The sequence below is a fragment of the Taudactylus pleione genome, unplaced genomic scaffold (genome assembly GCF_031769625.1).
Source record: "Taudactylus pleione unplaced genomic scaffold, aTauple2 ptg000053l, whole genome shotgun sequence".
NCBI lineage: Eukaryota > Metazoa > Chordata > Amphibia > Anura > Myobatrachidae > Taudactylus > Taudactylus pleione.
The window spans coordinates 32,214,510-32,791,225 of NW_028284455.1; the positions used below are offsets into that span (position 1 = coordinate 32,214,510).

Sequence of the window (576,716 nt, forward strand, 5' to 3'; positions counted from 1 at the left end):
CACACTGACAACTCAGGCTCTGCTGGCTCCTGCTTCCTTCTTGGGCGAGGCGGCCGACGCAACCCACAACCCCGCGGTGCACGGCCAGCCTATTTGACATACTGATGTCGGATGGTATCCCGGCCTCTGTCACCTGCGGACTTGCGCACACGCAGTCCGATTTCAAAGTTAAACGAGGCTATGGGGAATGCGGGGGATTTTATAAGTGTTGCGTGGGAGCGGGAGGCTTGTTAAGAAAACGGGAGCCTCCTGCAAGAAGCGGGAGGGTTGGCAAGTATGACCTGTGGCCTAGAGGACATTCTTTCATAAAAGCATTGCTCTATGAACACTGGGTCTGATTCAGAAATGAATGCTAATACCAATGCAGCTGCAAATTGGTACAAGTATGCAGATGTCGCCGCTGCCAGAAATTGGCAGCTTCATAAGTCTAAGCAACTGCGTAGAAGGATGCAGCTCAATCGATTATTGGACTTCTAAGGAACCCTATGGTCGCGCAGAATGGCAGAGGGAACTGAGATAAGCAGTCAAAATGGCTTAGTTACAGGACCAGTCGCAGACAAACGCCACGAAAATGGTCGTAACATACCTGCTTTGAGTCACCACCCACAAATGGATCGTGCCTGTCAATCACTTTGCAAATAAATGCTCACTGCGAGCAACATCGGTAATGAACCTTGATGCATGCACAATGCGACTCAGACGTATGTGCAGACCCACCAATAATCGCTCAGCTGCGTAAACATCGGCACTGCCTCCATCACTGAATCAGGCCCACTGGTGGCAGATGCTTTGTCATTGGACTACATTTATCTTGTAGGTTTATATTAACATACAGAATTACAATTTACTAAAGGATGACATTGTGTTTCGGGGTTAAATTACACATTTACTAACACTTAAAATTAATATAAAAACCCGCTAATAAATTTTAACCCCTGAAACAGAACATCGATGTTAATTGCTTGTTTTTGTAGATTAAAATCGGCTTTTGATGAATTTATCCCTATGTGGCTGTTGTATCACAACAGTAGCCAGACAACAGCTGCAAAGCTACTTCTGTTCTGTTCCATTGCTTTTTGGCTTGTAGACTACTATAGAATAACTTCCATCTTCGTCTAGTATTCCTGTTAGTCTGTCGATACTTTGCATATACAAAATATAAAGTAACTGGCATTATTTGGTTAAACAAAGAGGCCAATTTCCTTCTTGGAATAGGTGGAAACATTGATACCCAATACATGGCATAGTTGTGTTGAAATGTATTTTGCGGAGTAAAGCATGAATAGGCAGAAAACCACAGTAACTTATAGGACATAGCCATAACCTTCCACCTGAAGATATGAGACCGTAATAACAACCCATGTAAAATGTAAGGCTGAGCATAAATACAATAATATATTTTCTATACTGTTGCACTTTGACCATTAAGACATTTAAAGCTGCTGATTGTCGTATGAAGCCTTTCAGCAAATCAGATCCTCTAGAAAAAACCGCTGACAGCTTCTGTAATCCAGTTATCAGTAATGCAGTTTATATTATCACACGGATAATGATAAAACAGAAAAGTGAAAGTGAGATCAGAAGCCAAGCATTCCAAGAAGATCAGTTGGTCTATATTTGCTGACAACATTCTATCCTGTCTATTCATAAATACTTAATGGTGTATTCTTGGGCCGGGGAAGACCATATTTATCCCAATTATACCATCTGATGCTTGTTCCAAGCATCTACTGATCGCTCTATAAAAACATATTTTTAATTAAAGTCAGATGTGCGGGCGAGTGGGCACGAACCATAATAACTGTGGATGTTAGTTCTCCCTAAGCTACATTCATACTATCTTGCCACTAAACAAGCACAAATGGGCTCCTAGACTGTTACCAAGTCTTGATTTCTTTGATTAAATGACCTCTGTATCTCAAGACTTGTTATATGAGATGATGTAGTCTCTTGCCCAAAGTGATGGCAGCAATTTTGCCACCAATAAGACTATTCTGCAGTCTATAGAAATGAAGAACAAATGACAAAGAAAATTTCACTGCACTCTTTCTATGATGTAATAATTTGGATTTCCCTCTGGGCAGGAACAGGCTTCCCATCTTTTCATGTTATTAGGTTTAGTCTAAATGATTCCCTAAAACCTGGACTGTAATGAGTTTGGGAACCTCTGCCCTAAGAGATCACCAATTATACTACTACAAACCAAAAGGCGACTCAATTTTTCTAGTAAACTATTTTGAAAAAGATATCAAAAAGATCAGAGCAGTAAAGCATAGACCTTTATACAATGTCACAATATTTTTATTTTAACATATCACTTTTCACAGCACTATCAAATATAAGATAACAAGAAACACACTTATGGTACCTACGTGTTAGAATTACAGCCTTTCAAGGGTTCCTAAACTTAGGATCCTGTACCCAGAAGAGAGGACAATATCAGACTGGTGATGCTTTTAACCTCAGATTTGTCTGGGATACAACTTTAGCTTCATTCACCCTATCGGGGACTAGAAGGCAAGGTACTGACTATCTATGCAGTGCAGGAACAACAACATTTATCAAGCGCCTATTTTGTGTATTTCTGTGTTTTTAGGTGGTTTACAATCTTTGGGGGAAACTAACCAACAGATCTATTAGCCGGAGGCTAACCTGTCACAAAAGCAGCTATAAAAATGAGGTGGCTGGGACAAGCTATTCAACATCGCGCTGAATTAAATCGCCCTCTAAATAAATTTATTCCAACGTTTCTGATTTGAATCATTCTTTTAGGGACAAAGAATGGGATGCAAACATCTTACCTTAAATAGAGAACCTAAACACCGCGTGAGTTGGCGTTTTGTTTTTTCAACGGCCGTAATTAAACTTCTCCTATACAGAGATATATCTGTACCAACAACCAGAATGTCACCAAATTTGGTAGGGAGTCTAATTAGGACATGGGAAGCAGAATTCAACAGAAAAAAAATATATATATGACACTGTACATATGCATGTATTTATGTCACACAAATGATGAATATTGAAGTCTGCTCACATTTTTTTTATTTTTCATGCAAGAATTTAAACAAAATGTGTTTATTGTACAATAAAATCTATAGTGTAATACCATACATTAACTGTATAAAGTCAATAGTCCATTACACTCACATGCTGGTGGAATAATAAGTCCATATTAAACTCTGGAGTGCGCTCTCATAGTCTGCAGTCTCAATGTAAGAGTCCTTCAGCGACTTGTGCCAACATAAAATCACCACCTTTTCCACACTGCATAAGTTCATGCTTACGTCCTCAGAAAGGAAGACCCCTTTTTTAATACAATATCTTAGGGCAAATTCACATACACCAAGTGGTTATTTTAGAATCACATGCCCTTCCCATATAACTGACTGCTCTATTAGTCACATTAATCATATATGGAGACAAACCCATCCAGCTCTCCAATTAAACATTTTCATTATTTTGTAATTTACCTCGGCTTTCAAAAGGAAGACTAACCTCAAAAACATTCAACCCACATCTCTATTTCCAGTTGACATTATAGCAGAACCTTGCAGAGCTATTCACCAGTGGAATCTGACACTCCACTACCACTAGACTACACACTCATGATGTTTTTTGACAGAGGCTTTTAAACAAGGTACAATGGATTATGGGACAAACAGAAAAGTGGTTCAGTTATCATGAGCATTCTTGTAGTAATTGTATCCACTGCATTTAATTGATCATTAATCAGGATACAGGGTTAATCAAACATTTTATTGCATTCCAATAACATTAACTGAAAAATATTAAATATTTTTAAAGTTGAAGTATGTTTGTTTTATCTTATTCCATATTAAAAGTATTTTTATTAAATTACGCCTGTTTTATTGATTATGAAATTTGAAGCTTCACAGTGACGAAAACTAAATATGTACATATTTATCCTGTATAATTAGAATAAAAACATATAATTTGCAAGTTTTTTAAAGGTAACACAAAAGGTTCAATACGTATTTTCTCTTTAAATAAAATATATGCACATTTCCACAAATGTGCTTTGCATTTATTTGGCTCATACCCAAGTTTCAATGTCCACACATTGCAATTTCAAATTTGAAATGTAAAGTGCCATTATTATTAAACTTTTGTTCCAAGCGGTGAATTTTGTTACTATAATACAAGATAAAATAAAAACTACTATTCCAACAACTCAATCTAGGTCTCTATGGCAACACTTGGCTGTACAGTAAAACATTCCTGAAAAATACAATATATATTTTTGGTTGAAGTGAAAAGAAAACTATGAACTAAAGCAGCCATCATACAATAACTACAAAACACAATTCACTATATGCAATTCTAAAAAAGAAACTTTACATTTAAAAATACTATTATATACTACTTAAAGACAACAAAAACCTGAACTGTACACATTAGGGGACAATTCAATTAGCGGAAATGGCCACAAGGTGCCAGCTTTCCATGGGTTTCTCCAGCACCTCCAGATCACCAACATTGCAGATTTTTCGCTCGTAGTGAGGATTTATTGATTGACAGGCAGGGTGGAACATTTGTGGCCAGCGACACAGGCATGTCACGACAGTTTTCTGTGTGTGTCTCTGCCTGTAACTGGGATCCCGTACACATGTGCAAAGGGTCCAGCGTCTCAGTTCCAACAGCCTTATGGTTACTCAGAAGTTCAACAATCAACTGATCTGCATCCGATGGTACGTCTTTGTATGCAACCGCTTGGATTTGCGAAGACGCTGCTGGGCGTTTCTATACAAATCTAGGTGGCTGCGACATTTGCATATTTTCGCAAAGTTTTTGCGTACAAAAACGCAGTTACGATGGGATTTGCTTCCATCTATGGATCAGGCCCATTGGTGCTAACTGAATTGCCCCCTTAGAACCTGATGTAGCAGATTAAACAGTGCACTTGGAAATACTATATTGTACACAAGATATGCTTATTTCAGTGCTTAAAACCAACTCAGTGTTGGATTTTATTTTATAATTATTTTTTTTAAACAACTGTGTAAATGAGAAGATGAAGACCTGTTTACACCTTATTAAAGGGTTAGACAGGAAATGTAATTAGTTAAAAAAAAAACACCCACCTATTCTTGATTCTCCAAGTTTTTGTAAAGGAGTTTTTTAATTTACATTTATGTCCAGTACAGGTCTCCCTTCTCCCACCTTGCACAGAACCAGATTAGGTGGGTGTGTATACACATAGGGCCCAATTCAGAGCAAGTGGCTCGACTTTACCCCACTGTGCATGCGCCGCATCCAGCGTGCGCATGCGCGAGCCCCGTCCAGCGACTGCAGCTCAGTCACTACGGGACTCGCTACAAGACGGGGTGGCTGTCGATGGTGAGTGACGGCTCACCCCATTTTGTAGGCGGGGAGGGGGGTGGCTGCACAAGAGCAGGCGTTCCCTTAGGAACGCCTGGCGTTTGTGGGAGGCCCTACTGACATCACTACTGATGTCAGTAGTGGACTACCTGCTCCATTAGAGCAGGAAGTCCACTCAGGTTTGCGGTAGCCGAGACCCTAACACAGGGTCTTGTCGCAAGGCCGATGGTTGTGATTATTGCGACGGCCTCCTGCCCGCTTGCACAAGCTATGTGAGGTCTCCCACAGCTTTGCGAGTGGCCAGACAAAAAAAAAACAAAAAAACACGCCCACAGACCCTGCGAGCTGCCTGCGGCGGCGAGCGGGTCTGAATCAGGGCATTATTTTCAAGCAGCTCTTAGTAGTACACTGAAATTGCTATAGCTTATATCACATTATAGTGATAAGATTCAATATTAAATATAGCACATAGAAGTGTATTAGAAGTGTATATAGCACATAGAAGTGTATATAGCACATAGAAGTGTATTAGAAGTGTATATAGCACATAGAAGTGTATATAGCACATAGAAGAGTGCTGCATAAAAACATTGATCAACAGCCACACCAAACCTTCAACCACGCAAGAAGGGAACAGAAAGATCAATGTACTCTATACACTGCTTAAGCACTAAATCACAACCTATTTAATAATAAATAAATAATAATGACCATTATGTAAGGGTCATAAATGGGTGGGAATAATATCTATCTACATTCTCTGTACAACCATTTTGGCATAATATCTACCATACCTTCAACTGATAGTTGTAATGTGACAGTGCACATACCATTACAATACCTCAGCTTCTGTTTAACCCTGATGTACTAAAATCAGTGTCAAATTCAAGGTTAATTATACTCCAGTTTTACATTATATTTACATATTACACATTTTATATAATGTATTTGTGCATGTATATATATCTATATACACACACATATTGCACGTGCACTGATCAATGCAGGAGTATCTCTGTACAAATTTCTCATTGAATGTTCACTGTAAATATTGCTGGCACACAACACCTGATATTGCTCATGAAAAGGTCTGAGGATACTTTAGAAGGGTTCAGATTCCTAAAATAAAACATCTTGTATTTTCCCTCAATGAGACAGGAGACTTCATAGATTTTGTCTCGTTATTGCAGTGACTGAGGAATTGCCATTTGTGTTAGTAACTACCACATACAGTTCTGGTACTGCTTTCATGCTCAGCACAAGGTTTTACAGTCTTAAAACAGACAAGTGTTGCTTTATCCGCACACCCAGGCATACCTCTCATATGCAGTACTTGGCACACACACAGATTATTTATCAACACAAAAATAAATAGAAAAATAACAAAATGTACAGACAGTCAACATTGTCACAACATGCATGGAGTCAAATGAACATTAGGATAAGTTTGTCCTTGGAGTAGTTCGGCACAAGGGCTATTCGCAGCTAAAAAAATTTTTTTATAAATGAATATTATATTGTTTTGTAAATATAGATCTATGCATAATCACAAAATTAGATATAGTGCCTTTGAAATTTAGCAGTATAAATATAAACACTCTGGAAACTTGTAAAAGCTGTACATTGTTAATCTAAAATGATTTCCTACAAAAAAAAGGCACAATTCCGGTTCAAGTGTCTTTAAAGAATAAAGCACCAATGACTGAAGAAAACTCTGCATTATGCGTTCATTCATTTAGACTCCTCTGGAACTTAGGGAGACGAGTCTGCTGAGAGATTGAATAGCAGTTTTCAAGGTCAATCCACGGAATCACATATTTCTGATACTTTTTGGTTGAAATCCTCTGGCTGGTCAGCAAACACATAATGGCCAGCACCTCGAATTGCCTAAAGAAAAGATACCACACAAAACTGTATTAAACAGAGGCTTCACGTATAATACATAGAAGCACCAGCATTGGATGATAGCATTGTAAGGAAATTTATTGGGCAGCTAAAGAGCACTTACTGCTGCAGAAGTCTCCTCTCATTGCCCAATGTGCCGCTGCGGTTTCTATACCAGCGCGACCAGCGGTAGTGGGCTGAGAGGTGCCCCCTCTCCCCCGGTGCGGCCCCCCTTGTGAGATTTTAAAGGGGAGGGGCATGGCCACTCATCTCTGGATTTGGCCATGCCCCCACCAGTACTCGGGCCCATACAGTAAACGATAAACAGTTTCATGGTTTTCATGGAAAATACACAAGTATAAAACAAGACTTTGAACGATTGTAGCAAGGCTAAAGGTTAGCCCCAGCAACACCATATACTGCTACTATCAGTCAAACCAATGAATAAATTGCTCTGCTATATTTAGCAGACTAATGATAAACTGCGTGTTAAATGGTTCATTATTAACTTTAAAAGCAAAAGTGTATTAGCAAGTAAAATACATATAATAAAGCTGGTCTTGAACATTTAACAGTCATCCACTTTCAGGATTGTCTTAACAGCAGTGTGGGCCCTGGGCAAAACAATGCGCTGGGGCCTCTTCCCACCCATTCACGGGAAAAAATGTAAATGGTCAATAAAATTAAACCCTCCTGCAAACCCATCAGACCTCCCACACATGCAGAGAGACTGTCTGACTGGTCTCAAGCCGGCAGATGAAGTGAAACTGGGACTGAGGTCAGAATACAGTGCACCGGTGGGTGGCTTATAAAAAGATCACAAATTTATAAAAAGATCACAAATTTACCAACTGTCTGCGGCTGCAGGGGGGGGGAGGGGGGGAGTTGGTAGACCCCTACAAGCTTCTGGCCCTTCTAATGGAAGAGATGGCCCTGTCCGCTTTCATACTTTGAGAATTGTGATTTGTTTTGCTAGGATTTACCACTGTATAAAACAAGTCCAAACATTGAGTTTTGCATTTAAATTATCTTGCACTAGGGTTGGGTGATCCTATAAACCACTCAACAATTTCTAGTTTATAGCCTTTTTCTCCTTCCCTTACAGCTTGGGGTAGAACCTTTTTAGAGTAGTGTTTGCCTGCAAAATCTACCATCATCCACATTGCAATTGTATTTCCATCTAGACCATTAATAGATTAGAAAACCTTGGGAGATTCATATTAAGGGGTCAATCAAATTAGGTATGAGTTTGCAAAAGCAAATGTGTTTTATGAAATTCGCAAATATTGCACAAATGCGCACTCAAGAAAGGCGAGATCCAATTAGAAATGCCCATTCACGGAACTCACGGTGAGGATGTGCGAATTTTCTATAACATGCGACTTGGGAGAAGGGCATGAAACCATGGGGAGATCATCCTGGACCCCCAAAAAGTGACAACTTCATTAGCAGAATCGTTTAGAAGGGTGTTAGTGGGCATAAAGAAAGAACTGGAAGTTTTAAACGGTGTCAAATGGGTGATTAGTGCATTTTTTTAATTAAAAATAAATAAAAAGCAAAACTTTTTTGTTTAATTGCAAACTAAATGAAAAATGCAAAAGAAAAGTAGAAAAAAAGTGAAGTGATTTAATGGAAATTTGAGGCCCCTTTTTAAAAAGGGGTGCATAAACTAACAAAGTTGATTTTCAGGTAATTTGAGGTCATTTTTTTTTTTTTAACACCCAAAAATTACATTTCATTATCGGGCCAATTAAGCTAATTGAAATCTTCCAAATGTCTAATTAGTCATTAGGGGGTGTCCAAGGGGTTCTGCACATTTTTATCTTAAAATAAATAAAGATATTTCACACCCTCAGGAGGGGTGCGCAACATTTTCTTTTTATTTTCCTTTGAAAAAAAACAAAACACGAGTTTGGAATTGGATTGCAACTGCATTTCGCAGTGAGAGTTTCCTGTGACAACTACTTGTACAAGCCAACTCGTAAATAACTGGATTGCCCCCCTAAGAAGTTAATAACTTTAAAACAAAAAATATGACATTTAAAGGGACTCTAACCTTAAACGTTTTATTTGCTTTAATTGTGACTAGCACACTGGACTTTATTTGCTAAACATAGTTTTTAGCTATCCCTGTCTTTATAAACCTAGAGAGCCACATTCTGCACAGTATCAGTAGGTGGATAAAGAAATATTAATATCACATACAAATGTCAACATTTAAAGTTCAGGTTCAGCAAGTTTAAGTTTCTAACTTCTAAACACTTACAATTGTTGTCACGGATGAGTGTGGCCGCAATGACTGAATGGTGCTTCCCGAATTCCCATCGATACAAGACCGTGCTCCATAGATCACAGTGATTGGAATGTCTGGATGCATTTTATCAATACGCTGTAACATCGGCCTCCGAGCCCAACCGTAAGGGATAGTCATATTTCTGAATGCCGTCTCACCACTGCAACAAGATATGGTCTGAGTTTTGATTTTGAAAATGAAATGTTTCTTCGTACACAAGAAAATATTAATTTAAGTTACAGTTCATCTGTCGCATAAAGTGAAAAAAGAAATAGCTAATTTGTGGGCTGACCCAATATTCATACCACTTAATTTACTGAGGGAGTCATTGTTGAGTACTATATGTTGCATTCCTATGAATATTGGTTCAGCCTACAAAATGGCGGTCTCTACTGCTTGTGCAATTGGTGAACTTTAAAGTATCAACCCCATAATGGTATAGGGTTGAACATCTTTCAGGGAGAACCACGGAATGGCATTGGCAGCCTTACTGACTATTATATACAATAATCAAAAGTCATCCATGTGACGGACATCCCCTGTTCCAGTGCATTATTAAGGAAACAGGTGACTAAGCTTTTTACTTAACCCGATATAACTGGTCTATTACCAAACACTGGGGCTGCTGCAAGCGGACACAAGTCAGTCAATTTTGCTGAAAGACTCTGTGGATTTTCATACTGTACATGCTCCAGAGCCCAGCACACACCTCCATGGGCTTTGCACTCATACACAACAAAGTCATATCTCCTATTGTGGTTGAAAGGATGTAACTGGGTGGTACAGGGATTTCGCATGTAGGGGAAGTTTAGCAAGAGCATGCCTATGTAACTGCAGAATTTATATAATTTTCTTATACAGACAGATTTGGGATCAACCCTAGTTATCCATTTTTAGTGAGCTTTTCACTAATTAGTAAACATACGGAAAGCGCCTCCACAAGAAAAAAAGAAAAAACAGAAGATGTGCAGTACAATGTTTAGAGCGCAGTACAGTCAGTCCCAATTCTCATGTTTAGACATGTGCTATCTGTAGAATAGATTGTATTGGTAAAAGCACTAGACATACGGATATGCATTAAAAACATGTAAATAAGCAAACATGAACTGTTTTCAAAAGCGCTACCAAGAAGCAGCCTGTGGTATACCACTGGGTACCACAAGAACTGCCCAAACACAAATATAGAACAAACAAAGGTATACGCTGTAAGGCAGTCCCTGAGTTCTAAAACATTTCCAAAATAGAAAAGCTGCAAAGCTTTTACAATTATTCTCAGTTTAACGGACAAATCTCACTCTTCTTCTGCCAAATATCTATGTATGTATGTATATATATATATATATATATATATATATATGTACAGTGATCGCGCTGAGTGACAAAATATGTGGGTCCCTGGGACCCTCCACTTTAAAAAAAAAAATTAAAATGGGTCCCACCTGACCATTTCTGGGTCCCATCATAATTTATGCTTTAGAGCTCCCCACACGCCTCTCAGACTTCCCCACATGCCACCACACATACTCACATACCCGTAGAATATCCATCTGATACCCCCAACAGCATCAGACTTCCCCACATGCCACCACACATACCCCTAGAATACCCATCTGATACCCCCAACAGCATCAGACTTTCCTACATGCCCCTTAGATGCATTTTTAATGCCTCCAATATCCTACAGGTGATATGACTTGTCTGTACACAAAACCCATGGTGAATAAACCATTTAGGTAATAAGAGGCATATTTATCAAAAAATATATCCCAAAAAACAACCATATTCGGAGGTGGTATGTAAATATTAAGAACTACCAGAATGTATGTACAGGGAACCGCAGCAGATATTCCAAATATCTGCTGCAATCCCCTAGTCTTCATAATAGAACAGGCAGGGAGCCTTACAGAAAGGACCACTTCAACGTGCTCCAAAGGAAAAGGGGTGTGGTCACTCAGAAAAGGGGGCATGTTCTTGAGATGCACCCGCTTTTCAGCACTGTAGATGGCACACTCACGGAGAAGCTGGTGTCGAAGCTGGATTAGTGGCTGAGACTAAATCAGCGTAAAAATTAGCATGCGCGACGCCATCTTGCGAATGGCAGCTAGACTCCATCTTAAAAATAAGAATCTGCAAGACGCCATTTTGCGACCAGCGCCAGTTTAAGTTACAACTCACGAGCTAAGTACAGATGGCAATGTTTTTGATAATCTACCAAAAACAACTAGAAAAACAGCCTCCAAACAGCCTCCTGAGAAAAGTAAATAGAATAGACAATACACCAGAATACTGTGAGTGTTTTACATACATATTGGGAATCCCTGTATATAGACAAGTATAATTGTGGCAATTGTAATATAACCCAGACATTGATCTACACAATTGAATTTATCTGAATCCTAAACAGGTTTTAGTCTCACTCCCACACAGAGTGGCCCCAGCTTCTCAGCTGGGGTTCTCCACCTTGTTTGAGAAGTGAAGCTTACTGCCCGTAACACATTTGCATTGCAGTTTGAAACTGTTAGTAAGGAATGAGATGTGTGTGTGTGTATATGTATATATGTGTTAAGTCCATCATAGAATCTCATGCATAAACACCGCACATTACGCACAGTTGCGCTGCTAACATGACGCTCAGTAGCGAATGCACAATAACCTGCATGCGAACGCTGTTTATTAGCTGCATGCGTGCACATCTGCCCCAAATCAGATAAACCTAACTAGCGTCTTTTCTCATATCCCTAATACAAAAGGTTCCATAGCTATAAAGTAAAAGATCCAAGTTTTATTCATTTATTACAAATGCTGTGAAATAAAGACCATTTTGGTATCTAAGGTTTAATACGTGATAAGTAAGCTGTGTTTGATATTATACTGATCCGCACTTTGGACCTCATTCAGAGCCGGTCGCACAGAGCGTGCGGTCTGAATGAGGGGAGGACTTCTTGAAGTTTCAAGACGTTCTCCTTTGCGGTGGTAAGGCTGTGGGTTAACACCCACAGCCTTATGACCGCCTAAGGTGATGGTCGCGATGGTCAAGACCATTGCGACCATCGGGGCTTACGATGAGACCCTAGGGTAGGGTCTCCCTTGTCGTAAGACCCGGAGAGCTTTCGGCTCTGTCTGAGCCGGAAGCTCTCCACTGACATCGCTAGTGATATCAGTGGGGCCGCCCCCAAACGGTAGGCGTTCCCATGGGAATGCCGTTTGGGCTGCCACCCCCCCGGCCCGCCTTCCAAACGGGGCGAGCTGTCAATCAACATCGACAGCTCGCCCCCTTTGGATCGAGACCCGCTACGACCAGCGCTGTCGGTCGTAGCGGGTCTCACGCATGCGCACGACGGCGCCATCGTGCGCATGCTCTGTGGGGGGCCATCGACCCGGTCCCAGTGCATCGGCGCTAACGACCGGGTCTGAATGACCCCCTTTATCCACAGCTTTCCGGTACCATCGGTGTGAAGATCAGAACATGCGTTCGCAACTTATGGACCGTAAAGACATAAAGAACCAATATGTACTTTGTAAAACCAACAGTCTAGATTTGCATGAGGTGGGAAAATGAAGGCAACCAGCTGTTGGAGGCTGGACTGTGGCCATTTGAATCAACCTGTTAAATGCCCTGTAACAAATGCACCCGCACTGGGAACCAATGGGATCAGCAACAATCTCCTCTATTGTGTTGTCTGTTTCTGGGGGGTATAAATATGTGTGCTCTGACCCTGGGTTTCTAGTCCTCTTGCTGATTGATGGAGTTTCTTGCTGATGCCGGTATCTGGTCCAGAGCGCGTGCGTATGTATGACTGTATCTTGGGTCTGTATAATTCTTTGCGCTAAATTGTACTTAGATCACAGCGTGTAACTGACTGTACTTTACTTGAATAATACTTTGTGCTTTGGAACACATGTTCTAAAGTCTTTATTTTACTATATGAATGCGTACGCAAAGAGCGTCAATTTTAGAGGTTTATAGGCAGGGTTTAGAAGGTATAGGTAGGTGCGCATAGAGTTTGAAATTCAATATCCTCCTGGGTTTCCCCCAAGCTCTCCCTGCAGTGTGACTAGATGCCCTGCCATGCCGGTCACTGTGGCTCACGGGTGGGGATGGCTGTTTTAGCATTTCAATGTATAATGTCCCTTATTCACATTACATCACACAGTACTGCTCTTTATGCACATGACACCACAGTAGTGCCCCTTATAAACACATTATGCCACGCAGTAATGCCTTTTACACATTTGTGCCCACAGTAACACCCGTAGTAATGTCCTTTATACATTTATGCCACACAGCAATGCCCTTTACACATTTATGCCACACAGCAATGCCCTTTACACATTTATGCCACACAGTAATGCCTTTTACACATTTATGCCCACAGTAACACTCGTAGTAGTGTCCTTTATACATTTATGCCACACAGTAATACCTGGTGTAATTCCCTTTACACAGTTATGCCCTTTACACATTTATGCCCGCAGTAATGCCCTTTACACATTTATGCCCACAGTAATGCCCTTTACACAGTTATGCCCACAGTAATGTCTTTTACACATTTATGTCCACGCAGTAATGCCATTCACGCATTTATGCTTGCAGTAATGTCCTTTATACATTATGATCCATCCTCAACCTCCTTTCTCCCCAGCAGCCTCTTACCTGGCTCTCTCTCTGCATCAGCAGGCCAGCCACCACTCCTGCATCAGCACTGGCAGCTGCACCGGCACTTCAGCCCTTGAGAGAGATAGCGCCGCTGTCATTCAAATCTGGCGCCCGTCGCTAGCCAGAGCTCATGGCCCGGCAACTGCTGCAGATTGGCTGCCGGTCCACGAGCTCCGATTGGCTAGCAACCAGTGCCAATTTAATGATAGGACTGCTGTGTCACTCTCTCGCGCTGCTTGGCGGCTGGGACCCCGGGAACGCGAGGTACTGCTGGCCTGTCAGGGATTAGCCGCATCATCAGGGACCGGTCCTTATTTAAAAGAGAGTCCCCGGTACTCAATACCAGATAAAATATGCGCTATAGTGCGTATTTGCGATCACTGGTGTATGTGTGTGTATAAATATATATATATATATATATATATATATATATATATATATTTTCTCAGAGAGGGGTGTTCATGCTTATTTGTAATGATTTCAGTACACTTTATAGCTTTGGAAATTGTATCAGTCTCATATCGATGGCACCTGAGTGAACAGGTTACACCTCTATGGACTACTATTATTTATGTCTTTTAATATGCCTTTCAGGTACAGGATCTCCAAATATGGTTATGGGCAATATTCTGTAGTCTCTAATGCACGATACAGGAAACAGATGAGTAGATGGTAAAAGAGAATTCACATAGATAAACAGGGGTTTTAATCGGAATCGGTATGAAATACCGCCGGCCGCATGTCCGGCGGTTCGATTCCCAGCAGCGCCTGGCCGACAACAGCAGAGTTCCCGGCAGCGGAAGCCCGACAGCGCTGGAAATCCCGATCGTGGATAGGTAAGTACTATCTAACCTAACTCTCCTTAGGGGTGCCTAACCCTAACCTCACCCCCAAATGCCTAACCCTAACCCCCCCTTCCCCGCTGCCTAAACCTAAGTCCCCCAGGAGGTGCTACCCTAAGTCCCCCCCGGGGGTGCCTAACCCTAACCCTCCCTCCCACTAGCCTAACCCTAACCCTCCCGGGGGGGTGCCTAACCCTAATTCCCCCCCGAGTGCCCTAAACCTAACCCTCCCCCCCGCGGCTGTCTGCTCGCGGCACCCGGCATCCCTTCGATCGGGATGCCGGGCGCCTGTCTCCCGGCATCGGGGAAATGTCAGGCGTCTACATCTAGACGCCCGGCATTTCACCCTCGCCGGGATATGACAGTCGGGAAGCCGGTTGCCGGTATTAAGGCAGCCAGCTTTCCGATTCTATACCTTTTAATCATGTGAACCTATGAGTACAGTCTGCATGAATGAGACTCCTGTAATAATTGTATTGTGAGTTATTAAAAGGATAATATCTACAAATTGTACAACTGCATTTGTAGATCCTATGTCTGAATATGGAATTGTGTTTCCTGTGTATAAGTCATCTAGAAGTAACCCTGAATCAGTGAGTTTGTGAATGTATAAGATACATACTTGCCTACATCCCAGAATGGCTGCGAGGCTCCCGCATCCCGGGTAGTAATAAAGTCTCCTGGTCTGGAGCGGCTGCTGACTGTGTCCGCCTGGTTCAGGCGGCCAATGACTCAATTTCTGCTGAATCGAGTCATCATAGCCTCATACCTCTCGGCATTATATAGCAGGAGCAGGGCCATGATAACCTGATTGTGCCTCCACGCAGCCCCCAGCACCGCCCACCTATGCCGCACCACGCCCCCTGCAGCCAGATAGTTGTCAAGTATAATAAGAGAACTTGCTGTGCCCCCGTATATAAATAGGCATAAGTATTGAGTCTGAAATATATTATTGGAGGTACTAGATGTAACTATCACAAATTTGAAAGCCGATACTTTTAATGCTAAATGATGTAGGAAGAATACAGATGAGGTGAGACATAAATATGAACAGTAACAGTATGGTAACCCACCATAATACAAAAATGATTAAAGAAAGAAAAAAAAAAACAAAGAAACGCACCTTGGGGATTGCGCATTGCAATGGTAAATATATTCGGTTACAGTGTCATCCTCAAACATGGAAGCATACTTTTTCTTGAAATCTGGCCTCAATCTCTGAACAAGACTCAGACCTGTTATAAAGAAAAAAAAAATTATAACAGCTATAGATCTCATTGTAGTACATGACACAGACACTACCAGGCAGAATGTGACACAGTAACATTTTCCTAGCCAGAGGTGCCTACTCCTTGACCGGCTTCCAGAACTAACTTATGTCTGTGGGAAAAAAGCCTTTCCCATTCTGAAAGGGAAGTCTAAGTGCTGTACTTTGGTAGCATCAACAGCAATGATGAGCAGCAGTGCCAACTATTCCTGTCTCCACCCTTGGACTGCTGCAGGCCAACCATAAAAGTACTTTTAACAATAAATTAAAGAAGAAAATAAATGTAAAAAAAAATAAAAAAATAAGTTACTATAGATTGTTCTATTTAGGGCTTCTTCATAAATAGGTCCCATACATTTATGTCAACTACATCTGGAACTTGAGTATTTTAACAGAGTAGACAGATGTGCCCTCATACACAGAGTGTCTCTATGACATATGACAAGACTGAGACTCTCAGAAAGGAGTAGCGTACCGTGTTTCTTTAAGTTTAGCATATTGCACGCATTGCAGAATCAGCAAAAAGCTGCACAGTGTACTAGAGATGCTAGGCTGCGACTTTAACCACACAGGAATTGGTTTTACACACGTACAAAGTCACAGATTGGGCACAACGGAACTTGGCGCGAGGAAAGCTACGGCTATTTGGATTAGGGCCCTTTTTACACAGATTCAGACTCAGTCACACATTAACGTACAAACATTGCACATCAGAGAGGTCTGCGTACACTAGTATTACAGTTTTGCCGTTTCCAGTAGTTTTATTTGTGCACATAGGACGCACAATTTGAGTGAAGAGCCTCTCAGCACAGCTGAGTAGTCCAGGACCCGGTGCCGAGAGAGCCTATTTGGCACGACTTGAGTGAGTGTATGAGGACACATCTGTAGTAGTTTGGTTTTGGCCACTATGCTAAAACATGCATGTAAACAATTGTACCAGCATGGGGAAGAATGATGCATATGATTGAAGTAAAAGATTATTCCATTGTGTTCCACGGATATTAATGTACATAAGACCATCCAATGCAATTATAACTATGACTTGTAATTTTCTGACTAATCCTACATACAAATATTAAATACTAAAGGTTACTAAATATTACCTTGAACAGCAATGGATTACGCTAATCAGTACGGTGAGGCATACTAGGCAATACCAACAGAACAGTACCAGACACAAAAAAAAGGGAAAAACCAGTCCCAGATCGCAAACTAAATCAATTATATGTGAACCTTAAACACTTCACATTTGATTTATCTACTGAATAAAAGTAGCCTGGAGGCCAGATTAAATAATTTCATTTTTTTATTTTTTCGTTTCATAAAACAGGTCAACGTAGTGAAATGACTAAATGTGCCGAAGGGAAGATGGCAAGAGACTCATTTGCAGGAAGAGGAGAACATAATGATAATTTAATTGGGTCAAAGTCTCCTCATAAAATTTAGCACTGATCACCTTGTAGGCAAAGACGTAATTGTCAGAAATCAGGTTATGTTATTCCCCAACCCTGAACTTTGTAATCTCAGAAGGGCAGACTGCACAGCAAGCTACACTTAGGACTGCCATGGGAATTCACATTAAATTCAAACATAGCTTTCCTGGTCATTTTATCAAACTGTTACATCCACAAAGTGCAGATCGTATTCTTGACAAATGGAGCAACATGGAAATAAGTTCCTAATATTGTGACTAACGGTAACATGACATTTATGTGCGTAATGAGGTAGTAAGAGCCAGAATAAACTTTTTTTAATCATCCAACCAAAAGTGATTAAAAGTGACTAAAAAGGCATATTACAGTAACTTCCAACCAGTATGACACTGTAGTATTGGGAAAAATAGGAACAAAAGCAAGAAAACAACAAATACAATGGAAAAGGTGGAGAGGAGCGCTGGTTTAACCAATAGACCACACTAATAATGCAAAAATTTATTGCAATAAGAACAATTAAAACATAATAACATGAATATGTGAAATATAGAATATAACAATTATCTCTATACTGGGACGGTATATAAACAGATGGAGAAGAAATACCAATAGACAATTCCAGGGAACATTGAAATAACTATATTGTCCACAGACAAGGTTTAAATGTCCACTGGGATAACGGAATGTCAGCAAAAATGTGAGAGCACTGTAGCCAAAAGGAGAATCCAATTATCGGAGGACTGTAATCACCTGTATAGCATGGCCAGTACTCACACTGTGCGGGTATTGTCCGGCCTGTCTCTAAAGTGTACCCGGATCCGTGTAGAGCGGGCGTGGCTGTAACGAAGTGTGGTAACAGGAGCTGCTGCAACTGGCCTGGCGGCTGGGCGGGCTCCGTCTGGCTGAACAGGCTAGGTGCTCCGTGGATGTCCTTTCCGGCAGAGGATATGCCTTCTGAGGAAACCGGGAACTTTTAAGCCCGAAGAAACGCGTCAAGGGATCTCCCATAACTGGACACAGACACTTTGGCCATTTTCTCATTACCTGCATATTCAATCTTATGCAGGGAGAGTCAGCTGTAAGGACGTTTTTCATCCCTCTGCCGGAAAGGACATCCACAGCCACGGAGCACCTAGCCTGTTCAGCCAGACTAAGCCCACCCAGCCGCCAGGCCAGTTGCAGCGGCTCCCGTTACCACACTTCGTTACAGCCACGCCAGTTTGGTGTGCCTGGTCCCCGCTCTACACGGATCCGGGTACACTTTAGAGACAGGCCGGACAATACCCGCACAGTGTGAGTACTGGCCATGCTATACAGGTGATTACAGTATTCCGATAATTGGATTCTACTTTTGGCTACATTGCGCTCACATTTTTGCTGACATTCCGTTATCCCAGTGGACATTTAAACCTTGTCTGTGGACAATATAGTTATTTCAATGTACCCTGGAATGGTCTATTGGTATTTCTTCTCCATCTGTTTATATACTGTGCCAGTATAGAGATATATTTTATATTCTATATTTCACATATTCATGTTATTATGTTTTAACTGTTCTTATTGCAATACATTTTTGCATTATTAGTGTGGTCTATTGGTTAAACCAGCGCTCCTCTCCACCTTTTCCATTCTTCCAGTTTAGCAGGTACAGAACCTGCATATGTGAGCTGCTCTGTTTAGTCAAGAGGTTATTCTCTGTCTGTCAGCGCACCTTATTTCTTCAACAACAAATACAAGACTGAGAAGTCACTATAAGAAAAGAATAGGACACTTGTATTGCAGAAATAGTACACTAGAAGTATAAAGACATGAAATGGTGTGCAATACTGGAAGACAATGTTATACATAAGTACCAATAATGGCACATTTGTTAATACAGAGCCCTCAGTTGTAACATGAAGCTAGCATTGTGTAATATGGTCTAACTCTGCTACAATTGTAACCACTTTGAACAATAATTCATTAAAAAAATAATCTTTAGAATGCATTTTCCAAAGCATTTCCCAAACAGATTATATATGACTATACACTTAACACCAATTCAAACTTTTGTATAGGGGTGGGACAATGCACCTCCAGACCCAAAACAAAATGTGGGTGGTGGGCAAGGCAAAGTTTCTCCAACCTACCAAGTCTCCTCTATGTCACTAAAGCAGTGTGCATATGTAGTGAACACTGGGCTTCTGTGCGCATGGGTCGGACTGTTGTATACTTAGAAAATGCCTCCACTCTTCTCTTCTGAAATTAGGGCAGGAGCCTTGGGAACATGAACTACCACTGACAGACCTTCCTCCCGTCTCGGGGTCCTATATCAGTTGCAGCCATACAGTGGCAGTAGTTCTAACACTTCTTATGCAAACTGGAGGTCAAAGTGAACCTAAGATCAACAGTACATGCATGAAGGTAGAAGCTGTAGGCAAATAGCACAGGTTAACCCATTAACTTCCATGATAATTATTTTACATATGCATGAATTTACTCACCCAGCGGTCCTGCTAAACGAAGTCCTGCTAAAGGATTAAATGGACTTAATATGGCACCAACTGCTTTAATCCAGATTGGAATAGGTCTGTCATCTGCATTGTCAGGTCTTTCTGGAAAACCCCATGGCTCTACCAAAATTAGACTTTTTACCCTATAAATTTAAAAAAATATTAGCAGATCAGTGCCAATAAATCTTTGCATGCAATATTTACGTAAAAACAATGATAGGAAATTGTGCAAGTGGTAGGAACCACACTGCTGTAACTGGAATATTAGCCTCACCTAAATACAAAGAGGCCAAAGCCATTGTTCCATTACACTACTACAAAAAGCACTATAACTATACATAAAATCAGGTGTGTATTAAGAGGGGGCCCATTCTCTCTCCCCGGCTGCCGTCAGCGAACTGACAGCAGCAGTAGACTCCGGGCACTAGAGTGTGCCCGAAGCTTAAGCGCATGCGCAGTTCACCGGGAAATTGGCGAGGCAGCCATTTCCCGGGGGATTTCCTATTGCACATAATGCCGGCAGCGCTACTCCGTGGGACATCGGAGAGGAAAGCATGAAAAAAATATATGGGTGCAGGGTGTGCAGTGCAGGCCCTCCCTGGACCCAGGGGCCCCTTGTGAACCGGACACCCCGCAGGCCCCTTTGAACCGGACACCCCGCACCCATTATAAATACACCCCTACATAAAATTATGCTGGTACTGAGGATAGGCTGTCAGCAAGAGAAGGTGAGGAGGTGGATTCATCAGGTGCTTGGTACTAAAAACAACAGGATAGTATACAAAGTACCATGTAGGCAATGTAGTGCTCAAACTCTAATGCAAGTGATAGCAGCTAGTTTTCAAGACTTGTTTGTAGTACCATAATGAAATGTGTGAATGAATCGCTTAGAGTCACCTCTTTCTTATATCCAACACTAATCTCTGTATTAGCTTTAAGCCAGGGGTCATGGAGCTGTTCCCCGTGGTCCGCCGATGGTTGGTTCAAACACCGCTGCCGGGTAGTACACCCGTACTACCTGGCGGCGGCGGTGTTTATTTTAGCAACCAATGAGAGTCAGACAGACTCTCATTGATTGCTCGCCCACTGCCGGAGCCGGGCTGGAGCTCACTCATGAGCTCCACCCTCCGGCTCCTGCAGTGGATGATGGGAGAGTTGTCATGACATCTCTCCCACAGTGCAGAGCAGGTCGGTAGGATGTAGGAGCGGACATCGGCAGGCGCGGTGATTCAGGCAAGTGTGTGTTTTTTTTTTGTGCGAGTCTTTGTCCTATATATTTAAGGGGCACTGCATAGGGAGGAGGGGGGGGCTACTACTACTGGGGGCACGGCATAAGGGGGACCACTACTGGGGGAACTAAATAAGGGGCACTGCATACGGACCACTACTGGGGGCACTGTATGGGGGGGGGACTGCTACTGGGGGCACTGTATAAGGGGCACTGCATAGGGGGGACTACTACAGGGGGCACTACATAGGGGGTACTACTACTGGGGGCACTGCATACGTGGCAGTGCATAGGGGGGACCACTACTGGGAGCACTGCATTAGGGCGGGGGATGGACTACTACTGGGGGCACTGCATAGGGGAGACTAGTACTGGGTGCACTAAATAAGGGGCACTACTACTGGGGGCACTGCATAATGGGGACCACTGCATAAGGGACCACTACTGGGGGCAGTTATGGGACATAATAGTTTGAGGATGGGGGCAACTATCTAACAATTAATGGAGGAGGAGGGGCAGTTATGGGGCATCATTATAATTGTGGGAGGAGGGGGGCCATTCTGGGACCTAATTAAGATTGTAGGAGGGGGCAGTTATGGGCCATAATTGTGTGATTAGGGGACTAAATACCGCAGTATAGCTTAGTGGTCCTCTGGCTTCGTTTAATTTTTTTTCATGTGGCCCACACTGTCTTAAAGGTTGAAGACCCCTGCTCTAAGCAATTCGTGGTGTGTTATTTATTTTGTATCTGTATTGTGCGAGGTTAGCGATACCTCATGACCTTTTATTTATTCACTATACTCTCTCTTTTCACTGTACTCTCATTGGTGTAAGGATAAACAATGTCCCAGACGGATCCTAGTCAAAAGCAGATACAGTATATATGCATATAAATGTAAATCATATTGGCACTCTCATATTTGTGGTTCAATGTCACATGACAAATGGCGGAAACAGCAGAGAACAGATTTACCCTCTATGCATGCTTCCTTCCATCTTTCTCTACCTTTAATCAGATGTCACAAATTGTTTATCTGTTTATGATAAGATTATTACCTAGGGATTTAAGATTATGCATAGCTATGAATATACTTAATATGTTATAAAACGTCTGCAACAGGTTATGCATGCTGACCTCTAACACAATTATGTGATATAAATGTTTGTGTTATGAGACAGGTGACACAAAGCAAATTCTTTTTTGCATACATAAAGAGAAGTTTGATTGGTCTTCTATTTACATTGTGTTAGGCTAACGATACCTCATGACCTCACACATTTTCATGTGTATATACATACATATATATATACATACACACACATTATATATATATATATATATATATATATATATATATATATATATATATACATACATATATACATACATACAGTCAGGTACATAAATATTGGGACACTGACAGAATTTTCATATTTTGGCCTCTATTCACCACCACAATGGCTTTGAAATGAAACAAACAAGATGTGATTTAACTGCAGACTTTCAGATTTAATTTGAGGGTAATTACATCCAAATCGGGTGAACGGTGTAGGAATTACAACGGTTTCTCTATGTGCCTCCCACTTTTTAAGGGGACAAAAGTAATGGGACAAACTAAACAATCCTAAATCTAACTTTCACTTTTTAACACTTTGTTGCAAATCCTTTGCAGGCAATTACAGCCTGAAGTCTGGAACACATAGACATCACTAGACACTGGGTTTCATCCCTGGTGATGCTTTGCCAGGCCTCTACTGCAAATGTCTTCGGTTCCTGCTTCTTCTTGGGGCATTTTCCCTTCAGTTTTGTCTTCATCAAGTGAAATGCATGCTCAATCGGATTCAGGTCTGGGGATTGACTTGGCCATTGCATAACATTCCACTTTTTAGCCTTAAAAAAATGCTTTGGTTGCTTTTGCAGTATGCTTTGGGTCATTGTCCACCTGCACTGTGAAGTGCTGTCCAATGAGTTCTGAAACATTTGACTGAATATGAGCATATAATATTGCCCGAAACACTTCAGAATTCATTCTGCTGCTTTTGTCAGCAGTCACATCATCAATAAATACAAGGGAACCAGTTCCATTGGTAGCCATACATGCCCATGCCATGACACTACCACCATGCTTCACTGATGAGGTGGTATGTTTTGGATCATGAGCAGTTCCTTTCCTTCTCCATACTCTTCTCTTCCCATCACTTTTTCTCATCTGTCCACAGGATGTTGTTCCAGAACTGTAATGGCTTTTTTAGATGTTGTTTGGCAAACTCTAATCTGGTCTTCCTGTTTTTGTGGCTCACCAATGGTTTACATCTTGTGGTGAACCGTCTATATTCACTCTTGTGAAGTCTTCTCTTGATTGTTGACGTTGACACATATACACCTACCTCCTGGAGAGTGTTCTTGATTTGGCCAACTGTTGTGAAGGGGTTTTTCTTCACCAGGGAAATAATTCTTCTGTCATCCACCACAATTGTTTTCCGTGGTCTTCCGGGTCTTTTGGTGTTGCTGAGCTCTCCGATGCGTTCTTTCTTTTTAAAAATGTTCCAAACAGTTGATTTGGCCACACCTAATGTTTTTGCTATCTCTCTGATGGGTTTGTTTTGATTTTTCAGCCTAATGATGGCTTGCTTCACTGATAGTGACAGCTCTTTGGATCTCATTTTGAGAGTCGACAGCAACTGATTCCAAATGCAAATGTCACACCTAGAATCAACTAAAGACCTTTTACCTGCTTAATTGATAATGAAATAACGAGGGAATAGCCCACACCTGTCCATGAAATAGCTTTTGAGTTGATAGTCCCATTACTTTTGGCCCCTTAAAAAGTGGGAGGCACATATAGAAACCATTGTAATTCCTACACCGTTCACCCGATTTGGATGTAATTACCCTCAAATTAAATCTGAAAGTCTGCAGTTAAAGCACATATTGTTTGTTTCATTTCAAAACCATTGTGGTGGTGAATAGAGGCCAAAATATGAATATTCTGTCAATGTCCCAATATTTATGCACCTGACTGTATATTTGTGTTTATCGTTATTGTGTGTAATGTGAATCAAGTTTTTCTATGAATAAAAGTTAAGTTTTAACAGATCACTGTAACAAAACAAAAAGTTTTCTTTTTCTCTTTCCTCTGTAGTAATTATCTATGGTTTAACTCTAGAGAGAACCGCCACAAATATTTATGTCTTGTACTAAAATAGTTATGTAAATTTGTATGTGGTTACATGACCTCTGATTTATACCAGCTAATAACTAAACCTCGACAAATGGGGTGAAATCAGTGCGCCTACTAAACCCCATTTCTCTGGAGCAACACAGTCAGTAAAGCTGGGTACACACTGAGCAGTGGGTACCCAGCAGATATGTCGGCCTCATTCCGTCCTTCATTACCTGCAACGGGGTCGATGGCGATATTGTACACTTGGACGTGCAGCACGGTTGACAGAACTATGTCGCAAGTGGCCATGGGAGTGCGCATATTGGCTGTACACACTGAGCAATATGTCGCTCCGATTCGGGCGGAAATTACATATCGTGCCAACATCGTCTTACTGTGTACCCAGCTTAAGACCTTCCAGACATTATGCCAGGGCAGACAGCACAAAATGGTTGTGTGTTCAACAAATCCTGCTACAGGTTATTATTATTTTTATCGTTTATTTATATGGCGCCACAAGTAGATAGCCAACACCTGCATGTAGCCTGTGCAGTGATGGTGCTGTACTTTCATTCCCAAGTTGAAGTATCAGTTTGGTTGGATTCTATGGGTACATTCTATATGGTTTTATTAACATCTGCAATTATACAGTATGTGTAACCACTGCAGTTTGTCAATTCTTAGTTTACCCCATGTGAATGTGTGCTGATAAGTATGCACTTTAAAACCATATTCATTATATAACTAACGTTAATAGGTTTTGATAAACTGCTAAAATAACAAAAATTGTGTTAGTGTCCAAATATATATGTACCTAACAGTAAACTATATTTGGGGACAATTCAATTCAGCGGGAGTTAGGTCAACTAAATGATTTCTTCTTGCACCCAGGTTAAGTTACAAGAACCGTCATTCTCCAGCTTAACTTGTAATAGTCAGACTAAGCAGCGAGCTGAATTAATCAGCTCCGGGACCAACTTCCCAGCGCTATTCAACTGCCGCTGAAGTGAATCGCCCCCTTTATTTGACAAAATGCATCAGCATAATATAGTACACTATGCAGCACAAACAAAAACACAATCATCACTGACCTTGATGGGTACTTCAGAGTGTAAGCAGCAGCTAAAAATGCTCCTAGGTTATGTCCTAGTAAAATCATATGATCCAGACCTAGGGCGGTCCTCCACTCTTCTATTGACGCCACAAACTGCATCTCTGCCTTCTCGGCATCACCTTCAAAGTGCGGCCTACTGCTGCGTCCAAATCCCAGGATGTCAAAGGCATAAACAGTTCTATTTTGGCAAATATTTTCAAAGTTGAGAACCCACAGTCCAACCCCTCCTCCAAAACCATGCAGCAAGACCAGTGGAGTCTTGTGTAAGAGTGGCTGCATGAATGACAAGGTCCAGATTCTGTTGCCAGCACCTATTAATACGTGTTCTTTGCTGTACGAGCTTGTAATACCTGCACATAGAGGAAACAATGAGTACAGGAGTAAGTCTAATAAGTGGCTAATATAGCAGCTTACACCAATAGAGCACAAAGCCATAGTTTTCTTACTGAAGAACTTACTGAGCAACCGATTTAGGGAAAGTATATAAGAAGCCTCTTAAAGATGACAACTAAAACCGAACTGTGAAGTTTTAATATATGAAAAATAGATTTAAAGTACAAAAACTATCATGAATTTCCAGTATAACAGATTAAAAGCAAATCCGCTCCTTATAAGACTTACTCCATTTTATTTCATGTGAAACATTAAATAATGTGAGAATCATACATTAAAATATGCCTAATTTACAGTAACTAGTCATATCACATGTTTTATAATAGTAACAGCTGCTTCCTCACTGTTGTCTCTGATTTTCCAGGGGCAACACTATACTCCATATGGTCAGCTCAAATGATGTACAGCCCCCACCACGGTGACATGAGCTTGCTGAAAATCCCAGTGCTGCAAATACTGGAAGAGGGAGCAATCTGTAATCAGACTGCATTGCAGTCTAGGATTGTCCCTGGCAACCAGTGAGGACATGGAGTGTTTACTGTGATTACATATCTGGCGGCTACATCAGTTTTAGTGTAGTATGCTTCTCTAAATATGAAAGCAATTACTTGCAATTACAAGAAGCAGAGGTCGCCTTTAAAGGGAAAGTTTGATTGCTTACAGTCTAAATGATACTATCTGACAATGTTGTAACCAGTCTTCACAACTATTTCTGTTAACATATTATACATAAGGTACACATTAATTAGAATGTAAATTATACATATTGCTCAAAACGTATATTAGCGTTGTGCTCATAAAACTTGATATAAGGTATACATCCGTTGGTATTTAGTGCCTCCCAAACTCCATGTTATTTTTCCTGTGGTACCCAATTTCTGTTGGCGGCCTTGCCGGGAGGAGGGCATGTTTCATCATACATGGAGGACATGCCCCGTTCTCCAGCCTGTCTGGGGTCACGTGCGATCTCTGATCAGACGAACACTTAGAACTCTCTTGGCTGCAAGTGCCAAAACTCTCCCTCTGGTGGCCGGGTTCCGGACTATAGACAGACAGTAACTAGTTAGACAATGTCTAGATAGACAAGAGTTCGACAGGTACAAAAGTTCGACAGGTACAAAAGTTCGACAGGTACAAAAGTTCGACAGGTACAAAAGTTCGACAGGTACAAAAGTTCGACAGGTACAAAAGTTCGACAGGTACAAAAGTTCGACAGGTACAAAAGTTCGACACACTTTAATTTTTTTTAGGATTAGGTTTAGGGTTAGGCACTTACTGGAGGATTATGGTTAGGCACTTATCCAGACGGTTAGGATCAGGCACCAGGAGGGAGGGTTAGGCACCAAGGGGAGGGTTAGGGTGAAGATTAGGGATAAAAAAAAAAATTGTCAACCATTTTTGTGCCGAACTTTTGACCCTGTCGACCTTTTGTACTTGTCTAACTTTAATGTGTCTGACTTTTTTCCCTGTCTAACTATTGACTATCTAACATCTGGTGTCTATCTAGACATTGTCTAACTAATTACTGTCTATTTCTTATACCAATACCACACTCCTGGTGGTCACCCTTCTAGCTAAAAGAAATTACAAGCCTGCAGACCAATTCAGTGGCCAAATTCCATACTATCTGGTCTTTCAAACACAATCTATCCCTGCTGATCCCCCTAGCTTTCCCCCTCTCTCCCCCCTTTTCTTATACTTTATTCATTACTGGTTATTTTATTTCACCCCTCTTCCCTTCCCTTGAAATTCTGGTATTCTTTATGTCTGTTTAGTGATTTCTTCGTATTATGAACGTAACATTTTCAGCTTATTTTTATCTTATGTCCAATACTTTTGTTATATGCTATTCTGCTTTCGCGCTGCTCCAATAAAAAACATTTAAAGAAAAATATTATTCATATTGCACAGTAGATATATTGGCTCCTTAAAGTGACAGCAAAACTTACTTAGCCTTCTGGAACATTTTTGGTTAAAAATACAAGGAATTGTAAGAAAGTGATCACTGTTAGTATGCTTTATCTTATAAATGTCCACATAGCTGAAGTGTAGAGGCATGCATGCGTTTCTCACGTTCACACTTTTCCAGCTTCATTTCCTTTATCATAGATAGAAAAGCTTGCAATGAGCGCTTAAAGCGCTGGGTGTGACAAGACCTGCTGAAATATAATGGACTGTAGAGCCTTTTTACTGAGTGCTTTTAAAACCGCTTGATAAAAGTGACTGTCAGCAACCTAAAAAACGCTCTTATTATTCATTAAAATAATTGTTCAAATGCAGAGCATATGGCTACAGTGCTTTAAACCTTACCCCCCTTAGAGTTAAGGTAGAACTAGGAGTCTTTTGGATTTATGAATAAAAATAATAATTGGTAAAAAAAAAAAAAAAGGTACACATCATATTGTAACATACACTTCAGCATTTTCTCTTCAGCCTCCTTGAGATGAGCCGCAGATGTGGGGCACCAGACAGGGAGCCAGTTGGAAAGCCAGCCCGATCTAGAAAACAAACAAATGTAGCATGTTATATGCAGTACAGCCCTTCCACGGTTACAAAAAAATAAAATTAACATTTTTTTTCAAAAAGCATCAACACATTAATGGATGATTAGACGTCCAAAATTCTATTTATTCCCTCCAATGGGCAGAGATCAATTCTAAATAATGCTTTTTCATTTGCTCCCACCAAGCGCATTTAAAGATACTTGTCCACTTCTCAGTCTTTAATAACAACACTGTTACAGGAGGCTTTACCGACATAAGCGGATACTCCAGAAAATGCACACAGTGCAAACAGTAAGGGTGCATACACACCAGGACAATATCGGCACGATTTGGCCAAATCAGAACGACAAAATCGGGCATATTGTGCAGTGTGCATGCCCAATTTGCGCTCTCCCGCAGTCGCATGCAATATCGTGATTGGCCGTGCTGCACAGTAAATCACACAATATCGCATGTGAGGCTGTATATATTAATGTAGGACAGAACAATGATTGTTCCGTCGTTAAATCTTTTAAGTGTATTACAACAAGGTATACATCCGTTGGTACCTGCAATAATGCGATGTCCAGGGTGAAGGTAAATCGCCTTGAACATCGGCACTATTGCCGGTCGTTTAGGTGTGTACCCAGCCTAAAAAAATATCACTGCAAAGTCCAACCTTCATTTCAGCATTTCAGTGATCCTCTTAAAACAATGCAGATTTAGCTGCATTCATGACTTTCATCATGCTAGTGAGGGGACATAGGGGCCACCATTATTATGGATCGCTTGTACTCTTCAAGATTTTATTTATTTTATTTTTTGAGACAGAGACTGGAAATGCACCTTTCCACAGCAATAAAACAAATGGGAAAAGGTTGTATTTCCTCTGACCAGCCTGGGAATAAAAGTCCTTTACCTGGGAGAAAGTGATGTGCTCGCACCCATTATACAGTAACTTCTCCCTAAAGGCATCTTCTCCCCCCTCATCAGCTCATTTAAATATTCTCATACAGCTAATTGGAATAGTTTCCCAATGCAGTACACAGCTACAGTAGGTCATGCTCCTAATGCGCAAAAAATTAGGCCTTTACCCAACCCCTGCCAATGAGAAGTGCTCAATCACATATGCTGCCATCTTGGCACGCAAATCTGTGTGCCTGCTTCAAAATTTGCACAAACGGAATTCAATTCAGAGCGATGTTGAATAGCCCCGGGAGGGAACTCCAAAAGCTATTCAATACAGCACGCTGTTTACTTTGTCGGGAAGCTGTTAAGTTGGAAAAGGCCAGTTCTCGCGACTTAACCTACACATGAAAGCCTACACATAAATTATAAATATTTCACAAAGTAAATAAAATTAAAGGTTAATTACAAAGCCACAATTTGACTCAGTCTAGGGGGTATATTTACTAAAGTGCGGCTTTATGAAAATGGAGATGTTGCCCATAGCAACCAATCAGATTCTAGCTATTATCTTCTAGAAGGTGCTAGATTAATGTTAAGTAGTATCTGATTGGTTGCTATGGGCAACATCTACACTTCTAGTGCATGTCATAAAAAGTACATACATAAAAAATGACCGACAGCTCCCAGGAGTAAGGCAATAAAAGACAATATTACAACGGTCAATAATAGATTATTATTAGTAGCCATTAAGCTCAAACACCAATAATTAACAATATGTTATAAATAAGAGATCAATCCTAATGGTACATGTACCAAATAATAGCCACTCCACTTGTAATTCCACTCGTGCAAAATTCGACATTTACAGTCTCTACATGTTTGAAAGAAGTGGAGAGTGAAAAAGCAAACAAAAAATAAGCAATCCACAAATGTAAAATGAATAGCGTTTATCACCATAGGCGTGCTTAAGTGTGTTCCACAGTGGTAATGGCACTTCACGACCAGCAGATTTTTTCCTTACACCCCCAGAGAGGTGCGCAGAATTATATCTGTGATTGGGTTACCGTAATAAGCAGTGATGTACGGCGCTGCACATCGCTGCTCATCGAATACTCACTTAGATTGTATCAGCCACATTTCTTTACTACTTAGATCAATGATTGGCAACTTGAGACACTCCAGGGGCCCCTTTAATCTTTAAAAGGGCCACAAACTACCCTTAATCTACGTAATTTGTTAAATTAATAGATTTAACCAGAGACAGACTCCTATCTATAATAATACATCAGAGGGCATATTAAATGGGTTGAGAGTGATATCCCAGCGGCTAACCCTCCCGGGAGGTGCCTAACCTCCCCGTTGGTGCCTAACCCCCCCCCTTCCCGCACCCTAAACCTAACGCTCCCGAGGTGGTGCCTAACCCTAACCCCCCCTCCCCATAGCCTAACCCTCTCTCTGGGGGGTGCCTAACCCTAATCTTTCCCCGGGGGTCCCTATACCTAACCCCCTCTATCCCCGGGCTAACAGTGAAGGTAAGCTGGATACTTACCTTCAGGATGCCGATGCCGGTATCTCCATCCTCTACGGGATGCCGGCGTCGAGTTCTCGGTCCTGTTCGGGATTCCGGCATTGGGATATCGGCGGCCGGCATCCCGTCCGCCGGCATCCTGACTACATCCCAATTAAACAAGTGTAAATAGCAATAACAACAATCTGTCAATACAGCAGGAAGCTGGAGAGTGCAGGTGAAGGCCTGTCTGTTTCCCCATCATGCAAATTGCCCTTATAAAAAGACTGCCACAGACATTTTGAAATACAATAAGGAATTTAATTTTGGCTAAACTAAATAATAAGTGACACAAAAATAATATTTTTATGCAGAGGACCGGCTCTCTTCCAAGCCTATTACTGATGCCTTCCACAACCAAACCGGTATAGAACCGGTATAGACAAACAACATGAAGACGGCACTTTAGGGGACAGTTGCTGCAAAACTTACTTGTCACCACCAAGTTTCATCCAACATTTAGGATTTATTATCTTTCCTCAGGGACCTTGAGGAAAGATAATAAATCTGAGACTTTGGATGAAACGTGGTGGTGACAAGTATCTTCTGCAGCAAAAGTCCATAGAGTGCCGCCTTCATTTTGTTATGTATATATATTATTTTATTAAACAAGAGTGATTGTATTTCTAATTATATAATAATGCTAGGATACTAGAAATAAAAAAGGCAAAGTTCCACACATGGGGTGTACTCTGAAGGAATGTTACCTTTGTAGCCCTGTAGAGCAGGATTACCTACTTGGAAACAAACAGCCCTCCTCTCTATTATGTGGCCTCCATGAACATTGAAAAATCGCCATAGATGCTATTTTAAGAAAATCTATTAGAATGGATATGCAAAATATGCGGTTAAACTGAGACAGCACAGACATGTAAGATATATTAATAAAAACTTAAGAGTCATGCATTCATTTCATGACACATTGTTTGATTTTTATTTACTGAGCAGGTTCTAATAGATACAGAACGTAATGAGACCTTTGGACACATCATTTCAAATTCATGTTTTGCTATCTGGTGTTATTTTTGCTGTGAAGGGTTGTGCTGTTGAGTACGTGCAACTTCATAAATAACATATTTGATAAACTAGTGCTGCTGTTTCACAACAGGTCAAGGACTGTTCCTTTATTCACTGTAGATTGCATATGCCAATAACTTATGTAGCCTTCCCTGACTCTTGCATACATACAGACCACAGAGTTGTAGGTCTTACACAAGTCCAGAGGAGGTTGTGCAGTCAGATTGCTAAACTTTAATGGTAATTTGAAAGAAGAAAAAATATGCATAAATGTAAACAAAAGGATATTCTGTTTTACGTGTACATTATATTACATACATGAGGCATCCTATCACATTATGGCTTCAGTAAAAGTATAAATGCTTCTTCCACACCTTATTATTTAAACAGTACTAACAGTTATTTTTATGGGGTTTTATTATTTTGCCATTATTATAATGTATTCTGCCAATAACCAGGGTGTGGTATGTTTAGTTGACATTCAGAAGGTCAACAGGTTCTAAAAGTCAACAGTTAGAATGCCGACATTGACGGTATTTCGACAACCAATATGTCAACATATACTTAGGTTGACATGGTTAAAATGTCGACATACTTTATTTTGCTTAGTTTAGCCTAACCCTACAAAAAAAAAAAAAAAAATCAAAAACTTGAGTCGACATTCTGAATGTTGACTAGCTGACTGGATACCAATAATCATATCTCCAAAAGTTTTTATTTGCTGTCCTTGAAAGGGGTGGGTCTTACAGGGGAAATGGGTGCTTGGTTGGAGAGTTGTTGTGATTGGGTAGATTAGGGTGGGGTTTGGATGAATTGAGGCGATAGCTGTTTTGTACCAATTTGCTAGAACAAAGGTTTGGTAGTATGCATTAACTAGAGACTTACTTAACATTTTTATGTCACCATTAATTTCAAGCCCCAGTTTTCAATTTCTCTATTGACACAAAGAAAACCCATTGGCAGCTGACTACTGTACTGTAGCTGCTGGATTTGTTAGCACAGCTAGGTAAAGGAAGGCTTTAGGGTATTATCCTTCGATCACCAGAAGTGCAGCACTTATTGTACAAAGCGGATTCAAACCAATGGTGAATCCTAACCTAGCATATACAGATGCGTCCTGACATCATGTCCCGTGCTACTCAGTTAGCGCTGGGAGCTTTTTTCGCCAAAAATGCGTTTAAGTCGCAATGCGATGCAGGTAGGGCACGCACCAGCAGACTGTGCTGAGTAATTTGATATGAGACACTTGTATATCCGTGTGCACCCGAGTTTGTATATGAGCAACAACGTAATATGGACTGAAAAAAGCTGCGGCCGCTACATTGTAGCACCTCGCATCCAGTTTCAGGGACTTATTTGCATACAAATATACAATTGTCGCATATCAAATTAAACAGCACAGTCTGTGGCTACGTCCTAGTCGCATTGCAACTTCGATGCCTTTTCAACAAACAAGATGCAAAAAAAGATGCCCGGCGCTAGCAGAGTCTCATGGAACGTGGCCCACCTAGGGGGGCTTTTTGCCGTGACTGCAGCAAAGATGTATAAGGACACATCTGTACTATACATCTCGAAGGTTGAGTATTGCTGAGATAAAAAAAAAATATAGAAATAAATGTTCATGTCCATGCTATTCTTCATTATCTATTACTTCCATTCCTTATGTGGTGCTTCTCAAAGTACATCTATATGGGGCAGTGGAAAGTCAGGGCTTTTAGAGTTGGCTTACTAGTCTCTTATGCAACAGAAATGTTGGATGTACAAATGTGCATAGCTAGTGATGCTACATCAAGCTGATTTGTAACATTGATGCTACTGACACAGTTTCCTTACTTGCAAAAGTGTTCACAAACCGCCTAGCGACAGAGAAGGAAATTGTGCTCTAAAGGTGCATACACACTACACGTGTATATCGACTGTACGATTACAACATCGTAATCATTCATCATACTGTGCAGTGGATATTGTGCCCACTCTGAACGATATGTCGTTCAGTGCAGATAAACTCCCTCATCCCCGAATATGCACAACCTGATGATCTCGTCAGGTTGGCCTGCATATTCAGGCAATATATCGCTGGCCGTTGCCGGCACAATTACTGCATGATTAATGAACAATACTCGCTCATTTTAATCGTGTAGTGGATATGCGCCTTAAGGCTGACTTCCTTCATTTCAAATTTATGCTCTCATCCTAGTGCTGCCTTTTCTTTCTCTAAACAGTCATATTTCAAGAACCTTATCTCCTCCCAGTCCTCTAACCTCCGGTGTCTCTTCGCCACTTTCAATTCCCTCTTCTGTCCACCCCCCCTCCACACTCTCTGCCCTTGACTTTGCCGCCTACTTTACATCTAAAATTTAATCCATATGTCAGGACATCATGTCCCACCAAACCCCCAGAACTCCACCTCCTCCTTTCCCATATCATTTCCCATATCATTTCTCCCCATCCATCTTACCAACTCTGACATCTTTCTCCCCTTTATCAAGAGAGGAAGAGATGGTCCTCATCCGGTCTCGTCCCCCCTTGACCCTCTCTCCTCCTGCCTCCTCCGCTACCTCTCTCCTTCTGCCTGCTCCCATCTTGCCCACCTCCTTAATCTCTTCCTCTCATCAGGCCACTGTCCATTCTGCATTCAAGCATGCTCTTGTCTCCCCCAATCTTAAAAACCTACCCTTGATCCTAACACTCTCTCAAACTACAAACCTATCTCTCTCCTCCCTTTTGCCTCCAAGCTCCTTGAGCGTATTGACTACAACCACACTCACTGGTCATCTCCAGATTGTACTATTGTAACCTCATTTTATATTACCCCCCTGACTCCCACCTCTATCCACTCCAATCTGACCTCAATGCTGCTGTTTGGCTCAACTTCCTCTCCAAACATTCTACATCTGACTCCCCTCTCCTACAAGTCTACCCTGGCTCCCCTTCCCCTTCAGAACCCAATACAAGGTTCTTACACTCACTTACAAAGCCCTCACCCAATCCTTTGCCATTTACATCTCTGTCTGCCCACTTCGCACAACAAATGCAATGCCACCTCTCTTGCCAACTGATTACTTCCTCCCACTCCAGTCTCCAAGATTTTGCCTGTGCTGCTCTCTACTTCTGGGACTCTCTCCCTCTCCAACTCTCCACTTTTCTACAAATCTTCAAATGGGCTTTCAAGACCCACTACTTCATTATAGTCTTCCAGCTCTCATCCTAACCTGCTGCTCCATGCTTCTTCTTCACCGTCTACCCCATCTGTGTCACCACTGTCTGTCTGCTCCTCCCCTTTAGAATGTAAGCTCTCACGAGCAGGGCCCTCTTCCCTCATGTGCTTCTCATTCCCTTACTCATACTCTTGTCTACTCCAAACTCCCCACAAGGGAACAAAACACTTGGTTGCTGACAACCTGCTGCTTATGATCGCTATTGCAGCAATTTTTATAAACTATGTCCTTGCTCTGCATTGTTTTGTACTGTAAGTCGCTGTTTTCTTGTTTGCTCATTTTATGTACTTTGTAAGGCGCTGCGGAAACCCTTGTGGCCCATATAGATAAAAATGTATCAGTTGAGCGTTTTGTCTAATATACCCGCACAGCACGTTAGCAGGAATGAGTGCCACTTCTCACTGTTCACTAGCACTGCACAACAGATTATTCAACGAATATGGAATGTTGAGTAGGTTTCAAAAGCGTATTAAAATGATAATAAAACTTCTTTGAAAAGTGCAGAATATGTCAGCACTAAATGAAAGCGCTTTGATAATAAGAACTCTTTAAAGGAGTATTTACCAAATTCAGTCCTCACGCTCCCCCAACAGCTCATGTTTTCAGGATTTCTTTAATCATGTCAATGTGACTAAAGCTAGTCACATGCTGTCAGATTTTTTTGATCGCGACAAGCAACGAGGCAATTTCTTGTCTAAATTGAAAGCCCCAATATCTGTGCTACACATTATGCAATTTTTTAATTAGAAGCTACCGATTTCCCACCACACTCATTTTGCATATGTCCGCCCACAAGGAGGATCATATAGTAACAAGAGAACATAGGGAATATGGTCAGATTATTGTGAATGCACACAAGATGCTCGATATTAGGAAATTGAGGCCGAGGTTAGCATTTGTGGATGTTTTCTAACCATTTTATCTGTGAAAGATTAGAACGATCGTGCATACACCCTTTACAATAAATGAGGGCATTCACCTGCTTATTCGGAAATCCCTCCAGTAATTGTATAGTACGTAGCTACAGATGGGCCCAGCTAGTTTGTTGCTCATAGCGCACCATTCCAAGCCTCTGTGTCACGCCATGGAACGTTACGTGATGGCTGTACTGTGGCGTTCCATGGTATTCTACAATGAAAGATAAGCCATGGCATGTAATACACCGCTTAACCTCTGGGTGGCGAGTGCTCCACTGATGAAATTTGTACTACTGAATACCACACTGTTAAAGTGGATGGCCCTGTTATGTGCACAATACAATGTCTACTGTATAGCGGAAATGCCAAGTGGTGGGATATCGAGAGAAATATTTTGACTCTAGAGTGTGCTGTGTGACTCGGTAGCACAGAGCGTCTTTTTGTGCATCCCTTTTACCTTCATATGTGTCTTATTAGCACAAGCAGCTTCTGCTGATTAAAATGATATGCAGCATGTCTATGTTCTTTGAGCGAGTGCGGGTGCATCTGCAAGTGAATCACCACGTTACAGAGTTACAGTCGCTGATACTATAACGTAGTGTTTCGAGTGCAGATACACCCGCACTGGCTCACAGAACATAGGCATGCTGGAAATCATTTTAATCAGCAGAAGCTGCTTGTGCTATCAATTCGATTTGCTGTATGATTCAGACGCATTTGAAGTTAAAAAGTCGCATAAAAAGATGCGCTACCGAGTCACGCCATGGCATGGCGCGACTAGAAGGCCAGTTAACGTGCAAGGAAGCTGGATGTATGAGGACTCATCTGTATATGTATTTGTATAATAACAGAATTCACTAAGTGATTTATTTTTAATCCTATAGTGATGATTTAAAACTGAAAAAATAAATAAATCCCTTTCCATGACTCGAACCCGGGACACCCAAGGTGCACACCTTAACCACTAGCCTAAACTCAGCAGCCATGTTGAGAACTGCACCTGTCGTGTATGTTATGTGAAGTGTGCGAACTAAAGCAGGCAATGTATACAATGTCATGTCATTAGCCGGGCGGTGTTACAGTCGTTATACTGTAATGTAGCGTTTCGTATGCAGATACACCTGTACTCGCTCACAGTATATAGGCATGCTGCATATTTTAATCAGCAGAAGCTGCTTGTGCTATCAACTTGCATCGCGGTGTGATTCAAACACATTTGAAGGTGAAAAGTTGCATAAAAGACGTTCACGCTACCCAGTCACGCCAAATTAGTACAGTACATGTAAACACATTCATCACGTCTCAATGAAATCTGTGCGTGCCTGTGACCCCTGTCTGAGCCCTTGAGACAAAAATAAATATATATATATATATATTTTTTTTTTAAAGTACAGGACTCACACACATACTGTACTGTACTGTAATTATTTAATACTTTATTACACATTCTTCTACAGTCCTGATTCCATAAACAAAATGCTGTACTATAGTGTACCGAATCACAGCTTCTGTCAGTCAATCATCGGGCGGTGATACAGAAAATGCATTGGAAATCTGACACGTGCTGTGTAATTTAGGAAAAGTGACACCTGGTGGACAAAAAGTTGTATTACACGATATGACTTTTTTCCAGTGTACGCTCTGTTACGAAACATTCTATGTGGCGCATCTCAAGGCTACTGTGTGGCACGAGATACATGGCGCGTTATATGGCTATATGGAGCAACAAACTAGCTGGGCACATCTGTAGCTTAAAGCTGGGTAAACATTTATATATCGCCCGTTCGAACGGGCGATATACCTATAGTGCATCACCGGGGGTGTACAGCGGATATGTATGAACGATGTCATTCACAGACATATCCAATCGGCTGTGCAGCACAGCAGATGGACGATATATCTGAAAGATATATCGGCCATCTGCTGGGGTGTACGAGCGACTGGCCGATCACCCGTACACATGCTGCGGCACCTGGCGGTGATTGACAACTCAACTGGGCAGACGAATATGTGTGCATACACTTACTAATTGTCAGATAGGTCGGCGTGTCAGCCGACCAGTAGACCTAGTGTGTAACCAGCTTTAGTCTACTTGGCTGTGACACTAATTATCCTGTTTCCACAAACAGAAATCCTGTAAACCTGTTGGAGGTGTGAGGATCAGATTTGGTAACACAGCTTTAAAGTCATCACTGTCAACACACCACTAAACATCTAAAATGGTTGCTCCAAACCTTTTATGAAAAGGGAGATAAGGCTAAGATCTTGGCATCTAGGCCCGTACGACACAAACCCATAGAAATATCCTCATGATTAAAAATTCCAATAATCACCTTCTTCACGACCCGGCAACTATTCGTTCTGAATTTCAGAGCTTCTACAGTAATTTGTACAACCTATACTCTGCCCTCATCCCCTACTTCTGTCCCACCCTCTGAGACAGCAAATCAAGAATTTCCTTCCGCTGTTATCTTCCTCAGCTATATCATAAAGCACTCCGAGGTCTGAATAAGGAGATCTCAGAAGAGGAAATCATAATATCCATTAAACAACAAAAGTCCAGTAAGTTCCCTGGGCCTGACTGCTTTACAGGTGCATACTATAAAAAATGTGTGGGACATCTGGTTCCCCACCTGCACTCCCTTTTTAATACTGTTCTACAGGGAGGCTTATTTCCTACGGATATGCTAAAAGCCAGAATTGTCGTGGTGCCTAAGGAGGGTAACGACCCGCATAATTTTGCTAGTTATAGGCCTATTTCCCTCCTCAACCTAGATATTAAAATATATGCTAAAAATTCTAGCCAATAGATTTAACCAGGTCCTTCCCTCCTTAGTCCATTATGATCAAGTCGGCATTGTGCCGGGGAGTCAGGCTTGGGATAATACCCGTAGGACCATAGATTTAATCCATACCATAAATTCTAGGGGTCCTCAGCTGTTATCCTTTCTCTTGATGCTGAAAAAGCATTCGATAGGATCTCCTGGACCTTTATGTCCCAAACCCTACGATCGTTTGGGATATCGGGAGACTTCCTGACCGGTGTCATGGCCCTCTACTCCACTCCGTCCGCTACTGTTTCCATCAACGGAATCCCCTCCAAATGTTTCCTTATCTCAAATGGCACCAGGCAGGGCTGCCCTCTGTCCCCTTTGATGTTCGCCCTAGGAATAGAACCTCTGGCCTCCCTCATCCAACTAAACTCCAATATTCATGGAGTGCAGGTTGGGAATTTATCTCCCAAAATTGCCTTCTTTGCCGACGATATTCTACTTACCCTTACTCAGCCTCGGATATCTTTACCCAACCTTTATAAGTTATTAGACCACTATGGTGTGCTCTCCAGATATAAAATACATTTTTCAAAATCTGAAGCCATGCCCCTCCATATCCCTCACCAGGATGCTGAGGCCCTTAAATCCTCATACAGTTTTAAGTGACAACATAGGAAAATTAAGTACCTTGGGGTCTTCCTGACATCCCGTTATGATCTTTTATATCAGGAAAATTTTCCCCAGCTTTTTACGAAATTACAAACGGATCTGACTTCCTGGAAACGGCTTATACTCTTGTGGCTGGGCAGGATCATTGCAGTGAAAATGAATATTCTTCCCAAATGGCTCTACCTTTTCCAAACCCTCCCAGTGGCAGTTCCCCTTACTCTCCTTCAAAACCTTCAGAAATCTGTCAACCGTTTTATATGGTATGGTAAACCACCTCGGCTATCTTCGTCCCTCCTTAAAAAACCTATTTCCAAAGGAGGTAGAAGGCTACCAGATTTTAAGCTCTACTATCTAGCTTCACACTTTTCCCAAATAGTTTCCTCCTACTCCCCCCCACGGAACGTCCTCTTGGCTTGATATTGAATCCAGCTATATCAATTCCCCAGACCTATCTTCCCTATCTGGCCTACAAAAGAAACACCGCCCACATCCCTCCAACACATATGGGTCTTATACTCACTTAAATTTGATATTACCACTCCTATATCTCCTCGTACCCCCCATATGGTGTAACCCCAATTTCCCCCCAGGTTTGCATATGACCGGCATGAAGTCGTGGACAACAGCGTCCCTTAAGTTTCCCATTGATTTTAGTTCACAAGGGCTCTGGCGCTCTCTCTCTCAGATCTACAACTACAATGTCCAAATCAATCCCTAAATCCCTTTGAATATTTGCAAATACAACATTTTTTAGGCTCCCTACCTCAGACCCCACTTCTCCGCGACCTCACTCCTTTTGAACGACTCTGTAAACATTGCCCTACGTCAAAAGGGATGATCTCTCAAATATACGGTATCCTCATTGATGCTGCTCTGCCTACTAATAACTCCCATGAATCCTCCTGGGAGATAGATCTTGGCCCTCCACCTGACGAAGAGGCTTGGGACGACATGAGACTGGCAATTGCTAAAACCTCTATCTCTACCCGCCTTAAAGTAACCTCTTACAAATTGTATTACCGTTGGTACTATACTCCAGCATGGCTCTCCCATATGTTCCCTTCTGCTTCACCCGTCTACTGGAGAAACTGCAGCCTTCGAGGTACCCTAACCCATATTTGATGGACCTGCACGGCTCTTGAGCCTTTTTGGACCTCGGTTCATGCTCTTCTGAATGCTATCCTTGGAGACCCAATTCCAAAAGACTCATGGACCTTCCTTTTAAGTTACCTCCCTCCTGACCTCAGCAACCGCTCTGTTAAATTGTTGTCTCATATCTTAGTTGCTGCTAGAAGCTTGATTGCTCATAACTGGAAAAACCCTCTTCCACCAACCCTCTCTGCCCTAAAATCAGAAATCTGGCATATAGCAGAAATGGAAAACATTAACTACTATCTTCATGATAGAGGCCATATGTTCTCTCAAGTATGGGCTCCATATCTCTCATACGACAGCACTTTGCTATCTCTGCTCCCTGCGCTCACTACTCATATGTGATTCATGCGCGGTGGTTGAGACTGCTTCCCTCAAATCGGACTTCTCTATGCAAATCTCCATAATTAACCAAATATTTTTCTCTCCTGTTTTCCAAATGGCACGATTTTCTTTCTACCTTATAATACTTCTTGCCCAGCATTTGGCATTTCCTATGATATTTTGTTTCTCTTGATAGTTCTTTTCCCATCCCCCATTACCCTCCCAGCCCCTCTACTGACCCCCCCATAGGGTCATTGTAATTTACTTTATTGAAAAAATGGCTCATGTATATTGTTCACTATATTTTTGTTTTTCCATGTTATTTTCTTTATGAGCTTTCTAAATAAAAATTTTTAAAAAAAGTCATCAAAGTAACTTTTGTATTAGGGTCCCATTTTGACAACAACTACTATTCTTAGCATTGAGACCCCCAATGTTTAAAATCTCCAGGCTTAGCAATTATATTCAAATGCATTAGCAAATGAAAAGGTTCCTCACTAAATTAATCATGCTCCATAACTGCATAATTTCAACTATGTACTTCTGTACACTGCTCTTACTTCAGCTATGTGGAACATGGAAGCAGGGACTGCTGTCCACCTAAAAGGAATAGAACCATATGCATATACAGTGCCTACAGTTCTGGTGACATACTCCCTGCTCAGTGTCCGCGCCTATAAATTGCAAAGTCAGAGTTTACAAACCATTGTGCACAGTGGCCACCCCTGCAACTAATCCAATCAGCTTCAGGATTACCCTGCACACAGCAACTAGGATTTGAACTCATTATTGGAGCTAAAAAAAGCCAAACCGAGTTGTTACTAAATCATGGGCCTCCTGTATTGAACCTTTTGTGATTCTACCATTTGGTGGGTCAAGGAGGTTTCAGTAGGAGAAAGCTGTTCTAGCACAATTGAACAGTGCTATTTTTATTTCACATTGCCACAGAGACATAAATAAATGTAAAAAAAAACAACTTTGAACACAATACACTAACTATATATGGACATCAGTTTAAAAGAAGTTTTTTTTTCTTGGGGACAACAGAACCTTTGCTTTAGATTTATATAGAACCAGCGGCTTTTCCCAATGTTTTCATGTTTACTTACATAAATCAGATTTCGACACACAACATGATTAGCAACAGCAGGACAGTTTGTACAAGGTTATATGCCCAGATATTCTTTCGAAGAACTTTTGGCAGTGAAGCATTTCCAAGAATTGCAAATATGCATGGTCAATGTTGAGTTATTTGCTTTCCGGAAAACAAACTCCTATGCACTCGTTTTTCCTACTGAGCTTTACATGTGAAAGGCTAAATGACAGACACTGCACATACATAGTATGTACACACACACACACATATATATATATATATATGACACATCTTTGCCTGGACTTGGAATTCTTTTTATGCCTTGAGTGCCGCACAGTCCCCGCTGTGTATCTACCTATTTGTGAGGGCACCGGCAGAAGCTGACACGTGTTTACTGTGAGTGCCATTCTATCTATCTATCTATCTATCTATATATATATATATATATATGTATAGCGTTATGTACTTTGGATAAACCTTCCTTAAGCAAGTATAGGCCTCAACATTTAGCAAATGGGGGGGTTTATACCCTTCCTCAGCCGCGCCGAGAGGGGGGGGGAGCGGGTACAGATTACCGGGGCCCGGGCTTCCTGAGGGGCCCGGCGGGGGCCCGGGTCCGGCGCCGCTCCCCCTCCCTCACAGCAGCCCAGCACACAGCGTGAGCAGCAGCCACAGCAGTCTCCTATGCCTGTGGGGGGGAGCGATCACACTGATCGCGCCCCCTCTGGCTTTGAGCAGGGCTGAGGGGGCACGGAGCGTCCCCCTCCCCAGCGCCGCTGCATTTTTTTTTTCTGGGAAGGGGGCGTGGCCACGCCTCCCACGGTTAGGCCACGCCCCCTATTACCCGGGCCCGCCGCGGTTCTCAGCAGGCCTGCCCTTCCTCAGAGAGTCATGCAGACCACACATCTGCTATCCTGATTCCCTGTTCTGCCGTCGACCTGCGGATCAGCGATCAGTCAGCAGGTTGGGGACATTAAACATGTAAAAAATCCCAAACCGATTGCGTCCATTTTTGGGTTGGAATCAGGATTGGCCAACATGTTTAATTTCCCCAATTCCCCGGCAGAACTGGGGCAATCCATCTCAGATGTTTGAGCTCCATTAGTTGCTGTGACTTTTGCTCATTTTCAAAAACATATGCACTAGAAGGCATGCATAGATCCACTGGGAAGCTATGGACAGACTGAGGCCCTGATTCAGAGCCGGACGCTCTTTCAGAGCGCTCGCTCTGTATCAGGGCGGCATTTTTTTTTTTTTGAGCCGGCCTCCTGGCAGCTCGCTAAGCTGTGGGTGACCACCTACAGCTTTTGCGAGCGGCCAGGTGATGGTCGCGACCATCGAGGCTTGCGACGAGACCCTTGTGGTAGGGTCTCGTCTGCCCTAAGCCCCATTCAGCTTCCTGCTCTAACAGAACAGGAAGCTCTCCACTGACATCACTGGTGACAGCCACCCCTTTTGTAGAGAGTCCCGGAGCGAGAGAAATTCTCTCGCTCCGGGGAATGCGCGCATGCGCACTACCCCACCATCGACCCGCTTGCGAACGCAATGCGCTCGTGAGCGGGTCTGGATCAGGCCCAGAGTCCACTGGAACTGCTCTTGGTTACCTTGACGGTAACTTGTCTATAGCTTTTAAACTGACGGTTAAAATAAATATTGTAATCAATGTGGTTTTCATCCAGTTGAAAATTTGATTTTCAGATTTGCCAAAACTTTTCCATGTGGTTGTAGTGTGTAATTGATAATTTCCCAAAGCTTTCCCTTATTGTACAGGAAAATCATAAGAAGATGTTGTGAGGAGTGAAATTTTTCACTTTTGAAACAAATTAAAATATGTTAAACTGCCTTTGAAATAGCTTTCAATGCCCTATTTTACAACGTTATTTACAGTAGATATTAGAATTTTCATTGTGAAACACAAAACTGGGCTCAGATACATGACCATTCACACAGTAATGCTAGCAGCCAAAACAAGACAAAGTGCATTGTTATTTACTATTTTCTAGAACAGTGGCACTCAAACCATGTGCCCACATGTCAGTCAAAAGAGGTGGTTTCCAAGAGAATGCAGGACCAGCACTACTCTTCATTTTCATATCTTTATCATATGTCCCTATTTTATGTATTCCCTTTTTCTGGCACTGGGAATACAAAGGGTGCAAAAATATATATATATATATTTTTTTTTTTTTTACATACAAGGTAATTACTGCCAGCTTTTGCATGTAACCCACATATGCTGGACAGCTTTATTTTTACACTGTAATTTAGATTTGAGTTTTGAAAACCCCTCCCAAATCTTTATATCTGACTCATCTGCAGTGCAGCATGGTTTTGGCTAGGTGCACAGTTACTTGCTATTTTTTGCTTTACTTCCACCTCAGAATCAGACCCATATGGGTATATTTACTAAAGTGCGGGTTTTTAGAAGTGGAGAGGTTGCCAATAGTAACCAACAAGTATCTAGCACCTTCTAGAAGATAATATCTAGAATCTGATTGGTTGCTATGGGCAACATCTCCACTTCTAAAAACAACTGCACTTTAGTAAATATACCCCATAATCATAGTTGCCTACCCTCCTGATTTTAGCGGGAGGCTCCCGGTTTTTAATGAAGCCTCCCCCGCAAACATTAAATCAACTCCCGGTTTCTTGAAACCATTTAATTGCGCATGCGCGACACCAGAATGCCAGGGGGCGGAGTTTGCAGGGGACATCATGACATCACGATATGTGACACCATGATACTTAAAGGCCGGCCACCACGGGGTTGTGGGCAGCGGTGGCCGGCTAGTCAGAAGTGCGCACATGGAGTGTGCTTTGGGGTGGCGGCATTAGAGCGGAGCCTGGAAACAGCAGCGCAGGTGTGGTCTGGAGGTGTACCAGACCACCCATTACCCTTGATCGCAAATCCGCTGCCGATCAAACATTTGTATGAATGTAATTAACGGCTGCACGGCCAAGAGCAGGCAATGCAGTCCGGTTAACACGTTCCAGACCGGGCGGCTGTTATTTACATTAATAGAAAATGTAAAATCAAACCTATTGCATCTCTGCTCCGCCTCCCCTGTGTACACCAATGGGATCCAGCAGATGCAGGAGCGGGCGCAACATGACGTCCATTGCTCTGCTCCTGCGTTGCTGAGCAGCTGTGTACTGCAGCAACACCCGGGGCAGGAGTCAAGGATGGGATGCATCACCCACCATGCCGCCAACTCAGACTGTGTGTCAGTGACAGTCTGACAGCAGAAGAGGAGAGGGGGGCAGGTGTCAAGAAAGCTTGATTAAAGCAATGTATATTACTTTGCTTTCCCCAGGTAAGGCAATTTTGTGGCTGCTGCTTGGTGGGGAGGGGGTGCTTTGCATGTAGCCTGTAATGGCAGAAACACCTATTTTAAATAATTTTTTAATTACTATTTTTTTCACTATAATAAAAGGATAAAATTTAGTTTATTTTTTATCACCAATACATATATTTTTTTGTATACTCAAAGGCTGCTGGAGGGACAGGAGGGGGGGCATAATGTGTATGGGGCATTACTGCATGTGGCATAATGTGCAAGGGGCATTACAACATGGCATAATGTGATGAGGGACTTTACTCCATGGCATAATGTGATGAGGGGCTTTACTCTGTGGCATAATGTGTAAAGGGCATTACTGCATGGCATAATGTGATGAGGGACTTTACTCTGTGGCATAATGTGATGAGGGGCATTAGTGCGGGGCATAATGTGTAAAGGGCATTACAGCAGGGCATACTGTGTAAAGGGCATTACTGTGTGGCATAATGTATAATGGATACTACTACTGCATGGCCTGATGTGTGTTATAAGGGGAACTACTACTGTGTAGCGTAATGTGGTGTATAAGGAGTAACGTATAAATGTATAAGGACGTAACGTGAATAAGACATTACTGTGTGGCGTAATTTAAATTGGGGGTACTGTTGTGTAGTCATGCTCCTTCCCAGTAAGATCACACCTGAGTTTATCGGCACACACAAACTCCCTGCTTCAATTGTGGATGGGGACACTAATGCTCTTTATGTACTTATATCACGTGTATGATTCACCTGGCAGTGTCCCTTCTCTCAACCACCTTGTAACTCCCCTTCAGTGTCTCCTCCTTTGCCCTCCCTGTAACTCTCCTTCAGTGTCTCTGCCCTTGCCCTCCCTGTAACTCTCCTTCAGTGATTCTGCCCTTGCCCTCCCTGTAACTCTCCCTCAGTGTCTCTGCCTTCGCCTAACTTCACCTCAGTGTCCCTGCCCTCCCTCTCCCTGTAACTACCCCACAATGTCCATACCTTCACCCTCCCTGCAAATACACCTGTAAGTGTCCCTGCCCTCAAAGTACATAAACAGGTGAGCAGAACCAGAGAACAGTGACTTACACAATGCAGAACAAATACATGGTATATAAACATTGGTGCAACAGCCGTCATAACCCTCAAAAAAGCGGCAGGGCGGTAGAAGTCAAGGGTTGGTTAGGTGCCATGAGTAATATTACAGGAAGGAAAAGCACAAGGGATAAAAGGGCCCTGCTCGTGAGAGGAGCTTACATTCTACTTTCTATATTATTCCTATACAATGTCTTGCGTCCCTTATTAACAACAAAAAACAGAATATTATATAAAGGGAATAACACATGATATGTGATTGCCGGCTTTGACTATACAGCCTCTGGTAATATGATGCCCATAGAAAAGGTAGTTCTGGTGGCATGCTGCTCTTAGTACTATAGTTTTCACCTGCCACTGCAGAACACGCCCCTGAGTGACAATAGACACACCATAGGTGGAGCTAGACACGCCCTTTGGGCGGAACATGGCACGCCCCTCAGCGTGGCACATTCTGCTACCGCCTACAATCTCCCTGAAATTAGTTTTCAAAAGTAGGCAAGTATGCCCCATAATATCTAAAAACCAGATGACTTCAAAAACACATGCTTGGACATCAGAGCTACAGCTTTGGCCCATCTGTTCTAGATCACCAACCACATTATTACTATATAAAAATACAAAAAATTATTAACAAAAATTGAATTTTTAGAAGTAGGCAAACAGAACAGAGATAATATAATGGTTATAAGACAATTGGTCCTCAGATATTAACTGGAGAACAACTGTTCAACAAATGTAAACTGAAAACTGTTTAACAACAAATGACTCTCTCCCAACTGCCTAAACTTAATCTCTTCACCCATATGTAATGCTGGGTACACACTGGCTGATATATCAGTCGTTTAGCTCTTCATATACAGCAGGGATCCTAAAATCATGCGGAAAGAGGATTCTTACAGTAAAGGTGCGTATCCACTAGCAGACAGTGGAACGACAGTACGATTACATTAGAATCGTATAGTCATTCCTCTTCCCCTGCAGTGCCTACACTGAACGATATGTCATTCAGTGTAGGCAACCTCCCTCATCCCTGAACATGGTCAGTCTGCCGTTATCGACAGATTGACCAGCATGTTCAGACGATGATTGATGTCGAAAATGACCAGTGGGAGCGTGCATCGCTGGTAGTTTTCAACACTTTCATGCCCGATTCATGCATGATTAATGAGCGATCGCACGATTACGATGTCATAATCGTGCAATCGCTCATTAAATATCTGCTAGAGGATACCCGGCTTTACATCCCAGAACAGCAATTTGCAAACATATACAATTAGTAAGTTTTTTTAAAAACATATCTTCTGGGATCTGAATTATTTGGGAAACAATTATAAATACAGAATTTGCCTTTGCTACTCAAATTCAAACTCTCATACTGCAGCCTACTTTCCGTTAGGTGGGATTTGCTTATTTTGGTTTCACTAATAACAGGCTTTTATGTCAGAACAACTTTACTAAACGGATTAGCAATAAAAAGATTAAAACTGTATTTCAGTGACAAAGGTATATTAGGAGACTGATGTATGAGCCTGGTCATTGTCTGTGCTCAACATGCCATAAATCATAGCTGTTTCAGGCATTGCCTCAGAGGACTCAGGAGAAGGTTGTTCTGCAAAGTATGCTGCAAAATAAACAATGTTCCTCAAATACAGGGCCCTTGGAGTGGGCAGGTTAAAACCCAGAACAAAGAACAGGAAACCTCACATATTACTGCAGAGAATGAAAAACATAACACAGCACAGGACGGTGATGTAAGAATATGTGGTGAACGTTGGCATTATATTACAAGTGGAGCAATGAACTTGTCAACAAGCTAAACTTCAGCGAAACCTCCATGAAAAATGTGAAGTACCAAAGACACAGCTTGTGACCTATATACATATTTTGACACATTGCTAAAAAAGACTGAAGAGGAACGTTAACATTCACTCTGAATTCTCAAGATTTGAACATGCAAATAAATGTATATAGGCCATAGGTTTATGGAAGTTAAGCAGTTCTAAAAAGAGAACAAATATATACACTTTTTAAATGCCATTTGAGGATTTCATGTAACAAAATGAAATATACACAGGGCCATAAAGAGTGACTAACAGTTTTATGACCATGGAGAATAAAACACTTTCGAAAAAAGGAAAAAAAATAAGATAAACAAAAAAAAAGTTATATTTTGAATATCCAACCATCTGTTAATCTGGGTACACACTGGAGCGACGGACATCCGTTCCGAAATCGGAAAAAATGCCTTTGAATGGGGATTGCCCGTACACACTTGAACTAATTAATAAACAGAACAATCACTGTTTTGCCCTCCATTAACACACCAGAGGTCGCTAGCGATATCGCTAGGTTCATGTGCAACATATCAAACCTAGTGACTGTCGCTAGTAACCGCAGGAGCGTGCATTCGCCCGTACACATTGAGCTATGTAGGCGATTTTTTTGTTTTGAAATGGCAAATCGGCCCAACATCGCTCCAGTGTGTACCCAACTTTAGATTAAACATAGGGCATGCATCAAATTAATTACAAAGGGGTCAAACATGGATGGGGGGTGAGGGGTACAGACTACTGCCCTCAAGAGAAGTTATCAAAGAATGTGATGAGGATGAAAAAACTGATAGGAGGTGTTTGCTGTCAGGTTGCTTGCCGTTACTGATGGGAGAGGTGGCGAGTCAACATAGATATTTAGCAAAATAGACCATGGGCTATATAGTTTTATGATTAATAATAAATATGTGTAGAATCGAATGATGAAGTCCTACATGTTGTCATGAGTTTAAATGGCTGGGGCTTGGGCTGCAGAACATTACCAAATTACACTGCCAATTGTCTAACAGTACAATATATTATACCAGAAAATCACAATGAATGAAAAGCCCTTTGAGAATGCATCACTAAAATGCATATATTTAAATTGCGCATTAGTCTTCACGTGTTAGGTCCACAGTGGGTGGGATTAGAGAAATCTGTAGTCAAACTTAATGTTCAGATTTGTAATTGTATTATCATTGAATTTATAAAACTGCCAACACATTACTAGTGCTGTATCCTTAAGTGCAGACTAGATCATGTGAGGATTGTGTTGATGTTGTTGGGGGTTAAAGAAGGATAACACGGCATACAGCAGTGCCATGAGGCCGGGAACATAGGTAAGCAGGTGGCAGAGAGAACAGTAGAAGACTGTGAAGTCAAACTCATCCGTATGAATCAAAGTTCACACAGAAAACATTAACTCATACAACTTGTCTTCACAGTCAACAAACTTGACATTTTTTAACTCCTGTTCTGATGCGACTTATAATATCCTCATATCTTTGTTTCACTGTCTAGCTATAGAGAGCCCAGCAGTGACAAACATGATGGCGTAGGTCCTGGCTGTATGCGAGTGCTAGGACCTAGCTAAGTAGGGTGAATGGTCATTTATTTAGGGATATAGGGCCTGATTCAGACCCGCTCGCGAGTGCTGAGCGCTCGCAAGTGGGTCGATGGTGCCCTAGTGTGCATGCGCGAGACCCGCATAGCGACGGCCAAGCCGTCGCTATGCGTCTCGCACCAAAGGGGGCGTGCTGTCGATGGTGATTGACAGCACGCCCCCTTTGGTGGGCGTGCCAGGGGCGTTGCTGCCCAGATGGAGGCGTTCCCATGGGAGCGCCTACCGTCTGGGGCCGGCCCCACTGACATCACTAGTGATGTCAGTGGGAGTGCTTTTGGCTCTGATAGAGCCAAAAGCACTCCTGGGCTTGCAGCAGCGAGACCCTACCACAGGGTCTCGTCGCAAGCCCGATGGTCGCGATGGTCTTGACCATCGCGACCATCTTTTTGACCGCTCGCATAAGCTGTGGGTGGTCACCCACAGCTATGCGAGCGGCCAGGAACCCACTCCAATTTTAGGTAGGAGGGCCCTGATTCAGAGCGAGCGCTCTTGTCAGAGCGTCCGGCTCTGAATCAGGCCCATAGTACAGAATGTAAGTGTACTCCTTTAATGAACCTGCTTTATGATTAAGGAAATATACTACATAAATACAGCATTACAGGGGAGTGACCTCCCTGGCACGTGATATATATATATAAAACCCTTAGACTTGTGCTCTTTTTTTTTTTTTAAACAAGAAAACACACAAACACCAGCAGATGAAATTGAATTGTTCCAAAATTCCTGAACTTGTGTTCCTGTCTGCTCCATTCACTCATTCATATGTCCCCAAGTGCTGATTACCACAGTGTGCCTCATGTGATCACCTTGCCCACAATATACACCACTGCCTTAAAACACATAGCAAATTACATAACCCAGTAACCGCACACAATGGACACTTTGTTAAAGCACCCAAGTATTCCAGGAATGCTTCTATTGAGTCACAAGCTGATGAGGGGAATGTATGTACATGGCTTACTCAGCATTCTACAGGTAGAAGTCGATTTATGACAGACCTTAGCAAGAATATAAGTGACAGGTAACTGTGATATAAATCCTGCCTAAAATATTGAGTTAGTTATGCTTCACAGGGACAGGTATCAAATGACAGGTACAGGATAGCAGAGGGCTATTTTATAATCATACTTCTAATATAAACAGACAACATATTTTCCATGTTCATGATCAGTGGTAAAAGTAGAAATAGAAGAATCTGTTACAGATGACTATAGGTTTGTGCATATGCTCCAGAAGTTTTTAGATCATTTTATTTTTTGCCTTGTTTTTCACGCCAGCATTTACAGATGGGAGGCAGTCAGGATCCAGGCGGACAGTATCCCGGACGTCAATATACCGACACGAAGAGATCAAGATACCGACGATGGCATCCCGGCGGTAAGTATGTGGGTTAGGGTTAGCCCGGGGACAGGTGGGTTAGGTTTATGCCGCATACACACTTGCCGATATTGTGAACAATTGAATAATAACAATATTGTTATCGTTCACAATATCGTTAAGTGTGTATGCAAGATATCGTTAACGATGCGTGCTCCTGCGGACCGTTAACGATATCTTTCATCACCTGAACATGCAGGCCAAGCTGACGATATCGGTGACATCACTGAACGATATCGTTAACGATATTGAGCCCAACAAACACGTAACGATATCGTTCATGGAGCGAATCATTAAGTGTGTGTGCGCCTTTAGGGACCTCCCGGGGTGGGTTAGGATTAGGCTGCAGGAAAGGGGGGTTAGGGTTAGGCACCACCGAGAGGAAGTTAGGGTTAGGCACCACCCTGAGAGGGTTAGGTTTAGGGTGCGGGAAGGGGGGGGGTTACTGTTAGGCACCACCAGGGGGAGAGAGGGAAGGTTAGTGTACTTACAAGACCCTGTCAGGATTTTGCACATTGGGATGCCGCCGTCAGTCTTCTGACGGCCAGCATCCTGACCAGCAGCCATTCACACGGATTCTGACAGCTGTTTATTGTTCTTGCTTAGGGATGCAACAAAAATAAGCTGTGCACATTATACAGCAGCTATCTCATCAGAGCAGTTCAAGGATACTAGACAAAAGGCTTTCACTGGATATATAAATGCCTTGGTGAAAATCAAATGAAAGCAATGTAGTTAAAGTGGGATATCCCTTTAACTCACCATAAAGAACATGGTAAGCATAACTCATCGCGATCAATTCGAGTACATCATTCACAACTCTAATACCACTACCACACATGAAAGATTGTCATTATGTGTTTTGGGGATTTAAGTGTAACTAAAAGTGAACAAATAACTATGACATGAGCAATTGTTTCTCTGATATAAAATGTAGGCTGGAAGGATTATGATATAGCCAGGGGTGCAAGGTGGACTTTTCTTCAGTTGAATTGCAGACAATATTAGAGGTAGTTAGTTACCTGTTAATGTAATGTAGCGACATGTTACAAACACCACAATTTATTATGTAGCTTTGACAGTATGGGCGGAATTCAATTGTATTCGCGGCCCGCATCTCCCGTCTAAAGTGACAGGAGATCACGGGCCGCTATACAATTGTCCAAGATGTTCGCGCTGATAGCGCCCATAGAGGTCAGGTTTAGCCGCGTAAAGCAGCTAAACCCGACCAAAGTGCTGGGCGCGATCGCGAAAAGTGATGTTTGGGCGCCCATGTAGCGCTGGCAGCTGACAGTGCCCGACAGGAGCAAGAATTGAATAGCTCCGTCGGGCGCGATAGCGGCTAGAAAGAATTGAATTCCGCCCTATAAATTCATCAGCTCTGCATGCACAAATTGCAAAGGTGAAATCTGAATAATGCATTGTATATTACTGTTTCCAATAGTTAGTCAACATTTTTGTTAGAAATCTTTGACAAGCTGCATATTTTATGTAGTACAGGTTTGTTGTTAGTGTGCAGTAGTGTACATTCACAGGTAACCAAAACATTATACACAAAGCTAAATAACCACCATAATAGTAAACCATCCTCGGGACTCTAAAGCTGGATACACACCTGACCGGCCATCCGGGAACCACTGACATTATAACACGGCAGGAAAATTTAAATGCATGCCCAATTATGAGGTCAGGGGTTCCTGCGGCCAGTGTACACTCAGACAAATGTACCGATATTTTTGCAAGATATATCGGCAGTGCTGCAGATCCAACGTGATAAGTCTGAACGACGTTGTTAACAGATCTGTCTGCTGTACACAGGGACAGATGCACTTTGCGCTATATCATTCGTCGGCTGTATGAACGTCATATCGCATAGTCATGTGTACCCAGCAAAATGAGGGAATGCGTCAAGAGTGAAGAAGAGGACAAGCAGATAAATTGGCCATAGCAGCCAATCAGCTTCTACCTATAATTTTATAGGATGTAATTAATGAATGCTAACTAGAAGCAGATTGGTTGCTATGGGCAACTTTAAAACCTGTCCACTCTTTAGAATGTTTGACACATCTCCTCCTAAATGTCCTCCAGCTACTCTTACCTCCAATACACCTGTCAGGAAGCATTACAGCTAGTTCCCAGCAATTAGTACCCCAGTCATGATATCACTTGGGTTCCTGACATAAACAGGATTGCTGCTCTGCCCACTTTAATAGTACAGTTCACCATAATGCTTACCTAAAATCATTGGGAAACAGATGTAATGGTCCTTGGCAAATGCATTGTAGAAGTGGTTGTGTCTACAGGCAGGTGAGAAGAAGGTGGATGGCCAAGTCAGGGGTTTATTGCTACAATAGTGGCCAAGGATTTATCAAGGCCTGGGCAAATGCCAAGAGTTAAGCCAGATAGCCAATTCACCTACACATTTTAATGTTGGCATGATTTAAACAGAGTTCAATGAATTCATGCTTTTCTTGGCTTCTTAAAAGATCCAGCAGGTTTATGATTAAAGAGAACTCCCCGGTGGTCTGTTTAATTGCAAAATAACACAAACTACACAATTTAATGCTGTAGACAGTTCTGGATTAAACATACTTATGAGTACAGTTTTTACAATTTGTCCATTAAAGGTTTCTGAGGAATCGGTGTGGGTCTGCACCAGAGGAAAAATAGCTGTGTGCCAGTTATGATGGGTACACATTAGCAGATAAATTATCCCGATCCGATAGACGCTCTGATCCAACAGAGAGATTAATGGATCAGTGTGCACCCGCATGCACTGAGCGATTTGTAGCTCAGTGTGTACGTCCTTCAGATCTCTTCCCCAGGTTTGGGAATGAGATAGTGTGTGTGCAGCACATCAGATCCTGACTTCCCAATCTGACCATTGCAGGAGTATTTGAAGCCATTTATCTGCCAACGCTCCTACATACACACTATACAATTATTGGCTGATCAGCCCAATAATTATATAGTGTGTACCCAGCTTTATTTACTCATAGTTTCCCTGACATAACAGTTTCAAAATGATTTAAAACTGTGCACAAAGTACACACAAGTTGCTGTGCGACATACATACAAATCTTTGGCATTAATGCTGTCGACAGTCAAATGTCAACAATATTATGTCAAAAGGCCAATGCTGACATGGTTGCTATGTTATCTGAAGTATTGTTACAGTGTTGGCATGATAACTTTAAAAATGATAGTATGTTTAAAATTATAGTATAGCTTCATGTTTAAAATTATATACTGACATGGTTAAAAGGCTTTAAATAAAATACAAATGCAACGGCATGTCCCATCGACATAGTACTGTAACTACTTATCACCATATTGTTAGTGCAGGACAAGTTATTATACTGAAGATCGCAAAGCCCATTGTACTAACCAGCAATGAAAATATAAAATTAGTTCTGAAACCATTATCAATAAAAATAAGTATGACTTGTATAGAACAAGGCTTCTGTATACAAATACCTCATCAATACAGCAGTCCTAGCCCTACTCCTGTACCCAGATATAACAACTATCTGTATACTTACATGACAGTTCCAGTAATAGTCACATCTATACATCAGTCCTACTCCTGTACAGATATAACTACCTGTATACGATACATGACAGTTCCAGCAAGTCACATCTATACATCAGTCCTACTCCTGTACCCAGATATAACTACCTGTATACGATACATGGCAGTTCCAGCAAGTCACATCTATACATCAGTCCTACTCCTGTACAGGGGATGTAGTCTGGAAGCCGACGGTCTAAATGCCGACCGCCGGCTTCCAGACTACTTAATCCCGGCGAAGGTTGAATGACAGGCGTCTAAATCTAGACGCCTGTCATTTTACCGACGCCGGGAGACTGGCGCCCGGCATCCCGATCGAAGTGATGCCGGGCGCCACAGCGGACAGCCGCGGTGGGTTAGGTTTAGGGCTCCCAGGGGGGACTTAGGGTTAGGCACCCTCCCGGGAGGTTAGGGTTAGGCACCCTAAAGGACGGTTAGGGGGTAGAATTAGATTAGTTTATACCTTTAGGACGATCGGGATTTCCTCCTTTGTCAGGCAGCCGCTGTCGGGATTTGAACCTCCGACAATGCGGCCGGCGGTAATACATATCACACCCCTGTACAGATATAACTACCTGTATACGATACATGACAGTTCCAGTAAGTCACATCTATACATCAATCCTACTCCTGTACAGATATATCTACCTGTATATGATACATGACAGTTCCAGTAAGTCACATCTATACATCAGTCCTACTCCTGTAAATATAACTACCTATATACGATACATGACAGTTCCAGTAAGTCACATCTATACATCAGTCCTACTCCTGTAAATATAACTACCTGTTTACGATACATGACAGTTCCAGTAAGTCACATCTATACATCAATCCTACTCCTGTACAGATATATCTACCTGTAAATGATACATGACAGTACCAGTAATAGTCACATCTATACATCAGTCCTAGCCCTACTCCTGTACACAGATATAACAACTACCTGTATACGGTACATGACAGTTCCAGTAAGTCACATCTATACATCAGTCCTACTCCTTTACAGATATAACTACCTGTACACGATACATGACAGTTCCAGTAATAGTCACATCTATACATCAGTCCTAGCCCTACTCCTGTACACAGATATAACAACTACCTGTATATGATACATGACAGTTCCAGTAAAAGTCACATCTATACATCAGTCCTACTCCTGTACACCGATATAACTTTATATGACATTCCGAGTATAAGAGTCACATCTATAAAGCATTTCTAGTTCCCTTGTCCTTACAAACATGTTACATCTATAGGAAATGCCTGCATAAAGTGCATATTAGTTGGACCTTTCCAAGGCAGTAGGAGTCCCTTCACCACACCAGTGATACTTCTTCACCTTGACTGGGAATAAGTGACAGCCCCTAGAAGGAATGCTTACCACCTAAGCCAGTGGTTCCCAAACTGTGTGCCGTGGCACCCTGGGGTGCCTTGGGACACTTGCAGGGGTGCCTCAGCTTGGTGGTCCAGCACCAAATCAAATTTATGGTCAATATAATGTAAATATATGGACAAACAGAAGTGCAAACCTGTCCACCACCACATAACTGACCCTAAGGATGACTGGTAAGCGCAATTTACTTAATATTTATTTTACTGAATTTCTCAAAACCAAACTTTTGGCCTAGGGGTGCCTTGAAAACAATGCTGATACTCTAGGACGCCGTGATTCAAGAAAGTTTGGGAACCACTGACCTAAGCTGTAATCATTTTTATTTGACCCATTGAGATATGTCATTAGGAAAGGAGACCTTTTGTGGGTCACAGGCAAACACCACAGCAAAATTACAAATACCAACCACAAAACTCAAACAAACACAAAATGTACAAAGTTAAAAAAGTATCAATCAACTAATGGACACACTGACATATCTTGTAGCAAACATTTTCTATATGCAGCCAAAATAAAAACAATATGAAAATAAGAATAATATTTCTATACAATGGAATATGTGCGGTATATACATCCCATAAGACACAGGGTATGGAAGCCGGTAGCTCTCGGACTATTGTATGACTGTAGCTCACAGAATGCCATGCTGGGACTTGCAGTGTAGCAGAGAAGGTTAGTATGTATATGGTAGGATTCCCCTGGTGTCAGGACACACTATGGAGGTCAGGGCCCGGTGGGCACTATATGTTACATGTTTGGATGTTATGTACACACGTTACCCGGTGAGTCGGAGCGCGCACTCACTCTATGTCTAGCCGCCTCGCTGTTGGTACGTACACAAGAGACCAGGCGGCCGCTCTCAGGCTGCCGATCAGCCCTTTGTCAGAGACGGACACCGGCAGCACCGCGTCTTCCGCCATACTCCTTCTTACGGCAGGCTCCGCTCGCACAGATCACCACCGCTCTCTCGCCTTCACGCCGCTGCCGTCCGTGCTCTCTCTGCAGCTGCGATTTGTTGTGAGAAGGTGAGAGAATCGCCCCTTTCTGCGTCACCCTGCACAGACTCTGACACACGAAACAGGGCGTCAACGACAGATCATGTGATGCGGCATGGGAGGAACATACTGCGCCATGTTTGTTGAGGGCATGATTGTTTATACTGGATGTCACTGAGATCCGATGCACTCTATACTGTAGGCCAGGGTGACTTCTGTAGTCCGAGTTCTCCTTCATGATTATTATGATTTATAATGTGTATTTTGCTAGAATTATTATGTGATGTCTTCTTTTAAGTTATTTAAGATAACCTTAAATTAAGATCTAAAACTTAGCTTTTAATCATTACACTTTAAAAAAATGTGGTCTCCAGACTTCAGAATATTTGTCTACCCTTGTCAATATATACATTGATAGTACTTTGCATAAAATACAGAGAATATAATAATCATTCTTTTTTCCCTTTCCTATTAAGCATTATCCATTTACCTCTCCAGAAATCTTTCCTTCAGTTGATGTTTTCTCTTCCAGATGTACTATTCTCCCATCTACTCACCACAGGCTGCCGCTAATCTAGGTCGCGACTCATCTGGCTCTCCCAGGGCTGGCAACAGAAGTCTTGGGGTCTGGCACACTCATATTTTTGGGGCTCACCCAGGGCCGGCCCTAGCCCAAATTTTATGGTAAGCGAATATATTTTTTGGCGCCCCCAGGCATATTGTTGCCCGCGCCAGAAAAAATTAAGGGTCAGTGGTCTCATGGAAAAAGCCATACCCATGAGCCAAACCCCATTTTGTCACACTGGATGCATGCCCAGCACTCCGGGAGCTACTGGGCATGCCCCCAGACCTCCTCTCCAGTGTATAGATACGGCGAGCATGCGCACAGCAATTATTACAAAAAGCAGCTACCCCCCTTTTGTTTTGTTTTTTTACTGAGGATAGATATGGCTACTATGAAGGTGTATAGAATTCACCCATTGTCACACACACCAGTCATCCATTGCCTGACATACACACACACAGTCCCCCATTCTCTCTCTCTCTCACACACACACAGGGCCTGATTCAGAGCCGCTCGTAAGCGGCCTCTCGTTTGCTCCGAGCGATGTTCGCACATCTGCGCATGCGTATGGGTCGTAATGCGCATGCGCCGACCAGTCATTGCGGTTGGAAATCGATCGCTCGCAAAATAGCGAGTGCCTGCTAATTTGAGTGACAGGATGAGGCGTTTGTGGGTGGTAACAGGGGAAGGTGCTTGAAAACGGGGAGTGGTGATCCGAACGCAGGCATGCTAAAAGGTCAAAACGGGCGTTTTAAGGGTGTGCATAATTAACAAAGCAGCGTCATCGACCACGTCACTTGGTTGTTTCTTAGCCTGAACTGTTCGCATGATTGCGGTAGGAAAATCCACCCACAAGCACTGCGAGCAGTTCAGACGCCTTTCGATGTACTTGATTAATCAAATAAATAGCGGAGATGACGTAGGATGCGAGCTGCCAGGGGGCGTCTTTACAAAATAGCGAGCGCATGTTTCGTTCGCTCGCTCAGACATAGAGGCGTCAACAGACCGCAAAGAGCGAGCGCTCAATTTATATAGCCGGCCCCTTTTTCTGAATGAGCGAGCGCAAATAGCGTCCGGCTCTGAATCAGGCCCACAGTCACCCATTCTCTCTCAATGTAGTGTAGCATTGAGCAATACTATACTACACATTACTGTGCATTACGCTATACACATACACGTGCAATGTACAACATGCAGAGATCACATATACACAGCACTGTGCATTACACTACATACTATACACATACAGTGCAAATTACCCACCAATCCACAGCAGACTGAGCCAGAAGAATGTAGTAGTTGGACTACATGAATCTTGTGCATGGGGGTATATATATATATATATATATATATATATTGCAATATACATGATATATTTAAATATTTTAGACACAGGCAATACTAAGTTATGAGATCACACACAGTGCCCACAGAGGAGGGGGTGAGTGTAAGTTCCTCTACCCCTCTGGAGTACTAAATTATCTCGGTAACACTGTACATTCCAGGTAAGAGTGACAGGTTAGTGAGGATCCGTTACTGGCCCCAACAGCAGAGAGTACATTATACTGCAGAGAGCATGCAACTTACCTCTTCACCCCACAGTGACACTCACAGTGTGTGACAGACAGATCTCAAGCGACCCGTGCTAGCCGCCTGCATTGCAGTCTGTGTCCCGACTCCCTCCCAGTCCCGGATCCCTGGGGAAGAGGGAAATAGAGAGACTCGCCTGTAGCTCCGCAGCAGCGCGGAGGTTGTGTGGAGGTGGAAGGTCCTATGACTGGACCGGAAACTCCCCCCTGCTCGTCATACACCTCCATTCTCCGGCAGCAGCTAGGTACTTGTGTGCTCCGGGCCCCCTGGCATACCCGCTCCCCCCACTCGGTGTCCCGATCTTTCTCAAAAGAGGGCTACTGCCGTCACTCCCCTCCCGTTAGCCCTGTGCGCCTGCGACCTTGCGGCGTGACGTCATGACGTCACGTCGCCACATACAAGCCAACGGACGGCCGCCCATTAGAACTGCGGTGCAGCTGTGTCACAGTGACACAGTCTGCCCGCGGTCAGCCTGTCCGCTGCTGGGTGCTGGTAGTGGTAAATTAATCGCATGGTCGCGGCCGCGGCGCCATTCACTATGTGGTGCCATACGCGGCCGCGTACCTTGCGTAACCATAGAACCGGCCCTGGGCTCACCATTCCCCTCCCAGTAGGTACATGCAGCTCGGCAACTGTCTCTCCAAACTTTAGCCTAAACCTTTGTCTCTCCAGCCTCATCCTCGCCTGTGTCGCTCCAGCATCATCCATGTGTCTCCAACTTCTCCCCCCTATGTCTCTTCATCTCCAGCCATCCACTCATCTGCCCTGTGTATCTCAGCATCATTATCCCTCCACCCATGTCACTCAGCTTCATTCCCCACCCTGTGTCTATCAGCCTCATCCACTCCATTGTGTCTCTCAGCATCATCCTCTCCCGTGTCTCTCGGCTTCATTGCCCACCCTGTGTCTTTCAGCTTCATTCCCCACCATGTGCCTACTTCTACCCGTGTCTCTCAGCTTCATTCCCTATCGTGTGTCTCTCAGCCTCACTCCAACCCGTGTCTCTCAGCCTTACCCCAGCCCCTGTGTCTCTCAGCCTCACCCCATCCCGTGTCTTACAGCCTCACCCCAACCCGTGTCTCACAGACCCTGTGTCTCACAGCACCAGTCCGTGTCTCAGCCCCAGCCAGGGCCGTAGCTAGGGTAGTGCGACCGGTGCCATTGCACAGGGTACCACAGGTCAGGGGGCGCTGTTTGGGCCTGTCAAATTTCTGTTTATTATCATTCTTGCTTATAGCTTCCTCTTATTTCATCCCCAGCATCTCCAGGCATCCCTTATCTCTGCCCTGACCCTTCCCCATGAAGCCATGGACCTTTTTTGTGTGCAATATGTCCCTTTGAAAAATGAGGGGGGCGCCAATGCTGTTTCTGGCACAGGGCACCAAAAAGTCTAGTTACGGCTCTGGCCCCAGCCCCTGTGCCTCAGCGCCTGTCTCCCCAGCCCAGTTCATCTTCACCTCAGCTTCATCTCCACCCCCCTGTCACTTTATCTCCAGCTCCTCCAATCACCTCTCGAACCGTGTATCTCCAGCCTCCCCCCAAACACCTCCGGCACCAAAAAAAGTTATTGTGCCTCGTAAACGCGGGTCCCGATACAAGTGTCCCCTTTGTCCCACCCCTGTCACCGGGCCTGCTCCCTCTTCCTCCTTTTGATGCTGCCTCCTCCAGATCCATTGTCGATTCCTCTTGTGGTTCTGATCTTTCATTGAACATATTCTTGGCTCATGCATCCTAGCCCTGCTCCTGCAGTTATCGGTACTTCAGGCTGTAAGCTTGGCCTAGTTCTGCTGGCACTCCTCCACTCTGGTCTGCTCATCCACCCTCAATACCAAGATCCCATTAACTCATCCCCGGACCTCCTCTACTAATCATCCTGATTTCAAGCTCCGTCTTTCAGATCTGACACCTCCATTAATCTAGACTTGCACCTCCACTCTGATACCTGGCTACTTACCTACTTAAGCTACACCTAGGAATTCTGGCCACACCCTGCTGCATCTTCTGGACACTTTGTCCACCAACTGTTACATGGTACCTTTCACCTTCCTCATTGTTATACCCCTCTCCATAACATACAGTATGAATTTTGGTCCTGATTCAGCAAGGATAACAACTGCGATTACGCACGCTATAGGCCGATTGTTGCATTCTATGCATGAGTATGCATCACAGTGCGTGAACCAGCCACTGTGATTAGGACTACGCAGACCCATTGCAGAGTGATTGACAGGAAGTACCGTTTGTGGGAGGTGATGGGGGGGTTGGTGAAACGCAGGCGTGCCAGTGCATTTGAACGCCGTTGCAGGGGTGTGCAGAAATTATCCACTGTGAGGCCTTACGCAGCTTAGGTGTTCACTGTGTGCGATGAGGTTAGCAATTGCTGAGTAAGGTCAGAGCTTGTGCAAGTGCGCTTGGGCTGCGATGGTACTCGATGTTACCAAAGGTTTTGCAGTCTTGCTAAGTATTACAGATGTGTGTAAGGTAAGGTGGGCGTCCTTATTTTGTGCTGTGACGGCATAGTGATCACAATGGATTAGCATATCAACGCAGTGAGACTGCGTGCGTAATCACAGCCGCAATCCTTACTAAATCAGACCCTTTGATCCTTACTGTGGGACCGAAATCATCATCAATTTCATGGTACCTATGGTAATTTCCTGTCTATGTTTTGACCTCACCATTGCTTTACTGTGATGTACACTGTACAGCATTTCCTGCTGCTCTACATTAACCAAATGCGACCTCAGCACCCTAGACCCTGTCCTGCTTTCCTCCTAACTGGACGTACTTAACTCCCCCATTTCTACAGTAACATGCCCTGATCAGGCACTATTTTTTACAACTGCACCCATACTTCAGCCTTGGACTCCGCTTCCCCAGCAGTCAATTGTAGCCTAAGCTCTTGCACTGCTGAGCGTCACTGAAGGAAGTCATGCTCTCACATAAACTTCAAATGTATCTTATTCTCCTACAGCTCTGTCTTATCTCTCTCCAAGAATGTCTTATTTTAAGTCTCTCATTTTTTCCAAGTCTTCCAACACCAGCTGCTACTTTGCAAACCATCAACTCCCTCCTCTACTACGCCCCACCTCCTTTACCTTCTTCACTCAGCGCCCTTGACTATTACATCTATTTTACATCCTAAATTTGCCAGGACATCTCAACTAATCAGTCTCCTGCTGCTCCAACTACTCCTAACACCAATTGCCATTGGGCCTAAGGTGCTAAGTAGCAGGAGGTACTATACATGGGATGAAATCCATGCCCTTCTTTCAGCCTTTCCCCACCTACCCCTTGACCCCTATTCCCCTTCACCTCCTCTGCCCTCTCTCTCTAGATTCCTGCTCCCAACTCGATTACCACTTCAATCTGTCTCTCTCATCTGGTGCTATATCTTCCTCCTTTCAGAATGATCCCATCACACTTAGCATCAAAATAACTTTTCTTGACTCAGATTGCATACACAGCATGAGAGCCCTCTGCCTGAGAGTAGAGCTCCCGAGTCTATGGCTGGTCAGACCTGCCGCAAGGTAAAGATGGCCGCTGATGTGCATCGATGTACCGATATTTACGCAGGTATGCATTGTCGCACGCAGGTAAGAAGGCAGCAGTGGCCGTATTTATGCTCAGGTGGTCTTCGCAGACATTAGCAAATTTTCACGGCTGCGTTGCGTACAAAAACGCAGCTGCGATGGCATTAGCGTCCATCTCTCAATCAGGCCCTCTGTCCTGGCTGTCCTCCTACCTCTCTAACCATTTCTTCTCAATCTTCTCCTCTTACTCCACCTCTTCCCTCTCTCAACCTGTTTGGTATTTCCAAAAGGTTTGTTCGTGGCCCCTTTTCCCTTTACACCTCCTCCCTTTTATCTCTTTGAGCTTCCAGTACCAACTATATGCCGATGGCAACCAAATGTACCTCTTCTCCCCTGTCCTCTCTATGTCTATCTTTCTACGATATCCTCCTAGATGTCCCAGCACTTTCTCAAACTCTTTGGGGTAGATTTACTAAAGCTTCTAAAACTGAAAAGTGGTGGTGTTGCCCAAAGCAGATTTTGTCTATCATTTTCTAGGATGCAATAGAGAAATGATAGACAGAATCTGATTCATTGGTTGCTGTAGGCAGCACTACTACTTTTGATTATTAGAAGTTTTAGTAAATCTACCTCTATATATGTCTAAAACTGAACTTATTGTATTCCCCTTCCCCTATACAGATCCCCTCGCCTTCTCTACTGTCACTATGGGCAGAGTCGCATGTAGCGATTATTTGCACATGCACCAACATTTCTGGAAACCCCTGCGACGCATGCATAACAAAGAGTATGCACAAAGGTGCTGTTGCGATCGGGACAGACGGTATCAGAAAGGTGGCGTAAAAGCGATGGGTGGTGACTGGGAGGTGGCTATTAGTGCATGCCAAAATGGTCCGTTCAGTGGGCTTATTATAGGAGTGTTGCGGGTGTGTCAATGTGAGCAGCTGCGTTCACAGGGTGTGATTCAGTACCGATCGTAATGTCGATCGCAGCTGCAAATTGGCATGGAACACAGCTGTTAAAATATGCTAATGCTTGCCAAAGCTCAGCCATCATAAAGATGCCCACTACTGCTTTCTAACATCCGTCCAATCTCGCTCTTCTGTGTTATCATCGGTACCATGAACACACATTGGCCAGTCACGCAGCATTTACAGCAGGTCTGACCAGCCGCAGAAACTGTAAGTCTCTTCGCACGCAGAGAGCTCTCATGCTGCGTATGCAATCGCAGTGGCTAATTTATGCACGCCCAGGAAACAGCGTTCAAACAGACAGACACTCCTGCGTTCTTCCAACCACCCCTTCGTCACCACCCTCAAACGCTATCAGACTGTCACTCACTTTGCGATGGATTCCTCTGTGCCTCCGTAGTCGCAGTGCGATTTCAGCACACGCGCAGTGCGGCTTATGCGCAATGGCAAACAATCGCTCTGTCTGCTTCTGTAGTTGCACTTGTATCCAATTAAGGGGCTGATTCTGAGTCGCACACAGAGCGGATGAAGTTGCAGGCAGCCACATTAGCCTGATTTACTGCTTTTTGCTAATGCGAGATTCCAAACAACTAATGCAGGGGTTCTTGCTCGTGCAAGCAGAGACCTGTTCCATCCATTGATTTTACACTGTCCACTGCAACCGCCATCATTAGTATCTGCACTCGCACAAGCCCCATGCTAGGTGTAACACATATACGTCTGAAACAGGCTTCCTTACCCCATGCACATGATTCAGAATCACCCAGAGCTTTTGAAACATGCACATGACGCCCAACAAGCATACTTACCTACCCTCCCAATTCGTCCGGGAGCCTCCCGAAAATCGGGTGCTGCTTCCGGCCCCCTGGAAAGGCAGACAGGTCTCCTGGCCCCAGCGACCCACCTGCATTAACCCCGGCAGCGGGGGGGGGGGGGGGCGATGACGCGATTCGCGTCTCGGCACTGTGAAGTCTCGGCATTGTGAAGAGTGGGCGGTGCCACGATGATGCGATCATGCTGTCACGCCCTATGCCCCACCCCCAATGACGTGTCATCATCCGAGCCACGCCTCCTTTATCCCGCGATTCGCCACCTTTTTGCCGCGAGACTCTCCCCGTGTGGTTGCCCTACAGTTCCCTCCCTGGTTGCCCGACAACTCCCTCCCAGAAGAAGGGAGCTAAATGTCGGCAACCCTGCCCACAAGGGTGGTTATGTGCGACTCTATATATATTATAATGAATAATAGCATCAAAAGGCAGCCTCCTAAAGTATTTAAGTATAAAGGAGAGAATCTGTTGTTAATAGTTTGCAATATTTATTCCATAAAAAACTATATAGACATGTAAAATAAATCAGCAACAAATCACTGATATGGCAAAGAAGATGAGCATAATGTTATACAAAAGATAATCCAGAGGCAGACCTTCCACATTTTGACATCATTTAGACTTGCTTAGCAAATAAAGCCCATCTAGCATATACAGCCGTGGCCAAAAGTTCTGAGAATGACACAAGTATTGGTTTTCACAAAGTTTGCTGCTTCAGTGCTCTCAGACATTTTTGTCAGATGTTACTATGGTATACTGAAGTAAACTTACAAGCATTCCATAAGTGTCAAAGGCTTTTAATGACAATTACATTAAGTTTATGCAAAGAGTCAAGTGTTGACCCTTCTTTTTCAAGACCTCTGCAATTCGCCCTGGCATGCTGTCAATCAACTTCTGGGCCACATACTGACTGATGGCCGCCCATTCTTGCCTAATCAATACTTGGAGTTTGTCAGAATTTGTGGGTTTTTGTTTGTCCACCTGCCTCTAGTTTCCTGGCCATGGACCCAAAATTTGATGTTTTGTTCACCAAGCCACTTAGTTATCACTTTTGCCTTATGGCAAGGTGCTCCATCATGCTGGAAGAGGCATTGTTTGTCATTTCTTGGATGGTTGGGAGAAGTTGATCTTGGAGGATGTTTTGGTAACATTCTTTATTCATGGCTGTATTCTTAGGCAAAATTGTGAGTTATCCCACTCCCTTAGCTGAGAAGCAACCCCACACATAAATGGTCTCAGGATGCTTTACTGTTGGCATGACACAGGACTGATGGTAGAGCTCACCTTTCCTTCTCTGGACAAGGGTTTTTTCAGATGCCCCAAACAATCTGAAAGGGGATTCATCAGAGAAAATAACCCAGTCTTCAGCAGTCCAATCCCTGTACCTTTTGCAGAATATCAGTCTGTCCCTGATGTTTTTCCTGGAGAGAAGTGGCTTTCTTTGCTGCCCTTCTTGACATCAGGCCACCCTCCAAAATTCTTCGTCCTGTGTCATGCCAACAGTAAAACATCCTGAGACCATTCATGTGTGGGGTTGCTTCTCAGCCAAGGGAGTGGGGTCACTCACAATTTTGCCTAAGAACACAGCCATGAATAAAGAATGGCACAAAATGGAGATGGGGAGTGTTATGGAAATGCCAGTCAAGCGATGCTGCATTGTACGGGTCAGACGATATATCGTTCAATCGATTGTCAGTGCCAAAACACGGACGATCTGCGCCAAATCGTTAATGAGAAAGCCAGATCTTACTGCATGTAGGGAAAATCTGAGTATACGACCAACGACCCGGGGGACCGCACGTCGGCATTGTTATCATTTGTCGACACTACACGATTTATTGTTCCGATGCATTGGAATTGGCCACATCATGCCAAAAATCGTCTAGTGTGTACCCAGCTTTACATTCATACTGACCACCATCATAATTTAGTTCTTTCGTTTTACTCTATTTTTACATTTTCCACACTTCAACACAATAGGAACACACTGGACACATATGCCAATTATTATGATGACAATCAGTATAAGGATTAAGAATTTGCCTATGCTGGCGATCACTTCCTGGACCCATTCACCTAGACCTGAGAACCATTTCACTGGGTTCAGCCATGAAACCCATCCTTCTATCTTCTCCCCTACTTCAGCCACTGAAGCATTATGGTTCTTACGAAATTCCCATTTTAGCTGCAGAATTTCATCCATCTTCCGGTCTACCACCTCTTTGGGGTCGCTGGTATCATTGGTGACATGGGTGCAACATTTTACTCCAAATTGGGTGGCCAACGTTATGCAATACCCTCCAGTAACAGCAGTTAAATAATTCAACACTAGCCTGTGTTGCACCAGTTCTTTCTTGTACGCCTGCAATTATCTCCCTGTATACCTGAATGTGTCATCGTACATCTCGGTGATATTATCTATCAATTTAGCAAGTTCCTGAATATATCTAAAATTTTATGTACCCCGGGCGATCCTGGTGGGATCCAGTGCAACTAAAACTTGAAAGACAGTTGTCTCACTAATTAACTGAGTGGCTTTATGCATGTCACCAGGTATCATATTTCGTTTGCCTCTGTGTTCATATTGCATGTGAAGATATGGTGATGGTGTGTTTTTATGTATACCAAGCATTTCAACATGTGTGAGGGTCATAACTTCTGGGACTACTCTTCCCAGGTAACACAAACCTTCGGAACTCGGGGAGAGCAATTTATACGTTTTTCTTCCACATATAAAATATACATTATCAGGGAGAACATAAGGAATGGTATGCATCATTATCATTAAGGACATTTCCCTTGCAAACAATCCTATTTCTGGGTCTTCCATCTGCTACATGAAAGTCTCTGGCTGTATTATTTTAGCACAATAACCATCTGGCACCTTACCAATAAGTTCTGGTGGAACTCAATGCATACCGGTACCTAAAATGTCTCCCACTAGATTTAATTGAGCATAACAGATCATGGTTTACATGGTTTATGGACTCATTATCAGCTCTTTGTGAGAAGGTCATCGTCTGATTATTCCCTGTCACTTCCCAACTCCCAGGTTTATTGGGGTTGGTTATGTTTAAACACAAAAGTGATCTATCTACTTGGAATTGATAGAGTTTGAAATGAGGTGGTTTGGATGAGAGGAATTTTCCATCCAATGTTTTCCCTTTTTGTAATTCTAAAATTTCCGTGATATTCAGCGGAAATGGCACCAACCCTACATTATGCTGTCCCTGTGGCACATGTGAACACACCCAGCAATTAGTTTGATTTAACACTTTACCTACCATGCTATGATAATCCTTTAAAGGATACCCACCCCAGTACGGGTTATATTTAGGTTGGCACCGTTGGATAAATTTCTCATCAACTAGGGACCCACAAAGCTCACAAATACAGGAATCTTCAGACGACAAACTTTCACACCGTCTCCGAGTATCCGGAATAACAGCTCTCTTAACAATAACAGTACTAAGATTGGTCAGACACTCCCCTGATTACCATAGCACTCCTCCTGACTCCACTCCATCAGCACTGCCATCAACTCCCATCTCCTCTATCGGTCCTCCATCACAAAAACTGGGTATGCCTGAACAGATCATCACGACAGAAACTCTGGAAGAAAGAACTAGGGTGACCACAGCAGACCACTCCATTGCTTAAAGCACTGATCTACACATTTCTTTAGCTCAGGTATCTCACCGTCACCTTTTTAATCCTTCCGGCACAAGCTCGCAATCGACAGGTCCACGTTATCAGCCTCGTCTCCGCCTTGTATCTCCACCGGTTGGTTAACCTCCCTATAGTGAGTGGAATGGACCCACGTATCTTCCCCGACCACCCTTTGAGGATGTGGTACTTTGTCAACAATCGTCAGATACGGACCTTTCCACCGATCAGTCAAACAATCTGAGCTAAAATAATTTGGATCATAACAAATTCCCCAAGTTTGACATCATGACAGTTTGCATTAGACATGTTAGTTAATAACACTTTCAATTTCTGTTATTCTTATTGATCTTCGTGGGACCCTGCACAATAACCTCATTATCGGTTTTTTTTCACATGAGACTGTCTGTTACTTTAAACAGTATCTCAAAGGGGGGGACAGATAAAAGAAATGACAGTCTGGAATGATCTTAGTTTTATTACCCATCGCCTTACACATGTTCTGGGAAACGTCACCTGTAAAATGAGTCCCCCTATCACTTTAAATAATTCTAGGGATATAGTATCTGCATACAGGTTCCTGCAATTAAATCTTGTTATTAATAGCTACTGCTCTAAATAATGCCTGGGCCCCTGGGTTGGATAGTATTCCGAGTATTTGACCTTAGCCTGGCATGCCTGCCGTTTATCCTTAGCAACCTTGTGTCCTGTGTGTGAGAGATAAAGCACAACAGTTTAATATCATTTAAACATGACCTAAATACAACAATAAATCATCTACATTTTACATTAGAACAGATCCATTGGCAGGTTGAAAAGATTGTAAACAGTCATATAAGGCCTGGGAGAAGATACTGGGGTTGCCTATGAACCCATGGGAAACCCATGTTCCCGTATGGTGTTCTTCACTTTGCAGTACTTACATATGTGTCCCACTTGGTGACAGTTAAAACATCTTTTTGAACGGGGTGGATGAAAGGATTGTTGTGGGAGTTGAGCAAGAGGGAAAGATGGTGGGTATGGGTAGGAATATGGAGGATAAGGGTATGGTGGGAAGTATGAAGTTTGTGGGTTACATGGGACCTGTGGTTGTGTATGATATGTGGGATAAGGATTTGTTTGCTGTGGTGTGGGATTGGTGAGGACGTGTAACTGTTCAGGTGGAAGTGTGTGTATAGGTGCAGGTGTGTACTGGCTGTGATGTTACAGTCATTCCTTCCAGAGCTTGGTTACTGACAGCCATTAGTTTTTTGCTCTGGGTCTCTCTCTTCTTTGAGATGTTTTTATCATGTTCTATGGCAGATTCTATGAGGGTATCTATCGTGACTCCCCTCCAGCCAGGCTGTGAGGTCTGAACCCGGGTCTTTAAGTCTTCTTTAAGGCCATCCATGAGTATGGTGACAATCATTCCCCTGTGATGAGTGCTATCTTTAATATCTTCTAACCCAGTGGTGTACTGGGTGATAGTCTGCAGAGTCCAGTCGCAATAATCTTCTGCAGATTCACTCTCCTTTTGCTTTATGGTGAAAATTTTGTTCCAGTTAACTACTACTGGAAAATATATACCCAATTGAGTTATGATGCCGGAAATATTATCTTGGTTTACTTGGTCTGTTAAGGGAACGTCACCATCCAATACACAATCCGTGATAAATTTTGTCACATCGGTATTGTGTGGTAGACAGGCCCTTAACACCACACGCCAATCTTTATTAGTTGGCTCATGAGAACTACCCAAATTCCTCAAAAATCTTTGACATTTGGCTAGTTCCTTTTTGGGATCGGGGAAATCATTTATGATGGAATTTAGTTCTGCTCTTGTCCAAGTACAATGCATTACCACTTCCCTCGTGGGCACTACACCGTTCGCATCTGCATTTCCATTCAGAACAGTTATAGTCCGAATGGGATGCAGACCGGCAGCGCTGCTACCTTTGACCTTGTTACCTGGCTGGGGGTTTAGTCTGCTGCTGCTACATATGATATTAACAACTTCCTCTACGGGTGCAAAGGGGGCTTGCACTTCCCTTACTGTTACTGATGGAGATGATGGCACCACTCGTGATTGTTGTGGTGCAGCATCTATCATCTGTACAGCATGGGAAATGGCAGACATTACAATAGGCTCATCATCCACATCATGAACATTTTCTTTATGGTTGCTTAAGAGAGGGTACAAATTGCTTGTTACATTTTTATGGGTATTTTTGATAACTGTACTTGCACCTCCATACACATAAGGTGGAGGTGGTGTGCGTGAACTGCTGGCCATACCTTTTGCAATGCTACCTTGTCGCACGTGCGCACCCCATTTTGCGACTCGCTCGTATTGCAATTTAGCGGCGAGGATGCATTCTCTGGCAATGCGCTCACAACGCTAGTTTGCGTCACTTGCATATTTTTAAGCCACGCATCCTCCTCATGCTGCCACAACTTTAAACATTCATAATATTTTACCTCGAGAGCGCATCACACTGATGTGGTCTCAGACATTATTCAATACATCTTTATCAAACCTACCAATTCTAGGAAACGGTTTAACACTCTTCCTCGTCATATTAAACCATAAATTACAATACCTGGTTGCATTGACACCGTACTTAATATACATAATATGCCGCGCCGACCCAAGTGGTGCTTCCAACAGCAGCAAGTCATTTAACATCTCTACCTACCGATCGCTTGGCCCTCATCCTGGGAGAACCCTAAGTTTTTCAATAAATATTTAAATTGGTGAAAGACAGTCTAGATACTCTCACTTACCTACGGAAGAAATTTACAGATGCCCCCGCTCACTTACAGAAGAAATTTCTAGATGCCCCCGCTCACCTACCGAAGAAATTTCTAGATGCCCCCGCTCACCTACCGAAGAAATTTCTAGTTGCCCCCGCTCACCTATTATCTCTCAGCTCACAATCACAAGTTTCCTAGTGTGGTTCAACTACAATGCTCAAATAACCCAACCTAATTATTGAACACTGCAATCACACTGAGAGCCGTCCCTACAACAAAGACAACATGTACACCTGCTGATGTGTATAGAACGGTAAGCTACTTACCGAGCTACTAGGCCAACTCCTGCGCCTAGTACTTAAGGGTCATACAATACCCTTAACCTTTAGGTCCCGTGTTACACCCTAAACAAATACTCACAATCACACCCTCTTTTCCTGCGCAGAAAACTACACGTTAACCCAATTATTGGCAACAATTGAAAAGAATGTAAACCTCAATGGCTATGTTTAAACACGTGGTAGCACAACCGGAAGTACGTATACGTTATTGTGCAACCAGTCGCATACACAATAATGCGACTACCACACAACCGTATAACAACCTTTAGCTGCGTACACAAAAGTGCATCTTTACTGTGCGCCAAACTGCGACTCAGCCGCGTGTTCAATACTGCGACACCCCTTTAAACATTAAGTTCTATCAACAAAGGAAAACAAACCTTTTCCTCTCTTGTCCCTGGATTCTAGTCAGCGTCCTTGGCTCACACGAAAATGGGTAGCGATCTCTCAGCACCGTGCGGTTGCAGGTAAACCCTGCATGTGGCCACTCCACCCTTTGGTGAGATATCGATAACCGTATGGGCCATATGAGTAGGTAAGTGACTTCACTACGAGCCCCCAACTAAGGAAACTATATTTGAACCTCTATACACTCCTGCCTATACCTTCTAATGTCCTGCCTATACCTTCTAATATCCTGCCTATAAACCTCTAAGGATGACGCTAATTTTGCGTACGCAGTCATACAGTAAATAAAGACTCCAGACCTAGAACCTGTGGTTCCAAAGCACAAAGTATTAGTAGTAAAAGTACAGTCAGTTACACGCTATGATCTAAGTACAATTTAACGCAAAGAAATTATACAGACCCAAGTACAGTATACATACGCAGCGCTCTGGACCAGATGTAGGCATCAGCAAGAAATCCCTCGTCATCGGATGTATCGATGTTTAATCCTACATCGGATATGAACATAGGGTTACCAATAGTATGAATTATACTCCTTAAACTACCAGCGTGATTGGTCACTTACAAGTTATTAGTATATATGGCATGTTTTATTAACACTTTTTATTTTATTATCATTATTCCCTATTTTTTGTTTTAAATCTTTAGCGATATGTACTTTTTTCTGTTCCAACTTCTATTCACTGTACATATTCCTCGATCTATGTAATAATATTAACATCAAAATTTACACAAGTCAGTGAATATATTTCACTTATATTTCACCATTATCATTTTATGTTTATTTTATGATTTTTAATGTGAATTGTATATTCCTATAGTTGTACTATGTCCACTCACTGTATATGAGGATTGGTCATGTGATCGCTAATGTGAAAAGAAAGCAGTTAAACCCATTCATTGTGGTCTACCATATACATCCTCTTATTCACACTCTAAGTCACATGTTGCTAGTTGACCTATAATGAGTGCTCAAGAGACTGCGGATCACATGATCGGGAAGCCGATCATGTGACTGCATACTGAGAATAAACACACAGCAATATGCTTTTAATTTATATGGTAAGAACATTCGTTTCTGTATCTTATCTCAACAGTGTGGTCCCTTATATGATTGCCTTCATTTTATTAGGTAATATTATATATAAGCAAAAGTAAATAATCTTTTTGACATGGCTTGGTCAATTGGTCATCTGATTTTGTGCATCTGTAACCAATTTTGCAATTAGAACAGTTTAAATAACAGTGCCTTTGTGGCTCACACACACACTTGCTCCTGACGAAGGTGCGGGATACTTCCGCACAGAAACGCGTTGAGCCTTCATACGGACCCCCACATACCAGAGCACTTGGAGGACACAAATTCAATTTTCCGGACCAGGAATTTGGAGTCAACCGCTATATGGCAACAGCTTATCTAAGTTAAAGTACTTACTTTGTATGCAAGGACTTCCTGCTACAGTACCCACTTGGTAATGTACTCCTCTTACTGGGACTTTCACCAGCTATTCACTTGATACTGGACTCAGTGACTCATTATAGTGTTGTGGGGCCAATCCCTATTGCAATATTGCACATTTTAGCTTTTATATTCATGTTTTTATACGTTCCTATTAAATTGTGTTCATTTTGACCAAGCCATATGTATATGATATACATTTATTTAAAATATCTCTCTATCCATTATTTTGTTTCAGTTACCTTCTAATATCCTGCCTATAAACCTCTAAGGATTACGCTAATTTTGCGTACACAGTCATACAGTAAATAAAGACTCCAAACCTAGAACCTGTGGTTCCAAAGCACAAAGCATTATTCAAGTAAAAGTACAGTCAGTTGCACGCTATGATCTAAGTACAATTTAACGCAAAGAAATTATACAGACCCAAGTACAGTTATACATACGCAGCGCTCTGGACCAGATGTAGGCATCAGCAAGAAATCCCTCGTCAATCAGCACGAAGACTAGAAACCCAGGGTCAGAGCACACATATTTATACCACCCAGAAATAGACAACACAATAGAGAAGTTTGTTGCTAATACCATTGGTCCTAAAGGAGAGGGCATATGTTACAAGGCATCTAACAAGTTGGTTCAAATAGACACAGTCTAGCCTCTAACAACTGGTGGTCTCTGGTTTCCCGCCTCATGCAAATCCTAACAGTTGGTAATATAATGTACATTTTGTTGCTTGAAGTCTCTGCGGTCCATAAGTTGAGAATGCCTGTTGCGATCTCTACATCGATGTTACCGGAATACTGTTGAGAGAGTACGCATAAGTACAATACCAAACATGGCTTACTTATCACGTATAAAACCTTAGTTACAAAATAATCTTTATTTCATAGCAATTATAGTAAATGTGCATACTTGAATCTTATACCTTAAAGCTTATGGAACCTTGTATGTGAATATGTAATGTGTGAGTATGTGGGGTTTGATGTAAAGACGCTAGTTAACTTGGGGCAGATGCGTGTGCATGACCTAGGCATTCGCTAATATGCGACTAGTTAACAGCGCAATTGTGCGTATTAATGTGTGAGAAATGGTGAAAGATGCAATCGCATGATGCTAATAGTAATATCGCCACATGTGCTAAAGTGTGAGTTTATCTAAAATGGCACTTGGGCGGCCATTCACAAAATAGCGTCTTGCAATCTCATTTCCAAGATGGCGTCTTGCGGCCAGTCGCAAAATGGCGTCGCTGCGATTCAATTTTAAACTGATCTTGTCTCAGCCAATAATCCAGCTTCGACAATTTGTATATTCTGGGAGGACCACAATGTCTAGAGTTCTATAATCAGATCAGAGGTTGAGCACACTCAGATAATATATAGTTGTAGCAATCAAGCAGCTTAGACAGAACAGGTGCTATTTTCAAGGTATATTTAATATGATAATTAGCAGCACATATAAGCAGCAAGCAGAGCATATGTTTACAAGTGCACAAAATGACAAAGTGACATATATGAATGTAGCCAAAACACAGTACAAGGGTCAGGTACACCTGTGGGCAATATGGTAACATATTCCTTACACCGTCCATTTGTTTGTACATTTGTGAGCAATGCATTAACCACAAGTTAAGCAGAAGAACAATTGTAATAAATTCCAAAGGCCTGATAGAATTACAGTAACTTAATGGGAATAGCAAGAGAGAGTAGTATGAATATAGGGGGTCATTCAGACCCACTCGCGAGTGGGTCTGCGAGTGGCAGTACGCTCGCAAGTGGGTCGATGGTCCCCACTGCGCATGCGCACGACGGAGGGAGCTCCGTCGTGCGCATGCGCGAGACCCGGCGAGCGAAGGACTTTCCATCGCTCTGGGTCTCGCACCAAAGGGGGCGTGCTGTCGATGTTGATTGACAGCACGCCCCCTTTGGTGGGCGTTCCGGGGGCGTGCCTGCCAGACGGAGGCATTCCTATGGGAACGCCTACCGTCTGAAGCCGGTCCCACTGACATCACTAGTGATGTCAGTGGGAGTGATTTTGGCTCTGATAGAGCCAAAATCACTCCTGGCCTTGCGGTTGTGAAACCCGACCACAGGGTTTCACTCGCAAGTCCGATGGTCGTGATGGTCAAGACCATCGCGACCATCTTGTTGGACGCTCGTATATGCTGTGGGTGGTGACCCACAGCTATACGAGCGTCCAGGAGGACGCTCCATTTTAATGGAGGTGGGCCCTGATTCAGAGCGAGCACTCTGGTCAGAGCGTCCGGCTCTGAATCAGGGCCATAGAGCAGACAGGTGGGTAGGTTCACAGGAAGAGAGAATTTGATATGTACAGTGAACAGGAACGAAACTAGATAGGACAATCATGTAGCAAGGTTTTCTATGTACATCATTTATACCCCACTAGGTTACAGGTTGCTGCCACACAAGCGCAGTTCACTTTTACAAATGCCAAACACCAGCATAGGTCCATCTTCTCCTTAGCCTGCGACAATACTATTACATATTACATGTGTGCAAAATAAAGTTAGGGGGAGATGTACTAAGCTCTGGAAAGTGATAAATTGAACCCCGTGCCCTATTTAAATATGCTGCATTCGCTGTAATTTGCCATGAGGGGGCAGGGCTTAATGTCGCAAAAATCTTCCCTCCACCCCCAGCACCGCCAACCTGCTTCTCCTCCCCAGGCTTCTCCAGGGGAGATAGAACAAGAAGTAGGTAAGTATGCAAATAATAATAATAATAATAAATGGCTGTAATTGGGTGCTGGCCAAAAAGATAATGTCACATCTCCCTTGACACCACACTCTTCACTAGGGCAGCAACCAGCCTGCTCCTAAGTTCCATCTGGTGGTTACAGTGTAGGTTTTTAGAAAACAACTTTAGTAAACTGGGGCTGACTCTCAGTGGGATGCATCTGGGGCTGATTTTCTATATGGCCATGGTAACCTGCATATTAGCTTATGCTAATGTGAGAATTCACCCATGTATGCTCAAGATCTGAACTTTTGCATGTGTAATTCCATCACACCCACTGTATTTACATCCTCAGCCATCACTATTAGTATTAGGCCTATGCTGTATTGCAAAAGAATTGTCAGAAACAAGCGTCCGATCTGTGTATGTACACTACGAATGAGCACCTAAGTTGGATTACATGCCCACGTCACTCCCATAAACCTCCATTGACACAGATCAGTTTAGTTCATCTGCAAGTTTGTTATCCCAGTTACTGCCCAGAAACAGGTTTGGTATGGGATGCCGGCGCTCAGGATCCCGGCACTCAGAATCCCGACACCGGCATCCCGACGCCGGCATCCCTATTGAGTTACAATGCCGACACCTACGGTAAGTAGGCTAACCCTACCTTTAAACCTAACCCTCCCTCTCCACAGCCTAAGCCCAACCCTTTCCCCCCAGCCTAACCGTAACCCTCCCCCCTGCAGCCTAACCCTCTCCCTGCAGCCTAACCCTTCCCCTAGTGCCTAACCCTAATACTTACTATTGGGATGTCAGAGATTGTGATGCTGGTGATGGGATTCTGAATAGTGTTGGCATCCTGATCACCTGGACCCCACCTTCCCAGGGATTCCCGGCCTGGGCTGACTAGCGGTCAGGGCTAATGCTTTGGCCGGGGGACTCCCCCGCTAGAAAAAGTCCGGTGCTGGTTATGGAAAATACAAGGGACCCCTACTCATGTTATCCCCTGTGTTTCCACAACAAGGACTGCCTCAGCTGAGCCCTGTGCTGGTTCCTAAAATACAGGGGACCCTTTTTTTTACAGTGTCCTTTGTTTTTACAACACAAAAGCCTTCACGGATCTTACTGATCTGTGACGGCTTCTGTATAACTCTGACCTTTTAATGCTAGTCGCATTAAAAAGTCAGAGTCTTCATAGGAAAAAACTCCCCAGTAATCGCATTGTGTAATAGTCTTGAACTTACAAGTTCGCAGGCTATTATGTGTTGTGAGTTTTGAGACAAACTCAGACCTTTACATTTGGCTCACGCAAAAAACTCACACCCTATTACATCTTGCCCTATATGTTGTTAATTCTACCAAAGTTAAGACTTGATCCAAAAATGTCCAGCTTCTTGTCCAAAATGTTAGTATGTGGTGTGTCACACAGCTACACTATCTAGACAAAACTGATTCAACACTGACAGCAAATAGATCAACGAGATTGTATTGGTATCAGTACTTTGTAGGACCACCATGTGCAGATTACTGTAGACACCCTTCTTGGCAAACTGTCCACAATTTCCTGGACTACAGCAGGCGGTATGTTTTGCCATTCCGCCTTATGTACAGTGACCAACTAAGACACTGAATGTCAAGTCGGCCTAGAATGCACCCGTCACTCTAATTCATCCCAGAGGTTCTCAATTGGGTTAAGATCTGGACTCTGAGCTGGCCAGTCCATCCGGGTTACCGAAATTTCTGTTTACCAGTCCAGCGTCGCCCTGGAAACATGACAGGTGACGTTGTCGTCCTAATAAAAAGATTTGTTGTCTCTGTAGAACTGCAACTGCATGAGTCTCCCTATGAATTTTCTTGTCAAAACCGTGACAATAGTAGCCATTTGGAACTCGTGTGCAATGGTATGCATGGTATGCATTTCACTTGTGCAGGGTTTTTCAATCCTTTTGTCTACATAGTGTATGTATATCTCCAGGTAGGATTTATCCCCCCTCCTCTAGTGTTCCACACCAACAGGCTTCAACTGAAGTCCTTATCAAGGTGATGGAGTTCACTGCAAGGAACCCACCTAACTGCTAGGCATCTGCCCTTGGTCAAAAACTGTCGGGGCTGGCAGTACAGCATCACAAATTATCTAATTATGGGACAAGTAGTCGAGGTACATAAAAGGTATACAAGATCAGGTTCACAGGTATAAAAATATAGAACTGTCTGGGTGAGCAGATAGAAAACAATATTGAAGAACCTTACTGTAAAACGTGCATAAGGTTGACATGAGAATGTCCACATGGTCGAAAAGTCGACATGCAGCATGTCAACAAGCTTAGCATGTTCAGTCTACACAGATGACATGTCAACATAAGAGAATGTCGACCTAATGTCCCTGGTGGCCCAGCAGTCAGGGACGTCTTAACCTCATTGTAGGCCCTGGTCAAAGCAATACACTGGGGACCCTACGAATAAACACCCTTAATAAAGCAGACCCAAACTTCAACACTTACTGACTATCCCACATTAATAAAATTATACCACAGAGTAGACACTCACTGCCCCTTCTCCCCAATTGATAAAAACAGACCCCAGATTGAATTCCCAAATGCGACCTTCCCAGTTGATAAAAGCAGACCCCATATATGACAACCCTCTTACCTGCACAAATTTTAAAAAATCACACTCCAAATTAAAAGAATAAATCATAACTTACCCTTCATGCGGTCCCCGCCATCTCTCTTCTAAACAGTGAATGGCTGTCAGCACCCTGATTGGTGGATAGCTCCAGCCATCCACCAATAAGCATGCTGACAGCCATTCATATCTGGCTGCAGGCTGGGAGGCAGATAAAGAATGTAGGACCTCATTTATCAATGAGTGTTATCACTGAAAACTAGTGATAAAACTCGCTGATAAATGAGGCCCATGGTGTGCTGCCGCTCGGTCCGTGCATAGGGCTGCTGGCTGAGAGGCAGGCACCCAAATCTCGCTCCCAAGCTCTCTCATGGGGGTCCCTGGAGATAGGACAAGTTGGGAGGCAATCGTGAAGCCGACTGCCTATATACCGGCAGCCGGCTTCCCGACTGTCTTATCCCGGCAAGGGTGAAATGCCGGGCGTCTAGATGTAGACGCCCGCATTTCCCCGATGCCTGGAGACTGGCACCCGGCATTACGATCGTAGTGATGCCGGGCGCCGCGAGCGGACAGCCGCGGGGGGGTAGGGTTAGGTTTAGGGCTCCCGGGGGGGACTTAGGGTTAGGCACCCCCCCGGGAGGGTTAGGTTAGGGGGAGGGAGGGTTAGGGTTAGGCACCCCCAGGGGGGACTTAGGATTAGGCAGCGGGGAAGGGGGTGGTTAGGGTTAGGCACTTAGAGGGGGGATTAGGGTTAGGCACTTGGGGGGGAAGTTAGGGTTAGGCACCCCTAAGGAGGGTTAGGGGGGTTAGGTTAGTGGATACTTACCTATCCACGATCGGGATTTCCAGCGCTGTCGGCCTTCCGCTGCGTCGCACTCTGCTCCTGTCGGGCTGCCGCTGACGGGAATGCAGCCGGCGTTATTTCATACCAATTCCGACAAGTTGACTTAAGTTCAGAACACAATGTGGACAGATACAGGCCGGGATGTACTAAAGGAAAAATGCGGTAAAACCCCCGTTTTCTGGGTTTTTACCGCATTTTCGTATGTAGTAAGCCCCGGCCGCCCTATTATCCATGCAGAGGGTAATGCCAGAAAAACCTGGCATTACCCTATAGAAGCCTACGGGCTTCTTACCACATCCCGCATGTAACCTGCGGCGGCCAATAAATAGCTCAGGTCAGCTTCAGGCAGAAACATGTGTAGAGCTCGGCTGTAGTCTGGAGCCGAGATACTTGGGGAGATTTATCAAATCTTGGAGAAAGATAAAGCAGAGAGAGATACTGTAAAGTACCAACCAATCAGCTTCTGTCATTTTTCTAGCACAGCCTACAAAATGACAGTTAGAAGCTGATTGGTTGGTGCTATATCTCTCTCTATTTTATATCTCTCCAAGATGTGATAAATCACTCCCTGAGGGGCCTATTCATCAACACTAAAATAACGGTTTTAAGGACATTTTCCTTAATTACCGTTTTTTTTAATATTCATTAACACACTTAACACAGGAGATATCACTGATATCTCCTGGTTAAGTCCGCCTGCGTTAATTTCCACACTCCCCATACATTAGTATGGGGTTGTAGAAATTAGGCTATTCATCAAATTCCGAAAATTATGTATTATGTTACTATACGCCACTCTCAGGTGGCGTATAGCGGGTTACACTTACCTGCTTTCAGCTGGGTAGGTCCTCCTCCGGCTCGCTCCGTCGCTCCCTGGTCCCTCCTCCGGCTCCGGCTGCTGCTCTGACTGTGTTCTCCGGGCAGAACACAGTAAAGTTAAAAAATAAAAAAATGTAAAGAAAAAAAAAAATCTTCAGCAAGCTAAGCGGGTGGTCAGGGTCCGCGGCTGCAGCCTGTGGGTGTAAATTTACTAAGATGGGAGTTCTATTAAGAAGTGATCTTGCCCATAGCATCCAATCAGATTCCTGTTATTATCTTCTAGATGGTGCTAGATAAATGAGAAGTAGAATCTGATTGGTTGCTATGGGCAGCATCACTTCTTAAATAGAACTTTAGAGTCTATTGCCAAGCAGGGGCTCTGTAAATTGTCTGTGTGCCATGTTAGTCCATCTCTAATAGTGATCAGTGATCCATTTGCAAGTATCAATCTCTCCTCTGTTAAGCTGTCAAAAACGTAATAAATGGATAGGTGGCTATAAAAACATGTCTAAAAAATATGTAAACATGGCCTGACACATACATATAAGAGGGGGCATTATGTGTTTACAAAGGCATTTTAACTGGAAGATGGCTGACAAAGGATTTAAGAAAATCAGAAGTGTCCTAGTATTCCTTCAAATTCATTATCTGCCAAGAAATTGTAAACTGTTATTGGGGTAAGTACATACCACAAGGCCCCGTGCTTGATTTAGAATTTCTGGATTCATTATATACTTTATCCTGTGTACATTTCAGAAATTGGATAAAAAGAAATAAAATGGGGCGGACTACACTGCTCAGACGGATTATTTGTGACAACCGCTTCCATGTATCCCGATAATCAGCTGTTTTTGAAATGTGATTTTACATAACATAAAAGCAAAGCTCTCATTAAGAGTATGCCATTTCTTCTGTATAATGGCTGGATTTTCTGACCCCACATTCATTAACTGTCTTTTCTGGAAGGATCCAGTGAAGCAAGAAGGCTTAAGAAAGTATGGCCAACCTCTGTACAATCATTCCCAAATCCCTCAATGTATGATCTGTAATTGTATGTCAGTATCCACTCAACTGGATGCCTTGTTTGATTTTTATATGTCAGACTTTCTATACAACTGCAGGCGTATTTAAATTTAACAAGTCAAGTAGATTATTTTTACCCACTGACCTCATGCAATCCACTTTTTTGTTTTAGCCTGGTCATCACACAGAGACAACCATATATACACAATAATATAATGGTAAACATATAATAGTTTACCCACATGCCCAGAGTGGCTATCATTTAGCAGTTTGGGTTGTGTATTTATTCAATAAAACATTTTTACTTACTAAACTGAATATACAGGGGGACATTTTTATTTATCAAAATATCACCAAAAGGAATCACTACAAGTTACACAATTTTGTTTTCTTGATTTTTTTAAATACAATAAATTGCTTAACAGTGCAATCTCTGGAAACAAATGGCTGCCCAATGAAATCCATTGAAAATATTTTCAATATGAGGTTTATGTAGTTTAAAACTACTTACTATATAGTCTGCATGTCTAATTTTAAAGTGTGTAATTTTCTTCGACTGCCCCTTGGACACTTCCTTCTAACTGACTACAGTGCTCTATTACTCTATAGCTAGCTGCCAACATGACACATACAAATTTAGGGACCCAATGAAGGAAACATAAAAATAATTTCTTGTGGCTGTATAAACAGCATGACACATGGTGATACAGCTGCTGGTGTCAGATTTTCATTGTTGTGTCAGTTATAATAATATCTTACACATGCAACTGTCTCATCAAAATTATTCAGCCACAAGTGAGGAGCATTGCAACAGGTAGATTTGTATAATTTGCATTATGTACCAACAAGCCCTTACTGTAATTTGTTAACAAATATACACCCCATTCAACCTTCATTCCGCTTCTGGGTACACACATAAAGATTTTCTGTCCAACCATCCAACTAGTTGATTGGCTGGAATGAAAATCTGGTAATGTATGGGAGTAACTGATGATCAGCAATTTGCTCCTAAATGCCAGAAAACAGATGAAAATGGTCGTCAGACAAGTTTGTTAAATGTTTGATCTAAATAATTTGTTAAAACAACAGTTTTTGTCCATTTTCTGGCGTTTGGGAGCAAATTGCTGATTGTCATTTGCTTTCATACCTTACCAGATTTTCATTCCAACCAATCAACTAGTTGGATGGTTGGACAGAAAAGATGTTGTAAGCACAAGATACAACCCTGTTGCCAGGATGCATATGAATATTTTAGCGCATTTGCAGCAGAGAACAGTGTAATTTGCAGGGGGGAAAAATACAATTACATTTACATCCAACTCTACATGAGCACTTTTTATTTCCAAATTCCACCTTTCTGCTTTTGAAGAAGAAAATGTATCTGTACATAAATATTTTCCCAGGTTCATTGTCATGTGCAATACCTGGGTTGTCTCTTTCACCTCTAATTTAACATATCCCCTTATCGGGATGTAGTCGGCGTGCGGGGTGCCAACGGACTGAATACCAGCGCCGAAATGCCGTCAGGTCGAGATCCCGGCTGCCTGCGTCCCGAAGGCAAGTATCGTGGTGTTAGGGGGAGGTTAGGGTTAGGCATTAGGGGGAGGGTTACGGTTAGGCACCGGATAGGGAGTGTTAGGATTAGGGTGTGCGTGGAGGGGGAGGTTAGGTTTAGGCACAAGGAAGAGAGGTTAGGTTTAGGCACCGAGGAGGGGGTGTTAGTTTTAGGGTGCAGGGAGGTTAGGTTTAGGCACTAGGGGGAGGTTAGGTTTAGGCACCGAGGAGGGGGTGTTAGGTTTAGGCACTAGGGGGGAGGTTAGGATTAGGCACCGGGGAGGGTAGGTTAGGGTATGGGCTAGGGTAGGGGTTAGAAAAATACATTACAATTATAAGATCATCACCATAAGACGAGGACAACTAATCCACCATAAGATCATTACAATTATTCTATATTCAGAGATCTTCATGAGAAATACTGCTACTTCTGTGGCCGCAGCTCAGATAACCCCCACGTGACCATACCCAGAAGCGGAGGAGAAACACACATAGGAGAAGGGCCCGATACATGACCAGACCAGGAGACCAGGCAGAATGAAGGGCAGACAAGCACTGCAGACCAGCACAGCCGGCAAGAGGAAGGAGCGGTCAGCGGCGGTACCAAGGGAGGTAAGTCTCTGATGTGAGAGGGACGTATGGTCACTGGCTACACAGAGTCTGACTATAGCATCTCCCACACCACAGCAGCAGCTGTTCCGGACTGCGGCTCCGGCGGACGCCTGGGAACAGGTGCACCGCCGGCACCTGCACGGGAGTCAGCGGCAGTCGGTCAGAGTTAACCCCCTGGCTGCCGATCTCTCCGTACTCCCTTCCTCAGGAAGTTTCACCCGGGCACCTCATCTAGCGCTACATTAGACTATACCATATTACAAGCGGGACGCCGCTACAACCCCATTCCTAAAGACCGATCTTTCCAACTACATGACTTTGGACACATTCTGAGCTTTGATATTGAACCATCTGTACAAACAGCAGTATATCTCATTCATGATCTCCTATGCATGCCCATCTTTATTGATCATTGTATTTGATTAATGTTTATCACTTATCTACCCATCTATTTGTCTTTGTTATAAATAGTGATATATATTATCACCTTCCCTATTAATTTATTTGTTTTTGTACATTTTGTGATATATACATATGAATTGTATATGCCCCCCCGTTTTTTGCATTAAAACCCCTCGTTGTTTCATAATCATACTGATTCTCACGGTTTATATATCAGTCCACACAAGACCATCTTCCTAGCCTAGATTAAGGTTAAGCTGAGCGCAGTACGTATATTTATTTATCCGTTAGAAAAATACTCATCGTTACTTCCTATGGGTGTCAGGATTCTGGATGTCGGGATGCCACTGTCGGTATTCTGACCAGCGAAATCCCGACAGCCGTGATTTCATACCCAACCCCCCCTTATCTGCTTCCGAGGAACTGATATGTAGAATGCATGCTATTTTCTGATCATAGTTTAGTAGGATCCAGTGAAAGGCACTGTACTGTACGTCAACATATTGTTATTGAAGATCAGAAAGTTCTATTTTTTAAACTTTATCTTTCTAGACAATCTGCTAAACAGTTAAATTAATTTATAGTTCAACTTTAGGAAGTGACTGACTTCCAGAATTATTCATTTTCTCATCTCTTGCTTGTTTGATGTAAAAACATGTTCTTGTCTGTATATATATGCAATTCATGCTCCAATAGAGAAAGGAACACCTATTCAGACCACTATAATATCACCGAATAGCACAAACTGTGCGAACCAGGAGAACTGTAAAGTAAGGTTCAGGTAGCGTAACTTCTTTAGAAAAATGTCAACTTATTAACTACTAGAGAAACATTCTTTAAAATTTTTCTGAAATGGAAAGGAGTAAAATTATTTTATGAAAGGCAGAATTAATTATTTTTGCTACAAAAATGTAGAAATAAAGTTTCTACATTTAATCTAATCTCTATAATGCAGATGGTTGGCAAACAGGAGGTGGACCTGCTGAATTGTATGGATATGTCAAAGCCTGTTCCTGTACAATACAGACATCATCTCTACTGCTTAGTGTACACAGCAACGCTCATTTCCTGGTGAATAGTGTTCAATATAGACCACATTGCTGGTACAATTATGAGTATCATTACTAAATTAGTTGTATGGAACTTAAATTACAGTACAAAGCCCATTGTCTGAAGATAAGTGTATATTTCACATCTCAATGCCTAGTTGATTGTGTGTAAAACAGACCATATTTACTAGTGGCAAGTATAGGGTACATAGCTCTATTACTGCTGTCTAGTATATAATTTACATTTCATTTTCTTGTGGTCAAGTATGTAGTGTACAATATTTGTCCTGCATTTTCCCTTGGTTACAGGGCAACTAGCACCTTTTGTTATTGTTAGAAGTGACAACGGGTTTTGCCACTGTGGCGGCCGATGCCTAGCAGCAGATGTGGGGCATTGTAGTCTGCTATAATTTCTGTTCAGGTTAATGCGCCAGTTGTCAGGGAAGCCCCACAAACATCTTCCTCTTATCAGGACCACCCTTCTCTCCCTAGGTGTAGTGATGGTGGGCTGAATGACACTGAAACTGACCTGTACAGTGTCCACTTAACCAGTAACCATGTGTTTGACTGAAATTGAATTTGCAATACTATAAATGGTAAGCCTAATCATGGCAACTCATTTCTCTACAGCAGCGGCTTTCAACCGGAGTGTGCCGCGGCCATGGTCAGAGCCGCCAGGCACATTATACAGTAATGTGTGGTCCGGGCTGCTGCTGAGTTCCTCTGGGAGGCTCAGGCGCGACCGGGCCGTCACCTGTCTAGACGCGGCGGCGTGACATCACAGGTTACGCTCGCTGCATTGCCTCCTGCAAGCCCACCCTGCCTGCGCTAGTGACAGAGCCATCGCTTCCTGCCTGCCTCGTGCCAGTGACAGAGCCATAGCTTCCTGCCCATCCCGCCCCAGTGACAGAGCCAGCGCTTCCAGCCTGGAGGGGGAGCCAATCTGCTTTTTTTTTTCAGTTAGGGAGCAATGTGTTTTTTTTCTCTGTGGGGGCCAATGTGATTGCTTTATTTCTGTGGGGGCCAATGTGATTGCTTTATGTCTGTGGGGGCCAATGTGATTGCTTTATATCTGTGGGGGCCAGTGTGATTGCTTTATTTCTGTGGGGGCCAATGTGATTGCTTTATTTCTGTGAGGGCCAATGTGATTGCTTTATTTCTGTAGGGGCCATGGTGGTTGCTTTATTTCTGTGGGGGCCAATGTGATTGCTTTATTTCTGTGGGGGCCAATGTGATTGCTTTATTTCTGTGGGGGCCAATGTGATTGCTTTATTTCTGTGGGGGCCATGGTGATAGCTTTATTTCTGTGAGGGCCATGGTGATTGCTTTATTTCTGTGGGGGCCAATGTGATTGCTTTATTTCTGTGGGGGCCAATGTGATTGCTTTATTTCTGTGGGGGCCAATGTGATTGCTTTATTTCTGTGGGGGCCATGGTGATAGCTTTATTTCTGTGAGGGCCATGGTGATTGCTTTATTTCTGTGGGGGCCAATGTGATTGCTTTATTTCTGTGGGGGCCAATGTGATTGCTTTATTTCTGTGGGGGCCATGGTGGTTGCTTTATTTCTGTGGGGGCCAATGTGATTGCTTTATTTTTGTGGAGGCCAATGTGATTGCTTTATTTTTGTGGGGGCCCAAAAATGTGATTGTTTTATTTCTGTGGGGGCCAATATAGTATGTTTTATTCCTGCGGGGGCCAATATAGTATGTTTTATTCCTGCGGGGGCCAATGTAGTGTTTTATTTCTGTGGGGGCCAATGTAGTGTGTTTTTTCATAGGTCGCACACGCCACATCGCCGGATGGTGTGCCTTGGCAATTTTAAAATCTTGTGTAGTGTGCCTTGATTTAAAAAAGGTTGAAAATCAGTGCTGTACAGGAATACTTCAGATCATGGACTGGGTTCCTGCCAGGGCCTTATCAACCCAACACTGGTCCCCAGAACAATATGAACATTTCAGTGCATGCACAGCAGAGAACAGTGATCTGGTAGTGCTGTTCAATTATACTGAGGCCTTCTCCCTGGTCTTCTAAAGCTGGGTACACATTAGGTGATGTGTACCCAGCGTGATATCACCGGTGACGAGACCTGGCATGCGGTAAGTGCATACGCAATTGCGGATGCCGGATCTGACGGGAGGGAGAACTTGTCATGCTGCATGACATCGTTAGCGACATCCCCGTCTGCATTTACACCAACCCCATGCTAGGAACAAGAGATACATGTGTAACAGGCTTCCCTTCCCTGTACACAATACTAAATCACACAGAGCGTTTAATACACACCAAGTGACACTCCCACAAGTCAGGCTTTGCCACCATCGTGTTTTCCCCCCAAATAGCCCGTTCATGAGGAAACCTATAGATCTGGTCCTGCTGATGGTAATTCCTGCCTCCTAATATCAGCCTGGATTAAGAGCGTCTTCCTTTAGATGATGTGTACCCAGCGCGTCATTGTCAACAACAAGACCCGGTATACGGCGAGTGCATACACACTTGCCGATGCCGGGCGGGATGTGTCATGCTGCATTCTGCATGGCATCGTTAGCGACATCCCCATCGGCCCTGCAGTGGGGGCCAAAGGGCGATGTCACTAATAACCCGTAGGAGCACGCATACTGTATCATGGGTACACACTAGATGATGTACCCGATATGTCGCTCCATTCCGCGGGATCAGACATGTTGTCTAGTGTGTACCCATCTTAAGTACGTGCAGGGGCAGCATGTAGACACTGAAGCTCTGATTGGGCTATCAGTTATGGAGCTGAAAGCCCATATTAGGCTTTATTGCATATGTGCCGGCCCTCACTGATACACACACAAAGAGGACTTGTCCCCTTAGGTTCCACCATTTGTCGTCCAGCCCGCCCCCGTTTGTCATTTGGCCCACCTCCACTCGCCCAGCCCGCCCCCGTTTGTCATTTGGCCCACCTCCACTCGTCCAGCCCTTAGAAAATGCAGCAGGGTGCCCCACCCGGGAGGGGGGGGGGGGGGGTCATGAGAGAGCCTTCCCCTTAATCCAGCTCTGCTGCTATGTATGCGTTAAATAAATCGGCATGAAAATTTGTAAGCACATTTAATAAAAATATACTTTGTTTATAGCATTGTTATTTATTTCACAGAAGAGACACACCAACAAATATTCTTTGTCAGCAAGCTACTGTGGCACTAACACAGAGGCAATCTCTTAGTTCACACATTTTTGTGTTCAGGGATAAACAAAAATATTATCCAGAATCAATGTGATATTTCAAGCACAATTTGTTCATTCATCTTTAGTGAATTAATTTCTTGTAATTTAAGAATGTGAAGGTGCCCATACACGGGGCGATAAAGCAGGCGATCCGACTGGTGCGATTTGCCTGCTATATCGCACCGTGTATGGCCCTGATATTGGGCTGAGCGCGCTCTGGCCGGGTCGTACATCGCACCCCCTGATCTGTCTGCAGGACCATGAGATCAGGGGATGCAATGTGAGATCCCATGGATTGCTACGCGGGTGAGACAGGGGGGAGCCGGCATATCGGGCGGTCGGCCACCCGATCGCACTGTGTGTGCGGACCGCCGATATGTCGGACGACGGATCCCCTATCACCCCTAAGTCTATTAAAAATATTATATTAACTGTTTTTCATGCAGTAAATTCTTTAAACGCTAAGATCTCAAATTGACAGGAGGGTGTGTTTGCATGTATGCATGTATGTGTGTGTGTTTTGCTATTAGTTGCTAACAATACATTTTATTTTAATTACAGTCTATTCAAGCACAATTTTACTAGCTGGAAAAACAATGGTTGAAGATTGAATTCACTCAGAGGAGACCAGTGTGTATCATTAAAAACTATATTTACTTATTTAAAGCATTTTAAATGACAATACAATATATTTATAATGACAAGAAAATAAAACAATAACATTAACATAATATTCAAAAAGCCCACATGGGCGTGAGTGTACTTAATGGCAAGTATTCCACAGATTCAGGTTGAATTCATCAGGGATAAATCACAATGATAAAGTATCAATTTTTATCACAGTACAAAGGGGGAGATGTAAGAAGCGCCGAAGCGGTATCAGCGCACGTTATGTACACTGATACCGCTTCTTCAAGATAGCAGCTCCGATCGGCAGGGCATGTATGAACGGTCAATTCGCCTGACCGTTCCGCCCGCTGTAGGTGCCGCTATCAACAGCTACAGCCTTTCGCTGCCCTATGCCCACAGCAGGGACTGAGAGACAGCGCATCAGCACTAGGCTGATGCGCTGTGGTCTCTAGCGGGGATCGCCGGAGGGGGAAGTTAACACCCCCCCACTTCGGCTGATGAGATGTTAATGCATCTCATAGTTAGTGCTTCCTGCTTTGCCTCGGTAAAGTGGCGAAGCAGGAAGCGATATAGCGGCATTTACGTGCCGCTATAATACATCTCCCCCAATAAGCGGCATATGACATCAGTGGCATACGCAGGATTTCTAGAGGGGGATTTCCAAATGCTTGATTTTAGAGTGAGTGTGGCCAGTCCATGAATAGGGTAGAATTAGCACTTAACCAGCTTAATATGTATCATACAAAGTGTATTGTGTGTCATAATTCTAGCATATAGAGGACCAGCAGTCACAGTAAACCATTAAATGCGGCAGTAGGGCCATCCTGCCTGAGCTGAATTTATTTTAGATGTGGGCACCATTCCAGAGTATTAAAGCAAGTCCAGGAGTCTGGGGGAGAAGCAGAAGAACCTAGCACTGCCCTGGACATATATGTACATATTGGGCTCTATAGCAGCACATTCCTAACAGTGAATGTTTTCCAGATCTCCCAGTTGGTGCACAGGTTATTTATTACTGATTAATACATGTTAAAAGATCCACAGGTGGTGCTAATTATTTCATTTGTGATACTGTTAAGAACATGCAGAACTAGTAAAATTCTATTACATTACTATTTCTATTGTGGTCATGGTGTGGGCTGGGGAGGGGGGTTTCCAGGCAGATGGAACCCCCCCCCCCCTGCGTTTGCCTATGGACATGACCTGGTGGTTTAGAAACTGTCACTAGTCCCAGAGCTTCCTTAGCCTGGGTACACAGTGACAGACTGATGCGCCGCCAGAGCGTCCAATTGCTAAGCTATACACAATTACCAATCGGCCGCTTTATACGTCTGGGCTGACATCACAACTGGGCAGACAAATTTAAATGCTGTTGAGATAGTGTCGACAGCCCGTGCATCAAGTGTACAGGTGGTCAGTGGGTGGTCTGTACACCAGTTACATTGCAGCAGTGCCGCCCATAACGTCCTTTGGACGCTACAGACAGGCACCGTGTTGTGTATACAGCTGCATGGAGCATCTTCTAGATGCTTCTGGGTGCTGGCTTGCCCCACCCCCTATGCGCAGCGTCATGACATCATGCACAAAGCGACTGAAGGGCGGCACAGGACGCATTATAGCCCTGTTACAGCACTGTTGCCAAGATACGGGCTGTGATAAGTGCCCATCCCAGTGAAAGATAAGAAGTAAAGGGATAGTTTATGATATCACGTTACTTCTTTTTACGCTACAGGCAGGCACCCTGCTGTGTATACAGCTTCATGGAGCATCTTCTAGATGCTCCAATCACTGTGAAATTTATCAAACCTTCTAAAAAGTGGAGAAGCAGACAGGTGGAGAAGTAGCCGATAGCAACCCATCAGCATTGAGTAGTATTTATCTAGTATAGTCTATAACTTGATAGGTAAAAGCTGATAGGTTGCTATGGGCAGAGCCGGCCCTAACCAGTTTGGTGCCCTAGGTAATATTTTGGCTGGTGCCCACTAGTAGATAATCCTACAACCGTTAAGTGGATTATATAACACATTGGAAAAAAGGGACAAGTTTTAGGGGAAAGTCCCTTATACCTCCACCATAGAAGGTATTGTATAGGGCACATTCTCCCCTAACAGCACAGAACCCCAGTTTCTCCCCTCAGAGCACCCCTCTCCTCTCACTGCACAGCACCTATCACCTCTCCCAGCACTCCTCACTGCACCCATCACAGCTCCCCTCTCCCAGCACAGCACCCCTCACTGCACGGCACCCAGCACCCCTTTCCCAGCACAGAACCCCTCACACAGCAGCACAGCACAGATCTCAGAAGCAGCACCCATCACCCAGCCAGCACAGCACCCCTCATTCATCATGCTGAGCTGACATAAGACTCTTAAAAGGTACAACAGGAAGCCGCGTCCATCACTGCAGTTTTCCTGGCTCCTTGCTGTGCACAATAGCTGGACTGGACTTGGTGGCTGCAGTCAGTGCAGGGTTTTGGATAGATTCCCTTCAGAAAATGTCCCCTGACTTCATCATTTACTATCCACGTGGACATCTATTGGGAATAGTAATCTGAGACGAGTGAGCCACCATGCCCGAACGTGGCGAGCGAGGTGAGCCCGCGAAGGTACAAGTTTCTACTGCTGTGGCCAGTTACTACATTTGGGAGAAAATAACAGCGCTTTTAGGGCATGGAACCGCAATTCTGTCCTCTGCCCAGGTACATTAACTGTGGGGGATCTATACCAGTCAGTGCATCCTGCTGGAGGAGCCCATGGAAGGAGCTGCTGTGGCTGGGCATACGCAGCAGCCATTTTACATGTGTAGCCCTTTCTACATACATACATATCAAAGGCTTAATTAATAAATAAATACATATGAAATATGAAATTCATATAGGAGTTAAATAATCTATTTAATATATATTCATATGTTGTAAATGTTATTTATTGATATTAAGTTTTGTACACACAAAGAAAAGTATAATATGTACGTATTTACAGCTTATAGTGAAGTTTATTAGAAAATAGATAGGAGTTGGTAGTGGCAGTGCCTTAAGATGGCTGCATATTAACTGAGGGGGTGAGATTTTAGATGCCCCACGTGCACTACTGAGCAGGGACAGCTCTCTCTCAGGGCTGGAGGACAGGGTAGTTCGTGCTGGGTCCCTCAGGGGTATACAAGCTGCCATAGGCCTTGACAAAGGGGCGCTGTGCCCCGAAACGTTGGTGACATGTGTTTGGGTACACATTAAACAAACCTTCTGCAAAAGCTCCAAGTGCCGCTGATTTTCTTTGGATTATAACTATTGTGCAGGAGGCACTGGAGTACTTGAATGTGAGCTTAGCAGAGTGCCGGTCCGGTGGAGTATTATATATATATATATATATATATATATATATAGTCATGTTGTTTTCTTATAAAAATTCAAGTACTGGTTGCTTCGTACATGCAGTGTCTCTGGATCTATATCCAGTATATCTGAACATGTTAACCACTTCCTGTGGAACAACTGAGCGATCTACCCCTCAAGGGGAGCAAATGGAACTGGCTTCCCGCTCTGGACACGGGGAGTTGGTGGGCGCGTGGTCAGCTGTCGGACAGCCCAGTCATAGCAGAGGGGAGAACGCTTTCACCCCCAATGCCTACATAGGTGGCCAGTGGACAGAGCGGCGCGTGCGGTTGGCGGGAAGCTGACCCGCGCGCGACCGCTGTAGATATAAGGGGCTGCTGCGGTAGAGTCTGAGGTGACAGGACAGAGGGAGGATCTGCCAGTGAAAAGTGTGGGACTTACCGGCAGGCGCTGTGGCTGAGCGGCGCTAGACAAGTTGTGTGGAGCTGCCGGAGGTGTGAGAAGCCGCTGCTGGGCAGGAGCTGTAGGAAGTCGCCGCTGCTGTGGCAGAGAGCTGTGAAGGAGACACTGCTGGGAGGAAGCAGTGTCAGCGGGGGCCGCCTCTAAGCCCTCCCCGACGGAGTGACTGACAGCCGGGGGGCTGGTCTGGAAAGGAGAGCGCTGTCCTGGGTACTGCCGCTAAAAACCGGAGAGCAGGTCTGTTCAACTGCATTCCAATTACACCTCCGCACCACATTAGGCAGGTAAACAGACTGAGATATTATAAAGCCACTATACCTGTCACAGCTAATTCCAGTCATATTAGGAATAATAGACTATTCTCAGTATATCTCAAGGTTCTGAGGTGAATTAATGTATTTAACCTGTCAGCATCAGTCAAAGACAGTACAGTGAAGATACCCAGCCTGCAAAGTGATGTTAACACATCCTGCAATTATTTTAAAGAAACTTAATCTTTTCTGATAAGTTTTGAGGAGATTTCACATATTACTTAAGAGAAAGTATCACTTTGCCAGTGTGCCAGGAAGGAATCGCATCTTTTCACCAGCCCTAAAATAGAATAGCGTTCTGCAAAACCCAGCTTACTCTTCAGTAAGGGTATTATAGACTTGGGCGAATTGCAAAAGGAGTATTAGATCATCTTCAGTGGATACATTTATTTACTCTCAGGCCCGGGCTTGCAGCGTTCAAGAGTCAGTGACAGTGTCAGCATCAGAGTCAGTTCAGCATCCCCAGCTTTCTTCAGATCTCAGGGAGACGTAGCTTTAAGGCCTTCATTTATTCAAAATGTGCACCAACGTGAGAGGTTTTGGCCAGACATTTGGGGACTACTGAATTTCCTAAGTTGCAAATATTGTTATGCCTAATCGTTTGAAGGTATTATTGTATTAAGTGTGTTTAATAGTGTGTAGGCACAATTTTAACCCATTTATCCACAGTACAAGATCAGAAGCATTCCAGTTTAATAAAATCTACGGGACAAAGCTTGTGAATTAATGTGACTAATGTAATAATACGGTTTTGTTATATGTAATTGCTACTGTGTGAAACAAACAGAATAGAATAAATTTCACCCAATTGTTTAATTCATGGTCGGTATCTGACTCAAATTATTGGAGGATTCTCGGAGAAACGAAAGACTACATATATCCTTGTAAGTTAACCCCTAAAAAGAGAGGTGTTAAAGTACTAAAAACTTCGTAACACTTTGTATTCCGGGGTATCACACATATATCTCATTATGATCAGTGGCGTCCCTACCTGTTGATGCCCCCGGTGTGGTGGTAACTTAATGTGCGCGGCAAAAAAAGGCATGGCCTCGTGTCAAGGGGCGTGGCCTTGCGGATGGGAGCAGGGCCACGTACCGAACCCCGGGTTTAGTCTCTCTGGGGGGTCCCGGAGGTGTGGGCTGCCCCTGGGGACCAGGGTACTTGTAGTGTCGGCTGCCTTACTGTGACAGGAGCCTAATGATGCACATAATTCTACAGTGCAGCACCCGGCTCCTGTCACTGAAGTGGAGTCTGAACTTTAGTTTTCACCCCTCGTCGGGTAACACCCGGGTGCGGCCCGCACCCCCCTTGTGACGCCACTGATTATGACACTGATTATGACTTTATGACATCCATGAACCCATAATGATTGAATTTGGCAACTCTGGCTGGTAACTAGTCATTGCTTTGGGCAAATAGCACTAACACAATATACTGTAGCACAGACGGTGTAATGGTTAGCATTACTGCCTCACAGCACTGAGGTCATGGTTTCAACTCCCACTACGGCCCTGTGTGGAGTGTGTATATTCTACCTGTCCTTGCTTGGGTTTCCTTAGGGTACTCAGGTTTCTTCCTATTCTTCAAAAATATACTGGACAGTTAATTAGTTCCCAAAATTGATTATCCGTAGTGTGTAAGTATGTGCGTGTACATGTGATAGGGAATATAGACCCTGATTCAGAGCCGGAAGCTCTGACAGAGCGCTCGCTCTGAATCAGGGCCGTCCCTCCTCCTTTTTGCAGCGGCCTCCTGGCCACTCGCATAGCTGTAGGTGACCACCCACAGCTATAGCGAGCGGCCAAAATGATGGTCGCGATAGTCAAGACCATCGCGACCATCGGGCTTGCGACGAGATTCTTGCGGTAGGGTCTCGCTGCCGCAAGCCCTGGAATGCTTTTGGCTCTATCAGAGCCAAAAGCACTCCCACTGACATCACTAGTGATGTGCGTGGGGCCGGTCCCAGGCGGTAGGGGTCCCCAGGCGAACACCTCCGTCTGTGCAGCTACGCCCCTGGCATGCCCACCAAAGGGGGCATGCTGTCACTCCCCATCGACAGCATGCCCCCTTTGGTGCAAGACCCATAACGACGGCTTGGCCGTCGTTATTCGGATCTCGCGCATGCGCACGATGGAGCCATCTCCGTCATGCGCACTTGGGCAACATCGACATGCTTGCGAGCGCTCAGCGGGTCTGAATCAGGCCCATAGATTGTAAGCTCCACTGGGACAGGAACTGATGTGAATGGACATACATTCTTTGTAAAGCGCTGAGGAATATGTATGCGCTATATAAATAACTGGTAATAAATAAATAATATCTGCAAACACAGGACCTTTTTCAGCTTGATCGCTCCCCCCACAGGCATAGGAGACTGTCGTGGCTGCTTCTTAGCAGCCGCGATCAATCTCCCAGTGCAGCCCAGCACACAGCAGCGTGTGCTGGGCTGCTGCGATGTAAGAGGGGGGGGAGCAGTGCCGGACCCAGGCCCCTCTAGCACGACCGGGCCCGGGTAATTAGTACCCGCCCCCCCCTCTCGGCGCCCCCAGTAGTGCCTCTTATGCAGTGTCCAATATATAGTGCCCATTATGCAGTGCCCCCTGTAGTGCCCAATGTATATTTCCCCCAGTACTGCCCCTTATACAGTACCCCTACAAGTGCCCCTTATATAGTGCCCCCTGTAGTTCCCATTATGCAGTGTCTCTTATACAGTGCCCATTATGCAGTGCCACCTGTAGAGCCCCTTATACAGTGCCCCCCAGTAGTGTCCATTATATAGTGCCCCAGTGGTGCACCTTGTGCAATGCCCAGTATAGAGTGCACCCAGTTGTGCCCCTTATACAGTGTCAAATATATAGTGCCCCTTATAGAGTGTCCCCTATGCAGTGCCAAATATACTGTACAGTGCCCCAGTAGTGCCCCTTATACAGTGCCCCCAGCAGTGCCCCTTATGCAGTGCCCAATGTATAGTGCCCCCAGTAGTGCCCCTTATGCAGTGCCCAACATACAGTGCTCCCAGTAGTGCCCCTTATATAGTGCTGCCTATACAGTTCCCAATATACAGTGCCCCAGTAGTGCCCTTTGCATAGTGCCCCCAGTAGTGCCCAATATATAGTGCCCTTTATACAGCTCGTTATGCAGTGTCCCCTGTAGTGCCCAAATATATAGTTCCTCTAGTAGTTCCCCTTATACAGTGCCCCCAGTAGTGCTACTTATATAATGCCTCTTATATAGTCTCCCAGTAGTGTCCTTTATCCAGTGCCCAATCTACAGGGCCCCCAGTACTGCCCCTTATACAGTGCCTGTTATGCACTGCCCCCTGTAGTGCCCAATATGTAGTGCCCCTTATACAGTGCCTCCTGTAGTGCCCAATATATAGTGCCCCTTATACAGTGCCTCCAGTAGTGCCCCCAGTAGTGCCTGTTATGCAGTGCCCAATATATAGTGCCCCTTATAGTGTCCCCTATGCAGTGCCCTACATACAGTGCCCCCAGTAGTACCCCTTATACAGAACCCAAAGTAGTGCCCCTTATGCAGTGCCCAAAATATAGTGCCCCCAGTAGTGCTCCTTATATAGTGCCCCCTTTGCAGTGCCCCTTATACAGTGCCTCCAGTAGTGCCCAATATGCAGTGCTCCCAGTAGCGCCCCTTATATAGTGGCTCCTATGCAGTGCCCAATATACAGTGCCCCAGTAGTGCCCCCAGTAGTGCCCCTTATGCAGTGCCCCTTATATAGTGTCCCCTATGCAGTGCCCTATAAATAGTGCCCCCAGTAGCGCCCCTTATACAGAACCCCCAGTAGTGCCCCTTATGCAGTGCCCAATATACAGTGCCCCCAGTAGTGTCCCTTATACAGTGCCTCCAGTAGTGCCCCTTATGCAGTGCCCCTTAAACAGTGCCCCCAGTAGTGCCCCTTATATAGTGTCCCCTATGCAGTGCCCTATATCCAGTGCCCCCAGTAGTACCCCTTATACAGAACCCCCTGTAGTGCCCAAAATATAGTGCCCGCAAATAGTGCTCCTTATATAGGGCCCCCTTTGCAGTGACCTTATACAGTGCCCCCAGTAGTGCCCCTTCTACAGAACCCCCAGTAGTGTCCCTTATGCAGTGCCCAATATATGGTGCCCCCAGTAGTGCTCCTTATATAGTGCCCCCTTTGCAGTGCCCTTTATAAAGTGCCCCCAGTAGTGACCCTTATGCAGTGCCCCGAGTAGCGCAACTTATTAGTGCCGCCTATGCAGTCCCCAATATACAGTGCCCCAGTAGTGCCCCTTTCACAGTGCCCAGTAATGCCCCTTATGCAGTGCCCCCAGTAATGCCCAATATATAGTGCCCCTTATATAGTGCCCCTATGCAGTGCCCAATACACAGTGCCCCCAATAGTGCCCCTTATGCAGTGCCCCCAGTAGTGCCAAATATATAGTGCCCCCCATAGTTCCCAATATATAGTGCCCCTTATATAGTGCCCCCTATGTGGTGCCATATATATAGAGCCCCTATGCAGTGCCCAATATACGTGCCCCCAGTAGTGCCCCCTACAGTGCCCAATATACATGCCCCCAGTAGTGCCCCCTATACAGTGCCCAATATACAGTGCCCCCAGTAGTAGTGCCTTTTACACATAAAACATGCAGACACACACAGACATAATTACACTTACCCGAATACCTACTCCTGCACCCGCTGCTGTCCGCTCCTCCGTCCTCCCGCTCGGCACTATGAGAGAGATGTAATTTCGTCTCTCCCTTCACCCAGTTCAGTAGCCGGAAAGGAGGAGCGCATGAGTGAGCTCCAGCCCGCCTCCGGCCCTGGATGCAGCAGCCTATGAGAGTCTATCTGCCTCTCTCTTCAGGGCACGCACCCCGTCTGACCCCCTTAGTTACAACACTAACCTGATATGTCACTCCAATCCGCAAGAACAGACAACATATCATTTAGGGTGTACCCAGCATTAGACAAAGTAGGACTGAGGGCAACAGCGTCACTAACCTTAATTGCACCCGGTTCGGTAGTTGGTCTGGGACCCATATTCGAGCGCGGAAAGGGACGTGGCCTCATCCTACAAAGCCATGTGTGCCATTCTTGGGGGCTTGACCGAATGTCACGCCCCCTGTCCTCGGTACTCAATGGGCAGGGGAGAGGCTGCCAAGTAGCTGCTGTGCTGCTCCGCTGAGTAAGCCCGGCTTACTAAGCCCGGCTTACTCAGCACAGCAGCAGCTGCTGGACAGCCCCCAGTCTTTCATTACAGTGTGGCTGCTCGGTGACACCATCCAAGGGGGTGACACCAAAATAGCAGAGCAGCTCTGCTATTGTGGTGTTACCCCCTCGGATGGTATCACCTGCTGCGGCCCGCATGCCCCACATCCCCTTGTGACGCCAGTGGATATAGGGACACCTGTAGTTATAGTATAGTAGTTATAGTTATTGTAGTTAATTGGAGAGACTTTTGAGTAAAACATTTTTAGAGACCCTGGGGCATATTTACAAATGTGCAGGTTTCTAAAAGTGGAGTTGTTGCCCATAGCAACCAATCAGATTCTAGCTATTCTAGAAGGTGCTAGATAAATGATAAGCAGAATCTGATTAGTTGCTATGGGCAAAAACTCCACTTCTGTAAACCTTCAATTTAGTAAATATACCCCCGTAAGCTCTCTAGTCTGTTTTTGAACACTATTAGCAAACTATTTCATCACCCAAGCTGCCACACCGTGATGCATATTTAGAATGGGGGTACCCCATGAAACATAGCCAGATTCCTGATTTAGAGGCAAGTCATTGACTACTATTCATTTCTGTGGCAGTAGTCCCATATGTTAGTAATATTAGATTGCCAGTTCTTCCAAATTGTAGGCAAAGCAGTAGTAAACCACAGGCTTGCAGTAGATCTATATAATACTTTACTGATAAAGACAAGAAACAGCAATTCTTTACTACAAGAGAATGACTACTACTATGGCAAAGACGGAAATGTCACCCCTTCAAAACTGGCAAAGCTATCATGCCAACTTCTTTCTAGCTTACTGTGGTACTTCACTCCTTAGTCTTTATCTTGGCACAGATTGTATTATGTATTTACAACCATTATGGTTCTGGTGGAAGAAAAAATCTCACATCCCCATTAGGAAGAACATGTTGTGTAAGACAATACAAGTACTTCTGCCTCCCAGGGTGCCATGTGGAGTAAAAACCTGACTCATAGTTACATAGTACAGTTAGTTACCTGGCAGGAAGACTGTGTCAGTGTATGATTTATAGTGAGTCATTAGCTGGCACTCTATATCAGACATAATTAGGTAATTAATGGACCCATTCACAATCTATCTCAGCACTGACTGTGAAAAGTCCTGCCTCTAGGAAAAGCAAGTTTTGTACAGAAGTGTTCTTCCTAGAAAGAAGGATGGCTGAGAAATATAAATAAATTGCCAAATATAGTAAAAAAAATAAAATAAAAAAAGGATTATATAGCAGTGATGTAGTGGGTCACACATAGCTTACACCTAAAACCAGTTTAAACAATGCTCAAATGTGCTTTGAAATTCTGGTTGTTATTGAAGACGGATTCTGTTTCCATTCCAGGACTGGAGACCAATACACAAGTGTGAAGGACTACTACTATCCTAAACACCAAAATCACTAGAATAGATTGGTAATACATCTATATCTGGTATGCAGTCTGGAAGCCGATGGTCGAAATGCCGACTGTGCAATCCCAACAGGGGATTAATGATTGGAATCGAAATCCCGACGCCTATCATTATTCCTAGGCCTGGAGCTCGACGCCCAGCATACCAAACGAAGGTAAGCCGGACAGCTGCGGGGGGGAGGGTTAGGTCAGGGGCTCCCGGGGGAGACTTAGGGTTAGGCACCCCCCCTGGGAGGGTTAGGCTAGGGGAAGGGGGGTTAGAGTTAGGCACCCTCCCCCGGGAGGGTTAGGTTTAGGCACTAGGGGGGGAGATTAGGGTTAGGCACCCCTAAGGGAGGGTTAGGGTCAGGGGGGGAGAGGGTTAGGTATAGTTAGTTAACTTACCTGTCGGGATCTTCACTGCTGCCGGTCTTCCGGTGTTGGGATTTGAACCACCGGACATAGGTCCAGCAGTCATTCATACTGATCCCCTATATCTATCTATAAGAATGTCTAAATGATTAATCCTGACATTATGACTGTGGACGTATCATACCACACCCCTCAGCACAACTATACACTGCTATAATCTTTGTACTTTACTTCATTTTTCTATTATTAATCACACTAATATAACTAATAACTATATTAAATAATTATTTAAGTCAGATATCTGTTCTGTATACTCTTTAATTTTAATATATTATATTGTGTACCATTATTTGTGCTGTTCAGCTTTTAATTTATGCACCTTACTTTCTTTGAAATGTGGGATTGACAATCTCCCTAACAGCTGCTTATACATAATGTATTAGTGCCACTAAGTGGTTATCTTTTCTTTTCTGTGAATAGTGATACCCAAAATTATACCCACTGTTACTGTAACTTACTTCGCTGGCATTCTTCCCTAGTTCCACGGATTGGCTAACTAGAGCATCTTACAGCGACATTGGGCCGGATTCAGAGGTGGACGCTGCTGCGACCGCTTTTGCTTCTGTTGCCATAGTCGCGTCTGCAACTTTATGCAAATACTAGTATCAGCCCTTCCCTGGTGTACAAGCCTGCACCTGACTGTGCAAGGACTGAAACGCCTACTTTGAGCATCTATGTAATACTGTTGGTGCATCTCTAAACGCCACCATCGGTTACACCATTGAAACTTGCACCAGCCATATGGCAGTTTCTCCGTTTGACTATGGCCTCCTATGTCGGCCTCCTATGACTATGATACTCTCATGACACCTCCATGAAATGGACAACTTTACAACCAGTACTTTACGGCTTTCAGGTGATTTTATTACTCCACCATATCAGCATTTACTCTGTGGACATTTCTATGAGTACATTGCTGCTATTAGGTGTTCTCAGCACTTCACCATTGCTGCATTTATTCTGCGGACATTTATTAGTTTTTGTTCACCATTGCTGCATTTTCTTATTGGACACTTGTTAAGTGTTCTGAGCACTTCACTATTGCTGCATTGCTATTTGGTGTTTTCAGGAATTCACCATTGCTGCATTTTATACTGTGGACATTACATGCAGGTGTTATCAGCACTTCACCATTGCTGCATTTATTCTGCGGACATTTATTAGTTTTTGTTCACCATTGCTGCATTTTCTTATTGGACACTTGTTAAGTGTTCTGAGCACTTCACTATTGCTGCATTGCTATTTGGTGTTTTCAGGAATTCACCATTGCTGCATTTTATCCTGTGGACATTACATGCAGGTGTTATCAGCACTTCACCATTGCAGCATTTATTCTATGGACATTACTAGCAGTACATTTCTGCTATCAGGTGTTCTGGGCACTTCACCATTGCTACATTTATTCTGCATATTTTTATTAGGTGTTCTTATTATTTCCTATTTTGCTGCATTTTATCTTTGACCATTTATTAAGTTTTCGCAGCACTTCACCATTGCTGCACGTATTTTGTGGACATTACTACTGTACATTGCTATTAGGTGTTCTCAGCACTTCACCATTGCTGCATTAATCCTGTGAAGATTACTACCAGTACATTTCTGCTATCAGGTGTTCTCAGCATTTCCCCATTGTTGCAATTTCTATTTGGGCATGTATTACATTATTTTAGCACTTCACCTTTGCTGCATTGCTGTCGGGTATTTTTCAGCACTTCACCATTGCTGCATATATCCTGTGGAGATTTCTACCAGTACTTTACTGCTTTCATGTGGTTTTTGGTACTTCACCTTTGCAGCATTTATTATCTGGATATTACCAGCAGTACATTGCTATCAGGTGTTCTCAGCACTTCACCATTGCTGCATTATTCTGCGGACATACAGTATATTAGTTGTTCTTAGCACTTTGCTATTGCTGTATTTATTCTGTGGACATTACTACTATCAGGTGTCATGTGAACTTTATCATTGCAACATTTTCACTTTGGACATTTATTAGGTGTTCTCAGTACTTCACCATTGCTGCATTGCTATCAGGAGTTTTTAGCACTTCACCATTGCTGAATTTATCTTATGTACCTTACTGCCAGTGTTTTGCTGCTTTCAGGTGATATCAGCACTTCACCTAAGCAGCATTGATTCTGTGGACATTACTTGCAGTACATTGCTACTATCAGGTGTTCTAAGCACTTCACCATTGCTGCATTTATGCTTTGGACATTTATTAGGTGTTCTCAGCAGTTCACCATTGCTGCATTTATTCTGTGTACATTACTACTGTACATTTGTTTTAGGTGTCTTCAGCACTTCTCCATTGCTTCATTTATCCTGTAAACAATACTACCAGTAGTTTGCTGCTTTTAGGTGTTATCAGCACGTTACCATTGCAGCATTTTTTCTGTGGACATTAATAGCAATACATTTCTGCTATAAGGTATTCTCAGCACTTCACCATTGCTACATTTATTCTGCGGACATTTATTAGGTGTTCTCAGCACTTCACCATTGCTGCACTTAATCTGTCGACATTACTACTGTACATTGCTATTAGGTGTTCTCAGCACTTCTCCATTGCTACACTTATCCTGTGGAAATTACCTCCAGTACTTTGCTGTTTTCAGATGTTATCAGCACTTCACCATTGCTGTATTTATCCTGTGAAGATTACTACCAGTACAGTTTTGCTCAGGAGTTCTCAGCACTTCACCATTGCTGCATTTTCTCTTTGGACATTTATAGGGTGTTCTCAGCACTTCACCATTGCTGCATTTATCCTGTGGACATTACTACCAGTACTTTTCTGCTTTCAGGTGTTATTAGCACTTTACTATTGCAGCATTTACTCTGTGGACATTACTAGCAGTACATTGTTGCTATCAGGTGTTCTCAGCACTTCACTATTGCAGCATTTATTCTGCGGACATTACTAGCAGTACATTGTTGCTATCAGGTGTCATCGGCACTTCACCATTGCAGCATTTATTCTGTGAACATTACTAGCAGTACATTGCTGTATATGGTTTACTCAGCACTTTACTTTTGCAGCATTTATTATTTGGACAGTTATTAGGTGTTCTCAGCACTGTAATGAATCCCGGGTGAGATTCACCTCTGAGGAAGACAATAGTGCCGAGGATTATTGGAGCGATGGGATCAACTGAAGGTGCAGTTGTAGCCCAAGGATGGAGAAGTTTGACTAGGTGGAAATCTTGTGGTCACGTAGCACCTTGAGGGCTGGAGGTGTTTGGCAAGATGGTGACCTAATGGTCACGGAACAGCCTAGACGGCTGGAGGTGCTCGGCAAGATGGTGACCCGATGATCACGGAGCAGCCTTGAGGGCTGGAGGTGCTCGGCAAGATGGTGACCCGATGGTCATGGAGCAGCCGTGAGGGCTTGAGATATCCCGAGAGGCAGAGCAGCGGAGATAACCTTGGTATATAATATAGTCCACTCAGAAGCTGCACTGTGGTTAATGCTGCCAGGATGATGCAGCAATGTGATGACTGAAGGCGCTGCACTGCAGTTAATGCCACATGGATGGTGCAGCAGTTGTAATGACTGAAGAAGCTGCACTGTGGTTAATGCCGCTGGGATGGTGCAGCATTTGGGAGATGAGGTGCACACACATTGCGGAGGTAGTTGCGGTGTAAGGCTGGAGACCCTCAGACGCAGCAGTGCGCAATGTGCCACCGGAATATGACACGGCACTTGGAAAGCTGAAAGCACTCTGCAGCGGAGATAGCCGCGATGTTATGCTGGAACCTCAGATGCTGCAGTGCGGTTAATGCCGCTGGGAAATAATGCAGCAACTGGGAGGTGATGTGTACACCTGCTGCAGAGGCTGTTGCAGTGTTAGGCTGGAGACCCTCAGACGCAGCAGTGCGCACTGTGCTGCCGGAATATGACATGGCACTTGCTTGTAAGGCTGGAAGCACTCTGCAGTGTTATGGATGTACCTACACTATTTACATGAGATCCCTAGAGCTAGCTGATGGGGCTCATGCAATAGGCAGGGATCCACATCCACAGAGAATTAACCTGGAGTTACGGTAGCAGCAGGCAAAGCAAGAGTTAATTGCAGGCAGACAAGGAAAAGGTAATAGTAACTGAAGGGGCAAACAGGTGCAGGTGTGTACTGGAGTCTGCTGCAGAAAACTAGCTTGTAGGTCTGAAGACTTGCAATTAACTGGCACAGGTGGACATACACAGAAACAGTCAGGATGCATATCTGGATAGTTGCAGGCCAGCTACACAGGAAGCAGGTAGGAATAATGTAGAACCTGTAGTGCTGGATATGAACTTGGTTGTGGCAGGCCAGCTATTCAGGATGCAGGTGGGAATGATGTTGAACCTGCAATGCTGGATATGGACTTGATTGTGGCAGCCAGCTACTCAGGATGCAGGTGGGAGTTTGTAACAGAACCAGTACCTGATATGGTTGAACTTGCAGTCGGATGCAGGTTGAAGTTTGTAGCAGAACCAGTACTTGAAAAGGTTGAACTGGCAGAATGAATCCACAGGTACACACTGGGACTAGAGACAAACCAGAGGTGACACAAAAGGTAAATTGGAGGGAATTGGCTAGGCACAGACACGGAGCTGGGATGGACATGGGAACAGGGCAGAATGCAGCAGGACACAGGAGTAGGACTGACAGGGACAGGACACTAAGGACTGAGGGAGCGATTCAGACCCGGGCGCTAAGCTGCGCTCTCACAGCCGTCAGGGGGCAGATATGCAAATTCCACGATCGCACAGCCAGGCTAAAGGATGCCCTCTATGTCTTAGAGAGCGACGGCAGAGTGAACGCTCATCAGTGTAATGATTCCCACTTTTTTTTCTTAGCACACATATTCTCCAAGAAGAGTGTGATCAATCGAGAGCCATCGGATCTGCTCGCAGCCCTTAAGGTAGACCCTACCCCACAGCTAGCACTGCGATCACTGCAGGCTGAAATACAACTAGGTGACGTGTACAGTGACGCTTCTATGCTAATTATGCATGCTCAAAGAACGTCGTTTTGATGCTCAGACACTCTTGCGTTCGCTCATCCACTCCCATTTTCCAGGACCTTCCCGTTACCACCCACAAATGGCACTGTCACTCAAAGTAGCGCTCAGTCTGTGTACTACGAGCGCACGATTCCCGAACGTGGTGACTGGCTCGCACACTGCGACGCATGCACAGACGGGTGACTATCGGCCATAGTGTGCGATCGCAGCTTACCATCTGAGTCTGAAGCAGGCCCTGAGTCTGGAAGCAAAGGTATACAATGGCAGGATACTGGACACAGGAACAAAGGTTTAGGAGCAAGGAACTGCACAGCGTGCAGTGACCACGTGAACATCCACTAGGTGCAGAAACTTAGTAATATCGGCAGGCAGGAACTGACTTGAATTCCTAATGAAGGGAAAGGTCTCCTGTGATTGGTATATCAGGCTGAGGTCAGGTAACGAGACTACCAACAGGTGAGAAGCTGCACGTAGCAGCCAGAGTCCAGGCAGCTAGGATAACAACTGAGAGCCAGCCAGGAAGAGAGCCGCACATGTAACATGCAGCAGAGATAGCCGCGAAGTTATGCTGGAACCTCTGATGCTGCAGTGTGGTTAATGCCACTGAGATGTTATGCGACAGGAGACACGACAGACTCAGGACTAGAGACGCTGACAATTACAATGAGTGATACCAACTCTATGGAACCGGAAACACGTGTAAGACGCTATCACCGGCACCCGAGCAACGCATCAGCAGGAAAGAAAAAGGAGGAAGAACCAATCCAGTCACGGCAGAGATGACGTACAGCCGAATGGGAGGACTTCATGAGTTGACAGCGTGGTGTGTCCGTCTCCCAGCAACAGGTCTATGAAAATCGCCAGGAGCACCATTGTCCAACAAGATACGGCCGGAGCTTGTGACAAACACTTCGCCATTGCTGCATTTTTTCTGTGGACATTAATACTGTACGTTGTTATCATGTGTGCTCAGGACATCAGCATTGCTGCATTTATCCTGTGGAAATTGCTAGCAGTACATTGCTGCTATCAAGTGATTTCAGCACTTCACTTTTGCTGTATTTTTCCTGAGGACATTACTATCAGTACTTTGCTGCTTTTAGGTGTTATCAGCACTTTGTCAATGCAGCATTTATTCTGTGGACATTTATTAGGTGTTCTCAGCACTTAAGATATTGCTGCACTTTTTCTGTGGACATTAATACTGTACATTGTTATCAGGTGGTTTTCAGCACTTTACCATTGCTGCATTTATCCTGTGGACATTACTACCAGTACTTTGTTGCTTTTAGGTGTTATCATCACTTCATCATTTCTGCATTTATTCTTTGGATATTTATTAGGTGTTCTCAGACCTTTTCTATTACTGTACTTTTTCTGTGGACATTAATACTGTACATTGCCATCAGGTGTTCTCAACACTTCACCATTGCTGCATTTATTTTACGGACATTTATTAGGTGTTTTCAGCACTTCAACCTTGCTGCATTTTTTCTGTGAACATAACTACCAATACTTAGCTGCTTTTAGGTGTTACCAGACCTTCACCAGTGCAGCATTTATACTGTGGATATTACTAGCAGTACATTGTTACTATTAGGTGTTCTCAGCACTTCACCATTGCTGAATTTATTCCTTGGACATTTATTAGATGTTTTCAGCACTTCACCATTGCAGCATTTATTCTTTGGTCATTACTACTGTTCATTGCTGTCAGGTGGTTTTAGCACTTCACTGCTGCATTTATCCTTTGGACATTACTACAAGTTATTTGCTGCCTTTAGGTTTTATTAGCGCTCACCATTTCAGCATTTATTCTATGTACATTACTAGCAGTACAATGCTGCTGTCAAGTGTTCTCAGCACTTCACCATTGCTGCATTTATTCTTTGGACATTTATTAGGTGTTCTCAGAACTTCACCACTGCTGCATTTTTTCTGTGGACATTACAAGTGTACATTGCTATCAGGTGTTTACTAGCAGTACATTGCTGCTATTAGGTGTTCTCAGCACTTCACCATGGCTACATTTAATCTTTGGACATTTATTAGGTGTTCTCAGCAATTCACTATGGCTGCATTGCTGTCTTGTGTTTTCAGCACTTCACCATTGCTGCATTTATCCTGTTGACATTGTTACCAGTACTTTGCTACTTTCAGGTGTTATCAGCACTTCACCATTGCCGCATTTATTTTGTGGACATTACTAGCAGCATATTGCTGCTAAGAGGTGTTCTCAGCATTTCACTATTGCTGCATTTATTCTTTGGACATTAATTAGATGTTCTCAGCACTTCACCATTGCTGCATATATTCTGTGGAAATTACTACTGTACATTGCTTTTAGGTGTTTTTAGCACTTTACCATTGTGGCATTTGTCCTATAGACATTCCTACCAGTACTTTGCTGCTTTTGGGTATTATCAGCAGTTCACCCTTGCTGCATTTATTCTTTGGACATTTATTAGGTGTTCTGAGCACTTCATCATTGCTGCATTTATTCTGTGGACATTACTACTATACAATGCTATCAGGTGTTCTTAGCACCTTACCATAGCTGCATTTATTCTGTGGATATTACTGTAAGAGGGATGCGGCATGGTGCCTGCTGCCGTACAGGTGTACTCTTGTAGCTTACCTTTCTTCGCACCCTCTCACCTTCAGCAATTATAGGTAACAAACGATCCTGGTTTGCAAACTGGACACTGGCACAATGATCTAGATCAAAGAAGATAATGTGAGAGCTGTCCAAAGCAGACCAAAATGCCCTGTTGAACTGAGAAGCGCTCTCAAGAAAAATAAATATTTGTGTTTAAGTGAAGATTATCTCGAGCACTTTTGGCCTTAGATACCAAGCTTCACCTATAAGTACTCATACACCAGGTGAGGACTTGACCTTGAACTGGAGTGCAAGGCCCACTGTTCACCCAGGAAGATAGATAGGTAGAGACAAGCAAATACAGATGGTAGAGACAAGCAAATACAAGCAAATAGTCTCATCATGACTATTCTTGTTCTTTGTCCACATACAGTAGTCACCTACAGATCTCTGTATGGAGACAACAAATACCACAGCCATGCAGGGCCTAAAGCTAACTTAAGTGTGTCACACCACTACACTTACTACAACGACATCACCTTCCACCTACTGTGTGTGTAGTGTGGCACAACTTTTAACAAACAAACAGTTCTAACACATTTTCCCTGCACTGAACAACATCCACATTGACAATCAGACGGTAATTACACAATGCAGGAGTAAATCATGGTACTGTCTCTTTAAGTGTTATATACCTGCCTAATCAGAGCTGGCCAGCTCCTCTTCTGATGGGAAAACAGGCTTTTACAGTGGAGGCCAGACAGCCATTCACCTCAAGGAGAAAAGGAAAGGAGTTCTTACCTGCGGCTGCTTGGAGACTCTACATAGTAGGCTGCCTAGAGTGGAGCGGCTATTGGAATCTTCCCTGATCGCCCTCTTGCCGAACAGCACCCCTACAGTGGAGTTTTTACTTAGGCTGTTCAGGAGCTCTGCAGAAACTGCTGCCTTGAGCGGAGCGGCTATTGAAATGCGTCGGTCTCCTTCCTAATCACGCTAACCGCTGAACGCCACCCACACATATCGGAAGACCTGAGTGCGCCCAGAGTCTATAGACTATGCGCAGGTCACCGGGAAAGTGGTCGTGGCTGCCATTTTCACTGTACTGCGCATGCACAAACAACTGGAAAATGGCCATTTTTCCAGTCGTTTCAGCGACGGACCCCCGCGCCGACGTGGGACTCTGGAGAGGTAAGTAACCGTATATAGGTGCAGGGTGTGCAGTGCAGGGGCCCCCCTGGACCCAGGGGCCCATGTGCCTAGCACACCTTGCACCAATTATAGATACGCCTCTGTGTACAACATATTTGCCCGATGATAGATGTCTAAACGACCAGCAAACCATTATTAAAGGATTCAACAGTAACTATATCGTTCAATCGCTCAATTTAATCATCTAGCGGATGTGTGCCTTTACTCTAAATTATATTTTGAAAAATGATTGGTTGGTACTTTATCTCCATCTACTTTATCTCTCTCCAAGGCTTAGTATATAGACCCATAAGTAGAAAGCCAAACATCCCAATCCAATGTCCTGTTGTGGTCTCTATGGTCCAAGAAAATTATAAGAATATGATAAGTTGAAAATGGTCAAGTTCACAATACAACTTCAGATGAACACAAAAATATTGATCAATCTGCTGTTACAACTGCTAATACCCAAGAAGTTGAATCTTAGATCACAGTTCTACCTGTAAACTCTTTTTTGTAGTGGTGAAGAACCTTACAGTTAAAGGAGATCACAAAGACTACATTGGAAAAATTATAAGTATCTGTAATGGCAACTTTTTTACTTTACAATACTTTAAAAGAAGGGATGTAGTTGAAATCCCGGCTGTCGGGATGCTGGCACTCAGAATGCCGGCACAGGAATCCCAACACTAGTCAGAATCCCGGCACCGGCATCCCAACTGCCAGCATTCCGATGGTAAGTAGTGGCACTAGCGGGAGAGTTAGGGTTAGGCAATAGGGGGAGAGTTAAGGTTAGGCATTAGGGGGGGAAAGTTAGGTTTAAACACTAGAGGGGTAGGTTAGGTTTAGGGTGCAGAGAGGGAGAGTTAGGGGTAGGATACTTACCAACAAGTATCGGTATCCTAACCCTGTCGGGATTCCGAGCACCAGCATCCCCTACACAACCCGATAAGAAAAGGTGGTCTAGGGTTACAGGAATATTTAATTTTTCCTGAAAAAGATGATATTAGCATCATAAGCACAGATTTAGTGCTGTGCACTTTGTACAGGGCATCGCATTATAACACACTTTTCCTTTTTTGCACTTTTAGCACCTTTATTGTTTGTTTATTATACTGTACATGTAATATTTTCACACCTCTATTTTTCACTTTACTTCTAATCTATGCAGTAGCTGCTCCTAACACTCCTTTACACTTCACCTTTCTCACTATAGCGATGCCCTGGGGTGGCTCAGCTGGGCTGGTTTGAGGGTGTCCTGAGCTCTGGATTTTAACCCCAGTATGTCAGGGACCTACCCTAAAGAGGTTACCTGGATGCCGTGAGTAGACCCATAACCTTGGCCATGATTATGGTAAAAACCTCTATTTATTTGCTGCAAAATTTTATTGCAAAATGTAATATATATAATTAGTAGTGTTGGAGTTGTGCACTTGTAACTTTTCTTTTTGTGTCTCCAAGTAATTGACATTCAGGAACCATTTGGGGGCGATTACAGGGGGGGGAGAGGTAGCAGCAAAAATGCAGGGATGAGATGACAGTTTTTGGGGTGTGTCTTAGCCTACAACTGCAATAAAGTGGTTCCAACGTCTCAGTTTAGAAGGCCATTTTGTGTGACCATAGGACTACTTGAATGACCTACTGTATGACGGCGGCTGCATATGTACAAAGTTGTTTGGATTTTCGATGGCCCTGGTGGACGTCTCAACCGCGTCTGTGACATTTGCATATTTTTCCACAGCAGTTGGGTACAGGATCGCGGCTCTGATTGTATTAACGTAAATCCCTTCTTAGTGGGTGCTTAGGTCATGGAAGGAATATTCTCCCCGTCTAGCTACGTCCCTGTCTTCAAGGCCCCCTGCTTTGAAAAGCCTCAATCCATCCATTTATTTCTACTGAAATGGATATTTATTAGTTCCCATTTAAACATGTGTGGTAAATGTGTTTTTTTTCTGACTTTCAGCTAATATTTTGTAAACTGAGGCCTCTGTGGTCACTTTATTATTGTTACCTCTGTTAAGAGGCTTGTCCAATTTTTGTTCTCTCCATAAGCATATCTGTAAGTAGGAATGCAGTCATCATGTGTCCATTCTGTATGTCAATATTCACAATGTCAACAGCAGAAGATTGATATTGATGATGTCAACATAGTTAAAATGTCAACACTGACAGAATGGCATCATTGAAAAGGTCGACATTATCATAATGTCAACATTTCCATGAGGTTAGGAACAAAATTATTACAAATAATACAAAAACAGTATGTCCACACAACATCACTGTTGGAATGTAGACATGGTCAATGCCAACTATATAAACATGTTGACATGTGAATGTTGAACATATACAGTATACCTATCCATTTTGAATATATGATAAGTTACTGTGTGACTCAAGTTGTCAGTTGGGGAGACAGGGCCGATAACAGATATCTTGGGACCCGGTACACTAATGTCTCTGGGGGGCCCCCTTGACCGACCACCCCCATACACACACAGACCACCACCCCTGACCCCACCACCCTCGACCCCGCACCCAATCATTCCTTCACTGCGTGTGATATGTTAGGCATGATCATTTTAATTGAAAGATATGCTAGCTGTAAAATAAAGTAAAACAAAAATACACTGTCACTTACCACACACTGTCTCTCTGTCACTGATGATGCTCTTCCAGTACTTCTTGCTGACAGTATTGTGGCAGCCTGGGGTGGGGAGGGAGGTATGCAATCGGGAAGCCGACTGCCTAAATACCGGCCGCCGGCTTCCCGACTGTCATTTCCCGGCAAGGGTGAAATGCCGGGCGTCTAGATGTAGACGCCCGCATGTCCCCGACGCCGGAGACCAGCATCCCGATCGTAGAGATGCCGGGCGCCGCGAGCGGACAGCCGCGGGGGGGTTAGGTTTAGGGCTCCCGGGGGGGACTTAGGGTTAGGCACCCCCCCGGGAGGGTTAGGCTAGGGGGAGGGAGGGTTAGGCACCCCCGGGGGGGACTTAGGGTTAGGCACCCCCCCGGGGGACTTAGGTTTAGGCAGCGGGGAAGGGGGTGGTTAGGGTTAGGCACTTAGAGGGGGGATTAGGGTTAGGCACTTGGGGGGAAGTTAGGGTTAGGCACCCCTAAGGAGGGTTAGGTTAGTAGATACTCACCTATCCACGATCGGGATTTCCAGCGCTGTCGGGCTTCCGCTGCTTCGAACTCTGCTCATGTTGGGCTGCCGCTGACGGGAATCCATGCGGCCGGCGGTATTTCATACCCATTCCGGGAGGGAGGCTGTCTGCAGCCAGTCAGTGGTGCTGCAGGCAGCCGCTGTGCAGGCTGCAGTGGAGCAGACAGTGGTGTTCTGCTATGCAGCCAGGCTGCGCAACAATTTGGTCCCGTCTGGTTCAGAGCTGCGTGCTCTTGTAGGTGGGCGTGGCTGCAGGGACAGAAGGACAGGGATGGGCGTTGCATATAATGATGTTGCGGCATTATTCATTATATGACGGGGGTACTTGGTTTTATTTTATTTTGCTTATTTGCATGGCTGGCCGGCATGGTCTGTATGTACAGTCAGGTCCATAAATATTGGGACATTGACAGAATTTTCAGATTTTGGCCTCTATTCACCACCACAATGGTTTTGAAATGAAACAAACAAGATGTGCTTTAACTGCAGACTTTCAGATTTAATTTGAGGGTAATTACATCCAAATCGAGTGAACAGTGTAGGAATTACAATGGTTTCTATATGTGCCTCCCACTTTTTAAGGGGCCAAAAGTAATGGGACTATCAACTCAAAAGCTATAGGTGTGGGCTATTCCCTCATTATTTCATTATCAATTAAGCAGGTAAAAGGTCTGGAGTTGATTCTAGGTGTGACATCTGCATTTGGAATCAGTTGCTGTCAACTCTCAATATGAGATCCAAAGAGCTGTCACTATCAGTGAAGCAAGCCATCATTAGGCTGAAAAATCAAAACAAACCCATCAGAGAGATAGCAAAAACATTAGGTGTGGCCAAATCAACTGTTTGGAACATTCTTAAAAAGAAAGAATGCACCGGAGAGCTCAGCAACACCAAAAGACCCGGAAGACCACGGAAAACAACTGTGGTGGATGACAAAATAATTATTTCCCTGGTGAAGAAAAACCCCTTCACAACAGTTGGCCAAATCAAGAACACTTTCCAGGAGATAGATGTATATGTGTCAAAGTCAACAATCAAGAGAAGACTTCACAAGAGTGAATATAGAGGGTTCACCACAAGATGCAAACTACTGGTGAGCCACAAAAACAGGAAGACCAGATTAGAGTTTGCCAAACAACATCTAAAAAAGCCATTACAGTTCTCGAACAACATCCTATTGACAGATGAGACAAAGATCAACTTGTACCAGAGTGATGGGAAGAGAAGAGAAGGAAAGGAACTGCTCATGATCCAAAACATACCACCTCATCAGTGAAGCATGGTGGTGGTAGTGTCATGGCGTGGGCATGTATGGCTGCCAATGGAACTGGTTCCCTTGTATTTATTGATGATGTGACTGCTGACAAAAGCAGCAGAATGAATTCTGAAGTGTTTCGGGCAATATTATATGCTTATATTCAGTCAAATGCTTCAGAACTCATTGGACAGTGCTTCACAGTGCAGATGGACAATGACCCAAAGCATACTGCAAAAGCAACCAAAGAGTTTTTTACGGCTAAAAAGTGGAATGTTATGCAATGGCCAAGTCAATCCCCTCACCTGAATCCGATTGAGCATGCATTTCACTTGATGAAATCAAAACTGAAGGGAAAATGCCCCAAGAACAAGCAGGAACCGAAGACATTTGCAGTAAATGCCTGGCAGAGCATCACCAGGGATGAAACCCAGCGTCTGGTGATATCTATGCATTCCAGACTTCAGGCTGTAATTGCCTGCAAAGGATTTGCAACAAAGTATTAAAAAGTGAAAATTAGATTTAGGATTGTTTAGTTTGTCCCATTACTTTTCGCCCCTTAAAAAGTGGGAGGCACATATAGAAACCATTGTAATTCCTACACCGTTCACCTGATTTGGATGTAATTACCCTCAAATGAAATCTGAAAGTCTGCAGTTAAATCACATCTTGTTTGTTTCATTTCAAAGCCATTGTGGTGGTGAATAGAGGACAAAATATGAAAATTCTGTCAATGTCCCAATATTTATGGACCTGACTGTATATCAAATTCTGGTGCTGCAGTGGCCCCATCATTTTCTGGACCTCGGGGCCTGGTGCGGATGTATCCTTACTACCCCCCTGTCGCCCGGCCTGCTGGTAGAGACCCCACTCTTTCTGTAGCTTATTGACAGAAGTTATTATTATTATTTATTACAGGGAATAGTAAGGGGTCTAATCATCATCACTTAATTCTTACCTACTTTTGTAGAAATTAAGATTTTTATAGAAATGAAGTACCAGGGTAATTCATCAATCTTGTAATGTAGGATATCATCGATATCTCCTGTTTACAATTATCCCTTGATAATTTCCGCAGTCCCCATACTACAGCATGGGGATGTGGAAATTATGAAATTTATCAAAGCATTTTTTTTGGAACTTGACAGTGACACTGTATGCAGGGGCGTATTAAGAGAAGAGGGGGCCCGTATGCAGTCTGCACCCAGGGTCTACTGCGCATGCACAGGCCACCGGGAAAATGGCACAGCAGTAAGTTTCACAACGATATCGCTACTGCGCATGCGCAAAACGCCGGGAAAATGACCATGGTGTCCATTTTCCGGGTGATTTTTACAGCGTTGATACCGCTGATGTGGGACTCCGGAGAGGTAAGTATTAAAAGCTTCAAGACAGGCTGCGAAGAGGCAGTGAAGCAGGAGAAATGTCCCCTTATTCCGAAAACGCTGTCTCCACAAAAGGAGCAGCTTTTAGGAAGTGATAATGAAGTATAGAAGGCATGATGATACTAGGATTGAACTTGCAGCGAATTCAATCCTTAAATATCACAGGGGATATTTTTCCCTTAATGAATAGACCCCTTAGAGTTCCTCTGTTACACTGATAATATAAACCGAAAAGCATATTTATATCCCAACATTTCCAATAACAAAGATGGACAATAAAAAATGGGTGCCTTTTGCATTTGTTCTTATGATATACATAGACACTGATATGTAATGTAAGACATTATATATACTGCAGTCCAAACACTTTATTACATGGGTGGGAATGATGTAGAATCCAAGTAGTTTTGCAAGGTAATAAAGAGGTGAATTCACAATTATTTCTTATCAGCCTCGAAAGAGGGCCACATGGTAACAAAACAGGGACAACTGAGATATATAGTACATTTTACATCTTTCTGCAACATAGAATTTATGATGGCTGCATATCTTAGCCCAGCATTGTGTTATTTGAAAAACAAATACAGTATTATAGTGACATCTATAGGTGAAGAAAAAAAGTGTGTGAAAATTATGAATATAATAATTTAGGATTTATAATCATCAGGATTTTGCTTCTTTCAGCAATCCTAAGGATGAACGCACTCATCAATTTAGGTGTACCCATTGCATAGACTTGTGCTTTGAAGTAATACTAAGGAGAATGATGCCTTCCAATTCACATAGGATCGAAATATTCACCTTCATTGATCTGCATCCACAAAGTATTTTTAGAGAACCGATAAGCTTTATTCTTCTGAATATGGATTCACACAGTTATTTTTTATATATAAAAAAGGTACCAGAACTCAGAATAAAGGTGCCGGAACTCACCGGAAAATACAAGTCTATACAAGATTTATAGTGGATAGTATGGATGTGTGGAGATTATTATTTTATTAATTTAATAAATTATTTCTCTAACAAACAAGGTGCAGGTACTGCATACACCTGAGTACCACCATAAGCATTTGAATTCAGTCTATTTTTGGGAAGTCCCATGGATTTCAGGGAGAGCAGGTCAACCACCTACATCCTGCCCACTTCTTAGGGAAATGGGTGGAATGAGAGGGTAATTATCATAGACCTGCCCCTTCTGTGTGATGCCACGATTCAACGCGGTCTAGCGCATATAATGACATAGTACGACTCACACTGTCCCCCATAGTGGCCATATAAATCAAAACGGTAGGCAAGTATGATTCAGCCCATAAAACTGCTGTTTCCACTTTGTGCAGGCCATGAGCCTCATTTACAAAGCAGAAAATGGCCAAGATGCAGCTCAAAATCCTGTTTGGTGTCGGTCAATTTGTAGTTAATTTCCACTATGGGTTTATTGTTCATTGTTCAAAGAAAGGACTTTATAATGTAGTTCCAGTAAATGAACGGTGTACTCTCATACTCTAGAGTTTCCACTGTCAGAATAAAATTGATAATATGGTTTTTGGAACAATATGACACTGTTTGCAGCACCTGGATGAGTAAATTAAGGCACCAATGAGGAGCTGTGCAAAAACAAGATTTAATATTGCGGAGAAGCATTATTAAAGTAAATGTTATAGAGAGCTCATTTGTAGGGGCGTTCATTTCTGTGCAGAAAGGTACATGGTTATTTTTGCTCTAAATTGTACCTGAATTTTTCCCCAGCTCTGAACTGATGGAGATCATGTATTAAAGGAAGCATATTGGACCTCATTCAGAGTCGGTCGAAGCGGCCGCACGGTCGTACGGAAAAAGGGGCCGGATATGCAAATGATTCCCTCGCAAGTTGCATCCCTAAGTTCGGTTCGGTAGTTGGCCGACCAAGGGGAGGAAGCGGTCGGAAGACATAAAAATACGCCCCCTTCTCGTACGCATTGCACGTCATCTCCGGGCATATAAGGATTAATCGAGACCATCGGAACTGGTCGTAGAGTTTAAGGTTGACCATACCCTCTCTTAAGCTCTACGATCATGTCAGTGTAAAAACCTCCCAGGTCACATGTGCCATGACGCTACTTTGTTAATTATGCACTCCCATAATCCGTATGCACTCCCATAAAACGCCGCTCGCATAATGAGGCACGCCTGCGTTCGGATCTCCACTCCCCCGTTTTCAAGCACCTTCCCCTGTTACCACCCACAAACGCCTCCATCTGTCACTCAAACTACCGACCTGGCTGTGTTCAAGGAGAGAGAAATTTCTGATCGTAGCGGCTAGTTTGCGCACGCGCATTGCGAACTTTACGCATGCACAGTATAGCGAACATCGGTGGCGTACGACCATGCGGCCGCAACGACCGACACTGAATGAGGTCCATTGTTCCTTGTCATGCAATGTCTAGGAAATTTCCAGGTCTGATGCATAAGAGGTCTGGTACACAGGTTCAGAGCAGGTACAGGGAGCAAGCAGAACGGATGGTTATATACTCTGCAGCAGCTTTATATACGCAGTGGCTATGCACCATTGGATCATTTGTGTTAACATCGGCCATCTGAGTAACTTTCAGGTTAGTCAGGACGGCGTTAAATTCACGTTTCTGTCCAGAAAACAGGGCCGACACCTTCATTTTATGGGAAGCTGCCTGTAGCTGCCCTTTCCCCGCCTATTGTCGCAGACAGAGATTCTTTCATGCACAATACAGGCCATCATCAAAGTTTTATGCAAACGGAATCAATACACTGAAGAGTCGATAAAGTGTGGTGTACAGCAGAGGGACGAGACTACGTGATTGCTAGTATTAGCATCAACTGCTAGGTTTCCCACTACTTTATAGTGTCAGGAGCCGGGATCCAAGTCATTAGAACTTACTGGTGACTCAGCATTTCATCAATACTGGTCCCTCTTCCTCTCAGCCTGACAGACATTTGATGTGACTATTGCACTGTGGAGCTCATTCAGACCCGCTCGCTAAGAAGCAAACGCTCGCTGCTGCCGATGGTATGCATTGTGTATGCATTGTGCCTATGCATCGTATTGCACATACCTTAGCGAAACTTCACAATGCGTTCGCACGCTGCACATAGACAGCCCAGCAGGGTGAGTGACAGGGGAAGCCATTTGTAGGTGGTAACAGGGGCTGGCCATTAAAAACGGGGGAGTGGAGGTGCAAACGCAGGCGTACCTGAGCATCTCAATGGCGTTTTAGAGGTGTGCATAATTATAAGACAGCGTCGTAATACACGTCACCTGGCTTGTTTTTACACTGATGTGCTCGCAGTGCTTGCGACAGGGTATGGTCAACCTCAAGCGCTGCAATCGCATCCGATGTTACCCGATGGTTGAATACACTTCCTGGACATGACGTGCACAAGTGGGCATCTTAAGACAGGCTGGTGGGTGTCTGCATACACTATGTGATCGCTCTCTAAGAAATACTGGGCGTGCTAATGCATTGCTGTGCGATTTCACTGCCTACGCAATTTGCATACAATCGTGCGAGCGATCGCATCTAGCGAGCGCCTCTGAATCAGCTCCTGTGCTCCATTTCACATTTTTGTAGCTGTAGCCAATACTTGTAATAGAACGTATTTTGCCTCTTCTAGTTGTGCTTCATGGGCAGCCCACATCTCTAGGTGCACTGTCACCAATTTGAGAAAAGCTTCTGTCATGTTACAATAGATTAATTCAGTATTTTTTCAAATTATAAAAATAAAAATTTGTTTATCAGATCAGAGCCTAAAAAGAATATACCGTTTGTTTGCATGTTTTAATCTCTAATCGCTCTCTAGACAACTGGAGACACATCTTTTATGGTCTCTGCTACTATTTGATGTATCGTTTATAAGAAATGTCTTTCTTCTTCTGCCGACTTATGTATGGTTTATATTTAGACATCACTAACTGTTTTGTTCTTCTGTACAGTACATAGCCGACATAATAAAAATATTTTGGGTGAAAAAACTTCATACTCATGACTGTGTCTGAAATAGGGTGACTAATAGAAGGGAAGTAGATTATGGCCGTTTAATATTTATTAACCACTCACAATGGCAGTTTACAGTTTACCCAGAACTAATGTCCCTTTGCTGCCCTATATGGACCATCTAGGACTCACAATCATATACATAGTACATAGAAATTCCTTTCAGCCACTTACACAAAGATTTTGCTATACATTTATGCAGTAGGAATAGATAAAGAATAGATAACCATATACAATTAGGTACACATAGCACATTACAGAGTCAAAAACATTATGGGGCTGTTTTGCAGCTTTATGCTACTGTGAGTATTTATTCAACCAATGCGGGGAATCATGCGGGTCACAAACGTAAAATGCGCCTGGAATAAATTATTTCCCAGGCACATTTTAAATTTGTGATTAGACGCAAAATGCACCCAAATGTAAATGAGGTCTATGATGCTTATCTTCATTTCTTCCCCACTCTGTCTTGGATACTTGGATTTTCAGACTTTCAGATAGGAATAGAAATACAGTGCCTTGCAAAAGTATTCACCCCCCCCCCTTTGTATTTTTCTTATTTTGTTGCCTCACAACCTGGAATTAAAATGGATAGTTTGAAGGTGTGCATCATTTCATTTACAGAACATTCCTAGAACTGTGAAGTTGTGTTTTTTTTTATATTGTGAATCCAACAACATTTAGGACAACATAACAGAAAACTTCAGCGTGCATAACTATTCACCCCTCTAAAGTCAGTACTTTGTCGAGCCACCTTTTGCGGCAATTACAGCTGCAAGTCAATTTGGATAAGTCTCTATGAGCTTGCCACATCTTGCCCCTGGGATTTTTGCCATTCCAGCACATTTAAATGTTTCCCCTTAAATCACTCAAGTGTTGCTTTAGCAGTATGCTTCGGGTCATTGTCCTGCTGGAAGGTGAACAGTCTCAAATCACGGGAGACTGAAACATGTTTTGCTCAAGAATATCCCTGTATTTAGCAACAGCCATCTTTACCTCAACTCAAATCAGTTTCCCAGTCCCTGCTGCTGAAAAACATCCCCACAGCATGATGCTGCCACCACCATGTTTCACTGTGGGGATGGTGTTCTTGGGGTGATGGGATGTATTGGGTTTGCGCCAGACATAGCGTTTTCCTTAGTGGCTGAAAAGTTATATTTGAGTCTCATCTGACCAGAGCACCTTCCTCCATACATTAGGGGAGTTGCCCAAATGCCTTTTGGCAAACTCAAATCGTGCCGCCTTATTTTTATCACCTAAGTAATGGCTTTTTTCTGGCCACTCTTCCATAAAGCCCAGCTCTATGGAGTGTACGGCTTATTGTGGTCACATGCACAGATACAGACTGATGTAGTCTTTGCTGTGAAACTCTGCAGCTCCTTCAGGGTTACCTTTGGTCTCTGTGCTGCCTCTCTGATTAATGCCCTCCTTGCCTGGTTTGTGAGTTTTGGTGGGCGGCCCTCTCTTGGCAGGTTTGTTGTGGTACCATGTTCTTTCCATTTGTTGATGATGGATTTGATGTTGCTCCGGGGGATCATCAAATATTTGGATATTTTTTTATAACCCAACCCAGAATTGTACTTCTGAACAACTTTGTCCCTGACTTGTTTGGAGAGCTCCGTGGTCTTCATGGTGTGATGCCTCTTGCTTAGTGGTGTTGCAGCCTCTGGGGCCTTTCAAAAAAGGTGTGCTTATACTGACAGATCATGTGACACTTAGATTTCACACAGGTGGCCTTCATTTCACTAATTATGTGACTTCTGAAGGTAATTAGTTGCACCAGAACTTTTGAGGGGCTTCATAGCAAAGGGGATGATAACATATGCACATGCCAATTTTCAGAATTTTATTTATAAAGATTATTTTTTATATATTGTTTTTTCTCATTTCACTTCACCAAATTAGACTATTTTGTGCAGATTCATGACAATAAATTCAGATGAAAAAAAATAAATAAATTACAGGTTGTAATGTAACAAAAAAGGTAAAAAGCCAAGGGGGTGAATACATTTGCAAGGCACTGTATGGAAGACAATCATAGTATAGTATTTTCCATACAATTTATTAAATAGACATAAAAGAAACAGACATACCATGTAACAAAAAATATAAATCTCATATGATCTCCTTGTAAGGAACTTCTGTTATATGGATTGCTCATCTGTGGTTTCTAAAAATCAGGAAGAGTTAGGATGAATAAAGATCATTTCATCCCCCTAAAACAGGCATTCATCAGGGGGAATAGCCCCAGAAAAGCCTAGTATATGACATCAACAGGCTGAGACACTCACAAAGCAGTACTTATGACATGATCCTCTTTAATCCATTACAATCATGTTGGCTTTCCCCAATTTGGCAATCCCGACCAAAATAGGATAATCAATCAGGGATTTTTAAACATTTCACAGAATCCCAGATGAATCGATGATCATCAATAGCCGCAGATCGGCAATTCTGACCGGCAGATCAGTGGTTCCAGTCGCATCGGGGAATCGGTAAGCAGATGTATGGGGCCCTTAACTGTCACACTTCACTCTGGCAAAGCTGGTTAATATGGATTTCAGGGGAGCTGTTTAGCTTAATTCAGGATGGGCTCAGGCCCTGATTGGAGTAGCCATCAACTGTCAGCCCTATATACTGTAGCCCTATATCTACTTACCTTGTATGACTTGCTGGCTGAAAAAGAATCAGGTCTCAAACCTTGGGTTTAGCTTTCTTTGTGTACACTGATATTGTCAGTCCTTATCTCTGGTATTGGGTGTTTGCTTTTCATGCACTGTATGACTCCTGCTGTGTTTATAACATAATAATAAATGGAATATGTTATGTGTTAACATAAATTATGAATCTGTTATGACACATCAATAAAGACACATATGAAGTATAAAAACATTTAATAACTCACAATAACACAATAAGTATATAATAAAACCAAACACAATGGAATAATAATTATAGACATATATAATTGACACTCAATAAATACTGCACACTCCTAATAGTGAGATAGATGGTGATAAGTAGCTGCTCATTGAATGAGTGTACTGCCCCAATTAAAATGCAGTCCAAACAGAATATAAAAATATCCTATAAAATGTTGCAGTTTTTACCTGACATATCCACAACTTGTATGGCAAGTCCCATTACCAGAGTGATTCCGACATGAATTGATTAAGTCCCATAACAAACAAACTGGATGAGCTAGACTGAAAGTGATGCTGCTTGTGAAATAATGTACCCAAAATACGCTCACTTAGAATTTTCAGAGCGACCGCTGTGGATTGAGGTGAGTGGCGAGCTCAGTTGTGGATCGCTGATCCCAGCTCACAGGTATTGTAACTTGCTGCTTCCTGCTGGAATAAACAACGTCTATAAAAGCTGCAGTGCTGGTAAGTGCAGATGTACCAATGAATTAGAAAAACATGCAGGTGTTACTGTGCTCTCTTAGCTGCCACTGCCAGCAAACATCATGACTAGGGCCTGCTGAAGCACATGTCTTAAAGGTAATGAAGACACAATGGGGAGTCTTATGCAGCATACACACTAGATGATAAGTTGGACGATTTGAGCGATAATGATATCGTTATCGTTCATCATGTTCAATATCGTCCAATGTGTATGCAAGACATTGTTAATGATGTGCGCTTCCGCAGATCGTTAACGACATCTTACATCACCCATACTTGCAGAGCAACCTGATGATATCGTCAGGTTCTGTAAGTGCAGGGATGAGGGACAGTGCCGTCATTGAACAATATCATTCAGTGTGTATGCTCAAGGTTGTTAATGGCATTGAGCCTGGCAGTGCAGGGGAAACACTTAACGATATCGCTGATGGATATCCTTTGAAAAAGCTGCTACATATATGCAGCGAAACGCATCTCCTACTCTTTTATCATGAAATGCTATTTACCATTATACAGTCATTGTGAACATTGGTATACATCTAAGCCACACATAGACAGAGGTCCACTTACTCCCACTCACTCTACAGCAACAACGAACAGAGGAGGAGACCAGCAGAGAAGGAGTTAATGGGTGAGTACAATCCAGTAACCTCTCTGCATACTTAGTGTCTAATAAGAAAGTGATACTGTCCCTACCCTTACTGCTTAAGGTGCTGGTTTATGGAGTGGATCCTGGAGGAGTTGTATTATGGTGGAACTTGTGATTAACTAAGTAAAGGAACTGGTTTATGTACAAACTACAAAGATTGGATCATTATAGAGGAAGTTTGGATTAACATCTATTAACATTGGATTCATTATTATGCGGGACTGAGACTGCTAATACCCAAAACATTGGAATCAATATTGTGCGGGACTGAGATTACACCAAGTCTATACAAGACTGATTCTAAGGACATTGAGTACTAATTCTATTAGGATTAATATTATGTTTATTTTTTATATTTATTTTTATTTACAACAACAGTAGCCAACATGAGATCTGGATGAGCGCCACATGTATTTGCATTCTTCCTTGATTATTCTTAAAGGTTTTGGGATACCTTTTTATATGCAGGCAGCTGTTTTTGATCTCGAATTTTGCATTGGGAAGTCTTGAGTGCTAATATTGTGTTTAATATAAGAAATGCGCCAGGAGCCTTGCCTCTATCCAACAAGTGACCTTGTGATTTATACTGAACACTACAACAAACCTGGACCAGCTTTCCGGTAATTGAAAAAGAATTGGATCTCTTCTTGGAAACATTCTGTGTACACCCTTTTTGGACTTATACATCTATCCACACCATGGACATCTGAGGGCAGTATATGGAACTGTATGCCAATAGGACCATCCCTCTATTGGTGTAAGGACTTGGTAACTATATATTCATTGGACACAATACGTTTTTTTTCCCAATTGAGACTGAAAATATCTTGTATCTATCATCCGGAAGCATATATAGGAACAGGCACTGTTCAAATCAATTAATCCATTGGATGAGGCTTATTGCTCATTGTCTTTAGTGTCATATGTTTATTTCATTATTTATTTTATATTTATTAAAGTGTCTTTTTTTCATGTTCATTTATGTATACTCATTGACACACATACTTTGTAGCGCTGCTACCCTTTCTAGTACATCTATGTTGTTTAGGGTCTGACTACCCCTGTTTTAGCAGCTGCTTAGTTAAACAGACAATCCCAGTGCCTGTATTTTTACTTAATATCATTAAGTGCGTATGCGGCTTTAGATGTATGAGTAGAGATGTACTGGACAGTCAATGATGGAAAATGCAGGAATCCTCTGACTAGTTTTGCCTCTAATGGAGGCTTTAACTTTTCAACACTTTGCTCATGTAACACATACTTGCCTAGTTTTGAAAAAGCATTTCAGGGAGATTGTGATAACAACACCTATGAGTTCGGCAGTACAGGGGACGTGAACTGCTACATCTGAGATCTGACTTACATTCAAATGAAAATGAGCCCGCAAAACAGTAAGATCTTAAGCCACGTATCGACTAGGCCAGTGGTTCCCAAACTGTGCGCCGCGGCACCCTGGGGTGCCTCGGGACACTTGCAGGGGTGCCTCAGGTTGGTGGTCCAGCACCAAATCAAATGATTTATGGCCAATGTAATGTAAATATGTGGACAAACCGAAGCACAAACCTGTCCACCACCACATAACTGACCCTAAGGATGACAGGTAAGCACAATTTACTTCACTTTACTACATACTAAAAAAAAATTCTGAATTACTCAGTAACAAACTATTGGCTTAGGGGTGCTGTGAAAACAATACTGATACTGTAGGGAGCCATGATTAAAAAAAGTTTGGGAACCACTGCACTAAGCGATTAAAATGAGCGATTGAACGATAACGACATCGTTATCGTTCAATCGCTCATTAATCATTCACAAGTCGGGCATTAGAATGTTGAAAACGATGACCGCTCCCGCTCGTTGTTTCCGACATCAATCATCGCCTCAACGTGCTGGTCTATCTGCCGATGACAAATTGATCATGTTCAGGGATGAGGGAGGGTGCCTGCACTGAACGACATATCGTTCAGTGTAGGCACTGCATGGGAAGAGGAACGACTGTACGATTACAATGTTGTAATCATACTGTTGTTCCACTATCTGCTAGTGGATCCGCACCTTTAGATTAGTTGCCATGGGCAACAACTCCACTTCTAAAAACCCGCTGTTCAGTAAATATACCCCATAGTCTTCTCCTGGTAGACCCAGCACCATACATTGACTGCACACATTGCTAGTTTTACTCTGCTGTTGCCTTTTAGAAAGAGCCATAACTAGACATTTTGGTGCCCTGTGCCAGAAAGCGATTTGGTGCTCCCCTCATCGTAACCAGAAACAGTGCGTGCCGCAGGTGCGCGGGCCAAAAAAGGGGCGTGCTCTCGTCAGAAAAGGGCATGGTCACACTATAGTACCCCAATTAATTCACATTACGCCACAAGTAGTGACCCTTATTCACATGACACTACATAGTAGTGTCCCTTATACACGTTATGCAAAACTGTAGTTGTGCCCTTACACATTACGCCACACAGTAGTAATGCTCCTTGCACATTATAATCACAGTACAAATTCCCACATTACACATTATGTACTAACCTGTACAGCTCCAGCTCCTGAGCATGTCACTGTGGGAGTCGGGGTAAGCCGCAGTCTCTGTCCTCTCTTGTGGCGCCTCCTCTCTGCACTGGACTGCAGGCCAACGGCTCTGGAACTGGACTGGGAGAGACTTCATGATGTCTCTCCCAGTCCTGGAAGACACTACAGCAGACGGGGAAGGGTCGGACCACACGGGGCAGGCAGCTGCAGCGCTGCCTGCTGTAATGTGTATCAGTAGAGTTGCGCCAGACAGAGAAGGAGCCGGGCACACCGCTACTATTATACAATGCAGCAGGCGGTCACAGCAGATGAGAGGGGGTGATCACGGGTGGAGGTGGCCGGTTTCGCCCACAGAGCATGTACGCTCTGTGTGGGCGCCCCGGCCGCACCACCCTAGTTATGACTCTGCTTTTAGATGTCTTTTTCTCTGGAACATCACTTTGCAGCACAGGATCTAGAATATAGTCATCCTCCATCATATCACAGATGAGTTAAAGGGGAAATAAAACTTTATATGACCTCCTTGCAACATATTGGTTTTATTTCCAGACTGTAGCCTCCTGTCCTGAAATTGCAACTTTCCAGCTTGAGACTGAATACTTGCTGCTTCTGGACAGAGGAGTGTGTGCTGGACAGACGGGCCCCCGGGTCCAGGGGGAACCCGCACCGCACAACCTGCACCCATATTATTTTAAACTTACCTGTCCGTGGTCCCGCATCGGGTGTCAGTGCTGCTCAGAACAGCGGAAAATGGCCGCCGTGGCCATTTTTGTGGCGTTCTGTGCATGCGCAGTAGACTCTGGGCACACTCTAGTGCCCGGAGTCTACTAAGGCTCCGGTGGCTGGCCAGCCGCGTCAGTTGGCTGCCGGCCACCGGGGAGAGAGGAGGGGGCCCCACACGTGGAGTGCACACGGGCCCCCTCTTCTCTTAAGACGCCCCTGCTTCTGGAAGCATGTTTCTTTTTGTTCCCCATATTAATCTGCATTCAGTATATACAGGAACAGCTTTTATTTTTTTACTGTATCACACTTTGCTTTCAAAAGTATACTCAACACAGCAAACCACTTTACTTAATACTGCAGGCCGGGCACTACAATTACCAGCATGTATCACGTAATTTTCCCTTTAAATGTCTTTACAAAATGTATCTTGCTCTGCATCACACACATCTCTGATATAGAAATGAAAACACTTGTTTCTTCAACAGAAATACACTTTGGTTTTCCTCCGTGAACTCCTTTCCTGACTATACACTGCTGCATCACTTCACAAACACTTTCTTTTATTTGCAGTAACAACTTTGTAGACACCTTTTATATTTCTTCTTTTCCAAAGAACACAATTTGTCCACTTAACACTTGTGATTTAACACACATGCTTTCTAGCAAATTTTGCATCACCTTTTTGCATCTTCACCTTTTTCTGTTTAAACAATACTTCACAACAGGTCACCACCTCCCTTTGCTCCATGTATGGAGTCTAGTTGTTTAGGGTTGGGTATGTAATCCCGACGGCTGCATAGCCGCCGGGTGAAATGCAGACGCCAAAAGACCGAAGAGTCAGAATCCCGACATCTAACGTAAGTACCCTATCCGTACCCCTCTCTCCCCCTAACCCTCCCTTAGGGGTGCCTAACCCTAATACTCCTGGGGTGGTGGGTGCCTAACCCTATGTCCCCCCAGAGGTGCCTAAACCTACCCCCCCTGCCCACGCCCTAAACCTAACCCTCCCGGAAGAGTTCCTAGCCCTAACCTCCCCCCCGGGGTGCCTGACTCTAACCGCCCCTTCCCCTAGCCTAACCCTCCCCGGGGGGGTGCCTAACCCTAAGTCCCCTCAGGGGTGCCTAAATCTAACTCTCCCCCCGCAGTTAACGCTAACCCTGTCCCTACTTACCTTCGTTCGGGAAGCTACCTGTCGTGATTCCGTCATCGGGCTAAAGATAGGTGTATGGATTTAGACGCCTATCATTAGTCCTATGTTGGGATTTCAACGCTGGGATTCCGTCAGACGTCTTCCTGGGCGTCGGTATTATAACTACATCCCGTTGTTTCCAATATACTGCTGCTATGCAGAAAGTATCCATATTATCCATTACACTGCTGCTGCACTCCACATATTTATGTGTAGATCTCAATTGCAAGCCAATTCTCCACCATAATGAGAGATTCTGGCGTAATTTGCTCAGTACAGTGGTCAGAGGTGCAGTATTTGGGTGCTCAAATAAGGGTCACCATACAAACTGTCTGGGTTAAAAAAAAATATGCTTTAATATTGTCAGCATACAGTAACAGAAAATAAGAAACAACCTACCCCCTATTCAGGACATTACGTCACTTCTTCAGCCCTAACTAGCAAGGGCAGCTAGTCTTGCAGGTATGGCCCACTGGCTTGTATCCTCTGGGCAGCAGATAGGTGTGGTCGGATGCCACCATCACAGCACAGAATCAGTGACTCACCAATGCCATCTAGCTTCATTCTACCACAGTATTTATAAGTTAGACTAGGTTAGCCTCTGCTAGGCAGTTTAGACAAGGTAATACAGATGTGTCCTGCTACATCTTTGCTCATAGCGCGCCATACAGGCTACTAAATTGCGGCATGAGAATAGTGCGGCGTGGCGCAGTAAGGCGCAGTGATACTTGATAATATCCAAGGCATGCAATACACAGCTTCACCACTGGGTGGTCAGTGCTCCACTGATCAAAACTACAGTGATAATACAGCAGTGGATAGCTATAGCAGTACAGAATACAATAGTACAGTCAGCCCTGACAGGCCCAATACATCCTGCGCCCTACAAAATGGCTGTGAGGCAGCGGCCATATTCATGGAGGGAGCTGAAAATCCTTGTGCAGTGGCGGGATCAGCCAATCATTAATAACATTGAGAAGTGCCGGATTTCCTGACGCAATATCCTTTCCTTTCCTGATTTCCTGACGCAATATCCAGGCCCAGGTAGGCTGAGATCGTTCGATACGCTCGCTCCAACAGCACTGGAGCATTTTAGTAAGGAGAGATCCCCAATGTCTACAAAGGCTGAGGCAGCGCCTTGTGCGTAGTAAGTACAGTATTACTGTGCAGTTACAGTAGTTAAGTATAGCCAATCAGGGTCCGCCATAGCGCCATTACTGTATGACATACCGTGAATGGGCTTTGCGTGACATAAACTGTACAATAACATGAATAAGGATCACTACTGTGTGACATAACGTGACATCAATGGTTAACCACTAATGGTTGATGAATTTGAAATGGATGGTGGTATTCAATATTATCCACCAATGGTACCATCGATGGTCGACATTAATGGGTAACCTACCGATGGTCATCCGTATGGGCCACTATTGTGTGACATAACGTGAATAAAAGGCACTACTATGTGACAAAAGGGTAGATGTATTATAGTCGCACGGATCGTTAAAAATCGTAGCTTTGAGGGTACTCTGAAACCATGTGGAGGAAAGCACCAACATTGTTTTTGCACCTCTCACAGGGTCAGAATCTACAGTGCTCAAAGTTTACAAGATGTGTAATATACATCTCTTACTGCATAGGTTCACAAACTCTGCCATTACTGTCCAAGTTTTAAGGACATCCATGCTTGAGCACAGGTGACTTAATTAGTACATCAGTTAATTTGACTTAACCATCTGGACTCAAGCATGGATATCCTTACAACTGTGCGTTAAACAGCCCTTCTAGTTTCGCCTTGCCGTGGCGTGACTCGGTAGCACTGAAAATCTTTTTGTGCGACATTTTCCCTTCAAATGCATCTTATTCGCACAGCGATGCGAATAGGACGCACGGGCAGCTTCTGTTGATTAAAATATGGGCAAGCTTGTATTCTGTGTGCAACTGCGGGTGTATCTACAAGCAAAATGCTATGTTACTCGGTCACAACTGCTTCTTATGTCTGCCTGAGCGTACAATGCAGTTTGCTGTCAGGATCATCAACGCACTGTTGGGAACCCCCTGTCACTCACACCCCTTATACACATCCCGACTTCAGTAAACGGATAGCGCAGTGGAACCTCTACATCACGGTGCATCCGCTCACAGACATACATCCCTCTGGAGATTTCACCCGAGAAGGCACCTTCCCTGGACACCATCTCTACTAAAAGTTAGGGGTAGGGCACAAGAATTGCATGCCCCAGACCCTCATCTCCTGTCGGCTTTTCCATTCCTCGTCTGCAATTCTCCTCCTCCTTTATTCCCCTCCTCCCCCTGCTTCCATTATACCCCTGCCATGCCTGCTATACTTACTGTTTCCACAGTAAGAGGCACACAGAAGTTTCCTATGGGTGTCTCTGCCCTCTATGTCCTGCCTGTTTCATCTGTATTGGGTCCCACAATTTCTGATGACAGCTCTGATTCAGATGTGGACGGAATTCCGAAATTTATGCAGATCGACGAGAGATTGTTATACATTACACGTGTGTTATCCGCACTACCCACGCTCAGAGGTTGAATTATTATTACTCTCGCATAGAGGCTTAATTTGAAAAGTGAGTGACAGGTAGTCAGCATTTATGAGAGGTAATGGGGGGTGGATAGAAAAACGCAGGCATGTCAGACCGTTTGAACACTGTTTTCGGAGCGTACATATATTAGCCATTGTGTCCTTGCTCACAGCAGGAGAGCCATCTAGGTGTCTGGAGACCCGATATGTCTGAGACAGCTTAGACTTACTCATTAGGCTGGTGGTCGCCTGATTTGCGTTCAATGTTTCAGTTTTTGTGTGTGAACGGCGGATGTGAGATGCTATCAGTGGGCGCCTCTAAGCACTGGAAACGGCGATTGATTCATTAAATGTGATAAAGTGAGAGTTCGCAGCTGTGATGACATTTGCGTGCAGACCTGAATCAGGCCCTATGTGTTTAAAAAGGATTGGGTATGTGAGACCAGCAGTCGGGATACCGGCTGTCAAAAGACCAACAAAGGCATCCCGATGCTGAGAATCTTGACAGAGGCTTAGTAAGTATACTAATCCCCCCCTTCACCCCCTAACCCTCCCTTCTTGCATCCTAACCCTCTCCCCCCCACCCCCTAACCCTCCCTGTTAGTGCCTAAACTTAACCCTCCCCCGGTAGTGCCGAAACCTAATCCTAACCCCCCTCCCCCACCCCGGTGGTGCCTAGCCCTAACCTCCCCCTCCCGCAGAATAACCCTTACCCTTGGTGGTGCCTAAACCTAACCCTCCCCCCCACAGTTACAAGCTAACCCGGCCCGCTATACTTCAGGATGCCGGCTGTTGGGATTACAGTGTCGGCATCTCAATTGATGTCGGGATTCCGGCATCCCGTTCAGCGTTAAACTGACTACATCTCGTTTAATAAAATCTGATCAAATTACTTTAATAGCCCTGTGACTCCTTTCCACTTTGTGATAATGTTCTAATCCTGATTTTCAGAATTATTTTCAAGCTACCAAAATCACCCTATAAATGTTCTAAAATGTAGTTTGATCTTTTGGCACACTAATTCAGTTCAGTTTATTGTACATGGGAAATAGTAGCAATGAGCAAACATTGTTAGTATACACCCACAAATAATGAATGACATTTACATCTTGCACATCATGTAAAGGTGGCTGTGATTGCGTTGTAGAAAGGAATGCAGCGGTACCTGTATGTGGTGCATGGTGGTGACTGACTCATACAGACACACTCCCAAGTCATCATCCCTCCTGTCAGACAGGGAACCAATCAGATCGGAGAAGAGCTGAGACACTAAGGGCTGCATCGTCAGCTGTCACTGTGTGGACAATAGAGGGACAAATAGTGTTACTGGCTTGTGAATAGTTTCGGAGACATTTTGTCAGACTCGATGCTTAGGGTTTAAAGAGTTTTGGTCTTCGGAAAAATGGCCGGTATAGAAAAACTATGTGAGATAAGGCGTTTTTTCTCTTGTAGCTACAACTCTGAAGCAGTGAGAAAGTGCTGAATGTGAAACGCTAGTCCCTTCCTCCGATCCAGCCGTGTGTGATTCTCCTGCCTGGATGTGAGTACTAGTGCTGTCGGGGGAAGTAAGTATAGCGTATGAATAAGTAGGAAACGGCTGTCTTTAACTATATGCTAGGCTTCCAGGGGTGGCTCTTCAGCTGTTGTTGGATGCAAGTCCTAAAATGTCTATGGCAATGCATGCTGGGGCTTGTAGTTCACTCTATCTAACTAGCCACCACAGGCTGTAGTGTATAGTATACAAAAAGTTATGTTTGATATAAACATTGTTACATCATTTGTTGCAGTAGGGTAACACGTCAGGTGGTACAAACAGAAGAGTACACTTTGGTGAATGAATTATTAACAAAATGTGAATGTGTAGTAACCTGCTGTAACCTGCTAAACACTTTTCTTTATCTAACTTATACAGGTCAATCAATGTACATTATTATGGATAGCAGCACATTTTTATTTTGTTGGTGCTTAGCTCCCTTAAGTCCCCTACACACGGAACGATATTGCAAACGATTCTACGCATTGGAACGACCTATTGTCAATTACGTTCCGTGTGATTGCACTGTATAGTGCATTGCTCGCTCCCGTGGGGTCTTCAGTCGCTTCGCCTGATCTTTTGAACATGCAGAAAGATCAGGTGATGCGGCTAATGATCCCAAGCAGTGCTTAGCGGTGGGGACTGGCATATCTGGCAGCTGGGCACCATATCGCCGTGTGTTGTACGGACTACCCAATATGTTGGCCTGGGAGCGAGGGTCGCATCGGCAGGTACACATCGTACCCATCTTTAGGGTCCCATTTATCATATCCAACATTTTAATTGCTCATGGAATATGATTAGAATGACTAAATTCGCAAAGTATAAATTAAAATTCTCGCAAATTTAATATAATACTCTTACCAGTACACGGGCTTTAAGAGCCTGCCCCAGCGAATAGCTGGAAGCAGAGTAATAACTTACGCTATGACTCAACTTCACATGAACCAGCACATGCATCAGTGGCTCCTGTAAAATCTGCCATATAGTCGCCTATAACGCAATCTTCAGATGTCGTTAGCGGATAGAGACAATCTCCGGAAAGCTTCACATTCCATAGCTTGGTAAATCCGACAGTTTAGCAACTTTTGCGGTCGGAAAAGGAGGACCTCGGCATAAATCGGAATATCTGTTGTCTGTCGAGGTCCCTCATTTTTAAATGCTGGGGATCCCTAATATTTTTGAGTACCCCTGAAATCACATGTTTTTGAGCTGTATCCAGCAAATTTTCTTTACTATCCGCCTTAGAGTACTCTCTGTCTCTGCTACATATTGAGCAAAACTACAATTAATTTATTAAAATATGTCTGTGCTTTTTCAGTTTGCAACATAATCCTGCTTTATTACTGTGTGTAATATATTTTAACACTCAATGTCTGAAAGGCCACTGCTTTGCAAAATGCTATAGTTGCACAATTATGTCATCACCAATTCTGTAGCTGCATGGGGCAGATGATAGTTTGCTTTCGTCTTGTGAATATTTTATGATCTTACAGTAGTTGCCTGAGATAGTTTGAGGTGGATATTGACATATGTAACCTCTTTTTACCAGGAGCACCTATCTTCAAAACCTGTTTAAGTTGTTTTCTCATTAAGTTAGGCTATTTAGAATCTCTTTTTATTTTAAAGCTGACACTGATCTAGTTGGCTGTCTTTAAAGCACAGATCTCATCCCAAAATGAAAAGAGGCCCTTTTAAGGAAGAGCTTCATTTGGAGCCTGAATTCAAACCATTGGTCGTGATTGAGCTTGTGAAGGATGTCAACGAGGAAACAAAAAAATGGCTTGTTAAGAAAATTGCAGACAAAAAGAAAGCTGGCGGTAAGCACTTACCACTTTTACTCCTCGTACATTTTTCTTCCTTTTTGAGGGATGAGCAAAGTTTTTTGGGTCTCCGTAATCTGAGACTGCAGAATTCGAGGTCTGTAAAGACTAATGTATTTTGTTCTTATTAATAGTCTGTTCACTGGTAAATTGATTAATCTCATAGCTAAGAGTTTACGCTGTAGTGTGACTAGTTTATTGTGAATTTTATGCATGTTTGAGTTGCTTAGTTTCTGAGAGAGCACCAAATAAGAGGAATAATAACTTCACTGCATTATATACAAAATAGGTCATAGAATGGAGATGGTCCTTAATTCCTAGAACTGTATTCTGTACAACACTAAACCTAAAATACAGGTACTTTGGGATTTCCATTTTTTTGGCTTCCTAGTCTGCTTATCAGTCAATGCTATTGGCTACATTGTCTGTACACTCCATAGTGTTAATACAGAGTGAGTACTACACCAGGTTGCATAGTGTAACATGTTATTTCCCAGAATGCGTACATATGTATATGCACAGTTGCAGACCCGCACCTATAAAATGTTATGACCAAAGAGGTGGCACAATTTTGGGAACAGGCGTCCTTATCAGGGCAAGTAATGACATTATAGTTCAGTAATGACATTCACTGAAATGTGGAACAGCAATAATTTGCATGTACACCTGTTAGGAGGCATATCCTTTGCACCTAGTGCAGGGCAGGTAAGATACGTGCTGATGATGACTTGTCATAAACTATCCTCAGACTAGCCACAAAGGGTGCCGAGACATGAGTTCCACAAGTGCCAAAGGGCAGGCACCTGTAGTTCCAATGGAAAAAACAATAGTTTCATTCTATTTTCACCAACATTACCCCTGCACTCACCGGCCAGGGGTGCAGTGAAGAGCCCCGGGCTTCAGCGTAAGCCTGGGGTGCTCGGGAGACGGGGGACCCCACTTTTGGCAGGGTCCCCACCTCCCCTGAGATCCCCGGCTTGAGCTGACTAACTTGGGGTGTTAATGCTTTGGCCGGGTTGACCCTGTGAGAGGGTACCCTGGCTGTGGCATTACACCCTGGCTAGAATTGAGTCCGGTGCTGGTTATTTTATTTTCTTATTTTTAAAAGCAGGACTGGCTCAGGGAGCCCAGTGCTGGTTCATAAAATACAGGGAAACCCTACTCGTGTTTTTCCCCGTATCTTTATAACCAGGACTGACTCAGGAGACTAGGACTGGTTATGCTTTTTTCTAACATTAACCATTTAAATACTTTTAAAACACACAAGCAGCCTGCACATACTGTATCTCACCGATATGTGCGGGCTGCTTGTTCGGGAGAGTTTCAATGCAGTCAGCCTCAGGGAACTCGGATGAGAAATCTCAATCACATACACCATAGGAAAACACGATCTCAGCTAATCATGATTCTTGGTAAATTTGAGAGTTTCAGAAGCCTAAAATCACCCGAGTTTCATCAATGCAAATTGAGTTTATAATCGGCCAATCTCAATCGGACACAATTCTTAGTAAATTTACCCCAAAATGCATTCAATAATTGTTTATTTCTGAAAATATGCTGAGTTGTAGGCAACAAGTCATCATTATCCGAGTGTTTGCACCTTCTTTATAGTAGGTGTAAAATATTCACCTCTTAACAAACGTGCACATAAGTGCTGGTCTAATAAGACACATTTCCATGAACACAATATTACTGAACTCTATGTATGTGAGAACCAGTAGTATTTGTATAATGTGTTGAAGGGTGTGCAGCACACACGGACCCCATGTCGCATTTTCTGCACTCTCTTTGTGGTGGTTAGGGGACTGAGGGTTTTATTCAGAGGTGGCCGTACGGTCTACGACCGCACGGCCGCCTCGATGTTTGTCTAGTGCGCATGCGCACAAGGGAGCCGGCTCCTTCGTGCGCATGCGTGAGACCCGCTACGACCAACAGCGCCAGTCGTAGCGGGTCTCTTTCCAAAGGGGGCGAGCTGTCGATGTTGATTGACAGCTCGCCCCGTTTGGAAGGCGGGCCGGGGGGGTGGCAGCCCAAACGGAGGCGTTCCCATGGGAACGCCTGCCGTTTGGGGGAGGCCCCACTGACATCACTAGTGATGTCAGTGGAGAGCTTCCGGCTCTGACAGAGCCAGAAGCTCTCCGGGGCTTACGACAAGTGAGACCCTACCCTAGGGTCTCGTCGTAAGCCCCGATGGTCGCGATGGTCATGGCCATCACCCTAGCGGTCGTTAGAGCTGTGGGTGTTAACCCACAGCCTAACGACCGAAACAGAGGCGGCCGGTCAGGATGCAAGCGGCCGCCCAGTTTCTGAGCGACCGCTTGCATCCTCCGACTGCCTCTGAATGAGGGCCTGAGTGCTCTGACTGTCTCTAAAATGAGGACAAAATGACTCTGGCATCTGCACATAAGATAGGACTGTGGCGCTGTGCTAGAGGTTTTTAATCTTCTGCACAGGCTCCAGCATAATTTTTCTGGTGAGGAGGGGGCCCATGTGAAAAATCTTACACATATCACCCTTATTTCCCAAAATGACCCTAGTAAGAATGCCCCTTCCCATATGTGTTTTATAAATCATGAGGCATCCATGAAACAGTTCACTCTGCAATCAAGCATTTCACTTTCTGGGCATCTGCAGTGCGAAGATATGCTAAGTACACTACAGTGACTAGCGCAGTGCTCATTCTACATCAGTCACATGGTGGATAAAAGGCCAAAGGAAAGGTCAGTGGATTCAGACATACATCGGCTCACCCGAGCAAGTTAAACTGAACACATCAGGGGAGTAATTGTGATTAAAGGTGCCCATAGACGGTGCGATAGGCACCTTGGCTGCGACGGCCGATCCGACGGCCGATACACGGAGCGATCCGCTGCCCGACCGCCCGAAATTCCGGCACCCCCGGCGCATAGCGCTGCATGGGATCGTACATCGCATCACCAGATCGAGTGAACATGCAGTAAGATCTGGAGGTGCAATGCACGACCCCACTGGAGCGCGCACTATCCAATATCATGCCCACACACGGTACAATATGGCAGCGATATCGTACCAATCCGTCGGATCGGCTGCTATATCGCACCGTGTATGGGCACCTTTAGACACATTTTTGGCAAAAAAGATGCCTGGCGCTATCAGAGTCTCTCGGGACCTGGATCGTGCGAGGGGTAGCCTTTTTAGCTTGACTGCAGCCCCAAGGTGTGTAAGCACAGATCTTTATGTGTGGCATATGATGGGAAGGTCTACTAGAGTTGCTGCCAAGATATTGTTTAAAACAGTGGTTCTGGAACTTTTTTCTGCCGTGACACACTGAGCATTTATAGCCACAAAAAGTTTAAAGATATATAAATTAATGTCAATTAAGCTTCTTATACCAAAAGCACTCATTCCTAGCAGTTCTTCATGTTCCAAACTTCACTTTTCCATACCGTTTTCTTTAACCATTGTAGATCACTTACCTTTGAACTCCTTTCCCCTTCATTTCCTCTTGGTCCTACTGGGTCTGCAGCTGTGTGCTCCTGGCTCTTCTCCGTGATAGCTGTCATGATGCTGAGATGCTGCCCTGCTGCGGCAACCTGCCTGCTCGCAGCTCCTCTCTGGTGCTGCAGGATGCCAGAGAGGGGGGAATGGGACTTTGTTTTGACAAGCCTGCGCAGTATCCAGTGGGACAGCGGGGAGAGTGGGATAACACACTCTCCTCCCCTTGCTCTGCTGATTGGCCGGAGCGCTTCCTGTGGGACCTGCCCCACTGTCATTGTATGTGACACACCAGGGACTAACTCATGACACATTAAGGTGTCGCTACACACAATTTGAAAAACTCTGGTCTGAAACGTGAGAGCATGACACCATTGTGGTAAGGAGGCACTAATACATATATAAACAATTAATGTGTTACCAACTCTGAAATGACCGTTAATGCAACATTTTAATGTCTTATTTACAGGCATCTACAGCCCTTTGACAAAGCAAAACCCAACTTATTACATAAAGCAAATATACTAGTTCTAGGGCGTAGTCTTTTTGGCAGAGTGGTTGTCTATGTCTAATATAATAAATGTATTGAAAGCTGTTTAACAAGCTTCTGTGCAGACAAGAACTCAATGCTGTCATCATCACATTATGATTCTATGGGCCTGATTCAGACCCGCTCGCGAGCGCTGAGCGCTTGCAAGCGGGTCTATGTTTCCCAAGTGCGCATGCGCACGACAGAGGCGGCTCCGTCGTGCACATGCGCAAGACCCGAATAACGATGGCCAAGCCGTCGTTATGGGTCTCGCACCAAAGGGGGCGTGCTGTCGATGGTGATTGACAGCACGCCCCCTTTGGAGGGCGTGCCGGGGGCGTGGCTGCCCAGACGGAGGCGTTCCCATGGGAACGCCTACCGTCTGGGGCCGGCCCCACTGACATCACTAGTGATGTCAGTGGGAGCGCTTTTGGCTCTGATAGAGCCAAAAGCACTCCAGGGCTTGCGGCAGCGAGACCCTACCACAAGGGTCTCGTCACAAGCCCGATGGTCGCGATGGTCTTGACCATCGCGACCATCATTTTGGCCGCTCGCTATAGCTGTGGGTGGTCACCCACAGCTATGCGAGCGGCCAGGAGGCCGCTCCAAAAAGGAGGGACGGCCCTGATTCAGAGCGAGCTCTCTGTCAGAGCGTCCGGCTCTGAATCAGGGCCTATGTTCCCTTTTGGTGTGGGTGCATAACCAAATAATATTCCCATATTTTGGGAAATATTCAGTTGCCGGCGAAACGTTATCGCCCGTGACGTCATTTCGCCAGGCGAGAACTTTTCCACATATTCAATTGTAAAGAGTTTCCGCCGGTGTGAAAAGTCTGCGCCTTCAAATCAGCGGACAAGATTCGCCTCTGAAAGGAGGCGGAAAAAAGGGCAGAATTGGGGGTTTGGGGTGCAAAGTTGCGGGAACACAGCAGCAGCCATGGGACAGTCCACCAAAGGTGAACTGCGTCATAAAAAGTTGAAAAATTACTTTAGATCACTCCGGGACTTTTCGCCGGCAATTGAATACGGGCCTAAGTCTGGAAATCTGTTTTGTGACCCAGGGCTCACTTTGTATTTATCATTTTAGGCATGTTAGCTATGGCAGAGAGGTCACCATTTTGTAGAGAACTGTACGTTATCAACTGTATTTAAGGGTGCCAAGATGGGGGGAGAGCGGTACTAATTACCCGGGTTTAATGGAGGGACCGAGCGTGGTCCCGATCCCTTACGCTGCTGTGTGCAGGTAGGTTATGATTTATATCCTCAATAGGCTGATTATGTGTCTTGCTATAGAACTGTCAGTTATCAACTGTATATCTTAATATGTAGTAATATGTCTTACCTTGTTGTGTAAGCTCATTTTAACCTAAATGATTGATAGATTCAAAATAGATGGCAATGACAAAATGCATGGAGAATGTGATTTTTTTTTAACTCAGTATACGATATGATACGATATACGATACGATATAAAGTTATTGTCATTGCAAAAAGAAACAAAGAAATTACAATCCAGTACACCCACATATGATTACATATTACCATTACAGATTGATTGATTTAGGATGACTATAACAGATGGAATAAAACTGTTCTTAAATCGAGATATTCAAACTTTTATCCACCGTTTATGAACCGTCTTTTAGACGGAAGGAGGGAAAATATATGATGGTTAGGATGATGACTATTCTGTACAATGCTATTTCCCTTACGATGACAACTTTCAAAGTAGATGTCTTCAATAGACGGCAAATCACAACCAATAATCCCCATAGCTGTACGTACTACTCGCTCTAAGAGCTTACGATCACCCTTAGTGCTGTTTCCGTACCAGACTGTAATACAGTACGTCAATATACTTTCAACAACACAACGATAACATCTAACCAAATTTTTTTTTCTTAAAAAGAATAGGCGCTGTTGAACCTTCTTCACCATTGATCTAATATTAGAAGTCCATGTCAGATCATCGGAAATAACAGTGCCTAATATTTTAAAATTGTTAACTTTTAAGTTATCGATAGTAATGGCACATACACACGGTCAGATTTGTCAGATGAACGATTTGAACTATGAACGATTTTTTACTGCATTAAAATGAATGAAATCATCCAAAACTGACTGCAAACACATCAGATGTCAGATATCGTTATCTGACCATCAGGAACGCGCATCGTTCATCGTTTATCGTCCAGACATGTCAGATATGTCAGATTTTCCTTCAGATATGAACGATTGAACGATTTTTTAAATAGTTATCATTCAGATCTGTAGAAAAATCTGGCCGTGTGTATGCACCATAAGGGGTAGCAAATCAGACCTACGCTGCTGTCTAAAATCAATAATTATATATTTTGTTTATTTTTTAATTAAGAACAAAGTTGTTGTCTTCACTCCACTTATTCAACCTGGCTACCTAATTGCGGTACACCTCTTCATTACTGTCCTTAATAAGACCCACAACAGTCGTATCATCTGCAAATGTAATAATTAAATTTGTACTAGACTGGGGAATACAGTCATGGGTAAACAAGGAAAATAAGAGTGGGCTTAAAACACACCCCTGAGAAGTACCAGTCGTAATTCTGATAGCAGAGGACTTCAAGCTACCCATTCTAACTTGTTGAGGTCTATAGATTAAAAATCTAAGATCCAATTACCTAAATATACAGGGAATCCCAGACTTCGTAATTTAGTTACCAATGTATTTGGAACAATGATATTAAATGTCGAACTAAAGTCGACAAAAAGCACTCTGACATAAGTATTAGGCTCCTCTAAATGTCTAATGGTGCGTACACAGGACGATTATTTTAACGTTTTGTCGTTAACGACAAATTGTTAAAAAAATCGTTCAGTATTTGTCCCAAAACGATGAACGAAAACTACAAATGCGCGCCCCCGTTTGCCATTTGTAGTTTTCGTTAATCGTCCGAACTTCCTGTCCAACCTGACGATATTGTCAGGTTGGACATGTTTGGGGAAGAGCGAGGAAGCCCAGCACTGAACGAAATCGTTCTTGATTTCTTTCAGTGTGTGTGTACTCAGTGTTGTTAACGACACTGAGCACACCCCTGCCGGGGACACACGGGATGATGTTCGTTCAGGGCGCACATCGTGCCGTGTGTATGCACCTGAAGAGAAGAATGTATCACGGATAACAAAGCATCCTCTGTAGATCTATTTTGCCTGTAAGTAAATTGATAATTGTCGCAGCCAGCAGGCAAATGACCCTTCATTTGCACCAGAACCATCCTCTCAAAACACTTCATTATAAGAGGGGTCATGGCAGGCTTGTAACTTTAGAATCTTTAGGAACAGGAACGACTACAGTAGATTTAAAACATTCTGGGACAAGTTGCCAAAGACAAGTTAAAAATGTATGTAAAAATACTAGCTAACTCACTAGCACACCCTTTCAAAACTTTCCCTGGTATCCCATCTGGACCGGACACTTTCCTGACACTAATGCCTAATAAACTATTTCTAACGCACATTCAGTGAGGACTAACTTAGGCTCCTCGCTTGAAAAAGGTTATTTAATTACAGAAGAGGTATTATCCCTATCAAATCTAGCATAAAATTGACTTGGCTCTTCTACCAGAGAGGCATCAACAGGGCCAGGAGAAAGGGATTTACTCTTGTAATCAGTCAAGCCATGGATTCCCTTCCCCATACTCCTAGCGTCATGTACGTTATTGAACTGAATTTCAATTTTTTCTGTAAACTCCTTTTTAGCCCTTCAGATTCAATCTAGCCACTTTATACACTTCATGATCCCCTGCCTTTAAAAGCCTGATTCCGCACATCAAGCAGAGAACAAACCTCACTGATCATCCATGGCTTCTCGTTAGGAAATTGTTTGAAATACTTTATTATGGTAACATTACCAATACAGCAGCTAATATAAGATAACACAGAAGAACCCAGGAAATCAACATTAACCCCCAAATCCTCCATGGATTGAAGAACAAATAAATCCCAATTTGTAGACTCGAAACAATCCTGTAACTTAGCCAAGGCCTCTTTAGGCCATACACAAACTGATCTATTCTCCACTTTCATACGTTTAACCAGGGGCCTATACTTTGTGACAAAAAACAATGATAAATGATCCAAATTTACAACATGAGGACACATCATAACTTTATAAGCCTCCTTAACACTGCAAGAAATCTGATCTAAAATGTTACCCCCTAGAGTCGGAGCAAATACATTCTGATAAAATGTAGGTAATACAGACTTTAGATTAGCTTTGTTAAATCCCCGGCAACAATAAACAGTCCATCCGGGTAAGTCAATTGCCTTTTAGAGATAGCATTGTATAGGATTTTCCAGAGCAGCCTTGTAATCAACCTGTGGAGGAATATAGGCCCTCATTCAGAGCCACTCGTAAGCGTCAGTACGCTCGTTCCGAGCGATGTTCGCACATCTGCGCATGCGTACGGTTTTTAGTACGCATGCGCAAACCAGTCAGTGCGGCCGAAAATCGTTTGTTCGCTAAATAGCGAGGGCCTGCAAATTTGAGTGACAGAATGAGGCGTATGTGGGTGGTAACAGGGGAAGGTGCTTGAAAACGGGGAGTGGAGATCAGAACACAGGCGTGCCTAAAGGTCAAAGCGGGCGTTTTATGGGTGTGCATAATTAAAACAGCAGCGTCATTGACCACGTCACTTGGTTGATTTATAGTCAGAACTGCTCGCAAAACTGTGGTAGGAAAAACCAACCACAAGAATAGCGAGCAGTTCATACGCTGTTCGATGTACTCGATTAATCAAATAAATAGCGGACATGACGTATGATGCGAGCGGCCAGGGGACGTTTTTATCAAAATTTCAACCGCAAGTTTTGCTCGCTCGTTCAGACTTATAGGCGTGAACAGACCGCAAAGAGCGAACGGTTCATTTGAATAGCCACCCCTTTTTATTAAACGAACGACTGCAAATAGCGAGCGGCTCTGAATGAGGGCCATAAACCGCAGTCACAATAACAGCAGAAATCTTTCGGGGCAAATACAACTGACTACATTTCACCACTAAAAACGCCAGCTCAGGCGATAAATGGCTTTCCAAGATTGTGGCATTAGTGTAATAATTGTTGTTAATATAAATGCACAATCCTCCATCTCTTAGATTTTCCGGAATCAGCAGATCGGCCCTGAATAAAGTTCTTTCAGGGAACTGAACACCACAATCCGGAACATTAGGGAAGAGCCAAGTCTCAGTTAGAATGATGACAGAGCAGGGAGCGCATAAGGTGATAGCCAGAGACCCTGAGCAGCAACTCATGTGACTTGCTTATATCATAAACAGCCTTTGTGATGTCACTCAGATTTGGTAGAATGGTCACCATTTTGTAGGGAATTGTCGGTTATTATCAACTGTATCTGTTGATATGACATGTCACAATGTAAGGTATGCTTACTTTAACCTAAATGTTGTATATGAAAATAATGATAGATAGATAGCAATGGTGAAATGCATTTAGTATGTGATTTATAACCTCAGTAGGCTGATTATGTGACTGTCAGTTATCAACTGTATCTGTTACTGTTTACTGACCTTGCAGTGTAAGCTTTTTTTAACCTAAATGATAGATGGATGGAAAGATAGATAGCAATAGGGATGACCATCGATAGTTACCTTCAATGGATCCATCAGTGATTACCATTGATGGCACACACTCTATGGTGAAACATCAATGGTTTGCACCCCTTGATGGCCACCGCTGCTGGGGGAACGATGGGCTATAAGCCCATCAAAACCGGGGCGGAGCTTAGCAAATTCCAGGGATGGGGCTAAGCTCCATCCAATCCAGAAAAAACACCACCCATCGCTCCCACTCGTCCATCGATGGCTGAGAACCATTGGGTCTCTGCCATTGATGGTGAAAGCATTCGACATCGGTCAATGGCCATCCCTAGATAGCAATGGCAAAATGCATGGAGAATGTGTTTTCACCTCAGTATGCTGACCATGTGACTTGCTTACATCATAAACAACCTTTGTTATGTCATTCAACTTTGGTAGAAAGGTCACCATTTTGTATTTGCTGATATGACATGTCACAATAGGTTTGATGTATCAAGCAATGAAAAGCGTGGAGAAGTGGATCAGTGGAGAAGTTGCCTATAGCAACCAATTTTTTCTCAGTTCCTAACTGCCATTTTTCAAACACAGACTGTAAACTGACAGCTAGGAGCTGATTGGTTGGTAATGTATCTCTCTCCACTTTATCACTCTCCAAGGCTTAGTACATCTCCCTCAATATGTCTTCTGACTGTGTAATGCAAGCTCATTTTAACATAGATTATAAGTAGATAGCAATGATAAAATGCAGACAGGATGTTATTTATAACCTCAATAGACTGATCATGTGACTTGCAATAGAACTGTCAGTTTTCAATTGTATCTGTTAATATGTCTACTAACCTTGTAGTGTAAGGTTATTTTAACCTAAATGATAGATTATAAATAGATAGCAATGGTAAAATGCTCACAAGATGTGATTTTTTTTTTTGTTTTACCTGAGAATGCTTACTAACTGCTTTGGGGCTCATTTACATTTCGATGTAAGTCAATTTGATGACACACCCCCAGATGTAGTAGTACACGCCCACTTTAACAGGCGCTCATAGGTGCTGCTTTCACAATCTCCCTGAAAAGCTTTTTCAAAAGTAGGCAAGTATGCTGTACCATCGATGGCGCAGAACCATTGTATCTCCATCATCGATTTAGAGAACAAAACAAAAATATCGACCATTGGTGGTTAACCATTGATGTTTGTTAAATATCAATGGTCTATGGCCATTCCTACAGTGCATACTACCGGATATGACTGTGACTGGGGTGTAGCCAGCCCCTCTGTTTCCATGGCTTCTCCCCCAATGTGTGCCGATCACTGCTGGTATCAGTGATCGGCCAAACCAGCGGCAAGTGTCTATCTGCAGCCGCCAGGCTTTCACTGGGGGAGGCAGCTGTGATTTTACTTGTCCCCGCCGGCTAAAGAGAGGAGCATCCGCCAGGGACATGTAAGATTACCGCTGCTCCCCAATAATTACCCGCCCGCTGTACTGAGAAGCAACAACTGCGGACATACAAGTGGAGCTGAAAGTTGCATTTCCCCGGCGGCTACAGAGTGGAGCGCACGCCGGGTGGGGGGTGGGGTCGGCAGGTCCCCTGAGAATGGTGGGCTGCTGGAAGATTATCTTCCAGTAGCCGCATGCTAGACGTTTCTGACTGGTCGCATCAGATGCGACCATGTTAGGGAAAGCCCAGCCTGGTGTGGTTGCGTCTGATGCGACCATGCCAGGCACGTGGGTTAATGGCCAGTAATAGGTTTATTTGCTATTTAAAGAGAACTTAACACTCATAGACCTTTAGGCTTATAAATAACTGGACAAATATTGTGGCTAAAAGAAAAGCTAGTATCTCGTCATGTCTCTCCATACTGCATTGTGTGTGCTGTATGCTACTATATAGTGATAAGAGGCATTCATGGCATAAGCTTTTAATACATATTTGTGTATCTAATGTTTTTGTGACAGCCCCACGATTGTTTAGTGTCTGCTTAACTGTGCTTGGCAGAAAACACTGGCCCTCATTCAGAGGCAGTCGCAAGAAGCGAGCGCTCTCCCTGAATGAGGGCGGCCGCTTCCTTTTAGTGCAGCCTCCTGGTCGCTAGCTAAGCTGTGGGTTACCACCCACAGCTTAGCGACCGACCAGGGTGATGGTCGCGATGGTCAAGACCATCGCGACCATCGGGGCTTGCGACGAGACCCTAAGGTTGGGTCTCGGCAACCGCAAGCCCAAGGGAGCTTCCTGCTCTGATCTAGCAGGAAGCTCCCCACTGACATCACTGCTGATGTCAGTGTGGCTGCCCACAAAACAGCAGGCGTTCTGTAAGGAACGCCTCCGTTTGTGTAGCCACACCCCCGCTCCGCCAACAAAACATGTCGAGCTGTTGATCACCATCGACAGCCGCCCCTTTTGTAGTGAGCTCCGGAGCGAGAGAAATTCTCGCTCCGGGGCTTGCGCATGCGCAGTGCGGCCACTGCGCGTGCGCAGGGCCTTAACAATGACCCGGTTGCGACCGGGTCTGAATGAGGTCCACAGTGTGTAATGCAACAAATAGGGTTAAAGTGTAATTTGTGCATGATACTTGCCAACTCTCCCTGATTTTCATGGAGACTCCCTGAAATAGTAGCAAACCCCCTGACTCCCTGAAGAGTCTAGCAATCTCCCTGATTGTACCTTACCTCCATTATGTAGCTGTTATATACTTGCAAAAAAAAGAAATTAGCGATGTATACATTAAAATGGGACCATCGGTGCCTTTTCCTTGCATTTGTTATAAGGCACAATGATCCCTATGGCTACATGCATTTTCATATAAGGTTTCTCATGGCCACTTATATGGAACCACTTGTAAAACACAATACAAGTAGATCTTACTAACTGCTTTGGGGCTCGTTTACAATTGGATGTAAGTCAATTTTATGACATGCCTCTCAGATGTAGCAGTACACTCATACTTGCCGACTACCTGGCTACCCCTTCCGGGAGGGAGCAGCCAGGTCGGCATTACTGGGGGGGCGTGGCCAGCAAACAGGGGCGGGGCCGACCAGATGACAAGTTTTTTAGGGCGGAGCCACGCTACACACTGCCGATATTACAGGCAGTGTGAAGCAGGGGGTGGTGCCAAAATGACGCGAAGCCGGGCTTTTACAAGTAATTGTGGTAGGACAGGAGGGATCAGCGGCAGCTGGGAGACTTGCCTGCCTTCCCGGGAGGTCGGGAGCGGCACCTGATTTTCGGGAGGCTCCCTACCAAATCGGGAGGGTAGGCAAGTATGAGTACACTCCACTTTACCGACGCGCTCATAGGTGGTGTTTTCACAAGATTCCTAAAATGCTTTTTCATGTTCTTTAATTTTGTTTAAACACTTGCTTGCCTGTAATTGTTGGACAGACAGACTTAGTAACTGTACAGGGCTTATTGTCTTTTTCACTGTCTACCAAATGTTACCACAGAAAAGCATCTGAACTGTACAAAGCCAGGTATGCACCTGAAGGTATCATACAAACGGGTCCTGTTTGCACTATGGATACTTGAATCCCCCAGAGCTGCCAGTAGAGTAATATGACTTGAAGTGTGTAGAAATGGATTAGAGCCTTCACTTTTCTGAAATATTCAAATTCCCTTTTACACTAGTTAACACAGTCACATATTCCCTGGTATTGAGGTCACTATTGAGGTGTGTACTGACTGATCAGCCTTGGCACATGTTTCATGCACTGCTGCCCTTGGGGGAGATGTTTGTCACTTTTCCCCATAGCGTACCATTAACAACAATGTGACAAAGTGCAGAACAAAATTGACTTTCATTGTGTGAAGATTTGCAATGTCTGCTTCATAACAAGATACATGTGCTGTAAATGATGGATAATCCATTTTTTTCTCTTGTACAAGGTGCTCAGCTGTTGATCAAACCACTGGTGATATCGGAAGAGGAAGAGAACATCTATGTTGTCGGAGCCTCTACAAGGCGACTCCTCCTTGGAGCAGAGGCTGTAGGCTTTGTGAAGGAAAGTCACGATGGCTCTATGAGACCTTTCCTATACAGCAACCGGACAGAGTACAAAAACTTTCAGGGTAAGTTGTGGCCACAGTTTATCATGTGGTTTACATTATAGCCAACCATGCCAGTGGCTGTTTTCTCAGACCTCACAATGTTCTCCTCTTATGCCATGTCCTCTACTGCCTCAATTATGCTATATACACCCCTACACATGCACCTCACATCCACTCTTACATTAAAGTAACCCCCCCCCCACCCATCACAAATGTGTAATTTTCAGTAAAATTCTCACCAATAAAAAAAAAACTAAAAAAAAAAAAATTTTCTACGTCCATCTGTGCTGGGTCCTGTCTCCTGATGCCCTGGCAGTGGGTGTCAGAAATACTTTTTTACTGTATATACCATGCAGTCTTTGAATACCTATACAGTGTGTTACTTCTCCATCCATCTGTTGTAAACTGTAAACCCCATAAAGCAGTTTGATAAACAGAATTACCAGGGCGCGATTAAGGTCTGTGGGGGCCCCTGGGCAACAAACATAGGAGGGCAGAATAGAGGCATTGCGTTTAGCACTGCTTATTTGTGTCTCTCCCTCTGCCCGACTATCCCCCATGCCGACGAATGTGTAACACTTTCCCCGCCCCCTACCCGAATCCCAGCCCCTATTTTTCCCCTGCTCTGTATTACCTGTCCTTCTCCCCTTCAGATGGAGTGTGAGGTCCCTCCCTGTCCCTTTCCAGAGTCCCCACCCTCTCCCTGAGTCCCCGCCCCCTCATGCTTTTCCCGGCCTGCATGATGTGTTCTCAGCCGTTGTGTGAGGGACACAGAGCCTCCTGCAATGCTGCTATCAAAAGTAAGTACCTTAGGGGGGCTCTTTACTTATGTGGTGTACCATAGTTATGGTGTCCCTGACTTACCTCTGTTAGTTAGGGAAACCACCTAGTGGCTCAGCCCTGCCCCCGGGGATATTGTAAAGTATGTGCTGCCCTTGTATAAGTATACATTTTTCCAGGTGTTCCCTTGTACTTATATAAGGTCAGCATATAATTTACAATATCCCTGGGGATAGGGCTGAGCCATTGCTCAAATAAATTGTCCCTAACAAAGGGGTGACCCCATAACTGTGGTGCAACACATTACAAAAATATAGGGGCTTCTAAACATGTCCATATGTTATATGTTAGCTCCCTGATAAAAAACAGTGGTGAGAATTAGGGGATCAAGGAGACACCTAGAAAACTGTGGGGTGTCTCCTATATTTATACAAGGGCAGCATATCATTTACAATATCCCTGGACAAAGGGGGTGCCCATAACCAAGAGAGAGGTGACCCCATAATTATGGAGCACCATACTTATTCATGCTATGTGGGTGAGGTGGGTGTGTATACTTGTATTAATGGGTGGGAGGAGGGATGTAATGTATTAAGAGAAGTGTAAGCATTATTATACTGGGGAGTGAGGTGGGTTGGGTGGGATATAGCAATGAATCAGGGGGTGGGTGGGGGGGAAATGAAGTAGTTGTCCAGAAAAAGAGATCATTGTTTTGAAAGGCAAGCGGTAAGTGGTTGTAGTATAGGCCCACACACACATAGCTTATGTATACATATACACACACACAGGAGGAGAGTCTATGCCAGTACTTTATCTAGGTCTCCACTGGGTCTTAATCCACCTTTGAGACTCAGCCTGGGGTGTATGACTTCACGCCGCACCGCTATGCTGAGAGGAGAGGGGTGACGGGTGACAGGGGAGAGACAGAAGGGGGGCTAGCTGGGGAAACACAGAAGGGGAGCCATGTCTATTCTATCAGTCCCGGGCCCCATAATTTGTGTGTGTGTGTGTGTGTATATCTTATATAAAACAAACAAAGGTTGCACCACATAGTGCCTTATCAAAAACATTTATTGTTTATTATTATAACATTTTAAGTACTGACTGTATCATACATAATGAACACCGTACCAACGGTGGCGGTTAGACCACCGCAAGTGTAGATGGTTTAAAACATTAAGGACCTCATTCAAAGTCGGTCGAAGCGGCCGCTCGGTCGTACGGGAAAAGGGGCCGGATATGCAAATGATTCCCTCGCAAGTTGCGTCCCTAAGTTCGGATCGGTAGCTGGCCGACCAAGGGGAGAAAGCGGCCGGAAGACAAAAAAATTTGCCCCCTTCTCGTACGCATTACACGTCATCTCCGGGCATATAAGGATTAATCGAGACCATCGGGAACCATCGGAACTGGTCGTAGAGATTAAGGTTGACCATACCCTCTCTTAAGCTCTACGATCATGTCAGTGTAAAAACCTCCCATGTCACATGTGCCATGACGCTACTTTGTTAATTATGCACTCCCATAAAATGCCTTTCGCTTAATTAGGCATGCCTGCGTTCGGATCTCCACTCCCCCGTTTTCAAGCACCTTCCCCTGTTACCATCCACAAACGCCTCAATATGTCACTCAAAATTCCGACCTGGCTGTGTTCAAGGAGAGAGAAATTTCTGATCGTAGCAGCTAGTTTGCGCATGCGCATTGCGAACTTTACGCATGCGCAGTATAGCGAACATCGGTGGCGTACGACCGTGCGGCCGCTTCAACCGACTCTGAATGAGGTCCTAAGTCTCCGGGTGAATCAGCTTGTAGCTCCGGTAAACTTGTTGCACAAATCTGGTCATGCTAGGCCACGCTTCTACGCGTTTCGTCACTTGGACTTCGTCAGAGGGCTGGCCTAGCATTTCCAGAACACTCCTTAAAAACGCATTGTAACCAATCACTTGTTACGTATCAATTAATGCCGCTAACATGCAGTAAATTAAAAATACACAGGTGTAGCAAAATCTTAATTTCAATACAAACATGTACAATCTCAATGCAATAAAATTTAAATCAAAAAATTTTAAAAACTGATATACCACAGATATATCCAAAAAGTGCCTTTTGCAAAATATCCAACGTACAATAATAACATTTCAATATAAGCCACACTGCCATAAAAACAAAAATCATTGTAAATTGAAACGATATAAAAGTATTTTAAATATATCAAATACTTTTGCATTAATAGTGCTGTATGTTACAGATAAAGTGACATTGCTGATACTGATATAAAATCATTCCTAACACATATAAATTACAATAGCAAACAGAGAAAAAGGTTTAAAACATAAAATAATCTATACAAGACATAAATATATCATTTTGAACAAAAATGGAGTAATCTCAAACCCTTCGTTCAAACCCATAGGATATAATGTATTTAATGTTACAATCCAATATGTCTCCCGTTTAGATAGTGTGTTGAGTCTGTCTCCCCCTCTTTGATCTAATATTACATGTTCAAGACCAAGGAATCTTAGATGATGTAATTTACTAGCTTGGCACACCGTTCACCTGATTTGGATGTAATTACCCTCAAATTAAATCTGAAAGTCTGCCGTTAAAGCACATCATGTTTGTTTCATTTCAAAGCCATTGTGGTGGTGAATAGAGGCCAAAATATGAAAATTCTGTCAATGTCCCAATATTTATGCACCTGACTGTGTGTGTGTATGTATGTGTGTATATATATATATATATATATATATATATATATTATATATATTATATATTCTTCACATTAGACAGGCAGCACATACCTTCGGCTCCAATAACAGGAGTGCCTGTATATACAAAAAAGAGCCAGCACATCCAAATTAGTCGAATAGCAATAGTTATTTTATCCAGAAAACGTCCATAAGGTGCATAATTATATAAAGTGCATATCAGCAGAAAAAAGGGAGGCTTTCAGCATCAAATTGACAGGAGCAAGATTCAATCAAACATAAATAATGTACTCATCGTCCGCATCAAAGTACACGCCAACCCAGTAGTAGCCAGCCCAACGGCCGTTTCGGTAGTCAATAACCACCTTTATCAGGAGCACAGATATCAATGGGACTGGATCACACTTATATACCATCTACCCTAAACACCAATAAAGCTCACCTGAAGGTAATCATCCCGAGCAAGCAGCCACTCCCATTCACCGTCCCGCAGTGGTCACCGGAAGTGACGTGATGGCAATCCCGCAAAAGTGGAAGTTGTATATATATTTAATTTAATAGTGTGCCCTCCCAACCCCACAACCAGCCCAGCAGCACCACACTTAGAGAAAAAAAACATTAATTGACTCTCCCTCCTTGAAAACTAGCAGTGTGCAGGGGGCCAGGCCAATCACGCAGCAGCAGCTGCAGCTCCTGTCTTCTCACCTCCACGGGCTTCAGGCAGGGTTCAGACGTGGCTATTGAGGGAGTGGGCTGGTTTGACGTCACGCCCGCACTGTCGTACAGCCCACCAAACAGCCTGCATGCCGGCCGGAGCAACGTCGCGCTCTGAGCCCAACTTCAAAGTGCTGCCCGGCTGCAGTCACCATAGGAACTGTCTGTCGAGGAGGACCGCAGCGGAGACAGCTAACTGCTGTACTCCGCCGGTCTTGGTTAGTACTAGTGGCAGGGGACAGTGTGTGGGGGCCCTGGGACGACCGCCCCTGTTGCCTTGCCTATAATCCAGCCCCGATGATTACAATAGTGACTGTATGCTGGAAGAGGTTTTTATTGGTGGGCACTTTTACATTTTACAGCACACACACAGTACAGATGGGATGAACAGAGAGAGAGGGGAGGAATGGAGAACGATCCGAGGCCAACCCTACCCCTTCGGTTGCTTGGCTGGCACGGTGAATTCCAGGGAATCCCGATCCGACCCCACCAGCCCCCAGAAATTGCTTGTGCACGTGCCCTCCAGCTTCTTCTTTTATTTAAATTGTGTTTATTTATAAGGTATTGAAGATAACACCCACAGAAAACAATAAGCAATATAATTAGGATGTATGACCAGCGTACAAGAATATAAGGATTAGCAAATAGCACTCTGATGCATACAGTACAGTATGACAATATTCGAAGAAAAAGAGCATAATAAATGTGTCAGAACATAGTAAATATAACACAAAATGGTCGGCTCAGTTCGCAGAGCAGTGGTGTGGCACGTAGGAGAGAGCAGTAATGGCGTCCAACAGTGGTGAAGGCCTAAAACCAACACGGAGTAGCAAAACAGGTATCCGGATCCTGATAGACAGACCCCCAGGGCAGCAGACAGAGGTCTGGTTGGGAAAAGAGGTAAAAGGGGTGAACAGGTTGGAGGGCTGTAAGATGCACATCTTACTCCATGCCTGTCCAAGCAATGCCCCCCCCCCCCACCACTTCTCCACCGTCTTAATACAGCTCTGGCTGCTGATATGACAAGGCTTCGGTGTACAAGAAAATCAGTCATACCAAATCCACCCCAATATGGGGGGAAATATTGGGCAGCTGACTCTGTATGCTCTGAGTAGATTGTATTTCATAAATGTTAACTCAGGGGAAGTGTCTATTGTATGATGCTGGGAATTAGATGAAGCTTCATTTACCAAAATAAAGCTGGTTATTGAGACTAAGGGGTAAATTTACTAAAGTGAGAGTTTTTAGAAGTGGAGATGTTGCCTGTAGCAACCAATCAGATTCTAGCTATTATTTTCTAGAAGGTACTAATTAAATGTTAAGTAGAATCTGATTGGTTGCTATGGGCAACATCTCCACTTCTAAAAACTCTCACTTTAGTAAATGTACCCCTAAGAGGGGGATTTGCCCACTTGACGTAAAATGGCAATAATTTTAAATGGAAAACCAAGCGTATTTAGCAGTTAATATTCTTGCTATTTTAAATCTCATGGTCAAAACTGTGGAAATTCAGCTGTTTTGGTTTCCCATTGCTTAATAACTATAGACCTAAAAAACATTATCTTACTCATATTTTCTTCAACATGCACTGCCATGGGGAAATATTTCTACTTCAGGGTCCATAGGGTATCCACAGGATACCTTGGGTATAGGTGTGACGTCAGTCATCGGGCACCATAGAGTTAAGCTTTCAGCCTCCCAGGATGCACTAGGGTCCCCCTCCTATACCCCGCCCCCGAGCCTAGGCATCTCAGTTTAGTTTGGTGCCCGGCCGGAGTCGGGTGCACCTGTTGGAGTGGGGGCTAAGAAGAGCCCCTCAAGTTTTCTACATGCAGCTGTGGCTGCACATCTGGACGTACAGCATGGACAGTCAGTCCTGACGTCCATGCTGTCTTCCCTACACCCCCGCCGGTACCAGAACGCCGGTACCGATCCGGGGATGCTGGTGAGCATCTGGGGTCACAGCTAGCGGTGACCCCAAATGTTCCGGACCATGGCCGGAATCAAGGGGGACAGCAAGGTAAGCAGCGGGGTCCCGCAGTGGGTCCCCGCTGTTACATGGTCCAGAGTCCCCAGGCAGGGGGCTCCCTGGGGACTGGCTGCAGCGTGGAGCCAGGTATATAACCTGCGCTTCCACTACCCCCCTGGGACAGCGGACCGCAGCAGAGCGGTAGCACTGCGGCGTCCCCGGGGGTTAAATGCATGCCAGGGGAGCGCGCCTTCCCTGTCTCACAGCCGGCGCCTCCCCCGCTGCACACAGCCCTCTCTGCAACACGCCGACTGGCCCTGTGGCAGCGCTTCTCCCCCAGGCCAGCCTCCTCTCTGCTCCTCGGCGGCCATCTTCAAGAACGCATGGTGAACGCTGCTGGAAGTCTGGACGGAGGCATCGTGGTCTGGGTCCCCCCGCATACCTCTCCTCCGCTGTGGTCAGGTCTGTGTATGCAGCGCTGTGTCCTACCAGACTCTGTGTCTGTGTAGTTGATTTATCAGCGCTGGTTAGTGCAGGAATTGAGTTTCTTTGCATTGTATGTGACTGTGCTAGCGCTGCTGCCTGTACTTTCCATTTCTGACTGTCAGCCTTATTACTGTCCCTGTTCTTTCTGCTAAAGCCCGTGCGGTGCTGCAGGGTGGTCTCTCGCCTTTTTAAAACAATTGGTGAGAGGGGTCACATACTTTCTACCATCATGTCTGAAAGTGACTTTCCTCTCCGGCTACAGTGTACTACGTGTAAAGTACCTTTAGCGGAGGGGGAGGGTAGCGCGGAGGGCCTCTGCCGGCAGTGTTTGTCAATGGCGCGGCCTATTACGGTTACAGCACCGGTACAGGAGCCGCCCTGGGCTTGTTTCGCTCAGGAGCTTACAACCTTAGTGGGCCAGTTAGCTCCGCAGCCCGCGTTTACGCAGATGGGTTTGTCCCAGCAATCAGTGGTGTCGTCACCCATGCAGGGTTTCCCAAGACAATTGGTGGTACCCCGCAGTCTCCCTATTTCCCCTCTCCTGGTTTCTCAGGAGCCGGCGTGGGTTAACTCCCTGACGAGTTCTGCACAGCACTTGTCGGATGTGTTGCAAGGGGAGTCTGTGATGCGGCCACATAAACGGCCGGTGGCGTCTCTGTCGGCTCCTTATGAGGATGACGAAGGGACGTCTGATGATGGGGAGATTCTGGATCCTTACGATCAGGAACCTCTCCATACTAAGGACGCAGACGCTAGGTCCAAGGTGTATATTCCTGGACTTATTCGAGCAGTCCGCACAGCCTTGGTGATTGAGGACGAAGTTCCGCCAGCGGCTAAATCCAAGTATACCTTTTTTAAGGATGTGAAGGGTGACGCCACAGTCTTTCCTCTTTCGGGTCAGTTGGTGGACCATTTAGAGGAGGCGTGGAAACAGCCTGGCAAGCGATACCAGCCGCAGAGGCGTCTGGCGGTGGCTTATCCGTTCGCGGATAATTATTTTGCTAAGTGGGAATCCCCTCCACAGGTGGATTCTCATGTGACACGTCTTGTCCGTAGTGCCACATTACCAATGCCTTCCATGTCCTCCCTTAAGGATGCTACGGACCGCAAGGTGGAGATCTGCCTGAAGTCCGCTTATTCCCTTGCGGGGGGGGCAGCGCGGGCGGCTATGGCCATTTGCTGGGTTGCCAGAGCTATGGAGCACTGGGCGGATTAGTTGAAGGCGTCCTTCGATTCCGACTGTCCGGCTGAGCAGGCGGAGTTGATTGGTAATCTCCGTGATTCGGCCACTTATATCAACGAGGCGGCCTTAGACATTAGTACCCTGGTGTCTCGAATTTCTTCAGCAGCGGTGGCTGCTCGTCGCACCTTGTGGTTGCGATCCTGGAAGGCGGACGCTGATTCCAAAAAGGGTTTGGAGGCGTTGCCCTTTAACGGAGAAGTTCTCTTCGGTCCAGATCTGGACAAGATTGTAGCCACACTGGTGGCAGCCAAATCGGCATGTCTCCCGTCGGCCGCTGTCCCTTCTGGTTCAGGACCATCGTCCTTTCGGTCTTATAGGGCCCAGGGCAGGCCCAAACCACAGTCTTTTCCCTGACAGGCTGGTCCCAAGAAATCGGCCAAGCCCCGGAAGCAGGCCTGGAGTACCAGATGTCCAGCCCCTAAGCCAGATGACAAGCCTGCGGCCTGACGGTCCGGGCCTCCCTTTGGGGGATCCCAAAGTGGGAGGCCACCTGCTGCAGTTCGCCCGGTGTTGGTCGGTCACCACGACAGACACTTGGGTTCTCGAGGTGGTCTCCCACGGGCATGCCCTCTCTTTCCGGCACAGACCCCCGGCTCGATTTTTCACCACGGGTCTACCATCAGACCGGAACAAGGCCACGCGGAGCTGCGGAAGGTCTTGCACACTATGCTCCAGGCTGGAGTTATAGTGCCTGTTCCATTCTCCCAGAGGGGCCAGGGTTTCTATTCCAATCTCTTTTTGGTGCAGAAACCCAGTGGGTCGTATCGTCCGATTCTCAACCTCAAAGCTCTCAACAAGTCTTTGCAGGTGCCGAAGTTTCGGATGGAGACATCATTCTGACGCTGGAACCTAGGGACCTAGGGACTACGTGGTGTTATTGGACATACAGGACGCTTATCTGCATGTCCCTATTCTTTTGCGCCATCAACAGTTCCTCAGGTTTGCAATCCGCAGCGACCACTTTCAGTTTCGGGCGTTGCCTTTTGGCCTGGCAACAGCACCGCGTGTGTTTACCAAGGTGATGGCGGCTTCTCTGCGGCTGCAGGGAGTCCGCATGTTGCCGTACTTGGACGACCTTTTATTAGTGGCAGGATCTCCGGAGCTCCTTCTGCGCCACTTGGACCTGACCATTGCGCTACTGCAACGGCACGGCTGGTTAATAAACTGGCAGAAGTCCACTCTAATCCTGTCTCGGCGGATTCTGCGCCTTGGAGCCTTATTGGACTCGGGACAGCAAAGGATCTTTGTGACGGGGGAAAAGATCTCTGCTTTCAGTCGAGGGTGCGCAGTTGTCTGCACAGCCGCCAGTTGTCTCTCCACTCGGCTATGAGGTTACTGGGCTCCATGGTGTCGGTGTTCGACATGGTGGAATATGCCCAGTTTCACTCCAGACCTCTGCAGCATCTGATCCTGTCCAAGTGGAACGGGCTGCCTCAGTCTCTAAAATCCCAGACGATAGTGCTCACCCCGGAGGTTCGCAAGTCCCTTGCCTGGTGGTTGCAGACGACCCATCTCAACAAGGGACGTCCGTTCTGGGTACCAAATTGGGTCCTGTTGACAACGGATGACAGAAGCGGAGCTTACAATAAATATCTTGGAACTCCGAGCGGTCTTCAATGCCCTCCAGCAGGCACATCGGGTTCTCCAGGGTCGCCCAGTGCAGGTCCAGTCGGACAACGCTACCACCGTGGCCTACATAAACCGGCAAGGAGGAACCCAAAGTTGGGCGGCTCTCGTAGAGGTGTCTCGGATCCTGGTATGGGCGGAGCGCAATCTTCCGGCCATATCAGCTGTCTTCATCCCGGGAGTGCTAAATTGGGAGGCGGACTTTCTCGCCAGGACGTTCATCCAGGGGAATGGTCCCTGCACCCGGACGTTTTTCAACTTCTGGTGGTCAAGTGGGGTCTTCCAGAGATCGACCTCATGGCGTCCCGGCACAACAACAAGTTGCCGGTGTACGGGTCTCGCACAAGAGACGAAAAGGCACCTCTGGTGGATGCTCTGTCCGTCCGGTGGACGTTCCGGTTCGCTTACCTGTTTCCTCCGGTTTCCCTTCTTCCACGAGTAATCCGGAAATTCAAACAGGAAGGAGGGACGCTCCTGTTGATAGCTCACGCGTGGCCCAGACGGCACTGGTTCTCAGACCTTCAGGGTCTGTCCGTGGACAGTCCTCTGCGGTTGCCGCTACGAACGGACCTTCTGTCGCAGGGTCCTTGTCTTCACCCGGACCTGACTCGGCTGTCTTTGACGGCGTGGCTGTTGAGACAGCCATGTTAAGGTCCAGGGGGTTTTCCAGCTCTGTAGTGCGTACCATGTTACGAGCTCGGAAACCGTCTTCCGCGAGTATATATCATCGCGTGTGGCATACGTTCTTCCAGTGGTGTCGACCGAGAGGTTATGCACCGCGGGAGTTTCGTCTGTCTCGGATACTCGCCTTCCTACAAGCGGGACTAGATCATGGGCTTCGCCTTGCTTCTTTGAAGGTACAGGTTTCGGCCCTGTCTGTCTGGTTTCACCGTAGGATTGCTACAATCCCGGATGTGCGCATCTTTATGCAAGGTGCTCTCCGCATTCAGCCGCCCTTTGTTCCACCTGTGGCGCCTTGGGATTTGGCTGTGGTCCTGAGGGCTCTCCAGGGACCGCCGTTTGAACCACTGGGCTCCTTCTGTTTTCCTTCTGGCCATAGCTTCGGCCAGACGTGTTTTTGATTTAGGGGCTCTTTCTTGTAGACCCCCTTTCTTGATTTTTCATGGGAACAGGGCAGTGCTCCGCACTCGTCCTGAATTTCTTCCCAAAGTTGTTTCCCAGTTTCATGTTAACGAGGAAATAGTTGTTCCGGCCTTTAACTCACCTGGCCTTTCAGTGAGTGAGGCCACTTTGGATGTTGTGCGAGCCTTAAGGACTTCTGTTGACCGCACTTTTTCGTTTAGGAAGTCGGACGCCTTGTTTGTCCTCTATGGCTTCCGTAAAAAGGGTTGGCCTGCTTCAAAGCAAACTTTGGCAGCCTGGATCCGTATGGCTATTTCTGAAGCTTATCTTCATGAAGGTCTGCCGGTTCCTCCTTCTCTGAAGGCTTATTTCACTAGGTCTGTGGGTCCTTCGTGGGCAGCTCGACGTGGTGCCTCTGCAGTCCAGATCTGCAAGGCTGCTATGTGGTCCTCTGTCCATACCTTCGTGAGGTATTACAGGTTTGACACCTTCGCCTCTCAGGATGCTTCCTTCGGGCGGCGGATTCTCCTTTCAGCACAGGAGCGTCCCCACCCTTAAAGGATACTGCTTTGGGACATCCCCAAGGTATCCTGTGGATACCCTATGGACCCTGAAGTAGAAAATATGAGATATGGTAAGAACTTACCTTTGTTACCTCTATTTCTACGAAGTCCATAGGGTTCCACAGGACTCCCGCCCTGTCGCACCTGTGCTGCAGATGGGCTTTGCTCTGGTCACCGGATTTTCCGTCTCCCTCTGGTGAGAATGTGATTCTTGTGTGTATCCAGATCTTCTTTCTCTCTCTTCCTTCTCCTCCTCCAGCCTATGGCTTGGTACAAAACTGAGATGCCTTGGCTCGGGGGCAGGGTATAGGAGGGGGACCCTAGTGCATACTGGGAGGGTGAAAGCTTAACTCTATGGTGCCCGATGACTGACGTCACACCTATACCCAAGGTATCCTGTGGAACCCTATGGACTTCGTAGAAATAGAGATAACAAAGGTAAGTTCTTACCATATCTCATATTTTTTGCTGCTTTCTTGACTGACTTTGCACTTTAGCCATTGCTTTTGTGATTATGCCTGCCTGATTATGCCTTCACATTGCTACTGGTTTTTACCAGGGTTGGCGATTTGAAGACAATATCAAACTTAGAGCCTTTCATGCCAGTGTGTTCTGAGTTATAACAAAAATGGTTCATACAGTGTTTTTATCATAAATTTAAATGTTTAGCGTTTTCTAAAAAAAAACACCTTAAAATGCTGCCATTAAATACTCTAAAAGCTAAAAAATGCTATAAACGATGGGGTCAATCCATTTAGTTGCGAGTTTGCGAATGTGAGTTTGTTTCATGAAATTCACAAACATCACATGAATGCACACTTCCAAGAAATGCGAGTTCCAGTTAGAGATGCCTATTTGCGGTGATCGCTGAGAATGTGTGCGATTTTTCTATAAAATGTGACCTAGGAGAACTTCATGATAGAGTGGAGAGACCGTCCTGGACCCTAAAAAGGTAACAACTTCGTTAGCAGAATCATATAGGAGGCTGTTAGTAAGCAGAAGGAAAGTACTGGATGCTTTTAAACGGTGTCAAATGGCTGATTTGTGCATTTTTAAAAGAAAAAAAAAAGTGAATTGAACATTTCCTAATGTCTAGTCATTGGGGGTGGGGTGTTCAAGGGGTTTTGCACTTTCCTGACATTTTTATCTTAAAATAAAGATTTTTTTACACCGTCAGGGGGGTGTGCACACAAAAAAGCAAATTTCCACCTCAAGAGCAATGCAAGTTTGGAATGGGAATGCAACTGCGACATGAAAACAGCTTGCACAACATTATTTTTTAGCCCTCTTTCCTCAACATACACACTGTCTTTATTTCCACTGAATCATTTTCACTTCTAGGTATTTTACCTGAGGAGCAGCATAATTAGTCATTTAAATCATTATTTATTTTCATTGTCAATATTTGTTTCCTGATTAAACATTTTCTTAATCGGTAAATATAAATAGTGTTTTACTTGCGGAGAATAAAAAAAGGATTATGTCTATACAATGTAGTATTTATAGTGTAATAAATATTCAAAAGACAAGTGAACACTTACCAAATAAACAATAAATGAGGGTGAATCCAAAATTCGGTGTCCTGACCATGAATAACAAAGAAATTTAAGTTCAAATGGCATTTATTTTTCGACATAGTCTCCATTTACTTCAATACACTTCTCCCATCTATGTTCCAACCTCTTGATTCCATTCAGGAAAAAGTCCGGTGATTGGTCTTCAAACCAGTCCCATAGAGCAGTCATGACAACATCATCAGATGCAAAAATCTTCCCACGAATGTGTTCCTTGAGCTTTGGAAAGAGGAAGAAGTCACTAGGGGTCATGTCTGGTGAATAGGGGGGATGGTCATCCAATTCGAAACCTGCAGCGTCAATGGCAGCCATTGCAACACAACTCTTGTGAGCTGGCGCTTTGTCTTGGTGGAACAGGACCCCACATCGCAGTTTCCCCTGCCTCTTCTCTTTGATTGCCTCACAAACCTTTGGAATTACTTGTGTGTAGTAGTCACTAGTTATAGTGGCTCCACGATCCAAATATTCAACAAACAATTTCATCTGCATCCCAAAAAACCAAGGCCATGATTTTGCCAGTCATTGGCTGAACCTGAGATTTTTTTTTCGGTGGAGGTGAGGTCAAGTATTTCCACTACATGCTCTGTCTTTTCGACTCTGGATCGAAATGGTGAATCCACATCTCGTCCATTGTCAAGAATTATTCCAAAATCCCGGTTGGATTTGCACGATAGGTGGCCAAAAGACACTCACAACATGTCACCCTCACTCCCTTCTGATCAGACGTCAACATTCTCAGGAACCATCTTCCTGACACCATGTGCAGCTCCTATTTTTTAGTCAATATTACTTGAATTCAGGTAGATGAGAAGCCAGTAACCTCTTCTAAATGTTGAATTGTCAGTCGATGGTAAGCCATGGCAAGGTCTTGGATTTTGTTAACATTTTCCAGAGTGCTCACTTCCACAGGCCTTCTACCGCTGGCACCATCTTTGCATGACTGCCTTCCACATCTGAATTCACGGCATCACTTTTATACTGCACTATATAATGGAGCAGACTCCCCTAATATGTTTTGCAAATCTGTGTAAATTTCAGTAGCTGTCAACTTCTTTTGCAGATATTTAATGATGGCTCGAATTTCAGTATTCTCCATTGTTCAACTTTTAGCGATGTGTTCCGTTTATTCAATATCTGCAAGAATAAAATACTAAATTGTGCTGTCATTTTCCACAGTGTTCTACTAAGACCTCTAGTACATACATACAGAAAATCAATACAGGGCGACATCTACTACTACTACTACTTCAGGACACAGGGGGTCATTCAGAGTTGGTCGCAAGCGCTGAGCGCTCGCAACCGACTCGATGTTGCCCCACTGGGCATGCGCACAACGGAGTCGGCTCCGTCGTGCGCATGCGCGAGACCCAGCTAGTGACGGACGCTCCGTCGCTAGGGGTCTCGCAGCAGACGAGGCGAGCTGTCGATGGTGAGTGACAGCTCGCCCTGTTTGGGAGGCGGGCAGGGGGCGTGCCTGCCCAAATGGAGGCGTTCCCGCCGGAACGCTTGCCGTTTGGGGGCGGCCCCACTGACATCATTGCTGATGTCAGCGGGAAGCTTCCTGCTCGATCAGAGCAGGAAGCTCCCTGGGGCTTACGAGTGCCCAGACTCAACCTTAGGGTCTGGTCGTAAGCCCCGATGGTCGTGATGGTCTTGACCATCGCGACCATCACCCATGTCGGTCGCTAGAGCAGTGGGTGTTAACCCACAGCTTAGCGATCGACATGGAGGCGGTCGTTCAGGATGCAAGCGGCCGCCCTGATTCAGTGTGACCACTTGCAACTAACAACCACCTCTGAATGAGGTCCTCTGAATGAGGTCCACAGTCTTTTGGATCCACCCTCGAATCAGTATCTGAACAAGACAGCGTGTCAAAATGGAAAGTACATAAATAAATGAGTTAGTATTGGTGAAAAAAACCAAAGTGTACTTTCAAATAAAAAATGAAGCAGCTTATCTGAAACGCTGCCCCCGTACCTGTAATGCTGAAAGGGTTTACTCAGCTGGGCTAAAGGCTCATAAACACTAGACAAACGGTTTCCAGAGAAGCGGCGCCAGAGATCCCATACCCACAGTAAACTTTTAACTCTGGGTCCGGGCAGTGCTGGGCTCTCAGCCACTGCCCGAAACGTGATCAGTGGAGACGCGGCGGCGTGACATCATGGGTCACGCACGCCGTGTGGCAGTCCCATCCGCACAATGCTCACTGCTGAGCAGTGAGAGGTCCTCCATTGGATCTAGCAACAACTGTGAGTTTGACAGGCTGCCGCTGCACCCGCTTCCGTGGCTGAGGAGCAGGCAGCACCTTTCTCTGCCATGGACAGGTAATGCCAATATAAAATATTTTATTATCTGTAGAGGCCAGTGTGGTTATGTTTTTTATGTGGGGACAATGTATTGTTTTACCTTCTCTGGGGACAATGCAATGGTTTTTTTATTTGGGGGATTGTTTTTTATGTGGGGACAATGTATAATGCTTTGCTTTCTGAAGGGGCCAGTGTGATTGTTTATTTTATGTGGGGGCTAATGTTTAATATGTTGCTTTTTGTGCGGGCCAGAGTGATTTTTTTTTTTAAGTGGGGGCCAATGTGTTTTCTTTGGGGGCCAATATGTTTATTTTGTTTTCTTTTTTGGGGGCCAGTGTATGTGTCGTCCCGTCCTGTCCCCCCATGGTTCCCAATGTGCGTGTTTTTCTCTGTGGGGGACTGATGGCGTGCCTTGCCAATTTTAAATTCAACTTCGGCGTGCATCGAGTTAAAAAAGGTTGAAAATCACTGCACTAGACGATGTGCTGTATGAAAGATATTGGTGAAAGATTTCCCTTGAACTTTCTGTAGTGCAGGACAAACGATATTGGGTGTACACACTGAAAGATATCTTTAAAGATATCTTTCAGTGAAGTCACCCTGCCACATCCCTGAACCGGCAGTTCTTGACGATATCGTCAGATTGGCCTGCATATACGGATGATAAAAGACATTGTTAACGACCCGTGGGAGCGCGCATCGTTGAACGATATCGTTATTGTCCATATCGTTCAGAAATATAGTCTAGTGTGTATGCGGCTTAATTCCTTCAGCTAGACTCCCCATATTTCCCCCCTCAATATGCTCCTTATTCACTCCTGTTACTCCCTTATGCAACTCACCTCCTCCTTTTCTGTCCCCTGTTTCGTTCCTCTGCGGAGGCTGGCTAAAGGCCCCATACATCAGCCATTGATTGCAGCAATCGTGCAATTTGCAATCGATTGTGTATAAAAATCTTTCCCTTTTTCAATCGATTGTGGCATCTCTGCAATCGATTGAAAAAGGGAAAGATTTTTATACACAATCGATTGCAAATTGCACGATTGCTGCAATCTCTGGTGTTTGGGTGCCTTACCTCCAAACATACAGTCTGCTACTGTTTCAGTGCGCTAGAGCAAAACATGGTTTGCACTAGGGGGCCGATGTACTGTATCAATCCTTGTACATTTTTCAATAGAACCAAGGAACTTTATCGGTGAGTTAATAAGTTTAATTTTAAACATCATTTATATTTTATTTGATTTTTTTTTTATTTTATAAAGCAATGCCAGGAATGGCTATGGAAACAAAGGGCCTGTTTCAGAGCCAGAGGCTATTTGTGCTCGCTCGTTCAAAAAAAGGGGCCGGCTATTTAAATAGAGCGCTCGCTCTTTGCGGTCTGTTGATGCCTCTATGTCTGAGCGTGCGAACGAAACATGCGCTCGATATTTTGTAAAGACGCCCCCTGGCCGCTCGCATCGTACGTCATCTCCGCTATTTATTAGATTAATCGAGTACATCGAAAGGCGTCTGAACTGCTCGCAGTGCTTGTGGTTGGATTTTCCTACCGCAATCATGCAAACAGTTCATGCTAAGAGACAACCAAGTGACGTGGTCGATGACGCTGCTTTGTTAATTATGCACACCTTTAAAACGCCCGTTTTGACCGTTTGGCACGCCAGCGTTCGGATCTCCACTCCCCGTTTTCAAGCACCTTCCCCTGTTACCACCCACAAACGCCTCATCCTGTCACTCAAATTAGCAGCCCCTCGCTATTTTGCGAACACACGATTTCCGACTGCACTGACTGGTTGGCGCATGCTCATTACGACCCATACGCATGCGCAGATGTGCGAACATCTGTTACGAGCGGCTCTGAATCAGACCCAAAGTTTGTACCTTGAATTATTACAAGATTTATATTTAACTTAGCTTTAACTCTTTATTATTCATTTTCACTATTCACAGCATTGCTAGTATACCACAATATTTAATCTCTTTTTATCCAGGGTGCTACATTAATAAACTGCAAAATAGAATTTCTTTTTGACCTGAAAACTGTAAGTATAAAGGTGTTATAAACCTGGAACCCGTATTGATATTTTTTTTGGCTCCCTTGTATGCCCTTGTTCTGTTTTTGTCTATGTCTTCTTTCCTTTGAAAGTTTTGTTATACTGATCAGTGCAGCCAAGCTTTGTGGTCCCATACAAATAAAGCAATCCCTTTAAATTAAATTGTCAAAAATTAAAAGAATATCTGGATACAGGTCAATACTCATTAAACATCCCTATATATTGCTAATTTACCATATACTAAAATTTACATTCTACTCATGCTCAATTATCTCTGTATTAGATTTACTATTTAGTAATTTATCACAATATATAGGCTATCATTTACAAGCAATGTAAGGGCTACAATACATCTCCTGAAAAAGATGAATGGCAGAGTATGGCCCCGAATTTATCAACGAGTGATATTCTTGTTATCACTCGTTAATAATCTTAAATAGTGCTCCAACCAATCAGCTCCTAAGTGTCATTTTTCAAACACAAGACAGTTAGGAGTTGATTGGTTGGAGAGCCATTAAGATCTGTAACGAGTGATAACAAGAATAAATCTGGGCCTATATATGAACTACCAGTGATGTGATCTACATTCATAAAAGTCAGGGCCCGATTAAGGGTTCCAGATGCCCAAGACTAATACACTTTTTATTGCCTCCCGTAATGCTGCTAAACATAGAGTAGTGTGTATGTATGCTCGGGAAAAATTACACATGTGCAGGTAACCAAGGTTATACAACTGACATGTTTAATATTGGCATCGAATGAATGTTTGTGGGTTAAAGAAGACTTTGGCTTTTCGGGAATTTGAGGAACATTCTAAATATAATCACATGCAGCTCTTCAGGCTGCTCAGATGTCGCTGTTGCACTATGTACATGAAGTAAAGCTTTTAACAGTAATGCTGGGTACATACTATGTGATATGTTGTTCAATCAGCCGTCGAACTACATATTACATAGTGCATTTGCACGTGTGTACAGAAGATATATCTGTGAACGACGTTGTACAGACATACAGTATCTCATCGGCCCTACCGACTGCCTGTATTCTGGATGTAGGGACCGCCGGTGACTGACATTTAATTGCCCGTCCAGTGGTGATGTCAGGCCAGACATATCGAGTGTCAGATTGGTAAGTGTGTAGTGGCTTACCAATAGACTGCTCAGTCGGCGAACAAGTTGGCCAGGTGTGTACACAACATAAGTTACACGATCACATTGGCACAGCATGTGGTAGTCACTTTTATAACTTTCCTCAATACTGCCTCAGAACAACTGGCTAATAAACAAGCTGCTTTAACCACTCAACTGGCATGGTCACATGGGATGCAACCGCAGCCAGCTGTGCTTCAACTGACACACTCGCATCCCATGTGACTGCTGTCCCGCTGCTTTCCCTAGGCTTTTAAAGAGGAAATCTGTTCATCCGTCCCCCCTGCAGTAATGCAGTGGTCAGTGAGCCCGATATCACTGCCAGAATTGAGCCCCAGAATGCTGTGCTAAAGGCATTCTGGGACACATGCGATGGGGACAAATGTGCACTAAGGGGAACTTAGTTCCCTCTGAACACTATTTGGATGATCAGCTGTAGCAGGGGGGATTAATCATCAGTCCCCCATGACCCACTCTGCATGTGGGACAAGGGTAATGCCCCATAGTGGTGGGGGCAGTACAAATGTAGGGGGCTCTATTGGCACTAGCAGTGGGAGCTAGATGTGTAATGCCCCACTTAAAAGCATTTGCCCACCTGGCATGGAGGGTTTTTAAAATAGTTCAAACATATTGCTGGTCACTGAGGATGGAAGGATGGGTGTGACCGGATGGCTTCCAGCCCGGACCCGATCACAGGTTGGGGTTTCGATCCCCACTTGACCTTGGGGTATCAGGGTTTCCCGCTTACCATGAGTGACCGCCTGTCACTGACCCCGCCCACTGCGCTGTGAGCGTAACGATGCTGCCACCACCGAGCTCCTTCTATCTGCACTCGGAACCGCTTACGAACACCCAGGCTCCTACCTCAGCACCTGGAACCGCTTCTGCTGGCGTATGCATTGACTAGCTGCGGCCACACCCCCTTGATTGGTGACGGCTGATTCCTCCTGTTCCCTTGCAATGGACCAGGCTCTGCATGGTAGTTTGGCAGAGGGCTTGAACTTGGAGACGCGGAGCTCCACCCAGAACAGCCGGAGAACGGAATAGCGTTTGACGCAATTCTGTTGGTCGCTGGATTGAGATACAATCGTAGTAAAGGCAAGATGTTTATTGCTCATTGGTCTTCAAAAAGACCCGTCCTTCCGGATGAAGGGGTATATCAGCATACAGAAATGTTATCAATCAGCAGTTCTTCTCCTCAAATAATTTACAGGGTTGTACAATTTTTACCAGGCACGAAGCCTTCTTTTATGCCACTCCAATACACATTACCACAGGGGGTAAGTCTGCCCTGGGTTCCTCTTAGCCAATCATGCTATCTCACAAAACATAAATAAACACATCTTACATGTCACAGAAATTAAATAAATTTTCTTGTTACCACCCAAAAACTTTTGGCTTTCCGAAGCACAAACTGAGTTAGCATATACTGTTTCTGAAAAGATTAAATATAATGCAAATTTCTATTGTATTAGTCCTTTCACATGTCTATGACTAAAACCAGTTTTGGCTTTCTGAGTCTTAACACCTTCTAAGTTCTTACACACAATAGAAGCTTCTTAAACACAAACAAATTGTTTTTACAAAACTTGCTGGGGTATTGTACATAGAGACACACGGAGACCTCTGCAGTGCCTTTTTCAATAAAAGTGCTAAACGAAGGGTTTGGCCACTACATCAGGATAATTAACAAATCCCTAGGAGGTGAGAATGTCTCAATAGCCTTTTGCTTCTAAATGTTACAGCTGTCTAAAACAAAATAACTTATACATTCCTTATAAGTGCATAGGCTATACATTTAAAAGTACATATCCACAACTGTGCACAGAACATTGAATATAACATGTTCAAACACATTACATATACATTCGCAGTACGTGGCGCTGGCGCAATGCGCCTAAAGGTCCTTTTAAAAATGGTGCAATGGCATGAGGGTTAATCCCTTCAATGCCTTGGCAGCCATTTTAATCACATGTGGTCGGCCTCCGGGCATCAACGGGTTTGTGCAAAAACTGAGATCTATTACACTGGGAGTGGAGGGGGTTACAAAAATAGGGATCTTTTACCACTAGGGTGGTGGGGCATAATGCTAATGGAGAGCAATTACAACTGGGGAGGGATGGGGTCTGTTGCCAGTGGGAGTTAATTTTATAAAGGTGGCCCTATGGACACAGGGTGGTGCGAGACCCCCTCTAGACATATTTTTGTTCAATAAAGTTTTTAAATATATTTAAAAAGAATACTTTCTAAACTTTATTAACTAATAAAAAAGAGAATTTCTGACCAGTTTTAGGGGGAAAAAAAATTGTCAGTTGTTTAGACTCTGATAAGTGTTTAGAAATAATGTGATGATAATGGATATTTACCAGTAGAACCAGAGAACTTTATCCGTGAGTGATTGAGACTAATTTTAATTTTAAACAACAACTATTTTTTTTTAAATTTGATGATATTTTTATAAAGAAATGCCAGGAACCGCTATGGAAACAAGGTTTGTACCTTCTTTTGACAAACTCTTTATGGCCATTTGGAAGAAAAAACATATCTTGCATAATCATCGCTATTCATACCATGTTATCTTTTGGCGATAGATTATATAATTTTTATATGTAAAGGAGAACCATTGATTCTGAATGATTTAATTAAATAAGGTTAAATATTTAAATAATATTTACCTTACACTTCATTACATGAATCTTACTTTTAGGGGTATATTTGCTAAAGTGCGGGTTTTTAGAAGTGGAGATGTTGCCCATAGCAACCAATCAGATTCTACTTAACATTTCTCTAGCACCTTCTAGATGATAATAGCTAGAATCTGATTGGTTGCTATGGACAACATCTCCCCATCTAAAAACCCGCACTTTAGTAAATATAACCCTTAGTCTTCTTTCATCGGTAAAACCAAATAAGGATGAGTGGCACAGATCAAGAAGTATTGGCATTAATAGATGTGGTAGTTCCTAATGCATGACTAAAATATTAACTATAAGACATCCAGTGTAGTATACTGTATTACTTACCCACATGAGAAACAATATGTTTTAGTACATATACATTCTGTCCCTTTTTTATTCTTTAGTAGCACTGAGCAATTTGTTTGAAATTAGTTTCTTGCTGAATCGACCAATACACAAAAGTGTTGTAATATTTTAGGAATTATCGATATCAAACCCTTTCCTGTATGAATAATGTGCATTTTATCTATTATTATCATGCAGGAGACGGCGAGGATTTTCTTTCCATGTCCGAATGTCAGTATATCATTAAGCACGAGCTGGACAATCTTCGAGCGCAAGATGAGACAAATATCCCCGGTTATCCACAGTCAAAGCTTTACCCTGGCAAATCAATAGGTAAGATATCTTTTTTATAGTCTGTTCTGTTCTGTGTGATTGATCTTTGGAGAACTACTTAATGAGCAGACCTGGAAAGAGAGGCCCTTCTGTACTTTATAACTTGGCTGTATGATCAGGAAAGCAACAGTTTCTTTTAAAAATTAATGGGAAATGGTTTGTGTGCATTAAAATATAGATCTAATAATAGTGTAAAGTAGAAGCTCAAATAAGAGTTTTGGGTGGAAATAGACTCTAGCAGTGATTATGAAGTGCCTTTCTTGGTAGTATATCAAATAATTTGTATATTATGTCCTGGATGCATATAGTAAAAATAATGTTTGAGGTGTGATGGTAGGTATGCTACAACTACCTCTGATCACCCATGCCTTCATGGACACACACCATATACTGATCATTCATTCAAAAGAGGAGCTGTTATATATAGTATATAATGTATGTGATATCCACCATCGTCAATACTGCCCTTTGGGCCTCATTCAGACGCAGATTCCCAAATATCAGCAATCTGTGCATGTGCAGGACCCGTTGAGCACATGTGTAGAACGAGTCCTGTATGATTGTATGCAAAGCGACAGCAGACTGTCAGTGATTGATAGTCTGCTGGCGATTGTGTGCTGGGAAGGGGTGGCGACGGCCTCGATTTCCTAAAATGGAAGAGGGTCACCACCGTTGGGGGGGGAGACCAGGATCTCCATCGGCTAACCCCATGGTCACTCAGCCGGCCGAAGATCATGCTGATGATCCAAGGATGACGCCTCCTGCTACTTTACCATATAAGCAAGGTTGGAGTTCCAAAGCTGCTTGTGTGCGGCTTTGCAATTCTGTCCTTTGCTGCATCAGGCCCCGTGATACCTTTGCTGCATCAGGCGCCGTGATACCTTATGCTGATCATGCCACGTCATGCTGTCCTGTGTCAAAAAAATTATAGAGAGTGTTATCAAGGCTGTGTAACAGGCAGGTGTCTTATGTATGTGTCTTCTACTGTATGAAGGGTAATTGTGAACTGAGTTATCATCAGCATTTTGCAAAAAAAAATTTTTAAATGGAAATGCAGTTCAAATTATGGCCAATTCAAAAAATTATAATGCAAAGATCGGACATACAGTATATAATTCACAAACAAGATATATGTGCTGCAGATACTTTGCTCCTTGTCCTGTTGTTGCTGAACTGTGTCAGAACAAAGATGAACATTTTTCCTATTATCTTTTCTGTGCCTAATTAAAGAATCCATAACGATGTCAGGTTAGTGGTTTTTGTGGGAAACGTTTTATAGCAAAATGCCTGAAATGAGCCCATGGTTCTGATTGTATGGCCATTTATTCATATTTAACAAAAACATTTCTATGCAGCATTTTTCTTGCACATGGGAAACGTCTTGTGTCTTAAAGGGACACAAATAATGAATCCCCCTCCTCCCACCACTATAAATATGAATAATTTAATTTGATTACCTAGCCGTTGGTTGCAGTGTTGATAAAGCATGTACATACACTGCTCAGCTTTGTGCTCCCAACATGCATGGAGAGAACAGTATTTCCATACATCCCTCCTTCCTCTCTAATACACTAGTAAATACACTATGTGATTGCACATCATAGTGCTGTGTCACACTATAGGGCTTGACTCAGAAATCTCCTGCAGAGTATGCGTTGGCCCGAGTGCATGCGCAAAGGTGCTGTTGTGATTGGGACAAACTATATGAAATGTTTTGTGGAAAAGAGATGGGCATTCCTGGGCAGTGACTGGGAGGTGCCTACTATTGCAGGCAAAAAATAATTGTTTCAGTATTATGGGAGTGTCACGAGCATGTCAATGCAAGGGTCTGCATTCAAAGACGCATAAGAGGCCATGGTCAGACGGAGACGCTGCACCTGTCATAGGACTGGTGCACTTTTCTATGATGGTGTATATTGACGCACCGATCAGTATTATGGCATACACAGGTGCTAAAAGTTGGTGTCTTAGTTCTTGTACATTCAGCCGCAAGAGTGTACACAAGAGAAGGAGTTTGTAGGCCAATTGCATAAAGTAGCAGATGGGTGACCGCCAATAGACACTGTGTGCACCTTTTATGTGTGACTCAGAAACAGTCCCTATAATGTTCTACCACATATAGCGCATTACAGTGCAGTGCATACAAAAGTTATTAATATTATATTCTGATCAGGCAAAGTAATCGGCATGTTTTTTAGCACTCAATTTATTTGTATTGAGAATCTGAAGTTTAGGAAGATGGATATAGCACCACATATTGCTTATTCAGTAATTGAACTGTTCCTGACTTACTTAGACAGCGTTGTTTTAGAGTCACTTTGATTGCATGTTACTAAAACCGTGAGAAGAATATTCACATTGATTACGTTGACATTGACTTTGTAACATGAATGCATGTTACAGTATAAAGAACCTTTTGATTCACCAGTATCCTTTAAAGAAATTATATATATATATATATATATATATATATCGTGACACAGTCAGGTTAGGGGGTCCCTCTCCTGGGTAGAGGACTCCTTCCTTACACACACAGCAGCTGGGAAACAGTACGCCAGACTGGATTCGAGTACAAGCTGGTCGGCGCCAGTCTTTATTGTACAATGTCAGAAATAACATAAAGAAAACAAAACATAAATCCTAGCCCTGTCGGGGCACTAACTTCACAGGTGGTTCCCTCACTACCAGAACCTGGCAGGGCCTAATGCCCTCACCAGCAACAAAGGCACAGCACAACACTTACAGTTAGGTTTTCAAGTGTCTCTGAGCAAACTCCGTCTGCTCTCCCAGGTGAGACACTCAGCCCTAAACACACTAAGCTTATATTGGCCACTCTCAGGTGGAAACCCTAACAAGCCTGTTACCAGGCTGCGAGAACCAAAACCTGGAGTGGCCGTGGGTGGAGCCCTCCCTCTCCTCTCACCCACAACCCCCAGGTTCCAAACCGGCTTTTCAAAAAGCCGAGACTCAAGCCTGCTACACTGCAGACTTTCTCCTGGGGATTTAAAACACATAAGACAGGAATCTGGGATAAATGTCCCTGTCATAGACCACTTTACCAGTGATCCTATCACAATATATAGATATATATATATATATATATATATATATATAAATGTGTGTGTGTGTGTATATATATGTGTATATATATATATATATATATATATGTATGTATATATATATATATATAATCAGAGTTAATTAAAGTATGGGCGCCACCACTTGAACAAAGTCTAGTGGACAAACTTGATTGTAGTACAGCAAATAACAGTCTTCCAATGAGTACACATTTCTGTGAATTAGCGACTGCACCATTTTGTGAGTGACAGCAATCTCACTCTGTGAGAGGGCTGAATCTGCAGTTAACCACAGGGTATGATGGCATACCATATCTGTATTCCACAAGGAACACGCCCATTAAGGCGTCAGCCTTAATGATCGGAATTTCATTGCTTTTTTAAGTTTGAATGTCAGAAATACAGTAGGTTTTGTAACATTTCAGATCATGTCTAAGAAGCCTTAATGGGACATGTGAAACTGTAAGGTTTTTTTTTATGGAATTTTTATTTTTTATTTTTTTCAACAATAAATTTGTATTGCATTTAAAGAGAAAATATAATAAAATGGGGTGGGGTACAGAAAAAAAAGAGAAGAAAAAAGGGGTACACGTTATCAGAATATATATAAAATACACCAATAATAAAATTGAAATAGTAAACATTAAACAGTACAATAGTTTACCTATCATACATATAACAATAAAATTGAAATTTCACTGAATCACAAGAGAAACATTGCAGTTACACCCTGGATTTCGTTTCCCAATATTCGTTCCATCCAAACCATCTAATAAAGGGGTTAGAAACTAAAGAGGAGTAGGATACTCCCGCCGTCTCATATGAGATTGTAAATCTTTCTCAATAGCATCTATACTGGGAATATAGGGAGAACGCCAGTGTCGCACTAACATTAATTTAGTGGCAAGGAGAATGTGGCCCATAATATACTGATCGTTATTGGTTCATTGTTTTTTTTTTTAGAATTAATCATCAGGGACGGGAGCTGCAAACCGGGCCACCTGCCGGGGAGAAGGGCAACAAAATGGTACACTAGTGCTGGTGGTGGAGGGGACAGCACACTGGAGGTTTTTCGGGGTTCAGAGGGAGAGACGGCTGCGGGGGCAGGCTGCAGGCGTGCAGGGAAGTGGCAGCAGCAGGGCAGTGCACAGGGGCAGCAGCGGGGGACAGAGGGGCTCACTGGCGCTGGTGGTCCCAGCCCTGAACTGCTTCTTAAGGCCCCTGCACACGGAACAATATAATCATGATGCGATATCGTGAACGATTTCCCTTGTACTCTCCCCGGCAGCCCCCCGGCCTCCAGGACACAAACAGCACATTTTTACATAAGAACTATTTTGCAAGATCTAAACTGACTGCATGCACGGATTAGTGAGAACTGTGATGCAGACATCTGTGTAAAAAAAAAACGCACGGATCAGTGCGATCTGTGCAGTACGCATCTGAGAAAAAAAAAACCAAGACACAGATGCATGGACGGATCAGTGAGATCTGTCCATGCATCTGTGTTAAAAAATGTAAATCAAGTGAAGAAAAAAAAAATGGCTTTCCCAAATACAGGGGACAAATGACATAGGGATCCCTTGTATTTAGTACAACCAGCACTGGTCTCAGCTGAGCCGGTTCTGGTTTTGGAAATACAGGGGACAAACAGCGTAAGGGTCCCCTGTATTATCTATAACCAGCACTGGACCCTTTCTAGCGGGGGAGTAATGCCACAGCCAGGGGAACCCTTTCCCCCGGTCCCCTGGCCAAAGCATTCCCCTGACCACTAGTCAGCCCAGGCCGGGGATCCCTGGAGAGGTAGGGACCCCCCCCAATAAAGGGGTCCCCTTCTCCAGGGCAACCCAGTCCTGGGCTGATAGCCTGGGGCTATCGCCAGTACCCCAGGGTGGTGGGTGCCGGGCTGATTTTGTCTTTTCCAGGTGAACTACAGGTCCCAGCAAACCCTCCCTGCATGCTGGTACTTGGAGAACCACAAGTACCAGCATGCAGGGCACCACGGGCCCGCTGTCACCTGTAGTCTGCCTGTAATTTTTTTTTAAGATAAACACAATACACTTTAATATTTTAATAAAAGTTTATTATACTGCATCTTCACCTGGGTGGCGGTGGCCTTTAAGCTTTTTTTCATGTCCGACAGCCACCCAGGGCTTCCAGCGTCTTCACCTTGGGGGTGGTGGCCTTTAAGCTCTTTTGCATGGCCAACGCCTCCTCCAGGGCTTTCAGCGTCTTCATCTGGGGGATCGGCGGCCTTTAAGCTCCTTTACATGGGCGCCGCCTCCCCAGGGCTTCCGGCGTCTTATATCTTCAGGAGCTCTTGATACTCCTTCCCTTGGGTGCAGGGTTAGGAAGATTAGGACACCATATCAGGTGCAGGGTTAGGGGTTGGGTGCAGGATTAGGGGGATAAGCATATAATAGTGGGTTAAGGGGTAAGTATACAATATGGAGCGTAGTGTTAGGGACACTCTGTTACTACAGAGGTTCGAGAGGAAAACTTGATACTACACAGGTGAGGGAGGGGAATGACAAATGTGTTACTAGGGGTGAAGGAAGAGAATGTGTTACTGCACGGGTGAGGGAGGGGAATATGTTACTCCGGATGTGAGAGAGAAATTAGTTACTACAGGTGTGAAGGAGGGTAATGTGTTACCACAGGTGTGAGGGAAGGGTTGTATTTCTACACAGGTGAGGGAGGTGAATGTCGAATGTGTTACTACATGGGCGAGGGATAAATAAATATTTGGACATTGACAGAATTTTCATATTTTGACCTCTATTCACCACCACAATGGCTTTGAAATGAAACAAACATGATGTGCTTTAACTCCAGACTTTCAGATTTAATTTTAATTACATCCAAATCAGGTGAACGGTGTAGGAATTACAACGGTTTCTATATGTGCCTCCCACTTTTTAAGGGGCGAAAAGTAATGGGACAAACTAAACAATCCTAAATCTAACTTTCACTTTTTAATACTTTGTTGCAAATCCTTTGCAGGCAATTACAGCCTGAAGTCTGGAACGCATAGACATCACCAGACGCTGGGTTTCATCCCTGGTGATGCTCTGCCAGGCCTCTACTGCAAATGTCTTCAGTTCCTGCTTGTTCTTGGGGCATTTTCCCTTCAGTTTTGTCTTCATCAAGTGAAATGCATGCTCAATCGGATTCAGATCAGGGGATTGACTTGGCCATTGCATAACATTCCACTTTTTAGCCCTAAAAAACTCTTTGGTTGCTTTTGCAGTATACTTCGGGTCATTGTCCATCTGCACTGTGAAGCGCCGTCCAATGAGTTCTGAAGCATTTGACTGAATATGAGCATATAATATTGCCCGAAACACTTCAGAATTCATTCAGCTGCTTTTGTCAGCAGTCACATCATCAATAAATACAAGGTAACCTGTTCCATTGGCAGCCATACATGCCCATGCCATGACACTACCACCACCATGCTTCACTGATGAGGTGGTATGTTTTGGATCATGAGCAGTTCCTTTCCTTCTCCATAGTCTTCCTTTCCCATCACTCTGGTGCAAGTTGATCTTTGTCTCATCTGTCCATAGGATGTTGTTCCAGAACTGTAATGGCTTTTTTAGATGTTATTTGGCAAACTCTAATCTGGTCTTCCTGTTTTTGTGGCTCACCAATGGTTTACATCTTGTGGTGAACCCTCTATATTCACTCTTGTGAAGTCTTTTCTTGATTGTTGACTTTGACACATATACACCTACCTCCCGGAGAGTGTTCTTAATTTGGCCAACTGTTGTGAAGGGGTTTTTCTTCACCAGGGAAATAATTCTTCTGTCATCCACCACAGTTGTTTTCCATGGTCTTCCGGGTCTTTTGGTGTTGCTGAGCTCTCCGGTGCATTCTTTCTTTTTAAGAATGTTCCAAACAGTTGATTTGGCCACACCTAATGTTTTTGCTATCTCTCTGATGGGTTTGTTTTGATTTTTCAGCCTATTGATGGCTTGCTTCACTGATAGTGACAGCTCTTTGGATCTCATATTGAGAGTCGACAGCAACTGATTCCAAATGCAAATGTCACACCTAGAATCAACTCCAGACCTTTTACCTGCTTAATTGATAATGAAATAACGAGGGAATAGCCCACACCTCTCCATGAAATAGCTTTTGAGTTGATAGTCCCATTACTTTTGGCCCCTTAAAAAGTGGGAGGCACATATAGAAACCGTTGTAATTCCTACACCGTTCACCTGATTTGGATGTAATTACCCTCAAATTAAATCTGAAAGTCTGCAGTTAAAGCACATCTTGTTTGTTTCATTTCAAAGCCATTGTGGTGGTGAATAGAGGCCAAAATCTGAAAATTCTGTCAATGACCCAATATTTATGCACCTGACTGTGTGCGTGTGTGTGTATGTATGTGTGTATATATATATATATATATATATATATATATATATATATGTATATTTATTTATGTGTGTGTGTGTGTGTGTGTGTGTAAAAATCGCACGCAGCACTCCAGGTCTTTTACAAATATATATGTCCTGACTAACTAACTACTGAGTCACTGACTCATCAACGCCCAGCACATACCCCTGGATCTAGAAATATGAAAATCGGGAAGTATATTCCTTCTATGATGTAGGTGCCCACTAAGAAGTGATTTATCGAAATTCAACTCCTAAGGTGGTTAAATGGACTGATATGTTTCCTCCCCCTGTGCAATGTCCTGACTGACTGTTTCATCGTGGCTGTAGCACAGTTCAATATTCAAACACCAACTGTCATCCCAAGTGCTGCCAAACATCACTGGCAGTTGGTGGGGCTCTGCTAAAAAAAAAAAAAAAAAAATTGGCCTTGTTCCAATTTGATATCATCCAGTTTTCGTAGTAAGTGTCTTGGACATAGGAGGGTAAACTTAAGTCATGATGTCTAAGATGGAATACATACTGTAATATTTCCGGCCCTTTTTAAAAATATGTGATGACATCAGGGGTGTAGCTGGACATTTGTAAGACTGCATGTACATGAAGCAGACAGTTTCTCACCATGTTGGGGTTACTGAAACTAGGGATGGGCATAGGAAACCGTTGGTTAGCAACCATCAATGTTTCTGATTCGATGGAAGTATTTTTTCCATCGAATGCTGCCAGCCATGGGATGCCTGCCATGGGATGCAGTTTTCAGATGCCCATCCGATAGCTGGCTGTGGAGGGGGAGCATAGACCCCTGCTCTGCATAGCAGAGCAGTGGGTGTGCATCTATTTTCTGTATAGGGGGAGCCTGGAGGCACCCCAGCATCTTGGTGAGTGCTGGGCACGCCCCCACAGTGATGTGGGCAGCGGGTGCAGCAAGGCTCTGCCCCCTTTCCTACAGGCCCCACCTCCTTTTCAGCTGGTACTATAACCTTCGCTACTTTAACCTCCGCTAGTTGCCATTGCATCGGATGATTTGACGTCGGAAGCCCGGCAACTATTTGATGCCGGGCTTCCGATGTCTACCCCTAACTGACACTCCCTGCTCTAACTACTGCTGTTATAGTAGTTGAAAGCAGCCTGTGTTGCTAACCAATCTCAGGCTTTCCAATGATTGCTATGGTAGCAACTATGGCTTGATCACTAGACGGTGCTTTAGAAAGCCGGAGTATGATAACTTGTATACTATATAATATGAATCTAGATTCAGCCTTAGCACCTTAGGGCGGCATCCAATTAGCCCCGAACAAATGTTTTCTTTCACCCTATCCTATTATTTTGGACGTAATAATAGGATAATTATCTCGGAAATACATAGGAACCGCGAGAAGCTCGCAGACCTATGTGTTTTCACCATGTAGGCGGTGAAAAAAACAGCACATCATGTCCCGCAAAATATCCATGATAAGTGCCGGCGTCGGGTGGCACTTAGGGGCTAATAGGATAGCCCTGCCGCGATCTATTAGCAGCGCTACTTTAGCGCTGCTAATTGAGTACTCCCTAAGTTTGATATTATGAAATCTATTTGTGCAAATACATAATTTATTTAGTTGGTGGAAAATTCTTGTGACAAGATATGAGGATCAAAGGTTTAAGGAAATAATCCTGTGCAATATATGAAATAATGTATATTTTGCAAGTATTTCCTTAGAAAAAGAGGAATAGCCTTTGCAGCAGTTGGTTTGAAGTATTAGTCCTAACCACATAAAGAAATGGTCCGCAAACAGTCGTTAGGAAGGTAACCACACGATACTGATCACGTGAGGAATGACTTTTCAAAATGTTGATAGAGAGATAATGTTGTAGATTTTTAGCCTAGCCTTAAACCATAACCCCTAATACTAAACCCTACCCCTAATACTAAACCCTACCTCTAACCCCCAATACTAAACCCTACCTCTAACCCCTAATACTAAACCATAATACTAAATCCTACCTGTAACCCCTAATACTAAACCCTAACCTTAACCCCTAATACTAAATCCTACCTCTAATCCCTAATTATAAACCCTAACCTTAACTTCTAATACTGAACCCTACCTCTAACCCCTAATACTAAACCCTAACCTTAACCCCTAATACTAAATCGAACCTTTAACCCCTAATGCTAAATTCTAACCTTAACCCCTAATACTAAATCCTACCTCTAATCCCTAATACTAAACCTTACCTCTAACCCCTAATACTGAACCCTAACCTTAACCCCTAATACTAAACCCTACCTCTAACCCCTAATACTAACCCTTAATACTAATTCCTACCTCTAACCCCTAATACTAAACCCTAACCCCTAATACTATATCCTACCTCTAATCCCTAATTATAAACCCTAACCTTAACTTCTAATACTGAACCCTGCCTCTAACCCCTAATACTAAACCCTAACCCCTAGTACTAAACCCTACCTCTAATCTCTAATACTAAATCCTACCTCTAACACTTAATGCTAAACCCTAACTTTAACCCCTAATACTAAATCCTACCTCTAACCCCTAATGCTAAACCCTAACCTTAACCCCTAATACTAAACCCTAACCTTAACCCCTAATACTACACCGTAATCTTAACCCCTAATACTAAATCCTACCTCTAATCCCTAATACTAAACCTTACCTCTAACCCCTAATACGGAACCCTAACCCCTAATACTAAACCCTAACCTTAACCCCTAATACTAAATCCTACCTCTATCCCCTAATACTAAACCCTACCTCTAACCCCTAATACTAAACCCTACCTATAACCACTAATACTGAACCCTAACCTTAACCCCTAATACTAAATCCTACCTCTAACCACCAATACTAAACCCTACCTCTGACCCCTAATACTAAACCCTAATCTTAACCCTTAATACTAAACCTTAACCTCTAATACTAAACCCTACCTCTAACCCCTAATACTAAACCCTAACCCCTAAAACTACAGTCTACCTCTAACCTCTAATACTACACCCTACCTCTAATACTAAACCCTACAACCTACCCCTAAAATTTCTGTAGACGACAATTTGAAGGTATCTGCATTTTAACAATGTTGACATTATGGTGTGAGCCATTTGACTGTCAACATTGTGATTGCCAGCATAATGACCACAGACCTATCATGTTGGAACTGTGCTTTGATGCCAAATACTAATAAAATATTGCACAGCCCTGTTCTACAGCAGAATGTAGAATACAGTACTGTAGACAGAATACATTTAAGGTATATATTAGCTCTTCCATCTTGATTAAATTGGGATTGAGTGTGTTTTCTCAAAGGAACTTATTAGAGTGAACTGTTGCATATGTCAGATGTATGTTACATATGCTTATTGTCACATAGGTTCATGTGGCATATGGTTACCCCAGTAGCCAACTTTGCAGATTATTTCCAGTAAATAGAATAGGATAACGGACCCACCACTGAATGGTTAATAGTCTTTTCAAGTCAGTGAAGCTGGGGGTCCATGAGTTGCTGCCAGGATAACCTTGAGGCTCTCAAACAAGAATTCAGGGTGAATCTAGACTGGACCCATCCATATATGTTTAATTCCAAAAAATAAGTGTGGACAGGCACTCACCTAAAATAGGTCTGTATAAAACTAGAAATCAATAATTCTTCTTAATGTGTGACATTATGCTCAGTAGTGCACAATGCGGATGATTCTGAGCAGAAAAAAAAAAAAGAAAGTAACTGTGAACCATGGTAAAACCACGTTGTACCACAGGTGGGGGAGATTTTAAATGTGCAGAGAGATTTAGATTTGGGAGGGGGGTGTCCAAACTTAAATCTAAATTGTAGTGTAAAAATAAAGTTGTCCAGCATTTGTGAGTTACATGTAAAAGCAGCCAGTATTTACCCTGCATACAAGAAAAATGTATTTGCACCCCTTGCATTACAACATGGTTTGTCCAGGTGCACAGTTACTTGCTATGTTTTCTTTTTTGCTCCTGACTCAGAATTATCCCCACTGTGTTCAAAAAGTGCTAAGAATGGTTGTTACATTATTCACCTTCCTCATAGGTCAGTGACTGTATTCTAATGACCGTTAATGATTTACCTACACCGATTTACAAATGTTGTGCTCAAAATGATTTATTAACACACAGCTCCTAAAACAACTTATTTTAGGTGAGTTACTGTAATGTTCTTACTTAGGTTCCTTCTTGCAGCATTTCGGGCCTGATTCAGAAATAAACGCAATAGCGATTACTTACGCAGATCAAGCATTGTTTACCATTATGCATGCGTATAAACCGTACTGCACATGCGCTGCGTTCGCATTGTGATTACGGATGCACAGAGGAACCCATCGCAAAGTGAGTGACAGGTTGGCAGCGTTTGGGGGTAGTGATGGGGGTGTGGTCAGAAAAACGCCGTTAGATGGCCGTGCATAAATTAGCCACTGCGATTGCATACACAGCATGAGAGCTCTCTGCGTGAGTGGAGAGCTTCCGTGTCTGTGGCTGGTCAGATCTGCTGCACGGGCAAGATAGCCATTGATGTGCATCAATGGTACCCATATTTACGCAGGGATGCGTCGTTGCACGCAGGTAAGAAGGCAGCAGTGGGCGTCTTTATGCTCAGATGATCTTTGCAAACAGCTAATCATCACAAGTGCGTTGCATACGAAAACGCAGCTGCGATCATTTAAACGTCCATCTCTGAATCATTCCCTTTGTCTGGAAAATTGGATTATTTTCCTTCAACAGCAAAGAAATGTGATCTTGTTTTTTTATATTTGTCACTAGGTGGCATTGCAGTATGGATTGTGCACTAATAACAAGAATTGCTCACCTGCTGTCTGGAATGCAGGTCCTTTATCTTATCTCAGAATGGCTTGTTATTTCATTCTAGTTTCATTAAGAGATATTTTTAAGAATTTAGCCCAGTAGCCAAGTTCAATATTTAATTTAAGAACCAAGTGATTTATTAATTATACTTTGTCCACTTTAGACTTTGTTTGTGGAAATTGTATGAGAACTCCTGGTACAAGAAGAGTTTGATGATTCAACAAAATGATTTCCCTGAGGGGCCAGGGGCCACAGCTGTGTTTTTTTTTTTTTCCATTTAATACATATTCTAACTTGCAGAATTGCCTCATTTTAAGGTGCAGGTCAGCACAGTCTATTTAACTGCATGTTTTGTACCTTGTTAAAATGAAACTAAAGACCTTTTTCTTCTATAGAAACTTCGTGTTCCCCGTGCTAAATTGCTTTGTGATGGCTGCTTCTGCAAAGAAAAACAAAGTATCTCTCCTAGGGGTCTATGTATTAATAATCGCAGAACTGCTGTGATTATTACAGATCCATATCGCAGGGGATATCTTACTTTTTAATGAAACTATCCCCAGTACGTACAAAGGGGAACTCGCAGGGACAGCGATTACCGCAAATGTTGTCCCTGCGAGTTATATCCCTGGCATATTGTAGAAGTCTTTCACAAAAGTGAAAAACCTCTCCCATGGATGCTGACACTGCGCATGCGCAGAGTGTCAGGTTCCACCGTCTGCCAGTTTCTCCTGCTCACAAGCCTCCTTAGGCTTAAAGCAGTTTATACCATCTGAAGACGGTCTACACTACTTGGGCCAAACTCAGAAACGCTTTGCTTTTTTGGAGTTTGGTACATAGGGGTCAGATCTTTCCAGGAAATCTCCTGCCTTGTGCTATTAGTACATAGCTACAAATCATAAAACTATGAAGAACCTGCATTTTCTACATAATTTTTTGAAGAAAACTTGAGTATAACTTGATCCCCTAGTCTGATGCCAGGGGGGGGGGGGGAAGTGCCCTGGGAGCCAGATTTGATGAGGTGCCGAGACAGGTGGAGACAAAAAGCATGATACCTGTGATGAGTTGGAAGCATGCCGAACGGTGGGGGTAGGCCAGGGCCGGGTTAAGGGGTGGGCACAGGGGAAGTGTACTCTCTCAGGGGCTCCCCCACCCGGAGCTCCATCCGACCCATCTTTAGCTGATCTCCAGTCTGTTGGACTAATCAGCCGGGTGCAAGCTTTGAAAGACCGGGATCACCCGTCACGCGTGCTGAAGAACAGTGTGGGAGGAGTCAGCTGCTGCCTTAAGGAATAGCAAAGAGAAGATCCAGGTAGGTGGTCTTGGGGGGAGGGATATCACAAATGCAGGCTGCTGCCGAGATATAGGGAGTAGAGGCTACTGCAGTGATATGGGAAGGGGGAGGGGGCAGACTGATGCAGAGATACCTGGGGGGGTTCTGAGAGGACAGGTAATTATGGTGGGAGGGGGTACCAAATTACTGCTTGCCCCGGGTGACAAAAATCCTAGTTTCGGCCCTGCCGTAGTCATGTGATGGCAGAAAATACATAGTCATTTGATGGAGAAAATACAAGGCTCATGCTACAAAGGTTTCAAAGCCTTTCTGGGTTGGGTACGGGATGCCAGCACTCAGGATCCCAGCGTTCAAAATCCAGATGCCAGCATCCTGACCCGAGATACAATGCCAACACCTACCGGTAAGTAGGCTACCTCTAACCTTACCCCTAAACCTAATGCCCTCCCCCTAGTGCCTAACCCTAACCCTAGAATAGATTATCCGATGCTGTTTCCTCGGACGCAGCTTGGATAAGTAATGCACACAGTAGGCATGACGCCTCCTGCTGCATTACCATAATTGTAAGGACGGAATTGCAAAGCTGCCTGCATGCTGCTTGTTAATAAATTGCTCTGTTAGAAACACAAGGCACGGGTGGCTATAATAGGATTATTTTAAACCTGCCTCTGTTGGTTTTTGCAACCTAATGGTATATGGCTGTCGCTCCGACCACAAATCATCTTTTTTATCATAATTAAAGATGGTATACAAGTAGGTTTATCATTAGCAGTAGTATCTTATCACTGCTATTTACCAAACAAATAAAACCAGGCAGCTGAGTATAGACTCTACGGTGTAAATTTACTAAAGTGAGAGTTTTTAGAAGTGAGTTTTAAAAGTGATGTTGCCCATAGCATCCAATCAGATTCTAGCTATTATCTTCTAGAAGGTGCTAGTTAAATGTTAAGTAGAATCTGATTGGTTGCTATGGGCAACATCACTTCTAAAACTCACTTCTAAAAACTCTCGCTTTAGTAAATTTACCCCTACATATCGCTTTGCCAGGGCAAACCTGTGTGAGCTAGTTTCAGTTCCACTTAGCAGAAATAAATATTTTTGCTTTTAAATGTTGAATCAATACAGGGATACATTATTATACAGTTTATGTAGTTTAAGAGGTAAAACATATATTTACAGTTTTAAATTACACTATTAATTCCAACTATTACTTTCACTTTTATGTTGTTGGTTTTTTTTTAGTCAGAAGAATGCAGACCAGTGGTGTATTAATTCAGGTGTTTCCACTTCATGACAAAGAAGACTTGAAGCGACTTACTTATCAGTGGTACCGCCAAATCAAGATTGGCTTCCAACCTATAGGTAAGAGAACACATTCCTCTTCTATCCTACCAACCAGAAATCTCCAGTTTTACTGTCTAAGATGGGCTTTTCGTGGCCCCATTCATCCCGACAACCTCAATAGACTGAAATAAATAGAGTATGCAGATAAAAACATATTTATTACATATATGCTTAGTGAACACTTTAGTAACCTGTACTGCAGCTTTTAATTAAAATATCTAATCAGCTAATTACGTGGCAGGAACGCAAGGCATAAAAGCATGAAGACATGGTCAAGATGTAAACTTTGATCATTGAATGATTGTTGGTGCTAGACAGGGTCATTTGAGTATCTCAGAAACTGCTGGTCTCATGGTATTTTCATGCACAGAAGTGTGTAGAGTTTACAGAGAGTGCCAGTCCTTTGGGCAAAATTCTTGATTAATGGAAGAGATCAAACAAGAATGACCAGACTGGTTTAAGGTGACAGAAAGGCGACTCTAACTGACATAGCCATGCATTACAACAGTGGTATGCAGAAGAGCATCTCTGAATACACCGTACGTTGCTCCTTGAAGTGGACGGGCTGCAAGAGCAGAAGGGCTCACCGGCTTCCTCTCCTGCCAGCTAAGAACAGGAAACTGAGGCTACAGTGTGATATTTGTATGATCAGAAAAAGGTTGCCTGGTCTGACAAATCTAATTTTCTGCTGCAACCTGCAGATGGTATGGTCAGAATTTGTTGTACACAACATGAATCTATATATCTATCCTACCTTATTGCAATGGTACAGCATGGAGGTTGGCATGTAATGGTGTGGGGAATGTTTTCTTAGCACACACTAGGCCCTTTATCAATTGAGCATTGTTTAAATGCCACAGCAGACCTAAGTATTATGCTGACCATGTGCATCCCTTTATGGCCACAGTTTAAACATCTTCTAATGGCTACTGGCAGCAGGATAACACACCATGTCACAAAGTACACGTCATCTCAAGCCAGAGTTGCCTACCTTTGCAGATCTCTTCCTGGGAGAAGCCCGGGTAAGAGAAGCAGGAGGGGGTCGATGGGGGCGGGGCCTGATGATTCACGTCATTAAGCCCCACCCCCTCATGGTAAAATTGACACGATTGGCTATAATTTGCATAGGGGCGGGTCCAAATTACGTGATTCATGAAGAATCATGTTTTAAGCCCTGCCCCCTACACTGAGACCCCCAATCGCTGTGGGTATTCTCATTCTGCCCACTTCACTAGGAAGTGGGCAGAATGCGGGAGAAATGTCTACTCTTCCGGGGGTGCGGGGGGTTACCTGAAAAATCGTGAGTCTCCAGTGAAAACTGGGAGGGTAGGAATATAGGAATAAATGTCTCAAGCTGGTTCCCCAAACATGACAACAAGTTCATGTATGCCTAATGTCCCCACAGTAACTAGATCTCCATCCACTAGAGCATCTTTGGAATACGCTGCAACGGCAGATTTGCTGCATGAATGTGCAGGGTCCATATCTGCAGCAACTGTGTGAGACTGTGGAGCAGATTTTTTTTTAATTCAGGTTGTTCTGAAAGCAAAGTGAGGGTTACCCAGTATTAAAAGGTGTACCCTATAAAGTGCTCACTTAGTGTATGTTGCCTTCTTCATGTAAACACCTGCGGGTCAATTGAATTAGGTGCAGGCAGAGGGAAGTGCTGTTGCAACGGTAAGGAAATGCCAGCAAAGGCACCTCATCTCGCCCCATCTCACCCTGGACTGGCAAATTTTTGTAAGCAGCCAGAGGCTGCCATTAGTGCCGCTTATGTGTGCACTTGCTCGCCGTGTGAGCCCAATTGATTCGGCCCCTATTTCTAAGAAGTACCCTTTTATTTTAATATTTATGCTCATTAAAAATGTTTTGGCGGTCAGCTAGAATAATCAGTACCGTCCAGCTTTCATTTTGTTTAGCTCATGAACATAGAACATTTCTTTATCTAACACATTTTAGATAATATTACCGATGGATAGTGACGTCTCATATCCCACCGTAGGATATTGTTTTGTGTAAAATATGTGAAATGATTTGAAATTAATATCTTGGCATGTTTAATTGTTAAAGATTAAATTTGTTTTTACTTTGAAAATGGGGGAACAAGATTAGTGCCGATAATATAAGTAACTTGCTGCCTAATTTAACATTTTAGACCGGCTAAGTCACCTGAAATAAATAACTTAGTGTTTGCTACATTTTATTTATTAGTCTCAGAGTAGTAATTGTGAGCTTGCTGTACTGAGGCACCTTGGAGTAGGAGTCAAACAACCAAGAGAGTGGACAATATTCATGTACAGATGTTTATTTATTCAAGTCATAGATCACCCAGTAATTTGGCTTTTAAAGTTTATATTTACCCTTTTTTAATAAACATTTTTTAAAGATTATATACTAACCTAATGTTTTGTACTGATGTCCTTGTTGTGTGGAAAGATACAGTACAAAGCTATTTCAAGAATGTTAATAGAATATTCTGCTATGAAGTTATGGAAACCCTACTGTAGTCTGAGGATAACAAATTTGTATGTACAGTATTACACCAATCCTTTCTATATATTGTTAATTTCACTTATTTATAATCATTCTAAATTGCAGATGATATCCGACGTTACTTTGGAGACCCTATCGGAATATACTTTGGTTTCTTAGAGTACTTCACTATGGCTTTAATTCCGATGGCTATTCTTGGCGTACCCTATTATTTTTTTGCATGGGAGGACTATGACAAATATGTGATCTTTGCTACATTCAACCTGGTATGGTCAACCGTTATCCTGGAAGTCTGGAAGCGCTACAACTCCACCATGACCTACCGATGGGGCACACTGGTAATGAAGAGGGAGTTTGAGGAACCCAGACCTGGCTTTCATGGTGTACTGGGCATTAATCCTGTTACAGGAAAAAAGGAACCTACCTACTCCAGCTTGAAGAGGCAGTTGCGGATGTATCTGGTCTCTGTGCCATTTGTGTGCCTTAGCCTGTACTTCTCCATTTATGTCATGATGATTTACTTTGACTTGGAAGAGTGGGCCATTAACTACAATGGGGAGCAACAAACGACTTTAAGCAGTCTTATGCTGTATGTGCCAAGCATCATTTATGCAGTAGTGATAGAGATCATGAATCGTATATACCGATATGCTGCAGAATACCTAACAAGATATGGTAAGATTTTACTTTTTAGCTTTTTAGTTTTTTTTAATTACAAAACAATATGTGTAAAATAAATTCTTGACATATGTGTATAAAAAAGTGCAATGCCGCTTTTGCTGCTAGATAATCTTTTTTTAAGACAGTGGCTAGGTTCTCTGACAGGTGGACTAAACTGTTGCAAGAGAAATTGTAGAGGATGGCACAGGTGAGAACAATTTATGTACAGATGTATGTATGTATGTATTTATGTATGTACAGAGAGATGGGTAAAGGCATAAGAAAGAAAAATAGAGAGTTGTGTACTTTGTCCAGTTCAATCTGAGGTGAGGTTACTGTTTTACTGTAAGAAGTCTATTATGTACATTCCTCTATTATATACATATTATATACATTCCTCTATTGTTTGACTCATTGCATTGGCGTGTGGATTATATATATATTTCCTCCACATCACCAATATACGGTATGTTTCTAATGCTGGGCATACACTGGCAGATAAAAAGCCTGCCAGACCGACAGGCATTTTATCTGGCAGTCTGACATATGGGCATACATTGTGAGGAATGTCACAGTGTATGGCACCCGATATCTGCACACCTCCCCTAGGTAGGAGACATTTCCCCGTTTCTTCCCTGTGAAAGGCCAGGGGAAATGTCCGTTGGTTGGCTGTAGCGCTGCATACACTGCCCGATATGTCCGATTCTTAAGTGACAAAATATCACATCGGACAGACATGTTGGACAACATGCCCGACCGATTGATATTTTCAGATCGGTCGTACACATACTGTACACAGTACAATTATCTGGTTGATTCGCTGATATTATACCCAGCATAAGGCTGGATGCACACTTAAATGATGAATTGGCCAGCCGCCTGACTGCCCGACCTATCCAGCGATTTGGTAAGTATTCTGCATTACAAAAATTTTGCATATACACTTACAAATCCGCAACTCGGCATGCCTGGCCACAGGAACCGTTAGTTACATCATTGTTGGTGGCTCCTGTGGCCAGTGTATGGGTCAGTCGGCTGTCGCCCATACACACAGAAAGATGTACCCATGTATCTGCAAGATATATCGGTATCTACCATGCTGCAGGGCTGACACGATATGTTTGTGAACGACAATGATGTACTTAGCAATATATATATCATTTGAGTCAATGTACTTAGCGATATATCATTCATCATCTGTAAGAGCGATATATCACTTAGTGTGTGCACCCAGCTAAAGAGACTTGAAGAAGGGAAATGCTAGTATCAACCTGTAGCATTCAAAAGTTATCCAAATTAGACCAACCTGTATCCAATGAGAGCATTACAGGGTTGGCAGGTATAACCAACCCTGTAGTCAGTCAGCATTAAAAAGTTCACATAACTAAACCAGAACATTTGAAGGTTCACGCAGAGAGCCATATACCACACATTTAGCCTATCATATAATGCAAATGTGCACAGGGCTAGTGGGAAGACCACCCTGAGGGACAACCTTCACCTACAGCCCCAGCTCCTTTTAGATATATACAACCAGTCTGACTGCTATTAAATACGCTAGAACTGGGGCAACTGGTGAAACTGCGGTTAACATGATCGAGCAGTTCTGTCTGCATCCTATTATCGCACACTGGAGGAGGAGAAATAGGGAATGCTGATGGGAGGAGGCGATATGTGTAGTCAACACCACATGTTCTCACTCTTTAATCCACAGCAAAAATTCCTGATCTTGACTGACCAGGTTCATGCACTGTTTGGTTGTGATAATTATTAATTAGCGGCCATTTGTTTATTTGTGGTCTGGTGCATTTGGGTGAGAATAAGTGGGGAAGTCTGCAAGGACTTCTGTAGTACGTATGGGATCTGAGGGCATAATGATGGGTTTAGGGTAATAGATATCTTTTATAAAGGTTAGAGGGCCACACATGTGCTCCTTTGAAGTGCACTAGGTTTCCCATCATTACTGTAGCCAGAGCATTAGAAACATCACATTAATAGAGTTAATGGAACCAACTGTTGCAGGAAACAAAAAAACCCCAAAATAATAATAAAATATATATATATATAATCAAATGTTCTGACTGATTCACTAACTGACTGATCAACGCCAAGCCCAAATCCCTGGAGCTAGAGTATATATAGAGTATGATGTAGGTGCGCACAAGGAAGGGATTTTTTCTAAATTCGACTCCTAAGGGGGTGAAATGGACTGAAATGTTTCCTCCCCCCCCTGTGCAATGTTCTGCCTTACAGTCTCATTGTGGCTGTAGCACAGTTCATATTCAAACACCAACTGTCATCCCAAGTGCTGCCAAACATAACTGGCAGTTGGTGTGGCTCCCCTAGTTGAATAGTGAGGGAAGAGAATATGTTACTACAGAGGTGAGAGAGGGAAATGTGTCTCGATTAGGGGTTTTGTCACATCAATTGCGACAAAGACGTATTTTTTAGCCAAAAAAGACGCTTGGCACAAGCTGAGTCGCAAGGGACCTGGCTCGCTGAGAAGGACTGTTTGGCGCGACTGTGGCAAGAGTGTATGAGGACATATCTGTGTTCATGAGAGAAGCACAATGTGAATGGCATGGCAGTATAATATAGCACAGTGACTGAAAGTAAAAGCAAACTAGTAAATGTCAATACTGCTCCATTCTTTAGTGTAAAAGAAAGTACAGCAAGTGCTGATCACAGTTGGATGGAATGTTGAACATTCAGTCCTCAAAAACCTGGCTGTATGGCAGCTATTGAAAGAACAAATGTTTACTTCTCTTTGTATACTTTGTCCTTTGAAGATCTATTGCCTCCCTGACAGCTGACAATATATTGTATGTGCTCTACGCATTCATAGAGTGTACTCCTGCAGAATGTGTTCTGTTCTATCTAATGTAAAATGTAAATTATTGTCAGATTTTTAATTCAAGTTATTGACCAGTTTGTGAGCGCTGCTACCACACACAGTATCTCATTATGAAAGTGTTCCCAGATGAAATACATGCTGATGAAGGGAAAATAAACTAAGATATAAAGATCACCTCATACAAGCAATATATTTTGTTCAAAATTGGCACTTGAACCTGAAGATAACAGCAGCGATAGCATCCTTGGTGTATTGTAAACATAATGCAATAGAAAATGATGATCGTAGATATAATCTAAAAAAGCATGGCGCTCTGAGGATGGGTATAGTAAGAAAGCCATTACATAGCGTTGCAGTCTGATTTGCTGAAATAAACATCTGTAATGTCTTTCGTGACTTCATAAGTCCTGTGAATGCCATGCCTTTTGGATATTCTGTGTATTTATATTCCATTTGCCTTAATGTCCTCCTCTTGCACAGTTCCCTCTTGCATTGGCGAGTATATATATATATATATATATATATATATATATATAAATGTGTTTACTTTTTTTTTGCAGAAAATCATAGATTAGAGTCATCATATCAGAACCACCTAGTGCTGAAAGTCCTAGTGGTAAGTGGTACTGTAATTATCTAATTTTTTCTTGTTCAAACACATTTTTCCTTCAACATTACAATAAATGTCTGGCAGTGATAATTAACATTTCAATTGTAGAAGCACGAACACTGTCTAGAAAAAAACAGACCGTTAAAGTGAAAATGATGCAATTCACTGTAATATCATAAAATATTCAGATGAAAATATTGGTGAAACACATTTGCTGGTTTAGAACAGCTGTAAGAAGTGATAGTTATAGACCTCTAGATACTGTAGGTCTCTAAGGCATATGGAGACCAGGGCAGACCTTTCCTCAAATAATGCTAAATTATAAATCCTAAAATAGAAGCATTTCCATACTTGTTCCATTATGGATAATTATAATTAGTTAATAAAACTCTCCCAGACTTCAAACAAATGTCTATATTAGTCTTTCTTTTGGAAGGGAGGCTTCAAGTGAATCCATGTGGAAAATAAAGGATTGTTTTCCCTAAACAGCTAAAATGTAGGGGATACCATGAATCCAAATGTGGAGGATGTTTTTGCATGCTGCTGTTAAGATTTTCTTTCACTCATAGATATCCTAGTGCCCTCTGGAATGGTGCCATATATTGCCCACTCAGGAGTCAAAGGCTCATCATTTTCTAATTCCTCCATTGCAAACCTTCAGACTAGGACCCAAAAAATTATAAAGGGAAAGAAAGAGCAAAAGAGGTGGGGAAAGGAAAAGGGCAACATATGAGAGAGTTGGGGAAAAAATGATACATACTATTCCGGAAGCAAAAGAACACATAACTGAGCGAGATCTTAAGAAACGTAGCAGTGATATGGGAGCACTGCTTAGCAGATATATAGCTTTCTGGTGCCAACAGCAAAACTTAATAGGGAAGTCCCCCATCCACAACCAAAGGTATGAATATATATGCACAGTAGTGATTGTTTAGTGGTCCACTAGGCTCATAACTAGACCCAGTTGCTCCAGATATTATAAGTATCCAACAGTTAGTGCACTGTGTTGTGAAGTAGCCCCAGACAGAGTCATATTGCTGTTAGTGCACACTGCAGGAGAGGCAGGTTTTTCTACAACATGTAGAGTGTATGGGCTATCTAAGTAAAAATTATCCTGTCCGCTGATAGCGTAGCTCAATGATCTGGGATGTGAAGTAGACTCCAGTGATGATCTGATCCCCAACTTGGGGCTAATGGAATTAGCCGCGAAAAGTGCCATCTGGCGAAAAGCGGATCGAATTTGCCTTAATTGTCTATTTTGATGCAATGTTTTCTCCATGCCCGTCCCCACTTTTCACCCTATTCAATTGTAAAACACGCAAAAACACGGACAGGCGAATGTTCTCCAAAATGAAATTAGTGAAAAGGACCTCTTTTTTGGGGAAATCAATCTGTACCCCATAAAAAGCTTCAGTGACCCTGGGAATCAATATAGAATAGTAGTAGTAGCCCTAATGTATTTAGTGAACTTATTTTGTTGCAGTGGGTTGTTATATGCATATTTGCTTGTGTGTGGAAAAATGATAGGAAACAATGTTTTTTTCTGAAAAATAAGTACCAAGGTTAATTTTGGGGTACCTGGAAATGGGTACTAGTATATTTTGATGTCTCTAAAATGAAGATTTAAAAAAACTCAAAAATACACCTGCTGCAGCCTCCTGCAATCCCAAAAACACCTGTCCCAACTATATAGCCCCACAAAGTACCAGGCCCCCCACTTTTTTTTCAATTTTCCAACACTTACAGTATGTCATTTCCACCCCAAAAATGACATGTCTTTTTTGGGCTGAATAAGATATTTTTTTTTAGCCATATTTGTCATTAGGGGGGTGTCCAAAGCGTTCTGAAGCAAGTCCCCACATTTGTACCCCAAAATATGGATTTTACACTTCTTTTCTCATGCTTTTTGCTGGAGAAACTTTTTCACCTTCTTTTGCCTATGGAGTTTTCGCGTAACATAGAAATATAGAATTTGTCGGCAGATAAGGACCACTTGGCCCATCTAGTCTGCGTAGGCGAAGCTCCGGGGAATTGAATATGGAGATACTTTGAAAACAGGCGAAAAGTGCAAATCGAAGAAAACTTTTCTGCAAACGGCACTTTTTGCGGTTAATTGAATACAGCCCTTGGTTGAAAAACTCTGTTATTGGACAAAATGCACTTAGGGCTGTATTCAGTTAGCGGCGAAAAGTCAGAATCCGCGGAAAAGTATCGCGGATGACGTCATTTCAGCAGGCGGAAAGTTTCCGCCGTATTCAATTGCAAAGACTTTTCGCGTCAATGCAATGTAATAGGCGGAAAATAGTGCAGAATTGTGGTTTTGGGGTGCAAAGGTGCGGAAACCACTCTGCACCCTTGGAACAGCCCCCCGAAGGATAACTGCGTAAAAAAAGAAAAGAGGAACACCCCAAAAATGACTTTGAAAATGGGGGCGAAAAAGTACAAAGTGGGAGTACACAAATAAAAAGTAGATTTTAGGGGGGTCTGCAAGTATGGGGTAGGTGTTTTTTTTTTATTGCAGGTGCATGCTGAAAGTGCGCTTTTGATGTCCCTTAAAACTTCCCTTTAGCGAATTTAAACCATGCTTGCACCCATTTTCAAGAACCCTAAATCTGACAGGACTACTTATTTTCTCCAAAAAAAACTTGCTTAATGCTATTCTTCAACACTCGTGCACTTAAGTACCCCAAATAGCTTCAGGGAGGCTAATCAGGAACATCTATACTGATCCCCAATGTTAGTGCACTTTTTGGGGGGTGTTAGGCTGATTTCCCCATCTCTAACAGCACTTTTCGCCTGTTCGAGTATTGTCGGGACGCGTGTTTCACGTCCTTTTGAATTGAATACGGCGAATTGAGGGGGCGCGCACGAAAACTTTTCGCATCCAAAACACGCGATGTAGGCGAAAAGTCCGGCAGGTGGAAAAGTATCGCGGGTGCGAAACTAATTGAATACGGCCCTTAGATGTGGATGGATTGTGCTTTGCGTTGGGCAGGTAACCAAACTTGCAGCCATCACTTATGCTCTGCCTGCCAGGTGTCTTCAGTTTTCCCAGTATTATTTGGCAGTAGGTGATATGAAAAGAGATGACACGTTTGATTCCTTTTCTTCCATTATCTCTTCTGAATTAGATCAGTTTGATTGTGTTCATTTAGCTGTCAGACCCCTAACAGCTGACCATGTGATTGTAAGACAACCGCAGACATAAACCAAGTGGTAATTTTCCACCCACATTTACCAGCTTCCGCAATAATTATATACATCTTCAAGCATCAGGCTCTTTTCAGGTCCTCAGATGGGCAGTGTCAGTATAGCATTCTCCTATTCCTTACTTTACACCTTTAGTGAGACCTTCTCTCAACACTTCCTTTAGACATTACTAATATATATAGCCTAGCAGTATCTCACATGTAAGCTCAGGCCTGAGTCTATATTTGACTTGACTGCCATACCCAACCTGTTTAAAAGATGAATAAAATAAATAAAAATAAAAGGGCAGTCATTCTTCTCCCCAAATACCTGAGCAGCACCTCTGCTGCGACTTTTCATTTCTACTCTATCTTTCACTTTCAGCTTTTGCCCTGGTACTTACCATTCAAGGGGTGGCAGGGAGAGCCCCAGTTCTATTCACTACTGGGCTGCTTGTCCCTTGGAGAGAATCCCTGACCAGGGTTAATTCAGTTCTGGTTGCACAGTTTGAGAGGTACCCCACACTATGGCACTCTAATATACAGTGATCAGCCTTGCCTGGTATAGCCTGATGCAGATTGTTGCATGTGCAGGGGGGCACTACACATTCTTTATCAGTGACTAACCCAGACTGATACCGGTTACTTTCATCGGGTCCTCTCCCTATGTAGATGCTGATTGCACAGTCTGTGATGTCAGCATTTAATAAAAGCTTAGAGCATCTCTGACGGGAGAGTTCTATGGAATTTAGTGTGCCCCTGGCATTGGACCCTACAGTTCTGTTAGCTAGCAGTTAGGTTGTACTATAAATTTATTTTGTATTATCTTTTAATGATTTCTCTTCTAATAACCCATTAATGCAACAAATGTAAGAACAGTATAAACCCCAGTTCATGACAATTAGGCTTATTGAACACTTTTTATCAATACTGTGTAAGGGCTGAAACACTTTTTTATATTTAATTGTGTTCTTTGCATTAGCCTGATGATGCACCTAATTGAAAATATTCTTGTATAAAAGAATGCATTTGCTTATTAATGTGAGAATAATGTCATTGCTCATCTGAATTCTATTAATCATCTCCTTTTATTTTCCAGTTCAATAGCGTAAATTGCTTTGCATCACTGTTCTACATAGCCTTTGTCATGACTGATTTAAAACTGTTACGCCAGGTAAGTGCATTGTGTAGACATTTGCTTGTTCAGTTTGTAGCTTTGGTGAACTTACAGTGTGACAACTAATTCTCCCGACATTCCCAGGGAACAGTGACCTGTACAGCTTTTTCTTAAGTAAGTTCCTGCATAGTTTCTGCAGGGAAGACTGTCTCAAAAGTATGAGAAGTACAAGTTTAAGATTTGTTTATCAAAGCTGTTGCTCATAGACAGATACATAAGGTAATGCTCCTATACTGTAGAAAGGGCTGAATCTGGATTAAATCTTGTAATTAAAATTTCACGTCATTAAGCATAACAAAGTAAATGCTCTTTTGTGATTTCACTTGTCTACCTTTATGCAGCTGCTCAGACTTTTGGTATTATAAGTTTACCAATGGGAGGAGTTGTAGATCTGCAGCATTTTAAAGGACCCTTAATGTTTTAAGGGTGTGATTCATCATCTTACGTATTTGCAACTACATACAAAGATCGGACGAATTGTTCAGTACTGTTCATGCGTATGCACCTCACTACACGTGTACTGAGATTACGCACACAGATAGGAATCCATTGCAGAGTGAGTGACAGGCCGTCAGTGTTTGGGAGTAGTGACGGGGGAGTGGTTGGAGAAATGCCGGTGTGCCTGTCTTGTTTGAACGCCCTTGCGTGGGTGTGCATAAATTAGCCACTGCGATTGCCTACGCAGCTTTTGTACTCACTGCGTGCGACTCGACTTGCAGTTTCTGCGACTGGTCAGACCTGCTGTAATTGTGCATGACGGACCGATGTGCTACGATGTTACTGATGTATACGCAGGACTGCGAGGAATTACGCATGTGGGAAAGCAGCAGTGGGCATCTCTATGCTGGCTGAGCGGTGGCAGACATTAGCATATTTTCGCAACTGCATTGCGTGCGATAACGCAGGTGCGAACGCAATTGCGATCCATACTGAATCAGGCCCTAAATTAATCATAATGTACTAGCAAACAATAACTTTGTATGTGACATCACAGAACAATGTTTGCTTTAGTGCTACTTTTATTACTTCTTATGTCCCTTTACGTCACAGTAATCTTAACTTGAAATAGAAACTTGTTATTGTCTTAAGTAATATGAGAGTAACCAACATAAATGTATAAATAACTGAGAATGATATATAATATTATCCTGATGCTGTTTCACTGTCAAACTTGCACTAGACCTAGAAATGCTAGTTACTGATTGGTTGTTGTAATTCAGTGCAATTTGTGCACCTAATTGCTGTATTATTACATTAATTTTATGGACCGCTCAAGCTACGATACATTGTATTCAAAGTACTATAGAGAGGGGATATAAAACATATTATGAAAATTAATGAATAAATTAGATCAGTGGTTCCCAAACTTCAATCACGTCACCCTAGAGTATCAGATTTTCTTTTTCACGGCACCCCTAGGCCAAAAGGTTCTTATTGAGAAATTCTGATTTTTGCTTACCTGTCATCCTTAGGTTCAGTGATGTGGTGGTAGACAGGGTTCTACTTCTGTTTGTCCACATATTTTATAATTGATTATTATTAATTTGATTTGGTCCTGGACCTCCAACCTGTGGCAACCCTGCAAGTCCCCCGCAGAACCCCAGGGTGCCACGGCACCCAGTGTGGTAACCACTGAATAAGATAATAGTCTTTATTAATAGTACATTTTATTCAATATATGAAAAGTGGTAGTTCTCGTGTATTTGGCAGCTCTGCTACATGTGTGGCAATAGCCAGTGATTGCTGAGGATGCCATGGTACTGTGTCTAGCTCAGTGAAAACACCTCAGCTGCTTAGCTCTGTGCAATGCTGGGTCTCTCCAATGAGATCACCTTGCTGTGTGTACTGTATATCGCTTACACAACAAAAATGCACCACTTAAAATAACTATCTACAGTGTGTGCTTTTACACAGTCAGCTGCTTCACTGGCAGGCTTAACATTTCCACTGATCCTCCCTGTAAGAGCTATTCATCACCAGTAATAGGAACATAACTAGAACCATGCATTTTTTCCTCTGCAGGGACATCAAGCGTAATTGTCTTAAAGTGACTCTAATGCTATATATTTTTTCCTCTTATTTATCTAATATAAATATGGAAGAATTAATACATGCAAATATTTTTTTTATAGGACTTTACCTAGTTTTTACTGGTGCTTGTTAATCAGATTGCAGAGCCCATCACTGAGTACAGTTGCCATTAATTGTCTTCTCTTAAGTATAATGCTTTTTCTCTTCTCCCAAATCTCTCTTAATGGGGGACTGGTCATTTCATAATACAATAGCTCGGTATATTGGCTTTAGACAAGAGATGCAGTATACAGTATGTGATGTCATTAGAAGAACAGTATGCTGTCATTGTGGGAGTGCTAAGCTTGGAAAGGGGACAGAAGCCATAAGTATACTCAGAGCCTACATACTGTAGATGGATAACCCAAAACTGAATTAGCATATACATTATTCTGTGTGAAGAACAATTAATTAAATTATTATTTTTAGGTTACAGTCTTGTTAATAGAAAAAAACTCTCACTTTTAAAAAAAATTATACCATTAAAGTATTTTAATCATCTCACACAACAAAATGAATATGGCATACTAAGCAGCCCATCACAGTTGATGTTTCTAGAAACAGATTAATTCTAAATGTAATATTTCAATGGGTATTTTATTGATTCATGTTTCTTCTCATAACATAAAAATGTCTCATCTGACATCGGTCTATGTGATAATACAGGTCTCATTTACTGTAATGGGCATCAGCTTAAATAACTGCATGGGAATAAAGTGTATAGAAGGTTGTTAATTTGATCTGCTCTTGTTGATAGGAACAATAATTAATACCATTGATGTGTAAGGGTATTTTACAATGAATTACATCTGCTCTTTGTTCTTGTCCTGGCTACACACACTAGGGGGAGCTGCTCACATAGCCTTCATACCATTTACACATTCACACCCATATCCTTGTACTTGAGATGATTTCTAACCATTGCAGTACACTTAATTCTGTATACATTGCCATGGATACAGTACTGTTCTCCCAGTAATTCATAATAAATTACTGCCAAGCACTTTTATTATATACATACATAGCCGTCATGATTAATGGGAATGTTTATACACACACAACATTCCGGATGGATTTCATTCAAACAATGATGGCTTAAATTTATTTGAAGGGAGAACAGGTTTTAATTAAAGTTTCCCTTAGTGCTGTGTTTTTTTTTCTCTAACAGGCAACTGAAAGTTATGTCATTGGCTTAGTTTTTCTAATTCTTTTAAGTGGTTCATTATTCCTTTATTTGACATTTTTTTTCTAACATGGCAAATTAAAATCTATCCGGCTTGGCCAAAAAAGTTTTTTTCTTTTATTCTATTTCAAACACATTAGTTAAAATTAAATGTGGTTGTATATGATTGTATGTATGTATATACAGGATTGTAGGTTTCTTCACGCAGATCATCAGACAGTAACTACTATGGGTCCACACGTTTTGTAAGAGGGGACACACCTTTTTCAAACACGGGTGTCAAGATTGGGGAGGTACGTGGCTAACAGCCCCCATAAATGCATTATATACATTTTTTTTGACGTGCAGTGGAGCGCCATTGCAGTAAGTGACATCATCATTTACTAGTGCAACAATGTCACTCTTTTGCGGCTTCGTCCCAGGTTCTCCACCTGTACAGATTAACCGGGGGAGAAGGAATTTATTATGCCAAACAATGAATAAAGGGGTTTGTACGACATCAGAAGTGTCATTGCTTTCAGCAAGACAGTCTTCCCTCATGGGGGGTGCAATACATAAAGCAAGCGCATAGATGGGTACAGATGGGTCCACATACATCTAGCCTCCTCGTGCGTTAAACAGCCCTTCTAGTCGCGCCTTGCTGTGTTGTGACATGGTAGAGCCAAGCATTTTTTCGTGCGTCTTTTTACCTTCAAATTTGTCTTATTCGCACAACGATGCAAATAGATAGCACAAGCAGCTTCTGCTGATTAAAATGATATGCTTTCTCTGCGTCTGCGGGTGTATCTGCATGCAAAATGCTATGTTACAGTGTCAGAGGCTGTAACACTGTAACGGCCCTGAGCGTCAGAACTAGGCCATGCAGTAATGAAAGAAGGTGGCATGGTCTGATGAATGTTTTCTTTTACATCATATGGACATCCGGGTGCCTAGTTTACCTGGGGAAGAGATGGCACCAGGATGCACTATGGAAAGAAGGAAAGTCAGCAGAGGCATTGCGTTGCTCTGGGCAAAGTTCTGCTGGGAAACCTTTGGCCCTCGCATTCATGTAAATATTACTTTGACATGTACCACCTACCTAAACATTGTTGCAGACCAATTACACCCCTTCATGGCAACGGTATTCCCTGATGGCAGTGGCCTCTTTCATCAGGATGTTTGCACGCTACAAAAATTGTTCAGGAATATTTTGAGGAATTTGACACAGTTCAAGGTGTTGACTTCTACTCCAAACTCCTCAGATCTCAATCCAATTAAGCATCTATGAGATGTGCTGTAAAAACCAGTACAAGCCATGGAGGCCTACATCGCAAATTACAGGACTTAAAAGATCTGCTGCTAACGTCTTGGTGGCAGATACCACAGGACACCTTCAGAGGCCCTGTAGCGTCCATGCCTCAATGGGTCAGAGCTGTTTGGCGGCACAAGCAGGACCTACACAGTATTATGCAGTTGGTTTTAATATTATGCTTGATGGGTGTATGTAATACCCCTTTTACACTGCAGATAAAACATGGCTTATTGCCAGGTTAACCTGGGTTTCTGCTCGGTGTAAAAGGGGCCAGGGATGGATTCCCGGGTCGAGTGACCCGGCAATCCAACCCAGGTAGCTTTCAGGGTCTAACACAGGAATGACCAGTGTAACCCTGCAGTGTAAACGGTCCCGTTTACAGCATGGGGAGATCCGGATTTCCCGGTGCTTGAAGATGATGTCATCTCCAAGCACCGACAATAGAGTTTCACTGCACTCGGGTGCAGTGTGAACAGCGCCGAACCGGGAATAACCCGAATCAGCACCACAGTGTGAAATGGGTATGTCCCGTGTCTGACCCAGTTTTGAACCAGATCCTGTGTCAGACCCAGAACACAAGTGTAAAAGGGCTATGAGATGGAACATGGTGTCTGTGTCTAGGGCATTATCCATGCGCTGCAGAGACTACTTACTTTTTTCCCCCTTTCAGTTTTCCTTGCTTTCTGGATAAAAGTTTACTTGTATTATATCTGTATTTATATATTTTTTACTTTATCTTTTGTATTACTTTCTTGCTTTTTTTTTTATTGTGCAGAGTTTGGCAACACTTCTCATCACCTCTCAGATCCTTAACCAGTTTGTGGAGGCTGTCCTTCCTTACTGGATGCAGAAGAGACATAATAAACAAATAAAAAAGAAAGTCAAAACATTAAAGGTGGACACAGAATTCACTTTATTGGAGCAAGTTCACTTGGAAAAAGAAATGAATGTGTACTTAGTAAGTACTGCTGTGGTATGGTTAGTATACATGTAGTGTAACATGGTTTGCAGGAGACTGAATGATAACACTTTAGATTAGCTCTGGTTTTTATTTGCTTTTCTCAAAATAGTTAATTATATCAATATATTTCTTCTTTGTGTATTGTATGTTCAGTACACACTGTACAATGCAAGACAAAAAGTAACTAAACTAAGATGCCTGGGGAAATAAAGAACTATTAGAAGCCGTCTGACTAAATCCTGGCGTCTAAATACTGACGCGGGACTAATGACAGGCGTCGAAATCCTGACGCCCGTCGGAATCTGAACAGACAGCTTCCCGAACAAAGGTAAGTCGGGCAGTATTAGCACTTAGCCGCAGGGGGGTGGGTAAGGTTTAAGGACCCCCGGGGGGGACTTAAAGTTAGGGTGTGGGGAGGGGGGTTAGGTTTAGGCACCCCTAGGGGGAGGATAGGGTTAGGCATCACCCTGGGAGAGTTAGGTTTATAGTGCGGGGAGGGGGGGATTAGGTTTAGGCAACCCTGGGAGGAGGTTTGGCACCAGCTCGGGGGGGGAGGGTAGGGTTAAGCATCACTAAAGAGGGTTTAGAGGGGGAGAGGGTAGGGTTAGGGTACTTACCAGCCCCAGTCTGGATCTTCAGCGCTTTCACTTGCGGCGTCTGGATTTAGTCAGACGGCTTCCCGGCCGTTGGCATATCATACCCAACCCGTATATAGGGCCTGTTTCAGAGTTATAGAACAAATATCACTGCGCTAAGCTCCTAGAGATGAATAAATGAGAATATAAATAGTACCAAAATGATCTGCTTCCTATTTAGGCATACAGGAGGTTTGTATATCAATATATATATTTGTATGTATGTGTTCATTCATATATGTATTTATACTTATTTATTTTTATTATCTCTATTATTTTTATTTTATTTATTTATTTTTGCTTATTTCTAATTTTTATTACACTTTATTTTATGTATTCGTTTATCACCTGTTCTTATGTTTTATATTTGTTGTAAGACGCACATCATTAAACCTATTCATTGCAAAACTTAAGAAAATCATTGTACTAAGCTATGGGTATATCACCGAGGTTTAGTATTATTATAATAATTCATTGGTATTAGAATTCTCAACGCCATACACAGGAGGCTTGTATAATATAGTTCATATGGAAACACATATGGTCATGTTGTTTGTTTATTTTTATTATTTTTATTTTAGATTATTTTTATTGTATATTGACATTAACATGATTATATATATATATATATATATATATATCATATTTAATTTTTTATTTTTATCTGTTGATTTCTATGTTTTAATGTGTATTAGACTAGATTTCCCATCTAGAGAGGGTATGTGTATGATTTTGATTAATGACTCAATTAAACAACAACCAATAATTGAATCAGAGATGGGGGATAAAAGCCGGGAGAAGGAGCTCTCAAATTCAATCTTGAAAAAGTTCCCAGCCAGTAAGGACCAAAACGCGTTACCTGTCTACCTGAGCTCCACTTAGTACTACCAAGGTGACTTTCTAGTGGATGATTGCGCTGCAGACGAGGGGGGCAGATCGTGAGCGTCTTCTTACCTATTTGAATTAATTTTGCGCGGAGGACTATTTCATACAGCACGGCAGCTGTTTCCAGTGTTTCCGACATAGCGTCCGATCACTGAAGACCGTAACTAAATACCGTGGAGCCGTTACACTGAATTCAGCTTTACCGTTTGACCAGGACATTATACTATCATACCTGGAAGGGTAAATATTTTTCATCTTTTCCACATTGGAGCACCTAAGCATTATTTCATACTTGACTGGGACGCCAGTGTAAAGTAATGGGAACATTTGGACATTATTTTATTGCAACTGAAACATTTTTTTCTTATGGTACCAGTCTCGTATTAATTGCTCTGATTACTACACTGATTTTGATTGGTTACTATGCACATTTGGCAACATAGCACTTTTATATATGGGAGATATGCATGTGCTACATTGTATTTATTAATTGTTACCACATGGATGCGATTTATTCATGAATGGGCCTATTTGTGTGATTGTGTAACAGATGTTACATTTATCTACTGACTAATATGTTTATGTATTAATAAATATTTATTGATATACAAGCCTCCTGTATGCCTACATGGGAAGCAGATCATTGTGGTACTATTTATATTCTCATTTATTCATCTCTAAGAACTTAGCACAGTGATATTTGTTCTATTAAACTGCTTCTAAATATAAGCCCTCACCCGGATTAAATCACATGCTGCAAAGTTCATTTTGATTTGTTGTAATTTTTATTTTTCTTGAAAATCATTTTTAGACACCAGTGCCAGGAGTGACTGATTTATTCCGTATTTTTGTGTACTGTTTCAGAGTTGCAAACTACTGCACACCCACTGTGACTTTGTACGCAGTGGCTGTGCAATAATATGCTAATGCCGCAAGAGGCATCTTTTCTAAATAGAGGGCTCCTGCCGGTTTCTGTGATTCGCTGCTGCACCCAAAGATGCAGCATCCGATCACTCTATATATACATCGGTCATCAGAGTAACCTTCAGGTTACTCAGGATGGCCAGTGTTTTCACGCAGCTGTGTTTTCTGGGACGCTACCTGACTCCGCCCCCTAATGCACTGTGAGCTTGCAGGAGATCTGCACATGCATAGAGCTTTTATTATTATTATTATTATTATTATTAACAGTTTCTTATATAGCGCACCATATTCCGTTGCGCTTTACAATTGTAAACATTAATAGAACAAAACTGGGTAATAGACAGATATATAGGTAGGAAGGCCCTGCTCGCAAGCTTACAATCTATAGGGAAATAGGCATTGATACACAAGGATAGGTGCTATATATTGCATTTTGGGCCAGCCAGAATGCACAGTTTCTTGGTGGGCTGCATGATCCATTTACACCGTAATGTCGGCCAAATGTCATGAGGATGTGAGAGAAAGACGGTGTGTGAGGTTGTGTGTGGACTGTGAAAGGGGATGTATTAACATATGGAGGCTATGAAGGTTATGTGGGTGGTTCTGGGATCTGATGAGCTTGCCTGAAGAGGTGAGTTTTCAGGGATCGCTTGAAGGATTGGAGACTAGAGGAAAGTCGTATTGTGCGTGGTAAGGCATTCCATAGAGTGGGTCCAGCCCGAAGAAAGTCCTGTAACCGTGAATGGGAGCAAGTAATGCGTGGGGATGAGAGACGCAGATCTTGTGCTGAGCGGAGAGGTCGGGTAGGGAGATATTTTGAAATGAGTGAAGAGATGTATGTTGGTGTGGTTTGGTTAATAGCCTTATGTGTAAGTAAGAATATTTTGTATTGAATACGGTAGAAAACTGGCAACCAATGGAGGGACTGACAGAGCGGGGCAGCAGACGATGAACGTTTGGCAAGGAAGATCAGCCTTGCAGCTGCATTCATAATTGATTGTAATGGTGATAGCCTGTTTTTGGGAAGACCAGTAAGGAGGCTATTGCAATAGTCAATACGGGAAATAATAAGTGCATGGATTACAGTTTTTGCAGTCTTGTGTGAGATATGGTCGAATTTTGGATATGTTTTTTAGATGTATGTAACATGATTTTGAGACAGATTGAATGTGGGGAACAAAGGACAGTTCAGAGTCAAGGATGACACCAAGGCAGCGAGCTTGTGGGGCAGGGTGGATTGTCGAGTTGTCAACAGTGATAGAGAGATCAGGTTGGTAACTGTTATTGGCTGGTGGAAATATAATTAATTCTGTTTTCGAAATATTAAGTTTCAGGTGGCGAGATGACATCCAAGATGAAATTGCAGAAAGACATTCAGTGACACGGACCAGTACAGTTGGTGATAAATCTGGGGAAGATAGGTAGATTTGAGTATCATCTGCATACAAATGGTACTGAAATCCAAAAGAGCTGATTAGTTTGCTAAGAGAGGAGGTATAGATTGAGAATAACAGAGGCCCTAAGACAGACCCTTGTGGTACTCCAACTGATAGAGGTAATGAAGAGGAGGCAGAATCAGAAAAACGAACAGTAAAACAGCGATCAGATAGGTAGGAAGAGAACCAAGAAAGAGTTGTGTCCTTAAGACCTAGGGATTGTAGTGTTTGTATGAGAAGAGAGTGGTCAACAGTGTCAAAAGCAGCAGAGAGATCTAGAAGAATTAGGAGTGAGTAATGGCCTTTAGCCTTGGCAGTGACCAGATCATTTACTACCTTAGTCAGTGCTGTCTCTGTGGAGTGTTGGGAACGGAAGCCGGACTGAAGTGGGTCCAATAAGTTATGTGAGTTAAGAAAGTGTGTGAGGCGGGTGTAGACAAGTCTCTCAAGTAGCTTGGAGGAGCTGGGAGATAGGACGGTAATTTGAGAGAGTGTTGGGGTCAGAGTTTTTTTTTTTCAGAATAGGAGTAATCACTGCATGCTTGAACAGTGATGGAAAGTTGCCAGTAGAGAGAAAGATTACAGATTTTAGTTAGGGTTGGGATAAGCACAGGAGACAGAGCTTTACTGATTTGTGAGGGTAAAGGATCTAGAGTAGAGGTAATAGAGTAGAAGGATGAGAAGAGGGAAGATACTTCATCTTCATTTGTGAGATCAAATGAAGAGAATGTGCCAGAGGATTCAGGTAAGGAATTGAGCAAGTCGCTAGCTGAAGAAGAGCATACCATTTCATTTCGGATCTCATCAATCTTGTCCCTAAAATAGGAAGCAAAATCTTGCGCACAGATAGTAGCAGGTGGTTTGGGTGAAGGAGGGGTAAGAAGCAGTTTAAAAGTATTAAAAAGTCGCTTGGGGTTAGAGGCTTGAGCAGAGATAAGAGATTGGAAATATGTTTGTTTGGCAGTGTCCAGAGCAGCACGATAAGAGTTGTAGATAGTCTTATATGTGAGGAAGTCAGTTGGAGTACGAGACTTTCGCCACTGACGGTCAACTTTACGCGAGAGTTTTTGTAGATGCCTTGTTAGGTTAGAATGCCACGGTTGACGTCTAACTCTACGTGGTGTGTGATGGGTAGCTGGAGCTACTTCATCGAGAACTTTTTCTAGAATCTGGTTTAGGTGTGATGCCGCAGTCTCAGGAGAAGTGAATGCAGAAATAGGTGAGAGTTGTTGTTGTAGAGAGGTAGATAGTTGTTGAAAGTTAATAGCATTAATATTTCTGTGGGTTTTAGGTTGAGGTTTGGTCAATTTCAAGGACGTTGATGTAATGGAGGAGAGTGTGCAGGTGATAAGGTTGTGATCTGAGAGAGGGAAAGGAGCATTAGTGAAATCAGAAACTGAGCATAGTCGAGTGAATACAAGATCAAGGCAGTGGCCCTCCTGATGAGTGGCAGAGTCAGTCCATTGGGAGAGGCCAAGAGATGAGGTTAGAGCGAGTAGTCTGGAGGCATGAAGAGATTGTGGACTGTCAATGGGGATATTGAAATCACCCATAACGATGGTGGAGATGTCTGATGATAGGAAGTGAGGGAGCCAGGCAGAAAAATGTTCCAGAAATTGTTGAGGTGGCCCAGGTGGGCGATAGGTAACAGCAACTCACACAGAGAAAGGGGTGAAAGTCCTGATACAGTGTAAATGTGAGTGAAGGTACCTGTGGGAGAACTGTGTATGTAACAGATTGGGAGAGTAATATTCCTACCCCAGCTCCTTTACAATTACCAGGCCTGGAGGTGTGTGAGAAGTGTAGGTTACCATATGAAAGTGCAGCAGGAGAGACAGTGTCTGATTGTGTGAGCCATGTTTCTGTTATTGCCAGAAGGTTGAGGTTAGTTGAAATAAAGAGGTCATGGATGGATGTTAGTTTGTTGCAGACAGAGCGTGCATTCCATAAGGCACATTCTAGTGACTTGGAGAGTAAAGGGAGGCATGCAATGTTTATGAAGTTAGCTGGATTTATAGCTCGTTGTGGGTGTGGCATGTTTGTTGGGCCTGGATTTGGTGATATGTCACCAGCTAATAGAAGCAGAAGGAGAGAGATATAAATATATTGGTGGGATTTGTATGATAGATGTTTATGGCGACAGGTTGTGGATGTCATTGTCAATTTAAAAGCTCATGTGTGTTTGAGAAGATTAATGAGGTAGCAATATGTACAGAAGGATGCGCTTCATGGAGAGTAAAGGATGTAGTAACTTTAGAGATGATTCCATGTAGTGAGATAAGAAATAGAAGTTTGTGAAGCATTTTTTTCTCCTAATATAAAAAACACAAAGTTAAGTAATGGTTTTGTAATTACCTGGTAATAGATGTTGTTCAATGTTTTTCAACTGTTTTTTTTAACTGTTCAGAAAGCACACTTGATTTTAACCACACTTAATGCATAACCACACCAAGCTGCCCTCATCAAGCTGCCCTAAGACTGGAGCTTCAAACACTGGAGTTGTACACAAACCATCTGGTTTACGTAGAACTCTGAAGCAGGCCCATAGTTTCTTGATTTATAATAATTATTATAATAATACTATAAAAAAAATAGTTTTTATTTTTGATATAAAAAGTAGGAACATTCACTTTAGTTTAGTAATGAGGTGAAGGTAAAGGGTTTTTAAACCTTCATATGACTTTATTTATTTGTTCCAGCTTCCTTCCGCGGTTCTTTGTCTAATTATATATATGCACAAGTTATTTTGTTGGTTGTTTTTTTTTGTTACCCACAGAGCTGTTTTCTGAATACAATTTCATCCAATGCAACTTCAGTGACATAAACAACTGTGATATAGACATGACACAGAAGGAGACTGTAAACTCCTTCAATATTCTCAAGCAGAATAATCTACTTGGTTTCTCTTAAGGTGCATATCCACTACACGAGTGTAGAACGACTGTACGAATACAACATTGTAATCAGTGAATTGTTCATCATACTGTGCAGTGGATTATGTGCCCACACTGAACGATATGTGCAGGCACCCTCCCTCATCAGGTTGGCCTGCATGTTCTGGCGATGTCAGATGCCAACAACAACCAGCGGGAGTGCGCATCGCTGGTCGTTGCCGTAATAATTACTGCACGATTAATGAATGATAATCGTTCATTTTAATAGTGTAGTGGATATGCACCTTTACAGTTATCATGTTGTATAAGGTTTATCAAAAGAACAATATGGGGCATATTCAATTAGGTGCAAAAAGTCGGCAGCTTTTCGCATGCCGGACTTTTCGCTGTCAGCGGAAAAGTTTTGCGCACGCCACCGCTTATCCCCTATTCAATTCCAAAGGTCGCGAAAATGGAACCCGGGGAAACTCAAACAGGTGAAAAGTGCTGTCAGTTTTGGGGAAATTAGCCTGACACCCCCCCCCAAAAGTTGCACTGACATTGGGGATCACTATAAATCCCCCCCGAATAGCCCTACTGAAGATATTTGTGGTACTTAAATGCTCTCAATAGTTGCAAATTAGCATCTTTGCAGAAGTGGTGAAGAATAGCATTTTGCATGTTTTTTTTTGAGAAAATAAGTAGTCCCAGCAATTTTGGGGTACATGAAAATGGGTGCAAGCATATTTTAAGTTAGTAATGTGAAGTATTAAAAAATTTAAAAAATCCACCTGCCGCAAGTCTATTTCGCTAGTGTTTAAGTTTGTCCCCCAACTTTGTACTTTTTCGCCCCCTTTTTCAAAGTAATTTTTTGGGGTGTTAAGTTTTTTTTTCTTTTTTTGACACAGTTTTGCTTTGGGGGACTGTCCCAAGGGAGCAGGGGGGTTCCCGCAAGTTTGCACCTCCAAGCCCCAATTCTGCACTTTTTTCCGCCAGCTTTCGTAGGCAAATTTTTTTTTGCCTATTCCAATGCATTGACTTTCCGCACTGCCGAAAAGTCTTTGGGCTTGAATACAGGGATAAGTTTTCGCCTGGCGAAATGACGTCACCGGCGAAACTTTTTCGCCGAAAACGGCTTTTCGCACCTAATTGAATACGGCCCTATATCTGTGATTTTTTTATTTATGAAAATGTACATAGACATGCAATTGGCATATGTATTCCATTGCAATGTCACAGGTTGCCGAATCTCTAGAAACTATAATGGAATACATATTATTTAGGTAATGTAAATATGAGTTTTCATTTTTAAAATGTTTATCATTTGTGAAAATCTGAATAAAGATATTTGAAAAAAAAAAAAATTGTTTATCATGTTTTATGTTTTTGTAATTCCTAGGATTCTATTATCTTAATTCTTTTGTCCTGATTTTTTTTCCAGGGAACATTTGATGATTACTTGGAGTTATTCCTGCTGTTTGGCTATGTCAGTCTATTCTCATGTGTATATCCACTCGCGGCCATTTTTGCTGTCCTCAACAATGTAACTGAAATGTACTCGGATGCATTAAAAATGTGCCGCGTTTTCAAGCGTCCATTTTCTGAACCTGCTGCCAGCATTGGAGTATGGATGGTAAATACTTACTATTGGTCATTACTATTTAATATTTCCTGTAAATTACTGAATTAATAATATATTTGAAGTTAATTAGATGTTAATATTTAACATTCTTTTGTCCAACCCCGTTGCTGAAACCAGACAATAAAGTTTTCAAAATATGGAATGGGTGAAAACAGTACACAAATACATAACACCTAATAAATCAAAGTGATTGGTTTGTAGTCTCCTTGGTAATGGAAACGTTTTGTACATACAGTATTAGAATCAAACACAGCGCATTGACTAATGATGCAACTGTAAATTTGAATAGAAATGACTGCTCTTTGTATTTTAAGCTATTTACCCACTATGAGCAGGGTTTAGTTATTGGCTGCAAACTGTGGGAAAAAGTACAAAAAGCAAACCTAAACAAAACAGCATGGGAGTGTTGTACCAACTTTATAGGTCATTTCCTTGGGCTGTACATATCCATATGTTCTTATTACTGTCTTGAGAAGGAAATACTTGGATAATAATTTAATTGTATCCATAACTGAGCCCTACGCCAATATGTAAGTAGTAGGGAACAAGGCTAGAAAAGGCACCAAACAAGAATAAAATGTCAGATATTGTTGAAAAAATGTAGATGACCGTCTCATTTTCTTTAAAATATCTTTAGAATGTTTGCTTATTGTTGGGTGTGAGGTTCTTACATTCCATATATATTCATTTGATGTGTTCTTTTGAGAGCAGTAGTTTGTTTAGTAGCCATTGGGCTAGGAATATAAATAATTGTTATTGTAGACTGTATAATGGAAAAGCCTCACCTGCATTACAAAACCTTGAACACTGGTCTGATTAGTAAGCAGTTCTGTACTTCCACAGAAGGGTGTATATTGGCTTATGTCATTTATGCCATGTTTGTTCTTTTTTTTAGTTGGCATTTGAAACCATGGGAGTTATAGCTGTAGTCACCAACTGCGCTCTACTCGGGATGTCTCCACAAGTCAAGTCAGTGTTCCAAGATTCAAATCTAGACCTGTTTTTGATGGTGGCAGCAATAGAGGTACCCCATAATTCTTTTATTCTAAATCTTTGGGGTTTTTTTGGTGCTGATTGTCTCGCTGTTCCATGATAATATAATGCTGACCCTATGGAAGAGCTGTGCGCCCTTCATTAATGATCAGTGCAGGTTCTTCATCTTATATGGAGAGTCCAGCAATCTTTGTAATGATCCTTAGAGGGAATTGAATGGAACATTCTGCCCAGATGAAATATAAGTGGCAGCAATCTGTACTAAGTGTTTTGCTGACCTCCTAAACGGCCTTGGAATGTGCATAGAAACATAGATTTTTGTTTTGTTTTGTTGCAAATGTCAATATGGAGCTGTCATAGCCACTTAAACACAATCCCTTTGTGTAATGAAGGCATTAAAATAAAGTAGACGCTAGCATATAAATGCATGCAAATGATGTGGGCTAGTAATCAAAGTGACCTCTTTCTAAGCGCAAAATATTTTTTCCTGATTAAAGCAAAGTGATATATATGTTATGGATTCGGTATGTAAAGCTGTCTGTCAGGATGCCTCCTGTCAAAATACTGACATTGGCATCCCGATGGTTGGTATCCCGACAGGGTCTGATAACTACACTTACCCACCCCCTATCTCCCCCCAACCCTCCCTTTTTGTAGCCTAACCCTCCCCGTTAGTGCCTAAACCTGTCTCCCCCTTTTGTGCCTAAACCTAACCCCCCCTCCAGTGGTGCCTAACCCTAACCCTGCCCTCTAGGGGTGCCTAACCTCCCCCCCAAAACCTAACGCTAACCCCCCCACACACCTCCTCCTCCCCCACGGCTAACACTAAGGGCGCCCCAGACTTTTCCTCGTTCGGGCTGGCGTCCTTCTGTGTTCCGGCGTCGGTATTTCGATGCCTATCTTAAGTCCCGTGTCGGACTTTCAGCGTCGGGATTGAGACCGGCAGCATCGCGGCCGCCAGTCTCGTAACTACATCCCATATGATTTACTCTATCACTGATGTAATATTGTACAGTGTGGATTTTGTACGGCTTCAAAGTCATCAGGAAGATGCTACTGAATGCAAGCTGCGCATGACCAGTAGTTATCTAATGATGACTGTTTATCTTTAAATTGTAAATTAATTTTTCTCTATGTTGTCAGACTGTGCATTTATCTCCGTCTATGACTAAGCATTTGACATTACACAATAGTTTGTTGTAAAATGTAATAATATTTTTAGCTAATGCATTTTTCGGTAACAAAGAGTGTTTTCATGCTGCAGGGTACATCTCTTCACTCTGCTCTCTGCCTCCTCACATTCAGGTGCGGTAAAAAAGTAGACCATTATTGTTAGAAGCATGAGCTGTTTGCCAAGGTGTGCAGCATCTGATTATAATGTGCTAGAATGTGAAAGCACATTATAAAATCACTTGTATCATAAAGTAGCACATTATAATCAGTTATGAGTGTCACGGGAGCTCAGTGATGTAGGGGTTTGGGAACTCAATCAGACTGGGAATATAACACCAAACAGCTAGGGCTTGATGCAGTGCAGAGTTCAGTCTGGAATGTGGTTATTATTAGTATGACTTGTCTCTTATATTGGAGGGAAAAGGCTGGGAAATAAAAGCATATACTTGGAGGACCACTTTCATAGAAAAACACACCACTAGAGGATGTCAAACCACCCATGACTTTGTAGCTTTCAGTAAGTCTCCAGTTGAACAGTAGGAAAATCGAGTACGAAAACATGCCTTGTTCTAAGATCTTGATGCAGCAATATTGTTGGCTGTTTTTTCTTCTATTATTAATACATTGTTTCCATATCTATTAAGTTATAAAAATTATACCTTTTTTTTGCCTAGATATACAGTATGTTTACCAGTCCTAAAAGGTATTGTCCCAGCCAGAAAAAAAACATATTTGCTGACGTTGGAGTGAATAGGGACCAATTTTACTTTTTAAGATGTAATTTTGTTTAGTAATGAGTTATCTTATCAATGAGATGGCTACAAAGTGAATGACCATGGATGTTTTCACAGTATAGAGAGGTCTCCCTCTCCTGACACCTTATTGGCTATCCTCACATGTCACTCATTTTTCTTCCCCTGAGATTTTTGGGATATATTTTTTTGGGTGGGGATTAACAGATAGACAGTAAAAAAGGTGACGGTGTCCAGATAGACACCAGATGTTACAGTCAAAAGGTCGACACACTAATGGTCGACATGTAAGAAGGTTGACTGGTACAAATGGTCAACAGGGTCAAAAGGTCCACACGAAAATTGTCGACACATGATTATTTAATTTTTTTAGCCCTATTCTTCACCCTAAACCTCCCCTTGGTCCCTAAGCCTCCCTCCTGGTGCCTAACCCTAACCGTCGGGGTAGGTGACTGACCCTAAACGTCCCTTCTAGTGCCTAACCCCAACCCTCCGGTAAGTGCCTAACCCTCCCTCTTGGTGCCTAACCCTAACCGTCAGGGTAAGTGCCTAATCCTAAGCATTGGGGTTACTGCCTAACTCTAACCCTCTGGTAAGTGCCTAACCCTAAATAACAAAAAGCATGTGTCGGCCATTTTTTTTGTGTCAACCTTTTGACCCTGTCAGACCATTTTTTTCCCAGTCGACCTATTGACTGTCTAACATCTGGTGTCTATCTAGACATTGTCGACCTTTTTACTGTCTATCTATAGTTCGAAACCCATTTTTTTTCACCACTCACTTTAGTACAGTACATAGAAACAAGAAAGTCGGGCAAAATATATTGGCAGCCAGAAAGGAAATCTATGTGTGGGAACGTGAAAAGGGTGGTCAGGCAGATTGGCTGGCAATAGAGGGACACGACAAGGCTCTGAAAACAACGTGAGTGAACAATCCCCCGGATATGAGAGTCATTGGTTTGATTGAGATATGTGGATACAACCTCCTGGCAATAAGGTGACACTGTGTGGTCAATAAAAAGGAGGACTATGGAGGCATTTGTCTTTTGATTGAAACTGGTATAACACATTGCACACCAGACAATAGCTGTGGTATTAGTGTAAACAAATCCGCTATGACTGTTCAGCTTGATGGACGGCCAATAATAGATGGCTACATCGATAGAAAGTACTTTCGTGTTAACATTTATTTATATAGTGCCAGCATATGCATAGCACTTTTGGGGACAATGCAGTTCTACAACAAAACTGGGTATATACACAGACAAAGAGGGAAGAGGGCCCTGCTCGCAAGCTCACAATCTTATAAGATGGAACTTGTGCTTTTTTACTGTCTCAGCCCATTTGAAGGGTGTGGATCATCAGAGCGTTGTATTTGGTAGTTAGCTGTAACAATGTTCCTTTGTTTTTTAAGCGTATTAAGGATAATTGACAAGTGGGTGTCATCTGGACTCTAGCACAGATGGATTTATAGAGTTCCCACTAGAATTCGGATCTAAATCTGTCACCGCAACTTTTTCCACCCTCAGAACGCTGCAACCCGCAGGTGGGTAAGGGCAGGCTGTATTAGGGGGCGCCGCTGAAAGGGCAGAGCGCATTTTGCCCTTTTAAAATTGGACAGGGCGCGGCACACTAGCGGGAAAGCTAGATGAGGGAAGATGAGGGGCTGGTCCATGGAATCTGCTGGAAGCTCCAATATGCAGTATGTGGTACAATATGATTCATACTTGCAACTACCAAGTTTCAGAATAGCAGTGGCCTCCCTACCGCATCCCTTCAATGTATGTAGTGAAATTGGCTGGGCCTGGTGATGTGAGTTATGGTGAAATGCGTCATCAAGGTTCTGCCTGCCCGAATCCCAGATAATTGCACCGCGCAGCGGGGAGGGGGTGCCATAATGTGTCAAATAGTACTACTGCTCCCCTTGTACTTGCCCCCTGGAACTGGTACAAAATGTCAGCACGCATGCCATGATTATTTCTCTTGAGTAGTTTTAGACTGCAGTATCTTATTGCCCCTCCTCTTCATTGCACACTAGATTAATAAACAACAGCACAAACAAAGGTTCACTCTTTTTTATGTTTTTTCCTGTTATCACCTGCAGTAAATTGAGGGGACATGGTTTCTCATCAGTCAGTTCCTGATTGGTCAGTGTATACTCCATAGGAAATGTATTATTTATTGCACTGGTGGCTGTTGAACAGGATATGTTAAAATAATGTAAATCATACACTCCCCAAATATTAGGATTCTGCCTCATTATTGTAGCTATTGTTTAAAAGTATAAACTAAAGAAAAAAAGTTTGCAGCAGCTATTATATCTTTATTCTAGACACAGTAATAAAAATAAAATTAGGGGACACAGTAACATATATTACTCAATATATCTTTGTTACAGGGCCATAATAAAAATGCAATGGTTGTGTCACAATGTTAGATAGTCTAATATATCATTATAATTGAGTAAAATATATGTCCTTGGTTTCTTGTCTATATTGGGAATGCTCTGGTTACTGTTTCTGAAACTCCTTTGTCCACAGTCAGAAATAAGCCTTCTACTTTATACCCTTGGAGTCTGCAGTTGGATATATTTCATGTCAAGCTGCTGTACCCTGATCTGACATTATTATCGCCTGCCAGTGCGAGGACTGTAGCCATGGAAATAGAGCATGGCGGAGTGTGTCATTTCAGCATGCTTTATAATGAATTCCAAATCTTTCAGAAGGTTAATCAGTGCCACAAATGATTTAAATCAACCTATTTCTTCTTCCTGTGTGCTTTCTCAGCACCTACTTAAGTGTCTTGAAAGGAGCTGCCAATCATGGAAAAATATTATTCCATCTTGGCAATTCCTTCAGTACCCTCATATTTCATTGCAAGTTAATTGTGAAGTGTGTTGTTTAATGACAAAATCTCAAATCCACAGCTGAGCTCCACAGCTTTGCAAGAATACTTTGCAGTGCCCAGCAGTCTCTTCACATTTTAAGTCTGTGGCAGTCGATATGTCTTGTGTCTCTCAGGTGCGCTCGTATATGTACATTCCCACTTCTTGGCAAGTGCCAGAATTTTTTTTTACTTTGCTTTGTAGCAACTTAAATAGGTTTTTGTTTGATTTTTATATATATATAGATATATATATAGATATATATATATATATATATAACAATCGAATCGGCGGCACTCTGGTGAAATGAATACAACTCACATAGCTGTAGGATGAAGCGACGTTTCAGCGCTCTTTAATGGCCCTTTCTTCAAGCTGGTAATACACAAACAAATGCAAAAACAAACCTTAAATAGCCGGCTGATGCTGCAGTTGACTTCCGTTCACATAGGTGTGCTCCGTCAAACAGCGGGCGCACCAGACACTACGTCATAACAACCTCCCTGGTTGGCATGGTGATATAACAACAACCCAGTCCACAGTGTCACATGACATAGATGCAAACAAATGGCAATAATAACATGTTAACAGATCGACAAACACATAAAGAACAAGACATTAAAATAAATCGTATTAAAAAACACAGGCAAGCTGCTGCTAGACTGTGTGCACAACACTGAACACTTTTTGTTACGTACAAACATGAAACATGAAAATATCCAATAATGAAAAACGAAAATTTGGCAGAAGGAATCGAAACCTGAAAAAATAGCGACTCATAGCAAATTCAGATAGGACCAACCTATCGATGGCCACCCATAAATGAAACATGTTTAGGTCGCCAAAAACACCTAATGACGCAATGCAAGTAATGAAAAAAAGGTGTATTACAACATCTAAAGGCCATATTAAATAAAACATTGTAGTCCCAGGGGCTCATTCAGTCCACGCGGTGACAAAGTATCTAGCCTCATTATCCAATTAGCCTCCCGTTGCAATAACCTTTTGCTGCGGTCACCTCCCCTGACCAAAGGGGGTACATGATCGATGATCCTGTATCGCAAAGAAGCGATATTGTGCTTAGCCGCAGCGAAATGTCTTGCAACAGGTTGCTCGCTGGTGCCATTGGCTAATGCAGCCCTAATGGCTGAACGATGTTGAGCCATTCTAACACGTAATGTGCATTCAGTCTTACCAATATACATTTTAGAGCATGGACATGTGATGGCATAGACTATAAATGTGCTGGTACAGGTCAAATGATATCTGATGTTATATTTGCTCCCAGTATACGGATGGAAAAAAACAGAGCCTGTTTGTAAAAAACCACAGGTAGTGCAGTTCGTGCATCTAAAGCATCCCAATTTGGGTGTCCCCAAGAAGGTACTAGTCTTAGATTTATTATTGATGCCCTAATTAGTGATATCATTGCGGACCAAATGTCTTTTTTAAGTTGGTACCTCTACGATAACAAGACATAAGCCTCGTCTCCTTTAATGATGCAAGATCTTTATCGGTGTTAACAATATGCCATAATGATTTGGCCTTACGATCAATGACTGGACTCAGATGATTATATCTATTGACCCAGATATGTCTATTACTAGACTGATCTAGTACAATCTGATCAGCCTTAATCAATTTGTCTAAAGGGACTACCAATTCCTTCTTTTTGGCTTTCTCTAAAATGGATTTTTTGTAGCCTCTCTCAGAAAATTTGTTGAACATAAAGTTCAACTGTTGTATACCTTCCTCATGGTCCCTAGCTATCCTGAGGCTGCGTAGAAATTGAGAATACGGTAATGCATTTTTTAGGGGAGCAGGATGAGCACTACTGGCCAACAATAGATTGTTTCTGTCATTATCCTTAGTGTATAACGACGGAACTAATCTCCCCTCCTGTTTAGTAATAGTAACGTCTAAGAAATTGACAGACTTCGAACTTGTAGTATAAGTGAATTTGACAGGTCTGCCCAAATTGTTATACCTATCAATGACGTCAGAAAAAGACAATGCATTGCCTCTCCATACGATGAACAAATCATAGATGTAGCGATAAAACGCCAAAATTCTATCAGCAATTCCTGAATCAGTAAAAAATACTTCTTGTTCAATGGCGTACATATATGCACTAGCATATGATGGGGCCACATTGGACCCCATCGAGCAGCCTGATAGCTGCAGATAGTAGGCACCATCGAACAAGAAGTAATTACGAGTCAGTGTAAGTTCAAGAAGATGCATAAATAAATCCACACTGAAACCCTTAAATAAGGGGTTATCACAAATCAAGTTCTTGGTAGCCTGCAGACCCTCCGTGTGTGGAATACAAGTGTAGAGGCTGCAGACGTCAACTGAACATAACGTACACTCGGCTGGAATGTCAGAAAGTGCCCTTAAGGACAACAATAAATGGTTAGTGTCTCTTAAATACGATGGTTTAGCCTGTATACATGGCTGCAACAAAGCGTCCAAATATGTGGAGATAGGTTGGTACAAAGACCCTCGAGCGGCAATAATAGGCCTCCCTGGTGGTCTAATGGGGTCTTTATGGATCTTAGGTATCAAATACAGTAGGGGCCTGATAGGATGTTTCACCTCAAGGGCTTTCTTAATCTCTAATGACACAATACCTTGAGCAGAAGCTTCCAAAAGTAATGTATCAAGTTCATGTTTAAATTTAACCGTGGGGTCAAAAGGCAACTTCCTATATGATTTATTGTCACTTAGTTGTTTATTGGCTTCCTGTCGATAGTCATCTAGGTTTAAAACAACCAGGGCACCACCCTTGTCTACCTGTCGAAATACAATGTCATCGTAAGAAGCTAATTTTTTAAGGGCCATTCTTTCATCTTTGGATAAATTCCAAAATTTAGGAACTTTGGACATAGGATCTCCACTAATCGAACCCTCCAAGAGCCGTATAAAAGTTTTAATAGATGCATTATAGCTGATTGGATCGAAGTGACTCTTATCTTGCAATTTCAATAACTGTGGAGGTAAAACAGAGGGAGCAGGAAGTGAATTGGCAAAATCATCAGTATTGCCCTGCACATGCATCCATATGGTTACTGCTCAAAGACACGGATGGAAATTGCACACAGAGAGATGCAATTTTGGTGGGAGGTGGCTAGCCAGATACGGACATGTTGCAGTCATCATCTTTGACTAAAGACGCAATTGCGCTGACCCAGGCGGTCATGTTCAGACAGAGATTCTGCGCCTCCATAGGGATGGTGCAGTCTCCGATGGTGCGTCTTAATGCGCACAGCTGCGGATTAGCACAGCAACAAGTGGGAGTTTCAGTAGGAAGTCGATTGGAAGAGGCATTCGTATAAAGAAGCAGTCAGGGCTGCAGCTGCGGCCCCTTCTAAATCTGACCCTAAGGGGTAAAGGTCAGATTTGTGATTTTGGTTGATTGCAAACCGACCAGAACCGCATATTTACTAAAGGCAAAACTGACAGAAAACCGAATAAAAATCCGGCTTTAGAACATCTGACCAACAATCAATACTTTAACAAAGATGACTATACAAACCAGAGATTTATTAATGGACGATTTTAAATCGACCAAAACCTGGTGGCAAAATGACTGCAAACCTGCCCAATCAATAGACCTGCTTGTGGCAGGCGAGTTTGGGAAAAGCACTACACAGATCCATAACCATCCCCGGACTTCTCAGCCTTGGCTGGTACTGGAGAATGGGGAAAAATAGCATGGGGTTCTCCCTATTTTCCAATAACCAGTACCAGGCTGAAACAGCCTGGGGGTAATGCCATTACAGGGGGACTCACAGCGTGGGTTCCCCATGGGTCCTCCCTGCCCTGAGTTCACAGGACCTGACGGCTCACTCACACCAGGCATATAGTGCTACATGGCGTATTGAGGATACATCTGTAGTTCAGCAACAGGTGAAAGGTGTGTCTCTATCTACTATATAAAAGCGAAAATTTGTCCTTCTGTATTTCTATACAAATCCACAGTTTACAAGCCAAGACCGTGGAATTTTACATACGAGTGTATTAAAACACGGCCAAGGTAACTAAAAAAATGTTAAAATCAAAATTAATTACTGTTAATTTTTAATTAATTCAAAAACACAATTTTTGCTGGACGCTCATTGTGGGGCCTTGCACTTAGTACTGCTGTCTGCCTCTCCAGTGGTGATATTAAAAGAACTTTCTTATCTCTACTATCTTCTCTACTATATAAAAGCGAAAATTTATCCTTCTGTCTTTCTATACATATCCACAGTTTACAAGCCACGATTGTTGAAATTTTACATACGAGCGTATTAAAACACGGCGGAGGCAACTAAAAAAATTTGAAATCAAAATGAATTACTGTTAATTTAAAAATAATGAAAAACCACAATTTTTGCATAGCATTCTCCCTCTACAGGTCAGGTACGGAATAACAAAAGGATTTAGCTTATCTACTATTTTTTCTTTTCTATCTTCTCTACTAAATCGAAATTAAGTACGGTTACTTTTGAATTAATTAAAAAACACAATTTTTGCATAACATTTGCCCTCTATAGGCCAGGTACGGAATTACAAAAGGATTTAGCTTATCTACTATTTTTTCTTTTCTATCTTCTCTACTATATCAAAGCGAAAATTTGTCCTTCTGTCTTTCTATACAAATCTACAGTTTACAAGCAAAGATCGTGACATTTTACATAAGGAGGAAACTAAAAAATGTTTAAATCGAAATTAATTACTGTTCCATTTTAATTAATTTAAAACAACAATTTTTGCTTGATGCTCATTGCGGGGACTCACGGCATACAGGTAGGGCCTCGGAGCAAGCATTTTGTGTTGTCTTGTTTTGTCATGATCTTAATGTTTATTATCGAAGAGAGCTTTAGCAGGCTTTGCCAGCATTCTCAGCTCTCTGACTGTACCAAATTATGCAACAACATTTACTTCTTTCTTCCAACTGTGTCAAAATGATGACTTTGCAAGGACCCTGCTGTACTGTGAGCTGAAAAAATATTACACATGGAATGCTTCTCCCCAAGTTTTTCTGTGCAGAAAACAGGGAGTCACTGTAGATGGTCATCCTGGTATCAGAGCAACAGAAGCTCTTAGTCTTGTTTACACTGTACATCCTACAAATTTTGAATGCTTCTATCTCCGAAGTTTGCTTTACACCGTTACAGGTCCTACTTCCTTCGAAGACCTTAGGACTGTTGAAGGAGAAGTTTGTCACACTTTTCGGGAGGCCTGTCTAAGGAGAGGTTGGTTGGAGGATGATGTGTAAACAAACTTTCTTAAAATCCCGGGCAACGCCGGGTACTCCAGCCACTATTATATACATTTAAGATGTATTCTAATAGTGCTGTAGAAATAATAAGCTTGTTTACCTGCTTTGAATGCTGCATTCAAACTATTTTTGCACTTATGTTTTCCTTGCTGCAATGTCACTTAAGTTACTCTATCTACTGTATTTTATTGCATCACTACTTTAATACAATGCCGGATCTAGCATCAGACGACGAAAATCAGTATTTAGGGTCGCAGAAGGCTAAGAGACACAGCTTGTTCCCTGTACAACTTTTATGTCAAGCCTCTTTGTTTCATCAACAAAAGGGGAAAAAGAGAAAGAAATATAAATGATCAACTCTGCCTGAAGTGAATATGAATTGTGGCGATTTGACAGGACCAGCGAAGCTACAGAAGGATCTATGTAATACATGTGGCTTGTAGATGTGGCTGGGACTAAGGGTGAAAAATTCACCTTTAGGTTCAAGTTAAGAAGTTATGACCCTTCTTGTGTACATCTAGTTTCAGAACTGTACATCTGCAGAACTAGTGCTAGAGGATGTTTTCTTATACTTTTATAGATGATGTCAGTGTTACATGATTTTAATAAAGTTTTAGTTGTACAGGTGATGGATTCAGTTCTCTGTAACATAAAGACCATTGTCGCCTAAGCATTCTATACTCCAACATTCTATACTCCAACATTCTATACTCCAGTGCTGACATCCTATACTTATTTATTCATATCATTTAATCACTTTTATGGCAGCCGGATAAGTACCAACTCCTCACTGTCCCCAGATCCTGGTAGGTATATTATAATTTATCCTAATCTATGCAGTATTTCACTCACTCTAATGGCTATTTAGTTTCTTCCTAGCAGGGAATGGCTGTTATATAAAACTTGTCTTAATTACCAGTGTGATAGTGGTGACAGACTTCTGACAATTAGATTACTGTTGCTCTCTTGTAGTCATTGAGATGCTAGGTTAGAATGTCAGGTGATAATTATTTTATTTCCATAATAAATCATTTACAAACTTTGAGTAAACATGAGGGTTTACATGGCAGTCAGAGCCTGATGTTTTTCAGATTGATAGCAGATTTTTCATATTCGAAAAATGACAATGTAACGCTTCTATATTACAGTCTGTGAAATGTAGCAAGTGACATTTGTGCTAAATGTGATGAATTAGCCTGCAGTGTGTCCACATAAGAAAGAAAGGTTACATGCTGCGATCCACAGCCTCATCCTATCACCTTCTTACTCTTGTGTCCAACCACCTCAAACACTTTGTCACACTGTGCCCAATCTCCCCCTCCAACACACATTTAACCATAACCCACCTTTGCAAATACTCCACTGCTTTTCCTCACCAACCATTACTGCTGCACTCCTGTACAAGCTTTATTACCCACTGCTCTCATCACTCTTAAGCTCTTATCTTGTATCCCTTAAACTTAGTCCATAGATCTGACTCTAATCTGTTTCCTGTTATCTACTTGTCTAAATGTTGGCCTCCTTACAGTTTAAACTCAGAATACCACCCCCTTGGGGCATGCATCACGCAGAGTTTTCAAAAACTCCAAAAGGAACGGGTTACTGTAGTGACATTTTTTAAGGTGTTTATTTTCTATCAACGAAGTGTTTCATGGTGGGTACACACTATACAGATATATCTGCAGATGATGGTTGTTCGTACAGACTGAACAACCATCATCTGTGTCTGCCCGCAGGTCCCGGCGACCAGGGGGCGTGTCCCGGTAGGCGGGGGGGGGGCATTTCCCGCCCCCCTTCCTCGCGGCTGCCGCTGTGTGTGTACAGGCGGTCTGCAGACCGCCCGTACACACCTGCCGATGGACAGATATTGATCGGCCAATGTATCTGTCGGTGTGTACCCAGCTTAAGACTTGGAGTCTGTGTACAAGGCCTTTGAGTGAGATAAAGTGGTTGGAGATAAAGTACCAACCAATCAGTAAAAAAATGTATATAACACATGTAACTTTGACAAGGAAGATGGGCCTCTCTCAGCTCTGGGCTCCATAGAGAATCACCCATTTATGCTAATGTAAACTGTCCTGGTTTTCTTACCATAAACATTCATGTCCATGCAGTATTCCTATATTCAGATTGCCTGTATACACTCTCCAAAAGCCATATGTAATTATCCAGCCATGGAGCTTTACCTGTATAAAACCGTTCACCTTTATGTGCAAGAAATATAGAATTACATATACTTAAATATATATTGTAGCAACTACTTAAGTACTTTCATATTTCAACACTTTGCACTCAACATTCCAGCAGGCAGCATCCGGGTTCCTTTTGTTTGTATTAAATAAGTCTCAGGAGTGACTGTCTATTAGCTTTACAGCTTAGCAGTAAGCACTCCGTGTCTTGCAGCTCTACTCTGGCCGACGTGTCATTTTTTGTTATTGTTTATAGAAGTATTGTATTACTTTATGTACTGTCTGTCTGTGCATTATGCTTCTCTATAATATCTGATACCTTCAGCATGTATAATGCGATATAATTTGCTCACACGCTTTATAAATGAACCCTCACTGTATTGTTCTGTATTTTATTTATGGTTTTTGCTGTTTCCCTGGGAGGAACAGAATATGATAACACTTGGGCCAATAGTGGTGCTATTGTGGGATACAGCTAATCAATGCATCATACTTATTATGAACAAATCCCAAAATCACATGGTAAGTTTATGTTACCATATTGTATGTGTCTAATAAATGGTGTGGTGCTTGATGGCTGAGAATGAATATCTATTACATAAAAGACAGAACAAATGCACTTGCCTTTATGTGGGGCACTCTGAAAGTATATGTGAGAAATGTTATAACAGTATTATAGTAATACTGTATATGTAATATCATACATTTGCTAAGATACTGTTACAAAATATTGGCCATATCTCTTCAGAGCACCCCGCATACAGATAACGCATTTGTTCGGTCTTTTATGTCCTGTAAATAAGTGTATTGGGACACACTTGTCTGTCACAGTGATAGGCTAGATGTATCACCGAATATTAAGGGTAATAGGAAAACATTGGTAATAAATAAATAAGTGCTAGGTGTAACATCTGTTTCTAGTCTGAAGAAATAGTTGACGTTTGTTTTTCTTTTATTTCTGGGAATACGGTTTATTTTCACACCAATCTCACACAATGTAACACAGGTATGTCACAGTGGGGACAAATGGAGGTGTTGCCTGTAGCAACCAATCAGCTTCTAGCTATCCTTTATCTTGCACATTCTATAAATGACACCCATAATTTGATTGGTGCTTTAGGAGCACCTCTACTTGTCTTCTTTAGAAGGTTGGATACATCTCCCCCAGACAAATATATTACAAATGGGATGTGTTGGCAAGTATGTTACTACATTAGAAAGGTGAGGAACCACTGGTGTTACACAACTATAGAATGCTCAGGAATATTTGTGTATACGTTTGCTGATAAGGTTAATTTCTTCTTACTCGTAATATACTCAACTTGTGATGTACCATTTTCAGCAAGTTTAAGCTCGATACCATGAATTCAGCTTAATGCGGTTGGGTGCTCATTCACAAGAACTTTGGGCCTGATTCAGAGCCGGACGCTATTTGCGCTCACTCGTTCAGAAAAAGGGGCCGGCTATTTAAATTAAGCACTCGCTCTTTGCGGTCTGTTGACGCCTCTATGTCTGAGCGAGCGAACGAAACATGCGCTCGCTATTTTGTAAGGACGCCCCCTGGCCGCTCGCATCCTACGTCATCTCCACTATTTATTAGATTAATCGAGTACATCGAAAGGCGTCTGAACTGCTCACAGTGCTTGTGGTTGGATTTTCCTACCACAATCATGCGAACAGTTCAGGCTAAGAGACAACCAAGTGACGTGGCCGATGACGCTGCTTTGTTAATTATGCACACCCTTAAAACGCCTGTTTTGACCGTTTGGCACACCTGCGTTCGGATCTCCACTCCCCGTTTTCAAGCACCTTCCCCTGTTACCACCCACAAACGCCTCATCCTGTCACTCAAATTAGCAGGCACTCGCTATTTTGCAAGCGCTCGATTTCCGACCGCACTGACTGTTTGGCGCATGCGCATTACGACCCATACGTATGCGCAGATGTGCGAACATCGCTTGGAGCGAACGAGCGGCCGCTTACGAGCGGCTCTGAATCAGGCCCTTTATCCAGTAGAACATCTGTGAAATGAGATGGAATAAGCTATATGGAGTTGATTTCCACCATCAGCTAATTCACAGCAATTATGGGGCACATAGAACAGCATTGCTTGCTGCACTCTCCTCACCTTGCTAAGGTCACTAATTTAGGCTGTTCTGTAGACTAATGAGAGGGGCGCTTGTTATTACATAAAGTAGACATACCTAATATGTTTAATATGTTTTATGTCAGCAGTCTGTTTTATCTAGATTTACTGTATACCTCAGTCCCACAGTACATGTGTTATCCATGTATTTGCTTATTTATTGCTTGGTATTTGTCTTATTCTATGTATCAACTATTGAGTGTTTCTAATTACTCAATGCATCATTGATTTTAATGATTAGCAGCCATACAATCACAATTAAGCAAGAAAAAAAAAATCTATCCCAGTTTTTAGAATATACGATTAGATCTCCCTCTCATAGACTGGTACTACAAGCTACTGAGGATAAAAGTGGGTAATGGTGGAATAAAATTATTGTCATCCCTAAATTTGTATGTAGCATTTGACGCAAGCTAGTTACCGCTGTTTCCCTGCTCATACATCACTAAACGTCACATCAAAAGCTCTATGCCATGCCGCATTTTTGCTGCCAGACCACTATAGAGACAGTACGTCCAAGCTTAGAGAAGAAACTAAGAAGGTTCCAGGCAGAAGTAAGTCCTGCAACTTCTTTATTAAAGGCCTCGCTTTATATGAACAGATAGTAGTAACTTTTCCAGCATTCTGTATACTATCAGTAAAGTATAATGCTTAAATATATATCATGCATTTATTTGTGGTAATGCTGTTTTGTGTCAAGGACTGTAAGAATATTGATGGAATTAAGTCCTGGCAGGATTTTTCTTGGATGCACTTCCGGTTAAGGCAGCGACCCCTCTGTCAGTGAGTGGAGGGCCATAATCTGCTTTAGGGCAAAATTTACTAAGCGGCGGTTTGACGGCGGTTTCTATTCTATTCTAAACCCTGGCGGTTTGGTGGCGGGTTCTATTCTGTTCTAAACCCCAGGAGTTTGGGGGCGGTTTTGCAGCAGTTTCTAAATGACAGCCCTGTTCTATTCTATTCTAAAATGTGTTTTGTCTGTGGTTTGGCGGCGGTTTTGCCATCTGTAGATTTACTAAGACCAAAACCAAAACTGCCATCAAAACACATTTTAGAATAGAATAGAACAGGGCTGTAATTTAGAAACCATTGCAAAACTGCCACCAAACCCCGAGGTTTAGAACAGAATAGAAACCGCCAGCAAACCGCCGGGGTTTAGAATAGAAACCGCCGTCAAACCGACGCTTAGTAAATTTTGCCCTTATTGTTAAAAGTGGATAATGTATCTTCCAGTTCGGGTTCTTTTTAGTTCTCTTTTTTCTACAGTAGGATACGTTTTTTAGTCTTATTTGTTTACAAATAAAACAAAAATATTGTGCTGATGTAGTTCACATCAAATAAAATGTAATATAAACAAACAAAATCAAATACATGTATCTACAATGATATGAATAAATACCACCTAACTTATTATTGAAACAAATATCACGTAAGTACTTAAAGCCTTCCACTATAGTTTGTAGCTACAATAAATACATTTAACAACCCACAAATGTCTCAATAATTTATAGAGGATTTTTTTAAATGTTCATATTACCGTTCATATAAAATATAGCCACAATAATGTCCCACTAATAAATGTATTCATTCAGAAACAGAAATCCATGCACAACTTACAAATGTATTTATTACCAGTTATTTATATAGTGCACACATATTCCGCAGCACTTTACAGAGAGAATATTTGGCCATTCACATCAGTCACTGCCCCAGTGGACAAATTACTTATTGTGCAAAAAAAAAAACAGGATACAGAGGAAAAGCATGAGATCCAAATGTACGCCATGTTAATAATGGATTGCCTAGAGTACTCACCTCGCAGAGGAGACTTTGATTTCCCCAAGATTTCTAAAGTGTGTTTGGGCAATCTCACCCCACATTAAACAAGAGCAAGCGCTTTGGTATCCACCTGTACATAAAGATTTAGAAATGTATCACACAAGAGCTGGCATTAAGCGCTGCAAGTAACCCTTCATCTCCTTTTGGTGCAAGGATATGTTGCAAATAATCCCGCTGTGATCACAGTCCAGTTTTCAGACATAAACGCTGCCTGGACAGTCACTGTTATATCTGTCACTGACACAAATGATGAATTAATGTTGGTCAGACATAAAAGCCACACAACACGTTTCCCAGCTCACTGGAAAGTTCACCAGAGGTGCATTATTTATTTATTGATTGTAAAACAGCTTAAGGCTTTATTCCCAAAAGACAGATGAGCCTAGTAATGACCTAAGCCATGAAGACATCTGTACTTCCTTGCCGACAAACTATATTCTTGCCATTGCCACCATCACAGTGTCATGAGGACAGTATGGCTGCAATTGAAGTTCATGTTAAAATATAGAGCACAGAGTGTACATTGATGGTAGTCTGGTTGTATTTTTGTAAAATCGGTTTATCAGGTATTCATATGTCTCGTTATGTCTTTGCTTCTAAATTTGATGCTTCTCATTAACAATGGAAGTGTTGCCAGTTATTTTCTTCATGGATAACTTTACCTAGGGAATGGCAGTCTGAAATTTGCATTATGATGCAAATTAATACTGGAATGCTTTATGAAACACAGAACATTGCCAAGAGGCCGAATTAATTCTGTATGTTGTATGGCGTGCTCATGATGAACGGGAAACAAGCTTCATGATGATTTTCCTGCTTTCCGAACAGCGGCCTCTGCCGCATTTCCTACACATACCACCATTCCCTATTTGTTTGAATCTCCCAGTGACTTTATCTTCAGGTCTGATAAGCTAACGAAACATATATGTTTGTGTTATGTAGCATCTCCCTTAAAGATGGCAACTGCATTTAATGGAGGTCATTTACCATGATCCTCCAAATTTATGAAATTGCACCTAGGTGCATAGGTTTGTGAAGCGAGGTGGCAGGATTTGCTAAGGGACATAAGCTGTACCCAATTTTTCTTGAATCCGGGTACTCTAGCGTATCAGCATTTTTTTCATGGAACCCCTAGGCCAAAAATGTATTATTGAAAAATTCATGAAAGATTATTACATTACGTATGCTTACCTGTCATCCAGTTCTGTGGTGGTGGAGAGGCGTGCAGCTTTTTTTTTTGTCCACATATTTTATAATAGGGTAAACTAGTTTTGGCTGCCAATCACGTTGACCATAATTATGGGGTAAGTCAGTTGTTTGCAGCTCCTGTCTAAAGAGCCAGGGAGCTATTAAATTGTTTTATGCGACCAGCCCTGAGCCTGCACTTACCACAGATTTGTGCTTACATCCTCCTGAGGTGTCAGCAGAAATTGGTGATAAGTAGGTCATTGGGGTTGTTGAGTGCCAGACATTCCTTAACTGCAGCGCGGCCCACACTTCGCGCCGGAGAAGTGGCTTAACGCAGCTCATCTGATACATTGTTGAATGAGAATACAGCATATTTATTAATATTATTTACTAACTAAAATGTGAAAATGGGTATATTATTATTATCCTTTATTTATATGGTGCCACAAGGGTTTCTCAGTGCCTAACAAAGTATATAAACAGTTGAGCAGAACAAGAGAACAGTGACTTACAGGACAAGTACATGGAATATAAAGATTGCTGCAACAGCGGTCATATCGCTCAAATAAGTAGCAGGGTGGCAGTTTTTCACACCCATTTCACATTATTTTAGTATCAATTAAATGTATATTATATGTATTAAAGGGCTTTTGGAGAAGTTTTTGTAAAAATAAAAAAATACTCCAAACCCTTAAATTCGCATTCTTTTAGTAAGCATATCACATTCCCATACTTGTAATGGGAAATGCGATCTGTTTCAGATATCCTATACGAAATTGTGAAAAAATACCTTGAGGGAGCCCTGCGATAATAACGCTATCTGGAGATGGCGTTATGCAGACTCCCCCACAGTTTCCCCTACTCCAGCTAAGCCTCCCTGCCTGCTGACGGGGAGAGCCTAGCCCAGAGTAGGCTTCCGTGATCAGCAATGTGTGTCTTATAGATCACAGGCTGATTACAGTACAAAAATAATAATAAGTAAGAATACTTACCTGAACGCAGGGACTGGTGATCTGGTGAGTTCCTCTGTGACACGGTCATCTGATCGCTGGGCTCCTTCTGTAACCACAGGTATCTGACTTGTCCTGTGAAGTGAGGGCCTGACTCAGACCCGCTCGCGAGCGCACGCAAGCGGGTCGATGGTGCCCTAGTGCGCATGCACACGACGGAGGGAGCTCCGTCGTGCGCATGTGCGAGACCCGTCGCTATGGGTCTCACACCAAAGGGGGCGTCGCTATGGGTCTCACACCAAAGGGGGCGTGCTGTCGATGTTGAGTGACAGCATGCCCCCTTTGGTGGGCGCGCCGGGGGCGTGGCTACCCAGACGGAGGCGTTCCCATGGGAGTGCTTTCGGTTCTGTTTGAGCCGAAAGCACTCCAGGGCTTGCGGCAACGAGACCCTTCCACAAGGGTCTCGTCGCAAGCCCGATGGTCGCGATGGTCTTGACCATCGCGACCATCTTCCTGGCCGCTCGCTATAGCTGTGGGTGGTCACCCACAGCTATACGAGCGGCCAGGAGGCCGCTGTAAAAATCAAGTAGGACGGCCCTGATTCAGAGCAAGCGCTCTTTCAGAGCGTCCGGCTCTGAATCAGGGCCATAGTCAACAGGGGATGTACCAGTAGTTTAAATCCCGGCTGTTGGGATGCCGGTGCTCTGAGTGCCAACACAGGAATCTCCACGCCAGTCAGAATCCTGGCACCAGCATCCCGGCGGTAAGTAGTGGGGTTAGGGGGAGAGTTAGGGTTATGCACTAGGGTGGAGGTTCGGTTTAGTCTGCAGGGGGAGGGTTAGGTTTAGGAAGCTGGGAGGGAGGGTTAGGTTTAGGGGTAGGGTTAGGATACTTACTGACAGGTGTCGGTATCCTGACCCTGTCTGGATGCTGGCGGCGAGATTGTAACCACCGTGATCCCAGGCGCCTGCATCCCATACCCAACCCATCGTCAGTGTGTGGCAAAGTGAGTAACTTACTCCGAGGGTCTAGCAGGCTTTAGGGTGTGACAGCACGCCCCCTTTGGTGGGCGTGCCGGGGGCGTTGCTGCCCAGACGGAGGCATTCCCATGGGAACGCCTACCGTCTGGGGCCGGCCCCACTGACATCACTAGTGATGTCAGTGGGAGTGCTTTTGGCTCTGATAGAGCCAAAAGCACTCCTGGGCTTGCGGCAGCGAGACCCTACCGCAGGGTCTCGTCGCAAGCCTGATGGTCTTGACCATCGCGACCATCTTTTTGGTCGCTCGCATAAGCTATGGGTGGTCACCAGGAGGCCGCTCAAAAAATAGGTAGGAGGGCTCTGAGTCAGAGCGAGCGTTCTTGTCAGAGCGTCCGGCTCTGAATCAGGCCCTGAGATGCAGTGAAATCCGGCTGACCGTATACAGCACTGAACAGATGACCGAGGTTACTGAGCAGGAGCCCAGACGACTAGATCACCGAGGAGCTCACTGATCGCTAGTCCCTGGGTTCTGGTAAATATAATCGTAGCAGGGTTGGGGGTGTGTAGCTGGCAGCAGGCACAGTATCAGTATTTTTTATTTGAAAAATACCCTGAGAAGTGCAGGGAGAAGATTCGCAGGGACAGAGCTTTAACACAAGCTCTGTCCTGCATGCGCGATATTTGATACATCCTTGCGATGTATTCAGATATCGTATTGTGAATTTGGGCAAATTGATCACATACATCCACAGCTGAGATGTGGATTGTGATAAATATACCCACATATCTGCAACATGACTGATAATTAGGACAGTTATACTGTTACATTATTCCACATGCTCCTTTTGCGCAGTTGCTAATGCACACACAATTGGCAGATTGATGCATACTGCACATGCGCAAACTAGCCATTGCGTTCGGGACTGCCATCGCAGTGACTATGCAGACCCCTCGAAGAGTGAGTGACAGGAAGTGCCATTTGTGGGTGGTAATGGGAGGGGTCGGCCAAACGCAGGCTTGCCAGTGCGTTTGAACGCCGGGGCGTGCATAAATTAGCCACTGCGATGCCCTACACAGCCTGATAGCGTGCGTGGAAGTTAGCAATTTCTGAGTAAAGTCTGACCTTGTGCAAGTTTGTGAGGCTGCAACGGTCCTAGATTGTACCAATGTTTCGCAGTCTTCCTAAGCATTACGGATGTGTGTAAGGTAAAGTGGGCATCCTTATGTAGTGCTGCGGTGGCATTGCAATTGCAATTAATTAGCATACTTTAGAGGTTGAACTGCGTGCGTAATCGCTATTGCTAATACAAGATATGTCTGTGATCCACTCTTCAAAAGGCAGCTTAAAACATATGTGATCTGGCTTAGAATTCAAATTTATATTAAAGATGTTTTAGGTATAACTATTAATATCTCTCCCGAATGGGCCCTATGGGCAGGGCCGCCATCAGGAATCACGGGGCCCAGTACAAGTGGATCATACAGGTCCCCCCGCCCTCTCCCAAAGCCCTGGGGTGTAAAAGTGTAGTGTAGAGTGCTGAGTGATTTAATAAATGAGAACCGTACTTACCTGGTATCCTTAGATTGTGGCGTTAAACTTGGTTGTGCTTCCCCTTCATCCATGCCTCTTCTGATCGCCAGCCAGCGGCCATGGTTCTATGTAGAACATTCAGGAGACGAGGATGGACAGACATAAGGAATGGAGATGTGGTAGATGAGGGGGTAGAAAGTTGTGGCATAAGAAGAAAATGAATAATGTGAACAGACAGCAGAAAAAGATTTGGGAACAGATGGGATGGGGAAAAAGATGGATTAATGCAGTCCTGACCAACCTGTGACTTTACAGCTGTTGTGAAACTACAAGTCCCAGCATGTTTTACCAGCTAATCACGGGAGTGTAATCTGGATCTTGTAGTTTCACAACAGCTGGAGAGTCAAAAGTTGGACAGGTCTGGAATGTGACACACAGGAATAAAGAAAGTAAAAAGGTGTGAAGAGTCACACAAGTGGGGTGGATGCAGAGGCATTCATAGGGAGGGAAGGAGGTGCATAGGTACACATGGGAAGTGGAAAAGAAGCAATGGCACAATTGGGATTTGCAGTAGGAGGCAGAGACACTAATGGGAAGTGGAGGGGATAGAGGCACTCATGGAGGTGTGAGGCAAAATCACCTATGGAGTGGGATGGGGAGGGGCAGAGGCACACATACTGAGCTACATAGAGTTCACTACAGTCAAAGACAGAGTACAGACAGGGGAGAGAGACAGGGATAGATATCATGGTGGTAGGGAGAGAACATAGAGCTGCAGCCACAAGAAATGAGATCCATGTGGTACTTACTGGGCTGTGTCTGCAGCGTTCTTCCTGGGCTGTGAGGACGACAAACCACCTGACCTCCAGGCTGCAGTGTGGATCACAGATATGCTAGGGGAATCCAGCACCTGAGAGCACTAGCTTGTGTGCTGCTAGTGATGTCTGGAGAGTTAATGAATGACTCATCACAGCTTAGCTGTGCGATGAATAGCACTATAGCAGCATCAGCTGTCCCGTGTTACAAGTAATTAATTAGCAATCAACTCTGCCTGCTGCCGGGCCCCTCAGCTGTCCGGCCCGGTACAGGAGTACTGGCAGTCCCCCCCTGATGGCGGCCCTGCCTATGGGACATATACCTTGATCAAAATTTACCTAAACCACCACTGGGTCAACTAATTTTGTTAGCTAAAATTGCAGCAGCAGGAAAGAAGACAAACCTGTCTCAGTGGATATCCACAGACACCTTGACATTACCTTTGTTAATACCTCGTATTTCCTATTTGTTCCATATGGACTGGCTTGAAATGTCAATTAACAAGGAAAAAAAGGTCAAAAAGTTTTTCGAGACATGGTTACCATATGTTTGTGCGTTACCTTCTGAGACAAAAGATAATTTACGCCAAGCGTTGAGGTTAACTACTTGGTACAACCTAGAAGTTGTTTCAACAGGAGGCTCACCCTTCTAAAGTGGTAATTTGGCTGACCCATAATGTTTATTGGGGATACGTGCGGTTCTCTCAATCCATTTGTCTCTGACAGCTTGCATATATATATATGTTTCATGGTAAATATAAAATGGAACTGTTTATACATTTGACTGTGATACATTGTATACTATATATGTTTTATTAATGTATACAGTTTACCAATAAAATATTTTGAAAAAAAAAAAACATATGTGATCTTCTCCAATCACAATAAACTGTAGAATCAACAATAATCATAATTTCAAGCGTTCTTTTTAGGTACAGCCTGATATTCTTGATAATCTTGATTTCACAGTCACTTTACTCAAATATAATAGTCACTTTTCTGTAGAATAGATGTTCCTCATTTGAAATCCCAGTCTTGTAAACTTCTGCCAAGCAGTTCTAAGTGTCTAGTAACCTGGCTCCTCCAACATTATAGGTTTTATTTCAACACTATAGCCCCACAGTGTCAACGTAATCGCCGATTCGACATATGAAAGACAAGGTTTGGGGAACAACATATAGTATAAAACCATAACATTTATTAATGTAATAGCAAGCACAGTAAAAATGTCCGCATAACATCAAGGACCTTTTATGAAAGGCACAATCTCATACAGCGTATTGACGCTCCCCCCTACTGAGCAATACCTTCCTAGGATCAAGTTCACGATAACCGCACCTCAGTATAATTCACAACGCGTTTCAACCGCTCATCTGTCTTTTTCAAGGTGTAATCGTTATTGCATTCGCAGTTGCGTTCCGTAGTGAATCAGGCCCTAAGTTCCAAACTGGAGGAAAATCACACCTTAGCTTAATATATCATTCCCAACAGAATCCAGATCAGAATGAGATCAGTGATGTCCTGCTGTTATCCATACACTGAAAATGACACCCAACATTCACAAAAACAGAAGTAGAACTGTGCAGTCGGACGTTATTGCAAGCAGTATAGTATATCAACTTTTATGGGACAAAGAAACCGAACTGTCCCTATAAACACACCAGAGGCAAATGTGCACCAAATGTATAGCTTCTGTTTATGAAAGATGAAACGTCTATATTACTATACAATGCTGCAGGTAATACTGTTCTGCTTCTTTTCAATGTACAAATATGTGTAGGTGTCTCTCATTTTTTATTTTGTTATGGCTATTTATTTTTAAACAAATACAGTAAATATAGAGCTGGTAAAATGATAGTTAAAAAAAATGTGCCATGCTAACCTCTGTGTCACCATGCTATCTGACTTTATTTCAACGTTTCGATACCCTATGGCCTGTTTTGATTTCATTGTCATTATATAATGAATGGATATTTGCAGATATTGCTGTGAGTGTCTTCATATGACTATTTTATTGTATTTAGAGAATACCCTGAATCTAACAAAAACAAACAAGCATTAAATAGCTAACGGTAACAAGAACCAGGAAATGACAACGTACTTTGTAAGAATTTGCAAGTGAGGGGATCAGGCAGTGTATGTCAGATGGAGCTAATGTAAAACCATTTACCAAAGTAAGCATATTTATAAACATTATTCATCCTTTCCAGGGTATTACGTAAACTGCTGTTCTCAAAGTGCTCCAATAAAGAAGTTTTTTTTTTCTTTTCTTTAAGTGCTGACGACTGGGATTTTAATCCATAGAAGCGCTTATAAGATTGATATTCAATCCTTTAAACCCGTCATGCCAAGGGCGACAAGGAGTTTCTTTTCCAGATGGAGATGGTGTAAATGAATCCTACATTTTTTTTTTCTTCTGTGTAGTTAACAAACGTATTAGGCTGTTAATTGTAGATCTCATTTTATCATAACAGTCTTATGGGATACATATGAATCTGATGCAACCATCACACTATACCAGATGCTGAGGCTGCGATGATGCTGTCTGCATACTGCACAGCCTTTTGGACAATATGAATTGGGGTTTCTTCTTGTCACTAGCTGACAATTGATGATGTTATATAGGAGTTAGTAATTTATTTGAAATGTTAATATTTGTGTAATATGTGTGATTTATTTTAAATTATTAACTGTTTCTACTTTAACAGAATAAAACGGGCCATTTATGAAACCGCTGCGCCAAAAGCTTCTGTAACACATTTTATTTTTCTAGTACAGGTAACATTTAAATAATAGCTACAATTCATACAGGACCTTTATACTTATTACATAGTGCTCCAGCTTTCAGAACTCTCCCCAATGTATTTTCTTTTTTAAGAGAGAGAATATTTTAGTTCTGTGATTAGACACAAAATTGTCAGAATATTTATATGATGTCTATAGCACCTTTCCACTGGCATTGTTTGTGCCAAATATGCTAGTGATAACTGCATGTAATGGTGCATATACTGTAGACTTTATGCATCCGATAAGTGTTTCTTTATTATCCTTCTGGGGGATGCCATTACTTATGGGTTATGCCTAGTGAGGTGTGGAGTCGTACACTAACTTACGGTAATTGAAAACTGGCTCCCACCCCCTTACATCCTAAGCTCAGTCTTGTTTTTAGTGCCTTGGAGTAAGGCACTGGCTAAAATAGGTCCTAGCTTTTTAGTTAGATTTTATTTATGTTTATGTTTGATTTGGGTGCTTAGTTCCTGCCAACAGGCACCAAGCACTAGCAGAGTAGAAGTTAGATAGAGGTTTGTGTGAATCCTGTGTCCCACTCTAAAGACAGCCCTGAGAGAGTCACCAGACTACATAGTCCCTGGGTCTCTCTCCATGCCAGACACACATCTTAGGGGGCCGGGGGGAAAGAACAGGTAAGCTTTTACAAGATGTGAAAAATACCTGGTTGCTTATGTATACTGCTTCCCGGAACGCTGCTTGTGAGCAGATTGGCCGGGGTTTGGTAAATACTCACAGACTATAGAGCTGGCATGTCTCACACCTCGCAAAAGAAATGGTAGTTGCTCAGATCAGCTTAATTGCATAACACAGGTGCTTGTAAAGGGCGGGGTTTACTCTGAACACAGAAAAAAAAGGAGATTTGCCCCCCAGCACACTGCAGCAAAAACAATACTTAAATCCTACATGATAATAGCGATTCAGAGGTATTAGTTACATACATTTGCAAATATATGAATAAGCGCCAGGCCAATCGTCAAGGCTCCTCTATACTGGCGTCCCTAGCATTAAGGGGTTCACGTCCGAGAAGCAAGGCACCCCAAAAAAATTCCAACCAAGGGCCATCCCCAGGGCATCACACGAAAAAGTGAAAAAGGTGATAGTGAAGTATAAAGAAAAGATGTGTAAGTATAAATCAATAAGTGTTAATGAAATGAGAAAGAATTAAAATGACATAAATAATATACAAACAAATAGAAAAGTGATAAAAGTATTCTATGTGAATTAGGTGGTGATGCCATGAGAAAGGCCCAGTCAGAACCCCCCCGGGGGCCCCACTCCCAAACGCTCACCCCAAAATAATTATTGCTACATAATAATAATTTTTATTTTTTTTTTTCTATGTCTCACACCTCCTCAGGGCTTTAGCAGTACCACACCACTTTCAGTTTCCGAAAGTACGCTGGAGGAAATTAAAGAGCAGCAACATGCTGCTTGCTTTTGAAGAGAGAGGGACTTGATGGGTGCCAGGATGCGGCGCTGCACGTGCTGACGCGCCGAGTGTGACATCATCATTGCGGGCCGCGGTAGTTTCCGGGGAACGCCGGATGCCATCATTGTAAACAGGTGTCCAGAGTGGCCGCCCAAAGCCTCCCTCTAGTATTTCTAGGATAGCTGATCAGTACAATTGCAAAGCCAACAGCGTCCATGTGGATGAGTTCAGCATACAGGGGGATGGCTGAGTATTAAGCAGTTCACTAGGAATGTGTGTTAACCTAGTGATTTCTGGGCTTATAGTACATATTGTAAGCGCACAGTCGTGGTCTTATATTAAGACTGAATAAAAAATAAAACGGAAATCTCCATAGAGAATTCTGGAGGGAGGGGGGGAGCATGGTGTTTAAGGGGCTACACCTCAAAAGCTATTGGAGGTACTGAGCTAAAATTTGGTATGGGCAGGTAGAACTGTCGCTCGATGCTACATGCCAAATTTCAGGGCAAAAAAAAATAAAAAATGAGGATTTGGGAGTAATCTAAAGTTCCAACTGTCAGTTTTTTCTGACACTCTCAGGACCACTTTTCTGCTGTTCTCTAAGGGGGATTTTTGGGAAGGCATAACTCAGGGTAGAGGGTGAATTTAGACTTGGGCTTGTTTTATTTAGAGATGTGTGGGCTCGGATTTACTTGGTTCTTTTCGCCACATTACCGCAAGTTTGGATTAGTTCGAAATTTCTCTTATTGGCTATACAAAACACATGACAGCAGCATAGCCAATATGATGCCTTTTTTGAGATCATATCTGAGTAAAACCGAACCGCACATCTCTAGTTTTATTAGGTAGCTATTATTCCAGGGTAAGGCCTTGTGGGGTTCAGGTAATTGAGAAACTTACAGCTTTTAAACTATTACCTCACAATTGCGCCATTATAGAGTTAGGAAGATTCAAATCCTTGCGCAACCATCAGCAGATGTGCTCACCGTGGCTTTACTTGGGTGTACCAAGATGGCTGTCCTCTGCGGGCGGTAGCGGGGGCCGGGACCGGGGGGAAGGAAGCCGGCGTTTGCTGTGGCCGGGACCTGGGCGGTGGTAGCGGGCGTTAGTGGCAGCTGAGACCCGGGGGAGAAGACAGGCGGCGGTGCGGCCTAGGCAGGGCGGGCAGTAGGACCTGGGGGAGGTAGCCGGCGGCGGATGCAGGCTCGTGAAGCCTGCATCTGTGTGTAAAAAATGTTTTGCATGTGTAAAAAAAAAAAAAAAAATCGGTGTGTCCCTTCTACCCCCCCAAAAGAGCAACCAGCACCAGTTGCCTAGACTACATGTGTGTATTCCAATGAGCACACAATTCTGTGAATTAGCAGCTTAACCATTTTGTGAGTGACAGCAATCTCGCTTTGTGAGAGTGCTGAATCTGCAGTTAACCACATGGTGTCATGGCATACCATATCTGTATTATGCAAGGAACACGTCCATTAAGGCGTCAGCCGTAATGATTGTAATTTCATTGCTTTTTGAAGTTTGAGTGGCAGAAATTCAATTGGTTTTGTGAAATTTCAGATCCTGTCTAAGAAGCCTTAATGGGACATGTGAAACTGTAAGGTTTTTTGTCTGTGGAATGAATATATATATACGAAACTTCGGGTAGTACTGTGTAATTAGTACGAGTCCACACAGGTCACTCCAGGGCTTGTGCAAATATTCTTTTATTTTACTGTCTCATGAATCAACTTTTCGGGACTTCGCAGAGTCCCGTCCTCAAAATCACAACAGTGTAAATATATACAAAGGTGAGCTTACCTTATATCCCTCACAAGGTGATTCATGCTGCCGTCGGCAGAGAGGCGTCCACGCTCGTCCAAAATCACGCTCCGGATGACGTCTTGGCCCTGGAGATGTGAGCTTCCATGGTAACACAGGTAACTGAAAGCCGCGTCTCTCCATCCGGCGGGCAGCTGAAAAAAAATTAAAAGCATGTAAACATATTGCAACAAGCGTAAATACTTCAGAATAGTGAAAGCACTGAAGTCAAAAGGAATCTGTATGCTAACATATCAACATATAAACAAATATAAATAAATAAATATAAGAAAAGAGAAGAGAGAAATCCTCTTAGACCACATCTGTAGTTAGCACCTATGAACCATACATATTTTATCTATAGACTAATATAATAGTCATAGGGCACATTATAATGATCTCATAATCAAAACACCTACATTACTAATGTAAGATCACTGAATTCATAGAGAGTTCCAGTTGATTTTTTCATTCAATCCATTGGGATGAAGAGTATTCAGGCGCAGAAACCACTTTGTTTCCCACCTAATCAGGAGGAATGTGATCTATGATCATATGTTTTAAAGAAGCCAGTGAGTGTTTATGTTGTATAAAATGTTTTGGCACTGGCTGCTCAATATCTTTTCCTGCCGATGATTGTCTGATAACGGAACGGTGTAATGCCAATACGTTCTTTAAGTGCACGGGTGGTCACAGCAACATATTACATTCTACATGGGCATGCAATGAAATAAATGGCAAATTGTGACAAGCAATTTAAAACATGTCTGATTTGATACGTCTTGTTCGAGTGACGGTGTTTAAACTTTGAGCAAGCTTTTAGAAACCCACATGTAGAGCAAGATGGACACTTATAGCAGCCAGGTTTTTTAACTTGGCCAAACGGACCTTTTTGTTGTATGCGGTTAGTAATATCGGCTTTTACTAGAATGTCCCGCAGGCTCTGTCCCCTTCTATAACTTGTCATGGGTCTAACATTTTTGAAACAAGGCAAGTCTTGATCACTAGAGACAATTGGCCAAGTGGCTCTAGACGATCGAGGGATAACTGGACTAGCCGTAGAGTATTTGGTCGACCAATGTGTCCTGTTTATCAATGTCCCGTTTTTCATTTCTACTATCCCGAAGTAATGGCCTATCTATATATAAGATTTTGTTCTTCATTGTTATAAGATGTTTAGCTTCATGGAAGGCAGATGTAGAATCCAAGTATGCTTTAGAGGAGTTGCCTTTTGAAGGAGGTGCTTTGTTTGGTCCAGAATTAACTAAATTATTTCTCAGGTCACAGGAGGAAAAAGTCTGTATCTTCGTGTAACTACTTCAAAAGTAAAAACTAGGTTTCGTTCCTTTCGGACTCGAGTTGGAGGAGACTTTCAGGCCTTCCGGGGGGCATCTAGAGTTCCCAAAGAGGGACCTTTAGGGGACATACGCTTACTGGCACCAGTCGGCCTGCTGCTAATAAGGTTTTTAGGTGTGTGTACTGTTCACTCATGTACAGTATGTAAACAGGAGCTGCAGAGGAAACTTTCTCTTTTAGACAATATAGAGGGGGAGTTCCTGTGCTAGACTACGGTTTAGTGTTCAGGGAAAGTGGGAATGTTGAGCAATGTGGTTATTCCTGGTGCTTTTGGGACGTGCAAGAAATGCAAAATAAAAGAGTATAGACGCAATTGCAGAAAAGTTATGTCACAGATAAGTTTACTTAAGAGATTAAAAACCTTGAATATACATTCAAATCACGTGATGCAGCTAATATTAATATTATTCAAAGAGGTAATGTTAGTCAAAAAAACGTACAACCCTAGATAGAAGTAATAATAGTGATTTTCAATATGGTCTGTTTTGATAACAGCTGTCTTATTGTTGTCTATCAACAATAAAACAGGTCTGCCAACCTGAAATGCTTATCTCCATTTGGAAAAATTCAAGATGGAGTTAATAAGGTCAGTCATTGGTTCAATAGAGGAAAAAGGAATTTCTAGCCTCCATAGATATCAAAGATGCCTACCTACTTATTCCTTTATGGAGAGATCATCAGCATCTTCTGTGGTTTGCAGTAGGGCATCAACATTTTCAATTTCAGGCTCTACCATTCGATTTGGCCACCGCTCCTAGAGTCTTTACAAAGCTTATGGCAACATGAGCTCCCTACTCAGGAGTGGGAGGGATAAACTTGTTAGCTTATCTGAACGATTTGTTGCTGAAGGCACCTTCGATGGCCCTATTGCAACAACATCTTCAGATTACCTTAAGCATGCTCCAGATATTCGGCAATATCATCAATTTTCCCAAATCATATTTAAATCCATCTCAGAGGATGGTATTTTTAGGTCTTCTCTTCGACACTCAGTGTCACAGAGTGTTTCTTCCACAGACACAGATTCAGGATCTGCAATCCAGAATAAGGACCATTTTACATATGTTTCATATCTCAGTCCTCAGGGCTTTGCAGATACTGGGAAAAATGGTGGCTTCATTCAAAGCTGTTCCTTTTGCCAGATTTCACGGCCGACCTCTACAAAACCAATTGCTTTATCGATGGGTAAAATCAGACCCTCGATTGAACAGGCAAATGTTCAGATTAACTCTGCAGACCCGGCAGTCTCTCCGGTGGTGGTTACAGGATGCAAATCTGATCAAGGGGTGCCAATTGTCAGTAAAAGACTAGACCATTGTCACCACAGATGCCAACCTAACAAGCTCGGGGGCGGTGGTTCTAGACAGCCATTTACAGGGTCTTTGGTCTGTCCAGGTAGCTGCTCTCCATCAATATACTGGAATTAAGGACAATTCGATATGCATTGATTCAAGCTCAATGTTACTGGTGCAAATCCAATCAGGCAATGCCACAGCAGTTGCTTACATAAATAAGCAGGGTGGCACACTCAGCTGGCAAGCAATGAGGGAGGTTTCTCACATGCTTCATTGGGCAGAAAATTGGGTTCTAGCTATTTCAACAGTTTACATTCCAGGGGTCGACAACTGGGAGTCGCCACAGTGTGCACCCAGGGGAATTGGATTTACAGCAGGAAGTGTTTGCAGAAATAGTTGCTAGACGGGGATCTCCAGACATAGATCTAATGGCTTCTCGTCTCAACAAGAAACTTCCAAGGTACGGATCTCGGTCCCATGATCCTCAGGCATCTCTGGTGGATGCCATGACAGCACCTTGGGTGTTCCAGCTGGGATACATCTTTCCTCCTCTGGTAATGTTACCAAAGGTAATCCAGCGGATTCGATCAGTGGCACGGCCGGTCATTCTGGTGGCTCCAGACTGGCCCTGCCGTCATTGGTACGAAGTTCTTCAGAACATGTTGGCAGACATTCCGTATCGTCCACCCCTGCGTCCAGATCCGTTATTTCAGGGTCCATGCCGTCACCCCAATTTGCCTAGCTTGGCTTTGACAGCATGGTTTTAATCCAATTTTTTGAGGGTCAAAGGGTTTTCAGAGTCTGTGGTGAAAACCATGATACAGGCTCACAAACCAGTTACTTCCCAAATTTATCATCGATATATATATTTTGGTGTGAACAACACCACAAGTTCAAGCCTGAAAGGTTCCGACTGTCTCGCCTCTTGTCTTTTCTACAAGAGGAGTTGGTTAAGGGTCTTAGATTGCCCCCTCTTAAGGGACACATTTCTGCCCTATTGATCCTGTTTCAAAAGAAATTGGCCTCCATTCCAGAAGTTCAGACCTTCTTGCATGGGGTTCTTCGCATACAACCTCCTTATATCCCACCGGTTCCTCCTTGGGACTTGAATTTAGTTTTGGAGGCACTTCAAAAGGCACCGTTTCAGCCTTTGGAATTTGTAGAATTGTGATATCTCACTTTAAACGTTGTTTTCCTTTTGCCCATTGCTTCGGCCAGAAGGGTATCTGAATTAGCGTCTCTTTCTTGTAAAGCTCAGCTTCTTATTTTTTCATGAGGATAGGGTAGTGTTACGCACTAAACCTTCCTTTCTGCCAAAGGTGGTATCGGCTTTCTACATTAACCAGGATATTGTCCTTCCAGCTTTTCGACCGAATTTAGTGGCTAGTGAAGCTTCTTCCTTAGCACTATTGGATGTGGTTTGTGCACTACGCATTTACTTGGACCGTACTGCATCTTTGAGGCGTATGGATTCCCTATTGGTGTTTTTTGATGCACCAAAAAGAGGCTGGCCTGCCTCTAAAGCAGGGGTCTTCAACCTTGGCCCTCCAGCTGCTGTGGAACTACACATCTCAGCATGCACTGCCAAGTTTTTGATATAACAGCATGCTAAAACTATGGCAGTGCATGCTGGGATGTGTAGTTCCACAGCAGCTGGAGGGCCAAGGTTGAAGACCCCTGCCCTGAAGGGTCCATCGCTAGATGGGTTACTTCTGCAATTAGGCAGGCGTATTTGTCCTCGAATGTGACGGTTCCTGCCTCAATTTGGGCTCACTTGACTTGTTGTGTCGGAGCATCTTGGGCTGTACGGCATGGTGCCTCGGTTGAGCAGCTGTGCAAAGCAGCTACCTGGTCGTCCGTACGCACTTTTACAAAATTTTACTGCCTCCATACATTTGGCGCAAGGGATACCAGTGTTGGGTGTAAAATTCTTAGAGCGGTCGGGTGCCGACTCTCCCCCCCCCCCCCCCCCCCCATAATTGGCTTGCTTGGGTATGTCCCAGAAGTAATGGCATCCCCCAGATGGATGATAAAGGAGATACGATTTTTACTCACCGTAAAATATCTTCCTTGGAGTCCATCTGGGGGATGCCGCAATCCCTCTCTTGTTTGGTTTAATACTAGTACCTCTTGGTATATGGTTTCTCAGTTCTTTCTGTGGGTCTTTTTCCGGCTTTGTTGAACATAGACTGAGCTTAGGGTGGAAGGGGAGGGGTTATATAGGGGGTGGGAGCCAGTTTTCAATTGGGTTAGTGTCCGACTCCACACCTCACTACGTATAAGAAGTAATGGCATCCCCCACATCTTCTCCAAGGAAGAGATTTTACAGTGAGTAAAAATTTTATTTTTGTGTGTGGTTAACATGTACTTAACATCTACTCATGTGTTTGCAGGGAACCCAAGCCCCCAGTCCTTCCAAATCCCCCCTCATAAATCACTCTCTATTACATGGATTTCCATGTACAGCTACCTGTACATGAAATAAAGTAGAATTATAACAACTCATAAGAGATTTTGAACTACAGATATGTCAGCCCGTAAATTGGCACCTCTTCTGACTCTGCTTTCATTTGTCTTACATTCCTGAGTTTGGCTTTTAAACTGTGCAGCTGTCAGGTTGGTTTAAATTTATTTGTGAGATTATATAAACCAGTGGTTTACAATGTCTTGTAAGGACACTATGCCCAAACATGTTTTCTACACTGATGGATGATTTACATATAAATGTATTACTCTGCCATTCCTGCATATGCTCTGATTAATTCAAGATCCTGCTGTGGCTGGTAATGTTGAAGGAAATGACAGTATATCTGCTTATATGTCAGCAAAACATACGTGTAGTGGTGGCTGATAGCTGTGATAGCACCACACAAAGCAGAACTGTCCTGTGCTTCTTAAAGAGAAATATCAATTAAAAAAAAAACAATTTTCACTGTATACACTAGTGTAACAGATTTGTAATAATTGCTTTTTCTGGATTAAGATGTTGAAGCATTTAACTAGGTGTATAGTCATTCACTGATGGAATTTGGGATGCGCCATGCAGAAGAAGGTGGAGATTCTCAATAAACTATCAAATAATTTCCAGAATAAATAGAAAGCTGCCAATCCTGACTTCAAAGGTAAATGGGTGAAGTCAGGATTGGCAGCTTTGGGGTAACCAATGGGCTTCCTTGGCGCTTGAAATGATGAATAACTTCACTTAAAGGTGCATGCTTCTTAAACCATGTATCTCAAAAAGAAACATAAAAAAACAAACAATAGTGCAGTATTATTAAGCTGGAATCAATTATTTTATTATTATGCCAGGTAAAAACCGTACCATTAGGTATGGTCTATTATAGAAAGCAGACAATAGCACTTAAGCTGAACTCAAGTTTTTCACCAGCTATCAGGAACTCAATAAACTGTATAGGCTCGTTCACAAATTTGTATATTTTGATGTCCTGACTTTTTACCATTACTTTCAACAAGAAACTTCCAAGGTACGGATCTCGGTCCCAGGATCCTCAGGCATCTCTGGTGAATGCAATGACAGCACCTTGGGTGTTCCAGTTGGGATACATCTTTCCTCCTCTGGTAATGTTACCAAAGGGAATCCAGCGGATTCGATCAGTGGCACGGCCGGTCATTCTGGTGGCTCCAGACTGGCCCTGCCATCATTGGTACTGTGTCTTAAGGTTAGGAATTCTGAGAAAATAAAAGTAATTTGACTATTAGTGTAAAACAGAATGTGACCACTGTTGTCTCTGATGAAGACTATAAATATAAATTTAAAAAAAAGGTTATTGACGTTTTAAACACACAACTGCATACAAAGCACACTGCTCTGATTTGCTAAATAGATGTTGTCCACTTTAACCCTCTTTCCCAGATTTTGAAGAGATCACATATTTAACACCAGACGGATGTATTTCTCCAGAAAACTAAAAATCAGTAACCCTCTGAATACAATGGGTCTTTGTATAGCAGAGATTTAGTACTACCAAGGGATGTAACTATCATAGGTGCAAGGGGTGCGGCTGCTATGGGGCCCAGAGCTTTGGGAGGCCCCATAGCAGCTGCATCATCATCCTTGTCAAAATAACATGTGTTATATACATTATATACCACCCTATGTACCATTGGGTGGTACATAGGGGCCCTTAAAAACTTTTTGCTATGGGGCCATCAAATACCTAGTTACGCCCGTGAGTACTACGCTACCTGCCTTTTACCACAGCAGATGTCAAACACACATGGCTTCTTCATACCTATGTACTTTTCATCCACTAACTAACAACTTAAGATAACATTATGAATGGGAAAAATTGCGCTCACCTTGGCTCTTTTTGCTATGGGGCCATCAAATACCTAGTTACGCCCGTGAGTACTACATTACCTGCCCTTTACCATAGCAGATGTCAAACACACATGGCTTCTTCACACCTATGTACTTTTCATCCACTAACTAACAACTTAAGATAACGTTATGAATGGGAAAAATGCGCTCACCTTGGCTCTTTTTATGCAAGTCTGGATTAGCTGCCCTAAACCTAACTATTCTGCTAGGGTTTAGGTCAGCTAAGTTATCTCCCCTGCCTCCCATATGCTCAATTTACAAATTCCACACAATCCAAAATACGTCTTGCTTCCTTGTCTATCCCGGGGTTCCACATGCATGTGTGTAAACTATGTGCCTGGTTCAGAGATGGATGCAAAATGAAGCTAATTTTGTAGGAGACGTCTGGTGATAAAAGCCGACTACTGCCGGCATCTCAGAGTCAAGGGCTGTATCCAAAGATGCAGCATTGGATCTACATTGCGACCATTGGCCATTTGAGTGAATGTACTCTAAACTCCCCTGGCTCCACCCTGGAACACCTGCAACCTGTCCAGCAGCAGTGTCCAGCGCATTGCGAGCAGCATCGTAGAACAAGATCTGCACTGTGGCTTCTGTGCATGTGCAGATCTCAAACCATCGGCGTTCTGTACATCTCTAAATTATCACTATATAACTACATCACGCTCGTGCGTGCTGCGAGCTATTGGGTTCTTCCAGGCAGCAATCAATCCCCCCCACTATCTCCTTGGTCTGCAATTGAGTATGGTATATACAGTCAGGTGCATAAATATTGGAACATTGACAGAATTTTCATATTTTGGCCTCTGTTCACCACCACAATGGCTTTGAAATGAAACAAACAAGATGTGCTTTAACTGCAGACTTTCAGATTTAATTTGAGGGTAATTACATGCAAATCAGGTGAACGGTGTAGGAATTAGAACGGTTTCTATATGTGCCTCACACTTTTTAAGGGGCCAAAAGTAATGGGACTATCAACTCAAAAGCTATTTCATGGACAGGTGTGGGCTGTTCCCTCATTATTTCATTATCAGTTAAGCAGGTAAAAGGTCTGGAGTTGATTCTAGGTGTGACATTTGCATTTGGAATCAGTTGCTGTCGACTCTCAATATGAGATCCAAAGAGCTGTCACTATCAGTGAAGCAAGCCATCATTAGGCTGAAAAATCAAAACAAACCCATCAGAGAGATAGCAAAAACATTATGTGTGGCCAAATCAACTGTTTGGAACATTCTTAAAAAGAAAACGCATCGGAGAGCTCAGCAACACCAAAAGACCCAGAAGACCACGGAAAACAACTGTGGACGGTGACAGAAGAATTATTTCCCTGGCGAAGAAAAACCCCTTCACAACAGTTGGCCAAATCAAGAACACTCTCCAGGAGGTAGGTGTATATGTGTCAAAGTCAACAATCAAGAGAAGAATTCACAAGAGTGAATATAGAGGGTTCACCAAAAGATGTAAACCATTGGTGAGCCACAAAAACAGGAAGACCAGATTAGAGTTTGCCAAACAACATCTAAAAAAGCCATTGCAGTTCTGGAACAACATCCTATAGACAGATGAGACAAAAATCAACTTGTACCAGAGTGATGGGAAGAGAAAAGTATGGAGAAGGAAAGGAACTGCTCATGATCCAAAACATACCACCTCATCAGTGAAGCATGGTGGTGGTAGTGTCATGGCGTGGGCATGTATGGCTGCCAATGGAACTGGTAACCTTGTATATATTGATGATGTGACTGCTGACAAAAGCAGCAGAATGAATTCTGAAGTGTTTCGGGCAATATTATATGCTCATATTCAGTCAAATGCTTCAGAACTCATTGGACGGCGCTTCACAGTGCAGATGGACAATGACCTGAAGCATACTGCAAAAGCAACCAAAGAGTTTTTTAAGGCTAAAAAGTGGAATGTTATGCAATGGCCAAGTCAATCCCCTGACCTGAATCTGATTGAGCATGCATTTCACTTGATGAAGACAAAACTGAATGGAAAATGCCCCAAGAACAAGCAGGAACTGAAGACATTTGCAGTAGAGGCCTGGCCGAGCATCACCAGGGATGAAACCCAGCGTTTGGTGATGTCTATGCATTCCAGACTTCAGGCTGTAATTGCCTGCAAAGGATTTGCAACAAAGTATTAAAAAGTAAAAGTTAGATTTAGGATTGTTTAGTTTGTCCCATTACTTTTGTCCCCTTAAAAAGTGGGAGGCACATATAGAATCCGTTGTAATTCCTACACCGTTCACCTGATTTGGATGTAATTACCCTCAAATTAAATCTGAAAGTCTGCAGTTAAAGCACATCTTGTTTGTTTCATTTCAAAGCCATTGTGGTGGTGAATAGAGGCCAAAATGTGAAAATTCTGTCAATGTCCCAATATTTATGCACCTGACTGTATCTACCAAATGGAGTATATTATGATCATCCTGCTGAACTATTCAGCATCTTTGTTAAGTGTGAGGCCCCTGGACTTCATGGTTTACATTGAAATCCTCCGGGTTTCTCTTGTTCAGCTATCGCCCACCTGAACAAACCCCTCTCCATTGCCTTTTCCTTCCCACCCCCTCCACATCTCTTCCCTCCCCCTCATTGGTACAATTTGCACAACTACTGTAGTTCTTCACTGTGTTTTATGTCACTTTGTACTTCTCACTGTTAGCTGATGTACAAGTGGTTTCATTTGTCACTTTGTACCCTCTTGCTACACATACAGTACTTTTAGTGTATGCTATAAATAAACTTCCAATAAAATATAAGATGAATACTGTTTTTTTATGGACTCGTTCCCACCTTTGTGTCCTAAAACTTTAACTTGCTTGATGATGTGAATCATGCAATATTCTGTTTATTATCATTCTCACTTGTAGCTTCCTCTTCTTTTATCACCAGCATCTCCTGGCCTCCCCTGGCTCTTCCCATAAGGCCATCCTTTTTCAGGTGCACTATCTTATGTCCCTATTTAAAAAATGAGTGAGTGGGCGCCAATGCGCTCTCTGGCACAGGGCACCAAAAAGTCTAGTTGCGGCTCTGGTAATAATAAATGTCGGGAAGTTTGCTTTATGTGATTTTTTAAATAGAGTTAGATAAATTTACTGTGTATTTGGACTAACCATGTTGCAATGCAAGGAGTGCAAAAACATACCTTTCTTTTGCATGTGGGATAAATACGGGCTGATTTTGCATGCAGTCCACAAATGCTGGACAGCTTTGTTTTTACACTGCAACTTAATTGTCAGTTTTCTACACACCCTTCCCAAATCTAAATCTCTCTACACATTTTATATCTGCCACCCCTGCAGTGCAGCATGGTTTTACCCAGGTGCACAGAACCTTGCTCTATCTTAAGGCCCCATACATCTACCGACTGGTCTTACGATCTTGCGTTGGGATCGGAAACACCGATCCGGCCATCGATATTTTCCAATCCGTCGGAGGATCGGTGAAATTATGCTATCATATTTTGATCGTGATCTGCAAATCTGTGAAATCCAACATGTTGGATCCGGCATCGCAGGATCACGGCTATCCGTCGTAGATGTATGGGGGCCTTTACTCTATTCCCAAATCCTAATCAGGCCCATTGTTATCCTTCTAATAGTTTTTTTTAGTATATTGACCCCCACCCACCAGTTAAAGGGCAGGATTATTGTGTATGTATGTATTATACTATGTAATGAATGGTAGGAAGCTTGGACAGGGATTTCCTTACCTGATGTGTGACAGAGTGTTATTATTTATTCATGTTGCTGTTTGCATGGACTCTTGTTGTAGGAAATACCACGTACATGTGCATAGGGAAAATAGATGAAACTTTACATTTAAGGGTAAATGGCCACTAATATATATGCAGTATATATACAGTATAAACAGTTGTATGTATTTATTTTATTCATGCATGTGAAAGTGAGAAAAACTGTTTTTATATTGACTATTGATTGAAGAGAGGCAATGTATGTAAAGTAAATGTTCTCATAAATATGGCATCAAGTAATGAAAAATGTCTCAATTGTCTAATTATCCAGCACTCCAGGAAAGATATCCAGTAATTATACAGTTTTCCCTTTACTACAATAGATCAAAATATTGAATCATGTTTAGTTCTATGGTTTCCTATCACTATTTTCTTTATGTGACTGCTGTCTACTAGTCCAGCTGTCATTACCAGTATCAGCACCTACACCTACCCCCTATGCTAGGTGCAAGAGGTCCGTCTGTAATAAGTGTGCCTTTGGCACAATCACAACTTAGAATAAGACTCGAATCTAGGTACACTCCCCCCGATACAATTCTCTTCCCTGCATATGCCCAGTTGACACTCAACTGGCACCCTGAAACACTCATTTCCCGTAAAGAGAAAAACAGCTGAGATATTTCCTGGGAATACACAAAGATGCATATGTTCGCTATGGTGCATGCGCATTTTGCTAAAATCCATTAGATACAACCGTAATAAACCTCCCGTATCAGTGAGCAGGCCCACAGAACATCCACAAGAGTCATGATAAGTGGTCAATCTCATGGACATGGGGTCTGATTCATTAAGGATGGCAACTGCAACAGCGCTCACAGTTGGCCAATTATTGCGTTCTGCGTGCGCATCCCAGTGCGTGTGCACGAAGGCACCACTGTGATCAAGCAGACAATGCAGCGTGGTTTACAGACAGTGAGCGTTTGGGGGTGGTGACGGTTGGGGTGGTCGGAGAAATGCAGGCGTGTATGTCCGTTTGAACGCCGATGCGTGGGTGTGCAGAAATTAGCCCTTGCAATTGCATACACAGCTTGAGTAATCACTGCATGCAGTGAGGTTAGCTATTTCTAAGTAAGGTCAGGGCTGCTGTAATTCTGTGTGAGGGGCCGATGGAATTCGATGTTACTGATGCTTATGGAAGTTTACAAGGTATTACGGATGTGAGATAGCGGTATTGGGAGGCAGTGGGTGTCTCTATGCTGGCTGTGCGACGGCATTGCGATTGGATTCATTAGCATTTTTTCGCAGCAGACCTGCGTGCGATTATGGAGCTGCGATCACAATATCGATCCTTAATGAATCAGGCCCATGGTGTATACTTTATATTGGTATATGGATCAATACACTCAACAATCCACAGTGCACCACATACTATAAACTTAAGTTTATTTGTATGAAAAGAGTATATACACTGAAGTGCCAAAAGTCGTGGGATAGATGCCTAGTATCGTGTAGGACCACCTCTAGCCCATCAAAGTGCAGTAACTCAACGTGGCATTGATTTCACAAGTGGACGGAAGACCTCTGCAAAGATGTTGACACATTCTGTCTGGATAGCTTCCCACAGCTCTCTGATATTTGTAGGTGCAGGAAGGGTGCAAATGGACCTCTCCACCACAATCCATAAATTCTCAATTGGGTTCATGTCGGGCGAACATGGTAGCCACACCACTCATCAGGTCTCTCCAGAATTCTCCTCGAACCAATTCTGGATAACTTGGGAACAATGACAATGGTGCATTATCCTGCTAGAATATGCCATCGTTGTGGGGGTATTTGAAGGGCAAATGTACATCAAGCAATGCAACATAGCTTTTACCAGTCAAAGATGTGTTCAGACAGACCAGCTGTTCCAACTCATGCCACGCGAACACACCCCACACCATTATCGAACCTCCACCAGCCTGCATGGTACCTTGTTGACAACTGGGGTACGTGGCCTCATGGGATCTGTGACAGACCTGAACCCTACCATAAGCAGGAAACAACTGGAACCATGACTCATTGGACCACGCCATATGTTGCCAGTCCTCCAGGGTCCAATTAGCAATGTCACAAGCCTAGGTCAGGTGCTGTGTCATAGTGTTATCAGGGGCACTCTGGGGGGTCTTCTGCTCCCATATCCCATGGAAGCAAAAGGACGTTGCACTGACCTGCTGGATATGCGTCCTCCTGAATTGAATGTGGATGTGATTTGAGCCAGTGTCGCTTGTCTGTTACCACAAACAATTCTGGCCAGACGCCGCTGTTCACAATCCTTAAGCACCCGTGGTCGGCTACTGTGTGTGTGGTAATTGCTTCCATTAGGTATTCCTGGTACACACGTGACACTGTAGATCGAGGAATGTTAAATGTCCGACTTGCTGTCCAAAAGTTAGTTTAAAATCACTTATTTGAGGGAGCTTTTAGAAATGTACTTGACATAGTGAGGTACACATGATTTAATAAGAAAGATAAATGACAGATATACAGGTGTGTTTCATACACCTAGCGTGAGTCGCCTGGTGCGTCTCTCCAAGAGATCTACCATCTATTTCTTTAGAGTTTGCGTCTTATTTGCAGACACAGTGAAACACCACTCAATGTGTACCAGGGACGCTGGGCTGCCAATTTAACCGCACAGGAATTAGTTTTAAACTCGTACTCATGAGACTCGGCTACGGCCGCTAAATCCTTCTTACACAGATTCAGACTCAGGGCCTGATTCGGAGGTGGAAGCAATGCTGATGTTTACGCAGTTGGCCAATGTTTTTGTACCGCACTGCACATGTGCCGCTACGGATTAAAGGCGGCAGTTAGTGAGCGTTTGTGGGAGATGAAGAGTCCAAAGCAGAAGAGACGCGACCTTGTCGAGGGCATGTTACAGCCAGCAAATGTGTCCTTTCTGTATTTCTACTCCTGAATCTATTAAACATGTCTATGACCATGATTAGGAGCTTTAAGCGCAGTATGAGGATCATAGCTCAAACAAGTTATTAGCTGGATCAGTATTGGGGTAGGAACCTCTTTTTCTATAGTTCTTTAGTGGCATCTCTGCGGTGGTCTTACAAGATCCAAATCGCCTTTACCGCAGCCCCCTAGTGTTAGAACTTAACATAAGCTTGAATGACATAGACAACGAGCCTGTATTTCAGAACACGTTGTTGTAATAAAAATTCTAAGAAAAAATAATAATTTGGTTTTCTTCCTATAGTTCAGTTTTAAAAGTATATATACCTTAAATAATGTACATATGTATGATATCATTATACACTTTAGAATTTAATTAATTGTGTGAAAATAACTGAAGGCAGAATGATGGTTAAGTGCAAATTTCCTGATATTCTCCTCTTTCTCTGTATAATCCAAAGATTATACAAGATTGGAGAAATATAAAAGTTATTCCATCTTTAACTGATGCAGTCCATTAATGTCAAATTCGTTCTGGCAACCTATGGTGAAAAATCAGCATGTACCATACTATATTGTACAGTATCTTAGGCAGCAAAAGTCTTAATTGAATGTAATGCTGTTAGATAGTTTAGACCAAGCCATTGTTTCATTAAATCAGCTACAAGGGGTACCTGCAGTAGTGATTTCCTGTGGTTTTGTTCAATAGACTGAAATAAAAAAATCCTCTATGGAATAAAAAGTTTTACCAATTTTAGAAAGTATTTCAAACTTGCATATTATGTCAGATGTTCTGTTTGTAGCACTTTCTAATGAACTTTATACTGTAATGACCAAACCATTATCCATAGTAATGTATGTTGTGTGTGTGCATATCACTCATACTGAGTGTCGATTTTGTTGGGTACATGTGCTTATTAATGCATATATGTAATTAGCCAATCATGTGGCACCAATTGAATGCATGCAATCTAGTTGTCAGGAAATCAAAAGTAAATCCGATAAGCAAGGTTTGCAACAGTAGTATACAGAAAATAATCTCTGAGCTCACAGCACATCAAACCTTGAAGTGGATGGGCTACAGCAGCAAAAGACCATATCGCATTTCACTCCTGTCAACTAAGATCAGGAAACTGAGGGACTGATTCAGCACGGATCGCAAGTCTGCAATCGCACGCACCCGGCCGCTACGAAAATATGCTAATTAATGCATACGCACCATATTATAAAGGCGCCCAGCACTTTGTAAAGATGCCCTCTTACCTTCACTCACATCCGTCATAATTTGCAAGATTGCTAAAACATCGGTACTATTGAGAACCATCAGACCAAGATGCAGAATAGTGGTTGACCTGACCCTCCTGCAGGAATTACTAAACTTCCTGCACGCAGTAATTACTCTGCGTATGGGTTCACTGTGGATAATTTATGCCCCTGCAACGGCATTCGAACGCACTGACACGCCTGCGTTTGCACGACCATCCCCCATACCACCCACAAACAGCACTTCCTGTCAATCACTGAGTACTGGGTCTGTGTACTGCCTACAATCGCATTCCCGATCGCAGCACCTGGTTCGCGCATGGTCACTGCGTCTTTTACGGTGAAAATTGGCTGATTGCGTGCTTCTTAGTACTTGCGATCCGTGCTGAAACAGGCCCTGAGACCACAGTTGGCACAGGCTCAGTACAACTGTACAACTGAAGATTGGAAAAACATTGCCAGTTTGACAAATCTTGATATCTTCTACAATATGCAAATTGTAGGGTCAGAACTCATCATAAACAAAAACCATGGATCTATATTGCCTTGTGTCAACGGTTCAGGCTGTTGGTGGTGATGTATAGGTGTGGGGAATGTTTTTTAGGCACATATTACGCCTTTTAATTCCAATTGAGCATTGTTTAAATGTCACAGCATACCTGAGTATTATTGTTGAGCTTGTGCATCTCTTAATGGCCATAGTCTACCTAACTACCATTGGTTCGTTCCAGCTAAATAACACGCGGGTGGCAGTCTGGAAGCCGGCGGACCTAATCCCGACTGCCGGCTTCCTGACTGTTTAATCCCGGCAAGGGTCTAAGGGCAGGCGTCGAAATCCCGACAACTGTCATTAGTCATACGCCGGGAGACCGACGCCCGGCATCCCGATTGAAAAGACGCCGAGCACGGATAGCCGCGGGAGCGGAAGGTTAGGTTTAGGGTTCTCGGGGGGATTTAGGGTTAGGCACCTCCCCGGGAGGTTAGGTTTAGGCTAGGGGAAGGGGAGGTTAGCGTTAGGCATCTCCGGGGGGAGGTTAGGGTTAGGCACCCCCCCCGGGGGATTTAGGTTCAGACAGCGTGGAAGGGGGGGGTTAGGGTAATGCACTGGGGGGGTAGGTTAGGGTTAGGCACTCCTAAGGGAGGGTTAGGGTTAGAGGGTAGAATAGGTTAGCAAATACTTACCTTAGGACAATCTGGATTTTCATTGCTGGCGGGATGCTGCCGCCTGGATTCGAACCGCCGCCCATGCGTCTGCCGGTAAATCATACCGATTCCTAATAAGCAATGTCGCAATGCATACATCATCTTAAGCTGGTTCCACAAACATGACAATTAGTTCAGTGTACTCCATTGGCCTCCAGTTTTCTGATCACACTAAAAGAGTGTTCCACACAATTCACTAGGATGTCCTTAAGATTTACCGTCACTGAAATTAAATGGGCCCAGGCCAAACCACGAAAAACAGCCCCAGACCATTATTCCTCTTCCACCACACTTAACAGTTGGCAGTACGCATTTGGGTCGGAAGTGTTCTCCTGGCATCTGCCAAACTCATATTTGTCCATTAAACTGCCAGATTGTAAACTGTAATTCAGTAATCCAGAGAAGGCAATTTCAGTGCCCCAATGGCTCACCAGCTAGTATATACACAGAAAGCAGCTCATTAGTGTACTTCCCTCATTTTTTTTTAACAATTTCTGTGTGCAACTAATTTAATTAAAATTGTGTTCCCTACGACTAATTGTTTGAGTGGCTGGACAATTAGCCTGTCCGTAATCTTGAAAATAAAAAAACAAGACACCCACCTTAGGTTTTTAGGTCCCAAATAAGATAATTCATCTTTACAAACCAACATCATATTTTGTTTGGGTTCATCAGATGCATTAAATATTTTGGGTGGTTAAACTGGGACACATGCAAGCTAGAATTTAGAAGTGCTTTAAAAATAAGAGTTTTTCAATGTGCGTGTACACGTGTGTGTGTGTGTGTGTGTGTGTGTGTGTGTGTGTGTGTGTGTGTGTGTGTGTACACGTGTGTGTGTGTACACGTGTGTGTGTGTGTGTGTGTACACGTGTGTGTGTGTGTGTACACGTGCCTATCACAAGTATCTTTGTGCAACTTCAGTCTCTATTATAGTTTAGCAGTAAACCAACTCCACAGCTACATAGTTTCACTATATTTGCATACTCTCACGGAACCGCTGGGAATCTCCCATATTTTTGAAGAGTAACCCCTGCAACCCGCCAACTTCCTAGTGAAATTGGCAGAGTGGGAGGTGCAATTACACGATTCCCAAAGAATAGTGTCATATTCATGGAATCATGATGGGAAACGCCTGGCCCCATCCCACACAGTGATCAGCTGCGTCTTCCTTCCGGGAGCATTTTGAAATTGGCATGAAAGAGTTACATAAAGATACTCGCTCCCATCCCAGTATATTCTCGTGATGTAAGAGTATGGATAAATCTGAATGCAAGAATGACTGAGCCATAAAATTCTTAAAGCTCTGCAGTCTGGGAATATAATGAACGGGATGTACCAGCTTTTAGGGGGACCCATTGTACAGGGAGTTAGGCTTAAAAAAACAGTAGCGTACAGTACATGTTAAACAATATTAAAAGTATTGAAGAAGGCAATGGGAACAGACTGATGTAGGTACCAATTTTCTATTGTTATCTGGTACTGAAACCACTGAATAAATGATTTACTAGAAATATACAATTATGGCTGCAAATTACATAGCAGTCACCTTGCTTTAAGTAAAACCTTCTCTATGGTCTGCAATCCAATTATAGTGGCTGTAGTATAATTATATCTATTATTTATGCTAATATACTAACCTCTTATGTCTAATGTCATACATGTATCCTGCGTTTGATACAGCCAATAAATACGCCTGCCTACTGTCTTTTCTGTCTAAATAGGTCTCTGACGGGATATTCAGTTTATATTCATTAAAAAGTGCATCTCTGATGTAGGTATTCTCAGACAATTTGCTGCAGCACCACTTATCTTTGCTGAACACAGATGAAACAAAAAAAGGCACTTGATGATTATGCAATCCTCTTCCACCGAGGATCTAAGCAGGTTCATTATACCTGGAGAATGCCCTGATGAAATGCATGACAGCTATGGAAAGTTCAGACCTTGCCTTTCTTCATAAAGCTAGGCACGCGAGGACTAATTTCCGATGCACTGCAAGTGCTTGAGATCTACAGCAAATTATTATTATTTTTTTTGTCTTAAAACTAAGTGGATTTTCTTTGGAGGGAATATAATAATGTGGCATAGAAGTGCATTTCATTAATAAGGTCAGTAGGGAGTTTATAAAGTCATGCTGAACTATACAAAGTATTTATATTGATCTAAATTTGAATAGCATGCAGTTTGTCCTATTACTTTGCTAACCTGATCCCACTCACCATTGTACATATAGTTCAGTGATGTCATCATTTTCCAGTGATGTAGCAGAAGCGGTTGTTTTGGAACTTATTCTCATTCGTTGTATGCAGCTTTTACAATAAAAACCCAGTTATATTAGTATATTACCAAAACCTAATATAATAATGTGAACTTCAGTAGGAATCAAACAGCACTTCAAATATTGTTTGGTTTATCTGGCACACAGCAAATCTGAAACGTGGCGTGGTCATGAAGGGGCACATTAACTTTTATCATGTAGGGGCTCATTCTTTTATTGCTCAAGTAGTGAATTTGAAGACAGATATCATGTAAAATAAAAATTTTCATAACACTGCATAGCTTCGATTAGGGAAGCCAATCCCACGCCATTTCTGTTATCCAGGGAGTCAGCATTGAAAAAATCTCAATCCCAGGATTCCTGGGATGGAATTGTACAAAGAAAAATAACACACACATTGGACTCCACAGGGAAAAATTAAAACACACACATTGCCCCCACAGGGAAAAAATTAAAACACACATTGCCCCCACAGGGAAAAAATAAAACACATTAATTGTCCCAAATTACTCATTGTCCAGTGTGTACGCACTGTGCGCACTCCCGTGGGGTCGTCCGTCACATACTCAGATCTGCTGTACATGCTGCTCAATCTGAGGATATTGTCAATGATTTTCCACAAATCGTGCAGTGTGTGCGCACTAACGGACGACCAGGTGTTATGTTAACATTATATAGTCAACGATGAAACGACTGAACAATGCACAATATATTGTTTGATTGTATGGAAGATTTGCACAATGTATATGCGTTATATCGTTTGTCCGGGAGTTTAAGGGAAAACGGGACAACCATCACATCGCGTGCACACTGCCTAATGTGTACAGAGGTGTCCTACACCTAGCCTCCTTGAGAGTTAAACAGCCCTTCTAGTCGCACCATGCCGTGGTGTGACTCGGAAACGCCGAGTGTCTTTTCGTGCAACCTTTTTACCTTAAAATGCGTCTTATTAGCACAGCGAAGCAAATAGGATGCACAAGCAGCTTCTACAGATTTAAATGATATGTGTGTGACTGCAGGTGCATCTGCATGCGAAACGGTAAGTTTTAGTGTCACAGCCGCCTCAGAAAAGAACCTGTTATATGAACCTGTTGGATACTAATCATTTGCGGGTGCTCAACCCCCTGTGCACAATACGATATTATGAAGATGACTGTCAGCAGCTTCTGACTGACCGAGTGCTTTTAAATCCCTCTTACTTACACTATTACTGTTGGTGTGTGTCGCTGCTGTGATCTATTGATCTTAGCAATTAGGCTGCAGCAAGAAAACAGACTTTATTATTTTCGAAAATGGATTGTTACATTTTCTTTTTACCCTAGACGGCCTGCTTACACTCAGGAGTACCCAGTTTCACATATAGACCACATTTTTATTATTTTCTAGTAACACTCCTTTTCCATCAAAATCCTGGATCTAACCCGGGATTTGGAATATGCTTACAAACCGGATCAGACTTGGGATAGACCCCTTTCACACCCTGGTGCCGACTCGGTTTATTACCGGGATGGCACTGTTCACACTGCACCCCTGTGCAGTTGAACTCTTCTGCCTGCGCTTGGAGATGACATCTCCAAGCGCCGGAAGATCCGGATCTACCCATGCTGTAAACAGAAAGGGGTTACCCGTTTACACTGCCCCTTAACCCGGGTCCTTCCCGTGTCCAACCCTGGTCGCTACCCGAGTTGGATTCCCTGGTCACTGGACGCGAGTTATTTTATGGGCCACTTTTCCACTGAGCTGCGACCTGGGTAGACCTGGCAATAACCCGGGTTATTGCGGCAGTGGAAAAGGGGTATAACACTGTCCAGGCATAGACTATATTGTGTGAACAAGGCAAATATTATACTTTTCTCTCCTGCCATAAACCATGCACATATATTATCCTTTGCCAAGCTGCATTCATCTTGCTATATGGCCAGCTCTAAAAAGTACACTACTGGCGCCTTTTTTCAGCATGACCCCCGAATGAGTTTGGAAAACCATAAGGTAAAAAGAAAACCACAGCAACACTTGCATACACTAGAAACAGTGGAAGTGAGCATGGTAAGATTAGAAACAAAATGGTTCCTTGTGTCAGGATATTTTTTTAACACTAGTAAAAAACATATAAATAGGTCTAACCGTATGCCCTGCACCTAGTCACCCCGTGCTATAAGCCGCCTTTGTTTACTACATTTTCTTCGATATTAGCGAAACCCTTATTGTAGTAATGCATGTGTTTAGCTGGGTTTTTATAATTTTTGTGATGATCTACAGCAGGGATGGGGAACCTCAGGCCCGGGGGCCGTATAAGGCCCCCGGAATCATTTGGTCTGGCCCTGATTTTTTTCTGCTAGCCTCATCTGGATAGCAGGGTGCCTATAATGGCACCCTGCGGCCAGAACCTATGCAGCAATGCCGACTGGAGCGTCCCTAGGACGCTTCAGACGGTCACACCGCTGCCCTTACAGCTCCCCTGAGCATCCTCAGGATGCTCCAGGCATTGCTGTAATCACTGGCGATTGTGGCCCGTCCCCATGTGACATCACACTAAGGGGGCGTGGCCTGCACCGGGACTACGAATAATGTTATATATATCAAAATGGGCCTTAGCAGAAAAAAGGTTCCTTATCCCTGATTTACAGTATATCTTATGTGTTCTATGTCATTTTAATTTTCATGTCCGAACTCTAAAATCATTTTTACATTATTATTAATTGAATTACATTTATTTTTAAATGTATTTTGAAATACATATACATACAATGAAAGGGCTATAATGAGCTTTTACATGTTGAATGTATAATGAAAAGTACCCCAGCAGAACAGTAGTGGTAAGCCACAAGCAGAGGAGCGCACTTTTACTCCTGGACTGCGACATGCTGAGGCAGTTAGTATAAGCCAAATACGCTACCTTCCTTCCTGATCTCTGTAACGCAGGCCTCTGGATAATGACGTGAAGGAGACACTAAATGAAGTGTGCTGTGCCAGTATGTGCATGAGATTTCCAGGCTATTGTAGTCAGTGTTATTAAGTGATGGTTATGAGCATTGCTTTATATAGAGAAAGGCTCATTACACATTTCTGTTGTGTGCCTCTTTTTGAATTGAGTCCTGAAAAAGCAATTCAGAGATAAACAGAGAAAAACACAAATGCACCATTTTTTAGGATTTTTATTTTACTTTTTCTATTCAAAATTCCATTGGTGTGATTGGCCTCTGACTCAGTGCTCTGTACAAGTGTCCGGTCATTGGAGCACCACCTGAAAAGTATTATATTTCCCACACACTGTAACCTTATTAAAAATGCGGGAAGGCATCCAAAACAAATTCAGCTATTTAAAAAAGAGAAATCTTGTACCCTGCGATAAAAATAGATGATAATTCTCTTTATATGTTGCCTGTTTTCTGAGAACATTGAAATACTTGTATATATAATATCACTAGTCCTACAGTGAAAGGGAAATTGGTTAGCCCGTCAAAACATTAAGGAAAGTATCTGCCCTCTTCCTCCTTCCTGTTTTTTGTTAAGAGACGTACATACTGTAGAATAAATTCTTATCTTTCTTTATCAGTATGTTTCCAGAACTGTGTAAAAAAAGTGATAGAAAATGAAACACAGTCTTCTACCAGCTCCTCAATCTTCCCTCATGCCATGACCTTTGTTACAGGACATTGTCATGGGATGCAGAGGATGTACTAACATATTGATGATAGGAGAATAGGCCTTCATGGTTTGCCTCCTGTATCAATAGACTCAATATTTCTTGTTATCACCAGAATGGCACAAGCCAGGTTAATTATTTGTCTGTTTCGGCTGACACAATGTAGTGGCGGTTGCTTTGGATTTCCATATCTTAGTGGTCATGTCACATTGACTGTGTTATGTCATCACAACCAGAATATGGGTGAGCAGTTCTGCTGGGAAAGCCTTATCTGTGGTTAATGTACTTATGCTGTGGCAAATATGACCAGGCATGAATTACGAATTGGCTTCCCAGTGCTCCTGTTAGCTATCTTTCTTCTGAAGGGGGCGACTGTTATTGCTAAGCACTCAAAAGAGTAGGCTAACTATTTCTAGCTAAGCAAATACAGTATGTGCATATTACTATATTGTCTCATACATAAAGGATCCTCTGAATTGTTTTCATTTCAACAAATGTAATAAAGGTTAAGTTTTACTTAAACTTCCTTTGTATTTTATCTTGTCTAAGCAGCATGGAAGTTACGTAAGTGTGGTGTTTTGTTGTTGTTGTTTTTAGTTGTCTAATTTTATGTAGGGTTATTCTTTAAATTTGTATTGTGAATGATACTAAAGCTCTGGATACAGGTTGTCTAGATTTGTACATGTTTCAATGCACTGTGTTGCTTCATGTAAGTTACTGACACACATATTGCTGAGAAAAATGCATATTAGAAACACCTCAATGGAGACTAAAGATAGAGGGGGGAATTCAGTTAACCCTGATAATGTTTCGGGATGATAAAACGGGACTAACTGCATTTTTTTTTACCTTCGGGCAATTCAATTAAAGCCCTTTTTATCTGCCCGGAAAATTACCTATGGTCGGTCGAATATATTTAGAATCCGTAATAAGTTCACAAACATGTTTTTTGCCACCGGCTTCCTGATAACAGGGTCACAGTCAGGGAAATTTATTTGGAGCCTGCTGAGCTCTTGAAAAAAAATCCCCGATAAGTGCTGCTGGCAGCCACGCTTCCAGGATAATTGAATAGCCCCCGGGGGATCAGTTAGCTGTGATACATTACTGTAGCCAATTGGGTATACAATCGGGAAGCCTTAATACCGGCAGCCGGCTTCCCGTCTGTCATATCCTGGCGAGGGATGAAATGCCGGGCGTCTAGATGTAGACGCCTGACATTTCCCCGACGCCGAGAGACCGGCGCCCGGCATTCTGATCGAAGGGATGCCGGGGCGCCGCGAGTGGACAGCCGCGAGGGGGGGGAGGGTTAGGTTTAGGGCACCCGGGGGGGACTTAGGGTTAGGCACCCCCCCGGGAGGGTTAGGGTTAGGCTAGGGGGAGGGAAAGTTAGGGTTAGGTTTAGGCAGCGGGGAAGGAGGGGTTAGGGTTAGGTACTTAGAGGGGGGATTAGGGTTAGGCACTTGGGGGGGAGGTTAGGGTAGGCACCCCTAAGGAGGGTTAGGGTTAGGGGGTTAGGTTAGTTAGTACTTACCTATTCACGATCGGGATTTCCAGCGCTGTCGGGCTTCCGCTGCCGGGAACTCTGCTGTTGTCGGCCAGGTGCTACCGATTCTGCCAATTGAATTCCTCCCTAATCTGTTGTTAAATGCCAACAGTAGTAAATGTGGACTGCAGCAGGTTCCACCTCACAACAACAGTACATCAAGTGATGTTACGGGTTAATAACACCATGACTACTTTTTTTGAGCACTGATACAAAATGTATAATAATTTTATTTTTACATAACTTAGTTTTTATACATTGTAATACTTTTTGTGGCTTGGAATGCATGTCTGTTGGGTAAAATGACCAAATGCTTTAGTGCAACATTTTTACTGTTGTCTTACTAATACAATCTATTGAACTAGTGGCATGCATTAACACATTATTATTATTATTATTATTATTATTATTATTATTATTATTATCCTTTATTTATTTGGCGCCACAAGTGTTCCGCAGTGCCTTACAAAGTACATAAATAATTTGACAACTGACTTACAGTAAAAAATAGAACAAGGACATGGATAATATACATTGATACATAAGTGACCATAACACCTAGATATGCAACAGAGCGTAAGCAACCAAGTGTTTGTTGCCCTGGTGGGGGGTAAGAAGTAGGTGAAAGTAAAGTAAGGAGAAGCACAAGAGGGTAGAGGCCCTGCTCGTAAGAGCTTACATTCTAAAGGGGAGGGGCAGACAAACAGGTGTGACACAGATGGGGTAAACGGAGGAAGGAGCATGTTGCAGCAAGTTAGGATGGGAGCTGGAAGGCTTTGATGAAGTAGTGGATCTTGAGAGCCTGTTTGAACGATTGTAAAGAGGAGGAGAGTCTGATAGGGAGAGGGAGAGAGTTCCAAAGGTCGGGAGCAGCACGGGCAAAATCTTGGAGGCGGGAGTGGGAGGAAGTAATCAGTTGGCATGAGAGGCGGCGTGCATTGGTTGAGCGAAGGGGGCGGCCAGGAGAGTGGAGGGAGATGAGGTCAGAGATGTAAATGGGAGAGGAATGGGGGAGGGCTTTGTAAGCAAGTGTGAGAACCTTGAATTGGGTTCTAAAAGGGAAGGGGAGCCAGTGGAGGGCTTGTAGGAGAGGGGAGGCAGATGTAGAGCGTTTGGAGAGGAAGATGAGTCGAGCAGCAGCATTGAGGACAGACTGGAGAGGAGAGAGATGGGAGTTGGGGAGGCCAGATAGGAGAAGGTTACAGTAGTCCAATCTGGATATGACCAGTGAGTGTATGAGGGTTTTGGTGGCATCCTCGGTGAGAAAGGGTCTAATCTTGGAAATATTTTTGAGATGGAAACGACAGGACTGTGAGAGATTCTGGATATGTGGTTTGTAGGAGAGGGAGGAGTCCAGGATAACTCCAAGACAGCGCACTTTGGGGCTAGAAGAGATAGTTGTGCCATCAATTGTTAAAGAAATAGTGGGAAGTGAGGTTATGTTGGAGGGTGGAAAAATGATCAGCTCAGTCTTAGACATATTAAGTTTAACAAATCGCTGGGACATCCAGGAAGAAATAGCAGAGAGACAGTTGGAGATACGAGTGAGGAGAGAGGGGGAGAGGTCAGGGGAGGAAAGGTAGATCTGAGTATCATCAGCATAGAGATGATAATGGAGGTCAAAAGAGCTGATGAGTTCACCTAGAGAGGATGAGAAATATGATATGCTATGTGCTAACATTTGAAACTATGGCATTATAATTCTAGAAAACAATGGTGGCAATGACACTGCTTTAATGTGATTTTCCTGCATTTACGAATGTGTGAAAAGCTCAAAAAGTGGATAGTTGTGACCAAATCCAGCACTTTGGGTGCATAATTTGCATTGCATTATTTTTACTTGTGATTAGACTGATTTTCCATTTTCTTGGATATGTAGATTGCCATATGTAATATCCAATACTCAAATTGTATTATTTATGTAAATGATTACAGTCATTTTCCAAGTAGCAGAAACTGGTTTTGGCAAATAGCTTTGCTTTTTTACTTTACATACTGCTAAGCTTTAAATGAGATAAGATGATAGTATGTCAGATAGGGGGAGAAGAGACTCTCTGCCTTATTTACTTGTTTGCACATTGAACTTAACCCTTAAACATATGGATGCATTTCTCATTTTGCAAGAGCTTAAGTACAGAAATTTATGTCCATCTGGCCTGATCACCTGGATCTGTGGAACGCCAAGTCCTATATATACTGTAAGTGCATATTTATCATCTCCTCCAAAACGAAACTCCAGGATGCAATTTAATACAGAATTTATTTTCTAAAGATAATCAATCCAATGGTCAAGCAACTGGATTTTCCTTTAATGGTGTAATCCACTCTAAAAATAAGTTGGTTTGTTTTTTTAACGCAAATTACTGTGGCATCTCTGTAAAAGTTAAAACCTAAATATGTAAGCTGTGTAACAGTTTGAAATGAGACTGTGTATGTTATATTAAACTTTTGCCAAATATGTTTTTAGTACAATGATTCCTTGAGCCCGTAAGACTTTAAGCCTAATTTATGGTGCCTAAAGCACTGGCAAAGACTTTTGGCCTTCGCCACACTGACAACAAAGCCTAAATACACTTTTTCTGCATCAATAGCTAGCTTGGCAAAAAAATCACCAGCGGCCCAGTTTGGCACAGCAAATTTATGCTGCCCTTCTGGATGTGCCAGTCTAAACAGTCTGTGCTCTTTGCTGCTGCTGGAAACACGGCTTCACACATATATATAATGACTTAAATGCTGACAAGAGACTGTCTTCTGTACAAAAAGGATAAGTAAATACTGTTAGGATAAAAGAAGTGCCTGAGTCCTTCCAGACCAATTACCAGAGCCACTCACTAACCAAACATCTGTCAGGCAGATGTACCTCTGCTATTCTAATAATACTGAAACAACACTGAAAGGTGCTCTGTGCTTCCCATTTTTACTGGCAGAGCTAAATAAAAATTGAATAGCCATTTAGAGGGACAGGGCTAATTATGAAAATGGGATAGATGATTATACTGGCCTTATGTTTGTTTGTATCCATGGCTAAATGATGTTGCTGACTGCTGATGGGTTTCCGTGCCAGAGAGATGTATGCATATTCATAGCTAGATATTGTGCTTTTGTTTCTGCTGCAGTGTAAATATGAAATCATGGTAGGATATTTACTGGCACGTGCATTGTGTTTCTTTTATGTGAATTATTTTGACCGGTGGCACAGATTTTGTTATGGTTAAAGCTACATTGTTACAAACATTTCACTTTCTGTAGAGCAGGGATGGGGAACCTCAAGACCGGGGGCCATATAAGACCCGGGGAATCATTTGGTCTGCCCTCTCTCTTGCCTAGAATGGCACCCCGCAGCCCTCCGTCGTGCGCATGCGCAGTGGGGCAACATCGACCCACTTGCGAGCGTCCTGCGCTCGCGAGCGGGTCTGAATGACCCCCTTAACCCACAACCACTGGCCACTGTATAGCAGCACAGCGGAAGCAGGCACATCATGTAGGAGGAGAGAGGAGAATGCCTCTGCAGCCCAGCACAAAGTAGCGTGTGCTAGGCTGAGGAGAGAGGCTGCTTCCGCTGAGCAGCAGCAGGCCCCCCCTCAATCCTTGCCCGATGTGCAACTTACCCGGACCCCCGTCGATCTCCTCCAACAGGTCTGGGTAAAGAGTACCTTCTCCCCATTCTCTCTGCACCCCTAGACACAAATTAGGGTAAGATCTTGTGCTGTGTCTCCATCACCATGCTGCTAAAATCAGAGAGCTATAGACTACAATTTTTTGCCTGTTGTAATAATTTTGTATATATTTTATATTATATTGCCTGCTGTGATCATTTTACATACTATATTTACTGTTTTTATCTATTAAGCATTTATAAATCAATACGTACATGTAATTTTATATCAATAGTCACTTTATATTAATAGCACATATATACCGTGGTACACGCCAATACTTACTTACATAACAAGCAAGTAAACAGATCACATTTTACACAACAACACTGACTGATGCGCTTAATTTATTTTTGTATATTCCTACAAGATTCAAGCAGCACTCTCAGTGTTATATTTTGATAAGGCAGATTCATTAGATCTGTCACTATATAATGGGAATCTATGGTAGTGCTCAGTAAGTACATGCCCCATTATGTTGCCGCACATGCCCTCTATGCTCTGTTAAAAGTGAGGACAAAGTGCAAGGTTGTAACTATGCTATTAATGGGCATTGCTTTCAGCACCAATGTGTACAAGCTGTTGAAAGATTTTGTACCTATGGAACATAGTGAATTTTTTCGCTATTGATATTCCTAGTCCATTGTGTTGATTTAGCTTAAAAGCTTATGGATTTACAAGCATGCTGTACCACTGTGACCTTAATTTGGTAGAAAGCGCCTTCATTTAAGTAGGGAAATTAAAACGTATAGAAGATAATGAAAATTCAAAGTGGATGTGGCTGCAGTTTTTAGCAATGTGGATAATTATACCAACAGCAAAATGGAATGAGTATTTTTTTTTTTTACCCTATTAGAATTATTTTTCTGTGAGATCGTATTTTTCACTATTTTATGGAAAAAACCCACTTAGCAGATATTTAAGAATTGTTACGCTCCGATCCTTAAAAAACACTTTCTTAACTCTCTGGTGTCTGTCCAGGCTAGACCTGAGGTCCGCTTGCACTGTGCATCACTCCTGGATAGCACAGAGGTCCGCTCACGCTGAACATCGCTCCCGGCTGTTGCTGAGGTCTGTATGTGCTGCTCCTGGCCCGTTCGCTCAGTGTCCTTTCACTGAGCATGGAGATGGCTCTCTGCAGGCCCTTGATCACAGTGTGTCTTCCCAGCATGATTGCACAAAAACTGCACGTCCGAGTACCCTCCTAAACCACAGTATGGGCGCAGCCATGTTGAACTCTGTCACGTGACGCTCTTCCTCCACTCAGAGTGCTGCTCCCAGACCAGCTGATTGCAGCATCCAGTCCATGGGTATCCTCCCCTATAAATTCAGTTTCCTGAATGGCCTCTGTTGTCAGTACAACGTTGCTTCTGCTGAAGTTACAGCTCTGTGCCAGGTACTCTGTATCTGAACAGTTCCAGTCCGTGTCATTCCAGTTCCAAGTCTGGTTACAAGTCTCCATTCCATCTAACACTTCAGTCTGGTTTTATCACAGAGACTTGTTTCTATCTGCCTCCATCCCATCGGTCCTATCCGATATCTCCAAACATCGGTCCCATCCGATATCTCAAAATATTGGTTCCATCCAATATCTGCAAAATTCAGTCCCATCTGATATTGTCAAATACTGGTTCCATTCGATATCCTCAAACTTCGGTCTCAAACCCGCAATAAAGACATTTACTTTACTGTTCTCGCCTTCGGGACCATCAGCCTCTGCAGTTCATATAACTCCTCACATCATGCATGCGGAAGTCCTGGCTCAAGCCACCCAGTTTTATTCACGCCTCCCAATTCTCCTCTTCAGCCTCCTCCTCCTGTTCCGACCAAATCCAAACCTCAGGCGTGACAACAATGAAGTGCTTTCCTTTTGGATCTGGTTTGTGCTGCCCTCCTGAGGATGTGAATGCATAAATGTAAATTATGCACTCAATACTTGGGTACATCACTGTACTGTACATTCTCACTATCATTAGCAAATAGCAAAGGCAGTCTCTATGCTTAGTTGACATTGAGAGATCTCAAGCATAGTAGCCGTGCATATGTCCTCACCCAACTTTATTTTTCGCAGGGGAGTTGAAACATTTGCACAGATAATGCAGGGTTTTTTTTTTTTTTTAATTAGGTATTTTTCAAGAATATACAAATAAAGTACATTAAAAACATATAAAGTATATAGATATATGTGCACAACATCACATCCAAGAAATTGGTAAAACATGAACAACAATTCACTTGAATTTTGACATAACATAACATGACTAAAATGTGAAATATTACAGAAGAGCATAAGAGATTGTTCATGCACGAGAAAAAAACAGAAACCACAGTATTTATAACATTAGAGGTTGGCGGGGACACACACAGGACACCCAGGTATATTAGACAGTAGTAGTCTCCAGTTCCAGGGCAAATTGAGAGGACTGCCAAAAAAGGTTGGGGACAGGATCACGGTGGTCAGAATCCCAACAGTGACAATGCCAGTTCCGGAATCCCGGCGGTCAACATCCCAACGCATGTTGGTGAATATTCTAACCCTAACCTTTCCAGTAACCCACCACTCTCGCAGCCTAACCCTCACTGTCCCCTCCCGCAGAGTGGGACTCCTGCACTCTCTGGGGTACGGCATATAATGGACGACCGGCTAGAAGTGTGTTCTGGGAAATGTGTTTGTATCAAGTGCAACTATCCTCTGTGTTCTACATGCATGTGTTTAGAAGTAAACTGTATAGTAGCTGCTGTTCCTCACATTCCCAAGTAGTCAGCGTGTTTGTCTAAAACAACATATATCACAACTAGCACATGCTACTATAAGGCAAATAACAGCTGCAGGTCAACAGGAACCTGAGATCTCATTGGGACTTACTGAAATTAGAAGTAAAAAAGTGCATAACAAACAATTTAAAAATATGTATCAAGCAATGACTAGAAATGTCAGTGTTGGTCAGAAAGTGTTCATACAATATTATCAAGGTAACAAATGGCAAGCTGCCTATGGCAATGGTTGCTGGTGCCAGTGACACCGAAACTCCTGCAACTCTTAGCCAATCCCCACCCCACCTCCCCCCCACACACACACACACACAAGCAATTGAATTAATCTCCATGCAATTTCGATCTGTGTGTCCAGGCTGTAAACATCAGTATGCACACGCAGTGCGTGTAAGATGCATGCGCAGAGGTAAAACATTGGGCAGTTGCGTCTGATGCTTTACCTGCGTCCACCTCTGAATCATCCCCTTTGTGTTCTGATTTGGTGAGACATCTGCTACCTACTGTACGTTTTAAATCATGTGGATCAACCATATTGTTTGCCTACATCAGCATATTGTTATGGAGTGGCTGCTCCATCTGCTCACTTTTGGAGATACCATGATACAAGTATAATAAATAATTGTTAGACTGTATGCTATGCTCCATGAGCAGGGCCAGTGGCGGAACTAGAGAGTGGTGGGCCCAGGTGCAAGAATATGCTTTGCCCCCCTCCCCATTCCTGGCACTCCACACCCCAACATCTGAGCCTACACATATCCTTCTCTCCTCCACTAGCACTGTGCCCCCGTCGCCTGCATGATCCCTGCAGAGACGAGGCAGGCTGACATATGGTGGCACATATAGTGGCTTTGTGCAGCCGGCAAGGGATGCACACAGCACAGGTTGCTCAACCTCTGTACCCCCTGGCCACACACACTAACCTTTGTATGCACCCTGCGCCGCGCTGCAACTCTCGCGCTCCAGCCACAACAACAGCATGCATGCCCTGAGCACACACTTCGCCCGAAGCAGCCACGCACTCAGTATGCGGGTAATAAGGTGCCGGTTATTCTCTCCTTCTCCAGGAGAGTGACTGCTGACGTCACATCAGGACTCGCCCGAGCCAATGTTTTTTGATAAGCTGGTATAAATTTTGGCACCCCTCAGTGGACCTTCACCCCCCCCATGGAGCCCCTCACAGCGCCAGTCATCACAGCCCCCCTCACTCCCCTCATCACAGCCCCCATATCCCCTTCATCACAGCCCCTCATATCCCCTCTTCACAGCCCCTCATATCCCCTCTTCACAGTCCCTTATCACAGCCCCTCATATCCCCTCTTCACAGCCCCTCATATCCCCTCATCACAACCCCTCCATCACAGCCCCCATATCCCCCTCATCACAGCCCCTCATATCCCCTCTTCACAGTCCCTTATCACAGCCCCTCATATCCCCTCTTCACAGCCCCTTATCACAGCCCCTCATATCCACTCTTCACAGCCCCTCATATCCCCTCTTCACAGCCCCTTATCACAGCCCCTCATATCCCCTCATCACAACCCCTCCATCACAGCCCCTCATATCCCCTCATCACAACCCCTCCATCACAGCCCCTCATATCCCCCTCATCACAGTCCCTTATATCCCCTCTTCACAGCCCCTTATCATATCCCCTCATCACAACCCCTCCATCATAGCCCCTCATATCCCCCTCATCACAGCCCCTCATATCCCCTCTTCACAGCCCCTCATATCCCCCTCATCACAGCCCCTCATATCCCCTCTTCACAGCCCCTCCATCACAGCTCCTCATATCCCCCTCATCACAGCCCCTCATATCCCCTCTTCACAGCCCCTCCATCACAGCCCCTCATATCCCCCTCATCACAGCCCCTCATATCCCCTCTTCACAGCCGCTCATATCCCCCTCATCACAGCCCCTCCATCACAGCCCCTCATATCCCCCTCATCACAGCCCCTCATATCCCCTCTTCACAGCCCCTCATATCCCCTCTTCACAGCCCCTTATCACAGCCCCTCATATCCCCTCATCACAACCCCTCCATCACAGCCCCTCATATCCCCCTCATCACAGCCCCCCATGTCCCCTCTTCACAGCCTCTCCATCACAGCCCCTCATATCCCCCTCATCACAGCCCCTCATATCCCCTCTTCACAGCCCCCCATATCCCCCTCATCACAGCCCCTCATATCCCCTCTTCACAGCCCCTCCATCACAGCCGCTCATATCCCCCTCATCACAGCTCCTCATATCCCCCTCATCACAGCCCCTCATATCCCCTCTTCACAGCCGCTCATATCCCCCTCATCACAGCCCCTCCATCACAGCCGCTCATATCCCCCTCATCACAGGCTCTCCATCACAGCTCCTCATATCCCCCTCATCACAGCCCCTCATATCCCCTCTTCACAGCCGCTCATATCCCCCTCATCACAGCCCCTCCATCACAGCCGCTCATATCCCCCTCATCACAGGCTCTCCATATCCCCTCTTCACAGTCCCTTATCACAGCCCCTCATATCCCCTCATCACAACCCCTCCATCACAGCCCCCATATCCCCCTCATCACAGCCCCTCATATCCCCTCTTCACAGTCCCTTATCACAGCCCCTCATATCCCCTCTTCACAGCCCCTTATCACAGCCCCTCATATCCACTCTTCACAGCCCCTCATATCCCCTCTTCACAGCCCCTTATCACAGCCCCTCATATCCACTCTTCACAGCCCCTCATATCCCCTCTTCACAGCCCCTTATCACAGCCCCTCATATCCCCTCATCACAACCCCTCCATCACAGCCCCTCATATCCCCTCATCACAACCCCTCCATCACTGCCCCTCATATCCCCCTCATCACAGTCCCTTATATCCCCTCTTCACAGCCCCTTATCATATCCCCCTCATCACAACCCCTCCATCATAGCCCCTCATATCCCCCTCATCACAGCCCCTCATATCCCCTCTTCACAGCCCCTTATCACAGCCCCTCATATCCCCTCATAGCCCCTCATATCCCCTCATCACAACCCCTCCATCACAGCCCCTCATATCCCCCTCATCACAGCCCCTCATCACAGCCCCCCATGTCCCCTCTTCACAACCTCTCCATCACAGCCCCTCATATCCCCCTCATCACAGCCCCTCATATCCCCTCTTCACAGCCCCTCATATCCCCTCTTCACAGCCCCTCATATCCCCCTCATCACAGCCCCTCATATCCCCTCTTCACAGCCCCTCCATCACAGCTCCTCATATCCCCCTCATCACAGCCCCTCATATCCCCTCTTCACAGCCCCTCCATCACAGCCCCTCATATCCCCCTCATCACAGCTCCTCATATCCCCTCTTCACAGCCGCTCATATCCCCTCATCACAGCCCCTCCATCACAGCCCCTCATATCCCCCTCATCACAGCCCCTCATTTCTACTTCAGGGTCCATAGGGTATCCACAGGATACCTTGGGGTATAGGCGATGGCGGCAGACATCCAGGCACCACAGAGTTAAATTTTCAGCCTCCCAGGATGCACTGGGGTCCCTCTCCTATACCCCGCCCCCGAGCCTCAGGCCACTCAGTTTTCGTAGGTGCCTGGCCGGACCAGTCGCACCGTACAGAGGGGGGTCTTTTTAAGGCCCCTGAAGATTTCTTCGCAGCTGTGGCTGCACAACTAGAGTGCTCCAGCATTGGACAGTCAGTACTGACGTCCATGCTGTCACTCCTACACCCCGCCGGTACCAGAACGCCGGTACCGATCCGGGGATGCTGGTAGGTAGCTGGGGTCACAGCTAGCGGTGATCCCCGGCTACCTGGACTGTGGCCGGATGCACGGGGAACAAGGTGAGCGGCGGGGTCCCGCGGTGGGCACCCGCCGGTAACACAGTCCTGTTTGGTCCCCAGGCAGGGGGCTCCCTGGGGACCGGCTGCGCGTGGGGCCAGGTACTGATCCTGCGCCTTCCACTAGACCACCAGGGACAGCGGGCCGCAGCATGTGCGGTACAGCGCGGCGTCCCAGGGGTTGATAGCACGCCAGGGGAGAACGCCTTCCCTGTCTCACAGCCGGCGTCTCCCCCGCTGCACAGTGCCATTCCACAGCGGTCTGAGCGGGCTGTGTCAGCGCTCCTCCCCCGGGCCCTGCCTTCTCTCTGCTCCTCGGTGGCCATTTTCTCACTACATTTGCTGGGGATGGCAAACGCTGCTGGAAGCTGATACAGATGCCATTGCGGTCCGGGTCCCCCGCATACCTCTCCTTCAATTAAGGTCAGTGTATGCAGCACTGTTTCCTACCAGGCTCTGGTCTGTGTAGTTGATCGCAGTGCTTGTAATGCAGGATGTTATCTGTGCATTGTATGTGACTTAAATGCTAGCGCTGTTTGCCTGTACTTTCATTTCTGACTGTCAGCCTTTTCCTATCCCTGTTCTTCTGCTACAGCCCTTGCGGTGCGGTGTCACAGGGTGTTTATTACCTCACAGTAAACGTGGTTTTTCTGTGTGGGAGGTCACATACGCTCCGTTCACACTCCTCATGTCTGAAAGTGAACGAGGATATCCTCTTCCAGCTATAATGTACTGATATCATGTGCAGTTAGCGGAGGGATATGTAGACGCTGAGGGTTTATGGAGGGCATGTTGTATTATATATCACGCCCCATTTCTGTCACTGTGCCTGCACAAAAAAAGGGGACCGCCCTCGGCTGGCTAAGATGCTTACAGCCTTTGTGGGCAACGCCCCCTGCGTTTCCCCATAGGGGTTATCGCAGCCTGTGGTGGTCTCATCACATGCAGGGGTCCCTGGACAGTTGATGGTACCCCAGTGTATCCTGTTTTTCGCCCCCCCAGGTCTCGCAGGAGCCTGTGTGGGTGAATTTATTGTCCAAATGGTATAGCACCTGATGGACGTTTTACAGGGGGGGGGTCACCATTTCGGCCTTCTAAACGGCCTTTCGGGTCTCAGACGGGTAAAGACATGACGTCTGATGACGGTGACATTATTGACTTTTTCAGACACGAGCCCCTTAGTGCAAAGGAGGCGTAGTCTGGGTCTAAAGTCTATATACCTGGCCTTCTACGGGCAGTCCGTGCGGCTTTAGTAATTACATATCCCCCGTGGCTAAATCCAAATATGCCTTCTTTAAGGATAAGGGTGTTGCCACTGTAATTCCTCTATCTGGTCAGGTGGATCATTTAGAGGAGGCGTGGAAAATCCAGGTAAGCGGTTCCAGCCTCAAAAACGGTTGACCTTTTGCATACCCCTTTTGCGGATAATTGCATTTCCGAATGGGAGTTACCTTTACGGGTAGATTCTCATGTTACACGCCTAGTGAGGAGTGCTACGTTGCCCATGCCCTCCAGGTCCTCTTTGAAGGAGGTTCCAGATTGCAAGGTGCAAATATATCTAAAATCCAATATTCCCTTGCTGGAGGGGCTTCCAGGCCGGCTACGGCCGTGTGCTGGGGGGCCAGAGCCATGGAACACTGTCTCTCCAGCAGAGCAGGTGGATAGTGGCAGATTCTCAGAGACTTTGCCACGTTCATAATGAGACGATCTTACATATAGCCTACTCCTTTCCAGAATCTCCTCGGCAGCAGTAGCGGCTTGCTCCCTGTGGTTGCGCTCTTGGAAAGCGGACGCAGATTCCATTTGGAATGCTTTGCCTTTTACGGGACAAGTCCTGTTTGACCCTCGTCTGGACGCAATTGTGGCCCTGCAGGCAGCAGCTACGTCTGCGTGTCTGCCATCGGCTGCAGTCCCATCAGGGTCTGGGGCTGTCTTTTCGGCCCTGTGAGGCCAGGGTAAGTCTAAAATACAGCTTTCCAAGACAGTCAGTAGCCAGGAAATCTGCTCAGCCATAAGAACAGGCTTGGAGTACAAGACGTCCTACTCCCAAGTTGGACTATAAGCCTTCAGCCTCACGGGACGGGCCTCCTCTCGGGAGCCCCCAGAGTTGGAGGCCGGCTTCTCCAGTTCGCCCAGTGCTGGTGTCTGACCCCCACGGACACTGGGGTAAGAGAAGGATTTTCTTGAAGGTATGTCCTTTCCTCCCGGTAAAAGCCTCCCAGACGGTTTTTCGTTACAGGTCTTCTGTCAATTCAGGAAAAGGCCCTGTAATTTTTGAGGGTGTTACACTCTATGCTCCAGGAAGGAGTTATGGTACCTATTCCGTTGCCCCAAAGGGGAACGAGGTATTACTCCATCCTCTTTCTGGTACAGACACCCAATGGGTCTTACCAGGACATTCTCAACCTCGAATCCTTCAACAAATTCTTAAGGGTTCCTCGGTTCGGGAGGGGGACCCTGCATTCCATCATTCAATGGAGCCTGGGAATTTGGTGGTGTCGTTGGATATATTCAGGGTGACTACCTGAGTATCCCTCTTTTCTTAGCACACCAGTGTTTTCCTCAGGTTTGCAGTGGTTGATAAGCATTTCCAGTTTCTGGCATTGCCCCTTGGTCTGGCCTCCGCGCCTCACGGTTACCAGGGTCATGGTAGTTATGGCAGCCCACCTGCGGATGCAGGGGGTCCGCTTGTTACCCTATCCGAGTGACCTCCTGTTGTTACCACGGTCTCCAGAGATACTTCAGTGCCATATGCAACGGACAATATCTGTGTTGCTACGTTAGGGCTGACTGATAAACTGGAAATGGTCCTCTCTGATTCTTCACAGAGGATGCTCCATATCCCAATATCTGAGGATCTTTGTGATTGAGGAAAAGATCTCTGCATTACAGGCAAAGGTACGCAGTTGCCTGCAGAGTCGCCGAGTGTCTATTCACTTGGCAATGTGGTTCCTGGGTTCCAGGATGTCGCTGTTCGACATGGTGGAGAGTACCCAGCTTCACTCTAAAGAACTTGATCCTCTCCGGATGGGATGGGTTGCCCCATAGGATAAAGTCAATAGGCTTTCCCCGGAGGTTTGTCTCTCTCTGGCCTGGTGGCTGCAGAAAGCTCACCTAAACAAGGGGCACCCCCTTTGGGATTGCGGACAGGGTCCTTCTGACGACGGACGCCAGTATCCGTGGCTGGGAAGCAGTGACGGGTCCACACTTGTTCCAGGGCAGGTGGACACCAGTAGTTTTTGCGCTTCCCATAAACATCTGAGAACTCTGAGCAGTATTCAGGGTTCTCCAGCTTGCAGGACAGGTCCTCCACAGAAATACCGTGCAGGTGCAGTCTGACAACGCCATCATGATGGCTTATGTAAACCACCTAGGAGGTTCCCGAAGTCAGGCGACACTAACAGTGGTGTCCCGAATTCTGGCTTGGGTGAAAGGCTATATCCCTGCCGTCATCGGCAGTGTTCATTCAGGAATCCTCAGATGGAAAGCAGGCTTTCTCAGCCGTCAAGACGTGCATTCAGGGAAATGTCCTCTTTATCAGGAGGTGTTCAATCTTCTGGTGAACAAGTGGAGCCTTTCAGAGATGAGACTCTTCTGATAGACGTAGGTAGGTCCAGTGGACCTTCCAAGTTGTGTACCTCGTCCCTCCGTTATCCCTTCTTCCTCCAGTAATAGCAAGAAGGAGACACGCTCCTGCTGATAGCTCAGGATCCTGGCTGATACCCAGACCTGGGTTGTCTGTCCTTGACGGTGTGGCAGTGGAGACTGCCCTCTTAAGGTCTAGGAGTTTTTCCAGCTCTATAGTTAACAGGGGCTCTGTCCATGCTTAGAGCTCGGAAGAATTTACCATTAGGTATGGTATACTTTCTTTCAGGTGTCGCCCTAGAGGCTAGGCTCCACGGGTATTCCGGATATCCGGAGGTTGGCTTTCCTACAGGTGGGCTTAGATGACGGTCTTCGCCTTGCTTACCTCAAGGTGCAGGTTTCTGCCCTGTTAGTATGGTTTCAGTGTAGGATTGCTACTCTTCCTGATGTCCGCACCTTTGTGCAGGGTGTACGTTATATTCAGCATCCCTTTGTTCCACCTGTGGCTCCTTGGGATTTGGCTGTGGTCCTTAGGGCTCTCGGAGGACCGCCATTTGATCCACTGGGCTCAGTGGATTTCAAATGGCTTACGGCTAGGACTGTATTCCTTCTGGTTCTTAATTTGGCCAGTAGGAGCTCAGAATGGGAGGCTCTGTCATGTAGACCTCCCTTTTTCTCATCTTTCCTAGGAACAGGGCAGTGCTTGCCTTTACTTCCCCAGTCCTGTCTGCTGGTGAGGCCTATTTGGCTGTGGTACGGGTGCTAAGAATTTAAGTTGACCGTACCAGTCCATTTAGGAAATCAGACTCTCGGTTTTGTCCTTTCTGGTTTCCATAAAAAGGGTTGGCCTGCCACTACGCTAACTTTGGCAGGATGGATTCACAGGTCTTCCTGTTCCATCCTCTATTAAAGCTCTTCCACTAGGTCTGTGGGTCCTTCGTGGGCAGCTCGACGTGGCGCCTCAGCGGTGATTGGCAGCCACGTGGTCATCTGTCCATATTTTTGTAAGGTATTATGCTTTTGATACCTTCGCCTCTCAGGATGCTTCCTTTCGGCGGCGGATTCTCCTTACAGCACAGGAGCGTCCCCACCCTTAAAGGATACTGCTTTGGGACATCCCCAAGGTATCCTGTGGATACCCTATGGACCCTGAAGTAGAAAATATGAGATATGGTAAGAACTTACCCTTGTTATCTCTATTTCTACGAAGTCCATAGGGTTCCACAGGACTCCCGCCCTGTCACACCTGTACTGCAGATGGGCTTTGATCTGGTCACCGGTTTCTCCGTCTCCTTCTGGTGAGAATGTGATTCTTGTGTGTTCCAGACTGTCTTCTCTCTCTTTTTTGTTCCTGCTCCGGCCTATGGCTTGTTACGAAACTGAGTGGCCTGAGGCTCGGGGGCGGGGTATAGGAGAGGGACCCCAGTGCATCCTGGGAGGCTGAAAATTTAACTCTGTGGTGCCTGGATGTCTGCCGCCATCGCCTATACCCCAAGGTATCCTGTGGAACCCTATGGACTTCGTAGAAATAGAGATAACAAGGGTAAGTTCTTACCATATCTCATATTATCCCCTCTTCACAGCCCCTCATATCTCCTCTTCACAGCCCCTTATCACAGCCCCTCATATCCCCTCATCACAACCCCTCCATCACAGCCCCTCATATCCCCCTCATCACAGCCCATCATCACAGCCCCCCATGTCCCCTCTTCACAACCTCTCCATCACAGCCCCTCATATCCCCCTCATCACAGCCCCTCATATCCCCTCTTCACAGCCCCCCATATCCCCCTCATCACAGCCCCTCATATCCCCTCTTCACAGCCCCTCATCACAGCCGCTCATATCCCCCTCATCACAGCTCCTCATATCCCCCTCATCACAGCCCCTCATATCCCCTCTTCACAGCCGCTCATATCCCCCTCATCACAGCCCCTCCATCACAGCCGCTCATATCCCCCTCATCACAGGCTCTCCATCACAGCTCCTCATATCCCCCTCATCACAGCCCCTCATATCCCCTCTTCACAGCCGCTCATATCCCTCTCATCACAGCCCCTCCATCACAGCCGCTCATATACCCCTCATCACAGGCTCTCCATCACAGCTACTCATATCCCCCTCATCACAGCCCCTCCATCACAGCCCCTCATATCCCCCTCATCACAGCCCCTCCATCACAGCCGCTCATATCCCCCTCATCACAGGCCCTCCTTCACAGCCCCTCATATCCCCCTCATCACAGCCCCTCTATCACAGCCCCTCATATCCCCCTCATCACAGCCCCTCGATCACAGCCCCTCATATCCCCCTCATCACAGCCCCTCGATCACAGCCCCTCATATCCTTTCTTCACAGCCCCTCATATCCTTTCTTCACAGCCCCTCCATCACAACATAGCCCCCCCTCAACATAGCCCCTCTCACTCCCCCTCATCACAGTCACCTCCATCCCAGCCCCTCCATTTGAATTAAATAGATTAAAGATAAATAAATGGTGAAGTACAGTTAGGTAGACAGCGAATGACTGATTTACAGTTTCCACAGTGACTGGTTCATGTTTTGTGTGTCTCCTTTCTGCTAACTCTCCTCTTTCCTTCCGTGCCAATCCACCACTAGCTGAACAGCCAGTCACCAATGGCTGCTTTATTATTTCCGGCTGATAATGCTGCTGCCTTACTATAGTCACACACATTTCGCCGCGAGCAGCTGCAATTGATATTCAACTATCTTATATAACAAATGTTCCCAACACCTCTTAGCTTGTAAGTTCATTGGACAGGGCCATTATTACCCTTCTCTTTCATGTCTTTGTATGTAATTTGTTTGTACGTTAATCTATGTACAGCTCTGAGTAATACTGTATGTCAGCCATTTATAAATGAAAAATAACAACTGCTTTATTTTCACTTGTGCATGTGGTTCCACTGACACTCATTGGTTTTATCTGTAAAATAGATGAGTTGCAGACACTGGAATCTGTCTCTTTGTGTCTATACTGATGAAACCTACTAGAAACCAGATCTATCCCTTCGTTAAGTGATATCTGTAAAATGTCTCAATTTGATAATCAAACCCCTGGAATATGATTTCAGTATATGTCTGCAGTGCTAATTCTTTAGCTGCATCAGTGTTTGTTTCTATGTAAACATCATAAGGTGAATCTTTCTGTTGTTAACATTATATTGAGGTTCTTTTTATTTTTTAATTATTAACCCTTTTTTTACAGGTTCATCTTATTTGCTGTGTGCAATGGCCTATGTACTAAAGTGAGTGCTCTCTATGTTAGGCATTTCTTTGTGGCTGGGAATTATTAGCATTTCCATCCTGTTTGTGTATTCCTGAAACATAGTGTTATCAGAAGCATCTATTTCAGCTGTCACATTACATGAATGAAACAATCTTGTGCTGCACTCGCTGTGGGTTTTTTATCTGAAGTCTGCTGAACTAAACATCATTACCTTCCCTTTAGTAATAAGCCTTGGCTTTTAAAAGTATTACTCTGACCTTGAGATGCCAGTGTGCAGTCTCCTGCTCGCCCTCTTTGTGTTTTATGTACATGATTCCTACTTGATAATACGTGCCTATGTCCAGCCGATACAAAGCCTGTTTGCAGATCTAATCAATCCTGACCTTGTTAGTAGTGTGTAAGGCTGCTGTTCCCTATTTATACAGGTTATCGCTTTAAGCGCATCTTCCATTAAACAGTCACATTCAGGTCACCACATAAACATTTTGTTTCATAATAGGCATTTCATGGTGGCCAAATATCAATGACAAAACCACAACCAACAGGTTTAATTGAAAGCTAAAGAAGATCCTATTTTTGTCTATTAATTACATTTTTATTTGAAATATCTTATAACAGCAGAGTGCAGAAGTCATAACTAACCTGTTAACATATGTAATGATACTATTATACAGGCATAAGTAATTCAGGTACTGTACAATAATGGGTGTCCGATGGAGCAATTCAGTTGTTGCTCCAATTGGGCACGAGTGCTGCGGGTTCCGCTTAATGCATCATATGTGCGGCTAAACCCATCTAAAGTCCTGTTTAGAGTGCCCAAACAGTCGTTTAGGCACCCAAAAGCTGGTATTTTTCTGCTCGCCACTTCAGGATGGTGCAAGCAGAAATATGGGCGACTACGGCATTCGTGCCCAATCTGAGCAAACAATTGAATTGCTCCCTCAGGCGCCCATTACTAACTGGCGTGCAAAAAAACAATTGAATCCCCCACCCCATTAGAGTCCAGCGGGCCAGCCCTGAAGGATTACATATTTATGAATAGTTAAATATGAATAAAATGGGTAACTAGATACAGTAAAAGAAAAAAGAGGCTTTTTTTTTACATCAGACTAAACAGACTTCTACTTTTTGGGGTGTTTATATGAAAAAATAAGAGGAAAATGATGGAGGGTGAAAGAGGACAGGTAAAGGCGTATAGTTAAGTGCTCACGGGATAAATACAAGTGGGCTAAGAGTGTAATGCCGGGTACACACTAGAGGATATGTTGTCCGATTCGGCCGGATCGCACAACATTTCGTGCACATCGTCTAGTGTGTACCCGCTATGTCGCTGATGATGCGTGCTCCCGCCTGACGTCAGCGACAGCGCCTGTCGGACCAGCATGCAGGTCCGACAGGCGACATCATTAGCAAGGGCTGTGCTGTCAAATGTCCGTACTTTCCGATGCCGGCACCCCTCTGGGTCCCGTCGCTAATGAGGTCGGTACACACTAGACATCGTCTAGTGCAGGGTTGGGGAACCTTTTTTCTGCCGAGGGCCATTTTGATATATATAACATTATTTGTAGGCCTGGTTCAGGCCACGCCCCCTCCGTGTGATGTCACAAGGTGCAAGGCCACAATTGCCGGTGATTACAACAATGCCTGGAGCATCCTGAGGATGCTCTGGAGAGCTGTAAGGACAGCGATGTGACTGTCTGAAGCATCCTAAGGATGCTCCAGGCAGCAGTGCTGCATAGATTCTGGTTGCAGGGTGCCATTCTAGACACCCTGCTAGCCAGATGAGGCTGGCATAAAACAGTTCTGAGGGCCAGACCAAATGATTTCGGGGGCCTTATACAGCCCCCGAGCCTGAGGTTCCCCATCCCTAGTCTAGTGTATAGTAGCCTTAAGAAGGAAATTATGCTTTGATTATTTAAACCTTATAGTAAGTTTTATACATTTCCTGTTAAGGATTAGTTTTTAATAGTATCAGGGTCTCCATGTCTTGTGAAATAAATTAATTGTATTGTTCGGTAAACTAGAAATATATTTACTAAATGCCGTTTACCCAGTTCTGTTAATATCTGCAATTCTAGCAGGTTGTCCTGGTTTCTTCCACCCTTAATCTACTTGGAATTTGACTGTTACATACACTGGTGGCCAAAATTGCGAACACATTTTGAAATTTGAATGTTCTTCAACTTTGAATGCTTATAAAAACTGTTTCACGTCACGCAGTGCAATGATTCATATATCAAATGAAAGGAAATTTAATGCTGAATTCAACACAATAAACAGAGGTCAAATTTTTGCATTACAAGGGAAGTTATCCTACTTTCAGTCAGACAAAGAAGCCCAGATGCGTTAGATTCATGGAGCATATTGTAGTAACAGCTACTACCAGCCAATCAGAATCGTCGTTCTGAGGACCAATCAGCTGTCGTTTATGAGCAGGTGCAAGGTCATGTTCAAAGGTGGGAAAGGTCAGTTTGGCTGTTTCATTTTGCAGAATAAAGTTGGTTACTGAAATGCAATTATGGTTGGATGTTTGTGTGTATTTAATGCTATTGATGGTGTAAAAAATAAATACAACAATGTCATCCAGGCAAAGTGGTGACTGGTCACCCAGGAAGAGATCCAGGATTGTGGTGTTACGTGAAAATGGTCTTTCGTATGCAGCAATTGCGAGAGAAGTTGGTGGGAATGTGACAACATCAGGAGTACGAAAGTTTTGTTTACGCTATCAGGAAACACAATCGATACAAAACAAAGAAAGAAATTTTCTGAAAAAGTGCACAACAGCTGTTGATGATAGGAGAATAAAACGAATTTGCGTCAGGGACAGATGGATGTTATCTGCGGCCATTAGCAGTGACCTGAGTGCAACTAGTGTTTTTGTCAGTGCAAGAACGGTACGGAGAAGACTAATGGAGGTTGGCCTAAAAGGTAGGATTCCCCGAAAAAAGCCGTGCTGAATATAAAGCAGCGGCAGAAATGAATACAGTGGGCAAAAGAACACATTGCATGGACAGAAGGTCAGTGGAAACAAGTGATATGCAGTGACGAAACTAAGATATCGATTTTAGGCAGTGATGGGAGAAAATATCGGAGACGTCGCATCGGGGAAGAGGTACATCCAGATTACATTCAAGCAACAACAAGGAATCCTGCAAGTGTTATGATCTGGGCATGTATGACAGCAGATGCTGTAGGCCGCCGTTATGTCATAGATGGCACACTGAACAGCAGAAAGTACATTGACACCATCCTACAACCAAAACTTCTACCTTCTATTAGGGATCTTTTCCAGATAATGCCCCATTTTTTTCCCATCAGGATTCAACTCCCTGCCACACTGCACGGATATGCAAACAGTGGTTCACGGAGAATGACATGCAGGTGCTGGGATGGCCAGGAGACAGCCCAGACCTGAACCCCATAGAACATTTGTGGTTCAGTTTGAAAAAACTGGTACATCTGAGGCGTCCATCCAATAAAAGACAATTAATTGAGGCTATAATTGTCTTATGGCACCACATAATAAAGAATGAAGAGCTCCAAACACTGGTTGGCTCAATGCCACGCCGCTGTGCTGCTGTCTTGAAAATGAAAGGATACCCAACAAAATACTGATAGGACAGTAACATCATAAGTACACAGGTATTTTAACCCTAAGTGTTGTTTTCACTGCATAACTTCCCTTGTAATGCAAATATTTGACCTCTGTTTATTGTGTTGAATTCAGCATTAAATTTCCTTTCAATTGATATATGAATCATTGCACTGCATGAAGTGTAACAGTTTTTATAAGCATTCGAAGTTGAAAAACATTCAAATTTCAAAAAGTGTCCGCAATTTTGGCCACCACTGTATATGGTAAATTAATGTATCTGAAAGGTTTACAAAGTGAATAGAAACATTTACATAGTAATACTATTTGTGGATCAAGAAGAACCTGAACATTAGTTATTTTTGTAATTAAGGACAATATATAGTTAAAGATTACCGGACTGTTTCTCCAGTGAAAATTGAATGTTTGAGGATAAATACTGTATACTATGTATATTGCCATGTACTTTTCAGGGACCATTTAACATCCGGTGAATATGCATTCTCTTCAGAAGCCATGTTAATTGACCTTTTGGCTATACGTTGTCTGATAAGAAACCATCCTTCCTGATCCAATGTAATGTTCAAGTCTCGTTCCCCAAGAAATTTCAAATGATTCTGACCAATTTAGGGGAAATAAATGTACTATGTAAAAGAAGTAAAGTCTCACTTAGCAGAGTTCAAAGTGCAACTTTCCTCAAACTTGGGTACACACTATACAGATGTATCTGCAGATCGAGTGATCTGCGCATATATCTGCAGATGTTGGTTGTTCATACACACTGAACAACCATCATCTGTGTCCCGGCGACCAGGGGGGCGTGTCCCGGGGGCGGGGGACATATCCTGCCCCCCTCCTCGCGGCTGCCACTGTGTGTGTACACACCTGCCGATGGACAGATATGTCTGCAGACATATCTGTCCATCAGTTGTGCAGCACAGCCAATGCGATGTGTCGGTGAATGCGACGTTCACCGACATATCGCAGGTACACACTGCCCGACGGGCAGCAGATACATTGGCCGATCAGTTGATCGCCCAATATATCTGTCAGTGTGTACCCATACTCCTTCATTTAATTACTTTCTTTTTTTTTATTGCTCCTCACTTGTATGGCTCTTCCATCATAATGGGATAAGTCCACATACAGTATTTTGATATAGGGGGGTGGGCTAAGTAGGCAAAACCCAGTATTTATTGTGTTGCATCAGTAGGAGATTGACTTAGGCAAATGACTGCATGTACTCGGCTCATTGGGCCTATATTTATTTTTGTATAATTAACCTCTACAAATAAAAACAGCATTCATAAAGGTAAACTCTTTAATGTTTTCCGATTTTATGGTGCATGGTATAAACATAACATACATATAATATGTGATGATAGCTAATTCTTTCAAAAAGGTTTCCTCTGGCTTTTTGCTAGCTTTCCTTGCAGAGGATTTTGCTGGCACTTTAGTTGTTTAAAATGGAACTAAATTGCCCCAAAAATGTACTGTGCCAACAACCATAACTAAGTTGAGTCATTTGACTTTGTCCTAATGTTGCAGTTCCTTTGTTAATAATTTTCATGTTTGACAATTTCAGGTCATAGAAATGTCTTCCTAGCATGTATTGATGACTGGAACATCTATAGCAGTGAGCAATTGAGAAGTCAGGCATCTATAGAAACAGTCATCCTGTAGCTATGAACAGACATTACCCCACCATGTGTAGCTTCTGCTTGCATAGTAACCACAGAGTTTGCAGAACAACCCCTGTCACTGTGTGTATAGCATTTTATTAATTGGGTAAGAATCATCTAACTACCATTTTCCATTTTAGACATGTCAACAATGCCGGCAGTTCCAACTACATGCTAATGTTTTACTTGCCCAATAGATTACACAGGGAAATAAGAATATTTAATAATCTCCTAAATCATTCAATATGCCCAGTAGACTTTATTTCATATAGTTTCTTGCCAGAATCTGTTTGTATAACCCCTCACTTTGTGCATGATGTGTCTTACCTCCTCATGACATCTGTTACACTCAAATGACTCCAAAAATATATACATATAACATGTTTTATTGAGTTAGTGACTTATTTTTATATATTAACTGAGAGCAGTGCCTTAAGCTCTAACATTTCCTCCTTGTCTCTTGGCCCTATATCCACCTCCCATTTAGAGTTGATCCAGAGAAAGGTGGTTTTAGAGGCTCAGATGAGTCAGAGACAGTAACTATATGTTTGGTTTGTTCTGCAAGCCTAAAACTAGACCGTATCTAAAAAAAATGCCCCTCTATGAGCCATCAACAGCTAAAAAGAGTCTGTAGTATTGTCTCTGAAGATGATCAGGACATTCAGCATTGCGCCCAAAGGGGGTAGCTAATGAGTAGTGATGTAAGCTGTATACAATAGCCTGGGATACCCTGCTAACAGTTTTCAGAAATGTCTGCTTGTCATGTATCTTTCAGCATTTCGAGAACAGTGCTGACCAGCAGCGGCTCCTACCCTCAGGATGAGGGGAGCTGACACTGCCCATGCTACCTTTACTAGTCCAGAGAAGAGGGGAGGAGTCCTGGGGCGGCCGGGTCAGATGCATGCGCACAAGCAACTGTGGGACAGCGCATGTACAAAACACCGGCTTCTAGGGACTGTATCAGTTGCAGCCCCTAGAAGCCGGATAGGGATGCGCAGTAGGCAGAGGAGTGGCTTCCCACTGCTAATCACAGCCTGGACTGGCAGTCCTGGGGAGGGGGGGGGGAAAACACCTCCCCCGTGGACTTCCTGTCCTGTGTATCATTTTCAGGTAGCACTTCCAATAGGAAATAGACATGTCAGGATTGTCCGTCTACACTGAGTTTTAAAGACTGCTGCTAAAGCGAAGTTTAATTTGTATATAATAGGACAAATTGTTATTTGTTATCATTTTTTTGGTCTGGTGCACTACAGATCCCAGCATGACCAGGTCACTTAAAAATAGTTGAGCATTGTAGTACCACCATGGCCCTTTCCACATGGTTATGCTGGAGCATGTAGTATTCTGGCCCACTCTGATATTCAGTGACCAAATGGAAGCTAGGGAGGACCAAACTCTCAACACATACATGGACTTCTGTATATCGTATATGTGCATGCATCTGATCAATCATAATGAAGAATCTCTCTTACTATGTATCCTCTATTCTGTGACAGCAGTGGTGCATGTTTACTCGGTTGCAATCATTTAAAAATCAGAGTAAGGGTAAAGTCACAAAAGCAATTAAAACAATGGGCCTGATTCAGACCCACTCGCAAGCGGCTGTCCTCTCGCAAGTGGGTCGATGGTCTGCACTGCGCATGCGCACGACGGAGGGAGCTCCGTCGTGCGCATGCGCGAGACGCGACGAGCGAAGGACTTTCCTTCGCTCGTTGTGTCTGATCAAAGGGGGCGTGCTGTCGATGTTGATTGACGGCACGCCCACCTTTGGTGGGCGTGCCTCCCAGACGGGGGCGTTCCCAAGGGAACGCCTACCGTCAGAAGCCGGCCCCACTGACATCACTAGTGATGTCAGTGGGAGTGATTTTGGCTCTGATAGAGCCAAAATCACTCCGGGCCTTGCGGTTGAGAAACTCAACCGCAGGCTTCGGCTCGCAGTGGCGATGGTCGCGATGGTCAAGACCATCGCGACCATCATCCTGCACGCTCGTATATGCTGTGGGTGGTGATCCACAGCTATACGAGCGTCCCGGAGGACGCTCCATAATTATGGAGGTGGGCCCTGATTCAGAGCGAGCGCTCTGGTCAGAGCGTCCAATGTCTTTTATATGGGACATCAATAGCTAAAACACTGATATTTGATAATGAATAGAGACAAATCAATAGGGCAGTGATTCCCAAACTGGGAAATTGCAGGGGTGACAAAGGTTGGTGGTCCAGGACCAAATCAAATTATTTATGGTCATTTGATAGGCAAAACCATTGCTGGTGGCTGCAAATCATAAAATATGTCAACTAACAGAAGTGCAACCTTGTCCACCACCACATAACTGACCCTAAGGATGACAGATCAGCACAATTTAATCATTTATGCAGAATTTCTCAATAAGCTTTTTCCCTAGGGGTACCAAGAAAAAAATGCTGATACTTTAGGGCAGGGATGGGGAACCTCAGGCCCGGGCGCCGTATAATGCCCGCAGAATAATTTGGTCTGGTCCTCTGACTGTTTTCTGCTAGCCTCATCTGGCTAGCAGGATGCTTAGAATTGCACCCTGCAGCCAAAATATATGCAGCAGTGCCAGAGCCGGCCCTAGCCCATTTGGTGCCCTAGGCAAAATTTGGACTGGTGCCCCCTAACAACTTCTCATACCGAGCTGAACAGCCCCTCAGGAAAAAAACAGGCGGCACTCCTCAGTAGGTGCTGTCGTTTTAAGACCCATCTGTCTTTTCATCAGGACATGTGATTTGTGACAATATATCACTTTTTTACAACTACTGACAAGTGCCGTCTGTTTTTTTTCCTGAGGGGGCTATTCAGCTCTGCATAGGAGATTACCAGTAAATTTATTCAGACGGACAGGCACTCCGCTAAACCGACCAATACATGCTCCTGTGCCTTCTGCAAACAAGTGGAACAAATCAACGGCGCTTGGAGACTTGTGAAGAAGTTTAGTGTGACCCCTCACAACACACCGCCTCTTTGTCAAGGTAGAAGAACTAAAAGACAGCTTACCTTATAAAGGGAGCATTTAATAGCGTCGATGTGAGGTGTCACATTAAACTTCTTCACATGTCTCCAAGTGTCGCTGATTTGCTCCGTTCACATATATATATGTGTATATATATATATATATATATACAGAATCGGTATGTAATACCGCTGGCTGCATTGCCGGCAGTTCGATTTCAGGCAGCGTCAGGCCGACAGAGTAACAGATCCCGGCAGCGCGACAGCACTGGAAATCCCGATCGTCCCCAGGTAAGTATGAACTAACCTACCCCCCTAACGCTAACCCTCCCTTAGGGGTGCCTAACCTCCCCTCCCAAGTGCCTAACCCTAATCCCCCCTCTAAGTGCCTAAACCTAACCCCTCCCTTCCCCGCTGCCTACACCTAAGTCCCCCCGGGGGGATGCCTAACCCTAACCTCCCCCCGGAGGTGCCTAACCCTAACCCTCTCTCCCCCTAGCTTAACCCTAACCTCCCGGGGGGGGTGCCTAACCCTAAGTCCCCCCCCGGGAGCCCTAAACCTAACCCTCCCCCCGTGGCTGTCAGCTCGCGGCGCCCAGCATCCCCTCGATCGGGATGCCGGGCGCCGGTCTCCCGGCGTCTGTGAAATGAGCGGCGTCTACATCTAGACGCCGGTCATTTCACCCTCGCCGGGATATGACAGTCGGGAAGCCGGCTGTCGGTATAATATCAGCCAGCTTCCCGATTGCATCCCATATATATACACATACACACATGCATATATATATACACACACATACATATATATATATATATATATACACATCGTTGAAAGTTGATAACACGACTGAAACGTTAATTGCACTTATAGAGTAGTGTCTCCTGATTTATTACCGCTAATATCAAGTCCTGTGAGTGCCACTGGAGAAAACGTTCTACATACCTGGGCTGTGGCAGTTCGCTACTACGCAGCAAGGAGGGCACCAAGGCAGAGTATTTTTAAGTAGGAGCGAAGGAGCTGAGTGCCGGTCTTTTTGGAAAAAAGACAAAACAAAACAAAAAAAACAAACAAAAAAAAAAATATATATATATATACACACAAATATATATGCCTATTTTGGGGCACCTTTATATAAATATTGAAAAATACAATATAGTAATGAAGTAATGAGTAAAAGGTGCCCCAGAATAGGCATAATTTGTCTTTTTCCCTTTTTTTGCCTTGAACAAAAAAATACCCCTTTATGTGTACAGCACAAATCCTATGGGTGCACCACCAACCAAGAGTTATCCATGATTTCCCAGTGACAAACCCCTATGTTGGTTCTTGAAATAATCTATTCCGTTAATTACTAATTCATTCCCTTATTAGATTCACCACTAGTGCAGACTCACTTCCTCTACTACACTCATATATATATATATATATATATATATATATATATATAGATATATATATATATATATATATACAGGTGTATATATATATATATATATATATATATATACTTACATATATATACATATACACACATATATATATATATATATATACATATAATATACATGGTGCCCACCCCAACTTATGCCCCTCTCCCAGCTAGAGTTAGCTAATAAAGCTAAAGGATTTACTAACCTGGCTGGCTGCTACCTTATTTATTTAAATTATGCAGCGCTGCGCAGCTAATCCTGCTGCTGAAGATGCCACTTGGTCCGATGGCTGGGCGGCTAAAATGGGGGTGGAGACGGAGCCGTGAGTTCTCACTCACGGCTCTGCTCCGCAAAGGCCCATGGGAGGAGTGTACGCGGCTGGGCATGCCTTTTCTCCTGTAGTCAGAATGAGCTTCTGTCCAGAAGCTCATTCTGACTTGGGTGGCTCACCTGACCGCTGCGTTGCCTGATCGGAGCTGAGCTCCGATCGCGTCAGCAGCAGGGAAGGGGCGCTGACCGATCGGAGCTGAGTTCCGTTTGTGTCAGCAGCAGGTGGGGGGGCACGGCAGAGCCCAGGAGTGCCCCTATGCATTCCACTCGCCCCTAAGCATTTGCTTATTATGCCTAGGGCCGGCTCTGAGCAGGGCCACCTCGAGCAACCTTAGGACACTTCAGACGGTGACACCGCTGCCCTCACAGCTTCCCGGAGCATCCTTAGGATACTCCGGGCATTGCTGTAATCACCGGCGATTGTGGCCCCGCCCCTGTGTGATGTCACATGGAGGGGGTGGCCTGCGCCGGGCCCACAAATAATGTTATATATATCAAAATGGCCCTCGGCAGAAAAAAGATTCCCCACCCCTGCTCTAAGGTGCCATGATTCACCAAAATTTGTATACTCTACATTTGCTAATTCCAATTCACCTTTAATTATTATGTATCAATGCTTTAGTTATTAAATGCCAGCCTTTTAGCTACTAGTGCTGCAGTACCCTTAGAAAACAAAGGAGCAGCTGAACACTGATTAACATGCATGTTCTTCCCTGGTGCAAGTGAAAATGTAATACGGTAGAAAAACAGTAGCCACAGGCACTAGGTCATCATATCTAAGGTCATTAATAAGTATTTAATTATACATTCAAAGGAATTCATTCAAAAACATAAAAAAACAGACCTTCTGGGAGATTCTGCTGCAGTGGTTCAAGGTGGTGAATACATACATAGTTTATGGTGGGTAGGATTATCGTAAGTGGGGCAAAGGTTATAAATGTAATAAAGTCATGCTGGAATATGTATAACAGGCCACATAATTCCAGACACACATTAGTCACGCATTCATTATGGCTGCACTGCAGTTAGTCCAGATATATTCCGCAGACTTGCAGTTTTTACCATGTATGCAGATCTGCATCATGCTCCTATGTGGTATGAGTTGTTCACGTGTCTGTGTTTACATTGCTAATATGGTAAATACAGCATAAGCAGTCCCAGTTTTACTTCAAGCAGAGCTTTACCCTGAGTTGGTACCACTCTGTGATGCAGCTGTATAGTGCAGCCCACTGAAAGGTCAGAAGGAGCTTTAGTAAGTTATTTGAAAGAAAAGACTGCCCACATATTGGGAAAAGCATGATGGTGACTCCCATATCAAGAGACTTCGCAATCTTGAATCCCTGGAACTAAGGGCCTGATTCTGTAAGGATCACTATTGTGTACGCAGCTGCTATTTCGTGTGGAACGCAGAAGAGAAAACATGCCAATGTCTGCCATAGCTCACCCAGCATAAAGATGCCCACTGTGGCTTTCTTATTTCCGTCCAACCTTGCACTACTCCGTATACATCGGTCCCATCGACGCACATCGGCCCATCATGCAGAATTTACACCAAGTCTGACTAGCCACAGAAACTGCAAGTCTCGTCGCACGCAGGGAGCACTTAGGCTGCGTATGCCACCGCAGTAGCTAATTTATGCACACCCATGAAACGGTGTCCAAAAATGGACTGTCACGCCAGCATTTTTCCAACCACTCCCCCGTCACCACCTCCAAACGCGATGAATTCCTCAGTATGTCCGTAATCGCAGTGCGATCGCAGCACACGCACAGTGCGGTGCATGCGCAGTGGCTAATAGTCGCTCGATCTGCGTACATAATTGTAATTGCAATTGCGTATGCTGCTGAGTCAGGCCCTAAGTAAGCAATGTCCTTATGTAATTATTATGACCTGTTCATTTCACTTTATAAAGGCTCTGTGAGTAATAATTATATAGGAGTAACCAAATTTATGAAAACGTATATATTGTATATCTTAAGAAATGTAAACCAATTATTATGAACGTTTTTGTTACTTTACATTTTAAATCAATGCCTGTCATATTGACTCTTCTAATCTAGAGCCAATAAAGTAATAAAATCGCAAATCTAGCCCTAGTTTATATAGTGAGGATGCTCTTGCTAAATCTTTATATAAAAATAACGGGAATACAATATGTTATTAGATGTTTGCCTTATGTAAAAAATAATTTAGTAACATCAGATATTCACGTAATTTTAGCAGAAAGCATTATATATTATATATTTTTTATAGTTATTCTCCTTTAAAAATAATGAGTCATTGATACTGTTGCCTTATTGATAGCATATTAGGAGCTGATACAGAGAGGCTGAGCATATTCATCCATGGGAGTATCACAGCCCAATTGCATTTCCACTTGTGGCTAAATGGACCTATGTAGGTGGTCACGTGGCCTTCATATGCAGGCTATGTTTGGTGATGGTGTTAAGACGTAATTGCGGCAATGTAGAGTTATGTGCATGAATAGGTATGCCTGTGTTCAGACGGATCTCTTGAACCAAGAACAGAGCTGGTGTGCCCTGGTAGTGATGTCTGTTATATAACCCAGTGATATATAATATGGGAAGGTACGGTCACATTCATCACTGCAACTCGGGTGCATATCCGCATTTAGGGCCTGATTCAGACCCAGTCACAAGCGCTGAGCGCTCGCAACCGGGTCGATGGTGGTCCACAGCGCACGCGCGAGACCCGGCTAGCGACGGGCAATCCGTCGCTCCGGGTCTCGCACCAAAGGGGGCGAGCTGTCGATTTTGAGTGACAGCTCGCCCCCTTTGGTGGGCGGGCCGGGGGAGTGGCTGCCCAAACTGAGGCGTTCCCTAGGGAACGCTTGCCGTTTGGGGGCGGCTCCACTGACATCACGAGTGATGTCAGTGGAGAGCTTCCGGCTCTGTCAGAGCCGAAAGCTCTCTGGGGCTTGCGATGAACGAGACCCTACCACAAGGGTCTCGTCACAAGCCCGATGGTCGCGATGGTCTTGACCATCGCGACCATCATCATGTCCGCTCGCTATAGCTGTGGGTGGTTACCCACAGCTATGCGAGCAGCCAAGAGGCCGCTCCAAAAAAAAAAAAGCCCGGCCCTGATTCAGAGCGAGCGCTCTGTCAGCAAGCGGCTCTGAATCAGGCCCTTAGTTCTGTGCACGCAATGTGAGTCTAATTGCGACCAACTTGCGTGCAACCTTGAATCTGCCCCATAATCTAGAACAGTACATATTCCAATACAGTGTTCAGAGTCACTATCGTACAGTACTTTGATGTGGGAGTGAGAATTAATCTCCGTTATGATCACTGCATTGGTGCTCATGAATAAATGTTGGAGCAGCAGCAGATGTGTAAATTGCTACCAATCCAGCTATTGCAGAACTATCTCTCACATAATGCTTAGGTAAGTGCTGGCTGATCTTTGCATAGTTGAAAAAAGTATTATAGCGACTGAAGGGGTTCCTAGTGTTGCCTATACCTGCCTTACACACTGTATATTCCTTATTCCAAGGTGAATCACTGTCATTCCACCCCGTGGAATATTCTGTATGGCTCATCTTCTTATTTTCTCTGCTGTCTGTTTTGATTCATGGTCAGTGTCTGAGACCAGATTAATTCCCACTGAGGATTGCATTGCTATGACAGGTGCACTTTGACAGTCATGATGCGTGTGATGAGGATGATAATGGAAAACTGCATGTTATTGTAACCATCTCTCTATCCTGTCTACACTCCTGTACTGCTATAGAGCCAATATTTATTACTCCTTTAGTGATGGAATATGAATTGGTTGTGCTTTGATTTAGTTAGTGAACATAAATTTAGCCTTTTTCCATTTAACTGAGGAAAACAAAATCAATTCAATTACATGTAGATATAAAGTATAGAGTAATGCTGGCACAGGATGTTGAACACAGTCTGTCTTGTTGTCCAAATGTGTTTAATATGCAGGTTTGTTTTACTTATCAGATTACTCATTTTGAGAATATCAGCCATCATTCAATGTAATGTGTAAAGTGCACTTTGTATAACTTTTTTGTTTTGTTTAAGCACAAAAACGTAAAATACTCTGCTCTCTGTAAGCGATGTTACAGACGTAGGGCCTGATTCTGGGCAAGTGGAAGTGTAGGCAGATCTGCATACTACGCATGTGTCGTAGAAGGAATTGGCTGACTGCGCATGCCCCAGACAAGGCATACGCACACGGAAGGAGTTTGCAAATGGGTACAGATTGATCTGGAGCACTCTATCAGTAAAATGGGCATTTGTGGGGGGTAACTGGGAGGCGACCATGGAGACACATGAAACTGATCTGACCCGTGGGTGTGTAAGCCAACTACCGTGCCCGTTTGCAGTGAATGAACACAGATGGGGCGGGCACAATTACCAATACTAATGATGGCGGCTGCTGCTGAAAAAACAGTGGGCGGAATGGACTTCCACATGCAGATGCATGGATATTCCGCATACACCGGTGGATTCTCGCATTAACATAAGATGGTAAACAGGCAGCCATGGCTTTGCGGAAACGGGCAGTTGCCAATGCCCCTTAATCTATTGAAACATGACCTTATTTCAGTTATTACATGATCATTTCTAAATGATATATCTTAATGGGAATAGTAGCTGGATGTCTTCGATCTTTGGTTTTATATGAACGTGCACCTCACACCGGTTTTTTTGTTATTTTGTCTTCTCTTTTTCCATTCGTTCTTGCATCTCTTTCCTCTCCTCAGTATTTCCTTCCCTCCTTTGAACTTAGTATAAAGCACCAAAAATCTAAAGTTGCTGGAGCTGTAAGTGGAGAAATGCACAGGTTAGATATATACCAATTGTATAGTTTTAGAAGCATCCGGGTTGCCAAGAAATAGCGGCTAATATATTGAGTACATAAGTAAGGATGTGGGATGTGCCCCATTTAGAACCAGCCATGTCTTTGAAAATGCAATGGCAGTGCCCGGTGCTTCTGTAGACGTTATTCATTACACATCTGCAGGACGTGCCTGTCTCATACATTCTGTATGCACAATTATTTGAGCAAAAAAAACTAGGTGTAGTGCAACTATGTAAATACATATTGGCATGATAAATTCGGAATTTTAAATAATCCAAATTTTTAACGCGTTGTGAAAATAAGCAAAACTTTTTCATCCGTCAATTATTACTGTTTTATTTATTAAGCAGTTACAGCTGCACCTACATAATAGGTCATTTCAGAAAGTTTTTGCTACTTGCTTTTTATGTAATATGCCCCGTATCTTTTATAGAGGGAACTTATGAATTTTCATGCCAAGATGGTGGTGTCTGTGTGCAAAATGTATTCTTGTGATGGGAGAGCTGGGCATTGGCATCTCTTGCTGAGTGCAGGCTAGGCATACAGTATGTATAACAACTACTGATGCGCCCTCATACAAATCAGCTTTTTGTTTTGAAGGATGAGATTATTTGAATGAGATCCAAGGAGTGGACAAGGGCATTTTTCAATGGGGTCCTTGTGGGAGCTACACAGTATTTTCTTTCCTCTAAAAGGACTTTTGCAGGTTCTTTAGCGGTGCCCGTATTCATGAGATTTAAAGGTACTATATGTTCTATTTTTAGTAAAGCTACCATTTAAACCAATCTAATAAGATATTCGAACACAGAAAAGCATACCTCTCAACATTAGCAGAGAAGCGACAAGGACAAGACGTGGCCACACTGCTAGGGGTGAACCTATTGCTGTTGCCTCTCCATTCCCCTCTACTCACACTTTCATGGGTGGCAGGTAGGTACATGCAGCCCATTCCCGCTGCTCTGCATATACCTCCCAACCGCCCGGACGATGTCCTCTCATAGTCGTGGTTCATTTAATACTTCTAAACTGAGCATTACTTTATGGTGATAACGGAAAACTTAAAATGGATGGACAATGAGATGTTTTGCAGTTCTCACCATTTGTTTCTTTGAGTCGGACCCACAGTACTGCTAAAGTAGATGCAAACAGTCTTTCTGGGGCTGTTCCAAGCACCACGATATGAGTGTGCACCAACAAATGATGTAGGGAGACAATTAGCTTCCATGAGGTTGGAGTGCCCCCTTCTTAGAGGAAAAATGAGGAGTCCTAATCGCCACTTATTTATTATTAGGGTTAATAATGACATCGTCTTTCCATGCCTATTTCTGTCTTACTGATGATGTTAAGCAGTGTGCAGATAATCATTATTATTTGTGACTTCAATCCCATTATGAAATTGACGGATTGCTCAGCACTGGTTGCTTACACTGCAGTCATTCAGCTGCACAGTATAAAAAGGAGTTTGGTGTCTTGCAGCCTGGCACCTTTAATGTGGGATCAATATACTGAGTCTTCCTCAACAATAAAGATTACCGTGTGGCACTGTGATTAAAACAAGTACAATTGCTAGGAAGCTGTCATCTATTTCCTTTTCTTATTTCCTGTACAGTGATGTAGCCACTACGCAGTGCCACATTAAGGTCTACATGGGCCTGGAGCTGAAATTTCTGAAGGGCCTTTTGTGTGCGGCCGCAGGGGTGTGTGACTAGTGCCGCGAGTGTGTGACTAATGATGTGGGGGTGTGGTCTTCACAGAGGGTGTGATATTTGGAGAGGGAGTGACTAGCGTCTACCTTCAAAAACCCTCAATCTCCCTCCGCTCTTCGCTTAATGTGATAGTCTACAAATAAATGTGTGTTAATGTGACTGTTATATGACAAAAAAGAAAAATGGCACTTAATGATGATGTAAATATGAAACCCCTCTATTATGAGGGTCACCTAGTGATGTCATGAATGGGAAATCCCTCTATATGCAAAAAGAGAGACCTTACCTTACTAATAGCTATAGGGATATATCTATTCAATTATGTGGTCTACCCCTGAAAATTAAAGCTGGGTACACACGTAAAGATTTTCTGTCCAACCATCCAACTAGTTGATTGGTTGGAATAAAAATCTGGTAACGTATGGGAGTAAATGATGATCAGCAATTTGCTGAAATGCCAGAAAACAATGGTCGTCAGACAAGTTTGTTAAATGTTTGATCAAAACAATTTGTTCAAACAACAGTTTTTGTCCATTTTCCGGGAACTTGGGAGCAAATTGCTGATTGTCATTTGCTTTCATACCTCACCAGATTTTCATTCCAACCAATCAACTAGTTGGATGGTTGGACAGAAAATCTTTACGTGTGTATGCAGCATAAGACTCAAAATTGTGGCAATAGAGATTCTTGGTCCGCTCAGATGTATCCATTTTAATCCCTAGGACAAGGGCTCTGATAAGAGCCCGTCCTGACGATGAGAAAGTATTAAAGTAAACGTATCCACAATCACTTTACTTCTATCTACATACCTCCTTGTGACTATTGGAAAGCCGCACATGCGCAGCAGTTGCAAATGTGCTGTAGATAGAAGTGAGGTGATTGTGGATGCAAAGCACTTCGGGACGTCCTGTAGCCCACCAGAGAGGGATTGCAAAATCCCTTTTCGGCAGGACAGTCCTATAACAGGTAAAGATGGTGTTAGCTCATGCAGACCAGATCTATAAATCTTTCATGATCTTGGTAAATACCGTCCCCATGTAAATCTATGGGGATGGATGCTGAGTGAGCAGGTGGATGGAAAACAGGAGATCTCTTCAATATCTCCTGCTTTCCTCTTTTGGCAAACTTTGCAAAGCATTTTGGGACGTCCTGCACCAGAGAGGGGTTGCAAGATCTCTCTTTAGCACGGCATCCCAATAGCAGGACAGGACGGCTGCAGCAGAAGTGAGCAGATTGAGATATCTCCTCCTTTCCCCTTTGGAACATATTATACATATATACATATTTACATAATATATATATATATATATATATATATATATGCAACAGAAGGGTGAGAGCAGCACTCTCGACGCATAAAAGATATTCATAAAATCAGGCCTGACGAAAAAAAAGTAAAAGTTCTCTGAAAAGTGCAACTTGAGAGGCTGCTGTTTAAATCATTTTTATGTGTCCAGAGTGCCTGTCTCACCCGCCTGTTGCTTGTACCATTGGTAATATATAAAAACTTTATAATATAAAAGCAATCAGTTACATACATTCAAAGTTTAAAATAAGCAGCATGGAACAAGCTTGGTGCACTCGCTGATCTCCAAGGACCCATTTGCACCGTTTCCCGAAAGGACTCCTGTAACACTCTGTGTTCCGGAGTCCCTGCCGGTTAACTGAACAGAGTATAACTGATTGCTTTTATACTATAAAATGTTTATACACTTTACAATTGTGTTCTGCTTTCCTGTTCCTAGAATACACAATACCGGGCTGGGTGAAGCTTTTAAGAGAAGCGACCCTTTTAAGGAGCAGAGGTCATAGACTAAGCACAAGTGGACTCAGGCCCTGATTCAGAGCCGGACGCTCTGACCGAGCGCTCGCTCTGAATCAGGGCCGGCCTTCTGGTTTTTTAGAACGGCCTCCTGGCCGCTCGCATAGCTGTGGGTGACCACCCGCAGCTATAGCGAGCGGCCAGGAAGATGGTCGCGATGGTCTTGATCAGGCTTGCAATGAGACCCTTGTGGTAGGGTCTCGTTGCCGCAAGCCCCAGAGAGATTTCGGCTCTAACAGAGCTAAAATCTCTCCCACTGACATCACTCGTGATGTCAGTGGGGCCGCCCCAAACGGAGGCGTTCACATGGGAACGCCTCCGTTTGGGCAGCCACTCCCCCAGCCCGCCCACCAAAGGGGGCGAGCTGTCACTCAACATCGACAGCTCGCCCCCTTTGTTGCGAGACCTGGAGCGACGGAGTGCCCGTCGCTATCCGGGTCTCGCGCATGCGCACGATGGAGCCGGCTCCGTCGTGCGCATGCGCACCGGCCCACCATTGACCCAGTTGCGAGCGCACAGCACTTTCGACCGGGTCTGAATCAGGCCCTCATTGCGCAATTATCCAATATATATATATATATATATATATATATATTCTATACACACATAATATATATATTTTTATATATATATATATATATATACACAGTATATATATATATATATATATATATATAAATACACACACATCTATATATATATATATATACTACAAATACTGCTCAGTATATATGTGTACTACATATACAATATATACACATACATATATGTGTGTGTATATATATGTATATATCTTGTCAGTACATATATATACTACATATACAATATATACACGCACTTTTATATATATATAAATGTATTTAACTATATATATATATATATATATATATATTATATATACACACACACATATATCTTGTCAGTACCTGCAAACGGATTATCAGCAGCACTGCAGCAGCCAGCAAAAGGCTTCTGTTCTGTGCCCCCCGATCACCAGCAGCCAGCATGACACCTCAGAGCTACAGTCCCTAGCCGTCGAACAGCCCTCACAGATGAACGATAGTACGTGGCCGGACTGCTTCTTTCTGGGCACCGCCGCGGACCGTAGACAGGGTGGAACTTAAGTGACGTCGCACGTCGTGACGTCACAAGGCGCGGGACTCTGTGTATGCGGTGCAGGGAAGGCTAGTGAAGCCTTTCTCTGCGCCGCTATGTAATCAATTTGTGCCAGTATTTGATCCCGGGGTGGGAGGGGGAATTGCGGCTCTCGGTTGAGGGGAAGGAGTCTTGGATGCCCGCTAGCAGGCTGCTGTAGCAGGAAAAAAAATTCCTGTCTACAGCAGAACAGAAGATGCTGTGGGCCTATTTTAATGAGGGGCCTGGAGCTAAAGCTCCATCCGCCCCATTGTTAATCCGGCCCTGCCACTACGTATCGTACAGTACATTACAGCAGATTGTTCCCTTTCCTAACATGTTTTATTTTTCTTTCTCTTCTTGTTAATACTTCCTAGCATACAGTGGTCTTGTCCATACTACAGTTATCATATTTTTCTCTTAATAGGCCCCATTAGATGCTGTCTGTATTTTTCCACCGTGTGACCCTATTTTCTATGTTGGAGCTTAGACTGGTTTTTCCTCTCTGAATAGCTGTCCTCTTGTTACATTCAGCTGTCCTAGTCAAGTGCAGAAATGGATTGCAACATACAGTACAGTAACATGCTATAGACCATGCTCCTGATATGTTACAGTTATTCCAACCTCACGGGATGCAAACAGTAGGTCATCAGTCATTATGTCGACACTGCATATAATAACCTGCCATATGTATTCCACTGGTTTGGGCATGCATAGATATGCTCCATGAGCTCCGACTTGTTTACCCCTTCGGCTCTGGTTCTGATCCTTGAGATCTTTTTGCTTCACAACTTGCTTCTCTCTCACCCCTAACCACAAAATTTTTGCCCTGGTTCCTATCTTTCAGTTTAGACATCTTCCTAACCTTCCGTCAAGGCCACAGGAAAATTCAACAGTCTCCTGATGGATATTAGGTGAACAATGGAGCCAATAAAGGCAGGGAATGTTGTGTATGGTGGTTCAGCCACAGAGAAATGGTTTGGTAAAAGGGAGAAAGCAGAGAAGAAGATGAGTCTATGACCCCCATTCTCACATATACCTGTGACAGTAAAGGTGCAGAATGTACATTATGTAAACCCTGCCATCGATTATCATACCTGGGCCATTGTCTCCTACCATGACTACTGTCGTGTTGGGGTGTGGGTGTTAAGTCACATGGTACGGCATGTCCCCTGGACCCTCTACATAACTGTGTGGAGTTGTCAGGCCTGTTTGGGAGTATGAGTGTTTTTGGTCATAGAGCTGCTCATAGCTCTGTGAGCATTTGTGGGAGATATTCAGGGCTACTGTATATTATCACAGAGATGCTGTTTCTGTCACCAAAGATGCTAATATACAGTAGCTACAGATGTGTCCTCATACACCTAGCCTCAATACGCCATGTGGTGCAAAACACCTGGTGCGAGTGAGCGGTGCCCGAGCAATGTAGCATCTTTTCTGCCCGAAAATGCGCCTTAAGCCCCGTACACACTGGACGATTTATTTGAACGATATGAATGATAACGATATCTTTGAACGATATGTAGTTCAAATCGTCTGGTGTGTATGCACTTACCGAGGAACAATGCGCATTCCCGCGGGTTGTTAACGATATCCCCAGTCATCTGTACATGCAGTCCAATCTGGGGATATCGTTAGTGATGCCATGCCCCACCACCCTGCACTTTCCGAGGCCGGGCCCACCGCATCCGACAGCGCTCCATACACACATCGTCCAGTGTGTACAGGGCTTCGTTCACAATGCGTTTCACGAGACTGCTCTGATTAAAATTTTATATCCAACACTCGTATATCTGTTTGTGAGTGAGTCCGAATCTGTATACGAAACACAACGTGAAAAAAAAAGCCATGCCCGCTGCATCATAGCACTTCATATACAGTTTCAAACTCAATTGCACACAGATATACAAGTGTTGCATATGAAATAGGGGTCTGTGCAGCTGGGGAGGGTTCTGTGATCTGATGAGTGGTTGTCTATGCCATTCGTGGAGTTTCTCTGTAATTGTGGGGATTTTGCAATGCAGATTTAACTTTCCAGTATACTTTTCAGCCTCAAACTGCATTGTACACTGGGGAAACGGTATATTTGTTTCACAAGCAGCACCTAACACTGAGCTGTAGCAGCTGATGTGGAGGGACATCATCCGGCAGTTGGTTACCTGTGAAACTGCCAGCTGCTGCTCATCCTCCATGTTGTTGTGAGCTGGAAGCATGGTGCTAACCAATAACACTCCAAAGAGAAGTAGATATCACACACACCCTTCCCCCGCCGCTCTACACAAGGTCAGAAGTGGTGACAAGGCAGCACCAGAGGACACAATGACATTAAATGTGGAATATTAGCAGAGTACTCTTGCCTGCCCCCCATAGCCTCACTTACACTAAAGCTCCAATAAATAGGTACAAAGTAAAAACACCTCATGTTAAAGTGTGGTGTGTGATGTTAAGCAGCCACTTCCACACCTGTCCTTACAGTGTAGAGGATGAATTTCAGACCAAGAGGAAGAAGAAAGGTCAGGGTAGTAGGAGTTCTGATGAATAGAATAAACTGTGTCTGTGACTAATATATTTTGTAGATTAATTCTTTGAACCTTAAGAAATGTGTATAATCCTGGTTTTATTCACATATTAAGCTACTGAAATGAAACAGTCTAAATAAGCTTTAGTTAAACAATAAAACAACATTTTGCCTTTCATGAGCTGTAAATGAATGCATAAATACACTACCCATTTAATTTGCCTCTATCAATTGTACATTAGGGAATCATTTTTCTTGCATGCTGATAGCAGAAGTAAGTAAACTGAATTAACTACATTCTCGTTAATGGAATCTCATATGTTTTGTGAATAATAAAACAAAATTTACATTAAACTGCATAAAAGCTGGACTGTTACAACTAATGGACCATTTATGATCTGCTGGCTCCTTATGGTGTCTATAAATTATTTATTGCTTAAAGGTTGAAAAAGCCCCTTGACCCTACTTTGATCTGCAATAACAACATATTCATATTGTAGATTAAAGCCAGAAGACACCAGAAGATCTATGCCAGCTAAGAGTTGTTCTCTTTAATTTTTTATTTAATATAATTAGTGTGTTTGCATGATGAACATTATACACGTTGAGAGTTCTTTCTGATTAACTTGTTTAATTATTAAGAAACAACTTGCTATGCAATAAAGTTTCTGCAATAGAAACCTAGGACACATTTCCACATTCTGTGAGATGTAATATAATTTTTCCTTGCTTTACTAACTGATGTAATCTCACTTTGCAAAATGGATATATGTACAAGGGGATGTAGTCAGGATCCCAACAGTCAGGATGCCGACATCACAATACAACAGCGAATCCCAACTGTCAGAATACCGACAGCTCGCAGAGGTATGGTGAGGGGGAGGGATATGCACTAGGGGGAGGGTTAGTGTTAGGCTGTGGTAGGGGAGGTTTAGGGTTAGGCTGCGGGATGAGAGGCTTAGGCTGCTGGAGGGGTGGGTTACAGTTAGGGGAGAGGATTAGGGTAAGGGTTATAATACTTACAGAAATCTGTAGGCATCCTGACTGTCGGGATCCCGTACCCAACACTGTTCAAGGCTCACTTTCCATACGTTATGAACCTTTTATGATGCACATACGATTATAAAGGATATGAGATCCCATGCTCCACTGTCAGGGTAAATATTCAATAGTAAGTCAGTGTTAGAGTTTTATAGACAGGTTGTAATGGATCCACTTTAGTCCTCCTTGTAGTCAAACATCATTCCAGAGATTATCACCAGGCTATAGGGCCAAATGTTATAGGGTGAGAGTTTAGACAATTTGTGAGAAAACTCGCACATTTTTAAACTCAGCCAGGGGTGTATCTATAATGGGTGCAGGGTGTGCGGTGCACATGGGCCCCCGGGTCCAGGGGGGCCCGCACCACACTTCCTGCACCCATATTATTTAAACCTTACCTCTCCGAGGTCCCATGCCGGTGTCAGCACTATATGTTTTATTTTACTAAAAACAGATTCTTTTCATAAGTTCAGGAGAAGTATGTGGATCCTATGGCTTCCAGTTACAAGCCAACTGATATTTGGAATCACATGAGATGCGAAGAAACAGTTTATTAATTTGTTATCTGTTTAGTAGTCCAGAGCGTACAATAGCAAATTAGTAAGAGAAAGGGAAATAGTCCAGGGCGTCAAAGAGAAGATAAGAGACCAAACCATTCGCTAGAATGGAACAATTTTTGGACAGGTCCACCGAGTATGAAAGAATGTGCAAACATGGCCACATTGTCTCCAACACAGATTAGAGGTGTTATGGTAGATTTCAGATTGATCTATTCTTTATGCCAGTGGTTCCCAAACTTTTTTGAATCACTGCACCCTGGAGTATCAGCATTTTTTTCACAGCACCCCTTGGCCAACAGTTTCTTATTGAGAAATTCAGCAAAAAATAAAAAATAAAGTGAATTGAGCTTACTAGTCATACTTAGGTTCAGTTATATAGTAGTGGATAGGATTGGGCATGTACGCATATTCTACGATTGGCAACCATATTTATGGTTTTACCTATCATATTAACCATAAATAATTCAATTTTGGTCCTGAACCACCAATCCGTGGCACCCCTGTTAGTGCACCACGGCACCCATTTATGAAACCACTGCTTTATGCAGCTGTTGAGCCAAACTTTTAGATGCATTTATTTTTCTTCCTTTTTAGACTCAAAACAAATGTATATACAGTATATCAAATATAGAAATTTGCACTTGGCAGAAACGTGTTTATAGTATACAAATAAGAACTAAACCAATGTTTTTATTAAAATGTTGAAAAATATTTGGGACATCTATGATATAAAACTCCTCAATCACCTGCTAGCAAATGTATAATAGGGGTCTTTATTTTCAGGTGACTCCAGTCTATTGGTTTGTACATGTTAGCCTGTAACTTTTATTACCTAGTTTTGCTTCTGAGTAGTTTGTAGTTGTTGCCCTGGCTTAGGAATGCAGTTGCACCCAGTTCAAAGTAGGACGCTAGAAATAAAACACACTCCGCTGGCAGTTTTAACATTGTCATTCACCTGATGACAAGATATTCTGCCAGTGTGAATACACATGCATGGTGTCATGTACACATGGTCCATTTTACGTAAGAAAGAGCAAGCATAAAATTTGTCTGGAAAAGGACACAATTACACATGTATGCTAAGTGTCAGGATGCATCCAGCGTATGCACTAGGGTTACGCCAGGGGTAACAAAAGTATAGAGATATTCTGTACAGTGTTGGTGGAAAAATGTCAAACAAATGCGGTGACGGCACAGGTGTGGGTTTTTGTATATGTATTAGAGGACTTTAAAACAGTATATTTACTATAAATTATACTTATTGCGCATATAAAACATAGAAATGAACTGCAATATACTAACTGTTGTAGCACATGTACTAGTGTAATTGAACATGTCAACATGACTATGTTGACATGCTACCTGTCGACATTCAGAAAATGTTGACATATAATACAACACCCATAAATATGGTGATGTGTCATCTACATGAAAAAGAATAGTGTCTGAATAATTTTATTAATAAATATCGTATTTACCATGTAAAATTCAATTAAATATAGACACAAATACAAAATAATAGTATAAATGAAATGCAAACATGCATTGTTTTAATCCTTTATTTTGTGACGCAGTCCAAAAGCAAATATCAGTTCAGTAATCCAAATACATGATGATATAATTTAGCATCCATACTGTACAATTATTCCAGATGCAATCAGCCAATGAAGCAGCTGATGCTTGTCATCATCAGTGCGCATTTTGTACCAAGGAACCAATAAGAAGCTATTACCTGAGTGATGGCATTCTTATTGGTTTGCCCAGTCATACCTCTTTCAGCTGGGCTGTGAGACAGACCATGGAGCCAGTGTAAAATAACTCTATGGAGCAGCCCCTGGGGCACCTGCGTAGTGTTATATTTCTGCTGTTTTTCCATGGCAATATTTATTAATATGTCGGCAATTCAGGGTTTTTGTCGCTGTACTGAACTTAATGTGGTGTTATTATTCATGAAATCTGATATACATTTACAGTGGTTTTCTAATACAATATTATTCTGTTCTGCAATACATTATACGGACTTAACCCCCAGGACAATATCGTCTTCTATATTTTGTAAATCAACATATTTGCCTTTACCAATGTGTCATAGCAAAATGGAACCGAGGGTTGTTAAATTAGGAGCAGTTCCAGGTTTTATGGCGGTGTGAATAATAGAATGTACACATTTCATTCAGACATATGTGGGAATCAGCACAAATAACAGTATGTATGTGTGCCTAAAGGGGGTAGGAGAATACATGCAGGCTTTCCGGGGAGAGGGAGAGAGAGAGATCCTTTATAGGAGTCAAAGGGCATTTTCACCACCAATCTGCTGTTGCAGCAAATTAAGCGAGTGTTAGGCCAAAGACAAGTCTGGAATTGGACCGTTGGCTGCTTTGTACGTTTTGTTTTAGTACCTGTTTTCCAGCCTCACACATTCTCGCCAGTGGGCACTTAGAAGATTAGAATTTTGAGTCTTGTCAGCTCTTACACACTGAAATCCTATCAATCGTGTTTTGTTAGCACAATCAATTTAGTTCATTTGTGGGACAGCAGGGGGGAATGACCAGTCATCTCGTTACTATCTCATGCTAGAGAATGAGGTGCCAATCAGCTAGTGCCCTGAATTGTTTTCTGTCATGTGTATTATTGTTGTTTCAAATAAAGTCAAATGTTGCATTGTAATATTTCTGTATTTGTGTATCTGCAGACCCTCGCCAATACCCCTTTTACAGCAAAAACTTGGGTTTTTGCTGGTTCTACCCAGGTCGCAGCTCAGTGTAAAAGGGTCCCTGAAAAATAACCCAGGTCAAGTGACTCAGCAATCTAACCCAGGTAGCTACCAGGGTTGGACCCAGGATGGACCCGGGTAATGGTGCAGTGTAAACGTTGCAAACCGGGTTATCTGACCTGGGTCATGCCTAAAATGAGCTGATTGGTGGTTGTGGAGCATTCACCTCCCACTTTTTATGACCTCACAGGTTTAGCAGGGCAGACCTGAGTTCAGTTTGAACAGGGCTGACCTGGGAGTAACCCAGATCGAAGGTGCAGTGTAAATGGGTCTGACCTGGGTCTGACCAGAGTTGGAACTATATCCAAAAACCCAGGTCGGACCTGGGTTTTTGGTGGAAAAGAGGTACAAGTGTAATTAAACCTATTGCAGCTTGTTCACGAATTGCTGCTGTATTAAGGGGTTTGGTGTATTATATGCATGGAGACCATACTGACAGACATCATGTTGAGATAATTCAGCATGTTGACACTTAGAAATGTCAGTATTCCATTAGTATCACTAAAACACTAATGCTTATGTTGGCACTTTCACTATATCCAAATCTCATATATCGGCATTTAACTATGCCGTCATTATGAATGTTAACATCGACAATGTGACTGCATTCCTTGAAGGAAGGAAAGTGGCATTGCTTATACTTATTTATCATATTATTGGCTATTCATTAATTAATGTAAATAATGTTCTACAGTACAGTACATGTTTTCTATAGTGTACATTTAGTGTTACAGTGACTTGGTAGAGCATAAAACTACTATAAGATCCCTATGCTGCCTTCCGGGATGTGGTTAATATACCTACGGCCAGGATGCCGGCTGCCGAAATCCAGATCAACGTTAGAAGACCTGTGCTGGAATCCCGACATGGCTGGAGATGCCGACGCCGGAATCCCGACCCGTCCCGTGTAGACTCTGCATCGCCCATACTTGCGTACGTATAGCTCCGGAGGGTATGCAGTGCGAAAACATGCAAAACCAGCACCTGCCCCTATGGGAACACACCACCCAAGCAGCATTTGGACCTGTGATTTTTAAGCTCCAGTTATTCAACATGGCTAAAGCATGTGTGAGCCTTCATTTAAGCAAAGAGTCTTGTGTTCCCATCAATATTAATGGGTCTATATACTAAGCCTTGGAGAGATAAAGTGGATGTAGATAAAGTACCAACCAGACAGCTCCTAACTGTCACTTTACAGGCTGTATTTGAAAAATGACAGTAAGGAGCTGATTGGTTGGTACTTTATCTCCAACCACTGTATTTCTCTCCAAGACTTAGGGCCTGAAGCAGAGATGAACGGAATTGCAGAGCTGCACACAAGCGGGAGGTGTCTTTAGGACTGAGGTTGCAGCTTGGGTTTAGCATCGGTCGCAATTGTTGTCCCTCTGGCCAGGTTGCGGTGGCTGAAATGTACCACAGCTTGCAAGGCCAGGAAGTCTGCATCCATGGACACCGACCCTGGCCTCAGCACTCCCAGAAAACAAGGGTGATGCTCCACTGTTTCTGGGAACGCAGGCCATCCCCGCCACCCAAACGCTTCTGCCTGTCAATCACATACGCAGAACGGTTCCTGGTCAATCACACACCACTTACCATTGGAGATTGTGCTAACTAGCAGGTTAGCATACATCTCTGAATCAGGCCCTTAGTATATAGACCCCTAAGTATTATTGGGGTCCTGCTGTAATTTATTGTAGAACAGTTTGGGTGTAAATACTGTGTCACATCAGTGGTGATGGGATGGAAGATGCCTAAGGAATACACACAGAAATTTGGGACCCACCAACTTACTGAGAGAGCCGGCTCTTATCCTTTATGTTCAATAAGAACTTAGGGCCTGATTCAGAGCCGGACGCTCTGACCAGAGCGCTCGCTCTGAATCAGGGCCCTCCTACATGAAAATGGAGCGGCCTCCTGGCCGCTCGCATAGCTGTGGGTGACCACCCACAGCATATGCGAGCGTCCAAAAAGATGGTCGCGATGGTCAAGACCATCACGACCATCGGGCTTGCGACGAGACCCTGCGGTACGGTCTCAGTGACCGCATGCCCTGGAGTAATTTTGGCTCTATCAGAGCCAAAATCACTCCCACTGACATCACTAGTGATGTCAGTTGGGCCGGACCCAGACGGTAGGCGTTCCCATGGGAACGCCTCCATCTGGCAGCCACTCCCCCGGCACGCCCACCAAAGGGGGCGTGCTGTCAGTCACCATCGACCGCACGCCCCCTTTGGTGCGAGACCCGAAGCAACAGCTTGGCTGTCGTTGTCCGGGTCACGCGCATGCGCACGACGGAGCTCCCTCCGTCGTGCGCATGCGCAGTGGGGTAACATCGACCCACTTGCGAGCGTCCTGCACACGCGAGCGGGTCTGAATGACCCCCTTACTTTCAGTAATTTATAAACTATAAATACTGTACCAGCAGGTCATAAAGCAGTTGGGCACTGCAATGTTTTTCCATGTACAATACATATATGTATATTTACACTTTCTACTACAACAAAGCTCCAGATTGGTTACAGAGATATCAGATGTTGATATCAGATGTTGATTTACAACAGTTTTTCCATATGTATTGGGACTCATCCAGTCATAGACAAATATCCTTTATACCACCTCCAGGCCCTAAAGAAATACAATATACTGGTGGAACAATAAAATAAGCAATAATTAATCTCAAGCACACTTATAGCAATCTTCATTTGTTTTCTTACCTTCAGTGTTTTTCTTTTTTACAATGAGCTAGGATGAGCACACTGGCTTGTAAAGGTGAATAATAATGGCAGTTCCACTGAGAAGCACACAGCATTTAATCACTGAGACATAAAGCAAGCTTTGGCCAACTGCTGATCATCTTAGTTTAGTGTGGAATGTTGATTATTGCAATGCTTGTAAAAATGACATATAGAGAGATGCTGCATATGTGATGTGGGGTAAAGTATATGCACTATGGTCAGGTTCACATAGTAGTCTTGCTCTGGAATATTAATCTGAAGATTTAACACTCAGAAACACTGTTCACATAGATGGTTACTTCTTACATTTTAGTGACAAGCCGCCAGTGCCTTAGCTATGCAGCGGGATGCTACTCCAGGCACCCCACAAGCTGGAAAAGGATGACATTAGGGCAGTGACCATGCTGTCCCCTTGGCCTTGCGCCCTGGGCTTTGGCACTAATCACACACCCCTCATTACATTCCAGCAAGCAGCCCTAAACCTGAACTACCACACAGTAATAGATTTTAGCTGGGGGATACCCCTTCATTCCTCCCCAAAAATGGGGAGCGAGGTAGTGGAATTAAGAATCTGCAGCTTGTGATTGGTCTTTCTGTTCTCACTATATATATATGGCAGTATATGGCAGTCAGATGTTTCATATTTTTATCTGAATGTACAAGGGTGGATCCAAAAGTCTGTGTCCTGACCATGAATAACAGAGCAATTTAAGTGCAAGTGGCATTTATTTTTCAACATAGTCTGCATACTTCAATATACTTCCCCCATTGATGTTCCATCCTCTTGATTCCATTCAGGAAAAAGTGGTCCTCAAACCAGTCCTGTACAGCAGTCATGACAATATCATCAGACGCAAAAGTCTTCCCACGAATGTGTTCCTTGAGCTTGAGTGTGAATGTCAGTAGGCGACATCTTCTTCATTTGCAGATATTTAATGACTACTCAAATTCAGTTTTCTCCATTTCTCTGTATTCTCCATTTGTCAACTTTTTGTGATGTTGTTCGGTTTATTATTCCATATCTGCAAAAATAAAACTAGAATTGTGCTGTGATTTTTCCACTGGGTTCTACTAAGACCTCTAGTACATACAGTACATACATACAAACCGAAAATCAATATGGGGCGACATCTACTACTATGTCAGGACTCAGACTTTTGCATCCACCCTCGTGAAATACATAATTAATATACTATTTTCTTTGCGTTTTGACTGTCTTTGTAAATAAAGTTGACATATTTATTGCAGATATTTATTACTTTATATAGTTGCCAACCTATTAAAAAAAAAACACATCTGGGTTCCAGTTTGCTGCACCCATGCACGTCACCTGCAGTACTGTCTCAACAGGCTTTGGCGCACTATATTCCCCATCATTTATTTATTTTATTTATTAACAGTTTCTTATATAGCGCAGCATATTCCGTTGCGCTTTACAAATGTTTCCTAAATTTGATTATGATGCAATGAATACTTAATAAGTATTAACTTATAAAACTTGAGATAGTGTGGATGTATGGTAAGAATTGCATTGAACATGCACATAGGGACTTAATTCTGAAAGCATGGATATCATGACTTTTGTAATGGACAAGTGTCCCTCTAGTTTAGATGCATGATACGATTGCAAATATGCATGATGCTGTCTGACATGTATGGCGGTCCATTGGATGCTGACTGTCCTGTTTGGTAGTCACTGAGACACTGACTGCACTGTATGGCAGTCGCTGAGGTGCTGTGTGCTCTGCATGGTGGTCAAAAGGGAGTTGTATGCTATTGAGATGCTGTATTTTATGATGGTTCCTAGGATGCTATCTGTATTTTATGACTGGGATTATGTACCACAGTCACTAGAATGCTATCTGTTCTGTATGGTGGTCAATGGAATGCTGTCTGTATTGCATGGCGGTCATGCTGTCTTGCTATATGATGGTCACTGGGATGCTGTGTGTATTTTATTGTTACCACTGGGCTACTTTCTGTGCTGTATGGCAGTCACTGGGATACTGTATGTCCTATTTTGCAAATAAATAGATAGTGTTCCCGCTAGACTGCAGGCAGGGCACTAAGGGGACAGGCAGGGAGTCTATGCACATGCCAAAGGCATGCACGCTCCCCAAAGGCATGCATGCTCATTGTGATACGCTCCCAATTTGTCACACTTGGGGGGGTGTCCTGCACTTACGGAGGTGCTGGACTTCCCCCAAGCTCTCCCCTCATGGTGAATGTACACGACATTTATTCACCTGTCGGTGATTGGTCACCGCAACTTTTCACTCCCGTGGGACACAGCGGCCCGTGGGTGGGAAAGTCACAGGGCAGACTGTTTTAGCAAGCTACCGCTAAAAGGGTAGGGCACATTTTTCCACTTTAAAATCAGGCAGGGCACGATGCCCCGCTAAAACAGCATAGTGGGAACACTAGATGGATGCTCTCTGTACTGTATGCCAGTCACTGGTATGCTCTCAGTACTGTAGGGTGGTCGCCTGGATGCTCTTTTATTGTTTGGTGGACACATGGATATTCTCTATACTGTATTGTGGCCACGTCTAATGGTTTTCTAACTCCACCTATGATTCTATAGGCAATGACCTATTCAATGTGATAACATTGTAACACCTGTCTCTGGATGATGAGTGATAGGGTCACAATATACCAACTATGGGCTGTTCTTGGGGACTCTATTCTTGGTGGTGCCTCTACAGTACTTGAACTGTCTTCTATCTTCTGAGGAAATGTGGTTCACCAAGGGTCAGCTCAATGATACACCTAATGGCCTAATGTGTATGTGCAATGAACCTTGTACCCTTCACTACCCAATAAAATAACACACAAGGACACTGATTAGAAAATTATAAAACCCAAAAAGGGTTTTCAAAATACTGAAGTTCAACACTTTAAATTCACTTATTTCAAAGTATGTTACGGACCCTAATATTTTAAGCCCACACTTTCCCAAACAATTGTTGCTGACTCCTCACCCTTGCAACAATTACCAGCCACTACACTTAATCCAGATTCCCAATTCCACCCTCCTTTTTCTAATATTTAAGTTGCTGATGAATAACACAATCTCTTGAATCCCTAACTCCATTATCTGACCTCTGAATAGACTCTAAACCAGTGGGTCCTAAACTGGGTGCCGTGTCACCCTGTGGTGCCTCAGGGCACTTGCAGGGGTGCCTCGGGTTGGTTGTCCAGTACCAAATAAAATGATTTTAGTCCTGTATTCTAACGTGATCTGCTTAATAAACATTACTTTAAAAACTAAATTATTTTAGTCAGTGTGGACAAAAAGAGACAGAGCCCTGTCAACCACTACATAACTGAACATAAGGGTGACATATAAGCATAACTGACTTCATTTAATTTTTGCTGAATTTCTCAATAAGAAACTTTTGGCCCAGGGGTGCCATGGAAAAATGCGCTGTGATTCAAAAAAGTGTGGGAACCACTGCTCTAAACACTTATTACCATAACCCTAATACTAGTCACCTATCTCCCCTTCCTTTCACATTCAACTAACATCTCACACGCTAGTAAGTAATACTAAATAATAGCTGAAATACTTTAAATATCATAATTTAACAAATAACCCCAATAATTTGCGGCCAGTCTTTCACTGGTACATTCTTTCGAAAAGTTGGACCCGGATCTTAAAGTAAATGAGTATAACAGTACCATACTGAAACTGTCTGACTGTTTTACATTTGCCCTCAACTCTGTCTTGCAGGATCCAACACTTTTGACTGTCCAGCAGAATGTTTACTTTGTCTCTTATGTACGAATCCAATTGTTGCAGACGTGAAATTAAACAAAAACCTGCGGCAAGGCGTTTTTCACGCAGCCGCAGGGTTTTGCTATTCAGGTGACTGAAAATTGGACGTGGTGATTTCTATAGAAATCACCGCGTCTTTTTTCTCGCACCTCCAGAGCAAGTCTTAATTTTTCCTAAGATCATTTATTTTAGGAAAAATTAGTGGGACTTGCTCTGGGTCCTGGTGGAAACATTCCCCCCCTCCAAGGACTAATTTCCAATTAGTTTGCAATTAGCTCAATTATTCCTTAATCTTCTGTATGCAGCGTCGGGAGCCGGCTCTTCTGCAGCAGGGTGAGTATGTGAGTGTGTATGAGTGTTTGTATGTATGAGTGAGAGTTTGTGTGTGCATGACTGTGTATGCGTGAGTGACCCCTCCCTCCCCCCCTTCCTTGTGTATACCCATGTAGCTGGCATTGGGAGAACTACATGTCCCAGCAGCCCTTGCGCTTCCCTACAGCCCTCAGAGCCTCCCAGCAGTCCCAAGGATTCCTAGAGACAAGATGGAGATGAGGCCATTGGGAGCCGTGGAGACCACCGGAGACCCCAGGACAGGTGAGTACTTTTTTTTTTAATACATTTTTTTTTACGCGCCACAGGGTTTTCAGCTCTGAATACCGTGGGTATCGGGAGACCGCAATCCAAAATTGGGCGCAAGGTTTACTACCTCGCTAAACCTCGCCCCTATTTGAATATATCTCTCAGTAGTGACTGTAGTGCTGCGCATATCACTAACACTGTGATTTCCCAGCAGAGAGTTTACTTTAGATAATGTCGCTTTAGTACAGCACACACTAGTAGAATTACACTGCTGTGTTTTTTCTGACTGCCGAGTGGGGTTTTAAAACATGGAACTTGGAATTACTACCTGAGTTCCTGGCGAGTCTGTTGCTCTATAATACAGACCTGTGGCTTTCTGCTTCTCCGACACCAAATTGCAGTGCAAATATTTCTTCGGTGAATCATTTGCTTGTTTAACTGCAGCAGTACCACAACCACTCACCAAATTTAGCTGCTTTTCTTCTTCAGGGTCCATAGGGTCCACAGGAACTACCTTGGGGGTATGTAGTTGGAGTGATCCATTGCACCAAACAGCTTACAGCTTTCAAGCTCCCAGCATGCATAGGGGCTCCTCCCTTTTATACCCCACCCCCAGCCACAGGCATTCAGTTTTTTTTGTTCGGTGCTCGGCAAGTATCCAGACGCACCGATCATAACAGCGGGACTGCTTAGGCAGTTCCAGGCTTTTTAAAAAAAAATATTTACCTTTGTTTTGAAAACATGAGTTTAGCGGTACTAGGCGCCGAATATGACGCATATACTGAGACTCCCTTCTACCTCCGCCGATGCTGAAAAGCCAGTATTGCTATATGCCCTGGGGATTTTGGTGCACCACAGCGTGGCTTAGCTAGCGGCTTCGCTGCGGTCCGGACTGTGATCGCATTCACGGAGATGGAAAGGTAAGGCGATTCCTCGTTGCGGGGAATTGTGCGCTGCAGTCCAGGTCTCTGGTGTAGGAGACGCATTGGAGGCTGCTGCTGGTGAAGGACTCGTCTACGTGTCCTCACTAAGGCAGCCGGGGCCATATCGTCTGTCGCCGGGGATGGGTAATAGATGCACTAATGCGCACTAGTATACGTCTGCTACTGTGAGGCCAGCATACCCGGGCCATCGAAATCGCAGTTTAGGTGAGATAGGCGCTCCCCCGGCTGCTCCTCCCCCAACCCAAACGCAACTTCCGGTGACGATTCCCGCATCTGGTTTGCTACTTCTGGCCACCTTGTGTGTGAGATGCTCACAATCCGCTTTGGGTGCACTGCTGAAAGCTGCTTTACTCAGAGGTTTGGTCTGTTTCCCTGTATACCTCTCCCCTTGGTTGTGGTTGTACCTCTCCCCTGGGTTAGGTATATTGCACTCTATATCCTACCAATACCCCTGTGGAGCTGGTCAGTTGATTTAGAGTCCATTTGCATTTGAAGTGGGGTATATAGGAATAAGGCCCTATGCATGCTGGGAGCTTGAAAGCTGTAAGCTGTTTGGTACAATTTATCACTTCAACTACATACCCCCAAGGTAGTTCTTGTGGACCCTATTGACCTCGAAGAAAAAGAGTTGACTAAGATATGTTATACCATAACTCTTATTATCTTCTTTCAACCGCTGCCGCTCTGCTACTGACAAGGACCCTCTGAAACAATAGCTGTTAGTGTTTGACTGCACAGTTTCTGTTTGCTCCAGCTATAGAACCTAAGATATTCTTAACCAATAGCAGCCTCCTTTCCCAGAACTACAGCGTTCATTAGTACTCAGATGCCCCCTGGACTTGATCCCAGTAGTATATTTTTGCCAACAGCACCAGTGCGGACAGTAGCAGGAGACTGAGCATAAATAGAAACACAAAGACCAACAAAACAGAACAAAACACAATAAGACTAGTCAGGGACAGGACAGAATGGTCAAATGACGGGCAAAGGTCTGGGCAGGCTGAAGACTGGAGCAATGGCCAAAAATGCAGACAAGGTCCAAAAAGTCAGGCAGCAGTCAAAAAGGTTAATCCAAAACACAAGCAGAGGTCATACACAGAGAATATAATTATAAACTCAAAAAAATACAGGAATAAGTATAAGACTGACAAGGTAGAACTTAACAACAACCAAGGTGAAAACGGCACTGAAGGTATTTATGCCAGTCCTGGCTAAGCAACTTCTGGGTGTTAAACATGACTGATCAGCTGTGATGATAGAGTAGTAACTAATGAATCAGCTTTACAAAGCAATCCTGTCAGCTCAGGAAGGCAAGGTTGCCTAACAACCACAGTACACCAAAGCAAAACTACTGGGATTCACAATGTAACATTACCACTCCCTTGAGGAGTGGTCACTGAAACCTCAACAGGACAGCTTAAATGGACTCAATTTGTGGAACCGTTTTCTATGTTTTTCCGCATGAAGTCCTTTAACTGAAACCCAAGACCTTTCCTCTGGGCCATACCCTTTCCATTGTATCAAGTAATGCAGTTGATTCCTGACTTTTCAAGAATCCAAGATGTTTTCAATTTGGTACTCAGTATGACTATCAGTGACCACAGGAGGAGGTTTCATAGATGGTATTTTCCAAAAAGTGCTTGATATACAGACTGCTTTCAGCAATGAACTATGAAATACTCTAGGGGTTCGTAATAGCTGTTTTATTCACACACCAAGGGTTGAGCAGAGATCAGGGTCATGCGCAGGTTACAGGGATAACTTAAGGGCTGATTCAGCATTGCACGTAAGTTTGTCAGCCTGCTGTGTCATTATCACCCTGGCTTGTTCAGCCTGGTGCTGGTTACAAGAAAATAGGGTGAACCCCACATTGTTTTTTCCCCGAATGATCACACTGACCTGTGCAGTGCTTCTGCTAAACACAGCTCACATGCAGGGCTATCGTTTTCACTCCAAATATAACTGAACAGACACACTTGCAAACTTGATTGCATTTCCCATCGACAAACACGATTCAGTTCAAACACAATTCTTAGTATATTTCAGAGTTTCCTTGCAACAAACTCATTTGTGTCCATGCGATGCCCAGCATGTTCAATACTTTGCCAGACACTATCCTTAGTAAATTTACCCCCTAGTGTACAGGGCTTTGCTATAGAATGAAGCATGCTTGTGATGATGATAATAGTCTAAAATGAAGTCTCTTGTTCTGGACAGTCTCAGTCTGCGAGCCAGGAGGTTTTCAATTATTGGAATTCTTCAAGATTTGGGCATCTTCTGCTTGTTAATGAAATGCTGACCTCTGTAGTGCAGATCCATGCCTGCTGCCTCAGTGGTATGCCATAGTTATGACATGTTTTGCCTGAGGCAGTGTCGAGACTGCTGTGCAAAGTAGAAATTGTATTCTCTTTAAGGACATTATTTTTCAATTTCACTGTAGTTTAATACATAAAACCCGGTCTATCAAAATTTGTGACAGTGGCAGACACAGCAGCTTGTCACTACAGTTATGATTTCACCTTTAATTCTGCTAGGTTTAATAAAATGATATAACAAAGGAGAGAATCTAGTAAAGAGCAATTTGCAGAATTGTGTTTTTTTTTTTGTGTTGTGGTTTCCAAATCTCTAAATGTATTAAATGAAAATTACCATAGAACTCACAGAAATCATACAGTTTTTAACTGAAATGTATAGAACATAGGGAATATAGGGCCTGATTCAGACCCGCTCGCGAGCGCTGAGCGCTCGCAAGCGGGTCGATGTTGGCCCAGTGCACATGCGCACGACGGAGCCGGCTCCGTCGTGCGCGTGCGCAAGACCCGGTTAGCGACGGGCAAACAGTCGCTCCGGGTCTCGTACCAAAGGGGGCGTGCTGTCGATGTTGAGTGACAGCATGCCCCCTTTGGTGGGCGTGCCGGGGGCGTGGCTGCCCAGACGGAGGCGTTCCCATGGGAGTGCTTTCGGTTCTGTTTGAGCCGAAAGCACTCCAGGGCTTGCGGCAACGAGACCCTTCCACAAGGGTCTCGTCGCAAGCCCGATGGTCGCGATGGTCTTGACCATCGCGACCATCTTCCTGGCCGCTCGCTATAGCTGTGGGTGGTCACCCACAGCTATACGAGCGGCCAGGAGGCCGCTGTAAAAATCAAGAAGGACGGCCCTGATTCAGAGCAAGCGCTCTTTCAGAGCGTCCGGCTCTGAATCAGGGCCATAGTCAACAGGTGATGTACCAGTAGTTTAAATCCCGGCTGTTGGGATGCCGGCGCTCTGAGTGCCAACACAGGAATCTCCACGCCAGTCAGAATCCTGGTACCAGCATCCCGGCGGTAAGTAGTGGGGTTAGGGGGAGAGTTAGGGTTATGCACTAGGGTGGAGGTTCGGTTTAGTCTGCAGGGGGAGGGTTAGGTTTAGGAAGCTGGGAGGGAGGGTTAGGTTTAGGGGTAGGGTTAGGATACTTACTGACAGGTGTCGGTATCCTGACCCTGTCTGGATGCTGGCGGCGAGATTGTAACCACCGTGATCCCAGGCGCCTGCATCCCATACCCAACCCATCGTCAGTGTGTGGCAAAGTGAGTAACTTACTCCGAGGGTCTAGCAGGCTTTAGGGTGTGACTGTAATGAGGCCTTACATCAAGCATAACTGTGCACCTGTCCTATTCAGCTTTTCTAGTGGTGGTAGAGTAGGTTGTCTCAAACTATACTTACCTGCTCTTCAGGTGGGAATCTCCTGACCTTTGGGAAGCTCCCGCACCCCTGAAAGAGTGGGTGACCCAGAGACGCTGCCAATGTGACGCAGCCACAGAGAGGCACCTGAAAATGTGGGCATTCTCGGGGGCAAGAGCAGGATATGGGAAGTGTGTGTGTGTATATACGTTCCCATGTTATATACATTCCCTTGTGATGATTTTACAGACTCTGATGATTTTTAAGCCAAAATAGATAGAAAGGCAAACAAAACAAGAGTATTTGAAGTACAATCAGAGACATTAATTTCCAACTTTGCTTTTCTCAAAAACTGGTAGGAGTGAGCCCTTACTAAGGCTCAATACTGGTGCGGTATTTTAATTACAGTAACTTACAGTAACTTACCGTTAGCAAAGTGCTAATTGTAGGAAGTGCAAAAGAATGTTCAGTGTTGATGGTGCAATGCCAACTGTCATCTGTAACTGTATTGCGGTGGATACTCACACTGCCTTTGGGCTATATTTATGAAGCAGCGGCTATTTTAAGCAGTTGCCTCTCTCTGGGTTCCCGCTGAAATTTTAAAGGGGCGCTCACGTAAGGGGTTGATTCAGTTAGCCATGCGGGTAGCTAGTTGCCTTTGTAACGGCATGGAAACACCGCCAACAGAACCGCAACTCACTCCACTCTCTGATTTCACCCCAGACTTGGTCCGCAGGTATCGAAAATGCACCAAATACCTGAAACCCGCTGAGAAGCGGTGGCTTTAAAATATCTGCTGCTTCGCTAATTTAGCCTCTAATATGAATGTATAACCTCTCATATTCTTTTAAGTGGGATGAAGTTTATAGACTGGCGGACTAAATTCTGACACCAGAAGACCGACAAGGGACATAAGATAGGTGTGAAGTACCAACGCCTATCTTAATCCCGATGGTGGAATGTCGAGGTAAGTCTGGCTGGCCCCTGGGGGGCCTTAGGGTTACACACCTCCCGGGAAGGGTTAGGATAGGGCAAGGGAGGGTTAGGCACTACTTGGGGGAGGTTAGGGTTAGGCACCCCCCCCGATAGGGTTAAGTTGTGGAGGGATAGGTTTAGGCACCCCTGGGGGAGACATAGGGTTGGGCACCACCCCAGGAATTTTAGGGTTAGGCACCCCTAAGGGAGGGTTAGGGGGTGGAAGAAGGGTAGGTTTAGGGGGCTTACCAGCTTTGTCGGAATTCTCCTCTGTCTGGCTTCTGGGAGTTCGTTATCTCATATACACTAATTGTCCTATTGTATATCATAATAAAGACAATACTAGTAATAAATGATCCCACAACACAAGACCAGCAAGTGCTTTTGGAATGTTACAAAATTGTATTTGCATGTAAATTAATGTGTACACTGAGTGGCCAATTTATTTTGCCCACTAGGTGATTTTATTGTAAAGTAGGTATTCACAGATAATTCTGACGTAGGATGTCTGAATCTGTATAAGAATGGAAAGGCGAAGGTATGCAGAGACTAAAGAGGTGCATCACTCATTAAATAATGAGTAAATGATACGATCTAACAGACTTTGAATGTGCAAAGAATGTTGGCGTTCGCAGCAGCTGTGCGAGCATTAACAAAGCGTCTTCACATGTGAGTTATTCGAGGGTGGCAGTTGTTACACAAAGTGGACCAGCAGACAAAAAACTGGGTCTGAGAGGAAGGACTGTACTCATCAATAGTTTCTGGATGCTCAAGTGGAACAGAGAGTGGGCAGACATGTTCAATTCCACAGAGGGGCAACAGTGCATCATATTACGGATAATCTGAATCAGGGACCAAATCACATTGCCTCTCAACGAGCACTACGCAGCAGATTACATTGTCTGGGCTACAATGTAATGTGCGGCGTAAGGACAGAAGACCTGTCCGTACGCCATTGCTGTCTGCTGCAAACAGGGTAAAGGTCCTCCAGTTTGTTCAGGAACAGGGGAATTCTATAGTACATGATTGTAAATGGGTCATGTGGTCTGGGCAGCACAGACAGTGTAATGGTTAGCGTTACTGCCTCACAGCGCTGAGGTCGTGGATTCGATTCCCACCACGGCCCTAACTGTGTGGAGTTTGTATATTCTCCCTGTGCTTGCGTGGGTTTCCTCCGGGTGCTCCGGTTTTCTCCCACAATATACTGGTAGGTTAATTGGCTCCAAATATAAATTAACCCCAGTGTGTATGTGTGTGCGCATGTGATAGGGACTATAGACTGTAAGCTCCACTGGGGCAGGGACTGATGTGAATGGCCAAATATTCTCTGTAAAGCGCTGCGGAATATGTGCACGCTATATAAATAACTGGTAATAATAATAATAATAATAATAATAATGTTTTCAACTACACTATACAGATGGTAGGGTGAGGATATGGCGACAGCAGCATGAAAACATGGATCCTTCTTGCATCATCATGACTCTTCAGATTTGCGGAGGCAGGACCGGATTAAGGTCTGTGGGGACCCCTGGGCAACAAACGTGTGGGGGCTCCTATCAATAAAAGTTGTATATATACATATATACACACACAAACACATGCATATATATACACATGTATGTATGTACAGTAAGTATATACAGTCAGGTGCATAAATATTGTGACATTGACAGAATTTTCATATTTTGGCCTCTATTCACCACCACAATGGCTTTGAAATGAAACAAACAAGATGTGCTTTAACTGCAGACTTTCAGATTTAATTTGAGGGTAATTACATCCAAATCAAGTGAACGGTGTAGGAATTACAACGGTTTCTATATGTGCCTCCCACTTTTTAAGGGGCCAAAAGTAATGGGACAAACTAAACAATCCTAAATCTAACTTTCACTTTTTAATACTTTGTTGAAAATCCTTTGCAGACAATTACAGCCTGAAGTCTGGAACGCATAGACATCACCAGATGCTGGGTTTCATCCCTGGTGATGCTCTGCCAGGCCTCTACTGCAAATGTCTTCAGTTCCTGCTTGTTCTTGGGGCATTTTCCCTTCAGTTTTGTCTTCATCAAGTGAAATGCATGCTCAATCGGATTCAGGTCAGGGGATTGACTTGGCCATTGCATAACATTCCACTTTTTAGGCTTAAAAAACTCTTTGGTTGCTTTTGCAGTATGCTTCGGGTAATTGTCCATCTGCACTGTGAAGTGCCGTCCAATGAGTTCTGCAGCATTTGACTGAATGTGAGCATATAATATTGCCCGAAACACTTCAGAATTCATTCTGCTGCTTTTGTCAGCAGTCACATCATCAATAAATACATGGGAACCAGTTCCATTGGCAGCCATACATGCCCACACCATGACACTACCATCACCATGCTTCACTGATGAGGTGGTATGTTTTGGATCATGAGCAGTTCCTTTCCTTCTCCATACTCTTCTCTTCCCATCACTGTGGTACAAGTTGATATTTGTCTCATCTGTCCATAGGATATTGTTCCAGAACTGTAGTGGCTTTTTTAGATGTTGTTTGGCAAACTTTAATCTGGTCTTCCTGTTTTTGAGGCTCTCCAATGGTTTACATTTTGTTGTGAACCCTCTGTATTCACTCTTGTGAAGTCTTCTCTTGATTGTTGACTTTGACACATATACACCTACCTCCTGGAGAGTGTTCTTGATTTGGCCAACTGTTGTGAAGGGGTTTTTCTTCACCAGGGAAATAATTCTTCTGTCATCCACCACAGTTGTTTTCCGTGGTCTTCCGAGTCTTTTGGTGTTGCTGAGCTCTCCGGTGCGTTCTTTCTTTTTAAGAATGTTTCAAACAGTTGATCTGGCCACACCTAATGTTTTTGCTATCTCTCTGATGGGTTTGTTTTGATTTTTCAGCCTAGTGATGGCTTGATTCACTGATAGTGACAGCTCTTTGGATCTCATATTGAGAGTCGACAGCAACTAATTCCAAATGCAAATGTCACACCTAGAATCAACTCCAGACCTTTTACCTGCTTAATTGATAATGAAATAATGTGGGAATAGCCCACACCTGTACATGAAATAGCTTTTGAGTTGATAATCCCATTACTTTTGGCCCCTTAAAAAGTGGGAGGCACATATAGAAACCGTTGTAATTCCTACACCGTTCACCTGATTTGGATGTAATTACCCTCAAATTAAATCTGAAAGTCTGCAGTTAAAGCACATCTTGTTTGTTTCATCTCAAAGCCATTGTGGAGGCCAAAATATGAAAATTCTGTCAATGTCCCAATGTTTATGCACCTGACTGTATATATATATTAACAGAAATATATATATACATACATATACACACACACACATCGAGCTACCTGCCTGTTTTCCATTGCCCCCTGTAGTTGTTCCCCTTCTCCAATGCCACCAGTAGTTGTGCCCCTTCTCAAATGCCCCCAGTAGTTGTGTCCCTTCGGTTGTTGTACCTCTCCTACAATTCCTCCAGTAGTTGTACCCCCCTTCTGCAATGCCCCCAGTAGTTGTGCCCCTTCTCCAATGCCCCCAGTAGTTGTGCCCCTTCTCCAATGCCCCCTGTAGTTGTGCATCTTCTCTAATGCCCCCTGTAGTTGTGCCCCCTTCTCCGATGCCTCCATTAGTTGTGTCCCCTGCAATGCCCCCAGTAATTGTTCCTCTTCTCCAATCCCCCCTGTAGTTGTGCCCCTTCTTCAATGTCCTCTGTAGTTATGCCCCATAAAGTAGTGCCCCCAGCACTAGCTCCCCCTCCTCGCCCACACCCCTGACTTACCTGACTTCACTCCACGCCGTCAGGACTCCCGGGTCCCGCCGTCGCTGCTGCTGCTTGCTGGATCTAACTGGATCCAGTAAAGGCGCACAGGCTCCTCTCTTCGTGGGTGACTCCATGACTTCACCCGCGCACTGCATCACTGGGAACACTGGCCTCTGAAGTGATCAGAGGATTCAGAGGCCAGCGTTCCCAGTTACTTTGGTCGCGATCTACATGCTGGAGCTCCATGAGCTTCCAGTAGCTCACGATCAACCTTTCACTGGGGCATGTGGCCAGTGGTCAGGGACAGTGTGTGGGGCCCCGGGACGACCGCCCCTGTCACCCTGCCTTTAATCCGGCCCTATGCGGAGGCTATGTTATGGAGATACAGTTCATTTCAGTTTATATTCTCCATGAATCATACCAACAGTTAGAATCCACACCTAGAAGAATTCAAGCCCAAAAGGTGGCCCAACAGACTAATAACCGGTTGATCACAATAATTTGGCCACTCAGGGCCTGATTCAGCAGTGAACGCTAATGCACCGCTGAACGCAGATTCCCGATGTTCGGAATGGTTATGCGATCCCGCTCGCAGACATTCGGTGATTGACAGTCTGCTGCCGTTTGTAAGGGGAGCGGGTGGCGATGGACTCCATTTCCTGAAATGGAGGCGTGTCGCCGCCGTTGGGGGGGGAAGAGAAGAGGCCAGGATCTCCGTCGGCTGACAGAGATTTCTTGGCCTCTTCCTCTCAACTGCGGCGGCCGGCTGCATGACCCTTAGCCGGCCGATGTGACGCAGATTATCCGATGCTGCATTGGACAATGCAGCTCGGATAAGTAATGGACAGGAGGTGTGATGCCTCCTGCTGCATTACCATATCTGCAAGGATCGTAATTGCGTGCATACGTAATTGCGTGCATACATCATATATCTATAGCCTGCGTACAGCTTTGCAATTGCGATCCTTGTTGAATCAGGCCCTCAGTGTATATATAAAGGTACTACCTGTACAATATTTACTATATTCTTTCAGGAATTAAAGCTAGAGTTCCAAACTAGACAGTATTTTACCGGGTTGACCAGTGTTGGGATATTTTTCTCTAGACCATGAATAGAATGAGGGTAAAGCAAGCAGTACATTTTAAATTAATGGGTGATGGGTAGATGTGATATTAGGCCATGTTTAGTGGAAATGGTTTACGCAAGTCTCTGAATGCTGTCTTCCAAACCGTAAAGATCATATGGACCTTCTCGTTGGAATTATCCACCTATAATACAGATGTATTCTCATACACTATTGCAACAGTCGCACCAAACTGCCTTCACGGCGCGCCTGGTCCCCTGCATCTTTTTTGCCTGAATGGGAGTTTTAGTTGCAATGCGACAAAACTGCTTAACGACACTGCACTTATTAATATGATATGAGTCTGAATCTGTAGACTAAGAGCTACGATGCAGCGGCCGCAGCTTTTTTCACGCCAAGTTCCATTGTACTTCATCTGAGACTTTGTACGTATTTAAAACTAATTCCTGTGCAGTTAAAGTCGCAGCCCGGCATCTCTGGTACAGATTAAGTGGTGTTTCTCTGTGTCTGTGGTACCAATAAGACGCAAATTTAAAGAAAATGTCATTACACCCCCCGGCGCGGCTAGCTCATGTCGCATGGCATATTGAGGCTAGGTGTATGAGGCACATCTGTATGTATACATGGATTGGTAAAGCATGCATAATGGCTCACATAGTATATAGGCATGTAAGTTTATTATGTGTACGTACACGACACCACTATTACCTCATTCACATAGCTATGTTCTGTGTGAGTAGATGCACACATTCTTACAGACATCCTTGATAAGTTATCCTCAGTGCATCGATTTGCTATGTGAATAAGTATTTATTGTGCTCTGTAGTGTACTGCTCATTTAATTTTCTTTCAAGTTTGTATGCAGTGCTGGTTTGCCGTTGTAGAGCACATCAGTAGTGGGTTTTGTGTATTGCATGTTTTCTATTGTTAGCTTAATATCAAGAATATGAAATTCTCCAATGTAACCATATTGTAGCACACTCTCTGTTAATGGACCACAAGCTGTTAAAGAAGTTTGTAGTTTTAAAAGAACAACAATTAGCATTTATTGGACAGACAGTCTATCCAATAACATCTGCAATGAAGGAAAACAAGCTGAGCGTGGGTGCACGATGTCAGCCTTTCTCTGTTCTTTCATGTATTTCGGATCATCTCCGCAACTATGTACTTTGGCAGAAAATCTTATATATGTATTATTTTATGATTGTAAATATGCCTTTATTAGATGAAATGAATTCAACAACTCTATAGATATGCAGATATTGAATGGCAGGGCCGGCAACAGAAATCTTGAGGCCTGATGCACTTGTGTTTTTGGAGCCACTCCATCCTTCCCCAGTAGGTACAGGCCATTCAGCCATTAGCTCTTCACCCCTGTATTTCTCCAGCCTATCCCTCCTTGTCTCTCCATCCTCACCTCCACCTGTGTCTCTGAGCCATATTCCTCCATGTCTCTCCTGCTTCATCCCTGTCTGGGTCTCTCCAGCCTCATTCTCACTTCTGTCTCTCCAGCAATATCCCTGCTATGTCTCTCCAGCAACATCCCAATCTCAAGCCTCATCCCCCGTTTCTCACCATCTTAAGCCATTGGTTCATCTCCTCTGTGTCTCTCTTCCTCATCCCCTTGTGTTTCTCAGCCTCATCCCCTCTCTGTCTCTCAGTCTCCTCCTCCTCCTCTGTGTCTCTCAGCCTCTTCTAAAAATGTGTTTTCTCAGCTTCATCGTCTCTCTGTGTCTTTTAGCCTCATGCTTCCTCTTCTGTGTCTCTCAGCCTCATCTCCCCTGTGTCTCTCTAGTCTCATACTCGCTGTGTCTTTCCAGCACTATCCCTGTCATGTCTCTCCAGCAGTATTGCAGTGTTTACAGCCTCGTCCCCCCCGAAGTCTCTCTAGCCTCATCCATCCTGTGCCTCTCCATCTCCAGCCACTGATTTATCTCCCCTATGCCTCTGCGCCTCATCCTCCTTGTGTCTCTCCACTTCATCTCCCTTATGTCTCTCAGCCTCATCCTTCCCCTCTGTGTCTCTCAGCCTCAGTCCCTAGCTATGTCTCTCCGCCTCACCGCTCCCCGTGTCTGTCAGTCTCATTCCCCCATGTCTCCTAACCTCATTCCCTCCTGTGTCATTCAGCCTCATCCCACTAATGTCTCTCAGCATCATATCCCCCGTGTCTTCCAGCCCCATCATACTGTGTCTCTATAGCACATATCCATGTGTCTCCTTATCCCATGTCCTTATCAATATCCCCCTGTTTCACTGCATCTCTTTGGTCCGCTATACATGTGCCATCATTACTTTGTGTACATCTCTGGGTTCATGTTTTTTTTAAATCTGCCCAGAAGAGTGATGTTACAAGTTGCCTGCTTAGTGAAATTTGTTTAGTTATGTTTTGTCTGTATATTTACTGGTATGGTTTGAATGAAATAAAGATGTGATGAAGGTTAAGCATTTTGGTAAAGTTTGTGTACGAGTCCCCTCTGAAGTCTAGGTATTCACTGAGACTTTTCTCTGAACACAAAAGATTCTATATTCTATTGAATAGAATTTTCAGATCAAAATGATAAGAAAGGTTGATGCAAGTACAAAGATTTTTCTTTATAATATGACTATTTATATCTCCTTTCTATTTCTAATGGGGACAAAATTTGACAGAAAGCCAGCCTATTATTACCTTATGATGCTGGGTTTTTTGTGTAAGTGCTCTGTAGCTGCAAAAGACCAACTATTAGCACTAGAGGATATTCTTGCTTGCTACCATTAAATCGGGTTCAACACTAGTTTATTTTATTTTACATTTTTTTATGCTTTACTACATAGTGCCTTACTCACACAGGTAATAGTACTTTATTCAAAGCACTGTATGCATCAGGCTAGCTTCCTCCATCCCGCATAGCAGGAGAGCTTTGTGATACAGTAGCCACTCACACATCTGTGTCAAGCTTTGAGAGTGCTTCCACTTGTGGATCTTATAAAATGTGACAGTGAGTAATGAATTCACCTGTGCACCTCCTGGGTGATCTGGAAAACGGGAACTGTTTGGGGTCCTGAGGACCGAGTTTGAGAACCACTGCGCTAATATATACCTCCAAGTCTTCTTCAGTGTGGGTAGGGGGAAGCCTGCCTGAGAGACAGCATAGCAAGCTGAACATAATGCTCCATCCTCAGCTGGGATAACAAACTGTTCTACAAATTCTTCAGTAAAATAAATCTCTGCAGCCTCTAAATGGAAGCTTGTAAAAGCTGCATGGCGGGCGGTATTGTTCTTGAAAGTGAAAGTGTCTCACAAAAGGTTTGTCTCCTGTATCTGTTTTGTTTTAGCAAGACTTTATATTAAATTACAAGTGGCAAAGCCTTTCCCAGCTTTATTTAATAGGCAACTCAGAGCAACATATACTAATTGTAATATTGTCAAAATTCAAAGTGCAACATTGTTCACATGTCAGAAAATGTTCAATATCAGAGTTTGGTACTGAGAGACACAGGACCTGATTCAGACACACTCGCTAGGATGCGTTCGCTCATAGCTGGCCGATTTTCGCATTCTGCGCATAGGTACGCATGGCAATGCGTGTGCGCAAACAAGTGCAAGAGATCGGGAAGCGTTCACTCGCTGCGCATAGACAGCCCAGCAGAGTGAGTGACAGGAGAAGCAGTTTGTGGGTGGTGACAGGGGCTGGCTATTTACAACGGAAGAGTGGAGTTGCGAACGCAGGTGTGGCTGAGCGTCTTAACGTCGTTGCAGAGGCGTGCATAATTAACAGGCAGCGTCGTAGTACATGTCACCTGGTTGTATTTCACACTGAAGTGATAGCAGTGCTTGCGGTAGGGTATGGTCAGCCACAAGCGCTGCGATTGCATGCGATGGTACCCGATGTCCCGATGGTTGCATACACTTCCTGGAGATGCACAATGCGATCGCATGCCAAGACATAGTGGGCGTGCTTATGCCTTGCCGTGCGATCGCCTGCCTTGCTGGGTGTGTGCCGGTTTTGCCTACGCTGGGTGCGAGCGAACACATCTAGCGAGCGGGTCTGAAGGAGCTCCACAGTTACGCTCCCCACACAGTAATAAATAATCTCACCTGCTTATAGTTAAGAGGTCTTATTCCTTACTAACCAATTGGACTATATTATTTCTCACACAAGTTTAAATCCTCTGTTCCTGCTGGGTGGTTTTAAGGATTATATAACCTTGTTAATTCCTGTAAATGAGGGTCTTGTTTGTTTTCATTTGTATTCTTCTGTTTGATCTCATTGTGTACTGTTTGTAGCTTCATATAGTGGTTTGCAGGCTATCTTCAACCACTGATTTACTTCTGCTGTTACAAATACAAAAAAAAAGGAATAGCTTGGCCTTGACTGGTATATTGGGCCTCAACAGTTCAGAACCCTGAAAGATAAGTCACCTCTATTTCACGCAGTGAAGAGATAGATTTTGTGGGCTGAACTAGAATTCATAAGAACAAAGCCTGATCGTTTGTTTTTGTGAGAGTACCTGATGAATATTGAGCATGCCTGATTCATACTGTCTACGCATTCCCTTTTTGAAATCAGGATATTTTAGGCCATGTCTCTGATCCACCAGGCCCAGATAGTCCACACTTCAATTGTAAGAACAAAACCCATTGTGCCACAAAGCTTGGTACTTACCTGCCAATAACAGGCAGTATGTTTATTGAATATTGGTCATTAAGTGCCTCAATGATGTCATTGCTCCCTAGTAAAATGATAGGCTGAATACTAATGAATGTTGAAGTCTCTAACTGTTTGCCTCTAATGTTTACAGGTGACAGCAGGTGCTCTTAAAGCTATTTTAGGCCTGCAGGTTGATATTTGATAATCTGCAGGCTACATAGACTAATACTGACCTCTAGAAAGAATGTAAAATAATGTGTTTGTGTTACAAATGCGAGAGGAAAAGAAATAAAAACAAAGCACCAAAACAATCATCTTCTGTCAATGTACATAAAAAGGAATCAGAAAAGTTTTACTGAAAGTGGTGACAGACGTTTGTTTCCTGAAAGCTTGACACATCTACCTTCAGGCACCCGTCATCCTATGTTTTGAAGAAGGTGAACTGGAAAGCTATTGCCACAGCTAAGCTAGAACTATCTGTGTGGATTCTCATTAGGCGGGCTTGGTCACACACCGAACCACTTTCCAGCTGTTTCCACTGAGCCAAGTTTCTTACTGCTTGATTTGCTAAACAGAGAGCCATCACAAGCCATGCATGCGGCTGTCTTGTCAACAGGGGGCTTTCAAAGAGAGACATCATAAAAATGAATATTTCAGTCTAAGACAAAGACACAGTGGATTACAGGTGCCTGGAGTCAACCCCTCTATACCAGTAAAAACTGTTATACTGCCTTTTCTAGCAGGGCAGTGAGGTCAATGGCTGGAGAGGCACACATGGATATGGGTCTGAGTGCTGGGAGTCTGTCTCACCCCCTACTCACTGTAACTTTCCCCTCACTACACTAGGCTTCAGTGTCCATTGATTCTCCTACCTGCATCACTGTGTCTTCTCTTGCTGCTGCTGCTGCTGCTGAAAGCTCCGATCTCTAAACACTGCAGTGCACTTCATGGTCATGTGACATCCAAGGTGTCCATCAGTGCTCAAGGCATGCCCCCCATACTCAGAGGCATGCCTCTATTAGCTCTCTTTCTGTGCAGCTTACTGCCTGTGGTGTGGCCCCACCCCCAGCTCTGCAAGCAGTATCTGACTATACAGAACCGAGGCTGAGCTGTTGCTGCCTCATCTCTTGTCTCCCTACAGTTCCAGGGAGCTCCACAAAGCTGGTGAGAGTTAGCTAAAAAAAATTATTACAATAAACAAGAAGATATTTATAAGTTATACATATCTTCTTTGTATTTTTCTTGCCATTTTATATCAAATCTCAGGAGTATGACAGGGGAGGCTCTGTCATAAAATTGCCCTTCTGCTCCACGGGAGGTTTCTGTCCTCCCTGAGCTCGCCTTAGGACACCTGCGTTACGGTTTGACATGTGTACCGCCCCAGTCAAACTCCTCACCTGCCACTGTCCCCGGAACGGGGACAGTGGCAGGTGACTGCACATCCCTGTTTTCTAGCATTGCATTAGGAAGTGTGATTGATATTATTTTATAGAGCAGGATATACATATAATGTTGGCTATATATACTGTACATTGAATGTTACTTGCCTGGCATACCAATTTGACTCATGATGAGTTTTTTGCATATAGTGAGTGAGCAGTTGTGACTGTATGCATTTCTGCAGATGTCCGTCCTCTTCTGAGTTGGACACAACTTGGATGGACCTGTCTTTCCATGAAATTGAGCATTTTGTAGCGGGAACTGGGAGGAGACAATCCAATTGAACTGTCCTGACAAGTGGGACTGTCATGGGCGGGTATCTAAAGCCGCACAGCGACTGGAAGCCTGTCCCTGAAGGATCTCTTGGACCTTGCATGGGGTTGGTGCAAGTGCAGATATAAATGATGACGGATGCGGCAGGTGTCATAAAATGAATATGAATAGGCAGTATGGCTCTCCACTTGCAGACGCACAGATCCTCATATTAGCTGATTAGCTGAACGGAATCTTGTATTAGCATAAGGTATTAAATCTGGCTTCTGTGACTGCCTGCAGAATCATCCCATCTTGTGTGTTCCCTTGGTAGAGCTTGTGAGCTCCAGTGGGGGAGTACAGCATAGTAGTCCATTTTCATGCCTAAGGTGTTGGGTCGATACTTATGTGACTTAATAAAAATAAAATCTCTCTACAGCATAATATAGAGTAATAAAGAGTAGTAATACTGGATAGTAAATTTTTAAACACCTTGGACCTTACATAATCTTAGCAATCTTTCTTTAATGGAAAAAAACAGCGATGTGCTAAAATCAAAATTATGTATATATAATAAACATGTGCAATATTAATAATTTAGTTTCCCAGGATTATACAAAGATTCCCTGATTGATTTATGCTGCATGTCTTCATGTGTAGTAATACATTACTCAATGACTGACATTACACTGACTGAGCTAGTTCATGTTGTAAGTACTGAACTCCTGTACCATGATTGGCATTGATGGCTCTATATATACGTATACGTTAATACTGTATATACTTATCCACAAACAGAGGAATCCGTATTGAGTGGAGTTGTATGAAAGATCAAGGTTACTGCGCGATAACTAAATATAAACTGTTAATTTGTTGAATTAGACATATCAGATTTCCATGCTGCTTCTACTAATGCAGAAAGCAAAATCAAACTCTTAAATTATCTTGAAACAGAGTTAATTTGCAATCTTAACCTGGGTTTTTCCTGCAGTATAGTCAGATAACGTTTTTTTTCTCTTCACCGAATACCTCAAAAACCCACATCCTACTGTATCTCTGCAGTCACCTTGCTGAGGTGATGCAAAAACATAAATTAGCAAAGCACACACAGCACATAGATTAGGAAGACACCTGTGCTTGCTCTGCATGCTGCTGCAAAATGTGAGCCTGGCTGGTAGCTGTGGTTCAGGTTTGCAAAGAGTACTCCTGGTTTAACACAGATACTGAAATGTATGGAAAATGAAAAGTTAATGCATTCTATTGGACGAGTATATAATAGCACAATCTGTTGACCACAATGTAATGTACAGTAGAACCCCATTTTTATGACCAGTTTACATTGCAGTGCTATAGCTTCCCATTCTGATGACCAGTAGACGATGCAGAACACCAATCTAGTATATCTCGCAAAGCCTCATGTAGACTAGTCTAGCAAGCCACAGTCTGATAATCAGTATACTGTACTCTGTGGCACAGGCTTAATCGGATGACTGGCATTCATTACAGAGCTCCATTTGAATGGCCAGTTAGTATACAGTGCTGAGCCTAAGTAATAATAAGGGAAGTACAATTGGCAGCTGGATTTCACTGAGGTCTGACCCCAGCACAGCAGCAGATTGAGGACATTTTTACATTTTGGGGTACAGGGTGGTGTTACCTTGAGACCTGGATAAAGGGAGTCAGAACTAAGAAGCTGCACAGTTCCTGGCTCATGTGTTTGAAATGAATCTACCAATCTGCCAATGGTACTTATGTTACCTATAGTTTGCAAGCCATCATTTAGAATTAGAAGTTTCTAAGCACAATGCTTATTATTTTCCCATTCCGTAATTGGTTCTCCGCCACTCTAAATAGTTTACAAACATAAAAGGCTTTGGTACCTAAAGTGTGGAGGACATCTAAATATATGTATTTTAGATATAAACAGGTATATTACCTGCATCAGCAAATACAGTAGAAGTCAAGTGTAGCAATTACTTATTCAGCTCTTCTTTTTGATGTTTCCAAATGAATGTAGGGAAATAAAGCTGCTAAACTGTATTGTAAAGATTTTAGCAGCCTTCATCTTAGTAGCTGACTGAGCATAAAATATAATAATACTAAATGCATTGAATTAATCTTGAACCATTTAATTACAAGTATTTCCAGGGCCGACGAAAATGAGTACCATAAGAAATACCAAGTGGCCTAATTATAGGTCCGCTTTGTCCCTCTCCCTTCTTACTTTACTTTATTTATTCTTTACACAGCGCCTAACACTAACCTTTTATTGTGCTTTATTATTTTTACAGCACGCTCTGCTAGCTCTGAAGTTTATCTTGGCATTTGTGATTCCTGACAAACCATATGACATCCAGATAAAATTAGCCAAGCTGGAATTTGAATCCATGGAAGCTCTGAAGCAGAAACAGGTAAGAGAACAGCATCACTGTCTGAGAAGACAAACAAAGAGAGAGAGAGAAATTCTTAATTATGGAAATTACTTCTACAACCTTGGAAGTGCTTTGTTACGGTCTCAGAGGAAAGTTATTTCCAGTTAGTGTTGAGGTCATTCCTCGGGAGCCTGCAGCTTACGTTCGTTTTGTGAAGCAGTCTGCATCTTATCACCATGATTTCAAGAGATGGCTCACATTTCGTTTAGAAGACGAGTTGCAGTTGAGTACAACTTATAATTGCGTATTGATTGCGCCATTCTTTCTTAGGTTCCCCATCCCCTCCCTCAGCCCCCCACCCGCACCCCCATCCTGTCCTAGTTAACACTGAAATATAATGTAAGGGACTGGATTGTTGCAGAACGCTGTAATACACCAACTGCATCTTTGGGAGGCACCGAGTCTCACTGTATGTCTAAATAAACTGCTTTTGATGGGTATGTTAGTCCAGTGTGTGCATGTGACTTCAGTTCTTTGTTTAATTTTTAGTACTTTTGTTGATTAATTATAATCTATACAGCAAAAAAAACAAAACAGTAAACATATAGAAAAGTGTGAAATTTAGATATTAACTCCATGCAAAAACTAATTGTTATTATTGCTATAAATATATTTTAGCCACATATTTACTGTAGGTGTGCAATGTCACCTGCCAATAGACCCAACTCGAAAACTTTACACAGTGCTTCAGTCCTCCCAACCACATCCTATTTTTGGTAGACCCCTTTGTCCAGTGAACATGGAACTGTCACTTTTGGTTGGACTGATGTCAGGTATTCTCCAACATATAATATTGCTGTGTGTGGAGAAGGGAATCTATGTATGGGAAGCAGTCGGGAAGCCGATGGACGTAATCCCGACTGTCTAATCCTGGCAAGGCACTAATGACAGGCGTCAAAATCCCGTCGCCTGTCCTTAGACCTACGCCAGGAGCCTGACGCCCAGCACCCCGATAAAAGGTAAGCCGGACTCCGGACGGAGACAGCCGCGGGTGGGGGAAGGTTAGGTCGGGGCACCCCGGGGGGGGGGGGACTTAGGGTTAGGCACCCCCCTGGAGGGTTAGGTTCAGGCTAGGGGAGGGGGGGGGTTAGGCACCCCTGGGGGGTGGTTAAGGTTAGGCACCACCCCGGGAGACTTAGAGTTAGGCAGCGGGGAAAGGGGGGTTAGGGTTAGGCACTTGGGGGAGAGGTTGGGGTTAGGCACCCCTAAAGAAGGGATAGGGTAGGGAATTAGGTTAGTTGTACTTACCAGGAAGAATGAACGAGATCTTCATCCCTGCCGGGCTGCCGCTGTCGGGATTGGCCGGCTGTAAATCATACTGATTCCATGTATGCGCCATCAGCTGAGGACCAAATAAGAATTACAAAAGAACTGTGTTATATACTAAATGTAATTCCCACCCTAATTTCCACATAAGGAATAATGAAAGAATAGCGAAAAATTTTACCTGTGATTTAATACCACTTACTGAATGGTTAAAATAGTTGTTTTATATTTTGGGAGGTCAGGGAAGATATCTTGTTATGGCATATCCAGCTATACTGTAATGTGTAGTCTGAGTGTCATTGTAGTTTATGGCATATAAAATATGCTTCGTTATATTAATATGTCATGACAATTGTGTACTCCTCTTAAATTTGAATTGTTGTTATAATTAGCTCACATGAATACCTCCCAACTTTTGAAGTGGACAAATCAGGTCAAAAATGCACGTTACCATGGATACTGTATGTGAATTTTATTCACTGCACTTGTTTTGCTTGTTAGTAATATTGCTAAACTTGTTGTGCATAATCTTACTATGGGGGAGATATCAAGCCTTCTAAAGAGTGGGCAAGTCAAGAAGTTTGTATAAATACCGGATGGATATTTTCCAACCCAAGGGGTGCGCAAAAGAATACTGATAATAAAAATAAGAATAACAAAAATTTCTATAAAATATATAAGAATTTTAATAATATGGCCAAACTGGCTCTAAAAACATCCACACTGAGCTTTATATAAACAACAACCAACGTAAACTGTTACAGTATGTTGTAGCATAAATACTGACAGACTTAATTCATTTCCTGAAGTAGACATAATACTCCAAAATGACGCAGACTCCTCAGATGATTTGTAATTAATCAGTCACTTGACACAATATGTCACGAACAGAATGTTCATTCCTTATGATGAAGGGTACACAGGATGGTATTTGTATCAGATAGAACTATCCAGTTCTTTGGAAATAGAGATAAATAATGAATATTCTTTTGAAGATATCCTTTCACGTGATGTTATATGACTAAAAGAACAGTCAGAATGCACCAATTGGAGCAGTGTATCCAGCCACGAGAGCTGGGAGCATCGGGAGCAGCTGCATTTACCAACACACACAGGGATTCTCGTGAGTAGAGCGTGGCCAGTGGGCTGCACGATTACTGACACTCGCTCACACCCCGATCTATGATACGATCATTTATGGATTCTGTCTACTGTGTCTGGCACCATTAAACATATATTGAGACCTATACTTGCTGGGCCTGTGTTTGCCCTATTCTGCCATATTGCAGCACTTCTCTAGAGTTGTACTGAGTCCTTGTACCTGTACTGCTTTTTGGAATGTTCTTATGGATTATAAGGACAATGAAAGTGGCTATACAGTATGTGATTGCATAGCCCAAAGGCCAAATAAACAGCCAGCATACCTTTTATGCGTTATGTAGGGCATTCTGTGAAGGGATTGTGTAGACCCCAGATTTAGTACATACATATATAAGAATCACTGAAACAATGGGCTAAATGTAATAGTCTACAAACTTCCGACGTTGCAGGGATTTACGCGAGTCTCCCCGTATTTTTAAAGTGACAATCCTTTTAAAGGCTAAAGCAGCGTTTGAAGTTCGGTGGCTATTACATTTAGCCCGCTGAATGCTACTCATTCCATTTAATTACCCAACATTCGGGGATGTGGCTCCATTTCTCAAGATGATGTATATGTACCAGATATTTTATTATGTTTGTAATCCCAAAACAGTAGTAGACATTTGTAATAATTAAGCTGTTGAAGCTATATATATATATATATATATATATATATAAGAAAGATAGGATAAAATAAATAATAATAATAAAAAATATATATATATCTATACACTGTATATTAATTAAAATTCCTTTGATAAATCAGTCTATGTACAAAGTGTTTGGAAATAAATTCAATCTATGTTGCCATTATTGGTTTTTCTGACGCATAATAATGGACAGTTAATGCTTTTTCCCGTGGGGGGATTATTGTATAAAAGGTACTTGCGTACTTTACAGACTCATTGCAGAGAGAACCCAATGAATGTTTTAAATGGTACTTGTGTAATTTACGTACACAAGTACCGAAAGTTGTCCCTACCTAAAGAAGAAAGTTGTCCCCTCGCGGGCTAGCTGCGCTCGCCATGCTTCGGGCTCGGCGGTTCACTACGCTCACCACCAGATTATATTCCCCCTCTATACCCACTTGGATGGTAGGGAATGATGCCGGACACTGGGAATGACACTGGACACTGGCTGATGACGTCAGGGTCCTCTCCATGAAGGGGATTTAGACATTACCATGATTGATAATAATAATGAATGTAGGACACTTGGGTTCTCTCTGCAATGAGTCCGTAAAGTACATAAGTACCGAATAAAGTTTCAGCTTCTGCAGAACAAATATCATTACTTTTGTCAGCTGTCACACTTGTATTCATCTCTGCTGGGAATCTGTAGGTGTGCACTGTGACACTGCGTTCAGTATCAGCTTCTGTCCTGACCTTGATTCAAACTATTGTACCAAAAATTGTCATTTATTATGTGGTCCAGAATTTTTTTTCATCAATGGTGCTAAGGTAGCCAATTATCTTTCTAGTTTCAAAACACAATAATACACAACTTGTTTTATTTGCATAACATTGAGAATATAATATTGCTCCAATATATATGACACTGGCACCTCCATATATTTTGAAACAAAGTTAAACCAGGTAAAACAGAACATTCCTGGTGTTCTAGATAACTTCATTTTATAACAAGTCCAACTTTCTCAGTAACGTCACTAGGTTCTAGCAAATCGATGGCCTGCATTGTCACGGATATTTATTCAGAACCTCATGTATACACTTGTTCATGGTGGTAGGACAGGGAATATTGCAGATGGATCTGAGAGGTACTGTAATTAGAGATTGCAGACTGAGAGAAGGGGAAGAGAGATATATAGAGTTGAGATGCTGGCATTGATAAAGCTGTGAAGGTATTAATTAAATAATATATTTGGTTTCCGAGGAAACGGGCAGCCACTGCACTGATCGGTGAATGGTTAGTAAGGAAAATGAGTCCAGCAGCCACATGAGAGCCTAATAAAGATAATGTTGATGAGAAAATGTTGTATGCTGGTATCTTAATTAAGGTTAAAGTTGATTGGCCTGATCCAGTGTTGAAAGTAAATTGGGCTTATATTGCTCAAAAGAAGTGTGCACAGGAAAAAATAAATAAATTATATATATATATATATATATATATTTGCCCATATGCTGAATTGTGCGCATTGTGAGATGTGACCACCTCCTGCGTGTGTACCTGGTTTGCTACTAGTCATCATCATCAGCACACACTCGCACCAACCCTATACTACTAGCTGCAAAATATGAATACCAGTTGATTGGTTGACAAGAAAAAGGTCAGCATTCAGAATGTCGACACCTGAAGGTTGACACATTCCAAATGTTGACAGTAAAAAAAGGCTGACATGGTCATTAGGTCGACCATCATTCTGTAGACGTGTATTTAGGTCGACAGGGTTAAATGGTTGAAATAACTAAATGTAGGTTGGGCAAAGACCTGTGATTTAGAAGTTACTATAGAGAGGTGGTCCTGTTCTCCTGGTTATTATAAGGCAGGCATGTCAAACATGCGCCCAAATAAACATTTTATGTAGCCAGACAGTGTGGGCCCAAATACATATATTATGCAGCCCAGATCCTGCTGTGATCGGAGCTCAGCTGAGATCGGGCAGTGTTTACTGTATTTATAACTGGGAACGCTGGTAATAACTGGGAGACTAAAGAAGCCTCTCATCGCTTCAGAGGCCAGCATTCCCAGTGAATGCAGTACGCGGGTGACGTCGCTCGCAATGAGAGGAGCCTGCACCTGCTGGATCTAGTTAGATACAGTCAGTGGCAGCGTCTACGCGGGAGTACTGACGGCATGGACTGGAGCGGTGGCCAGCAGCCAGCATGAAGGGAGGTAAGTACTGTACTGGGGAGTGGGGCTTGTTCTACACTGGGAGGGGGCACAACATAAGGGGCACTACTAGGCATTACTGGGGTATTATTGGGGGCACTGCATAAGGGGCATTACTGTGGGCACAACATAAGGGGCACTAATAGGGGCATTACGGGGGCACAACATAAGGGGCATTACTGGGGGTGCTGCATAAGGGGCACTACTGGGGGCACTGCATATTGGGCTCTTCTAGGGGCATTACTGGGGGCACAACATAAAGGGCATTACTGGGGGCACAACATAAGGAGCACTACTTGGAGCAATGCATAAGGGGCATTACTGGAGGCACTGCATAAGAGCCACTACTGGGGGCACTGCATAAGTAGCTCTTATACAGGGGGCATTGCATAATGGGCTCTAATATAGGGAGCTTTGCATAATGGGCACAACTTCAGGGGGCATTGCATAAGGGGCTCTAATACAGGGGGCATTGCATAAGGGGCACCACTACAGGGGGACACTGCATTAGTTTTTATTAATAATAAACCTTTCAAAATTGCATATAAGACTTTTTTGTTTTCTTGCGGCCCACATACTCTTAGACCTTGAATATTCGGCCCGGTTGGTATTTTGAGTTGGACATGCCTGTTCTAAGGGCTCAATTAATTTAGGCGCTACTATGCTATGTGCCACATTTACGGTGCTCTGGACTCGTTGATTTATATAGGGCTGCGTACAACAATCAGCGAGCACTGGGCGTGATTGGGGGGGGCAACATTGACTTGTCTGGCTCCGATGAGGAGGAAAGTGGAGAGTTTAAAAGAATTATAGAGGAACGTCTGGCACAATATGCATCAAAGAAAGCTAAAAAAGCAACACTTATCGCCAAGTCTTCCATCCTACTTCACATGAAGCCATGGGATGATGAAACGGATATGGCAAAACTAGAAGAATGTTTTTACACCATTGCATCATCAACTCGCCTTTCTCGACCCTATTTGTATTGACCCCTATGCATGTGTTGTGCTTTTCTGCTTTAATAACACATTTGAATTACTTTGTATTTCCCTTGAAGATAAATTCATATTACAGATACATTTTTGTTTCTTGTAAATTACAGTATATATATATGCGTCACTGTCATGCACCAACTGCAGTCCTGTCAGCACTGAACAGTATGAGCTTATTTGATAAAGTTTTTAAGTGCAAATCTGGTTCAAAACAATTTGCACCAATTGACTAAATGGTCCAAATGTTATACTATTTGTACAGTTATTTCCATTCATAACCGCACAATAATAAGAATTAACGCACATATGAAACATATGCCAAGGCTCCAGTTGGAATATGGGCAAAGTAAATTAAATTATGTTGATTCCAAAAAAAGAAACTGTCAAGTGCAGTTTTTCCAAACCGGTAAAAACAAATACAATCTTATAATATCCATGGCAGGTTGTTAAAAAATAATCATATTTTTTTAATGGTTATAAATTAGTAATTCTTGCATTCTAGCTATTACTATTTGTGTACTACTTTTATTCCTTGAGCTCTCATAATTGAACAACTTTTTTATAATATGTTGCTTTATTTATCTAAAATTCTCTAATTATCTGAGATCCTCTCAAAACAATTTGGGTGCACTTTTTTGTTGCAGTTGTGTACTAGCATTTTCCACTACAGCTATTTGTATGCATACTGTATTTTTCTATGAGTAATAAGATTCCTTCTTTTCCATTGAACAAATAGCCTGAGGTGCTAAATAACACACACAGTGCCACACCTAGGTATTGCAAACACATTCAAGAAATTAGAACACTGTACACTAAATTGTGACTCTGGAGTTGTGTAATATCTCTGACATTCAATGGGGTTTATACATGCAAACACCTCCCTAGAACGCTGTGTTGTAGCTGATCATGTAGGACGATTGCACTGCTAAATGATCTAATAAACAACCCCTACTTGTTTAGGAACATAAATAATAATTTCTGACGTGGCCCATTTTTCACTGGAAACTATCTGTAAAACTCAGGTAATGTTTCTTTATGAAACCATTGTAGCCCTTTGTGGGCACTGAGTCCTAAGAAAAGACCAGGGCCGTAACTAGGGTAATGCGACCAGTTCCATGGCACAGGGCAGGGGGCGCTGTTTGGGCCTGTCAATTTTTTTGTTTATTATCATTCTCACTTGTAGCTTCCTCTTCATTTATCCCCAGCATTCCCTGGCCTCCCTATCTCTTCCCTGGCCCTTTCCCATGAGGCCATGGCCCTTTTTCAGGTGCATTATCTTATGTCCCTATTTAAAAAATGGGGGGGGCACCAATGCTCTCTCTGGCACAGGGCACCAAAAAGTCTAGTTACTGCTCTGGACAAGACTATATTATGTGCTTCGTCCTCTTGACTGATGAGTATGACAGTATCTCTTTACTTCCCTATCTTCTGGCTCTGCTCCTGGAAATTAAATTAAAAGTAGTTATGGTGCCCCCGTGAGAATTTCAATATGACTCAATTGGATTCTGGGAGCAAAACCAGATCACATTAAATCAAATTTAAAAGTCTGATCTGTGGGATTTTTATTGCTGACCATATCCTGTTATATCATATATCTCTGTTACAATATGGTTTATGTAAACCAGGGATAGCATAAGAGCTTTCCTTGCTTTATTTTTAGGGTTGCAGTTATTTTGACCAGATAAGAAATGAACACAGGCAGATGCATACACAAAATTATAATATTTTTTAGTTTTTTTTGAAGTACTGTATTTTATATCATTATATGTAGGATCAGGGCCTACACTACCATAATGTGAGTACCAAAGTTTAGGCCGGGGACACGGGTTTGGTACAGCTTTCCGACGGTCAGAATCCTGGTGGTTGAAATGCCGGCAGCGGAGCCTCGATGTTGAAAATGCCAGCGATTTTCGCTAAGTATTTGAAGACTCACCCTAACCCACCCCTCCTTCAGTATAACCCTAACCACTCCCCCCCCTGCAGCCTAATCCTAACTGCAACTTCCCTCCTGCAGCGTAACCCTAAACGCCCTTTTCTCCCAGCAGCCTAACCCACCCCTTTGGCACCTTAACCATCCCCTCCTGGGATTCTGACTGTCGGGATGCCGACTACTTCCCAGGGACACCTAAAAGAATAAATGACTTAATGTCACTCTTTCAGTGTTTTTAATGTTTTTGCGGTGCCCCTGGGCACCAGTAGCCGGCAAGGAGAAGAAACCATAAGCAGTTTCTGTGAATCTGATGATTGCTGCTCCTCCTTGTCAGTGACAAGCTGGAAGTGTGTAGCTTTGGGATATGATGTCACAGCCCAGCACAACACTCCTAGTTCTCGGGAACTCCCCATCTCTCATCTCTCAATTGCTAATGTAAGACGCAGCTGGGTAATGCAGGTGCAGTCTTTAAGGTGGCGGGGACTTCCTGCAAGGGAAAACTGTGCCACCTAGAACAACCTTGTGAAGGATTAATATTATTATAATTTAATTGTTTGTCAGTTTCTGTATTTCTATGTTATATCGTTGAAGAGGTAATAACTCTTTTGGGGAACATTTAACTAGATTGGGACAGATTAAAACTACCATTGGCTCTGTGCTGAAGGCATTGATCCTCACTTTACTTACATTTGTTGCGGGTGGTCACACACCAAAACATTCATGGGCGATTCAAATGTTTTTTTGGGTGCCGAACCGCAATTCAATTATTGCTCCGTTAGGGCACCAGTGCTTCCTGTATGCACCCAAAAGCATGGGGTTTAGCCGTGTATACCAGCTAACCTCATCTAAAATCCTGCTTTGGATGCTCAAACAACCGATTTATCGCACATTTCTTCTCGCCACCCCAGGAGGTTGCGAGCAGAAATGTATGCAGCCGTGGCTATTCGCACCCGAATGTAGCATCAATTGAATTGTCCTGTTGGGCGCCCAAAAGAAATAACCATGGCTAAAATAATTGAATCGCCCCCTTAGAATCTTTAATATCTCTTACAGAACAATTGGGAGTTCACTGGTAGCACCTTATCTCAACTTTTTACTATATGTAGCAAACTCCATGTAGTTTTACAATAAACAGTGTAAAGAACACACCAAGCTTCCACACACAAATTACTCTGGCCATCAGACAAATTGACTTTTGTACGGTGATTTATTATTATTATCCACAGACAAGGTTCACCCAACCTCTTTAATACACAGCAAGTGACAGCCAACAAAAACCTACTCCACCTTCCTAACTATCCTTTACCGCGAATCTGATTCCTGGCTAACAAACCATGTACAATTCTGTACAACAAGAACATATTCCCTTGTTTGTTGCTCTGTGTCTCAGGCTCCATTCTGACAATCTTCCCTCAGCCCTGTGCGTTTGTGTGACAGCATTCCTAGAGCATGGGTTGAATAATAATATAATTGCTCATTTACAACCTCTCACTCTGCATGCGCAGTAGCAAAAATTAACTCTGCTGAAACATTGACACTGCGTCCTCGTCTCAATCGGGCCCTGTGTCACAACCAATTGTAGCATGTCTCCAAATTCATTGGCACACCCAGTACAACAAGCCTATCACTCCAAGTTTACTTTGAATGTCAACTTACTTAAGAATTAAAGGAAGTCCAGTTTCTTTTTTGTTCTATGCCACTTCCTGGGCTCGTTATGGATTTGTGACTGCTGTCACATTAGCAGTTCAGTAAAATAAGCCGTTACAGTTGCCTCTCATGGACCAGGTAGCCAGGATGAAAAAAGAGAAGTCCCTTAAATGAGAACACACTTTCCAATTGCAAATTAAACTAATGTGTTTCTTCATGTTGTACAGGCATCTGGTCAATATCCCGACCATAGGGATTCCGGCGGTCAGAAAGCCGACATCGGAATCCCAACACCTGCCAGAATCCCGGTGCCGACATTCCGACCGCCAGAATCCTGAAGGTATCTAGTGGGGTTAGGGGGAGGGTTAGGGTTAGGCACTAAGTGGGGAGGGTTAGGTTTAGGGTGTGGCAGGGGGAGGTTAGGTTTAGGCATCGGTGAGGGAAGGTTAGGGTAGGGAGAAGGGGGGTGTTTATGTTACCGAACCTCAGGTGTCGGTATCCTAACCCTGTCGGGATGCTGGCATCGGGATTCTGACCGCCGGCATCCCGAACCCATCCCGATGGACACAATATCACTTCTACTGAAGATGTACTATACTAGTGATAAAATCTCCATGGAAATTGAGGCAGCACACAAAGTCTGTCTGACCAAAAATTATTTCAAAACCATATAGAAATCACAACTAGCAACAATTGATAGTATAAGTAACCTTTAAAATACAACAAGAATTGCAACCATGTAAAACCAAAAATTGCAACCAATTATCTTACTGTACTCCCAATGAAGCTAAATAACTATGTGCCTGATTCAGCAAGGAACGCAGTTGCTTATACGCACGCAATCGGCCGAATACTTATGTACATGTGATTTCTTAGATGGTTTTTTTTTTAATTAAATTTGCAAAAATCAAAAAAAATTATTTTTACATGTTGTCATTATGGGGTATTGGACCATATTCAGAGTCGGTCGCGAGCGCTGAGCTCTCGCAACCGACTCGATGTTGGTCCACAGGGCATGCGCACGACGGAGACTGCTCCATCGTGCACATGCGCAAGCCCCCGCTAACGACGGATCACCCGTCGTTAGCGGGCTCGAAGCAGACGGAGCGAGCTGTCGATGTTGATTGACAGCTCGCTCCGTTTGCTGGGCGGGCAGGGGGCGTGCCCGGCCAAACGGAGGCGTTCCTTTCGGAACGCTTGCCGTTTTGTGGCCGTCCCCACTGACATCATCAGTGATGTCAGTGGGGAGCTTCCTGCTCAAACAGAGCAGGAAGCTCCCTGGGGCTTAAGGTTGACGAGACTCTACCCTAGGGTCTTGTCGTAAGCCCCGATGGTCACGATGGTCTTGACCATCGTGACCATCTCCCTTAGCGGTCGTTAGAGCTGTGGGTGTTAACCCACAGCCTAACGACCGACATGGAGGCGACCGTTCAGGATGCAAGCAGCCGTCCTGTTTCTGAGCGACCGCTTGCATCCTACGACCGCCTCTGAATGAGGCCCATTGTGTGCACAATTTTGAGGACAAAAATGTACTTATTCTATTTTGGAATAAGGCTGTAACATAACAAAATGTGGAAAAATTGAAGCGCTGTGAATACTTTCCAGATGCACTGTATGTGTGTGTGTGTGTATATATACACAGCCAGGTGCATAAATATTGGGACATTGACAGAATTTTCATATTTTGGCCTCTATTCACCACCGCAATGGGTTTGAAATGAAACAAACAAGATGTGCTTTAACTGCAGACTTTCAGATTTAATTTGAGGGTAATTACATCCAAATCAGGTGAATGGTGTAGGAATTACAACGGTTTCTATATGTGCCTCCCACTTTTTAAGGGGCCAAAAGTAATGGGACAAACTAAACAATCCTAAATCTAACTTTCACTTTTTAATACTTTGTTGCAAATCCTCTGCAGGCAATTACAGCCTGAAGTCTGGAACGCATAGACATCACCAGACGCTGGGTTCCATCCCTGGTGATGCTCTGCCAGATCTCTACTGCAAGTGTCTTCAGTTCCTGCTTGTTCTTGGGGCATTTTCCCTTCAGTTTTGTCTTCATCAAGTGAAATGCATGCTCAATCGGATTCAGGTGAGGGTATTGACTTGGCCATTGCATAACATTCCACTTTTTAGCCTTAAAAAACTCTTTGGTTGCTTTTGCAGTATGCTTCGGGTCATTGTCCATCTGCACTGTGAAGCGCCGTCCAATGAGTTCTGAAGCATTTGACTGAATATGAGCATATAATATTGCCCGAAACACTTCAGAATTTATTCTGCTGCTTTTGTCAGCAGTCACATCATCAATAAATACAAGGGAACCAGTTCCATTGGCAGCCATACATGCCCACGCCATGACACTACCACCACCATGCTTCACTGATGAGGTGGTATGTTTTGGATCATGAGCAGGTCCTTTCCTTCTCCATACTCTTCTCTTCCCATCACTCTGGTACAAGTTGATCTTTGTCTCATCTGTCCATAGGATGTTGTTCCAGAACTGTAATGGCTTTTTTAAATGTTGTTTGGCAAACTGTAATCTGGTCTTCCTGTTTTTGTGGCTCACCAATGGTTTACATCTTGTGGTGAACCCTCTATATTTACTCTTGTGAAGTCTTCTCTTGATTGTTGACTTTTGACACATATACACCTACCTCCTGGAGAGTGTTCTTGATTTGGCCAACTGTTGTGAAGGGGTTTTTCTTCACCAGGGAAATAATTCTTCTGTCATCCACCACAGTTGTTTTCCGTGGTCTTCCGGGTCTTTTGGTGTTGCTGATCTCTCCGGTGCGTTCTTTCTTTTTAAGAATGTTACAAACAGTTGATTTGGCCACACCTAATGTTTTTGCTATCTCTCTGATGGGTTTGTTTTGATTTTTCAGCTGAATGATGGCTTGCTTCACTGATAGTGACAGCTCTTTGGATCTCATATTGAGAGTCGACAGCAACTGATTCCAAATGCAAATGTCACACCTAGAATCAACTCCAGACCTTTTACCTGCTTAATTGATAATGAAATAGCGAGGGAATAGCCCACACCTGTCCATGAAATAGCTTTTGAGTTGATAGTCCCATTCCTACACCGTTCACCTGATTTGGATGTAATTACCCTCAAATTAAATCTGAAAGTCTGCAGTTAAAGCACATCTTGTTTGTTTCATTTCAAAGCCATTGTGATGGTGAATAGAGGCCAAAATATGAAAATTCTGTCAATGTCCCAATATTTATGCACCTGACATATATACACTGAGACAGTGTACGGTATACAGCGTACCGCCACATCAGCCTGTGTTCCAACAGCTTGGCAGTAGGCGCTGGGAGCTAAAGAGCAGCTGCTGGAGATCTCTTATTGGAGCTGGCTTGACTGAGCAGCAGGAGACTGGTCCCACTTCGAGCACTGTATAAATAAATATATATATTATTATTATTATTATTACCAGTTATTTATATAGCGCACACATATTCCGCAGCACTTTTACAGAGAATATTCGGCCATTCACATCAGTCCCTGCCCCAGTGGAGCTTACAATCTATATTCCCTACCACATGCTCACACACACATACACACACTAGGGGTAATTTTGTTGGGAGCCAATTAACCTACCAGTATATTTTTGGAGTGTGGGAGTAAACCAGAGTACCTGGAGGAAACCCACGCAAGCACAGGGAGAATATACAAACTCCGCACAGTTAGGCCCATGGTGGGAATCGAACCCACAACCTCAGTGCTGTGAGGCAGTAATGCTACCATTACACCATCTGTGCTGTGTGTATATATATATATATTTTTTTTTTTATACACATACACATATATTTATAGAAGTGACGGTTGTGGCTGTGAATGGAAGAACAGTGGGTGGAGCGGCTTCCTGGCATTAGCCCTACAGAAACTTGCATTAGTGTAAGATAGTAAATCAGGCTTCCGTGCCATAACACAAACACAGCCACTGTGCGCCCAACTCTGAATTGGTCCCATTGTTTGCTCCAGTGTTCTATCCCCAAATGATGAAGTAATAAAATTCAAATCAGGATATTTAATACTGCCAAAGTGAATCCATAGGATGCCTCCAGTATATAGTACAATTACCATATACTATGTTTCACCGCATATCAATAGTTCAAACTGTGTAACAGCTTTATAAAATTGTATTTGATCTTTTATCTAAGAAATGGCTTAGATGGCTATATTGCCAATAAGCTGAGGGCGAAACAGATTAAACGCAACTTGCATATTCTGAATTAATTTAAATTTAATTTTTAACTACTGTAGTTGAAATATATTAAAAAAATTATGTGCTAAAGTTGAAATTGTCCTCACTTCAGCCCTGGCGGAAAGTCATTGCTGTAGATGAAATATTTTAGCAGAGAGTGGGATGTGGATAATCTAGCTCTAGCACAGAACTGGTGCCATATAGTAAGGGGAGTTCATTATTAATCTGTTAAGGTACCCATACATCTGCGATGGATTGCCGCAATCCTGCAATCCTGCAACTTGGCATCGCAGGATCGCAGAAATCCAACGCCGATATGACAATCACGATCAAAAAATTATCGTGATTGTTAAATCGGAGAAATTTAACATGTGAAATTTCAGCGATCCTGTGACGGATCGCTGAACATCGATGGTCCCCCGTTGGCATTTCCGAGTGGCGGATTGGCGTTTCCGCTTCCATCGCTACATCGCGACGATCCGTTGCAGAGGTATGGGTACCTTAAAGCGCCGTAGTGCTCTGCAATTGTGTATAGTAGAATATTTACAACTTCTTCCTCTGAACCCAGTATTTTTGTAGAATATAATGTCTACAAAGCACTTGTGATGTCCTATATTATAAAAATGCATTTGAAGCCCATAAACCACTTTTTGCTTTAGGTCTGATGGATTTTGCACTCAACTACTGTTTACTGTATTTCTTCTTCAGGGTCCATAGGCTCCACAGGGAGACCTTGGGCTGTAGGTGATGGGAACCACTCAGTTAAAGCTTTACAGCTCCCAGGATGCATTGGGCCCACTCTCCCTATACCCCGCCCCCCGAGCCAGAGGCACCTCAGTTTCGTTGGTGCTCGGCCGGAGTCGGGTCACCATTTATTTTATTTACTTACTTCTGCAAGTTAGTAGAGCACACAGCAGCAGACTGTCCGTGGAACGTCTGTGCTGCCGCTCCACCACCTCTCCGGTGCCGCAACGCCAGTACTAATCTGGGGATCTCGGCGGACGTTCCGGGAGTCATCGCTAGTCAGGGCCCCCGGAGAGGACCCAGACTGCACCCGGACATCAGGGGACAGGTATAGCGGGTCGCCACTCGCGGTGACCCGCGTATAATGGCAGTCGATACCTCTGGTCTCGGGACAGACCGGAGATGCTGGGTGTAGTCGCAGGCTCCGGCCATCGCGCTCCAACTTGACCACCAGGGACATATTGGTGCGGGACACCAGCGTCCCAGGGGTTAATAACTGGCCAGGGGAGATAGCTTCCCTGTTTAAGTGGCTCCTCCCCTCAGCTCAGCGTGCCTTTCCACTGCGGTCTGGCTTCCCTGAGCTGCTCTCCTCCTCCGGACACGCCCCCTCTGAGTTCTCCGGTGACCATTTTCTAAGTGTGCTGTCACAGTTCTCCCAGGACAGCGTGTGGTCCGGTTCCCCTGCATAGCATACTCTCCCTAGGGTCAGCGTATGTAGCGCTATTTCCTACCAGACCCTGCGTCTGTGTAGTTGAGTATAGTGCCGCTTTACAGCGTCTTTCCTGCATTGTATGTGACTTGTGCTAGCGCTATCTCTCTGTGTCTTTTTCTCTGTCAACTTATGACTATACCCTTTCTCTCATTCTGCCCTAAATACAGGTGTTGTTAAGGGTAGTTCATACCTGACCTCAGATATGTATGTATGTATATATACATATATATATATATATATAAAATACAATATTTCTGAGGTATGTCACATACTGTTATGTACTGCACTGTGCCATAATTTGGCAGCAGGTTCCTGGAGCTTACATAAGCATAATACAGGACCAGTATATTGCTCCCACATACTCGTGGTTGTTTTGTACACAGTGCGCTATTGTGCGTCATTTACCCTGCAGACATGTCTGACAAGGGTAATGGACACATTCCTGTACAGAATCGGTATGAAATACCGCCGGCCACATGGTTCGATTCCCGGCAGCACCTGGCGGACAGATGAGCAGAGCCCGGCAGCGGAAGCCTGACAGCGCTGGAAATCCCGATCGTCCCTAAGGTAAGTATAAACTAACCTAACCCCCTAACCATAACTCTCCTTAGGGGTGCCTAACCCTAACTCCCCCCTCTAAGTGCCTAACCCTAACCCCCCTTCCCCGCTGCCTAAACCTAAGTCCCCCGGGAGAGTGCCTAACCCTCCCTCCCCCTAGCCTAACCCTAAACCTCCCGGGGGGGTGCCTAACCCTAAGTCCCCCCCCGGTGCCCTAAACCTAAAGCGGCTGTCTGCTTGCCCGGCATCGGGGAAATGTCAGGCGTCTACATCTAGACGCCTGGCATTTCACCCTCGCCGGGATATGACAGTCGGGAAGCCGGCTATCGGTATTAAGGCAGCCGGTTTCCCGATTGTATACCTCCTGTACTAATGCCGCAATCTTGCAGATTATGTACTGCAGTTTTCAGTGAGGAGGATGTGGTTCAGGATGGGTTATGTATGAGGTGTTATAACCCGCCATGTTCCTCGAACCCCCTGGCATTGGTACAGGAGCCCCCTTGGGTGGCTTTCTCTCATTTGCTGGCCGCCATTGTAGACCACCTGGCGGTCGCGGCTGTTGTTCCTCCTATGTGGCTACCACAGCAGCCCGTCCTTCAATTACAGGGACTACCACTGAATATGCAGACCCCTCCTGTACCTCACCAGGCAGTCATGCCCACAGTGGTATTGCTACAGGGTCCTCCATGGGTGGATGTTTTCTCTTAACTCAGTACAGAGTCTGGCAGCAACCTCTACTGCTGTTCAGACCATGTTGCAGAGTGAGAAGCCCATTAGACCAGCTAAGCGTCATATGTTGTCATCTCAATCCACACAGCTATCAGAGTCTGAGATGTCTTCTGATGACGGAGAGGTGGCTGATGCCTCTAACCCTGGCTCCCCTCAGCAAGAGACGGAGCCTAAGTCAAGGATTAATATTACTGCCTTGGTGCGTGCGGTCAGATCGCATTGGTTATAGAGGATGACGAGCCAGCTCCTAAATCCAAACACCCCCTGTTTAAACAGGTGAAGGTGACTTCGGCAGTATTCCCTCTGTCAGATCAGCTGGTGGATCACATGGCTGAGGCCTGGCAATATCAACCTCAGAAACGTTTGACCTCCTGTTACCCGTTTCCGGAGGCTCATTGTAAAAAGTGGGAATCTCCCCCTGCAGTGGATTCACATGTTACACAGCTAATAAAAAGTACAATGTTACCTATGCCCTCTTTCTTCCTTAAAGGATCCTACGGATAGGAAGGTGGAAACTTGCCTGAAGTCTATTTACTCTCTTGCAGGAGCTGTTGCCCGGCCGTCCATGGTTATCTCCTGGGTAGCTAAAGCTATAGAGAGTTGGGCCGATACACTTGAGGACTCCTTGGAAGTTCCAGAGGATCAGATGTCACTGGTCAGCCATATTAGGGACGCGGCTGCATATATCGGTGAGGCCACTCCGGATGCCAGTTTGCTGACATCCAGGGTCTCGGCCGCGGCCATGTCTGCTCGCTGTTCCCTGTGGTTACGCTGCTGGAGTGCAGATGCCGATTCTAAGAAGGGCCTGGAGGCCTTACCCTATAATGGGGAGATTTTGTCTGATCCAGACTTGGACAAGATTGTTGACACGTTAGCCAAATAAAAATCTGCATTTCTGCCCTCAGCATCTGCTCCTGCAAAGTCTCGAAGCTCCTCCTTTAGGTCCTTTCATCCTCAAGGAAAAGTCCTTTCCTAGGCAGTCCGTTGACAAGAAAACTGTCAAGCCTAAGAAACAGGCCTGGAGCACAAGACGCCCGGCCTCCAAACAGGAGGATAAACCCGCAGCCTGACGGGGCGGGCCTCCCTCTGGAGGACCCAGGAGTGGGAGGCCGACTTCTTCAGTTCGCCCAGTACTGGTGTCAAACCACCAAGGATGTTTGGGTAAGAGAAGTAGCCTCTAATTCCTTCGAAGGCCTCCACACCAGTTTTTCTGCACAGGCCCTCCTTCAGACAAAACAAAGGCAGATCCAGAAAGCCATACAGTCCTTGCTGCAGGCAGGGCTAATTGTACCAGTTCCACTATCTCAACGAGGGACTGGTTACTATTGTACTCTCTTTCTGGTTCAGAAACCTAACAGGCCTATCATCAACCTCAAAGCTCTGAACAAGTTCCTGTCACAGTTGGTGCTAGTGAGTTACCTGTATCAGGTGATGAACTGGAATCACTGGAGGCCGGCTGGACTGGAACCATGGGTAACATGAATAGCTCTTTTAATGTAAGAAGTGGGTAGCAGTGAGAACTGCCTTTGGTGATGAGTGACTGGAACTGGAAACTTGAGACGTTGGAATGAGACCAGAAGGAACTTGGAGGGACCGGACTGGGACCAGCAGGTAGGCTGACTGAGCTGGTCGGGGTACCAGCAGCTGAGCTTGCAGACGGATGGTAGCGTGGAAGCTACTTGTTGTGGCTTGAGAAGCCGTGGGTAGACGCTGGTAGCTGGGTAGCTACGTGGAGCGGCTGGATAGCCGTGGGTAGACGCTGGTAGCTGGGTGGCTACGTGGAATGGCTGGATAGCCGTGGGTAGACGCTGGAAGCTGGGTGGCTACGTGGACCGGCTGGATAGCTGTGGGTAGACGCTGGTAGCTGGGTGGCTAGGTGGAGCAATTGGATAGCTGTGGGTAGACGCTGGTAGCTGGGTGGCTACATGGATCGGCTGGATAGCCGTGGGTAGACGCCGGTAGCTGGGTGGCTACGTGGAGTGGCTGGATAGCCGTGTGGAGAAGCTGGCAGCGTGGAAGCTACTTGGAGCGGCCTGGGAGCCGTAGGTGAGAGATGGTAGCGTGGAAGCTACTTGGCGTGGCCTGGGAGCCGTGTGGAGAAGCTGGCAGCGTGGAAGCTACTTGGAGTGGCCTGGGAGCCGTAGGTGAGAGATGGTAGCGTGGAAGCTACTTGGTGCGGCCTGGGAGCCGTGTGGAGAAGCTGGAAGCGTGGAAGCTACTTGTAGCGGCCTGGGAGCCGTAGGTGAGAGATGGTAGCATGGAAGCTACTTGGTGCAGCCTGGGAGCCGTGTGGGGAAGCTGGTAGTGTGGAAGCTACTTGGTGCGGCCTGGGAGCCGTGTGGAGAAGCTGGTAGCGTGGAAGCTACTTGGTGTGGCCTGGGAGCCGTGTGGAGAAGCTGGTAGCGTGGATAGCTGAACGCAGCAGGCTTACGAATAACACTGGTCTAGGAACCAGCAGGAGCCTGGGACATACTGGTACACAGAGGTACAGCTATATCACAAGTAGTACACCACAGGACGTAACAAGATGTTCAAGCACTGAGTGCTATTAGAGGAGGATCTATATACCTAGAGTCTGGCAGCGATTGGTGGATACAGACAGGTGGTCTGGCAGTGGCATTCAGAGTGGAGCAAGGCACAACATGCAGAGGGAGTAATCATCTCTGCAGCCCTTGAGAATCAGGACCACACCTGTGATTCCAATTAAGACTACCAATGCTCACAGACAGGGCAGAGTCCAGGTGATTAATCAGTGTAAGGAGGAGAGCAGTCTGCACACACAGGGTTGTCACAGCCAGCATGATTCAGCCAGAGCAGATCTCCCAGGGGAATTACAAACACAGATCCATGGAGCAGCTGGCAGAGGTAAGTCTCAAAAGGTAAAAACTAGCCAGGATTGTGACAGTTCCTCAGGGTGCCCAGGTTCAGGATGGAAAGCTTACGATCCACCATACTGGCTATGGAACCTGGGGATTACATGGTATCGCTGGACTTTCAGGATGCATACCTTCATGTTCCCATAACGCCTTCTCACCAGCGTTATCTGCGGTTGCTATACTGCAACAACACTTCCAGTTTCAGGTGCTGCCCTTTGGCCTATCCACGGCTCCAAGGGTATTTACCAAAATTATGGCTGTCATGGCAGCCCGCCTCCGGAGTCAGGGTATCCGACTCCTACCATATCTGGGCGACCTCCTCTTGTTGGTGAGTTCTCCAGAAGTGCTTCTCCACCACCTGCAACTAACAGTTGCTTGTCTACAAACACACGGGTGGTTGATTAATTGGAAAAAGACCTCCCTAATTCCCTCACTGAGCATGGAGACAGATGCTAGAGGTCAAATCCCGGTACAGGAAGGAAGGGGGCGGGGGTGCAAAATTACTGCCTTGCCCCGGCTAGTTTCGGCGCTATTCAGGGTATTCTTAAATGTAGTCTTTCATATATTTATTTTTATTGTTTGGATATAAACATTACACTATTGTCCTGACAGGTAGGTTGCCTCAAGCTGAGGCCAGATGTGTATTATGAAATATCATTCACAAAAATTCTAGATTGAAGGGAAATATCTCAGAGCTGTTTAAAGCCTGCACGCCAGGAGATTATTTCTAAGTCTGCAAATATCAGTTACATAATGGCTGCAAGTTACATAAAAGCTGTTATACTAGATGACAGACTGCAAGCTTGCAAATTAGTGACGACTGTGAACTAAAATGACCCATGTGCTCAAATTTGTTACCTATACCACATGCATACAAACAGGCATTTATTTTAATCAAACATTAAGGTAAGTGCAGGCAGTGAATAGTAAAATGAATTCCATCTGTTTATAGTCTTTTTATTGAAAATACAGATGGTTTAATATAATTTAATCTCTCTGTATAAACCTGTGCCAAATTGACCACTGTATTGTGCGTTATTTGAGTTTGAGAATATTTTGTCTTTTAATTAATAGTTATTTGCTCTTGCATATAATAATTATTATCCAGAACTCATTACCAGACAAATACCATAGAGTAAAATTGTATGCTATAGACCGATGGTCTCCAACCTGTAGCATGAGGTCTTAATTTTGGTAGCTCACCTAGCTACAGTACTGCTGAGTCAGCTAGGAGGAAGTGACCTCTGACGTGAGCTCCACTTGGCATCGACGCCATAGGTGGAGCAACAGGGAAGCACGTCAGGTGATTGCCGCAGCCTCTACAGCAATCACCTAACTTGCTTCCCCGTGGTTGTACCCACGGCGTCCACGCTACGGCAGAGCGAGTGACTCCCGCCCAGCCCTGGCGGAAAATCGCACAAAAGCCCTGCCTATATCTTTTGCTCCTCTACTGCACGTACCTCCTTGTAGCCGGTAAGTAACAGTGAAAAGTGCCTGTGCTTACATTTTATTTACAAACTACAACAATATCACTGTAATAATTAAATGCATTTTTATTTTCTATGAAACAATTAGTTTTTGTTTTTCATTTTCATTAAATAACCTACAATTGTTCGGTAATTAGCCAGATTTTTTTTCTACAATTTCAGTAGCTCTTCAAGAGGTTTAATTTTTCTAAAGTAGCTCACACGTCAATTAACGTTGGAGACCACTGCTATAGACAATACTACCTTGCTACTAAAACAAATAGAGATTAAAGCAGAGTCCCACCGAAACACAATTGCTTGAAACTCCATTTGCTGAAATATCAGCGTTTGGGGGCTGCTGCCTGTGACCATTGCCCTTCAGCAGCGATCTATTCCTTCACTCACCAGTGCTTCTCTAATGGATAAATCTTGCCACTAAAAGGAATGGAGGTTTGAAACACTACAATTTCTATACATGGGGGCAGGGCAGTTTCTAGCCAATCTAGCTCCCAGTGCGAGCATTCAAAATGCACCCCCCCCCCCCCCGTTATAATATTTTCACTAAAACTGTCAAAAGCTTTTAGTTGCTGTGTGTGTGCGCGCGTGTGTGTATATATATATATATACACACATACACAGTGGTTGAAGTGGATATTTTGATGTAGGGGTGTAGAGAACTAATGTGTGTGCGCGCAGAAGGTGCGCTCCCAAAAAAATGGTTGTGGTCACAAGACATAAGGGGCATGGCTATGTGTCATGAGGGGTTCGGCCACGCAAAAAAGAAGTTCCCACAGCTATTCAAGTGTTTCTCCTGCGCCCAACAGTTAGTTGGGAAATGCCGGTTAGCGTGCCTTGAGCCAGATGTTTAAGTGTGCATTTTCCAACTGAAGTGCTGCGATGCTGTCAGCGCCGTGCTAAACTGAAAAACAGCATCGCGTCCAGCACTTTAATTGGATTTTTGCTTGCATGATCAGGAGGGTGCAAGCATAAATCCTTTAGTTGTACTAAAAGCACAGGACGAGCACACCTCTACCTGGCAGGCGGCGGAGGTACAATTCTGGACTCTGCATCATGTACTGGACACTGCAGAGACCTACTGGCGGGGGACAGGCACCAAGTGCCCTGCACGGGCAGGCGGGCATCTGACACACGCAAGAGGCCGGGCGGTGGTTCAGAGGCTTTGTGCCATTATCTTATTCTGCTCATCCCCTTCCTTTAGCCGACTTCCATACACCCCAACACATTAACTAATTCCTCCCACCTTTTCCATTATCCGAGTCCTCTCATTCCCCTCCACCACCTGTCTCTATTTATCTCCCTTCAAAACCTAACAGATCAAACAGCCTCCATTATCTGGCTCTTCACACCATGATTTCCTCACTCCCCACTCACTCCACTGATTCCTCCCACCCCGTCCCTCACCTGACACTTCCACCCCGTCCCTCACCTGACACTTCCAGCCCCCTCCCTCACCAGACACTACCAGCCCCCTCCCTCACCAGACACTACCAGCCCCCTCCCTCACCAGACACTACCAGTCCCCTCCCTTACCAGACATGAACATCCCCCTCCCTCACCAGACACTACCAGCCCTTCCCTCACCAGACACTACCATCCCCCTCCCTCACCAGACACTACCAGCCCCTCCCTCACCAGACACTTCCAGCCCCCTCCCTCACCAGACACTACTAGCCCCCTCCCTCACCAGACACTACCATCCCCCTCCCTCACCAGACACTACCATCCCCCTCCCTCACCAGGCACTACCATCCCCCTCCCTCACCAGGCACTTCCAGCCCCCTCCCTCACCAGACACTTCCAGTCCCCTCCCTCACCAGACACTACCAGCCCCCTCCCTCACCAGACACCTCATATAAATAAAGGATTATAATAATGAAGGTTATTGCTGATACCTTATACATCAGATACATTTCAGACAGATACAGCAGCTGTGGATTCACTGTTGACTAAAATAATGACATTCACCAACTAGCCCAGAGGCCTCTATGTCCCAAACCAGTCTGTCCCTGTAAGAATGCAACATCCTCCAGCCGTCTCCCTCACCTGACACCAAGCGGCAGCCGGGCATTCCGCACACGCGAGTGGGCGAACGGACGGGCGGAGGTTCCGGGACACAAGGCTGGACTCTGCAGCTTTGATGCTGTAGAGTCCTTCTGTAAGGAGACAGCATGGGTGAGGCTACGGCGGCACTTCCTGCCTTTGTTAAAACATCTTCCTCCGCTCCTCACTGACACGCGAGCGCGCATAGTCCGACGTCGTCGTCACCGCGCGCTCGTGCACCAGACACCAGAGGGTTGATTCGATTGGTGCTACACAGGGAAGGCGGAGCTAAATACTGTGAAGGTTCTCCACTCCCTGTCAGTCTGAGCAGCGTTACCGCCGTCCTGATTCCCGGCCAATACAGCAGCAAAATGGCGGCCGAGGCAGTTTCGCCTAAACAGAAGAGGTCAGGGCGGAGACCGCCCCTAGAAACGGCCCTGCATGGGGGTATCCTTCAGGTAATAAGTCTCTGTGTCGGAGGCATAGAGAGTTGAGTTTGCAAACCACCGGCAGTCTAAGAGTGCAAACATACAGTTTCTCATTAATCACATTTGTTTTTTACAATTTTGGCATCTGGTTTTCCTGCAGCTTTTGCAACCACAGATTAATCCAGTGGTTTGTGTTTTTCTTTTAACATAAAAACATCAGGATGGCAATTTGAGATGGGTCAGGTTTGAATATCAGGTGGGGGCCTCTGTTCCATTTGACATGGAATGACCCTGTTATTTAGAAGGTTTTAACCCCTTCTTTGACACTAGTAACCTCATTTTGGACACACTTTATTGCACAGGCACTTAATTGATGCACTTTACATACTTGGCATTTATATCTTCATCAGCATTTTCAGATTGTAGACACCTTTCTAGTACTGACACTTTAAATATCTTGAACATGATATCTTATTGAACATAAGATTATTCTTATATTATATTAATTTTAAGCACTGTTTTATCACTGGTTATCAAGTCCATTGTTCGCTCCTTATTTGTAGAACAGGATAGGAAAAAATAGATACAACATAAAACATTGAAATTCAATTACACATACAATGTAACATATATACTTCATTATGCATAGGAGAGTAAAACAGAATGTTAATAACTTTAGCTTTTTCATTTAAAAGTTCTGCTTAGATCAGTGATCTATCCCAGACATTCTATATTCTTACTAACCATGAAGCTGTAAGATTATGTAAGAGACTGATGTTCAGATTGGCCGCTGTGTTTATTTCTGTTTCCATTGCACAGGAATTCTTCCAACATATCCTGTGCCTGATGTAAAAGGGCATTTACTGGCTGGGTTCTGTGTCATGGAAAACTTTTTTGGTAACTGGCACAGTTACAGTAGGGAATGATTTACACTGAAAAATAAGTATAGTATTTGACACAATAAATTATCCAACTTTTCCTATGTTTATAAACATTTACAGTACCTTTCAGCAACAAGCTGGAAGAGATTGTAAAGGGAGAAAAACAGTACTCTGTGATATATTTAATGTGTTATAGTAATAGCAAAGGTTATTACTACTAATAATTATCTCACTCGTAGCTTTTTATCAGGCAAAATGTAATGTTCAGGGGAAATCGTATGCTGAATCGCAGCATCTTATGCTGGTGGTACTAGTGTATAGCCAGCATAAAGGGATTGTTACTCATTTGGAGGTTAATGGTTCCATTTTTAATCAGCTTTTTTTTTTTTTTTTTAAATATACCTGTTATGGTTTGTGAGAGCAAAAGCCAGTTTATTATGTAGTTATTAGCACACAACAATTATTGATATGCTGCACTTCTGTCCCTTCCCTCTCTGTTTTCTATTTCTGATAAATGTTTTAGAATGTATTTAAATTATTAGTTGGTATAAACTGAAGCGCCAATGTGCTGAAAGCTGGTAGACTTACATTAGGAGAACCATGGTAAACCGATCCTACCTTTTAAATGGGCAGTTAATACTCCAATACTCATCAGTGTATCCCTACTTAGAGATGTCTCTGCATGCAGGTAAAAGGTGTATTTAGAAAAAGCTATACAAACTAACCGGGGTGGCGTAAACCTAACCCTCCCCCGCAGGTAAGAGGATGGGCGCTTGTACTTACTCGTTCGGGCCTGCGTTGTTCTGCATTCCAGCGTCGGGATTGTGACCATAACTGCATCCCCAAACTAACATATAGTAAATATGATAATATATAGATTGTTGAGATACCAGCCTGGCTGAAGCACTGGTGACATTAATATCCTGTGATCTCTTGAACCAATGTAGTGTAAGTTTATGTTGTTAAGTCCGCTTTAGTAAGAAGGTACAAAGAGCAATACTCTACTTGTAGCAAACAATAACAAATCAGCTTTTAGCAGTGAAATGTTGGCAGAACAATGAAAGTTAATATTTAGTTTGTGTGTTGATTACAGCATGTTCTAGTATTACTACTTTTATTAAGTTAAGCCCATTGTGTTTTATTCTATTTTAATTACTTGTCTTTTAGCAACTGTAACATCTTGTTACTGTACATAGAAACAGAGAATGACGGCAGATAGGAACCACTTGGCCCATCTAGCCTGCCCTTAATACACTATACACCAGAGCCATCAGTATAAAGGTCCCATAGTCCAAACTTACAATATTTTGACACACTGAATGAAGGCAATGACTTTGTTATATTCACTTCTGGTCACAAGAGCCACAGAAAAACCTGCTACTGTAAATACAGGCTTCAAACTGTCTCCTCATCTTCTATAGTAAAATTAGAGATAATTAGATTATTGCATTGATGGCTTTAGAACACCAAATAATATCTTGTCTATGCTTCAGGTGAGTAATCATTAAAGCTAATTCAACTCATTAGTTTAGTAAGTATAGGGCCTTGGTCTGACGACCAGACCATGCTTGACAGAAATGCCTATGAACAGTCTGTTATATTGTACAGGGCATGGACAACTCTAGAGTGGAATTAGTTGGTAGTGGTACTGTACATGGGCTGTTTAAGCTGTGTTTTAGAGGACACCAGGAACTTTCTAGGTTTACACTATGAGTCTGTTTTCCTTTTATATTTTGCTCATGTGTATTACTACCAATGTAAAGCTGTTCTCTTGTCCTTGAGTAATATTATTTATCATAAATTATATGTACACGGCATCATATTGGTCATTTGTCTCAGGAAGTGTCTAATACTTGGGGTTTTTCGGTACTTGTGTACTTTACAGACTCATTGCAGAGAGAACCCAAATGTCCTACACTCATTATTATTATCAATCATAACTTCCATGTCTAATTACATCCCCTTTCACAGTCCTCACATAACCTCACACATTGTCTTTCTTTCACATCCTCCTGACATTTGGCCGACATTCCTGTGTGCCCAGTGGCGTAAATTCATCCCAGAAGCCCGGAGGCAAATTATAATTTGGTGCCCCCCCCCTAAATAAAGGGTAAATAAATGTCTCCCATAGTTCTGCCCCTTAAGTACACACTATGCAATCCATTGCACAATGTATCGTTCTGACATAGATCGGAATGATATATCGTGCGGATCGCATATTGTGTATGCCCAATCGTGCATGCCCAGGGCTCGTTCATCGCATTGTCCCATCTTCTGTGGGGTAGCACAGCATTAGGAAAGATGCGATGAACAACACCACGCTGCAAAATGCAGCATTGAACTACACATCGTGCCGTCGTCCACTGCATTGTCTAACAATTACGGAAAGCGTAATGTATTGTACCGTGGCTGGGTACACACATCATGTGGTGTGTACCTAAGTACTCTCCAGGTACGGTTATAAAAAAGGGGGGGTACCTCCGCGCTTTGGTATGTGCAGCAGCCCAATGTAATAATTAAACTGAAAAATAGGAAATGAGCGCTAAATGGAAATTTATAGCTATATATATGTGGCACCTGTAAAAAATTGGATTAGATTGATATTTACAGCTCCTTTATGGAGATGAAAATAGGTGGGTTCCGTACAGCAATCACTGTGCCTGATGATGGAAATGGGACTAACTCTCCCTATCTTACCCTTGCTGGTAGATCCGGTTCCTCCGTTCTCTCTCCAGAGAGTCGGTCCGGGCTACGATCAGGGGCTGTTGGCTTGAGCCGGGTTCTGGCTCTTGGCTCCATGTGGACCGCCGCCGTCTGGCTGTGAGCGGCCGATGTTGATGACGTCAGCGGGTCCGCGGCGGGTAGGCAGAGTGAGCGGCCGTGCAGCCGAGGCGTGCAAGTGTGCAGGGAAAAAAGACCACGGTATTGCTGTAATCATATATCCAGCACATACCACAACAGAGATGTGACTTTTTGTGGCACTAGAAGCAATACTTATATATAGAAGAGCAGAAACAGCTGTTGGCTAAAAGTAGGTCTGTATTAAAATACTCTTAATCCAAAAAAAACCTTTTAGTACTAAAAATACCTTAATACCCACGACAGCTGTGCCATGGGCTGGCGGTATCTGTGATAATAGTAAGGGAAGGTTAGGGCAAGGAGCGCAGCACGGCTGCTACTCACCATATTGTAGAACTCTGCTATAGAGGGGACAATTTTGTAGTTGTCCTCGCACCAGTCCACCTCGGAGCTGCCCGCCTGGAGCTGGTCCCATGTTTCCTTAGAGATGCCATCGCAGAGTGCGGGCTTATAGTCACTGATGGGCAGCACAGGCTGAGAGGAGGCAGGTGACCAGGGACTGCGGGTGTCCTGAGCCTGTGCCCTGGGAGCAGGGGCAGCAGATACAGAGCCGTGCAGCGGGTGACACCAGGTCAGCGTTTATTCCCTCACCGATGTAACCGCAGCAGCTAACAGCATTAGCAGTGCATGGAGGCAGCATCAGCCTGGAAGTGCCTACTATCAGCCGGGGAGAGAAAATCTTTGAGCCACCCGCCTGCAGGGTAAGTGCTGGGGTCAGGGTGACTCCGAGAGCCGGGCCATCTCCCCAGTCGGGTAGGCTTAGGCGGGTCGTGGCGGTCACATGCTATGTGACGTCCGCAACTATAGAACGCCACTCTGTGAGCAGCAGCACTGCAGCATGTCATGAAGAAGGAACGCCGCTGCTGATCGGCGCTCAGATGCTCCGGAGGTGGCCCCGGAATGGCCCGGGTGACAATGGAGCCATGTGCCCCATTCAGGGCTGGCGCCCGGCGGCAGATGACTCCATTGTCTCCGGGAGTTCCGCCACTGTGTGTGCCTGGATCATGCAGCCTACCAAGAAACTCTGCATTCTGGCTGGACCAAAATTGCATTATATAGCACCTATCCTTGTGTATCAATGCCTATTTCCCTATAAATTGTAAGCTTGCGAGCAGGGTCTTCCTACCTATATATCTGTCTTTTATTACCCAGTTTTGTTCTATTAATGTTTCCAATTGTAAAGCGCAACGGAATATGCTGCACTATATAAGAAACTTAATAAATAAATAAAATGTCTAAATCCCCTTCACTGAGAGGACCCTGATGTCAGCAGCCAGTGTCCAGCGTCATTCCATACCATCCAAGTGGGCATGGAGGGGGAATATAACCTTGTGGCGAGTGTAGTGAGCCCGCGAGGGGACCACTTTCTTCTTTAGGTGGGGACAACTTTCGGTACTTGTGTACATAAAGTACACAAGTAACATTTAAACCATTAATTGGGTTCTCTCTGCAATGAGTCTGTGAAGTACACAAGTACCGTTTTTTCTTATAATCTGCAAATTATAAGGAGGAATCATTTCCACAGTACAGTATACTACTAATTTAGAAAGATGACTGCTGCCATCATTGCACTGTAGAAAGGAATATTTTGCGATAGTGTCTACACATACAGTAGGTTACATTTTTAACACACACATACCTGTACAAATTCTTATTTTACATTTTAAAGGTGGTTTTATATAAACAGGTTCAGATTAAGTGCAAGCCTTTCTGTACTTGTAAACTATATTTTCTTGTAAGAATAAAATGTATGGTTACAGTAATTGAAACAAACTTACTACTGCACAGGTAGGTGCAAGTATATTGTATTGGGAACCATTGACCTGGGCAGATTATTTTTTCTTTTGTTGCGATTACTGTACTGTATATAAAATAACCCTAAACTTACTTCCAAAGGACAAACAATAGGAATCATGAGAGAAAGTGGAGTTTTAGACCCTACAGAGATCCATCTCTCTTGTATAGTATTGTCCATTTAATGTGCATGTTCTTCCTTTGAAGCAGGAGCATTACATTTCTGCTTTCACTCCTGTAACACGTTTGATGATGTGCAATAGCTGGGAATGTTTTTGCAGTGTCTATATTTGGTTGCAGTTAGAAGCCTGGTTCAGACAGAGGGCATAAAATATATGAAAAATGAGAAGAAATCATGCTGTGAAAAAGCATTTGAAGTGGGTTCTGTGTTCTTGTCTGAATCTTGAAAAAGCTGCATAGTTCTTGTTCCAATTCTTGGTTTTTCTCTTTCACAGCATTAGGTAACATGAAATAAAAAAAGAAATTTAGTGAAAGGTAGAAAAATGATTAGAGTTTTATGTGATACTGGGCATTGTGTTTATGTACATATTTTTTATAGTCATAATGTAATTATATTATGTTTCAAATCTATTTTATGGTATGGACAAAGCTGTATATATTTCAGTTTAGCACACAAAAGGCATTTTGAAAGAACATTTAAAGAAAAAAAAAGGAAGTACCTTATTAAAGCTGCACTATTACCTAGCAAATGGCAGGAGTACAGGTGAGCGCCCACCTAGCCAGGACCGTGGTGTGTGGCTGCTGTGTTCCCACCATTCCCTTTATAGTCCCATCTGAAAATCCGGGGGCAGAGAGCTTGTGAGTTGGAAGGCCATTTACATGCCACAATCAAAAACACTAGTATCAGAGCTAGATTTACATATGCATATATGAAGCTGAGGGTACATGTGGGCATACAAATGTGCAGCAGTATATAGGGCTGGAAATTTGGAGGACTTTGATCAGGGATGTGCGGAAAAGGTAGACAGGGGAGGCAGTGCCTCACCTGCTATACACTTTTTACTCCAGAGTTTTGACTATAAAAATTATTAGAATAATACAAAGAAGATATTTATAATATTTTCTTTACATTTTTCTTATAGTTTTTATAGTCCAAAACTCTGGAGTATACCTTAGTATGACAGGAAAGGCTCTGCCTCACCTAACCGCCCCTAGAACCACCACTAGTGAATAGTGTATGAGCAAATAGAAAGGAATAGGAATTGACACAGATTAAAAAATAGGACTACTAGAGTCCTCATCATGTATCTGTTTATGTCTCATATCACTGAATAATTTACATTTATGAAAAACTTTATGAAATGTTATCAAATTGAAAGATTTAATACCAATAATATTGTGAGGATGAAAAACACATTAAATATTCTGAATTAGTTGCTATTGTGTGTGACTTGGTTGTGATTGTTGATCTGATTGACCCATTAATGGTGGGAACCAGTATGCTTTATTGTGAGATTTAGCTGCTGTTAATGTACTTACCACTATATTTTCCCCCAGTTATTAATTACCTCATTAGTATACTACGTAAATGTGTCCAGTTTATTGGTACTTTTTTTTTATTTAATTTTTTGCTTTTGTTTAATCACTCAACTTAATAGCATTTTAGAGAGATTATTCTATTCATACCTAGAATTCCACAATCAGAAATACAGTTTTGCATCTGGCATCCCAGTTCCCAGGAAAGTATTAGTCTGCATTAATGTTTAACTGTATCCAAAAACTAACTGATTTAGGCGCCTATGTATCAAGCTGTTTTTTACATAAAATTATGTAGAAACTGCAGTTTCGGCACAATTTTATGTATTGTAGCTATGTCCCAATGGCACAATTCAGATCGCAGTCCCCATTATAATCATTGGCGACTACGATCTGACCCCTATGTACCAAACTCCAAATAGTGAAGCTTTTTGGAGTTTAGCATCGGTAGTTTACAGATGGTTTAAACTGCTTTAAGCCTGTGGAGGCTCCAGGAGCAGGAGAGAGATCTTTTGATCTCTCTCCCACAGCCCCCGGCCGGAGGCGGAAGCTGACACTGTACGCTGTCCCTGCAAGTTGTCCTTTGTACATAGTGGGGTTATTTTCATTAAAGAATAAAATATCCCTTGCGATATGGATCCATAACAATTGCGGCAGTTCCGTGATTATTAGTACGTAGACCCCTTAGCCTTGTGATGCATTATTATATATAGTAAGCATGTTATGGAAAACATGAAGGCAAATACATTTATACAGTATTCTCACATAAAAAAAATTATGTTGAGGATCTGGTTCAATACAACTGTGAATTGAACCAAGGTTCTGTACAATTAGCACATCTTGACTGCTGATAGCGGCTCAATAAAAAAGACGGATGAAGAGTATGAGCTGAGTTCACTGTTTATAAGCTGTTCAGCAGCTGTCAGCCCGGATTTGTAAGGAGGTGAGTGGAGGTCAACTTGTTTCTCTTCTGTTTGACGTTTGTAGCAATCTTTCAAATTGCAGGGCACAGAGAGCCACAGGCTTTACCTTTCCCACATCACCATATAAAGTGAAACTTTAAAAAAACACAAATGAATGTACCCCCCCCTACATGCGATATCCAGTACATGCTTGTACATAGGACAGTGGGTTACCATTTTAGACCATTACTATACTGATCCATTAATAATAATGTAATAATACAGATTCAATGCAAAAAATTAAGTAATTTGATATTACCATGCACTTTTCAAGACAAGCTTTTAAGGCCCCTAGCGTTCTCCTAATACCAGTGGAGAAAAAGATCTCTCATTAGAAGAAAGTAGCTCTCTGTTACATGCCATAGAGTACATGTCAACTCCCACTGTCAAATTAGCTATGCAACAATTCCTGGGGCTGGCTAACTGTCTGTCCACATTCCTTCCCCACTGCAGTGAGTTGACCTTCCCACTGCTACAACTTCTCCATGCTTATGCAGAATGGTGTTGGATTGAGCAACACATTGCAGATATATCTCGTTTGAAGACCATGCTGAACAGCAGTCCTATGCTTCAATACTTTGATGTTCAGTCTCCATTCTTGCTCTGTGTGGACACCACACAACATGGACAAAAGGTTGTTTGCATGCAACTCAATTGCTTTTGCCTGCAGGGCCCTGACCGAGATAAAATACGCCCAGATCAAAACTTTTTCTGGCTCTCCACTCTTTTCCTCCTGATTGTTAGGCCATACTGTCCCTACGTCCATCATTAGAAGTGCCACACTGTTGTGCATCTGTGGTTTATCTATGTTACCTGAAAAGAGGGATATAGATGTGTGTGTTATCTGTTGGTGGAAGTTGCCTAATGCCAAACATCCTGCAAACATTCTTATGTGGAAGAGCTATGAGTAAAAACCCCCATTTCTTGAACACTGCTATATTGCTTGGCGAGCCATTCAGTCCTTTGCATAGAGTTACAATAGCTTCTACTTAGAAGAAATTGCCCTGAAAGTAAGGGATCATCAATATTACTTAATAAAAAAGATTACAATCAATATTAAGCACAACATACTTGCAGAATAGCATTTTCGTCTCAGTAAACAAGTTGAAGTGGTTATTCAAGTTGCATACTTGATATGTATCCTATGCCAGAACTCATTACACTAACTGGCTAATTGTAAAGTCAATTTCTTTAGCTGTCATAGCTATAAAACATTTCCCAAACATATCAGTTTCATACTTGCTAATAGTTTAGGACTGGTTACCAGGTTTGTACATACTTGCCTACTTTTGAAAAATCATTTCAGGGAGATTGTGAAAGCAGCGCCTACAGTATGAGCGCGGTGGTAAAGTGGATGTGTGCGGCTACATCTGAAAGATGTGTCATAAAATTTACTTACATCCAAATGTAAACAAGCCCCAAAGCAGTTAGTAAGATCTACTTGTTGATGCAAACACACTGATACTTTTAAAAAAATGCCTGTAGCCATAGGGATCATTGGGGGGAATTCAATTCAGCGCGATGTAGAATAGCCGCAGGAGGGAGCTTCTGCAGCTATTCAATACACCGTGCTGTTTGGGCGATTAAAGGATTTCTTCTCGCACCCCACTGGGGATGCGAGGAGAAATCCGACAAAAGTGCCGGGCGCGCAGCTGTTTGCCGGCTTAGCTCGGTGCTAACAGCTGCGCACCCAGCACTTTAGTTGGAGACTGCCGTTTGCCGCGCCTTAATACCCAGGTTAAGTCGCAAGAACCGGCATTCTCTGACTTACCTGCTTCCCAACAAGACACACAACGCATCGAGTTTTGTTTTTGTTATCTCGATTTGCATCGCCAAATCTCGGGTGATTTTCCCATTTTTCATCTCTCAAATTTACTAAGAAGTGAGTTTAGGTGAAAGTGAGTTTTACAATGGTGAAGCAGATCGACATATCTCCCCCGAGTAGCAAGTTTAGATGAGATTACTCACCCGAGATTGCAGTGTTATCTCACTGCAACCCTCTCCCGAGCTAGCAGCCTGCACATATCAGTGAGATATGTGAAGGCTGCTTGTGTGTTGTACCTGTAAAAAACAGGTTAAATGTTTTAAAAAAAATTACGTAGGGTCCCCCCCCAAAAGCATAACCATCCCCGGACTGGTCAGCCAGTCCTGGTTCCTAAAATTACGGGGAACAAAACGATTAGGGTTCCACTGTAATTTAGGAAGCAGCACCAGGCTGCAGGGCCAGTCCTGGTTTTAAATATAGGGGGGGAAAAATTGCACAGGGGTCCCCCTATATTTAAAACCTGCACTGGACCCAAACCAACTGGGGTGTAATGCCACAGCTAGGAGACCCTATTACCGGGTCCCCATGGCTAATGCATTCTTACCCCAAGTCGGTCAGGCCAAGCCGAGGATCTCAGGGCAGGTGGGGACCCCCCAAGAAGGGGTCCCCCCTCTCCCAAAACCCCAGGCTTGGTCTGGAGCCCAGGGTTCTTTCCTGCACCCCTGGGCTGTGGGTACTGGGGTAATAGAGTGTTTAATAGTAGTAAACTATTGTATTTTACAGGTGAACTATAGGTGCCAGCATGCCTGCCCTTTGGCACTTGTGGAACTACAAGTGCCAGCTGGCGGCCGGCACCCGTACTTCCACTGTAAAATAAATAGTTAAATAAAGACCCAACATACACACCGTACAGTATACAGTAAAATTTTATTACATACCACCTACCTATCCCATTCACACATACTTACCTGCTGCCAGATGTGGCCAGATGTTCACGTTTGGAGTACCTGAAAAAAAGATCCTATACTCACCTCCATCCTCGCGTTGGTTTCCGTAGCATCCAGGGGGGACTTTTCAAAAAAACAAACCGGCACCCGATTCATATACTTGCCAATCAGCATCCGCTCTACAGTTAGCGGATGCCGATTGTCTCCGGCTCCTGACTCACTGACCAGCCCATGTGGGAACTGTCAGGAGCCGCAGCCAATCAGCATCTGCTCTACAGTTTGCACCCACTGATTGGCTGGCGGCTTCTGACAGGTACGCCATCCGTACCTCCCGGCCATCCCACCTTGTGCTCCTTCAGCCCCACCACGGGTGATGAGGTCCACTCCCTCACCTTGTCCTCTGCCCCTTCCACCTGCCCCCTTGACCCCCTCCCTTCTCGCCTTCTACGCTCCCTCTCCTCCACTACCTGCTCCCACCTTGCTCACCTTTTCAACTTCTCTCTCTTCACCGGCATCTTTCCCTCCTCATTCAAACATGCTCTTGTCACACCTATTCTTAAAAAACCCAACCTCGACCCATCCTCACCTACAAATTACCGCCCCATTTCTCTTCTCCCTTTTGCCTCCAAACTACTTGAGCGGCTTGTCTACAGCCACATCACCAGCTATCTCTCTGACAACTCCATCCTTGATCCTCTTCAATCTGCCTTTCACCCACTTCACTCCACTGAAACTGCCCTGGCCAAAGTCACCAATGACCTGCTTGCAGCCAAATCCAGGGGCCACTTCTCTCTGCTCATCCTCCTGGACCTCTCTGCAGCCTTCGACACCATGGATCATACTCTCCTCTGCACCCTTCAGACCTTTGGCATCTCTAACACCATCCATGCCTGGTTCACCTCTTACCTCACCAACCGCTCCTTCTCAGTGTCTGCCTCTGGCTCCACCTCCCCCCCTTCCACCCTTCCCATTGGTGTCCCACAGGGTTCTGTCCTGGACCCGCTGCTCTTCTCCCTGTACACTTCTACACTAGGAGAACCCATCAGCTCCTTCGGCCTCCAATACCACCTCTATGCCGATGACACGCAACTATACCTCTCCTCTTCTGAACTCTCCCCTTCTGTCCTCTCTCAGGTATCCAGCTGCCTCTCTGCCATCTCTTCCTGGATGTCCGAGCACTCTCTGAAGCTCAACATGGACAAAACCAAACTCATCATCTTTCCCCCTAATAGAGTCTCAACTCCATCCCATCTCGCTATCACTGTTGACAACACCATCATCTCCCCTGTCCCCCAACTTCGCTGTTTGGGTGTCACCCTTGACTCCACACTCTCCTTCACCCCCCACATTCAATCTCTGGCGCAATCGTGTTGGTTCCAGCTACGCAACATTGCTTGCATTAGGCCTTTCCTCTCCCAGAATGCTACCAAACTGATTATTCATTCATTAATCATTTCTCGGCTTGACTACTGCAAGCTTCTCCCAACTGGCCTCACACATTGCCATCTTGCCCCCCTCCATTCTGTTCTCAATGCTGCAACTAGACTTCTCTTACTCTCCCGCCGTTCCACTTCCCCTCTGCCAAAACCTTCACTGGCTCCCATTCCCTTACAGAATCCTCTTCAAACTCCTCACCTTCACATACAAGGCCCTCTCTAACTCTACTGCTCCCTACATCTCCAACCTCATCTCCTTACGTACTCCCCCCCGCTCACTCCGGTCTGCCAATGACTGTTACCTCTCCTCCACCCTGGTTACTTCATCTCATGCTCGTGTCCAAGATTTTGCCTGTGCAGCCCCCCTCCACTGGAATGAGCTTCCTCGCTCGATCAGGCTCTCCCCGACCCTGCAAAGCTTCAAACGTGCACTGAAATGCCTCCTGTTCACCAAAGCATACCCTTCCACCACATAACCATGTTACCAGGTCTCTGTCCCTCCCGCCTCAGCCATCTCTACCTTGCCTACTTCCTGCACTCAGGTCCCCCTCTACACACTCATGCCTCATGTCATCTGTCTGTCTCCCCTCTCCCCTAGATTGTAAGCTCCTAGGAGCAGGGTCCTCCTCCCCACTGTCTCACAGCCTTCTTCTCTAGCACTTCTATGACAGCCTTCACCTTCCCAACTGTATTGTGTATGGAGAATTGTGTTGCTAACTGTTACTTGTGTTCTGTTTATATTTTGGTTACTGTATTGTAATGTAATGTTCTGTGTACCCTTTACTGTATGTACGGCGCTGCGGACCACTTGTGGCGCCCTATAAATAAAATGTAATAATAATAACTGATCAGTCGGGAGCCGTTTAGTGGTGTATGTGGTCACACACATACACTGCTAATGGTAAGTATATGGATCGGGTGCCGGTTTGTTTTCTTGCAAAGACCCCCCCTGGATGCTACGGAGACCAGCGTGAGGATGGAGGTGAGTATAGGATCTTTTTTTCAGGTACTCCATATGGATTTCTACATGGGACAAGTGGACGTGAACATCTGGCAGCAGGTAAGTATGTGTGATTGAGGTAGGTGTGTAATAAATTTCTTCTATCTACGGTGTGTGTTGTGTCTTTTTTTAACTATTTAATTTACAGTGGCCACATCTGGCAGCAGGTAAGTATGTGTGAATGGGATAGGTAGGTATGTAATAAAATTTTACTGTATATTGTACGGTGTGTATGTTGTGTCTTTATTTAACTATTCATTTTACAGTGGAGGTACGGGTGCTGGCACTTGTAGTTCCACAAGTGCCAAAGGGCAGGCATTCTGGCACCTGTAGTTCCACTGTAAAATGCAATAGTTTACTTCTATTTTACACTTTATTACCCCCGTACCCACTGCTTCAGGGGTGAGGGGAAGGGCCCCGGGCTTCAGACCAAGCCTGGGGTTTCAGGAGAGGGGGGACCCCGTCTTGGGGTGTCCCCACATCCCCTGAGATTTCCGGCTTGGCCTGACCTACTTGAGGTGAGAATGTTTTGGCACTGGAGACCCGGTAATGGGATCTCCTGGCTGTGGCATTACACAAATCACACTGATCTGTGTATGTTTCTGGCAAACTCGCAGCTTTTTAGGTGAGTGTTTAAAACTTCAATTTGACAGAGAGTTTGCTGTCATCTCACCCAAGATTGTCATCTCGATTCTTGGTAAATTTGCGAGCTGTGTCTTTTAGGTGAAAAGTACTTCCGAGTTTGCCCGATGGTGATAAGACTCGAGTTTGTGATCTCACCCGAGTTTTACGAGTGAGAAAGAGAGAACTCACCAGAGTTTGCCTTTAGTAAATTTGCGAGATGAAAAACATGCCTAAACTCACCAGAGATTGTCATCTCGACCAATCTCAATTCTTAGTAAAATTACCCCCTAGACTCTTAAGGGAGTCAGTGAGATTGCTACTATTTCAGGGAGTCTCCCTGACAACCGGGGAGAGTTGGCAAGTATGGGTTTGTATGATTTGTCACCAGGAACTGCTCATAATGGGGCTAATATAGAGTTGGATACATTTTGAGCCACAAATATAAGCTTAAAATGTTCCCCAAAAAAATGTGCACATTGCGCAGTTTACAGAGCTGGACATGCCTGAAGGTGTATGTAAGAGTAGCACATGTGCAACAGTTTACGCCATTGGAAACCAGCAATATGTACTGTTTATCTCAGGCGATGTGGCTTGACAGTGTTAGTAGTAAATGATAAAGTTACAGTACACAGTATATAATGAAGAATCATATACATAATAATCAAAGGATTCATATACATATGACTGACAGGGGTTCCGGATTGTAGATAGAAAGGGCTATAAATTATACCACTTCTATGCCTAAATCCCGGGACTGACCCGGAGGTTGGAACAGGGGGCCTGATTCAGAGCCGGACGCTCTGACAGAGCGCTCGCTCTGAATCGGGGCCGGTCTTCTGTATTTTTAGAGCGGCCTCCTGGCCTGTCGCATAGCTGTGGGTGACCACCCACAGCTATAGCGAGCGGCCAGGAAGATGGTCGCGATGATCAAGACCATCGCGACCATCGGGCTTGCGACGAGACCCTTGTGGTAGGGTCTCGTTGCCGCAAGCCCTAGAGTGCTTTCGGCTCTAACAGAGCCGAAAGCACTCCCACTGACATCACTTGTGATGTCAGTGGGGCCGGCCCCAGACGGTAGGCGTTCCCATGGGAACGCCTCCGTCTGGGCAGACACGCCCCTGGCCCGCCCACTCAACATCGACAGCACGCCCCCTTTGGTACGAGACCCAGAGCAACGGTTTGCTCGTCGCTATCCGGGTCTCGCGCATGCGCACGACTGAGCCGGGTCTGAATCAGGCACGGGATTCCAAACCGTATCAGACCCGGAATTTAGCCAGCCCCGACCCAGGATATTCCCGAGTTGGCGCCGTTCACACCGGACCCAGGTCTGCAATGACCTGGATCTTCCGGCGTGGAAGTGGATGCTTGGAGATGACATCATCTCCAAGCGCCACTGAACCCGGGAAATCTGCCAGCATGCGGTACGCTCCAGGTCATCGTGACCTGGATCCCGTGTTAAACCCTGCAAGTTACCTGGGTTGGATTGCCGGTTCACTTGACCCGGGAATCCTACCCTGTCCCCTTTTACACCAAGGAGCTACCCGGGTTAACCCTGCAATAACCCGCGTTTTAGCTCTGGTGTAAAAGGGGTGTTAGTGAGGCAGTTCAAACTTATACCCCTTTCACATCAGAATGCCGGGTCGCACCCGGAATTTTGTTCACAGGTACATCCCGAGTGCGACCCGGCTGAGACCCCTTTCAGAGTGGCGGCCCGAACCGGCATTAATGACGGGTCGATAACGTCACCGCCATCATGTGCTGAGCCAGCACTTGATGATGAGATCATGTCCAAGCACCGGCTCTTCCTATGCAGTTACCAGGACCCTGGTTGCATCGACCCGGGTTACCCGTTCGCACTACACCACGAGCCAATTCAACCCTTCTTGTGGCCAGCGTTGAAATGACGGCTCGACCTGGCTTATTTCAACCTGGCCCTTTCACGCTGCCCAGTAAACCAGATTTCTGCGCGCTCACGTGCAATAACCAGGTTATTGCAGCAAGCGTGAAAGGAGTATTACATGCCCTGTATCCTGCAGCTCTCCAGGTAATTGTTGCAATTTGTTGGTCAACACAAACTTGCCTGAAAGTCACAGATTGATGGCTGTTTGCTACAGTGTAATCTGTGACCATGCAGTCATTTTATTTAATACAAGCACAAAACTAATACAGATGTGTAGGATAAGTGCTTACTATGAGTTTTGATGGATGTTATTTCTTTCACCTGTTTATTATAAATAATGGATCAAGATTTATTGCATAGGGATTCCGAGAGTTTTACCCACACAGCTGCTGGATAAGGCGAGGAGCAGAGCAGATTTCGCTCCTCTGTCAGCATGTTTCTGTCAGCTAGCCTCCCGGCTTCTTGTACGGTAATAAAACATGTTGTTATGTGATTTAGCATGCAGCCTCTGTGGTTTACAGGTAATCTAATATTCCGCACAGACACTACTAGTTGTGAACTCTAATGGCAGCTATAACTTATGCTTTGCTGTGTTACTTTTTTATTTTCATTTATTTTCAAACCTACTTATCCCTCTGTATGTGACTAACTTCATTTACTTCCTGCCAAGTGACATTGTACGACTATTTTACTGTCTTTGACATTAGGTTAGGTGATTATAATCATGCATTCTTCTCATGACAGTGGTTAGACGGTCTAACTTTTAGACCAGGCTGGAGGAATGTTAGTAAGGAATTCAGTGGTACCCCACCCCACCCCACCTTGCTTCAGTAATGTTATCTTCACTATCTGCACATAGTATGACACACTGTGTGAATTCTTTATCTATACCTGTGACCTAAATAGTATTACACAGAGTCTTTTTTCAGCAAGAGAATTTTAGGATTAGAAATTGTTACAGTAGCTGCCAAATTGCACAACAGCACTTATTCATAGTGAGTTTTTATTGGTCACTGCAGACATAGTTAGTGATTAGTTAGATTAACCATATGGGCAGAATAATAATAATACTGTAATACAGTATCCATCAGTACAATGGAATCCATGCCATCCAATTAGGAAATACAGTTTGACTGCATACTATTCACATTTTCATTGAAATATTTTGAGTTACATTATAGATGCCGCTACTAAAGCCATAGAGGAAGCTGTTTCGATTTTGCAGAAATGACTCTGGGCTGAGAATTACACACAAGTCCATTTTGCGGATAAATCTTGTAATATTATTTGCGCTGTGCAATGCGTCCAAAATGAGCACATTCATCTATGAGCAACTACGGAGATTCATGAGTCATACACATCTCAGCCATATATCCATATGTGACTGAGCAGGTTTAACTGATCAGCTTCCGCAAGTAAGTCGCTTCTAATTGAATCAACCCCTAAGAATGCTGCATACAGAAGGATATTCCATTATCCCAGATCCGACCAGCATCGCAACTGATTGGTACAGCTCTGCAAATGGTTTCAGAGTTAATTAACTGAGATAGGGGCCTATGTATTAATAATCGCGGCGGATATTTTAATTTTGAATGAAAATGTCCCTGCTATAAACTATGAGCTCTCCCTGTGAGTTACTTCCTTGGCATTTTGGAGGCATCTGTCACATTTGTAAAAGACTCCTCTGTGGGACCTAACACTGCTCATGCAGGCAGTGTCAGTATCCGGAACCTGCTAGTGACTGCAGGAGAGGGATCGGCAGATAGTAGAAGATGGAAAAGATAGGAAAGCCTTCATAGGTTTAAATAGATTTATACCATCTAAGGATGATGTAAACTTACAGGGTCAAACTAAAAAAAGCTTTGCTTTTCAAAGTTTGGTTCATAAGGGGACTGCAATCTGCAATGCTAATTAGCCTACTGCAGATTTCTGCGAAATCAGTACATATCAACAATTCATAAAATTATTCAGAAACTGCAGTTTCTACATTATTTTATGAAAGAAAACCCTTGATAAATAGGCCCCACAGTCTGAATGATCAATTTGGAATCATGAATGCTCATTACATCAGTAGTCTAATAGAAGCAATTTAGGGCCCAGAGCTTCATATATTGGAACACATATGAACACTGTTCTACAGGTGAGTCTGATTCTCCCCACTACACACGGTCAGATCTGTCAGATGAACGATTTTTCCAACAATTTGAACGATTTCAGACAGTATTAAAATGAATGAAATCGTCAAAATCTGACTGCAAACACAGACTCTGTCAGATATCGTTATCTGACATGCGGGAACGCGCATCGTTCATAGTTGCAGGCCCACATGTCAGATTTTCTTTCAGATATGAACAATTTTTAAAATAGTTATCGTTCATATCTGACAACAAATCTGACCGTGTGTACGCACCATAAAAAAGAGAAGTGTGACTCTATTAGGTTATTGATTGCCCATGTTTCATGAACAATTATCATGCCGAGTCAAAGTAACATCTTTCTTAAGACACCTGTCCTATTTCCTCATCCATTTCTCCTTCACAAACCTAACTCACACGGTTTGTGCTATCTTTATCAATATATGTATTGACTAAGCATGATCTGGCTTAATGCACATAATGTATACTCTGTGTAATTTCTGTGATGCAGTTATGGATCTTGAGAGCCCTTTACATGGTTATGTGCACTGAATGAAATCTGCTCCTTAACGCTTATTGGGAATGTGTCAGAAAGCTGATTTGGTTGGTTGCCATGGTTCGGTATTCTGCCTGATCTCCAGAGAGCTGCATTCTGTAAGCTGTGAATGTTTCCTGGTGTATCACAGTAACAAGCTGTACAGTAGTTAGCTTCATTTTACTCGGCCGGGAAAGTAAACTCCTTTGTATTTGTAGCTTGATATGCTCAAAGATCTGTATTTATTCACTAGCTTGTGCTGTTTAAAAGAGAGGATTGGACACACAAAGGGATGAAATTGCCCTCATTATCCTCTCTAACTGCACCCATCAAGTAAAATCTCTGCTGCAGATAAACACACTGCAGTGCACTTCCAACCCTTGGAGCTTTGTGCTGACCCCACAGCAGTGTAAATTGCTGTCAGCGTTATACAATAGGATACTGTTATTCTTTACATTAAACACTTCTCGTACTTTGAAATAATCCTTTTTAAAGTACACCTAGTGAAGACATTAAATATATTGATTTGGAAAGATATTAGTCCAGTGGTTCCCAAACTGTGCGCCGTGGCACCCTGGGGTGCCACGGGACACTTGCAGGGGTGCCTCAGGTTGGTGGTCCAACACCAAATCAAATTATTTATGGTCAATATAATATTAATATGTGGACAAACAGAAGCTCAAACCTGTCCACCACCACATAACTGACCCTAAGGATGACAGGTAAGCACAATTTACTTCACTTTAGTGCAGTGGACAGTATTAAAGTATAAGGGTGCATACACATGTAACGATTTTTTGAACGATTTGTCGTTAACGACGTCGTTATCATTCATTCATTCAAAAAATCGTTCAGTTTCTGAGTTATAATAATCGTTCCAGCATGCTCCCGTTTGTAGTTATCGTTCATCATCCATTTCAAACTGTCCAACATAACGATTTTCATTAAGGGAAGGAACATTTTTCGTTGATCGTTGTAAAAATCGTTCATTACACTTCATAAATTTTTTCACTTTCTCAAGGGAAAATCTGACAGAAAATCGTTGGTTACAAGATCGTTACCTGTGTATGCACCTTTACTAAACTCCTCACTTAATTGCTGACGGCTGAAGCCACATCTGTGTTCAGTTATAATGCATTAAAACATGTGGTTACTGAAAGCATTTGGACCTGTTTATAATGCACTGTGAAAAGGTTTCATGTGGCAAATGGAATCCACCTTCTGTACTGTCATATTGCATATTTATTACCATTAATTATAATCAGGTTATGTGCAATTACCATTAAAACAAACAAAAAAGTTAAGTAAAAGGGTAAAAAGTAGATTACTTCATCTCCATATAGGACTTAAGTTGGGTACACCCTTGTTCAATCCTCGGGAGATCAGACTCCAGATCAGACTGTTTATACAATCCTTCTGCAGACCTGGTCGCAGACTCTACATTCAATCTATGCATACACACTTGTCCAATTTTTCATTTCTTGAGGAGCTCTTATTCTTTGCTTCATCCCTGCTGACGGACTGCCAGCCACTGCCTCACACTGGATAATATCACAATAACACGGTGAGCTGCGATTGGCTCATCACAGCCATCTTGCATTTCAAAAATGGCATCATGAGCAAGCCATTTTTTAAATTGTCCACGATGCCATTGCGCACATAGGGTAGTGGTGGAAGCCCACCACCGCTGAACTTACGGCTGCTGCCAAACTGCAATAATTGTTGACGGGGACTGGATCCTCCAGGATCCAGGCCTGCCGTTATCCCCGCAGCCTCCGCCGGGTCCCGCCGCTTTAGCGGGCGGTGCCAGGATCTCTCCGGATCTGGCCACGTCCAGCTTCAGTAGCTGTTAACCCTCTGACTGCTAGGCATTGCCGCTGGTATATGCCCGGCTGACAGCTTCCTGGGAGCGGAGATCAGTCGCCAGCTCTGGATTTAGCAGCCTACACACTTGTATATTGGTCTGCTGATCGCCTGTCGAGTCTCCTGGTTTTTGAGCATGTTTAAAAACCATTTGACCTGACCAGGCCACCAGGATCAGGTGACAGGATTGGTCGGCTGAGGGTACACGCTTGCCCAATGTTTGACTAACTGGTCAGTTGGGGGTGGGATTGACCGCAGATTGGACAAGTGTGTATGCAGCTTTAGTGTTGACAGTACCTTGTATATGAACTAGTGTGTACAGTAAATTTTAGGGGCATATATTATAATATATGCTTAATCCCAAAAATAAATAGGATAATTGTATAGGTGCTTAATACAGACATTCATCAAACAAATATCACTGAGGTAAGTTAAGCTCTGGAAAACAGACAAAAGTTAAGTTCCCAAACACTGGATAACAGACAAAAATGGTCATTAGATTTAACCAATTTGTCTGAACGACCATTTTTGTCCGTTTGACGGCATTTGGGAGTAAATGGACGCTTGTCATTTGCCAGATTTCCGTTCCAGCAAGTCAGATTGGACAGATAATCTTATATTGTGTATCTAGCTTTAACGTCCCCTTTTGCAGGGCCAGATTCCAGAATTCTGCGCATGCCTGAGACGACTCATACATTGGAACTGAACTGTAAGCCCAGTTGTCAGCTTGAATTCCACTAGTTGAGAAATAAAAATTACAGTTAAAAATAGATATGTTTTATTTTAATCATTAACATTTTAAACATTATTGCACTTCAATAAAATACTTTATTCTAGGAATAAATCTTTTGGGGGGTCTATTTAATAAGCATTGTTAGGAGACAGAGTGAAAAGTGATAAGGTGTCAGCCAATCAACTCCTAATTGCCATCTCACAGGCTGTGTTTGAAAAATGACAGCTGGGAGCTGATTGGCTGGCACCTTATCACTTTTCACTCTGTCTCCTAACACTGTTTAGTAAATAGACCCCTTAGGCCCATATTCAATTTGAAGCAGCTTTTTTGCCTCTGCCGGCGAAATCCCGTTTTCGCCTTCATCGCCAGTTTGGAGGCAAAAACTTTTTGTGCGCGTGCCCGCTATATCCCCATATTCAATTTGAAAGTAGGCGAAATCGGGAACCGGCGAAACTTGGATCAGCAAAAAAAAATGGGAAATAATTGTAGAACCCTTCTAAAGATGTCCAGACCAGGGGGATCACTATGGGTACTCCCGTTTTTGCCTGCAAAAGAAAGTTGGGTATTTAACTAGCCGCAGCATGTGTTTTTTTTTCCCCGACCATGTGTTTTTTTTTCCCGACATGGATGCAGAAGAGCACTTAGCTTTTAATGTTTTTTTTAAAAAGTGGTCCCATCAAATTTGGGGTACATGAAAATGGGTACTAGCATATTTTTAAGTCCCTAAACGCATTTTTTTAAAATTCTGCAAAAATGCACCTGCTGCTGCTATTTGAAACCCCGACTGCCTTCAGGAGACGAAAATGGGGGTACCCATAGTAGTCCCCTATGTCTACACATCTTTAGGTGGGCCCCTGTAATATTTCCCAAAAATTACCGTTGTATTTAACCTGTAAAAAAAACGGGTTAAAAGTTGTTTTTTTTTTAAATGACATAGGGCCCCCCCCTCCCAAAAGCCAAACCAGCCCCAGGCTTGCCAGCCAGTCCTGGTTTCTAAAAATACAGGGAACAAAATGTGTAGGGTTCCACCGTATTTTAGAAACAAACACCAGGCTGCAGGGACCAGTCCTAGTTTTAAATATAGGGGAAAAAAAGACGTGGGGATCCCCTTATATTTAAGACCAGCACCAGACCCAACCGACTGTGATGTAATGCCACAGCCCGGAAACCCAATCACCGGGGCTCCAGGTCCAAAGCATTAGCACCCCAAGTCGGTCAGCGCAAGCCGGTGATCTCGGGAGAGTCAGGGACCCCCCAAAGAAGGGTCCCCCCTCCCGAGCACCACAGGCTTACGCTGAAGCCCGGGGCTCTTCCCCATACCCCTAGAGCGGTGGGTATGGGGTTAATGGGGGGGGCCAAATAATGTAAAACTATTGTATTTTACAGTGGAACTACAAGTGCCAGCATGCCTGCCATTTTGCACTTGTGGAACAACAAGTGCCAGCAGACATGCGGCACCTGTAACTTCACTGTAAAATAAATAGTTAAACAAAGACAAAACACACACACTGTGATTAGTATAACTTTTATTACACACACCTACCCATTTACACATACTTACCTACACCAGATGTTTCTGTCCCTTTGTCCAGTAGAATATCCTTAATGACTGGGTCTGCAAACAAAAAAAACATACTCACCTATATCCTGGCGCTGGTCTCCGCAGTAATCAATGACCTGCACGGAGCTTGCACGTCCCATCAGCCAATCAGCGACCGCGCTGACTGTAGAGCAGCTGCTGATTGGCTCTGGCTACTGACAGTTCCCAGAGCCAATCAGCTGTAAAATACAATAGTTTTACATTATTTGGCCCCCCAATTTCCCCCATACCCACCACTCCAGGGGTATGGGGAAGAGCCCCGGGCTTCAGTGTAAGCCTGTGGTGCTGGGGAGGCAGGGGACCCTTCTTTGAGGGGTCCCCGACTCCCCGAGATCACCGGCTTGTGCTGACCTACTTGGGGTGCTAATGCTTTTGACCTGGAGCCCGCTGATTGGGTCTCCGGGCTGTGGCATTACACCCCAGTTGGTTGGGTTTGGTGCTGGCCTTAAATATAGGGGAACCCCACGTCTTTTTTTCCCCCTGTATTTAAAACCAGGACTGGTCCCTGCAGCCTGGTGTTGGTAAAATACGGTGGAAGCCTACACATTTTGTTCCCCGTATATTTAGAAACCAGGACTGGCTGGCAAGCCTATGGCTGGTTTGGCTTTTTGGGGGGCCCTACGTCATTTTTTTAAAAACTTTTAACCCATTTTTTTTACAGGTTAAACACAAGGGGAATTTTCGGGAAATTATCCAGGGCCCCCCTAAAGATGTGTAGACATAGGGGATGACAAAGGGTACCCCCATTTTTATCTCCTGAAGGAAGTCGGGGTTTCTAATAGCTGCGGCTGGTGCATAAATGCGACTTTGAATAAGGTGATGCAGAAGAGCATTTAGAAGTTTTTTTTTAGGGAAAAATAGCTATGCCCAGCAAATTTGGGGTACTTGAAAATGGGGTTCAGCATATTTTAAAGTTGCTAAAGTGAGTTGAAAAAATGTGAAAAACCCACCTGCCGCAAGCAGCTGCAATGAAAAAAACACCTGGGGCATACTTGGGGACCCCCCCAGAGTCAAGTTCGCTAGTTTTTTACTTTGTCCCCCCATTTTAATTTTTTTTTTGCCCCCACATTCAAGTGATTTTTTTGGGTGTCCTTAAGTGTTTCTTTTTTTTTTTTTTTGGCACAGTTTACCTTTGGGGGACTGTTTGCAGGCTGCACGCGGGTTCCCGCAACGTTGCACCCTAAACCCCAATTCTGCACTTTTTTCCGCCTGCTATTCATAGGCGATACTTTTTCGCCTATTACATTGCATTTCGCCTATTTCCGCCTAGGCGGAAAGTCTTCCAAATTGAATACGGGTTAAAACCAAACAGGCGAAAATGGACTTTTCGCCTCAAATTTAATACGGTCCTTAGTCTGTTATCTTGATCCTGAGATGACTCTCATCTTACTGCTTTAGGCCAATCACCGGTAAGAACAAAATTATTGCTGGTAGTAACCACTGAAGTTGATTGGGTGAAGCGAGAACAAGCTCCATCACAGGTGAATATGGAACTATTCACCCTCTGATAGTTTTAATATTTTCATGTAATATAGATATTTCTGTTTTTGTGCCAGTTGTTTAGCTGAGTAAAATACAGCAACTCCTATATCAATGCCATGTGAGAATTTGCATACAGAAACTAACATTACTGATTGTGCTTTATTAAGCAGCCATTTAACAAAGTTGGTGCCACCAGCAGTAAGTATAGGGGGGTTGACAGCCGCAGTTTCTAATTTGACGAATGCAGGGTGCGACCCATGAGTCCCTGTGCACCGCATCTTGCACTCATTATAGATATGCCACTGGTTTATTCACATGATGAAACACAGGTCTTTTTAATTTTTAAATTGCTCAGGGGTGCTCACAAGAAGGGTCGTGGTCACGTCTAAAGGGGAAGGGGGTCAGAATCACAGGGGGTGTGGCTTAGCGGCATGTCCCATTCTCTCTGCACACCGGCCAAGCAGAGTGGCCAGGCTTTCGGGCTGGGCTGGCCCATCAGGCCATCAGCCCTTCTGGCATTGGCCCTGCCAGTTGGGCCCTGCTAGCATGCCTCACCTCGCAACTTACAGGATTTAAAGGTTCTGCTGCTAACGTCTTGGTGCCAGATACCACAGGACACCTGCAGAGAGCTTGTGGAATTCATGCTTTTATGTGTCAGAGCTGTTTTGGTGGCACAAGGAGGACCTACACAATATAAGGCACGTGGTTTTTATGTTATGATTGATGGGTGTATGTATATAGTGTACTTCTAAACACCTAAGAATGAACTAAAATTAGACATTATAGGTAATACTTTTATATCTTTATGGTGAAAAAGAGATTAGCAGCAATACTGGCCACCACATTATGTACAAAACTGTAAGGAAATTAGTTATATCAATTACAGGTAGATTCCTGTCAAATTAAAAAATGTGCTCAGTTACATGTTAACGTAACAGTACTGTATTTAATACTGCATTTATAAAAAATATAAAATGGAAACCATCACAAAACACGGGTATTAAATGCATACAATGCAATCAAAGTGTGTACCCTTTTAATAATAGATCTCCAGGTGTGCACTGACAAAATGTCCTAATATCATTAGAATTATAATATTCATTAGAATTATAATATTAAGAAGATATAGTTAATATTAGCAAAATTGGTATCAGTTGAAACCGATGGAATTAATCACAATAAGCCGATTAGTAGTAAATCAGCTGTTAGTATTCAGCATATAGAGCTAGTGTCCCAGTTATATATAGTAGACACAGATAAAACCACGGTTAGCAACAGTCTTTAACAGATAATCCGGCAATTTACAGCAATAGCTTAATACCAGAAGTGCACAGTGTTGCATCTTTGTGGCTCCTCAGGTTGAGAAATATTGATAAATTGTGTAAGTGGATCAGAACTGAGAATGAATGGTGTCAGTGATTCTCCAATAACGTGCAGGTATCAGGAGACATTATTGTATCATGATGTCAGATTAACTGTATGAAGACCACATACAGTATGCAGTGAAGTTTTTATGTAATTCCAGAAAACTATCATTTAATTTGGTTCTTCAAACATACACATTTTCATGATTCTAATTTTATTTTTTACAACATTTTAATTGTTTATTGTCGCCCAAAACATGTATTTTGTGGCAACTGTGTCGCTAGATGTTTCACAGCGCCACAAAGGCCGGGAACCAGTCTAGCAAAATGCTGGTCAAACCTCCATAACTGAAAGAGCGCTTGTTATCACATAGTGGAGACAGCCATGAATGCATTCAATCAATTACATTTTATGGGATATTAGTCGTTTATGAGTTGTTAAGTTCCTTATAGTATAACAGACATTCAGTTGACCCGGCTTATTTTAGCCTGGCCCTTTCACACTGCACAGTAACCCGGGTTATAGCTTGTAGTGTGAAAGGGGTATCAGACTGCAGACAACCCAGGTCAGACCCGAGAATGACATCATAGCACTGCGTCTCAGTTATCTCGTGGTCCCCGCCCCAGAGTGTTGCCATGGCACCATATGAACTGTATAAACAATAATCGACAGTGTGTGTGAACTACTGTACATGGTTAATAAAAGTACAATCCACATATAATGGCTGGTCAAGGGTATAACCTAGTATACTACATTAATGCTAGATAGTACATCCTGTAAAATGAGTTCATATAAACAATTGCCAAATATACCGGAAACATAGTAGCTTATAGAAAAGATGGTAACTGTAAAACCTGGTAATTACAGGTGCCCGGGATGTGTCACTTGTAGCTACTTGGAAATTGGAGACAGTTTTTCTTATCCCCATTCGGGTGAAAAATTAAAAATCAAAGCATTGTTTACGTACTCCAGTAAATTCGTCATCTACTGTATAAAATGCCCATGCGGGCTTTTATATATTGGGAAGACCATCAGATCCTTTAAGGAACGTATGGTGATGCACCGTACAACTGTAAGACAGACTCTAGAGCAGGGGTTCCCAACCATGGTCCTCAAGGCACACTAACAGTCCAGGTTTTAAGGATAGCCATACTTGAGCACAAGCAACTTCATTAGTACCTCACTTATTTTGATTAAACCATCTGTGCTATAGCATGGATATCACCAAAATCAGGACTGTTAGTGTGCCTTGAGAACCGAGGTTGGGAATCACTTCCCTAGAGGGCAGAGAAAGTGATCAGCCCGTTGCTCGCCTTTTTGAAAAATTTTACCATAATCTATCAGTTTTACAACACAAAATGATAGACACAGTTCCATGGTCATTTAGAGGCGGAGACAGAGGTCGTGCTTTGCTCCATTTGGAAGCAAGATGGATTGCTAAACTTAATACAGTAATCCCATTTGGGCTAAATGAGCAACTATCCTTCAATTGTTTTTTATAGTCACCATATGTTTTACAGTTACCATCTTTTCTATAAGCTACTATGTTTCCGGTATAATTGGCAATTGTTTATATGAACTCATATTACAGGATGTACTATCTAGCATTAATGTAGTATACTAGGTTATACCCTTGACCAGCCATTATATGTGGATTGTACTTTTATTAACCATGTAGTTCACACACACTGTCGATTATTGTTTATACAGTTCATATGGTGCCATGGCAACACTCTGGGGTGGGGACCACGAGGTGACTGAGACGCAGTGCTATGACGTCATCGGACAGGGACCCCACCCAGAAGCAAGCCGCGATGTACCACACACTCTTTACAGATGGTATATAAGGTAGGAAGTTCTTGTTTATTATCTGTATCCTGACAAAAGATTAAATTCTGAAACATTGATTATAACTGTGGTGGTGTACAGTTCCCTTTCACTGCTGACTGCAAGTCCACAGAGTGCCGCTGACTTCTACTGATATATATACACCCACACACAATAAAATGTGTCCTGTGACAGATTGGCAGTTTTTCGGTGTGCCCCTAACATTGCATTCCCCTGGTGGGCCCTTCATGTCCCAGTCCGACACTGGGCCCACCAGCTGGGCAACCTTACCCTAGGACCTGATTTATAAGCAGGTAAAAAGCTCCAATGGTATAAAAAATGTGTTTTCGCCAGTGATAGCGCCCAATATTTGCAGGGGTTAACATTGGCAGTAACATCACCAGGTATTAAGTACTAAGTGCTAACCCTAAGTCTAATGCCATTGCATGAGGAATCCTATTTTTCTCATGAGTGGGTTAAGAAAGATGATTAAACAAATTATCTTTTTAATAGGGATCTGTTTGAAATTAATGGATCTATTATTGTGCCCTTAGAAAACAAATATCAATAAACATTATTTGCTTGAGAAGAGGTGTACTTGTTTAGTAAGGCAAAATGGGGGCCACCAGAGTGAAAAGTAAAGCTGGGTACACACTATAGGATATATCGTCCAATACTGTATATCGTTCTGACACATATCTGAACAATATATCATACACATCATATAGAGTGTATGCCCAATCCATCGTTTCCGGATGTCGTTTATTGCATCGTCCCATCTGCTGTTCTGCACGTCAGGTGGGCGATGCAATGAACGATGTGGTGCACATCTTGTAGTGTGTACGCACAACCGTACATAGTGTACAATAGAAATTATTCATTGGATACAATCCTCCATCAGGATATATTGTGCCTTCATCCTGAAGATTACATAATGTTTACGCTTGATATTGTGTGTTCTGGCATTTATTGAAATTAGGAAGACTTTGCAGTGACAGCTCAGTGTCATGCCACTTATACTACAAGACACAGACCCTGGCCTCGGCACCCCCGTTTTCTGTACGGAGGCCTGCACCACTTCCAAACGGCCACAGCCTATAAATCAGACTGTGGCTCAGGGGACACTGCGTACGACAATGCAGAACCTGTTCTGCACACGCCTCACCATCGGAGATGTATGCAAACCTTTCTGAATGAGGCCCTGTATGTGTTCACCACTGGTGACAGGTACATTTTAGAACATGATCTGTTGTGGGCATAATAGAACGATAGTTGACAATATTATCCATTAAGAAGAAAAGGCAACCAGGACTATATCTATTGCTGCTGATCCAAGATACAGACACAAATAGCAAATTAAATGTAAATACATGTAAATAAATCCTTGAACATGTAGGACATATGAATCTATTATTTTCTAGTAAAGTAGAAGGTATTTTACTGCCGCACAGAGAGTAGCTGGAATTTTGGATATTAAACCAGAACAACTCAAATCATGCTAATAACATGGCCTTCTATCTACACAGTAATGAGCAGCAATACGTTAAGCTGTCATTATCAGTAATGTCTTTATCCAAGTATACTGTATTATTCCCGAACATTGCTTTATATCCCTGTGGAACTTGTCTCTGTGTCTCCCAAGGGTTGTATATAGATTGTGTAGGGCTGAAGAGATATCATATGTCTTTATAGCTGCAGTAGCTTCTTTTGCACTGAATGTTAAATACAGATGGCAGTGTAAAGCCTGGTACACAGCTTTTCGATTACAGGCTGATCGGGTAAAACTGTCCTGATCAGCCGTGCAGTCTGTCCCCAGTTTGACCCCGTCAGCTGCATGTGAGCTGCGTGCACACTGTGCAGACTTATCACAGTATGTACGGGCTTCTATGGGATCCAGAGGTCGAACTGATAACTATTAAACAGTAAAGCTGGGTACACACCTATACAATCATCGGGCCATTCTTCCAATATCGAGAGAACGGCCGTTGGGTTGTATAGGTGCGTATGCTGTCTCAATGCGATAACTGACTTTTAATACTCCTGCAATGGTCAGGATCAGGAGTTTGCATCTTATGTACTGTTTAATATTTCTCCCGATCCCGTAGAAGCTCGTACACACTGTGCTATGTCTGCACAGTATGTACGTGGCTCACAGGCAGCTGATGGGGTGACATTGGGGACAGACTGCATGGCTGGTCGGGTACAACTGTCCCGATCAACCTGTAATCGAAAAGGTGTGTACCAGGCTTAAAGCTGGGTACACACCTATACAATCATCGGGCAGTTCATCCAATATCGAGAGAACGGCCATTGGATTGTATAGGTGTGTACGCTGTCCCGATGCAGGAGCATTAGCCGATTAACGCTCCTGCAACGGTCGGGATCGGGAGGTTGCACCTTATGTACTGTTTAAGTAGCATTGCAAATTGAGCTTTTACTCATCCAAAAATCACTGAGCTGGTGACTTATTCTGATGAGTTTGCTATTTAATTGTCTGAATACAGAAAACCTGGATGCTTTTGAAGAATTTGGACCAAATACTTTTGTTTTGTCAACTGTGAAATTGTAATTTATTATTTGAGAAGTTTCAAATAATAAACTACATTAAGTTGATATTTTCTAGTCTACTTAAACATGTCACATATATTCTATCATTCTTACATTTGGTATAGCGGTCAGAAGTAATACACAGTGATTGCAGATTGCTTATTCAAGGCATAAAGGATATGCAATATACAACAACTGGACTAAAAACAGCAGATCAATCTTTATTTGCAATAAACAAGTATGCTTAAAAATAAGGGGCCAATTGATTATCTACTGTTTCCCATTTAGCAATTAATTATACACAAGATACTTATAAGTTATAACAGTGACATTCTATCAAGCTGAATACAGAAGTACTAGATATTCACTGCAGTATTCTATACAACTGTAGTGTTTGTATTGAATTATCAATCGGGCTGAGTATATACTAAATACAGCATTCTACAATGATTAAGGGGAAGTGAAACAGTGAATTGTTGGCACTCACTAGATCGATCTATCTGAATTGATCAACTTTATATCAGGATAAGGAATCCTCTTACTATTCAGTCCAAGAACAAAGGACTCTAGATGTGAGGATTTTACAGTATAACTATCATCAGAAGCCACACACAATGAAAAATCTTTGATACAGTATCTATGATGAGCAGTGTTCAGTGAAAACGGATGACAAATCTATACACTGCTACAATTAATAATATTAAAAATACACATTTGTAGTATTAGATTTAATATGGAATATAGGATATTAAATAATCATTATTACATTCATCTATGTACTAATAATTTGCAAGGAACTATGGGCCTGATTCAGAGTAGTACGCTAATGCCGTTGCAGCTGCTAATTTGTACGCAGATGCTATGCAAAAGAGTATGCAAATGTTGCAGCTGCCGGGATATGTATTTAAATTCCCACCTGCAGGTTTGCAAATCCAAGCATGTGTGTAAAATGTTGCAGCATCTGCCTACAAAGACGCAGCATCGGTCGCAGATCATTCAATTGTTGCAGTCCTGAGTGATCCTGAGTGAGTCTATAGTCCCGCAGAATGCTCATGGGAATTGTTGCAGTCCTGAGTGAATCTATAGTCCCGCAGAATTAAGATGCCCCCGAAACAGTTGCGACACGCCTGCCTTCTTTGCTGCCAATCCCCGTTACCTCCCCCAAATGCTCTGTAACTGTCAATCACACTGCGAATAAAGAGTCCCTGTGAACGACTACGGTAATGGCCATTGCCGCATGCACATTGCGACATACTGATATTCGCTCAACTCTGTAAACTTCGGAATAGCGTACAACTCTCAATCAGGCCCTGTGTATATGTAATATACAGCAATTTTAATCACAGAATTTCTTTACTTTACAAGTGTTTTTACTATCTGGTTTTGTTTTGTTGATCACAAATATTAAATCGTACCACAGCATTGACTATATACTGTACATGATTTTTCAGTTATATTTTTGGGATTAATTGAAGAATAAGGAAATATAATATGTTTTCATATATAACAATAAAAATTTACATTTTAATGACATTTATTTGATCCCCAGTGCACCATAACAAATGTCTTTCTCTGCCTGTTTTATTTTTGGTAGGATTAGGGTCAGCATATGCATTCACATTAGATAGAGTAATAAGAGTTACTGGTGGATATTTTGTATATTATTGAATCTAAGATTTCTATCACTTTTTTATTATTTTTAGAATTTTAGTTGTATATGTTTTCATATCTTCAGTATAATAAATAGACATTATGGGGTATATTCTGGGGCAAAATCACACATTTACTAGCAGACAATTTTTCATTTTTTTAGTTCTGTGAAAGACTTCTACAATTTGCTGGGAATATAACTCACATGGACAGCTGTTACCGCAACCACTGTCCCTGCAAGTTCCCTTTTGTACATAGCGGGGATATTTTCATTAAAAATGAAAATATCTGCAGCGATATGGATAGATAATAACAGTTGGTCCGTTATTATTAGTACATAGATCCCACAGTCTAGTATTTGTATAGAATCTCCGGGGATTATATGGACGGTGGATACAAGAACAATGACATCCTTTGTACAGTATGTAAATGCATAGTTTTTTATTATTTAACCTTAATATAATTCTCTAATCAGTTATTTTTGCTAACTTTATAGTTAATGTAGCTGGTTTATTTTGTTTGCAGACTTAGAAAAAAACGTCTTCACTGTTCTTTACGTGTGTTGAATAAATACACATACAGGTGTTTTTGAACATGTCATGTACTTAGCTTGTGTGGACCTGTGATGGTATTACAGGAATTTGTTAATCAAGACAAATAAGGTCTAGACATGATGTGGGTTAAACTGTGAAATGCACGTAAGACATATACACTGAGGGCTTTTAATACGACAAATGATTTGTTTTGAATTCTGCATGTGGGGAATAAAGCTTACATACAACATTTTCCCAGTCATAAGAGTTTCTTGTTATTTTTTTTTCTTTGCATATAGTTATATATAAGTATGATAGCAAATCTGGTTAAAAAAATTGTGGCTAAAGCTCCCTGTAAAAGCACAGTAGCATATCTAATGGCCCAGGCACTCCTGGCAGAATGAAGGACTTTATCAGCTGCATTGTAACATCATGACTTTGTGCACACTGCATTTGTGGGCCACAATATCATTTATGCTCCGTGAGAGACGCAGGAGCTCAGACCAGAAGGCAAGCTAGTAATATATGGAGAGCCATCCCCAGCAATCCCCAGGGGGATTCATATTTGTGGGTGGGTGTGTCAGGTCACCCCCCTCCACCAACCCCCCCATCCCACACACACACACACCCTCCCACACACCTTGACTGTCGCCCCTCCTGGCAAGTGCCATCCTGGCCAACCAGTTGTTACAGCCCAGCAAAAGAGTGATACTACACATCCCTAAAGTTTCTACAGTACTTGACCAAGTTCATTTTGTTAATCATCAAATACTGTTATGTGTTGTTCTCTGTACGCTCTACACCTCCAACCTGATTTGATCTGTTTATGATTCAGATTTATTGTATTTGAAACACTGCCTTCTTGCAAAATGAGAACCAGTATTTGACTGTTAATATACTCAGGAGCAATGGAAACCAGGGGTGTATCTAGGGGTCCAAGAGCCCCTGGCAGAGTAAGGGACTTGCGCGTCCCCCCGCCCCCCTGCTAGCAGTTAGCCTGGAGGGCCACTTATTTACTTTAAAATGACTAATTATGGGAGCTTCATATAAAGAAAAAGGCTCCCATTTCTACCACCACTTTGATTAACTTTTTGGGGGCAAGGGGATATTAATGGGCAGTAGGGGCACCCAAGAATCTGACAGGGGGGGCTTCCTGGGTGACACGGGCACCCTCATATATATACTTAACTCACTGACACTTCAAGTTCTGCCCCCCAATTCCATCCCCTCCCTGCTTGATGTGCACACAAGCAAGCTGGAATCCAGGAAGTGGCGTCCCTACCTGTCTTTGCAGTGCACCCGGTGCAGTGGGCTTGTAGCCTTGTACTGCGCGCGCCAGGTAATCAGGGGGCGTGACCTCACGGGTTGGCGTGGTATAGCGGCTCGAACACCCGGGGTATTTTTTACACCGGGGGCGTGGGAGATGCAGGCTGGCCTCGGGCACCAGCCTATGTGAAGTGCCGGCTCCCTCACTGTGCTAGGAGCCGAATGCTGCACGTAATGCAGCACCCGGCTCCTGTCACTGCGGGGGAGCCAGCACTTTGCTAGTGAGTCCAGGTATCCCTCCCCGTGCCATCCCCAGTGTGATACGGCTGCCTATGCAGAGCAGCCGTATCACAGATTGCCAATGCCTTGTTATTTGTTATGTACCTACAGGGCTTCCATAGCCCTGTAGGACAAAGATCATGTGACGTGACCGCGGCTGCCGCCGACAGTCACAGCCCTTTGCTATCTATGGAGGTAGCCCGCAATGCTCGGCGATAGAGCGGCCCGGGGGCACATGGCACCCTGCCCCCCGGCCCAGTCCGCCACTGCGGCACCACCCTAGTTACGGCCCTGGACTGGCAATACTGGGTGGTGCACCCCCAACGGCCGGCGCCCCTGGCGAGTGCCATCCCAGCCAATATGAAGATACGCCCCTGATGGAAACATTAAAATAGAGAAATAACAATTGTAGCCACTCGTGGGGAAAGTGCTTGAGTGTAATATAAAGGCAGAAGCATTATTAGCCACCAGTATTATATCAACCATTGGCGTCTGGCATTTCTGTGCAGCTAATGGTGGTGTGGTGCTATTGAAATGAGAGAGTTGCTGGACTCTGTTCTTTCTCTCCACCCTATCTATCTTAACATTTATGCCAAATGCGTATATCTGTGAAATTTCATATAAAAGAAGTTTACTGGATCCTGCCGGATATGAAACAATGCTATTTTATAAACTTGGCACCCTGTGTAACTTGCATCAGCCAGAAAGGGAAGTGCTAATGAGGTGCGAGTTACCTACTTCCACACATGTATATTTATAAGATGTCGCACTGCTTACTGTTATGTTTGGAGTTTTATATTGCAGGAAGATAATGCAGTTTTTTGGTTGTTTATTGAAGGCCAGAGAAATGGGAAAATTGTATTTTATGCAAATAAAGAGCCCTCCTCTCTGGGGATGTTATCCAGGCAGAGTGTTAGCACCAATGGAAAATCTTTCTGTGTTTAGCAAACATTTCCCCTTGAAGAGTAATGGTTTATAAGCTCCCTCTGTGGATAATGCTTTCCGGGTGTTCTTCTCGTGCTTATTGCTTCATGATGCATAGCCAGTGTTGCTGAGCACATTTTTATACCGAGCAGATTACTCACTAAACAGTTGCAGTTCTTGTTCTTTGATATTTAGAAATGCATTTACTGTATGTGTGATCAGTTTTTGCAGTGCTACATGATGTGTACATGATTCTGTTACACAAGGAAAATGTATGCCAAATTATTTATCTACATTTCTTTTTATTCCATGTGCTTTAGAAATATTAAGTTGTCGGGTGCCGGTTATCTTCATACTGTCCGATAAATGTCTCTGAAAATCTCTTCTGGTTTTAAATAAATACAGTGGACCTGATGCAGAGTTCAGCGCATCCGTAAGCTTAGTTTGATACTCATCAACATCATCAGGATGCACCTGCCTATACATACCTTGCAATCTCGTCGATATACCGCCTCTGTACTTTGCCTATGTGAGAAAGTCCTGTTACAGCCCAATTACTCCCCTTCAGATCCATGTGGATGCAATTGAAATGTGTACCGTTGCATTGTTCATACTGGCAAACACCTGCTTCTGGAGCATGCATAGGCTGAAACCATGCAAGATAAGTTCTGCAAATAGGTGTATATTCCATGCTGCATTACCGCCATGGTGTCTCCTATTTATTTTTTAATATATTTATGTACGCTATGTAGAGAAGAGTGATTAGACATTGACAGCAAATAGATCAACGAGATTTTATTGATGTCAGTACTTTGTAGGTCCACCACTTGCAGTGATTACTGCAGTCACCCTTCTTGGCAAACTATCCACAAGTTCCTGGATAACAGCAGGCGGTATGTTTTGCCATTTCGCCTTAAGTACAGTGACCAACTGTGACATTGAAGAAAGTCGAATCGGGCTACAACGCACCCGTCACTCCAATTCATCCTAGAGGTTCTCAGATCTGGACTCTGAGCAGGCCAGTCCATCTGGGTTACCACATTCTCTGTATACCAGTCCAGAGTCGCCCTGGAAACAGGACAGGTGGCACTGTCGTCCTGATAAAAACATTTGTTGTTTCCATAGAACTGCAAGTGCATGGGTCTCCCTATGAAGTGTTCTTGTCAAAACAGCAACATTAATGGCTAGTTGCAGTGGCAGATGCAGGATTTCTAAAGGGGGGGTTTCCAAGTGCTTGATTTTATAGTGAGTGTGACCAGTCCATGAAGAGGGTATACTTAACACATAACCAGCTTTAATATGTATCATACAAAGTGTATTGTGTGTCATAACTCCAGCATTTAGAGGACCAGCGATCACAATAAGCCATTACATGCGGCAGTAGGACCATCCTGCCTAAGCTGAATGTTTTTATTTTAGATGTGGGCACCATTCCAGAGCATTAGAACAGGTCCAGGAGTCTGGGAGCAACCTAGCACTGCCCTGGACATATATGTACATATTGGGCTCTATAGCAGCACATCCCTAACAGTGAATGTTTTCCAGATCTTCTAGTTGATGTACAGGTTATTTATTACTAGCTGATACATGTTAAAAGATCCACAGGTGGTGCTATTTATTTCATTTGTGATAGTGAGAATAACATGCAGCACTTGTAAAATTGTATTATATTACTATTTCTATTATAGTCATGGTGTGGGCAGAGGAGGGGGGTTTCCAGGCAGACGGAAACCCCCCCTGCGTTTGCCTATGATTTGGATCTCGTGTGCAATGGTATGCATGATGTGCATTTCACTGGCTCTGGGGTGTCCAATCACTTTTGTCTACATAGTGCATGTATTTCTTAGTTATGTTTATATAATACATTACAGCATTTTTTTCAGTTTTGTCTCACATACATGTACTGTATGTAAATGTTTTTGTTTTGTTTAGGAAGGTTAATAACAATGTCCTGCCCTGAGAGCAGGAGAGACAGCAGGGAGGTATTTCCTTCTTCCCTAAGATCTTGTGTGTCTCCTAGCAGAATGGGCTCTTGGCATGTGGTCACTGTGATACAAAGTTTTGTTGATGAATAATGAGTCACACTGTCTTGCCATAATGTGCTCACCTAAGCCCTTGCCGTTTTTACCTCCTGAATCTGATGTAGTTGTAAAAAGGTAAATTGTGTTATATTTTCAATTCTAAATAGCTTGCTGTAACAAAATAGTTTTGCTTTTGTCTACCAGCACTTGTGTCACAACTAGAAGGCAATAAGAAAATGATGCAATGGATATAAGCAAATAACAAACAGAATACAACAGCGTTATATTATTTCCAGGCTAAAGGTTTACTCTGCATCTTGCAGTTGTGCTCTGTATGCATGTAACATACCACTGCAGCAGCCCAGACATCCCTCACATTGTTACTTCTGTCATCGCTTTATCTGCATGGCTCTTTTCCAGCATTTTGGGAGACTTTATACAGCTCCTTCGTAAGAAACAATTTACGACGGGATTGCACCACAGTAGACATCTATATTAAGTGGCGGTGGACTTTAAATATAGACATAAAAAATAATATTCATGTGTTGTTTGTGTGGCCTACACCTTTTCTACACTATGCTTAAAAAACATATTATTGGTTCTGATAACCACTATGTCTTGTTGTTGTTGCATTTTTGTTTAATAAATGAAATATGTTAACCATGACCTCATAATAGCATGTCCCCTCATGAGTAATTTTATTAGCATTCAAAGAAAATATTATAACATTACATGAATCGGTAAATAGCAATATGTGAAGTTCTGTCAAACTGCTTCTTTAAATTCCAATTTTTGTACATGTGTGTACTGTTGTCAGTGATAGGATTATGTATTACTTAGAAAAATATTATCCTAACGATTGTTTCATGTTTGTTTTTCTTTGTGTTGAACCAGGCTACAAAGCAATTAGTTACATATACAGAAGACAGATATATTGCTTTACAAGTAATTACCTACATATGTAAGAACTTAGGGCCTGATTCAGAGCCGCTCGTAAGCGGCCGCTCGTTCGTTCCGAGCGATGTTTGCACAACTGCGCATGCGTACGGATCGTAATACGCATGCGCGAACCAGTCAGTGCGGCCGAAAATCGTTTGTTCGCTAAATAGCGAATGCCTGCTATTTTGAGTGACAGGAGGAGGCGTATGTGGGTGGTAACAGGGGAAGGTGCTTGAAAACGGGGAGTGGAGATCCGAACGCAAGCGTGCTTAAAGGTCAAAACGGGCGTTTTATGGGTGTGCATAATTAATACAGCAGCGTCACTGACCACGTCACTGGGTTATTTTATAGTCAGAACTGCTCGCAAGATTGTGGTAGGAAAACCAACCACAAGAATAGCGAGCAGTTCATACGCTGGTCGATGTACTCGATTAATCTAATAACTAGCGGACATGACGTAGGATGCGAGCGGCCAGGGGGCGTAGTTTTCCAAAAAACGACCGCAAGTTTTGTTCGCTCGTTCAGACCTAGAGGCATAAACAGACCGCAAAGAGCGAACGGTTCATTTGAATAGCCACCCCTATTTCTGGACGAGCGAGCGCTAATTGCGTCCGGCTCTGAATCAGGCCCTTAGCCCACTCTGGGGAGTACCCAGGAAGCTTTGCAGGTTGTGAGGCATGTCAAGCTCAGCCACAACTATGAGTATGGGTCCAATGTTACCGATGTTTTCACAGGCTTGCGGATGTATATAAAGGGAAGTGACCTTGATATAGTGCTGCGATCGCATTCATTTCTATATATATGAGCTAAAAATGAAAATTATTTACACCAAAATGTAGTTGTCTATTTTTCATAAATATAGCAACACCTGATAACAGTAAGTAGTTCTAGACTCCAAGAACAAAGTTGAGCATTTTAGTTAAAAATAAAATAAAATGTTTCAAGGTTATATGCTACATTTATGTGGGGGTAAATCATATCCATATGCATCCATTGTAAGTTTGGAAGGAACAGGAGTGAGGCCAACAGGCGCGCACGTAGGGGGGTTTTCTGAGTACCCAGAAACCCCCCCCCTGCCCGCCGATCACTAAGTGTAGTGCAGACTGCAGTGAGTGCGCTCCGCACTACACACTAACAAACATACCGCCGCCGGCACCAGGTAGTACACTCGTACTACCTGGCGGCGGTGTGTTTATTTTAGCAGCCAATTTGAGCCAGACAGACTCTAATCGGCTGCTGCGTCCACGGAGGGAGCCGGCTGGAGCTCACTAATGAGCTCCTGCTCCCGCCGCGGCGAGTGATGGAAGAGACTTCATGATAGTGCAGAGCAGGCTGGGAAGAGCGGACAGTGGCGGTCGCGGTAGGAGCGGGGATTCAGGTAAGTTTTTTTTTTTGTGTGTGTGTAAGGGGCATTGGCACTGCATGGAGGAGGCGCTACTGGGGGCACTGTATGGGGGGTGGCCACTACTAGGGGCACTGTATAGGGGGGGCCACTACTGGGGACACTGTATAAGGGGGGGTGCTACTAGGGGCACTGTATAGGGGGCCGCTACTGGGGGCACTGTATAGAGGAGGTGGCCGCTACTGGGGGCACTGTATAGAGGGGGCCGCTACTTGGGGCACTGTATAGAGGAGGTGGCCGCTACTGGGGGCACTGTATAGGGGTGGTCGCTACTGGGGGCACTGAATAGGGGGATGGCCCGTTCTGGGGACACTGAATAGGGGGACTACTGGGAGGACTACTACTGGGGGAACTACTACTGGGGGCACTATATAAGGGGCACTGCATAGGAGGAACTACTACTGGGGGCACTATATAATGGGCACTACTGGGGGCCACTGCATAAGGGGGACTACTACTGGGGGCACTGCAAAGGAGGGACCATTACCGGGGAGTCTTTAATAAATCATGCTGGCTGTATTTATTTGCCTGCTGCATTCATGTTTTTTAGTGGGTGTGTGTGTGTCTGTCTGTGTGTGTGTGTGTCTGTTGTCTGTCTGTGTGTGTGTCCTGTACCCCGTCATAGGCTAAGTGGTACATGTTACTGTAGTGGTCCTAAATCCTGTGTAAGCTGTATCTATCTATCTATCTTTCTATCTATCTATCTATCTATCTGTCTGTCTGTCTGTCCGTCTATTTATTTGTGGCTAAATATTTTTTTATTTGTTCGGTAACCAAGGATTTGGAAACCCCCTTTCAAAATGCTGCGCTTGCCACTAGCCAAGGCTGGTAATACACATTTGCAGGCTGAGGTTGGTTTGCAGAGTTTTAGGGTGACCATTATTAAGTGTAACATTTAAGCATTCGTGCATTGGTGTATTACACTCGTAAAGGATTTATGTCATACACAGGGCTCAAAGTGGTCCTGGAGAAGTGGTGGAACTCATCTCCCCCGCCATCTACTCCCCCTACACACCACGCTAGTCTGACTGGCCAAAATTTGTGTGAAACTGTTCTTTACACACACACACACTATTGTGTATAGAAAACTGTAAAGTGAATGGCGCGGGGCTATGACAATATGCATTTTTTTTTATTTATTTTTTTTAGCACTCCTGCCATCAGCTGAGACTACAATGTTAGATCACTGAAAAAGAAAAAGTTAGTTCTATATCATCAGAGTTATTGTTCTGCCGTGCCTCTGAGTTTTTTTTATGGGGTCCCCACAAACTAGTCTACGTCATTTGGATGCCCAAGATTTTTTTTGCAACCCCTATGTATTGCCTTTGCTTGATTCTTTCCTTACCTATATGCTGGTTTCCATGAAATTAGGGACCTCTGAAGAAATTGAGACTCCCTAGGCAGACAGAGAGTGGCTCTCTGTTTGCGGGACTTCTGTGCAGGGACTTGGTGGAGGTGGAACTAGTTCCACCTACCATTAGAGGTGACGGAACTCAGGGCTCGATTCAGGCCCGCTCGCTAGATGCGTTCGCACGTGGCAAAAGTATGCAAATCCGCGATCGTATGGCAAGGCATTAGCACGCCCACTGTGTCTTGGCGTGCGATCGTGGTGCGTATGCAGATGCCCACCAGCCTGTCTGATGATGCCCACTTGTACACATCATCTCCAGGATGACCGGTAATATCGAGTACTATCGGAAGCGAACGCAGCACTTGTGGTTGACCATACCCTACCGCAAGCACATGCGAGTGCTTCACTGTGTAAAACAACCAGGTGACGTGTACTATGACGCTGCGTCTTAATTATGCACGCCTCTGAAACAGCGTTGGGACGCTCAGGCACGCCTGCGTTCGCACCACCACTCGCGTGTTTTCATCGACCATCCCCTATCACCACCCACAAATAGCTTGTCCTGTCACTCTAGCTAGCTGGCTGGCTATACGCAGCGAGCGAACGCTTCCCGATCGCATGGACTAGTTTGCGCACGCGCACTGTGATGCATGTGCAGATTGCAAACTTCGGCAGGCTCCTTGCAACTGCAGCTTAGCGAGAGGGCCTGAATCGGGTCCTCAGTTCCACCCTGTTCCTGCCCACTTTAACCCCTGGTCATACAGAATGCATGACCTGATTTCAGCAAACTTTTAAGGAGGTTAGATAGGGAGGGTGGTGAGAAGTGTTATTTATTTATTTATTTATTTATACTGTCAGTTCTAAAGGGTTTATTTATGTTTTCATTTCACTCATTTCAGCATAACATAGGGGGAGTTTTATCAAACCTAATAAAGTGGAGAGAGATAAAGTAGCAACCAATCAACTTCTTACTGCCATTTTACAGGCTGTGTTTGAAAAATGACAGTTAGGGGCTGATTGGTTGGCAATTTATCTCTCTCCAAACTTTGATACATCTCCATGATTACCCGCCATTTCACCACCACTGAATATGGACATGTTTTGAGATCCTCACTCTGCATTTATTTTGAAGGCCCTGTCAGAAAGCAGGAACCTACCACTTTGTACCTATTCTTACACCAGGGTTGCCGACATTAGGTTCCCTCCTTCCGGTAGGGAGCTGTCGGCCAACCACACGGGAGGCGTGTCGCGACAAAAAGGGGGCGTTGCCTGAAGCATAACGCGTCATTGGGGGCCATAGGGCATGACAGCTCGATCGCGTCATCGTGGCCCTGCCCCCTGCCTCACAATGTCGAGATTAATGGCTTGCTGGAGACTTGCCTGCCTTTCCGGGGGGGCCGGGAGCGGCACCCAATTTTCGGTAGGCTCCCGGCCAAATCGGGAGGGTAGGCAAGCATGTCTTACACCAGACACTAAGGGCCTGATTCAGAGATGGAAGCTATTGCAGTTGCAGTTTTTGGCAGAGTCGCAGCAGCGGTAATATGCAAATGCTAGTTTCAGCCTTCCCCTTGTGTTCTAATGAGTGCCTAAGAGTGCAAGCCCTGAGACGCCCACTTTCAATGCCCATGTATGGTGCAATTCCGCCAGTGGTTTCAAACACTCCACCATCGGGTTCACCCTCGACCCTTGCACCAGCTTATGGCAGACGCGGTGTGGCCTTCTCAACTCCACATAAACGTGGCCGCTGTGGCTCTGCGACTGAGAACACAGCCGGTTGCATAGATACGCCTGCAACACTCCCATAACATGCTCCTGAGACGGACACTCCAGGCCACCGCCCATGATATTGCCTCATAGTTCATAATGCCAGCCATCCTGTATGCAACAGCGCACTCATGCGCCGTGGTTTTTTTTTTAGAATATTTCACGTATGCACAGTAGCAAATAATCACTCACCCCCTAACATCTGCATTGCATTTAGTTTGCATCAACTTCTGTTTGTGACAGATTGTGTTAAATGATTGCACTATGCTCGTGTAGCCACCATTAATAGGTACTTGTACAGCCCCTGGCACTCAGTAACTCTAGTACTACAGCTGGTCTGCAAGTGGTTACCATGACTTCCTGCCTTAAACCATTATTACATTAATATTGTTTAAATTATCTAAAGATGTATTTTTTTATGAAAATTACTGTAAAAATGTGCTGAGACTACTTTTTGCTGATTTTCTGGTCTTACACTGGACCAGAAGCAAAACATAAAACACGTTCCATTGGGACCAATTGAAAGTGTTGTGTAAATCAATGCTTTTTTAGTGAGACACATTGCTTTCTGCTGCACAAGCTTACTGTTGCCAAAATGTGCTCAGCATAAAAAACAAGGACATTTCAAGTGTAATTTTATTCTGTTTGAATGATTTCTAGAGCGTAAAAATTTATACTTAGTGAAATTGTTGTGACATTAAAATAAACACATTGAAATGTTTTGTGACATTATGTGCTGTTGGCTTACAAGTTGCAACAGCGGTAGATTACCTTTAGGGCCGGATTCAATTAGCTGTGGTAATTAACAGTGGGCTAGTTGGTCTGCCAGGGCTATTCAATTACAGCCCGCAGGCTGCACTTAACGCAGATTTCTGTACGAGTCTGTAAGTGCCCTAATCGCGAGTGCCACGGACACATTAACCCTTTAGCTCCCGGTACTTATCCTAGGACCTATAGGTTAACGCTCGTTAGCCGCAATTTTACTGCATGAGGAAAAGGGGTTGTAATTGAATAGCCTTGGGCGTAATTGAATCTGCCCCTTAAGGTGAGTACACACTAGGCGACATGCACCATGAACGATATTGGCTGACGATTTCCGTTGAACTTACCGGGGTCTCGGACAAATGACATAGTGCGTACACACTTGAGCGATTGTACAAACGATATACCATTTGTCGTTTGCTTTTAAGATCATTAACTATATGATGTAACCATAACGCCTGATTGTTCAGTAGTACATACAGATTGAACGATATGCATCTAGTCGTTAACGAGATTTATGAAATTGTACTGCTGCAAATACATACGATGGAAGACCACGATAACGACCCGCGGGAGGGTGCACCATTAACGATATAGTGCGTACTCACTACGGTGGCAATACCGTTTCAAATATCTTCTAGTGTGTACGCACCTTTAGTCTGGCCCCCCACCAACCATTTTATCAGAAAGTTAGTGCATAACACTTAATTAAAACTTAATCATTTAAAAAAATAAATACTGTAAATTGAACTGCATTGTACAGTACTTCCTCTTACAACAAGGGTAATATATCATGTAATAAATGTTTAATACATTACTGTGTAGAGAATAATAAAAGACCTTCCAACCACTGATTACGCCAGCCTTTGCACCCAGCATATTTTGGCCAAAGCTATTTATAATACCAGACTTTGCCCTCAGCTATTTATAATACCAGACTTTGCCCATAGCTATTTATAGTACCAGCCTTTGCCATCAGCTATTTATAACGCAAGCCTTTTTACTCACTGCTATTAATATTAACATTTGTAAAATTAACAGCGCAAATTGGAGTTCTCTGGTAGCAAAATATTAACAAAATTCTTACGTCTGAAGTATTTAACTGAGCAAACCAATGAGATAAAAATGTATTGTAAATTTTGCAGCAGTTTTTTCCCGCCTTACTACTGCCTCCTTAATAAGTGCAGTCCTTGTCACTAGTAAATAAATGAACCCTGGGTACCTTTACGGACTCATTGCAGAGAGAACCCAAGTGTCCTACACTCATTATTATTATCATCAATCATGGTAATGTCTAAATCCCCTTCACGGAGAGGACCCTGACGTCATCAGCCAGTGTCCAGCGTCATTTCCTACCATCCAAGTGGGCATAGAGGGGGAACACAACCTTGTGGCGAGCGTAGCAAGCCACCGAGCCTGAAGCGTGGCGAGCTTAGCGAGCCCACGAGGGCACAACTTTCTTCTTTAGGTGGGGACAACTTTAGGTACTTGTGTACGTAAAGTACACAAGTACCATTTAAAACATTCATTGGTTCTCTCTGCAATGAGTCCGTAAAGTACACAAGTACCAAAGTTTGAATAATAAATACATAACATACAGCTTTGTCTGCAATGTATAATGTGCTGATTTATCCTGGCACTTTGGGCCTGATTCCGAAACCGATCATAATGTAAATGCAACTACAGACACCTTCTGCGAAAGTAATGCAAATGAATTGCAAAGAGAATGCTGATACGCACGTCCTAATGCCTACACATCTATGCGATCGCATCGCCCCTCTCTTCCATACCTAAGAGCAGCCATCATCATTACCATCGGCATAGGTGCAGGAGATCTAGTCCATAATCGTACAACTTGGAATACTGAGCAACTACACACCCACGAGACAGTTCTCGTTCATGTGTTAGCATAGTTGCCACCAAGTTGCACATGCAACACATGCAAACAATGGGAAAAATCGATAATTACGGCTGCAGTCGAAGCTGGGCGCGACACAGAATCAGGCCCTTTGTCTTTAACCAAGACTAGGGCTATACCTTTAGTAAACGCAATGATCTAAAAAGTATTCATCTTATTTCACAAGATATCACCCACAATAAAATTTAGAAATAGACATTACATTTCGGTATGGTATTATATGCCTTTATCCATCTTCAGTGTATGCTGGCAGTGTGGACATGAATATTCGATTCTGATGTATTTCGTACCTCCCAACTTTTGTCAGTACAAATAAGGACATTCGCATGTGCCTCGCGGAAAGAGGCGTGAAATCACAAAAAATATCATGCTAATGAGCCACGCACTGCATCTATTCACATGGCGACAGGACAGCAGTGGCCAGGCTGTTTTAGCAGGGTGCCACTAGAAAGGGCAGGGCGCATTTTGCTCTTTAAAAATGGGGCAGGGCGTGGTGCCCTGCTGAATCAACCTAGCGTGAACACTATAACTTGATGATATATCCCTTATGAAGGCCATAACTAGATATTCAGCCCTGTGTGATGCACCATTTTTTTACTACTCCACCATAATGATATCCAGTTCTTATAATATAGCATATCCGTAAAAAAATACCTAATGAGCATTTACAACAGTGGTTCCCATACTGTGCGCCGTGGCACCCTGGGGTGCCTCGGGACACTTGCAGGAGTGTCCCACGTTGATGGTCCAGGACCAAATCAAATTATTAATGTTCAATGTAATGTAAATATATGGACAAACAGAAGCGCAAACCCGTCCCCCACCACATAAATGAGCCTAAGGATGACCGGTAAGCATTTTACTTCACTTTACTACATTTTATTCTGAATTTCTCAATAACAAACTTTTGACTTAGGGGTGCCGTGAACACAATGCTGATACTCCAGGGCGCCGTGGTTCAAAAAAGTTTGGGAACCACTGATTTACAATATAGTTTCACTATAGTAGAATTAGTTGCAGCAAGCAGTATTTTAGGTAAAGAGGTGGAATGTGATGTGAGATGGGGAGTAAAGCATTGAATTGTCCTCACCTATTGTATAAACTTTCTGGATAGAATTCTAGTTATCACAACAATGTAAAGTCCTGATCTTTTAGGATAACACTAATAGGATAATTGATGTTTCATTCTCTACCAGATCGACCAGCATTCCACAACCTATATTACATCCTCCGATCTCTTCCTTTCCCTCCCTTCATTTGTTTTAATCTTGTATTTTTCTGTCTTTTAAGTTAATGATTCTTTAAGGGGCATATTTATAAAACAAAAAATAAATTCTTTACATGTATGCTTTACATAGTAGACATCTTATGAAGGATTACGTGGCCTTTTCTGACCTGTAGTAACCTGGTGACGTCATCTCTGTTACACACTGACCTGATAAATATAAACTGTGATTGCACTGAATTCATTCTGTGATGTGAAAATAACTAGAAAAAGGACCAAAAAGAGGACATGACTGTAGTCAGCAGGGCCACATGTGACATCTCTGAGTGCCGATAGCCCTTGGCTGTCTGTTTTCCAATGATGGGTGATCATACCCACAGTTATATTGGTGACATAGTGGTGTAATAAATCCTTTACAGCATGATTATCAGTGCCTTAGAGTATCAGTTTTTTTTTTACGGCACAACTAGGCCAAAATGTTCTTATTGAGAAAAATTATTAAATTAAGTAAGCTGTGTCTACCTGTCATCCTAAAGCTAGGTACAATTATCAGGCCGATCATCCAATTTCAGCTCAACAACCACCCGACCAATGAAGAACGTACACACTGAAGATCGGAGCATTTATCTGCACTGCTGAGTGATGGGCATAGTGAGTGATAGGCATAGTGAGTACCTAGCTTTTGGTTCAGTTATGTAGTGGTGGACAGAGTTGTGCTTATGTTTGTCCACATATTTTATGATCGGCAGCCTCCACCAGCACTGGTTTGGCCTATCGTATTGACCATAAATAACTTTATTTGGCACCCCGGCAAGTGCCCCACGGCACCCAGTTTGGGAACCACTGGCTTACGGTATTTGTTCATGAAAATAGAATAGCAACTGTGCTTTATTGTCAGATAGGTACAGTAAGAAATATTGGTTGAATAGTTGAACTAGTATTTTTCTATTGAGACCTCTGTGACATGCTGAATGGATACATTAAATATTTATGGGCTCATGAAATTCAAATTGTTTGCTGTGCTGCAGACAGTACACAGTGCAGGTCATGCTCACATATATGCTCAGAGCTCCGGAGGTCTGCAGCATAATTTACTGCAGACATAAGCCATAGACAAGGAGCTCAAACATGTTTTTAATGCTCCCGCAAGGAAAGTAAATCAAACATGGGAGTTGTCTGGGCACTCATATTGAGCTGTATTTTGAGACACTAATAGTGCTTGAACAGTACAATATAAGGCTTGTATGTAATGCTTCATTAACCCCTGATGGTAAATACTCAATGACATCCTAACCATGTTATGCCATTTACTATTAACTGCAAATCCTATACAGACTCTTGTTCTCTGCATTGTATTGGCTGATATGTAGCTTACCAATGCACAGAATGAAACAACTGGAAGTTATACTGATGCCTTTCCACCAATCAAGAGTGTGGGAACAGCTTAGAACGGGATGTAGTTATAATACCGATGTGCGGTATCTCGGCTGAAGAAATCCAGGCGCCGGAATGCCACTATCCGGCTAGAAGACCGGCGCCGGAATCCCGACAGCCAGGATGCTGAATGTAATGGTGCATACACACGGTCAGATTTTTCTTCAGATCTGTACAATAACGATTTTAAAAATCGTTCAATCATGTATATCTAAAGGAAAATCTGACATGTTTGTCAGATGAACGATGCACATTCCCGTTTGTCAGATAACAATATCTGACATCTGATGTGTTTGCAGTCAGATTTGTCAGATTTCATTAATTTTAATACAGGCAAAAATCGTTCATAGTTCATGGAATCGCTGGTAAAATCGTTCAAATCGTTATGAGTTCATTGTTCGTAGTTCATCGTTCGTCTGACAGATCTGACCGTGTGTATGCACCTTAAGTATAGCGGGGCTGGTCAGGACTTAGCTGCGGGGTGAGGGGGAGGGTTAGGGTTAGGCATCATGAGGGGGAGGTTAGAATTAGGTACCCCCAGAGGCGGGTTGGGGTTAGGCACCACTGGGGGGGGGTTTAGGTTTAGGCAGTAAGAGGGGAGGGTTAGGTTTAGGCACCAAGGGGGGAGGGTTCGGTTTAGGCACTATCGGGGAGGGTTAGGATAGGGTGGGAGGAGGGTTAGGTTTAGACACTATCGGGGAGGGTTAGGATAGGGTGGGGGGAGGGTTAGGGTTAGGATGTACAAACAGAGGGTTAGGGGATGAAGGGGGAGGGTAAGAAACAGTATATTGACAGCAGGCATCCCGACTACCGGGATGTCATACCCATTCCCTTAGAACCATATAACATGTCTTTGAAAGTTTCCTTATGAAAGTTTTGACTCTATGGAGGGATTCAATTGTTTTTCTGCACCGCAATAATTTATGGGAATTCAATTGTTCTGGGCTCCCATTAATTATCGCACTTGCCGCGCCCAAATAGACCGGGTTTATCAGCGTAAAATGCCCAAACCCATCTAAAGTCCTGGATAGCACGTCCAAATTGAAGTTTGGGTGCCCACACCAGGACTTTTCGCACATTTCTGCTTGCCACCTCAGGAGGGTACAAACAGAAATGTGTCTACCCAATGCATTCACTCCCGAAAGAAGCAACAATTAAATTGCTCCGTCTGGTGCCCATTAATTATCGCAGCACAAAAAAACAATTTAATTCCCCCCTATATGTATTATCTGTTACAGCTCCCTCTTGTTTAACTATTGTTTTATTTCAGGTAGGTTTTTATATTTTCATTTTTATCTCAAGCATTTGGCATACTTTTATGTGTTTCACCTCCTCTTTCTCCTTGCTGTTTTGGATTTTTGAAGTGTGGTAGTATTAAAGCAGGTAAAACAAAGATATCACTTGTGTCTTCAAATAAGAAAATTATATAACAGTATTTGCACTTTTTAATGACGTCTTTGTTTTTTTTTTTTAGAAACTAAACCACATACAGATGTGTTCTCATACTATTGCTGCAGTCGCGCCAAACAGCCCTTCTCGACACGCCAGGTCCCGTGCTACTCAGCTTGTGCTACTCTTCTTCTTCACCCGAAAATGTATCTTAGTTGCAATTGTATGCAACAAACCGCTTATCGAGACTGCACTGATTAATTTCATATATGATACTTCTGTATCTGTGAGCGACTTAAGCTGAATCTATAGCCACAGCTTTTTTCACGCTAAGGTCCGTTGTGCTTCGTATACAGACTCAGACGCACATACAAGTGTTACATATCAAATGAACCAATGCTGTCCCGTGAAGCAGTTTGCTGCATCCAATCATGACTAAGACGCATTGTTGGGTGAAAAAGGGGCCTGTCTGCTCACTCACACCAGGCGTCTTGTGCCACATGGCTAGGTGTATGAGGACATATCTGTAGGAAGTTAATATTCCAAGGAAATTAGAAAGGGGGTGTAATAAGAGGATGATTGCATGACTGCATTATGCAGTAGCATAGATCATATAGCTACAGTGCCCTTCCAATCTCATACATCACTATCATTCAGAACTGTTTCACCTCCTTTTGAAATTTTATGTATAAGGAGAATAAATTCTCTGGGCACATTACTATAATGGTGAAATTTCCATTCCAGTTTTCTTTCTTTAATTATTGATTGGTACACTGGTATGTACTACCTATGCTATTGCCATGCCAAACATTAGTTCCCATACCCTAACCCTATTACTATAGCTTCCGCTTTACTGCATGGATATTTACTCCCTTCCACACATGAAATTAATAAGTGAAATTACACTGTAAAGGAAGACATACAATAGATAGTTATTTTAGACCATTGGATCTCAAACCCTAATTTGTTTAGGAGATTATTCCTCTTGTGCTCCTGTGGATATAAGCACAACACATGACATTTGTTGAAGTTTGAAAATTATTGGTAAATCCCAAGTTTTTATCTGAAGATCTTAAATAACCCCACAAGTTAGGGTTATTAGCGATGAGCAATATGTAGTGTTACCATTCAAAAAAGGTAAAATGCAGTCTGTTTGACCACATTTCCCATATGTATGAAGCTCCAAGGGGCGTATCTACCCATTGGTCAGGATGGCACTCGCCAGGGGCGCCGACCAAAGGGGGGGCGCCGTCCGGCAGTGCCACCAGCAGCCAAGGGGTGGACAAGTCCCCCGGCCCCACAAGTGTACGGCAGACCGCAGTGAGAGCGGTCTGCCCTACACAGTTTACAAACTGCCGCCAGCAGTATGACATCTCTCCCATGCAGGAGAAGAACAGGCGGGACTCTGACTGGACAGCGGCAGTCGCGTCAGGAGCGGGGATCAGGTAAGTTATATATTTTTTTCTTTGTGTGTGTAGGGGGTCACTGAAATAGGGAGTGGCCACTACTGGGGGCAATTTATGGGGGGGTTGCCCGCTACTGGGGTCTCTGTATAGGGGTGGCCACTACTGGGGGCAATTTATGGGGGGTTGCCCGCTACTGGGGGCTCTGTATAGGGGTGGCCACTACTGGGGGCTCTGTATAGGGGTGGCCACTACTGGGGGCACTCTATGGGGGTGGCCACTGCTGGGGGCACTGAAATAGTGGGTGACCGCTACTGGGGGCACTTTATGGGGGGTGCCTGCTACTGGGGGCTCTGTATAGGGGTGGCCACTATTGGGGACAATTTAGGGGGGTGGCCGCTACTGGGGGCACAGTATAGGGGTGGCCACTACTGGTGGCACTGTAGAGGAGGGACTACTACTACATGGGGCACTGTATAGGGAGGACTACTTCTGGGGTCAATACAGCATAGGGGGGACTACAACTGTGGTCTACTACTGGGAGCACTCTATAGGGGGGACTTCTGGGGGCAATGCAGCATAGGGGGATTGCTACTGGAGGTTTACTACTGGGGGCACTGCATGGGGGGGGTGCCAGTCCATTACATTGCCAGGGGCGCTTGGATCCCTAGATACACCCCTGTGAAGCTCCACAATGTGATACATTCCAGAGCTTGGACCCGGTGGCCTATGGGCTTCTTATCAGGTTTCTTCTGAGAGGGATCCCTCCCAGTGTCCTCCGGCATGCACATAGGGACTTCTGGGTAACAAACTCGGAAGTGCCTCTAGCATCTAGGTATCACAAAGGACAGCTCTTATCGGGAGAGCTGTCCTTTGCGATTTTAATCACATTTCTAAGTACATACCAACGTAATTAACGTCGGATTTACCACATCACGGTTGTGATGCTTAGTACATCCCGCCCTATGACTGATATGCAGATTTCTAAACAAGTTTAGGGAAACTTTCGCATAGCTGTCTGCCTTACTGCCCATGTCACTCTTCTGAGGAGCATTGCTCAGTCCTCAAAATAATTGGGGACCAACTCGCCTCTTTTATTACTACGTATATGTTAATATGCACAGGGCAAGTTACAACACATATAAGTAATAAAAGAGAACATTTGCATTTTTCTATAGCTATTCTGTTATTGTAATTACACAGCAGTTTGGTATCCAATAATTATAGATCTATTAAAATAATTATAAATACATTTGGTGAATGGTGATTAATGTATCTCACTACAGTACAATATAAGACAATATCAGTTAGTCTCTTTCTAAAACCACACTCCTAATAAATTCTGGATATATCCTTCCTTCTTCCCGGATCATAGTGTAACAGTGAATAGTTAATAGACTGTAATAATCCTTTCTTCACATAATTTTTACAAATAGAAATGTTGATGGAATGCTTAGATATATCTGAAAAATGAAGTTAGAATCATTGTGTTGAGTGTTTTTCCCTGAGTTCACAGCATTTCAGTGCATTGCAGAATGTGGTGAATCATTGAAATTTATCAAATGTATCACATGATTGGACAATCGAGCATGGAATGATTTTGCTATACTGAGAAATTGTTTTAGCTAAAAAAAAACATGGTACTACTGTATAAACATACTTTGTAGCAAACCTAGGTACATTACTGTATGTGCCAGGGCTTAGACTCCTGAAGCCGGTCAAGACAAGGTTGGTGCCTCACAGCTTGTGTGCTGTTTGGCCAGATTTTAACTTTTTTGTGGGTTTTTTGTGTACGTAGTAGCTTTTACTGAATTTGAAGGCCGGTATTAGAAATGACACTTGGTTTCACCACTGTAGCAGCTGATATTTGGTAATAAGCACCGGGACATTTAAGACTGATGTAACTTCTGTGATAACCCACTAGCTTCCTTTTCTTCTTTGGGTTTCATAGGGTCCAGGAATTACCTTGGGATATATAGTTGGATAGCGTCCATTGCACCAAACAGCAAAGCTTTGGAGCTCCCAGCATGCACTGGTCCTCCTCCCTATATACCCCGCCCCCAGCCACAGGCATTCATTTGTTTTGTTTGGTGAGCGGCAAGACGCACCTGTTATAACAGCAAGACTGCTTGCCAGTCCTAAGCTTTTTTCTTTTATGTTTTACCTTAAGTTATGAAACTTCAGAGTTTAGCGGTATTTAGCGCCAGTAATGACGCTCTACTGCGGCTCCATCTACCTCCGCCGACGGCGAAACACTAGTATCGCTGTCAGCCCTGAGGTTCTCGGCAGGTCTCAGCTTGGCTTAGCTGGCGGCCTAAAGATGCTGAAGTCCGGGATTGCGGTCGGCTAAACGGAGATGTCCGGTAAGGATTCCTCTCAGGGAATCATGCGCAAGCAGTCCTTTGCCTCTGGTGTTGAGACGCTCCAGAGGCCGCTGCGGGTGAAAGACGCTTTGCGATTCCTCACTACGGCGGTCGGGACCATATGGTCTGTTGCCCGGGGATGGGTGGTAAGACGCACTAGAGCGCACTAGTCAACATCTTATTACCTTGTAGTGCAGCGTACCCAGCCGTCAAAATCGCAGCTTAGGGGAGATAAGGCACTGCCCCGTCTGCTCCTCCCCCAAGACGCCAACTTCCGGGTACGGATTCCCGCATCTGGGAAAAATGACCACCTCATGTGTGAGACGCGCGCAGTTCAGCGTCTGTCCACAGCTGCAGCATTTGTCTCAGAGGTTTGGTCTGTCTCTCTATACACCTCTCCCTTGGGTTTGCCATATAGCGTACTCTATATCCTACCATCCCCCTCCAGTTAGTTGATTGAGTCCATATGGCTGTAACAATTGCGCGTCTTTTTGCATTTGAATGTGACTGTATGCCAGCTGCTGTATGCACACTGCCTATGTTTTAAAAACTGTCAGGTACTGCTATCACGGTTTCTCCTTATACCTCTGAGGGTGGGGTGTGTCACTGATAGTGTAAGTCACATTGAATTTAGACTTGCATAGCTTGTACATTTGATTATTTTGGATAAGGATGAGAGTCTCCGGTGCTTATATCCTGTAAGTTCTGTGCCACAGGCCTGTCTGAGCAGATTGTTAATTGGAATGGGTTATGTAAAAACTGTAGCAGGAGACAGTTACCTAGTACATCTGGTACTCCTGCAACAGCACCAGAGCCATCGTGGATGGCTATCACACCTGATGTCCTGTCCTATCTAATAGGCAAGGCGACGGAGGTATGGGCTCCAGCTGCGAGGTTACCTCAGGCTATGGGGTTCCCACATCATGTACATCCTATGTGTTTGTCCCCCATGAATCCCCGTTGGGCTGACATGGCTGCTCACTCAAGCCAGAGTACACTACCGTCTTCAGCCTCTCCGCAGGTGGAAAGACCGGTGGTAGTGAGGAAGTAGGGGCATAGAAGGGGCTCTCACCAGGTGTTGCCTCGAGAGTCGGACTCAACCTCGTCAGATGAGGATTCTCAGACTTCTGGGTCAGTCTCGGTAAAGGAGGATCATCAGTCCTTGGTAGATGTTCCCTCTCTGGTAAGAGTGGTAAGGTCTATCCTTAATATTCAGGAGGAGGTGGTCGCACCAACATCTAACGAGGTGGTCTTTAGACGTCAGGTGGTGGCCAAAGACTATTTCCCGCACTCAGGACAGTTGACAAATTTCATGTCTCAGGCATGGGAAACTCCTAGCAAGCATTTAACGTCTTGGTCAACCAAGCGCCTGGCATCCAAGTCAGATGGTAAGCCTACTGTCTGATGGAGCAGGCCTCCCCTTAGAGGATGTCAGGGTTGGAGGCTGACTGTTACATTTCTCCCAGGCTTGGCATTAGACAACTACAGATGCCTGGGTGCGAGAGCTGTTTGCTCACAGTTATGCCATAACATTCCGAAGGCATCCCCCTCAGAGGTTTGTGGTTACAAATCTTCCTGCGGACCCAGTCAGAGTCTCGGCCTATAGAGAATCTGTGGAGGCCCTCCTGAACTCAGGAGTCATAGTCCCAGTTCCTGTGACGCAACAGGGAAGGGGTTACTACTCCAAATTTATTTTTTGATCCTAAAACCCAATGGGTCGCACCGTCCTATCCTGAATCTAAAATCTTTCAACAGATTTGTCAGGGCACCAAAGTTCCGTATGGAGACTCTACGGTCAATTATGCTGGCAATGGAGCCGGGAGACTTCATGGTTTCACTGGACATTCAGGATGCATATCTGCATGTCCTGGTTGCACAATGCCACCAGACCTTTCTCAGGTTTGCAGTGGATCAGCAACATTTTCAATTTCAGGCTCTACCCTTCGGTCTGGCCACAGCGACTTGGGTATTTACAATGATGATGGCAGTTATGACGGCTCATCTCAGGGGTGCACCTGGGGGCATGGCTGTACTCTCTGCAACAGAGGATCTTTCTGCCAGAGGACAAGATTGTGGCACTACAGTCTCTGGTGCACAGTCTATCGTGCAAGCAAGTAGTGTCAGTCCAATTTGCTATGCAGATTCTGGGCTCCATGGTAGCCACATTCGACATGGTGGCTTATGCCCAGTTCCACTCCAGGGCCCTACAGCTGTGGATCCTGGCCCAGTGTAATGGTCAGCATCATTAGATAAAACGTCAGATGATTTGTGTCTCAGCAGAGGCTCTGCTCTCCCTGGCTTGGTGGCTGGAGACGACTCACTTAGACAAAGGTCGTCCGTTATGGGTCCCGGAATGGGTACTCCTCACCACAGACGCAAGTCTAAGAGGATGGGGAGCAGTGATTGGTCAGCACACCTTTCAGGGAAGGTGGACAGACCAAGAAAGCCATCTACCAATAAATATATTGGAGCTTCGGGCAGTGCACAGGGCACTTCGTCTGGCATAGGACCTTCTTCAGGGCAGGCCTGTCCAGTGGCGGATCCAGGGGGGGGGCGATTGGAGTGATCGCTCCCCCCTAAGACACAGTCCGTCCTTTATCATTTCTCTCCTTTGCATCATTCAGAGGAGAGAAATGATAAAGGCTGTGCTGTGATCGGAGCTGTGTAAGCGCGCTCCCTCCTCCCAGTCAGGGGGGTGTGTCACTGACAGGCTGTCACCCGGGAGCCAGGGAGGAAGAGATCACAGCCGGCTCCTCGCACCCTGCTGCTGCTGCAGCAGGACTGGCCAGAGACTGTCATTCCTGCACACTCTACAGTGGCGCTGTCTGAGCACTACTGACTCTGTGCAGGGAGACGCCTCCATCCTTGCCCGTTATGCACTCGCACAGAGGAGTAGGTGGGGGGCATGGTTTCTGCTGTCCTTGGACAGAGGGAGGGGAGAAGCAGGGAGATAGCTGGGGGAGAGGGGAGCATGGTGATGGCTGCTTCTGCCCCGAACAGAGGGGATGGGGGGATGGATTCTGCTGCCCTCAAATAGAGGGAGGGGAGAGCAGGGAGATGGCTGTTTCTGCCCCTGCAGAGAGGGGGGTGGATGGCTTCTGTTGCCCTCAGACAGATGGAGGGGGGAGCAGGGAGATGGCTGCTGGGGCTAACACGGTGTATTCACACATAGTGAATACATAAACATATTTGAATTGTAATAATCAAATATGTACAAAAGAAAAACATGTGAAGGGGAGGAGCTGGGACCAGAAAGGGGAGGTGCCAGTACAGGAAAGAGGAGGAGTTGAAATTAATAATTAAATGCCACCCCTAAAAGAACAGTCTAGATCCGCCCCTGGGCCTGTTCAGATTCAGTCCGACAATGTGACGGCAGTGGCCTACATAAACCATCAAGGAGGCAGACGCAGTCCGGCAGCCATGAAGGAGGTGGCAAAAATTCTGCTGTGGGCAGAGAACCAATCTCGCCAATTTTTATCCCAGGTGTTCTCAACTGGGAAGCGGACTTCCTAAGTCGCCAGGACATACACGTCGGAGAATAGGCTCTTCATCCGGAGGTGTTTCAAATCCTGGTGGACAGGTGGGGGTTGCCAGACGTAGACCTTATGGCGTCATGTCACAACCACAAGGTCCCCAGCTATGGGTCCAGGACAAGGGACCCCTCAGCAGCCTTCGTGGATGCCCTGGCGGTGAGATGGAACTTCAGGTTAGCGTACCTGTTTCCTCCAATCTCCCTCCTCTCAATAGTTGTCAGGAAATTCAAACAGGGAAGCGGCAGGATGATTCTATTAGCCCCTGCCTGGCCTAGGAGGCATTGGTATTCGGATCTGACACGTCTATCAATAGACAGTCCATTTCCACTGCCTCTGCTGCAAGATCTGTTAATGCAGGCCCCGTGTCTTTACCAGGATTTACATCGGCTGGCTTTCATGGCTTGGCTCTTGAGTCTTCCGTTTTAAAGGTCAGGGGTTTTCTCCGTCAGTGATACAGACGATGCTAAGAGCAAGGAAGCCTGCTTCTGCTCGCATCTATTACTTGATTTGGCAGTCATTTTTTCTGTGGTGTTATAACAGGAAATATGATCCTAACATATTCAACGTGGCTAGGGTACTTGGTTTTCTCCAGGCTGTATTAAACTTAGGTCTTCGCCTGGCTACCTTGAGAGTCAAAGTTTCGGCTTTGACTGTTTGGTTACAGCTCCTCTGCCGGATGTTAGAACATTCATGCAGGGGGTACTGCAACTTTAAACTCCATTCCTCCCACCGGTAGTACCGTGGGATTTGTCTCTGGTTCTTAGAGCACTACAGACGCATCCCTTTTAACCATAAAAGGTGGACTTGAGATGGCTGACGGCGAAGACGCTTTTTCTCCTGGGTATATCTTCAGCTCGCAGAGTGTCTGACCTGGCAGCTCTGTCATGTCATTCTCCCTATTTGGTGTTTCATCAGAATAGAGCTGTCCTCTGTACCAAGGCGGGCTACTTTCCAACGGTGGTTTCCTGTTTCCATATTAATGAGGAAATTATAGTCCTGGCCTTTCAGTCTTCAGACCTGTCTACAGGTGAAGCTCACCTTGATGTGATTCGAGCCCTCAGGAAAACAGATTCTCTATTTGTGGGATTCCATAAAAGAGGTTGGCCAGCAAATAAACAGACTTTGTCTCGCTGGCTCCGTCTGACCATTTCCCAGGTCTATACTCAGGCTAATCTCACTGTTCCTAACAGGGTGACAGCCCATTCCACTCGGTCTGTCGGACCATCGTGGCCTCTGCTGAACAGCTCTGCAAGGCAGCCAACTGGTCTTCCATGAGGACGTTCATAAAGTTCTATGCTTTTGATTCATATGCCTCCCAGGATGCTTCCTTTGGCGGCGGATTCTCCTATCTTCTCAGGAGCGTCCCCATCCCTAAGAGAACTGCTTTAGGATTTTCCAAGGTAATTCCTGTGAACCCTATGGAACCCAAAGAAGAAATACAGAATTATGGTATAACATACCTTTTGATAATTATTTTTCTTTAAGTCCCATAGGGTCCACAGGGTACCCACCCTGACGCGCCTGGCCTCAGATGGACCTGTTCTTAAAGCTTTATATCACAGATTCCCTCTTAGCTTGTTGAGTGTTTTCTTGTGAAATGTTTCTTCCTTCTCTATTCTCCGTCTCTTGCTGCGAGGCTTAATCACGAACTGAATGCCTGTGGCTGGGGGTGGGGCCGGGTATATATGGAGGAGGACCAGTGCATGCTTGGAGCTCCAAAGCTTTGCTGTTTGTGCAATGGACGCTGTCCAGCTATATATCCCAAGGTAATTCCTGTAGACCCTATGGACCTCGAAGAAAAATAATGATGAAAAGGTATGTTATTTATCAGACTCACCTCTCTCTCCCCAGGTATAACTGTGCTGGACCAAGTGACAGTGCTCTCAGACTATTGGTCCAGGCAATTTTAAATAGCTTGCCTGGCAATTCACCCATGCTAGTTGGGGGAACTGGGACTGTCCCGCCGAGCAGCGGATGAATAGATGCATAGAGCAGCCTAGAATCTCATGGGGTACTGGACATGCCTCCAGAGTAATGGAAATGAGGGGCATGCCGCAAGTTCATGCCCCCTTCACACAAAGCCACTTCTAAATATCCAGCTTTGGTATAGTAACTTGTGCTCCTCACATCTACCTTTGTTGCTGACCTGGTTCTGTGTATTGGTTACAGTTTTCCTTATTATGATCTTAGCTATTCTTATAAACAAGATTTGTTTTCTTATATTAACATAAACACTCAGGCGTGTTCAACCAGTAAGCTCTCAGTCAATTCTAAAGTTGGTTATACATCTACACCGTTAAAACTATATACTGGTATATAGGCTCTCTTAATCGCTTTACATGTACTGCAGTAGTGTTAATACACAGTCAGACAACATACACATTGATGAGAGTAAAAATCATAAAAGATGTATTAAGATTATGTTATAAACCTGATGTTTTTATCACTGTAATCACATAGAAAGTTAGAAACAAATTGGTTTATAATATATCTAAAAGTTTTGCGTCTTAAATTGTTTATATCTAATATATACGACAAGGGAGAAGATGGCTAAGCCACAAATGGGTAAGAGGTGGGATAGTGAGGGTAGGTTGAGGACTGTGAAGAAAAAGAAAAAAGAAATAAAAATAGTGATAAAGCAATCCTGCTTTTCTAGACACCATAATGTAAACAGGTGCAAAATTTCAACTTGTTCAGAATGTCGACATTCAAAATGTTGACAGGTACACATGTTGACAATCAATTTTCAGCTTACCTAAAATTTCTTTTGTCTACATTTTGCCTGCGTCATATTCTATAGTTATTGACATTTTAACCAAGTCGACATTATGGCGTCAACCTTTTGACTGTCGACATTGTAACGGTCAACAGTAAAGACCACAAACCAAAAAGATTGGGCAACCCTAAAACTCTGCGCACTCCTTTTAAAGTAGCATACATCATACAGCAAAGAACCCGATACAATACTATAAATATAGTCTTACTGCCCAAAGGAAATGTTCAATGTGATGGATGCAGTTGTAGTTCTTCTTGTATGGAATCTTGCCGAAAATGGAAAAAGGAACAAACAAGAAGAAAATAATAGTGTAGTAATTCGTAATGAATAAAAGTAGTACATGTAAAGTGATTAAGAGAGCCTATATACCAGTTTGTAGTTTTAACGGTGTTATTTGAGAGACTTTTTTTCATTACGAATTACTACACTATATTATTTTCTTCTTGTTTGTTCTCTTTTTCCAGACTATATTTATAGTATTGTATCGGTTTCTTTGCTGTATGATGTGTGCTACTTTATAAGGAGTGCGCAGAGTTTTAGGGTTGCCCAATCTTTTTGGTTTGTGACTTATCTTTTGGGGGTTGGTGATCCCCCCACGGTCAATCCTTCTTGCAGCCCCCTTGTGCGCAGTTGTCCACTGTACCTTTCTGTTTACAACAGTAAAGACCAAATGTATACCATATACTGAATTGTATGCATCTCTGTGGCCGGACCGCCCTCGTACCTACAGTTGATTTCATAGCTGCCATCATTATTAGTACCCACCTGCACCAAACCTATTGCTGGTGCAAAAGATATGTCTGAGAACAGGTATAAATGTAACGTACGCAAAGCTTTTTCTTCAATCCCTGACATTATGCTCTATCTGAATTTACCCTATGTGCAAACGGCCAGTTACTACCCAGTTACACCACTCAGCTGCAGCCTGGAGATGCAGCCAAGTTGCATAAAATGTAAAGCCATAGCTGTGTATTCTTGTATTATAACCATATGTGCAACTTAAATAAGAAAACACACATTTTCTGAGAATAAATCATAATAATATGAATATGAATAATTACAATTTTATAAAAAGTAAACTGTATTAACACAATATCAGCATTACATAACCATAGTCGTGCCACAAAAATGCATTATGATGTAATAATGAACAGCTGGTTAAATAAACTGGATAAACCGTAATAGCTAGAGTCCTTTGTGACCACTTGCGACCTCCACTGCTGTTTTTGAGACATTTTACTTTTTGTTATGTGTATGATTTTATATTACTCATTGATTTATCCCACATTTTTTTCTTGTTTTAAATTTTTTATTTTTTTTTATTAACAGAAAGTTTGTATTTTAATATTTTGCCCTATTAGCGATTGTTGTATGTTACATTTCTTTATTTTCTTGGCTGGTACTTATGTTATGGAATTCACCTGTTTTCAGTTATTATAATGACCTATACCTGTTATTTTGTATCACATCATTCAACACAAAACGTACTGTATTTGCGGCAAAATTATTATTTACCATTCTCTATTGTTTATTTTAATTTAATTCCTATAGTATTTTAATAAAATACTGGTTTTATACACTTTTGGGGTTGGTTTTGGATAAATAAAAAAAATCATCAAAATTGAGATTTTATTTTCAAAAACAAACCTTTAATAACGTGTGTTTCACCTCATAGAATTCATCAAATTAAATAATAGGCCCCCTTTACTGTATGTCACAAATTTTATGACCCTTTCAACATTCTGGGTCCTTTTGTAAAATAAGCAATTTATTGAACGTGACTGGAGGCTGGATCATCTTTTAAACTGTATTGTCATTCACAAACCTCTCTGAGGTCCCTTATGCCCTAAATCCTGTATCTCTAGTGCTATATTGCAGTTCTGCTCTGGCTATTATGTCCTGTAGAGTTAAAATAATGTTTTTAAGTTCCTCTTAATGCCAAAGTCATCTGAAATGTATAAAGTGTAATCAGTGACATGGCCAGTAAAGGACAGGGATGGATTTCCTGCCTCGCTCCAGCTGCTAGCTTGCACTGATGCTGCACTGCATCAAGCACATTTCCAATAAAGTTAATTGGTAATCTAGAGATACCCGACCATTGATTTATTAAATGTGATTCAAGATCAGCTTGTGGCTGGCGGTTTTTACTCTGTGGGCTCAGTCCTTCTCCCTTTAAATCATCAATTTGTTGCCATGTAATTATTTATGTAACACACTGCTGCAGTCAAGTCATGTGTTTGGTATTTGATATTAGTTCAGCGCTGTCTGATCCAGCAGCCCAACCACTCAGCAGCCACATCTGTCCAATCTGGACGACCACTTGTGTGACAAAATGGGGAACTGATAGACAGGATTGGCCCTGGAATGGCCAACATAAAATGTATATACACAGATCAATATGAAGTACAATACAGTAGTTAAGAATTGACAGGCAGCAAAAGACGCTGAATGCAAAACAAGAATTTGGGATGCTAATGTACTTTCCACATGTATTTGTAATATTGATATATACATATAACTGGTTGAGTTGCAATCTAAATCATGTTCTTAAAGAAAAAACTGTGCTAAAGCGGATAGCATTTGTGATGCATTTTAAGGCTGCCGTACAGAGCATCAGAGCATTAATGTACTGCTCCCGCCATGGAGCCCTGGACCTCTATGGTTTGTCTCAACCCCAACTGAAACCAAGACTGTCTGTTGTTTTGGAGGGGGTGTGAGGAGAACTAATGAGAATCTGCAGTCACCATCAACTTCTCACAACTCTGTTATTTCTTTGTGTTTATAGTATGTTAAAGTATGCATACTTATTATTGGTATTTATTTCGTTTTTTCTCCTTGCATGGATTGCCTGCAGTCTACTGAATATTGTTTAACTGCACAAAATGGCTTCCTCCACAGTGTGTTCGCAACTTGTGTACATTAATGTTTCCTGTCTGTGCTAATGTAATATCCTGTATGCCAGGTATGTATATGCCAGGGACATCTGTAAACTGGCAGATTCAGCAAACATTTTAGTGATAAGAAGATATTTACGATCTGTTCCTTGTTGTGTTGTTAGACATTCCGGTAGGCAAATCCTTTATTTGATTATAATTAAACACTGACTTAATGGGAAAAATACTATTTTAGTAATCTTCCTATGTAAACATTAAATGTAGCCTTTTGTACTTAAAGTGCGGGTACATCATGTCTGGAATGGAAAGGATTCAGGAAACTTCAAAGCACCCAAAAAGGAAGGAGATTGTAGAACAGGTTTCCCATGGAGGACAAATCAGCCACAATGAGCACAGTCTACGGAAATTCCTGCTTGTGAATAAGTACAATTAATGAGCGCCTAGACTGCCATTTAGCACGTCAGTGTTTCTATTTCTGTAATCAGGTGCTTCCATCCTTGTGCCTTTATGTTCTTTGCACATTTCTAGTTACAGTGTGTTGTTACACTTGTGGAGGTGTGATCCCCTTTACTGGTGTCCAGAAGAATGACAGGACTGCTTCTGTCTAAAGCAAGATAAAAGATGGTGTGTAAGTCTTGAAGCGTAAGAGTAGGTGGAACAAATACAGTACAGCAACCACAAATAATTCCTGCTATTGTTCTGTTAGCCTTGGGATTTATCCACACCACAACATACTTATAGATGTATTTATTAGAGGACAACAAATAATAGTGGGTATACACTGTCTGACCTTGCTGTTCAGCCCTGCACAGTTTCTCACTCGTAATTGGCCCAATTGGGCCTAATCTGGCTGCTCTGCATTGGGGTGCTTTGTGACCTGTCTGTAAGGACAGCGATGGCAAATGATAATTGGTCTCTTCTGACCACACTCTCCAATGTGCCCAGCAGTATTCCAGTCTATTCCATTCTGATCATTATGACTATAGAGACACATACTATAGTATGGTAATATGGAAATTATGTAATTCATCAAGTTCCAAGATTTTGGAACTTGACAGTGATACTGTATGCCACTGTGAGATGGCGTACAGCACCCGATGCATCTGAGGGATCTGAAAAGATCCCTCCCTGCTGTACCCTCATACTTGAAGCTCCTATCTCCCTGCTCTTCGAGCGGTCCTCCTGTGAGCCGGGGCCAATGGAGAGGGCACAGTAGTGGCGGCGGGGGAACTGACACGGCGGGGCTGCTGGTCTGAGCGGGGAACACAGACTCCCGCTGTGGCTGTAGCTCTGCTGCGGCGGGGAGACAGTGGGGTTGGCCGGGGGGGGGGGGGAGCGGGCAGGCGGGGCTAGCTCTTCTCTTTTCTTCTGCTGCTTCACTTTACAGTCTTTTCAAAAAAATGCTGTATTTCCAAAAAGCTGCCTCTGTAAAAAGAGCAGCTATTCGGAAGTGATAATAAGTATGGGGGGGCATGATGATTGCCTCCGATACTTGGATTGAACTTGCAGCAAATTTAATCCTTAATTATCACTGGGCATAGTTTTATCATGATGAATAGGGCCCTATATGTGATGATTTTATTTCTGTGTATCCAGTTTGGGAAAAGACTACTTATATGTACAATTCTATTGTATTTCGCTATCATAACATATCCTGTGTATGCATTTATTGTTGAAGCACTAAAACTGAATAATAGACATTTTTAGGAGTAAGCGAATGTTTCTTTTTTTCATAGTATAACACCATCTCCTGCATTTGACGACAGTCTTTGTTTACCATAAGAGAATTAACCTTACAATGTATCCTTCATCCACACACAGTGAAAGCAGTTATTTTGTTAGCTGAACCGATATTCATGAAATTGCAGAACACCCATTCTTTAGGTACCAGTGAAGACCATAGTGAATGGATAGTCTGTTTTTAGCCTACAAAATGTCAATTAAATTTGGCCTCTTGGAGATTTTCCCTCTATGGTCCATGATTAGCCCCAACAGACAGTGCAGCTTACTTGGCTGCTTAATAGCTTATCCGCTCAGGACAAGCCCAAGCCACTGTGGAACACAGACCAAAAAGAAGTGGGGAGGGGGGGGGAGGGTACATGGAAAAATGAGGGCTTAATGTTACACAACGATGGAGGTACCTCTGTTCCCACAAAGTATAGACTGTGGGCCTGATTCAGGGCCGCTCGCTCTGAATCAGGGCGTGTTTTTTTATTTGTTTGTTTTTTACTCCAGCCCGCTCGCAAAGCTGTGGGTGACACCCACAGCTTGTGCAAGCGGCCTGGAGTTTGTCGCAATTATCGCGACCATCGGGCTTGCGACGAGACCCTGTGGTAGGGTCTCGGCTCCCGCAAGCCCGAGTGGACTTCCTGCTCTAATAGAGCAGGAAATCCACTACTGACATCACTAGTGATGTCAGTAGGGCCGTCCACAAACGCCAGGCATTCCTAAGGGAACGCCTGCATTTGTGCAGCCACCCCACCTCCCCACCTACAAAACGGGGTGAGCTGTCACTCACCATCGACAGCCACCCTGTTTTGTAGCGAGACCCATAGCTGTCGCTGGACGGGTCTCGCGCATGCGCACGCCGGAGGCGGCGCATGTGCAGTGGGGGACCATGGACCCGCTTGCGAGTGGGTCTGAATCAGGCCCTATGTTCCATGCTTTGTTTGTTTTTATCCGCTTATCCCCAGGTTACAGGAGAAGTGTGTGCTGAGCATCTAGCTGCCTGATTTTCCAGTAGTCTCCTCTTTACCAGACATTTATTTTAAGTAAATGTTTAACAGTCTCTCAATGTTTGTACCATTATAAAACCTATAAAAGTGCTGTAGCTACCCTGGGACACGACTTAAATTGCCAAGATAAATTCAATCGTAGCACCTTCCATAGTTGCAGGAAAATAACCTGTGGTTCCCCGGTATCATGACATTGTGGTCCACCAGTACTCAGTCACAAGTCCCTTTTGATGTCACAAAAATTGTTGCCTATGCATCTCTCTGTTGTACAAAAAGGAGCAGATATTTACACAGCAGAATGTGAAATACAGTTTGCACATGATTTGCATAGACAGGTGTTGCTAACTTCTGTGGATAGGCAGTTTGATGCACCTATGTCCTTGATACACAAAAAAAAGAATCTGATTTATAAGGTAAGCTAATAATGAGGAAGGGTAAATTGATCATAGCAGTGGTTCCCAAACTTGTTCGGTTCATGGCTTCCTTATTGTCTCAGAATTTTTTGGCAGCACCCTTAGGCCAAGCCGGGGTAGATTCAGATAGCGTAGAAGTACCATTGGAATCTTCCCTGCAAACAAATTCATATGTGAAGTGTACACTTTATTCTACAAATCAGATGTATTCTTGTATAGTTGGCTCTAGAGTCCCCTTCAGTGCGGCGATTTTGTTAGCAATTCAAGATGACCTCAGGTGATTTAGCTGTGGGAAATGAATAACTTTGTCTGTACTGATTGTAACAAATCTACAGATTTCTAGTTAAACATCTACAATACAGGACTTCTATTTTCATGAGAAAAATGATGCATGACTTTTTCTATGCAAAACCCTTGTGTCACCTTAAATCCACCTCTTGTTACAGGGAAACTACAGGTAAAATAAATTATTTTGTGTATTAAAGGGACACGATACCAAAACTATAAATCTAACCAATATAAAAATGTTTACGTAAAGTGTGTGTCACAAACTGGGCCAGGGACCCTTGTACCTTCCTGTGCGTCTGTGCCGTCGCACTCTGCCGTGCCATTGACCTGCTACTCAGGCGACCTCCATTGGAGGATCGGCTGCAGCATCCCCGATGTTGCCTGTGTCCAGCTGCCGTAGATCCCTGCGCGCGCGGCGCGCCAGCATTCAAACTTTCCAGGACCTGAGCGCAGCCATCTTGGGCCAGGTCAGGTAATACCGATGCATCCAGTCAGCAGCAGTCCCTAGTTGCCTCAGCCAATCCTCTCCAGCCTGGTACTATAAAGGACCTCCCTGTAACACATGCTGGTTGCCAGTACAACAATGTCCATTGCTGCAGCATGACCTATGTTCCTGAGCTCCCGGTGTGAAACCTATTCTTTCCAGCACAACAAAGCAAATCCTAGTTCTTCAGTTCAATCCACAGTACTCCAGTCCGGAGTCAATTCCAAGTTCTTCAGTTCAATCCACAGTACCCCAGTCCGGAGTCAAATCCAAGTTCTTTAGTTCAATCCACAGTACTCCAGTCCGGAGTCAAATCCATGTTCTTCAGTTCAATCCACAGTGCTCCAGCCTGGAGTCAAATCCAAGTTCTTCAGTTCAGTCCACGATACTCCAGTCCGGAGATCAAGTTCAAGTTCATTCAAGTTCCAAGTCTACAGTTCCTTTTCCAAGTTCAACGACTAATTAGAGACTTTCCCCTACAATCTTATTCAGCATCTTCTAGTTGCATTATCTCTGCTCAGAGGACTCTAGTATTTCATTTTACACTACAATCTTCTTTTATTTCAACTGTATGAGCAGAAATAATGTTAAACCATCCAGTTTCAAACCATCTACATGATCCAGGTGTTTCTGTCCAACACCCCAGTTCAGGTACACAACTCCAAGTTCCTCAGTCCTTGACAGTGTATGTATGTGTATATATATATATATATATATATATATATACACACAAGTCCCCATGCCATACTGTAGTTGCAGTTGTGACACCTTTACCAAATAACAGCCAGTTTGAGAGCTGAACCGATGTCCATGAGAATACAGTTTATTAGTTCACTAGAAATTTATGAAATCAGATAAAAAAAAGTCAAGCCCTCCCTCCCTGGGTGCATTGTGGAGAAGGTGTGCTTTGTTTATAGAATGGAGTGTAACTCCAGTATTATTTTCCGCACTCCACATAAATTTTCCTCAATCTGGACACTCTGGTTAAATCACTAGGGGGACTCCTCTCCATTTTCCCATGGCCTCATAGTAGGTTTAGCATGATGATTGATATACATAGGTTAGAGTCTCTTGTAATTGATACCATGTTCTCATTGTCTTGTACTCTGCCATCCCCCCATGTACCTTCCTCTCCTCCTTCCAGTTTTTTTTTTTCATTGAAAAATGTTTAATAAACAGTTTAAAATAAATGATGACATCACTGGGTCTCATGTGTTAATGATGTCAGTAGCTTTCAGTAATTTGCTGAATACTGGTTTAGTCTTCAGCACCCACTGTGTATACTGTAGGTGACGGGTACACTTTAAGATGCTTGTCATTATACTCTGTTATAAAACCAGATTGGAATGTTCCCTTCCCTATCACAGACAGAAGTATGGATGTATTTAATCACCAATATCTGCACTTCTGAGAGTCTCTAACACTTAAGTTTTCTAGTGTTGCCTAGAAATAGTTTCATATGGAACTGCTTGTGTCCTATTTCTGTACCCTGGCGGATGATTACACTCTAGGGTCCAGTGTTGGGACCATCATCCATTTTGCTTGGTTCTTGGCCACTTGAATAAAGTATGTTTCATGTGGCTCAGGGGAATCGTGAGACTTTCTCAGGATGTCAGGAATAACAGCTCCTGGGGTACACAAGGCCTAATTATAGCTGCACAGTAATTGTATTTATACATGACTATAATAGACTTATTTTATAGCTGAATATTCAAAAAGTTATTATCAGTATGCTGCACACATAGGAAAATTGAATCCTTTATGAGTATAAAATGTATTAGTCATGAATAGGATAAAAAACATGGAAATCTTTTGAATAGTCCAAATTAGTTTGCATGAAGTTAATTCTATGCTCCTCTCCTTGCACCGGTGACCTCTGTGTCCTGTTACTGGATATAGATGGGCTGGATTTCTTCTGGTAACATTCCAGACACTATAGGGGCTGACTCTGAGTAGCAAGCAGTGCATCTGTGTCTGCTTCTCTTGCTGGTCGCAAGTCTGTGACTTTATGCGAATGCCACTACAAGTCATTCAGCGTCATAATGTGCAGAGGCTGAGACACCCACTTTGAGCGTCTTTAGATGCTCAAATAGCGTTTGGTGCAGCTTTAGATGCAACCATCTGTCGACACCATCTGAACTTGCCCCAGCCCCATGCTAGGTGCAGATTCTCCGTCAGAGTAGGTCAGTAGTGTATCCGAGTTCATAGCCACTACAGCGACAATCCCTTAACACCCATAAGACAGACTGTCTACGTGCGTCTGCCATTACACCTTGCTGTCACTGCCCAGGAGCGTCCACTACATTTTTAAGATATTTCAGAGAGCGTATATCTCAATCGCACATGCGACCCTGTGCACACGGCCTCAGGACGCATGTGCACGAGACCAATATTGCTCAACTGTGTCCGACATCACCAGTACGTCCGACTCAGAATCGGCACATATGACTTAGTCTTCCAGCCTCATGGCCCTGCTCCCAGCCATTAAAGATCCCAACACTTTACAGGCAATCAGCTAATTATAGGCATGTATAAAGCGTTAAAGAAAGGGTTCAACTCCAAAAACTGAAGTTGTCCACAAAGTCTAGAGAATATGAGGTGTGTGCGGTTTTAGTATTTCCACTTTTATTGGACAAAAACAAAACATATCCTTGTTTTTCTTGTAGATTGTAAGCTTTTCTACATGGTCTCCATTTGGGCTTGTTAGAACTTTTATGTGTTTTATATATTATATTATATTGAATAACCAGTCCAATTTAGATCACTAAAATATTTTGAATGTCAACTGTATCTATTGAAAACCGGAAATGACTTAATTAAAATGGCTGATGCTGCTCTATTTTAACATGTGGTGTTTTTGTTTTTCAGCAAATGAAGCTGTCATTCGAATCACTTACTGAAGACACCATAGACTCTTGAAGAAATGCAACTTTCCTGTGGAGGATAAAAAAAAAATAAATATATATATATAAAATAATAGTATCTATTTAAAATCTTGCAATAAGATGTTCACTTTTACCTACACCAAAGCACTGCTTGGCTCCTCAGGTTTAAAAGTATTTTACTTTATTTACTGTATTCAAGCCCGGGTGAAGGAGGCATGGTCTAATCACGGGAGGCGTGGCCATGTCCCCTTAGGGGGGCGGGGGTATTTGTGATTGCTCCCTCCACAGGCATAGGAGACTGCCGTGAACAGTCTCCCAGTGCAGCCCAGCACACAGCAGCATGTGCTGGGCTGCTGTGATGTAAGAGGGGGGTCGGTGCCGGGCCCCTCCAGCAAGCCTGGGCAACTATTACCTGCCCCCCCTTCCTCTCGGCGCCCCTGACTGTATTACTTCTATTATTTTGTATCTGTATTAACTGGTGCCTGCATGTTGTTTCTGTGTATTTTGCTTAGTGTGTAGTGTACAATGTGCCTCGATCAACAATATTCTACAATCCCATTGGCTGGTAGAATATTGTATGACGTACAGTTCAACAAAAGCCTGGGTGCAGAAGTGTTTATAGCTGAGCTAAGATTGTTTACATTTATGTATAATCTATATATCAAGCAGATTTATATGTGGGTCTTTAGTTACAATTGAGTTATTTTTACAAAAGGATGTGATCATATGTACAATACACTACACCAGCTCACCCATGGTTACCCTTAAGAACCACTGAGAAAAATGAAACAAGTGTGAAATATAAATTATGTAACATTCATGAAAGTGCAATAGGTCCCATTCATTAATATGGTTCCAAGCATACTTTTTGTTCTTACAAGGGAAATTAGGTAATCCATCTGTTGCCCACAATAATACAAGTCTAATAAAGACAAATAATGTTACAAAGTACCAATCAGTATTTTGAATATCAAATTCTGAAATACAGCTTAATATTTTCTTCTAGTTACATCATAATTATGTCATTTGTAAGACAAAATAATAAAAGAAAAAAGAATTATAATGTTTACAAAGACAAAAGCATCTCCAAAGTGACTTTCATGACATTAAAGTACTTCTGACAATCTCATTTTCTGTATCTTTTTATGAACATGACATAAAATTCAAGTTAAGATTATTTGTTTCTTTGTAAGATGGGGTCTTTCTGTTGTGTTTTTATGTCTTAATTTTGTACCTCTAGGGCAGGGTTTCCCAACCACTGTCCTCAAGGCACACTAACAATCCAGGTTTCAAGGATAGCCATACTTGAGCACAGGTGTTTTAATTAGTATCTCAGTTATTTTGATTTAACCATCTGTTCTCAAGCATGAATATCACTAAAACCTGGACTGTTGGTGTGCCTTGTGGACCTAGGTTGGGAAACACTGCTCTCTGAGTATATTTACTAAAGTGGGGGGTTTAGAAATGGAGATGTTGCCCATAGTAACCAATAAGATTCTAGCTATTATCTTCTATAAGGTGCTAGATAAATGTTAAGTAGAATCTGATTGGTTGCTATGGGCAACATATCCACTTCTAAAAACCCGCACTTTAGTAAGTAAACCCCCTAGTATCTCTATATTTACAAGGGCTGCACCGATTCCATACTTTAGAATTGGCTGAATAGCAAACCTTCTTACAATAGTGTGACAGATCAAGGTTGTAACGAGGAGTATGCAAACAATGTCGCAACCCAGGGCATTATCCGAGGGGGCGGCATGGTTGCTGCCATGAGGGCTACAAATTCCAGCTTGTAGGATGTATGGTGAGGCACCCCACTGCTTAGAAAGGTGCAGGCTGCCTCCTTGGGACACGCCCAATGTCTTTCCTGTGCCTGCACTTGTTCTCTGACATCATGATGTCCCCTAAGCCGTGGGGTGGGGTTTGCTAGCCCGGTGGGCCTCTGCGCTCTGCTACAGCACTATGGCAGATACCAATGAGCAGGAGGTTTTGAAAGGGATAATTGTGTCCTGTACACTCAGGACCTCACTTACAGTTAGGAACAAATGCAGCTAAGAGGTGAACATTTTCTGTCATCCAAATGCATTTATTTTATTTTTTCCTGCATCCAGGGAAAATACTTTCTGCTTTAGCATGTAAACATTGGTCAGGTTATTATTACACTGCGACTTAGAGTTGACCTAAGACGCTCCCCCTCCCCGCTCTAAATCTGTCTGCACATTGCACATTTCCCTGCCTGTACCACATTGTGTTATTGCCAGGTTGGAAATGTGTATCTTTTAGCTGGATTTACTCCTAACTGTAGAAGAGGCCCTAAATGTATAGGAAACCAGGGCTTGGTTCTGGTTACGTTCATCCTTCACATCAGGTAGCAAAGATTATTAATGCATGCTTTTCTGATTTTATGGCAGTTAGGGGTTTATGGGGAAGATGTATTAAACTCTGGAAAGTGATAAAGTGGAGAGTGAAAAACTACCAGCCACTCAGCTCCTAACTGTCATGTTACAGGCTGTGTTTCCAGAGCTTAATACCCCCCTATGTATCAAGCAGTGAAAAGCGCTGAGACGAGGACCATTGGATAAGTTGCCCATAGCAACCAAAGCTCCTACCTATTATTTTATAGACTGTACTTCATAAATGATACTTCAAAGCTGATTGGTTGCTATGAGCAACTTCTCCATTGTCCACTTCTTCACGGTTTTCACTGCTTGATACATAAACCGAAAGTGAATACTCACTACGTAGTCAAAAAACTTCCTGAGTACTCAAACTGGTGCCATGTAGATTCACAAGCCGCCAGAAGATGATAGAATAGCTACATAGTACAGAGCGGAAGAGGCCCGGAGCCGCCGCCCTCCACAGACACAATATACAAACAAGATGGTTGCAGCTATGGGAGTACCGACATTGATAGACGTGTGTAATGCAACATGGCTCCGGCATGTTGCGCCATTTTCAAACATATATTGTGTCTTTGGTGTGCGGTGGCTTGGGGCCTCCTACGAGTGAAACACTCTGTAGTGAGGAATAGGAAAGTCCATCAAGTACAGATGCAGAAGACCTGAACAGTCTGTGTGACCGTAGTCAATTTAGGGGATATGTATCAAACGTTCTAAGAGGAGAAGTTGCCCATAGAAACTAAACAACTTATAGCTATCATTTATCAAGTACATTCTATAATGATATACAAACCTTGTGATAATTTGATAAATTCCCTTGATCAATCACTTCAACAACGTCCATTATTAAGTATAGCTATAAGAAGGGAAACAAATCCATTTTTTATTTTGACAGTGGTTTTGCTTCCTGTATCTTTATATATTGCATTAAGAAATAATGATGCTGGACATTGCTTGGCACAGAATGTCTGCTCGGCAAATGAAGAGATATACATGATAAGACAGGCATTATGGGGTATATTGAGAGTTTACAGAAGTGGAGATGTTGCCCATAGCAACCAATTAGATCCTAGCTATTATCTTCTAGAAGGTGCTAGTTAAATGTTAAGTAGACCCTGGATGGTTGCTATAGGCAACATCTCCACATCCAAAAACTCTCACTTTAGTAAATATAACCCCCATGTGTTATATCTGTGTTTTCTGATGTCATTGCATAATAAAATAAACAATTCTCTGTGGTCCAGTGTCCTCTCTTCAAGAAAGATATCTAAATTGTTCCATGGGTTTCGACGTGCTGAATGAGTTACTTTGCTTGACATACTGTAGTTTTATTATAGATAGATTTCTTTACCTTAGATAGTGATATTATCTGCCTCTCTGTCCCATCACTCACACAATAATACACCTGACAGCAGCAGTGCAGAGCCAATAGCAATAGCCTTTTCTTTGAAATCTTTGACATTCACCAATTTAATAGTGATTTAGTGAATATTCACTTTTCGCAGTACTGTGGAGAATCCCAAATCACCAAAATTGATAATACACAAAATACATAAAAACAATAGTGCATTACCCTAAACAATATAAAACACCATAGTGTTAAGAATATGTACAGTAAATGGTGATTCCTCTTTCTTCCAAATAGCTTAGACAAAGTCTTCAGGTGGTAGGTTCCCACACCTCCTTTTAGGCAGATGGAATATCCTTGCTTGAAATATAAACTTTAGGAGTTTTCAGCATGTCTTTATAATCCTCCTCCTTTTCTCTGCGGTAAGGGGGGTTAGGCACCACCGGGGGGGAGGTCTCTGCCCTTTATTATTGCACAGCAATAAAATATCATAAATGTAGAATATGTGTGTGTGATTTATATTTTTTGTATACTAAAAACTGCAGTATACAAAAGCTTAAGTTATTTTAATCTTTTTTTATTTTAATCAGGTGGTTACTTTCATTTGTACTGGTGTTGACATGAATGATACCCCTTTCACAACCCAATTGGCGGGTCGCACCCGGAATTTGTACACGCGTCCATCCCAGGTGCGACCAACCTGAGACCCCTTTCAGACTGGCGGCCTGACCCGGCAATAATGCTGGAACGATGACATCACCGCCATCACTGCTGAGTCAGCACTTGCAGATGAGATCATCGCTGACTCTTCCTGTGCAGTGACCTGGACCCGGGTCGCCTCGACCTGGATTACCCGTACGCCATGTTTGGTTAAACTTAAAAGTACAGAAAAAGCAGCAGACTTGTTTTTTCCTTTACCTCTTCATTTAGGACATGTGGTATATGAGGGTAAAAAGAATTCTCATTGCGTAAATTTATTAAACTCGCATAATAGTAGAAATGACAACGGCAATGCAGAGCAAATAGCCTGGCGTTATCCAGGGAATGCCAACCAACTCTCTCTCCTTTAACCAAGAAAGTAATGAATGGAGTTCAGTTTTAGTCTGCGTTTCCCCACAGATGTTTGATTGGCATTTTTGAGTGTATGCGCCAAAAACAAAAATGAAGTTCAGTGCAAAGAGGTAAACTGAAATTCCCCTCTCAGCACTATTTTGCAGAGATCAGCTGAAGGACGGGTGATCAGTTTCCTCTATGATCACCCACTCTGCATGAGGCAGAGGGGAATGGTTTCTGGGGGGTGATCTATAACCACTGGGGGGTTAATTCATTGTTCCTGGGGGGTTATGACCACTTTGGTGTTGTAATGATTCAATGGGGACCATTGGACAAAGGGATGTGAGGGTATAGCCATTGGTGAATCTATTGCCACTAGGTGGGGGGGAAGTTGTGCGTGGGTAATGCTGCAATGGGGCCATATGGACACTGGCTGTGTTGGGGCGTAGTGCTACAATATCGACCTATGGACACAGATTAGGATAGTGTTACAGGGGCATCCAGAATACAGTGTGGGGGAAATGCTACAGGGGAGAGTCAATTGCAACAGGAAGATCTTTGGCTAGAAGGGTGATGGGAAAATGTTACAGGAGTCTGCTAGGCATGACACCAGCGTGGTGGTTGGCACTCCAAGACATATTTTTTTTTATAAAAATAGTTTAAAAAGCTTTTAAAATACTGAATTTTGACTTAATTAAATAAGAAAAAAACTTTCTCTGGACATTTTTGATAAAAATATTTGTTGGTTGAGTTAAGTATCAGCATGCTAGGAAATTGTTTCAGATTTGAGCTGAAGAGGTCCCTTAATGACCTCCTTGTTTTAAACAGTCATGTTTTGTTTTGATTTTTCAAAACAGTTTTTGTGTTTATTGGCACAAAAGTATACAAAATAGGACAAAAACCATAAGCAAATGTCAGAAGCAAATGTGGAAAATAAGCCAGGGATCCCAATTTAAAGGTATAGACAATATAGATCCAGAACACGACATCCGTAAAGTGCAAAATAATCTGTCTACAGAAGAAATACAATAAGCTTCGGAGGTAGAAAAGACACAGACTTTGTTCGTGAGAGACATGGTAAGAAAATAAAAAAAAAGATAAACATTGATCCAAGTACAGGGTGCACAATTGATAAATGAAAAGAAAAATAAAGGAAAACAAAAATAATGGTCATAATAGTAATGGTATTAGTGCGCTCACCCTGATCACATTTATTAGATATAAGATGGCGTTAAAAGTAGTGTTAGTCTCAAGCACCCCCTCTGCTCCCTTCTCAGACACACCATAGAAAAATAAATAGACCACACAATGGATGAAAATGTCAATAAAGATACTTAGGGGTAAATTTACTAAGATTTGAGTTTGGTCGAGATTGCAATCTCTGGTGAGATTAGGCATGTTTTGCATCTCACAAATTTACTAAAGGCAAACTCTGGTGAGTTTAGGAGAGAGTTCTTTAATCTCACTCGTAAAACTCGGGGGAGATCGCAAACTCTAATCTTCTCACCATCGGGCAAACTTGGAAGTACTTTACATGACAAAGATACTGTTTGCACTTTACTAAGAATCGAGTTTTAAATCTCGGGTGAGATTAGAGCAAACATGCAGAGAAATTTAAGTTTTAAACACTCACCCTCCTGAGCTGCGAGTTTGCCAGAAACATACACAGAGCAGTGTGATTTGTGTATGTTTCTGCATGTGTAGTTAATGTCTAGTGATTTTATTTCTAAAAAATTACGTAGTGTCATCCCCCCCAAAAGCAATAACCAGCCCTGGACTGCTCAGCCAGTCATGGTTCCGAAAATTACGTGAAACAAAACAAGTTTGGTTCCCCCGTAATTTAGGAACCAGCACCTGGCTGCAGGGCCAGTGCTGGTTTTAAATATAGGGGGGACAAATGCGTAGGGTTCCCCTATATTTAAAACTAGCACCGGAGCTAAACCGACCGGGGTGTAATGCCACATCCAGCAGACCCTATTACCGGTTCCTAAATTACGGTGGAACCCTACTCATTTTGTTCCCCGTAATTTTTCCGGGGCTGGTTATAGCTTTTGGGGGAGGGACCCTATGTTTTTTTTTTTTAATCCTTCTTTTACAGGTATAACACAAGCAGCCTTCACATATCTCACTGATATGTGCAGGCTGCTAGCTCTGGAGAGACTTGCAGAGGGAAAATGCTGCAATCTCGGGTGAGTAATCCCATCTAAACTTGCAACTCGGGAGAGATATCTCGATCTGCATCACCATTGGAAAACTCACTTTCAGCTAAACTCACTTCTTAGTAGTAATATAATTATGAGTAGATGTATCACAGGTCACTATGTATAAAGCTGAGTACACATAAAACGATGTGTACCCAGCAATGCGACGAACCACCCCCGCCGATGGGCCGACATATCAGGCGGCTGGTACACATTAGACGATCCAGTGCCCGACCGCCCAATATGCCGGTCCCTGTCGCATCCCACTGCATGGAGTAGTCAGTGGCATCGCCAGGTTGAGCTGTATGTAGGGACGACCTGATGATGTGGCTGACGGCCCCATGGGAACGTGCAATGGCCAACAGTGGGTACTCACTAGATGATTTGAACAATTTGTCGTTCCGATCTGGCGGAATTAGGCAAATCGTTTAAAATATAGTTAAGTGTGTACCCAGCTTATTCCCCATTTTTTACAGAAAAAGACAATCCCCTTTTCTATATCTGATAATGTTGCTCTGCGGATCAGGAGTAACAGATTTTATTTTGGTTTTTTAGTAAACCCTCGTATTTTATTCTTATAATCACTGTTATAAATAGGAGATTCTAGTCAGGTGCGTATCTAAAATGGGTGCGCGTTTTGTGCTTGTGCTGTGAGGAAATCGCCAGGAAAATGGCGGCCGCACCATTTCCCTGACTATCTGCACATGCGCAGCAGACTCTGGGCACACAGTCGGCTGCCGGCTGCTGGGGTGAGAGAAGGGGGCCCATGACGGGGCATGCACATGGGCCCCCTCTTCTCTAAAGACGCCTCTGATTCTAGTCCATTAATATTTAACTTTTAAATTGTTCTTTCTACTTCAGGGTCCATAGGGTATCCACAGGATACCTTGGGGTATAGGTGTGACGTCAGTCACTGGGCACCATAGAGTTAAGCTTTTCAGCCTCCCAGGATGCACTAGGGTCCCCCTCCTATACCCCGCCCCCGAGCCAAGGCACCTCAGTTTAGTTTGGTGCCCGGCCGGAGTCGGGTGCACCTGTTGGAGTGGGAGCTAGAAGAGCCCCTGAAGCTTTTTCTTCATGCAGCTGTGGCTGCACATCTGGATGAACAGCATGGACAGTCAGTCCTGACGTCCATGCTGTCTTCCCTACACCCCGCCGGTACCAGAACGCCGGTACTGATCCGGGGATGCTGGTGGGCATCTGGGGTCACAGCTAGCCATGGCCGGATTCAAGGGGGACAGAGGTAAGCAGCGGGGTCCCGCGGTGGGTCCCCGCTGATCACATGGTCCTAAGTCCCCAGGCAGGGGGCTCCCTGGGGACTGGCTGCAGCGTGGAGCCAGGCGACCAACCTGCGCTTCCACTACCCCCTGGGACAGTGGACCGCAGCAGAGCGGTAGCGCTGCGGCGTCCCAGGGGTTAAATGCATGCCAGGGGAGCGCGCCTTCCCTGTCTCACAGCCGGCGCCTCCCCCGCTGCACACAGCCCTCTCTGCACTGTGCTGACTGGCCCTGTGTCAGCGCTCCTCCCCCAGGCCAGCCTCCTCTCTGCTCCTCGGCGGCCATCTTCTCCAACGCATGGTGAACGCTGCTGGAAGCACTGGACGGAAGCATCGTGGTCTGGGTCCCCCCGCATACCTCTCCTCCGCTGTGGTCAGGTCTGTGTATGCAGCGCTGTGTCCTACCAGGCCCTGTGTCTGTGTAGTTGAGTGATCAGCGCTGTTAGTGCAGGAATTGATTTTCTTTGCATTGTATGTGACTGTGCTAGCGCTGCCTGTAACTTTTCTTCTCTAAACTGTCAGCTTTATTACTGTCCCTGTTCTTTCTGCTAAGCCCTTGCGGTGCGGTGCTGCAGGGTGGTCTCTCGCCTATTTAATATATAATTGGTGAGAGGGGTCACATACGTGGTGCCATCATGTCTGAAAGTGATTTTCCCCTCCGGCTACAGTGTACCACGTGTAAAGTACCGTTAGCGGAGGGGGAGGGTAGCGCGGAGGGCCTTTGCCGGCAGTGTTTGTCCATGGCGCGGCCTCTTACGGTTACAGCACCGGTACAGGAGCCGCCCTGGGCTTGTTTTGCTCAGGCGCTAACAGCTTTAGTGGGCCAGTTAGCTCCGCAGCCCGCGTTTACTCCGATGGGTTTGTCCCAGCAGTCTGTGGTGTCGTCACCCATGCAGAGTTTCCCACGACAATTGGTGGTACCCCACAGTCTCCCTATTTCCCCGCTCCCGGTTTCTCAGGAGCCAGCGTGGGTTAACTCCCTGACGAGTTCTGTACAGCACTTGTCGGATGTATTGCAAGGGGAGTCTGTGATGCGGCCTCATAAACGGCCGGTGGCGTCTCTGTCCGCTCCTTATGAGGATGACGAAGGGACGTCTGATGATGGGGAGATTCTGGATCCTTATGATCAGGAACCTCTCCATACTAAGGACGCTGATGCTAAGTCCAAAGTATATATTCCTGGACTTATTCGGGCGGTCCGCACAGCCTTGGTGATTGAGGACGAAGTTCACCCAGCGGCTAAGTCTAAATATGCCTTTTTCAAAGATGTGAAGGGCGATGCCACAGTCTTTCCTCTTTCGGGTCAGTTGGTGGACCATTTAGAGGAGGCGTGGAAACAGCCTGGCAAAAGATACCAGCCGCAGAGACGCCTGGCGGTGGCTTATCCGTTCGCGGATAATTATTTTGCTAAGTGGGAATCCCCTCCACAGGTGGATTCTCACGTGACCCGTCTTGTCCGTAGTGCCACATTGTCGATGCCATCCATGTCCTCCCTTAAGGATGCTACGGACCGCAAGGTGGAAATCTGCCTGAAGTCCGCTTATTCCCTTGCGGGGGGGGGCAGCACGGCCGGCTATGGCCATTTGCTGGGTTGCCAGAGCGATGGAGCGCTGGGCGGATTCATTAGAGGCTTCTTTTGATTCCGACTGTCCGGCCGAACAGAAGTTGATTGGCAATCTCCGTGATTCGGCCACTTACATCAACGAGGCGGCTCTAGACATTAGTACTCTGGTGTCTAGAATTTCTTCAGCAGCGGTAGCTGCTCGTCGCACCTTGTGGCTGCGATCCTGGAAGGCGGACGCAGATTCCAAGAAGGGTCTGGAAGCCTTGCCGTTTACCGGAGAAGTTCTCTTGGGTCCGGATCTGGATAAGATTGTGGCCACGCTGGCGGCAGCCAAATCGGCTTGTCTCCCGTCGGCCGCTGCTCCTTCTGGTTCTGGACCATCGTCCTTTCGGTCATCTAGGGCCCAGGGCAGGCCCAAACCACAGTCGTTTCCTCGACAGGCTGGTCCTAAGAAATCGGCCAAGCCCCGGAAGCAGGCATGGAGTACCAGACGTCCGGCCCCCAAGCCAGATGACAAGCCTGCGGCCTGACGGTCCGGGCCTCCCTTTGGGGGATCCCAGGGTGGGAGGCCGCCTGCTACAGTTCGCCCAGTGTTGGTCGACCACTACGACAGACACTTGGGTTCTGGAGGTGGTTTCCCACGGATACGCCCTCTCCTTCCGGCACAGACCCCCGGCTCGATTCTTCACCACGGGTCTACCATCAGACCGGAACAAGGCTACGGAGCTGCGGAAGGTATTGCACACTATGCTCCAGGCTGGAGTTATAGTGCCTGTTCCATTCTCCCAGAGGGGCCAGTGTTTCTATTCAAATCTATTTTTGGTACAGAAACCCAATGGGTCAAATCGTCCGATTCTCAACCTCAAAGCACTCAACAAGTCTTTGCGGGTCCCGAAGTTTCGGATGGAGACCCTACGGTCCATCATTCTGGCGCTGGAACCTGGGGACTACATCGTGTCATTGGACATACAGGACGCTTACCTGCATGTCCCTATTCTTTTGAGCCATCAACAGTTCCTCAGGTTTGCAATCCGCAGCGACCACTTCCAGTTTCGGGCGTTACCTTTTGGCCTGGCGACAGCACCACGTGTTTTCACCAAGGTGATGGCGGTCATGGCGGCTTCTCTGCGGCTGCAGGGAGTCCGCATGTTGCCGTACTTGGATGACCTGTTATTGGTGGCAGGATCTCCAGAGCTCCTGTTACGCCACTTGGACCTGACCATTGCACTGCTGCAATGGCACGGCTGGCTAATCAACTGGCAGAAGTCCACTCTAATCCCGTCTCGGAGGATTCTGCATCTTGGAGCCTTATTGGACTTGGGACAGCAAAGGATCTTCGTGATGGAGGACAAGATCTCTGCTTTACAGTCAAGGGTGCGCAGTTGTCTGCACAGCCGCCGGGTGTCCTTACACTCGGCGATGAGGTTACTGGGCTCCATGGTGTCGGTGTTCGACATGGTGGAATACGCCCAGTTTCACTCCAGACCTCTGCAGCACCTGATCCTGTCCAAGTGGAACGGGCTGCCTCAGTCTCTGAAGTCCCAGACGATTGTGCTCACCCCGGAGGTTCGCCTGTCCCTTGCGTGGTGGTTACAGACGACCCACCTCAACAAGGGATGTCCGTTCTGGGTTCCAAATTGGGTCCTGTTGACAATGGACGCCAGTCTTCGGGGCTGGGGAGCAGTTTTGGGTCCACACTTGTTCCAGGGCAGGTGGACGCCGACGGAAGCGGAGCTTCCAATAAATATCTTGGAACTCCGTGCGGTCTTCAATGCTCTCCAGCAGGCACAGCGGTTTCTCCAGGGTCACCCGGTGCAGGTCCAGTCGGACAACGCTACCACCGTGGCCTACATAAACAGGCAAGGAGGAACTCGCAGTCGGACGGCTCTCGTAGAGGTCTCTCGGATCCTGGTTTGGGCGGAGCGCAATCTTCCGGCCATATCAGCGGTCTTCATCCCGGGAGTGCTAAATTGGGAGGCGGACTTTCTAAGTCACCAGGACATTCATCCGGGGGAATGGTCCCTGCACCCGGACGTTTTTCAACTACTGGTGGACAGGTGGGGTCTTAGAGAAATCGACCTCATGGCGTCCCGGCACAACAACAAGTTGCTGGTGTACGGGTCTCGCACAAGAGACGAAGGGGCGTCTCTGGTGGATGCTCTGTCCGTCCGGTGGACGTTCCGGTTCGCATACCTGTTCCCTCCGGTCTCCCTTCTTCCACGGGTAATCCGGAAATTCAATCAGGAAGGAGGGACGCTCCTGTTGATAGCTCCCGCGTGGCCCAGACGGCACTGGTTCTCAGACCTTCAGGGTCTGTCCGTGGACAGTCCTCTGCGGTTGCCGCTACGACCGGACCTTCTGTCTCAGGGTCCTTGCCTTCACCCGGACCTGACTCGGCTGTCTTTGACGGCGTGGCTGTTGAGACGCACCGCGGGAGTTTCGTCTGTCTCGGATCCTCGCCTTCCTGCAAGCGGGACTAGATCATGGGCTTCACCTTGCTTCTTTGAAGGTACAGGTTTCGGCCCTATCTGTCTGGTTTCACCGTAGGATTGCTACAATCCCGGATGTGCGCACCTTTATGCAAGGTGTTCTCCGCATTCAGCCGCCCTTTGTTCCACCTGTGGCGCCTTGGGATTTGGCTGTGGTCCTGAGGGCTCTCCAAAGACCGCCGTTTGAACCACTGGGCTCAGTGGATCTTAAATGGCTAACAGCTAAGACTGTTTTCCTTCTGGCCATTGCTTCGGCCAGACGTGTTTCTGAGTTAGGGGCTCTTTCTTGTAGACCCCCTTTCTTGGTTTTTCATGGGAACAGGGCAGTGCTCCGCACTCGGCCCGAGTTTCTTCCCAAAGTTGTTTCCCAGTTTCATGTTAACGAGGAAATAGTTGTTCCGGCCTTTAACTCACCGGGTCTTTCCGTGGGTGAGGCCTCTTTGGATGTTGTGCGGGCCTTAAGGACTTATGTTGACCGCACTTCTTCGTTTAGGAAGTCGGACGCTTTGTTTGTCCTCTATGGCTTCCGTAAAAAGGGTTGGCCTGCTTCAAAGCAAACTTTGGCAGCCTGGATCCGTATGGCTATTTCTGAAGCTTATCTTCATGAAGGCCTACCGATCCCTCCTTCTCTGAAGGCTCATTCCACTAGGTCTGTGGGTCCTTCGTGGGCAGCTCGACGTGGTGCCTCGGCAGTTCAGATCTGCAAGGCTGCTACGTGGTCCTCTGTCCATACCTTCGTGAGGTATTACAGGTTTGACACCTTCGCCTCTCAGGATGCTTCCTTCGGGCGGCGGATTCTCCTTTCTGCACAGGAGCGTCCCCACCCTTAAAGGATACTGCTTTGGGACATCCCCAAGGTATCCTGTGGATACCCTATGGACCCTGAAGTAGAAAATATGAGATATGGTAAGAACTTACCTTTGTTATCTCTATTTCTACGAAGTCCATAGGGTTCCACAGGACTCCCGCCCTGTCGCACCTGTGCTGCAGATGGGCTTTGCTCTGGTCACCGGTTTTCCGTCTCCCTCTGGTGAGAATGTGTCCAGATCTTTTTTCTCTCTTCCTTCTCCTCCTCCGGCCTATGGCTTGATAACTAACTGAGGTGCCTTGGCTCGGGGGCGGGGTATAGGAGGGGGACCCTAGTGCATCCTGGGAGGCTGAAAAGCTTAACTCTATGGTGCCCAGCGACTGACGTCACACCTATACCCCAAGGTATCCTGTGGAACCCTATGGACTTCGTAGAAATAGAGATAACAAGGGTAAGTTCTTACCATATCTCATATTATCCCTTCAGTTTTCCTCATTGTGCATTAAGTAAACTATTAGTCATTAATAAAATAGTAGGAGTTATACAGGAGGTTCAAGCAAGTTATTGCTGTATCGGGCTAGTGGGAGTAGTATCTGCACCTCCTCTCTCATTCTCAGGTAAGAAATATGTGTAACCCAGCCCTTAATAAATGATTCAACCTGCATCTTTCTGATATATCTGATAAATGTCTATAACCCAACCCTGAATAATTAATTTATTAAACCTGCATCTTACATATGTTGTATGCTGATCTTTATGCATTGTTTAAGGATATTATTGCAGGGCGAGGTTATTGGAAGAGGTGCCCATAGTCATTGATCCTATGTATCTCCTTTCATTATAAGATTATTCCCTTAGCTGCAGCAGAGTTTGTTGTAATTTATGAGAGTTTTTCTTTCTATTTTCAAAGTGTGATTTTTGTAAATCCTAGAATAGCAGGAATTATGCAGCAGATAAGCAGGCGGTGAAGAGAACCTGATATGTTACCTGGAAATTAAGTCACAGTCTGTGATTTCTTTTCATCTCCGCATTTGAAATCTCCATTCTCCAAATCTCACTTGTTCTTTTGTGTACTCTGAATTTATGAAATTGTCACTAGCTGTATTTTTTGTTTCTTATTGTCATCTCATTTGGTTACCGCAGTATCTATGTATAACAAACCCCTTCCCTCAGATCTGCACTTTCTGTAGTTATTCACCATGGTCTACTTAAAGGTTTTGCACTTTCTGACAAATGCAGGCAATAAAAACAAGTGATTCATCTATCCATAGATACAGTGGATATGTAATCATCATGGTAATCCTGCCTCCCTTGCAAGGCACTAACAAACCATTATATCTCTATTCATCCTGTTACTGGCTTTGGCAGGTGTTGCAGCAAATCCCAGACCCTTCCCTTTCTACAAATTCTAATATATTCAACAGTAGTTGTTCCAGGCTTCTAGAAGCGCACTATGGGCCTGATTCAGCAAGGATCGCAAGTGCAAAAATGCATACACCCGGTCATTTGTTGTGTTCTGCACATGCGTATGCATTGCAGTGCGTGTGCGCAACACAGCCACTGTGATCGGGACTGCGATCGCAGTGACTACGCAGAACCATCCAGGGCCGGATTATAGGGGGGGGCAACAGGGGCGGTCGTCCCGGGGCCCCCACACCTAAAGGGCCCCCACACAGCAGAAGCTGCACAAGCGCAGGCACCGTTATTAAGCCCCTCCCACCTCCCAGCAAAATGCCGCAATTCACAGGTCAATTGGCTGGAGGCGGAGCCAGTATGATGCATTTCAATTACAATTGTGTCATTTGGCACCGCCCCTTTTCGATTGACCCGTGAATCGTGGCCAAAGCCGCGAGGGTGGCAGGGCTTAATAACATGGTGCCTTCCTGCCAGGTCCCCTCCCCATCCACAATATGCAGTGCAGATGGTGCAAGGTAAGTGTGTGACTTGTGTGTGTATGTATGTTTGTGTGTAATGTACAGTATGTGTGACACATGCATGTGTGGTGTATATACTGTATGTGTTTTTCTGTGTGAATGTATGTGTGTGTAAATATATAAATGTGTGTGGTGTATGTGTATATATAACTATTTACAATTATGTTGATAGGGGCCCCTACAAAGTTGTTCGCCCCAGGGCCCCCTCAAACCTTAATCCAGCCCTGGACCCATCACAGAGTGATTGACAAGAAGTACAATTTGGGGGTGGTCGGCAAAACGCAGGCGTGCCAGTGCGTTTGAATGCTGTTAAATAAGCTCCTGCGACTGCATATGAAGCCTAAGCTCTAGATACAGACAGGAAGTTTAGCAGTTTGTGAGTGAGGTCTGACCTGCCTTAATTGTACATGAGGCTCTGATGGTACTTGATGGTACCAATGTTTTTGCAGACTTGCAAGGTATTACGGATGTGAGTAAAGAGAAGTGGGTGTCTTTATGTTGTGCTGCGGCGGCATTGCGATCGCAGTCATTTGCATAATTTTGCAGCAGAATTGCGTACAGCGATCCTTGCTGAATTAGGCCCAATGTCATCCTTGTAAATAATTCTTACAGAAATGTGACTGAGACATTGGATTGGGGATGCATCTATTGCCATATATTCTATTATAGGAAAGAAAGCACTGTAAGATGAAGAGGGGTCTTACTCTATGTAGAGGATTCCTTAAATTTTGGAAAGACAAGTAACTGCACCATCTACACTCTAGTACTTATTTGGAAATCTCAGCAGGCCCTACCATATGATAAACCTCCTGGGCAGCGCTGTCTTCCTACTTCAAAGGTGAGTTGATGGTTTTTGAGGACTTCTATCTGAATTGGTTGGACCATAAATACAGTAAATAACTTGACAACTTTAAATCAGTAACCAGCTAATTACCCAACCAACAAGGACCATACTGCTGTAGCCGAATGAAGTACTCTGGTGCTCTACTTGATGTTTTTAATGATCATGTAATAGTGTAATGTTTATGCAACATCTGTTGGAGTATTTCAACAACTACATGAAGAGTACTGATAGAGAACCTATACTGGAAAAACAGTTGGTGTTGATTTACCAAAAGGAGAAGCCATAGGGTGCAAATAGTCATAGATGGCATCTCCATGTTATGTTATGAAGTTATACAGTACATATACAATATATACCACAATCTTCCCCTGCATGTTTAATGCTTGAACAAAGAGGCATACTAAAATACTAACCTCCAGTACAAAATATCATTCAGCCTGGACATTTCCATGATGACTTAACAAGCTGTACATAGTAGAGAACACTTTTGATACCTGATTTTATTCTACATATGAGTATATTCAATCAGAGTTTCTATAACTCTATGGCACCCATGCATCACTCCACATTGTCACTGTCACAGTGTGTGGAACTAACCTTTCCTGGGGTACATCAAATATCAGTTACACCTTGAAGAAGCAATGTAAAGTAAGCAAATCTACTACAAAATGCACTATACCAAGTAGCAAAATCCTAATGTTACCATTTTTTTATCTAAACACTTCACTAATGATTTGTCTCCCATCAGGAGATAGCAGCGCTGAAATATGTGTATCTTAATTAAAAATATTTGATAGACATACATTTAAACATGATTATTATTACAAATCACATAAATATACACCAAATATGAGCAATAAAAAATACATTGAATCAGGTGAGCAATGAATAAGCGTTAAGCCTCTTCCAACAATTAATATAATAAGTGCCTGTTCCTGTATACGCCTTCGGATGGTAGATACCAGATTATGGCAGTCTCAGTTGGAATAAATATATTGTAGGTATAGTAATTCCTGCGATATTTACCAAGTCCTGTCACCAATAGAGGGATGATCCTATTGGCATATTGTCCATACGCTGCACTCGGAGCCCTCAGAAGTTCATGGTGTGGATTGGATGGTTAGGTCCAAAATGTATACCCAGGATAATTCCCAAACAAAATTCCAAAAATACCAGGAAGCTGGTCCAGGCTTGATTACAGTGTCTAGTATAAACACTTGTTGGATAGAGGCAGGCAACTGACGCGTTTCGCTGCACATATAGCCGCTTTTTCAAAGGTAAACTTGTAATGTCCTGGAGGGTCTTTTTATACCCTTCTAATCAATTGCTCAAATGCACATGATTCCAATTAATCAACCAATCAGCTCATATATTTCTAAAATCAGTACCAAACAAATTCAGAGGCAGACCTATATACATATTATACTTAATTTATACAAAATAACTTTCTTTTTAATGTTCCACTAAGCTTAAACCTTGTTCTTACCTCATCCTTGTACGGGACCCACTCCGGTCACGTGATGTCAATAAACATCACGTGTTACCAGGAGTGGGTCCTTCTGAAGATTTGCATCAATACGTTGCCATGGTATTTTATCTCTCCGCCATCTGATTTGATAGCGGGAACCCGTGTCCCATGACACTTCATAATGATCATGCGATGTGTGATGCATAGCATTCGTAGTCATCACACATCACATGACACCCGGCGTCTTCTAGACATCCACATGGATTTGGGATGCTAGTATTCCGGTCATGTGATATTACTCACGCGATCAAGTCAAGTGATATTAATCACATGATCGGACTCAAGCACTGGTCAAATAGATCAAGGAATTATGGGATTTGTAGTTTATGTATCCGTTTATTATCCCTAATATTTAAGAATGTTATTTTTATTTCTGTATTTATGTAAAAACAATAATTACAGCAGCCTTATCTTAATCTTTACTATTAATACAAACACATTTCAAGGCTAAAACAATGTATATGGTTATAATTAACATATTAAGGAACGATGAAAACTATACTTAATTAGTACCACACTAAAAAAATATTATTATAATCATATGTTAGAGAGTTATATCAACTTCTAAATAAATACATTATATTGTCAGTTCAATCCTGAAAGTTTAACCACAATGTCATGCTTATAAACTAGACATTATGTCAAAAAGTTTACATTTATATTCCAAAGTAGCATCAATTGCATAAACCCAATGTTTATTAACCATTGGTGGGTTATATAACAACCCTATCTAAACATTGGGATTATGCCATGACATCTATATAAGATATACTAAAGGAGGGCACCATAGATCTAACCAGAGTTATATGGACTTAAGAGAGGAGAACAATAGGTACAGCTTCAACCCTATTGTGACAGTACTAGTATAATCAACATACATATCCTATAGGGAACTAAATACGAACTTATTTAAAGGCAAATATATCTAAACAAATTCCCAGTTAGACATGTTCTTTGTCATATCCCTCTTTTTCTTCTAGCTTTATCTTCATATCAAGTGGTCTGTTATTCATATATTATATATTAAGGATCATAAATCCATACGAGCAAATCGCAGAAATAAAGGAACACACACATATATATATATATAATATATATATACACACAAATTATGGAGGCAGTGGGATGTTCTTGTAGAAGCAAAGGGGATCTATTATATAACCATGTTTAGTTCTACTACTTCGTTGAGTCCCTCTGGGTATATAGAGTTCATTTGGAACATCCAAAAGACTTCCTGTTTACATAAGTTTCTATATCTGTCACCCCTTTGGTTGGTCGATGAAATATACTCAATCCCTACCAGTTTAAGACAGCTTGGATCTCCATTAGGACAATCACAAAAGTGTCTAGATACACTATGTGACTAATTTTTTAATAATATTTCTACATCAGGGTCCATAGGGTATCCACAGGATACCTTGGGGTATAGGTGATGACGTCAGGCATCGGGCACCATAGAGTTAAGTTTTCAGCCTCCCAGGATGCACTAGGGTCCCCCTGCTATACCCCGCCCCCGAGCCAAGGCATCTCAGTTTCGTTTGGTGCCCGGCCGGAGTCGGATGCACCTGTTAGAGGGGGGCTAAGGATAGCCCCTGAAGTTTTCTTCAAAGCAGCTGTGGCTGCTCATCTGGATGTACAGCATGGACAGTCAGTACTGACGTCCATGCTGTCTTCCTTACACCCCCGCTGGTACCAGAACGCCGGTACTGATCCGGGGATGCTGGTATGCATCTGGGGTCACAGCTAGCGGTGACCCCAGATGTTTGGGACCATGGCCGGATGCAAGGGGGCAGCAGGTAAGCAGCGGGGTCCCGCGGTGGGACCCTGCTGACACATGGTCCAGAGTCCCCAGGCAGGGGGCTCCCTGGGGACTGGCTGTAGAGTGGAGCCAGGTACCTAACCTGCGCTTCCACTACCCCCCCTGGGACAGCGGACCGCGGGTGAGTGGTAGCGCTGTGGTGTCCCAGGGGTTAAATGCATGCCAGGGGAGCGTGCCTTCCCTGTAACACAGCCGGCGCCTCCCCCGCTGCACACAGCCCTCTCTGCTCTGCTGACTGGCCCTGTGGCAGCAATCCTCCCCCAGGCCGGCCTCCTCTCCGCTCCTCGGTGGCCATCTTTCCTGGAAGCATGGTGAGCGCTGTTGGACGCTGAAGATCGGTGGCATCGCGGTCTGGGTCCCCCGGCATACCTTTCCTCCGTTGGCTTAAAGTCTGTGTATGTAGCGCTGTGTCTGCGTAGTTGAAAATCAGCGCTGATAGTGCAGGAATTGATTTCTTTGCATTGTATGTGACAGCTAGCGTCTGCTGCCTGTACTTTCACTTTCTACTGTCAGCCATTTCACTGTCCCTGATCTTTTTCTGCTAAAGCCCTTGCGGTGCGGTGATTGCAGGGTTGTCTCACACTGTACTAACAAGTATCAGTGAGAGGGGTCACATACTTATCATCATGTCTGAGAGTGACTTTCCTCTCCAGCTTATTTGTACTACATGCAAGGTACCAATAGCGGAGGGGGAGGGTAATGCAGAGGGGCTATGTCGGCAGTGTTATTTATTGGCACGGCCAATTACTGTCACGGCTCCGGTACAGGAGCCGTCCTGGGCTTGTTTCGCCAAAGCGCTTACAACCCTCGTGGGCTAGTTAGCTCCGCAGCCTGCGTTCTCACAGATGGGATTGTCCCAGCAGCCAGTGGTGTCGTGACCCATGCAGGGTTTCCCGAGACAATTGATGGTACCCCACAGTCTCCCTATTTCCCCTCCCCAAGTCTCTCAGGAGCCTGCGTGGGTTAATTCACTGACAAGTTCTGTACAGCACTTGTCAGACGTGTTACAAGGGGAGTCTGTGTTGAGGCCACATAAGCGGCCGATGGCGGCTCTGTCCGCTCCTTATGAGGATGATGACGTGACGTCTGATGATGGGGAGATTCTGGATCTTTCTGACCAGGAACCTCTCTGTACTAAAGAATCGGACGCTAGGTCCAAGGTGTATATTCCTGGACTTATTCGGGCAGTCCACACAGCTTTAGTGATTGAGGATGAAGATCCTCCGGTGTCCAAGTCTAAATATGCCTTTTTTAAGGATATTAAGGGTGACGCCACAGTGTTTCCTCTTTCGGGTCAGTTAGTGGACCATTTAGAGGAGGCGTGGAAACATCCTGGCAAACGGTATCAGCCTCAGAGACGCTTGGAGGTGGTTTATCCATTTGCGGATAATTATTTTTCTAAGTGGGAATCCCCTCCACAGGTGGATTCTCATGTGATACGCCTAGTTCGTAGTGCCACATTGCCCATGCCCTTCATGTCTTCCTTGAAGGATGCTACGGACCGTAAGGTGGAGATCTGCCTAAAGTCCGTTTATTCCCTTGCGGGGGGGGGGGGCAGCTAGGCCGGCTATGGCCATTTGTTGGGTAGCCAGAGCTATGGAGCGCTGGGCTGATAGTTTGGAGGCGTCTTTTCATTCCGACTGTTTGGCTGAACAGACTGAGTTGATAGGCAATCTCCGGGAGTTGGCCACTTATATCAATGAAGCGGCTTTGGATATCAGTACCCTGGCATCTCAGATTTCTTCGGCAAGTGTAGCTGCTCATTGCACCTTATGGTTGCGATCTTGGAAGGAGGACGCTGATTCCAAAAAGGGCTTGGAAGCTTTGCCTTTTAATGGAGAAGTCCTATTTGGTCCGGATGTGGACAAAATTGTAGCCACGCTGGCGGCAGCCAAATCTGCATGTCTCCCGTCTGCTGCAGTTCCTTCCAGTTCAGGTACATCGTCCTTTCGGCCTTACAGGGCCCAGGGTAGGCCTAAAGCACAGTCTTTTCCCTGTCAGGCTGGCCCCAAAAAATCGGCCAAGCCCCAGAAACAGGCCTGGAGTACCAGACGTCTGGCCCCTAAGTAAGATGACAAGCCTGTGGCCTGACGGTCTGAGCCTCCCTTTGGGGGATCCCAAAGTGGGAGGTCACCTGCTGCAGTTCGCCCAGTGTTGGTCGGTTACCACGACAGACACTTGGGTTCTCGAGGTGGTTTCTCACGGGTACGCTCTCTCCTTTCGGCACAGGCCCCTGTCTCGATTCTTCACCACAGGTCTTCCATCAGACCGGAACAAAGCCTTGGAACTGCGGAAGGTTTTGCACACTATGCTCCAGGCTGGAGTTATAGTGCCTGTTCCATTCTCCCAGAGGGGCCAGGGTTTCTATTCCAATCTGTTTTTGGTGCAGAAACCCAATGGGTCGTATCGTCCGATCCTCAACCTCAAAGCACTCAACAGGTCTTTGTGGGTGCCGAGGTTTTGGATGGAGACCCTACGGTCCATCATTCTGGCACTGGAACCTGGGGATTACATGGTGTTGTTGGACATACAGGATGCTTACCTGCATGTCCCTATTCTTTTACGCCATCAACAGTTCCTCAGGTTTGCAATCTGCAACGACCACTTTCAGTTCCGGGCATTACCTTTTGGGCTGGCGACAGCACCACGTGTATTCACCAAGGTGATGGCAGTCATGGCAGCTTCCCTGCGGCTGCAGGGAGTCCGCATGTTGCCATACTTGGACGACCTTCTGTTGGTGGCAGGATTTCCAGAGCTCCTTCTTCGCCACTTGGACCTGACCATTGCGGTACTGCAACAGCATGACTTTTTAATAAACTGGCAGAAGTCCACCCTGATCCCATCTCAGAGGATTCTGCACCTCGGAGCCTTATTGGACTCTGGACAGCAAAGGATCTTTGTGACGGGGGAAAAGATCTCTGCCTTGCTGTTGAGGGTGCGCAGTTGTCTGCAGAATCGCTGTGTGTCTCTGCACTCAGCGATGAGGTTACTTGGCTCCATGGTGTCAGTATTCGACATGGTGGAATATGCCCAGTTTCACTCCAGACCTCTGCAGCAATTGATCCTGTCCAAATGGAATGGACTGCCTCAGAGTCTAAAATCCCAGACGATTGTGCTCACTCCGGAGGTTCGCCTGTCCCTAGCCTGGTGGTTGCAGACGACCCATCTCAACAAGGGTCGTCCGTTCTGGGTGACGAATTGGGTCCTGTTGACAACGGACGCCAGTCTTCGGGGCTGGGGAGCAGTCACGGGTCCACACTTGTTCCAGGACAGGTGGACTAGGGCGGAAGCAGAGCTTCCAATAAACATCTTGGAGCTCCGCGTGGTTTTCAATGCTCTCCAGCAGGCACATCGGGTTCTCCAAGGTCACCCAGTGCAGTTCCAGTCGGACAACGCTACCACCGTGGCCTACATAAATCAGCAAGGAGGAACCCGAAGTCAGACGGCTCTCGTAGAGGTGTCCCGAATCCTGGTTTGGGCGGAGCGCAACCTCCCGGCAGTATTCATCCCGGGAGTCCTAAACTGGGAGGTGGACTTTCTCAGTCGCCGGGATGTTCATCCGGGGGAATGGTCTCTGCACCAGGACGTCTTTCAACTTCTGATGGACAGGTGGGGTCTTCCAGAGATCAACCTCATGGCGTCACGGCACAACAACAAGTTGCCGGTGTACGGGTCTCGCACAAGAGACGAACAGGCATCTCTGGTGGATGCTCTGTCCGTCCGGTGGACGTTCCGGTTTGCTTATCTGTTTCCTTTGTTTTCCCTTCTTCCACAGGTAATCTGGAAATTCAAACAGGAAGGAGGGACACTCCTGTTGATAGCTCCCGCATGGCCCCGGAGGCACTGGTTCTCAGACCTCCAGGGACTGTCCGTGGACATTCCTCTGCGGTTGCCGTTACGCCCGGACCTCCTGTCACAGGGTCCTTGTCTTCACCCGGACCTGACTCGGCTGTCTTTGACGGCGTGGCTGTTGAGATGACCATGTTAAGGCCCAGGGGGTTCTCCAGCTCTGTAGTGCAAACAATGCTAAGGGCTTGGAAACCATCCTCTGCAAGGATATACCATCGTGTGTGGCATACGTTCTTCCAGTGGTGTCGGCCGAGAGGTTATGTTCCTCGGGAGTTCCGTCTGTCTAGAGTGTTAGCTTTCCTACAGGTGGGACTGGGCCATGGGCTTCGCCTTGCATTTCTGAAGGTGCAGGTGTCTGCCCTATCCATCTGGTTCCATCGTAGGATTGCTGCAATCCCTGATGTATGCACCTTTATGCAAGGTGTTCTCAGAATTCAGCCACCTTTTGTTCCACCGGTGGCGCCTTGGGATTTAGCTGTGGTCCTGAGGGCTCTCCAGGGACCGCCGTTTGAACCACTGGGCTCAGTGGACCTCAAATGGCTGACAGCTAAAACAATTTTCCTTCTGGCCACTGCTTTGACCAGACGTGTTTCTGACTTAAGGGCTCTCTCATGTAGACCCCCTTTTCTGATTTTTCATAGGAAGAGGGCGGTGCTGCGCACTCGTCCTGGTTTCCTTCCTAAAGTTGTTTCCAGTTTTCACATCAACGAGGAAATCGTTGTGCCGGCTTTTAACTCACCTGATCTTTCAGTGGGTGAGGCCACTTTGGACGTTGTGCGGTCCTTAAGGATTTATGTTGACCGCACTTGTTCGTTTAGGAAGTCGGACGCCTTGTTTGTCCTCTATGGCTTCCGTAAAAAGGGTTGGCCTGCTTCAAAGCAAACTTTGGCAGGCTGGATTCGTATGGCCATTCCTTTCTGAAGCTTATCTTCATGAAGGCCTTCCGGTTCCTTCCTCTGTGAGGGCTCATTCCACTAGGTCTGTGGGTCCTTCGTGGGCTGCTCGACATGGTGCCTCTGCAGTCCAGATCTGCAAGGCTGCCACATGGTCCTCGGTCCATACCTTTGTGAGGTATTACGCGTTTGACACCTTTGCCTCTCAGGATGCTTCCTTCGGGCGGCGGATTCTCCTTTCAGCACAGGAGCGTCCCCACCCTTAAAGGATACTGCTTTGGGACATCCCCAAGGTATCCTGTGGATACCCTATGGACCCTGATGTAGAAAATATGAGATATGGTAAGAACTTATCTTTGTTATCTCTATTTCTACGAAGTCCATAGGGTTCCACAGGACTCCCGCCCTGTCGCACCTGTGCTGCAGATGGGCTTTGCTCTGGTCACCGGTTCTTCCGTCTCCCTCTGGCGAGAATGTGATTCTTGTGTGTGTCCAGATCTTTTTTCTCTCTTCCTTCTCCTCCTCCGGCCTATGGCTTGGTACGTAACTGAGATGCCTTGGCTCAGGGGCGGGGTATAGGAGGGGGACCTTAGTGCATCCTGGGAGGCTGAAAACTTAACTCTATGGTGCCCGATGCCTGACGTCATCACCTATACCCCAAGGTATCCTGTGGAACCCTATGGACTTCGTAGAAATAGAGATAACAAAGGTAAGTTTTTACCATATCTCATATTTTCTGCGATGCTCTAGGAATCTTATTTTGAGTGGTATTGTTGTTCTCCCAATGTATTTATAATCACAATCACATGAAATCATGTATATAACATAACTAGTATTACAGTTAATAAAGCGTTTGATATTATAAATCTTCTTTCTCAGCTTCAGTTCGAACAAAAATGGTTTTATTTAATACATGATTACATATTAGACATTTATTTGCCCCGCATTTATAAAAACCATTTGGTTTAGGTTGTAACAAGAGATATATTTATTATCCTTCTTTGTTTGCTCTGTAGGTTTTAAAAAGCTCGGGGCTAAAAGAGTTTTGATGGATTTGTTTTTCCTAAAAATAATAACAAGTTTTTCTGGAATACAGTTATTTAGTATATGATCTTGTCTTAAGATGTTATCATTTCTTTGTATGATGTTTTTGATTTCAAAATGATGGTTGTTATATGTGGATATGAATGCCACTTCTCTATCACCATTCTTCTTCCCCAAATCTAGTGCCTTTGGTTTGTTTTTTAGAATTTCATTTCTATCCAAGATTTTTACTTCTTCAAAAGCTTTTTGCACAATAGTGTCAGTATATTCTCATTGGAGGAAGGAACCCATCATATCAATTGCTTGTTTTTCAAAGATTTCTTGTTCTGAGCAAATTTGTTTCAAACAAAGTAGTTGTCCCTTTGGAATGTTTTTCTTCCATGGGAAATAATGGGCACTCTTATAGTGTAAATATGCATCCCTTCCTACCTCTTTTGAATAGTTTGATGTACATATTTTGTTATTCCTAACCTCTAGGGTCAAATCCAAGAAATTAATTCGATTCTTATGATAAGTATGTGTAAATTTGAAATTCTATGTGTTAAAATTAAGAAAAGTGGCAAAATTATGTGCAGAAATGTGATCCCCATTAGAAATAATAAACAGATCATCAATGTATCGGCCATAGAGGACCAGGTTCATGCCAAATTCCCCAACCCATACCAGATGTTCCTCTACCTCACCCATGTAGCGGTTGGCATAACTCGCCATGAACCTGGTCCCCATGGCCGTCCCCAACATCTGTAAATAAAAAGTGTCCAAAAATAGAAAGTAATTGTGATGTCAAATATATGAAATAGAATCCAAAATGAAGGTCTTATGTTTTTCTGTAAGGTCATTGTCCAAATTAAGTCTCTTAGTAATAGCTTGTATACCTAGATCATGGGGTATATTAGAGTAGAGGCTTTGAACATCCAAAGTTAGGAAGCCATAGGACTCTTCCCATACAATATTATGGACTAATTGTAAAAAATGAGTAGTGTCTTTATTATGTGTATTAAGGGTGGACACCCGTGGTTGTAAACAAGAATCAACACAAAAAGAAAGATAGGAAGATAAAGAATTAATACCTGAAATAATAGGTCTCCCTGGGGGTGAGGTGAGGGATTTGTGGATTTTTGACAAATGATAATAAATAGGGACTGAGGGGTGACTGTTAAATAAAAATTGGAATTCTTCCTTGAAGATGATCCCGTCTGAGACTACGTTCTCTAATAAATGTCATTCTAATAAAAATGTGTTTGTAGGGTCATTTGTGAGTATCTCATAGACCATATTGTCCTCCAATTGACGTGTGGCCTCCTCAATATGATCTGCTCTATCTTGTATTATGAGACCTCCTCCCTTATCCGCATCTTTTATAATTATTGAAGTATCCCTCATTAATTTTGTGATGGCTTTTCTCTCCCACTTATTTAAATTGGATCTTTTCTGTATCTGGGAAGGATTAATCTTTTTGCACATTTCTTTGAAGTCCTCTAAGGTTGTTTTATAGAAACTTTCAATACTAGTCCCCTTTGACTTAATTGGATAGAACTCAGATCTTTATTTCAATTTTCCTCGATTCACATTAATATCAAAAAGTTTCTGTGTCTTATCAAATGGTTCACAGTTACTTTCTTCCCACAATTCATTTAAGGCATTAATTGCTATCATATCTCCTACATCTAACAGTATTAGTACCGCTTCATCATCTCTTATTCAATTGCTGTTTGGCAAAATATTTCTTTCAACATAGAGTTCTAACAAACCTATTTAGCTCTACGAATACATTAAAGATATTTTGGGTCGTGGATGGGGAAAATTCAAGCCTTTACAAAGTACTGAAATCTCACTTTTAGATAATTGTTTGAAGGATAGGTTAAAGATACTTTTTTCTAAACTTTTTTCTTTCATTAGTTTTAATTTCCTATATCTCTGTTTCCTACCCCCTCTTCTCCCTCTAAACTTAAACTTCTTCTTCTTTTTGGTTTCCAATATTTGGTTTCCAATATTTGGTTTCCAATATTTGGATATAACATAACTGGAAGTGAGACACCCTGGATGAACATACTCGCACCATATGCACCTACACCAATACAATCTAACCACAAGTTATTTATTGAAGTATGGGAACAGGAGTTTGAGCACAAGTTTATAGCAATCATTTAACAACTAATGTGGCCACTACCAGTTGCAGTCACAGTTTCTACACACAGAGCCTCAGTCATTGCTGAGCCGATCACCTCCTTACCCTACTAAGGAATGCAAATAGCTAGAGTCACTCCAATCAGCAAAGGAGGTAAGATCCAACATTATTTCACATTAAGGCCTATCTTATTATTATCATGTTATCCACATACATGGAGCAATGTGTATGTAGTCAGTGTCATCATGGTTTGACTGTCACTGTGGTTGAAATGTTGACATGGAAATAATATCGAAATGGTCATTATGTCCGCATTGTGAATGTTAACATTAGAGGGATAGGCTGCATTTAGGGTTAGGGCCCTAACAGTAGAAAAACATTATGTCGGTATTTTGTGCTACAACTTGAGAAATGTCAGTCTGTTTATTATTTTGCCTATCTTTCCTTCAAGAGCTTTCCAGGCAACTTTCTGAATGTAAGCCTTATGCCTACAGTGTGCAGTATTTACCAGCAGAGATTTACTGCCAAACGCCTGGATATTGGTTCCGAAATTCAGTATCTGTCTGCTTTTCCTTGTCACACTGCTCCATAAGCATATTTGTGATTGTAATACTAATTATCAACATCTTCTATCAGTAACCAGGTCACAAATAATTGAAAAATGAAAATATCCTCAATAGCTGACAACAGGAAACAGGTAATGCATTATCATTTTCAAAGGCATCTTAGCATATGCTGAGGCACTGTCAGCTTCCGCTCCTCTGTGCCAGCGATATACTGTCACTACCACATGGGTGCAGCTGCTCTCAGCATTAAAGGCAACACTGACATCCCCCTCATAGAGTGTTCTAGGGTGGTCTGTACCACCTGCACACTCTATGTTGCATGCTGAATTCAATTCTTCATTACCTTGCTTACTGAGCTAAGGCTGAACTAGCAAATGGAACCATTATTGCCAACTTAGATTACGTGTCCGAAAACTGCAGGGTTAGGCAGGTCTCAGGCCCCAAATTGCCAATACTTTCTTACACTACTATCAGTCCTTCTGCTTTTTAAGTGGTATTGTATATATGAACACTCAATTGGTGACTTATCTAGACTATATTGTCCCAGTTTCTCCCAGACTCAGTTAACAAAACCCTTTTTAGAGGAACAGTTGAACTTTGCTATTATTCAAATTCCGAATATTAAAGCCCTGGAATTGATGGGATCTCTATTGAAGTATGTAAGACCTTTAAAACTTTTTTATACACAATTGTTGACAATGTACATTAACTTGCGAGAAATAGGATCCTTTCACTTGTGAGTCCTGGCGGGCTCCTGATGACTTTGCGGTGGTGAAGTTCCGACCCTCCTGACTCCAGGGGTGCTGCTGCTACAGACAGAGCAGCTCTTGGCTCCCTTAAGCACCCCAGACGTGACATAATGCTTATAGGACTTAGGAGTTGTTAGAGTTGGCATGCTGCCGCTTCAGGCAACAAATGGCGCTTGGCATCATGTTCTATTCGACCCTATGTGCCCCACCCCCCAGTGTGTTCACCGACCGCCCTCGTTTTTACAGGTATCTTCAGCTGAGTCACAGGGTCACCGGGACATATGGCGGGCCCGAGTGCTAGAGGGGGTGTGGCCAAACACGTGGATGAGGCCACATTCACTTGATACAACTTTTACTTAAAATACTATGAGTATATGCCTAGATGGAGGTCATTCCATCTGCTCCATGGCTAGCCTGGGCCCCGGCAGTCAGTAGCCTCCCCACCCCGATCTTGACGCCACTACTGAAACATGTTGGAAGTGACCATTTCAGCAATGTTTCATCCATTTTTGCCCTCTGCTTATTAATCAACAATTTGTATAAATTAGATATTGTACAGTTATACACTCTATTCTTAATCGGCTTGTAGCGCCTACAGATTGACCTTCACTTAAAGACTGTGTGAAGCAGAATAGGAGCATCTTTCATGTGAACAAGCCTCGGTGATGATTCTTGTGTTAGACACCAACTAATTAATTTAGTCATTTTTCATAGAATATATCATATTTAAAATAGACATCAGTATTGGATTCTAATTGTCCTAAATAAGAAATAGCTCGCTGCACATTCTGGCACTTAATTTGGGAATGTATAGAAGTGTTTAGGCTTTGAGAAAAGGGATGGAATTGTATTTATTTATAGCACATTACCAGTGCTCTCCCTTTAGATCATACCACATCTATACCACATCTCTTTGGAAAAGGCAATGAATAAACATACGTTTCATCATATATTTTATTTAACATCCCTTGTGAAACCTATTCTAGTTAGGACATGGTTGGCAGAGGAAACTCCAGACATTTTATAATGGAAATTTTTTTTAGATGACACTATGGGCTATAAAACTCAGCAAGAAGCGTCTGCTTACAAAAGCCGGAGCTTTATGTAAACAGCATAGGTGCCACAGCCGCTGATCCACAGCATAAGCATCACACGTCACTCCAGACTAATCTACAGACATATTGATCATTGATCACTGACCTCCACTACCTAGGGACGGGGACAGGGCAACAGCTTTTCCTTAAAATGGCAACCAAATTAATTTTAAGATTGAACACTGAGCAACCTATGGGCCTCAATGAACGCATTACATGGAATCCGTTTACCTAAATTCATATACACTATCATCTTCTTCTGAACAATCTTCTGGATTGCTGGCAATTAGTTGTTTGACATCTGTAACATTTTTGCCAGTCAAATTTCATGATACTGGTGCTATATCCGTTATATCACGTCTGTTATATGGCTATGTTCTTTGTCCCATATAGACTATAGACAGGCATTTATATGTTTACTTTTGTTATGTAAATTTACCAGTATTTAACATGACCACTTAGTATTTTCTTTTCTCCCTTCTTTACACAGACTGTAAGGAGCCACAGTAGCATCTTAGGTTGCTATAGCAACCACCGGAGGTTAGCCGTTCAGCATCGTTTGGATGCACCCAGCACCCTCTGGTCATGTGATCGCAGTGCCGGACCAGTCTTTTCTCTTGCTCTTGTCGGGTGGGAGTATAAAGGTAAGCCATTATTTTCTATCTGTATGTTCCTGATGAAGGGGCTATTAGGGCCTTGAAACATTGAATTTGTTAGTAAAAACTCATTTGCAAAATCTCTGAGTGACGTGTGGTGCTTATGCTGTGAATCAGCGGCTGCGGCACATATGCTGACGAAGTCCAGCTACATTATTAGGGTATATAAGATGGGGGTATGTTCTCTTACACTATCCTCCTGACGAAGTACAGCTACATTATTAGGGTATATAAGATGGGGGTATGTTCTCTTACACTATCCTCCTGACGAAGTCCAGCTACATTATTAGGGTATATAAGATGGGGGTATGTTCTCTTACACTATCCTCCTGACGAAGTCCAGCTACATTATTAGGGTATATAAGATGGGGGTATGTTCTCTTACACTATCCTCCTGACGAAGTCCAGCTACATTATTAGGGTATATAAGATGGGGGTATGTTCTCTTACACTATCCTCCTGACGAAGTCCAGCTACATTATTAGGGTATATAAGATGGGGGTGTGTTCTCTTACACTATCCTCCTGACGAAGTCCAGCTGCATTATTAGGGTATATAAGATGGGGGTGTGTTCTCTTACACTATCCTCCTGACAAAGTCCAGCTACATTATTAGGGTATATAAGATGGGGGTATGTTCTCTTACACTATCCTCCTGACAAAGTCCAGCTACATTATTAGGGTATATAAGATAGGGGTATGTTCTCTTACACTATCCTCCTGACGAAGTCCAGCTACATTATTAGGGTATATAAGATAGGGGTATGTTCTCTTACACTATCCTCCTGACGAAGTCCAGCTACATTATTAGGGTATATAAGATGGGGGTATGTTCTCTTACACTATCCTCCTGACGAAGTCCAGCTGCATTATTAGGGTATATAAGATGGGGGTATGTTCTCTTACACTATCCTCCTGACGAAGTCCAGCTGCATTATTAGGGTATATAAGATGGGGGTATGTTCTCTTACACTATCCTTCTGACAAAGTCCAGCTACATTATTAGGGTATATAAGATAGGGGTATGTTCTCTTACACTATCCTCCTGACGAAGTCCAGCTACATTATTAGGGTATATAAGATAGGGGTATGTTCTCTTACACTATCGTCCTGACGAAGAAGTCCAGCTACATTAATAGGTATATAAGATGGGGGTATGTTCTCTTACACTATCGTCCTGACAAAGTCCAGCTACATTATTAGGGTATATAAGATGGGGGTATGTTCTCTTACACTATCCTCCTGACGAAGTCCAGCTGCATTATTAGGGAATATAAGATGGGGGTATGTTCTCTTACACTATCGTCCTGACGAAGTCCAGCTACATTATTAGGGTATATAAGATGGGGGTATGTTCTCTTACACTATCCTCCTGACGAAGTCCATCTACATTATTAGGGTATATAAGATGGGGGTATGTTCTCTTACACTATCCTCCTGACGAAGTTCATCTACATTAGCATCAGAGGCAAAACGCGTTGAGGACAGAGTGACCTTTTGCTTACTGACATGGTCAGCTACCAGATAAGCCTATTGAAATTTCAATGAATGTAATTGTGCATTTTTTATGTGTTTTTGTATTTGTAATAAATTGTGTGTACTACTACACCATGAGAGTGTTATCTATCTTTCCATATACTGACTGGGTCCTGTGACATCCTTTATATTGAACTATCTGAGGTACAAGATGGGATATCCTTAAAAGACCACCTATCACATGCTTATGTACTTGGGTAACATGGTATGCTGATTATATATGTGTTACGTGTCACCATTATTCTAACAATTTACACTATTGTGCGCTTGTTTCCATTTTTTTTCTTTCAGAAACATTGAGGACCATACAACAAGGGTCCTATTTGGGAAACTTTGAGCAGCCATCTCCAGAATTGGGAACATAGTCTCTGATATGAATATCCACTTCAAAACACTGACTGTCTGATTAAACTCCTTGACTTTGGTTTAGCGCTGTGATCAGTACCTGGCTTACAATATATATATATATATATATATATATATATATATATATAAAGTCCGAAATCCACTGCACTCGCCACTCCTAGATTTGGGATGCAGACCTGCACTCGCCATTCCCAGGACTGGGGTGCAAGTGGCCTGTGACCACATTGCTTAAATAAATAAAAATCAGAAAACCCAGCACTCACCATGTTTAAACACTCACAATGATCTATAAATAAATAAATAATGGGGATTTGGTTCATGGATTGATCAATGCATTTAAGCCCGCAGCCCACATCACGGGACCCCACTTTTCTGCAGGTCCTATACTATCGGACCTTTTTGGAAATACTATCTATTGAAATTTGGTGAAGCACATATCCTTGGAGACGACCTATATGCACCGATTCTCTCTCCTACATCACCATTGGAACATTTTTTTGTGAAATAACCATATAATGTTGTAAAAAATATATTTTTTTCTGTTTATTTTATGTGAATTGTCCTATGGTTTGAGGAAAAATTATCACCATCTTTATTGGAAGTTGAAAAAATCTGGAGCGCAAGTGAGATTGTTCAATCTATTTTCTTTGTATGTATTTGTATAAGTTTGGTGACTTATTGAGAGCATATTTGCAGCTTCAGAGTGTAGCGCCATTGGTTCAAATACAGCTCATAGTAGGGCAGATCTGACAATCTAGGAGGCGATGCACTGTGAAAGTCTGGATGCAGGAAAGATCGCATGAAGATTGGACACCAAATTGTGTGCAGATCTTGTGGAGATATTGTGCTGACCTGCCGTGGAGAGTTTCAAGGGAAATCGTACACAAATCATACACATCGGCTGATCGTGTGCAGATCGCCATGTGTGTGGGCACCTTAAGACATTTCATTATGGTATGCAAATATTCCAAAATATGGAATATTCCGATATCCAAAATACCCCTGGTCCCAAGCATTTTGGATATGGGAGACTCAACCTGTATGTAAATAAAATGTAACCTAATATAAAAAAATCTACTATACCAAAATACACATGTATCACAAATCTATATTATTAGTTTTGAGCTACACTGTGTTGTGTATCCTAGCATCTGACTCTAACATCTGCTGGAATCTGTTGAGCATTTACATCAGTAATAGACAGAGAAGTGAATGAATGCAGCTGATGGATTTTATACCATTTAGTTGAGTGCACTCTATGGGGGGAAATTCAGTTCTTAGTGATGCCTGAGAATTGCTGACTGTTTCTCCAGCTTCATCACAGATTTTCCTCCATCCCATATAGCGATTTTGCTGTTTGCGCATAATTTTGGAAATTGAATTGTTCTAAATAACATGTAATGCGAACTGCTCATTTGCATAGTAATAGGTGACAGTTGCTCCAAAGTACACAAGGAGTAAAATACAATAACATATGAAAGTCAAAATATCCCCATATAAGAAGGGATGAACGTTCCAGTGGTTCCATTCATAGAACATGTAGATCTGAGCTCATAGTCATGTAGTGGACAGTTCACTAGAGTAAGGGTGCAACTTTCTGCTGGGCTTTCGCTCATTATCCCTTCATGGTGTCAGTCTTTACATAATGACCTATATACCTATATTTAGGGTCTGTTCCTTGTAATCCGTTTTCCCGACATTGATTAACAGATGAATGGAGGATGAAATGACACAGAGGTAATTCATTGCTAGGGGGGAGGAGCAGATGCCATGTACACAGCCAGCATACTGTACCAAAGTGGATGACGGAACAGAGATCGGAGAAATAGGACATGCTCTACTTTCCACCATCCCTGTTCTGACATCAATGTCCTGTATCGATATCTCTATATAGGAATACATTATCACTATGTGATCATTCACCTATTCCATTAACCCGTCAAAAGCAGAGCAGAGTATATGAAGATCCTCATGTACATTTGGCCATAACTAATTTTATTTAAACTAATAAAAACTGCATTTATATGTCCTTTGTTTTCCTTTTCTTTCAGCACACCTGGATTATATCATAGAACAAGAGATTTCAAGCGGTAAATGATACGTTGCGGAAATAAAGCAATGCTGGTACAGTGAGTCCGTTATATGTGCCACAGAACTTCTATGACACTAAGGGATCAACCCAATTAGCCGCGAAGGGGGGAGTTGCTGATGCAACAACATAGATACGCCGGCAACGGCATTGCAACTCTCTTCCCCTCCCCCCCCCCCACGTGGCCAGATCTCACTCCAAACTCGTAGATTTTTGTACGCAGCCCTATAGGGCTGCGAACAAAAATCCGCGAGTCCAGAGGTACTCCCGTATACAACCTAATTTTCACAGAGGTTGTATACCTTCGTTGTGCATGGGACCGATTGCTGGAGTGACCCATGTGACCAGCAGCATTACGCAGATTGGCAGCAGACACAATTTCACCCACCACGCCCCAAGGCTATGTGGCCCATGTTTTTTTTGTTTACTACTTCCCCCCTTGAGTATGGGCAGGATGATATGAAGCCTATCCTATTCTTTGATATATACCAAATAGAATAGTGAAGGTTTTAACACAAAATTGGTTTAGTATTATTTTTAGTTAACCCGAAACCAGCTAATTTGGTTTAAGAGCCGGATTCAATTAACAGTGGAATCGGACAATTTTCGCCAAAAACAGGCGAAAAGCTTTCTCCACCTAAGACCAGGAGAAAAAAAATGCAAAAATCCCTATTTTTGACTAAAAATGTGGGGATTTCTTTCAGAACCCTTTGACCACATCACCCCCCTCCCCTAATGAAAAATTACCAATTTTTTTTTTAAGTTGCGGAATTTCGCGAAGAACGACCGGTCAAATTTTTGGGAGAAAAAAAAAAAGTTGAAAATGGGTTTAACGTATTGAGTCTGGTTTTTTCGGGGGTGGTATGGATGAGTCAAGTGTTTTAAACATCATACGTGGCCACAGCAGGCGCTTTAACGGTTTGCTTTTACACCACGAAAATATACTTTGTCGAAGCTGGATAATTGGCGGAGACAAGATCAGTTTAAAATTGAATCGCAGCGACACCATCTTGCGACTGGCCGCAAGACGCCATCTTGGAAATGAGATCGCAAGACGCCATTTTGCGAATGGCCGCCCAATCGCCATTTTAGATAAATTCACATTTAAGTACATATGGTGATATTACTATTAGCACCATGCGATTGCATCTTTCACCATTCCTCATATACACATTAATACGCACACATTACATATCCACATACAAGGTTCCATAAGCTTTAAGGTATAAGATTTAAGTTTGTTCATTTAGTATAAATGCTGTGAAATAAAGATTATTTGGTAACTAAGGTTTTATACATGATAAGTAAGCCGTGTTTGGTTTTGTACTGATGCGTACTCTTTCCACAGTATTACGGTATCATCGGTGTGGAGATCGCATCATGCATTCTCAACTTATGGACCACAGAGACTTCATGCAACAAAATGTATATGATATGAATAACTGTTAGGATGTTGCATGAGGCGGGAATCCAGAGACCCCCAGTTGGTAGAGGCTGGGTTGTGTCTATTTGAAACAGCCTGTTAAATGCTCTGTAACAGATGCATCCCCCCTTGGGGTATAAATATGTATGCTCCAATACTGGGTCTTAGTCTTCGTGCTGAATGCTGATTGACGAGGGGTTTCTTGCTGATGCCTAACATCTGATCCGGAAGCGCTGCGTATGTATACTGTATTTGGGTCTGTATAATTCCTTTGCGCCGAATTGTGTTTGGATCAATACCGTGTAACTGACTGTACTTTTACTTGAATAATACTTTGTGCTTTGGAACCACATGTTCTAAGTCTCGAGTCTTTATTTACTGTACAAACTGCATACGCAAATTAGCGTCATACTTAGAAGGTATAGGCAGGATATTAGAAGATATAGGAAGGAGTGTATAGAGGTTCTAATCCAGTATCGTTAACTTGCACCCATTTTAACGTACCCCCAATTTACGTGGAACAGTAATTTCCTGGGGAAAAAAATTAGCTTTTATAATTTTATGTTTTCCAGTATACGCAAATCGCCAACCGATGCAATTTAAGTCCCCGAAATACTTTTATTACGGCCAATCGTACACTTCGAAAATGATTTCCGATGTAATTCAGCCATTTTTTTGGGGGGGTATATATGCAAAGTCTTAACTTTTCCGCCTATTGTTTTTACTACTTCCATTTTGGCTGTTTTTTCATTGAAAATGGCCAATTTCGCCACTAATTAAATTTTATTAATTCTGTTCTGCTTTAAATACTAATGGTTCCTATTATAATCCACTCTTTCCTCATGTTTGAGCCTCTGTAGGCCTTGTAAGCACATTCTTGGAAGTAAAGCCACCACTTGTAAACTCTTTTCAATGTAAAGTGTCTTTATGTTCTGCATTTTCATTGTGTTTTCACACCTATAATACGCACTTATTATGCTCAGCCATACTTGACATTTTATTCAGCTCCAAGTGGTTGTCCTGATGGGATGTTGGGCGGTGAATCACATCATCCCCTCCTGTTTAATACCGCAAATCATATCATCGAGTCTCTGGCCGGACCGCCCACATCTCAAGGGAAGAATGTGAGATCCAGGAGTCTGATCTATTGTCCCAAGATTCCGGAGTCTCCCAACCATTCTGGGAGAGTACATAAGCGCACCTGAGCTGTATGATTATAGCAATTGCCATACCGGGAGAGTACATAAACTCACCTGAGCTGTCCGTATATAGCAATTGCCATTCCGGGAGAGTACATAAGCTCACCTGAGCTGTACGTACTGTATATACAGTAGCAATTGCCATTCCGGGAGAGTACATAATCTCACCTGAGCTGTCCGTATATAGCAATTGCCATTCCGGGAGAGTACATAAGCTCACCTGAGCTGTACGTACTGTACATTCAGTAGCAATTGCCATTCCAGGAGAGTACATAATCTCACCTGAGCTGTACGTATATAACAATTGCCATTCTGGGAGAGTACATAAGGTCACCTGACCTGCACGTATATAGCAATTGCCATTCCGGGAGAGTACATAAACTCACTTGAGCTGTACGTATATAGCAATTGCATTCCAGGAGAGTACATAATCTCATCTGAGCTGTATGTATATAGAAATTCCAGTTTTTAACATTCTTTTTTTATTTTTTGCTGCTTCCCAGTTTTTTATAAAGGTGTAGTGTACACATCTGTTTTATTAAGCAAAAATAAGAGATATGGTAAGAATTTACCCTTGTTATCTCTATTTCTACGAAGTCCATAGGGTTCCACAGGATACCTTGGGGTATAGGCGATGGCGGTAGTCATCGGGCACCACAGAGTTAAGTTTTTTCAGCCTCCCAGGATGCACTGGGGTCCCTCTCCTATACCCCGCCCCCGAGCTAACGCAAATCAGTTACGTAACAAGCCCAAGGCCGAAGGAGGAGAAGAAAGAGAGAGTCTGGAACACACAAGAATCACATTCTCACCAGAAGGAGACGGAAAAACCAGTGACCAGATCAAAGCCCATCTGCAGTACAGGTGCGACAGGGCGGAAATAGAGATAACAAGGGTCAGTACTTACCATATCTCTTATTTTCTACATCAGGGTCCATAGGGAATCCACAGGATACCTTGGGAATGTTCCAAAGCAGTATCCTTTAAGGGTGGGGACGCTCCTGTGCTGCAAGGAGAATCCGCCACCCAAAGGAAGCTTCCTGAGAGGCGAAGGTGTCAAATGCATAATACCTCACAAAGGTATGGACAGAAGACCACGTGGCTGCCTTGCAAAGCTGAACAGCAGAGGCACCACAGCGAGCTGCCCACAAAGGACCCACAGACCTAGTGGAATGAGCTTTAACAGAGGATGGAACAGGAAGGCCTTCATGAATGTAAGCCTCAGAAATTGCCATGCGAATCCATCCTGCCAAAGTTTGCTTTGAAGCAGGCCAACCCTTCTTACAGAAGCCATAAAGGACAACAAGGAGTCAACTTCTTAAATGAATTGGTACGGTCAACATAAATCCTTAGAGCACGTCCAAGGAGGCCTCACCAGCCGAGAGGTCTGGAGAATTAAAGGCCGGCACAATGATTTCCTCGTTAAAGTGGAAACTAGATACCATCTTAGGTAGCAAACCAGGGCGAGCATGAAGCACTGCCCTGTCCCTATGAAAAATTAGAAAGGGAGGTCGACATGAGAGAGCCCCCAATTCTGAGACCCTTCTGGCCAAAGCAATGGCCAGAATAAACACAGGGCCTGATTCAGACCTGGATGCTATGCTGCACTCGCTCGCATTGAGCGATTTTTCGCAATCTGCGCATGTGTATGAGTCGCAATGCGTGTGCGCAAAACAGTCATTGCGATGGGAAAGTGCTCGTCCGTAGCCCGCAGTCGGGCCGCTATTTTGAGTGACAGTGCCATTTGTGTGTGGTAACAGGGGAAGGTGCTTGAAAATGGGGGTGTGGATGTGCGAATACAGGCATACCCGACAGTCAGAACGGCGTTTAATGGGTGTGCATAATTAGCAAAGTAGCGTCATTACACACGTGACTGGGTTGTATTTTAGCCAGAACTGCTCGCAATATTGTGGTGGGAAAAGGCTACCACAAGCACAGCGAGCAGTTCCGATGGCTCTCGATGTTCCCGATTAATCCTACAACTGCCGGAGATGACGTGTGTTGCAAGTGGCAAAGGGGCATCTTTATACAGGTGTGGGCGCATAGTGCGGCCGCTCGCTATTACTTAGTGGGCGGCTTTACGCGATGCAGTGCGAGCACATGATTTAAATAGCCGGCCCCTTTTAGCCAACGAGCGGACGCAAATAGCGTCCGGGTCTGAATCGGGCCCACAGTCTTAGCTGTAAGCCATTTTAAATCCACTGAGCCCAGTGGTTCAAGTGGCGGTACTTGGAGAGCCCTCAGGACCACAGCCAAATCCCAAGGAGCCACTGGTGGAACAAAGGGAGGCTGAATGCGAAGTACACCTTGCATAAAGGTGCGGACATCAGGAAGTGTAGCAATCCTACGCTGAAACCATACAGACAGGGCAGAAACCTGCACCATCAGGGAAGCAAGGCGAAGACCGTGATCTAAGCCCGCCTGTAGGAAAGTCAAAATCCTGGATATCCTAAAGACCTGAGGATCATAGCCTCTAGGGTGACACCATTCGAAGAAAGTATGCCACACTCGGTGGTAAATTCTTGCAGAAGCCGGCTTCCGAGCTCTGAGCATGGTGTTAACTACAGAGCTGGAAAAACCCCTGGACCTTAAGAGGGCAGTCTCAACAGCCACGCCGTCAAAGACAGACGACCCAGGTCCGGGTAATGACAAGGACCTTGAGACAACAGGCCGGATGTAGAGGCAACAGCATCGGAGTGTCTATGGAGAGACCAGTGCCGTCTGGGCCACGCTGGAGCTATCAGCAGGAGCGTGCCGCCTTCTTGCTTGAATTTGCAAATCACTCGAGGAAGAAGGGAGAACGGAGGGAAGAGGTACGCAAACTGGAAGGTCCACCAGACCGACAGAGCGTCTACCAGAAATGCCTCTGAGTCTCTTGTTCTTGACCCGTAGCTTGTTGTTGTGTCAGGAGGCCATGAGGTCTATTTCTGGAAGGCCCCACTTTTCAACAGGAGGTGTTTCAACTGCTGGTGAACAAGACCATTCTCCTGGATGCATTTGTTGATGGCTGAGAAAGTCTGCTTTGCAGTTGAGGACTCCTGGTATGGCAGGGAGATTGCCTTCCACCCAAGCTAGAATGTGGGACACCTCTGTCAGGGCCACCTGACTGTGGGTTCCCCCTTGGTGTGGTGGCATTGTCCGACTGCACCTGCACGGGTTTTCCGTGGAGGACATGTCTTGCTTGTTGGAGAGCTTTGAATACTGCCCGTTCCAAGATGTTTATTGGAAGCTCAGATTCTGCTAGCGTCCACCGTCCCTGGAAGAAGTGGGACCCGTCACTGCTCCCCAGCCTCGGAGAATGGTGTCTGTTGTCAGAAGAACTCAGTCCGCAATTCAAAAGGAGGCGCCTCCTGTTCAGTTGAGCAGTCTGCAACCACCAGGCCAGAGACAGGCGTACCTCCAGGGAAAGCACCATTGTCTGTGTCTTTACCCGATGGGGCAACCCATTCCATCTGGAGAGGATCAACTTCTGCAGAGGTCTGGAGAGAAACAGGGAATAAATGGATTTTAGGCATATTTCCACCTTGCGATCCGTAGCATCCTTTAAGGAGGACAAGGAGGGCATGGGCAATGTAGCACTCATCACTAGGCGTGTGACATGAGAATCCACCTGAGAAGGGGTTTCCCACTTGGAAATATAATTATCTGCAAAAGGGTATGCAAAGGCCAAGCGTTTTTGAGGCTGGAACCGCTTACCTGGATTTTTCCATGCCTCCTCTAAATGATCCACCAACTGACCAGATAGAGGAAATACAGTGGCATCACCCTTAATATCCTTAAAGAAGGCATATTTGGATTTGGCCGCAGGGGGATCCTCATCCTCAATAACCAAGGCCACACGGCCTGCCCGTATAAGGCCAGATATACAGACCTTAGACTTTGACTCTGCCTTCTTAGGGGCATATTCAATAGGCTGCGAGAAAAGCCAAAACCCTGCACCTGCGAGGTATTTCCTGCAGGTGCGGGTTTTTTGCTATTCTATTAGGTGTGTGTTTTTTATAAAAACACGCGCCGGGAGGTTTTTTTTTGCGCACCTCCTGAGCAAGCGTGATTTTTCCAGAAATCAATGTTCTTAGGAAAAATCACGTGTACTTGCTCTGACAACCCCCCCCCCTCTCCAAAGGACTAATTAAGCAATTGGAAGAATCCAATTAGCTTAATTAGTCCTTAATTACTCACCTTCCGAAGCGCTGTCTTCTCATCTTCTTCTGCATCCAGCGTCGGGATCCGGCTCTTCTGCAGCAGCGGTGAGTATGTCAGTGTGTGTGGTGTATGTAAGTGTGTATGAGTGACTGTGTGGTGTGTGTGTGTGTGTGTGTATGAGTGCATGAGTGTGACACCCGGTGCGGTGTGTGTGGCCCCCCCCGGAATGGGCGCTGGGAGAACTACATCTACCAGCAGCCCTTACTCCTCCCATCAGCCCCCGGGACTCCCAGCAGCCCCCTCTCCAGTAAGAAGAGCCGGGAACCGCGGAGACCCCGGACAGGTAAGTTATTTTTTTTTTAAATTTACGCGGCGCGTGGTTTTCAGTGATGAAAACCCCGCGCCCACTGTTTTTTTAATTGAATCCCGTGGGTATCGGGAGCGCGCATACCCGCGGGATTTCGAAATTGTCCGCGAGGGGCAAAACCTCGCGGCCGATTGAATATACCCCTTAGTACGAAGGGGTTCTTGGTCCGAAAAGTCAAAAATCTCACCATCATCAGACGTGATATCATCCTCATCAAACTGAACCGTCTGAGACACTAAAGGCCGCTTAGGAGACCTTAATGAGGACTCCCCCTGTAAAACGTCCGTCAGGTGTTGTACCGAATTGGACAATGAATTCACCAACGCAGGCTCCTGCAAGACCTGGGGGGGCGAAAGCGGGAGACACTGGGGTACCATCAACTGCGTGGGGAACCCCTGCATGGGTGATGAGACTACCGCCTGCTGCGATAACCCCATCTGGGGAACCGCAGGGGGCGTCACCAGCTGGCTCACAAGGGTTGCAAGTGCCTTAGCAAAACAAGCTCAGGGCAGTTCCTGTACAGGCGCAGTGACAGAAATTGGGTATGATATCAGGTAACATGACCTACATAATCCATCAGTGTTCCCATCACCCTCCACTAATGGTACATTACCTGTGGTACACTTTAGCAGAAGAGGAAAGTCACGTTCACTCTCAGACATGATGAGTGTAACGGAGTGTATGTGACTCCCCTCACAGAAAATACTTTAACTGTGAGGCAATGAACACCCTGCAACATCGCACTGCAAGGGCTTTAGCAGAGGCAGAACAGTGATAGTAAAATGGCTGACAGTCAGAAGTGAAAGTACAGGCAGACAGCGCTAGCATTAAGTCACATACAATGCAGAAATAAATCCCTGCACTACCAGCACTATGATCAACTACACAGACACAGAGCCTGGTAGGAGACAGTGCTGCATACTCTGACCTTATCGGAGGAGAGGTATGCGGGGGACCCGGACCGCGATCTCACCTGTTTCAAGCGTCCAGCAGCGTTTGACACCTCCACAGAAAATGGCCGCCGAGGAGCTGAGAGGAGGTGGGCCCAGGGGAGGAGCGCTGACACGGCCTGCCAGACAGCTATGGAGAGGCACTGTGCAGCGGGGGAGGCGCCGGCTGTGAGACAGGGAAGGCGTGCTCCCCTGGCATGCAATTAACCCCTGGGACGCTGGAGCTTTACTGCTCTGCTGCAGCCCGCTGTCCCTGGTGGTCTAGTGGAAGTGCAGGTTAATACCTGGCTCCACACGCAGCCTGTCCCCAGGGAGCCCCCTGCCGGAGGACCTAGGACTGTGTATCGGCGGGTGCCCTCCGCGGGACCCCACCGCTTACCTGACCCCCTTGAATCCGGCCACAGTCCGGGGTCACAGCTAGCGGACACTCACCAGCATCCCCGGATCAGTACCAACGTTCTGGTCCGGCGGGGTGGAGGAGCGACAGCATAGACATCAGTACTGACTGTCTATGCTGTACAGCTCTTGTTGCAGCAACGCTGTTTAAAAAACCTCAGGGGCTGTTGACAGCCCCCCTCTGAAAATGGGGGGCACTGACAAAACTGATTTGCCTTGGCTCGGGGGCGGGGTATAGGTGAGGGACCTCAGTGCATCTTGAGAGGCTGAAAAAAAACTTAACTCTGTGGTGCTCGATGAATACCGCTATCGCCGATACCCTATGGACCCTGATGTAGAAAATATAAATGACCACATTATTTTGCTGTTTAGATCAGCTAATTCCTCAAAATGTACTTTGGCTAGGGGTAGGCATGCTTGCTTTTAGCCAGTTGTCATTTCCTGGAGTTCAGATCTGCTGAGCCGGACATCTGCTTTCTTCTCAATAGCACAATACAGAACAATACCTGCATCTGTTGCTGCACAAGGAACCGGGGGGATGCGCTAAGCAGGATTTTAGTATTCTCTCTGATCTTGTTGCTGTTGGAGGAAGGATACCAACAAAAGCTCTTTCATCCTTGGTCCAGGCAGGCAAAACAGCAACAAAGGCACAACACAATATTGCTGCTGTACAGCTGAGACCCTTGGTGTGCAAGGACTATTTACTGATCGCCTATATCTGTCATTGCTAGAGGCTTAATTCAGCTAAATCGGAACATTAACTGAGCATGCATGAGGTCATTGTTAACCAGTTTCCCAATGATGATAGATGCCTGTCTAATACTTTTGCATTGAGTTTTTAAGTCTCACGTTCATCCACCAATTATAATTAAAGGGTTGCATCTGAAAAATAATGATTACAAAATATAAAAATTAAACTACAATAACAATTCAACCAATTATATTAATTTGTCTGAACTCTTCTTTTGCTTAATATCTTATTATGTTCTGGTGAGAGCAGTGACAACAACCGCTTCAGCTGACACAAATCGGTTTGTATGAGGGTTTATTACGTTGTGCGCGGTCAGCTCAGAGCCTTGTTAGGATACTGAGAAGAGTTTGTTAGCTTTAGTAGTATATATGGAAATACACACATGTGCCAGTTTTCCAGGGACAATTTAATTTTTTTTTTTCATCCCCAAGCCAATGTTTTAATTCACATTGAGAGAGAGAGATGTATCAGACTATTAAGTGAGATACAGTGGAGAAGTTGTCCATAGCAACCAGTCAGCTTGTCATTTCATAGACTGTGCTAGATGAATGATAGCTAGAAGCTGATAGGTTACTATGGGTAACGTCTCCACTATATCTCTCTCCAAAGTTTGATATGTGTTTTACTATAATCCAGACTCCTTATGAACCCATATTAATAGATTAAGTAGTGATTGGTTCCAATAATTGCTGTACTTTTATTGGTACTGTAATTATAGGATGACCTCTGGAAAATTCAAGTCACATTTCACCTTTTTTTTTTTTAAACCTCAGAATTGTGGAATTCATATATATTTAGGACCTGGACTATTAATTATTAGAGAACTAGTAAAGGGTCCCAGCAAATGGGGTCATCCCACTTTGCCCTAACTCCACATTGACTTTGCTGCAGTGGAAGCCATTGGTTCCTGCGGCACATGCCCTGGCTCCCACTGCACATGTGGGAGACGGGAAAGGCCTTAGCAGATTATTATATATATATATATATATATATAAAACTAGCTGGAGTACCCGGCGTTGCCCGGGATTTAAGAGTGTTTGTTTACACATCATCCTCCAACAAGCCTCTCCTTAGGCAGGCCTCACGAAAAGTGTGACAAACTTCCCCATCAACAGTCCTAAGGTCTTCGAAGGAAGTAGGACCTGTAACGGTGTAAAGCAAACTTCGGAGATAGAAGCATTAAAAATTTGTCGGATGTACAGTGCAAACACGGCCAAGAGCTTCTGTTGCTCTGATACCAGGATTGACAATCTACAGCGACTCCCTGTTTTCTGCGCAGAAAAACTTTTCCAGAAGCATTTGATGTGTAATATTTTGGCAGCTCACAGCACAGCAGGGTCCTTGCAAAGTCATCATTTTGACAAAGTGAATAAGTAAGTGGAGAAGGTCTAAGGCGATACGAGCAAATAATGAAAATACAAGATAAATCACAAAAATTGTGGAGGCAGAACCAAAAGTTCACAAGTTTTCCAAGATAGTCTTTTCTTCTTATTAAAGGCTCCCAATGGTAGAATATGTGGAAATAAAAAGAGAGATCTGGTGATGGAATTGATCCTAGTGGTGGTGAGGCTCTCTTCTTCATGTCTAAACCATATGGAAGGGATCAATTCCATCACCAGATCTCTATTTCTGTAAATCACCAGGGGGATAAGTGTATTTTTCTAGAAAATATTATTTCTCAAAAATCCCTTTTTTTGTGTTTATTTCCACATATTCTACCGTTGGGAGCCTTTAACAAGAAAAGAATATCTTGGAAAACTTGTGAACTTTTGCTTCTGCCTCCACAATTTTTGTGATTTATCTTGTATTTTCATTATTTGCTCGCATTGCCTTAGATCTTCTCCTCCACTTACTTATTCACTGTTATGTTACCTGATTTGGGCAGGATTTGAGGAGTAGGATTGGGCTGACACTAGAGATACAAATTGCGCCTGGTTTTTCTCTCTTATAATTTTACTTATCATTTTGACACAGTTCGAAGAAAGAAGTCAATGTTGTTGCATAATTTGGTATAGTCAGAGAGCTGAGAATTATGGGAAACCCTGCTAAAGCTCTCTTCGATAATAAACATTAAGATCATGACAAAACAAGACAACACAAAATGCTTGCTCCGAGGCCCTACCCATATGCCGTGAGGCCCCACAATGAGCGCCCAGCAAAAATTGTGGTTTTAAATTAATTAAAAATTAACAGTAATTAATTTTGATTAAAAATTATTTTAGTTGCCTCCGCCGTGTTTTAATACGCCCGTATGTAAAATTTCACGATCTTCACTTGTAAACTGTGGATTTGTATGGAAAGACAGAAGGACAAATTTTCGCTTTGATATAGTAGAGAAGATAGAAAAGAAAAAATAGTAGATAAGCTAAATCCTTTTGTAATTCCGTACCTGACCTGTAGAGGGCGAATGCTATGCAAAAATTGGTTTTAAATTAATTAAAACTTAACAGTAATTCATTTTGATTTCAAATTTTTTTAATTGCCTCCGCCGTGTTTTAATACGCTCGTATGTAAAATTTCACGATCATGGCTTGTAAACTGTGGATTTGTATAGAAAGACAGAAGACAAATTTTCACTTTTACATAGTAGATAGATAAAAGGTTAGAACTATATTTGTGATATCTTTGACCCTGGTGGTTCTTTGTTTTCTTTTCAAGATCTTAAAGTGAAATACGGTATTGCTAATGATCATTTTTTTTTTATGTATTTACAAGTCCGTCATGTTGCATGCACTCTTCCTTCGCCTATGAATAATGATACTGACATCCTTGCCTCTCTACTTACCTCTTTTGACTATCTGAGTTATAAGGAAAGAACATAGGTAAGTTCATGAAATGCCCAAACCAGCTCATGCAGCACACTAATTACATATGAATGTAAGCTTGTAAGTAATTCCCTCTTACCTCCTAATGTTTCTCAACAACGTCTTGTTGTATTTCCAATTGTAAAGCTCCGCAGAGAAGTCTGGTGCTATATAATATTATAATTATTAGAAGTGTAAAGTACACTTTGAAAAAATGCCTGAAATGTGTTTTAAGCTGGGTACACACTTAACGATGTGTGTACTCAGAGATGCGACAGACTACCGCATCGCTGATATATCGGGCAGACGGTACACATTACCACGATCCGGTGCCCGATATGTCGGCACCAGCTGTATCCCACTGTATGGGTTGTCAGCCGGTTTGTCATATTGAGCTGCAGGTAGGGACAACCTGGCAATGCGACTGACGATCAACCGGGAACATGCTTGGTCGTTAGCAGTGCAAACACACTAGCTGACGTCGACGATGTGTTAGCCCAATCCGCCGCATCGGACAACATGTTGGTTAATGTATACACAGCTTTACATTCTGACAACTGTGACAAATGTTTGATTTAAACCAGCTGTTCTCGTGTACACGTAGTACAATGTATTGGGCAGCTCTCTGGGAGATCCAGCATTTGCAGAAAATCATGGCTCAACATCAACAATATACAGATTGGTAAATGAACTGAAGAGTTTGCCTGTTATTTGGAGGACAGATGTTATAGTACATACAGTGTGGTTGCCAAATACTCACTACAATGAAACACTGTACAGTTATTGACATTTAGGAAAATGTAAAAAAAAAAAAAAAGATGGAGCTAGATATAAATGACATAACGGTGACTACATCCTCAGACAACGCCTCTCTCAGATGTGTACAGTGGGCTGCACAGAGCTTCTAACATATTAGAATAAAAAACTAGGACATCTATACAACCTTAAGCTTTCTCCCAACTTACAGTCCACTTATGACAACTGTAATAAAATACTTTCAAGAACCTCTCACTGCTTATCCAGTTTCCTTCTATTCCAGGAGTCTGAATCTTAGGAAAATAAGTACCATTAAATTTAAGAATACTGGAGAAAAAGCAGGGAGTGTACTGTGATAACCAGGCATTTATACTGAAGGAATGTACCATATTGCTAAATCAGGTGTGGGAACATATCCTCAGGTAACTGCAGATCCTACATGACAATAAGATCTTGCTCAACCTAAAAATGGTAACAATGTAAGGGAATGCTTTAAATTATTATTATTAGGCTGCTTATACAAAGACATTGTATTACAATGGTAGTAATATTAAAATGCTGCTTCTTAGGTTTAGTTATTCTACTATGTCTTAGTCAATCACAGTCCTGACATTTTTGGTATTTTACAGTATATATAGAAAACTTTACTCAAACAATATGAACTATACTGAAAGTATAAATCCATGGAACCATTTTCCTCATTAAAGCCATTATATTGGTCACTACAATTTACTGATATAACGTCTGTTACTTTATAAAATAAAATAGTGACTCCCCCTGAATATTCCAAAATTGTACCGTAACTGTCATTTAGCAAAATATATATATATATTTATTTAACATTTCATGCATAGCAAAAACCCATGGACACAATTAGGTCCAGAAGAGTTTGCTTCCAGTGACACAGATGCTGCTCGGAAAGGTCAGTTATTTACAACCAGTCACACAGATATAAGTGTGTTACAGTCAGCAAATGGTGATTTTAGGCAGAAGGTGCATTTCAAGTAGACAGCTGTAAGTAGGAGGAAAGTGCTACAGGGGAGTGATCACCCGAATTTCCCCTGCCCCCCTGGATCCACCACTCAGTAGGAGCAGTATTATAATTAGAGATGTGAGGTTTGGTTTTGACTCTGCTATTTTTGCCAAATCAGCGCAAGTTCAGATTTATCTTATTGGCTATCCAAAACACAATAGCCGGATAGTCAAAATGATGCTGTAAAACTGAACCGCTCATCTCTATTACCACCCAGTATGATAGAGGTTGAGTCTCCCATATCCAAATATTCCAAAACACAGAATTGTTTTAGCATGACTGAGATAGTGAGACCTTTGCTTTTGATGGTTCAAAATTATTAAAAATATTGTATAAAATTACCTGCAGGCTGTGTGTATAAGGTGTATGTGAAACATACATGCTGTTTAGATTTAGTTCCCATTCCCAAGATCTCATTATGATATGCAAATATTCCAAAATACAGAATATTCCGATATCCAAAATACCCCTGGGCCCAAGCATTTTGAATATGGGACACTCAACCTTTAGTTTAAAGTAAACTAAGCGCCATAATAGTTACCCTTTAATGAACACAATTGCTAGATAATTATTGTAAGTATTTTGATGGGGGTTCTTTTGCTTGTGTACTTAGAAATAGAATAAATTGCTTTAAATAATCAGGAACAATTATAAAATTAACCTTTAACATAACTCAAGCAGCTCCCATCACAAATAAAACAAGTTAGAAAGACTAAATGGACAAGGACTAACCCAGCTAGGCTCCCTAAACCTAACCCTCGACCCCAGTAGCTAACACTAAGGGTGCCCTGGCCTTACCTCGTTCCGGCTGGTGTTCCAGCAGCGGGACTCAGATAGGCGTCTGTATTTTGACGCCTATCTTAAGTCCCTTGTCAGGATTCGGATGTCAGTATTGAGATAACCACATCAATAAAAAAAAATACCTGGTGTAGGCATGATGAAATTAAAATTGGATTCTTAAAGATGTAATAAGCAGAAGATTCTGATATTTTGTGCCCGTGTCAGTGTGTTTAGAATACAATGTTTCTAATGCAGAACTGTCTGTACACATTGGGAAGTGTAACACCAAAAAGGCACCAAGATAACCTTGGCAGAGCCTTTCGGATGTTTTGTTTTCTTACAGCAAAGGAAATGACACTGCACTTCACATGGGAGGCTATTTACACGCCAGTATCTCCCTAAGCTTGGCTCTACGAAAATGTATTATTACTAATGCTGGGCATACACTATACAATTATCTGTCAGATATCTGTCTGGTTTGAATGAAAACCTGGTAATGACAATAGAAATTTGCTCCCAAACACTAGAAAATGGACCAGATTTCCTTCCCACCAGATAATTGTACAGTGTATGCCCAGCATTAGCATTTCATCTGCCAAGACACCAACCTCACATGTGAGACTGCATGAAATCACACACAAATAGTATGTGTATATATAGATATAACCACTGATAGAAATTTGGTCCAACAGGGGGACAGCCATGGTAACCGTGACCTGCACACAGCCTGTGAAGTCATGCCCCATGTGGTGATACTACCAGAGAGCATCATGCATGCCGGGACCTGGCCCACAGTCCCCAAGTGAGAGGGACGACTGAGGTCCATTTACTAGTGTGAGCATATTATAATCGCTTTGTCAGAAACAACACTTATACTTTTTCATAGGAGAAAGTATGTATATCAGTAGCTCCAGGAGATGAATGACCTGCTTTTATTGAGGTAATGGAACCAAGGTGAGAACTCTTTTCCTTATACAATACATGAGGATTTTTTTTCTTTAAAACAAACAATTCAAACATTTATGGTTTTACTTTCCATTTAATTACATTATATGTTTGGCTGGTCAGCCCATGAGTTGTGATATGGGAAGGGTTGGGCTAATGTGCATAAAACAGTATTTGCTCACACAGCTGCAGTGAAAAGTGAGCACAATGTTGAGCACTGCAGAGTAATACCATGGTTCTGAGAGGAAAAGGTGTCATTCTTAGTTGAAATTTGGTAGAATAGCTGGCCGCCTTCTGGACAACACAACCTTGCAGAGTTTAAAAAAAAAAAAAGTTTGGTTTTATCACTCATAGAAGTCTTGTAACCAGTTTTCCCTTTTATGAACTTCTAAGTGGTTTTGTTTGGTTGCTGTGGTTCAGAGCAAATTTTGCATCTAATCAGCAATTGGCTTATATATATATCTTATGAAAGCCAAGAAAATGTAAGCAAGTGCCTGAGTATTTACTATCATTGAGCCCTCCTGTGTCTCCACAGCAGTGAGGTCTCATCTAGTGTTGGTCAGTCCAATAGCATGGCCCAGATGCATACAGAGCTACATCGTTCCCTTTTTGTTGTTTACCTGGTTTCATGGGTATGTGCAGAGCCAATAGCACATTTTGTACATAGTCCAACTCCACATCAGTGCCAAGTTAGTGACTCTCTCAACAATGAAGCTGCCATTCCTATGCCTTTTGTACATTGTTCCAAAGTACCAAAAAAAAGACAGCGATTGTAGTTCATCTGTATTTCTTTCAAAATTCTTAATTTTGTACATACATGACAAATAGTGTATAAATAAATATATATAAATACACACACATACACCCCCCCCCCCCTTCTCCCCCATCTACGGTTTGGGATGTCTAGGCTTTTCCTTTATTACAGTCATTTTTCATGGCCCGCAGCACAAAGTAAAATGTGGAGATGACTGCATACTTCTGAAAGGAAAAAAACTATTTGCAGTCAAAGCTGCAAATATCCCAGCGCTCAATGCAAAAATTATTTAGTTATAGTCAGTGCCAGCTGCAAGTAATACAGGTTTGGTCAAAAACCTAGAGACAGAAGTCTCCACAAAAACAGAAGAAAGTGTAAAATTGTTTTACTGCGCTATGCACTGTTGTATTTTCAGATTAGAAAACTCTATATAAGGTTTGCTGTCTGTTTAATTAAACAGGAGGCTTGAATAAAATGGAATAAATCTTGAGTCTTGAGAAAGTCCCGGTTTCCACGGGACGAAACAAGTTGACGTCATCACCCAGGCACCTGAGATTGTCTCACAGCATATCAATACTTGCCGCACGCCAATTTGGAGGTTTTTCTGAGCTCTCCATCAGCTGACACACACCTACCGCTCCACCAGCAGCATCTGTCTCCGGCTGAGCTCACCGCCAGCTGACATATAGCTATCGCTCCACCAGCAGCTTCTGTCTCCGGCCGGGCTTACCGTCAGTTGACACACAGCCACCGCTCTACTAGCAGCACTTGTCCCCAGCTGCACGGCAATCGGCTTTATCCAGCCGCGGAATTACAACGTCCAGACGAGCTGAGCTGGGACGGACACTACTGTGATTACGGATTTCCAGGGGTGAGATACTCCAACTGTTATTACTTACCTGTTTATCCTCCAGCGTGACTGCATTTCACACTGGGACGCCAGTAGTGATTGCAATTCAAGCAGTGCAAGTGAGCTGCCTCACCATTGGAGACTAATTGCTACATTTGTAGCCACATTGGTGTAGGAGCTGAACATTAGAACGTTATGCTGTAGAAACCTCAGTGATACAGTTACACTCTCTTAGCAATGCACCTAAGCTAGTCATTTGATCTTTGCTATTACATGATTGATTTATCTTGTTTGATTTTACATATGTACATTTGATTATAAATATATCAATGTTTATCTGTGGACCATTGTATTAAAGTATCAGATTTATTCCATTTTATTCAAGCCTCCTGTTTAATTAAACAGACAGCAAACCTTATATAGTTTTCTAATCTGAAAATACAACAGTGCATAGCGCAGTAAAACAATTTTACACTTTCTTCTGCATACTTCTGAAGACAGATGATAGGACAGTCACACCTCTAGTATGTACTGTACACTACATCCAGCTTCTCTAGGTCTCTGCTTCCAGCATCCTCTGTCTGTGATAATGGGGAGGAATAGGCCACACATGTACATGCTCTGTGAAGCTAAAACTACAAAGACAAGTTTGCTCATCGATAAAAGAACCACACAAGGTTTATTTATAACTTTTATTACAATTGTTATTTTGGTCATTTCATGGAAGATCACCGAGGCAGCTGCCAAGTGCCACCTGATGCTGAACCGATCAATCTAACAAGCTGCAAGAAACAGACATTGTTCTGACTGCTACTCAAATTATTTCATGTTCAACAAGATTGTCCAGGGAACAGTCAATACATAAAATGCTGCAGTTCTACACTGTACACGTTGGATCACTTATAGGGGGCTGTAAAAAGCAGATTACAAATCCATTTACAACAGCAGATTACATATATAGCAATAGACCGAGTAAAACCGCAATAAAATCATTACTTTCATTCTAAACTCATACATACATTTTTTTTCTGCAAGTAACAGATGTTCATTCTTATACCACCATATTACCCACCAACCTACCGTATTTCAAGGCTGAAGAACAATTAGGTCTGAAAGCTATTCATTAATCCTAATTACCTTCCCCGGAACAGTTTTATAGAACAGTTTAACCCCGTCACTGCTAGAGACAACTAGCATACTCCAAGCATGACTGAAATACACTGCTGTTGTGTGATTCAGACATATGCAAAACTGTAGAAATCATTTTTCCTAGTATTAACCTTATGTTGCCATACAGAGATGTGGGAATTTAAGAGGCCTATTTTACAAGTCGTCGTCTCATCCAGGACTGTTTATATGAATAGGCATTTTCATGTGAACACAGAAAAGTGCAGTTTCATTGTAAAGAACACACAAGTAGCCAGGCGCTAATTAATAGGATAAAGTGTTTATAAAAAATGTCACTAATAGTGAACTAAAACATAACAAATTGTGATATATATAGCTACACATTCCACATGTGAATGGGTGCGTATTTACCGATGCAATAAATAGCTAAACTATAACCAGCCCAGTATAATTGCATTGATAAACAAATATGAATGAATATAATGATATGGCAGAACACAAGATGTCACTGTCACGACACCTTTTCTTAAAAAAGAAAAATATATTTAATATAAATTAAGTGTGACAACTACAGAAAATTCAAACAAATCGATACCATATCATATACATTACAATAATAATTGAAATAGATCAATAAAACTGATGCTCTAATTGGCATATATAGTTGTTACTCCAGCATTAGGGCTCCATTAAACAATCGCAGATAAAGATATAAATATATTGGCATCAGTCTGTGGAACAACAAGTCCCAATAATACATGCAGTGGAGTCACAAGAAGAGATCCTAATGACCAGGCAGTGATATAACGAGGTCCTATGAAACTCTGGCTAATAGGGGACCACCATGATGCGGTAACGTGTTACTGCCAGCAACAAACACAGTCACAATGGGGAGGGTAGGAGGCGGCACCATATAAATTGGATGCAATCCATCCAAATTTAATGAGGAGCAATGCTGGAGACATACAGTGCCTTGCAAAAGTATTCACCCCCCTTTGCAATTTTCAAGGTTTTGTTGCCTCACAACCTGGAATTAAAATGGATAGTTTGAAGTTGTGCATCATTTCACTCACAGAACAGGCCTACAGCTGTGCAGTTATGTTTTTTTTTTATATTGTGAATCAAACATTTAGGACAACATAACCGAAAACTTCAGGGTGCATAACTATTCACCCCCCTAAAGTGAGTACTTTGGCGAGCCACCTTTTCCGGCAATTACAGCTGCAAGTCGCTTTGGATAAGTCTCTATGAGCTTGCCACATCTTACCCCTGGGATTTTTGCCCATTCCTCAAGGCAAAACTGCTCCAGCTCCTTCATGTTGGATGGTTTCCGCTTGTGAACAGCAATCTTCAAGTCTGACCACAGATTCTCAATTGGATTGAGATCTGGGCTTTGACTAAGCCATTCCAACACATTTAAATGTTTCCCCTTAAACCACTTGAGTGTTGCTTTAGCAGTATGCTTCGGGTCATTGTCCTGCTGGAAGGTGAACCTCCGTCCCAGTCTCAAATCACAGGCAGACTGAAACAGGTTTTGCTCAAGAATATCCCTGTATTTAGCACCATCCATCTTTCCCTCAACTCAAATCAGTTTCCCAGTCCCTGCTGCTGAAAAACATCCCCACAGCATGATGCTGCCACCACCATATTTCACTGTGGGGATGGTGTTCTTGGGGTGATGGGATGTGTTGGGTTTGTACCAGACATAACGTTTTCCTTGGTGGCCGAAAAGTAAAATTTTAGTCTTATCTGGCCAGAGCACTTTCCTCCATACATTTGGGGATTCGCCCGCATGCCTTTTGGCAAACTCAAATCGTGTCTTATTTTTATCACTAAAGCTGCATACACACACAACGATTTTTTGAACAATTATCGTTTAAAAAAATCGTTCACTTTCTGAGTCAAATGATGAACGATTATCGTTCATGCGCGTTCACGTTTGTTGTCAACTCAACAATTTTCAGTAAGGGAATATGCAAAAATCGTTTGTAGTTCTAAAAAATCGTTCATTACATTTAAATAAACATAGTAAATGAACAACTTTAGTAAACGATTTTAGTTAATTTTTTCAAGGGAGAAAATAGTTAACTAAAATCGTTCATTAACTAAATCGTGTTGTGTGTATGCAGCTTAAGTAATGGCTTTTTTCTGGCCACTCTTCCATAAAGCCCAGCTCTATGGACTGTACGGCTTATTGTGGTCACATGCACAGATACACCAGTCTCTGCTGTGGAACTCTGCAGCTCCTTCAGGGTTACCTTTGGTCTCTCTACTGCCTCTCTGAATAATACCCTTATTGCCCGGTCTGAGTTTTGGTGGGTGGCCCTCTCTTAGCAGGTTTGTTGTGGTACCATGTTCTTTCCATTTGATGATGATGTATTTGATGGTGCTCCGTGGGATCATTAGAGATTTGGATTTTTTTTTTTTTTATAACCCAACCCAGAATTGTATTTCTCAACAACTTTGTCCCTGCCTTGTTTGGAGAGCTCCTTTGTCTTCATGGTGTGATGCCTCTTGCTTAGTGGTGTTGCAGCCTCTGGGGCCTTTCAGAAAAGGTGTGTTTGTACTGACAAATCATGTGACACTTAGATTTCACACAGGTGGCCTTCATTTCACTAAGTATGTGACTTCTGAAGGTAATTGGTTGCACCAGAACTTTTGAGGGGCTTCATAGCAAAGGCGGTGATTACGTATGCACATGCCAATTTTGAGAATTTTATTTATAAGATTCTTTATTTCTCATTTTACTTCACCAAATTAGACTATTTTGTGCAGATCCATCACATAAGACTCAGATAAAAAAAAAATTACAGGTTATAATGTAACAAAAAAAAAAATGGTAGAAAGCCAAGGTGGTGAATACTTTTGCAAGGCATTGTGTATTCTAATGGACCTCAGGGAGACAACCACTAACACGTTTCACCTTTATTCCTGTAGGCTTTATCAATTTATATTAAAATTCATAAGAAAACTTGTTGTTACATCTTGTTTTCTCCCCTATCATTATATTTATCTATATTTGTTTTTAGCACAAGCGATTAATTGTTAAGACATTTAAGAGAAACATACATGACCAGAGCAGGACTATTACCAACAGGCAAGCGGACATAGCGTTTTAAATTAACTGCTAGCTTATAATTTAAAAGGGGGAAAATTATCAATTACTTTCAATGGATGCGCCTGTAAACTTGGGGCAAAACTAACTGAGTAGCCATGTTTCACGGTTATGTTTGCAGCAATCATGAATGTCCTTTATTTAGTCACGACAATGCAGGGTAAGTATCCTCTGGCTTTGTAGTTATTGGTTCTGGGGAAACAATGGGACTTGAGTAAGTGCAGGGTAGAGTAATGTTAATTTGCAAACTCCTTGGGTATTTGTCAGATTTAATATAAACCATTTGCCTTTCACTCTTACAATGCTTTTATGTAACCGTAGTTTAGTTACATGGATGTCACTCCAGGAGTATGTTCAAACGTCAGCAACATTTTGAGACCCTATATCTCTTTCAGGTTGAATAGATCTGGAAACGTAGCTGGTGTTATGTCATTACGCTCCTGTGTTAAACACTGCGTTTTGCTTTGACTAGCATCGCCATTTTATTTTCCTCCTTAACCACTATGAGAAGTGGCAGCTTGCTTAGAGAATACAGTATGTTAAAATGTGCACTCCAGGGGGTGAATTTACAAAGACTGCATTGTTCAATAAATCATTTTGTTTAGTGGCTCCAATATTTTAATACAAACATTGCCATTACTATATGGTCCCATTACTAGTAGTACCTTTTCTTTTGAAAATAGTACAAGCCTTAAGCTGGGTACACACTGACGACGGATTGGTCAGCAAAGTGATCCACTGTCAGAATAGCCGGTTGGAAAGAGTGTATAGCTTACCAGCCGGCTGCTCCATGTGTCTGGGCAGACACCGCAACTGGACGGGCATTTAAATTTGCCCTCCCAGCTGAGAAGTCAGTGTCGGTGGTCACCTGTAGCAAGTGTACAGGTGGAAGGGGGGTCGCCCATACATACAGCCAGACGTGCCAATATATCTGCAAGATAGATCGACCTGATAGGTTTGTGGACTACGTCGATCAGACATATCAGGTGTACAGACCCGGCAATCTGCTACCGATATATCACTTGTCGATGGAACGAGTGTTATATCGACTGGTGTATATACCCAACCATAAAGGCACACAGTGTTTCCAAATTGTTTTTCAACATTTTAATCTAAACAAAGATTGTAAAAAATTACCAAACATTATGTAGGTTTTTGCAACTTTTATGTTGCAGTTAGACAACACTGTTTAAAAGGAAAAACAAACCTGCCAATTAATAAAGCCAATCTCACTGTATTATTGTATTTAACCACAGTAAACAAAACAAAAAAAAAAAAAAAAACATTTTGAGATAAAAATTCCTTTTGTTCCACAGCTTTTATTTGTTTGCTCTTGTTTTCAAATAAAAGTTTTGAGTTAACAGATATAGTTAGAGTTTCTACGCTACTCTATTGACCCTTGGTTTTCTTTCACCATATGTACTGTATAGACACACCGATAATTCAACAAAACTTCATCTTAGTGCTATAGCATTAAACCTACACATAGGATTTTAGATCTTTAGCTACATATTGTTGCCAGTTACATCATATACATATACAGGAAAAAATACAAGACTTATTGATTTTCACAATATTTAATTTGCACACTAATGTAACTATATGCAACTTCTGAAGACAATTGAGGGTACAAGAAAGGTTCAGAGTACGCTAATAGTTTGGTCCAATAATATCTTAACGTAGTGCTTATTTTCTCCCTCCCGTTTAAAGGACAATAAAACACGACAGACGTCACATACACACACTCACTTATGGACAATTTTAGAAACGGATTAACTGCTGTACACCCCGATTTCAACCATACATATCTAGTAAGGCTATTATAATACATCTATATGCAGCATAACTGTCAACACAGCCATTCATAAGTCAGCACCGTATGTACATATGTATATATAAACAGTTTGAAACAGCAGACGCATGGGAATAATTAAAAAGTGCCATTCCAAGGCTGCACAATAAAAAAAAATATATATTTAAAATATTTACAAAGCTCGGAAAATCAGCTGCAAAATAATTTATTGCCAATGCCCCATAGGAAAAAATATGGTCAATTTGTACATTACAGGTAAATTTTTATCAAGTTATATAATGTTATATCTTTCTCTATTCATTTACAAAATTTCCCTGCTTGAGGGCTTCACAGCAAAACCTGTTCTATGACTTTACTGTGTTCAAAGGATACTAAATTAATAAATATGCATGCTGAAATGTCTAAATAAATTTGGTGTACGAAACAGTAATACCAACCCCAGATGTACGCGACTCATTTTAGTAGGTGAATATAGGATAAAATAAAATAGGTCAAAAAGGGGACTGAGGTGTGGTGCGGTTTGGGGGAACCAGTGTGTAACTACATAATTCCTGTCCACATTAAAGGTCTTTGGTTGCCATGGAGCCGAGGGACCAATGTAAAAGCCTAACACGTTTCCAACAGAACGCAGAGGCCTGACCAGCTATATTTCATACAACCAAAATTCCATTCATTTATGTTAGCCAATTAAAAATAATTGGGTATAAAAAACATTTTTAATCTGGCTCCGCATTAAAAGTGTACAGCCGACAGCAGAGACAGCCTCTTTGTGGGCTGAAACAATATGAGTCTGCAGCGTAACAATTTTCACAGCACTGAGGTTGTGGGTTCCATTCCCACTACGTCCCTGTGTGGAGTTTGTATATTCTCTCTGTGCTTGCGTGGGTTTGCTCAGTGTTCTCCGGTTTCCTCTCACAATACAAAAATATACTGATAGGTTAATTGGCTCCCAACAAAAAATTACTTTTGTAAGTGGTAGGGTATATAGAGCGTAAGCTCCACTGGGGCAGGGACGGATGTGAATGGGCAAATATTCTCTGTAAAGCTCTGCGGAATATGGTGCGCTATATAAATAACTGGTAACAGAGAAAAAGTCTCATGTCTCTGTGATGTCACAAAATGGCTGCCTCAGTCATGTACAGGTCAATTACATTTTCGGTTTGGAGAACTCCTGAGAAGGACTCATACAGGTCACAAAGGGTATACATTTATGAAAACTGATGCTTGCAATCATTTTCTAAATGGTTGCTATAGGTAACAGAAACCTTATTTCTGTGCACCAGTTTGCATACATGTATCCAATAAAATTATCACAACGTTTCATTATTTTCACATATCATTTTTAGCCTCTCTGTGACAAACAGATCTATGCACAAATTTAAAAGAAAAAAAAAAAAGAAAATAAAGATTTTTAGCCTAAAAGTCACTGTAGGAGTAGAAGAAAACAAGTTAAAAATACACGTTGACAACAGCAATGCATATATTCGTACATTGCTTCAGGAGGATATTAATTCAGTTTTATGTCATTACAAGTTATCCAGAAAAGACGAACAGCTTCGAACTAGCCCAGATCAATGATAGAATATAGACTTTAATATACATATTCTATCATTGATCTGAGCTAGTGCAGATTAAGTATGGAAAAAATGCCCGACATCAATGAAGCAACAAAAGCACTAAGGATTCTGGGAACTGGCTATGTAAACAACCATACAAAAGTGGTTTACTTTATATGCAGAACACCGTTTGGCCTTAAGTAGGACAAAGTTTATTTCATTTTACTGGTCAGTGGAACCAGAAACATGCATTTGTTTATTAAGCCTGTGCTGATGACATGCACAGGACTTTTAATAATCAGAACTAGGGGGAAAAAAAAAACATGGCCTTCATTAGTGTAAAATAAAAGTGAATTTTGCCTTTGTTTTCAAACAATATTTAATTTTGGGATTGGTTCGAAAACAGGTTCCAATAACTCTGAGACGAGAATGGGGCACGACATGAGTAGGAACACTGTATTGCAGTGCATCTTTAATTTGTGCAAGCCTTGGAATACATGAACCACCCCCAGGGGAAGATTCGACAACAAAACATTATTGCTTTGGTTCTCTCTCAGACACACATAAGTACGCCACAATCACAATAGTAAGGACTGGAATTATGAGAACATAAGGAAAACCTAAATGGTCTCCTTAGCTTAAGTGCTTAAAATGAGACTTCCAAGTGCTCCTCACGCAGTACGTTTGAAGGTTACACTCGAAGGGATTTCGGTTTGTTTTTGCTAAAACAAGTGAAATTTACACAGTAAAAATATTCAAAATGAGTTGTCAGAAAAAAAAAAAGTGTCAACTAGCAGCCTGCACAAAATACAACAATGCTGCGGATCTACCTAGCAAAATAAACTGGTAATAAATAAATTGCCCATGAAGTCCACTTAAAAAAAAATATATAAGACAACAAAATGGAATACAGAAACCGTAAATGATCTCAGCCATGAACAATAATGCAACACAGCTATGTACATCAAGCTATTGTTAAATGACATGGCAGCAACTGGCTTGACTAGAGGTACATAAAAGTCCCTCCTTAGGATTCCGCTGAATATTCACAGATATTGTTTTTTCACAAAGAGGTAGCTGTAAAACATTATTCTTAAAGTTCTTGCTCTTGAGAAATTCTAGTTCGTTAGCAGTGCCCGACATCTGGTCAGAGAATAATTTTATACCACCTGTAGGTGTAGCTTTACTGGTACTGCCACTGGAGCTGATGCACATCTTCCAGCTGGACTTCTCCTGCACTTTGACACTTGAAAAGGACAGGTTATTTTGTGGGTCAATTATATACTTGGCTCCATTATGAAGTTGCGAGCCCAAACACAGACCCATTAGCTTAAGGCTTTCTACAAGTTCTCCTGCACTTCTTGGGGATTGTTGCACAGAGTTTCCAGAACCAGCGCAGTTACGACTGTTCCCGGATGAGTTGTTGGTGTTACCGCTATTTGTATTGGAGGGGCTACCACCTCCTTTGTTATCACTTGGACTTGTTTTGTCAGCACCTGTACTGCCATTGCTTGGCTTACTTTGTCCTCCCCCATCACCTTGATTTCCTGGTGGACCTTCACTGCTGTCTCGTCTGTGCCAAGAATATGTAAACCCGCTATCTTTATCCAGCCTTCTCCTGCTTTCAGAGTCATCATCACTAGTTTCTGAGCTGCTGCAGCTCGATCCACGGCCTTGGCTTTTCCTCCTATGGTATCTCTTGTGCACAGTGCCAGGAGATGCAATGTTCATTTTTAATCTGCTTAGCTTTGGAGGGAGATTTTCATCCATATCAAACTCATCATCTGACTCTCCTTCCTCAAAAATCTGGTTGAGCACTGGGGCACTCTTCCTGGATGTGAGACGATTTGTAACAGAGGGTTTACGTCGCAGAACAACTTGTGTGGAAAGTGGAATGGGCTTTTTATCTTCTTCATCTTCCTCCTCATCTTCCTCTACTCTGAAGAGACATTTCCTCCCACTTGTTGATGGATTCAGGTTCACAGGAAGCACTCCTGAAGCTGCTGGGCCTGAGAAATCTGGCACATCCTCCTTTTTCAGTGGTTCCACAAGGCCTTTATTTCTATGGCCATTGAGCACATTCTCTGTACTGCGAGCTGGAGAAGGTGCAACACCCACTATTGGAGAAGCTGTCAAATCATCATCTAAGTCTTGTTGAACATCAATCTTTGTGGGCCATGATTGCCTAAGGAACCAAGCAGAAATGAGACATTTAAATCACAAAAATATATTCCCCCTTATGTAGTCTCAGGGAGACCTATAAAATCATTATATACACTACCGTTCAAAAGTTTGGGGTCACTTAGAAATTTCCTTATTTTTGCAAGAAAAGCACTGTTTTTTTTCAATGAAGATAACATTAAATTAATCAGAAATGCACTCTATACATTGTTAATATGGTAAATGACTATACTAGCTGCAAATGTCTGGTTTTTAAAGGAATATCTACATAGGTATATAGAGGCCCATTTCCAGCAACCATCACTCCAGTGTTCTAAGGATACATTGTGTTTGCTAAGCGCGTTAGAAGACTAATTTATGATTAGAAAACCCTTGAAAACCTTTGTGCAATTATGTTAACACAGCTGAAACGGGTTTGCTTGTTACAGAAGCTATAAAACTGGCCTTCCTTTCAGCTAGTTGAGTATCTGGAGCATCACATTTGTGGGTTCGATTATACTCTCCAAATGGCCAGAAAAAGAACTTTCATGTGAAACCCGACAGTCTATTCTTGTTCTTAGACATGAAGGCTATTCCATGCAAGAAGTTGCCAAGAAACTGAACATTTCCTACAACGGTGTGTACTACTCCCTTCAGAGAACAGCACAAACAGGCTCTAACCAGAGTAGAAAGAGAAGTGGGTGGCCCCAGTGCACAACTGTGCAAGAAGACAAGTACATTAGAGTCTCTAGTTTGAGAAATAGACGCCTCAAGTCCTCAACTGACAGCTTCATTAAATAGTACCCGCAAAACGCCAGTGTCAACGTCTACAGTGAAGAGGCGACTCCGGGATGCTGGCCTTCTAGGCAGAGTGGCAAATCTTTTCCATAAAAGGAAAAAAGATTAATATGGGCAAAAGAACACAAACATTGGACAGAGGAAGATTGGAAAAAAGTGTTATGGACAGACGAATCGAAGTTTGAGGTGTGTGGATCACACAGAAGAACATTTGTGAGACGCAGAACAGGTGAAAAGATGCTGGAAGAGTGCCTGACGCCATCTGTCAAGCATGGTGGAGGTAATGTCATGTTTTGGGGCTGCTTTGGTGCTGGTAAAGTGGGAGATTTGTACAAGGTAAAAGGGATTTTGAATAAGGAAGGCTATCACTCCATTTTGCAATGCCATGCCATACCCTGTGGACAGCGCTTGATTGGAGCCAATTTCCTCCTCCAACAGGACAATGACCCAAAGCACACCTTCAAATGATGCAAGAACTATTTGGGGAAGAAGCAGGCAGCTGGTATTCTGTCTTTAGTGCAGTGGCCAGCACAGTCACCAGATCTCAACCCCATTGAGCTGTTGTGGGAGCAGCTTGACCGCATGGTACGCAAGAAGTGCCCATCAAGCCAATCCAACTTGTGGGAGGTGCTTCAGGAAGTGTGGGGTGAAATTTCTTCTGATTACCTCAACAAATTAACAGCTAGAATGCCAAAGGTCTGCAATTGCTGCAAAAGGAGCATTCTTTGACGAAAGCAAAGTTTGAAGGACAAAATTATTATTTCAAATAAAAATCATTATTTCTAACCATGCCAATGTCTTGACTATATGTTCTATTCATTTTGCAACTCATTTGATAAATAAAAGTCAGTTTTCATGTAAAACACAAAATTGTCTGTGTGACCCCAAAGTTTTGAATGGTAGTGTACACTGTCAATAATTTTAGAACATCCCCCCGTTTCCAGTTTATTGAAATTTAATGTACTCTGAAGTGAAAGTAAATTTTTATATATATATATATATATATATATATATATATATATAAAAGTTGGAGATAAAAAATGTTAAACAAAATTATTCCATCAACATTTTTGACTCATTTACGTAGCCAACTATTACAAATCTAACCAACTCCTGGCATTCTTTCTACAATGAAAATCAAATATTGTACAGGAAGTTCTTCCCAACACTGTTGCAGAACTTCCAACAAATGTGTTGCACTTGTTGGTTGCTTTGTTTATAACCTTCTCTCAAAACCAACTCAATGAGGTCGAAGTCTGGAGACTGTGTTGCCCATTCTATGAATTGAAGCCTACGGTCTAGTCGTTTTCCTTATAGGTAGTTCTGACATAGCCAGGGGTTATGTTTTGGGTCATTCTCTTACAGTTAGATAAACTCTTAACCAACTGGGAGTAGACCAGAGGGTCCTGCATGGTTCTGCAAACTGGTGTGGTAGCTGTTGTGGTTCAGGGTTCCAGTCGCTGACTAGAGATCCAGCAAAAGAGGCCCAAACCATCACCCATCCTCCTCCATGTTTGACAGTTATTTACTGAGCGACAGTTTGTAAAAGTTGCTGCTTCACATGGTGTTTAAGCTCGAAATTTTAAAGGGAATGCACTTAATAGCAAGTATTGCCCTTTTACATTTAGGCCTTTTAACACACTTAGTAAATAAACCCCATACACTGAGAAACCATCCTTCCGCCTGCTCCATGGCATACAAAAACTCTACGTGACCAAACAGATTTAAAATTTTGATTCATCGGTCCATAAGACCGTCTTCCAGTCTACAGTAGTCCACTGACAATGCTTCATGGCCCAGGCAAGCCTCTTTCATTGCTGTAACTGATGCAAGTTATTAAAAAAAAAAAAAGAAAAAAAAAAAAGACCCATTTTCACGGAGCAGGTAATTGGTTAATAATTAGCATATTTACATAATCCCTCCTTTCCCTTGGATAAGTTCTTTCGCTCAATTTTTAACAATGGGTACAGTTTTATCCCATACAGCTCTCTATACAGTTTATGCGCTATATTTCTAGTCAATATAGATTTTGAGATAATGGTAGTATGGGCCAGTCAAATTAAAAAAAGAACTACTTAAATCTCTTCAACAAAAGTATTTTTGATACTGAATCTTTCAAGGTTATGCAGTCTATTTCTGGTAGTTTTAGAATTGAGTTTTCTTGATTATACCTCCACTGTAATGGGCACGTAGAGAACAATTCTGAGCGTGGCCTGTCTGAGGCCCTTAAGATGCCACTTCAAGTTGCTATGATACAAATCAGCACCACAGAAAATTGGCAGGCAGTCACATACTTGCATTTCAGATTTGCTGCGTAAATAGATTAGGAACAGCAAAATCTCCTTACAACTACTGTACTTACACAGAGTATCTTCACATAGGAGAGGGTTAATCGGAATTCTACATACATTACACTTTAATCTCCAGAACAGTGCACAAATGCCACATCTAACTATTACATTGGTGGACATTTGGGGCTTATCTAATTAGGTGCGAATTACCCACACCCACGAGTAAGTGCAACTGTATGCCACACTTACTGTACCTGCAGACTTGCACATTCCTGTTCGCAGCCCATGTGCGAATCCAGGGTGAGCTCTTAGGGGGTTAATCCAATTGGGTGCGAAGAGGGTGAATTGCCATTGGAACAGCAGAGACGCCAGCAACAGCACGGCCCACCCCCTCGCGGCCTGATCGCTCCACATAATCAAAATTTTGCTCGCTGCCCTACGGGGCTGCTAACATAAACGTGCGAGTCCGGTGGTACCGTAAGTGCGGCATACAGCCATACTTACTCGCAGGTGCATGGAAATCGCATGTAATTGGATTGATCCCTTTGTGTTATTTGGTCTATAAGGTTTTGGCCTCTTCAATAGCTTGGCACAGCAGTCTCACTAGTTCATACTTCTTGCTCTATTGGACACTAGCAGCTAATTACTGATATAGTGTTACCTATTGTTAGACCATGTTTTGTCCAGTTCGTTTATTGAATGTTTCACCTGGGAGAGAACCTTTTAAAAGTGGGGTAAATTCTAGTCAGAATGTCCCTGCGGGTAACAGGTCGACACCATAAATTTAAAATTAAGTTTACGTTAAAATATACGAACACTGTTTGTCAACATTCTGGTGTAGACATGTTAAACGTTGACATTATGAACATGTCGATATTTTAACAATGTCGACATTTGTAAATGACAACATATTGCTTGTTGACCTAATGTGCAAGCCGCCTTTTCATACCACACCCTTAGGAGGGGATGTGAGCGGTCTAGTGGAAGACAGCTCTGGAGACAGTGTGGAGCACTCAGGGTTTTGAAAAGTACAAGGGTGTTATTGCCCTGATTTAACTTAACAAAATAACATTAATGGTAATGAATAAAGTCAGTACCTAAACTGGGCCTTGATGTTACTGGGACTAGCAGAACGGGCCTGAATCTCCTTTTCTTGCTTCTCTCGCAAAATCCTCTCTGCCAGCAGGAAGTAAGTAGCTGTGATGTGGTTGTATTTGTTTGTCTCCAAGGCACTGAAAGGAAAACATATGAAACAGGAAATGTAATGTACAACTCAACTGTAGCTGCTTTCATGAACTTAAAGATAAACCCTAAAAATAACTTGGGTGGTAGTTAAGAATGACATTGACCAATTACCAATTGTTGATGATGTGCCTGGTTTATAGGGAATAACAAATGCTGCCCATGTGTTTAGCATAGGAATCCATGTTCTACGTTTGCAGCAATAAGGTCTGCAGTGTCTGCGAGGCCTCCCCATGAGGAAAGCACCTAAGCAACACCTCCTGCGCACAGAAAACAACCCCCTATGGGAAAGATAGTGACAGCTTACTCTACAATGGCGTCTCTGTCTGCTATATCGCCTAAGACCATCCGTTGTATGATGCTGTTGTGCTCTTCCTCAGAGAGGTTTTTGTAGGACACTAGGGGAATGTTGTACTTTGTTGCAGGTGACGGATCAATTCCTTGGAGCCACGGATGATTTTCAATTTCCTCTAGAGATGCCCGTCTCTTAGGATCTCTCTGCAGCATGCGAGTGATCAGGCTGGGAATAGAACATGTAAAACATCAGAAAGATACAAATGCTAAGAGAAGTGACATGCACAACTGAGCTATAGCAATTGTCTATGCAGAATCAATACAAGGAAGGAACCTAACATTCTACTTTCATACTGAAAATATCTAAAACCCTCTTAATATGATTACTATCAGTAGATCTCCAAAAAGATTATACTTTTTCCTGGGCCTTATGACCAAAGTCAGACAGGGATTTAACAAGAATTAAAAAAAAATAAAAAAAAATGGAATCCGTGTGAATATCTGGTGACTAGAGAGTCTATTAGGGCAGTGTTTCTCAAACTCTGTACTCATGGAACCCTAAAAATGTGTGTTTCCTCAGGAACAATTAGTACCACCTGTAGCTCTATTGTTAGCCAATTCACACACCTGTGCTCCAGCTATAGGATCTGAAAAATATGCATTGTTAGGGTTCCATGAAGACTGGGTTTGAGAAACTTTATTAAAGCCTATAAGCTGGATTTTCATACATTCTCAAATTAGCCAGCAGAGCAGTTAGTAGGGTAAATACATACAAATATACAACAAATTATCATCCTCTGCATAAAACAAACTATACACACTTTCACTGACATTCAAAAACTCTACCGCTGAACAGGAGATGGAGTCCCATATGCAGAGAATAGGCTGCTTTGAAAAGGCAGAAATCTCAGAAGAATTTTAGCACATTTTCACATTGTAGTTCTTCTATTGCTTTTGTGTATGACTGGCTATATGTTCTATATTGCTTGTATGACAGGCTATATGTTCTATATTGCTTGTGTGTATATGACAGGCTAGATGTTCTATATTGTTTTTTCTGTATGACAGGCTAGATGTTCTATATTGCCATTGTGTATGAGGCAATATGTTCAATATTGCTTTTGAATATGACATGGTAGATGTTCTATAATGCTTGTGTGTATGACATGCTAGATCTACATTGCTTTTGTAAAGCAATATAGAACATGCTAGATGTTCTATATTGCTTTTGTGTAGGACATGCTAGATGTTCTATATTGCTTTTGTGTAGGACATGCTAGATGTTCTATATTGCTTTTGTCTATGACATGCTAGATGTTCTATATTGCTTTTGTGTATGACATGCTAGATGTTCTATATTGCTTTTGTGTAGGACATGCTAGATGTGCTACATTGCTTTTGATAACTGGAATCTGCTTCTACCACATAGCAAAAAAAACCCTCAGAGCCGATGCATCGACAAGTATCCACTAGAAAGAAGAAAAAAAAAAAAAAAAAGGGAGAGCATGCACATAGACCCCCCCCCCCCATAAACACAAATATTCCAACACCTCCCATCCACTACATAACCCTTCTCTATTCACCTTCTACATTCACCTCATTGCTCTTAATTGCATTCCACTACCCCACCAAAAGGGCATTCTCTATTCCCCCACTTCAAACCAACTCAAGTCCTTGGCATTATCAGTGTCAACTCATCATCCCCCTATCAACATGTCCCCATCAATATTGCCCTTTTATCTTCCTGTTCCATTTATTTCCCCTTTAACATCATAATAAACCCCTCTCCCATAACAAAATAATAGCCTAATTTTCATTAACCGCCCCATTCTCTATTAACCTTTCATCGGTACCTGCAATCCTCCATCATAACACCCTACATCATTATTAACCTCCCAACTAATCATTCTGTCCATCATTAACCCCATCCTTTATTAGCACTAGCAGGATCTAACTTACTCTTTACACTCTTTGGACACATGCTTGGGCACAGTATATTTACAGTCCATGATCATAGTCAGTGTTTCGCTGTCATTTGCTTCTTGGAATGGAGGTGTTCCGCACACCAGCATAAAGAGGATGACACCCAGACTCCATATATCTGAAAGAAAAATAAAATAAGCTTAGCTTAAACAAACAGCCCTTCAAAGTGCCTAGGACTCCCTGTGAGGTTTAACCAATTTCTTGAAAACCAGATACAGCCCAACGTTTTCTTTTTAATTGGGACTCAATGGTCAGAAGAACAGTCCATTTTCTCAGATATTTAGAATATACCATAAAATGTTTTGCAAGTCATATTTTGGGTCCCAATCCATAGATCGAAGAACAAGATTAAATGGAACAAGATGGTAGGTTAATTGGCTTCTGACGAAAACAGCCCTACAGCATGCGTGTCCGTGTGGTAGGGAATATAAATTGTAAGATCCAATTAAGTAATCACTGTAAAGCACATGCGTAATATGTAGGCGCTATAAAAGTGACTGTTAATAAACATGACCCTAGATTGGTTTTGGGGCGCAAATAGAAAGGACAGATTTAACAAATGCGCCATTGTTATGTCACACATGTCTTGCTGTATTATTGAAGACATCTCTTATAGCATCATACTACCAATGAAGCAGATACCATTTTAGATAATATTAAAGTTATTTTTAATCACGTGACTCAAACAAAAAAACAAAAAAAGATCGAATCATCAAATAACTTATTTGGGCCATCACAGATTCCCTGATGCCGATTGATGGATTCCAATGATCGGCAAAGTACATGTTAAAAGTCACAGACTCGCCAATTCCAATAATTTTTGGGTTGGAATCAGTGAAACAAGATTGTCCAACATGTTGAAGTTTGCGGATCACCCAACGCAGGTATCAGCAGAATGGGGAATTGGCCCAATCGATGCCTGATGTATGACTAGCATAATAGACAATAGCAGGTGAGTAAAACTAAGCAGGCACGTGTTCGCAGTATAGAATGGATCTGCTGAAAAGAGTTATTACCATGGAAACCCAGCACTGTGTCAGTGAGCTGAGAGAGGGCAATGTGCAGGACAGCTCTGAAAAGAATAATGCAGCAAGCTGAAATCTCTCATGTACATGGGGACAGATAACAGAGACCAGCCTTATGTGACCCGGGACAGCAGCTGAACAATATCCACAGTCACATTCCTGTTGCTACAGCCATGCATATCTCTTGCAGTCACAGCTAGAAAGGCCACACCCAAATATCTCTTTACATGCCGAAAATAGCTGGTGCATGCCTGTGCTTTATATGGGTGTCAGCAATAAATAATAAATGGACCGTGCTGAAATGCAGCCGCTTGTCCTCACCTGTACTGTAAAGGAGGGCAGATGTTGCAGAACTATGGGTTTCCTACATAAGCCCAAACCACAGCCATGCAAAGAGAAAGTACAGAGATGTATTCTCAAAATAAAAGGCAAAAACCTACAACTTGAAGTAGTGGAAAGGACTAAAGGATGTTGCACAGATATTATCAAGAATTAAAGTGTAACTAATTATCATATCACTATGAGCTCATGGCATAGATATATTTGGGCATATAGGGGAGTGTATAGATGTGCCACTGGCACCTAAGACAAACTTACTGACACAGAAAACCGTTTAGGAGAATTACCACTTATATGTTGTCATGGAGCTACCCTGCAGCAGTGTGTATTTGCTCCTTTGTCCTTGCACCCCATAGAAGTACACAGGAAAAGGAGTGTAGATATCTTCCTGTAATAAGCAATCATTTGTGCAGCCAGACATTGCAGCATTACATTTGCAGAGAACCAAATTCCCCCTTTAGGACCATTTCCTTACGGATGATCACGTCACAATTATGGTGTAGTCACGGTGTCTGTGTAGAAGGTTATATTACCAGGTTACGCTTATATGACACCTTCAGGTTTGTGATCATATAATGTAATCTGCTTTCTATCCATAAAGGTAAGTGTGCAGCTCCCTTATGGGACCAAGGGCTTGTAGTGAAGTCCATGAATAATATCTTGCTCTTCACTGATTTAGCTACATGAGAATATCATGGCTGTGCTTCACACATCTAGATGTACCCAGCGATATTGCAGACTATCCCAGCGCCAACGTATAGGGAGGTCCGTACACACTAGGCGATCTGATGCCCGACAGACCACAACCCCCCCCCAATAGCACTGCATGGGATAGTCAGCCGTATTGCCCGATCTTACATGCAGTATATAAGATCAGGCGATGAGGCAGACGACCTCATGAGAGAGAGAACTATACAATGTTGTGGATATACACTACACATTTTTAACGACTTGTCATTCCGATGTGTCGGAATCGGCCAAATCGTTAAAGAAATGGTATAGTGTGTAGAGGCCATCTATTAGGTGTAGATGTGAGTAGGCACGTTAATCATGTATGACCTACCAGTATGCCTTACAGATGACAATTTCTGTGTTTGAATTGTTGGTTAGGTCAGATACACTGAACCATAGGACGCAACTTAACAGCTTTCAAGCCTGAAGTTCTAGAGCAGGGGTCTTCAACCTTGGCCCTCCAGCTGCTGTGGAACTACACATCCCAGCATGCACTGCCACCTTTTTGATATAACAGCATGCTAAAACTATGGCAGTGCATGCTGGGATGTGTAGTTCCACAGCAGCTGGAGGGCCAAGGTTGAAGACCCCTGTTCTAGAGTGTGTTCTGCCCCAGACCATCAGATGCAATAAGACTGGGACTATAAAAAGCAGTGTGTAAGACCTAAAATAAGAAAAAATTGTTTTAAGTTTTTACATGTGTTTAATTGACGTTGCATTTTTTGCTATAAATGTTTTAACCAATTGTGTCTTCTATGAGTCAACGCAGTTGAAAATGCACTCATCTCAATGGAGGCACAATGCAAACAATGATACGCCAATAGGAACCGTTTGCATGCGTCTTTTTCCACATGTATTTGATGCCAATGATCTACTCTTTTGTGAAAGATTAAAGGATTTATGATAAAAAAAACAAAACACATTTAAAATGTAAAACATGTGCTTTAATATGCAATTAAAAAAACCAAAAATAGAAACGCAGACGTCTATGAGCAGGTAGCCTTTCAGTGGTAAAAATATGCACTAGATGTTCGTGTCCGGTCACTTTTTATTCTATGCTAAATGGTGATTAAAAATTTAATTAGTAGAAAAATAGAACATTTCCCATTAACCCTTAGACAATGGTGCCATCATCTCCAGAATGAACCTACATGCATAGACATTTTACAACTCTACAATAGAAGTATTCACTTGTTCTAAAATCCATTCATACTAACAGCACAAATCTGATGATATTCATGTCCCTTAAATGTGTGTGGCACTTCCAAGATTTGTTCTCCCCTCAATGGAGCAATAGGTTTTAATTTATAATGAATCGCCAGGGATCAGTCATTGTGCTTAAAACAGCAGTGTAGAATGCACAATGAGAATTTTTCATAACAGTATATTTTTAATTGATGCTTAGAATCCACTTATGCTCCAAGCAGTGCTATTTTATGAATGAGAAAGCATACACTTGATTTCCCCTGGATTACATAAATTTTCATGTAAGACATTGAATACAAAAAAGCTTCAGACTACCGGCTGCTGCATAAGAGGTTAGAAATCAAGCTAGGTTTGCCGCTCTGAGGTATAACCAGGGCCGGCTCTAGGGATGTTCGACCAGTGCGGTCGCACAAGGGTGCCACCCGTAGTGGGCGACACCCCTCCCCAGCATCCCGATTTCAGCGGGACAGTACTGTGCTGCTGTTCCACCCGCGGGCCGAAGTGGCCCGCGGGTGGTCAAATCAGGAGGCTGGGGACCCCCACCGTCGCAGCTGTGCAGCGATGCCGGACCCCCGGAGAGGGAATGGATACCGCGCGCATGCGCGCAGCAACCATTCACTGACGGGAGAGGGCTGGGGGAAGCCCAGCCAGTGACGGAGTGCTGGGCTTTATCCCCAGCCTGATGTTATTTGGAGGCGTGCCATGCGGGCACGCCTCCAAATAACGTCACACAGGGGGCGTGGCCTATGGTAATTATGCCACGCCCCCAAATTCGGGCACTCTTTCAGGATCCGTCACAGGGTGCTCAGAACCCTGGAGTCGGCCCTGGGTATAACGTAGCCACCAAAAAACATATATGCCTCAAAGTGCAAACTGACTCAAAGGCTCACAATCAAGGTCACTAAATTAAAATTAAGAAATGAATGCTGGAAATAAAACAGACCTGTTTAACTAACAGGATAAGAGCCATCTATTCTATACTTAAGCCAGAGGCATAAACTATGTATTTGAAGGCCCCATAGCAAAACTTTGTAAGGGCCCCCATGTACCACCCAATGGTGAAAAATGTTTATAACACATGTAACTTTGACAAGCAAGACGGGCCCCTTGAGCTCTGGGCCCCATAGCAGCTGCACTCCTTGCATTTATGGTAGTTATGCCCAAGACTTAGGCCAATCCAGGAGTCTCTGTGACCCCAGTCTTATCATGAAGTATCACAGCTTCTGGGATATAGCTAATAATGTTCTTATGCCACAAGTGTGGCCAACCACAACCGTAAGCACAGTTAGGTCTTTTAAAATAGTCTAGAAAGCGATGCCCTAAGGACTGAAAATAATTGAAGATTTAGAAGGCAGTCTGAATGTTCTGCTCGGGTAGATTTGATCACAAGAAGCAATTCTCAATATTTAAAATGTGAACAAACTTGAACTTCCTGACAAACAGTGGAAAAAGCAATGCAGCAGAAATACGGTTCTAAAATAAAAATGGTTTCCAGTAGCAAATTTAATATATATTATATACACACTTTTTTTGCCTTGAATATCTGGCTCTAAAATTAGAATAATTTCAAATAAACTTGATATGACAGAAAAATGCCTGACAAATGTCTAATGTATATGAAAATAAAAATACATCATGTAGTTTGTCCACCTTCTCAACAAAATTCTCATTCAGTCATGTTTTCAACAAGCAGGGAGAAGTCGTCAGGCAAGCGGGATAAGAATGGGTGTATTAAACCATGGTATATTCTGATGTTGGAGCAGGTTATTTGTAAAGATATCTACAGTCCTATAGAAATACATTGAAATGGCCATCTCATATGTAAAGGCCTCCATCTTGTGATTTGAACTGTCAAGACTGTCAGGAGACTGATAGCCATTTTGTGGGCATGAGAATGCAACCTAACTACATCTGTGTGGTGATCTGCCAAAATTTTGTATGTGCATCGGCCAGTTTGTAACAGTGATAGGTCTGTGAACGTCGTTGTTCACAGACCAATTGCGTTGGCTGTGCTGCACAGCTGATGCCCAACATATCTGCAGATATATTGGGGCATTGTGCTGTGTGTACTCTTGCAGTGGAACCATCATCTGGCCGTGGAACCCGCGGCCAGATGGTGGTTGGTCAGTGTGTATGAACAACCATCATCTGCAGATATATCTGTAAGGTGTGTACCCATCATGAGCACTTTTTAAAATCAATGAAAATCAATATCTGAATGCTAAAAGTTTAAATAGAAACTGTCAACATATATCTGTAATTTTGCATTTTATCTTGTTTCTCAGCTTGTTATTAAACAGATGCTACCGTGTTATTACAGTGTTATCTATCATATTCAAAGCAACAAACAAAAAAAACAGCATACACAAATAAGTTGCATCACCTTCCTGTGTTGCTTACATATTTGTTATTACAAAACCAGAAATCGTGTTTCCCTGGAAACAGATGTTTTACAGGAATTATATAGAACAGATCACTATGAATGATGTTGAACTATGATACAAGATTCTTGCTTAAAGGTATAGTATATCACCACATATTTTCCATAAAGGTGACCACTGCTACAGTTATCAGGTGGGGCTTTGAGAGGCCTCGTGGAGCCCCATGTAGCAGTAATAGAAATTAAATAAATAATTTTCCTAAAAGGGCAGACTAATTCATACACAGCATTAAGTCCATCATTGAGTTACTGCTTTTTGGATAGAACAAAATTGTGCCACAGAGAAGAGCAACTGCATTCTTCAAGTACCATCTTAAAACTAATGTTCTACTAACCAAAAAGAGTGGAAAGTTGACCTGTCATCTTGTTGAAACTCCTGATCACATACAGACCGAGTTATGACCCAGCATAAATCTCTGCAGCTGGCAGAACACTCTGGAAAATGTGTTTCTCAAATATCAATCTACACTAATGACTACACATACAGGCCACCTTGTGTACAGATACCAATGGCTGAACAACACGTGTGTAATTCAGAGGAAGGCTTTAGTAAGCTAAAGTACCAGATAGCAGGGAGGGGACAGAGTTTTTAGAAGTGGAGATGTTGCCCATAGCAACCAGATTCTAGCTAGTATCTTCTAGAACAGGGGTCAGGGAACTTTTTTACCTTTTACCCCAAAATATATTTAGAAACGCCGACGTTACCCCCTTGATTTGAATTGAAGGAAATCATATAGTAGTGCCCCCATATAATGCCCCTGTAGTAGTGCCCCCATAAATGCCTCCGTAGTAGTGCTCCCATATAACGCCCTGTAGTGCCAATTGTACAAAAAAAACAAAAACAACAAAACACTTACTTTAATTCCCGCTCCTGCATCCGCAACTGTCCTGTCCGCGCGGCTGTTCCTCGGAACTATGGGAGAGATGTCTCTCCCATAGTGCGCATGGAGAGAGGCGGAAGCTGGAGCTCAAACGAGAACTTCGGCCTCCGGCTAACGCGGCGCTGCAGGGAAGGAGCCGGGCGCCCGCTGGTAATAACATCTCAGCGGGCGCCCGGCTTAGGAGCCTCCCTGTAGCACAGCCGGGGGTAATCGACGGACAGCCGGGCATGCGTAGAATGATTCATATGCATGCCCGGCTGTCCATCCATTACCCCCAGGAATTTCATTTTTACCCCATGTGGGAGAATTTACCCCTGTTCCCCCGACCAGTTCTAGAAAGTGCTAGTTAAATGTAAAGTAGAGTCTGATTGGTTGCTTTGGGCAACATCTCCACTTCTAAAAACTCTCACTTTAGTAAATTTACCCCCAAGTCCTTAAGCAGCAGGGGAGGCACAGGTTGTCTTGCTCTGTTCAATGTAATTTTAAGTACTGCATGAGCTCTCAGTCACACCAAATGCAGGAAGAGCCTGGGGAAACGCACACTAAGAAGAATGCGGGAGTGATACCGAGCAGCCACTTGTCTATTCTTGGTGAAAAACAAACAAAAGGAACACAAATACCATCTAAGAACAAAATTATCTGGGCCATAGTAAATGACTATTGATACATACCACATACAGATGTGTTCTTACATATCTGCTGCAGTCGCACCAAAAGGCTCCTCTCGGCGTGCCTGGTCCCGTGAGACTATGCTAACGCCGGGCGTCTTTTTTTGCCGAAATTGCATCTGAGTCGCAAATCAATGTGACTAGGACGCGCCAGTAGACTGTGCCGATTAATTTGATGTGACACTTTTATATCTGTGTGTGACTGAGTCGGTGAATCTGTAGAATATGTACAACAATGTAGCGGACTCGCCTTTTTTCATTCCGTTGTGCTTCATATACAGACTCAGTCACACGCAGATATACAAGTGTCACATATCAAATTAATCAGCACAGTCTGCGGGTGCATCCTGGTCGTATCACATTGCGACTTAGATGCATTTTTGGCAAACAATGACGCCCAGTGTTAGCAGTGTTGCATGGGACCTGGCGGCTCAACTCTCAGGCAAGTTGCACTTCTGGTGTATGGAGTCTAGATGTATGAGGACACAGCTGTAGGTCTTAAGACTCCGATAATATAGTCAACACTTAAAAAGCTTAAGTCTTGCATGTAGCACTAATGTGAAAACCAATGCAACAGTACCAATCGTCAAAATACCATATGACCAAAAGGGCAAATTACCACAGTTAAATATGTAAACGTAGTGTTGGTCACATCCCTTTTTGTATTCACAAGAGGTCAGGTTTAATGGTGCCCACTGACTATACAAGATGGAGAATTAATGAAGTCAGTTGTCACTAGTGTCGTGAAGGGATGCCGTATATCAGGATGTGGGCTGGTCTATAGAGCAGGACAGCAACCATAGGGTGCAGAACAATGCGTGTCAGATGCACTGCACAACATTTTGCTGAGGGCTTTATATAGAACATTTCAAATGATCACTTCAGAACCCCAAAGCATGGGATAAAGCCTGGAAGCAAAAGCACAAATATGTACACAACAGTCTCGGCACAGAACATGTATTGCAACACAAGTTGACAGAAAACCCAAAAACTACTGCACACGGAGAACAACTGTTATAGACCTTATCCTCGCGTCCAGGACCCACAGCACCCATGAGCAAAATGCCAGAAGTCTACAAGGCAAGAAACAGGGGTCAAGTTAAGCATGTAAATAATAACTCTGAACTTAGATCATGAATTAAAAGAAAGAAAAAAAAAAAAAAAACACGACAATTTCAAGATATTTGCCATTCATTTCTGAATAAGGTGTGTGATGGTATGCACACTTGACCTTACAATGCTCAGACACACAGATTAATGCTGCGTGCACACGTTACGACAGCAACGATCAGATAACGATCAGACAATCGTTGTTTGATCGTTCTGCATGTACTGAATCGAGCATCCAGCACATGCACTACTGTAACGACCGAGTCCCTATAGCAGTGATTCCCAACCTCAGTCCTCAAGGCACAGTAACAGTCCTGGTTTTAGTGATATCCATGATTGTGCACAGATGGTTAAATCAAAATAACTGAGGTACTAACACTTGTGCTCAAGTATGGCTATCCCCAAAACCTGGACTGTTAGTGTGCCTTGAGGACCGTGGTTGGGAATCCCTGCCCTATAGTAAGCAGGCTAAGCTGGTCAATATCGACCAGGTCTGCCTGCTTGCACAGACGACGGTAGTTCGTCGTCAACGACCATACGTGGAAGCGTATCACCATCATGGTCGTTAGCAGCGCCCAGAAACTGTCAGATTTTAACGATAGGATAGTTATCGTTAAAATCTGACATGTTATCGTACCATGTGTACAGGCCATAACAATGGTGCAAAGGGTGTAATACAGTTATTGGAGCCAGATCTGAAATCAGATCGGCCTGTCGGGTGAGCACACTGCACAGATCCGGCCTGTCGGGTGAGCACACTGCACAGATCCGGCCTGTCGGGTGACTTTTACCCTCTAAAGTGCCATTCTACAAACACATTTATCAATGAATCGAGTGACCATTCCTCCACATTTTTTTTTATGTAAAAACTAATACAAACAACCAATGTGATTGGTTACTATGAGCAATACCATCTTTATTCATTCTTTTATCTCACTCGGAACAAACTAGTGAAGAAAATACACAAAAGGTAGCGGTTTCTCAATTAGTCTTTACAATTAGAGCCATTTGGTGATGGCTAAAGCTTAATAGTTTAAATTAAAAATACAAAAACCTTAATGTATTATCTAATGGACAGGTCATTAACATGTACTGTATTTACATTTTATATAACATTAGCAATATAGTTTGTTGAGCATACCTGCTTAATGATCAAATTTGGAACCCAAAGCTAAAGTTTAAAGCCATATTTTCAGTTTAGTGGCCCTTTACATTCTCAAACCAGATCATATAAAAACAGATAAGAATAATGAAGCAGTTCCTTCTGAAGAGGTGGAACATCAAAGTACAAGAGAAAAAGCGCGTGTGTCAGGAACAAGAAGGGAGGGACCAGATAAAGTGGGGGTAGGGAGAGGTTCAGTCACACCACAACCTTTACATCTGTACAACATGCCTCTCAGCACAATTCTGTAGTGTTCAGACTGACAACTCCATGAAAGCTGTGTACATTGCCCACAACACTGCCCATATACATTAGTTACAGGGCTAGAAAATTAAGGCTTTAAAAAAAAAAAAAAAAGCACAAAGCCCATAAAATGAATCTGGAAAGTTTAGAAGTACAGCTTTTTCAGTGATCTGCTCAGATGTTCCCAGTCTAAATATAGTGTCTATTTCTTCACATCTGTTCTCAGAATGTAGAAAATGCACTTTAGATAAAGGCTGAAATGATAGGCAAAAATATTATAAGGATTATAATATTATAACCATCCTGGTTACAAAGGAGGTATTCATTTAGGTTTGCTGTGGGAATGGAGATATAAGACAATTCTAGGGAGTATATTTACAAAAGTGCAGGTTTTTAGAAGAGATGTTGCCCATAGCAACCAGATTCTAGCAATTATCTTCAAAAAGGTGCTAAATAAATGTTAAATGGAATTGGATTGGTTGCTAAGGACAATATCTCCATTTTTAAAACACCCGCACTTTAGTAAATATACCCCTAAAGGTGAAAAACAAGTCTACAATGGCTGAAAAGTGCAGGAATAATGTTATGTTCGGAGTGTCAGCTGTGGTTTATGCTTTGTACACTGAACAGGCAGTGTCACAGTTATTGCCTAATAATAAGGGGCCATTGACCTATTTGCATACGAAAGTGTACAGTACAGCTAATTAAATATGTAATAAACCAAAATATTTATTTTATTAATGTTACATTTATGGATCACAGCAAAATCAGATTTGAGAGGGTGAGGGACACTGCAGCTGCCAAAATGTGAACAGATACTATATAAGCCGGAGATAGTGAAGAGTTAATCTGATTGGTTTGGCCAGTGTTCCTGTCCAAAACTTATTAGTACAGTATATACGTTCAGCGCTGGCATATGTGCTATAAATGTAATTGATCTTTTGCTTGCAGACTAACATATACCCTCAATAGTGTAGGTAGCATTTACAGAATATTTGCAATCAGAGAAATTACATTAACTTTCATATATACAGATGTCCACATACATCTTCCTTCCTTGCACATTAAACAGCCCTTCTAGTTGTGCCATGCCATGGCACGATAGTCCCAAGCGTCTTTTCGTGCGATTTTTTACCACTCAAATGCATCTTATTCACAAAGTGATGTGAAGACGCTCAAGCAGCTTCTGCTGATTAAAATGATTTGCGCATGCCTATATCCTGTGTGCGACTGCATCGGCATCAGTACTCGAAGTGTGCCGGCATACAGCGATATGATATACCGGCACTTCAAGCACAGAGCCCTGCTGTGCCGCCTGCCGCAAGATCTGATGCTGTCCACGAACCAATTGGGAGCTCACGGACCTACCAGTCTAGGAGCCCTGGCAGAGCGCGGGAGGAGAAGAGTATAGCAGCTTACCTCGGGGGGCTCAGTGCACAAAAGGCCACTGCAGCCATTTTTCCAGTGTTCTGGGCATGCGCAGTAGACTCCGGGCACACTCTAGTGCCCATAGTTTACTGTGCATGCACAGAATGCCGGAAAATGCCCGCTGCGGCCATTTTCCCGGCGTTCTACGCATGCACAGTAAACTCCAGGCACACTCTAGTGCCCGGAGTCTATTAATGCTCCAGTGGCTGGCCAGTCGCGTCAGTCGGCTGCCGGCCACCGGGAAGAGGGGAGGGGGGCCCGCACGGGGAGTGCACATGGGCCCCCTCCTCTCAAGACGCCCCTGGGTTATTCCCTCCCGTTAGGCTCAGTTATCAGCTGCCTTTTGTCCTCCACTCCTTCAGGGGCTCCTGCTGTTTGCAGAGGAGCCCGTGCCTGACTACCTACTATCGACATACAACCTGTCTCCTGCCTACTATCTGCTTGCCTGCCTGCACACCTATTACCTATCTACCTGCCTACTCTCTACTTACCTACCTGCTATTTCTATTGCCTACTTAACTGTCCACCTTCCTGCTACCTACCTTACTACTTATCTACAGTCTACTCTCTACATCAAGGGTCTTCAACCCGTGGCGCTGTTCCCCGTGGCCCGCCGATGGTGTACAGGCACACCCTAATGCATGGCTCCACAGAACCCAGTGGCCAGTTCGCCATGGCGACCAGATTTGCAGCAACCCCGTGCTACCGCGAGTGTAGTGCAGACCGCGATCCACACTACAGAGTAATACAAACAGGATATAGTCGGGAAGCCGATGGACAGAATCCCGACCGCCGGCTTCCCGACTGTATAATCCCGGCAAGGGTTAAATGAGACGTCGAAATCCCGACGCCTGTCATTTTCCCTATGCCAGGAGCCCGACACACGGCTTACCGATCGAAGGCAAGCTGGGCGACGGGCGCGGACAGCTGCAGGGGGGTGGAGGGTTAGGTTTAGGGTTCCAGGGGGGTACTTAGGATTAGGCACCCCCGGGGAGGTTAGGTTTAGGCTAGGGGAAAGGACGGGGTTAGGGTTGTTATAGCAGCCGATGAGTCAGACAGAATCTCATTGGCTGCTGCATCGTCCATAGCGGGAGCCGGCAGGAGCTCACTCATGAGCGCCGCCTTCTGGCTCCTACACTTTCATCCTGGCTCCTAGATTTTAGAAACATTTGTCAAGCCCTGCCCTAATGTCACCCCCTCCAGGTCAGTTTCAGAAAGTGTAGTGGGGACCACAGTGAGTGGGAGAGAAGTCATCACGTCTCTCCCATAGTGCAGAGTGGGCCAGGAGGACGGAAGAGCGGATGGCGCTGTGCCGCTGTCTGTCTATGGATGCCTGCCGGGCCCGGCACCAAATCCCACACCTGCTGCTCCTGGCACACGAGAGAAAGGCGAGAGGCTGCTGCTGGTTGCCCCAGGACGTGGAGGTGAGAGGCTACAGTAGGGCATTATGTTATAAAGGGGCATTACTGTGTGGCATAATTTGTAAGGGGCACTAATACGGTGTGGCATAATGAGTAGAGGGTATTACTGTGTGGCATAATATGTAAGGGACATTACTGTGTGGCATAATGTATAAGGGGCACTACTACTGCATGGCATAATGTGTTATAAGGGGCACTACTATTGTGTTGCGTAATGTGTAGCACTACGCTGATGAAAAGGGGGCGCATCTTAAAAGGACACTGCTCTTTTGTAACCACGCCCCCTTTTCCAGCACATAAGTACAACCATACATTTTCCATAGCCACACTTCGACCACTGACCTGCATGTGAAATGTTACGTTAGTGTTGTATTTCGTTAGTGTAACATAGCATTTTGCATGCAGATATAACTGCAGTCACACAGAATATAGGCATTCCGCATTTAATGATCATCAGAATAAGCTGCTCGTGCGTACTTTTCACATAACTTTGCGAATAAGATGCATTTGAAGCTTAAAAAGGTCACACAAAAAGACAGTGCTACAGAGTTGCACTGCGCTCACGAGTTATGTTTAATGCGACTTGTACTGCACTGAAGTAAGATGTATGTGGACACATCTGTAGGTATGTTACTAGATACGTCTTGAAACACCAGTGTTACACTAGCCTTATTTAGAGAACGTAGCCCATCAATAGCTCTGATCGGGTCAAGTGACAGCTGCTGCATTCCCTACTACATCCGCAGATGTCATGGTAACCAATCTTGTCACGCTCCTCACATCAGGAGCAAGCACTGAAAATCCACACAGAGCAGATGCCAAAATATTGATGTACTGTACTCGTTTCATTGCATTTCCTCCACTAGGTTCTGGTCCAACAACACAAACCAAACAACTGCACATGCTGAATAGGCAGCCAAAAAACTAAATTACATTTCGGGGAGAAATAAGTGATGCAGAAATTAAGTGTAAATACAATGTTCACACCATAAAAACCAATAAAATGTTCATTATACTCCATTCAGAGTTGATATGAGCTTGATTGTGGTATTATGGCTGTATAACTTGGCTGACAAAATAGGCATACTTTGTGCATAATAATGTTGGAAAAACACTACATACAATAAAAATACACAAATGAGAAAGCTCTCCTTTTGATTATGAAGGGAAACATAACAAGTCTAGCCACAGTAAGTCATGTGTTTTTATGCACCTGTCACGTATACACAACAGTGGGAGGCAGCTCTTACGTCACGAGAATGCCCTTATTATTCACAAAGAACTAGTGGAGATATTTTGTGTCACTATTAACTAGAGATGTTCGGTTCTCATAAACGGCATCACATTGGCTACCCGGCTCTCACGTGTTTTGAATTGCCAATAAGATAAATCCGAACTTGCGCTAATTCGGCGATAAGAACCAAATAAAACCGAACCCGCACATCTCTACTATTAACCAGTGAACTATGACTCCACAAAATGGCTGTCATGTACATATTTAAAAGTTCAGTCAGCTGTATGCCAAGTCTATGTACAACACATTTTTATGCCAGTAAAGTGCCATCAATGCCATTTTGGTTCACATACATACTATATTATATACAGTGTATATCAGAAAATATATAACACACACACTATATAATGTAATAAATATATATATTTATTGCATTATATAGTGTGGGATCCCCAGCGTGGGCTGACTAGCGGTCAGGGGTGTTGCTGCGGCTGGGGGGCCCGGTGAAAAAGCTCCCCTGGCTGTGGCATCAACCCCCCCCCCCCCACAAGACGGAGTCCGGTGCTGGTTCTGGTAAATACAGGGGACCCTACGCATTTTTTCCCCCTGTATTTCCAGAACCAGGACCGGCTCAGAGCCCTGTGCTGGTTGCGCTAATATGGGGGACCCCTACGTCATTTGTCCCCTGTATTTTGGCAACCAGGACAGGTTCTGAAAAGCCTGGTGCTGGTTGTGCTAATACAGGGGACCCCTACTTAGTTTGTCCCCTTTATTGAGCACAACCAGTACTGGGGCTCCAAAGCCCGGTGCTGGTTGTTTTCGGAGGGACGGGGCCACAACTTTTTTTTCTTCATTAAACACAGAAGCAGGTATCATGGATCTACCAGATCCGAGCCTGCATTCTGTGTGCAGCTACCTCCCCTGGGTCCTAGCGCCTGCCTCACCACATTCCACACTGCAGCTAAAGCCCGCTACTGTCCCTGGGTTCTGGCCGCAGCTGACGCCCGCTACTCTCCCACGTCTTTCCACCGGCTCCCGCTGCAGCTAACGCCAGCTTCTTTCTGAAACACCACACACACACGTCAAAAATTATCCGCACTATGGCTGCAGAATTTATTTTAATTATAGTGCATCCGGAAAGTATTCACTACTCTTCACTTTTTCCACATTTTGTTATGTTACAGCCTTATTCCAAAATGGAATAAATTTATTTTTGTCCTCAAAATTCTACATACAATACCCCATAATGACAACGTGTAAAAAGTTTTGAGATTTTTGCAAATGTAATTAAAAAACAAACAAAAAAAAACTAAGAAATCACATGTACATAAGTATTCACAGCCTTTGCTCAATACTTTGTTGATGCACCCCTTTTGCAGCAATTACAGCCTCAAGTCTTTTTGAATATGATGCCACGAGCTTGGCACACCTATCTTTGGGTAGTTTCGCCCATTCCTCTTTGCAGCACCTCTCAAGCTCCATCAGGTTGGATGGGAAGAGTCGGTGCACAGCCATTTTCAGATCTCTCCAGAGATGTTCTATCGGATTCAAGTCTGGGCTCTGGTTGGGCCACTCAAGGACATTCACAGAGTTGTCCTGAAGCCACTCCTTTGATATCTTGGCTATGTGCTTAGGGTCGCTGTCCTGCTGAAAGATGAACCGTCGCCCCAGTCTGAGGTCAAGAGCGCTCTGGAGCAGGTTTTCATCCAGGATGTCTCAGTACATTGCTGCATTCATATTTCTCTCTATTCTGACTAGTCTCCCAGTTCCTGCAACTGAAAAACATCCCCACAGCATGATGCTGTCACCACCATGCTTCACTGTAGGGATGGTATTGACCTGGTGATGAGCGGTGCCTGGTTTCCTCCAAACATAACGCCTGGCATTCACACCAAAGCGTTCAATCTTTGTCTAATCATGGTCTGAGAGTCCTTGAGGTAAATTTTGGCAAACTCCAGGCAGGCTGCCATGTGCTATTTACTAAGGAGTGGCTTCCATCTGGCCACTCTACCATACAGGCCTGATAGGTGGATTGCTGCAGAGATGGTTGTCCTTCTGGAAGGTTCTCCTCTCTCCACAGAGGAATGCTGTAGCTCTGACAGAGTGACCATCGGGTTCTTGGTCACTTCCCTGACTAGGGCCCTTCTCCCCCGATCGCTCAGTGTAGACGGCCGACCAACTCTAGGAAGAGTCCTGGTGATTCCGAACTTCTTCCATTTATGGATAATGGAGACCACTGTGCTCATTGGGACAGTCAAAGCAGCATATATTTTTCTGTACCCTTCCCCAGATATGTACCTGGAGACAATCCTGTCTCGGAGGTCTACAGACAATTCCTTAGACTTCATGCTTGGTTTCTGTTCTGACATGCACTGTCAAGTGTGGAACCTTATATAGACAGGTGTATGCCTTTAAAAATCATGTCTAATCAACTGAATTTACCACAAGTGGACTCCAATTAAGCTGTAGAAACATCTCAAGGAAGATCAATGGAAACAGGATGTACCTGAGCTCAATTTTGAGCTTCATGGCAAAGGCTGTGAATACTTATGTACATGTGATTTCTTAGTTTTTTTTTTAAATAAAATTCGCAAAAATCTCAAAAACACTTTTTACACGTTGTCATTATGGGGTATTTTGTGTAGAATTTTGAGGACTAAAATTAATTTATTCAATTTTGGAATAAGGCTGTAATATAACAAAATGTGGAAAAACTGACGGGTTGTGAATACTTTCCGGATACACTGTAAATTTCAGAAAACAAAAATACATTATTTTTCGACATAATCTCCCTGCTTTTCAATACACTTTGTCCATCTGTCAACAAGCTTTCGTATTTCCTCATTAAAAAATGTTTTATGCTGAGCTGCGAGCCACGAATGCACCGCTGTAGTGGATTATTGCATAGGCAGAGTCATGGCTGATTTGCAAATGATTTGCAACATAGGGCCGAATTCAATTAGCCGCAAAAAGTGCCGTCTGGTGAAAAGCGGACTGAATTAGCCTCATTCGCCTGTTTTCATGCGATGTTTTCTCCATGCGCGTCCCCACTTTTTGTCCTATTCAATTGTAAAATAGGCAAAAACGCGGATAGGCGAATGTTTTACAAAGCAAAACGGACCTCTTTTTGGGGGGAAAGCAGTCTATACCCCATAAAAAGCTTCAGCGACCCTGGGAATCAATATAGAATAGCAGTAGTAGCCCTAATAAATGTATTTAGTGAACTTATTTTGTAAATGGGCTGTTATATGCATTATTTGCTTGTGTGTGGAAAAATGATAGAAAGCTATTTTTTTTTCCAGAAAAATAAGTACTGTAGTTAAATTTGGGGTACCTGAAAATTGGTATATTTTGAGGTCTCTAAAATGAAGATATTAAAAAAAAAACAAACAAAAAAAAAACACCTGTTGCAGCCTCCTGCAATCTCAAAAAAACCTGTCTCATCCATATAGCCCCCCCACTTTCAAAAAACACTTTAAATTTTCACCCCAAAAATTACAATTCTTTTTTGGGGTGAAGATACATTTTATTTTGTTTGACTAGGCAGTCATTAGGGGGGTTGTCCAAAGGGTTCAGAACCAAGTCCCCGCATTTTTACCTCAAAATATGGATTTTGATCTTCTTTTCGCCTGCCTTTTGCTGGAGAAACTTTTTTTGCCTATGGAGTTTTCACCTAGGAGAAAGCTCCGGGGAATTGAATACAGAGATAATTTGAAAACAGGCGAAAAGCATAAATCGTCGAAAACTTCTCCAAACGCCACTTTTCACGGCTAATTGAATTCGACCCATAATCCACTCACTCGTCTATCCAACAAAATCAATTCATGTACACGCTCAATGTTCTCATCAGTCATGGACAGGTGTCCGGCTCCTTCATGGCTGACATTTGTACGACCTTCTTTGAACTTCTCTATCCATTCATACAGACTTCTTTGCGAAGAAACACTTTCTCCATACTGTGCACAAAGGGGTGAAGTCAGGAAGCAGAGAAGTGTCCCGTTTATGTGAAAACAGTGCACTTCTCTGCTTTGTGCTACTTATAGAGCAGGGTACCTACCGCTGCAGAAGCTAATTACTTCTCCAGCGGTGCATCTGCTCCTGTATGTATTATGAGTGTGATTCATAAAGGAACAGAAAGCTGAGCCTTCCGTTCCTCTGCTTAGTACCGAATTCGCCATCTCAGGATGGAGTATGCAGTACTCTTAGGTGAAAAGAGTAGCGAAGACTGCTGTCTTCCTGCCTTCTCCCTATTGTCTCTGCCCCCTTTTCTGCAAGCAGCCAATCGCAGGAGCCCAGGGTGTACGCATATTCATATCCAGAGTTACCTCCTGCAGTGCTGACTGCTGCCCCCACTGATCCAGTGCTCCTCCCTGTTCCTACACCTTCCCCGCTATTGTAAGGCGACCCAGCATATGCTGGGCCCTCCATCCAGACTGCCCGCGGTCCCTTCCCTGATCCTTCCCCTGCAGCCGCTAAGGTGACCTGGCGTATGCATAGGCTGGGTCAACTGTATCCGGACTGCCCGCCGCCGCGCACCCCCTTCCTTTTCCTCCCCCGGCCGCCAAGTAAGGTGACCTGGAATATGCCGGGTCACCTCCACCTAACTGCACGCTGCCCGCCATACCTTCCCCTGCTATAATGAGTCATTACCCGCACAGGCCCTGCCAGCCCTTTTTTCTTGCACTGCAGTCACAAATTAACGTACGTAACACGTTCAAACCTGCACAGCAGTGACTGAAGTGACAGCGACCTAGTATGGAAAGTGTTGATAAGACAGTGACGTTTTAGTATAATTGGAGTGCGGATAATCTTTGATAGATAATTATCACTTGTAAGCTGAAAGTGTTAGATAACATTGTATTTACTTGCTGATTTGGTATGTTACCAAAACTATTGCTCATGCCACCAATAGTCTGTAGCGACTATTATTTTTGAATGCTGTATCTAATTACATGAGGCTTTACTAAACTATATTAACTAGCATGCATTGGTACATTGAGCTGCATATGAGTATCATATGTTGCTAGGAAGAGTTAGTGAAAAAGCAACTTCATTGTAGGAGGAGCTCTTTAATCACAATTCAAATATGGACTCATGTTGCTAGGCCGGCTTTAGCAAAACAAGCCTAGTGTTTATTGGGTGTGGATGAGCCAAAAAATAAGCTTTAAAAGTCAGGCTGAATTTTAGTTTTTACAGTTCTTTAGACTATGCTGGTTATGCCGTTCATATCACGGAGAACGGCTCACTGAAAACACATCCCATAGACCATGATCAGCAATTTACATGATCATGATTGGTTTATTTATACTGGAAGGCACACATATGAAGAAAAATGGCAACAAAAGGCAGCTTGTCACTCTAGGCCGAGCCTGTGTAATAAATCAAAGCTTCTAAAGGCATTGCCATGACAACATAAACATAATTTTTAGATCATACCCCAATATATTGCTTTTTAAAATGTATCTAAATTTTTTTTTAGGTGTTTTCGCAAAAAATAATGGAATATTTTTTTTTTTTTTTAATTATCCTTGAATATGGTGACAAACTAAATAAGTATGACATGTATAATCTGATTAAGAATAAAGCTATGGCACATTAGCTGTCTAGTGAGTGACTTACAGACAAAGCACAAATCTGGTCTTGTCTTTCACTCTGACACTGTTCTATTGTGTTCATGGGACGCAATCAATAATGCACTTTGGACATTTAAAATCTATACTAGTACTCGGTGATAAATATTGCCTTGTGAGGACTAATGATTCCTTTCAAATGGTATGATTGTTTGGTTGGACAAAGCACAATAATTAAGAATTTACAAATAGCATCCAATTAGTGGAGGCAATTCCTATACTTCTCAAGGGGTGCATAACTTACATGGCTCCTCCAAAACGAACAATTGATTTTAAGATGTAACAGATTAGCTACTGAATTCTAGATCAACTTGTTTATCTACCATGCTTCAATTATGTCACAGGTTCCTAGTAAATTAAAAGACCACATTATCCTAAATGGCTGCCTTCACTGTGTGTAGACAGTAGGTGTACTTTAAACTGTGTGGTCACAGAAAAGACGGATCAACCATAAAAAACAAACAAACAAACTAGGCTTCATGTCTTAATAAAGAACTATAACATTTTATTTTTAAACCTTTGGAAATGGAATAAGGGCTGGAGATAGTCAGTGATCCCAAGTGGGTCTTTATTCTACAGCAGAAACAATTGTGCAACTGGAATTCAGCATTTTTCTGAGACAGCTACTTGGAAATGAACAAGTTGTTTGACACTTTTTAGAACCGCGCAACATGAAACAAGACCAGTGACATCATCAGGCACTAGTTACTTATCAGTTTGCTGACACAAAAATAGTAACTTAATATTGTATAATACAAGATAAATCAAAACAGTATGACAGACTTACTGAAAATAAATGAAACACCTACCAACTGCAGGAGCATCATATTCATCCCCAAGCAATATCTCTGGAGCAGAATAAGCCAGTGAGCCACAGGAAGTGGTCAACTTTTTCCCAGGTTGGAACTTGTTGCTGAAGCCAAAATCAGTTAGTTTCACAAGTCCCTGCTTCTCAAAGAACACAACATTCTCTGGTTTGAGGTCCCTGTGCACTACATGCAACTTATGGCAGTACGATATAGCATGAACTATCTGAGCAAAGTATTTCTTGGCCAGATCCTCACTGAGACCTTCCTCATGCTTCATTATGTAATCATACATATCCCCTCCATCTCCAAGTTCCAGAATGAGATACAATTTGGTCTGTGTGTCAATCACTTCATATAGACGGACTATGTTGGGGTGTTGCACCAGTTTCATGCATCTGACTTCTTGGAAAAGATGCCCAGTAGCTAGGGAGTCTAATTTGGTCTTGTCAATTACTTTCACAGCTACCTTTTCCCCTGTAAAGACGTGACGAGCAAGCTTGACAACTGCAAAGTGACCTCTGCCCAAGGTCTTATCCAAGTCATAAAGTCCTGCGATCTTCCCATCATATCCTCTCTTGAAGCCAGCCATGCTGTTCCAGAAACCTTAAACGTAGTCTGCTAGGTGTTTCTCATAACAGAATATCCGAAGCTTGCAAGGAATGCATTTTCACATCTGCCAAGCACATCTGGAAAACAAACAGATTAAATTGGAGTCTGCATAATGTTGGGGTTCAAATAATATTTAAATGCTCCTCTATAAAGAATATTAGGCAAAGATGTAATCACTACAGTGATATTTAAGAACATTTTAGTACGGTTTCAAAAAGGTCATAACAAGTAGCTGAAAGGCAAATACATGCAGAAAATTTCTGTACAATATGTAGCTCCTCCAAATTTAATTTGACAAGGTGCCTGAAAGCTAATTGGTGCCTGAGATTATTATGTATATTTATCAATCAAGCACCAATTATGCTCCATGGCCCTAAAAGTGCATATATTTTCATAATGCTAGCATATGATTTTATTGGGATCTATCCTTCAAGCTGGTTATATAACCAATGTTGCCTGTGACATGAAAAACTGATGTAAGATTATCAGGGTCTTAAAAACTGTTACGAGAACTTCCTTCAAAAACACTATCAATTAAACTTCCCATTTCTGTTGAACACTTTGCACACATTTGTTAATGGTGCAAAAAGAAAAATATTGTTTGACCACATACACACAAGGCCCGTTTTCAACTAGATTCGCACCCGCGATACTTTTCACCTGCTGGACTTTTCGTCTACATCGCGTGTTTTGGGGGCGGAAACTTTTCGCACGCGTCCCTGCAATTCCCTGTATTCAATTTGAATGTACGCGAAAACGGCACCTGGCAAAACTTGAACAGGTGAAAAGTCCTCTCCGAAATGGGGTAAATCAGCCCGACACCCCCCAAAAGATGCACTGACATGGGGGATCACTATGGATACTCCCGAATTGGCCTGCTGAAGGTATTTGGGCTATTTAATTGGTCTCAATAGGTGCAGTTTTGCATATCTGCATAAGGGGTGAAGAATAGCATTTAGCTTTTTTTTTGTTAAAATTAATTGTCGCAGCAAATTTTGGGTACCTGAAAATGGGGTGTAGCATATTTTGAAGTTGCTAAAGTGAAGTTTTATATCGCGTCAAAAATCCGCATGCACCTGCAATCAAAAAAACACCTGCCCCACACTTGGGGACCCCCCAGAAGTCTGTTTCACTAGTTTTTAAGTTTGTCCCCCAACTTTGAACGTTTTTGCCCCCAAAATGAAAGTGGGGTGTTCTAAAGTGTTTTTTAATAATATTTTGACAGTTTACATTTGGGGGACTGTCTTAAGGCTGCACGGGGGTTCCCGCAACGTTGCACCCCAAAACCCCAATTCTGCACTTTTTTCCGCCTGCTGTTCATAGGCAAAACTTTTTCGCCAGGTTCATTGCATTGACTTCCCGCCTAGGCGAAAAGTCTTTGAAATTGAATATGGCAAAAAGTTTCCGCCTGGCGAAATTACATTACCCGCGATACTTTCGCCGAAACTGACTTTTCGCTTCAAATTGAATATGGGCATAAATAGATTTAATTGTGCATACACAGATACAATGAACATGCATACAAATGAGCACATTAACAAGCTCAAGTGAATTCAATTGTTTTAACGTTAACGCAGCTCCTGTCTAAAGTAACAGGAGCTATTCGTGGCCCACTGGCAAAACAATTTAATATAGGCAGTCGGGCGCCCATTACTTAAGGCACTCAAAAGCAATAAAATTTTCCCCTAAAAGTAAATAATTGTAAAGTAGAAGTTAATAAAGCATTGTTTGTATTTCTCATAATAAAATGTACAAAAAACCAAGCCCGGTGGATTCCTTTGGTCTCTGTACACATGGTACAATCAGTGCCAACCAAAGCAGACAAAGAATTTTTATTCAGATCAATGCTTGTCTGTTCTCTTCAAATAGGAATCTCTAGTAACTCAGTCTGTGTTTAAATGAAGTATTGATGTATTACGCTCAGTGAATGAAAGTAATCATTAGCCAAGATTAATGCTGGTACTGATGAGTTTCCTTCACTGATGAAAAATAAACTTATAGATATTACTATAGACTTAACAAAAGGGTGCTTATGGTGTAGTATTTAAGAAACGTAATATTTGTGTGAAAGTTAAAAAATAAATGTTAATTATGAAAAAAAAAAAGTTCAACTGGAATGCAGAGTGCCAATAATGTGGCTTCATTGACGAGATTTCTGGATGTGAACCAGTGTTTAGGGGTATATATCATCAAGCTTTCTAGAATAAAAAAAAGGGCTAAACATGCCAATTTTGTGTAGTTTTTAGATTTACATTTTATTGACACATTATAAAATGTGCATACAATTTAAAATTTCGTGTCATCTGAAACCCAGCTAAAAGGATGATAAATAGTCTAGCTAGAAGACTTCCACACTTTTTAAAGGTGCCTATCCACTAGAAGACAGGCAAAAGACTTACGACACTGAAATCAAGCAGTCGTTTGTCAGTCTGTGATGTGCCTACACTGAACGAGCAGTCGTTCAGTGTAGGCACAATCATCTGCAAACATGCTGAACCTGACTATCGTCAGGTTGACCAGCATGTTTGCACGATTATAGATGTCTAAAAGACAATTTTTTTAAACACTCTGCAAATGATTTTCAAACAATTATCGAACGATTATTACACACTCATTTTAATTGTCTAGTGGATAGGCACCTTTACACTGGTGAAGGGATCTGATCCAAGTTGGCCTCTTAATCAAGGCACAGAGAGCATGAAAGGTAACAAGAAAAACGGTATAGTATACTCGCCGCGCATTTTGCCATAAAATGATCAGGGATGTGGCCTCCTTTATTGGGATTAGTTTTAAAAAATCATCAAATATACACACATAGGATCTTCAAATTTTTTTCTTCAGCCGGTATTACATAAACTTTAGGAGCTCAATGGGGCAGATTCAATTCAGTGCGCTGTTGATAGTACCTGGAGGGAGCTCCTGCAGATATTCAATTCAGCTCGCTGTTAGGGCGACTAAATGATTCTTCTCGGACACTCCTGAGGGCAAGAGGAGAAATGCGACTAAAGTTCCGGCCGCAAGCCTGGGTTTCCGGCTTAGCGTGGCGCTAACAGCCTCGTGGTCGGCACTTTAATCAGAGAACGCCGGTTCTCGCGACTAAACACCCAGGTTAAGTCGCGAGACTGTAGTCGGACTAAACTGCAAGCTGAATTGAATAGCTCCGGGACCAACCTCCCGGCACTACTCACCTCACTCAGATTGAATCGCCCCCTTTGTAACTAATTATGGTTATAAATAGATTCTAATGTTACACTCTGATGGATTCCTATATCAATTTTACTAGGCAAGCCCGATTTGTAAATCTGAACACAGCAATGTCCACTGAGAATTTACTCTTCAGTCACATTCATAAATATATGGCAAATATTGGATGTACATCTTTTCTTTCTAATCCTTTCTCCTCTGCCTAAAACGAAGTACAGTATATTGCACATGTAAAATGAAAGATAATATCAAATCAAATTACCGTACCCAACCAGATGGTAGGTGTTCCCCAAACTGTCTCCTTTGTCCTGATTTGTGCATCATTTCAGCCCATTTGGTGGTTTCTAAAGTTGCGGCCCCCTTTCAAATTACAAAAAGTTTGCTTAAAAACTGAATTGTAAACAAATTAATTTTAGACTATAAAATATAGGTACGCGATGCCACATCCCTGAAGAAGTAATATGACAAAACACCTAGTGTTGCCTACTGTACCCTTTCTTGCTACATCTGGATACTTGTAAGACATTTGGTTATTGTTTGAGACACCAACCTGGATCCAGATCTTCACATCAGAATCAATTGGTGTATGAACATCTCCTAGTTAGACTACTTTATTATTCTGTAGCTGGATTTGAGAGAACAGATCATCTCAATCCTAGGCTTTAATTTGTTAGATTTGTATCTCAATAAAATATTCAAGTTAAGATGGGTACAAACTATACAATGTAATGTACGATATATCTCTCCAACGCAGATAGGAACGATGTATCATACACACTGTATAGTTGTGGATGTTCGATCCATCGTTGACGGTTGTTCATCGCAGCATTCCATCTGCAGTTCTGCACAGAAGGTTCGATGCAGTGAACAACGCAGCATGTAACGATATATTACGCCATAGTACACCGGATCGTGCAGTGTGTACAATGTATCTTTACATCGCATCATCGCTGGGTAGACACATCCTATAGCTTTAGTTACGGTGTTATGATGGTCTGTTTCTAGGATACTTGAAGCTACGTGGTATAGTCCCATACTTTGATTCACATCTTGGAAAAATCCTCAGTGAAGCCACATTATTCCATTCTAGAGAAGCTTTCGTTTCTCCATAATTGGCACATAGCTATTTAACTTTCACACAAGTGCTGTATTCTCAAATGCTACACTAAGCCCAAATTCTAGGTCAAATGGCGACTAGTTGCAGAAGCAGCAGCTACCAACCTGTGTGTTATTCTTTTTATTTTGAGGATTATATTCTGGTGTATTTCAAATCGGTGGTGCATGCACTAGTATAGGAATACTAACTAATTAGGTTTTTTTCTTTAATACACAGGGAAGATCATTTGCAAAAGAGGAGTTGCAGCGATATAGTGGTAAAACTTCCTGAAAACGCTAAAGGAACAGACTTGTGCCTATATTCTGACCTTACCCATCCTGGGCACTGGCCTGACTAGACTAGAATAACCAGTTTACAATCATAGAAAAAAAAAAAAAAAGAGAAAAATAATAACTATTTGTATACCATGATGTGTTCAAAACCGCTTTTAAGCAAAACAAGTAACTTTTTTTGTCAGCTTTTTCGTAAAACATTGCGCACAGCTGCAATCTTTAAACAGTGGTGTAAAAATTTGACACCGTGATGGTTAACTGACATTTTACCAGCTGTAAGACGGAAAGAATATATGCAAGACTGCTGACACAGAAATTGACTTAAGAATTCATATCATCCTGTTTAACAGCTATTTTTACATTCACTTCATTCTTCCAGAGTCACTGCATCTGTGTTCTTTGCAGAGTGGGTGGCTATGAACCTTCCATAGGAAGCAGAGTGCGTGCAAAAAAAAATAATCATTTTTTCTTATCTATTTTTTTTTTTTTTTTTTAGGTGCTACCTAAGTTCCAAATATGTTATTCATCTTAGACCTATACACACACAACTTTAGCTTTCATGTGTTTGCATGTAAAGGTTTGTGTCATGATCCCCCTTATTGTACAGCATCTCTTTAGGTCAGCGCTTTATAAATAAAAGATTATTACATGGTAGAATGTACATCCTCTTACAATAATTAAAGCAATCACCTAAAAGTAAGCTTGCAAGCAGGGCCCTCTTACCTCTATGTCTGTCTGTTATTACCCTATTTTGTTCTATCAATGTTTCAAATTGTAAAGCGCAACGGAATATGCTGCGCTATATAAGAAACTGTTAATAAATAATATAAATAAATAAAATAGACTTGACATTTGCATGTAACTAAAGTCTATTGGCCTCTCGTTCCAGGCTCAGCACAAATGACATTAAAATTTCTTTGAATTAAAAGAAATATTTAAATATTATTGGATATGTAAGAGTGCCTTTCGGTCCCTTTAAACATGATAGAAAGCGGACAGATCACACAGGGCAATATACTATACAATGTAACAAACAATTCGACGGTTCTCCCAAATTCATAACATCCCAGAATACACTATATAGAGCGTACACACTACGCTATATGCCGAATCTTCGTTATATCATGTCGGAGGATTGTATCCAATTAATAGTTTCTCCTGTATACTATGAGCTGTTGTGCCTACACACTACACAAGATTGAAAAATAGATCATATAGTATGTACACAGCTTAAGAGACAGTACAATATGTACACTTTGGAGTGGCATTCTTCTTTAAAACAAAAAACAACCTTAAAACACAGAACATTAGTCTGAGTATAAGGCTGAGGCTATAGTTACTAAAATAAGTCAGTAAACCAGGCATATACAAAACAGGCTACAGGAAGGATGTATTTTATCTATAGTACTTCATGTTTGACATTCAGCCAGTTTTAAGTCTGTCATCAGCTATTAACCCTGAATGTCACTGCAGCTTGGTATTTGCAAAAAATACTTGTACATTGGGATCACAAAACGCAACGTGTTTTCTATTTGAGGCCATCATTTAGTGTGTTTTGTGTGAACACAATAAGACATTCCTTCAAACACTTTGGTACTAGGTCAGGAAGGGGAAGGGGGACACAGATGTCAATGTTGTCAAAGACCATTGCAATAAAAATCCTTAGGCAGAATGGACACAAATGAAAAACACATGGCTAAAGACAAAGGAAAAATACAAATTCTGAAAACGGATCATCATACCACTGTGTATTAAGCTTTCTCCTACTATTATGTGTTGCACAGTGGAGCGAAATACCTCTCCACATTGTAAAAATAATACTGGGACAACTTTAGTCCACCCAACAATGCCTCTTTAACCAAGCTGACACACGCATACTGATCAGTTATATCCTTTGCGAGGTCTGAAAACACAGGATTGTCCCACCAGAAACAGCAGTACTGTAAAAGTAAGGAAACACAACACAAATAGGAGGGGCCTTCTGTCCAATATGCAGGAAGAAGTAACAGGAAACCATCAAAGAGTTGGCAGACACATCCCTAATGTTATTCCTAGCCGGTACAGACAGATGACATAACACTATGAACATACACATTTCCCTTTGCAAAGTACAATAAAAAAAAATAATTAATATTGTAAGTAACAATCCCTTTAATCATTTTGTTAAAGAATGCAAAGGATTCACCCAGAATTGTACACAGCTATGCGATCACACTACCCATATCTATACGATTGGTTTCATAGCCGTCAACATTGGACTGATCCTCACATTCTGTAATATAGGCTGCTTGCTAAAGAGAGCATTTAGTGCTGCATTCAGTCAGTGGTATTTTGCACACTAGCCGGTCACTAGGGTTTTGTTTTGTTATTAATCTGCTTCATCCACCATTTGCCTTAACACGAAGGCAGATCCTGAAATTTAAATCCGAGATGTCTTTAAAATGTAGTCTTTTGACACCCATGCATTGTGTTCTGCTTGTCTTAATCTAGTAATCAAAAAGCTGTATATAGCAACAACTGAAGTATAGCTTTTAACCCCACTGATTTCTTGGGGACTGACCAATGACACTTTCAGAACGCACAAGGCAAAAATCAATGCAAATGCACTCTGAGCAGCACTTAAAATTGCTGGCTCTGAACAGGCACATACCATTGTGGCAGTGCATCAATTACATAAAGAGACATGTTGTATGACCCTTCACAAGTAACGTTTTTTGCTGCACATCATTTTGTACCATTCGGTTTGTTTTAGGAATTATTAATGCATATTGTAATCTAGGGAGGGGGAAATTTGATTTTTGTGAGTGGGTGCTTTAAATTCTATCAGGTCACTGATGGGTACAGAAACCTGAAAGCAGTAGAATGAACTGCTCATATAACCTCTCATGTTGTGAGTTTGTATCGGAGTAAGGCCCTGATTCAGAGCCGGACGCTTTGACAGAGCGCTCGCTCTGAATCAGGGCCGTCCCTCCTTCATTTTGGAGCGGCCTCTTGGCCACTCGCATAGCTGTGGGTGACCACCCACAGCTATAGCGAGCGGCCAAAAACATGGTCGCGATTAGGGATGTGCAGGCTCGGATAGGTTCGAGTTTGCACGTTGAGTTCGGATTTTTCCCTCCAAAAAAACGGAACTCAGAAAGAGGCTAAACGTCATCTTACATGGATGAACATCATCATTCCTGGACTTTTGTCCAGGAATGATGATGTTCGTCCATGTAAGATGACGTTTAGCCTCTTTCTGAGTTCCGTTTTTTTGGAGGGAAAAATCCGAACTCAACGTGCAAACTCGAACCTATCCGAGCCTGCACATCCCTAGTCGCGATGCTCAAGACCATCGGGCTTGCGACGAGACCCTGCGGTAGGGTCTCGCTGCCGCAAGCCCAGGAGTGCTTTTGGCTCTGAGCCAAAAGCACTCCCACTGACATCACTAGTGATGTCAGTGGACCGGGCCCAGACGGTAGGCGTTCCCATGGGAACGCCTCCGTCTGGGCAGCCACGCCCCCGGCATGCCAACCAAAGGGGGCGTGCTGTCAATCACCATCGACAGCACGCCTCCTTTGGTGCGAGACCCATAACGACGGCTTGGCAGTCGTTATTCGGGTCTCGCGCATGCGCACGACGGAGGCTCGCGAGCGGGTCAGAATCAGGCCCTAAGTCAAGTACAGCAGTCTGCAGTACAGCAGTCTGTCATACTTCCTCCTCCAGTGAACTATCTGTATGCAGGAGGACGGCAATCACTATCAGGAGTCAGGGAGGTGTCCAGTGGTGTTTGCTATGCTGCGGTCAAGTCAGCAAGGTCACCCACACCTCCTTACTAGTGAATGCCATTGTTACACTACAGTGCAAGCTTCAAATCTCCTTTTTTAGATCAATCACTGGACCATGGTCCAGATTTATCAAGTGATATTCCGCTTATCAATCTTTACTAATCTTAAATGATGCTCCAACCAGTCAGCTCCTAACTATCAAGGGTTTGAAAAAATAAGCGTTATGGTAGAACATACTTTTGTTAACTCTTTATTCGAGGTGAGGTCCATAGGGTCCCACAGGAATTACCTTGGGGGGGGGGGTGGATAATTGGTTAATTGGCTGGAGTGATCCAGGCACCAAACAACTTGTGCTTTAGGTCCCAGGATGCTGTGGGTCCTCCTCCATATAAACCTCGCCCCTGGCTACAGGCACTCAGTTTGTAACCAAGCCCAAGGCAGGAGAAGGAAGGACATTGTACACCAGAAACACTCTAAAGCTGCATACACACGTAAAGATTTTCTGTCCAACCATCCAACTAGTTGATTGGTTGGAATGAAAATCTGGTGAAAGTGTGGACGGAAGACCACGCGGCTGCCTTGCACAAATGTTAAGCAGAGGCACCGCGTAGAAACGCCCACAATGGTCCCACAGACCGAGTAGAATGTGCTGTCACTGTGTTAGAAACAGTGAGATCAGCTTGTGTGTAAGCCTGAGAAACAGTCATACGAAGCCATCTAGCCAGAGTGTTTGTTAGCTGGCCAGCCTCGCCTATGAAAGCCATACAACACAAAAAGAGAATCAGATTCCCAAAAAGGAGTTTGTACCATCCACGTAGATACGTAGAGCACGTACAACATCCAGAGAAGCTTCACCTAGAAAGAGGTCTGAAGACTGGAACCACAATTTCTTAATTTACATGAAAATAGGATACTACTTTAGGAAGGTAACCAGCCCTGGTAGGGGGAGTGACAAGAAAGCGCAGCCAAATCTTAGACCCTGTGGGCAGAGAAGATAGCGAGAAGAGAAACTGTCTTTGCTGTCAACCACTTGAGGTCTACTGATTTCAGGTGTTGAAGGGAGAGTCTAGAGCCCTGAGAACCAAAGACATATCCCACGGAGCTACCAGAGGGACAAGGGGAGGCTGAACCCTCAGAACACCCTCCAAAAATGTTCTATCATCAGGCAGAGGGGCGATCCTTCGTTGAAACCAAACTGATAGTGCAGATACCTGAACCCTCAGGGTGGCCAGACGGAGTTCCCGGTCTAACCTAGCCTGGAGAAAAGCAAGCACTCGAGAGACCCTAAAAACTTCTGGCTCATTTAAAATACGAGTGCCAAATTCTGTAATCGATGTGGGCAGAGGAAGGCTTTCGCTTTCTAAGCATCGTCTGAATTACAGGAGGTAGTAACACTCTTGGCTCTTAAGAGTGAAGACTCAAAAGCCACGCCATCAAAGACAGACGAGGAAGGTCCAGATGCATACAGGGACCCTGTGCGAACAGGTCCAGCCTTAGAGGAAGAAATCACAAAGTGTCTATTGACAGACTCCATAAGTCGGTGAACAATGGCGTCTGGGCCACGCAGGAGCCATCAGTATTACGGTGCCGCCCTCTTGCTTGAATTTCCTGATGACCCATAGGAGGAGGGAGATTGGAGGAAATAGGTATGTCAGATTGAAGTCCCATCTTACTGCCAGAATAGTTACGAAGGTGGCTGAGGGGGGCCATGGTTCTGGAACCGTACAAGGGGCCCTTGTGATTGTGACTCGAGACCATCAAGTATACTTCTGGTAGTCCCCATTTGTCCACTAGGATCTGAAAGCCCATTCACCGGTGTGTATGTCCTGATGACTTAGGAAGTCTGCTTCCCAGTTTAGGACTCCAGGGATGAATATTATCGGAAGATGACAATCTGCCCAGACCAGAATGTTTGTCACTTCCCTCATGGCTGCCAGACTTTGCGTGCCTCCCTGATGGCAGAGGTAGGCTACTGCGGACGCGTTGTCGGACTGGATTTGGACAGACCTGTCCTTTAGGATATGCTGTGGTTGAATGAGTGCTTTGTATACTGCACGAAGTTCCAGGATGTTTAGACACAGGTAACCTCCTTGGTCATGCATCTTCCCTTAAAATAATGATGACCAGTCACTGTGCCCCAGATGAGACGTTTGCAGCCACCATGTGGGAAAACCGGACTTGCAGAGAGAGGAGGATCGTCTGGAACCGTATCAGAAGATAATGCCCGTTCCACCGGGAGAGAATCAGTCATTGCAGAGGCCTGGAATGAAACTGGGCATATTCCACAATGTCAAAAGTGGATACCACGGACCCCAGGACCTGTATTGCAGAGTGAATGGATACCATCTGATTGCGGAGAAATTCTTGCAAGGCATGAATGATCTAATAGAGGGCAAGGGTCTAGAAAGAATCTGATGGAGGAGTTGTACAAACAACCTTCTGGGGAGTAACCCTTTAGGAAGGTGACACGTAAGAAGAATCCCCAGTAGGGAGGAGGGTTTCCCACCTAATGCACCCTTCTTGTGGGAGAGGGTAAAAAGACATGTCTTTTTGGAATCTGGAACAGATTATCTGGAGTTTTCCATGCTTCCCCCATAAACTCAGTGAGCTGTTCAGCTTGAGGTAACCTAGCCTAAATCACTTTCTGGTGTCTGAACACCAGATTATTAGGCTTTTAGGAGCCGGTACTTCATCTTCTATAATGAGGATTGAATTAACCACCCCTGCTAGAGAGGAACATCCACTGATTAATGACACTCCTCCTCTCCGAGAAAGACCCAGAGGTAGAAACCTGTGTATCCTCTGCCTCCTCAGATGATATATCAGAAGCTGAAAACAGGGTAGACTGAGAGGATGGTGCAGTCCATTTATATGTTTAGATGGCTAATTCCTTATTCGCATGTAACATCTGCAGATATGTAGATGCTAAAAGCCAGATTCTGAACTAGGTGGACATAACCCCCCCCATCCAGAAAGGATGTATGGGAAGAGGAAACAAAGCAGGCTATAAATCACTGTGTGAAATCCAAAGTGGGAGGCAGTGTGGGGGTGGATAAGCGATCCACTAACTGCGTCACAACCTGATACCAGGAGGACATTCAAGGTGACCTCTGAACAAATTCTGGCGAGGTGGACTGTTGTGGTCTATAACAATCAACACAGTCCATCCTGTATGAAATCCTGAGAGGCCTACTGCACAGGATTTACATGAAACCAGCACAGGGACAGTCTCCTGTTTACCCCTTTGTCCTTTTGGGAAATAATCTACAAGTGTAGGGTTAACAATGCAATGTGACCCCTTCACAGATAAAAAATAAATGTGAAGTACTCTAACCCCTATACACCAGGTAGTTGGGGGGCTAGGAAATTTTATTTTTTTTTCTCCAACAGCATAGTTAGCATAAGTCACATAAAATGCATACAATATATTTGCAAAAGGGTATTAAAATAAACTACCTAAACACATAAGATTGGTAGGATCTACATGCATATAAATATTTGTAAATGGGCACTAAATCAGTCACATTCGTAGGATATAAGTGCAATGCATACAAATATACTTACAAATTGGCACAGTTTATACAAGCAACAAAAAGTTGGTAGGATTCTAGTACTATATACCATTGTCCTATGAGAGAGGGAGAGAGACCAAATCTCCCCTCAGCAAACACTCAATTGCAGCTGAGCGTCTAATTAATTAGGAGAGAGGGGGATGGGCAGCACAATATTCACAAGCAAAATGTGATTTACAATTTAACCTTTACACACCTGTAGTCTGAGGGTTAAATGGAGAAATAGCAGTGATAGTTATAAGTGACAGTCATAAATAAAACCTGGGTCTATGCGTGGCCAGGGATTGCGGAACGGCTTCAGAGGGATAGTGGTGTGACCAAGAGGGGAAGGGGGGTTCTGTTGTACTTTCTGGCACCACTGTTTTCTATGAAATGTGGTCCGTTATTACTGGAGGGTGGGGGCTGGAGCATGGGAGCTGTGCAGAGCAGTGAGGGGGCCTCCCATGTTACTATATCCATTCAACTGCGACCATTTTGTGGACTAGTATAGTGTGTATAACAGTTGCGTAACACACAGAGCTGTGCTCCTCAATCACTCCTGTAATTGATTCTGTAAGTGATCTGGCTCCTACACTTTCATCCTGGCTCCTAGATTTTAGAAAAATTTGTCAAGCCCTGATATTAAAAAGGTAACAATGTAATCTGGCCACCTTCACAAATATCTAGTAAATGTGAAGTACACAGAAAATCCCCATATCCTATCAAAGGGATGAGGAGAAATAGCAGTGACAGTTATAACTGACAGCCTTTCAGAGACAAAAAAGGCAGTATAACACAGCAGAACTAGCATAAGCCACATACAATGCATTTAAGCAATATATTTGCAATAGGCTCTTAGACAACTACAAAAAGCACAAAGCTTAGTAGGATATCGAGCTCTGTATAACCTGGCCACCAAAGGAGAGGTATACAGGGAGGCTGACCAAACCTCCAGAGATTCGCAGCTACAGTAGAGCACTTGAAAGTGGTCCCTGGGCATCTCATATACAAGGGAGGCAGGGAAGAGGCGCAAAAACCTTGCACTAGATCGGCGTCTGGGCTGGGGGAGGGCCTACCTCCCCAAGGCTGCATCAATCCACCGGGTACACTGTCCTTTTACATGGCCGCCGCCACTGTCCGCAGCGCCAGATTTGTATGCCCCCAGTGGTCTAGTGAGGGAAGCAGTCATCATTGTTTCCCCACTACAGCAACCTCTGGAAGGTCTTCACTGCTGGAGGCATGGTCTGCCACATGGTTCACCTTACCTGTGTCCCCATGTCTTCCGGGCGCAGTCCCGGGCCCAGCGTCATCGCTAGTCAAACTCCGCTGATGCCCGCCTAAGTCAGCAGTTCCCTCACTGGTGTTGCAGGGCCGGTGGGGATAGATGGAGCAGCAACACAGGCATCCATTAGGACGCCTATTGCTGCATACTTGTTGAAAACAAAAACACAAAGCTTAGGACTGCCTGAGCAGTCCCCAGTCTAGAGGTGTGAACTGATACTGCGCACCAAGCAATAAACTGAGTACCTGTAGCCAGGGGCGGGGTATATATGGAGGACCCAGTGCATCCTGGGAGCTAGAGCTTGTAACTGTTTGGTGCCTGGATCACTCCAAACACATACACATACACACCTACCCCCTTCCTTCTCCCTGACAGCGGTTAGGAGAACTGAGCATGGGTGAATTGCTAGTAGAGGGGAAAACAGCATGAAGGACCGGTGTGCACAGCTATTAATTTCTTTGCTAAACAATATGGTACAGTTCCCATCAATGTACAGTCCAATATGGAACCTGATTTTATATATTTTAGAAATGTATTCTCTGTAAAGGGCTGCAGAATATGTGGGCGCAATATGAATAACTGGTAATTAACAAATTTTGCAGCAGTTAACCGAGCAGCTGAATTATCCATATATAGTAAATTGGGCAGCACAGTTGGGGTAATGGTTAGCATTGCTGCCTCACAGCACTGAGGTTTTGGGTTTGATTCCCACCAAGGCCTTGACTGTGTGGAGTTTGTATATTCTCACCGTGCTTGTGAAGGTTTCCTTCAGGTACTCCCACACTATACTGGAAGGTTAATTGGCTCCCAACAAAATGAACCTGTATATGTGTGTATATGTGGTAGGAAATGTAAATTGTAAGCTCCACTGGAGCAGGGATTGACAGGAATGGCCATATATGCTCTGTAAAGAGCTGCAGAATGTGTATGCTGTATGATTGTAGAGAATTGTATGATTCCCAGGTCATTTGACAAGGATTCATGTATTAAATAGTCACAGAAATTTAGTAGCCAGGTTACACAGGAATCATTAGAGGCAGCATACCCTATTCAAGAAAGTATTTGACATGCATGAACAAAAACAAAAAAATAGTATTTCATGTGACCTTTAAAGGCACTTTAATATTTCGCACCTGGAAGAGCACGGCTTAGTTAATCTAATATAGGGTAACCAAGAATGGCTGGGCCAATAAACACTATGGGGCATATGTATCAAAGCTTGATGTGAGATAAAATTGTGAAATGTATATCACCAACCAATCAGCTCCAAACTATCATTTCTTAAACACAGCCTGCAAAAAAAAAAAATAATAATAATTATATATATATATATATATATATATATACATATATACATATATACACACACACACACACATACATACATACACACACACATATATAGATATATATACACACACACACAATTTTATCACACATCAAGCTTTGATACATATGCCCCTAAAGCTGGCATAGACTGCACAATTGTGCACACGTTCAGAAGAAAAGGACGTGGGGCGGAGTGATGGGACAATAATAAAGAAGTCTTAATGGCTGCAAGATGTATTATGGAGATCTTCATTAACAGTATGGAAGCGGCTGAATGATGGTCATCACTTTCAAACAGGTTTGATAATCAAACTAAACTTAGTTAGCTGTTTTAAAGCTGTGAAATCATCGGCTGATATAAACGATTATTATTCAGTGTATGACCAGCATTAGAAGAATCGGACTTATAAATATAAGAACACTTGTGCTGACATGCAGTATTTCATATGCTACATTTACTTGTATATTATACCCCTTTTACACCGGAGCTAAAACCCGGGTTTTTGAAGGGTTAACCCGGGCAGCTCCCTGGTGTAAAAGGGCAGAGGGTTGGATCGCCGGGTCGAGTGACCCGGCAATCCAACCCAGGTAACTAGCAGGGTTTAACACGGGTGTAGCCCGTTAAACCCTGCTATGAGAACAGCGCACGCCGGGTCACGATGACCTGGAGTGCGCTGCTAGCCGGCCGATTGGTCCGGCTTCAGTGCAGACCCGGAATTTAGGTGGAAAAGGGGTATTAGTGAAGCAGCACAAATATTGCTGACCCCTCTGTCATTTGAGGTGGAGAAAACAAAATCACTTAAGTTGAAAACACAGATAGTAATGACTGTAAAACACGTGGGAGAACGCAGCCGGAAACTGCTCAAATAGGAGATTAAGTCCAACAAGTAAATAGAAGCGGAAATGAAGCAGCTGAATGATTAAAATTAACCTCTGTACCATCCCCCCCACCCCACAAATAAAAAAAAACAAAACAAAACAAAAAAACTAATGAAATATACTTCAGATGTTTTAAAACTATCAAATATTCCTTGTATTATCTATACTGATGTTGCATATCTCGTCAATATGTAACGGTCTCACTTTCTTGTTTTTCACTTTTAAAAATGAAGAAATAATTTAAAAAAAAAACACAACACTACTAATATTCCATGCGGGGAATTGCTCACATTTGTGTTGATCAGTTAATCCAGCTCACACAGAGCCTAAGCAACCATAGGGGGATGAATGGCAATACATGCCAACAGTCCTGACACATGCTCACATACTGCCGTTTTTTTGTATTTTTTTAACCACAAGTACACCCCAACCTCAATGACCAATGAAGAAAACGGACTTATACTGCAGTAAGATATGTGGCTATAGAAAGTGAGTCATCACACAAGGAGGGTCCAGTCGTGTGTATATATTATATATTTATATAAGTCTACTAAAACACTACTACAAAAACACATTAATATAAATACCATCCCAGCAGAGATGCATTAAACATTAATTACAAATTTAACGCAAGAATTTTCAAACTGGATGCTCTAACACAAGTACTCCAGCCAAGTAAAATCTCTAACAAAGCATTCCATCCAGCTAAAACCTCTCACAACTAGCAGTGGGACACCAGTGATTGTAGCTTGGTTCCAGTTGGCAAAATCCTAGCTCTCTAAAGTCACATTAGCTTTAAATACAGATAAAATTACTGGATGAAACCTTACTTTTCAGAGTACACATGCATCAGATTATGCAGGAAAAATAATCAAGGAAATCATTAATACAAAATACATACAATATATGCCTTCAGGCACCACACCTACCTTTAATGTTATAAGGATATCAAATCACATTTACCATCTTTCAACCAATTCAAATGCACATTCAATCAACCATGGGTTGTAACAAGCGACCTCTGCTACCCGGTAAAATGTTGGTGACCCGCGACAAACCCAGCACTTAACAGAATATTTGCTAGCACATGAGACAGGTGCTGTCTGTTGACTAGTCGCAGGTATAAAATAGATAATATATATAATATATATATATATATATATATATATATATATATATATATATATATATATATATATACACATATACATATATATACAGATAGAGATATATATATATATATATATCTCATACACACACACACACACACACTCACCAGGCTCGTATTCCAATAGAAAAAAGTTGTTTTAATTGCTTACATCATACTACAGGTCGACGTTTCGATCCCACAGCAGAAAGAACAATAACTAATCATCATATTGCCTTATATACCCAAGGTCACAGTTGGACACATCCCCATGGGCGGCGTCATCTCATATTATCTTAATTAACTAACCTCTTAGTCATAAAACAACATCATCATAAGACATCCACGCGATTCCTAACCAGAGCCGCGCCATACTGTTTACCATGTGAATCACTAATGGCGCTAGCTCCTGTAGTCACATGACAAACACCGGAAATCATGTGACCACAAACGTCACTAACCGTCATGGCAACACAAGCTTGCGTTCCATGTTGTGGAACGCATATGGCACCCGACTCAGATAAACCAAGAGTTACATTATCCCCTGCGTTAATCGCTGTCATGGTTACTAAAGAGAGTATGTAATACCTGGAGCACACAATCACTTAAAGTATAGAAGCTCATATCTCATCTCACTTATTGAACATTCCCTAGCTCCCTGCTCTATTATCATAGATGGAAGCTATTATAATCACCTATATAGCGATTCTATTTAGGGGGCCATCCGCAACCTTAAACGGGTAACCATAGCAACATTAGAAAAAAAAAAAAAACAATCTCACGAACTTAAGTGACTAATAGACAGACCAAAACATACCACATAGGACATACATATAAAATATCAAATATAAATTATTGGTCAACAGGCCCAGAAAAATAATAAACATCATATCCTATGATCTTTAAGAGGACTTAATACACTGAGTATTGTCACCTAAAAATGGAAAGATTAAAATAAAAATATCATAGAAAAATATTGAGAGGATTCACCTCATTTAGACCTCTAGGCATCAATGTGCCCAATCGATGGATCCTTTTCGCTTCCCTCCTTAAAAGAGTACGTCCTCTATCACCGCCTCTAGGAGCTGGTGCGACCCAATTGATAATCATGTATCGTAATGCTGAGACTTGATGTTTCTCTTTCAAATAATGTTGTGCCACTTGCTTATCAGAGCTCCCCGTTGCATATGCCAGTCTAATAGAGGAACGATGTTGTGACATCCGTTCTCGAAATGTCTGAACAGTCTTCCCAACATAAAATAAACCACATGGGCACACTAAATAGTATACCACATGGTCTAATAAACACATCAAGTGATGCTGAAGAAAGATCCTATTCCCATTCAATGGGTGACAAAAGTATTGACCTGTAATTAGTGCTCTGCAGGTAGTGCAGCCCAGGCACTTAAAACAGCCATTATGTTGGCATAGCCATTGTGTATCAATGTTTTTTTTTGGTGCATATCTGGTCTTAACAGGACATCTTTGAGATTGGGACCTCCTCTCACACTTAACAGGGGGGGAGGCTTCGCAATTTTCTTGAAAGATGGGTCTGAAGACACAATAGGCCAATATTTCTTAATAGCCCTCTGAGTGTGTTGTGGATTGGAGTCACATTTAGCACTCAGGATCACTGTATTAGTGTCAGTAGCCCGTCGAGTTGGTCGATCCTGTAACAAGATTTTTCTCGCCCTGGTGAGGCATCTCAATAGTTTTCATGGTGTACCCACGAGCTGCAAAACGATCACACAACTTGCGTAGCTGTATCTCTGCACGCTCAGGAACGGAACTATTCCGTAATATCCTAATAAACAGAGATTAGTAAATTTGACTTGAGTGACAATGGGTGGTGGCTAAAAGAGTGTTCTATCAGTTTCTTTTCTGAACAAGGTGTATTGGCACTTCATGGTCTTGATAAAGGTCCTGTTGTGGGTCCGAAACGTCGACCTGTACTATGATGTAAGCAATTGAAACAACTTTTTTGTACTGGAATACAAGCCTGGTGAGTGCTCTCTCTTATGGACTAGTTTTCATGTTGCCAGTGGGATTTTTTGCACCCCAGCAATTGGATTATGGTGTAGTGTGTGCGTCTTTTTACCTCTAAAATATTTTATTTTATATACACATATATATATATATATATATATATATATATGTGTGTTCACTCTAGCTCCGGCAGCAGGCAGGGCGCCGGAGCTAGAGAGGGCAACCTTGTGCGTCCGAAGTCCGTCTTATAAACAGTCAGATATAAACACTGTTTTGCTTTTTTGTTGTTTATCATTATACATAAAGAAAAAAATATACAGACATTGTGCACCCATATATACAATTGACACTAATATACATATAATGGACCATGAACATTAAAGCCAATATAAAATACAATTTGTTTAGTAGCATATAGGATACATTGTAACGACATGTAACGCTGACCCACATATACTCCGGATGTCTACAAGGTCGTCTGACCTCAAATTGGATTAGCATACTTTAAGCTGCTCAGATGAAGAGGCCATCACAGCAATTTACCCTTTACAAAGGGGAGGTGGCCATCTTTTATAAGGAAAGAGGAATTTCCATAATGGTCTGTTTAATAGAACAATTCTGTTCATTAAGCAGCAGCCTAAAATCTGATTCAATGACATTTCTATGACCCAACACAGCTTGCAACTCGTTTTACTTTTAAATGTGCCCCTTTGCTTGAGAGAAAAAGTGCAAAAAGCCTATAAAAAAAATGAAATACTAACTGAAAAATATCACTTCTGTCAGTTTAACAGAAATACACCAATTAAGTGACTGACATCCAACCCAAAGCATGACAAAACCACCATGTATAAGATTAACTTGTGTCTAACTATTGCTACTTTTGGTGCTCACTGTCGCCAATTTCATTTGAATTCCAAATGTAGTGAAAAGGTCCTGTGTATTTCCTGCCATTAATCATAGATTCATGGTATTCAGGTGTCAAATACATGTGTCTAGGTCTATTTTTATTCTTATGGTAGATGCTTTATTCAAATGTTATTTCATTGCTAATAAATAAATTATACCACTTGTTTGGATGTATTTGTTGTCATAAGAACATGCAGATGTTTAATGTTAGGAGTCTTCTGCCCTAATCCCCTAAGGGCTCGATTCATTTGAACGCAAATTAAATAGCGCCGGGAGGGAGCTCCTGGAGCTATTCAATTCAGCGCGCTGTTTAGGATTTCTTCTGGCACCCCTCTAGGGGTGCGAGCATAAATCTGACAAAAGTACAGGCGCAATGCTGTTTTCGGACCTTAGCGCCGTGGAAACAGCATCGCGCCGGGAAGTTTTGTTGGAGAAATCCCGTTCTCACGACTAAATACCCTGTTTAAGGCGTGAGAAAACCCAGTTATCTGACCTGTTCACCTAGTGATTGAATGGATCAGGCAGTAAAGTAGCCAAATTGCACTGATTTGGTTGTTTGGGTTCCCAAATGTATAACCAGGTCCCACTATAAAACCACACATGCAATAAAGACGATTATTTTACATACCAAAAAAAAACAAACCACAGACCATGCAAATATAGAAAGAACACATCTACGGAATGCCTTATTGTATTGGCTCACCTTAAACAGGTGGCCAAGTGGAAATTTCCAGCAATAAAAATAGCAGCACTGTCTTGCTTGGGGAGTTCTATGCAACTGGGAATGGTCAGGGCAGCAATAACAAACTTTAAACATGCGTAAGTTATAGGCTGTTTCACAGCACAACATGAGAACTCAGACTAAGGTACAAAAATGTGCATGTACGTACCGAGTAATCTGATCATTCACAAGTTTCTTTCAGGTTTGCAAAATAATGCTTTTTTCCCCTTCAGGCTTATTAAAATCTACAGGAACTTAACACCACAAAAAATCCTACTGAGGTCAGCAAATTTAAGCATTTACTACTCTTTTTTCCTTGTATGGTAAACCTGTTCTTTATTATCCAATCCTTATTTTACACCAAAACATGTTACTTATAATAGCAATAAAATTAAATCTACCCTGTACACATTTTATTTTAAAAAGATACAAACAGCATTATTTTCGTGGCATAATGGAAAAAAAATTAGAGCAATATTTTATATTGATTATTAGGGCAACGAGAAGCACTTCACCATGGGTGTGACACTTGTTATTTCAGCAAGTCTACAAAGACACCAAAATGTATTCTGCAAAGCTTATTGTTTCTGGGGATAAAAAGGAGGAGGAGGAGTAGCATAGTGGCTCAATGTACCGAGAGTGGCGGACAATAAATTATCCAGGCACAGTTCCCCTACAATATATTTTTGTTGGCTGGGACATCGGGTGAGACAAAAAAAAAAAACACACAACCTTGTCTGATGGCAACAAGCAGCTGACACAGGGTTGGGAACGGAGGTCTTCAGCAAGTTTCTCAATGTCTCTCTTATTTAGAGTCCCCAGTTCAAATCCCAGTGTCAGCTGCTTGTTGCCCTCCTACAAGAGGCTTTTGTCCACCCGAGTCGCAGCCAACGAACATAGATAGTTTCCCCTACACTTTCAGAGCATACAATGTCCAAATTATTTTATGTACTGCACTGCATGAACTGTATGCACTCTACAGTACCAACAAAGGATAAAACCACAGAAATAGGTATCCCAGAAATTGTGTACCATGGTGACTTGCATGCAAGTATAGCTGTGCTCCTATAGGTCCCGAACACCAAGATAAATCCATAGGGAGAGATTGCAATATTTAAATAGGACAAAGAGGTGTTTCCCATAGCAACCAATCAGGCTCTAGTTATGATTTTATAGAATATACTAGATAAATGGTAGCTAGAAGCCGATTGGTTGCTATGGTCAAGATCTCCACTTGTCCTTCTTTGAAAGTTTGATCAGTCTCCCCCTTAGAGCTAGTAATCACCAAACACAATACACGAAAAAGCCATTAAATAATAAAACCCTTTAATCACCATCTTTCCCCACACAGTTTTCTATAAAAACCACCAGAAACTCATAAATCTCTACTAAACTGAAAAACAGATGGTCAGATCCCTCACACCCATTGGTGCACTAGGCTTTCAATTAAAATTAAAATCAGCAGTTCTCTAGGAAACACCAAGCAGTTAGCTATTCACCTTAAGAGCATCATTGCTATTTATAGTCAAGTTAAGTTTAAAACCTATAAAACAGCACAATGAGCACTGCACTAAATCCACTAGCTCTGATCAGAGGATAAAGTGCAGCTCGCCATGTGAGGGGACTAAAATGGGTAACAAGGTACAGGTAGGTCAATGGACCCCGTGCCAGAGACAATTAAAGCTTGCAGATCCACCCCTGGAGAGGTAGGACATTGATCAGTGAAGCTTGAGCCTATGTGAGCAGCAGACCAGCTCAGATACTTCACCATACAGCTTCCCAAGCTTAATAAATATAGCTTCCCTGGCATGGAAAGCAGCATGGGGAAATTCCTGCGTTGACCTACCAGAATTAGATCTGACTGACTATCTGCTTTAATCCAAAAATCACCAAGTAAGAATGTTTTTTTTTTTTCTTTTTCTTTTGTTAAAAGAAAACTCCTTGACGAAACATAATAAAACTGTATGGATACTTAACATGCAGGTGGACATTTGAAGCTTCATCAACATACACAGCTTAACTCCCATCATATATCTGAAACACTAACAATAAGTCATACAGCAGATAGAGGATTGTGTGAAGAATAAAAGTACTTAGAAAAAAAATAATATTTACAGGATTTCATATAAAAAATATATTACATATAATAAAAACAATTTCAGGACCCTTCTTGTATTGTTCCTTTTACAAATTGCTTTGTGAAAGTCCCACACTTCATTTATCATCATCTAAGCTACCAGTAGACACAGAAGCCAATGTACAGTGCATAGTGGCAAGAATGTGCCTAGTCAGCTGTCAGAATAAAAGCTTAAAAAAAAAAAAAAAACTAACTCAAGTTAATATCGATTCGGTTTTGCTTTGTTATAAATAGTACATACATATAACAAACACTTGAGTTTTTTTTTTTTTTTTTTTAAAGAACTTTACACATTGTCACGTGTACTTTTGTTATAAAAGTGTTTGTACTAAAAAAAAAAAAAAGTCAATATTCATCCACAAGCTTTCTGTAGTCTCAATTGAAAATCAAGTCCTAGAAGAACAGCTTGAAAAGATAAGGTCGAATTCAATTCAGTGCGATTTTGAATAGCCGCGGGAGGGAGCTCCCGCAGCTATTCAATTTAATGTGCTGTTAATGTTGTCGGTAATGGGTTGAGAATGGCGGTTATTGCGACTTAACCTGGGTGTTAAGACGTGGTAACCTGCATTCTCTGACTAATGTGCCGGGCGCGCGGCTGTTAGCATCGCGCTCAGCCGGCAAACAGCTGCACACCCGGCACTTTTGTCGGATTTTTCCTCGCATCCCCAGGGGGTGCGAGAAGAAATCCATTAGCTGTCCAAACAGCGTGATGTATTGAATAGCTTCGGGAACTCCCTCCCGCGGTTATTAATCATTGCACCGAATTGAATTTGGCCCCTAGCGAGAAAAATTGCTTAGGTGCCCTTGTCACTCTTACCAGCTTTCCTTTCATCCCTAAACATCAACTCTGAGGGGGCTGATTCAGCAGAGAAGAGAATTGCAAAGCCACACACAAGCAGGTTTGCAAATCCGTCCATACAAATGCAGCAAGGTGTATGACACCCCCTACTGCATTTGCAATCCCAGCACTGCAACCGAGGTTGCAGGCTGGGATAACCATCACGATGGCACCAGTCAGCTGAGTAAGCCTCAGCTTACGCAGGCTGGCCGGCTTGTGAGGACAAGAAACTGCCTGTGGACGCAGATCCTGGTCTTGCCACTCCCGGGAAAACAGGGCAGACGCACCCCTATTTCTGGGAACGCCGTCCCTGCCCCAAAAATGTTTCTACCAAGTTATTCAGGCAGAGGCATAGCAGGGCCTACGTGCAATCACACAGGACTCGTTCTGTACATGCGCATAACAGGTCCTGCGCACACAGGTTCCCGATCATCGGGAATCTGCGTTCACTGAATCAACTCCCGAGTCTGTTTAGAGATATGTTAAATAATTGGTTTGCTTATACAGATATGTCCTCATACATTGTGGCTTCAGTCGTGCCAAACAGACCTTCTCTTTCACTCAAAATGTGACTTATTTGCATAAATAAGCCAGGGAGTGACAAAACTACATTGCTGGCTTGCACTTTACAATTTGATAATGGACATACATCTGGGAGCAAATAAGTCTGAATCTGTATACAAAAAGTGCTTTTTCTCACCCCAACTTCTGTTGTGCGTCATCTGCAACTTTGTACATGTTAAAAACAATTTGCTGGGTGGCTTACAGTCACAGCCCAGAGTCCCTAGTACACTGAGTGATGTTTTACTGCATCCGTGATGCAAAATTTAAAGAACAAAAAACAAAACAAAACAAAGAAAAAAGATGACACTACGCTACACCTCAGAGCGGCTTTGTCATCTGGAGTATTATAAAGTGCACCACCATTGGTCTCTGCAGCAGTGGAAACACATTCTCTGCAGTTACGAATGCAGTCTGATGGATCATCTGTGTCTGACAGAAGCCAGGAGCACTTCCTGCCAAATGCAAACTACCAACTGGAAAGTTGAGTGGAGGAGAAAAAAATTGTCAGAAGCTATTGTTTAATGGTTTGACAGGGGTCTCTTTAGTTGTAGCCAAGGGAGATCTTAATGCTGTCAAATACAATGACACAGAATAGTGTGCTTCCAAACATTGAGGCAACAGTTTGGAGAAACCCCTTTCCTATTTTTATATTTTTACATAACTATGTCCCCGTGCACAAAGAAGCCCATTAAAAAATGGCTTGCGCAGTTAAGTGTGGTAAAACCTGACTGGCCTGCCAAGATCCCTAACCTCAATCCGCGGAACACCATTGAGAGATAGGAATGCTAACCATGCTACAGTATCTCCGACAAATTAATGAATTCTCAGCATTTTGACCTCTATTAGATCCCACCAACTGTCAGAAAGATATGGGTGGAGCTTCAGCTGTGTGTAGTTGAATGGAGAGGTATATTTTATTTTATATAGTTTTAAAGAGGAACATCACCTTAACACTGAACGGTTTACTTGCCTTCATGGTTTAGATTTGAAAAATTCAATTGCAGTGCTTAGGGGTGTAAATAACCCAATAAAACCACTAACTACAAGCAAAAGAGACTCCTGAAGTACCATGATGCCCCAGAAATCACAGCATGGAGTATCTAAAATCCTGCAAATGCCCATTGTTAAAGCATGTATCCATATTATTTTATTAATTGCTGGCTAAGAGCAGACAGTCAGAGGTAACATTTTTCCCCAATAACGGGGTTGCAGACATGTAAATCTTAGCATTCCCACTAGGCTGTTTTAGCGGGGCGCGGCACCCTGCCCTCGTTCTGGAGGGCAAAAAGCACCCTGCCCTGCAGAAGGAGGGCAAAAAGCGCCTTGCCCTCACAGCCTGTGGGTGCCGTCTTCACCCGCGGGTCGCAGTGTCCCGCGGGTGGGGAAATGTGCAGTGACCCGGTCACCGCCGAATAGACGCTGGGCGCATGCGCCCGGCATCTATTCTCCCTGTCGGCAGCGCTTGGGGGCTGCACGGTGCGTCCGTAAGTGCCGGGCACACCCCCAAGAGTGACGAAAAGGGGACGCTACTTATAGACACGCCCCTTTTCAATGGCCATGCCCCCCTTTTCGGGAGCGTGCACACGGAAGTTCCCTCTCTAGCTCCGGCACCCTGCCTGCCGCCGGAGCTAGAGTGAACACTAAAATCTTGCTAGTCAAGAGAAAAATTGTACAACAATATTTATTTTTGTTTAGGCCTCTCTACAATGAAAGACTTCAGAACATTTAAAACATTTTTAATATTTAATTCAGCATTCAAATGCAGCACAAACTGCATGGACTACTTTTGATTTAACAGAAAACTTTACAAAGAAAATATCTATAGTGAGCTGAATTGTATGTTTTAGCAATTTGTAACCAATTAGTACAGATGTGTCCTCATACATCTAGCCTCAATACGCCACGCAGCGCGACTTGCGTGAGCCACCAGGTCCCGTGCTCTTCTGCTAGCGTCAGGTGTCTTGTTTTGCAGAAAATGTGTCTCAGATGCAATACGATGCAACTAGGACGTACCAGCAGTCTGTGCTGATTATTGTGATATGCAACACTTGTAGTTCTGTGGGAATGAATATGTAATGTCGGCAGTCGAGATGCCTCCTGTCAGAATACCGAGAGCCTAATCCCGATGGTTGGTTTCCCAACAGGGGTCAGGTAAGTACACTTACCCTGCCCCCTTCACCCCCTAACCCTCCCCTTCTTGTAGCCTAAACCTCCCCACACCCTAACCCCCTCACCTTCGTGCCTAAACCTAAGCCTCCCCTTAGTGCCTAACCCTAACACCCCCCAAAAAAACCTAACCCTAAGCCCGCTATGCTTCCTAAACTCAACCCTCTCCTCCTCCCCCCGTCCGTGGCTAACACCAATGGAGTCCCTGACTTACCTAGTTCAGTCTGGCATCCTTCGGAACTCCGGTGTCGGGATTAAGATAGGCGTTATTTCGACGCCTACCTTAGGTCCCTTTGTCGGGATTTCAGTGTAGGTATTGAGACCGGCGGCATCGCGGCCGTCGGTCTTATAACAACATCCCGTTCTGTGTACACCAGAGTCTGTATATGTAGCATCACGGAACTTGGAATGAAAAAAAGCTGCGGCCGCTACATTGTTGCACTTCATATACAAAGACTCAGTCACACAGATATACAAGTGTTGCATATTAAACTAAACAGCACAGTCTGCTGGTGCGTTCTAGATGCGCAGCGCTAGCAGAGTCTCACGGGTCATGGTGCGCAGAGAGGGGATTTTTAGTGCGACTGCAACAAAGATGTATAAGGACACATTTGTAGTTACAAATATATCTGGTGTAAATCTCAGATCTTTTCCTAAGCATATAAAAGTGCATCAGTTCTCCATGCATTTCTTTTCTAGAGCTGATAAAATAAGCAATGGCCAAATATACTCTGCCTAAACTGTTTTTTTCTGCATGCCGTGCCTTTTATTAGCAAGAATACATATGTTCATTTGTTTTCTTTGTGCATTTTTAAAGGCTAGATCACATGGGAGCCATCATGTCAAATGAGCTAAAAAAAAAAAAAAAAAAAAAAGGTACACAACACAAAACACAGAATCAGTAGGGAGGTTCAGAATGACATTGGTTAAATAGGGAGTGATATAACCACAAGCAGTGTCTCCACGAGTAGCCTTCATTAGAAGTAAATACACAGCAGCCTACTGTGACCATTTTCCGCATGGACCGGTCTCGGAAGATAAACTGTGGAAGACACCTCTCACTTTTTGATGGTGGCATCCAGCTTCCTCAGTTTGTCTACAGATCCAAAGGCAGCCCGTGAGAATTATCCATATAATAAGTTTCTGTTGTAATTTCATAAGTTTGTTTTTGGCTGTACCCAAAACTGAAGCGCTCACTTAAAGTAATACCTGGGAGTGCAAGTAGCGAGACCTCATGCTCAACTGAATTTACCCCTAGCGGACAACTGAATGTTTGGCAACAGCCATAACAACACTAATCATCAATAGATCCCAAATCATTTTTTTTTTCGCACCTCCTAGTAAAGAATATAAACACTTCCCAAAGGTCTATGGGTCAAATTCAATTTAGTGCAAGGTCCCGCTGCAGCATCCGACATTTCCAGGTATATTACAGCAAGTTAAACACTGTAATTTTTGCTTGTACCATGGAGTGGTGCTATGTCAAACAAAGTAAATATTAAAATAATTAACACACAACTATTTACTTTTTCCTACTCTCACCTTCAGCACTTTGCCTGTGCTGCTCTTTTCCTCTGGAACCCTCTCCCCATCAGACTCTCCACAAAACTTGAAAAGGGCTCTTAGGACCCATTTCTATATCAAAGCCTTCAGTCTCTCATCCTAATCCACTGCTCCATGCTCACCGTCTCTCCCCTCCATGTCACCTGCGACTGTCTGCCCATCCCGTAGACAATAAGCTCTAACGAAAAGAGCCCTCTTCCCTCATGTACTTTGATGCCCCTCATTTATACTATAATCTCATCCCCACTGTCTACAAAAGCACCTTTTCCTTGGCTATTATGACTGCTGATGCATCAATGTTTATAAACCATTTGCTGCTATGTTCTGTACTGTAAGTGACTATTCATGTTTTGGTCATACTGTTTCTGTCTATGGGCCCGATTCATATTTGTATGCAAATGCGCGTTCATGCAGATTGAACGATTATTACCCGCACTGTGCACCCGCAGTTATTGTATTGCGATTATGCTCACACAGAAAATGCATTCCCAAAGTGAGTGACAGGTAGTCAGCATTTGGAGGCGGTAATGGGGGGGTGGCTAGAGAAACACACGAGTGTCCGGACAGTTAAAAAGAAAAAAAACACTTTCCTAGGCCTGCATAATTTAGCTACTGTGTACTTGCTGGCAGCAGGAGAGCCCTCTGCGTGACTGGAGACCGGGTGTCTGTGACAGCTTAGACTTACTCAAAAGGTTCGAAGTCCATGTTTCCGGTTTTATGCTTGAGTGGCGGATGAGAGAGGCTTTCAGTGGGTGTGTCTATGCACTGGACGGTGGGTAAGTCATTAGCTTATTTTTGCAATTGCGATCTATGAGATTGCACTAGCATCCACATCTGAATCAAGCCCTATGTACCGTGGGCCTAATTCAGAGCTGGACGCAATGGCGATTACTGGACGCACATCAAGCGATATTTGCCATTGCGCATAAGCCCAGCTATCACGTGACTATGAACGCACATAGGGATCCATCGCAAAGTGAGTAACAGGCTGTCAACGTTTGGGGGGTGGAGTCTGTCCATTTGAATACCTTTTCATGGGCATGCATAAATTACCCATGCGATCTTCTACACAGTTCTGCAGGTCAGGAGAGCTCCCAAGGCTACGGCAGGTCAGACCTGGTGCAAGGGCAAGATGGCTACTCTGTGTGCATCGATGTCACCGATATTTATGCACACAAGTGATGTAATATGGCAAGGCAGCAGTGGGTGTTCTTATGCTCATATAAGCTTTGCAACCATTAGCATAATTTCGAAGCTTTATATTCTCTCTCAAAAAAAAAAAAAAAAACCCACAACAACTGATGGGATATAATACACTACCATGAATTAAAGCTGACACTGTAGAATGCCTAATTAATGAACACTGTGGGTAAGATTATGCCTTCATAGGGTCTATGATGTTGAAATAATTTGGCTTACTAAACCTCATAACATCCATATTCTAATTCAGTTACTTTATTAGGTTAACCACTTGTTTTCATTTGTTATATGCAATGGAGTCATTTTCTCTTAATGCAATTCTGCTGTTAGAGGCTCCACCTTTATGTCAATGGAGTTCTACAAAAATTAAAGAAATTTAACAGGGACTCTAGGGGGTATATTTACTAAAGGGAGAGTTTTCAGAAATGGAGATGTAGCCCATAGCAACCAACCAGATCACTTTAGTAAATATCCCCCTAGGAGAGAGAGTGAGTACTAAAATTATAAAGGTTCCTCTTCTCTGTCAACTACACAAACAAACCCTTATATCATTTTCACCACACTAAGATCAGTTGTGACTGGATGAAAGTTTCCCATTAGAACTAAACTAATTACAATGTTTAAACATTGTGAAAAAAAATTACTGTATTTACACCTACAAGGACTGATTATGGAAACATTGATTAATGCACTTTTGGGAGAGAGATTCAAATGGGAAGGTGATACATGTTTCATCTTGTATGCTCTTTATTAATTCATATTATTGTGAAATTACAGGGATCTCGTGTATATTAAAATATCAAATGCTAACAAAACACTGATTTACAATCCAAATAATATTAAAAAACATTTAAATATACATTTGTGTAAATACAAATTCAGAACAAATAAGCACTTTTTGGAATGGGGTTTTCACCCATCTGTACTCAGAGACTTGGCTACCCTCAAGTTCAAAAAGAAAGCCCAGGCTTAAGTTTCCAGTCTTTATGTCAGAGTGTTCACAAACTGTGCCATTAACAGCCGTATCACACAAGCTTAGTCGGCACAAGTTTGACATTATGCAAAAGTATTCCAGATCAGCATTCACAGAACCAAAATCAGCACTGATTTTTCAGAGACTATTAGGATTTAAATCCAAGGCCTTGTGGCACACAAGAAATGCAAGTATTGTCAATAGGCTTTAATCTCTTCTTTTTATACTACTGCAGTGTCTTTAAATTAATTTCCTGTACATAAACATAGCAAATACATGTTTATAAGAGAAAACAAACAAAAAAAACAAAAACACCTTTACATATTCCTACTGTCCATCTATAAACAATTAAGCCGCATTTGGCATAATACCACCTTTGATTGCAGATGACCCAAAACCTATTTTTCCTACCATCTACAAGTGGCTATTCAGTACGTGCATCAAGCTCTGTCTGCATTTTACCAAACATGGTTTACAAAAAGAAACACACTTTCCTTCAACAGAAGCGCATCAGTATTTACTGTACATGTTCCAAAAAGGATCAAGAAATAACTGTGCAGATAGAAAATAAATTGCAGCTAAGATATTTGTATATGCCAAGATTCCTTAGACAAAAGCAAAATGTGAAATTTGTATATCTATATAGGAGATATATGCACACACACTGTAACTGAGATCTTGCATTAGGTCTGCATCTGACCCTATTAAAATGTGCAGTCATGGGAAATAGTGGATGCCCCAAGCAAGGCAGAAATCTGCCACCCAGCAAGAATACCAAACAGCAACAATGTGAATGGAAAGCCTTTGCAGAACCAGCCCTCAATACACTGAAATGTGTCAGCAGCAGTGGATGGGTAAACACAATCTGTTCATCACTAAGTGATCTGATCACCACACCTATGCCATGTCCCTGGACATGCATCATAAGGAGATATGTGCACATAACACTACATACCAGCTTATTATACACATGCCATAGGGCTGACTTTGATTGCATTATTACACATCAGAGGCACATTTCCTGCATACATTATACTGCGCATATCTCATACATGATGTGAGTACCATACTTCCACCTATGACAAATCTACAGGATACAGCAGGTTATAAGATGACACATGCATGCCCCCACTAATCTCACCCCACTGCGGGCACTGGGGCATAGGAGGTCTTGAATGAACGTGCACGAGAGAAGACTGAATGGAGGTGCCCATGACATGCCAGCCACCAGTTATGGACTGTGCAGCACACACAGTCCCATAGCAGGGGCACTCAACCCTGGCGCCGCGAACACGGGTGTCCGCCGCCGCACAGGGAGGAGGGGGACAGGGCGGCCGCTGCGGAGAGGGAGGGCTTGTAGCTCACTTACATCCACGGGCCGGAGGAGAAGGGAGGGCCGGGACAGCCAGGTCTCTCCAGCGGGTGGCCGGACAGTGCAGATCCGCGGGTGAGGCACGGTGGTGGCGGGGCACGTCCTCCTGGAGCGGGTGATAGATATGTTGCGGTGGCGGCGGGTGTGGTGTGTCCACCAGGCCCCGTTATATGCCGTTGTATTATTGTCGCTCCCCCATTGCGCGACAGTAGCTGGGGCTGGGACTGGCACCGCCGCTCGCCAGCATGATGGAACTGCTGCTGGCCTGCTGCTGCTGTTATTATGAGCAACTGCAGGGTGAGAGCAAAAGTGGTGCGCAGCCGCACTAAGCACCAGGAGACCCGCCCTACCGTGACGTCTGGCCAGGAGGGCGTGTTCTAGCGTTGCTAAACGCAGGACACAAATAATGGGGCGTGGCCATAAGGCGGCCAATCACGTGAGTCCTGTAGGAGTGTCTGTCTGTCATCCTGCTGCTGTTGCTGCTGCTGGGTTTACAGCTTTATTGAAAGCAGTGTGCTGGAAACACTGAGCATAATGTACTAGCACCATCATGATACCTTATGAATGACAATGTGTATAAATGCTGTGCATTCAAAGATATGTTTTAGCCAACTTAATAATAATGTGGGTATAATCATTGTTATTATTATGTACTGTTATCAGTCTAACATGTTAGCCTACATCTAGAAACATTAAATTTAATGTTGATATAAAACAGGGGTTGATGTCTGTTATGTGGAAAACCTGAAATAGCTGTCTCAGGCAGCATGTTTTACTGGCACTGAAATTAAGTAAATTTTGTTAATCCAAATGTATAAATTAATATTAAGGGGCATGTTGATTAGAGATCCTTATTGCAAGAGAAAATTAATGTTTTTCATAGCAATAATGCTTGTTATTCTTGTATCTGTAAATGGGCTTATTGCTGGTGATAAAACATTCAAATTGCCCCCACAAGGCTTCCCCATCCCTTTGCAAATCTAAGCTCAGGTATACATCAGAACGACGTACAAAAGACACGATGATCGTTCCAATTTCCCTTCATCCCAGAACGACGGTACACTATATCATGTCTGAGCATTGTATCCAATGAATCTTTTCTCCTGTACACACTATGCAATCATTGTATAGATCACTAGCAGGTCAGGTGATGTCTTAAGAGGAATAATTTGACCGATGTATCTTGTAGTCTTCTGGTTGAGCATACACACTGCCGATGTGCACCACACTGTACATGACCTCTCCCCATCTGACGTGCAGCACATCAGATGAGAAGATGCGATGAACGACGCCTGTGAACATGCGATAGAGGGTAAATACTATGCGATGTGAAAGATATGTTGTTCCAATTTGTCTCAAAACATATCATCCAATATATCGCCTAATGTGTACCCGGCCTAATAACAAGTTATACAGCACAATATTACTGGCATATACCACTGTTGCCAACATAATGTATTTTGAGCTCTGCAATTCAGCAGTGCATCTTTTTTCTTATAGGAATTTATACCCATTTTAGAATTAACTCGGGCATCAACAGCTCTCTGCACCTAACGTAAGGTTATTAGATAACTACTTTCAGGATGATCTAAAAAATAGAGTTTCAGACATTTAACCTCATTAGCAGGGCATCTTGCTTTCTTTGTGTGCAAGAATGATTGATCACTGCATCTATGCATTGATTATAGACCCCTAAGTCAGGTTACGGTATGAAATCAACATCCCCTATGCAACCAAACACCCGACTTGCCTTTCTCATAGATTGGCTCAGGCAGCAAACAGAGAAGTGTGTGTTTCTACAGTTGAATTCTTGGGACAAATAATTTCTTGCTTATGGCATTAAGAAGAATTCAAATAAAATGAAGCCTTTACTGGGTTTCTTCCTCCCAATGATATCAAAGCTATGAGCGGTGTGTGAGGTTTGCATATTATTTCTGATGGCAACTTTTCAGAGATTATTCTACGTCAAAGCCCTTACTCATAAAGGTACTACGTTCCATTGGCCCACCACTGCTCAGACTGCCGTGGAGACATTAAAATAAGCTTTCTCATTTGCTCCAGTGTTGACAAATCCACTTTTGTCCATTTATACTAGAGGCTGATGGGTGATTGCCATTTACAATGGTAAGACTCAAAGATGATTTTGCACCCACGTGCCTTTTTTCCATAAATTTGCTGCATGCTGAATAAATTATTGGAATTGTCAATAATGGAGCTATTAGAGAATGGAGAAATATGTTGGAAGGTTCTCAGAATTCTACCACCGTACTCACAGACTACAACATTCTGCAATTCACATGTCTACCAACATACTCAATTCTTGACAGACATAGGGGTAAATTTACTAAAGTGAGAGTTTTTAGAAGTGGAGATGTTGCCCATAGCAACCAATCAGATTTGAGCTATTATCTTCTAGAAGGTTCTAGTTAAATGTTAAGTAGAATCTGATTGGTTGTTATGGGCAACATCTCCACTTCCAAAGACTCTCACTTTAATAAATATACTCCATAGTATTTTCACCAGATTCATATTTCATGTGATCTGCTTACAAGGTCCATGCAATATCAAGGCAGATGCCTTATTTAGACAATCTGAAGACCCTACTGGCACCCCACTTCTACTACATGATTCCATACTACTACAGGTCTACTGTATGTATTGGCAGCCATTAGCTCCACCACTAGAAAATTGGGTGGGTCCTTTCTGAGTCTACATAAATTATTCCCTAGAATAGTGGTACAGAGTGATGGCTGTTCGTAAACTATTAGGCATCACCACTGCTGCTTTACAGCAGGAAGCTCTGTGATGTTGTTACACTTTGATGATAAGGCATAACACTGTAAATTTTATCTGTCCTCTATATGTGGCTAAAGTTTCCATAGGCTGTCTGTTGATGTAGACCTACCTGGCCAGGTTCAATCTCCCTAGATACCATCAGACTGGATTTATACAACCATTTTCAGTGCTACAAAGTCCTTAGAGGTCTATATCCATGGCCTTTTTCACCTATGTTTCACTATCTAAAGGATACAACACAACATTTGTAATTGGGAATATAGGGCCTGATTCAGTACTGAACGGAATTGCAAAGCAGCATGCACACAACTTTGTAATTCCGTCTTTGCAGATATGGTAATGCAGCAGGAGGCATTACTTATCCGAGCTGCGTTGTACAACGCAGCATTGGATAATCTGCGGGATCATTGGCCGGCTAAGTGACCCATGGGGTCACGCAAGTTGGCCACTGCAGATGAAAGAGGCCAGGAAATCTCCATCCATAAAAGGAGGTTGTCGCCGCCCCCTCCAACCTACAAATGGCAGCAGACTGTCAATCAATGACAGTCTGCTGCCGATTTGCGTAAAATCACGCAGGACCCATACTGCACATGCGCAGTGCGGGTCGGGCACTTGCACAAATTCGTGCACTGCTGAATAAGGGCCATATTCATTAAGCTGGCTATTTTTGTTACTTAAAATAGTATTGCTTTAGCACTGGAGACAGCTAAAATGTTTCTTAAAGAAGTATCTTAACTCCACGGATAGGGCACTCTATAAAATGTGTCAGATTGATATAAAACTATCATACAGGGGCATATCTATAATGGGTGCAGGGCGTGCGGGGAACACGGGCTCCTGGGTCCAGGGAGGCCCCGCACCACACACACTGCACCCATAGAATTACTTACCTCTCCGGAGTCCCACATCGGCGCAGGGGTCTGGCGCTGTAAAAATGACTTGAAAATGGCCACTGCGGCCATTTTCCCGTCGTTTGCGCATGCAAAAAAGGCCATTTTCCCGGTGACCAGCGCATCCTCTATAGACTCTGGGTGCACTCTAGTGCCCAGAGTATAACTTCGGCGCTGGCCACACACAGCTCAGTGCGCTGCCGGCTGCCGGACAGAGAGGAGGGGGCCCTTGTTGGAGACTGCACACGGGCCCCCTCCTCTCTAGAAACGCCTCTGCTATCATACCACCCTCAAATCAATAACCAGAGAGGACAAATAAATTTCTGGAGCATTACATTTGTTGCTCTTAATCATCACCAAGATAGCTGTGCCTCATTGCTTTGCACTATGGAAATTGTTTTCTTAATCATTTTACTTATAGTTCTAGTAATTAGATCCTGAGTTTTTGGGTTTGAGCCAAAATCCTGCCCATTATCCTGCAGTGGTTGTTCTCTTTCTTTAGTTTCTAAACTGAATTGCTCCTTTGACAAGATTCAGGTCTTTCTTAGGGATACAACCTGGATAGCTGGATACATGTATCATGTCCTTGAAACATTGTGGCTTTCCACTAGGAAAGTAAAATTGATGCAATCTCCACATAAAATGTGTAACATTGTTTTAGGTCCCTTCAGCATTATTGCTGATGTTTGCCCTCTGGTACTTCATTTTCTGCTTCCTTGTACGCTCCAGTTTCTTCATCAGAATTTTCATGTATCTTTGCTGAAACCTGCCCTCCAGCTCAGTAGTTTGTATTCTTGCCCTTTTCCCATTTAAGTTAAATAACATCTGGTGGAATTTGTTCCTAAATCTGACTCAGTATTGACAGTTTCTTTACTTTTGGCCTATGATCAGTGCCAATGGCTTTCATCTTTAGCCTTGTTCCTTTAATGCGCGCAGTCATCCTGTGTCCTATACTGCATCAATTCATCCTGTTATCCCTACTTTTTAAATCTAGGATAAGAAAACTTAAGGTAGTTTACATTCAAAATATTTTTTTTTGCCTGAATCCATGACAGGGCAAGTTTCAGCCACAGTCAATGCTATCTCATATAACGTTATCGGTACTATTCATCTTCATTTATTTGTTCTTTTAAACAAAATGTAAAAACAAAAAATATTATGTATGGCCATTTTTAAGAGTTAGGAGAGGGTAGCCCATACCTGTTAGGTTGTCTGCCATTGGATTACAGTAAACCTTGGGGGGGCTGGTTTGAATTGGGATACACGCAGGGGGTAGTATAGATGAATAAGTTGTATGTATTAAAAATAACAGTCAGATTAGTACAGGAATTTTTGGAATCCTGCAGTTTTTGTAATTCCATGAAATCACACAAGAACTTAAAAAATCGAGTAACAATTTAAATTTCATTTTGTCCCAGCAGCTGAACGTCCTGTAGTCATTACCTGGGGAGGGGGTGGTGGGGGTGGGGGGGAATTGGCAGTCAATTTGTAAATCCTTGAGCAATTATCTCAACTTGACAGCTAAATTCTCAAGGAGATGGTAGCGTTCCCTAGGTGATACGCAGAAAAAAGAATACATTGTAAACATAATTCAATTTTCAGGACACATGCATATGGCAAACCCAAGAGATTCACAGAGTGGCCTCAGCCGCAGGGGCCTTGGTAAGATTGTTAGGAGGAGGGAAGACTATGCTGTAAGCGAGAGACAGGTGTCCCATCCCCTAAGGGACATGTAAGTGCCTGTGCCATTTCATAATAAGGGATGAGGCTGATGTGGAATATGGGTCCTCTAGGGTTTCCATTTTTAAATTATATTGAACTTTAGAAATGACCTTATTAATGGAGGAAGGGAGGTTGCAGGCATATGATTAATAGTTTAGAACTAGAGCTTAATTACTTGGTATGATGGCGGAAGACCGTTACTGGTTCACATCAACCCGGCACTATGGGAGATGCTGTGCTCTCAAGAGTGCTCTTCTTTTCTGTCTAGTAAAGCATTAGGGATTTAAGAGCCTAATGTGACACAACCATTATGAACATAGTTTAGGAATTTTTATACCCTTTTTACCCTTTTTGGTTATTGCTGGGATGGGAGAAGGGTTGAGCTCTGCACTGGTAATGCCAGAAGCCGAAACAGTCCCTGTGATAGATGAGCTTTCTGCCCATGGTAGTTAGCCTATGGGACAGTGACCCTGCACTGATTCATCAGGTTCACCCCTGTGTTTTGCCCAACAGCAGATGGCCCCTTTCTATCCTAGCTACCTCCATGTATAGTGAAGGATCCGCTGACATTTTGTTCTATGCATATGCAAAACACCGTGCAGTAGCGATTTTCCCCATACATCAGTGGAGGGACTGTTTCTTTATACTATTCCGTCATTACTACTATATGAACAGCATTTGGTAATTACTTTAACTATTGGATATTTAATCTGATGTGCAAAGTTGGATGCCATGCAATCTTTCCCACACTTTATTTATGAGTTAAAAATATATAGAATTTCTTGCTTGGTTCAAACATACTAAATTTGGGGTACTGACCTTTGTACCCAACACTCTCTGGAGACATATGCACATCATCGCAGGAGGATACCTGTGAAAATTGATACATATCCTAATAATTTTACAACCGTTACTATTGTTGTATTGCTGCCTACCTATTATTTTTACATATAATATAAATGGACATATATTTATTTAGATTTTTGTGTGTAGCTATTATGTGGATGTAACATAACTAATAGAAGCATTTAACTGAGATATCCCTTATAATTTAGAATGTAAGCTCTTTCGAGCAGGACCCTCTACCCTCTTGTGCTTCTCCCTACTGTATTTTCATTTATCTCTTACTCCCCAATAGGGAAACTAACACTTGCCTGCTTATGTGGGTGTAAAGGTTGCTAATATAACTGTTTATTATCCATGTCCTTGTCCTGCATTGTATTGTATGGTAAGTCGCTGGTTACTTATTTGTGTATGTACTTTGTAAGGCGCTGCGGAACACTTGTGGCGCCATATAATAAACTATAATAATAATGATATTAATAATAATATAATAGTCGACTGAGCAAGTGGTTGCCTACGCTGTATTTTGAGAGGAATTTATTCCCTAAAACATTGTAACATTTTACATATTTCGCCACATTTTTGACCATTGTGCCATGATTGATTGATCTGACCATACTGACAGCTGAGACATCCAATGCACATGTCCTCCCTCACAGGACCGGTCAGTTTCTAATTCCACTGGTCCTGCCCAGGCCAGCTTGTGATACCACGTTATGTGTCATTTTATCTGTTACCTTCCATGATCATCTTGGTAATTTTTTTAGTAATATAGTAATAAAAGTTACGTTTTATCATGAGTACGTTAAGTGCCCCATAAAAAGAGAGTACTTTTCTTTCTTGTTGGCTGTTATACTCTCAGGGGCGTATCTATAATGGGTGCAAGGCGTTACCTCTCTGAAGTCCCGCATCGCGTCTCAGCGCTGCTCCAAACGGTTTGCGCATGCACTGTGAGCAAATAGCTAGGAAAATGGCTGCCGCTCCACTTCCCTGGCGATCTGCGCATGCGCAGTAGATTCTGGGCCGAGTCTACTAATTCTGCGGTGGCCGACCAGCCGTGTCACCGGGGTGAGAGGAGGGGGCCCGTGACGAGGGATGCACACAGACCCCCTCCTCTCTAAAGACGCCCCTGTATACTCTATTCAATTCTCAAGGAGGCACCTCCTGAGATATTCTCTTACCCACCATTGGGTCTGATCTATAACTTATATTTTAGAATATACCTACTCCCATCTAAGTTATCAGTGTTTATACCAGTGATTAGGATACTCTCCATCCCCACCCCACCCCTTGTGTTTTCCCTTTTCTATTATTGACAAGTCTGACTTGTACTCACTAGTATGGGGGCTGAGAACTTATATTATATTTCATTTATGGATGAAGGAACTGAAGATTTGTCTGTAATTTTGCATTTTTATGTTATATTGTATAATTCTCCAGGCTAAAAAAGCAAAACTCACAGCACAGCATTTTTAATGAACACCAGTACAAAGGTTTTAAAAGATGTATTATTTGTATATGCATATATATTTGTGTGGTATATTGTGTATTTTGCTGACTTGACTTCAGTTTTTAATGGTATTGGTATTAACCCACATCTTCAGAGAGCTGTGAATGTAGAGTAATTGCAATTAAGATAGTAGTGTAGTAACCAGGATTACATAGGGACTACGTAGTAAGCAATCCACCAGCCTCAATTCATGTAGATGCCCCAAGTTATACAATGTGGGCAGCTTGCAGTTGTGCCTATTTATTGTCCCTACAAAAAATGTAACCAGTACAGTATACAAAACATGTTCTGCAAGGAGCTGTACAAGACTAATAAAAGCAGGGCTGGATGCTTGACAAAGGCTGAGAAGCACATCCTGCATGTTTTTCATTCTCAATCTTCCCATTTACACTTTCAGACACATCAGCCATTCTGGCAAGTGACATTGTTGCCAGTCTGAATCCGACAGTAACTACAGTACAGTAGGCGTCTGGGCATAATTCCAAAGTCTCTACAAATTAGAAGAAATTGTCTGCTTTCTTTGTATTCAGAAGCTAGATTTTTAATCTTATTTAAATATGCAGCTGTAACATCCAGACATCTGAGACTGTGGTTAACAGAGGTGCATGTGTTTAACTATCAAACTGTCTCCACCAATTGATACTATAAATTGTGAACTGTTTTGTACTACAAGCCTATTACATGGACTGATTTTATGATTCGCCCAGTGTGCAGCATAGTGGGGGCACTAGAGTGATCCAAACTCCAATGCCCCCAGCCTCAGGACAGGAGATGGAGATTAATCCTGTATCCAGGGTGCAACTCATTTATGTAACACGCACCATCACCCAGGAAGTACCGTTGGCAGTGTGGCTACACTGTACAGCCATCAGCAGGATCTACATGGTGGGGCAATGAGGGCCAATAGCTGCTGGTCATGCAGAACATGAGTCTTTTTGAGTCTCCATGCACAGCTATTTAAATAATAAACACACACAAACCTTCCACTATGCAATGGAACATGACCTATTACATATTTTTCAGTAAATATTTAAAACATGGAATCTCTGCAAATCAAAGTAATCACCAGACATCGTTATACATATGATATCATTTACATTGGTACAATTAGTAGGTATGTCTTTAGGATGCAAATGTAAGAAACAATAATAATATCACAAAAACACGCACAATTCTGAAGAGTAATAAAAGGGCTAGAGCAAAGGTTCCCAAACGCGGTCCTCAAGGCTCCCCAACAGTACAGCTTTTAGAGATATCAATGGTTGAGCACAGGTGACTTAATTATTACCTCAGCAAATTTGATTTAACACCTGTGCACAACCATGGATATCTCTAATACCTGAACTGTTGGGGCTCCTCGAGGACGGCGTTTGGGAACCTCTGGGCTAGAGTTTTACAATACCAGAAAATACTCTTTCTAGTGCAGTCATGCCATAGATGGTTTACATTCCATTCTGTGCATAATAGACTGTGAATGTAACATACATATGAATATATTATTTGATTAATTATGGTTTTATTATGTTCAACAGAAATACAAAATGCTGATTTATAAAATGATTACCGCAGACATTCCCAAATTCAGTCCTCAAGGCACTCCAACAGAACAGGTGTTACAGATATCCATGGTTGAGCACAGGTGGTTAAATCAAATTGACTGAGATACCACTTAAGTCACCTGTGGTCAAGCATGGATATCCTTAAAACCTGGACTGTTAGTGTACCATGAGGGCCGAGTTTGGGAACCTCTGGATTAGTTATATAGTGATATAAGATTTTGTCACTCTCAGACTATGGGTCTGATTCCAATATTTACGCAAATGCAATCGCAACTGTGAACTATCATGATTCACAATAGCGAAAATATACTAATGTCTTCCAAAGCTTACCCAAGCATAGGGACACCCACTGCGGCCTTCTCATATCCGTCCGATGACGTGCAACTAATGCAAACATCGGGAACATCGACACATATCGGGCAGCCACCCAGCCTCCAAGTGAAGTGTGACCTGTCTCAAAGATATGCAGTTTGGAAGCCGGCGGACCTAATCCCGACAGCCGGCTTCCCGACTGTCATATCCCGGCAAGGGTCTAAAGACAGGCGTCGATAGGGGGGGGTTAGGTTCAGGCACTTAGAGAGGGGACTAAGGTTAGGAACTGGGGGGGAAGGTTAGGGTCAGGCACCCCTAAGGGATCGTTAGGGTTAGGGGGTAGAAATAGGTTAGTATATACTTACCTTAGGACGATCAGGATTTCCTCCTCCGTCGGGATACCGCTGTCGGGATTCCAACCGCCGGGCATGGGTCCGGCGGTAAATCATACCGATTCCGTCTCAAACACTACGTCTCTCCTGACATGCTGAGAGCTCCCATGCTGCGAAGGAGATCGCAATGGCTAATTTATTTACGCCCATGAAACGGTGTATAAACAGTCCGACACGCCTGTGTTTCCTGTTACCTCCCTCAAATGCTGACTACCTGTCACTCACTTTGTGAATGCATCCTCTGTGCGAGCATAATCAGAAACCAATCTCTGCACGTGCGCAGTTTTGCTTTCACTCTTGCGCAACGGCTAAAAATCAAACAATCTGCATAAATATCGGCATTGCGGAAATCAGGCCCTACATCTGTATGAATACAAATACAGAATTAAATGATTTTGAACACTTGTGATATATTACACAATGACCACACCCATAACGCTGCTTTGGGCAACATACGCACTGCACATATTTAATGTTTGGTGACTTGAACAGTTATGTACACTGATAAAATTAACAGCACAATACAAGATGATACACAACATGCACTAAGGAAAAACAGTAATGTGATATTGAGGGATAGATTTATCAAAGCTTGGAAAGAGATAAAGTGGAGAGAGATAAAGTACCAACCACTCTGCTCCTAACTGCCATTTTTCAAACACAGGGGTATATTTATCAAAGCTAGGAGAGAGATAAATTGGAGAGAGATAAAGTACTGATCAATCAGCTCCTAAAGCTGGGTACACACTAGGTCGGCAGGTCGGCCATTCGACCACCGGTCTACCTATCTGATGATTGGTAAGTGCATACACACTTACCAATCATCTGCCCGCCCAGTTGAGCTGTCACTCATCGGTGGGTCCCTGCAACATGTGTATGGGCAATCAGCGGGTCGCCTGTACACACCAGCAGATGACTGACTGCTCTTTCAGATATATCGGCCATCTGCAGTGCTGCAGGGCCGATCCGATATGTCTGTGAACGACGTCTCCATTCACAGACATATTGGCCGATGTACTATAGATATATCGGCCATTCAACGGAATGGCCAACATATCTATCAGTGTGTACTCATCTAAACTGTCATTTTCCAAACACAGCCTGCAAGGTGACAAATATAAACTGATTAGTTAGTGCTTTATGTCTCTCCAATCTTTGATAAATCTCCCCCACAGCCTGTGATATGACCGAAGCTGATTGGTTAGTATTTTATCTCTCTCTACTTTATCTCTCTCCAAGCTACCATCATGTAAAGTAATACTGGCTTATGTAATGAGAAGTGTTGTAAAATAAATTGGTACACCTTCACAATGCATTACTCCATACTTGCCTACTCTCCCTGGAGTCGCGGGAGGCTCCCGATTTTTTGGGTAACCCCCCGCGCCCCCGAAAGAGTGGGCAAATCTCCCGCATCCTGCCCACATCCTAGTGAAGTGGGCAGGATGGGGAGATTTTCTGAAACGTTTGTGGGTCCATATGGAGGGTGTGTGGCTAAATGGTGCGAATCACCCCTCCCCTCCTTGCAGACCCGCGAATTGTGGGGTTTTTTCCTGTAAAGGGGGTGGGGCCTAATGTCGGTTATTGCCTGGCCCCACCCCCCGAAGATGAAAGAAGCAGGTCCTCTCCGGTTGCTCCGGAAAGGTGCCCTGCAAAGTCGGCAAGTATGCATTGCTCCCTATTAGAAGACAATAGCATGCCCACCATGACATAATGGAAGGTGATGTGCATAATGATATCTTTGCAGAAAGCACTCTCTGGTCACACATATTAATAATTCCAAGGAGCTGGCCTGGTACACATAATCTACATGTTTCCTCCTTTGGTATGTTTCCTCCTTTGGTATTTACACAGAATGTTTTCTATAACTGACTTCTTAGCTCATACACAAGAATGTAGGGTTGTCTTCTCTTCAAATGAAAATTCTATGTTTACATTAACAAATATTATTATATAGCTAGAATGTATTCTGTCACTATCCTGTTTTTCTGTATATCGATGTGACAGTGAGACACTATTTTAAATTGTCTCTCATGGTAAACAATGATGAAAGATCCTCTAGAAGTGTGCCACCCAATGCCACACTATTATCATAATAAATGGTGTATTTCTTGCATGGCATTAGCAAGACATAAAGAAAAAAGCTCTCTGCATTCATTTATTCATCTAAGTACATGTTGTTGTTTTATTTTATTTAGTAAATGCTGCTTAAATATAAGTTAATGTTTATAAATAAACAGTGGAGAAACTGACATCAATATATACTTTCATATTTTCTTATTTATTTTTTTGTATTATCAATTACTTATGTAGCACCAGCATCAGCGCCGTTTCAGGTGGCAGTGCGCCCTGTGCTGCACTGCCGCCCCTCTCGTTCCCCCTGAGTGCATTCCTTTTTCCGTCAGGGGATGGGTGCAGGGCAGAGATCTTCATCGGCGTTGCTCTGCGTTCGCCGTGCAGCACTTCAGGATATACAAGTAGATAATTTGCACTTGCTTGTAAGACAACTCATGTTTTGTACAATGCAAATAGATTCATTTAGTCAAAAGTCAATGGTTATATGTATGAGCTCCTTAATTTTTATCGCAGTACAATAGTGCTCATTGTATGCAAGGCCGTTGAGAACGCTGGTGAGTCCAGATTCTGGAGGAAGGGGGGGATGGCATGGCAGAATCCATGAGACATAGCCACGTCCCCATCAAATTAATAAAAAATAAATACTATGCCCTGCGCCATGAAACGGTGCTGCACACTCAGCACAGTGGCACTCTCCAGGGTGGGGACGTGATCAGTGCGGTCACCCCTACTTGTAAAACTCCTCTCTCCCAGAGGAGAAGTTTTACAAGTGGGGTAACTGCACTGATTGGCCCTCCCCTGGATCATCCCCTGCTGCTTAGCTAGGGACCTGAGCCCCCGCCGGGCTCCTCCAACTGGCCAGGGCCCAAATAAGTAGTACTCCCCCCCACGCTCCCCTCCACACTCGGTGCCCCTGATTGAAATTGAATGAAGATTGCAATACATAATACTAATAATGCCATAAATACTGCACTGAGATAGTTGCATTCTTTGGTAGGTACAGTAGCAGGGGGCACCAAAGGCACTTGGTTTTACTTGGTCTAGAGCCAGCTCTGTGTACAGACCTGACATCAAATCAATCACTGGCCTTCAGGCCAACGTTATTTACCATAAGTTGTTTGATCTGAGTGATCGGATATTAGCGACCGCTATCATATCAACTAAGAGAATGCACTTCTTCCATCAATGATAATATGATAATATAACCAGTAATCAGAGGTGAGTTTAAGGGAGGTCATTGGGGTGAACTCAATTAGCCACAATAACGGTTTACTCGGGTTAATGTGGATAAATGCAATTTAGCACGGTTGGGCGCAAATGTTTTGCCATTCAAATAGCTGAGCAACTTAACCTGGATTAAGTCTACATGGGATTAACACAGATTTTGTTTGCAGCCCCTGAACAGGTGAAATGTGGGGGAAAATCTCTATTTTCAGGTAAAAATGCCAGGTCTTGGTTCAGAACCCTGTTACACCCCCACCCCCTCCCATATGATTATTTATGCACTTAAGAGTTTTTAATTAGCTTCCTTTGGCCAATAATGACATGTAATTTATGGGGAGATATTCTGTAAAATGCAGAATACTGGATTAAAATATGCGGAACAGGTATATGCAGGTGCTGTATGAATGGGACAGGTGTTTCTACGCTTGCAGGTGGGACTTACAGGTACAGTATTTTTAACAAATTTCTAAAAGTGACTAAAATGACACAACAAATCAACTTACAGGCATTTTCATGCACCCCAAATTTACAGCATTAATTTGCTGAAAACACTTACTTTCTATTATTGTATCACTGTTCCAAAAACATGCAAAATAAAATCAGCCATTTGGCACATTTTAAGAGCCCCAAATACTTTGCTTTTGGTCACTAACACACTAATAGAGTTCTATCCTGTTATCTAATATTAGTTTGCATTCTTTTGGGCTACAGGCTGATTTCCCCATCGCCCCCCACTCTTATTACCAGCTAGAATTACTGTGCAACCTCAGGGATAAGCCTTTTCCAATTGAATTGTAAGTTCAGCCGGGAACGTGCATACACGCGGTAATTGAATCTGCCCCATAGAGTGGTGACAGGTCAACATCAGTTTCCAAAAATGTACTAAGCCACCTAAAGTCAGGTTTAATAAGTATATTTTTATGAAGGGACTTGGGGCCTGATTCAGAGGAGCACGCTATTTGCGTGCGCTCGCTCTGAATCAGGGCAGTTTTTTTATTTTTTAGTTTCGGCCTCCAGGCTGCTCGCAAAGCTGTGGGTGACCACCCACAGCTAGTGCGAGCGGCCTGGCGATGGTCGCGTTTATCGCGACCATCGGCATTGCGAGGAGACCCTAGGGTAGGGTCTCAGCACTCGCAATGCCGAGTGGACTTCTTGCTCTAATAGAGCAGGAAGTCCACTACTGACATCACGAGTGAAGTCAGTAGGGCCGCCCACAACTGGCAGGTGTTCCTTCGGGTACGCCTCCGTTTGTGCAGCCACCCCCCCTCCCCGCCTAGAAACCGGGGCGGCTATCGATGTTGATCGGCAGCTCTTGTAGTGAGCCCCGGAGCGACGGAGCTGCCGTCGCTCGCTTGGGCTCGCGCATGCGTACGCCGGAGGCGGCACATGCACAGGGGCCAAAAATTGACCCACTTGTGAGCGCTGTGCGCTTGCGAACGGGTCTGAATCAGGCCCTTGGTTCCATTTCAGAAAATTCACCAGTATAACATATTAATAATCAACATGGTATAGTAATAGGGCTAATGTTTCATATAAAATAACTTATTAAGTCATCACATTGAGATGTTACATTAGTAACTACGACAAGAAGAAAGAGTCTGACACACCTCTTACCTGATAACCAGAATCTGGAGGCTAAAGCACTTTTTAGACGTAATGTAGGCCCCTTGTAGCACATAGATTTTACTTGAAAAACAGGCACCAAAACTTCATAATGCCTTTCTAAAATGACAGTGACTACTCTAATGTCCATTGACTATTTCTCCACTCATTTGAATTGAATGATAGTAGATGTTTGTAAGGAATACTAAATAACACCGTTTAGTGCAATGTATTTATATTATAATAAATGCTTCTGATAGTACATTTGTAAAGAGCCTAAGAAACGTGAATGATAAAAGTCACCTTAGATTTCCCTGGCTTGTATACAGCACTTAGCTTATGGCCTTTGGCTTTTGTATCCTCAGATTTAAAAAGGGTGACAGCTTAGGCTCCTTAGGGCTCAGTAGATAGTTATAATTAGATGGCAAGAGGTTCAAATTAAAATTCTCACTGTTCAATGAACTGCTCTTATATAAATGTGCTAATTGGGTTGCGCAAAGAGTTCTATGGAGGAAACGATGGCTGTAATGCTGAATGCACATCTACACAATCGTCGGGCCGTTCTTTCGATTTCGACCCGTTCTTTCAATAAGAGTATGTACGCACCTTTGATCATGTGTTGTCAGATGAAAACTGGTGTAATCGAAGGATCACATATGCTGTTTAATATTCATCTGATTTATTGGGCCATATCGGACCATAAGTGCAGTGTGTGCGCACCTTCAACCGTTCTTGCGATTCTACACAAGCAGCAGCTCTGCCTCTGTGGGCGTGCATAATTAAACTATATCAGGTGGCTTGTTACATAGTCTCGTGACCAGTTGGAGAAGCTCCTGGAAGGTAGAGTCATCCATACAAGAAAAGAAATTCCTATAGTGATGAGCTTTGTTCTCACGTAACTCCTGAACCAAAGGCATCTGTGAAAAGATGTCTCTTCTCTACAGCCAACCCTTGGTCCAGCAAAAACGATCCTTGCTCCTCTAATTTTAGCCTAATACTTTGCAGTGTTGTCACCACAGCAGCAACAATACAAGCACAAGCCTTTATTATGTTCACACTCATGATGGGGAGTGAAACGAACAAACATATTCAGTCCTCTGCACTCGAGTAAAAAATATCCATGTGATTTCTCCATTTCTCCTGTCCTCTTCCGGGAGCTTAGTTTTTGTTCTGTAATCCTGCCCTTTTCTAGCCCATTATGGTCATTTTTGGTACATCTGCTGTGAGCGTAGCCTGGAATTGGGAGAGTGTGTATGGTGGTACAATAATTTTCTTTTGATATTTTGGAAGTCAGGGATTAAAGGTCACAAGTATGGTTATATAGCTGTGTATGCGTGTATCGGGACTGTGGTCGGGACTTCCGATTGGGAGTTAAGTCATTCAAAATATTGCATCGAAAGAGTGATCGCAAAGGTGTGTACCCAGCTAATAGTGATCACTTGTCTCAACTCCTTAAAAACCTGGTACAAAAAATATATTTTGCTATTTGACTATGTGGTGAATTTCAGCTGATTGTGACACTAAAACTTTGTAAAAAGGAAATTATATTAACCATGTTTTAAATGTTCAATAATTGGAGAATATTTATAAAATAATAAATAAAAGTCTCTTTAAAGCTGGGTACACACCTAGCAGATATATCTGCAGATCGAGTGATCTATAGATGTATCTGTAGATGATGGTTGTCCATACACACTGAACAACCATCATCTTCCATTTGTCCGCGGGTCCCGTTGGCTGGGGGTCGCGCCACAACTCCCCGTGGCTGCCGCTGCAAGTGTATGGGCGGATAACCGTACACACAGCACAATGGACAGATATACTGTTTCTGCCATCGGCTGTGCAGCACAGGCGATGCGATATGTCTGTGCACGACGCTGTTCACAGACCTATCGCTGGTACACACTGGCCGACGGGTATACGATATATTGGCCGATCAATTGATCGGCCAATATATCTGCCAGTATGTACCCAGCATAAGAGAAAATGTTTAACTACAGTACCAGACAAACATATACGACTAACAAATTCTCAAGAAAATAAATACACCTAAAGATACTATAGATTGTCTGTTTGTAATCACCCTGTTTTGTTCTATAAATGTTTCCAATTGTAAAGCGCAACGGAATATGCTGTGCTATATAAGAAACTGTTAATAACTAAATAAATAAAGAGCACACACAAGTATGACATTGTTTTAAACTATGATATTATAGCTTGAGATATTGTTTTATTTCATTATACTGTTCTTGGTTGCTTTGTGTGTCCTATCCTTAATAATAACAGTGTTATGGAAGCCAATACATCTGCACTGTATCACCTGACATATGCCAGAGACAGTGACAAGTAATCAGTGAATGTGTCAGAGATAATGTTCTAAGGGGGTGATTCAGCACAGGATGGAATTGCAATGCTGCACGCAAGCAGCTTTGCAATTCTATTCTTGCAAATATGCAAATCCAGCAAGAGGTGTCTGACACACCCTGCTGCGTTAGCAATCTCAGCACTACAACCGAGGTCGCAGGCTGGGATCACCATCGCAACCATCGGTCGTGTTGGTGGACGTCAGTAAGCCTCAGTTTACTCAGGCTGGCCAGCTTGCGAGGCGAGGAAACTGCGTCTGTGGCAGGCCCCTGGCCTTGCCACTCCCGGAAAATGGGGCAGGCGTGTCCCCACCCCCGCACGCCCTTAAATCCTCTGCCTGTCAATCATGCAGCAACATAGCAGGGACTGTGTGGAATAACACAGGACCTGTTCTGCACACTCGCAGAATGGGTCCTGCACACACGCAGATTCCTGATAATCAGGAATCTGTGTTCAGCATTGCACTAGCATACAATTCTGAATCAGCCCTTAAGTATAGTGCGAATCAGTGTTATCCAACTTTACTCATTCTAAACCGTTTCAGTTGCCATATGTCATATGTTAATGACGTTTACTTAATGTAAGTTCATAGTTCCTCACCTTGCTCTGTGCACAAAATTCCACTACTGCTATTTATCAGTAATGACCCTTAATATTGCGGAAAGATCACATTAGTAGCTTACATCTGCTTGCAAAACTAAATTAGTAAACCAGAGTAAACATTTTTAGAAGAGCACAATACAGCATAAAGGATCCTATTATTTAAGTTTCTACTAGAACCAGTTATTTTAACCACCCAGGTACCACCAATAGGTCATATCAATAGACTTAGGTGTACTAACTGCCCTGTGTTACTACCCATTTGGGTGAAGGTGTATACCCTTTGCATTGGTACCCCATCATGGTCCCCAAATCCACCCGTTACGTTCTTGGGCACATCTTAATATCTGCTAGGGCCGCTATAGGTCAGCATTGGAAATCTCCCTCCTCTCCCCTCTTTGCTAAAGTTATATCCAAAACTTAATTCCACTTTGACATGGAGACCAGAGAGGCCCCATACTCCACCGCCCTCTCTTCTCCTATAATGAAATGGCTTCCATGGCACTTATATGTTACAGAAGGTAGCAGAAAGTTCAGAAGGTGCCCCCCCCTGCAAACTCTACTATGCGGAGCCCCTCTCCCCTTTTAATCTGAATGAACCCCCATCTGTGGACCCTGATGTCTGAATTATTAATATTGTAATTTCTCTGTGTGTATTTGATGCATGTCTTCCCAAGTCCTCCCCCTTTTCGCTTTCTTTTCATGTATTCTTGTCTATATTCAAAAACAATTTAATGTTGAAAAAAAAGAAAAAGAATTAGGTGTACTTGCTTCCTAATATGTAGTTTGCAGGGTTGCACCCTCTCCATTGCACTGTTAGACTCTTTACATTCAATCACTAGTGTGATTCCATTTGGATCTGCTGTGGCATATGCGCTCTGATCCTGGAAGTATAATTTCTGCGGTAATAACAGACTTTATTCACGTTCTGCTCTGTGTATTCATATTTGAATGTATTTTCTGTTCCATTGTGTGTCCCTGTTTTATGTATGTCCTTTTTTTTGCTCCATTGTATGGTGTTATGCATAGGCAAATGCCTATGATGACCACAATAGAAATAGCATATAAATGCTAAAGGTGCATTTTCTTTTAAGATCCCCTCAGCGTCACAAATTAAATAATTAGTTCTACAGTACCTGTTGACCTTTTAAAATGTGTCAGCCAGTAATTAATATACTTGTGCACCAACTAGGAGATCTGGAAAACATGCACTGTTAGGGGTGCACTGATATATACCATCTATAGGGTAAATTATTAATACTGTATTAATACACTATCCAGTACATAAGGAGACCAATCTGTACATCCATGTCCAGGGCGGTGTAAGGTTCTTTTTTGCTCCCCCCCCACCCCTCCAGTTTACTGAACTTGCTCAATGATCTGGAATGGAGCCCACATCTGGAATTAAAACATTCAGCTCAGATAGGATGGCCCTATTTACACATAATGACATACTGTGATTGCTGGTCCTGTATATGTCAGAATTATTTCATAGCTTCATATGATGCATATTATAGCTGATTATGCCCTCTTCATGGACTGGCCACACTTGCTTTAAAATCATACATTTGCAAACCCCCCTCTAGAAACTCTTCGTTTGCCACTGCTATGGAGCACAGTGGCGCCTTACAGATCTAGCATAATAATAATAATCATAGTAATATATACTAATGGATGTTTACTGTACAATGCCTGGGTATTTACTCTAACATAAAGTCTTTAAATTAAAACTATTTAACAATAATATAATACAAAGATTGTAGCTAAAAGATGGTCATTTTAATAAACTGGGATAGCTGGTGACCAGTCTTTCTGTTCGGTATACAGTGATATGGTCTGGTCTATCCTATATGTGCATGAATGAAAACCTTTCATGATCAAACTTCTGGGTTTCTCCAATCTCTGTCATTTATGCATTTTCTACAGTAGTTAACTTCTATGAGCTCTATTTCAGGACTTTCTGTTTCTGAACGGTGCAGAACTATGGAGACAATTCAAATAATGGATAGTGCACAGTGCTGGTGTTCCTGAGCATCATATTGTCCCTGGGTGTGTGAATATAGAGTCTGTTTGCCCCCTCTCTCATCTGTCTTTTCCCTCTGTCATCCCTTCTCCTCCCTTTTTTCTCCATCTCTACCTCCTCTTCCCTCTGTCATCCCTTCCCCTCTCATTCTTCTCCATCCCTTCCCCCTCTTCCCTCTCTCCTCCATTCCCCTCTCTTTCTTCTCCATCCCTTCCCCCTCTTCCCTCTCTCCTCCCTTCCCATTCTTCTCCATCCCTATCTCCTCTTCCCTCTCTCCTCCTTTCCCCTCTCTTTCTTCTCAATCTCTACCTCCTTTCCCTCTCTCCTCCCTTCCCCTCTCTTTCTTCTCCATCCCTACCCCCTCTTCCCTCTCTGCTCCCTTCCCCTCTCTTTCTTCTCCATCCCTACCTCTTCGTCCCTCTCTCCTTCCTTCCCCTCTCTTTCTTCTCCATCCCTACCCCCTCTTCCCTCTCTGCTCCCCTTCCCTCTATTTCTTCTCCACCCCTACCTCCTCGTCCCTCTCTCCTCCCTGCAGATATAAATAGTACGTGGGTGCTAGTTCTAATGGGTGTAATAAAATGGAGAATGTAGGGGGTTTAGTGTTATTTGGGGGGGATTATTGTAATAGAATTAGAGGGTTATTAATGCAAGGTCGCTATTAAGCATGGGGACTAATAAATGAATGATAATAATGTAATGCTAATCTCACTGAAAGCTATTACCTTGTTATTGGGACTTATTTGGAATAATATGATTACTTAATATAATGATAAAATTAATTTAATGTTGTATTTATCTGGGTTAATAGGTCAATGTATTTAATAGGAATGCTATTTAATGTAATGATTGATGTGTTTGTGTGAGATAGGTCTATATTTATAAAAGGAAATGCTTCTAATTTATTTTTTGTGCTGATTGTTTGCCAGTGAGACTGTTTATTAAATTGGAATGATGTTAATTTACCTTTGGGGTTGTTGAGGGGATGGAGGCCTATTTATTAAGCACAAACATTATTAATACCACATTGTGCTGGTTGAGGGTAGGAGGTCTAATTATTATATCTGGGTTAACTAATAGCTTTCTAAGAGTTGAATAGTATCTATCTATTTTACTAAACTGGCCCTAACATTACTTGGTCCAGCCAAAGAGAAACTGAATTTAAGACACCAGGTAGTCAAAGTTGCATGAATAGGTAGGAGAGAGCAGCACTGTCTGCCAGCTCTTCTGACTCTTGTGAGACAGTCCTGATTTTGCTGGACTGCCCTACTATGTCAAGACTTTATAGCAAAGGTCTTGCAGAGAAATAAGGGAACCGCATGCACCTAACTGTCATTTTGGATGTGATTGAAGGGGAATGACAGGATGGAGATGGCCCAGCACAGAGGTAGGGATACAAATATCAATAGAAAGGCAAAATGTGGAGAATGGATGGGGTCCAGGGAGGAAGTGAGTTAGCAGGCAGCCTAGCTCTTGTAATGGGTCGTAGGACTAGTCACTTGTAATAAACTTTTATAATAGCCTTGACAAGGAAATAACCAACAGCAGCTGTCTGTGATGTTCTGGGTTGTTTGTGGACCCGGGGTGGTAGCAGGAGTGATCACAGAAGCAGATTTAAAAATAAAACTAGAATTTTTAATAAGTGCTTGAGTAGACATATAATGGCAGTAAATAAAAGTCCAGGAATATATAATGTGCACAAGAGTTCTGTGGTGGGAGTAAAAGGGTTAATGTCCAAGTAGAAACAATTAGAGCTGTCCAGGTGTGCAGGTAGTGAAACTGAAAATAATCAAGCCAGGTTTGCAGTTAGTGAACTGAAAATAAACAAGCCAGGTATACAGGTAGTGAACTGAAGCGCAGGATGTCAGCAGGCTCAGGCACTCAGGTATGGGCAAGGGTGATGGAGGAAGCGGGGTAGTCCAGTGGGAGCTAGTAGCTGACAGGCAGACTGGCAGACAGCGAATTCACAGGAACAGGAAAGCACAGAGAACTCCCTCTCAGCTAGGCTGAGATACACGTTGCACTGGCAAAGAAGGAAGGCACTGACCCTTCCTAAATACCCCATGCCGTGCTGTTACTGGCCGGAGGGAACATGTGACTCACCAGGATTGGCCAGCCGCATCACATGGCCAGAAGGCAAGATGGCGGCGCCCATGCCAAACGGAACGGAGACGCCGCCAGGCCTCACCAGCGCAGAGTGACAACAGGGCCGCACAACAACGCGCGCAGCCAAAGCCCCCCGCCAGACACCAGCTCCGCCACCAGACAGCCCGCGCCACAACGACCTCACAGGTAACACCCGCCTAGCGCCATGCTGAAATACCCTGGCCGTGACAGTACCCCCCCCTTTTGGGGTGGCCTCAGGACACTCACCAGGCTTCTCCGGATGGGCAGAATGGAATCTCCTGATGAGCGTGGGAGCGTGGATATCACGAGCATCGGTCCAGCAACGTTCCTCTGGACCGTAACCTTTCCAGTCCAACAAATACTGAAGATGACCTCTGTGTAGACGAGAGTCCAAGATCTGGGCGACTTCAAACTCAACTCCTCTCTCCGTCTGGACTCGAGGAGAAGCAGGTAGAGCATTATGGAACTTATTCAGGATTAGGGGCTTTAATAAGGAAACATGGAAGGAATTGGGAATTTTTAGGTATGGGTGTAACTGTAAACGGTAGGCCACTGGATTAATGACTTCTGTTATGGTGAAGGGACCGATGAAGCGGGGTGCGAATTTCATAGATGGAACTCTCAGATGAAGGTTCCGAGTAGACAACCAGACCTGGTTTCCTACTTGCATGCGTGGAGCTATTCTACGCTTCTTATCGGCCTGGATCTTATAGCGAGAGGATGCCTTCACCAAATCAGACCGTACTTGAGTCCAGATGGCAGCAAAATTCCGCACCGTGTCCTCCACGGCCGGAACATCGAAAACAGGCAGGCTTCGGAATTCGGGAACACGAGGATGAAGGCCATATACAACCTGAAATGGCGTTTGGTTAGTTGACGAGTGGTAGGAAGCATTATGTGCAAACTCAGCCCACGGCAGCAAGGCAGCCCAATTGTCCTGGGAAGATGACATGAAAATTCTTAAGAAAGTCTCTAGATCTTGATTAACTCTCTCGGTGGAGCCGTTGCTTTGCGGATGGTAGGCCGTGGAAAAGTTTAACTTCACTTGAAGCACAGAACACAAAGCCCTCCAGAATTTAGCAGTAAACTGCACACCACGGTCAGAGACAATTTCAGCAGGAAGGCCATGTAGACGAAATATGTGTTGGACAAACAACTGTGCCAGGTCAGGGGCAGAAGGTAACTTCTTCAACGGTATATAGTGGACCATCTTAGAAAATCGGTCAATTACAACCCAGATAGTGTTGAAACCTTGAGAGACTGGCAGGTCTGTGACGAAATCCATGGAGAGATGCGTCCATGGACGTGATGGAGTAGGTAATGGAAGCAATTCCCCAGCTGGAGCTTGTCGTGATGATTTATGCTGGGCACAGGAGGAGCAGGAAGAGATAAACTCCATTATATCTGCCTTCATGGAAGGCCACCAATAGTGTCTTTTCAGGAACTCCAAGGTCTTCCGAGTGCCTGAGTGCCCTGCGAAGCGAGAGAAATGTGCCCAAGTGAGAAGCTGCTTCCTTAATTCCGGGGCCACAAATGATTTTCCCGTAGGAGGCTGAAGTTGTAATGCGGCGAAAACTCTTGATTCTAAGACAGGGGTATTGCTTTGATTTTCAGATTGATCATCACAGAGGAGAGATCTCGATAGGGCATCAGCCTTCTGATTAAGTGCTCCAGACCGGAAGGTCAGGGTGAACTGAAACCTGGCAAAGAATATTGCCCAGCGGGCCAAACGAGGACTCACACATTGGAGGTTTTTGAGAAATAGGAGATTTCTATGGTCCGTAAATACAGTAAATGGAAACTTGGCGCCTTCTAGCAAATATATCCATTCCTTCAACGCCAACTTTACAGCTAGTAGTTCTTGCTCACCTATGGCGTAATTCCTTTCGGCAGGAGAGAATTTTTTAGAAAAGAACCCACACGGATGGACTCAGTTGTCCTCATAACGTTGAGATAAGACTGCTCCCACAGCTTCAGATGATGCGTCTACTTCCAACAAAAAAGGCCTGTCCAGATCGGGTTGTCGAAGAACTGGTGCTGAGATAAAGGCCTGTTTTAGAAGATGAAAGGCAGACTCTGCCTCAGGTGACCATTGGGCAGGATTAGCACCTTTGCGGGTCAAGGCTGTAATGGGAGCCAGCAGTGTAGAAAATCCCTTAATGAAGCGTCTATAATAATTTGCGAAGTCCAACAATCTCTGGATGGCCTTCAGTGTCTGAGGTCGGGTCCAATCCAGAATTGCCTGTACCTTCTTGGGGTCCATTTCTAAACTGGAGCCAGATATTACATAGCCGAGAAAAGGTACACTGGGCACTCCAAAGATGCACTTCTCCAGTTTGCAGTAAAGGTGGTTTTCTCTCAAACGGGTCAAAACTTCTTTAACATGTTCTTGATGTTTAGCCACAGAGGGTGAAAAAATCAGTATGTCATCCAGATAGACAACAACCGAAACATATAACAGATCCCGGAAAATCTCATTAACGAAACTTTGGAAGACAGCAGGGGCGTTACACAATCCAAAAGGCATTACTAAATACTCAAAAAGTCCATCTCTGGTATTAAAAGCGGTCTTCCATTCCTCGCCAGCTCGGATACGAATGAGGTTGTAAGCCCCTCTTAGATCTAATTTCGAAAAAATGACAGAGCCCTTGACCCTATCAAACAACTCAGTAATCAGGGGAAGAGGGTATCGATTCTTTACAGTAATGTCATTAAGGCCTCGATAATCGATGCATGGTCTTAGACCACCGTCCTTCTTGCCAACGAAGAAAAACCCAGCTCCGGCAGGTGAAGTAGAGGGGCGAATGAACCCCTTTGCCAGGTTGTCCCGGATGTATTCGGTCATGGCTTGAGTCTCAGGCAAGGACAGCGGATAGGTACGACCACGAGGTGGTATCTTATCAGGTATCAATTCAATTGGACAGTCCCATTCCCTATGAGGGGGTAAGATATTTGCTTGTTGTTCAGAGAAAATGTCGGCGAACATCTGATATTCCTTGGGAATGGCAGAAGAAACTAATGGAACTGTCTTTCTCACAGGTCGAATCTTTGGAAGACAGGATTTCTGACAGTCCATACCCCATGACAGAATCTGCATAGAACTCCAATCAATCCTGGGATTATGTTGACGTAACCAGGGTAGACCAAGAACAATTTCTTGAGAGGCCTCTGATATCACCAGGAATTTTAAGGACTCAGAATGAAGTGCCCCAATTCGGACCAATACTGGTTGAGTCTCTTTGGTGACTATCCCGTTAGTTAGAGGGCGTCCATCTATAGAGGTCAGAGAGATGGCATGGTTGAGAGACAAACAAGGAATCTGAAATTTATCTATGAAACTAGACGTTATGAAATTTCCGGCTGCTCCTGAGTCGAGTAGAGCAGTAGCAAAGACAGGTTTGGGTTTAAGATCCAAGGCTAGGGTAATTGTGAAATCTTTAATTTTTGGAGACGGGTTCATAACTCCTAACTTGATGTCTCCAGGGTCAGTTAGGATTTGGCATTTCCCGGTTTACGGGGGCAGGAGATCAGCAGGTGACCGGACTCTCCGCAGTACAGACAGAGGTTCTTTTGCATTCTTCTCTGACGTTCTTCTTTAGAGAGGTGTGTATGATTCACCTGCATAGGCTCCTCTTCAGTAGGGGAAGGAATGGGACGGGTAGAAATGGAGGGGGTAAATGACCTTTGCCGGTCAGTTCTGTTTTTTTCAGCCTGACGTTCCCTGAAGCGTAGGTCAACTTTGATACACAATGAAATCATGTCGTTCAGATTAGTAGGAAGCTCTCGAGTGACTAGATCATCCTTTAGTCGGTCTGACAACCCATGCCAGAAGGTCGAGGTGAGGGCTTCCTCATTCCATTTGAGCTCTGATGCTAAAATTTTAAATTGCACGGCATATTGACTGGCAGGACGGACCCCTTGTCTCAGTGTCATGATGTTTGATGATGCTGATACAGTACGCCCAGGTTCATCGAAAATCCTTCTGAAGGATGACACAAAGCCTGCGTAATTATCCAGCAGCGGATCTGAGCGCTCCCAGAGTGGGGAAGCCCATTCCAAGGCCTGGCCGGATAACAGAGAGACTATATAAGCCACTTTAGTTCTTGCAGTTAGAAAGTTGTCAGGCTGCAGGGTAAAATGTATGTCACACTGATTTAGGAATCCTCGGCAGAGTTTAGGATTGCCGTCAAATTTATTTGGTAAAGGAAGACGTAAGCGGGGAGATGATCTGCCTCCTGTATTCCCAGACGCTGATGCGGATGTAGATGCTGGTACTTCAGGGGTAGAAAAGGAAGTTTGCAAACTATCCTGTCGCTTGGACATCTCTTGCAGAAATTGAGCCATCTGATGCTGCATGTTTTCCAGATTTTCTAAACGACCAGAAATGCACCTGAATAAATCCACTCCTGACTCCTGATCCGTGGCCGGCTCCATGGGGCCAGTGCAAACTGTGATGTTCTGGGTTGTTTGTGGACCCGGGGTGGTAGCAGGAGTGATCACAGAAGCAGATTTAAAAATAAAACTAGAATTTTTAATAAGTGCTTGAGTAGACATATAATGGCAGTAAATAAAAGTCCAGGAATATATAATGTGCACAAGAGTTCTGTGGTGGGAGTAAAAGGGTTAATGTCCAAGTAGAAACAATTAGAGCTGTCCAGGTGTGCAGGTAGTGAAACTGAAAATAATCAAGCCAGGTTTGCAGTTAGTGAACTGAAAATAAACAAGCCAGGTATACAGGTAGTGAACTGAAGCGCAGGATGTCAGCAGGCTCAGGCACTCAGGTATGGGCAAGGGTGATGGAGGAAGCGGGGTAGTCCAGTGGGAGCTAGGAGCTGACAGGCAGACTGGCAGACAGCGAATTCACAGGAACAGGAAAGCACAGAGAATTCCCTCTCAGCTAGGCTGAGATACACGTTGCACTGGCAAAGAAGGAAGGCACTGACCCTTCCTAAATACCCCATGCCGTGCTGTTACTGGCCGGAGGGAACATGTGACTCACCAGGATTGGCCAGCCGCATCACATGGCCAGAAGGCAAGATGGCGGCGCCCATGCCAAACGGAACGGAGACGCCGCCAGGCCTCACCAGCGCAGAGTGACAACAGGGCCGCACAACAACGCGCGCAGCCAAAGCCCCCCGCCAGACACCAGCTCCGCCACCAGACAGTCCACGCCACAACGACCTCACAGGTAACACCCGCCTAGCGCCGTGCTGAAATACCCTGGCCGTGACACTGTCTTTCTCATAGAACTGTAAACGTTCACACATACAGTATTCATGTGCTACCAGGACTTGACCTGGAGTAGTATAAGCTTATTAGTAGGAACTAATGAATATTAATAGGAGACATATTGCAACGGATGAAATTCCGGTTCAAACCCCGACAGCGGATGCCCGACAGAATCAAGATCCCAACAGGGGCAGGTAAGTACCCTAACCTCCCCTGTCCCCCCCTTAACCCTCCCTTAGTGGTGCCTAACCCTCCCCCTTAGTGCTTAACCCTAATTTACCTCCCGGTGGTGCCTAACCTCCCTTACTGCTCCCTAAACCTAACCCTCTCGGGGGGGGTGCCTAACCCTAACCTCTCACTGAGGGTGCCAAACCCTAACCCTGCCGCCTAGGGGTGCCTAACCCTAATCTCCCCCCCACCCAACCCTAACTCCGCTAGACTCCCTAATCCTAACCTTCCCCCCCACGGTTAACGCTAAGGACGCCCCGGATTTACCTGGATTTGGAATGGCGTCCTTGGCGATTATGATAGGCGTCAAGATTTCAACGCCTATCATAATTCACTAGCTGGCATTCCGCTGTCGGGATTGGCAAGGCCGCCAGTCACATGACTTCATCCCATGGCAACACAGTCAATTAAATGCTTCTACTGGAAATAAGTAACGTATTGACCTGTCGGCATTGCATGATGGATACACATGGAGGTACAGAGGCTGAGTGAAGTGAAGCAGTCGGAGAGGACTCTGGTAATGGGATGGAGGTATGTTTTGACAAGACTCAGGTGTGGAGACCCACAATCAGGCAGAAAATATAGCAGTCTGAGATGTTTAATATTGAATCTGCTGACTGAGGCACAGCACAAGTCCAGAAATGCAGATGGAATATTCAAAGCCAAGGTTAGAGCCAGCAATCCGTTCATAGAAGAAAGATAGGCAAGCTGGATCTTTGTCAGTAAATCTGTCAGCAGATCAAAACCACAATATCTATCTGAGAATTGCCAGAGCAAGCCAGGGTTAAACACAGTGTAGCAGTCCAATAATGGTGAGAGCAAGCTTAGGTCTTGTTCCAAACCAACAGGAGCACAGGAGGAGGTAGAGCTGACACACAGCATCCAGGAAGCAGGAACAACACTATCACCAGCACCTGCATAAAGGGCCAGTGTCTTACTACTCTTCCCTGTGTTATGTAATCATGTGATGTGTGTAGTAGGATTAAAACCACTAGCCAGACGTGAACGACCATGTTGTCTCTGGCTGTTGTAACAATGGGCTAGGAACTTCTACACAGTAAACGGTATCTACAAACACTTTAATAAAGATTGGGGTAGTGGGGTGTCAGTCTTTCTTCCCGCCTTTGGAATTAAAAAGTCTAGGTACGGCTCTGTAGACCAGTATACCAAGATGGCATATTTTACACTGTTTAGGAGCGGCTTTCAGACTCTCAAACAGCCAGAATCTGCTTTAGAGATGTGTTTTGATTTCATGGATAATCTGAATAAATATTATAAACTCACTTAAAAATGGGGCGTGTCAACATGACACACCCCTTTATTTTCACGCTGAACATTCCTATCCATATGCACCTTAAGCCCAGTAGTACCCTTATACAGTACCCTCAGTATGCAGTTGTGGCCCCTCTTATGCAGGCCCATAGTAGTGCCCCTTATACAATATCCCCAGTAGTGGTCCCCCTTATACAGCCCCCAATTAGTTCCCCTTACTCAGTGCCCCCAGTAGTGGTCCCCCCAAATGCAGTGCCCTATGTAGTGTTCCCCCTTATGCAGTGCCCCCAGTAGCAGTCCCCACAATGCAGTGCACCCAGTAGTGGTATCCCCTTATGCAGTGCCCTTTATATAGTGCCCCCAGTAGTAGTCCCCCCCTATGCAGTGCCCTTTATATAGTGCCCCCAGCAGTAGTCCCCCCATGCAGGTTTCCCAGTAGTGGTCCCCTTATGCAGGCACCCAGTAGTGATCCCCCCTATCTAGTGCCCCCTGTAGTGGTCCCCGCAGTGCCCCTAGCAGTAAGCCCCTTATATAGTGCCCCCAGCAGTAGTCCCCCCCTCCCATGCAGTGCACCCAGTAGTGGTCCCCCTGATGCAGGCTCCCAGTAGTGACCCCCCCCTGTCCAGTGGTCCCTGTAGTGGTCCTTCCTGTTATTGCCCCCAGTTGTGGTCCCCCCAGTGCAGTGCCCCTAGTAGTAGGCTACATTAATAATGCCCCCAGTAGTAGTCCCCCCCCCAAGTAGTGGTCCCCAGTTGAGGTTCCCCCACCCGATTAAGTGCCCCCTGTAATAGCCCCCCCAGTAGAGGTCCTCCTAATAATGGTGCCCCCAGTAATAGCCCCCCCAGTAGAGGTCCTCCTAATAATGGTGCCCCCAGTAATAGCCCCCCCCAGTAGAGGTCCTCCCAATAATGGTGCCCCCAGTAATAGCCCCCCCCAGTAGAGGTCCTCCTAATAATGGTGCCCCAGTAATAGCCCCCCCCAGTAGAGGTCCTCCTAATAATGGTGCCCCCAGTAATAGCACCCCCCCAGTAGAGGTCCTCCTAATAATGGTGCCCCCAGTAATAGCCTCCCCCAGTAGAGGTCCTCCCAATAATGGTGCCCCCAGTAATAGCCCCCCCCCAGTAGAGGTCCTCCTAATCATGGTGCCCCCAGTAATAGCACCCCCCCAGTAGAGGTCCTCCTAATAATGGTGCCCCCAGTACTAGCCACCCCCCCGTTGTTCCCCCACCCCAGTAGAGGTCCCCCCAGTGGTAGCCACCCCCGTTGTGCCCCCAGTAGTGCTGATAGGTTTTTAAAAATATATATATAAAAACATACTTACCTGAATCCACGCTGCTGCTGCTCCTCCAGTCCACGACGCCACTCCCGCCGCCGCCCGCCAGTCCTCCCGGGCTGGTGCGCTCAGCATAATGGGACAGACGTCATGACGTCTGTCCCATTACCCACTGCAGGAGCTGGACGGAAGTCCAGCTCTTGCAGTGGGTGCTGCAGCAGTCAATGAGAGTCTATCTGACTCTCATTGGCTGCTGTTTAACACACGCATCGCCGCCAGTGCTGGCGGCGATGCTTGTGTTATACACAGCCTGAGCCCGCCTCCTGGCACTATTGGGCAAGCGCTCAGGGGGAGGGAACGGGCTCAGGTGTGCAGCACAGGACCGGCGCTGGAAGCCTAGTGCTGTTCCTGTGTAAATGTGTAGCGCTGACCGCACTCATTGCGGTCGGTGCTACACTGGTGGCTAACTAGGGCGGGCCGGACCGTGGCCGCCTGCGGCCCCCCCGCTCCGCCGGTCCCACGGCGCCCAGGGCATGCACCCTGCCCGACCTCCCCTAGTTACGCCACTGTTAACCAGCCTTAAATAATGAACTTTTATTTTATATAGCTATGATGCACTAGGTGAATAGAATCATAGTAACCTATAGCAGGGCTGTATCTAGGGGTCCGAGCGCCCCTGGCAAAATAAAGGACTGGCGCCCCCCCTACCCCTCTCACAGCTTTCCCCCATCACAAAGCTCTCCCCCAGCTCTACCTACATCACACAGCTCTCCCATCCCACATTCTTCAGACAGCCAGGGTTACAGAAAGTTTTCATTTGTCTGGGGATACTGACAGTTAGACAGCAGCGCAGGCACATTGCTAGAACTTGGAACAGTCAGCTCGGAGTCCTGGTGGTGCGTGCGATCACGGTGTGCAGTGCTCGCTGCTCAGTCATTTTACATCTTACCAGAGCCAGGTTTAGACTGTTTGGGGCCCTATGTGAGATAGTGGCTTGGGGCCCCCTCTGTCCGAGAACAAACCACTGGCTATAAATGTATTTGTCATACACTATTTGACTGTGTGTGTGTGTGTGTATAAATATATATATATATATATATATAGTTATATATACACAACATATCACTCTCACTGTATGTTTCTTATTGTGCTACTCATCCTCCCCTCATATGGAGTGGACATTTATACTGTATTGTACCCATGACCTCACTGTCCTTACTATGCTACCTTTTCCCAGATTTGCCTTTTATTCTCCCCTCCCCTTGTGTGACTACTTCATCTACTGTGCTCCCCCAGTGTCCCTACAAAATGTAGCTAACTTACCGTTCTTTCCTCACTTCGGTTTCGCTCTTTGGACAGGCGGCAGTGATGTGATCTCATCACCTCACCACGATATGCAGATACCATTGGCTCAGTGAGGGGTGACTGTGATGGAGGCCTCCGGGGATCCAATGTGCTGCACTGAGCGAGGCGCCGCGCCAGGCGCTTATGAAGGGAGTTCCCTGAGCAGCAGCTGAGAAGGAAAGGGTGGTACAGATCTTTGCAGAAGGTCCCGGGGAGGGGCCAGTCACAGTGAATTAGAGCCCCCGGGTAATTAGTATACACCTGCTGCCGGAATTTCACCTCCCCGCTGATGGTGGCAGCAGGCAGCATCATTAGGGTTTGCCGGCGCCGGGACCTAGGCAGTTACATAGTGGGTAAGCCGGCTCTGCAGATGTGTACATGAGGAGGGTAGTATCTGCCCCCTGGCTGTGGATGGCACCACCGAGCGGCGCCCCCCCTTCGACCGGCGCCCCTGGCGAGTGCCATCCTGGCCAATGGGTAGATACGCCCCTGACCTATAGTGAGAGTAGTTTATCTTGCTATACATAAATATCACATTAAAACAATGTATTATCTATTTTATGAAGTGGAACCTTCAAGGATGGTACACACAGATGTGTGCTATTCGGTTATTGTACAATGGGCCTGATTCAGCAAGGCTCGTAATTGCAAAGCTGCACGCAGGCAGCTTTGCGATGCTTTCTTTGCAATCAAGCAAATGCAGCAGGAGGTGTAGGACACCCCCTGCTGCATTTGCGTTTCCAGCACTGCGATGGAGGTCGCAGTGCTGGGATCACCATCGCGACCATCAGTGGTTGATGGTCACAATGGTGGATGGCGCCGGACGGCTGGCCAGCTGAGTAAGCCTTAGCTTACTCAGGCTAGCCGGCTTGTGAGCCCAGCAGACTGCGTACGTCCATGCAGTCTCTGGGCTGGCCACTCCCGGAAAGTGGAGCGCACATGCCCCATTTCCGGGAACGTCAGCCGCCCCCACACCGCCCCTTAAATACCTCTGCCTGTCAGTCAGGCAGAGTCATTCAAGGCTAGCATGCATGTTAGCAGGACTCATTCTGCCCACTCGCAGAATGGATCCTGTGCATGCACAAATTCCCGATATTCGGGAATCTGCATTCAGCAATGCACTTGCATGCACTGCTGAATTAACCCCATTGTACTTAAGCTGTGATTGGCAGAGCTGGAAAGGCTGTTAACAGAAAGTCTATTCAACCTATAGTAAACACACTTACAGTATACATAGGTGTATTTACGAGGGGTGTGCACCGGCCACTTTTTGTGCTTTGTGTTTTGGTTTTGGATCTGGATCTTTCTTCGTGTTTTGGATCTGGATTGGTTTTGCCAAAACCACCCTTCCGTATATTGTGTTTTGGATCTGTATTTTTTTGGAAAAAAGCATAAAAACAGCTAAAATCACAGAATTTGTTTTTTTTTGTTCCTACGCTATTATTAACCTCAATAACATTCATTTTCACTCATTTCCAGTCTATTCTGAACACCTCACAATATTGTTTTTAGGCCAAAAGGTTGCACCAAGGTAGCTGGATGACTATGCTAAGCGACAGAAGTGGGTGGCACAAACACGTGGCCTATCTAGGAGTGGCACTGCAGTGGCAGATAGGATGGTGGTTTGAAAAACTAGGCCCCAAAGAGTACATAATGCAAAGATGGAATTGTCCACGGACCCTCCCACCCACCCTTATGTTCTATAAACAGGACATGCACACTTTAACAAACCAATCATTTCAGTGACAGGGTCTGCCACACAACTGTGGCTGAAATGATTGGTTCATTTGGGCCCCTACAAAACAAGCTGGCAATTAATCTGTCCCTGCACAAACTGGCTCTACAGAGGCAAGATGTCGTCCTCAACCTCATCCACCGATTCCTCACCCTCGTCAGTGTTGTGTACATCCTCATCCTCACAGAGTTTTAATTCGTCCCCGCTGGAATCCACCACCACAGGTCCCTTTGTACTTTCTGGAGGCTGGTTTTCCCGGAAGAAGTGATAATTCATTTTGATGAACATCATCTTCTCCACGTTTTGTGGAAGCAACCTCTTACGCCTTTCGCTGACAAGGTTCCCGGCTGCACTAAAAACTCTTTCGGAGTACACACTGGAGGGGGGGCAACTCAGGTAAAATAGAGCCAGTTTGTATAGGGGCCTCCAAATTGCCTTTTTTTCCAGCCAGTACAGGTACGGACTGTCTGACATGCCTACTTGGATGCTGTCATCGATATAATCCTCCACACAATGGTGACAGTATCATATGCAGTGACAGTAGACATGTCAGAAATTGTTGGCAGGTCCTTCAGTCCGGACCAGATGTCCAAATTTGGTCCTGCCTGCCCTGCATCACCGCCAGTGGGTTGCTTAGGATATCTAAGTTGTTTCCTGACAGCCCCAGTTGTGGGAGAAAATGAAGAAGGAGCTGTTGACGTTTCATGTCCCACTTCAGCTGACAGTGTTTTCACCAGCAGGTTTTTGCACCTCTGCAGGCTTGTGTCCGCCAGAAAGAGAGACACCACGTAGGCTTTAAACCTAGGATCGAGCACGGTGGCCAAAATGTGGTGGTCTGATTTCAACAGGTGACACTGCTGTTGTTGCTGCATAAGGCGATACATCTACCCAATGGGCTGTCACAGTCATATAGTCCTTAATCTGCCCTGTTCCACTTGTCCACATGTCCGTGGTTAAGTGGACATTGGGTACAACTGCATTTTTTAGGACACTGAGGACACTTTTTCTGACGTCTCTGTACATTCTTGGTATCGCCTGCCTAGTGAAGTGGAATCTAGATGGGATTTAGCACCGGGGACACACTACCTCCATCAATTGTCTAAATCCCACTGCACTATTGGCGGATACCGGACACACGTCTAACACCAACATAGCTGTCAAGGCCTCAGTTATCCGCTTTGCAACAGGATGACTGCTGTCGTTATTCATCCTCCTCGCTAAGGACTGTTGGAGGGTCAATTGCTTAGTAAAAGAAGTAGTGGTGTTCCAACTTCCTCTTTGGGATAATGAACGACTCCCAGCAGCAACAGCAGCAGCGGCAGCAGTAGGCGTAGCAATGCAGGATCCTCTGGAGGAATCCCGGATAGGAGAGGAGTCAGTCATGCCAGTGACATGGCCTGCAGGACTATTTCCAATCCTGACTGAGGAGGAAATTGATGAGGAGGGAGTTGACGGTGTGGTTTGCAGGTGCTTGGATACAACAGGACAAAGGGATTTAGGTGTCCCTGGACTGCTTATAATCTTAGTCACATATTCTAAAATTGGCAGTAACTTTTTATGAATGCGCTGCAGGTGACATATAAGGGAGGATGTTCCTAGGTGGTTAACGTCCTTACCCCTACTTATTACACCTTTACATACGCAACATATGGCAAGACAGTAGTTGTCCGGATTTGGCCTGAA

The 576,716-nt window shown here is 43.3% G+C and overlaps 3 protein-coding genes across 10 annotated transcripts; 1 reads left to right on the forward strand and 2 right to left on the reverse strand.

Annotated features, from left to right (window-relative positions):
• Window positions 1-2,299: 2,299 nt before the first annotated feature.
• ABHD5 (abhydrolase domain containing 5, lysophosphatidic acid acyltransferase) lies at window positions 2,300-57,449 on the reverse strand. 2 transcript variants are annotated; one of them, XM_088462778.1, is made up of 7 exons: window positions 57,258-57,449; window positions 28,523-28,608; window positions 25,695-26,067; window positions 20,203-20,354; window positions 16,143-16,254; window positions 9,494-9,680; window positions 2,300-7,230 (listed from the first exon to the last, which is right to left on the reverse strand). In XM_088462778.1, exons 1-7 carry the CDS (start codon window positions 57,338-57,340, stop codon window positions 7,141-7,143), a joined length of 1,083 nt encoding a protein of 360 aa, XP_088318904.1. In that variant the 5' UTR covers window positions 57,341-57,449; the 3' UTR covers window positions 2,300-7,140. The 2 variants fall into 2 exon arrangements, with proteins under 2 accessions (XP_088318904.1, XP_088318903.1); XM_088462777.1 differs by having other exon boundaries at window positions 57,225-57,449.
• Window positions 57,450-104,305: 46,856 nt separating this feature from the next.
• On the forward strand, window positions 104,306-423,489 carry ANO10 (anoctamin 10). 7 transcript variants are annotated; one of them, XM_088463625.1, is made up of 13 exons: window positions 104,306-104,372; window positions 132,965-133,124; window positions 146,600-146,782; window positions 168,234-168,368; window positions 183,208-183,327; window positions 185,908-186,477; window positions 189,877-189,932; window positions 194,214-194,288; window positions 199,611-199,793; window positions 207,991-208,182; window positions 209,087-209,215; window positions 330,112-330,231; window positions 422,231-423,489. In XM_088463625.1, exons 1-13 carry the CDS (start codon window positions 104,331-104,333, stop codon window positions 422,279-422,281), a joined length of 2,016 nt encoding a protein of 671 aa, XP_088319751.1. In that variant the 5' UTR covers window positions 104,306-104,330; the 3' UTR covers window positions 422,282-423,489. The 7 variants fall into 7 exon arrangements, with proteins under 7 accessions (XP_088319751.1, XP_088319798.1, XP_088319792.1 ...); XM_088463672.1 differs by having other exon boundaries at window positions 104,312-104,372; window positions 132,970-133,124; XM_088463666.1 differs by lacking the exon at window positions 104,306-104,372 and adding an exon at window positions 121,165-121,214.
• Window positions 423,490-474,305: 50,816 nt separating this feature from the next.
• On the reverse strand, window positions 474,306-542,203 carry SNRK (SNF related kinase). Its single transcript, XM_088462780.1, has 6 exons — window positions 541,916-542,203; window positions 510,336-511,021; window positions 489,984-490,125; window positions 488,038-488,250; window positions 487,586-487,720; window positions 474,306-483,424 (listed from the first exon to the last, which is right to left on the reverse strand). The coding sequence occupies exons 2-6, from the start codon at window positions 510,922-510,924 to the stop codon at window positions 482,215-482,217; spliced, it is 2,289 nt and encodes a 762-aa protein (XP_088318906.1). The 5' UTR covers window positions 510,925-511,021; window positions 541,916-542,203; the 3' UTR covers window positions 474,306-482,214.
• Between the last annotated feature and the right edge of the window lie 34,513 nt (window positions 542,204-576,716).

Bases quoted from the DNA above. Each gene is read 5' to 3' on its own strand.
- ABHD5 (XM_088462777.1), bottom strand. From the start codon at position 57,340: ATGGCGGAAGACGCGGTGCTGCCGGTGTCCGTCTCTGACAAAGGGCTG. The intron at 28,609-57,224 runs GTGAGTGCGCGC...TTTGTTTTCTAG, and splicing joins GCGAGGCGGCTAGACATAGA to ATCGGGCTGGCTTTCCAACT. The intron at 7,231-9,493 runs GTAAGTGTTTAG...TCTTTTCTTTAG, and splicing joins ACTCATCCGTGACAACAATT to GCAATTCGAGGTGCTGGCCA.
- ANO10 (XM_088463625.1), top strand. From the start codon at position 104,331: ATGCATATCTGGATAGTTGCAGGCCAGCTACACAGGAAGCAG. The intron at 199,794-207,990 runs GTAAGTACTGCT...TTTTTTTTCCAG, and splicing joins AAGAAATGAATGTGTACTTA to GGAACATTTGATGATTACTT. The intron at 208,183-209,086 runs GTAAATACTTAC...TCTTTTTTTTAG, and splicing joins CCAGCATTGGAGTATGGATG to TTGGCATTTGAAACCATGGG.
- SNRK (XM_088462780.1), bottom strand. From the start codon at position 510,924: ATGGCTGGCTTCAAGAGAGGATATGATGGGAAGATCGCAGGACTTTAT. The intron at 488,251-489,983 runs GTAAGTTAGATC...TTCTATTCCCAG, and splicing joins GTGTCCAAAGAGTGTAAAGA to CCTGATCACTCGCATGCTGC. The intron at 487,721-488,037 runs GTAAGCTGTCAC...TTTTCCTTTCAG, and splicing joins GACAGAGACGCCATTGTAGA to TGCCTTGGAGACAAACAAAT.